Source organism: Pelophylax lessonae (assembly GCF_965119305.1).
Source record: "Pelophylax lessonae genome assembly, chromosome: 3".
Lineage (NCBI taxonomy): Eukaryota > Metazoa > Chordata > Amphibia > Anura > Ranidae > Pelophylax > Pelophylax lessonae.
In genome coordinates this window covers 87423927-87962671 of record NC_138770.1, presented here as the reverse complement: position 1 = coordinate 87962671, position 538745 = coordinate 87423927, and the positions used below count along the sequence as shown (strand labels likewise).

Below are 538745 nucleotides of genomic sequence, written 5' to 3'. Positions count from 1 at the left end.
GACCCTCGATCCCTCCATAAAGTGTACCTGTCACTACATATTGGTGTCACAAGGGATGTTTACATTGCTTGTGACAGCAATAAAAGTGATCAGATTTTTATTTTTTTTTTAAAAACCTGTAATAAAGTTAAAAAAAAAGAAAAAATAAATAGGAAAAAAAAAAAAAAATGTAGCCGCCCCCGTCACCGTTAGCTCGCGCACAAAAAAAAACGTATACGCAAGTCGAGCCGCAAATGAAATCGCTGTTCAAACCACACATGTGAGGTATCGCCGCGATTGCCAAAGCATGGGCAATAATTTAAAAAAAAGAGCTACACTCTACCTCTAAACTGGTAACCGTTAAATAAATTTAAAGCGTCGCAGATTGAGATCTCTATTGACCGTAGTTTGTCGCCATCCCACGGGGGGGGCGCAATTTTAAACCGTAACATGTTTGGTATCTATTTACTCGGCGTGACATGTTCTTTCACAATATACAAAAAAAATGGGCTAACTTTACTGTTTAGTATTTTTTAAAATTAGTGAAATGTGATTTTTCAAATTTTTTCCAAAAAAATTGCGTTTTAAAGACCGCTGCGCAAATACAGGGTGACAAAAAATTTTGCAATGACCGACATTTTATTCTCCAGAGTCTTTGCTAAAAAAATATATATAATGTTTGGGGGTTCTAAGTAGTTTTCTAGGAAAAAATACTGGTTTTAACTTGTGAACAAAAAGTGTCCGAAATAGGGCTGGGGGTAAAGTGGTTAATGGCAGATGCCAATCAAGCTCTATGGTGCCGGGCAGTGAGCACAGGGCACACTAGAGAACGTCGGGCCCTCAGACCACCCTCAGGAAGTCTCTTTTTGTTTGTTTGGTCAGAGATATTCATACCAGTGGCTGGAGCCTGTTCCTTCTTGCTCAAAGTAGCAGATACCGGTCCTGCTAACCTATTACGGCCCTGTCCAGCTCTCCTAGAGTAACTGCCTGTCTCCTGGAACCTCCTCCATGCTCTTGAGACTGTGCTGGGAGACATAGTAAACCTTCTGGCGATGGCATGTATTGATTTGCTATCCTGCAGGAGTTGGAATGCCTGTGAAATCTCTATAGGGTCCAGGTATCGCCTCATGCTGTCAGTAGTGGCACTGATCCTAGCCAAATGCAAAACTAGTAAAAAAAAACAGTCAAAAAGATGAGTAGGGAAAAAAATCTCAGTGGCCTTCACCGGTAAAACCATTCTATTTTGGAGGTTGTCTCATAGTTGCCCATCTAGTGCCCCTGTTGTTAATTTCATTAACACCAAAGCAGCTGATACTGATTAACAACACCTTCTACTATTTAACTGACCAGATAAGTATTCCAGGAGTTTATTTGATGCTATACTCTGATCAAAAAGTGTTCCTTTAATGTTTTTGAGCAGTATATATATATATATATATACTAACCCAATTCCAAAAAAGTTGGGACACTGTACAAATTGTGAGTAAAAAAGGAATGGACTAATTTACAAATCTCGTTAACTTATATTTTATTCACAAAATATTATAGATAACATATGAAATGCTACATATTCCAAAAATGGGACAGGTAGCAATAAGAGGCCAGAAAAGTAAAATGTACATATAAGGACCAGCTGGAGGACCGATTTGCCACTTATTAGGTCAATTAGCAACAAGATTGGGTATAAAAAGAATCTCTCAGAGTGGCAGTGTCTCTCAGAAGTCAAGATGGGCAGAGGATCACCAATTCCCCCAATGCTGTGGCAAAAAATAGTGGAGCAATATCAGAAAGGAGTTTCTCAGAAAAAAATTGCAAAGAGTTTAAAGTTATCATCATCTACAGTGCATAATATCATCCAAAGATTCAGAGAATCTGGAACAATCTCTGTGCATAAGGGTCAAGGCTGGAAAACCATACTGGATGCCCGTGATCCTTGGGCCCTTAGACGGCACTGCATCACATACAGGAATGCTACTGTAATGGAAATCACAACATGGGCTTCCATACTTCCAGAAAACATTGTCGGTGAACACAATCCACCGTGCCATTCGCCGTTGGCGGCTAAAACTCTATAGGCCAAAAAGAAGCCATATCTAAACATGATCCAGAAGCGCAGGCATTTTCTCTGGGCCAAGGCTAATTTAAAATGGACTGTGGCAAAGTGGAAAACTGTTCTGTGGTCAGACGAATCAAAATTTGAAGTTATTTTTGGAAAACTGGGATGCCATGTCTTTTGGACTAAAGAGGACAAGGACAAGAACAAATATGCTCCCATCCAGACGTCGTCTCTTTCAGGGAAGACCTTGCATTTTCCAACATGACAATGCCAGACCACATACTGCATCAATTACAGAAGAAGGATCCGGGTACTGAAATAGCCAGCCTGCAGTCCAGATCTTTCACCCTTAGAAAACATTTGGCGCATCATAAAGAGGAAGATGTGACAAAGAAGACCTAAGAAAGTTGAGCAACTAGAAGCCTGTATTAGACAAGAATGGGACAACATTCCTATTCCTAAACTTGGGCAACTTGTCTCCTCAGTCCCCAGACATTTGCAGACTGTTATAAAAAGAAGAGGGGATGCCACACAGTGGTAAACATGGCCTTGTCCCAACTTTTTTTAGATGTGTTATTGCCATGAAATTTAAAATCAACGTATTTTTCCCTTTAAATAATACATTTTCTCCGTTTAAACATTTGATATGTCATCTATGTTAAATTCTGAATAAAATATTGAAATTTGAAACTTCCACATCATTGCATTCTGTTTTTATTTACAATTTGTACAGTGTCCCAACTTTTCTGGAATTGGGTTTGTGTATACACACTTTATTAAGTACACCATGTTAGTACCAGTGTAACGTTAAAAAACCATACCCCGTGAAGAAACCATACCCCTCGTCACTTCCGGTCTGAAAAAGCAGAGCAGCGCAGCAGAGCGCATGCTCAGAGCCCCGGAGACGTAATTGAAGAAGAAAGAAGTTAACAAGTGCGCATGCTCGGAGGGTATGATATGTTAACGGCACTAATACTTGCGGCGGTAACATTAAAACAGTTCTGCTGCAACATCAATCATCTCCTCTCCTCTCCCTGTCACTTCCCTGATCTCCCCTAATAAATATAAAAGCGGCGGCGGGTGTATAAAATGTAAGTGATGGCGATCTGTGCTCCGTGATCCGCTTTTATATTTATTAACCGAGATCAGGGAAGTGACAGGGGAAGGAGCGGACATGAGGCATGATGCAGAGGAGCTGTTATAATGTAACCGCCGCAAGTTAAAGTACCGTGAGAAATCCATACCCTCCGGAAGTGACGAGGGTATGGTTTTCTCACGGGTATGGTTTTTTCACGGAACACCGGGTTGGACCCCCTTTTGCCTTAAGAACTGCCTTAATTCTTGGTTGGAAACATTCCTCAGAAATTGTGGTCCATATTGACATGATAGCATCACAAAGTTGCTGCAGATTTGTCAGCTGCACATCCACAATGAAAATTTCCCGTTCCACCACATCCCAAAGATGCTCTATTGGATTGAGATGTGGTGCCTGTGGAGGCCATTGGAGTACAGCAAACTCATTGCCATGTTGAAGAAACCAGTGGTGAGATGATTTGAGCTTTGTGACATGGTGCATTATCCTGCTGGAAGATGGGTACACTGTAGTCATAAAGGGATGGACATGGTCAGCAACAATTCTCATGTAGGCCATAGCATTTAAAGAATGCTTAATTGGTACTAAGGGGCCCCACGTGTGCAAAGAAAATATCCCCCACACCATTACACCACCATGAGAGACCAAATTCATAAAATGCATAACACAAGTCCCATTATATCCTATCAAATGATGATTAACAATTAAACAGTCTAAACATCGACAGAAAATTATTGCTGTCTTAGTTACACAATGAACAAAATGAGGTTGGGTGATAATATGTAACTAGAATCAACACAGTAAGAGGTAAAGTGAGATTTCTATCTGGAAACCTAGGTTGAACTTCAGACAGAAAAAAGACATAACATTATTGCATCTCCCAATTAATTAAAGCTGTGGCTCACATACACAGGGGTCAGTCAAACTAGGTGTGTTGTGCTGCATCAATCAGCTCGATCAACAAAAGGACACCAAAAAAATCATTTTTTTAAATGTTCTTTGTTCAGAGGCTGGTGTGCATTGCCTAAAAATACACATAACAATGAATTACAACACATAGCAGTGTATTGCAATGGGTTTTTGTGCAGAGATTGAATGCAGTTTGTTTTGTGAGTTTCAATAAGTAAAAAAAAAATAAAAAATGTAAATGCACATGTAGCACTGCCCCCTAGAGGACTACTGAGAATGACGTTTTCTGGATTCCCTCGGGTTACCCTTAGCAACTGATAGCAGACAATTAGCAATTAAAAGTCCTTGGCTCAGTCAATAATCAATCCAGGGGATATTGGGTCCTTGTGTTATTGTTGAGAACTGGGATAGGAGAAGGGATGGGTGGGATACTCCAACTATGAACTATGCACAATCTTGAGGACAACTAGCTGTAGTGTGCGGCAAGGCCGCTGTTTCACACTGCCACTGAAGTGAACATAGTTTTAAAGGTTCCTGTTTAAGTTCCTGTTTAAGTTATTCTCTTCAGGGTACTGTAACTGGCACCCCCTTTCCTCTCAACACCGGTGTGCTAACGCCTGTCCGCTGACCCTAGCTTCTGGAGTGGTCCCCTTCCTGGCAGACCCCTGGGCAAGTTCCTCTGTACTCACGGACACTGTTTTTCCAGAGTCACCGTTGCCTCCAAACTCTACTTGTCAGCATACACTGGACCTCTGTGTTCAGCAACACCTTCACCAGGCCGACTGCCTGTGACCACCTTTCCCAGCTGCAGAAGGAGAAACAGCCATACTCTTCTTCTGGGACTTGGCTTCCCGCCCAAATACCTCTACCTCATGTGCCCGTGGCTTTATATACTCTGCCCCACAATGCACTGAGACAGCTGTCTGTGCCAATCCCTGGGGCTGTAACAAAGTATGTGTGTCATTGGCCAGGTTTCCTCCACTGTCCAATGTACCTCCCCATTAGACACAGTGGGGACACTCCCTCAGACCATATGAATCACACACTGGGCACATTGAGCAGACCTGACTCACAGATCCCGCTCCCTGTTAAGCAGAGAACAATATAGATTTTTCCTGCTGCTCCTCTGACAGGCAGACAGAGCCAAAACTATACTCTCTACCTAGCACCTGACTAGGAGGGTGCTACATCCACATCATAACACATGCCAGTTAATGTGAAAGGGCTCTTAGTGATGTCCACTCCTTCTCTCCCCTTAGCTATTTACACCTTGTATTATACGAACCATTCACAGAATACAAGGCATTCTGTGAATGGCCAGAGAAAAAGAAGGGGCATACAAATGGCACTAATTCTTCTATGTGTGAGAGCCGAAGTTCTCAAAATCGCAGTGGCCAGAAGTTCAATGCTAATAAATGAATCTTACAGTGAACAGACCTATCTGCATATTTAACACACCTGATAAAGGGTAACTTTTTATCCTCTCAGGCCCCTTTCACACGGGTGATCCGTTAAGGTCGGCCTGTCAGTTTTCTCAGATGGATCTCATAGGTTCATGCATTCGTATGGACAAGCAGGTGTAGATGGACTTGTGTTTGTTTAACCAGCTTACCTCTGGGTCTGATCCAGGCTGCTAAAAAAAGCTGAAGAGAGTCTTTCCTCTTCCGATTAGGTGGATTGGATCAGAGGATAGTCGGGGTGTAAGCTGACAGCGAGTCCCTTTAACCACCTCAAAACTTGGCACTTTCACCCCCCTTCCTGCCCAGGCCAATTTTTAGCTTTCAACACTGTAACACTTTTAATGACAATACATATTACATTTTTATAATTTTGTGAGACAGATAGAGCTTTTTTTTGGTGATATTTGATCACCACTGGGTTTTTTTTTTTTTTTTTTTGCTAAAAAACAAAAAAAGACCAAACATTTTAAAATGAAAAAGTTTCTTAGTTTTGCAGATAAGTATTTTTTTTCTACACTGATGTGCACTGATGAGGCTGCACTGATGGGCACTGATGAGGTTGCACTGATGAGGCAGCACCTATGGGCATTGATGGGGACTGATGAGGTGGCACTGACAAGGCTGCACTGATAAGGTGGCACTGATGGGCACTGAAGAGGTTGCACTGATGAGGCAACACCTATGGGCATTGATGGGCACTGATAACCTGCATTGATGGACACTGATGAGGAGGCACTGACCAGGATGCACTGATGAGAAGGCACTGATGGGCACTGAAGAGGTTGCACTGATGAGACAACACCTATGGGCATTGATGGGGACTGATGAGGTGGCTCTGATGGGCACTGATGAGGAGACACTGTCAAGGCTGCGCTGATGGACACTGATAGGTAGCACTATTGGCCACTGATAAACTAAAATGATGGACACTGATGGGGCTGCACTGATAATCAGGGCACTGAAGATTAGTGCCCTCAATTTTAGTGTAAATGCTGTATTCAGATTGGTTTGACTTTCCTTGAATGCTGTCTCTGTGTGAGTAAAGGAGAGCTGATAGCTGGCAAGACTGTCTACAAGTGACCCGATGTGATTGGACCCTGATCTGTGATCCGCTGTGTAAGATCATAGACACTTCCCGACGTGTGCTCCAGGGAGGGGAAAGCAGTACAAGAAGCCAATCAGGGGTGCTGCTAAGCTCACGTGCCAACAAGGGGCATTCTTATAGGAGCAGAAAGCAGAGTTACAGAGAGATGGACTCTTCAGTCTCGAGTCGAGTCGAGGCTAAGTTTGCGCGTTCGTCGAATGACGAACAAATGTGCTTCTTCGCGGGAAATTCTAGTTTCCCATAATGCACTGCACGCGCACCACGCGCACCACGCGTGCAGCGCATTATGTGATTGGCCAAAGCATGAACCCTGACCTCATGGTTTGGCCAATCAAATGATCTCTGCCATGATTGGACTAAAGGAAGGCTTGCCTTTAGCCAATCATGGCTCAGGGGCCAAGTACACGCCCCATACTACATAAAGGCTGCTCACGCAGCCGCAGTGTGTAGTGTCATTATGCGGTGATCAGACAGGGACAGGCATGCGATTCAGGCAGGGAGAGAGTAGTTTTTTTGGAGCCAGACAGTGCAGGAGACATTTCTAGCAGTGTAGGGAGGGCAAGGTTCCTGTGTGAGGTAGGGATAGATTGGTTTCTTTACATCATATCAGACAGTATAGCACCGGTTAGTGAGTAGCAATGTAGGGAGGGCCAAGGTTTCTGTGTGAGGTAGGGATAGATTGATTTCTTTACATCAGATACCAATACCAGTATTGTTCATTGGTCAGTTTCTGCAACATTCTAAAATCATTATAGATCTGTAGGAATAGAGATCACTACAGATATCAGCCACAGTAATCTTTGCTCAGTTGTGTTTTTTTTCTATAGGGGTCACATACCTGTGGGAATAGAGATCACTACAGATATCAGCCACAGTAACCTTTGCTCAGTTGTGTTTTTTTCTATAGAGGTCACATACCTGTGGGAATAGAGATCACTACAAATATCAGGCACAGTAACCTTTGCTCAGTTGTGTATTTTACTATAGGGGGTCACGTACCTGTGGGAATAGAGATCACTACATACAGTATATCAGCCACAGTAATCTTTGCTCAGTTGTGGGGTTTTTTTTCTATAGGGGTCACATACCTGTGGGGAAAGAGATCACTACAGATATCAGCCAGAGTAATCTTTGCTCAGTTGTGTATTTTACTATATGGGTAACATATCTGTGGGAATAGAGATCACTACAGATATCAGCCACAGTAACCTTTGCTCAGTTGTGTATTTTACTATAGGGGTCACATACATGTGGGAATAGAGATCACTACAGATTTTAGCCACAGTAACCTTTGCTCAGTTGTGGTTTGTTCTATAGGGGTCACATACCTGTGGGAATAGAGATCACTACAGATATCAGCCACAGTAACCTTTGCTCAGTTGTGTATTTTACTATAGGGGGTCACATACCTGTGGGAATAGAGATCACTACAGATATCAGCCGCAGTAACCTTTGCTCAGTTCTGACTTTTTCTATAGGGGTCACATACCTGTGGGAATAGAGATCACTACAGATATCAGCCACAGTAATCTTTGCAGAGTTGTTTTTTTTTTCTATAGGGGTCACATACCTTTGGGAATAGAGATCACTACAGATATCAGCCACAGTAACCTTTGCTCAGTTGTGTATTTTACTATAGTGGTCACATACCTGTGGGAATATAGATCACTACAGATATCAGCCACAATAACTTTAATCAGTTGTGTTTTTTTTCTAAAGTAGTCACATACCTGTGGGAATAGAGATCACTACAGATATCAGCCACAGTAACCTTTTCTCAGTGTGTTTTTTTCTATAGGAGTCACATACCTGTGGGACTAGAGATCACTACAGATATCAGCCACAGTAACCTTTGCTCAGTTGTGGATCTTTCGATAGGGATCACAGATCATCCATCTATAGGATTATAGATCACATCAGATATCAGTGGGAGTATTGTTAATCAGTCACTTGCGTACATCTATAACCACCACAGCTCATCTATAGGGCTATCAGTTACATCATATCAGGTCATCTTTTGGTCAGTTGCGTTTACCCTATATTGATCTGTATCAACATCATGTCTGAAAGGCCGACAAGGAGAGGCCGACAAGGAGAGGCCGACGCTCACAGGCCATGAAAAGAGGGCAAGAAGCCTCTGTGTCGATTGTGAAAAGTGGTGGTCATAGTCGACATAGTGCATCCTCTGCAGGCGGGGCATGCCTGTTCTTTATTTCCGGTGCTGCCCGTGCTATTCATCCACAACATGTGGAAGAGTTGGTGGAATGGAACAATAAGCCATCCTCATCCTCCTCTTCCTCTGACACCCACGCTCCCAGTAGTTTGCCTTCCACCGCAGCTGCCAAAGCGGCCCTTTCCACAGGCTCCTTCTCCACAGCTGCTCCTTCAGTTGCCCCACTATCATGCACGGAGTAGTCACCTGAACTATTTGATCATAGTGTCAGTGACATGCTCCTGGAGGATGCACAGCAATTTGAAAGCTGTTGTTTCCCAGGTGGATGAAGGGAATACCATGAGCCTAGAGAGAGGGACAACGACGGACAAGAGACCAGCAATCATGTTGCCACAGATGAAGCATATTGCCAAGTTTGCTCCAGTGACGAGGAGGGAGGGGATGATGAGGTCACTGACTGTACTTGGGTGCCTGACAGGAGGAGGGGGAGGAGAAGGAGGAGGAGGGGGAGGTTGAGGAGGACTCACAACTGCAATGAGGCAGGATGTGCTCCATGGGCCGGCCTAGCAGTAGCCAACTTATTGCGTCACAGCACAGAGCTCCCCAGGTGCAGGGTGCTGCAAAATCCCAGCGGACTCCAAAAAGTTCATTAGTGTGGGCTTTTTTTTAGCACCTCTAACCTTACTATACCTCATGCCTTCTCAAATATCAGCATTGAGAGGGATGATAGTATAGCAATGAGTGGCACAGAGAATTGCACCCAATCTGCTAGCAGTACACCACCACTTGATTTGAGCAGCAGGCAGATTTCACTATCCCAGTATTTGAACTGTAGAAAGAAATACTGTCCCAGCCATCCACATGCTCAGCGTCTTAATGCTAGCTTGGCCAAATTGCTAGCATTACAGTTGCTGCCTTTTCAGCTGGTAGACTTGGCTCCCTTTCACGAATTTGTGGAATGTGCTGCACCACAGAGGCAGGTCCCAAAAAGGCATTACTTTTTGCGTAAAGCCATTCCAGCTCTCTACCGTCATGTGGAAGGTAGTGTTTTGGCCTCGTTGGACAAAGCGGTCAGCAGGAAGGTGCACGTTACTGCTGACTCTTGGTCCAGCAGGCATGGACAGGGACGTTATATTTCTTTCATGGCGCACTGGGTAACTCTGCTGGCAGCTGGGAAGGATGCAGGACAGGGTTCGGTCTTGCAGCTTGTTTTTCCACCACACCTCCAAAAACCTGGTGCTTGTTCTGCCACATCTGGCTACTCCACCACCACTTCCTCTTCCTCCATGTCCTCTTCTGCGCAATTCTCCTCTGCAGCAGCAGTGCTCCCTAAGCGTTCAAGGGACTACCCAAGCAGTCAGGCTAAAAGATGCCATGCTATGCTTCAGTTGGTCTGTCTAGGGGATAGGAGTCACACTGGTGCAGAGATTCTGTCAGCTCTGCAAGGGCAGGCTCAGAGATGGTTGATGCTACGACAGCTTGAACCAGGAATAATTGTATGCGATAATGGCACCAACCTTCTCTCTGCCCTCCGACAGGGACACTTGACACATGTTCCATATTTGGCGCATGTTCTGAATCTGGTGGTGCAGCGTTTCTTGAGCTGATACCCGGGCTTCCAAGATCTCCTGAGGCCGGCCAGGAAAGTCTGTGGCCATTTCCGCCGTTCATTCAATGCCAGCGCTCGCTTATCTGACATTCAACGGGAATTCAACCTGCCCGCCAACCGCCTCATTTGTGACATGCCCACCAGATGGAACTCAATGTTGGCAATGCTGCAGCGGCTGCACACGCAGCAGAGGGCCATCAATGAGTACATGTGTGAGTATGGCGCAAGGTGGTATTTGATCACATATTTTTGGTGGTATTTGATCACCTCTGCAGTTTTTATTTTTTGAGCTATAAACAAAAAAGGGTGTCAATTGAAAAAAAAAAAAAAAAAAAAAACAATATTTATTACTTTCTGCTAAAAAAAACACATCAAATAAAAAAAAAATGAAAAAATCAAATTGCTTCATCAATTTAGGCCAATATGTATTCTGCTACATATTTTTGGTTAAAAGAAATCCCAATAAGGGTATATTGATTGGTTTGCACAAAAGGTATAGCAACTACAAACTATGGGATATTTTTATACAATTTAAATATATATATATATTTTTTTTTATAAAAATTACAGCGATCAGTGACTTATAGCGAGACTGTGACTTTGCAGCAGACACATCAGACATCAACTGACACTTTTAATATTATTTTGGGGACCAGAGACACCAATACAGTGATTAGTGCTAAAAAATGTGCACTGTCACTGTACTAATGACACCGGCAGGGAAGGGGCTTAACATCAGGGGGGGGGGGAGATCAAAGGGTCAACTGTGTTCCTAGGGAGTGCTTTCTAACTGTGTGGGCGAGGTTCTTTAACTGTGGGAAGACAGAGATCTATGTTCCTGCTTAGCAGAAACACAAGATCTCTATTTTTCCTACTAACAGAACGGTGATCTGCCTTGTTTACATAGGCAGACTTCTGTTCTACCTCTGATGCCGGAAGCGCTGATTGGCTCCTGCTGTGTCCAATCACAGTGGGATTTCACGCACTGGAGCTGTACAAATGCGTAGGACGGTCAGCATGGGGTTAAACAGAGCCCAAGATGGCAGCTTCCTTGGCTGAAAACGATAGGAAGGGTTACTTCCACTTTAAGTCGCTGCATAGTTGTTTTAAATGGTATTAGCATGGTTATCTCAAACATGCCTGGCACGGGGGTTACTTTGTAACACTCTTCACCTGGAGCAATGATACACACTATGCAACTTTTGTTGTTAGATTTCCTTTAGATTTACCTATAACTATGTAGTAAAGGGGCCTGCCTGACTGCATACAAATTGAAAGTGTTTAGATTTCACCTCATATTATATGGGTTTGGTAAATCTAAAGAAAATTGTATAGTGTGTATCCAGCTTACACCTTCACAGAAGTTGTGAACTTTCTTTGACTTTGCCATAAGAGCAAATGCACAATTTGGATTTTACAATATGCATTAATTTTTCTATTTATCTAATTATATTTTCACATTTGTGGATAAAAACAGAAAATTATACAGTGCTGAAAAATTATATCAAATACGTATATCTAAAACCCCTCACATTTATAGTGTCAAAAAATACTCTAAAATCCAATAAAGGTCAATATATCAATCCGGAAACTTGAAAAACCCTAATGGTGTATTGTCCAAAAACATGTTGATTTATGATTTATGTGAGTAGTTCTTATGTGCTATTAATACATTTTTTTTAGATGATTCTGCACTATTAGAGTTTTTTTTTTTTTTGGCATCTATGACCATCTGGGGGATTAGTGGAGCACAGGTGGAAACCAGCCTAATTGTTTGATATGAGCTCTGTTTGCTTCATTTGTTGCAGGATAGGCATATAGGTCTGGTTATTGCATTGCCTGAGGGTGGTGTTGGGAGCACTTTAGTGACATTTTGGAGCAGCTTTTCAAGAGATACATGGTGGAGGTAAATTTTGAACAATACACCACTGGACTTTTTTCTCAATGAATCATATTGGACTGTATGTGTTCTTATAATGAACTATTGGTTTTCAAAGTATTTGTTGGCACTATTTAGTAACATTTGAGTTTATATATATATATATATATGTGTGTGTATTCAATATTATTCTATAGCTTTGTATGTGTGTATATGTATGTGTATATATATATATATATATATATATATATAATATAATATAATTTATTTTTATGTATTTAGGTTGTTTTTGTTATATTTTTATGCAGCAGCAGTTGACAGACACTTTTTTTGGGTGTTTGGGTGTTTTTTTTTTCATGTACTGTACAGTGGAAGGGTATATTGAGATTTGCACATTTGTGATGCACAGTACAATAATTTGCTGCTCTGTCTGTATGTATATTTAAATATTGCACAGCTTGTTTTATATATAATTTTATGTGTTTAGAGTTTATCATATTCTCTTTTTCACTTGGAGACTCAGTGCTGCCTTAATTATTCAATATAAAGGTAAAAAAAAATTATTATTATTATTCAATATATAACGATTATATATATATATATATATATATATATATATATATATATATATATATATATATATATATATATATATATATATATATATTCCTTTTTATTATTATTATATTATATATGGTTTGCTGCTCTGTCTCCTGATTGCTATGTGGCTGTAAACACAGGGTTTTGAGACCTATCTATCATAGTCAATTGTTTGATGGTATTGGTCACCTCTGTCCAAAAAGACTGGATTTTTGGAGCAATGACAGAAAATGTGCGATATCGCATCCATCACAGTGCGGCATCTGTCCGAAATTTGTTGGCTCATTTCGTGGAGAACATAGGGAACTTTGTACCACCTGGTCAAAATCTTGTTTCCTATCTCTTTGAATTAATTTGCAATAGAAGGTTTATGCAATAACTTTTTCCCTTTGCTGAGATAAAAGTTGTAGCTCAAGTTTGTATTCCTGTTGGGGGGGGGAAATCAGGTGAAAGTGAGTGTGTTCTCCGGATCTATGTAGGAAATCGAAGGACATCAGTGGGCATATTTTGCAGCACAGTGGTAGAAAATAGAAGGTAGTGTCTGAGTTGTATCGTGCTCTGAAAGCCCAGGAAGGGTCAAACATGGTAAAATCAATTTTTGTGGTTACCGCATCTTGGTGTAAAAAAATAAAAAATCAAAGCTATATTGGTTTTTTAATACATTTTATTTAACCACTTTACCACCGGAGGATTTTGCTGTCTTACGTCTGGGCAACTTTTTGCGATTCGGCACTGTGCGACTTTAACTGACAATTGCGCGGTCATGCAACGTCATACCCAAACGAAATTTACGTCCTTTTTTTCCCACAAACAGAGCTTTCTTTTGGTGATTTGATCACCTGTGCGATTTTTTTACTTTTTGCGCTATAAACAAACGTGACAATTTTGAAAAAATAACAATATTTTCACATTTTCTTTTATATGAAATTTCCCCCCCCCCCCCCCCCCCCCCAAAATGTAAAAATCTAAATTGTTTTTTTTTATTTGATCATTTTAGGCCAATTTGTTTTCTTCTACATATTTTTGGTAAAAAAAATCGCAATAAGCGTATTTTGATTGGTTTGCGCAAAAGTTATTGCGTTTACTAACTAAGGGAAAGATTTTTGGTGTTTTTTTTTTTTTTTTTTTTTTTTCTCTCGTGACTGCGACATTGTGGCGGACAGATCGGACCCTTGACTGACTTTTTTTGACACTTTTGGGGGTACCAGTGACATTACTACAGTTACTGTAAAAATGACACTGGCAGGGAAGGGGTTAATTTTTATTGGTGATCAAGGGGTTAATGTATGCCTGGTGCTTACTGACGTGTGTGGGGGGAGGGGACTGAGTGACACAGGGACAGATCGCAGGTTCAACTATGCTGAACCCTGCAATCTGACCCTGACTGTCATTTAGGAGATCCGCCCACTTTGTTTACACAAGCGGGCGGATCTCCAGACTCGATTCCCCGACGATCGGGGAAGAGCGGCGGTGATCACCGCCGCTCCTCCCCTGGCCTGTCTCCCGCTGTGACTGAATACAGCGGGAGCGAGCCTCCGGCGGCGCGCGCGCAGTCGAGGGAGGGGAATGTCTGGCAATGTAGGTCTACGTCGCCAGATGTTATCAAGCCACTTTGCCGCAGTAGAGCTCCAGTGAGCAGCGGTAAAGTGGTTAATAATGGGCACTTTCACCCCCTTCCTGCCCAGGCCATTTTTTATTTTATTTTTTTTAGCTTTCAACGCTATCCCACTTTAAATGACAAGTGGTTGGTTATGCAACACTGCACCCATATGACATTTTTTATCAATAAATGTATTTATTTATTTTTGTTGTTTGAAACCGAGCTTTCTAATCAAAATAATTTGATTATTGTATGGTTGGTGAACAAAATGTTTTTCCATTTCTGCCTTGCAACCTGTAGAGATCCATTCCACTCTAAGACTGTATGTGTTCCATCAGGGCTGTATGTTGTTTGGTGCTCTAAAGGCCCCGGCACTGACCTCCTATCTGCATCTGAGACCTCAAGCATATATAAAGCACATCTGTTTCTTTGACCTGCATGAGTGAGAAGTGTGGAATGAGTTGGGATGAGAAGTAGCAATGACAAACCTTTTTCATTTTCTTGTTTGAGCCTATGACATTTGTGGGAGGGGCTTGGGTTACTCATGGGTGGGGTCTATTTCTTCCAACGTTTTAATCCAGTATATATTGGCAACTACGAGAATAAAACTTCACTAGCCGCACTAAATTATAAATGTTTCGTTTGTTTGTTTTTTTTTTTTTTTAACTCCAGATATTGTTGAAAATATGTTTTCCATGGATCCCGTGACGATTCTGGTCTCCATCATTGCCATTCTTTTTTTGGCCACATTTTACAACAACCAGAAGCGGCAGAAAGGCAAAAACCTCCCTCCAGGACCCAGACCTTTCCCCCTCATTGGAAGTATTCACCTAATTGATCTAAAACGACCTCATAAATCCTTTATAGAGGTAATATTACTTTATTTTTTTTATTTAGGAATACAGCTTGTGAACCCACACATAGAAAATGTATTTATTTAGGATAGCATATTTTATAATCTTTGATCTATTCAAGCACAAGTCAAGGAAACTGTGGAGATATTTTGACATACAAATACTCTGTGCAAATGCTACCTCATATTCCCATATCAATACTGTAATCCTATGGTCCACCACTGATTCCCCAGCCCTCTGACCAATGACCATGCCTGTACTGGTTACTGACAGTCTGAGTGGAAGGTGAAATGGCAGTTGTGAGGACTTAGCCATGAAATTAGCAGTACTCAGGCACCAGTAAGAAAGTTAAAAACGAAAGCAAATGAGTACAAAAAATTATTTCTGGATACTAAAGGAAACATTTGACATTTTCTGACATCTGCTTTTAGGCAGTGCTTTTTAGAAATTAAAAATGATATACAGGATTACTTTACTCACCTCCCCTGCATGTTTGTGAGGTTTTTTGCTGGTGTAGATACAGTATCTCACAAAAGTGAGTACACCCCTCACATTTTTGTAAATATTTTATTATATCTTTTCATGTGACAACACTGAAGAAATTACACTTTCGCTGCAATGTAAAGTAGTGAGTGTACAGCTTGTATAACAGTGTATATTTGCTGTCCCCTCAAAATAACTCAACACACAGCCATTAATGTCTAAACTGCTGGCAAAAAATGTGAGTACATTCCTAAATGAAAATGTCCAAATTGGGCCCAATTAACCACTTTCCCACCTCGGTGTCATGTGACTCGTTAGTGTTACAAGGTCTCAGGTGTAATTGGGGAGCAGGTGTGTTAAATTTGGTGTTATGGCTCTCACTCTCTCATACTGGTCACTGAATGTTCAACATGGCAACTCATGGCAAAGAACTCTGAGGATCTGAAAGAGTCTAAAAAGATGGCCTAGACTATAAGAAGATTGTCAAGTCCCTGGAACTGAGCTGCAGCACGCTGGCCAATACCATACAGCAGTTTAACAGGACAGGTTCCACTCAGAACAGGCTTCGCCATGGTCAACCAAAGAAGTTGAGTGCACATGCTCAGCGTCATATCCAGAGGTTGTCTTTGAGAAATAGACATATGAGTGCTGCCAGCATTGCAGAGGTTAAAGGGGTAGGAGGTCAGCCTGTCAGTGCTCTGACCATACGCCGCAGACTGAATAAAATTGGTCTGCATGGCTGTCGTCCCAGAAGGAAGCCTCTTCTAAAGATGATGCACAAGTAGACGAAGGACGTGGATTACTGGAACCATGTCCTGTGGTCTGAGGAGACCAAGATAAACGTATTTGGTTCAGATGGTGTCAAGCGTGTGTGGCGGCAACCAGGTGAGGAGTACAAAGACAAGTCAAGCATGGTGGTGGGAGCAGAGGTGGGGGACTTGAGTCACATCACTTAAGTCAGACTTAAGTAACCAGTTTGAAGACTTGAGACTTGCTTGACTAAAATTAATAAAAGACTCAACTTGACTTTGACTTGGTATTCATGACTTGAGACTTGACTTTGACTTGAGACATATGACTTGAAATGACTTTACTTTTTTAAGTTATTAAATATTTGCATTTTCTCAAGATGTGTTAAATCAAAATGAATGTGCCTGTTATGTTTCTGACACCACCGTCACTTAAAACACCTCAGTGTGTTTCTGTTTTTAGGACACTGGCTGTTTAACAATGGAAATACTTAATATGTTTTTAGTGACTGTGGTGTTGAAACATGACCGGACGAAGGATTTTGAGCTGTTTAGGCATTCAAAGTGTTTCTCTAATATGTCAAGAAAAAAGCACTAAGCTATTTTGTTAATGTTGAAAATAAAACAAAACCTTTCCTGACCACTGACTTTTAACTGATTTAAAGGTGAAAATTGGGGTAGATCAGTATTTTGACTTGATTTGTGACTTAACTTGCTTGACTTCTAGCAGGGACTCAACTTGACTTGCTTGCTTTTCCCCACAGTAACTTGGGACTTGCTTGAGACTTGAAGGTTAAGACTTGAGACTTGCTTGTGACTTGCACATGTGTGACTTACTCCCATGTCTGGGTGAGAGTGTCATGGTCTGGGCCTGCATGAGTGCTGCCATCACAGGGGAGCTACAGTTCATTGAGGGAACCATGAATGCCAACATGTACTTTCACATACTGAAGCAGAGCATGATCCCCTCCCCTCAGAGACTGGGCCGCAAGGCAGTATTTCAACAGAACGACCCCAAACACACCTCTAAGACGACCACTGCCTTGCTAAAGAAGTGGAGGGTAAAGGTGATGGACTGGCCAAGCATGTCTCCTAAACCCTAATGAGCATCTGTGAGGCATCTCAAACAGAAAGGTGGAAGAGCGCAATGTCTCGAACATCCACCAGCTCTGTGATGTCATCATGGAGGAGTGGAAGAGAACTCTAGTAGCAACCTGTGAAGCTCTGGTGAACTCCATGCCCAAGAGGGTTAAGGCAGTGCTGGAGAATAATGGTGGCCACACAAAATATTGACACTTTGGGCCCGATTTGGACATTTTCAATTAGGGGGGTACTCACTTTTGTTGCCAGCGGTTTAGACATTAATGATTGTGTGTTGAGTTATTTTGAGGGGACAGCAAATTTACACTGTTATACAAACTGTACACTCACTACTTTACATTGTAGCAAAGTGTCATTTCTTCAGTGTTGTCACATGAAAAGATATAATAAAATATTTGCTAAAATGTGAGGGGTGTACTCTCTTTTGTGAGATATTGTATATTCACCCATTCTCCGAAGTTTGGGTTATTTTGCCATCTTGACTGGTCCTACCTAGATGATATAACGCCACGTGGCATCAACCAGGCATATGTTGATATGTTACATTGTAAGTGAAATTGTAAACCGCCAGGTAAGAATCAATTATTACAGAAGACACAGTACATAATAAGCATATTAAAAATAATAAAACAGCCCTTCTGTTCACTGTTTTTTGCTTTTAACATTTAATGTAATGTTTCCCTTCAAGGTGGCTATTACTTATAGCTCCTTTAAAAAATGTATACCATGTAGGTCAGCCATTTACTGACAATTCTTTTTTTGTTTTCATTTTTTATTCTTTGATGTACTTGCAGTTGTCAGAGCAGTATGGTCCAGTATACACCATCTACTTAGGGATGTCTAAGATGGTTCTCCTGTGTGGATATGATGCTGTAAAAGAAGCGCTGATCAAAAATGCAGATGAATTTGCTGACAGACCGAGGACTCCGTTAATGTATAAGCTCCAAAAGGGTCATGGTAAATCTTTTTTTTGGTTTCTTTGTAAAATAATTATGTCTTTGATCTTGTTCCCAAGCAATGTGAAAATGTCAATAGTACTATGTTGTATAATATAGAGTACACTGGAACAGGGCAGTGACAATTGTAGCTTGGAGAGGGAGATTTCCTCACTCTGTCTTGAATAGCAATGTAACCAGGAAAAAAGTCAGGGTAAATCCAAAAAAATTGAGTTACCAACAGAACAGGAATAGTGGGGAAATCTTTCAATGAAGACATTTGTTCCCTTGAAAGTCATCTAAAATAGGATATCTTGTTTTACTTCTTGTCCTTTAGACTTAACAGAGGATCTCTCTCCAAGGTGTACGTTTAGTAAACTGAGAAGTTTTCTCTCAGTTCAATTCTCGGCAGTTCTCAGAGAAAAAATATCTCCTCTGGCACCCAGTTTAGAAGGCGGAGAACTTCACTTCACACAGGGTGATCAGAGGAGAAGTTTTTTCTCTGAGAACTGCCGAGATCTCTGTATAACTGGGTGGACTGCCTGTAATCTCACGAGATTTTGTGAGATTACAGGCACTGCTAAGTTTAAAAAGTGAAACCAAAGTTTAAAAGAACTCGTAATGACATGTTCTGACACATGAAAACATATATATACACACACACATGCACAGTATATATATATATATATATATATATATATATATATATATATATATATATATTATGCCAATCTGTATGCAATTGCACTGTGTGTTGGCAGATTGCATGCAGATTGTACACCAGACGGAGATCTGCGTGTGTGTGTGTGGTGTCCCAGCAGACCAGTCTGTGGACAAACTGTTGGGTGGTGGCAGGCTATCCTTTGTGGTGTGGGGACAGTGGGAAGAGTGATCAACACAGGGGTTCTGGCTTGTAGGAAAGCTGGAGGAATCCTAGTAGTGTGTGGTAATTGCTAGACTGCTCCCCAACCCTTAGAGTGCACCAGATTGTATGTAAGATTTGTATCTGCCTGTGTGTGGTCAGCCAGCTGGATTGGAGAGTCTCCCTCTAGTGGGGACCGAAGGCAGTGCAGGCTGTGAAACTATTGCAGCCAATCTAATTACTTAGTAGGAATTTTCTTTATTTCCGTTATCCCCTTATACTCCCCAGTCACGATTCATCACGTCTCGGTTAGCTAGTCGCCGTGGGCGTGGTCGAATCGTGACAGATTGGTTTCCTCCCACACTCCAAAGACATGCTGGTAGGTTAATTGGATCCTGTATAAAAAATTGGCCCTAATGTGTATGTATGTGAGTTAGGGACCTTGGATTGTAAGCTCCTTGAGGGCAGGGACTGATGTGAATGTGCAATGTATATGTAAATCGCTGCGTAAATTGATAGCGCTATATAAGTACCTGAAATAAATAAATAATAAAAAATATATATATATATATATATATATATACACACACACACACACACAGATATATATGTGATTGTATAGTTAATGTGTTTCTAACCTGCTGTTGATGTATATTTCACTGCAGTAGGGAGAGTTTTTACTTTCACTTTTGGGCACGGGGACATTCACAGCAGAGATCTCCTATTTCTTCCTGCTATCTCCACCTCTGAGCTGGAGAAGCAGGAAGAGGAGATCTTCAAAGAGAAGCACAGTGATCAGGTGACATCATGTGTTACTAAACTGGCCGTTTCTGTTGCAGTGAATGCAAGCCGTTAGTGTACTGAGAAGAGAAGACTATGTTCTCCACTACTCTTCTCAGTATTTATACTGGCAATGCTCTGAGACAAGCCGTGATCATCCAGATCTCAGCTTATCTCAGTTTACTAAACGTACACCCAAATGTGAAGGAAAATCTCCCTAATGAGACAATTGAAGGAAAAAAAAAAGTTTTAACATTACTCTACCCCCTGGCCCTAACCAAAAAAAAGTTTGTGCTTAAAGAGGTTGTAAACCTCAGAATTAAAAAAACAAACACCTGAAAGACAAACACATAATGAGCTAGTATGCATCGCATACTAGCTCATTATGAAATACTAACCTTAGAACGAAGCTCCGCAGCCAAAATGGGGAAAAAAAATGGCGTGGGGTCCCCCCCTGGTTCCAAACCAGGCCCTTTGAGTTTGGTGTGGATTTAGAGGGGAGCCCCACGCCATTAAAAAAAACTGTGTGGGATTCCCCCCAAATCCATACCAGACCCTTATCCGAGCATGCAGCCCGGTAGGGCAGGAAGGGGGAGGGGACAAGCAAGCGCCCCCCCCCCCCCCCCTGGACCATACCAGGCCATATGCCCTCAACATGGGGGGTGTTGGTGCTTTGGGGCAGGGGGAGCTCTGCACCCCCCACCCCAAAGCACCTTGCCCCCATGTTGATGAGGACAAGGGCCTCATCCCCACAACCCTGACCGTTGGTTGTGGGGATCTGCGGGCAGGGGGCTTCTCGGTATCTGGAAGCCCAATTTAAGAAGGGGGGGCCCCCCAGATCCCGGACCCCCTCCCTATGTGAATGGGTATGGGGTACACTTATGGTGGAAATTCCTCGAAGTGAAGGCAATAATCCAGTGGTGGTTAAGATGAGCACCTCAGTGGGACGCCTGTGGTCACAGCAAAATCCGGTCATAATCACAACAGATGCAAGTGCAATTGCTTGGGGAGCTCATATGAACAAACAGTCCAAGGCAGCTGGGACAGTTGGTGGACCAGCCACTCATCCAACACCAAGGAGCTGGAGCTGAGAGCAGTGATGGAAGCAATGTTGTCCTTCAGCCCAACCATACGGCTCCGTTCACATGTCAGCGTATGCATCGCGGGCAGAACCACCGCGGTTCCGCCCGCGATCCGGAGATTATTGCAAATCGCGGGACGCCTGTGCGTTGCCCGTTGATTTGCAATAGCCCCCCAAACGCTGAGCGATGTTGCTGCAATTTCCGCCTGCCGAATCGCGGTAACATCGCGCAAAAAAAAATTGCGGGACGCATTACGCCCAAAAAAGTACAAGAGCTTCTTTGGAGCGTATTGCGTCCCGCGATTTTTTTTTTGCGTGATGTTACTGCGATTCGGCAGGCGGAAATCGCGGCAACAGGCAACGCACAGGCGTCCCTACGATTTGCAATAATCTCCGGATCGCAGGCGGAACCGCGGCGGTTCTGCCCACGATCCATACGCTGACATGTGAACGGAGCCTAAAGGGAAGGCATGGGAAAATATTCTCGAACATCACAGTCAGCTACATAAACAAACATTTTTGTTTTGTTATTGGTTAAGCCAGATGGACTTCTTTCCTTTCTTTTTCTTCTTCAAACCTGACTAACTATGTAAAACAAGGTGGAACAAGGACAGCAAGCCTTATGAGCATTGCAGAAGAGATCTTGATGTGGGCAGAGAATAAATCTGGCATCCTTAGTGGCAGTGCACCTAAAGGTAGAATTGAACACCCTAGCAGATTTTCTAAGCAGGGAAGTATTGCACAAAACAGAATGGTGCCTGAACCAGACCGTATTCAATCCTATCACAGCAAGATGGAGAAATCCCCAATTAGATCTGTTCGTCATGAGAGAGAGCAGAAGTTTGTCATGAGAAAGAACAGAAAAGTGGAAAAAAATGTTTTCTTTGTAAAGAGACCCACTCAGTGCAGGTCTGGACACCTTATCTCAGCCTTGGAAAACGGGACTGGCGTATGCCTTTCCACTGGTCACCATTATTCCCAAGATTGTCAAGATTAGCATCTCCTCAACAATCTTACATACAATCTGGTGCAAGAGTGTTCTTAATAGCACCCTACTGGCTGAAAAGGGCTTGGTTCACAGGGTTACTAAAGCTCAGCATAGTAAAACCTTGGAATCTGCCTTTCACACCAGATCTGATCTACCAAGGAGCAGAAAATCATCCTGATATCGGCCAACTTTCTGATGGCTTGGTTTTTGAAAGGGAGTTGCTATCTCAGAAGGGTCTGTCAGAAAAGGCTATAGACACAATACTTACCAACAAGAAGTCTTTCACCAACCATTGAGCAAAAACACATCCCAGTCACTGCCAAGTTTCCTTCTTGGGACCTGACCCTTGTCCTTTCAGTGAACCCTTCGAGTCACTTGAGACCTGTTTCATTAGACTCCTAATGCCTAAAACCGCTCTCCTCCTAGTGGCTTTCATTTTGGATGGAAGAGTCAGCAAATTTCATGTGTTTTCAGTCGCAGAACCGTATTGCGTTATTTCACAGGGCAAAATTGTCCTCTGTCTTTTTGGACCCTACTTTTCTTCCAAATTTTGCAAGCAGATTTCATAGAAAAGAGTAAATTGTTATCCCATCGTTCTGTGCAAATTCAAGTAACGCTGAAGAAGAATTTATTCAATAGCGTAGACGTCAAGACTCAGGAGGTGTATGATCGCATACATTGAACGCACAAAAGACCGGAGATCTACCACGGGGCTATTCAGTCTCTTTTCCGGACCCTACAAAGAAAGGAAGGCTTCAAAAAATACCATTGGCAGATGGCTAAAGACTGCAACCCGTGAGGCATATCGGGCATCTTCTTTGAGTCCACCATCAATAATCAAGCCCCATTCTACCAGAGCAGTTTCTACTTCTTGGGCAGAAAGGGCCAGAGCATCGCCACTCCAGATCTGCAAAGCCGCTACCTGGACCAGCTTCTGAACTTTCGTGATCCATCCCTATCATCTACTACTCATTCAATTGAAGTACTAATGACTATGTACATATCTTATTTTCTCATGTTTTTAAACAAATTTTGGATTTAAATAAAATCTATTTTATTACAATTTTGGTCCTCTGGTTAACTTGTTACCATCTTCAAATATATGCCTCCAAAAGTCCCATATCTATGACAGAACGCAGTCCGTTTGCATATATGGCCTAGGGCTCTTTTGCATATCAGATGCGTTTTGCTGTCTAAACCTTTTTCTTTCCAGGTAGTTCTATGTTGTCCTCTGTGAGCCATCCTGGAAGAGGACTTGGAAAAAGTTATTGCCTGTTGATTCCCTTTTTCATGAATCTTCCGGGATGGCACCAATTCCCCCTGTAATTTGTCTGATATATGGTTGTAGGGGTATAACCGTGACTAACGTTGAGGATTTCCCAATAGAGCAATACAATGGATATCACAGTCTTCGGTTATTTAATACCAAGGTACTGCTAGTGAGCAGCCATTTTATAATGTGGATTCTTGTGTTAGTGGGAGGAGCCTCTCTCTCTGCGAGCCCTCCAGGAAGATTCCTGAAAAGTGAGTTAACTGGTAATATTCTGTTTTTGGATGATGGATTGAACCATGCTCCATTAAATGTTTTAAAGCTTAGGCTATTGTTTTATAACTTAACCCTGCTTTAAACTTCTCCAGCCTTATACCTGACCTGTCTGGTGTGTTTCTTGGCCTTCATGATGTTTGCTTACAAAGGTTCTCTAACAAACCTCTGAGGGCTTCACAGCTGTATTTATACTGGGGTTAAATTTAGCCATGCCAAACACCCTGCAATGCACTACACAGCGCATTCTGTGCCCTGATTGGGCAAAGCTTTGCCCAATCCAAGTGCAGTGTAAGCTGGTTAAGGAAGCCAGCCGAGTCCTTGGAGTGGGGTCCCCCCAAATCAATACCAGACCCTTATCTGAGCATGCAGTCTGTCAGGAAAGGGGTGTACTTTGGAGCAGGGGGATTGTCGGGTCACTTGTGTACAAAAAATTAAAAACCGACAAGTTTTTGATCCTTTATTAAAAATAAATAAATAAAATAGAAAAAAGTGTCCCTCAAGGTAAATCCATCAATCATGCCACACAGCCGACCCAAGAAAGAAGGGGGGGGGGGGGGAGCTCCTTCTAGGACTCCCTTCTAGGACTCCCGCCCGCTAAATGCCTCTTTTGCACTTCCAGTTATTTTTATATAGGTAAGGGTGGGGCCACCTGGTGCCTCCCCCCCCCCCCCCCCACACACCCCTTGTAAGGTCACCAACTGGTTTACTTCTGGTCCTGGAAGATGGGGGGGGGGGGGGGGGGGTTATTTAGAAATGTAAATTTTTGCTGCAGCATGTCATACACAGTACAGATGTGCCACTTTACAGGCAGACTAAGCTTTCTTATTTGATCGCCTGTGTTTTTTATTTTATTTTTTTATTTTGTGCTATTAACAAAAAAGGTGACCATTCTGAAAAAAACAATACGTTCCCATTCTGCTATATAACATTCCCAAAAAAATAAATAAATAAAAAAAAAAATGTTTCCTTCTTAAGGCCAATCTGTATTCTGGTATATATTTTGGTAAAAAAATCGCAATAAGCGTATTTTGATTGGTTTGCGCAAAAGTTATCGCATCTACAAACTAGGGTAAAGATTTTGTCTGTCTTATATATTTTTTTTTTTTTTACTAGTAATGGCGGTGATCTGCAATTTTTAGCGGGACTGCGACATTGCAGCGGACAGATCGGACCCCCTAACTGACATTTTTGAGACTTTTGCGGGGACCAGTGACATTACGACAGTAATCGGTGCTAAAAATATGCACTGTTACTGTAATAATGACACTGGCAGGGAAGGGGTTAACCTAGGGCGATCAAAGGGTTAAAGCGGTTGTAAACCTGGAGGAAAAAAAAAAAACCTGCAAGACAAAGGCATAATGAGCTAGTATGCATCGCATACTAGCTCATTATGTATTACTTACCTTAGAACGAAGCCCCAACACGGACCCCCGGATACCGCTGACATGATCCCTCAGCATCTCTTCCGGGTTCGGCGGCTCTGACGCTGAGATTGGCCGGAGCCGCGATGACGTCATGCGCGCGGGAGTCATTTTCCGGCAAGCTCCCGGCATGGAAAGCTGAAGGTCCGCCGGACCTTCAGAGTGCATGCGCCGCTCGCGTGAGCGGCTGCATGCACTGCAAATATCTCCTAAACCATGCCGGTTTAGGAGATATTATTTGTACCTACAGGTAAGCCTTATTATAGGCTTACCTGTAGTTAAAATTGTCAAAAAGCGGTATACTACCGCTTTAAGTGTAAGCCTAGGAGTGTTTTCTAACCCTTAATGGGGGGGGGGGTTGAGAAATGACCACAGAGACATGTGTTCCTATATAGAAGGATCATAGGCGCTCTGTGATCATTTCAGAGAGAACGGTCAGCTGTGTTTACAACAGCTGTGTTTACAACAGCTGACCGGTGTTCTCTCTCAGCGGGGAGCGATCACACGTACCTGGTAGCAATTGGTGCCACCGGTCCCGTGCATTGGCATCCCCCCCTTCCCCCTGCCTAGTGGGGGGCGGGCATGCGTGCTCACCCCCAGGACCGCTTCTATGAGCCGACGTACCCCTACGTCGGTTCACGCAGCAGAGCCAGCCTGCCTCTGTAAATCTGCGGCGGGCGGTTGGCAAACGGTTAAGCTTCATTAAAATCACTGCTACTGAAAAAAATATTTTGCATTGATACATGTCCCCCAGGGCAGTACCCGGACCCTCATACCCCTTCTATGCCCAATAACTTGCATAGAAGCCTTCAAAATGGGTGCTTTTTTTTTTTTTTTCCCTGTTTTGCTACCATACACTTCAAAAGGGTTTGCCGTTTGGGTTAGAACTCTAAATAAATTACACAGAGGTAGACTCTATTTACTAATTAGGTGAATTCTAAAGGCAATTAGTTCCACTAGATTTTAGTTAGGGGTATCCAAAGTAAAGGGCGCTGACTAAAAATGTATGCCACTTTTCTAAATATTTATTTGTAAACCATTTGGAAAATTTTTCATTTTACTTCTACTTCACAATTATGTGCCACTTTGTGTTGGTCTATCATAAAATCCCAATAAAATACATTTACATTTTTGGTTGTTGCATCATGACAAAATGTGGAAAATTCCAAGCCCTGTAATGGCAAATAGGCTCTTCATTTTGCAAGGGAAGCTGCACTGTGTAAGGGGAAGCACATGATTAACCACTTGCCTTCTGTGCACTTAAACGCCCTTCCCATCCAGGCCAATTTTCAGCTTTCAGCGCTCTCACACTTTGAATGACAATTGCGCGGTCATGCTACACTGTACCCATATGAAATTTTTATCATTTTTTCACACAAATAGAGCTTTCTTTTGGTGGTATTTAATCATCTCTGGGTTTTTTATTTTTTACAAAAAAAAAGAAAAAAGACAGAAAATTTTGAAAAAAAAAAAAAAAGTTTTTTTCTTATTTTCTGCGAGTAAATTTTGAAAATAAAATTTTCTCCTTCACTGATGTGCGCTGATGAGGCGGCACTGATGGGCACTGATAGGCTGCACTTATGGGCACTGATGAGGTGGCACTTATGGGCACTGATGAGGTGGCACTTATGGGCACTGATGAGGTGGCACTTATGGGCACTGATGAGGAGGTACTAATATGCCGCACTGATGAGCACTGATAGGCGGCACTGATGAGCACTGAGAGGCGGCACTGATGAGCACTGAGAGGCGGCACTGAGAGGTGGCACTGCTGGTCACTGAGAGGTGGCACTGAGAGGCGGCACTGAGAGGCGGCACTGACGGGCACTGATAGGCGGCACTGATGGGCACTGGCGGATGGCACTGGACACTGACGGGTGGCACTGATGAGCGGCACTGATGGGCAGCACCATCAGTGCCCACACTCAGTGCCCATAGTGCTGCCAGTCAGTGCTCATCAGTGCTTAGATGAGCAGGCACTGATGGGCACTGACTAGCAGCACTATGGGCACTGATTGTGGGCATTGATGGGGGGCACTGATGGCGGGCACTGATGGGGGGGCACTGTGTGTGTGTTTTTACCTCTAGTAATCAGGGCACTGGTGATCAGTGCCCTGATTACATTCTCCTGTGTCCCCGGCGCTGTGAGGCTCCCCCTCCTTCCTCACACTGCAGGCTCCGTGTGAGGAAGGAGCGCCGGCGATGAGAGATGATCTCATATGTTTACATATGAGATCATCGCTCATTGGACGGCCCGATCACGTGGTGAATGGCCGCTGTGATTGGCTATTCACCACGATCTGTGATCGGCCGTGTCCAAGGGAGCGCGCGGGGGGCGTGTCACTGGGAGGCCGTTTAAAAACGGCCTCCCGAAAATTCGAGTCCGCGCTGCAGCCGTATATAGGCTGTAGCGCGGATGGGGGAAGGTTAAATAGACATCAAAGTTTCCCCTCATTCATTAAAGTTGATTCTAAACCTTCATTGTGCTTTTGAATTAAAAAAAAAAGTCTATACCTGCTCTGTGCAATGGTTTTGCACAGAGCAGCCCAGATCCTCCACTTCTGGGGTCTCCTGCTGCCGCTTGAGGCCCCTCCTTAAGCAGGTGCCCCCATGGAAAGCTGCTTTCTATGGGGGAAGCTCTGCTTGCCCACTCCCCGGTCCCACTGCTGCGTCCATTGACCCAGACAGTGGGACTTGGCCCCACCCCCTTTTTTTTTTTTTTTTTACAGCATTTGATTTACAGCAGTGGGAGCCATTGGCTTCCACTGCTATCAGCTTCCCAATGAGACAGACAGTGGTGGGAGCTGCTGCTGTTGTGCACATCGCTGGGTTGGATCGGGCTCCGGTAAGAAAAAAAAAAGGAGGGGTTGGATGTTTAAGCCCCTCACTTCCTAACCAGCCCCCCCCCCCCTTTTTTTTTTTTTTTGGAGGTTATACGGCACTGCATTATTCTAACTGATAATTGCATGGTTGTGCAGTGCTGTACCCAAATGAAAAAATGCCCCCCTGGAGCTTTCTTTTGGTGTTTTTTGGTCACCTCTGTGATTGTGTGTGTATATGTGTGTGTGTGTGTGTATGTATATATATATTATCCCTTTTTAAAAACAAAACCTTTCTCTATCAATTTAGGCCAATATGTATTCTACATACTGTATGTTTGTTAAAAAAAAAAATCTCAAAGGGGGAAATTGGTTTGCGCAAAGGTTATGGTATGGGATTTTAAACTTTATTGATTTTCTACTAGTAATGGCAGCGATCAGCGACTTGTAGTGGGCCTGCAACAATGTGGTGGACAAATTAGACTGACACTTTGACACTTTTCTTTTTTTTTTTTTTTTTTTTCTGGGATCAGGGACCTTATTACAGTGATCAGTGCTAAAAATATGCACTCCCTGTACTAATGACACTGGATGGGAAGGGAGTTAACATCAGGGGCGATCAAAGGAGTGCCTAGCTGGTGTTTTATTTACTACTATGGGGGAGGAAGGCATAGATCTGTGTTCGAAAATCCAAGAAAGTAGACCGCACTCAGGAAATGTAAGATGAAAACAATCAAAACTCTTTTATTCTTCTTCGGTACAGCAGACAGGCAGTACAATGCACATAACAGACGTGTCGGGTTGACGCGTTTCACGATATAGATCGCTTACTCATAACCACACACTTATGAGTAAGCGATCTATATCGTGAAACGCGTCAACCCGACACGTCTGTTATGTGCATTGTACTGTCTGTCTGCTGTACCGAAGAAGAATAAAGGAGTTTTGATTGTTTTCATCTTACATTTCCTGAGTGCGGTCTACTTTCTTGGATTTTCTATTGCTTGGACGGCGGATCTGACCAGCACCAGCTATTGAACTGACACCTGAGCGGCTCTGCTCTTTGTTGTTATAGATCTGTGTTCCTCAATGCAATTGCTTACTGACAGAATGGCGATATGCCTTGTTTACCTAGGAAGATTGCAGTTCTGTCTATGTACAGAACGATCAGTGGGTGCCGGCGGACGTCGGGTAGAATCACAACAGAAGCGAGGGTGTAAAATCTAAAAATGATATATCATACAGAATTTATATAGTGTCAACAGTTTACGTAGCGCTTTACAATGTAGACAGGGAAAGAACAATTTCAATACAGAAGGAATAGGAGGGCCCTGCTCATGGAGCTTACAATCTAAAGGGAGGGGGAGGTGGTACAAAAGGTAATAGCTGAAGGGGATGATTTGATGGAGGTGTCTCGTACAGTTAGGTGGAGGTGGGGTAAGCTTCCCTAAATAAATTTGTATTTAGGGATCGCCTAAAGGCGGACAGGGTAGGGACTGACTGGACCTATTGGGGCAGGGAGTTAAAGAGGATGGGAGAGGCTCTGGAGATGTCCTGAAGGCGAGCATGAGATGATGTAATGAGGGAGCTAGAGGTCTTTGGGAGGAGCGGAGAGGATGGTTTGGGCGATATCTGCAGATGAGTTTGGTGATGTAGCTGGGGGCATTGTATGTATGTATGTATGTATGTATCCTGCCTGACTGCCCTGTAGCAGTAAGCGCTATAAGGTGGTCGGCAACTGGTTAAATCTTAGGTAAATGTTTACTAATTTGGCTTGATACATTGAATGTTTACCAAAAAAATTAGGACATTTTGGGCAATAATACTGAAAAATACACACCATATTTTTACATGTATTTATGGTTTCACATGTTCTGGTGTGAGATGTAGAATAGCTGAGCACTCTATTTAATGCTATGTAAATGAACAAATTACTCTATTAGGAATCGTCTTTTCCAATGGAGAAAGTTGGAAGGCAATGAGAAGATTCACTCTATCAACTCTACGGGATTATGGAATGGGAAAGAAAGGTATAGAAGACAAGATTAAAGAGGAAGCTGAATGCTTAGTGCAAACATTTAGGTTCTATGAAGGTAAGATGTTGTGTTTTTGTCTTTTGTTGTTTTTTGAATATTTCTTAAATCTTTTCTAAAATGTATTCCTAAAGTATGCCAAGAATAAACACCTGTTGTATTTAAAAACCATTAAATATGAAACTAGAAGGCAAATGAGCATTAATTACAGTGCTACTATTAAGGGTTAAAATCTCAGGACATTTCTTCATATTTTTATTTTTTGGCTGTCAGCTGGGAAACCCTTTGACAGCTGATGACTCATCAGTTAAGGACGTCGCAGCCGGCTTTCCGCGCCCCACTCTTTTACAACCAGCTTACACTGCGCCCTGATTGGGCAAAAATTTTGCCCAATCAGGATGTACTGTGCAGCACTCAGTGTATTGCGGGGTGTTTGTCAGGGCGAACACCTTGCAAATTCGGATGTTCGGCGAAAGGCCCAACAGGCAAATGTTCCGCCCGAACTCATGTTTGGGCTGAACCTTTCGTCCATCCCTAGTTACAAGTTCTTCAAAGAAAACCTCAAGACACCAAAGCAATGATTTATAACCATATTCCCAGGGTTTCCTCTAACCAGGAAATATGTTTATATGCCCAATGTCAGTGATCCCTTCACCTCAAATTAGCCACTTGTCATTTCCAAATGCCTTCAAGATTGGCATCAATCACACTCAAAACTTCTAATAGTACCCAACTGCTTCTAAATCGTATCAGTAGAAGCTGCCTCTCTGCCTTCTGGCTAAGATCAAGTGTACTGCAGTATCAGTTCTTATTGGTGCCCAGAAGGGGTGCTGCACTTCTGACCTTTTGGCAGGTATGGCTGCCTGTTTAGTGTCCCTGCTGGTATGATGAGGGCTCTCAAGGCTAGTACCAGCTGGAACAAAAATCGGGGTGCCCACTGGATGTGGGGCATAGGAGTCTACCTTGTCTGGCCATGGCCTAGGAAGGCAGAGCATCCAGTGTTTTTTTTTTTTTTTTTTTTCCCCCTGGGAGTTGGTTTCTCCAAGTGGTGCTCTTAGTATCACTTGGGCATGGGAACCCCACTGTGAGAATGAGCAAGTGGTCATGGCACTAAGGCTTTTTCTGCACTGCGCCTATTTGGACCAGGCCTTTGTCGTGAAGTCCAGGGCAATTGTTACCAGGCCTCAGGGCCTATTACTTTTTTCTTTCTTTCCCCTGTACAAATCATTAGTAAGACCTCGTCTGGAATATGCAGTTCAGTTTTGGACACCAATTCTTAAAAAGGATATCTGGGAACTGGAGAAAGTGCAGAGAAGGGCAACCAAACTGATAAGAGGCATGGAGGAGCTCAGCTATGAGAAAAGATTAGAGGAACTGAATTTATTCTCTCTTGAGAAGAGGAGATTAAGGGGGGGGGGGGATATGATCAACATACATAAGGGGTCCATATAGTGAACTTGGTGTTGAGTTGTTCGCTTTAAGGTCATCACAGAGGACCAGGGGGGGCACTCTTTACGTCTAGAGGAAAACAGATTTCGTCTACAAATACGGAAAGGTTTCTTCACTGTAAGGGCTGTGAAAATGTGGAATAGACTCCCTCCAGAGGTGGTCCTGGTCACCTCACTAGATTGCTTTAAAAAAGGCCTGAATTCTTTCCTGGGTGTACATAATATAAATGGGTACTAAAATTTTATAGGTAAAGTTGATCCAGGGAATATCTGATTGTCTCCCGGGGGATCAGGAAGGATTTCCCCCCCCCCCCCCCCCCCGCTGTAGCAAATTGGATTATGCTTTGCTGCGGTTTTTTCACCTTCCTCTGGATCAACTGCAGGTATAGGATTGTGTATATGGGATTGTATGGTTGGGTTTTCTTTACTGTGTTTTTTTTGTTTTGTTTTTTTTAACCTGACTAACTATGTAACTATATTGTTTTGTATTTCTTCTTTCATTTTGAGGAAAGCCCTTTGACAATCAGACCATCCTCAGTGCTGCCATGGCCAATATAATCGTTTCTGTGCTGCTAAATCACAGATTTGAATATGACGATCCCGTCTTGTTAAGCCTTATAAACTGTGTTACTGAAACTATGAGACTTATGGGGACACCTATGGCCAGGGTAAGCTATTTTTTTTTTTTTTTTTTTTTTTTTTATTTGTGTCCTGGGAAGGTCACCATTTGCAGTACATTTATTACAGCATGCTGGAGGATACCTTGGTTTTGAATATCCTGGATTAAAATGTTACTGCTATGAATATAAGGAGATATTCATAACTCTATGCCTCAAATACCTCATTGGGGATAAGCTTTGGGTTAAACCCATGGTTGGCCTGAAGCCAAGTAGCAACAACTCAAGAAAACGGCAAACTACTCTGCCATAACTGATTATCAATTATACCTCACTGCTCTACTTCTCCACCTCCATTCCGGTGTGTTTGTTTGGTAATGTTTGTTTTTTGTTTTCTTGTTTTTTTTTTCAGGAAGGCTAAGTGCTGGTTCACACTGCCGCTACCACTAAAGTAGCGTCGCTTCCGGCGCGACTTTGGCGCGACTTTGGCGCGACTTTGGCGCGACTTTGGCGCGACTTTGGCGCGACTTTGGCGCGACTTTGGCGCGACTTAGCGCGACTTTGACGCGACCTAATCGCGAGGCGACTTTTTATTTGGCCAATCACAATCTGATGTCTTGTGACCTAATTTCCTTTTCCTGTGTTTTTTTTTTTTTTTTACATATTTCCTTTTTCCCATGTGTGCAGTGTTGTGTACCAGTGTTGTGTACCAGTGGCAGTGCCACGTAGCAGTCCAGTGGCACGTAGCATTGTCCACTAGTGCCACGTAGCAGTGTCCACCAGTGGCAGTGCCATGTAGCAGTCCAGTGCCACGTAGCATTGTCCACTAGTGCCACGTAGCAGTGTCCACTGGTGGCAGTGCCACATAGCAGCCCAGTGCCACGTAGCATTGTCCACTAGTGCCACGTAGCAGTGTCCACCAGTGGCAGTGCCACGTAGCAGACCAGTGCCACGTAGCATTGTCCACTAGTGCCACGTAGCAGTGTCCACCAGTGGCAGTGCCACGTAGCAGACCAGTGCCACGTAGCATTGTCCACTAGTGCCACGTAGCAGTGTCCACCAGTGGCAGTACCACGTAGCAGTCCAGTGGCACGTAGCATTGTCCACTAGTGCCACGTAGCAGTGTCCACTAGTGGCAGTGCCACGTAGCAGCCCAGTGCCACGTAGCATTGTCCACTAGTGCCATGTAGCAGTGTCCACCAGTGGCAGTGCCATGTAGCAGTCCAGTGCCACGTAGCATTGTCCACTAGTGCCACGTAGCAGTGTGCACCAGTGGCAGTGCCACTTAGCAGTCCAGTCAATTCCAGTGCAACCAATTCCAGTGCAACCTATCAGTGTATCTTAGTGCTAGTGACTACCAGTGCCAACTATACATCAGTAAATCCCAAAAATGACATGCCTGCCTAAAAAAATGCCCGCTAAATGCCTGCAAGAAAAGAAGCCAGCCGCAGAGAAGTCGTATCACAGTAAATATAGTAAAAATTATGTTTTTTAGGGGTTCTGGACATGCTACAGAGCTGAAACTTGACAGGGACACTTTTTAGACCCCCCAGAAACGAAATCCAAAAAATGACATGCCTGCCTAAAAAAAATGCCCGCTAAATGCCTGCAAGAATAAAAGACAGCTGGTAAAGACACTACAAAAAATTAAAAGAAAAATGATTTTTTTTTAGGGGTTCTGGACATGCTACAGAGCTGAAACTTGACAGGGACACTTTTTAGACCCCCCAGAAACGAAATCCAAAAAATGACATGCCTGCCTAAAAAAATGCCCGCTAAATGCCTGCAAGAAAATTATGCTCTTTTCTTGTTCACTACCATTTTTTAGCAAAGTCGGATGACAAGTCGGATTACAGGTCGCTTCAATTAAGATAAGGAGGCGACTCCCATTGAAGTATATGGGACAGGTCGGATCACTGGTCGCCTGAAAGTAGTACAGGACCCTTTTCTGAAGTCGGAGCGACCTTAATAGCGGCAATTAAGACGGCACTGATTCAATTCCATTGGTTTGGTCATGTCAAGCGACCTGGGGCGACCTGGGGCGACACAAGTCGCCTCGTGAGTCGCCCTAGTGTGAATGGGGGCTAAGAGAGACTCTTCTTTTTACAATGAAACAAGTACACTAGGGATGAGCTAAGAACCCCTCTGTTCAGTTCACGGCAGAACTTCCAAACAGGGAAAATGTGCGAACCCCATTGAAGTCTATTGGAGCCGCACAGGAAGAAGGAAAACATTTTTAAAGGCTTATATGCAAGTAATTGGCCATAAAACGTGTATGGGGGACATGTATCAATAAAAAAAAAAAAAAAAAATTAAACAATAGTTTTTTCAGGAGCAGTAATTTTAATGATGCTTAACCACTTCCGGGCCGCTTGCCACATATTTACTGTAGCAGGGCAGCCTAGCTGCGCACAATCACGTACATGTACGTGATTTTGAGCAGGGGATGGGGCGCATGCGGGATCCAATCAGCAGGACCCGCGATGGCCACCAGGACCGGCCCATCGTTCGGCGGAATGATAGACCGGCGGTCTGTCTATGTAAACAGGGCAGACCACTGTTCTGTCAGAGGAAGAGAGAGATCTTGTGCTTCAGCTAAACTTTCACACAGATCTCGCTTTTCCTCCAGTGTATCCACTCCCCCTACAGTTGAAAAGCACTTCCTAGGCGCACATTAAACCTCTTAATCGCCCCTGGTGATAACCCCCTACCCTGTCTGTGTCATTTATACAGTAACAGTGCATTATATATTTTAGCACTGATCACTGTATTGGTGCCAGTGGTCCCCAAAAAGTGCCAAAAATAAGTCCTTAAATATATCCCATAGTTTAATAGACGTTATAAATTTTGCGCAAACCAATAAATATACACTTATTAGGATTTTTTTTTTTTTCCAACCAAAATTATTTAGCAGAACGCATATTGGCCTATTCTTAAATTTATTGGGTATGTTTTATAGCCGAAAAAAATAAATATATATATATATATTTTTAGCACAAAGGTGATAAAATATCACCAAAAGAAAGCTCTATTTGTAGGGAAAAAAGGACATTACATTTATTTGGGTACAGCGTTGCATGAGCGTGCAAATTTCAAAGCAACCCAGTGCTGTATCGCAAAAAATGGCCTGGTCATTAAGGGGGTAAAACCTTCTGGAGTTGAAGTGGTTAAAGTGCAAAAATGAAAAATTCCTTTAAATATAGTGCCTGTGGGGGGGTCCCCTTAATTAGGGATGATAGAACGGTTCGTGTCCACCATCGGTTCGGCCCGAACATTGGGTGTTTGAGGTTCGGCCGAATTTAGAACTTTTTGCCCAAAAAGTTCGGAATTCGGCAACCAGAACCGACCAAAATGCAATGCTTCAGGAAATGGGCTTTAAAAGCCCGTGATTGGACCAGAACCATTAGCAAAAGCCAATTGAGGGGGCAGGAGAATGCTAGGAATGTGATTGGAGTGACTAGGGGGTCCCTAGACCAATCATTAGTGAATATGCCCCCCAGTATATAAGATCGCCCCTGCCATATTCCTAGCATTGTTATACTGGACATGGAAGAGAGTGGAAGCAGTTCTGTTCATTTTACTTTAAAAGTGTCATTTAGCTATTTATTAGTGTGAGGAAAGGGATATCTAGTGTAGTTAGAGTGCTCCTTTACACTTTAGTTAGCTTCAAAAATTCAGTTTCTGTAGGGAAAGTATGAAGTGTAAGGGGACCGTAGTGTAGTGTAGGGTTAACTGGCAGTGACTGCTATGGCAGGGTGACAAAACCCTTCCATAGCAGGGTGACCGCTATAGAGAAATGATCATTTCTCTGAATAGCTTCGGAACTGGAATATGGCTTCTCACCAGCCAAGCATTTTTTATGCTGCAGGGGCTGCCACTGCCAGTGCTTTTTTGAGGACATGTTTGATGTCAGACATGACATCTGAACATGTGTATAGGGGGTATATATAGACATATATGTCTGAATATATACCCCTAGACATATATAGGTGTGATAGTAGCAGAAATAAATGCTTGCGCTAATGAAATCATTTACAGTAATATATTTCTGCTACTATCACACCTATATATGTCTAGGGGTATATATTCAGACATATATGTCTATATATACCCCCCTATACACATGTTCAGATGTTTTGCCTGCCTCAAAAGAACCCAAAAAAATGCCAAAAAAACGCTAGCGTCAAAAAAAAAATGCCCAGGTGTGTTTTTGCTGGCATTTTTTGGGGGTTTTTGGAGGCAGGCAAAACATCAGAACTTGTGCACAGTACCACTATACACAAGTTCAGATGTTTTTCCTGACTGCAAAGATCCCAAAAAAATGCCTTCTATTAAACCGGCAAGGTGTTACAGGAGCGAAGCAAACCCCCTGTCAGAAAGTTTTCTAATACAAACGATCTTTTTTTCTGGTTCTGGACATGCTACAGAGCTGAAACTTCACATGTACACTTTTTAGACCCCCCCAGATCTGAAATCCAAAGTAAAAATCAAAAAATCTTTTTTTTTTTTTTTTTTTAATTTTTTCAATAATTGGCTTTTTTATCAAAAATAACAATTTTTAAGAACTTTTTTTTGTGTGATTAATAGTTAATGGGGCATGACCCAGAACCCTAGGCACTTTTTAGGGGCATTTATTGGGTTTTAGGGCTTCAAAATGGCGTTTTTTGATTACCTAAGTTCGGGTCCCATTGATTTCAATGGGGTTCTGAAATCCGAACCCGAACTTTTGGAAAATTCGGGTGTTCTGGTCGAACCAAACTTTTCAAAAGTTCGCTCATCCTTACCCTTAATGTGCCTGTAAGTGGCGCACCTGTATCATGCATAAAACATGCTGCAGCAAGCAAAGATGACATTTCTAAAGAAGAAAATTAGTCCAATCCCATTTAAAATAACTTGTGGATACAATTGCCCCCACACGGCTTTTGAAAAATACCAGACCCTTCCGGGGGGGGGGGGGGGGTTGGAGGTAAGCCCCATGCCATGCCAAAATTAAAATTAACAAAGAGAAAATATGGTGTGGGGTCCCCCCCCCAAAATTCCTACCAGACCCTTATTCGGGCATAGAGCCTGGCAGGTCGATAAAGGTGGGAAGCGTGGTGTTGGAACACCTCCGGGTGTATGGACCACTCCCCTTGATCCATCTCCTGTGTGTTCGTTGGGGGACTCCTGAGGTCAATCTGTTTGACTCTCGCCTCAACAAGAAGGTGTAGAGATTCGTAGCCAGGTGTCGAGATCCTCTGGCCGACGCCACAGACACACTGGTGGCTCCTTGGGGTCAGTATCGGCTGATTTATGCATTTCCCCCATTGAAACTCCTGCCAAGGCTTCTGCGCAGGATAGAGGTGGAAAACATTCTGGTGGCTCCAGACTGGCCTTGTCGGTCTTGTTACACAGACCTGATCAGGCTGGTCTCCGATACCCCTTCTGAGGGAAGATCTGCTGTCTCAAGGTCCGATCTTCCATCCTGTTTTACAGTCGCTGGCTTTAACGGCATGGCTGTTGAAAGTCAGGTGTTGAGAGATAGGGGTCTTTCTGACTCTGTGATTCATACACTCTCATACACTCTTAAAGGCTAGGAAGTCAACTTCCAGGTAGATCTACCATCGTACGTGGAAATCGTACATTTCATGGTGTGAATCCCTGAAGGTGCACCCTCGTTTCGTTTGCTAGGGTCTTGGCCTTTTTGCAGAAAGTGGTTGAACAGCGGTTTGCCTTGGGTACTATCAAAGGCCAAGTTTCGGCTTTGACTATATATTTTCAATGCCCGTTAGCCACGCATGTCCTAATCTTGACTTTCATCCAGGCGATCCCCGTTACCTCCGTGGGATCTAAATCTGGTGTTATCTGTTCTTCTTTAAAAGCCTCCTTTTGAAAAAATTCTAGAGATTTCGCTGCTTTCTTTGTCTCCAAAAGGTTTCCTTCTTGGTGGTGATCACTTCTGCCCGCAGAGTATCTGAATTGGCGGCCTTATCTGGTGGTACACAGGGATAAGGTGGTACTTTGACCTAATCAGTCATTCCTTCCTAAGGTGATTTCTGATTTTCATCTGATTGAAGACATTGTGTTGCCTTCACATTGCCCTAAACCTCAGCATCCTAAGGAGTATGCCTTGCATTCTTTCGGCTGTGGTTCGGAGCGATCAGGGTTTTTTAAAGACCGCTGAGTGCTTTAGGAAATCAGACGCTCTTTTTGTCCTTACTGATGGACCTCGTAAGGGACTGTCTGCGTCTACTGCAACCATTTCCAGATGGATCAGGCAGACGGTGGTACAGGCCTAATCACTGAAGGATCATTTTCCGCCTTTCTCAGTGAAGGCTCACTCTACGAGAGCGCTGAGTGCCTCTTGGGCTTTTCGCCATCAGGCGTCAGTGCTACAAGTTTGCAAGGCGACAATTTGGTCGTCTGTGCATACGTTCCCAAAATTCTACAAGGTAGATGTGTTGAAATCCGCAGATGCTTCTTTTGGCCACAAGGTTTTGCAGGCTGCAGTTTAAAAGCGAACTTGTTTTTAGTTCTCTCTGAGGGTTACATTTTTTCCGGATGACCTCAAGTTGTTCCTGGTTGAGCTCCATGTTACCTGGTTGGCTAAGTTTAAGGACTTCGTTTTTTTTTTCTGTGTTTGGTTTTCCCACCCCTCATGATTATATCCCTAGGGTCCCTGCAAAAAAAATACATATGTTTGGGGGTTCTGAGTAATTTTCTAGCAAAAAAAGTTCAGATCCTGTCCATGTAATCAAGATGGATGGAAACCCTATTTTCCATCTGTCTAGAGCAGGGGTCTTCAAACTATGGTCCTCTAGTTGTGCAGAAACTACAATTCCCATCATGCCTAGTCATGTCTGTGAATATCAGTTACAAAATGCCTCATGGGATGTGTAGTTCCACAACAGCTGGGGGGGCCGTAGTTTGAGGATCCCTGGTCTAGAGGATCAAATGAAAATGGACAGGCGGCCCCTTTTTCATCCGATCTCTCATAGAGTAGAGCGGGGCTCTGACAGGTCCATCTCAGCACATTGAGCGGAGACAGACCTGTCATCTGTCTGTTTAGCGGGGATCAGCGGATCAATCCCTGCTGAGCAAAACGTTGTCCGCCGGGCAGAAAGCCTTAGTGAAGATGCCGGTGCCTGCACCTAAAGGCAATTAAAGACTTTGCTTGTGGTGCTGACATTGCTGGCTCCGTGGACAGGTAAGGGGCCTTTATATTTAAAAGTCAGCAGCTACAGTATTTGTAGCTGCTGACTTTTAATTTTTGTGCCCAAACTGGAGCTTATCTTTAAGCACTATGATTAATTTAATAATGAACTTCCAGACAGAACCGACTATTGAGCTTGAAGATGACCCATCATACAAGGAGCACAAGGTATTATATGGGTTACCTCTGCTTTTAAATAGTATATTGTACAATATACAAATCTATGGACGTAGAGGAGAAGTTTCTATAGTGATTTATTATATGTGAGTAAATCTTGACAGCTTAATGAATTGGCTATACAGGTTCTTTGATGTTATGTTGGATTATTTTTTTTTGGATTATTTTTTTGAATACTCTTTTTTTTTTTTTTTTTTTTTTTTTTTTTACCTTGAGTCAGAACTATTGTTTGTTTGGGGTAAGCCTCTCAAACTCTTTGCCAGACTTTCTTCCCTTTCAATTGAGATTACAGATGAAGAGGAAGGGGTATCTTGTGTAGGTGCAATGGTGTGGGGGAGTTGAGCAATGAGGAGGCATGTGCATAGGACTGGGCCAAGGAGTAGTCAGTGCTTGCACGCTTAAAGCCACCAGTATTCCTCCTCTTGGCCATTTAGAAGTCCGTTTATAACCTAATCTATCTCGATTTAATTGTCTGTTTCAAATTCTCAGTTTCCAGAGTTCTGTGGGAAGTTGTATCCGTTTTCAGGCAGATATTCCCTTGCTTCAAGTTTACTAATCTTTTGTTTCAAGTGGTATTTATAATATATTAATGTCCTTTTTAAGGTGAACTTCTTTCTCCTTTTCCAGCTGTACAACATGTTCCCTACATTGATAGTTTCTACCAGGAGCCCACAACACAATTGTTGCATACATCAAACAATTGCACAATTTTATGAAAGAAACCTTAACCAAGCGGCGGAAAGACCTGGATGTAAACAATCAAAGATGCCTTCTTGACGCTTTTCTGGCAAAACAGCAAGAGGTGAGGGTGACCATTTTCCTTTTCATAATAAGTGTACACATGGTGAGGAAGATAACAAAAGATGTTAACTGAAACACATGACTGCGATCAAACTTATTTGACGCATTGTGCACTACAGTACTCACCATAGCTTCTTGCTATGTTTCAGCACCGTGGTCGGATAGAAGGTTAGTGTGTAAGTAAGCAGGTGCAGTTAGTGTGTAAGCAGGTGCAGTTAGCTAGCCAACATCTAGATGGCTCTGTTCTCATTATAACCTGAAGTCAAAAGCAATTGATGGCTCCCCCTTTTAGAGAAGCCCAACCTTGTGGTGTAATGGGTTTAGTCCTATGTATGTATGTATGTATATGTAGTATATGTGTGTGTGTGTGTGTGTGTGTGTGTGTGTGTATATATATATATATATATATGTATGTATGTATGTATGTATGTATGTATGTATGTATGTGTATATATATATATATATATATATATATATATATATATATATATATATATATATATATACTCAGGTTGGGAGGAGCCTAGTGCAGTCAAAGGATGGGAGATCAATACTCCACCAGCATGCAGATGTAGGCAGCTAATGTAGAGGCCCTGGACAGGGCTGGAGGACAGGGTGAAACCATTCTGCACCCAGAAAAGCCTCTGGTAGTCTTCCTGTCTCTTATGTTGGTATTAGGGATGCTCGAACGGTTCGGGTCGACCATCGGTTCGACCCGACCATTGGCTGTTCGAAGTTCGGCCGAATTCCGAACTTTTTGCTGAAAAAGTTCGGAATTCGGCAACCAGAACCGACCAAAATGCAATGGGACAGGAAATTGGCTTTAAAAGCCCGTGATTGGACCAGAACCATTAGTAAAAGCCAATTGAGGGGGCAGGAGAATGCTAGGAATGTGATTGGAGTGACTAGGGGGTCCACAGGCCAATCATTAGTGAATACGCCCCCCAGTATATAAGATAGCCCCGCCAAATTCCTAGCATTGTAATACAGGGACATGGAAGAGAGTGGAAGCAGTTCTGTTACTTCTGCTTCAAAGTGTCATTTAGCATTTATTAGTGTGAGGAAAGGGATATCTAGTGTAGTTAGAGTGCTTTTTTACACTTTAGTTAGATGCAAACATTTAGTTTCTGTAGGGAAAGTGTTAAATGCCAGGGTGACCGTGATGTAGTGTAGGGTGAACTGACTCTGACTGCTATGGCAGGCTGACCAAACCCTTCCATGTCAGGGTGACCGCATTAGAAACAAGTTTGTTTCTATTAGGTCACTTACAGAACAGCGATATGGCTTCTCGCCTGTCAGCCTGCTTTTTGGCTGCAGGCGTTTATAGGGCTTTTTTTAGGACATGTTTGGAGTCAGGCATGACATCTGAACTTGTGTATAGGGGTATATATACACACATAATTATATGTATATTTACACCTAGACATTTATAGGTGTGATAGTAACAGAAATCTATACTTGCGATAATTAAATAATTAACACTAATATGGCTCCGCTTCTATCACACCTATATATGTGTAAGTGTATAAAAACATATAAGTATGTGTATGTGTGTATATATATATATACCCCTATACACAAGTTCAGATGTTTTGCCTGCCTCCAAAGACCCCCAAAAAATGCCCAAAAAAACGCTAGCGCCAAAAATAAAAACGCCCAGGTGTGTTGTTGCAGGCATTTTTTTGGGGTTTTTGGAGGCAGGCAAAACATCTGAAATTGTGTATAGTGGTATATATACACACATGTTATATGTATTTTTACACTTACACATATATAGGTGTGATAGCAGCGGAGCCATATTAGTGTAAATTATTTCATTAGCGCAAGCATATATTTCTGCTACTATCACACCTATATATGTCTAGGTGTATATATACATATAAGTATGTGTGTGTATATATATATATATATACCCCTATACACAAGTTCAGATGTTTTGCCTGCCTCAAAAGACCCCAAAAAATGCCCAAAAAAACGCCTGCTACTAAACCGGCAAGGTGTGAAAATAGCGGAGCCCTATCCCTGTTCTATAAGTGACCTAATACAAACAATCTTTTTTTTTTTTTTTTTTTCTGGTTCTGGACATGCTACAGAGCTGAAACTCCAACAGGTACACTTTTTAGACCCCCCAGATACTAAAGCCAAAGATTTTTTTTTTTTTTTTTTTTTTTTTCAATAATTGGCTCTCTATCAAAAATTACAATTTTTAAGAACTTTTTTTTTGTGTGATTAATAGTCCCTGGGGCATGACCCAGAACCCTAGGCACTTTTTAGGGGCATTTATTGGGTTTTAGGGCTTCAAAATAGTGTTTTTTGATTACCGAAGTTCGGGTCCCATTGATTTCAATGGGGTTCTAAAATCTGGGCCGAACTTTCGGGAAGTTCGGATGTTCTGGCCGAACCGAACTTTTGAAAAGTTTGATCATCCCTAGTTGGTATAGGTTAAAGAGGATTGCAAAAGGCCTTTCTGGCCAGGACAAGTGTTCTTTGCAGTGAGTTCTATCCCCCTGAAGGATCTGGGAGAAATGTACTGAGGCTGAGGTTCAGTGAGAGTGATCCTGTCTCTGGAATAACTAGTAGGGAATTGTGAGCTGGATACTTAGAGCCAATGGAAAGTCAGAGCCCTCTGAGTGGGTACAAATGACCCTGGGAAGGAGAATAACTATGCAAAAGAGACGATGGCTTAAAGTGATATTAAAGGCAATCTTAAAAAAAAAAAAAACACATCAGAGGTTTTGCACAGCGCAGCCCCAATCCTCATCTTCTCGGGTCCCCCGTCAGTGCTCCTTGCCCCTCCTGAGTGCCCCCAGAGCAAGCGGCTTACAATGGGGGCACTGGAGCAGCTTTGCTCCAGAGGCACTGCTCTGCATGTCTATTCACACACAGTCATGGCTTGTCCCTACCCTCATCTCATTGACTCACTGGTTGTGATTGACAGCAGTTGGAGCCAATGGCTCAGCTAATGAGAGGTTGAGTCCCTGGAGAGTTGAGGCTCTCATGCATATTGCTGGATTGCGATGGGGTTTAGGAAAGTATTGGGGGGGAGGGGCTGCTACACAGAGGTGTGTTTTTTTTTTTTTTTTTTTTTTATGCATGGATGGTGTAAAAAAACAAAAACCTGGCACCTTTACAACCACTTTAGCAGTACTGTGTAATGTGCAGCTTTCACATAATGACTACTACGGTACATCTACCGTTTGTGTGATTGGTAAAGAAAAGCTGAGGAACCTTGATTAGTATGTGTCATATCCATGCCACAAAAGTGTGTCCAATAGATAGTGTAGAAGGAGGTTTGTGACCTGGCCATGAAACCGTGCGGACACAGGGGAGCCAAGCTCTGTGTTGATCAAGCGGATCCACTACCAGTGCCATCAGTGCAGCAAGCAGGGGAGACCTCTTTATACCCATGTGGAGGGAAGCAAAAGTCCTTACTGACCATCCGTCCCAGCAGGACCTCAGGAGATACTCTATAGCCACCTTGCCAGTGGCACCCACCGCTACCTCTGCAAGTATAGCACCAGCTAAAATGGCTTCCAAAGCGGCCGCGAAAGACCATTCTATACTGAAAGTCCAGCAAGTGTCATTTTCAGTTTGTGGCTCTGCCCTTCAGGTTGGCCATGGCTCCAAGAGTGTTTACAAATCCTAGCTCCAGTATAGGCTGCCCTAAGGTCTCAAATATCAGTGATCAGATATCTAGATGATCTATTACTTAATAGATCAATCGGCTTCGGCTCTAAGCCAAAATGTTTTCCAGACAGTTCAGTTCTTGGAGCATCCAGGTTGGATTCTGAACTTGGCAAAGTCAGCATTACAGCCGGTTCAGCATCTGGAGTATCTGGGTTTTCTTGTGGACATAATACAGGCAAAGATATTTTTGCCATCAAGAGGTCACAGACCTGAAGGATCTGGTTCAATCCATAAGAAGGCAAAGGTATCCTTCTGTACGTCTTTGCATGAGGTTATTAGGGAAGATGGTGTCCTCATTCAGAGCGATTCTCTATGCTCAATTCCATGCCAGACCCTTGCAGAACAACATTGTGTCAGCATGGTCCAGAAAGGTCCAGTCCCTAGACTGGTGCATGTCTCAGGTACCAAAAGTACGTCAGAGTCTTAAGTTGGTAGTTGATGACCAGAAATTTGGAGAAAGGGAATAACTTTCTTCCAGTAGTCTGGAAAGTAGTGACTACAGATGCCAGTCTCTCCGGTTGGGGAGCAGTTCTGGAGGAGGCCACGGTCCAAAAAGTGGTCTTGGGTATAGTAAAGTCTCCCTATCAATGTCTTGGAAATCTGAGCACTTTGTCGGGCTTTGAAATTCTGCATACCTAGACTTCGGAGTTACCCTGTCAGGGTTCAATCCGACAATGCCACAGCTGTGGCTTATATCAACCATCAAGGAGGCACCAATAGTCAGCCCAGAAAGAGGTACTAGAGGACATCCTATCCTGGGCAGAAAAATTTGTTCCATGACTAATCTCTGGTTTTCATTCCAGGAATAGAAAACTGGCAGGCAGACTTTCTGAGTCATCAACAGATGTTTCTGGGGAATGGTTCTTACACCCCAAGATCTCTGCATTGATCTGAAAATGCTGGGCGGGTCCCAGATGTAGATCTGTTGGCATCAAGGATCAACAAGTTGAAGAGATTTGTGTCCACTACCAGGGATTCACTCAGTCGGGGTGGATGCTTTGTTGACTCCTTTGGAGGAGTTTTCCCTTTATCATCTATGCTTTTTCCTCCGATTCAGCTGCTGCCGCATCTGTTACGCAGAATCCAGCTAGAGGGGAAACCAGTAATCCTTGTAACTCCAGCATGGCCAGAGAGGTTTTGGTATGCACAAATTCAAAAATTGGCAGTGGCGAGATAAAATTACTCTATAGCCTACACTGATTTTACGAGTTTGGTAATAAAGTGGGTCGAGTACTGGCACATACGCCACAGATCTGTTATTCCTGCGGATTAACAATTGAACGTGTCCTCTGACCTTTGGTACATTCTGTATGCCTAATCTATATCTGGTTCATAGTGCCTTTTAGTCAGTGGATGGTTTCCCCCAACCACTAGAGCAGTGTTTCTCAACTCCGGCCCTTAGGGCACACTAACAGGCCAGGTTTGCAAGAAAACTGAAATGCATCACAGGTGATATCATTTGCTGCTCAGTGATTGCAGCATTCTAGTCTGCATCTCCCAAGGTAATACCTAAAGTCCTGAAGAAGCGTGCTGCGTCACGCGAAACGCGTTGACGTCACACGCGGTTATACCTCACTACTTTGGCTCCGCCTACCACCCGGAACCATGCCCCTGCCGCTGCTCCTGCTTTGAACGGCTGAAGTTTGGTCACAGCTTCCATCCCACCACAATCGCGGCTATCTCCTGCACCTCTGGTTGGCACCACGGCACCTCTACACTTTCTACTGTGTGACGGGACACCCTACACCTGCACCTTCCGGAGCTCTACGAACGCTGTTCACCTGGCATGTGAGTCCTGGCTTTCAAGCGCTTGCCCGCTTATGGCTAATCCTACTGTCTGTTGACACTGACTGCAGCTTTGTACCTTTTCCTGCCTGGTGGGACTGTGAAGCCTCCTCTCTATCGCTCACCGGAGCACGGAGGGACCACCCATACTGTATGTACCCTCACCGGACCACCTGCATTTACTTCTGCGAACCCAGGAGGACTTTGGCCACGGCCCTTACCCCAAGGTGGTTCAGTACCTCCCAATAAGGTGACCTAAGTGCTTAGAGAGTAGTAGAGCATCACATGCTGCTTGAATTTATGCTGGTCTGTCTGCTATATGTCATCCTGCTGAAACCCTGTCGGTCTGTCTGCTATATGTAATTCTGCTGAAACCTTCTGTACTGCTTGCCTTGCCATCGCTCCAAGTGCCCTGATCACTACTAGGTGCTTATTCAGGATCTCCTTTTACAAATCGTACCTTAACACCAGATTGTGATGCCGTGGAGAAATCAAGCCCCTTGTTTCTGATTCCAGTGGGAGGAACAACGGCCCCTCTCACCTGTGAAATCTAGCCCCCCCCCCCCCCCCCCTGTGAAGTTCTGATTATGAAATTTGCTTCCCTTCTCCTGGACTGCACTAGAGCAATAGTTCTTCAATACTGTGTTCTTGTCAGTGACCCATAATTTTAGTACCATGTTTTGTACTCCTGTTTGACTGGTTTCTTTTATTTATTTATTATTTAATCTATCACACAATTGGAACCTAAACGCAAACCTAAATCTCATACTTCTGCATCATCTTCCACCCGGCTGCACTCTATCCTCAGTATGTTTACAAGGCACGTTTCTCAAGTGAGTCTTGTATACTTAGCACCTAGTTTCTACCAATTTTTCTTCTTCTTCTTCTTCTTTAATTTAATATTTTTTCTATAAATGCAAGGGGACTCAAATATCCTGTTAAACGCAGATCACTTTGGAAGGAAGATCTCCACCATAAAGTAGATGTGTTTTTGTGTGCAGGAGACTCACTATCATCTCCACAATGTCAACACCCTAACTTCCCATAGTATTTTCTATGCCTCTACACTGGTAAAGAAAATAGGAGTAATGTTAGTGATTCGTGATACTCTCTCCTTCCATCGAATTTCAAAAATTACAGATCCAGGTAGATTTCACACTAATCTCTGACATCAACTCCACTAGATAAACTATTGTCAGCCTGTATGCTCCTGTAGCACCACCCCCGCAGGAGCTGCTGATTATGCTATTGGGTCTACACCCTGCCTAACAACCCTATAGAACTGGCTCGATCCCTCCTCAGGCACAACTGACCCAGAATAGGACTGGACTATCAAATGGACACACAGGTTGGAATACAGTACTTCAATATGCAACAGTGAATTATTACCTTCTTGGTGGTAGTCCTTCTGGGTGACACAATAGGACAGCACACAGAATTGTAATTAACCAAAGCTTAATTTACTGTATATCAAACCGAACAAGGGAGATACAATAAAACACAGTTCCTTAAAATGGGTCACTTCAGCTTTAAAAGATAAAAGAAATACCCCACACTACTCCCTCATTGATGCTAGACACAGTACCAGATAAGTAGGCCTATCTGAGTCCCTCCCCCAAAGTCCTCTTCCCTCTTCTTCTTGAGTCTTCGCTAGCCAGTTATTGAAGAGAGCTCATTTGCAATCCAAATTAGGAATGAAGATCAAGAGAGAGAGAAAAAAAGAACAGTGGACTGTTGATTGTCACTGCAGGGTGTCTGTGTAGCTGAGCGGTAACTTCCGTGAGTGAGGTAGGCCTCTGGCGGCTCCTTTAACGTTATTATTGATTGTCTAAGAGTGTCCTGAAGTGATATTCTAATCTACCCCGGGGTATATCACCTTCTATTGCGCTATCGCTATATGCAAGTAAAACCACTTCTTCAGAGAGACAAAGTCAGTCTTTTTGGGCAAGTGCCCTCTCACCACAGGAGTTTCCCTTGCGCGCGCTCCACTGCGATCTCAGTCCTTTGGCTCGATATCGGCCTCGCGCGGTCTTTCTGGTGGATGGCTCCGGTCCCTGCCAACAGCGGTAAGGAGCTCCGGGAATGTGTCTCGTGCTTGAGATGGGACGGTTCAGCGTCATCACTCCAGGCTTAGAGGCTTTGGCCTAATATCCAGCATCAGTCCTCAGCTCCAGCTTCTTAGTTCCTCGGAGTCCAGCGCAGAAGGGCCGAGCTTGGCTCCTCCCTTCCTTTAAATAACTTCCCCCAGAAAGCTGTGCGGTGCAGCCGTGCACCCTGGATCTTACAATGCACACTGGGAGATGTAGTCTTTTCATCAGGCCAAAAAGGAAATCACAGCCCGGGAAATTCCATGCAGCTACCACTAGAGGGAGCCTAATTCCTTCTCACATATCAACAGTATCTTTCGGCATATTTAACCCCGCTACACACTCCCCCCACTTGAGAAACTTTGGTCCCCAAAGAGGTCAACAGTATGGACCCTAGTGCATAGGTTGGCATAAGATAACAAAAACATTAACATATGCCTAACAGGGAGTTATCTGGCTTTTCAGGAGCCGAAGCCAAACTCAACAACTGCATATTACAACACAGGTTCGACAAGGGAACCTCCCACCAATTGTCGGGGGAGGGAAGACAAGTCTGGTCACAGACCCCCGACACTTGGGTGGCTTGTACAGATGTGCCTGGGGGTGAGCTAGGGTTGTCTTCCACCAAATCGGCGGTGGAAGAGCTAGGCTGGTCAGGAGATCTTTTTGAGGTAAAAACAGCTTCTTCTGAACATTCACCCAATTGATCATAGGTCAATCTCTTTGGTGGGTGAATGACTCTCCTCTCCCTCTGTTCCTGTGGAGGCATGCTCTCAGAGGTACTAGGACCAGGCAACTCAGCGGATTCATCAACGTCCACCTCTTCATGTCCCCACACATAGGAATCTGATGGTTCAAGAGCAATGAGTTCTTCTTCAGAGAAAGGTGCAACCTCCTCTTCAGGGTCTTCTTCCTCAGATACTTCTTCTGGAAGCACGTGAGAGGGTATGAATTCAGGGGCTTCTGCCCGAAGAGCTCCTCTGTCAGCCAAATCAGATGAAGACAGGGAGGCAGGTGTGGGTTCTGGCAACTGAGATGACCACAACCAGTCGGGTACCTCCTCTTCATCTTCCAAATCTTCAGATGGAGAACTTCCCTCCCTTTCATTTGGGAGCATCGTCTGAGATCTGGTAACTGGTCTGGACCGGCGAGAAGTCGAAGGGGCCTCTGACAAATCTTCCACAGGGGGCATACGAACCGCTTCAGAAAGAGGTAGCAAATGGTTCCTATGCCAAGTCTTCAATGGGCCCACACTTCCTTCAGGCCGAATTTGGTACACAGGAAGGTTCGGCAGTTGCTTGCAGATAACATAAGGTTGGGACTTCCAGCGGTCTGCCAACTTGTGTTTTCCCGGGACACCCAAGTTTCTCAACAAAACCCTGTCCCCTGGTTGCAAGTTATGGATCCGAACTTTCAGGTCAAAAGTTTTTTTATTCCGCAGTCTACGTTGATCAGAGGTGGCCTGAGCCTTGTCATAGGCTGCTTTCAGACTATTCCGCAGTCGGTCCACATATCCTCTATGTGATGCTGAAGAGGTATGATCAGGCTAAATGCCAAAGGCCAAATCCACTGGTAACCGAGCCTCCCTCCCAAACATCAGCCGATAAGGGGAGTAGCCAGTAGCATCACTGACAGTGCTGTTGTAGGCATGCACAATGGCTGCTACATGTTTGCCCCAGTGCTGTTTCTTCTCTGAGCTCAAAGTTCCTAACATGTCCAAAAGAGTCCTGTTAAATCGTTCAGGCTGGGCATCCCCTTGTGGATGGTAGGGAGTGGTTCTAGTCTTTTGAATGCCTAACACATCTAACAGTCTCTTGATCAGTCTGCTTTCGAAGTCCCTTCCTTGATCAGAATGGAGGCGTTGTGGTAGCCCATAGTGTACAAAAAACTTCTCTACAAGAACTTTGGCTACCGTTGAGGCCTTCTGATCCCTTGTTGGGAATGCTTGAGCGTATCTGGTAAAATGGTCTGTTACCACAAGGACATTCCCTTGGCCACTCAGATCAGGCTCTAAGCAAAGGAAATCAATGCACACCAGCTCCATGGGTCCCTGGCTTTGCAGATGGCCCATTGGGGCTGCTTGACGTGGCAGAGTCTTCCTTTGTATACACCGGACACAAGAATGACAGTATCCTTCAACTTCGGCCCTCATACAAGGCCAGTAGAACCTGTCCCTGACAAGCTGAAAGGTTCTTTCGGGCCCCAGATGGCCATGATTATCATGAAGAGCGGTCAGAACTCCCTCTCTGTATTTAGCTGGTAAGAATAGTTGCCACTTCTCCTCCGGATCTCCAGATGGACCTCTCCGGTAGGCTACTCCTTCTCTGATCTGTAACCGGGTCCACTCTTTATGCAACAAACGGGCTCCTTGAGGGGAGTCAGTTAGAAGTAACTCCGGGCACTGGATCTCCAAGGCCTCCAACAGAAGTTTCCCCAAAGGGTCTTCCAACTGCTCCTTCCGCAAGTCCCTTTTTGACAGCCGGGGCAAATCTTCCCCTCCAACCTGGGTCACCCTGCAATAGTATTTGGGCACTCCGACAGCCGAAACCCCAATCTCTTCTGCTCTTGACCCTCCTCTGGATTGGAATTCCGTTCCCTGATATAGGGCACGCACCCCTTCTGGAGCCAAATGGGTCCATTCTTCCTCAGGTTCCTGTGGAGCATGCAACCTTCTGGATAGGGCGTCTGCATCCCTGTTTCCAATTCCCGGCCGATACTTCAGGCTAAAATTGAAACTAGAGAGGGCGGCCAACCATCGGTGTCCTGTTGCATCCAGCTTGGCCGTAGTCAACAGATAAGTGAGGGGATTATTGTCCGTCTTGACAATGAATTCAGTTCCGTACAGGTAGTCTTTCAGTTTGTCAACCACTGCCCACTTCAAGGCCAAGAATTCAAGTTTGTGGGTAGGGTAATTCCTTTCAGCAGGTAATAGGCTTCTGCTCACATAGGCGACAGGTCGCAGATGACCCTCATGCTCCTGGTAGAGTACCCCCCCCAGCCCATCTCGGCTGGCGTCGACATGCAGTTCATATGGTTTTGTGGGGTCCGCATAGGCCAACACAGGGGCAGTGGTTAAGGTCGTCTTCAGCTGAACAAAGGCCTCTTCGCATTCTGGGGTCCACTGATCCTGGATGGATTCCTTAGCCTTCCGGGGTCCCATGGTGGACTTTGCCGGCTTTACCAACTCAGGAACATCATCTTCTTCGTTCTTCAAGAGCTCATTTAAGGGTCGGGCAATCTGGGCGAACCCCTCTACGAACCTCCTGTAATAGGAGCAAAAGCCCAAGAACGACCGGAGCTCTGTCACATTTGTGGGTCTCGGCCAGGAAGCGACAGCATCCAGCTTGTCCGGGTCGGTGGCCACCCCTTCTTCAGACACGATGTGGCCCAGGTAATGGACTGAAGACTGATAGAATTGGCACTTCTCAGGAGAAAGTTTCAGACCTTCTTCATGTAGCCTCTTCAGGACCTTTTCCAACCTCTCCTCGTGTTCTTCCAAAGTTCTGCCAAACACGATAACATCATCCAAGTACCTCTATCAAATTCATATCTCCGACGGTCCTTTCCATCAGCCTTTGGAAGGTAGCAGGGATCCCGGACGAGCCCCCACGTGTAGCACCACCCCCGCAGGAGCTGCTGATTATGTTATTGGGTCTACACCCTGCCTAACAACCCTATAGAACTGGCTCGATCCCTCCTCAGGCACAACTGACCCAGAATAGGACTGGACTATCAAATGGACACACAGGTTGGAATACAGTACTTCAATATGCAACAGTGAATTATTACCTTCTTGGTGGTAGTCCTTCTGGGTGACACAATAGGACAGCACACAGAATTGTAATTAACCAAAGCTTAATTTACTGTATATCAAACCGAACAAGGGAGATACAATAAAACACAGTTCCTTTAAAATGGGTCACTTCAGCTTTAAAAGATAAAAGAAATACCCCACACTACTCCCTCATTGATGCTAGACACAGTACCAGATAAGTAGGCCTATCTGAGTCCCTCCCCCAAAGTCCTCTTCCCTCTTCTTCTTGAGTCTTCGCTAGCCAGTTATTGAAGAGAGCTCATTTGTAATCCAAATTAGGAATGAAGATCAAGAGAGAGAGAAAAAAAGAACAGTGGACTGTTGATTGTCACTGCAGGGTGTCTGTGTAGCTGAGCGGTAACTTCCGTGAGTGAGGTAGGCCTCTGGCGGCTCCTTTAACGTTATTATTGATTGTCTAAGAGTGTCCTGAAGTGATATTCTAATCTACCCCGGGGTATATCACCTTCTATTGCGCTATCGCTATATGCAAGTAAAACCACTTCTTCAGAGAGACAAAGTCAGTCTTTTTGGGCAAGTGCCCTCTCACCACAGGAGTTTCCCTTGCGCGCGCTCCACTGCGATCTCAGTCCTTTGGCTCGATATCGGCCTCGCGCGGTCTTTCTGGTGGATGGCTCCGGTCCCTGCCAACAGCGGTAAGGAGCTCCGGGAATGTGTCTCGTGCTTGAGATGGGACGGATCAGCGTCGTCACTCCAGGCTTAGAGGCTTTGGCCTAATATCCAGCATCAGTCCTCAGCTCCAGCTTCTTAGTTCCTCGGAGTCCAGCGCAGAAGGGCCGAGCTTGGCTCCTCCCTTCCTTTAAATAACTTCCCCCAGAAAGCTGTGCGGTGCAGCCGTGCACCCTGGATCTTACAATGCACACTGGGAGATGTAGTCTTTTCATCAGGCCAAAAAGGAAATCCCAGCCCGGGAAATTCCATGCAGCTACCACTAGAGGGAGCCTAATTCCTTCTCACATATCAACAGTATCTTTCGGCATATTTAACCCCGCTACACTCCAAATAACCCCTTAGCTCAGTTTTCTACACAAGCTTATGAAGAGAGAGGAAAAAGCTACACGAGGCTCACTGATACTCTGTGGAGACTTTAATATTCTTCCTGATCCGCAACTCAACTCCCCCAAAAAAACAAACTGCTTCATCTTTACAGTCCTTTCTACAGTATGTGCATATGACTTATTCAATGTCTGGCGTTGTCTCCATACTACGGAAAAAGACTTCATATTTCTCGGTATCCCACAGCTATTCAACATTGGATCTGTTCTTGACAGATAAAATTACTCCTATGAATACAAGACTCCTCCTGGAAATCCTACTCCCATATCTTGGCATTCAATTTCCTAACTGTTTATCCGACTTATACTCCCTAAACTACATACACTTGCTTATAAAAATCCAGCAGGACTTGTAACAATGGCATAAAGGACTATTCACATGGTTTGGTAGGGCCGCAATAGAAAAAATGAATATCCTACCATGTTTTCTGTACATTATACAGACCATACCCCTATCAAACTTCCTAAGGCCTTTTTTGATTCCTATAGAAAAGTGTGTATGCTTAACTACTTGCCTACTGTGCACTTAAACCCCCTTCCCATCCAGACCAATTTTTAGCTTTCAGCGCTCTCACACTTTGAATGACAATTGCGCGGTCGTGCTACACTGTACCCATATGAAATTTTTATAATTTTTTTCACACAAATAGAGCTTTCTTTTGGTGGTATGTAATCACCTCTGGGTTTTTTATTTTTTACAAATATTTTTTACATATGAGATCATCTCTCATTAAAGGTCCGATCACGTGGTGAATGGCTGCTGTGATTGGTCATTCACCACGATTTGTGATCGGCTGTGTCCAAGGGACACGACCGACACAGATTTTCCCCGATGCGCGCTCGCGGGAGCGCGCGGGGAGACTGTTTGTTTCTCTGGGAGGCCGTATAAAGATGGCCTCCCGAAAATGTGAGTCCGCGCTGCAGCCGTATATAGGCTGTAGCGCGGATGGGAAGAAGTTAATTTTCCTTTTTTTTTTTTTTTTTACTGGGGCCATAAAAACACCTAGGCTCAGTTATAATTTTACTTACTTTTCCCAAGTCAAAAGGGGGAATTGGTTTACCTGATATCCACAAATATTATATAGCATGCCACTTGACCAGAATGATAGACTGGGATCTGCAAAAGAAAACCAAAGGCCTGGGTTGAGAGAGAGAAAATGCAGGATACCAAACTCTTACCGTGGATGATGACCAAACACACACAATGAAATACTATAAAGAACATCCTACTATAGGACCCTCTCTCCAATGCATTCACAAAACCAACAAACTGCAGCATTAGCTTCATACTCGAGTCCACTTTACCCCCTATCAGACACAACCCTAACTTTCCACCTGGCCTTTCCTCTGTTTCTACAAGATATATGGCAACATGAACAAATCGGGGCAGAACACTTCTTTCAGAGAAACGCCTTCCTCCCATATAAAACTTTACAGACGAAAATGCAAGATGCATATTTCCCTTTCTGGACTTATGTGCAGTTACGGCACTTCTTCAAATACCCGGACACCTCTCCTGGATGGACACGCAAACGCACCTTGTTTGAAGTCCTATGTGTCAGAAATTTGTTCTCAAATCATGACCAAACAGCCAGTGAACTCTGTCAAAGTTGGGGGGGGGGGGGGGGGGTGAAGCTTAGTCACACCTTTACTGATGAAGAATGGGGAGGGAAGAAATCCTTATTCCTAATCCATGTTCATAAAGGATCAATTAACACGACAATGCAAGAAATGGGTTACAAACTCCTTGCGGGTTGGTACCAAACTCCACCCAAACATCACCCCTTTACTGGAGACGTGGATCTGAACAAGGCTCCCCGATACATATCTAGTAGTCATGTTTTCATGGATTTCTTTCCAGAAAGATTGTATTCTTGAACTAAACAAAGATCACCACCTTCACTCTTGATTACACACCTGCACCATTCCTGCTCCATCGCTCATCTTTTCATCACTGCACCTACCACAAGTCTCTGGCCATGCATATGGTAAACACAGTATAATAAGCTTAAATACGGCAAATATATGCAATGTACCTAAACCTTTCTACACCAGTATGGTGTCTGTCAACATAGCCTGGAAACCATGTAGCAAAAAGTATTCCTGCTAAAGCGCAGGAAGGAAAGAAGGCTATAAGGTTGGCAAAAAAAAGTGGTAGGTAGATAAATATAAATACAGTATATTTATTGATAATCCTCAATGTAGCAAAAATGCGCAGTAATTTTTATACTTGTAACAAACTCCATCTGGGTTAATCTTGGATGTATTTGACTCAATGGTGTGAGATGTGATGCTTGTCTTATCAAAAAGACATCAGAAGTGGACACTACAAAGACAAAAACAAAAACCTATCGTGGTAAATGCAGACATGCATATGGTAAACACAGCCAAACGCTGTATCCCATTGCAGTGGGGCAAACACCCCCCCCCCCCCCACTCTGATCGGATCCGTTATGTAAAGCTGGCAGCAGAAATGGAAGAGCTGATCAGTATAGCCAGGGACAACCCTTCCAAATATACCCATACTTGGGCCAGCTAGTTCCACTACCTAGACTCCTATAGGGTTGCTCAATTACAATCAGAATGTTCCTTCCCTGAACTGACATACCGGAAAAATTGAAGATTCAAAATGCTGTTATGCTTACTGAAGCCCCATACATTATCATACATGCTTTTATTTCTAGTCTTACCTGGAACTAGAAAGTACTTAATTTTTTTTTTTTTTTTCTCTCTTTTCTACCCTCCTCCCAATTAGGTGCACCCTTCAATTTATTTTAACCAATGTTCTTAACTCATTAAATATGGTTTGATCTGTTCAGCCATCACAGAGGAACACTTGATATGTGAAGAGAGCCACTAGATATAATCTTGGTTATGTTCAACAAAGTGTGAGATATCCTTTTGTATCAGTTGTTATCTATACAATACAGTTTCAGTTACATACTTATCTGTATTTTGTATACATAGGACACAATGTTCTTACATTTTTGAAAACTTCAATAACATTTTGGCAAAAAAAGACTCCATCAAGTATCTAACATGGTCCGACCATGCCTCTTGTTACTCTAAGAATTGCAGACGTGCTTTCTCCACAAGCTACTTTTCTGTGGAGAACCGACCAAGCCCTACTAAAATTACCAGAAACCAAATCTATCTTTAGAGAAGTACCTAAAGCAGTGGTCCTCAACTCCGGTCCTCAGGGCCCACTAACAGGCCAGATTTTAAGTATTACCTTGGGGAGATGCAGACTAGAGTACTGCAATCACTGAGCAGCAAATTGTATCACCTGGGATGTATTTCAGTTATCTTGCAAATCTGGTCTGTTAGTGGGCCCTGTAGGCCAGGGTTGAGGACCACTGACCTAAAGGACTTTTTTTCAGCTTAATTCAGGCTAGGTTTCAGATCCTTTTGTGTTGTGGAACACCCACAAAGCATTTATGGGGCATTTTTATCAAGCTTGGGATTAGGCAAAGAAGGCAGACGCTCCCTTTTATGTGATACAAGATCTCCAAATAAAAATAATGCACCACATGCCCTTAGCTCTAAATATCTACCCTTAGAGCTTTGCTTCGCAATGTGCTATTAGAAATACACGATCGGGCAGTAAGGCAAACCAAAATGACCTACTATGTTAGTGGGAACAAAGCTGGTAAGTTTCTAGCTAGACCGATATAGGGCCATAGAGCTGAATCTAAAATTGCACATCTCCCTCTTCTGGACAAATGGTGCATAACCCTCAGGAAATTGCAAACACATTTAGTGCGTATTATAGCACATTACTTAACGTAAAAGATGATACTACCACCCCTCAGCCTTCCCTGAAGGACATTAAGTTTCCTTCTAGGGGTAAACCTGCCCAAACTGTCCACATCCCAATTAGAAGGTCTTAAATCGCCTTTTACAGAATTGGAAATTTATAAAACTATTTGCGCTTTTACCTAACAATAAATCCCAGGTCCTGATGGCTATAGTGGAGAATATTACAAAACCTTCAAAAATATTCTCACTTCCTACCTCCCATTACTGTTTTTAGCTCTGCTGCAGCCGCCCCCTCTTTCCCACAAGAGATGCTCAAAGTGTTGATAACACTGTCTGTCTAAACCAGGAAAGTCACCTAATGTTCCTTTAAAATTTCAGGCCTATATCCTTATTCAATATTCAACCTGAAATTATATGCAAAGCTCATAGCTTTATGCTTAAAGCGGAGTTCCGGGCACAGAAACCATTTTTCAATAAACATACCCCCGGGACAGTCAGGGCTAGCACATTCCACAATGGCTAGCCTGTGATCTGTCCCGGTTCGCACTTACCTGCAAGAAGAAATACTTACTTATAAAATTTCTTCCACAGCATTGCCATCTCTCTTGTGGGCAGCTGAAGCCGGCGCGATCCTCTTCCGCGTCATCTTCCATGGCATGCCCAGAAGCTGTTTAGCAGGGAATTCGGCGTCGCCCCGGAAGTGACGAGCGGGGCTGGTGCCGTCGCATTGATTCCTGGGAGCGATGACGTTCAGCTCCCAGGAATCATTGCAAGCCCGGAAGTGACGGCGCAGCCGCAGCGCAGAGGGAGGAAGTGAAGAATAGGTGAGTATTTCTATCTACAATTACAAGGTAAGAACAAAAAAAACAAAAAACCTAACTATCCAATTCTGTTTCAGGTGAAGGTGAACAAGCGGACGGGCACAAAAAAAAAGATCGATTTTGTGCCCGGAACTCCGCTTTACAGTATTCCCTACTCTAGAGCATCCGGATCAATCAGGGTTCACTAAGGGCAGACAGATGTCAGATGCCACCTGAAGAGTAGTCAATATAATACATCATGCAATCAGTTCAAAAACACCTCTGCTTCTTGCATTGGATGCAGAGAAGGCGTTTGATCACATTCATTGGCAATACCTATTAGAAGTCCTTAAATTCAGATTTGCTAGATATATCTCTTGGCCATAACGGCCTTGTACACCTGCCCCTCAGCTCAAGTATATATGAAAGGCATGCTGTCACATCCCTTTTATATCGCTAATGGCACTCGTCAGGGATGCCCGCTATTCCCCCTAATATTTAACCTTTTAAAACCTCTAGCTTACATAAGATCACATTCATGGCTTCACATAAGTCTCCGGTCATCAGCCTCTTTGCTAATGATATATTTTTAATACTGTCAGATGTTAAATCCTTACTAGCGACTCTACAAGATATTACAAATGTTCCAAGAGATTTCTTACTGCAAAGTGAATGCAACCAAGAAGTGTATTTTTTAGATCTGGGGATAAACCCTGAGGACAGGCACCTATTGATGGCTTCCAACTCCTTTTCTTTTGGAAGGACGAGGGAATTGGTTACTTGGGCATTGTCCTCACAAAATCCAACCACTCACTATTCAGAGTTAGTTACAGACCCGCTTATAGCTAAAATTCAAAAGTCTTTATCGCATGTCTCGAAAATAGAATTGTCATGGCTAGGTCGCTTAGCGGCTTTTAAGATGGTCTTATCACAACTATTGTACTTGTATAGGACCCATTCTATTCTAGTGCCTTTATCTTACTTTTGTAAACTACAATCTGCTGTGAATAAAACAGCCCAGCTGTGCATTTAGTAAACTTACAAAGCATAGAAGGGCTGGATGTTTAGGCCATGTGGTCCTGCAAGACTACTACTTGGCTTCAGTGCTAACTCAAATAAGAAGCTGGTTTATTTAAAAGTATTCCTCCTTATAGATCTCCATAGAGGCTGAACATGTTCCAGGTAAAAACCTAGTCACGTTCCTGCTCTCGCATCAGTTATGGACTATACCATCCCTCCCTCTCACCATTACAGAAGCTGTTCAGGCTTGGAAAATTGCAACATGAGTTTTGACGATTCACAGGTGTCCCTGCCAACTCCCTTTTAAAGTAGTTCAGCTGGCCACACCAGCTGGCCATACCAAATATCAATATTAAAGAGTGGTTACAAAAAGGGATACTATGGGTGCATGATCTATATTTGAATACACTGAAATCTTTTCACACTCTTAAAATTGAGTATTCTTGCCTGATAGAGAACATTATAGTTACTTGCAAATCTATTCTTTTTTTTTAAATGCCACCCCAACCACTCATGTATGCTTCCTAGCAGACTTATTCAGTTTCTTCAAAAACCAGAACTAACAAAAGACAGTATTTCCATGATTTATGCCACGTTGGGAGGTAAATGTAGCTTCACCAAAATGTCTACCTTTTTGGCATGGGAGGAAGAACTAGGCAAGTCCTATACCCCTATTCAATGGCAACATGCTCTTTTAGACACATATACCTACTTGAAAAATACCAACCTGAGGGAACTGGTGCATATGATAGCATTACGATAGTTCCTGACACATATCGATTATCCAAATACTAACCCCAGACATCTAATCTCTGCTGGAGGAACTGTGGCCAAGTGGGTGTGCTATATCACCTGTTATGGTCATTCAAGTTATTGGCTAAGTTTTGGCATCCTATTTTTCCAAATACTTTCTGAAATCACTACTGTCCTGCTGCCGATTTTCCCCAGGATTGACCCTATTGAACTTGGGAATAGATGACATCCCCAGTATGTTGAAAAACATTGTAGTTCATGTTCTTTTGGCAGCATGATTAGTCCTGATTAGGCACTGGAAATCATCCTTGGCTCCAGCAACATCTGAATTAGTGACCCTAGTTCACCAGTACTATACCTATGAGAGGATGTATGCACTTTAATACTAATTCTCGTAATACTTCAACTGATAGATGGAGCCCATGGGTAGACTGGTTTGAAAACCATATTCATGATACAAGCTGAAATGATGGTGTTTAATGATAGACAACCTGGTCCTGGCCTTAATTTTTGTGGTTATTTGGAAGCCTATGCACCATGATTTTGTTTTTATTATGTTTAAATATTAAGTTTTAAAAACTAAAGGCAGCTATCCCAATACTTTTGACAATGTAGTATATTAACCACTTGCTGACTGCCCACCGCAGTTTTACAATGTAGCCCTACGTCGATTGCGAGTGTGGTGCTGGGGGGCGAGGCCATTAGGCAACGGGGATGCCGATCCACGGGACCGGCGGCCGCAATTGCTCCCCGCTGAGAGAGGATAGTCAGCTGTTGTAAACACAGCCGACAGTTTCTTCTCTCTGAAATAATCAGTGCATATTTTTAGCACTGCCTACTGTAGTAATGTCACTGGTCCCCCCAAAAGTGTCAAATGTCATGGGTTCGATCCGTCCACCGCAATGTCGCAGTCCTGCTAAAAATCGCTGATCGCTGCCATTACTAGTAAAAATATAAAATTACAAATCATTCCCCTAGTTTTGTAGACGCGATAACTTTTACGTAAACCAATCAAAATATGCTTATTGCGTTTTTGGTAGAAAAAAAATGTAAAAATATGTAGCCGATTACAAAGTGGCCTAAAAGCCTGAAAAAAAATTGGATTTTGGGAATGTTTTATATAGCAGAATCTGAATATTTGTGGGGAAAAAAAAGGACATCAATTTTATTTCAGTACAGTGTCGCACAACCGTGGAATTTTTCGTTAACATAACGCAGTGCTGAATCACAAAAAATGGCCTGGTCATTAAGAGGGCAAATCCTTCCAGTCCAGAACTGGTTAAAGCCCAACTTTAGGCTATTGTCCCCCAGCAGGTGTAAAAGACCACAAAATGTCCTCTTGTCTACTGTCTGAGTTGATTGTCGCTGAATGTCATTTAACTCAGGAGACTGAAGACCCACTGGGACTGATTTACTAAATCTGGAGTGTGCAAAATCTGGTGCAGTTCTGTTTATAAACCAATCAGCTTCCAGGTTTTTTTTATTTTTTTGTCACAACTTAATTGAACAAGCTGAAGTTAGCAGCTGATTGGCTACCATGCACAGCTGCACAATATTTTTCACACTCCAGTTTTAGTAAATCAGCCCCACTGTGTGTGCACGATAGGTCATAGACCTGGCCCCTTGCATATACTGTGCAACAATTGGCACTGACATCAACCGTGTCAGCACAGATTTCTGCATAGGGCTTCCTAAAGAAGAGTAGAAGGACCAAGTGGCATTACATGATTGACATGAAGACTTCTAGAAAAGGTAAGTATAGAAATAAATGGCATACAAGGCTGCTTAGGGAACCTTCTATGGGGAGGTTCAGAGCTTGAAACTGGGCTTTAACCACTTGCCGACTGCGCACAGTATATTTACTGCGGCAGTCAGCTCCTCACAGGCAGAGCGACGTAGGTCTTCGTCGCTAGCCTATGAGGGTCTCAGGAGCGAGCACGCGCGGTCACGGACCCCCCCCCCCCGCGCGTGTGTGACCACTCGCGATCGTCGGTGGAGAGGGAGAAAGGCAGGCGGCTAATGTAGACAAGCTGTCATTCTCCCCGGTGTATGAATGATGATCATACGGTTCTACTATGTAGAACCGTTGATCACTGTTCATACAACTCAAGCCACAGCCAATCACAGTTAGAATCACGCCCCTAGGGACACACATAGCCCCTCCCTCTCAAAGTTAACCCCTTCACTGCCCGTGTCATTATTACAGTAACAGTGCATATTTATAGCACTGATTACTGTAGAAATGTCACTGGTAACCCAAAAAGTGTCAAAAATGTCAGTCAAGGCTCTGATCTGTCCGCCGCAATGTCGCAGTACCGCAAAAAAAATCGCAGATCGCCGCCATTATGCCTTAAAAAAACCCAACAAAAATGACAAAAATCTTTCCCTTTGTTAGTAAACGTGATAACTTTTGCGCAAACCAATCAAAATACGCTTTTTGCGATTTTTTTTTTTTTTTTAACCAAACATATGTAGCATAAAACAAATTGGCCGAAAATGTTAAAAAATTCTGATTTTTTACTTTTTTTTCGGGGAATTTCATATAAAAAAATTTGAAAAATATTGTTATTTTTGCAAAATTGATGCTCTTTTTTTGTTTATAGCGCATGATCAAAAAATCGCACAGGTGATCAAATACCACCAAAAGAAAGCTCTGTTTGTGGGAAAAAAAGGACGCCAAATTCGTTTTAGGTACAGCGTCGCAGTGCCGAATCGCAAAATAGGCCCTGGTCAGGAAGGGGGTAAAATCTTCCAGGGCTTAAGTGGTTAATGTATCTGCAACTGATGAAGCAATGTGTTAGTAAATGACAAAACATTATTTTTTCTAATTCTTCAGGGAAAGCCAGAATCTACACTGTATTACAATGACAACAACTTAACGGTCCTGCTTGCTGAACTGTTTGGTGGTGGAATGGAAACTACATCCACCACTCTGAGATGGAGCATCTTGATCATGATTAAATACCCAGAAATTCAAAGTAAGAGAAATACAAATGCAAATGGGTCTGAGAGTGCTCATCTTCTGTTAAAGGCTAAGTTCACCTTTTTTTTTTTTTTTTTTTTTTTTTTAAAAGCCCATTTTTGCAGATAAATAAATAAAACATTTTGCTCAAGAACCTAGACATGTGCAGAGCGGGAAAAAAAAAACAAAAAAAAAAAAACATTTTGATTTTGTTTACATACATTTTGTTTAGTTAAATTTTGTTACATTTGTTTTACTTATTCTAATTCAATTCAAATCTTCCATGTTTAGTTGAATTGAACTCAGTTTGACTGAATTTAGAAAATTTAATTTTAGAGAATTTCATTTGAATTTTGGAAGATGGTTATATTCTTTCTATTCCATTATATGCTAATGTTTTTCTATTTTATTTTTTTCTATTCTATTCCATTCTACTTTTGTTTCTTTTTCTTTTCTATTCAAATTATATTCTATTTGAATTTATTTTCATTTTCAGAAGATGGTTTTATTCTTTCTATTTTATTCTATTGTATTTTGTTTTCTAATCTATTCTGCTTCTATTCAAAATCAAATTTATTCTATTCAAATGTATTGCATTCAAATTTCAGAAGATGGTTTTATTCTGTTTTCTATTCTATTTGAATTTTGCGAAATAGTTATATTCTATTTTTATATTCTATTCCAATTCAAATGTATTCCATTTGAGATTCGAATTTTGGAAGATAGTTATATTCTTTTTATTCTATTTCTATTCTATTACATTCTTTTCTATTACATTCCTTTATTTTATATTCTATTTTATTATATTTGGAAATTCAAATAAAATTTAAAGTTTCAAATTTTTATTTTAATTCAACTTTCTTCAAATTATGTTTTCGTTATTTCAGATTTGTTCATTACTTTTTTAATTCAGGAATTTGGATACATTCGAATTTCTGTTTTTTTTTTTTTTTTTTTTTTTCAAATTTTGATTCGAAACGAACCGCACATGTTTCACGCGGAATACAGGTGTAACATGTTACTAAAGTTGAACTTCTCCTTTTAAAAAAGGGCTGTGCTGAGCTTTATATATTTTCTCAAAGTTTAGGTGATACCCCCTCAAGGTTTATACTCCTTTTGTATCAAGCTACCAATCTCCAGCCAGAGGGTCTGTGTTAAATAAAAACATGATAACAAAAAATGTAATAACCATAATCTGTGGTGTTTAACTTTTTTTTTCTCTGCCATTTGAAATATTAGGTGGTGCATCTTCTGGGTTCTGGCTAACTTTCTTTTGTATTCGGATCTGGTACACATGAGAAAAAGTGGATACCAGAGGCACCTAACCCACTGACCGTTTTATCAAATGTATTGAACTAAATGCATACCAGTGCACTGTTCATAGTCAACCAGAGTGCTAACTATAAAGACCTGAAATCACAGTACCAGAAAAGGTGTGCCCCACGTGAATTTAGTAAACTTGAAAAAAATGGCATTTATACCCTGCAAGACTACTTGACACTCATTCTTCTCATCGGTCTCAACCTCTTTGTGAGCACCTTACATTAAGGCCCCTTTGTACATGTATGCCTAAACCCATGCCATATAATCTCTGGCATATTCTCCCTAACCAGAAAATCCAGGTGCTGCGAACAGCTGCCTTTAGACATGAATGGCTTTGATGAATGGCTACAGAGGAACACTAGAGGTCTTCAGCTGCCATTGAGCCATGCTGGGCTTCCAATGTGTCTGTGTGTATCTGTCTGGGCTACTTTTTCAGAAACGTAATATAAAAATGTCCTAACATTTACACCAACTAGCCAGCAAAAAAAAAAAAATGATATGCTAGTTCAAACAATTTCCATGGTTTTGCCATTGCCTTTGTGGCATACATTTTGAAGGCATATGTGGAAATCACCCTGTCTTGTCAAGGCCCCTCTTATTTTGTTTTTGCTTTATGTACTGTGTATGTCCTGATTTTGTTGTTACTGATAGAGGTCGTTGGGGGGAGATTTACTAAAACTGGTGCAGCTGTGCATATTAACCAATCAGCTTCTAGGCTTAATTTTCAAAGCTTCATTGAAGAAGCTGATTGGTTACTATATACCGCTGCACCAGTTTTAGTAAGTCGCCCACATTATGTTGTAAACTGTTATATACATTGTCTGTAAACAAACCAATACCAATGATAATTCATTTTTGAATATCCAACAGAAAAAGTGCAAAACGAAATTGAAAAGGTTATAGGCACAGCTCAACCTAAGATAGAGCACAGGAAGCAAATGCCCTATACAGATGCTGTTGTGTGTGAGGTTCAGCGCTTTGGTAATATCTCTGCGGTCACCCCTCCACATGCAACAGCTCGTGATATCACATTCAGAGGCTATTTTCTTCCAAAGGTGAGTGATTCAAATAAAAAAATCTGCGTGTTTTTGTTTTTTGCTTTCAATAAGTTTTTATTGAATTTTAAAAGAATTTAAACAATACTCCAACAAGGAGAATATGAGTAATGAAACATTGGTATTAACAGTTTCCAGTCCATAATACAAGGATTTAGTTGTGCGACATATTATAGCGATAATATACAATGTTCAGGAGTCGTGACAGGACTCCTCCGTCCGGAACCCACAGGGATCAATGTCTCCAGGACAGAGGGGGACCTGCCCCACCTCCCAAGTCAATAAGGATCTCAAGACAGTCTAATATCAGAGGTAAGATAAGGCCAAGCATCCCAGGATTCCTGGAATTTACTATGTTAGGTTATTGACAGATAACTCTCTTTTTCAAGTAGGTAGTTTTCGTTTACTGAGTGTATGACTTCAGACAAATTTGGGATAAACTTTGATTTCCAATTTCTTAAAATCATGTTTCTAGCAGCAAGCAGCACGTGGACTATTATCCGCCTGTATATGTGGGGGTATGTGTCCAGGTTTAGATTTAGAATGGCTAGTTCCATGGAGGGTTTCCTCAGAATTCCAGTGCAAGAAGCGAGGCACTGGAACACTGAGTTCCAATAACTTTTCAAGGAGGGGCAGTCCCAAAGTATATGTGGAAGAGAACCAATCATGCCGCATTCACGCCAGCAAAGGGGTGAGATGTTAGGCATCATTTTTGCTAGTCTGTATGGGGTGTAATGCCACCTATTCAAAATTTTAGTCATCATTTCCCAATGGTTGGTACAGTGGGAAAACCTGTAGGTGGATTTAATTGTGCATTGCCATTGTTTAACTGTAAACTGTTGTTTAAGGGATTTTTCCCATTTGATCATATGGTGTGATTTTTGATTCATGAATTCAGCTGTTAGAGCGGAATATAATAGAGATATGCCCTTCCTCTCTGATTTATCAGTAGATAAAAATTCCCATGAATGGGAATTGGTTTGGATGTCCAGGAAAGGGTGTTTGGACAATAGAAGTAGAATTCTGGACAGGGATTTGGAAGCGTTAGCTGGTATGCCAAACTCTTCAGTAAGAACTTCCTTAGTTTTGAGGGAGTGATTATCATAGAATTGATTTAAATTCTGTAGGTTAAGTGATTTAAGTCGGTTGATGTCTAGTTTGTGGATTTTTGTAGGTAGAATGTCCAGTGGCAGGGGGTGTGTTCGTGCTAGGTTAAGATTAGGTTGTGAGTTGGATACAGTTCTCCAGGCTTGAAGGGAGGATTTAATAGTAGGAGGAAATTTACACAGATTCCAAGGTATCCATAAATCACTCACTAGAAACCATTTGAGATTATTTGTTGGAACCAGGTGTTCTTCAATGGAAGCCCATAGTGGTGATTCAGGTTTAACATTCCAGTGTTTCAACTGGTCTAAGCGAGTTGCCCAGTAGTAGGTCATTAAATTGGGTAGACCCGCGCCTCCCATGTATTTGTGTGTCGAAAGGGTGTCATATGCTATCCTAGCTTTTTTTCCTGCCCATATGTATTTCCTTAGAATGGTCATGATGGCATTTAGTTGTGTCTTGGGGATGGGTATCGGAAGTGTTCTAAACAAATATAGTATTTGGGGAAGGATGCACATTTTGATTGTGGCCATTCTAGCCCCCCAGGTTATGTCTACTTTTTCACATTTTTTAGATCGTCAGAGATTTTCTGTTTAAGTGATTTTAAGTTGGTCAGGATTAGGTCTGAAGGATGGGAGGTAATAAGAACACCTAAATATGTGAGTTTGTTTTATTATTATGTGTGTGTGTGTTTGTTTTATTGTCACTTGGACCGTGTACAGTCTCTTTTGGGGGATTATTGGTTCCACATCTATCTTCATGTACTAACTAAAATCGCTTCACTTAAGCAATAAAAACAAAGAAACTAAGTAAAGGTCTGCTTTAAGGGTTGCTCCTATTGCTGGTGGTGTGGGTCATGTGAGTTCCCCTATTTAGGGTGGGAGGAGTGAGAATGCATAGGAAATTGGTTGCCGCGACTGACCTGCATAGAGTTTAGGAGTTGATGTTCCCTTGCACTCTCCCCTTCAGTAAGTGATTGTTATAAGATGTTGGTAAGTGATTGTGAGGGGATTTAGTAACGAAGAGCTACGTATGACTCCAAGCCTGAAACCACAAGATACCTGTATGCTAATGAAGTATTGGACGCAATCTACTGCAAATCATAATTGGAAGTTACTGTTGGTATTAGTCTAGACCAGTGATGGCAAACCTTGGCACCCCAGATGTTTTGGAACCACATTTCCCATGATGCTCAATTACACTGCAGAGCACATGAGCATCATAGGAAATGTAATTCGAAACATCTGGGGTGCCAAGGTTCACGATCACTGGTCTAGACTGTTCTGTTTTGTGGACTTGTATACAAGTAAAGGAGTTTATTGCACTGAAGAGCATATTCAAAAGTTCCTGCCAAAAGCTAGGAACTTTTTTTAATGCCTTACTGGTGCAAGCCTGGTTGGCACTGGAGTGGGTGGTGATAAAGGAAATGAGGATGAGAGAGAACCCCCCTCATGTAGAATGCATAAGGTGGTCTGGGCCCCCGTTTGAATGGTTGGGCTTCTGTCTGGACCACTTATCTGCCATAGGCCTGTGTGAGTAATCTAGACAGGAAGGGGTTAACTGTGAGGTGACCAGAAGGATGGGTTAAGACATGGGTGCTCAACCTGTGGCCCTCCAAATGTTCCAGAACTACAAGTTCCATGAGGTACTGTAAGGCTTACAGTTACAAGCATGACTCCCAAAGGCAGAGGCATGATAAGAGTTGTAGTTCCGCAAAAGGCCTTAGAGCCATGCAGCAGCGCAATCTGGGAATGCTGTCTCCACTGAACACAGCGGATCAAAGATCGGGGTACAGGGCAATTGTGATTAGTCACAGATCACATGGTACAGGGCCAATCAGTGATCATAGTAACAGTAGTAAACAATGGCTTTAATTCCTAATGCCATTATTTATTTTATCTCTCTGGTCACAGCAATCACATTGGCCCTGTACCATGTGTTAGCTGTGTCCAATCGCAGCAGTACTCAATGGCTGTATGAATTTAGTCAAACAATGTCAAAATGATTACTTATACAGTCCAATTCAAAATGAACGACAGATTGCAAAAGATAGTAGGACAAACCTGAAAAAAATCTTCAAATATATTAACAGTAAAAAGGTTAGGTCTGAGCATGTAGGCCCTTTACAAAATAACCAGGAGTGGGTGACTGGGGACAAAGAGAAGGAAAATGTATTAAATACTTTCTTCAGCTCTGTGTATACAAAGGAGCATGGGGGAGCTCATGACCATAATGAGGATGGTATTGACACAGCCCCAAATGATCCAAAATGGCTCAAAAGTGATATGGTCCAGAAATATTTAGACAGAATAAGGGTGGATAAAGCGCCTGGACCAGATGGCATCCACCCATGCATCCTAAAATAATTGAGGGATGTAATTTCTAAGCCTTTGTTTCTAATTTTTAAGGACTGGAATAGTACCACTGGATTGGCGTAGGGCCAATGTGGTGCCTATATTTAAAAAGGGATCAAAGTCTTTGCCAAGTAACTATAGACCTGTTAGTTTAACTTCTATAGCCGGGAAGATATCGGAGAGTTTAATTAATAAAAGACCACATAGATGAGTTCTTGCTGGAAAAAAAATATTTTAAACAGACAGCATGGATCCATGAGACAGAAGTTGTCAAACAAACCTGATTTCTTTTTATGAGGAGGTAAGTAAAACCTTGGACTGAGGGGTGGCTGTGGACATAATATACTTGGATTTTGCCAAAGCATTTGACACAGTTCCCCACACGGCTAATGTGTAAGGTAAAGTCTACAGGCTTGGAAAGATCGGTTTGTAATTGGATAGAAAATTGGCTAAAAGATAGAATTCAGAGAGTAGTGGTTAATGATTCTTACTCTGAATGGTCTAAAGTTATCAGTGGTGTACCCCAAGGCTCAGTGTTGGGACCCTTACTTTTTAATAACTTTATAAATGATATAGGGTCTGGGATTAAAAGTACCATTTCAGTCTTTGCAGATGACGCCAAGCTTTGCAGTGGAATAACTTCTTTACAGGATGTCTCCAACTTACAAGCTGACCTCAATGCACTGTTTCATTGGGCAACTATGTGGCAAATTAGGTTTAATGTTGATAAATGTAGTTATGCACTTGGGGGCTAAGTATATGCATGCATCATACATACTAGGTGGAGTAGAACTGGGGGAATCCATAGAAGGATCTGAGTGTTCTGGTAGATCATAAGATTAATAATAGCATGCAATGCCAAGCTGCTGTTTCCAAAGCAAGCAAAGTTCTTTCTTGTTTTAACAGAGGCATGGACTCGAGAGAGAGAGAGGGAGAGAGATATCATTTTGGACCTGTACAAATCATTAGTAAGACCTCATCTGGAATATGCAGTTCAGTTTTGGGCACCAGTTCTTAAATAGGATATTAGGGAAATGGAGAAAGTGCAGAGAAGGGCAACCAAACTGATACGAGGCATGGAGGACCTCAGCTATGAGAAAAGATTAGAGGAACTGAATTTATTCTCTCTTGAGAAGAGAAGATTAATGGGGGATATGATCAACATGTATAAATACATAAGGGGTCCACATAGTGTATTTGGATTTAAGTTGTTCACTTTAAGGTCAACATAGAGGACAAGGGGGCACTCTTTACATCTAGAGGAAAACTGATTTGTCTCCAAATATGGAAAGGTTTCTTCACCATAAGAGCTGTGAAAATGTGGAATAGACTCCCTCCAGAGATGGTTCTGGCTAGCTCAGTAGATTGCTTTAAAAAAGGCCTGGATTCTTTCCTAGGTGTACTTAATATAAATGGGTACTACTAACCTTTTTTTTTAGGTAAAGTTGATCCAGGGAATATCCGATTGCCTCTCGGGGGATCAGGAAGGAATCCCCCCCCCCCCCCCTGCTGTAGCAAATTGGATCATGCTTTGCTGGGTTTTATTTTCGCCTTCCTCTGGATCAACAGCGGGTATAGGATTGTGTATATGGGATTGTATGGTTGGGTTTTCAATACAGTTTTTTTTATGGTTGAACCGGATGGGCTTGTGTCTTTTTTCAACCTGACTAACTATGTAACTATTATGAATGTTTTAACAATCCGTGTTTTGTTTAAACTGGGGAAAAAAAAAAAAAAACAATCCCTCGCCCCCCTTTCCTCCGAGCAGCACAGCTGTGGCTGCTCTGAGATCACGGTGTCAGTGCTGCTAGCCAGCCATTGCCTCTGATCACTGCCACAGCAGTACAATGTGGCCAGACCAGTGCTACCAATTGGTGTCCCTAATCACCTCCCCACAAGTCTGTGTCTCTAATCACTGCCACACTAGTCACTGTCACTGTAAGGATTCCTCCTGTGTGATGTTCTCCGAAGAGCAATCCATGCTTAAAACACTCTTCAGAGAGCATTTGACAGTCTGTGGGGAGTTTTATTGCCTCCTTATCACCTGCTTTACCCATTGGACAAGCACCCTCGTTCACTTGAATTGTCATGATACGAGGGATATAATTCTTGCCACAGCTGTGAAACAAAGCATTACAGCTGTGGAATGTGTGAACACCTGCCCACTTCCTTTGCAGCGAAGGGGGTAGTGTTTGATGGGCAGTAAAATCGCAATGTTTTACTGCCCCCCACCTCCAACCTACATATGAATGAGTCTGAATAGTGCAGCTGGTCAGTGTCTCAGATCACCACCACACCAGTCAGTATTGCCAGACCTGATTACCACCACACCAGACCAGTACATCCTGCAACAATTTTCCTGATCCTACCACTGTCTGTACTGACCTTGGCCTGTTTGTTGACCAGGTTTCTGCCTGTGGCCTGGACAAATCCACTGCCTATTTGCTGACCATATTGCTGCCTGTTTGCTAACCCATCTGCTTGTCTGGCTACATTCCTGCAAGACACCAGTCTTGGCTGTCCCCTGCAGACAACTGCACTCCTAGAACCATTAAAACTTTTTTTGTTCTTCCTTTTTTTTCAGCCTCCTGTACTTCCTGGCCAGTGAACATGGAATTCCTGGGGGCAGCCACGTACCAATAGGCTAGGTTTGTTTTGCTTATAGGAGTGGGGACTGCTAAAGGTCACACAACATTAAGCTTTATTCCCTGACCAATCATACAGAGGCAACCCTCAAATATCAATTTATTAAATGACAATTTTGTGTAAAGGGGAAAAAAAGTCTTCATTTTCTAAAAACTTGTGGCAAAAGAATTGTCTTCATAAGACTAACAGTGTGTTTTTAGAAAATACCTTGTGATGTTTGACCTCCCAAAATGTGGTAATTTTGTGAGTGTTCCTCCTGTCCTGGGACTCCAAAAATATGGGTAGTCAAGAAATTAGACACATCATTTATGCTCCTTTTTGAAAGCTCAATGGTACTCCTTGGATTTTGGGCCCCTCTATGCATCTAGGTTGTGAAAGTCTCACACGTGGTATCTCCATATTCGGGAGGTGTTTTGATAGGCATGCTCAGGGGGTGTGCCTGGGCACACCCTAATCCAGTGGCACCTCCAGGAGTGTGCTTGGATTCGCCCCATCTCTATGACCATCTCTGCCACTCTTGTCAGCAAGTACTGTCTTTGACTTTCTCCCCTGGCTGCAGTGTCCCTCTAATGCCCAGCACACAGCATCTTCAGGCTTGCAGCCAGCGGGGACTCTCAGCAGCTGTGCAATATCTCCCAGGTGGTGGGCGGGTGGGGGCTGAACTCTCTCCGCCCCCCCCCCCCCCACACACACACACACACACACACACACACACACACACACACACACACACACACACACACACACACACACTCTGATGTGGCTGCTCGGACTAATCGAGTAGTTGAAACTAGAGGCAGAGCAGAGATGGCAGCCCGGGAGTCTTCTACTTCCAGCCATGTGGTAAGTGGCTGATGGGAAGAGGTTTACATTTATCACTGCAGGAATTCCCCTCATGCCCCATCTGTGCTGCATCAACCCTTACACTGCACACAAAGAACTGGAGAACTTCTCCTAGCACTCCCACTGCACACTGCTCACTGACTGGCTGTCCTCACTGCACACTGCTCACTGACTGGCTGTCCTCACTGCACACTGCTCACTGACTGGCTGTCCTCACCGCACACTGCTCACTGACTGGCATCGGCACATTTTTGAAGAGTTAAAAAAACTTGTTTTTGTTTTACATTAGATGTTTTGTTAAATGTTTTAATACATATATTTTGTGTGTGTGTTTATATGTCTCTATGTCTAATCTCTATCCCTGTTTAAAATCCAAAAATTTGATTGGAAAATGAAGATTTTTTTTTTTTAATTGTGTCAACAAAAAGTACAGCTTCAAAAAACTCACCATTTTTCTAAATGCTAATTCTAATTGGACTTTCTACTTTCCTAAACGGGGTGCTTTTGGGAGAAATAGTTCTTGGGGCCCTAAAACGCCAGAACAGTACAGAGATAGGCAGTCAATATATCAGGATTGATCATTTTTCAAATATACTTTATATTATAGCTTGTAGACTTGATCTTTCACACAGGCTAAATAATGCACACTGATTTGAGTTTTTTTACCAAAGAAATGAAGCAGAACATAATATTGCCTAAACTTATGAAGAAAGGTCAATTTAAAACGATTTATTTTCTCTTCAATTTAAACACTTACTTTTTGAGCATTTATACCCCCTTCCTGACCAGGTCAAGTTTCAGCTCTCACACTTTGAATGACAATTTTGCGGTCATGCAAAACTGTACCTGTGACGAATGAGGGTATCAGATCCCTGCCCTTTTTACTAACTCGTGACAAAGGACTGGCCAATCTCACACCCCGCTGTCACTTGCGTAACAATGCCACTCTCTGCGGCACTAACAATGCCACTCTCTGCGGCACCCGGCACAAAGATTTTCCAGCTCGCGGGACCACAATCTAGATGCCAGCAGGCTGAGAGCGATTGTCACTGGGCTAATTAAGCAATTAACCCTTAACATGCCACCACCTCCGTTGTTCCGAGCCCGGAGGAAGCTCGTCATTTTAGAAATACCAATTGTGATTTTAGAATAATCCTCTGTAACACACACCATCACCACAGACAGGTATGTTCATAGGATTTATTCTATACAGTAGTACTCTTCAAAAGACATGTTCTTTGTTAGCTTGCATTAAGAGGTTAGGGACAAGGTTAACACTTTTCAAAATGAGGTTTCAAAAATGAAAAGGTCAAAGTTGGTGCAAATAAAATATTTACAGAAAAAAATGTATTTCAAAGAAATAGACTTAATTCAGCAATCAGAAAAATAAGGTAGAATTGAGGAGGAAGAATACTTGCAGTCAATGTCCTGGGTGTTACCGGAGTTCAATCGATGAGCCAGGTGTGATCGGTTCTCAAACTTGATAGATGTTCCTTCTTTGATGTTACCATGAGAACTCATCACTGGTTAGAGGGTCTCCCTTTTTCTCTGGGATCAAAGGGGTGTTGACAGATGCCCCTGACCAATTAAAACGGAGTGGCCATGGGCTGTCCCGGGGTTATGAAGATATCAGGACCCTCCTCTATGGACAGTTTTATACCACTATTCATATCTTGAATTATGTATTGGTTACATTCTGATTCTCTAAACTGATAGTTTATCATTCAGCATGTCATTTCACATCCAGGGATACCAAACACAGAATATCTCAGATAAACTTGTCACCCAGGGAAAATCTGACAGCTATCTTCTATTCTATATGTGATAGGGTGGTCATGCATGGTCTTAATTTGTTCAGCATAACATTTCTCATCCAAATATATACTTATTGTTAATGTGTCATGTTCCTGTCTGTGTTTTATGAATTGTGTGTGTATTTGTTAAATTTTGAATTGTCAGAGCTCGCTGATTGCTATTTACGACTCCCATTAGTTCTGGATATCCTTAATGGAGTTGTTCAAAGTTTTTTATGATAATCCTGGATGGAAGAAACAGACATCCTGCCAGGACTTAATTTAGTGGTTTATAGCTCTGCACAACTAAAATGTTGGGTCTTAATATCTTTAAGTTGAGATAACCGCTCTTTTTGAATGTAAAACCTATGCATTCCATGAATTAAATGCGGTGGAGATGGAGATACTATTGCTGTGTATAGAACTGTTCTGCAAGAATGTCATGGCTGACCTATAATGACTGAACAACATGGCCACTTGCTACAGCTTTTTGTATGTCCGGTGCAGACTAATCATTACAGTACCCAAATTATTATTTTTTTCCACACAGAGCTTTCTTTTGGTGGCATTTAACAACCACTGGGGTGTTTTTTTTAGCAAAATTTTTTTTCATATTTTGTTAAAAATTTTTGCAGACAGGTCATTTTTCATCCTGCACTGATAGACAGCACGGATGGGCACTGATCAGGAGGCACTGATGGGCACTGATTGGCAGCACTAATAGATGCCACTAGTGGGCACTGATTAGCAGCACTGATGGGCACTAAGGGGACTGATGTCAATCTAACAGAAGCCGGTTCATGGCTTTCTTCTTTTCTTCACTCTGACAGTGTGAAGGGGAAAAAAAAAAAGCTGGAAACTGGCTTCTTTTTACTTTCGTGATCAGCGGTCATTGGCTGACAGCTGATCACGTGATGAAGGGCCCACTGTGATTGGCTCTTTAACCTGCTCTGTGATCAGCCGAGTCCCAAAGGGGCGCGCGGGCAGGGCGAGAACAAAAGCACATCCATTTACGCTCTCCCGGAATTTTAAGCCCACACTGTAGTTGTTTTTTGGCTATAGTGCAGGCTCCAAGTGGTTTAGTAGAAAATTAAAACAGTGGTGGTTGAATACCACCAAAATAAAAGCTTGGTCTCAAGAAAAAGATACATTTAATTTGAGTACAGTGTTGCACGTGTAATTGTCATTCAAAATGTGACCGCAATGAAAACTGAAAAATTGCCTGGCAGGAAGTAGGTGAAATAGTCCAGTCTTGAAATGGTTAAGTAGTTATGACATGCTGTGTACTCTAAAGTGTGTGTTTTTTTGTTTTTGTTTTTTTTTTAGCCTAGTTTGTAATTAATTTCCTAGGGAACCACTATTGTGCCATTGCTGTTCTCAGTTTTGAAGGACAAAGCTTACTTCGCAAAGCCTGATGAGTTTTACCCAGAACATTTTCTTGATGCTGATGGGAATTTCAAGAAGAACGATGCATTCATACCCTTTTCAGCAGGTAATTTTAATACAGTTTTTTTTTTTTTTTTTTTTCTTTCAATAGTTTTTATTGAGTTTTATCAAGAAAACTTAACATGTATTGTAAGCAACAGATAACAGCTGGAACATTGAACAATACAGAGTTTCATGTCCGAATAAAACTTGCATAGTTTCGCATAAAGACCATACAGTACTGTAACCTCGGTAGAGATGCAGTAAATGCGATGTAGACAGTAAACTAAGCGTACTACTTAAGGCGGTATGGGTAGGGTATGGTGTGCAGATGGGTAGCGTTGAACGCTTTTTAGCAAAGGACTGAGTCATAGTATGTACTATCCGTCCAGGAGGACCAGTGCTGAGTGAACCGGGCCCCCTGGGATATAGACAGAGCATGAGCTTTCTCCATGGAGAGTTGAATGTTTACTAGGCGGATGACTTCCAAATGGGAAGGAGGATCAGGTTTTTTCCAATGTCTCGCTATGGTGGATCTGGCTGCAATTAGGATATGAGTACATACTGTGCGCAAGGTGTGAGGGATGCCTTCCAAGCCCAGAGACAGGAGAGCTATGGCCGGGTTAGCGGGTTGTAGTATTCCAGTAACCGTAGAAAGGATCTCGAACACCCTTCTCCAGAAGCCCAGTAGACTTTTTTACAGGACCAAAAAATGTGATACAAATTGCCCACGTGGCCGCAGCCTCGCCAGCATAGAGGGTCAGATTGATTGTAGTTAATACAGTTTTTCAGACAGAACTGTAGACCTAATCTATGAGGACACAATGTAGGATAGGATCTGCCACTCCTAACCTTTTTTTTTAAATGTGCAGTCTTTGGAGCTGTCCTCTTCATCTTGGCTTCTCTACCTAGTCAGTAAAATAAGTATGCTGGGCAGTTCAGAATGTTTTCACTTCACTGGTTGCATGTGTGTTCAATTCAGTCACCCACTAGGTGGTGAAACCAGTATGGCAGCCCTAGTACCTGCAAAGTCCAGCACCTTGCTGAGCATCTGTTTAATTAAGCATGGTCATTCAACCCTTGGCACCTATCTGAGCATATTCCTTGGTTAGACATTATTTGAGAAGTGTTCTGATTATAGTTACCTCTTGCCTATGATGGCACGTACATTGGAGCTACCTATCCAATGGCATATACATTGGAGCTGCTTATCCGATGGCACATACATTGGAGCTGCCTATCCGATATCTCATTTGATTCTCTCATTTGATTTGGAGTAAGACTGGGCTGTGAATATTTATAACATCTAAATTAAACCGGTCACAAACCCATAAACAAAGATTACCTTCAGTAAAAATTACAATGTAAAAATAGAGCTTGGCCTCACTCACTGTTCTGAGTTTCCTCATTGGTCAAGGAGGCTGGCCATCACAGTAAAGAACTGATAAGATGGCTGAAGAGGTGGGTAGGAAGGCATGGCATAAACTCAGTTTTACATTCCTAGAGATGTGCAGGACGCAAAAATGTTTGTTTCATTTCAAATTCATTAAGCTAAAAATTTAGTTTCATCCTATTTAATTGTTAGATTGATTGATTTATTTTCAGAATTTGTTTGGTATGCTCAGATTTGTTTAGTAAATTAGTTATTTTCAAATCTAATGTTCAAAACAGAAACCTATTGCAATAAATACAGTAATATATAAAAGTGAAATAAAATGATTCCTACTTGGGCTGCTCTATAGAATGATTTCCAATTTTTGTTTTCCTTTTTTATTTTCTATTCAGCAGCCTAAGTAGGAATCCTCCTCATTCCACTTTATACCTTACTGTATTTATTGCAATATGTTTTGAACACAAATTAAAGTGATTGTTATGCCTTTTTTTTTCTATTAAAATAACACTTATTATACTTCCTCTGTGTAATGGTTTTGCACAGAGCAGCCCAGATCCTCCTCTTCTCAGGCCCCTCCCTCCTGTTGAGTGCCCCCACAGCAAGCAAGCTTGCTATGGGAGCACCTGAGCTGAGCTGCAGCTCTGTGTATCCGTTCAAACACGGAGCTGCCGTTCGGCCCCAAACCCTTTCTCTCTTGATAGGCTAACTGTGAGCCAATCAGAAGAGAGAGTCCCAAACGGCTGAAGCACTTGTGGACATCGCTGGAGAGAGATGGGGCTCAGGTAAGTCTTGGGGGGCTGCTGCACACAGAAGGTTTTTTATCTTAATGCATAGAATTCAATTTAATTCAATTTAATTCTTAAATTAGAGTTGCATTATAATTTAATTTCAGATTTGTTGAAATGTGTTACTATTGTGATTCAGAAATTTGGATACATCAGACTCTCCGATATTAATGAGAATTTTGTTTGAATTTCGATTTGTAACGAAATGAACCACACCTGTCTATACATGTCATGATTCTCATGTGACCTTAGCTGCCTATATCTTGTATTTATGCTTATTTTATCCAGTATGAAGTATACACTCTGAAGCCTTGGTTTATCCATGAATCTTTTTTTTTTTCTCTTAGGTAAAAGAAGTTGTGCTGGGGAAAGTTTGTCCAAAATGGAACTGTTTCTCCTGTTTACTATACTAATGCAAAACTTCACCTTCCAGGCTCCACCTGGGACAGTTGTGGATCTCACTCCTGCAGTGGGGTCTACAAATGCTCCTCTTCCTCAGGAAATCTGTGCTATACCCCGAAACTAAAATCTTCCTCCCAAGACTATTTTGATATCGGTATGGTGTTTAATTTTCATGCACACAATATGACGCCATTATTTGCATAACAATTGGTGTGATGTTTCCTTTTTTCAGTAGAAGACCATGTTTTTTCACGGATATTGTTCATTACAATTACTGATTTTTGAAAAAATGATTGTTATATTTCATGGATTTTCTGCTGACTGTCATCCTACTACAGCATAGCTGGACATATCTCAGAAGCCAGGTGGCCACTTTATCTGGAAAATACCAGCTAATGCCTTTTTTGATTGGCTGAAAGGTTTATGAAAGGTTTAAGTGATTGTAAAGTGTTTTTAATTTAAAAAAAAAAAACATGGTATACTTACCTCCTCTGTGCAGTTGGTTTGCACAGAGCAGCCTGGATCATCCTCTTCTTGATGTCCCATGCGTTCCAACATGGCTGCTATGCGTTCCAATAGTTTTCTTAATGTGACAGAACACGAAGCAGCTGCCGACATCTTTTTACACCCACGCAAGTCTTGAATAGATTTCACCAGTAAACTGACCTTATAGACTGAATAACAGTATTATATTTCTATTATTGTAGTATAGGAAATATAGCGAGCAACCTGCAGGCAGAAGGTGGCGACGTCCATCTTGGTACACCCGGCACTGCTCAGTGACAAACTGATTATATAGTGAAATAGACTATTTCACTCGGTCATGGTGAAATAGTCTATTTCGGTATAAAAGGTGAGTTTACTGCTAAAATCTGTCTGAAATTTAGAGTTGCTTGGGTGTAAGAACATGTCTGCTGCTGCTTCGTGTTCTGTCACACTAGGAAAGCTATTGGAACGCATATCGGCCATGTTGGATTGCATGGCGCATGCGCAGTAGTTTTCTCCTCCGAACATCACTTCCAGTTACAGAATCTGATAGGTAGCGGTAATATCGGCCGGAGAACTTCGGGGGATCATAGGGACAAGGCAAGTGTCAATACAGGGTAATCTCGAGTGTGGCTCGGGGTTTACCACTTTTGGTACTGAAAATGAGCCCCGAGCCACACTCGGGATTACCGCCAGGGAGGTTAATGGACAAATATAGCCTATGCATCGTATAGTATCTACATTTAATCAATATTAATTTCCTTAAAGAAAAAGTTCAGAATTAGGGCTCATGTTGTACAATACAGCTTCTAAACTTGAGTTTAGGAGCTTTGGCAGTTATTTTACAAAAGCTCCTAAATTCAACTCTATACAAAAAAAGCCAAGAGTTTAGAAGCTTCTGCAGTTAGGGGAGGTTCAACCTCCCTCTCCTGAAAGCAAAAGAATCATGTTCAGAATATGAATGTTTTGACCGCATGATGCAAAATTGCCGTAAAATCGCAACACAATTTTTCCGCTTTTTCCCATGGCCGGCGTGGGAATAAAATTCAGCCCTGGAAATAATTTCATACCAGTCCCATAGCATTATTATACCGGCCCAAAAGCATAACCTCAATATTTTCTTGTTCATAAAAGGGAAAACCATGCATTTTAAAGCACATTTGAAGAGTGTATTATATATTGATATGAAAGCATATAGGGCTTTATATACAGTATATGCAAATTCTGGTTAAAAGTGCAGACCTGGTACAGGAGGACATGTCAGAGGCTGTGGGCATGGTACAGGAGATGCAGGGGCTGCGGACATGGTACAGGAGGAGATGTCAGAGGCTGCAGCCGGCCATGGTACAGGAGATGCAAGGGCTGCGGAGGGGGTCTTACTTACCGATCGGTGAGGCACCTTCCATTTAAAAATGGCGCTATCACGTCACTGCACATGCACCGTCTGCCCGAGAATGGCTAAGCGGTGGTGGCGCATACGCAGTTGCCATGTCAGTCCGGCCGCAGCCATTTTTTACAGGTGCCACTGTTCTTCAAGCAGCCCCAGGGCAGGGGGACTTGCCGGTCTACCGGGAAATTTCCCAGTATCCTTGAAGGCCAATCCAGCGGTCAACCTAGTCTATGTACATTAGCCCATTAAATTTACAGGGTACTTGACTCGGCTCAACCTCAGACTGGGGACAGGAAGCAGATGTTGCCATGGCGTCAGGGCAGGCGCTACCTAGGCGCCGGCCTAAAACGCAGATCAGTGAAGCTGTGCTCTTTCCCCTACTCGGTCTGTCAGAGAGGTGACACCAGCTGTGCGATCCTGTGAAGGCGGAGCGCGGGGAGCTTATCAGTGCTCTATTATCTGCCTGAATGGGAGGAGTGATCATGTTGCTCTCTGATGGAGAACCGAGGACACCACGGGGCTGCAACAGCTGATGGAGGGAAGATTCTCCTCTCACCTCCCTCCAACAGTAACCTGACATGGGTGGGAAAAAGCTGGCAGAAGGGCAGCGCCAGGTGTGTGCTTTAGCTCACCTAAATTTTCCCATAGCACCCCCTTCAGCAGCCGCTTAGGGCGCTCCAGGAAGATTATCACTGTTTGGAGACCGCCCGGATCTCCTGCTTATCATGATGACTGCAGGCAGACGGCTCCTGATACCAGTGTCACTCCCATCCCCTTTCCCTGGACAATACCATTTCACTGCCCTGACCTGCATGGGGGGGGAGGGTTCCCAGGCATATCCAATCAGTCTGCGTCTATGCTGAAACCCCTCCCCCTTCCTCTGCCGCTGTTCTGCTGAAAACTCCCACTTGCCGAGATCTCCAACGACATTACTTCTGGTGAGTGTACACCAGGAATAATTGGAGATTTTGACCACTTGGTGTTTTCACACTGGCAGCGTTTAGAGTCCGGTAGATGCTATAATTAGTGCAGATTGTTAGTATGACCGCTAGTTGTTGCCGCCTTGGAGGTGGCCATGTTTCTGGTTTACTAGCGGGTGGAGTAACAATCTACACTAATTCTAACATCTACCGGAGTGTATAGGCTGCTGGTGTTGTGTGAAAACATTCAAATGGTCGAAATCTCCAATTATTCCTGGTGTACACTCCCCGGTCATAACTGTGTTGGAGTTTTCGGCAGAACACCGCCTTGTTTTGATTTTCAATACCAGAGCTAGAAGCCAAAATGACCCCTGAGCTCCCATATTCCCACATCTTTTTTTTTTTCTGTACATTGCTTGAGGGAGGGGGGATCATGTTGTGCAGCAGCCAGGACAGTCACAGTTCCTGGTTTTAGTGCAGGCAGTGGTGGGGGCAGAGGAAAGCATCCTCTATACTATATGTGATCTGTTTATTTACACACCTAGAGGCTGCTGTTGAGGGAACATACACACCAAGTATTCCTTTCTACTAGAGATCATGTTTCCTATATATGTCTAAAAAAGACTCTGACTAGGAGAAAAAAAAAACTTGTAGGATGGGTGTGTTCTGTCCATCCCCCCTCGTTACTTGCTTCATCTTTAACCCTTAGGGTTCCTTCACACTAGCCATGCTCTCTGAAGAGCAATACAAACTTGGATTGCTTTTCAGAGAGCATTAGACAGGCGGTAAGAAGGTGCTTTACCTGATGGAATCCCGCCCTAGTGCACCAGAATTGTGTGCATTGCACACAGTAGTGGTGCTGTTGCAGACCAGCCCCAGTGTTGTGTTCAGTGGGTGGTAGCACCTGCCAAAAGCCTGTGACTGACTCCACCCCCAAAATGGTAGCAGTTATTAAAAAGGTGGGGTATACATGGGCAGGGCAAAGGGGGTGGAGTTAGGGGTGACAAAATTTAGGTTTCGCCTAAAGTGTCAAAAATCCTGGAGAGAGGGCGGTCTGCCCCGGGTGCTACACTTTGAGGGGGGGTTCACGCAATATCTAGGTTAAGGTGACCAGATTTTTAAAATGAAATCCGGGAAGCCACCCGCCACTATGCTGGTCTGCCTGTGACCTAGTGTATTCCAGTGGTGAGCTGAGAGTAAACCCCATCTTAGGAAACAGGGTCTGTCTTCATGTGACTGATCTTGTGCCGATAGACTGGGTACAGGCCTGTCCTAAGTGATGGGGATTAGTCAACCTCTAAGCTTACCCTGACTGTGTGGGGTAAGGATGCTGACTTTTTTTTTTTCCTCAGAAGAAAAAAAAAGAAAAAGAAAATGAAATCCGGGGACATTTTTTTTATTGGCAAATGGCACAGGACTACATAATACACAGCGCGATGGACACTGGACTGCATAATACAGAGTGGTGGGCACAGGACTGCATAAAACACAGCGTGCTGGGCACAGGACTGCATAATACACAGCGCGATGGACACTGGACTGCATAATACACAGAGTGCTGGGCACAGTACTGCATAATACACAGTGCGCTGGGCACAATACTGCATAATACACAGTGCGCTGGGCACAATACTGCATAATACACAGTGCGCTGGGCACAATACTGCATAATACACAGTGCGCTGGGCACAGTACTGCATAATACACAGTGCGCTGGGCACAGTACTGCATAATACACAGAGCGCTGGGCACGGGGCTGCATAATACACAGGGATCTGGGCACAGGGCTGCATAATACACAGCGCTGGGCACAGGACTGCATCATACAGAGGTCTGGGCACAGGACTGCATAATACAGAGCACTGGGCAAAGGATTGCATAATACACAGAGTGCTGGGCACAGGGCTGCACAATAAACAGAGCGCTGGCCACAGGGCTGCATAATACACCACTTTGGACACAGGACTGCATCATACAGAGTTCTGGGCACAGGACTGCATAATACAGAGCACTGGGCACAGGACTGCATAATACACAGAGTGCTGGGCACAGGGCTGAATAATACACAGCGCTGGGCACAGGACTGCATCATACACAGAGGTCTGGGCACAGGACTGCATAATACAGAGCACTGGGCAAAGGATTGCATAATACATAGAGTGCTGGGCACAGGGCTGCACAATAAACAGAGCGCTGGCCACAGGGCTGCATAATACACAGCTTTGGACACAGGACTGCATCATACACAGAGTTCTGGGCACAAGACTGCATAATACAGAGCACTGGGCACAGGACTGCATAATACACAGAGTGCTGGGCACAGGGCTGCATAATACAGAGTGCTGGGCACAGGGCCGCATAATACACAGGGGTCTGGGCACAGGGCTGCATAATACACAGAGTGCTGGGCACAGGGCTGCATAATACACAAAGGTCTGGGTACAGGGCTGCATAATACACAGAGGTCTGGGTACAGGGCTACATAATATACAGGACTGTGTTAGGCATAGAGTGCAAGGTTCGGAGGTTTGCTCTGCACAGGGGACACTTCTGCCCCCACATCCATAGCTCACCTCTGCCCCTTCTCTCACAGATTATCTCTGCAGCCACCTCTTAGCCCTTCCCCCCACAACAGCTAAACTCTCCATCACTCTGTGTAGCTGTATCTGCTCTGACCCCTGCTCCCCCACTGCCCTCACCCAGGGGTGGACTTACCATTCGGGTATTCTGGGCACTGCCCGAGGGCCCGGGTCAGTAGGGGGCCCCATGAGCCGTGACAGTCCCACATTCTAGAAAGATGTTCCACTACAGCTCATCCCGGGTTTGTCAGCAGCAGTGTTACTGCTCTTAAATACATACACCGCCCCGCAGTGTATGTATATAGAAGTTCTGAATCTCCTTTCTGTCCCTCCCATCTTCAGTGCCGTGTGATGGGAGAACCCGGGGGAGGGGCATAGTCGCTGCACTCTAATACTACATGCAGGGAGAGAGGAAAGTCTGTATGGGGAGGTAAGATGCACACAATACCTGGTAAAGTGTCCTGTCAGGAGGGAAGATTTTATGGCATGTGAAGGGTTAAGGTGACAATAGCAGCCCGAGTGTGTGTGTTGGAGCCGGCAAAGTTTGCAGCCCCCCTTTCCCCAGCTGAAAGACATCTAAGCAGGCACACATTATATCCCTATCTACATAAACATTCCTCAAGCACTGTGTATGTCTAGATCAGTGTTTCTCAGCTCCGGTCCTCAGGGCACACTAACAGGCCAGATTTTAACCACTTCTGGACCAGAAGATTTTTCTCCTTAATGACCAGGCCATATTTTTCGATTCGGCACTGCGTTACTTTAACGGGCAATTGTGCGGTTGTGCGACGCTGTACCCAAATACAATTGATGTCCTTTTTTCCCACAAATAGATCTTTCTTTTGGTGGTATTTGTTCACCTCTGTTTGCGAAAATTCTGAAAAAAAAAAAACAAAAAAACAATATTGTTCACATTCTGCTATGACATTCGCAAAAAAAAAATTAAAAATCTAAATTTTTTAACCTTGTAGACCAATTTGTTTTCTGCTACATATTTTTGGTAAAAAAAAATTGCAATAAACGTATTTTGATTGGTTTGCGCAAAAGTTATCGCGTCTACTAACTACGGGAAAGATTTATGTCATTTTTATTGTGTTTTTTTTTTTACTAGTAATGGCAGTGATCTGCGTTTATTAGCGGGACTGCGACATTGCAGCGGACATATCGGACCCCTAACTGACATTTTTGACACTTTTGGGGGTACCAGTGACATTACTACAGTAATCAGTGCTAAACATATGCACTGTTACTGTAATAATGACTCTAGCATCCAAGGGGTTAAATGTGAGCAATGGGGGGGGGGGGGGGGTGTTTTCTAACTGTATGAGGGTTGGGCTTCTGAAATGACCATAGAGAAATGTGATCCTATATAGAAGGATCACAGGTGCTCTGTGATCATTCCAGAGAGAAGCCTTCTCTCTCAGCGGGGAGCGATCAAGGGTGTCAGGGAGCAATTGGAGCCACCTGACCCGTGCATTGGAGTCCCCGCTGCCGAGTGGGGGCCGGGAGCACATGATTGTGTCCCACTTGTTGTTGATTCTTCACAAAAAATTACAGTTTTATATCTTTATGTCTGAAGCCTGAAATGTGGCAAAAGGTCGCAAAGTTCAAGGGGGCCGAATACTTTCGCAAGGCACTGTATATATTATTTTTTTTTTTTTTTTCTCAGGTTCAACTGCTATGTTGCTGCTATGTTGTATGTTGCATTTTAAATTCCTGTTTGCAGGATTTTTCACTTTATATTTTTTACATGTTTACTGTTTGATTGCTATTGTATGTTTTTTCTTGTGGCTGCGAAACAATAGTTCCGGATCGGTATCAGCAGATACACAAAGCCAGGCATCGGTATCGGGACTAGAAAAGTCGGATCGGTGCACCACTAGCTGATACGGGCCGATATTTTGTACATCCTATGTCAAGGTCCGAGACTATACTTCTCCTCCTCCTCCTCCAACCATTAGGTAGTGATGGTCATGTAAAAGTAAAATGATGTCACATAGCATAATTCCATTTCCAAATGTTATTGAATAAACATACACACTTGAAATGCCACTCACATATGTACAAAAGATATAAGCAATTCCACATTAGCAGATTTGCTGGCAGATCAGTATCTCTCACACACTTGCTGTAAGTGATACCCGGATGATACCGCTCCATCCGGCACCCACTCGATACTGCTCCGTCTCTCACCCACTCCGTCTCTCACCCACCCACTTGCTTTGTGTGACACCCAGGTAATACTGCTCTGTCCAGCATACGATCTCAGAGGCCACATGACTAGGGTTGAGCTAAGGTTGGGATTTTATGCAAGCTCAGTGCACCGGCATATTTAGTGCGCATTTAAAGTTATATATAGCTATAATTTTCTGGGTTTTTAAAAACACCCTTTTTGGGCTAAAATCCACAATTTTATAGCCCTTGCTTGCTGCATCTGTACATGTAGAATTCAAGCTGCTGTCCTACTGTGTTAGCCAAAAAACACCCTTCTAGGGCAAAATACACAGTTTTTTACAGCCCTTGCTTGCTGCATGTGTGATTAAAACAAGCTTAACCACTTGCCGACTGCCTAACGCCGATTTACGTCGGCAGTCAGCCCCTCACAGGCAAAGCGACGTATGTCTACATCGCTAGCCTGTGAGGCTCTAGGTAGCGAGCGCGCGACGCCGGAGGCGCGCTCCCGCTACAGCTCGCTCACAGACCTCCCCGCGAGTGTGCTCGGCAGACCCGATGTCCGCCAGGCACTCGCGATTGTCCGTTACAGCAGGAGAAAGGCAGACGGCTAATATAAACAAAGCCGCCTGTCATTCTTCCCTGTGTAAGAATGGAGATCATACGGTTCTGCTATGTAGGACCGTTGATCTCTGTTCTTACACCTCAAGCCACATCCAATCACAGTTAGAAGCACGCCCCTAGGGACACACTTAACCCCTCCCTCTCATATAAAGTTAACTCCTTCCCTGCCAGTGTCATTTTTACAGTAACAGTGCATATGTATAGCACTGATTACTGTAGTAATGTCACTGGTAACCCCAAAAGTGTCAAAAATGTCAGTCAACGGTCCGATCTGTCAGCCGCAATGTCGCCGTCCCGCAAAAAAAAACGCAGATTGCCGCCATTACTCGTTAAAAAAAAAAAAAACAACAAAAATGACAAAGATCTTTCCCTTAGTTAGTAAACGCAATAACTTTTACGCAAACCAATCAAAATAAGCTTTTTGCGTTTTTTTTTTTTTTTTTTTTACCAAACATATGTAGCATGAAACAAATTGGCCTAAAATGTTAAATTTTGATTTTTACATTTTTTTGGGGGGAATTTCATATAAAAAAAATGTGAAAAATATTGTTATTTTTGCAAAATTGACACTCTTTTTTTGTTTATAGCGCATGATCAAAAAATCGCACAGGTAATCAAATACCACCAAAAGAAAGCTCTGTTTGTGGGAAAAAAAGGACGTCAAATTCGTTTAGGTACAGCGTCGCATGACTGCGCTATTGTCCGTTAAAGTAACGCAGTGCCGAATCGCAAAATCGGCCCTGGTCAGGAAGGGGGTAAAATCTTCCAGGGCTTAAGTTGTTAAAGTGGTAGTATACCGCTTTTTTTTTATTTTAACTACAGGTAAGCCTATAATAAGGAACATGATTCCTGCACGCATGCACGGGAGTGACGTCATCGCGGCTCCAGCCAATCACAGCGCCGGAGCCGCCGAACCCGGAAGAGACTCCAAGATATCATGTCAGCTCCCACAGCGGTGTCCGGGGGTCTGTGTCGGGGCTTCGTTTTAAGGTAAGTGTTTCATAATGAGCTAGTATGCGATGCATACTAGCTCATTATGCCTTTGTCTTGCAGGTTTTTTTTTTTTTTGTATGAGTTTACTACCGCTTTAAAATACCGCAATAGTTTTCTGTGTTTGAAAAAACACCCATTTTTGGCATCACCCTCCATCTTGGGGCTCTGTCACATTATTCAGTGCGCATTTTGGGCTATATATAGCTATAATTTTCTGGGTTTTTAAAAACACATTTTTTGGGCTAAAATCCATAATTTTATAGCCCTTGCTTGCTGCATCTGTACGTGTAGAATTCAAGCTGCTGTCCTACTGTGTTAGGCAAAATACACAACATACTGTTGTTCTATTCTGCTATTCAAAAAACACCCATTTAGGGCAAAAAAAAAATAATTTGGCAGCGTTTGCTGCATATGTTACTGTGAGATACACCCTTTAGATACTGTTCTATTTTACTACTCAAAAAACACCCATTTAGGGCAAGATCCTAAATTTGAGAAATATGAGGAGACCGTCAAATAAGGGACATAACACCGGTCGCGGTGCTGCTGGTGGAGCTCCTGTTGCAAGGAGAGGATATGGTAGATCTGTGCCAGCTACACGCACAAGTGAAATACCTTCCTCAGTTGCGAGTAGGCGACAGAACATGCAGCAGTATTTGATCGGCTCTACAAATTTTGAGGCCAGAACAAGTACAGGCGATAGTAGTTTGGGTTGCTGACAGTGCCTTCAGTGCCGTCATATTGTCTTCCCACCCAGTCTATTGCTGAAAGATCAGAGTTGGCACCTGCAGCCGATGTCCATCAGTCTTTCACCTCACCCCCTCGCAAAACAGCCAAGCAGTCTGAGGCCCAAGTCATGCAGCAGTCTCTTCTGCGTTTTGATGACTGCATTAGCATGGTTTCCCAGGGCCTTCCACCTAGCCCTGCCCCAGAAGTGGAAGAGATTGAGTGCACTGATGCCCAACCACTTATGTTTGAAGATGAGTACATGGGAGGACCATCGCAGCACGTCTAGGATGATGACGAAACACAGGTGCCAACTGCTGCGGCTTTCGGAATTGTGCAGACCGACAGGGAGGGCAGGGGTGAAGACTGGGTGGAAGATGATCTGGAGGACGATGAGGTCCTCAACCCCACATGGAATCAATTTCACGCAGGTGACCTGTGCAGTTCGGAGGAAGAGGCAGTGGTCGCACAGAGCCACCAGCACAGCAGAAGAGGGAGTAGGGTGCAGCAAGGGACTGAGAACACCAAAGCCAGCTCCAAGGAGTTGTCTAGTGAGGCATAGTTTAAAAAGCCGTATGGCAGTAGCTGTCCTACAGTACGTCGTGCCCAGCCGCCACTACTTTTCCAGGTGAGCAATCCCTTCCCTGCACAACCAAATGAGGGACAAAATCAGGTGTGCACTGCGCAACGCCATCTATGGCAAGGTCCACCTAACTACGGATACGTGGACCAGTAAGCACAGTCAGGGACATTATATCTCCCTAACAGCACACTGGGTAAATGCAGTGGCGGCTGGGCCTGAGGCGGATCACAGTTTGGCGCATGTCCTTCCACCACCGGGGATTGCAGGGCGCTTCAGTTTGCCTCCTGTTGCTAACTCCTCCTACTCCACTTCCTCATCCTCTACCGCCTCCTCATCCGGTCAGCGTTACACCTTCACCACCAACTTCAGCACAGCCAGGGGTAAACACCAGCAGGCAGTTTTAAAACTTGCCTGTTTGGGGGAAAAAAAACCCACCGCGCAGGAGTTGTGGAGGGGCATTGAACAACAGACCGATGAGTGGTTGGTGCCAGTGCGCCTGAAGCCCGGCCTGGTGGTGTGCGATAATGGGCAAAATCTCGTAGTCGCTCTGGGCATAGACGGTTTGACGCACATCCCTTGCCTGGCGCATGTGCTGAATTTGGTGGTGCAGAGGTTCCCTAAAAATTACCCCGATATGTCAGAGCTGCTGCAGAAAGTGCGGGCCGTCTGTACACACTTTCGGCGTTCTCACCCTGCTGCTGCTCGCCTGTCATCGCTGCAGCGTAACTTCAGCCTTCCCGCTCACCGCCTCATATGTGATGTGCCCACAAGGTGGAACTCCACCTTGCACATGCTGGCGAGACTGTGCGAGCAGCAGCAGGCGATAGTGGAGTTGTAGCTGCAGCACGCACGCGTGAGTCGCTCTGCAAAACAGCACCACTTCACCACCAATAACTGGGCCTCCATGCGAGACCTGTGTGCCTTGTTGCGCTGTTTCGAGTACTCCACCAACATGGCCAGTGCCACTTCTATGCCTCCTGAAAAAATAATTCGGGCAATGATGGAAGAGCATGTGGCACAAGAGGTGGAGGAGGAAGAGGGATCATTTCCAAGGCTTTCAGGGCAGTCATTCACAAGTGACTCTGAGGGTGGGTTCCTGCACCCACAAACGCCAGGTACGCAATTGTCCAGCAATGGCACAGTTCTGGAGGATGCCGAGGTGGAGGATGAGGAGGAGTAGATGGAGGAGGAGGAACCATGTTCACAGCAGGGTGGCACCCAGAGCAGCTCATGGCCATCACTGGTGCGTGGCTGGGGGGGATACAGAGGACACAGAGGATTCACCTCCCACAGAGGACAGCTTTTCGTTGCCTCTGGGCAGCCTGGCACACATGAGCGATTACATGCTGCAGTGTCTACGCAACGACCGTCGAGTTTCCCACATTATAACTTGTGCTGATTACTGGGTGGCCATGCTGCTAGATCCCCACTACAAGATCAACGTACCATCCTTAATTCCCTCACTGGAGCGTGATCGTAAGATGCGTAAGTACACGCGCATGCTGGTGGCATTCCCACCTGACAGCGGGGGCACAGTGGAAGCACAAGGCGAAGGCAGAGGAGGAGGAAGAGGTAGCCAACGCAGCTGGGGAACCGCCAGCACCTCAGAAGGCGGGGTTAGCATGCCTGAAATGGGGAAAAGCTTTGTCAACACGCTGCAACAACCAGCACCACCAGCTGATATGGAACGTCTTAGCAGGAGGCAGCATTTCACCAACATGGTGTGTGCACATGCCTAGAAGTACTGAACGACGGGTCTACCTCCTGCAGCCAGTGTATTATCTGAACGTGTATTTAGTACGGCATGGGGCGTTATCACAGACAAACGCAGCCGCCTGTCCAGAGCAAATGTGGACAAGCTCACGTTCATTAAAATGAACCAGGCATGGATCCCACAGGACTTGTCCATACCTTGTGCAGAATAGACATGTATACCGGACTTACCCAGCCATTGTTGTATTTTTGATCTTTCTCACTCTTTTGGGGTGTACCCTAATTTAAAAAAAAAAAAAAATTAAACCAAAATCAGTGTTGGCTACCTCATCCTCCTCCACCGCTGCCGCTTCCACCTACACCGCCACATCCAACACCACCTCAACCTCCTACTCCATCTGGACCTCGTCCTCCTACATCAAGATTATGTATTTTATGTTATTTTAAGTTATTTCCCTATCCACATTTGTTTGCAGAACACTTACCATGCTCTTAACAACATTTTGCTGCCAGTTGCAGCCCTCTAACCCTTTGCATTACTTTTTTAGAGCCATTTTAGTGCTCAAAAGTTCGGGTCCCCATTGACTTCAATCGGGTTCGGGGTCAAGTTCGGGTCCTGAACTCAAACTTTTTTGCGACGTTCGGCCGAACCCGTCGAACCCAAACATCCAGGTGTCCGCTCAACTCTACACATGACCTCCGACATCGTATCCTGGATGGAGCGGTATCACCCGGTTGTCACTTACGCAAGGTGGGTGAGAGACAGAGCAGTATCAGGTGGGTGGGAGACGGAGCAGAATCGGGTGGATGCGGAACGGAGTGGTATCACCCGGGTATCACTTACGGCAAGTGGGTGAGAGACGGAGCGGTATTGGGTGGGTGGGAGACGGAGCAGTATCGATTGGATGCCGAACCGAGCGGTATCACTTATGGCAAGTGGGTGAGAGATACCGATCTGCCAGCAGATCTGCTAATGTGGAATTGCTTATATCTTTTGTACATGTGTGTGAGTGGCATTTCAAGTGTGTATGTTTATTCAATAACATTTGGAAACGGAATTATACTATGTGACATCATTTTACCTTTACATGAGCAATATTTGGAATATCGGTAATATTGGCCAGTTCCGGGGCCGATACAGATATGTCGGCAAAAGTGAATATCAGCCCTCAAATAATCGGCTTTGCTGATAATCGGTTGATCCCTAATACACAGAGTGCTTGGGGGTTGCATATTATAACAGGAGATTGTTCTCTTTGAGCCCTACTATTGTATTTTTTATTGTTTTATCTATTAGTGGATGAGCGCAGTAGTTTTTGATTATATCTGAATACTTCTCCCCCCTAACTCACCCCAGCTGGCATCACCCCCCAAGCCACTTCTTACATCCAGCTGACGGATATCACTTTGAGCTACTGTCTACCTCCCAGCTGAGAGACATCACTTTCCATTCTCTACTTTCCCAACATCCCCACAGACACTGCCATTGAAAGAAATCCCTCCCCAACTGACTCACCCCCACCAACTGTCATCCCCCCACAACTCCCTCACACCCCCATCCCACTGGTGCACGGGAGGGTACTGCAGTTTCTAACCCCCCCCCCCCCCCAAACAGGAGGATGGTAAGTGGATAGAGCAGGTGATCAGTGCTGCAGGTGGGGGAAATAACCTTTTGTAGCTCTCACTGCAGCAGCTGAAAGCCAACATCTCCTGCTCCAGCTGCTACAGTGAGAGCCAGAAAGAATTGGTTCCAGTTATCTCCCCCCCACCTGCTGCACTGATCTGAATTTCTCTCACTGCCTGGGCCCCCCCCCCCGCCCCCCCCCCCCCCCACACACACACACACACACACATTGTCATTTACCAGCTCCTTCCTTTTCTAAGGGAACACAGTGAGTGATTGATACTGATCCCTCACTGTATTAATCTATAATTGAGCATAGTAAACTGTGTTTACTACAAGCTGCTTGCTGTGGGGACACTCGACAGGAGGGATAGGCTAGGAGCAGAGAAGGAGGACCCGAGAAGAGGAGGATCTGGGCCCTCTGTGCAAAACCAACTACACAGAGGAAGTAAGTATAATACAAACAGACCCCCCCCCCCCCTACATTCTACTCATCTCCCATTCTCAGTCCTCCAAACAGTAAATTTTTCGCTCTGCCTCTCCTTCACTGAATCGCAGCAGGAGTGGCAGTGAGATGGCGCAGCAGGGGACGTCTGCATTTGAGCCACCAGGCTGTTTCTAAGCTAGCATGGGATGCCAGGTCTACATTAATCCGGGGACAAAACCGCGGCCAGACTTGGACCGGGGGCAGTGTCCTCAATCCGGTGACATCATCTGGTCACCCTAACCTAGGTATGGTCTTGTTACAGCACAACTTGTGAAACGCTACCGCTTCCCTTCCCAGTGTTATAGAATGGACAGCACCCTTGGCTGCCTTCTAGATGTGTACTTCTCCCTTACTGCCACTGGTTGCTGCTGGTATATGCAGGTGAATTGTGATGTGATTTTACAGCATTCCCAGTTTGCTCTACCCGAAGCAGACTGTTCTTCATGTCCTACACCCCATGGTATGCCACAGTTTGGTAATGCATTTTTGCAAATAGTTTCAGTAGGTTATGCCCAAAGTCTTTATAAAATTGCCGTTACAATGGCAGCCCTAGCAGCTTCCTTGTGAAGACTGCTGAGTGCTGGGGATGTGGTAGGATAAATTTCCATAATATGAAATTCTTTTACAAAAGTTTTTATTGTATAACAAACATAGGCATATAACATGTCCATACGAATGAATACAATGGAAAATGGAACACATAAGCAAGAAACATAATGAAAAACAAATAGGGAAGCATAACAGTACTTGAGGTATCGTAGATAGGCATGTAATTATAAAGAAAGCCATTAGGATGGAGACGGATAGTCTCCCAGACATAGGTGTACATATTCCCATCTGTGAGTTTGAAGAACAACAAAAAGGGATAGACCACAATATACGCAGAGGCGTGTCAACACAGACGGGACACAAAGAAAAAGAAAGAGAAAGGAAAAAAGAAAGAAAGAATGAACGAGTGAAGAGGAGGGTGGGAAAAAGAGGGTGAGGGAAAATGGAAGGGTAGGTCCTGCCCATAATATGAAATTCTATACAACATACTGCACGTTATTCAAACTTAACTTGAAGTTTCCATGTTCCAGCACTTAGTTTTACGCTCTCAGAGACATCAGAATCGTCGCTATTGTCATTTTCCGTACCTGATGACGAATTTTCCCACAAATCGCTATCACGCAGTTCTTCAAGTAACTCTGTTTCGCTGTCGCTGTTTTCCAGTTCATCTAAAAGCACTTTTGCGCAAAACAAACGCTTTTTTTGACGCCATGGTCATTCTCTATTTTCCAGGCACAAAGAACAGGAAAAGCACAGGCGGGGCACTGGAAAAGTCACCAGGTGAAATCCTGTGGTAAAATGGCATGATACAGTGTAATCTGTTAGGATCACAGCTATGTATCATGTCATTTGGTGTATTTACATTTTTGAATTTGCCACCGGTTACACCCCCCCCCCCCCTGCGTCGCAGCGCTTGCAGGGAAGGGAACCGGAAGACCGGTGCCGGCATCAGCCGAGGACAGCTGGAGGATCGCAGGGAAGGTGAGAGTGCTTCTGGGGTAATCCCGAGTGTGGCTCGGGGTTACCGCTTTTGGTACTGAAAGTTAACCCTGAGCCACACTCGGGAATACTGCTAGGGAGGTTAAATTGGAACACACAATAGATTTTTTACTCTACCTGGTTGAATAGGGAACAATTGCAGAAAACCTTGGTTTGAGAGTAACTTGATTTGAGAGCGTTTTGCAAGACAAGCAAAATGTTTAAATACATTTTGACTTGATAAACAAGCGATGCCTTGATGTAAAAGTAGCGTCATGTCACAACTGAGTATAAAAGAGAAGAGAGACGCCTCTAAGTGTAGCAATATGTTTACATTTAATGAAGGTTCAACATTTAGCCACTCACATGGTTGATGATTAAAAGAGGCACATCTAAGTATGCAGGAAACCGGGGTAAAGCTGTCCACGTAGACCGCCTTCCCCACTGCCATCAATGTCATCCCTTCTACACAGCGCTCCCAAGTCTCGCTTTCAGATCACTCTACTGCAGGGTAGTCTTCCTGGTCACAACTGTAGACGGACGGTGATGAGAGCTGGCTGTGAGGAGGATGGTCTATGTGGATAGCTTTACCCCAGATGCCTGCATACTTAGGTATGCCTCTTTTAATCATCAACCATGTAAGCTGCTAAATGTTGTACCTTCATTAAATGTAACCATATTGCTACACTTAGAGGTGACTCTCTTCTCTTTTATACCCTGTAGCTCCTGCTGGATTTTGGTTCTAATCCCCTTGTGGAGGCGGCCATTTGTGGATGAACATTTTATGGTTACACAACAAATCCCATCGCTATAATCTTTTTATATGGACTATAGATTGAAGGACTTGTAGATAAATGGTTGTGGAACGAATCATCTGAGTTTCCATTATTTTTTATGGGGAAATTCGCTTTGATATGAGTGCTTTGGATTACAAGCATGTTTCCAAAATAAATTATGCTCGCAATCTAAGGTTTTACTATATGTGTCCATTAGCCCGCCCCTGGCAGAGCTAGGGTTGCCACCTGTCTGGGATTCACCCAGACAGTGCGGGTTTTTAATTATGTGTCCGGGTTTCAGTCCGCCTTAAACCTGGACATATTATTCAGATTAGACGGTGGCTCAGAGCATGGCTTGACGGGAGAGTGGGGGGAGCTCAGGTAACAGTGAGGGGAGCTAAGGAGGAGGCAGGGGGACAAGTCTTTGTTTGGAACATTTTTAAATGGCTTTGGGTGGGCAGAGGACTCCCACACCTGTTGGGGCAGAGGAGAGAGTGGGGAGCCAGGGAGAGCCTATGCCTTTCTACTACACACCCAGGGGCTGGGGCCGAGACACACAGAGGGGGGCAAGTACACACTGGAGGTGCAAAAGGATAATTTTCAGGTGAACGGGTGGCACAGCATCACGGGAGAGAAGTGTACCCTCCAAGCCAGGGGACTGAACACTGTACAGCCCACCAAGACCGTGAGCATCTACCAAATTCTGTGTGGCCTACCAGGCAGTGTACTTACCCAGGGATCCCCTCCCCCACCAGGAGAATACAGTACACACCGGGAGACCCCTGCCCCCCAATACTACACCACTTCCTCCATACTGTACACTCCAGGGGACTCCCCACACCATTCCCCAACATACCACACCGGAAGCCCCCCCCCCAAACATACTCCTGCATTAAATACCCTATATAGTACATTACACACTCCTGCACTATATGCAGTACACTATATTGTACATTATATACTTATCACCAAAGTGTTCATTGTCTTAACTGTTGCTAAGCAGTCCATGGCTATTCTAGTGAAGTTCTTCTTTAACCACTTCCAGGCAGCCCGCCACAGTTATAAGTTGGTATTTTGACGTTAAATATTGGTGTTATGGCAGCAGATAGCTGCCATAACCCTGGTATTTCCTTACAGGGTGGGCGGGCCTTTTTCACATAAGGGGTGTGTTTATGGGTGGCAGGAGTGGTGCACCCCCCCCCCCCTGCTGCTTCCCGGTCTTTTTCTCACTTTTTTGGGGCCGTCGGTAGCGGTGAAAACTATCTAGTCCATTGTAGTCCTAGGCAGGAAGTTAAGTGAGGGCAAGATGGCCCCCACTCGACTCTATGGCCTTGGAGGATCGGGGCTGCGTCATACGTCGCTTCCTCCCAACGGCCCATTTTTTTTTTTTTTTTCATGCTGAAAAAAAATGGCTTTTTTATTTTTTTGCTTTTAAGTGTAGATGTGAGATCTGAGGTCTTTTTGAACCCCGGATCTCATGTTAAAGAATACCTGTCCTGCATATTTCTATTAGAAGGGATGTTTACATTTCTTGTAATAGGAATAAAAGGGATCAAATAATTTTTTTTTTTTTTTTTTTTTTTTAAAGGGACAGTGTAAAAATAAAAGGTAAAATAAATAAGAAAAAAAAATATTTATTTAACCTGCCTGGCGGTATTCCCGAGTGTGGCTCGAAGGTGGAATTTCAGTGCCATTAGCGGTAACCCCAAGCCACACTCGGGGTACTGCCAGGGAGAAATCGCTGGATTCTGGAAGAGGTTACTTACCTTGTCCCCAGGATCCCGCGCTGTATTCCGGCAGTGTACGGCCGCGGATCTTCCGCCTGATGCTTTGTGCCCCGGCTTCTGTTCCCTGTGAGCGTCGCATCGCAGGGGGGTGGAACTGGCGGCAAATTCAAAAAGTAAAACGTATAGTTACATAGTTACACAAGTCCATCTGTTTCAACCAAAAACAAAAAAACAAAAACAGTATTGAAAACCCAACCATTTAATCCCATATACACAATCCTATACCGGCAGTTGATCCAGAGGAAGGCAAAAAAAAACAACAAAGCATGATCCAATTTGATAAAGCAGGGGAAAAAAATCCTTCCTGATCCCCCGAGAGGCAATTGGATATTCCCTGGATCAACTTTACCTAAAAAAAAAAAAAAAATTTAGTACCCACTTACTGTATATTAAGTACACCCAGGAAAGAATCCAGACCTTTTTTAGAGCAATGTAGTGAGCTGGCCAGAACCACCTCTGTAGGGAATCTATTCCACATTTTCACAGCTCTTACGGTGAAGAAACCTTTCCGTATTTGGAGATAAAATCTGTTTTCCTCTAGATGTAAAGAGATCCCCCTTGTCCTCTGTGTTGACCTTAAAGTGAACAACTCAACACCAAGTTCACTACATGGAGCCCTTATGTATTTATACATGTTGATCATATCCCCCCTTAACCTTCCTAGCGGTATTCCCGAGTGTGACTCGGGGTTAGATTTTAGAGCCAAAAGCGGTAACCCCGAGTCACACTTGGGGTAGCGCTAGGAAGATCTCTGGATGCTGGAAGAGGTTTTACTTACCTTTTTTTCTGGGATCCAGCGAAGACTGCAAGCGGTGTGCGGCGGCGGAGCTCTCTCCCGATCGTCTGCGAGCCCCGGCTTCCGTCTCCGGCAACGTGACGTCCGCCGGGGGGTGGAACCGGCGGCAAATTCAAATGTAAAACACACCAAACACACTGATACCGTTCAAAATAAAATAAAATTACATTACATTGCCCCCCAGTGCCCTTTCCTGCAGTTTACTGTACTTTTTATGTAAATATATGTATATATATATATACACATATATATATATATATATATATATATACACACACACACACACACACACACACACACACACACACATATACATATATATATATATATATATATATACGCAATTCTTGTGAATGGGCAGCCCAAACCAACTGTATACATTATATATATATATATATATATATATATATATATATATATATATATATATATATATATATATATAATATATGTATACATACATATATATAATATATATAATAAATGTATACAGTTGGTTTGGGCTGCTCATTCACAAGAATTACATGCAAAATAATGGTACCGCTTTCAGCACCTAAAATCCAAAAGAATCATACCGCCAGGGAGGTTAATCTCCTCTTCTCAAGAGAGAATAAATTCAGTTCCTCTAATCTTTTCTCATAGCTGAGCTCCTCCATGCCTCTTATCAGTTTGGTTGCCCTTCTCGCACTTTCGCTAGTTCCCTGATATCCTTTTTAAGAACTGGTGCCCAAAACTGAACTGCATATGCCAGATGAGATCTTACTAATGATTTTTACAGGGGCAAAATTTAGGCTTACCTATAGGTAAAAGTCTTTAAAGTTGGTTTACAACCACTTTAAGTGGTTAAGGTCGGTTCAGATAAAATGTTATCTCTCTGTCTATTTTTAGTGTACACAAAATCATATGTAATGGAAGAATTTTATTTATTTATTTATTTATTTAATGGTTGTGCTGAGGTTTATACATGTCTGTGCGAACTTGTGGCACAGCAATCAAAGCATATTTTAGGAGTACAAGAATGCTTTTGTTTTATTTAACCATGCTCCTTAAGCCGCTCCCACTGTTTAATGTAACTTGCCAACACCCACTGTTCAGCATGGCAAGCTACGCACACCACATTACTAATCTTCTTGCATCGACCAAAAATGTCCCAGGTCTTTTACAACCCTAGAGTTTATACTACAAAAAAAAAAGAAATGGCCGTGTGCCGCTAAAGTGTTCGGGTGTTTGGCTTGAAGAAGAGGTAGCAACTCTACGTTTCAGGCAGGCGCCGCTTATTCACTGGGGGTTTCTGGGTTGGCACCTGGCAGTAGCACATAGTAAGTGTGCCACTGCCAGTTACATGTATTTCTGTCTGGCGCCAGCTGCCGGATGACCATCCTCACGTCAGTTTGTGCCATTTTTGCAGAAGAGGAGGAGAAACCTGGCTTGGGTTGGAGAGAGGTCCAGCAGAGCAACCCAAGCTCCCGGGTTCACAAGGATGGTGGTAGGAAGTGCCTGGTGACAGGGAGCAGGAGATCGGTAAAAAAGTGCTTGTACTGGTGGCAGACCTGTGCTATAGTGGCATTGTGGAGAACAAGAACTGCCTGGATTTCATCTACTACCAGAGAGAAGGGAACCAACTTTGCTACACTAAAACAGGTGGGGGTGCCAGATATAGGATACGCCCGGGTGCCAAATGCTCTAGGTATGCCCCTGGGCCCACTGCTGTTCAATTTGTTATTAATGAAACAGAATTTGGAATCAAGATCCCAATTTCAGGATTTTCTGATACCAAATGTGCACAAAAATAAAGTTGTTGCAGGATGTAGAAGCATTACAGGAAGGCCTCAATAAAATATGGGGTTGGGCAGCTAAATGACACATGAGGCTCAATACTGAGAAATGTTAAGTTTTTCTGCTTTTGGGTCACTGTTGCGAAAAGTTAAACACAGGGGTAGGTTCTCCCAGGTGACATTGACCAAATAAAGACATGACAATATTTTGGTCAATGATGTTATGGGGACCGAAATGAGATCAAACCGCTCCTCACTGTACTTGAGTGCTTCCGTCACTATACAGATTCCATCTGAACATAGATATCAGATATTTAGCCACATAACATACAAGGCTATCTGACAAATAGCTTGTATGGGATCTGGAAACCTTTATTGAACAAACTCTCACACAGAATATTTATACCACAGGAGGACCCCCCCCCCCCCCCCCCCGATCATATTACCCTAACAATATAAACTGCACACCGGAATAAAATTACCATTGCTAAACATTAAGTTGATTAGACTGACCACCTGCACAATCAGGGATCCCCATTCCAGGTCAGATGTGCCGCCATAACATACAATATACATTACAAGTATAAACTCATCCTAGCAGACAATAGTTTAATTAATTAGCACAATTATTAATACAGTCAGTGATCTCCCCCTTCTAGCAACTACTAGCTGATAATGATATAATTAACATGCTAATAACTCAGCACTTAAACCAGCCTGGGTGTCTAAACTGCTGGCAACAAGGCTAAAATAAGTACATTACACATTATCCTAAGTATAAGCACATAACACCTTTTTAAACAGTCAATAGCAGGAGACCCCAGTAGCAGGCTGTCTGGCCTCTACATTGGAGTACATGGAGCAGAGATCAATGTGACTAGCTCTTTTAATGAAGATGTATAGTTCAGAATCAAACAAACCAGGAATGGTCTTCATATATTTCTTGAGAGATATTGTTAATAAATATTACTGCCCCATTTGAAGTATTCCAAACCACATTCTTAGTGTACATTAAGTAGTTGTCCATCATTTTCTCTGTCACCCTTTGCCCCTAATAGTCACAGGGTGACTTACACATAAGAGGGGTCAAGGTACTCCTATCACAATGGTAATATCCATATATGGTAAATCAGGGCACCCAGGGAACAGGAGCTGTCTTTCAGTAGATGGAATAGACCTAAAGTATGACAGTGGTTGGTAGATTTTTTTCTTTTGGCGGGTATTGTGCATTGTGATAGATGTGGATCTGCATCACTGGAAAACACTGATAAATGATATATCATTGGACTTTTCTTTTTGAAAGGCTTGTTAAAAACTGTGTGTTTATTTACAGTTTACATTTTTTTAATGAATAGGTGGGGGCAGGCTACCCCACCCCACCTCATACTGAGGGCATGTGGCCTGGTATGGTTCAAGGGTGGGATGCATGCATGTTCCCTCCTTTCCTGGCCTGTTAGGCTGCACGCTTGGATAAGGAAATGGTGTGATTTACTTATTTTTTATGATACTTTATGCCCTCCCTTTTTTTTTTTTTCCCCTCTGATTTTTGTGTGAAGTTCCCCTTCCAAATCCATACCAGACCTGGTAGAGAATTTGGTGGAGACCATATGCTTTTATTTTTGTTTTGGTTTTTATTGGACGGCCTTACCTGTTAACCAAGAAAATGGTTATAACTTTTTTTGTTTTTAACATTTGGCACTTTTTGACCTCAATTGGGTTCAGATTTGGCATTTGAACTTTAATATTGTTCATCAAAGCATGCCCAAACTGTACTCTGATAGGGTATGCTCAGCTCATCGCTATTCAAAACAGGACTGCGGCCTTGTGTGACAACTTTTACTCCATAGATAACCCCACAAATATAGTACAGTGTGAGCATTGTCACTCAAGCAGCGATGGGGGACGATTTATAAAATACTTGCTTTCTGAAAGTCTCAACATTCCTGCAAGCTTAAAAAATATTTCCCATAAAGTCTGATTATTTATGGGACTTCCACCAATCCTTGGGGAGATATACCCAAAAGGTGAAGGAAGAGCCCATACATAGTTTGAGCCTTAGTGGCCAGGGAATATTGCAACATGCTGATGTAAGGTAGCATTCCAGGGTCCAGCCTGTTGAACATGCCGGGGGCCCAAGCTAGCTTAGGTGGAGGGCCCATTTACAGAGCAGCCCAGGAATTCAAGGGGTCAGGAGAAAGCTCACAGGAACAGAGCCGAAAGGAAGCTGTGGGAGAGAAGCCAAATTGTCCAGAGACTGAATGAGTTTTCATTTACCTCACAGGTAAAAGCCTGGTGGGACTTTGCTGGGAGAAGTACAGCCAGAAGGGTGCCAGTGCAGCCAAGCAGGAGTGTGGTTGCAAGTGCAGCCACAAAGTTATTAGTCCTTAAGTTGTTCAAGTTCTACAGTTTGGGGTATCCCATGGTCCCTATCCCCCATCCAAATCTATTGTTCCTCAATAATAATAATAAAAAAAGAGAGAGAGCAAGAGAAACCGGTAGACTGGTTCTTGAGCCAGAAAGAGACTGCTGAAAATGTTATGTGTTAAGCGGAGGAAACAGGCCCAAACTACCAGCATCTCTATAGGGGGTGTGTTATACCTATAGCCATAACGTTGCATAACCAGTATTCCAAACTTGCACAAACCAGTTTCAGGTTTTACTGCAAAAAGTGGGCTAAGGGGACAAAAATACCCCAAGCTAAATGGGTCTTTTTAATGGTAACTCCCAAATTCAGACAAATGTCTTATTTTAAAAATAATTATATATTATTATTTGTAAACATAATATATATTTTTTACATAAGTAAACAAACAATTAAAAGTATAGAGGAGAACAAAGTCCCCCTATAACATTATACATACAAAACCATCAGACATGTATAACTGATAAAAAACACAATATGCCAACATGTTTCATGGTATATCTTCTCCGCTTCTTCAAGGCTTTTTTTTGTGTGTTGTCCGTATATTTTTTTTATAAAAGTCTAACATATACATGAACAGAGAAAAAAGCAAAATATGTATATAGACAATGTACATATATGTATATGGAAAAAAAAAAAAAAAAAGACCACTTACCGAACAATAAAATTGAAAAAAGAGTGTGATTGGTGGGTGTGATCCAGTTAGGGGGAGACCAACAGTATACATATGCATCAGATATCCCAGATTCCCAAACGACCTAGACGCAACCGAGACTGTGTCAAAGCTCCCCAATGTGTTTTACGTACTGTGTCGCAACACACTATAAGCATACAAAGACTAAAAAAAAAAAAAGGGGGAGCAAGAAAAAAAGGGGGGAAACACGGACAGGGAAACAGAACCATATTATGTCAGTTTATACAAACTTAAGACTGGTTTATAACATATCCCATAGTAAATATATGATCCACCCTATCTTACCATTGAAAACACAGAAAACCAGCTTCCAAGCTGACTTTTATCTGTATAGGCTGTCCATCTCAGATACACTGTGGGCCTGCAACAGAGAGGCCTGGGTCTCCCAAGACACCACCATGTCAACAGACTGAGAACCCTGCATGGGCACCACCCTTTATAGCACCAAAATGGGGAAGGCCCTGAAGGGGTTTGGCAGGGACTCTCTTCTTAGGCTAAATATAGCAATACAAATCAGCTGGTCTTACCCTTACACAGATGATAGAGCATGTGCAGAAACAGGTTCTCCATGGAAACGTGCCAGAGTAGGGACATCAAAGGCCACCGCCCCGCCGCAGTCCGCTCTACCTGGCGACCACACACTGGTGCCCGGAAGTGACGCCGTATCCTGCCGACCAGAACAGAAGTGACTCCCCAAAATAGGCGAGAATTCACCCAATGAGGACAACTACATCGACGTCAACATGTGTCTAGGCAACCGGAAGTGACATCCGTCCGCAACCGAGAGCCCACACCAAAGAAACAAAGCGCCCAGACAGAGCACACCCCTCTGGGAAACGCAACTGCCACACCGCTCCATCAGCAAAGACAAGCAAAACCCTCAGACTATATGTATAACGATAATAAGGGGGAAGTACATCACATAACCATCTATAAAGATCCTACCAGAAACCCAAATGAGACTTCCCTACAGCACAACCGAGAAGCACAAAAAAAACAAAAAACACCACATTTCTAAACTATGAACATTAATAGTAATAGCTGAATAATAATATTGGTCCAAAGTAAATAACAAATATTAGTAGCGCAAACAAACATGACTTGTCAAACACTTGGCATATAGGTAGAGACACCAGCGAATAATGATCAAATAAAATCACTAAAAATCACTTAAAAAGTCCCACAGTCCATTTAACCAAGATATGCAGGAAAGATGATGTGAAGAGCACCAGGGATCCAAATTCCGTGAGGTATAAACGGATCACCATAAATCCACCACCAAGTGCCAGGGATATTATAAGATGGCAACTCACCAGACCTCAATGCTCATTAACTCTCGAAAATGAGCAATCACACGTTTAAACCACAGTATGGTCCAATAGATGAGTGAGCCTTCCAATTCATCAGATGGTCAACAATATCCAGAACTCATAGCCGGAGTATCAACTCCCGGCGACGCCATCTTGCTGTTTGCTCTGTCACTGCACTCGCGAGATCCGAGTGCAGTGACATTCTAGGGCCCTAATTTAATGAAGCAATGAACCTGACTGCTGGTCAAGTCCAAGGCTTTGCCAATTAGGGCACAGAGCACTGTCAGAGCCCTGATTAGACAATGTGATGATGACTTTGTCCAATCATGGCTCAGTGCTCATAGTCCACCCCACACTATAAAAGGTTCCTGCCCGCAGGAAGCTTTTGCAGTGTGTTGTTGGAGTTGTGATAAATACGGCAGGGCTCAGTTTGCTACTAGCAAGTTAGTATGTTCACTTATTGTGAGTGTAGAGTGTTAGTAATGTGTGTCAGTATAGTGTAGAGTGTGAGTATAGTATAGTGTGTTAGTTTAGTGCAGTGTTTTAACACAGTATTGCATAACATTTAGTGCTGTATACATATATATATATATATATATATATATATTTTTTTTTTTTTTTTGGTTGCTGCATGTTGTGTTTCTTTTTTTTTTGTCCCCTGCCTGCCCCCTACATTTCCCAGTTTCTATTAAATTTGGCTAATAAGCCCCCCTCCCCCCAATCATGTCTCAGAGGCCATCAAGGAGAGGTAAACGTTCCCATGCCACTATGAGGGGGCCAGCGGCATCTGTGTCCACAGGCAAAGGTGGATGTGGTTCGTCCTGAGGCAGGGCACATTTGTCTCTGTTTAAAAATGTTGCCTGTACTATCCAGCCACAGCATGCATAGGATGTGGTGGACTGGCTTACTAAGACATCCTCTATGACCCAGGCTGACATTAGTGTGTAGTTCACTGCAGCTGCCAGAGTGGCTTATTCTGCCTCCTTGTCCACAGCCACTCCTGCCATAGCCCCAGCATCATGCACGGAAGAGTCAGCTGAATTTTTTAAACACAGCGTCAGCCACTTGCTGCTTCAGGGTGCAGAGACATTACTTGATTCTGAGGTAGAGGAAGGGAGTAACATGAGCCTACAGAGAGGGGAGAACACTTATAAACAACAAATTGTCAGTCATGTATTGCCAAGTTGGCTCCAGTGATGGTGAGGATGGAGGAGCTGATGATGGTGAGGTCACTGACATGACTTGGGTGCTGGATAGAGCAAAGGAGGAAAGTGAGGGGGAGAAACAACCCCAAGGAGGCAGGATGTCCTCCAGAGGCAGTCATCATGGAACAGTAGAAAGCAGCCATCCTATTCCATCACATTGTGGAGCTGTTATCTCCCAGCCCACTTCCCACAGCTTTTCTGTGTGGGCTTTCTTTAGCACATGTGCAGCTGATCGCATTGTTACAATTTGCAATCTCTACTGCAAGAAGATTATGAGTGAAAAAACAGTCATTTGGGCAGCACATGCTTGACAAGGCATTTAACCTCTCACCATTCTGTTGGTAAGAGCACCTCCGTTGGCAAAAGCACCTGAAAGCCACACACAAGGAACACAATTCTTCTCCTTCTAACCTTTCATGCCTACCCCCCCTATATCTCATGACCTCTCAACAGCCTCCACTGACAGGGATGATGGTATTGCAAAGGGTGTCCCAGGTCCTTGCAAAATGTCTGCCAGCAGCACACCCCCAGCTGTAGATTATAACAGGTAAATTTCTCTGCCCCTGCTGCTGCATCAAAAAAAAATACACTCCCTGCCACTGACACTTTCGGTCTGGTGGATTCTGCCCCTTCTGTGAATTTGCAGAATGTGCTGTTCCACAGCACAATGGCAGGTTCCAAGTTTACATTTTTTTTTTTTTTGTAGGTAAGGCCATTTCAGCTCTGTACCATGACGTGGAAGGCAATGTTTTGGCATTGTTGGTCAAAGCAGTCAGCAGCAAGGTCCACATTGACGCTGACACATGGTCCAGCAAGCATGGTCAGGGACAATATATTTAGTTTACAGTACACTGGGTAACTCTGCAACTAGGAAGGATGCAGTACAGGGCTCAGTGCTGAAGCTTGTTTTGTCACCACGGCTCTATAGCTTGTGGTGATGATGCAAGATCTGTCAGCTCCATCCCCTCCTCCTCCATTCCTCCTATTGTCCTCCTATTGTTCTATGAACCACCAGAACCCCCTAAGCGTTCAAGGGGCAATTTAATGAGTCAGGCTAAAAGATGCCATGCAGTGCTTCAGCTGGTCTGTCTAAAAGACAGCAGCCACACCAGAGCAGAGATTCTTTCAGCTCTTCAGGGGCAGGTCTAGAGGTGGTTCACGCCACTGCAGCTTGAGCCAGGAATGGTGGTGTGCGATAATGGCACTAACCTTTTTCTGTCCGCCTTTCGACAGGGAAAGTTGACACATGTACCAATGCCTGGCACATGTCCTCAATTTGGTGGTGCAGCATTTCTTAAACAGGTACTCAGGTTTACAAGATCTTCTAAGGCAGGTCAGGAGTCTGTAGCCATTTCAGGCGGTCATACATAGCCAGTGTTTGGTTGGCTGAAATTTAGCGGGAATTCCACCTGCCTGTAAACCGCCTGATTTGTGACATGTCCACAACTTTGGCAATGCTGCAGCTGCGGCAAATGCAGCAGAGGGTCGTCAATGAGTACCTTTGTGAGTATGGTACAAGGACAGGCTCAGGGCAGCTCAGCTTTTTTTTCCTGCACCAATGTTTGCTGATAAAGGATGCATGTACTGTACTGTCACCATTTGAGGAGGTGACAAGGATGGTGAGCTGTGACAATGCCTGCATCAGTGACACAATCCCTCTTGTGTTCCTGCTGGAGCATACTCTGTGTGGCATTATGGAAAGGGCACTTGAGGCAGACCAGCAGGAAGAGGAGGACTTCCTCTTCTCTCATGGCCTGCTTTATGCGGACACCATTCTTGTGATGCTACAGAACACACAAGAGGAGGGGAAGGAGAAGGAGGAGGATTCTGGCAGTTTTGGAGGCATTGAAGCAGAGGAAGACCTATGTCAAACGTTAAGTGATGATTTTCAGCCCCCAGAAACCTTGGGAATAGTACATGGCTGGGAGGAGGCAGCTCCAGATACTGTAATCCTCAGTGACCCTGAGGACTCTGCCTCTCTTGCCTCTGCAAATTTGTGGGCTCCCTTATTCTTCAAAGCCTGCAAAAGGACCCAAGAATTAGTGGCATCAAGGAGAAGGATCATTATTGGTTGGCAACCCTCCTTGACCACCGTTGCAAGGGGAACGTCTCGGAACACATCTCTAATCTTGTTCCAAGTGCACTAAATCATGGCCTCATCATACAGATTTGCTCCCCAAGCCGTTGTTTACAAAATAAAGAAACCTTGCAGGAAAAATCTAATTTAAATGTCATTTTTTTCCTTTATAAATGTCAGTTTTGCTGCAGTAGGTTCTATACACGGTGCAGAAGTGCCACTTCACAGGCAGGCTAAAGGGACACCCAGGCACTATATTTAAAGAACTTTTTCATTTTTATTGTTTCACTTTAAGCATCATTAAAATGATTGCTCCTTTTAAAAACAATCTTTTAAAACAAAAAAAGCAGTACCCAGGCCTACATACCCTTTTTATGGCCAATAACTTGCATACAAGCCTTCAAAATGGGCACTTTTGATTTTTCAAGTTTGGGTCCTGTAGACTTCAATAGGGTATGTGTTTTGGGTCCGAACTTTTGTTCGAGAGTTCTGGCGAGATCCGAACCAGGGGGTGTTCGGCCCATCTCTAATAATAGTCTATATCAACCTTTTTCCAACCAAGGTTATATGGAACTTTAGGGTTCATGTAGAGGTTGCCAGGGATTCCTTGAGCAATGAGAATTTCCTGGCTCTAAAATGATTAACCACTAACTGCTCTTTTTACTAACATCTAATAGGGAAATGTTCCCAATGACCACAAACATAAAGAACATTCTCTGCAGGGACAGTGATCTGTAGATATTAGAAATATTAGCAAAGGTTTCTTAAGGCCAGAAAGTTATTTTAAGGGTTCCTCCACCTTCCAAACGTTGAATAAGGCTGATCTATATGTTTTGTTTACTGGGCATTCCAGGGGGATGATGTAAACCTACTAGCAAAAGAATGAAATGCTAACAGTTACTGGAGGAAAGGTGCAATTAGAGATAACATAAATGAATCATGTTTCTAGAATGAAAAGTGAAGCGTGACAGTTATAGTTTACATAAAATGTTTACACTTCTTTCCGGTTCCAGTAATTAGTATATATATATATATATAGAGAGCACACATCATGCCTTACCATTACGTACAGTATAATAAACTCTTCAATTGTTTTTCTAAAGAAAATTATTATTTCATTTTTTTTTCTTTAAATATGCCCCTTGTTTTTCTGCTGGTTCTTCCCACACATGGGACCATGAAAGCTATTCTTCTTCTATGTCATGTCATTTAACTCCCTATTGCAGTGTTTACATTACTACTTTTGTAGTCAGGTTTTTAAAAGGCAGTTTCATCTTTGCAATTTTGTTGGAGTTGATATTCTGAACTAGAGTAGCAAAACAATTTACCTTCAAAATAATATCCATTGTATATACGTTTCTATCACACTTAATGAGATCTGGACGTTTCCACTGTAGCCAGTGGAGAATATTTAAATTTTGATTCCAGATACATACTATTTACTGCCATGTCATCCACAGTGAACTGTTAGGGACTTACCCCATAGCATTAAGCTAAATCTAAATATTCTTGACTTTACTTTGTAGGACTGTCAATACTTTGCACAAGATAATAAAACAGGTAATACAGTAAACTACTGTATTTAAAGTGTATGTATTAAAAGTTAAATAGGAAAAAACCTGTCACCCACACCTACGTTCTGTCACTAAATGCCCTGTCTTTTTTATTTTAAGATATCCATTTTTATTATATTTTAGATAGATGTGTATGGTTGCGCTTTAACTAAAAATTAGTGATGTATGGGGGGTGGCTGCACTTGAACTCTAAGAACAATATAGTGAAGAAATAAATGAGATAAATAAAAGTGTGCTCTATTTATTCTGGTGTGTTCCTGAAAATAACATAGGGACACATCACAGAACCCCTGTGGTAGGTGAATCAATTAAAAAATTGATACTTGTAATGAAGAAATATGTGCAATAAAATGCAAAAAATTAATTAGTGTCAGCAAAATATATAAAAATATATGCAGTGTGTACTCCAAACATAATTAAATGTATAAATAATCAGCAATGTGACAATTAATAAAACTACATGCAATATACCGTATTTATCGCTGTATAAGATGCTCCGATATAAAAGACACACCCAATTTTAAAGGAGGAAAATCTAGAAAAAAAAAGATTCTCAGATCTCGTGTGTGACACAAACTGTGATAAGTGGCTTCTTACCAGATTTAGAATGTAGGTAGGCTCTGAACTATACATTCCATCTTGTCTCTCCCAGATATAAGTCCCTGGATATGCCGATAAATAAGCACCAATGTTTGCCAACACTCTCTTGATTCCTGTTTCAATGTCCGGAGGATGGATCCTCCCAGAGGTGATAACCAAAATCAAAAAGAAATGCTAATAGTGCATTATCCTCATTTAAAAATGGTAACTTTATTCAAGACTTGCACTTACATGAATGAAATGGGTATACAGTATACGGTGTTCTTATTGCTGGCGTGGCTGTCTGCAGTGAAGACCGCTCTATGTGATGTGACGGCGCTGCTCTCCTGTCCAACACGTTTCCCCTCACTAGGCTTCCGCTGGGAATGGAGATCTCCTTGTGGGGGAAAACTGTATAAAAGAGCAGCTGTACCATTAAAGTTTGAGTTATACTTCACCCTCAATCTAGAGTTCTGTCTCTCATTGGGGGAACCTGCTACAAGGGATTGCTATGCTCTTCATACTCCCTTGGATAATCACTAAGCTCTTGTAAGAGCTTGTTCCTGTGCCTGCTTCACCTCTGGGGAAAGGGAGGTTCACCCACTGGAACCTGGAGCCTTGTCGTAGGTCCAGGGTGGGTAGAAGACGGCGAGACCCCAAACAAGCTACGGCGGTTTGTGGGGTCCGAAGTGGTTATGGTGTCTGGTGGAGTGCTTGGAGCCCTCGGGAAGCACTAGGAGCATCCGTCAAAGGAGGTACAAAGTCAGGGTGCCAGTTGATCCATTACATACACATATATATATATATATACAGTATATATATATACAGTATATATATATATATATATATATTAGTGTATGTATTTATATAATATGTATATATATATTGTGTGTGTATGTATGTATGTATATGCATATATATATATATATATATATATATATATATATATATATAATTTCTCCTGGACTGGGATAATTAGGAGTATGTAACAATTTGTCTAATGGCTTAGGAAAGGGTCAGCCAGGACCCAAAATCATGGCCTATCCGGATGCATCTATTCCCTTTAGGATTTTGTAATAGCATTAATTTGAATTGACAACTTCCCTGCATATTTCTAAATTGGAGATCAAAAACATATTCCTATAGAAAGCACCACAAGGTTAGGAATCAGGTGTTCACCTTGCATGGGTATCCGCAAGGGGGGGGGGAGGGTAGGGGCAAGTGCCCCCCCCCCCCTGGAATCTCAACTTTCCCTTTAAAGTGGTTGTTAAGCCACTTTATACAATCCTGTCTTGTCTCTTTAATAACCCTGTGCTCATGCCCCTGTGTCTGTGTATGTGTTTTAAAAGAAATAAGCCGTTCTTTACCAGTTTTCAGAGTGCCAATCGCTGCTCACATGACCCGCTGGCTCTCTCCTCTCCCTGTCTGACAGCTGCCTGCAACAGGCAGGGCCAAGGATTCCCTGCTGACGTCAGTTGGGAGATGAGGAGAGAGGCAGTGGGTCACGTGAGCGGCGATTGGTGCTCTGAAAACTGGTAAAGAACGGCTTATTTTTATAAAACACAGACACTGACACATGGGCATGGGCACACAGGATTATTAAACAGACTGTAGACAGGATAAGAAACTTTAAATTAAACTACAGCAGCAGGAGGGGAGGGGAGGGGGGCGGGCAATGACACGGGAGCAGACAGGCAGGGAGGGAGGGGGGAGAGAGGACAGAGGAGGACAGGAGAGCTGCAGATGATGGAGGCACGTAGATTGACCACAGTGTCAGAGTTCAGCAGCCATGGTATACTGTGGTCAGTTTACAGAGGGGAGGACATAGCCAGGCAAGATCAGCAAGGTATTTCCAGTGATAGAAGGGGCCAAATTACGCAGCACAAGCACTGTGCTGTATAACAAGCTTAAAGGGAACAGGATCAATAATTATTATTTTTTTTTTAACAAACGCTTTAAAAATAAATTCTGCAGTTTCCCCTTTAAAAATAAATACTCTGATACTGAATAAATATAATGACTAAGCCCCTCTCCTCCATGACATTGTCAAAAAGGGGTAGAACATGGTTGACCCTAAAATGATGCTCCCCCTAAAAAAAGTTCTGCGGACGCCTTGCACCTTGTGTGGATAACTATAGGTTTTAAGTTCCAGGCTTGTCTCAGGGTGAGGTGGGGGTTACGCTAAACTTCCATCCTGTATTAACATGTCTTTAATATCTTCAAACTGACAGTGCAGGTAGTTTAATGCCTTCAAACTGCCCTAAGGTTGTAAAAGCATGCTGCACGTACTACTCCTATTAAGCAAAATTGCAAAGCAAAAATCCCAACTGTTCAAATTAATGTATAACTAGTTATAGGAAAGGTTCACATGAGTAGGACAACCTACAGAACAACATAAAACAAACTCACACTAATCATTACAAAAAGCTTATTCAAACAGTTTTAGCAAAATAGATTATGCTTAAGGTATGCTATTACTAAACGCATTAGCTCATGCTTAAGGTATGCCATTGCTGAACATATTAGATCATGCTTAAGGTGTGCCATTACTAAACATATTAGATCATGCTTAATATATATGTTAACACACAACTGTTAAGTAAATAAGTGCTTATTATGTAGGGAGCATATTAGGGCTGAGCGGAGGACGTGACAGGTAAACTGACTATGGAAGAGACAGGTTTACCATGCATAGGCGTGACATCTTGTACAGCAAGTATATGGACGCAAACTGATGGGATACAATACTCAACCCACAGCTTCAACCAAGAGAGGGACTAACGTCTGCTTACAACCCAGTGAAAAAGGTAGCGGTATTCCCTATATCGCAGAGACAGAGAAGGTAATATGGGGAAGATAATATTAGGTGTATGCTATAGGCCTCCAAACCAGAGAGAGGAGGGGGAGTTGGACCTCCAAACACAGCTTGGAATGGCAACAAGGATGGGAAGTGTTATTATAATGAGGGATTTTAATTATCCAGATATAGACTAGGCAGAAGGAACCACGTATTTGTTGGGACATCAACACAATTCTAATATTTTTGGCTCTATACACCACCACAATGGATTTGAAATGAAACAAACTAGATGTGCTTTAACTGCAGACTTTCAGCTTTAATTTGAGGGTATTTACATCCAAATTGTATATGTGCCTCCAACTTTTTAAGGGACCAAAAGTAATGGGACAATTGGCTGCTCAGCTGTTCCATGGCCAGGTGTGTGTTATTCCCTCATTATCCCATTTACAAGGAAGCAGATAAAAGGTCCAGAGTTAATTTCAAGTGTGCTATTTGCATTTGGAATCTGTTGCTGTAAACTCTCAATATGAGATCCAAAGAGCTGTCACTATCAGTGAAGCAAGCCATCATTAGGCTGAAAAAAACAAAACAAACCCATCAGAGAGATGGCAAAAAACATTAGGTGTGGCCAAATCAACTATTTGGAACATCCTTAAAAAGAAAGACTGCACCGGTGAGCTCAGCAGCACCAAAAGACCTGGAAGACCACGAAAAACAACTGTGGTGGATGACCGAATAATTCTTTCCCTGGTGAAGAAAACAGCCTTCACAACAGTTGGCAAGATCAAGAACACTCTCCAGGAGGTAAGTGTATGTGTGTTAAAGTCAAAAATCAAGAGAAGACTTCATCAGAGTGAATACAGAGGGTTCACCACAATATTTAAACCATTGGTGAGCCTCAAAAACAGGAAGATTAGAGTTTGTCAAACAACATCTAAAAATGCCTTCACAGTTCTGGAACAACAACCTATGGACATATGAGACCAAGATCAACTTGTACCAGAGTGATGGGAAGAGAAGAGTATGGAGAAGGAAAGGAACTGCTCATTTTTGTTAAAGGGGGCTTCCAGATTCTGATAAATTCCCTCCACACTATGGAACCCCACAACCCTTGCCCAGCAAAGCACACCACATGGGGCCTGGTATGGGGGGGGGGGGGGGGACATGACTATTCACAGGAGTAGGTTAAAAAAAGCATTTTTCTCAACTGAACACATTTCTAACAGTGTATGTGGTTTTTGTTTGGGAAAAGTCCTACTAGTGTATGGCCAGCATAAAATATAAAAGCTCAACTTTATTTAGTAGAAGTTCAGCCTACAACTAAAATCTCTAAATCTTCTCACAGCCACAATCTAAGACTAACCTATCTAGCCCTGTAAAGCAAAAATCACTATAATACCTTTTCTGAAGCCGCTCCGGTCCCGTCTCCAGCGGCGGAAGCTGTGTGCAGGAGACAGCCGACAACGGCTGGGAAATACCAGGGAACTGATGTCACGGATAGAGTTACTGTGGGGCTTCCATTGTCAGCTGCTTCTCCAGCATATACGCTTACACAGAGAAGCCACCGATGACAGCTCAGCATGGGACCAGACCGTAGCAGCTTCAGAAAAGGTTTGTATAGCGATTTTTGCTTTACAGGGCTAAATAGGTTTGTCTTAGATTGTGGCTGACAGTAAATTTAAAGATTTCAATTTTAGACTGAACTTCTACTTTCATTTTATATTGAGTAAAGAGGGAGTAAAACACCTGTTTTTTTTTTTTTTTTTGCTATATATGCCCCTTTTAGAGAGATTCAACCTTACTACTTGTTCTGTTTTCCATTATCATTCAAAGTAAAAGTGCGAAAAATCCCTACATTTTAGAATGTCTCCATAAAAATTCTCCAAATTTGTCACTAGTTCAGATGACCCTGGTGACAACCAGGAATTATCTCACTTTGAAGTGATTTCCCCACACTTCCTGTTTTGGCTATGCAGCAGGAAGGGAGGGGAAATCTTCCCAATGGGATTCAGATGGCAAACAAGACTGATAGAGTTTATAACTAGAGTTGAGCGGACACCTGGATATCCGTGTTCGGCGGGTTTGGCCGAACTTGAAAAAAAAGTCCGGGTCCGTGACCCGGACTTTTTCCGAACTTTACCCGGACACCGAACCCCATTGAAGTCAATGGGGACCTGAACTTTCAGGCACTAAAATGGCTCTAAAAAAAACAATGGAAAGAGCTAGAGTGCTGCAAATGGCAGCAAAATGTAGTTAAGAGCATGGCAAGTGCTCTGCAAACAAATGTGGATAGGGAAATAACTTAAAACAACAAAAAAAACGGAAAAATAAAACAATTTTCTTCATCTGTGAAGGACGAGGCCCGTATGGAGTAGGAGGGAGGTTGAGGTGGCGGTGGATGTGGCGGTGTAGGTGGAAGCGGCGGTGGAGGGGGACGAGGTAGCCAACACTGCTTTTTTTAGTCATTTTAAATTAGGGTACACCCCAAAAGAGTGAGAAAGATCAAAAATATAACAATGGCTGGGTAAGGCCGGTATCCATCTCTATTCTGCACAAGGTACGGACAAGTCCTGTGGGATCCATGCCTGGTTCATTTTAATGAAAGTAAGCTTGTCCACATTGACTCTGGACAGGCGGCTGCGCTTGTCTGTGATAATGCCCCCAGCCGTGCTAAATACACGTTCAGATAATACACTGGCTGTAGGGCAGGCCAGCACCTCCAAGGCGTAAAGGGCAAGCTCAGGCCATGTGCCCAATTTGGAGACCTAGAAGTTGAAGGGTTCTTCTGAGGTGCTGGCGGTGCCCTGGCTGCGTTGGAGACCTCTTCCTCCTCCTCCTCCTCCTCTGCCTTGGCCTTGTGCTTCCACTGTGGCAGCGCTATCAGGTGGGAATGCCAGCAGCATCGCGTCTACAGCATGCGCTTGTACTCGTGCATCTTGCGATCACGCTCCAGTGAGTGAATTAAGGACGGTACATTGTCCTTGTAATGGGGATCCAGCAGCGTGGCCACCCAGTAATCAGCACAAGTTAGAATGTGGGCAACTCGGCGGTCGTTGTGGAGACACTGCAGCATGTAATCGCTCATGTGTGCCAGGCTGCACAGAGGCAACGAAAGGCTGTCCTCTGTGGGAGGTGTATCGTCTATGTCTTCTGTATCCCCCCCAGCCACGCACCAGTGATGGCCATGAGCTGGCCTGGGTGCCACACTGCTGTGAACATGGTTCCATCTCCTCCTCCATCTCCTCCTCCTCCTCATCCTCCAGAACTGTGCCCCTGCTGGACAATTGTGTACCTGGCGTTTGTGGGTGCAGGAACCCACCTTCGGAGCCACTTGTGAATGACTGCCCTAAAAGCCATGGAAATGATCCCTCTTCCTCCTCCTCCTCCTCCTCCTGTGCCACATCCTCTTCCATCATCGCCCGATGCGTTTTTTCAAGGAGGCATAGAAGTGGGATAGTTAAGCTGACAACGGCATCATCGGCACTGGCCATGTTGGTGGAGTACTCAAAACAGCGCAACAAAGCACACAGGTCTCGCATGGAGGCCCAGTTATTGGTGGGGAAGTGGTGCTGTTCCGCAGAGCAACTCACGCGTGCGTGCTGCAGCTGGAACTCCACTATGGCCTGCTGCTGCTCGCACAGTCTTTCCAGCATGTGCAAGGTGGAGTTCCACCTTGTGGGCACATCACATATGAGGCGGTGAGCGGGAAGGCCGAAGTTACGCTGCAGCGCTGACAGGCGAGCAGCAGCAGGGTGAGAACGCCTAAAGTGCGCACAGACGGCCTGCACTTTCTGCAGCAGCTCTGACATATCGGGGTAATTTTGAAGGAACCTCTGCACCACCAAATTCAGCACATGCGCCAGGCAAGGGATGTGCGTCAAACCGGCTAGGCCAGAGCTGCTATGAGATTTCGCCCGTTATCGCACACCACCATGCCGGGCTTGAGGCTCGCTGGCACCAACAACTCATCGGTCTGCTGTTCCATGCTCCTCCATAACTCATGCGTGGTGTGGGATTTTTCCCCCAAACATGCAAGTTTTAAAACTGCCTGCTGTCGTTTACCCCTGGCTTTGCTGAATTTGGTGGTGAAGGTGTTACGCTGACCGGATGAGGAGGCGGTAGAGGATGAGGAAGCGGAGTAGGAGGAGTTAGGAACAGGAGGCAAACTGAAGCGCCCTGCAATCCTCGGTGGTGGAAGGAGATGCGCCAAACAAATTGAAAGGGTGTTTCTCACACGTACACATACAGACTATGCCGCAATTTAATTTTTTTCACCTGCATGGGTGTATATTGAATAGCGGAATAGAACAAAAGTATATAAAAGGGTGTATCTCACACGTACAGACTAGGCCGCAATTGAATTATTTTCACCCGCATGGGTGTATATTGAATAGCGGAATAGAACAATAGTATCCAAAAGGGTGCATCTCACACGTACAGACTATGCCGCAATTTAATTTTTTGTCACCCGCAGGGGTGTATATTGAATAGCGGAATAGAAAAATAGTATCCAAAAGGGTGCATCTCACACGTATAGACTATGCCGCAATTAAATTTTTGTCACCTGCAGGGGTGTATATTGAATAGCGGAATAGAACAAAAGTATATAAAAGGGTATATCTCACACGTACAGACTAGGCCGCAATTGAATTATTTTCACCTGCATGGGTGTATATTGAATAGAGGAATAGTTCATCCAGGAGGAAACTGCTTTGCAGGTTTTCTGGGAGTGCCCCTTTGCACAGAGCCGATTTAGGGCCTTGGAACCTGAACTTAAGGACTTTCTACCACAGACTGCCATCACACACTTTGGTGTGCTAAATGGATTATTTGGTGGAACTTTTTCCCAAGAGGACATTGACAACGCCTGGCAGGTTCTGTGTTCCTTTAAGGACGCTTTATGGTGCGCCAAAAAGTGCCTTATCTACCAGCGAGAGAGGATGCCCATTGAGGACTGTCGCAGACTGGTCCATAGTCTGCTCAGAGACTATAACCTAATGGATCTCATGGAGGAAGAGGAGGTCTACCGATTTCCCCTTCCCCAACTCTCCCTTGTGTGTTTTTGTCCTTTCAATAAAGCTTCGGGCTTGCACTTCTCCACCTCCCTTTCCCCCACTCTTTATTGTTTGTGTGTTTCACGTTTGTCTCTCTTTGGGAGAGCACCCCTGACCTAGTATTCGAGGTGGCTTAGACTACCATGAAGAACGGGGTTCTGCCAGGCCTTCTGGCTAGGCAGATCATGGAAACCCTAAGTCCCCGTCAGGAGACTTGCCAACCAGTAATCAGTTAGAATGTGGGCAACTTTGCGGTCGTTGCGCAGACATTAAAGCATGTAATCGCTCATGTGTGCCAGGCTGCCCAGAGGCAACGAAAGGCTGCCCTCTGTGGAAGGTGTATCGTTTGTGTCCTCTGTATACCCCCAGCCATGCACCAGTGATGGCCACGAGCTGGCCTGGGTGCCACCCTGTTGTGAACATGGTTCCTCCTCCTCCTCATCCATCATCCAGCAATTTTTCAAAAAGGTATACAAGTGGGATAGTAACGCTGAGAACGGCGCCATAGGCACTGTCCATGTTGGTGGAGTACTCGAAACAGCGCAACAAGGCACACAGGTCTCGCATGGAAGCCCAGTTATTGGTGAAGTGGTGCTGTTCTGCAGAGCGACTCACCCAAACAGGCAAGTTTTAAAACTGCCTGCTGTCGTTTACCCCTGGCTGTGCTGAAGTTTGTGGTGAAGGTGTTACGCTGACCGGATGAGGAGGCGGTAGAGGATGAGGAAGAGGAGTAGGAGGAGTTAGGAACAGGAGGCAAACTGAAGCATCCTGCAATCCTCGGCGGTGGAAGGAGATGCGCCAAACAAATTTAAAAGGTGTATCTCACACGTACCGATACAGACTATGCCGCAACAGACTATGCCGCAATTTAATTTTTTTCACCTGCATGGGTGTATATTGAATAGCGGAATAGAACAAAAGTATATAAAAAGGTTTATCTGACGCGTAGAAACACAGACTAGGCCCCGATTACAATTTTTTGTACCCTAAAGGCAGTATGAGAATGAGGAAGAGGAGTAGGAGGAGTTCGGAACAGGAGGCAAACTGAAGTGCCCTGCAATCCTCGGCGGTGGAAGATGCGCCAAACAAATTTAAAAGGTGTATCTCACACGTACCGATACAGACTATGCCGCAATTTAAATTTTTTCACCCCAAAAGGGTGTATATTGAATAGCGGAATAGAAAAAAGTATATAAAAAGGTGTATCTCACACGTACTGATACAGACTATCCCGCAATTTAATTTTTTTTACCCCAAAAGGGTGTATATTGAATAGCGGAATAGAAAAAAGGATATAAAATGGTGTATCTCACACGTACAAACACAGACTAGGCACTGATTACAATTTTTTGTACCCTAAAGTCAGGATGAGGATGAGGAAGAGGAGTAGGAGGAGTTCGGAACAGGAGGCAAACTGAAGCGCCCTGCAATCCTCGACGGTGGAAGATGCGCCAAAGAAATTTAAAAGGTGTATCTCACACGTACCGATACAGACTATGCCGCAATTTAATTTTTTTCACCCCAAAAGGGTGTATATTGAAAAGCGGAATAGAAAAAAGTATATAAAAAGGTGTATCTCACATGTACCGATACAGACTATGCCGCAATTTATTTATTTTTTACCCCAAAAGGGTGTATATTGAATAGCGGAATAGAAAAAAGTATATGAAAAGGTGTATCTCACACGTACCGATACAGACTATGCCGCAATTTATTTATTTTTTACCCCAAAAGGGTGTATATTGAATAGCGGAATAGAAAAAAGTATATGAAAAGGTGTATCTCACACATACCGATACAGACTATGCCGCAATTGAATTTTTTTTTACCCCAAAAGGGTGTATATTGAATAGCGGAATAGAAAAAAGTATAGAAAAAGGTGTATCTCACACTTACCAATACAGACTATGCTGCAATTTAATTTTTTTCACCCCAAAAGGGTGTATATTGAATAGCGGAATAGAAAAAAGTATATAAAATTGGTGATTTTTCAATAGCACATATGAACACAGCAGTGTCTTATGTTTTATGTCAGCAGCAGGCAATGAAGGGGAAAAAAAAAATTCCCCTTTAAATTTGTAATTTTTAAATAGCAGATTAGAACAGCACTCTCTAGTAAATATAGCTGAACGCTGCACACAACAGACTGATAAAAAAAAATTTCTCCCTCCTCCTCCTCCTCCTCAGTGGGCTCAAGTGAGGGCAAAAAGATCGTTCACTGCACCACCCCCCACACAGCAAAATCGATGTAGATCGCTAACGGACGATTGTTCTGTCCTGTGTCTCCTAAATCTCTCCCTGCCTACTCTCTCCAGCCTGTCCCTAAAATGCTCTTCTATCTTTCCCTGCCTACACTCCGACCTGTCCCTGCATTTTTTTCGGGCACAATGTTTTTTTTCCCTGTCTGTCCCTAATCAGCAGCAGCCAGCACCGTTGTGTGTGCTCTCTCCCTACACTAGAGCAGACTGACGCACAGCGCGCTGTGTCTCTAGCTTATAAAGACCTGGGTCACATGCTTCAGCTGGCCAATCACAGCCATGCCATTAGTAGGCATGGCTGTGATGGCTTCTATGGCACATCAGTTAAACGCTTTTTGGTTGGCTGTTGAAAGCCCGCCATTAAAACCGTGCCATTACATACAAAACAGGAAATAAAATTACCGAACACGGATTTTAAACCCGAACATACAGTAAAGTTTTCGGGTCCGTGTCCGGGTAACAAAAATCCAATTATCCGGTATGGACCCGAATAATACAGTCCGTGTTCGCTCAACACTATTTATAACCCTCCATTACTCTATCCAAATTGAAAAATAAACATTTTGTCCTTAGTTTTACTTTAGGGCTGGCAAAGAAAGGTTTCAATGATGTTGGGTATCCTCCAGCTATGGAATGATGTGAGCTCTTTCTTGTTCAATTGTTTTTATTAGTTTCAAGAATACAACATAACAGAACAATGCAGACCAATGCAACCTACAGTGGTAAGCAAGGAATACAAATAAGGATAAAACAAGAATAACATAAGATTCAGCTATTAAGCGATTAAACATTGCCGTAGAGAAGGAGCATGTATGTGGGTGACAAATATCAAGTAAAAGGATAAAGTCCACACCCTGGACTGAAGAGACAGGTGGTGCGCCTCCAGGAACCACCTCCCCCCGCACCCCACATGGGCACAAACTGTGCGGGGAGTATATGGTGACGCTCCCCAAGAGCCCACTACGCCAGCTCGTCATACATACCTAGAAAGGTTACCCGTCAGCCTCAGCCATGAAACCCATCTATTATCGAAAGCTACACAATTGCCTTGGTTAAGGGCCAGTAAACGTTCAAAGACATAATTGTGCTGTACTGCAGTGATGACATCCGTCTTATTAGGGGATTGTTGGGATCCCCAGTTCCTGAGAATAGCGTTCCTTGCCGCCAATAATATATGGCATACTAGCTGCCTCATATTTGGCAGGTACCGGGCAATACCAAGGTTTAGTAGTGCCAGCCCTGCAGAGGGCGAACCCAGGATGCTTGTGGTTGTGGATACAAGCTGGAAGACAGTGTTTCAAAAACTGGTGATACTGGGACACTCCCACATGACATGTAGGAGTCTGCCAGTTTGTCCACCCCCCCCCCCCCCCCAGCATAAGCCATCGTGCTGTGTGGAAAATTTAGACAATTTATAGGGGGTGTAGTACTACTTGTGTAGTAGTTTGAGCATCATTTCCCAGTAGCCTATACACTTAGAGTGTAGGAAGGAAGATCAAATTGCGATCTGTCAGTCTGCTCAGGTATACGTCGCATGGAGGGACTCCTCCCATTTTAAAATCGGTGAGGATTTGGAGGGCACCGTTTTAAATTGCAAAACATTATAAAATAGTGATATACCTCCCTTCCCCGGTGTGTTGCGTGTGAGGAATCCCCAATGCCACCGACGGAATGGTCAGTTGAGGCAGGGGGTGCTTGGCAAGGAATTGCGTTATGTGATAACACGGGAAATGTAAGTTAAGGGGGAGAGGGAATTTGGACTTCAAGTCTGACCAGTCGCAAGGTTCGTCTGAGTTGTAAAAGTCTTGTAAGTATTGAATATTGCATGATTGCAATGGTTTTGTGTACAGAAAGGACAGTCTTAGAGACAGTGCCTGTATCGGAATTAAAGGAAGTGCTATGGGGATTTCTTTAGTAGAATTGTGGAGAATGCGGCACCAAGCCAAAATTGAAGCTTGCATGGGGGTGAGAGAGATGAAGGATTCCTAGGATCCCAAGCGTCTAATAGCAGTAGAGGCTGCAAGTCCGGAGCATCCATCATCGCAGACTCAATGTCTGTACATCGGGGACCAGCTTCAGTGCGGAACCAGTACTGGAGTTGGTCAAGAATAGCCGCCTGTCTATAGTCCTCTAGGTCCACCAGTCCCATGCCACCTACCGTTTTATGCATTATTAAGTATTTACGGGCACAATGGGGTTTTTTGTGCTGCCAAAGAAACCCATTAAGGGATTTGGTGAGAGCTTTAACAGTTTTTAGCGGTAATGGAATTGGAAGAACTCTGAAATAGTATAGGATCTATGGGAGAATTAACATTTTATATGTCGCCAATCTGCCCACCCACGACATATCAGTCTTCGCCAGATTGTGCAGTTGGGAGTTAATGGAGGAAATCAGTGGTTCGTAGTTTGCTTTGACTAGGGACCTGGTAAGGGTGATACCTAGGTATGGTATCCCGTCCCGAGTCCAGAGAAAGGGCATGTCTTCCTGTAATTTATTTTTAACCATATGGGGGACCCCTAAAAATAGGGGCTTGGAGTAATTCACCTTATAGTAGGAGATGGCACTTAAGGCATTCAGAATGTTAAAGACTTGTGGTAGTGACCTTTCGGGGTCCGTTAAGAGGAGAATCACGTTATCAGCAAACAGATTGATGATGTGTGGTTCACCTTAAAACAGAAAACCCGATATTAGCGGCTGGTGACACATCGATTCAGCTAGTGGCTCAATCATTAAGTTGAATATGGTGGACGACAATGGACACCCTTGGCAGGTGCCATTCGTGATTGGAAATGGTTTGGAGAGGAGTCCCGACGTGTATACCTGAGCACATGGGCATGTGTATAGTGCCTTGATGGCGGAGTTGATAGTGCCCTGGAACCCGAAGCGAGTTAGGACTTCCGTCATATATCCCCAATCAACCCTATCGAACGCCTTCTCTGCATCGATAGACAATAGCAAAGAAGGTGTTCGGGTGACTTCAGCATGATGGATAATATTATTAATCTGGCGTGTTGCATCCGAGGGCTGCCTACCCCTTACGAATCCCATTCGATCTTTTTTGATGAGTAGTGGGATATAAACTGATTGTCTGGATGCCAGAAGTTTGGCATAGATTTTAATATCAGAATTCAGTAGGGAAATGGGCCTGAAGTTGGCCGGTGAGGTGGGGTCTTTGCCCGGTTTGGGAAGCGTGACTACGTAGGCTACAAGCATATCTTGTGGGAAGGCGGAGGTGGCAGCAGCTTGATTGAACACTCGGGATAGGTGAGGCGACAAACACTTGGAAAACATTTTGTAGTATTCATTCGGCAGCCTGTTGGGACCTGGGGATTTGCCGTTGGGAAGAGACGCTATGACCTTGTCTATTTCTGGGGCAGTGATATGGGTGTTCAAATCTTGTAACTGTGATGCCGATAGCATCGGCAAATCCAGCTTATTCAGAAACGCACAAATTTGATCTGCACTCGGTTGAATGGTGTCCCTGTCAGTATTCAGGTTGTACAGATTGCCGTAAAAGTCGCGCATTGGTCTGCAATTTCTTGGGGTTTGGTAAGCTTATGCTTGGAGGTGGGGTGAATGAGATGGGTGATTTTGGTCTTCGTTCTAGCGGCTTTTAACCGGTTGGCCAGGTAATTACCAGCGCAGTTAGCGTTGGCATAAGAACGAAGTTTCAGCCGCCTGAGGTGCATATCGTATCTCTGCAGCAGCAGGGTCCGCAGATCTTCCCGCAATTTTTACAAAGCATTTGACAGTGCCAGGGACGGTGATGATTTGTTTTTGCTATCAAGATCCTGTATTTCAGTTGAGAGGGAAGTAAGATGACTGTCATAGCGTCTCTTCTGTCTAGCACCCTGCTGGATTAGGACTCCTCTAATAAACGCCTTGTGCGTCTGCCAAAGTCTGAAATCATCAGCAGCTTCTAATACACACTACAGCAAGTTCACAGTGCGCAGTGAAATCAGAATAAGCAGTTTCAGTACATAGGAGGAGCCTGTACAACTGTGCAAGACTGAAAAGAAGACTGGAGTTCAATTCTAATTAAATAAATCATCAAAAGCATCTTATCATGATATTGTGATTTAAAATATGCAGTATCTCACAAAAGTGAGTGCACCCCTCGCGTTTTTGTAACTATTTTATTATATTTTTTCATGTGACAACACTGAAGAAATGACACTTTGATACAATGTAAAGTAGTGAGTGTACAGCTTGTATGACAGTGTAAATTTGCTGTCCCCTCAAAATAACTCAACACACAGCCATGAATGTCCAAACCCTTGGCAACAAAAGTGAGTACACCCCTAAGTGAAAATGTCCAAATTGGGCCCAAAGTGTCAATATTTTGTGTGGCCATCCCTATTTTACAGCATTGCCTTAACACTATTAGACATTGAGTTCACCAGAGCTTCACAGGTTGCCACTGGAGTCCTTTTTCACACTTACATGACGACATCACAACGCTGGTGGATGTTAGAGACCTTGCGCTCCTCAACCTTCTGTTTGAGGATGCCCCACAGATGCTCAATAGGGTTTAGGTCTGGAAACATGCTTGGCCAGTTCATCACCTTTACCCTCAGCTTCTTTAGCAAGGCAGTGGTTGTCTTGGAGGTGTGTTTGGGGTCGTTATCATGTTGGAATACTGCCCAGTCACCGAAGTGAGGGGATCATGCTCTGCGTCAGTATGTCACGGTACATGTTGTCATTTATGGTTCCATCAATGAACTGTAGCTCCCGGGTGCTGGCAGCACTCATGCAGTCCCAGACCTTGACACTCCCACCACCATGTTTGACTGTAGGCAAGACACACTTGTCTTTGTACTCTTAACCTGGTTGCTGCCACACACGATTGACACCATCCGAACCAAATATGTTTATCTTGGTCTCATCAGACCTTAGTCTGTTTATTTTCAGCAAACTGTTTGCAAGTTTTCTTGTGCATCATCTTTAGAAGAGACTTCCTTCTTTGACGACAGCCATGCAAGCCAATTTGACACAGTGTGCATCGTATGGTCTGAGCACTGACAGGCTGACCCCCTCACCCCTTCAACCTCTGCAGCAATGCTGGCAGCACTCATACGTCTATTTCCCAAAGACAACCTCTAGATATGATGCTGAGCATATGCACTCAACTTCTTTGGTCGACCATGGCAAGGCCTGTTCTGAGTGGAACCTGTCCTGTTAAACCGCTGTATAGTCTATGCCACTGTGCTGCAGCTCAGTTTCAGGGTCTTGGCAATCTTCTTATAGCCTAGGCCTGTTCTGAGTGAAACCTGTCCTGATAAACTGCTGTATGATCTTCTATGTATTGTATGTATGGTGCTGCAGCTCAGTTTCAGGGTCTTGGCAATCTTCTTATAACCTAGGCCATCTTTATGTAGAGCAATAATTCTTTTTTTCAGATCCTCAGAGAGTTATTTGCCATGAGGTGCCATGTTGAACTTCCAGTGACCAGTATGAGAAAGAGAGAGAGAGTGATAACACCAAATTTACCACATCTGCTCTCCATTCACACCTGAGACCTTGTAACACTAACAAGTCACATGACACCGGGGAGGGAAAATGGCTCATTGGGCCCAATTTGGACATTTTCACTTAGGGGTGTACTCACTTTTGCTGCCAGCTGTTTAGAGATTAATGGCTGTGTGTTGAGTTATTTTGAGGGGACAGCAAATGAACCTTGTTATACAAATTTTACGCTCACTACTTTACATTGTAGCAAAGTGTCATTTCTTTAGTGTTGTCACATGAAAAGATATAATAAAATATTTACATAAATGAGAGGGGTGTACTCACTTTTGTGAGATACAGATTTTTTCACTTTACAATTAAGATCAGAATCACTTTTTTACCTGTGATTACAGAATATTTTCAAAGCCTCACAGTTTACTAGTTAGAAACCTATACAATTCACACAATTCAAGAGCAGTTAGCTCATTCATTGTATACCGTGGGCGGAGGAACGTTTGAACGTTTGCATGGCTATTGTCTGTACAAGGTTCAAATATTCCCCCTGACAGTAAAGGTATATAAGTCACTGCAAGAAAACAGGAGAGGCAAGACCTGATCACCAGGCGGGATATCTTCAGCAGTAAGACACAGTAAGTTGCTTTCACGTAATTGTATATCATTCTGATCATTTTGTGCAAATTATTTGCAGGTAAAAGAATTTATATTATATTTTCATTGATTATTTCTTTGGATCTCTGAATCTGCAGATCATATCAACATGCTGTTTTCATTGTAGTTGATTTTTTATTGCGTTTTTTTTTTTCATCATGTGCTCAAATATATTAGCCTAGGATTAGGACAGGGACAATTTGTTCTCCTTAGAACATATAAAAATACCCTGGATTTAAGCAGGTAAAGTAAGTTTGTGGTTGCAACTTCTGGTTTCAGGCCTGTCATTCCTTGGCTGTAAGAAGCTAATCAAGTATAGTCAGAGCTTGATTAACTTCAATGAAGGGAACAGAGACACTGGGGGACTAACAGACCCCTGATGTCTCAATAAAGAGTACCTGTCATCTGCCCATAATAGTAATACATTTAAATAGTAAAAAGAGTAAAAAATGCATTTTAATAAAATAAGTAAAAAAAAAAAGAATAAAGGAAAATCACTCCACTACAAACACAAAAAAATGCAAATGTGCATTTAGTTTCTGCACATGTATGCGAATAGTGATTGCACCACACAGGCAATGTATCACTGTGAATATCAGAGTGAGAGCAATAATTCTAGGACCATCATTCATGATTGACCTTACAGTGATAACCTGTAAAGGCTTTTAAATCATCCCCTATGAAAATTATAGGTACCGTATTTTGTTGTCGCAACTTCACAGGTTCCAATTTTGAGTCTTGACATGTTTGGTATTTACAGTGTATCCAGAAAGTATTCACAGAGCTTCACTTTTTCTACATTTTGTTATGTTACAGCCTTATTCCAAAATGGATTAAATTCATTATTTTCCTCAAAATTTTACAAACAATACCCAATAATGACAACATGAAAGAGGTTTGTTGGAAATCTTTGCAAATTTATTAAAAATAGGAAAAAAAAATCCCATGCACATAAGTATTCACAGCCTTTGCTCAACACTATGTTGAAGCACATTTGGCACCAATTACAGCCTCAAGTCTTTTTGAGTATGATGCTACAAGCTTAGCCTATTTTTGGGCAGTTTTTCCCATTCTTCTTTGCAGGACCTCTCAAGCTCCATCCGGTTGAATGGGGAGCATCAGTGCACAGCCATTTTCAGATCTCTCCAGAGATGTTTAATCGGGTTCAAGTTTGGGTTCTGGCTGGGCCACTCAAGGACATTCACAGAGTTGTCCCATAGCCACTCCTTTGTTATCTTGGCTATGTGCTAAGGGTCTTTGTCATGTTGGAAGATGTTCCTTCGCCCATGTCTGGGGCAGTGGTCATCTTGGAGGTGTGTTTGGGATTGTTATCGTGTTGGAATACTGCCCTACGGGATCATTCTCTGCTTCAGTATGTCACAGTACATGTTGGCCTTCATGGTTCCCTCAATGAACTGTAGCTCCCCAGTGCCGGCAGGACTTATGCAGCCTCAGACCATGACACTCCCACCACCATGCTTGACTGTAGGTAAGACACACTTGTCTTTGTACTCCTAACCTGGTTGATGCTACACACGCTTGACATCATCTGAACCAAATACGTTTATCTTGGTTTGATCAGACCACAGGACAAAGTTCTAGAAATCCATGTCCTTAGTCTGCTTGTCTTCAGCAAACTGTTTGTGGGCTTTCTTGTGCATCATCTTTAGAAGAGGCTTCCTTCTGGGATGACAGCCATGCAGACCAATTTGATGCAGTGTGCGGTGTATGGTCTGAGTACTGACAGGCTGATCCCCTCACCCCTTCAACCTCTGCAAGCAATGGTGGCAGCACTCATATGTCTATTTCCCAAAGACAATCTCTGGATATGACGCTGAGCACATGCACTTAACTTCTTTAGTCGACCATGGCAAGGCCTGTTCTGAGTGGAACCTGTCCTGTTAAACCACTGTATTGTCTTGGCCATATTCTTATAGCCTAGGCCATCTTTATGTAGAGCAACAATTCTTTTTTTCAGATCCTCAGAGAGTTCTTTGCCGTGAGATGCCATGTTGAACTTCCAGTGACCAATATGAGAGAGTGATAACACCAAATTTAACACACCTGCTTCCCATTCACACCCAAGACCTTGTAACACTAATGAGTCACATGACACCTGGGAGGGAAAATGGCTAATTGGGCCCAATTTGTAAATTTTCACTTAGGGGTGTGTTCACTTTTGTTGCCAGCAGTTTAGACATTAATGGCTGTGTGTTATTTTGAGGGGACAGCAAATTTACACTGTCATACAAGCTGTACACTCACTACTTTACATTGTAGCAAAGTGTCATTTCTTCAGTGTTGTCACATGAAAAGATATAATAAAATATTTACAAAAATGTGAGGATACTGTATCATCACTGGATTTTTTGAAAAATCAGCAAATATTTTGTGCTGATCAAAAAGATATAATAAAACACTTTCACTTGTATATTTAAAAAACCAAAAGGAAGCAAATAGGTGAAATTAATTGCTAGGATTTAAATACCATAATTTATTGTTTTTCCCATTACCCACAATGTCTGTATTCATCTTCAGTAGATATTACAAGATGATGTTTGAAACTGACCCTGTGACGATCCTTCTGTCTGTTGTTGTCATCCTCTTCTTGGCCTATGTATACAACAAGAAACAAGACAAGTTCAAGAATTTCCCACCTGGACCCAAACCATGGCCAATCATTGGAAATATGCTCAGTATTGACATGAAGAAACCACATAAAACATTTATAGAGGTAACATACTTCTTGTCTTATATCATCTGAAGCAATACAGGAATTCCAACAAAAAACTTTATTTGAGAAAGTAATCACTATTTAACCACTTGCCGACTGCCGCACAACTATTTACATCGGCAGTCAGCCGTAGGGCTATGTTGCTAGCCTGTGAGGCTCTAGGGAGCGAGCGCGCGCCGCCGGAGGGGCGCTCCCGCTCCCGCGCAGTCACCGACCCCCCTGCGTGTGTGCCCGACGGACCCGACGTCCACCAGGCACTCGCGATCTTCCGTTACACCGGAAGAAAGGCATTCTCCCCTGTGTAAGAATTGAGATCACACGGTTCTACTATGTAGGACCGTTGATCTCTGTTCTTACACTAGTAGCCACAGCCAATCACAGTTAAAAACACGCCCCTAGGGACACACTTAACCCCTCCCTCTCCAATAAAGTTAACTCCTTCACTGCCAGTGTCATTTTTACAGTAACAGTGCATATGTATAGCACTGATTACTGTAGTAATGTCACTGGTCCCCCCAAAAGTATCAAAAATGTCAGTCAAGGGTCCGATCTAAAAAAAAAAATGACAAAAATCTTTCCCTTTGATAGTAAACGCAATAACTTTTGCGCAAACCAATCAAAATACGCTTTTTGCAATTTTTTTTTTTTTAACAAACATATGGTAAAAAAAAAAATTGGCCTAAAATGTTAAAAAATTTTGATTTTTACATTTTTTTTTTTGGGGAATTTCATATAAAAAATGGGAAAATATTGTTATTTTTGCAAAATTGACGCTCTTTTTTTGTTTATAGCGCATGATCAAAAAATCGCACAGGTGATCAAATACCACCAAAAGAAAGCTCTGTTTGTGGGGAAAAAAAAGGATGTCAAATTAGTTTAGGTACATCATCGCACGACCGCGCAATTGTCCGTTAAAATCACGCAGTGCCGAATCGCAAAATAGGCCCTGGTCAGGAAAATCTTCCGGGGCTTAAGTGGTTAAGAGAACAGTGGATGATCTCAACTTTAAACAGGAGACCTGTTATAAATTTGAATACTGTTATTTGTAGACCAGTTTTAAAGTTAAACTATTACTTTTTCTTTTTATCTCTTGTTTTCATTTTGTTTTCAGTTATCAAAAACTTATGGTCCAGTGATAGGTGTCCAAATAGGGATGCTGAAGATGGTTGCCCTTTGCGGATATGACGCTGTGAAAGATGCTTTAATCAACCATGCCGAGGAGTTTTCTGACAGGCCAAGGGCACCAATCCTTAATAAAATGCAAAGAGAAAATGGTATCTGTTTGTTTACTCAATGAAGCAGCATTAAAACATATTGCCTAAGCCCCCGTTCACACTAAGGCGACCTGTGAGGCGACCTGGTCACCTCACAGGTCGCCGTAGGTCGCCTCCCATAGGGAAGCTGCGGACCCGTTCTTATAGGAGCGACACAAGTCGCTCTGACTTAGAAAAAGGGTCCGGAGCTTCTTTGGGGCGACCAGGAGGCGACCGCCATAGACTTCAATGTTATGAAGTCCGTGGCGGCCTCTCCAAAGGTCGCGGCGCGCTGCTCGCACCGCGACTTCGGAGGTCGCCACCCGAAGTCGGATCGCTTGCATGTGAACGGGGGCTAAAGTAGATGAACATAAAGAAATATATGTAAATAAGTTAACTTGATGATCAATGCTAACAGCTAGCAGCCCTGAATAAACATTCCTGTGACGGTGTTCACCGTCACTGGGAGTGAGGGACAGATACTTGGGGGACGCTGAGAGAATGGTTTGGATGACTTCAGATGGGAGAGTGATATTTTTCAACGGTGTCTCTCAAGAAATGTGGAGATTTGATCCCACTTTGCACTGTGAGACCTGTGGCCTTTTGCCTTTGAGTCTGTGACACCTAGATGTGTATTCCATGTGTTTCAATGTAATAGACGGACAGACTGTAATTGGCAGTCTTGTCCTATTGTCTATCTATTGAGCTGGGGTGTAGACCATGGGTGGTGGGAGGAGCTGGCAAGGTGTTGCATATAACCTCCTGAAAACAACGGAGCACCCTGCCTAGGTACTTCCCTGAGAAGCACTGGACAGGCTCTTTGGAGGAGTCATTCAAGTATCAAATTGCCTTGATGGGTGGATGCCAGTATGGAGGAGTGGGCATTTTCTAAGCTAGCTGCATTTGCATGTTAACTGCCCTGGGTAATGACCATGCAATGCATATCCTATGCTGACCCTTCATGAAAAATTGGAAAGCCAAAAAATGAAAGGGGTGGGCCAGGGACAAGGCAGAATGTAAAAATAGCCAGAAGCTAGGCATCCCCTAGCTAGGAAATGAGGCAGGTTCTATCTGACTTGCTGCAACTTTCAATGTTTATTGTGAGAAGCAATGTACAATGAAACCAGAGTTAGGGCAGCAGACTGTTTTGTATTGGTAGGGCCAGTAGCATGTGTTGTTACAATGCATTGCACTGTTTACTTTTTTCTTCTTTAGCTTTATCAAAATATCAAAAAATAACATTTAATTTAGCATTGCTACACAGGGCCGGCCTTAGGTGATCAGGCGCCCTGTGCGAGCTAATCCCGTGGCGCCCCCCGCGCGAATTTTCTTGCACCTTTTTTGCACTTTATTTGACTTTTCTTTTTTATGATCACTAATAACTTAGCCCCCCTTACATTAGAGCCCCCCTTACATCAGAGACCCCCCACACAAAGCCCCCCTTAAATCAGAGACCCCCGACACAGAGCCCCCTTACATCAGAGACCCCACACACAGAGCCCCCCTCACATCAGAGACCCCCAACACAAAGCCCCCCTCACATCAGAGACCCCCGACACAAAGCCCCCCTCACATCATAGACCCCCGACACAAAGCCCCCCTTACATCAGAGACCCCCCACACAAAGCCCCCCTCACATCAGAGACCCCCCACACAGAGCCCCCCTCACATCAGAGACCCCCGACACAAAGCCCCCCTCACATCAGAGACCCCCGACACAAAGCCCCCCTTACATCAGAGACCCCCCACACAGAGCACCCTCACATCAGAGACCCCCCACACAGAGCCCCCCTCACATCAGAGACCCCCGACACAAAGCCCCCCTTACATCAGAGACCCCCCACACAGAGCCCCCCTCACATCAGAGACCCCCCACACAGAGCCCCCCTTACATCAGAGACCCCCGACCCAAAGCCCCCCTCACATCAGAGACCCCCGACCCAAAGCCCCCCTCACATCAGAGACCCCCCACACAGAGCCCCCCCCCACACATAGAGCCCCCCCTTACATCACAGACCCCCCCTTACATTTTTTGAAGGAGAGAGATGTCACTTACTTTACTTTGTCTGCAGCTTTTTTTTTTTCTTTAAACTTCCCGCCCACACATCCCCGGGAGTGTGGGCGGGCGGGAGGAGGAGAAGGGGCGTGGCGAGGAGGAGCTGACGATCTCTCCTCCCTCCCTGCACTGACGCCAGAGGAGAGATCGTCAGCTCCTCCTCGCCCCGCCCCTTCTCCTCCTCCCGCCCACACTCCCGGGGATGTGTGGGCACTGGGCAGGAAGTCAGCGTGGATTCCGTGGAAGGATCGGAGGCTGAGCTGTGTGAGAGATACATAGCTCGCCTCACTGCAGCAATAGGTGATCGAGGCACGGCTGCACAGCGGGAGGCCGCGGCCTGTGTTAACCCTGTCCAGGCCGCAGTCGCCGCTCAGCTCCCGCTGTGCAGCCGTGCCTCGATCACCTATTGTTGCAGTGAGGCGAGCTGTGTATCTCTCACACAGCTCAGCCTGATCCTCTGCGAGCTGTGATGGCCGCACGGCGCCCTTGTTGCCCATGGCGCCCTGTGCGGCCGCACAGCTCGCACACCCCAAAGGCCGGCCCTGTTGCTACATGCTTCAGTGCATTGATGTGATGATTTGCTTTGAACCGCATACATGATGCATTTTTATTGCACATGTGTGGTGTGAACAGGGCCTTTACATTAATCAGTGTGCCTGGCGTGAACGATACCTAAGCATTTTAAGTACAGGAGAGGAGCATGTACAACTGTGCAGGACTAAGGGTAGGGCTGACGTTCGGCTTTAAGTACTCGTGTTTTATTCTCAGGCATTGTCTTTACCAATGGAGAGACCTGGAAGGTGATGAGAAGATTTGCACTTTCCACACTACGGGATTATGGAATGGGGAAGAGAAGTATAGAAGACAAGATTATCGAGGAAGCGGAATGCTTGGTACAGACTATTAAGTCACATGGGGGTAAGTGTTCACTCCAACCTTGGTCAATGCCAACCATGATGCCATTGTTCTACTAATTGCCTATTAGGTAACTCTCACTCAAACTACACCAATTTAAACTGAGCTTACCTTAAGCCATCAAGCTGAGTCTCTGTATGTAAGGAGCACATAAAGCCATTTTCTTATGCTTAAATAATTAAAAACATTACATAGAAACAAGATTTTTACGCTGAATAAATTATTTTCATGAGACAGATCAATATCACTTTTACTGTATGCATCAGCCTGTTTCAACTAGGGTGCTGTTTGGGTTCTTCAGGGGTGCCTTAGCAAATTGCCTAAATATTGCCCAAAAATTATCAACAAGCTGGTAGGTGGATCAAGTTTATCCTTTTTTGTTACACAGATTTTTATTGTTTGAAATTTCATCCTTGGGCACTGTGCAGTCCTTCCACCAGCATCCTACGTACTTAAGGACGTCAAAAAAGGCAAGGAGTTTCCAGTCACAACTTACCAACCAGCCTGCGACCAACCAAATTAAACTGTCTAACATTATGCATAAAAACATGTTAAGTTGCATACATATGCAAATACATGCATGTTTTTAATGCATACTGTTAGACAGGTTCATTCGGTTGGTCGCTGGGTGGTTGGTAAGTTGTGACTGGAAACTCCTTGGCTTTTTTGAAATGTGTTTGCCCTTGCCCAGTGTTCCTTGCTGTTAAGACCAGTTATAGGTGGATAAAGTGACCATTTTTTGTATTGTTGTTATGTTGGTCAGGCAACGCACTGACACCTTTGCTGCCATTGTGCAATGTGCTGGGTGTTCAGTGTGACTCTGTGCCTTTAACCACTTAAGCCCCGGAAGATTTTACCCCCATTCCGACCAGGGGGTATTTTGCGATTCGGCACTGCGTGACTTTAACGGACAATTGCGCGGTCGTGCAACGCTGTACCTAAACGAATTTGGCGTCCTTTTTTTCCCACAAACAGAGCTTTCTTTTGGTGGTATTTGATCACCTGTGCGATTTTTTGATCACGCGCTATAAACAAAAAAAGAGCGTCAATTTTGCAAAAATAGCAATATTTTTCACATTTTTTTATATGAAATTCCCCAAAAAAAAAATTTAAAAATCAAAATTTTTTTACTTTTTCGGCCAATTTGTTTTATGCTACCTATGTTTGGTAAAAAAAATCGCAAAAAGCGTATTTTGATTGGTTTGCGCAAAAGTTATCGCGTTTACTAACAAAGGGAAAGATTTCTGTCATTTTTGTTGTTTTTTTTTTTAATGTGTAATGGCGGCGATCTGCGTTTTTTTTTGCGGTACTGCGACATTGCAGCGGACAGATCGGACCCTTGACTGACATTTTTGACACTTTTGGGGTTACCAGTGACATTTCTACAGTAATCAGTGCTATATATATGCACTGTTACTGTAAAAATACACTGGTAGTGAAGGGGTTAACTTTATTTGGGAGGGAGGGGCTGTGTGTATCCCTAGGGGCGTGCTTTCTACTGTGATTGGCTGGGGCTTGAGCTGTATGGACACTGATCAACGGATCTACATACTAGATCCGAGTGATCAGTATCCTAACAGCAAGGAGAATGACAGGCAGCTTGTTTACACAAGCTGCCTGACATTCTCCCTCTCCCCCGCCGATCACCGAGTGACCGGCGGACATCGGGTCCGCCGGTCACACGCGCGGGGGGGTCCGTGACCACGCGGGAGCGGGAGCGCCCCTCCGGGGGCGCGCGCTCGCTCCCTAGACCCTCACAAGCTAGTGACGTAGCCCTACGTCACTTTGCCTGTGAGGGGCTGACTGCCGACGTAGATCGGCGTTAGGCAGTCGGCAAGTGGTTAAGGAGGGGTGCGCTCCCTCCAGTCACCTGTCCTCCATCTATCCATAAGAATACATGTGCTCTTACTCTGGAGACTCTGGAGTTAAGGACTGCAGATATCAGGGTGCCTTGCCGGGGCCTGCAGCTTACGCATGTATTTGCAAATGTGTGCAACTAAACCCCTGTTTTTAATGCATACTGTTAGACAGGTTAGTTTGGTTGATCGCAGGCTGGTTGGTAAGTTGTGACTGGAAACTCATTGGCTTTTTTGACATGCGTTTGCCCTTCCAGTACTCTTTGCTGTTAAGACCAGTTATGGGTGGGAGCAGTGACCACTTTTTGTATAGGTACTTAGGGAATCATCAGTTGATAAAAAGTGACTCAGGTGTCTACACAGTGTTTGCTCCCCTTTCTTCCTCTTTCCATCAGCACTTGGGTTAGGTTAGCTGCATGAGGGAGAGAAACTTAGGGGGAAGAGAAACTCTGGAATACTAAGCAGTATCAGCGTGCAAAGGTGTATTTGCATTGTAAAAATAAGTCACCTCTAATGTTGGGCATCCTACATGTGTGAATGATGCGTTATGTAAAACTATTAGTTGGGTTATTTACTTTTTAGTATGGTCAGGAGCATGTAATGTGTTCTGTATATTACGTAACCCTGCTGCATCTTGTATGCTGTGTTGTATGTTGCATTCTTCTAACCACTACTCTGTATGCTGCACTATACATTATACAATTCTTACCCCTGCTCTCTTTACACTAGACTGTGTTTTGCATACTCCTGACCATTGCACTCTGAAAGCTGTGTTGTACATTACCTACTTCTGACTGCTGCATTTTGAGCATGCAGTGTGGTGAGGGTTTATGTAATACTGTATATAGCCTTGCATTAACTACCCACGGCTCACCTCTGCACCCCTCTTCCACAGCTCACCTCTACACCTTTTATCCACATCTCATCTCATCCCCATGCCCAGCATCCCCTAATCCACAGCTCTCCCTCCTGTGCCCAGCACCTCCTTATCCACAGCTCTCTTTCCTGTGCCCAGCACCCTTTTCCACAGCTCTCTTTCCTGTGCCTAGCACCTCTTATCCACAGCTCTCTCTCCTGTGCCCAGCACCCGCCTATCCAAAGCTCTCCCTCCGGTGCCCCGCACCTTTATCCACAGCTCTCTCTCCTGAGACCAGCACTCTTTACCACAGCCCTCCCTGCTGTGCCCACCACCTTTAATCCATAGCTCTCTCTCCTGTTCCCAGCACCCCTTATTCACACCTCTCCTTCCTGTGTCCAGCACCTGCCTAACCACAGCTCTCCTTCCTGTGCCTGGCACCTGCCTATACACAGCTCTCCTTCCTGTGCCCAGCTCCTGCCTAGCCACAGCTCTCCTCCTGTGCCCAGCACCTACCTATCTACAGCTCTCCTTCCTGTGCCCAGCATCTGCTTATCTAAAGCTCTCCCTCCTGTTCCCAGCATCTTTATCCACAGCTATCCCTGCGGTGCCCAGCACCTATTATCTGCAGCTCTCTCTCCAGTGCCCAGCACCCCTTATTCACCATTCTCTCTCCTGTGCCCAGCACAAGCCTATCCACAGCTCTCCTTCCTGTGCCCAGCACCTGCCTAGTCATCGCTCTCCTTTCTGTGCCCAGCACCTGCCTATCCACAGCTCTCCTTCCTTTACCCAGCACCTGCCTATCCAAAGCCTCCTGCACCCAGAATCTTTATCCACAGCTCTCTCCTGTGCCCAGCACCTTTATCTACAGCTTTCTCTCCTGTGCTCAGCATCCCTTATTCACACCTCTCCCTCTTGTGTCCAGCACCCGCCTATCCACAGCTCTCCCTTCTGTGCCCAGCACCCTTATCCATAGTTTTCTCTCCTTTATCCAGCACCCCTTATCCATAGTTCTCTCTCCTGTACCCAGCACCCCTTATCCACAGCTCTCCCTTCTGTGCCCATCACCTGCCTAGCTGCAGTTCTTCATCTGTGCCCACCAGCACCTCTTATCCACAGCTCTCTCTCCTGTGCCCAGCACTCGTCTCTCCACAGCTCTCTCTCTGTGCCCGGCACCTGTCTCTCCACATCTCTCCCTCCTGTGCTCAGCACCCTTATTTACAGCTGTCCCTCCTGTGCCCAATACCCACTATTCACAGCTCTCTCTCATTTCCCCAGCACCCACTATTCACATCTTTCTCTCATGTGCCCAGCACCCACTATTCACAGCTCCCTCTCCTGTACTTAGCATCACATATTCACACTTCTCCCTCTATGCCTAGCACCCCCCCATCCACACCTCTCCCTCTGTGCCCAACGCCCCCCCCCCATCCACACATTTCCCTCTGTGCCCAGCACCTCCCCAATCCACACCTCTGCCTCTGTGCCCAGATCCCCCCTATCCATACCTCTGCTTTTCTGCCCAGCACCCCTTATCCACAGTTCTCTCTCCTGTACACAACACCCCTTATTCACATCTCTCCCTCCTGTGCCCCGCGCCCTTATCCACAGCTCTCCCCCCTGTGCCCAGCACCTGCTGAGACTCAGTTCTATCTCTGTGCCCTGCACCCCTTATCTACAGTTTTCTCTCTTGTGCCCAGCACCCCTTATCCACAGTTCTCTCTCTCTGGTACCCAGCACCCCTTATCCACAGCTCTCCCTCCTGTGCCCAGCACCTGCCTAGCTGCAGGTCTTCATCTTTGCCCAGTACCCATCATCTACAGCGCTCTCATCTTTGCTCAGCACTCGCCTCTCTACATCTCTCCCTCCTGTGGCCAGCACCCTTATCCACATCTCTCTTTCCTGTGCCCAGCACCCTTATCTGCAGCTCTCCATCCTGTGCACAGTGCCCTTATCCACAGCTCTCCCTCCTGTGCCCAGCTCCCTTATACACAGCTCTCTCTCTCCTGTGCTCATCACCCCTGATTCACACCTCTTCCTCTGTGCCCAGCACCCCCCACCCTCATCCACACCTCTCCCTCTGTGCACAGTGCCCTCCCTATCCACACCTCTCTTTTTGTTCCCAGCACCCCCCCATCCACACCTTTCCCTCTGTGCTCAGCACCCCCCCCCCCTATCCACACTTCTTCCTCTTTGCCCAACCTCCCCCAACCCCCCTCCTATCCACTGCATTCAACTTTCATTGATGCATACTCCAAAACCCTTCTCACTTCACTAGCAGCTGACAACTTTCTATTAAGCAGTGGTCAGCGTGGGTACACAGCACACAGTACACTCACTGCTCTAGGGTAGCTGTAGTGTGCAAGGAAGCACTGCTGGTGGGTGACATTGACACCAGGAAAGGGAACCAGTTGAGAAATGTAGGATACAGTAAGTGTCCTGGATGCCGGCGCTAGCAATGACCATGCCCCATTGCTCAGTAAATCTATAAAGTTAGATGATCAGCAGGATAGAGATGAATAAGAGCTTTTAGACCAGTGCAGCATCTAAAGCAGCCTGGGAGGGCGCAGCCCTCCCCAGCACCCCCTAAATCCGATCTCGGTCTAGGGGGAGTGTATTGTTGGACGAACTAGCAGCTTTAAATGGACTTTACTAACAAATGAATGCTGAACTTCAAATCACACTTTTTAAGTAGTTGCATAACAGTTTTTCTCCTTTTGCGATAACGGTTTTACATAAATGTCAGAATTTATCATTGTAAGCACCCCTGTCATTGTTAATGGGTTTGTCTCAACCCACTAGAGGCCAATTTTGGTGGACAGCCTGGTCTGTTAAAAACGTTGAAAAATAACAGACTTACAACGAGGTGAAAAAAATTAAAAAAGCACCAAAAAAAGAAAATGAATGCAGCCATGACATCTAAACTCTGGTAAAATGTAATATATTAAAATTTTGTTTTGGGATTTAATTCCATTTTAGGTGACTGCTAATGGGTGAATGAGGTTCAATTCACAATGCCCTTAATATTTTACATTAAAAAAAATAATAATAATTGATAGAAAACTATTCAGTTTTACTTGATATGTCTGATTATTTAATATATGCATATGAATATTTGAATTTAATTGATTTTTTTTTCCATCTGTGTTCAAATTTCAGGGAAGCCTTTTAACAATCACACTATCATAAATGCAGCTGTGGGCAACATTATTGTATCCATACTACTGAGCCGTAGATTTGAGTATGAGGATCCTACTATACAGAAGCTCATGAGATTAATTAATGAGAATGTAAGACTTCTGGGTTCCGCTAGAATCAGGGTAAGTTGGTTTAATGTTTGGTTCTATATAAATATATGGCAAAGTAACAAATACTGTAAACCCACAGCTGTGCATAGCCAATACCTAATCTACTGCTGTGTAAAATACCTTGTAAATACTAATGTATAGGAGGCCAAAATATAAAGCCTTATTAATATATGCAGCAATATGTAATACAAAACTGATTTATAATATATATATATATATATATATATATATATATATATATATATATATATAAGAAATAAAATGCAAACTTAATTTAAGAAAATGTACAAAAATGGTTTCATTAATTTAAATGCCATTGTATATATTTCCTCCTATAGGCAAACAAGGTTAAAATTATTAAAAAGATCTAGCCACACATGGAAAAAATATATATATTTGTTGATCAAGAAATATTGTAAATTTTTTGGACAAATCTCCAGTCTTTAATCCACTTTCTATCCTCAATGACCGTTTCTGTGAAGGCTATATTCATATCAAACATCCATCCCTGTATAACTTGGATCATCCTATAGCTCTCAAATGGGAAAATACATTGGATTATACACTGTCAGGGATTTAGCCAAAAGCTTCAAATTGTAAAAATACTGGTTATACCCATATACCCAGCCTTGGTCTGGGTGGAAACAGTCATAAGGTACATGATTTCCTATAATAGTATTGTAGCTCGTTTAGGGGGTTGTCCTATATAATGAGGCAGATTATATTGGTAATGAAGTCAAACATGAATACATCAATTAAAAAAAGTTGATTAATACTGGCCATGCTTCCATGATGTACATTTGAGCAAACAAAGTTGCTCAAAGTGCAAAAAAATATATAATTGCATCCAATATTGACAAGAGTGTCCTCGGGATCCAACAAACAGTCCAGAGAACACTAAACAAAACATCCTGGAGTCAAGTGTATGTACTGTAGACCTCAAACGTCGAATGTAGATACTGTAGATGTTGCTTGTGTAGTAGTAGTCCTCAGGAGTCCACAGGGTAGAGCCAAAAGGGAAAGGAAAAGGTCCTACAGATTATTCCACTAGCAAAAACAAAAGAAGAAGAAGAGATGGGAGAGCCCTTCAAGTGTAGTACATATGAGTATATAACTGTTCCCAGAGTGTTGGGTTTAAATTAAAAAGTAAAATAACTTACATCTGATGAGGCTGTGGTACCCCCTCTGAGTACAACATGCAACCTTCCATGGGCACAGGTGAACAATATGCCGTTCTCCATGCAGTGTAGGGTTGGCTGCTTTTAATGCCTCAGGGTCCAGGTCCTAGCTCCTCAGAGGGGACATCAGAAGGGTAGTAAACTCAGAATGGAACAGGAGGTGTAAAAACCTGTCAATGTTTTTAAATGACAGAGGAGTCTGTTAGGGTGTGGTAGTGTGGTAAATCTAGAAGAGGAATCTGAGTCATTGTAAAGGACAAACATCAATTTACTTTATTCACTAAAATTACATGTTTTGAGGCTCAAAGTTGCCACTTCCTCAGATGCCCTTAAAATTATATTAAATGTGACTTATAAAAATATCTGAAGGGATCCAGCAAGGTTCATACATACAAACATTGCTGTCATGTATACTTCTGGTAAACAATCTTAATAAAACCACATGATTTAAAAGATGGGTTATTAAAAAGGCTGGTATAGCTAACAAAAATAAAATGGCATGCCTATAAGCATACTCAAATTTAGAACTGTAGTAGGAAATAAATATATAGACCACATTTCATTTCTAGTAATCTAAATCCAAATATTTTCCCATTTCGCAGTTTCAAATTAGCATATGAAAGAGAAATAATAAAGGAAAATATGGTGGGGGGCAAAGGGGGAAAAATTGTATCTAAAGTTACAAGGAAAAGATTTATTCAGCCATAAAAGCAACATAGCTAATCCCTTGCCAGGAGACAGCCACTCTCTGACATGTTTCGTCCTTACAGGCTTAGTCATAGGTGATAAAAATATACTGAGCTGAGTGATGTCATTGGTTTGTGTCTTCTCCTTTTCTGTCACTTGAAAACGTTTTGGCGTTAGATACACTAAGGGCCAGTCATCACTATTATGTTGGTGCTAGACAATGCCATTAATTATGACTGGCACCCCAGCACATCTTGTTGATAGACATTGCATTTTAGAGCAGTGCATGACAATGAACTAATGTACGTTGTGGTGTGGTGCATGAACAATTTTTGGTGCATTTTGGTGTTTTGGCAGTCTGTTCATTTTGTTTCCTGGGGTGGTATGAATGAGGTAAAAAAGTCTAATAATAAACACCATAATCTCGAAATTAACAGGGGGAATAACTAGACGAAAAAATGTATAAAAACAAAACCTATTATGCTGTTTTTCTTTCTTTAAAGCTGTACAACAGCTTTCCTTTTCTGGTAGGTTTGTTGCCTGGAGGCCACAAGAAGATGGATGAAAACCGCCTACAGATTCAGACCTTTATAAGAGCAACATTTACTGAGCAGAGGAAAGTACTGGATGTAAATGATCAGAGGAACCTTGTTGATACGTTTCTGGCCAAGCAGCAAGAGGTAAGGATTAAAGCAGTATTAAATCGTCAATTTTTTGTAGCTTAACACTTACAGTTTACAACTTTCAATACTTTGTCTCCTGTGCTGCTTTCCTGAACTTCTAGTCTTTGCAGAAAAGACTCAACAGTGGACAGAACAGTCTCATTAGCTTAGAGAAGGGAGGGGGAAGGAGGAGGAGCAGGGGAGTGCCTTGATATCCTAGGCAATGGGGCTTTGTGTTTATATTAATGCAGACAGATACGTTACCTAAAATTGTCTATAGGTGACACTTCTAATCATGCAATGCTGTACCCAAAAAAAATGTATGTCCTTTTTTTTTACACAAATAGAACTTTCTTTTGGTGGTATTTGATCACATGTGTGATTTTTATTTTTTGCGATATAAACGAAAAAAGACTGAAATTTTTAGAAAAATTTTATTTTCTACTTTGTCTTATAAAAAATATCCAATAAACTCAATTTTTGTCATACATTTAGGCCAAAATGTATTTAGCTACATGTCTTTGATAAAAAAAAATCTCATTAAGCGTATATTTATTGGTTTGTGCAAAAGTTATAGAGTCTACAAACTATGATGTATATACTGGAATTTACGCAGCTTTTACTTTCTGACTGCCCATCTAATTTCTTGAAGTGCTAAAATGGCAGGGCAGTACAACCCCCCCCCCCCCCCAATTACCCCTTTGTGGAAAGTAGACATCCTAAGAAATTTCCTGAGAGGCATGTTGAGCCCTTTGAATATTTTTTTTGTCATAGTTTGAAAAATGACCAAAAAAATGTGTATATATATATATATATATATATATATATATATATATATATTTTTTTTTTTTTTTTACACAAAGTTGTCTTTGAAATTATACATTGCTCATGTGTGCCTTGAGTATATGTGGAATTACACCCCAAAATACATTCTGCTGCTTCTCCTGAGTATGGGGATAACACATGGGTGAGACTTTTTGGCAAGCTATTTGCATACAAGACCCTGAAAACCAATCACTGCATCTGGGCTTTCTAAGGGTGTAAATTGTTGATTTCACTCCTCACTACCTATCACAGTTTACTGAGGCCCTGAAATGACAAGAAAGCACACCCCCCCCCCTTCCCCCCAAATTACCACTTTTCAGAAAGTAGACACCCTAAACTATTTGCTGAGAGGAATGTTCAGTCCATGGAATATTTTGCTACAGGTTTTGGGAAAATGACAACATTTTTTTTCTTACACAAAGTTGTCAGTTAAATGATATATTGCTCACACATGCCATGGGTTTATGTTAAATGAAACCCCAAAATACATTCTGCTGCTTCTCCTGAGTATGGGGATACCCCATGTGTGAGACTTTTTGGCAGTCAAGCCGCGTACAGGACCCCGAAAACCAATCACCACCTTCAGGCTTTCTAAGATGGTAAATTATTGATTCACTCCTCACTATCTATCACTCCCAGATAGAACCCTTTGGTTCAGTGGTATTTTCCTCTCATATATGTAATAAGAACAAGAGACAGAAAACCACAACTAGCGAGATAATGTTTCACCAACGGCATCCATACTTTGATGTGAGATAGAGTGGAAAAAGTACCGTGGTGCGTGTCTGTCCAGTGTGGAGCTGATTGATGTCCATCGGTGACTCCTGCACCTATATGTGGCTATATATATATATATATATATGCTTTTATCGCTCTTCCAGCAAGTGAGTGCAATGTGTGATGACTTTTAAATAAATATTTTGGTGAAACGTTTTTACGCTAGTGGCGGTTTTCTGTCTCTTGTTCTTATTACATATATGAGAGGAAAATACCACTGAACCAAAGGATGTGATTTGTGTCTGAGGATTATACTGCTGATGACATGCTGTTTATGCCTAGTCCATGAGAGTGGGTAGGCATGGTGAGTTGGTGAGCCTCCAATTACTCTATCCTGACACAGTGGTGGTGGAGAGTGACGGCGGTCCCTTCAATTTTCACTATTATTAACTCCCTGTGGATGAGCCTGCATATTTATTACTATTTGCACATTATCATGGACTTTTGATGGACTATATATTGTTGATTTTATGATTGTAAGTTGAGTGTGCATACTAACTTGGTGATCACAATTGTAGTCTGGTTCATCAGAGAGATTAGAGTCCTCATTACAACATTTGAAAATAACTGGGATACCACCATCCCTGCACTACAGAAATTTTACCTAATATTGCCTTATTGTAATATTGTACATACATTTTTTTTTTGCTATATGTGAGCAATATATCGTTTAGTGACAATTTTGTGTTAAAAAAAAAAATTGTAATTTTCCCGAAACTTGTGTCAAAAGATAAAATATTCCATGGACTCAACAAATAGCTTGGGGTGTCTACTTTCCAAAAAGGGGTAATTTGGGGGTGTTTTAACTATCCTGACATTTTATGCCCAATATTAGAAGCTTATGCCACACATCACCCACTCTTCTAATCACTTGAAGACCAAGCCTTTTCTGACACTTTTTGTTTACATGAAAAATGTTTTTTTTTTACCAGAAAATTACTTTGAACCAACAAACATTATATATATCTTTTTTAAAAGCAGAGGCCCTACAGAACAAAATGGTGGGTGTTGCATTTTTTTTTGTCACACTGTATTTGCAGAGAGATTTTCCAAATGCAATCTTTTGGGAAAAAAACACTTTTTTTTTCAAATTTAATGCACAAATACACGATATATTGCCCAATTGTTTGGTAAAATTTATATCTGGTGAAATCAAAGTCATGAAATGCTCGTAGCTTCCGGTATCTTAGGCCATAGAGATGATTGGAGCTATTCTGGTCTCCAATCAGCTCTATGGTCAGCTGAGGGAACCACCGGCTGCAGTCTCAGGCTACCCGCTGGGACAGGAGAGCCCAAGATAACCATGGAAGGTGGCAGGAGGGGGGGGGAGTCCCTTCCCACTGCTTGTAAAAGCAGTCTATTGGATAATTAGCCAGTGGAATTGTTTTTACATGAAAGCCGTGGGCTGAACAAAAAAAAAAAGAACATAGCAGATTCCTCCATTTGCATTGATCGATGTGGGTGAAGAAATCTCTGCCAAGAAAAGTGTTAAAAATTATATTGGGAAGCATAGGGGAGATCAACCCTCTGTGTCCACCCCATCCCCTATGCTTTGCCATATAAGCTCTTTTTTTAACTGCGGTGGTGAAATCACTTCCTACATCGCTGCAATCATTGATTTACGTATATGCTAAGAGCAAACGCTGTTGTTGTCAGAATAAACAAATCAGTGCTGCAGCTGATGGGCATACGTGCAACGCAAAAAAAATTAACAACTATTTTTGGCTTTTTTATTTATTTATTTATTTATTTTTAGTAACTTTTTTTGCACTTTTTTTGTAACTGTAAAAAAACGTCAAATGTTCCAGGCTAGGGTCTCTCAAAATACGAAAGCCATCTAACATCTTTCGAGACCCTGTGTGAAAGTGTGCCTTAGACTGTGCCGTGCTGTACCCTATACTAATACTCTACTAGTGTGTGGTAGCAATGGAAACAGTTTCCCGATTCAGAGACCAGGTTAGCCAGGACAGGAGGGACATAAAAAGCGGGTGTCACGCCTATATCTGCGTTTTCTACAGACATAACACTTTCTTTGGGGTGCTCTTTGGGTAGGGGTACCAGGGAGGACATCCGGAAAATGCCTCTCATGCAGCTGAATCACTGCACCTTTATTGTGAATTTGGGCCACAGCACCTTCTGGATATAGAAGGGCTGTGATGATCTCTTCCTGGAATTGTAGGAAGGATCCACTTCTTCCTGAAGCTTTGTAGAGCACATAAGCTTTCAGCAGAGCCAATTGGAATAAGTATACAGACACTTTCTTGTACCAGCGTCTGGCCTTACGGGCAATTAAGAATGGCGCAATCATCTGGTCATTGAAAACCACCCCTCCCATGTTAAGGTTGTATTCGTGGACACAGAAGGCTTCTCCAGTCACCGTTGCAATTTGGGCTGTCGTATCTGCGTGAATGGAGGACAGAACGAAAACATTCTGTGTGTCCCTCCACTTCACTGCAAGCAATTTAATACACTTCAAGCAGGCTCTCTCCCCCCCGTCTAAGTCAGGAATCTACAAGCTGTTGATGGAAGCCCCAGCAATTAGGTCGTGCGGTGCCAAATATGCCAATTCCAGAAACAAAAAGGTGACTAAAAAGTGGCACGCTTGTGTAATATTTGTACACATATAAATGGTACCCCTTTCCGAATAAGGGTGACACCAAGTCCCAAACAATCTTGTCGGTGCTCCCCATGTATTTTGGGCAGTTGGAGGGCTCAAAATTGCTATCTTTTCCTTCCTAAATCCGAAAACTACATGTATAGCCTGTTGCCCTGTCACAGAGCTTATACATCTTGACCCCATATCGGGCACGCTTGCTGGGGAGAAACTGTTTGAAAACAAGGCGGCCAGAAAATGTAATCAACACAGACAGCTTGTTGGGATGTATACAAGGCTGCAAACTTTTGGTTGAAGTGATTTATGAGGTGCCGAATTTTGTGGAGCTGGTCATATTCAGGGTCACCTGTCATTGAAATGCTTGAACTACAAGATTTGCTCGTATCTAGTCCAGGCCATGGCAGCAGAGAACACGGGCATATGATGAATTGGGTCAGTGGACCAATTTGACCGCAACTCACTCTTTTTAGTAATGCCCATTAGGAGGGATAAGCCCAGAAAGGTTTTAAATTGTGAAACAGTTATACGTTTCAATGCAAATTCTCTGGCAAGGGTCAAATTTACAAGCACATCAGGAAGGACACTATGGGCTCTGCGGCCCTGTCTTTGAATACTTGGTGGCTGCGGGACACTACTTGTGCTAGCCACCGCACTGGCTTGACCTGCACTTATGGGACTTGCCACATCACCAAGTGTTATTGCAGTGCTGGTTTGACTACGACAAGCATGTACTAGGCCGCTGGTGCTTTCCAGTTCACCAGAAGGTTGAGCGGCACTAGAACCGATACTCTGCTGCATACAAGAACACTGCAATTGTTGCACCTCAGCAACAGAAGAACGGGGTCAGGTATGCCTGACCTTATCAGGGACCATTTCTCCGTCGTTAGAGCTATCTGTCAGGGAGCCGCTGCTCTCTACAGATTCAAATACTGAGCCTGATTCTCACAGTGAGGCTTCCCCATCGCTCTTACCTGTCATGCTCAGGTAGGCCTCTTCACTAGTGTACCAATTTACGGGTACCTAGTGTGACTCACTGGTAAAAAAAAGCACCTGGTTGTCAAGGACTGTTTGAACCGCTACCAAAAAATGTAACTGCTAGCACTAGTGCTCTGTATCAGAAGTGACAGTAATCTGCTGATACTGCACTTCTTGGGGGCTAGGCGGAGGGGTTAAACACAGTTGCTGGCAGGTGTCGGGGCTGATCCTGCTAACGCTGCATTTTGGGAACACTGCAGTAAACTTTAGGGGACGCTAGTATAGTTCTGATCTGATTAAAGATATTGATCAGTTCAGACACTATAATAGTAATGGAGGTGTTTAGTGTGTGTGTATGTCACTGGCAATCAAAGGGTTAAAATGTATTACTACATATGCGGGGGCAATCAGTCCTGGATTAATGCTAACTAACGTTAACGCTAACTGACGTCACCTGTGACGATAATACAGTGATCAGAAAAAAGATCTGTACACTATAATAGTGATACTGTGACAGGGTAATGAAGGGGTTAACTGGGGGTGATCAGGGGGTTAAATCTTTATTAGGGAATATATGGCGGGTACCCTAAACCTATCTGAGACTGCTGCTAAGGCACAAGTGACACTAATACAGTGATCAGTAAATTATTTGTATACTGTATATAGTGACACTGTGACAGGGAGTGAAAGGGTTAACTGGGGGGGGTGATCAGGGGGTGACAAATGTGCCTATGTGTACTGGTGTCAGTGTAGTGCTTGTGTACTCACTGTCTGATGTTCTCTTCTCTCACGCTGGAACCGAAAAGGGCTCCAGGAGAGAAGATTGCATAATTTCCTGTGCCCGTGTTTACATTACACAGGCACAGGACGTTCTGCAATTGGCCAGAACTAATCACCAGGTCCAGGCCAAAAATCATTGGCCTGAACCTAATGACTGATCAGTTCTGAACCGAATCAGCACATCGCGGGGACGGCGGGTTGGCGCGCCCCCGACCAACATAATTGCGTTGGTTCGCGCAGCCTAGCCACCTTGCCGCAGTAAAACTGCTGCGGGTGGTTGGCAACTGTTTAAAAAACTTTTATTTATTTTATTTAAATTAACTTTTTTCATTTTTTTTTCATTTAACTTTATTGCTATCACAAGGGGCCCTTACAATCACAGTGCCCCAGTCACAGTGCCCCTTACAATCCCAGTTTTTTTTTTTTTTTTTAAAAGCCCGAAGCGTGTGAAATCACACTCAAAAAAGACTTAGCACCCGGTGCATGAAAAAGTGCACCCACGCAAACGTGAACACACAAAAACTGCACAGGGTGTGCGAAATGGTCTGGCCTCTGAAGAGGTTGGACCTATACCTTGATCCCCCGGGGCGCAAGACTCCTGACAGGGACTGAGGTACTTCCTATGGTTTGCCTGGCCGAGACCTGGCAAACCCCGTTCTCCAGGGGGACTGCCGAAACAGCCCACCCCAAGTACTGGGTGGGGCTCCCCCGAAGGGAGACCCCCATGAGAGAGGGCGAACTAAGCCAAAAGGCCATGTCCACCCCCTCCCAAGACTTTCAAGGTAGGCCCAAAGACCCACACCGTACTCGTCGTGCAGGAAGAGAAGAGTGAAAGTGAAGTGACACACCACAAAGAAAAATACACACAAACAAAAAGGTGGGGAAGGGGAAGTGGAGGAGTGAATTAGTGCCTAAGTGAAAAACAAAGGCAGGCCTTCCGTCCGGAATAAAAATTCCTCTGGTCGAAGCCAAAAGGCCTTGCCCAAGAGGCAGGTGCTTAAAAAAGTGTGTAGGTGCAATCCCAGTGCCCCTGTCACAGCGCCCCTTACAATCACAGTGTCCCAGTCACAGCGCCCCCTTACAATGACAGTGCTCTTGTCACAGTGCCCCTTACAATCACAGTGCCCCAGTCACAGTGCCCCTTACAATTACAGTGCCCTTTACAATTACAGTGCCCCTTACAATTACAGTGCCCCTTACAATCACAGTGCCCCAGTCATAGTGCCCCTTAAAATCACAGTGCCCCAGTCACAGTGCCCCTTACAATCATAGTGCTCTTGTAACAGTGCCCCTTGCAATCACAGTGCCCCTTACAATTACAGTGCCCCTTACATTTACAGTGCCCCTTACAATCACAGTGCCCCAGTCACAGTGCCCCTCACAATCACAATGCTCTTGTCACAGTTCCCCTTTACAATCACAGTGCTCCAGTCACAGTGCCCCTTACAATTATAGTGCCCCTTACAATCACAGTGCCCCAGTTACAGTGCCCCTTACAATCACAGTGCCCCAGTCACAGTGCCCCATTTACAGTGCTCCTTACAATCACAGTGCACCAGTCACAGTGCCCCTTACAATCACAGTGCCCCAGTCACAGTGCCCCTTACAATCACAGTGCTCTTGTTACAGTGCCCCTTGCAATCACAGTGCCCCAGTCACAGTGCCCCTTACAATTTCAGTGCCCCTTAAAATCACAGTGCCCCAGTCACAGTGCCTCTTGCAATCACAGTGCCCCAGTCACAGTGCCCCTTGCAATCACAGTGCCCCTTACAATCACAGTGCCCCTGTCACGGTGCCCCTTACAATCACAGTGCCCCATTACAATCACAGTGCCCCTGTCACAGTGCCCCTTACAATCACAGTGCCCCCATCATGGTGCCCCTTACAATCACAGTGCCCCTATCACAGTGCCCCTTACAATCACAGTGCCCCTGTCACAGTGCCCCTTGCAATCACAGTGCCCCAGTCACGGTGCCCCTTACAATCACAGTGCCCCTGTCACAGTGCCCCTTGCAATCACAGTGCCCCAGTCACGGTGCCCCTTACAATCACAGTGCCCCTTACAGTCACAGTGCCCCTTACAATCACAGTGCCCCTTACAATCACAGTGCCCCAGTCACAGTGCCCCTTACATTTACAGTGCCCCTTGAAGTCATGCTCCTCCCCCCTTTTCTCTTCTCTCACAGCCCCATTCCAGTGTCTGCCTCCACTGCACAGTCCTACCTGTGGCAGGGGAAAATCAGTTTCAGCTGTGTGTCTTTTTCTGGGCCTTCCCCCCCCCCCCCCCCACCACCGACAATGTTAACATATCAGCAGGGCAGGGGGTGGGAGGAGCTGCAGATCCAGCCAAATGGTGACTACCCCATTTGTTAATATAAAAGTCTTTCGCTCTGCAGCTTCTCCTGACAGGTTGACATCCATGGCGGGGGCGGAGACCTGGGAGAAGACACACAGGCTCAGTGACACAGCCGCACAGCAGGAGGTGAGCGCCAGTCGCGGTTTATTTATAGTCCTGTCAGACTGCGGTCGCTGTTCACCTCCCGGTATCAGTCTGCAGCCCGGGGGTTGAGGTTTCAATCATGTCTCCCCTTTCCCTTATTTCCTGCTAATGACATTTTTAAAGAAATCCTTTCCTTTTTCATTACATAGCTTATTTTTACCCATTGATGTCATCAGTATGTGTTTGTGATTCTCTATGCAATGTAGACAGACCATGGATGGTGGGAAGAGCCAGCAGGCTGTTGTACATAGTTTCCAGAAAACATTACAGCACCCTGCCTCAGTGCTTTTATCAAGGCACCTTAGTCCTGAATAAAGTAGGCTGGCTCTTGGGAGAAGTTATGTAAATAATAAAATGCGTAATTGGTGGATATCATCTGGAGGGGTGGAAGTTTCTGGGTGTTTGCCTGCATTTGCATGTAATGCTGAGCCTCTGTCTGTGATTGAAATGACTGAAATCCAATCAAATGGGTGTGCAAGAATAAAACAAGAATAGAGGAAAAATTCTCCAATAGGTTCACTTGAATAGGAATTTAGCCAAAATATTTTCTTTAGGATAGAGTAGTAAAGGGTCAGAACCCTTAGGATTTTATCTCTATCTTCATTGGGGAATTTTCTCTGCTAGGACATTGATGTGAGCTGAAAGTTTTGCAATAGATATGTATGTTGTAGACCCAGAATTATCGCCGGAGAACTGCTGCTACATTGCATCTACCGTAAATATCTCAATATCTTCTCTCTGTTTCTCTAGGGGAAGCCAGAATCTACTCTGTATTTTCATGATGACAATTTAACAGCCCTGGTGGCTAACTTGTTTGCGGCTGGAATGGAGACAACATCCACCACTTTGCGTTGGGGCCTTCTTCTAATGATGAAATATCCGAATATACAAAGTAAGACATGCCTTTATGTGACCTCAGAATGATCATGGAACATCACTCTGGGATTTCCCTCCTGAGTTTAAATTTTCTCACGACCAGTACTTACTGAACTTTGAGATTTGTGCTAAGTGTTAGCAACCTACAGTTACATAGTTACATAGTTAGTTAGGTTGAAAAAAGACACAAGTCCATCTAGCTCAATCAAAAAAAAAAAAAAAAAGAAAACACCACCATACAATGCCATATACACAATCCTATACCCAGAGTTGATCCAGAGGAAGGTGGAAAGAATGATCCAGTTTGCTACAGCAGGGGAACAAGTTCCTTCCTAATCCCCATGAGAGGCAATTGGATATTCCCTGGATCAACTTTACCTATAAATGTTAGCACCCAGTTATATTATGTACACCTAGGAAAGAATCCAGGCCTTTTTTAAAGTAATCTACTGAGCTGGCCAGAACCAGCTTCGGAAGGGAGTCTATTTCACATTTTCTTTTTTCCATAAACAATTTTTATTGAGAATAAAGTATGGTAACAGAGAATAATCGCAACACAATAGAGAGTACAAGTAAAGCCACCCATAGGCGGAACAAGGCATAAACACAGATAACACAACAGTAGCTATGTAACGATCGTGTTAGGATACAAAGAAACTAGCAGTGAATAGCGAATTGGAAGGTCCATGGGGGTTGCCAGTAGATTCCATGTAACCATCAGTTCTTAGGGGACATGCTAACAATGTATGTATAGACCATACATACGTGTCATGGACATTCACCTGAGTGATTTTCCAACTGTTTTAACTTCAGATAGAGGAACAAACAAAACAAACCCCCTAAATAAGTGGAAAAACCCAAAGGGTTGAAGCGTATAGGGAGGAAAGGAAGAGTCAGAAAAAGAAGAGAGAGAAAGAGACACAAAAAAAATAATTAAATAAACACAGAAGGGGGGGGTTCAAGGGGGGTAGATACAAAATGGGTCAATTCCGTCTGGTTCCTGGAGCATTCATCGCACCCCGATCACAGAACCATCCCCTCAGCTGGATAGCATTTTTGTATCTGTTGGTCGTTTTGAAGTGAGTCCAGCAACTCCAAGTGGAAGTATTTTTAGGCATACGATCGTGCTACTCCATTAATGTAGTCACCACGTGAGTCATCACCATTGTTAGAAATGAACACTTACCAGACTGAAATGACCCCACTACAGGATCTGATTCGCCTTTCATTCAGTTCACACCCATTGGTTCCAAAAAGTCAGGCTGACTTTCTCTCTAAGATTAGTAGGACAATGGTGACCATATGTATAACTGAATATCCACATGGAATCAAGGCAAGGAAAGCCACATAGTGTAAATCGGCTAAAAACTTTAATGGAAACACAAAATACACATTCTACTCACATGATAAAAAAGGTTAAGTGCATAAAAAGTAACAATTTAAAGTTGTACAGCAGAGATTCCAACTCCAAAGAAGTGTGGCAGTGTGGTGTGCGTAGGTTCCCCCCAAGGCACATTTAATCCCATAGGACATCATCTGGGCATCCTATTCCTGTGGCTACTGATCCTAGTACCACCTCTTCAGGCACTGCCAGTCTGCCTGGCTTCAGCTGCTCCTGTTTCCAATAGACTGCTTTATTTTACCTGCATCCCTGTGTGGTGTGGTTTCCTGACACTCTGACAGCCCTTTTACTAGCTTTCCTGGCTTAGACTCCACAGTCCTGCCAGACTGACTCTGCATCCTTTCCAGACTGCTTGCACCCAGTTCCTTCAGGCATACCTTTTATTCCTCTGACTGGGCACTCACCAGCCCACCTGGCTGTCTTCCTCCCTGGAGATTTGCCTGGCAGTGTCCTTCTGCTTGTCTTTCCTTGCTCCCTTGCCTCCTGGTCAGGATCCCCCTGTGTATCTTGAAGAAGTGTCCTTTCCGCATCCAAGCCCAGGCCTGAATTTGCCCCCAAGAGAAAAAAAGTGTATATTCAAGTAGTAAAACAAAACCTCCTGCGCTCAAGTGCTGTCTGATGGAGTAGAAAGAGGTGCACTACAAACTCAGATGTAAAGAGAGCTGTCTCGTCTTGCTGCCCCCTTCAGGATCAAGGGTATCAATTGAATTTGCCCCCCCCCCGCAGACTAGGGGGCTACTCGCAACGGCCTCCAGCAGCCTAACACTCCATCTCCATCTTCTACCCAAACTCAACTGCCCAAGCTGATCTAACCCTGAGTATATGAGGGGGCCTGCCCTCTGCCAACCAATCTGTTGGGTATTGGCAAGGGCCCTTATAAATGTTCCAGGCAGCTCCACCTTACTTCCCCTCCCATTCTTCTGGATGTTTCTAGTAAGTTTGAGAAGTAGGGGGGAGGTCCCAGTAATGCTGCCTGTGAGTCACCCAGCTATCCCTGGATCTCTGCCAAACCTAGGAAAAACACAGACAAGCTTGGCTGCCAGCCAAGCTTGCACAAATTTACCTACACTTAAACAAACCCTGACTCTAGCTCTCTAGCAATGCTAGGGGGTGCTACATGCAGTTGCTTGTCACTTGCCACTATAAAGCCTTCAGCCAGATGCAGTTTGTCACTTGCCATTGTAGCCTACCACCAGATGCAGTTTGTCACTTGCCACGCCGTCGCCAACTTTACATTTTCAAGGAGCAAGAAAACCTACAACTGGCACATGCACAGTTGACAGTATGGTTCCCCTCATACTGTCAACTCCTAATGCACAGCTGATCTCACAAGAGGTGACCCGACTCACAGAATCTTACATGAGAGTCCTCCTATGTAAACAAACAGCCTCTCTGCTCCCGGTGGCAGTGCGGCATGTGTGGTCCAGTATCTGACAGGCCAATGACCTGTACCAATCTGCAGACCAGAGGTTGGGGACCCCTGGTTTAAATAGTTTATTTGGGCCAAGCTAGCCAAGTTCTTTTACACTGCTGGAACACAGTACTGAATATAATAGCAGCACTCAACCCGACTCTACTTGTTTCAGGAGTGGGACAGGAAGTCCCTGTCCCATGGCTGGAATACAGTGTTGTACACTGTATGTAGCTAAGGCTACATGGAGTTACTATAGGGCACCCAGTAAGTGCACCTGTTATTGCAGTAAATGGTTTGTTTGGGTTAGCTTGGATGGACAAGCCAAGGTATTCTAAAAGAGAGAGAGAGAGAGAGAGAGAGAGAGAGAGAAATCCTGCATTGTATGCATTTGGGATCAGTAAAATCTGTTATCTGCAAAAACGCCTCCAACCTAGAACGCTCATAAACGCCAGTAAAAATGGCAAGTGGTCAAACTAATGTTTTTTAACCCCGTTTTACTAGCTGGGAAGTTCCAGCATTCAGAAAAGGCTTTCAAACGTCCAGTGTACATGAGGCCTAAATATTAACTTCAATAACCCAACATGTGAAAAGCAAATTGATGGAATACTCAATTGGGTTTTAGAGAAAATCAGTAAACAGTCATTTGCTTTTGACATGGTTGGATAGTTGAAGTGAATATTCACATCATTTATTGTGTGAAAATTCTCAGCTGCTTTGGAAAACCAACCAGCAAATTTTCACCTAACTACAGTGTGCAAGGTAATTTTTCATGTAATAGAGTAGGGAACGAAGGCTAGAACCCCTGTTATTACTTGTTTTTTGGGCACCAGTTGGCTAGTTGAACTTGAATAATGCCAGTACTGGTGTGACTCCCCCATTGAAGCTGAGACATCAGGTTGGTTTAGGCTAGAGTGGGAGATAAGTATAAAAACGATTTGGAGAGTTAGTTGTGGGGTTAATAGGGGAAGGGAAACATTCTACTTAGAGGAATTATACTTATTTAGGATATACATTTATAGAAATTAATTCTAATATCTTTATGTCAACAGAGAAAGTTCAAGATGAAATTGAAAAAGTAATTGGCACAGCTCAGCCTAGATTAGAACATAGGAAGCAAATGCCTTACACTGATGCTGTTATTCATGAGATCCTGCGCTATGGTGATATCGCACCAGGAAGTGTTCCACATGCAACTTCACAAGATGTCACATTTAGAGGATATTTTATTCCAAAGGTAAGTGACTGAAGTATAAGCATAATATCAAGCTGCTTTTGAAATCTGCATCCTTCATTAAAATAATTACTGATTGCCAGCTACACGCCCTTGGTGTGGGGCTGGTAGACCCACCCTACTACATCAACTCATGCACTCTTGTCAGCTCCTTCTGGGACCAAGTTCTTTGTTATATTCATAGAGTCATAGAAATATCCCTACCCAAGTCAACCATGCTATGTCATTCCTGCTATTGCTTCTCTCAAACGGGATTTAAAAACCCTTTTCTATATAGGGAGGCTAGATGCCATTATTCAAAGCTTCGGACGCGCCAAGAGCTTTTTCACCCATTGCAGATCATTTATGGAGTCATCCTTCTCAGATGTGGAACTACAACTGATGATGTCCTCTTTCCAGTTCACGTCTCTGAAAGGCTATGAATATGTTTGTAAGAGATGATTTTTCGTGGTCATATCATTCCTTTGGAAGGGGGGTTGTAACCCTTGTTAAGGAGCATCCCCTGGCATAGCTATGCTTTATTGGTATCTATTATTAATATCCCCAGTAGCCTACTATGTTTTTTCTTCTATGTCTGTATAACTGGCAAAACTCAATAAAAAATATATATATAAATATTCCTGATGATACTCCCTCGTATGAAGGTCCTCGTTTAGGCACTTTCTGTTAATAAGTTACAACTGTCTCCCAGTGCTCTGCTCCTGCATGGTCACACTATCACATGGACCCCTGATGGAGACAACAAGTGGCCATGCTGACAATGATCAGGCATGGTCCACTTTTGTCCACTATTGTCCCTATTAGAAAGCCAATCTAGAGCAATGAGGAGTATTTGCTGCTGAATTGATTGCATGTAGACATCATCAGCACTGAAATTACAAATTTAATAAAAAAAAAAGGTGAAAACACTAAAAGCATCTCTTATGCTGATTTTGTTAAAAAAAAAAAAAAACTTAGGGTTTAAGTAAAAGCCTTTAACCACTTGCCTACTAGGCCTATTTTTGACATTTGGTGTTTACAAGCTAAAATCAGTTGTTTTTGCTAGAAAACTACTTAGAACCCCCAAAAATTATATATTTTTTTAAGCAGAGACCCTAGAGAATAAAATGGAGATTATTGCAATATTTTTTATCACACCGTATTTGCGCAGCGGTCTTCCAAACGCAATTTTGTTGGAAAAAATTCACATTTTTGAATTAAAAAATAAGAAACCAGTAAAGTTAGCCCAATTTTTTTTCCATAATGTGAAGGATAATGTTACACTGAGTAAATAGATACCCAACATGTCATGCTTCAAAATTGTGCACGCTCACGGAATGGCGACAAACTTTGGTACTTAAAAATCCCCATAGGCGACACATTAAAAATTTCTACAGGTTGCCATCTTAACAGTTACAGAGGAGATCTAGGGCTCAAATTATTGCTCTTGCTCTATCGATCGCGGGGATACCTCACATGTGTGGTTTGAACACTGTTTACATATGTGGGCGGGGTTTCCGTATGCGTTCGCCTCAGCGCGAGAGCTAACGGGGACAGGGTGCTTTAATTTTTTTTTTTTTACTATTTATTTTATTTATTATTTTTTATTTTTATACCATTTGTAAAAAAAAAATAAAAAAAATGTATCATTTTTATTTCTATTACAAGGAATGTAAACATTCCTTGTAATAGAATTAGTCATGACAGGACTTCTTTTTTGTGAGATCTGGGGTCAAAAAGTTCTCAGATCTCACAAGTACACTAAAAGATAGAAAAAATAAAATAAAATGAAACCTTTAAGCCGGTTGCTAGGCAACGACGTTTGCCGTCGCTCCGGTCCTCCAAGACCATAGAGTCGAGTGAGGGCAAGCTTGCCCTCACTCGACATCCTGTCTGTGAGGATCAGGGACCCGATCCTTTTCCCCGCTGCCGGCGGGTCCGGTAAGCGTGGAAAAGGACCGGGACGCGGTGGGAGGGGGGGCACCTCTTCCGCCATCCCGGAAGGGTGATCCCGCGGCGAATCCGCTGCTGGGACCACCCTTATCGGAAAGCCGACCGCCTGCAGTTTAAAAAAATACCAGGGTTATGGCAGCTATCTGCTGCCATAACACCGGTATTTAGGTTTAAAAGCAGGATGTATATATACAGGGAGGTGGTTAAAGGCTAAAGGTTTTTTTTTTTTTCCCTTAATGCATTCTCTGCATTAAGATACATAACTTCCAAGATTAGCTTTCCCCCAGCCCCCCAAATACTTACCTGTGCCCGATCTTGATCCAGCACTGTGGATTGAGAACGGGCTCAGATCTCTCTATAGTGTGGGCTTGTCTCTATCCAGAGCACTAAGTGTAATTTCTCTCTGCTGTCTCATTCCTTTGCTATCTGCATGAGTCACTTCTGAAAAAGTTTTCCTGACACAAAGAGAAAAAAGGTGACAGGAGAGGAAGCTCCAGCAAACAGCTGTGATTGAAAGCCTCAGCTCTGTTCCTGTGTGCTGTGTACAAAACAAGAGGGAGAGGCACCTCTAAGTGTACACTAAAAGTAATTTATTGCAGAGTAAACATTGGCAACTCACATGTAAGTAGATAAAATAAGGCACATCAAGAAAATGAGAAAGTCCCAAGGATCATCGGTAGACGTGTGGCCCGTTTGCTGGCAGTGCCATGCACTATACACCTCACGGGTCACCGTCTCTAAAGGCCAGACATGCAGTGGATCTAGACCCAGAATGAGGCTTGTGGCGCAGGTGGCTCAGCGGCGTAGGGCGATAACGTCACCGGAATGCGGCGCGTTTCTGAGCATGCGCACTGTGGGTATTACAGCAGCTGTGCTCCTTCTTCAAGCATAATTATAGGGAGATATCTATGGCTATATATACCACTAGGGGAAGGCACTCTAGAGACGTCTAATGAGTTGTATTGGATAAACAACTGGCGGAATAGCCTAGGTTACAATGTATACAGGCTTAAATACTACAAAATGTAATAAAAAATAACAATTAAAAACAAAACCAATACATGGTATTTAATGTACCTTTGCCTGGAAGTAAGGTGGTTGTAGGGTAAGTATTTTTGTCCTTTTTCTTAGACACAGACACAATAAGGAAGGTGAGTATATACAGTATCTTACAAAAGATACCTGGTTGCCCCCATACTTGCTTGACACCATCTGAACCAAATAGGTTTTTCTTGGTCTCATCAGACCGTAGGCTATGGTTCCAGTAATCCATGTCCTTAGTCTGCTTGTCTTCAGCAAACTGTTTGCGGGCTTTCTTGCGCATCATCTTTAGAAGAGGCTTCCATCTGAGATGACAGCCATGCAGACCAATTTGATGCAGTGTACAGCGTATGGTCTGAGCACTGACAGGCTGACCCCCCACCCCTTCAACCTCTGCAGCAATGTTGGCAGCACTCATACATCTATTTCCCAAAGACAACCTCTGGATATGACGCAGAGAATATGCACGCAACTTCTTTGGTCAACCATGGTGAGAGCTGTTCTGAGTGAAACCTGTCCTGTTAACCACTTGCCGACCGTCGCACGACTATTTACTGCAGCGGTCAGCCCCTCACAGGCAAAGCGACGTAGGGCTATGTCGCTAGCCTGTGAGGCTCTAGGGAGTGAGCGCGAGCCGCCGGAGGCGCGCTGCCGATCCCGCTCGGTCACGGACCCCCCCCCCCGCGCGTGTGCCCGGAGGACCCGATGTCCACCAGGCACTCGCGATCGTCCATTACAGCCGCCTGTCATTCTTCCCTGTGTAAGAATGGAGATCACACAGTTCTACTATGTAGGACCGTTGATCTCTGTTCTTACACGTCAAGCCACATCCAAACACAGTAAGAAACACGCCCCTAGGAACACACTTAACCCCTCCCTCTCAAATAAAGTTAACCCTTTTACTGCAAGTGTCATTTTTACAGTAACAGTGCATATGTATAGCACTGATTACTGTAGTAATGTCACTGGTAACCCCAAAAGTGTCAAAAATTTCAGTCAAGGGTCCGATCTGTCCGCCGCAATGTCGCAGTTCCGCAAAAAAAAAAAAATCGCAGATCGCCGCCATTACTCGTTAAAAAAAAAAACAACAAAAATGACAAAAATCTTTCCCTTAGTTAGTAAACGCAATAACTTTTGCGCAAGCCAATCAAAATACGCTTTTTGCAATTTTTTTTTACCAAATACCATATAAAAAAATGTGAAAAATATTGTTATTTTTGCAAAATTTACGCTCTTTTTTTTGTTTATAGCGCATGATCAAAGAATCGCACAGGTGATCAAATACCACAAAAAGAAAGCTCTGTTTGTGGGAAAAAAGGATGTCAAATTTGTTTAGGTACAGCATAGCACGACCGCACAATTGTCCGTTAAAGTCACGCAGTGCCGAATCGCAAAATAGGCCCTGGTCAGGAAGGGGGTAAAATCTTCCGGGGCTTAAGTGGTTAAACCGCTGTATGGTTTTGGCCACCATGCTGCAGCTCAGTTTCAGGGTCTTGGAAATCTTCTTATAGCCTAGGCCATCTTTATGTAGAGCAACAATTCTTTTTTTTCAGATCCCCAGAGAGTTCTTTGCCATGAGGTGCCATTTTGAACTTCCAGTGACTAGTATGAGAGAGTGAGAGCGAAAACACGAACTTTAACACACTTGCTCCCCCTTCACACCTGAGACCTTGTAACACTAAAGAGTCACATGACACCGGGGAGGTAAAATGGCTAATTGGGCCCAATTTGGACATTCTTACTTGAGGTGTATTCTCTTTTTTTGCCAGTGATTTAGACATTACTGGCTGTGTGTTGAGTTATTTTGAGGGGACAGCAAATTTACACTGTTATACAAGCTGTACACTCACTACTTTACATTGTAGCAAAGTGTCATTTCTTCAGTGTTTTCACATGAAAAGATATGATAAAATATTTAAAACAAATGTGAGGGGTGTACTCACTTTTGTGAGATACTGTATATGTGTATCTATCATATACTTCCTGGATCTCCTGTACATATACCTATAAAGGCCCAGGCTTGGACAAGACAATATAAGTGATCATGTATTCAATAGATAAAATTACAAATGTAGAAGCTGTTAAAAATATACATAGCTGGGGATTATAAAATATTGAAGCACCAATATATAAGTGAAGTGCAGAGTTATGGGGGAGAGAAAAAAAGGGATGGGGGAGACATATATATATATATATATATATATATATATATATATATATATATATATATATATATATACCAGATCAATATCTGGTATAAATATCTGGGGGGGGGGGGACATATGTATACCAGAGGTATATAGCAAGGGTATAAATATATACCAAGGGTATATAGCAAGGATATATGTGTAGTAACTAAAGGCCATACCTGGTGGCCATTCCTTAAAGGCTGGTGATGGTGTTGCTACCATTGCTATGAAAATTTGGGATTATACTCACTGACGGAGGAAGAAACCCGCCACCCCCATGATAGCTGGAAGAAAGAAGACCTGGAAAACACATTAATTAGTATTAAAAAGTAATGAGTAAATAGGCTTGAAAGCTAATAGTAAGTTTAGGGGACAAGGGGGGGGAGGGATTAAGAATGGAGGCAATTTTGATTCCCTCATTGAGGCCACCCGGGAAGAGAGTATCGAGAAAGTAAATCCAAAAAGTCTCTCTAGCACATAGTCTCTTATACCATTCAGCCTCCGGAAGAGATCTGGGCATCTGTTTGATGACCCACACTAGGAGTCCAGCAGTGAATTTTTGATGGAATTCAGCAAAGTGTTGTGGGACACTATGTTTGTCTTTACCTAGTTCAATGAGGCATCTGTGTTCACCAAAGCGCTGTTTTTTAAGGCATGGATGGTGCAGCCCACATAGATCAGTCCACAAGGCAGGATACTCCATGAATCACAAAGTCAGAGGAGCAGTTGTAAAAATTGTCTAATTGTAAGGTTTTCCCTTTTATTTATGAATTGACACATTTTACATAGGGCTTTGTGGCACTGGTACATCCCTACCAAGGGTATTAGAACTGGTTGTAAAAAAACTAAGGCAGAGGACTTCAGTTTGCTGGGAGCAATTTTATTTTTAAGGTTGGGGGCCCAACGATAGGTCACTCTGGGGCGATCGTGAATAATAGTTTTTAAGTGGGGATCCTCTAATAATATACTCCAGAGTTGGGCCAAGATTTTATCAATTTTCTTGTATTGAAAATGAAAGGTGGTGAAATGTTCCAAGAGTTCACAGCTTTATTTGGGGGGGTTCCTCCAAAAAAAAGTTGAAAGGCTTGATTGACCAAGGGTTCAGGGCACTCCTTGTCCAGAAACTTTCTTTTGAGAGTGTTGCTCTGTTCTATGTAATCTAAATCATGGGTGAAATTCTGTTGTAGTCTGCAAAGTTGTCCTTTTGGGAATATTGCAAATCCATTTGGGGGAAGTGGCAGCTGTTCTGATTCAAAAAAGAGTTGTCAGCAGTTGGCTTGGTGTAGTTTCTTACACATATTATGCCTTCAAAGTGGCCGGGTTCTAAATCTAAAAAGGCTATGCCTAGCACATATGTGAACGACAACCTATAAGGATTGTCATTACAGTATTCTACAAAAGGGCTAATATGGTCAGTAGGTCCATCGCATATGATGGTAACATCATCAATATATCTATCGAAGAAAACAATGTTGGAAGAAAAGGGATTTTGTTGCCAAATATAATTGGTCTCCCAAAAGTCCATTGCTAAGTTTGCATATGATGGTACAAAATTTGCCCCCATAGCAGTGCCCTGTAGCTGTAGGCAGAACTCTCTATCAAAGTTGAAATAATTGTGTGTGAGGCAAAAAAGAGTTTCTTCTAAAATGAAGACTGTTGGTGGTTGGTTGTCTGGTCTTGGGCAAGGAAGAATTTCAAAGCCTGTAAACCAAAATGATGGGGGATGGATGTGTACAATGAGTGGACATCCAGAGAGAGCCACACATAGGTGGTCACCCACTGATATGGGGACAACAACTCCAAGAGATGTGTATCATCTCTAATGTAGGATTGAAGTTGATTGACCAGTGGTTGTAGATTTTTGATCTATATATTGGCTGAAACCTGTAGTGATACTGTCCATGGCTGCCATTATTGGTCTACCAGGGGAGTTTTTTGTTTTTTTGCGTATCTTGGGGAGATGATAAAAATACGGGGTCTGGTAGAAATCTTTACGGAAGAAAGAGGCCTCTGACTAATTTAGGACTTAATTTTCTAATGCTGATTTAACTAGTAGTTCAGCTTCTCGAGTGAACTCAGTTATAGGGCCTTTTTTAGGTTTCTGATATACAGTGTTATCTGATAGAAGTCTATTGGCCTCAGCCAGATAGTCAGTTTTGTCTTGTATGACAACCCCTCCACCCTTGTCTGCTTGTTTAATAATAATATCTTGTTTTTGCATTAGAAGATTAAGCGCTTTATTTTCTGATTTAGACAGATTATTGGTCTTAGGGGTAGAGGAGGAAGGATTGCAACAGAGTTTGAGGAAGTCGGCATAGACTGCCCTAAAAAAACTCTCTAAATATGGGTCTTTAGCTTGTGAAGGATACAAAATGGACTTACGCTTAACTCATGAGTGAGCTATGGGTGGAGAGGTGGCCAAATGCTGTGTAAAGAAACGGAGGGAGCCGTCCTCTATGGATAATGTGTCTAAGGTGTCTATGATGTCAGTCTCAAAGTCAAAGACAACCGGGGGAGGGGTAGGGGGAGTACTATCTGTCTGAAAAGTTATTTTATCTTTTCCTGTGTGCTGTGTGACAGGGGTGCATCCCTTCCCTCCAATCAGCTCTCAGAGCTCCCCTCATCTGTAGAGTGTAACTTCAGCTCTCAGCCCCTCGCCTTCTGAAAGCATACACAAGTTGTATAAATTCTGCACTTTGCACTTTAAATTGATGTAGAGAGGAGAGGGCTGTAGGTACAACCTATGTAGGATGCTTTGTTTTATCTATGTGTATCAACTGAGGCCATTCACTTTACTGGGTACATGTGAGGTTTTACAACCACTTAGTGAAAAATGCACCTTGCAGTGACTCCTTCATCCCCACCACCACGCTGCAAGGTTTAAATGCTCATTTGCTCATCTCTGCTCTCCAATGCTCGAGGATGCGGGCAGGCCCTGACCACCCTCACATACAATACATGATTGCTGATTATGCATTGTACAGAATACAATCAGAATGCTGGAAGGGGAAGGGAATCAGTATGGAAGCAGATTTGGGGGAGCTTTTGGGTAGCTGTAGTAAAGCATGTAGGAAGCCTGCAGGAGCCAAGAATAAGGTAAGCATAGCTGATTAGTTCCCGGCCATTAAACAAAATGCACAAGTGGTTAGATGTTAATTTTCTTTCTAGACAGGCTATTTCAATATAAACATGCCAACACACTGTATTTGTTCATGTATTTGTTTTTTGCTAACTGGTTGGTAACTATTTTTCCTGCAGGGAACCATGGTCATCCCAGTGCTCTCCTCTGTTCTGAGGGAAAAGTCCTACTTTGAAAAACCGTACGAATTCTACCCAGAACATTTTCTTGATTCTAAAGGCAATTTTAAGAAGGTTGATGCGTTCATTCCATTCTCTATTGGTAATACACAACACATTTTTGTTTTAATAATCTCATTGTTGGAAAAAGGTTTTAAGTAGCTCTGGTAAACTCCAAGGACACTAGACCTAAAACCAGTATCCACTATTACAGTATCTGATGGACACATGTATTTGCTGATTTTACTGAGGTGGAACATCTGATGTGCTGCAGAACCTCCTGTCCATGGCAGTCCACCAGCTAAAACAGGGATATTTGGAGAGTATGTAGCACTATGAAGAAGCTCAATTCTCAGTTACAGAGATCATGTTGCCCATTTTTTTTTTTTTTTTATCCATGAAAGACTTTATTGTGAAAAACAATGTACAGCCAGAGAAAACCCCATGCACATAAGACAGTACATTTGCCACTACAAAACTGTAAAACCAAAACAAATTATTTAAGTATATAGTTACACAACATAATATATACATCTACATTATTATCGTCATCAAGCATTATCCCATAAAATCCTACCCATGGTCAATTCTAATATAGAAAAGCCTGGACTGACCAACCAGTTTGCCCACACCTTCTCAACTTTGCCCAGACACCCTCTATGCAAGTAAATATATTGTTCTAGCCTCAGGGTATCCCCAACACTTTTGATCAATTTCCTTAGGGAAGATGGCTCTTCCAAATTTCAATGTATTAATATAAATTTGTGAACTTGAAATAGAGTTATCACTATCGTCTCTCTCTAGTGAGTATCTGAGTAGCCAATTACTCCAGGATACATAAAATACTACATTTAGGGTCAAGTTAAAGGGTGGGGGGCTTTTGTTATTTGTTTCGCCAACAGGAGGCATGGCACCATTGGGCCTCTATATAATAAATCCAGGGGTTGGGAAGGGCCAGGCCACCATTGTCCTTAGGCCATTCTGATGATTATCATGAAAGACCACTAGACCTATTTTATAAACAGATGCAACTTTTATGGCTAATTCAAATGAACCAGATAATTTTCTTTTTTTCCTAGGAAAAAGAAGCTGTGCTGGGGAAACATTGGCTAAGATGGAGCTGTTCCTCTTTTTTACAACACTACTACAACACTTCATCTTTCAGGCTCCTCCCGGAGCTGTACTAGATCTCACTCCTGAACTGGGAGCCACAAATTCCCCATTACCTCATGAAATCCGTGCAATCCCCAGAACATAGATTAAGTCTGTCTTGAAATAAATAGTAATTTATTACTATGCGTATTTTGTTGAAATGAAATAAAAAATGTACTTATCGCCTTAAGTTACCTTTTCATATTAGCAAATTGTATCCTTGAACAGCTAATTTAAGATGATGTGTTTTATTTAAGGCCTAGCTATTCTGTAACTAGTGGCACCTCTCAAAAAGCAAGGAATAAACTCTGGACCAGCAAGGCATTACTCCATCACTGGCCTAAATGTTGCAGAATCTTCCTTCCCAGCTGGGCTTAAATGTTAAAGCAGAGTTCCACCCAAAAGTGGAACTTCCACTCATTTGCTTCCTCCCCCCCTCCGGTGCCACTATTGGCACCTTTCAGGGGGGAGAGGGGAATGGGTACATGTTTTTGACAGGTACCCTTCCCCACTTCCGGGAGACGGCGCAGCGGTGCTGTCCCTCGGAAGTTTGGCCCCCTCCTTCTTCCCCCAACGCCGAGCCAATCCGAATGCGTAGTCTGCTTTGCACATTCCCGGGCCCATAAGGGCGCAAGGCTTCACTGCTGGGTTCCCTTACCAGCAATGGCGGCGGCAGCACCCGACAGCCGATGGAAACATCGGCTGCTGTGGCAACATCGCTGGACTCCAGGACAGGCAAGTGTCCTAATATTAAAAGTCAGCAGCCCTCCCCCCCTCCATCAACAAATTAACTAAGGATTTGTATTCTCTTCACGAAAAGGAGTCAACGGGTCTGTCCCTGGATCCCCAACAAAATCGACTATGTTTCCTTCAGAAATGGTTTTGCTTGCCCGCCACAGATGATGCATCTACACTCGATATGACCTAGGCCCTACCTATCAACCCTTCAAACTCACAACTTTTGGAGATGTCACATCTCCCTACCCTGCATATTGCCTTTTACTTGGTCCGCATGTCATCACTAGTGTCTCTTTTCTTTACTTGCAAATGTGAGAGCTTAAAGTTCAGCTTCATTGCATACTTGTTGATTAATGTACCTCCACTCCTCGATATGTACTGATGCATCTACTCCCTCCTCTACTCCTTTCCTCTCTACCTCAACCCCCCTACTCACCCCATCCCCCTCCTCTCCCCTTCCCAACCCTCCCCCCTCTTCCTCCTCTCTCCTTTCTTTTCTATCACCACTATGTTCCCCACTAAAATGTTCGGTTTTCAATCTACGTTATTCCATTAGGATATCCTGTACAGAGTTCCTCGATGAGCTGATCACTACTTTGTGAGCAACAATCTCTTTGTGGTACAACTGCCTGATATTGTGATACTGTTCGGTATTTGAACTCCGCTTTAAGTGTCTCTATGATTTAGGGCAGTGATGGCAAACCTTGGCACCCCAGATGTTGTGGAACTACATTTCCCATGATGCTCAGCTACACTGCAGAGTGCATGAGCATCATGGGAAATGTAGTTCCAAAACATCTCAGGTGCCAAGGTTCGCCATCCCTGGTTTACGGAATGTTTTATAGCATCCTGAAGTCTTCATCTTATGGTCCATTCATGAAATGCAGGCTGAAGTTTGAAGCCAGTGGTGCTCCAAAGAGTTCTCTCTGCCTAACACAGCAGAAAAAAACTTTATGACTGGAGAAAAGTCAGTCTTTGCTAGCTTTTTAGCCTTTCTTTTATTCTTTTTTTTTTACATTCCACTGGCTTTGCTCTTTCACTCTGCTTTATAAATACAGCTCACATGGAGTTAATGCAGCTCACAAACATGGAGGATATTGTTTGCAATATATATATATATAATAATAACTTAACATTGCCAGCTGGACAACAGCATACAAGCTCCTGTTGTATGGCATCGTTAGCACATAGTTCATGTAATACCGTATGGCAGCCACAGTGTAGCCTTGTTGCTCTCCATATATCCAAAGCCTCCAGGCATAATAGCTTACACCTGCTTAAGAAATTATGCAATCTTTCGTTAAACATCTGCATGTAGTTAATGCACTGTATGACTTGTACTAGCAGTGACCATATTTACCAGGACTAAATGATCCCATGTTTTTAACCACTTCAGGTTTTGCCCCCTAATGACCAGGCCATTTTTTGCCATTTGGCACTGCATTATTTTAACTGACAATTGCATGGTCATGCGACACTGTACCCCAATAAAATTGATGTCCTTTTTTTCCCACAAATAGAGCTTTCTTTTGGTGGTATTTGATCACCTGTGTGATTTTGATTTATTGCGCTATTAACAAAAAAAAAGAGCGACAATTCTGAAAAAAAAAATAATAATTTTCACTTTCTGCTATAAACAGTAACATTCCAAAAAATTTTTCATCCTTTTAGGCCAATTTGTATTCTGCTACATATTTTTGGTTAACAAAAACCCAATAAGTATATTTTGATTGGTTTGCACAAAAGTTATCACCTCTACAAACTAGGGAAAAGATTTATGTAATTTTTATCTATTTTTTTTTATACTAGTAATGGCCGCGATCGGTGATTTTTAGCGGGACTGCGACATTGCGGCGGACAGATCGGACCCCTAACTGACATTTTTTACTCTTTTGGGGGTACCAGTAACATAACTAAAGTAATCGGTGCTAAAAATATGCACTGTTATTGTAATAATGACACTGGCAGGGAAGGGGTTAACTCAGGGGCGATCAAAGGGTTAAGTGTGAGCCCAGGGGGTGTTTTCTAACTGTGGGGGGATGGTCTTGTGGAATCAACACAGAGACCTGTGATCCTAAATAGGATCACAGCAGACCGTTGTTCTCTTTTCACGGGAAGCGATCGCAAACACGGCCGCCGGCCCCGTGGATCAGCTTCCCTGCTGCCTAACGGGGCTGGCGGTTCGCACAGCCAAGCCAGCCTGCAGCAGTATATCTGTGGCGGGCAGACGGCATGTAGTTAAAGAAGTTTCTTTAGGACCATGTACAGTATGTGAGAGATAAAAGCTAAAGTGATGTCAAAAGGTTAAAAATGTTGCTGAACAGCTCCCAGTCTTAAAATGTTGCTGGTCTGTTCCTTGGACAATCCTGCCTTGTGTCTTGTTTCAGGTAAACTTTGAACTCTTTGCTCCTCCCATTCCTATTTAAGACATGCCTCTGGTATGTTTGCTAGATTATTGTGCTCCTCTCCAGCCAATATCTTGCTCTTGTTCTCCTGCTGCCATCCTTATCTTTACTACTACTCGTTACTGAAAGAAATAGAAAACACTGTGATGTCACGCCTAGCGTTGCTACCATGCATTGTTGCAGTATGGGTTTGATAACATAGTTGTTTTTGACTTGACCTTTATTTATTTATTTTTTTCAATATTGGATTTTATCATTTTTGGAGTCCATAAATTACATTTATTATCGCATAATAACTTGCAGAACACATGTAAACCCTAGAAATAAAAAGTGCATATTGTACTGCATTTCATTGTTTTCTTTTTTGACTTGATCATGGTTTAGTGTTTCATGTAATGGAGATGAACATGTTTGCAATTTTACAAGCGGGAACATAAACAATTTACGAGTTTTAACATTTGTTTTTAACAATAACAGATTTTTTATTTTTTTTTTGGGGGGAAATAAAAGGTTGAGCATTGTTGAACATACTGTCAGGAACTGGATCAACTGCTTTTGGCAGGTTCTGGTTCCCAAACCAGAAGGTTATAGTTCCAGTGTTCACCAGTGGGTGTCTCCCAGCAGCCAGCAGATCTCAGCAATTAGTCCTTACCTGATGCTGGCTGCTGGGAGGGTATTTAGTCCCTCCTTTACTATCCTCTCTCTCTTTCGTAAGTTTTTTACCTGCTTCCACTTGTTGATTTATCCTGAGCTTTATTCTTGATCATGATCCTGTTCTTACTCCTTCCCTATACCAATCAGGAGGAGCTATGGCTCCTCCTGATCCTGTGTATCTTTCTCCCTGCTGCCTTTTACATGCTCCCCTCACTCCTGATTCTAGTTCTGGTCCCTACCTGACTGTTCCTTGCAGCTCCCTGTTGATCCATCTTCCCTATTGTGTATATGTTATAAAGTTGGTTTGCTTGTTAGGTATTTTGTCACTTGCTTTATTGTTCACCTATATCTTCACATTTGCTGTGCATTCCATTTGCTGGTGTTTGAATGTTTTTTGTTTTACTATTAATAAACTTTATTTTACACAGTCTGATTTCAGTTTTCTCTGTGCAGCTTCACAGATCGTTGCTGCTGAATGCCTGCTTTCAGTATCCCTGACACTTACACCCAAAGATTCTAGCAACAGAATCACTAAACATTTACACTAAGCTAGCAATATGAGGTTTTAAATCTACATTCAAGAATCTAAGTAAGCATACCCACCATTCTATGCCCAATATTAACATTTATTTTTTTTCAAAGCGCACAAGTCGGTGTCAGAACCAAAACTGTCCCAGATGTTTCTTAAATTACAAGAACTATTAACAAGAGTAACTAAGACCAAAAAGTGGTGCATGATGATTACCTTTGCCACAAACCTCTTGCAACTCCTTTAACAGGCAACAGTCACTCAGCAATAACATCTCAGCAAGGATAACTGAAAAGAGGATCACTCAGTTTAGCTAATGAACAAAACCAACTAAGTGGTTTCAGGGACTATTCTATACTATTATGCATCCTTTTGCTGGCCCGGTGTCATAGCGCAGGTTCCTTTGAATGCTGTAAGATATAGTGTCAAGGAAAGGGGTCAGGTTCAGAGACCAGTACCTATAGCAGTAGACAGGCTCCCACCAACAAGCTGAATAAATACACAAGTAGATCACCCTGGTACACGATTCATGCTCACCCCAGGTGCGGGGTCTAAGCACTAACTGTTATTCACCAGAGCTGTTGATGGTGGAGATGGATTTTGCTGCTTGTTAGTACCAGGTCTTCAGGATCACCCCACCAGGAAGTGCAAAACGCGGTCTAGCAGCTAATAGAGCAGGTAGGGATCATGCAGAAGCATAATCAGTAAACAAGCCAAAGGTTGGTAACAAGTGGTTGCAGGTTGGAATCAAGCAGAAGCATAGTCAAGGAACAAGCCAAGGTCAGTAACAAGTAGTATTGAAGATACAGATGGCAGTAGGAGAGACAAAAGCAAGATATTGGCTGGATAAGAGCACAATAGGCAAATTGGAAGTGCAAACGCTTGTCTAAAATAGGAAGTTTATGAGAGGAGCAAAAAGTTCAAATTTTAAGAGAAACAAGGTTCAAGGCAAGATCATTCATTATTATTTATTATTATACAGGATTTATATAGCGCCAACAGTTTGCGCAGCTCTTAACAAAATGAAGGCAGACATTACAGTTACAATACAATTTGGTACAAAAGGAATCAGAGGGCCCTGCTCGTTAGAGCTTACAATCAGGGAATTGTTTAGGGCACTGTCCAGCATCTCGAGTAGTAAGAGACATTACTATGCATAGCAGAAGTTGCAGGTTCAGACCCAGGTCCTCACATACAAGTTCACTGCATATCTGTTCTGTAATGCCGCAAACCTTAAGGTCCCATTCACACTTCAGAGTTTTGTAGCTTGAAGCTACAAACACTGGAGGAGAAGAAAATCAATTATTCTCTGTGGAGATGGTTGACATCTCCACTCCAAGTTGCCTGAAGCTCAAAAAAGTGCTAGAGCTTTTTCTTCTAGCTCAAATTGGGCAGATTTGTGCATTTTTTTTCACAAAGAAAAAATTTAAAAAAAAAAAGGATTAATACATGAATAAATGTAAAAAAAATACACAAATAACTAAAAATCATAAAAAATAAATACAATTAATGAATATGTAATACTATGCAAAGAAAAGTTTTTAATTCATTCTTAATGTTAAAGAAGTATATTAAATAAACAAATAACAATAAATAATAATTCTAATTATTATTATTATTATTATTATTATTAATAATAATAATAACAATAATGTATTATTATTATTTTTAATATTGGTGGCCGACCCCTGGAGAGGACATTTGGGTCCCTCAGGGTGTACGACTAGGGCCTGGGTCCATTGATCCTGGGGATTCCCCTTACTGGAGTTCGTTTTGATCATGAAACTGTTAATCTGTATGAAGTTTGGTAAGCTGATGATTTTGACAGAGAATCTTGAAATCTTATTCAAGATAATAGTGCTGTTTGACATGTTTTTGAAAAATATTATGACTTATTGTTGTTTTTTATGTTTATTTCAAGTATGAAAAGATTAATTTACTGCCCTCATTCCTGATGAAGCGATGCCTGTTAAGTCAGTCCGCGAAACGCATTGAATGAATGGGCAAATCTCTACGTATATTCATCTACACATCCTTTCATGCAATTTCTTTGTATTCTATTGTGCATTTGTATGCTTGATTTTAATATGTAATTTTGTAATAAACATATTGGTATTTTTACTATTTATGCTTACCTCTTTACTTTGTAACCAATCCTATAAAGTCCCACTATCTTATATGACCTAACTGGTTACTGGGACCAGGAGGCCAGTCTTTTGAATATTATTAATATTGGTATTTTTATTTATAGTAATAATAATAATAATATATACATTTTTTTATTTTGTGTTAGGGTGTTTAGCTAATTATGATTATTTTATCATTATTATTGTTTTTTAAGCTTCAGGCTCCATGTACACGGGACGCTGGAAATGGCCGTTTAGGAGCAGTTGGGCGTTTTTTTCAGAAGCCCCTGAACCCATCTACATTTTATCTTATCTGTCCATGTACACAGGGTCGTTTACAGTCATTTGCAGGCAGTTGCGTTCAGGGACTTTTTTTAGAACGCAATTATTTGCGTTCGAACGTGTGTTTCCCGGCGTTTCAAACGCACAAACGCGTCCGAAAGCGTCTGAACGCGTCCGAACGCGATGACCCGCGTTTAGCGTTCGCATTTTTCCATTTTAAAGGGGAATCATTTTTTTGACCTCTAGGAACGGTTCTAAACGCCCGCTAATCACGCGCTAAACGCGGGTACAAACGCGACCGAACGGACGTTTCAAACGTCCTAAAAATTCCAGCATTCAAAGGGACTTTTAACAACGTCCCGTGCACATGGAGCCTTAGATGTTAAGGTTAGAGGTTAATTATGTATTTATTATTACAAAATCTTCATCTATTGTATTTATTTATTATTTATTTATTATTAGTAGTATTAGTAGTAGTATTAACACCCTAACCCGAACAAACATAAATATTAAATAACCCTAACTCTGATGTCCAGGTCGCACAAGTGTGAATGGAGCTTTAGGCTGCATTCACAGCTGGGCATTTAAATCAGGGGCAGAATCAGCACAATTCTGCCCTCAATTTCAAAACGCCCAGGTGTAAATGACAAATCACACATCGCACATTTCAGATGCCATTCATCTGAATGGCACCTAAAAACACATCACGTTTTTGCTGCGAGAAATTGTGCTGCAACTGCGAAAAACCGCATTCAGTGAAGCTTGTCTCCCCAAAAATAGTTCAGGAGCTTTGTTTGGGTGACATGCTTCACACAATGCGGTCTGCTGGGATTGCAGTGCGATTTATTGTGCGGAAATCGTGTCAGAACTGAACCGCGTTCTTTGGTGCCCTTCAAATAGTGGCATCTGAAATGTGCGATTTGTCATTCCCACATGAGCATTTTAAATGGTGGAAAATCTGCCCACCATTCAAATGCCTAGGTGTTATATAGTTACATATTTAGTGAGGTTGAAAAAAGACACAAGTCCATCAAGTTCAAACTATGATGAGTGTGTGTGTGTGTGTGTTTGTTTAATGTTCCATAGTACATTGTATACACCTGAATGTTGTGGTCATTAAGGTGCCCATCTAATCATTTTTTTTTTTTTTTAACTATTGATGTTCCCTACTGACACCACTGCTTGTGGAAGAGAATTCCACATCCTTACCGCTCTGACAGTAAATAACCCTTTACGCAAAGTGTTAAAACAATGGTATGCTACACCAGATAAGCTCAAAAGATGGTTCCCCCACTCATCAGACAATTGTTGGAGATGTGGGCAATCGCAAGGTACGATGATCCACATTTGGTGGGAATGCCCCCATATCGCAATGTACTGGACACATATCAAAGACCTGATCACTCAGATTACTAAAACAAAACTTCACCTAACACCTGAATGTTACCTACTACATATAAATACCAGACCGCTGAAAAAATACAAACACTCTATAACTGTTGTGAAACTGTGGAATAGACTCTCTCCAGAGGTGGTTCTGGCCAGCTCACTAGATTGCTTTAAAAAAGGCCTGGATTCTTTCCTAGGTGTACATAATATAAATGGGTACTAATATTTATAGGTAAAATTGATCCAGGAAATATCCAATTGCCTCTCGGGGGAAGAGGATGGCATTTTTTTCCCCTGCTGTAGCAAATTGGATCATGCTTTGCTGGGTTTTTTCTGCCTTCCTCTGGATTAACTGCGGGTATAGGATTGTGTATATGGGATTGTATGGTTGGGTTTTCTTTACTGTTTTTTTTTTTTTGTTTTTTAGTGGTTGAGTGAGATGGACTTGTGTCTGTTTTCAACCTGACTAACTATGTAACTATGGGCCTAATTCACTAAACCGCAATTACGCGGTCTACTAAAATTTAGCGTTGTAGCGAACATGAGAAGGTGAGATCGAAATTCGCTATAACGCCAGAGGAAATGTTATTGCAATTCCAAATTCACTAAGGCCAAATAACGTCAGAGTGAGAGTTAAAAACAGTAGAGCTAAAAGCAAGACTGTTTTGTTCTAAATCACGTTTTCAGCATGAAAGAATAGCACAAATGGTTCTGGACGATTGAGTATATCATTTAAAGATCAATGGCTTTTAAACTGTGTCAAAAAGTGAAATATAAAAAGAAATTTCTTAAAAAGGGTAAATGCAAAAAATAGCACCCGCAGTCTACGGCTGGGAGGCAGCATATGTGCGAATGTGCAATGCCACAATATACCTGAAAATTAACGTTTTTGAAATCGAAAGCCGGCGGTATAGTGAATTCGGTATTGAGCGTTCGCTAAATTAGTGCACTCGGCCATTCAAAGCGGCGATAACAGGCGAGCAGTACAGAATTGAATGTTTTAAATGCACACATTTCATATTTCTATCAATTGCTGAATTATGAAACCGCATTATTTTTCCAAATTTTTTGGGGTTCCCTGCTCAAGCATTTTTACTGTAAACAATGTAAGATATTGCTTCAACATCTTACAAATGTATTATTTATGGGGTTAACAAATATTATTCTTGCTCGCTATATAGCAAGCAAGAGTAATATCTCCCCCCCCCCCCCAAACAAAAAATATATGATTTCAAATCTATCTATATATGTATGTATATATATATATATATATATATATATATATATATATATATATATATATATATATAATTTATAATTTATTTATTTATCTATCTGTCTGTCTGTCTGTCTGTCTGTCTGTCTATCTATCTATCTATCTATCTATCTATCTATCTATCTATCTATCTATCTATCTATCTATCTATCATGCATTGCCTGTAATATATTTTCAGTCTCTCAAGGCTGTTGCAGAGGATCCATATGAAACATTTCCATCATACCGACTCCTCAGTTAACAGGTGTTGTGGGAAGTGTGACAGTAAGGGAGGTCCATAGACTCTTTTTTGAATCCAAACAACCTAAGGGCCACCTTCTGCCTCAGCCTTTACCCCGTGCTGAAGGACATTGGCAATGACCTAGAGAAGCAGTGCCTGGATAGTATATATGCACTTGACTTGCAATATAGTGTAGCAAAAAGGAGCACTAATGCTATAACGGAGGGATGATGGGGATACATAAGTTCGACCAATTCTTCATGTTTTATGGTTTTACATTTTCTTTGCTACATCATAATATACAGCTCTCAACATACAGTTTTTACCTTATATATACCAGGTATTATTCAATTGTTGTTAATTAAACATAAATTCCTTTGATTCATTCCCCACCTCTTACTTCTACCAAAAAATCATATTTTTTGTGTATGTATCCATTTTAGTTATCTCTGCAATATTTGTCTCTGCACTACCATCTTGTGCTATATAGGGCCACTGATGACGGTGATATCAGCTAAATCGATTCTTGGTGTTTCACTTGGTATATCATGACAAAGACAGCTTAGAGGAGTTGTAAAGTCAGAATTCTTTTTTATCCTAAGGCATTCTATGCAGTAAGATAAAACACCTTCTGTGTGTAGCAGACTCTCCACTCCAGCCCCCCCAATACTTACATGACCCCATCTCTTTCCAGCGATGTCCACAAGTCCCTCGGCCATCCAGGACTCTCTCTCCTGATTGGCTTCTATGGCTGTCAATCAAATTCAATCAGCCAAGCAGGAGATAGAGGGGATGCAGTCCAATGGCATCTCCGTGTCTGAAAAGACACACAGGGCTGCAGCTCAGCTCGGGTGCCCCATAGCAAGCTGGTTGCTGTGAGGACACTCAACAGGAGGGAGGGCCAGGGGCTCCAGCCAGGGACCCGAGAAGAGGAGGATCTGGGCTGCCCTGTGCAAAACCAACTGCACAGAGGAGGTATAGTATTCTCACAGAAGTGAGTACACCCTTCACATTTTTGTAAATATTTTATCATACTTTTTCATGTGACAACACTGAAGAAATTACACTTTGCTACAATGTAAAGTAGTGAGTGTACAGCTTGTATAACAGTGTAAATTTGATGTCCCCTCAAAAAAACTCAACACACAGCCATTAATGTCTAAACCGCTGGCAACAAAAGTGAGTACAACCCTAAGTTAAAATGTCCAAATCGGGCCTAAAGTGTCAATATTTTGCATGGCCACCATTATTTTCTAGCACTGCCTTAACCCTCTTGGGCATGGAGTTCACCAGAGCTTCACAGGTTGCCACTGGAGTCCTCTTCCACTCCTCCATGATGACATCACAGAGCTGGTGGATGTTAGAGACCTTGCGCTCCTCCACCTTCCATTTGAGAATGCCCCACAGATGCTCAATAGGGTTTAGGTCTGGAAATATGCTTGGCCAGTCCATAACCTTTACCCTCAGCTTCCTTAGCAAGGCAGTGGTTGTCTTGGAGGTGTGTTTGGGGTCATTATCATGTTGGAATACTGCCCTGCGGCCCAGTCTCCAAAGGGAGGGGATCATGCTCTGCTTCAGTATGCCACAGTACATATTGGTATTCATGGTATCCCTCAATGAACTATAGCTCCCCAGTGCCGGCAGCACTCATGCAGCCCCAGACCAGGACACCACCACCACCATGCTTGTCTGTAGGCAAGATATGCTTGTCTTTGTACTCGTCACCTGGTTGCCGCCACACATGCTTGGCTACCTCTGAACCAAATAAGTTTATCTTGGTCTCATCAGACCAAAGGACATGGTTCCTTTAATCCATGTCCTTAGTCTGCTTGTCTTCAGCAAACTGTTTGTGCATCATCCTTAGAAGAGTCTTCCTTCTGGGAGACCAACTTGATGCAGGGTGCGGTATATGGTCTGAGCACTGGCAGGCTGACCCCTCACCCCTTCAACCTCTGCCATGCTGGCAGCACTCATACTCTATTTCCCAAAGAAATGACGCTGAGCACATGCAATCAACTTCTTTGGTCGACAATGACGAGGCCTGTTCTGAGTGGAATCTGCCCTGGTTAACCGCTTGGTCACAGTGCTGCAGCTCAGTTGCAGGGTCTTGGCAATCTTCTTATAGCCTAGGCCATCTTTATGTAGAGCAACAATTCTTTTTTCTTTCAGATCCTCAGAGAGTTCTTTGCCATGAAGTGCCATGTTGAACTTCCAGTGACCAGTATGAGAGAGTGAGAGCGATAACACCAAATTTTACACACCTGCTCCCCATTCACACCTGAGACCTTGTAACACCAACAATTCACATGACAAGGGGGGAGATAAAATGGCTAATTAGGCCCAATTTGGACATTTTCACTTAGGGGTGTACTCACTTTTGTTGCCAGCAGTTTAGACATTAATGGCTGTGTGTTGAGTTATTTTGAGGGGACAGCAAATTTACACTGTTATACAAGCTGTGCACTCACTACATTACATTGTAGCAAAGTGTAATTTCTTCAGTGTTGGCACATGAAAAGATAGAATAAAATATTTACAAAAATTTGAGGGGTGTACTCACTTTTGTGAGATACTGTAAGTATAAAATTTTTGTTATTTAAAAAAAAAAAAAGAGACTTTACAATCACTCTTACTTACAGTTCCTTTTTCATTCCCCCAGTTTTGAGATTATGATTGATATTCTATTTTATATGTGTTTATTAAACCTATCCTTTAGTGCCGGTTCACACTTGTGCAATGCGGGAAGGCTGCGAATTTGCAGCCTGTTCCCGCATCGCAAACGCACATATGGCAGTTCACACTGCCATATGCGATACGCAGGTGTCAATTAAATGTTAACGACACCCCCAGTTTGATCGCATATCGCAGTGCGATCTGACAGTTCGGACAGGATCGGATCGCACAAGTGTGAACCGCTGTGCGATCCGATTCTGATGCGGCTGAAAAAAAGGGTCATGTGCGTGTTTGCTGCGGATACAGTGCGAATTTAGCGATACAAAGTGTATGGCTAAATTCGCATCCGCACAGGAGATCGCATGTAATGAAGGAGCAGTGCGCTCCGAATTACATGCGATCTCACAAGCCGCACATATGTGAACCGGCACTTATCCCTTCCATCATGATCCACAGTATTCTGACAATCACTTATATATCCATTCGACTAATTTGTGGTTCATTATAGTCTATTGCCTATCAGGTGCGGCCCGTGCATAGGGGGCGCCAGGGCGCCGCCCCCCTACCCCTAAAAAAAAAAAGAAAAAAAAAAAAAAAAAAAAAAAAAAAACGAACAAATAAAGTTGTTCAAAAAAAAAAATTGGGTTCGCCGGCCTGAACCCAAGGAACTGGTGGCTGGGGGGGGGGTGGGGTTACCTCCCAGAAGAGGCGCCGATTGTCTGCCTTCTGGGGAGGTAGGGGGGTATCCTGGGCGCAAGTCTTTGCGGTTGGACACCCCCACTTTCTGATATCCTGGCTGTGATTGGTCCAGTCTACAGCCTGGACCAATCATCATCCAGGATATCGCTGACGTCGCAATGGGGGCGGTGCCGGTGCGTGCGTCAATCACTCACCGTCACCGCCGCTCAGAGAAGAGGAGAGGTCGCCCGCCGGTTCCCGCTGCCGAGACGACGAGGGAGAAGGACCCGCCGCAGAAGAGGAGGAAGAAGCTGAGCCGCGCCGCCGCCAGGTAAGTTTGAACGGAGCACGCACGCTGACACTCTGCAATCATTGGGGGACAATGCTGGCACTCTGCAATCATTGGGGGACAATGCTGGCGCTCTGCAATCATTGGGGGACAATGCTGTGGCGCTCTGCAATTATTGGGGGACAATGCTGGCGCTCTGCAATCATTGGGGGACAATGCTGTGGCGCTCTGCAATCATTGGGGGACAATGCTGGCGCTCTGCAATCATTGGGGGACAATGCTGTGGCACTATGCAATCATTGGGGGACAATGCTGGCGCTCTGCAATCATTGGGGGACAATGCTGTGGCACTCTGCAATCATTGGGGGACAATGCTGGCGCTCTGCAATCATTGGGGGACAATGCTGTGGCGCTCTGCAATCATTGGGGGACAATGCTGGCGCTCTGCAATCATTGGGGGACAATGCTGTGGCGCTCTGCAATCATTGGGGGACAAAGCTGTGGCACTCTGCAATCATTGGGGGACAATGCTGGCGCTCTGCAATCATTGGGGGACAATGCTGTGGCGCTCTGCAATCATTGGGGGACAATGCTGGTGCTCTGCAATCATTGGGGGACAATGCTGTGGCGCTCTGCAATCATTGGGGGACAAAGCTGTGGCTCTCTGCAATCATTGGGGGACAATGCTGTGGCGCTCTGCAATCATTGGGGGACAATGCTGTGGCGCTCTGCAATCATTGGGGGACAAAGCTGTGGCACTCTGCAATCATTGGGGGGCAATGCTGGCACTCTGCAATCATTGGGGGACAATGCTGTGGCGCTCTGCAATCATTGGGGGACAAAGCTGTGGCACTCTGCAATCATTGGGGGGCAATGCTGTGGCACTCTGCAATCATTGGGGGACAATGCTGTGGCGCTCTGCAATCATTGGGGGACAAAGCTGTGGCACTCTGCAATCATTGGGGGGCAATGCTGGCACTCTGCAATCATTGGGGGACAATGCTGTGGCGCTCTGCAATCATTGGGGTACAATGCTGTGGCGCTCTGCAATCATTGGGGGACAAAGCTGTGGCACTCTGCAATCATTGGGGGACAAAGCTGTGGAGCTCTGCAATCATTGGGGGACAATGCTGTGGCGCTCTGCAATCATTGGGGGACAATGCTGTGGCGCTCTGCAATCATTGGGGGACAATGCTGGCGCTCTGCAATCATTGGGGGACAATGCTGGCGCTCTGCAATCATTGGGGGACAATGCTGTGGCACTCTGCAATCATTGGGGTACAATGCTGTGGCGCTCTGCAATCATTGGGGGGCAATGCTGGCACTCTGCAATCATTGGGGGACAATGCTGTGGCGCTCTGCAATCATTGGGGGACAATGCTGTGGCGCTCTGCAATCATTGGGGGACAAAGCTGTGGCACTCTGCAATCATTGGGGGGCAATGCTGGCACTCTGCAATCATTGGGGGACAATGCTGTGGCACTCTGCAATCATTGGGGGACAATGCTGTGGCGCTCTGCAATCATTGGGGGACAAAGCTGTGGCACTCTGCAATCATTGGGGGACAATGCTGTGGCGCTCTGCAATCATTGGGGGACAATGCTGTGGCGCTCTGCAATCATTGGGGGACAAAGCTGTGGCACTCTGCAATCATTGGGGGGCAATGCTGGCACTCTGCAATCATTGGGGGACAATGCTGTGGCACTCTGCAATCATTGGGGGACAATGCTGTGGCGCTCTGCAATCATTGGGGGACAAAGCTGTGGCACTCTGCAATCATTGGGGGGCAATGCTTGCACTCTGCAATCATTGGGGGACAATGCTGTGGCGCTCTGCAATCATTGGGGTACAATGCTGTGGCGCTCTGCAATCATTAGGGGACAAAGCTGTGGCACTCTGCAATCATTGGGGGACAAAGCTGTGGCGCTCTGCAATCATTGGGGGACAATGCTGTGGCGCTCTGCAATCATTGGGGGACAATGCTGTGGCGCTCTGCAATCATTGGGGGACAATGCTGGCGCTCTGCAATCATTGGGGGACAATGCTGGCGCTCTGCAATCATTGGGGGACAATGCTGTGGCACTCTGCAATCATTGGGGGACAATGCTGGCGCTCTGCAATCATTGGGGGACAATGCTGTGGCGCTCTGCAATCATTGGGGGACAATGCTGTGGCGCTCTGCAATCATTGGGGGACAATGCTGTGGCACTCTGCAATCATTGGGGGACAATGCTGTGGCACTCTGCAATCATTGGGGGACAATGCTGTGGCGCTCTGCAATCATTGGGGTACAATGCTGTGGCGCTCTGCAATCATTGGGGGACAAAGCTGTGGCGCTCTGCAATCATTGGGGGACAATGCTGTGGCGCTCTGCAATCATTGGGGACAATGCTGTGGCGCTCTGCAGTGATTGGGGACAATGCTGTGGCGCTCTGCATTGAAAGGGGCTCGCACGCTGAACTCTGCATTGATGGGGGCACAGCACAGTTGCATTGAAGGGGGCATGCACGCTGAACTCTGCATTGTTGGGGCACAGCACAGAGTTCATTGCATTGAAGGGGGCACAGTGTTTATTGCATTGAAGGGGGCACAGCACAGTGTTTATTGCATTGAAGGGGGCACAGCACAGTGTTTATTGCATTGAAGGGGGCACAGCACAGTGTTGCATTGAAGGGGGCATGCACGCTGAACTCTGCATTGTTGGGGCACAGCACAGTGTTCATTGCATTGAAGGGGGCATAGCACAGTGTTTATTGCATTGAAGGGGGCACAGCACAGTGTTTATTGCATTGAAGGGGGCACAGCACATTGTTCATTGCATTGAAGGGGGCACAGCACAGTTGCATTGAAGGGGGCATGCACGCTGAACTCTGCATTGTGGGGGCACAGCACAGTGTTTATTGCATTGAAGGGGGCATAGCACAGTGTTTATTGCATTGAAGGGGGCACAGCACAATGTTCATTGCATTGAAGGGGGCACGCACGCTGAACTCTGCATTGAAGGGGGCATGTACACTGGTCTCTGCATTGAAAGGGGGCATGTACGCTGGTCACTGCATTGAAAGGGGGCATATACCATCTCCTGTACCATGACCTGTGCCATGCCTATACCATATCTGTGCCATGCCTATACCATCACCTGTGCCATGCCTGTACCATCACCTGTGCCATGCCTGTACCATCACCTATGCCATGCCTGTACCATCACCTGTGCCATGCCTGTACCATCGCGTATGCCATGCCTATACCATCACCTGTGCCATGTCTGTACCATGACTTCAAAGTCACGCAATTTTTTACTGCGTTTTTTGACGCGAAGCAATACCTATTAAATTTTTCTTTTTGCGCCCCCCCAAAAATTTTGAGCACCAGCCGCCACTGTTGCCTATACTCATCAGAAAATTGTAATTCATCAGCGTTATCTGTTTAACATTGGTCACCATTAATGCTTCTTAAATTTACTCTTTAGTTCCTAATTGATTCTGTGTTGTGTTTTGCTGTATACATATACTGTACTTACTTTGTAGCAATATCGATTCCAGTATACAGTTACTTTGTATTTTTCAGGTGATACATATGTAAACATAGTTTATGTATACATTGTCTTTCAGTGCAGCTCAGCTTTTCTCAACATTTTCAACACAGAGAAACCCTTGGAATAGCTTTCTAGTCTCAGGGAACCCCTGCTAAAAGCTACCATATCTACAACACATAATTAGAGTTGAGCGGACACCTGGATGTCCGTGTTCGGCGGGTTCAAAAAAAAAAAAATCCGGGTCCGTGTCCCGGACTTTTGCCGAACTTTTCCCGGACACCGAACCCCATTGAAGTCAATGGGGACCCGAACTTTCAGGCACTAAAATGGCTCTAAAACACCAATGGCAGAGTGCTGCAAATGGCAGCAAAACGTAGTTAAGAGCATGGCAAGTGCTCTGCAAACAAATGTGGATAGGGAAATAACTTAAAACAACAAAAAAAAAAAACAGAAAAATAAAACAATGTTCTTCATCTCTGAAGGACGAGGCCCATATGGAGTAGGAGGGAGGTTGAGGTGGTGGTGGATGTGGCGGTGTCATAGGCGTGTGCACAGGGTGTGCCGGGTGTACCTGGGCACACCCTAATCACCTAGGGCACATAGCATTATCGCTCTGTTTGGCAGTGAGGAGATGGGAAAGATCTCCCTCGGACCTGCTCTGCTCTATTTCTCTTTGCCAGCAGGGAGAGTAATGTATCGGGGCCATGTACATGTAGGCAAACACATGCATGTGTATTTAAACTTTGGGGTGCACACACTAATGCAATAGGCTGCACACACCTATGGGCGGTGTAGGTGGAAAAAGCGGTGGAGGAGGACCAGGGCCAGATTAAGAGCATCATGGGCTTGGTGCTGAGGATTTTGAGGGGCCTTAAGGGCCGTGCCTTGGCATGCACCCAGAGGAGGAAGGGTGCAGCCATGCATGCCTAATTCCAATGAAGCCCATAAACACATCCATGCATCGGCAACTGTCCCTCCTTGTCCGGCCTTCGTGCTGTGTGGGGAGGTTCTGAGGGAGCTGCCTGGGTAAGCGAGCATAGAAGCCAGACTTCTGTGTTTACAAGTGACAGAAGAGCGGTCACAGTGAATATGGCCAACCCGGGGCCTATATAAAGGCAGGGGCCTGGAGCTGCAGCTCCAATAGCCCCTACGTTAATCTGGCCCTGAGGAGGATGAGGTAGCCAACACTGCTTCTTTTCACAAATTTTAAATGAGGGTACACCCCAAAAGAGTGAGAAAGAGCAAACATAGAACAATGGCTGGGTAAGGTCGGTATCCATCGCTATTCTGCACAAGGTACGGAAAAGTCCCGTGGGATCCATGCCTGGTTCATTTTAATGAACGTGAGCTTGTCCACATTGTCTCTGGACAGGCGGCTGAGCTTGTCTGTGATAACGCCCCCAGCCATGCTAAATACCCGTTCAGATAATACACTGGCTGCAGGGCACGCCAGCACCTCCAAGGCGTAAAGGGCAAGCTCAGGCCATGTGCCCAACTTGGAGACCCAGAAGTTGAAGGGGGCAGACCCCTCATTCAGTACGTCTAGGCGTGTGCACACATACTGCTCCACCGTGTTGGTAAAATGCTGCCTCCTGCTAAGACGTTCCATCTGAGCTGCTGGTGCTGCTGTTTGTTGTGGCGTGCTGACAAAGCTTTTCCACATTTCGGCCATGCTAACCCTGCCTTCTGAGGTGCTGGCGGTGCCCTGGTTGCGTTGGCGACCTCTTCCTCCTCCTCCTCCTCTGCCTTGTGCTTCCACTGTGGCCCCGCTGTCAGGTGGGAATGCCAGCAGCATGGCGTCTACCAGCGTGCGCTTGTACTCGCGCATCTTGCGATCGCGCTCCAGTGAGTGAATTAAGGACGGTACGTTGTCCTTGTAACGGGGATCCAGCAGCGTGGCCACCCAGTAATCAGCACAAGTTAGAATGTGGGCAACTCGGCGGCCGTTGTGGAGACACTGCAGCATGTAATCGCTCATGTGTGCCAGGCTGCCCAGAGGCAACGAAAGGCTGTCCTCTGTGGGAGGTGTATCGTCCGTGTCCTCTGTATCCCCCCAGCCACGCACCAGTGATGGCCATGAGCTGGCCTGGGTGCCACCCTGCTGTGAACATGGTTCCATCTCCTCCTCCAGCTCCTCCTCCTCATCCTCCTCATCCTCCAGAACTGTGCCCCTGCTGGACAATTGTGTCCCTGGCGTTTGCGTGTGCAGGAACCCACCCTCGGAGCCCCTTGCGAATGACTGCCCTGAAAGCCTTGGAAATGTTACCTCCTCATCCTCCTCCTCCTCCTCATCCTGTGCCACATCCTCTTCCATCATCGCCCGAATTGTTTTTTCAAGGAGGCATAGAAGTGGGATAGTTAAGCTGAGAACGGCGTCATCGGCACTGGCCATGTTGGTGGAGTACTCAAAACAGCGCAACAAGGCACACAGGTCTCGCATGGAGGCCCAGTTATTGGTGGTGAAGTGGTGCTGTTCCGCAGAGCGACTCACGCATGCGTGCTGCAGCTGAAACTCCACTATGGCCTGCTGCTGCTCGCACAGTCTTTGCAGCATGTGCAAGGTGGAGTTCCACCTTGTGGGCACATCACATATGAGGCGGTGAGCGGGAAGGCCGAAGTTACGCTGCAGTGCTCACAGGCGAGCAGCAGCAGGGTGAGAACGCCGAAAGTGCGCACAGACGGCCCTCACTTTCTGCAGCAGCTCTGACATATCGGGGTAGTTTTTAAGGAACCTCTGCACCACCAAATACAGCACATGCGCCAGGCAAGGGATGTGCGTCAAACCGGCTAGGCCCAGAGCTGCTATGAGATTTCGCCCATTATCGCACACCACCAGGCCGGGCTTGAGGCTCGCTGGCAGCAACCACTCATTTGTCTGCTGTTCCATGCTCCTCCACAACTCCTGCGCGGTGTGTGGTTTGTCCCCCAAACAGGCAAGTTGTAAAACTGCCTGCTGTCGTTTACCCCTGGCCGTGCTGAAGTTGGTGGTGAAGGTGTTACGCTGTCCGGATGAGGAGGCGGTAGAGGATGAGGAAGCGGAGTAGGAGGAGTTAGGAACAGGAGGCAAACTGAAGCGCCCTGCAATCCTCGGTGGTGGAAGGACATGCGCCAAATTGCTATCCGCCTCAGGCCCATCCGCCACTGCATTTACCCAGTGTGCCGTTAGGGAGATATAACGCCCCTGACCGTGCTTACTGGTCCACGTATCAGTAGTTAGGTGGACCTTGCCAGAGATGGCGTTGCGCAGTGCACACCTGATTTTTTCCCCCACTTGGTTGTGCAGGGAAGGGATGGCTTGCCTGGAAAAGTAGTGGCGGCTGGGCACGACGTACTGTGGGACAGCCACCGACATAAGGTTTTTAAAACTGTGCGTCTCCACCAGACGGAATGACAGCATTTCAAAGGCCAAGAATTTTGAAATGCTGGCATTCAGGGCCAGGGATCGCGGGTGGGTAGGGGGTACTTCCTCTTCCTCTCAAGTGTTTGGGAGATGGAAAGCTGAACGCTTCCACGGGACATTGTGGAGATGGTTGGCGACCCAGGTGGCGGTGCTGCTGACAGATCCTCTGTTTGCAGGGTGGCAGGTGCTGGTATCACTACAGATGTGGCTGGAGCGGCCGAGACTGCAGCAGAAGAGGAAGCAGGATGAGCCAGAGTCGTTTCTTGGTTTTGAAGGTGTCTACTCCACTGCAGCTCGTGCTTTGCACTGCTTTGCACTGCTTTGCACTTAGATGCCTGATCATGCAGGTTGTGCTCAGGTTGAGAAGGTTTATGACTCGCTTCAGGCTCTGATTGCACAGGGTGAAAACCACTCGTGTCCTGTCATCAGCACATTTTCTAAAGAACTTCCACGCTAGAGAACTCCTTTGAGCTGACTTTGGTGCGCTCGTTCCCTTGCTGCGTTGGGCAATAGCGGGCGTAGTGTCTAGGGCACGGCCGCTCCGCTTCTGCACCCTGCTCCCTCTTCTGCTGTGCTGGTGGCTCTGTGCGACCACCGCCTCTTCCTCCAAACTACTCAGGTCACCTGCATGACGTTCATTCTATGTGGGGTCGAGGACCTCATCGTCCTCCACATCATCTTCCACCCAGTCTTCACCCCTGCCCTCCTTGTCGGTCTCCACAATGCTGAACGCCACAGCAGTTGGCACCTGCGTTTCGTCATCATCGGAGACGTGCTGCGATGGTCCTTGCATGTACTCATCTTGAGAAATAAGTGGTTGGGCATCGCTGCACACAATCTCTTCAATTTCTGGGGCAGGGCTAGGTGGATGGCCCTGGGAAACCCTGCTGACAGAGTCCTCAAAAAGAAGAAGAGACTGCTGTATGGATTGGGGCTCAGACTGCTTGCCTGATTTCCAAGGGGGTGTGGTGAAAGACGGTTGGACATTGGCTGCAGGTGCCAACTCTGACCTTTCTGCAGTAGACTGGGTGGGAGACAATGTGAAGGAACCGGAGGCACTGTCAGCAACCCAATCTACTATCGCCTGTACTTCTTCGGGCCTCATGACGTCTAGAGGCGCATGATGCCCTACCAAATACTGATGCAGGTTCTGTCGCCTACTCACACTTGTGGAAGGTGTTTCACTTGTGCGTGTAGCTGGCACAGATCGACCACGTCCTCTCCTTGCAACAGGAGCTCTACCAGCAGCACCACGACCCAGGCCACGGCCCCTATTTGACAGTCTCCTCATATTTCTGTAATTTATGATCTTGCCCTAGAAAGGTGTTTATTGAATAGCGGAACAAAACAACAACAGTATCGCACGGGTGTATCTCACAGTCAAATATGCAAACTATGCCGCAATTTAATGTTTTTTACCCCAAAAGGGTGTATATTGAATAGCGGAATAGGAAAAAGGATAAAAAAACGGTGTATCTCACACGTACAAACACAGACTAGGCCCCGATTCAAATTTTTTGTACCCTAAAGGGAGGATGAGGAAGAGGAGTAGGAGGAGTTGGGAACAGGAGGCAAACTGAAGCGCCCTGCAATCCTTGGCAGTGGAAGGAGATGCGCCAAACAAATTTAAAAGGTGTATCTCACACGTACCGATACAGACTATGCCGTAATTAAATTTTCTTACACTCCAAAAGGGTGTATATTGAATAGCGGAATAGGACAAATTTTACAAAACGGTGTATCTCACATGTACAAACACCAACTAGGCCCCGATTACAATTTTTTGTACCCTAAAGGCAGGATGAGGAAGAGGAGTAGGAGGAGTTGGGAACAGGAGGCAAACTGAAGCGCCCTGCAATCCTCGGCGGTAGAAGGAGATGCGCCAAACCAATTTAAAAAGGTGTATCTCACATGTACCGGTACAGACTATCCCGCAATTTAATTTTTTACACTCAAACAGGGTGTATATTGAATAGCGGAATAGGACAAATTTTACAAAACGGTGTATCTCACACGTACAAACACCATCTAGGCCCCGATTACAATTTTTTGTACCCTAAAGGCAGGATGAGGAAGAGGAGTAGGAGGAGTTTGGAACAGGAGGCAAACTGAAGCGCCCTGCAATCCTCGGCGGTAGAAGGAGATGCGCCATACCAATTTAAAAAGGTGTATCTCACATGTACCGGTACAGACTACCCGCAATTTAATTTTTACACTCAAACAGGGTGTATATTGAATAGCGGAATAGGACAAATTTTACAAAACGGTGTATCTCACACGTACAAACACCATCTAGGCCCCGATTACAATTTTTTGTACCCTAAAGGCAGGATGAGGAAGAGGAGTAGGAGGAGTTGGGAACAGGAGGCAAACTGAAGCGCCCTGCAATCCTCGACGGTAGAAGGAGATGCACCAAACAAATTTAAAAAGGTGTATCTCACATGTACCGGTACAGACTATCCCGCAATTTAATTTTTTACACTCAAACAGGGTGTATATTGAATAGCGGAATAGGACAAATTTTACAAAACGGTGTATCTCACACGTACAAACACAAACTAGGCCCCGATTACAATTTTTTCTACCCTAAAGGCAGGATGAGGAGTAGGAGGAGTTCGGAACAGGCAGGAGGCAGACTGAAGCACCCTCAAATCCTCGGCAGTATGAGATGCGCCCCAAAAATTGGAAAGGTGTATCTCACACGTACCGACACAGACTATCCCGCAATTTAATTGTTTATACCCAAAGGTTTTGATTAAATAGCGGAATAGAAAATATGATCCAAAAAAAAGTGTATGTATATCACACATACACAACCACACTAGGCCCCAATTACTATTGTTTGTACCCCTAAAGGCAGGATGAGGAGTAGGAGGAGTATGGAACAGGCAGCACCCTCAAATCTTCAGAAGTATGAGATGAACCCCAAAAACTTGGAAAGGTGGATCTCACACGTAGCAACACAGACTATCCCGCAATTTAATTGATCCCCAAAGGTTTTTATTGAATAGCGGAATAGGAAATATGATCAAAAAAAGTGTATGTATCTCACACGTACACAACCACACTAGGCCCCAATTACTATTGTTTGTACCCCTAAAGGCAGGATGAGGAGTAGGAGGAGTATGGAACAGGCAGCACCCTCAAATCTTCAGAAGTATGAGATGAACCCCAAAAACTTGGAAAGGTGGATCTCACATGTACCAACACAGACTATCCCGCAATTTAATTGATCCCCAAAGGTTTTTATTGAATAGCGGAATAGGAAATATGATCAAAAAAAGTGTATGTATATCACACGTACACAACCACACTAGGCCCCAATTACTATTGTTTGTACCCCTAAAAGGCTGGATGAGGAGTAGGGGGGAGTATGGAACAGGCAGCACCCTCAAATCTTCAGAAGTATGAGATGAACCCCAAAAACTTGGAAAGGTGGATCTCTCCCACACGTACCAACACAGACTATCCTCCAATTTAACTGATCCCCAAAGGTTTTTGATTAAATAGCGGAATAGAAAATATGATCAAAAAAAGTGTATGTATATCACACGTACACAACCACACTAGGCCCCAATTACTATTGTTTGTACCCCTAAAAGGCTGGATGAGGAGTAGGGGGGAGTATGGAACAGGCAGCACCCTCAAATCTTCAGAAGTATGAGATGAACCCCAAAAACTTGGAAAGGTGGATCTCTCCCACACGTACCAACACAGACTATCCCCCAATTTAACTGATCCCCAAAGGTTTTTGATTAAATAGCGGAATAGAAAATATGATCAAAAAAAGTGTATGTATATCACACGTACACAACCACACTAGGCCCCAATTACTATTGTTTGTACCCCTAAAAGGCTGGATGAGGAGTAGGGGGGAGTATGGAACAGGCAGCACCCTCAAATCTTCAGAAGTATGAGATGAACCCCAAAAACTTGGAAAGGTGGATCTCTCCCACACGTACCAACACAGACTATCCCCCAATTTAACTGATCCCCAAAGGTTTTTGATTAAATAGCGGAATAGAAAATATGATCAAAAAAAGTGTATGTATATCACACGTACACAACCACACTAGGCCCCAATTACTATTGTTTGTACCCCTAAAAGGCTGGATGAGGAGTAGGGGGGAGTATGGAACAGGCAGCACCCTCAAATCTTCAGAAGTATGAGATGAACCCCAAAAACCCCAAATATCATTCAGCTCTGCTGCAGGCCACAACTTAATTTTTTTTAACCCAAGGCTGTATATTGAATAGTGGAATAGAAAAAAAGTGTATGATTTTTGAAACCACTCAATATTAGCACATGTGAACTGAACACAGCAGTGTATGATCAGTCACTCAGCACAGCACAGCTGAAGGAAAAATGCTGCACACAGTGACTGATAGAAAAAGACTTTTCTCCCTCCTCCTCAGTGGGCAAAAAATATTGTGTTCACTGCACCCCAAAAAGATTGTGTTCACTGTACCCCAAAAAGATTGCGTTCACTACACCCCAAAAAGATTGTGTTCACTGCACCCCAAAAAGATTGCGATCACTGCACCCCAAAAAGATTGTGTTCACTGTACCCCACAAAGATTGTGTTCACTGCACCCCAAAAGGATTTTGTTCACTGCACCCCAAAAAGATTGTGTTCACTGCACCCCAAAAAGATTGTGTTCACTGTACCCCAAAAAGATTATGTTCACTGCACCCCAAAAAGATTGTGTTCACTGCACCCCACACACAGCAAAATGGATGTGGATCACTGACACCTGCCTATCTCCTATCCCACACCACACAGCAATATCGATTGTAGTTTGTAGAACACACTTTCCCTAAAAATCAGCAGACTCTATCCCTAACAGGATTTATAAGATCGTAGATCGGGACTGCAGACTCCACCCCACACAGCAATATCGATTGTAGTTTGTAGAACACACTTTCCCTAAAAATCAGCAGACTCTATCCCTAACAGGATTTATAAGATCGTAGATCGGTACTGCAGACCCCACCCCACACAGCAATATCGATTGTAGTTTGTAGAACACACTTTCCCTAAAAATCAGCAGACTCTATCCCTAACAGGATTTATAAGATCATAGATCGGGACTGCAGACCCCACCCCACACAGCAATATCGATTGTAGTTTGTAGAACACACTTTCCCTAAAAATCAGCAGACTCGCTCCCTAACAGGATTGATAAGAGATCGTAGATCGGGTGACTGCAAACCCCACCCCACACAGCAATGTCGATTGTAGTTTGTAGAACACACTTTCCCTAAAAATCAGCAGACTCTCTCCCTAAAATGCCTACAACTCGCCCTGCCTAACACACTCCGACCTGTCCCTCCATTCTATCCGGACACAAATGTTTTTTTTTTCCTGTCTGTCCCTAATCAGCAGCCAGCACATTGATGTGTGCTCTCTCCCTGATCTAAGCAGCAGAATGACGCCGTAGCGGCGCTGCCTCGAACTTATAAAGACTTGGTCACATGCTTCAGACGGCCAATCACAGCTACTGATACATTTGTAGGCATGGCTGGGATGGCTTAGGCACACCAGTTAAACGCTTGTTGATTGGCTGTTGAAAGCCCGCCATGAAAAGCGCGCCAAAGCATGCAAAACCCGGAAATAAAACGACCGAACACGGATTTTTACCCGAATATACAGTAAAGTGTTCGTGTCCGTGTTCGGGTAAAAAAAATCCAATTATTCGGTACGAACACGAATAATACAGTCCGTGTTCGCTCAACCCTACTCATAATACATTAGTGTGATGGTCATTGGGAAGAATGCTCCTTACATTTGTGGTCATTGGGGGGAATTACCCCCTTACAGATAGCCAAAAGGATCAGTGGGGTCAGTAGGAACTTATCTGAGAGGCAGAAGGTACTCATTGCTCAAGGAACCCCTGGCAACCTCTGGAGGAACCCTGGTTGAGAAACCCTGCTGTAGCTTCTTGACAGGCTTAGCAGCTCCAGTCAGCCCTGCATGATCACCTGGCACTTCCCTTTTCCTTGTCATTTTTCAGAGGGGTTACACAGGCAGACCAGGACCTATCCCCTGCTTTTTGGTTATTTCCAGTGGGTAGTCCAGTTGCTGACAGGCTGAGGAAGAAGCAATCATGCTTCAAAATGCAACCCCCGTGTCAGCAAGGTGCTATACTGTTCCAGGCTCCAGTTCCCAGCAGTGGTTCCGATACCTGTGCTGACATCGTTCACCAACATGGTCCGTCGCCTCCCCAGCCTGTGGCCAAGGTGGAGATTCCTGGATATCTGTTCCTGATCCAACGAGCTCACCACCTGTCATGCTCAAGCACCCATTTATTGATGTGCTTTATTGCTGTGCAATATTTTATTTCTATCCAACACATCTTTTTTAACTTGCTACACTATGGCTTGTGTGCTCCTCTTTCTCTCCCTTTGTATCTTCACAGCTTTGCAGAAATTACTCATGCAGCATAGAAGCAGCACCTCCATATCTTGCACAGCCTATTGACTTTTTTACTTTGGGGTTACCTGCTTTACTGTTACAACACATTTTATTGCTGTACTGGGCTCTGAGGAAGAGGCTAGTCCTCAAAACGCGTTAGGCTATTGGATCTTTATCTCCTTCTACCACATGATATAAGTAATGAGTGGGGGGAAGGAAACCCCAAAGGGGACCTTCTAAATATATGAAACAATGTGTCTAGTCTAAGGAAAAAGTCTCTACAAATACCGCTAACTACTGAATTGAGGACTTTAACGGAACTACTGAAATATTGTAAAAAATAACAAGTTTTTATTGTACAAAGGTTAAGATTTATATAGACAATAAAAAGACTGATAGGAACATTCACAAATAAATATGTATATACAGTATATGATACTATTGGGTAGTTCACTCATCATCCCTGCTGTGAATGGATAATGAGTACATCGCTGTGACTTTGACGCATTTCACGAGTTACTACCTGCTTCAACAGGAAGCAAAATACAGCCAAGCTCTATAACAATAAAAAATACATCTTTGTCAATTTACACACAACATAAATGTTTAATAGAGCTATTTCTACCTAATTTGAGATAGAGGCTCAATATACCTATCATATACACTATATTACCACTCGTATTGGGACACCTGCCTTTACACACACATGAACTTTAATGGCATCCCAGTCTTAGTCTGTAGGGTTCAATATTGAGTTGGCCCACCCTTTGCAGCTATAACAGCTTCAACTCTTCTGGGCAGTCTGTCCACAAGGTTTAGGAGTGTGTCTATGGGAATGTTTGACCATTCTTCCAGAAGCACATTTGTGAGGTCAGGCACTGTTGGAGAGAAAGCCTGGCTTGCAGTCTGTGCTCTAATTCATCCCAAAGGTGTTCTATCGGGTTGAGGTGGTCAAGTTCCTCCACCCCAAACTCACTCATCCATGTCTTTATGGACCTTGATTTGTGCACTGGTGCGCAGTCATGTTGGACCAGGAAGGAGCCATCCTCAAACCTTTCCCACAAAGTTGGGAGCATGAAATTGTCCAAAATGTCTTGGTATGCTGATCCCCAAATATTGGGATTTATATAGCGCTTGCTAGTATTATTCAGGAGTAAGCAATTACTTGTTCATATCCTGGATAATAAATTAACAACCAAGTGGTATAAAAGTGTTTTTCACAGTATAGTGGTGGTGAACCAGTGGTATTCACAACAAATATATATCATTAATAGTATACTGTACAGTAATCTTAAATAAATACTTTAGTTGACATAAAGTGCAAAAAGGTGCCAAAATATGTGCAAAAAATTGTCCAAATAAACAGTTCATAGGTGACTTAGTGCACGGATAAGGTAACCAGTGCCAAATACTTATGAAGACATCATACGCTCTGACGAAACGCTCGCCAGGTGGAACGCACGCTGCACGCTCTGGGAAGCCTGGTGGAGCGCAAGCCGTTAGTCACCGCTCTCCACTCTCAGGCGTCACCCACAGCAGCCGTTTTAGCGATTTTATGTACTGTTTATCAGCTATATTCAATAAAGGCACTTTTTTAACGGTAATGTAATTGGAGCATCTTTATTTTTCCCTAATACCGGACCTGGCGGATCGAGTCTCCCGAAAGGAGCGGCCCCTGACTACAGAGAACTACAAGGCCCAGCAGTTAACTCTAGGCTAAGGAAGCCACAAAGCTTTAGTGGTCTTTTTACCATAAGGTAGTTAAGACCCACTGTCTCTGGTGAGTGCGAACCCCCATTATTCTTAGTCACGCCCAATTTTCCAGCAGTTGGACTACTGGAGGATCCAGCACTGAGCACTTGCACTTTTCCTTATTTGGCACTGGTTACCTTATCCATGCACTAAGTCACCTATGAACTGTTTATTTGGACAATTTTTTGCACATATTTTGGCACCTTTTTGCACTTTATGTCAACTAAAGTATTTATTTAAGATTACTGTATACTATGATTGATATATATTTATTGTGAATACCACCACTATACTGTGAAAAACACTTTTATACCACTTGATTGTTAATTTATTATCCAGGATATGAACAAGTAATTGCTCACTCCTGAATAATACTAGCAAGGGCTATATAAATCCCAATATTTGGGTTTTTCCAATTTTTACTCACCACTATCCATATACTGTAGCTGCTGCTAATAACACCCCTTATCCCCCATATTTATTTATTTATTTACTTCACCTCTAATTAGGACCTCCATAGGCGCGAGGGATATACACCGATTGGAGTATATTTATTTTTCATTGGTATGCTGATGCCTTAAGAATTCCCTTCACTGAAACTAAGAGGCGAAGTCCAACCCCTTAAAAGCAACCCCACACCAAGGTCCATAAAGACATGGATGAGCGAGTTTATATACTGTATAGGCAAATGCATCATATTTTTGTATCTTTCTTTTTTCAGGTTTTAGGAAATGTTTCAGCACAAAACAGAATACTTTTTGTTGTGTGTTGGGTAAATGCGTCCATTCCCATGTGGCTTTACCTCCCACAGAAAAAAATTAAATTTTTTCTTTTGTGTGGGGTAAATGCCTTAATTTTCATAACCTTAACACCAAGAAAATATGTCTATAAAATAGACTTTACAGGTATAAATATACACATTTTTATTATATCATGACATTTTAGTAGATCAAGAAGATCCTAAAAGACTGTAGATGCATGTCAATACCAACATCTCCCATAACTGATCTTAAGGTGTCATGTACGTTTCAAAATAAACACAAAGTACAGTGGGTACGGAAAGTATTCAGACCCCCCTTAAATTTTTCACTCTTTGTTATATTGCAGCCATTTGCTAAAATCATTTAAGTTCATTCTTCTTCCTCATGAATGTACACATAGCACCCCATACTGACAGAAAAACACAGAATTGTTGACATTGTTGCAGATTTATTAAAAAAGAAAAACTGAAATATCACATGGTCCTAAGTATTCAGACCCTTTGCTCAGTATTTAGTAGAAGCCCCCTTTTGATCTAATACAGCCAGGAGTCTTTTTGGGAAAGATGCAACAAGTCTTTCACACCTGGATTTGGGGATCCTCTGCCATTCCTCCTTGCAGATCCTCTCCAGTTCCTCCAGTTCTGTCAGGTTGGATGGTAAACGTTGGTGGACAGCCATTTTTAGGTCTCTCCAGAGATGCTCAATTGGGTTTAAGTCAGGGCTCTGGCTGGGCCATTCAAGAACAGTCACGGAGTTGTTGTGAAGCCACTCCTTTGTTATTTTAGCTGTGTGCTTAGGGTCATTGTCTTGTTGGAAGGTAAACCTTCGGCCCAGTCTGAGGTCCAGAGCACTCTGGAGAAGGTTTTTGTCCAGGATATCCCTGTACTTGGCCACATTCATCTTTCCCTCGATTGCAACCAGTCGTCCTGTCCCTGCAGCTGAAAAACACCCCCACAGCATGATGTTGCCACCACCATGCTTCACTGTTGGGACTGTATTGGACAGGTGATGAGCAGTGCCTGGTTTTCTCCACACATACCGCTTAGAATTAAGGCCAAAAAGTTCTATTTTGGTCTCATCAGACCAGAGAATCTTATTTCTCACCATCTTGGAGTCCTTCAGGTGTTTTTTAGCAAACTCCATGCGATCTTTCATGTGTCTTACACTGAGGAGAGGCTTCCGTCGGGCCACTCTGCCATAAAGCCCCGACTGGTGGAGGGCTGCAGTGATGATTGACTTTCTACAACTTTCTCCCATGTCCTCTTTTTTTTTTTTTTTTTCTTTTTGCATATAAAATCTCAATATACAGAGTTCTACCAATTTGGTTTAGATTCACAAGTTACATAATTAAATTATGCATCAAAAAGGCACACAAAAGAAATACATATACATTTTTCCCTTCCCACCCTCCCCCTGCCACCCAGAATTCCTCCCCTACTTGCCAGCCATTTCACTCTAGGATGCCTCCCCATAGTAGATATGCTAATTATTTATCTCAATATATTTAGTTGATTTTTTAAATTCTTTCCATTTCCCCCATTTTCTTATCATATTTCTTGGAATCTCCTCTTGTGTATTACATAGGTATTCCATATTATATTTATTATTTATCTTTTTACACCATTCCTTTATTTTCGGACTCTCCTTTTCTCTCCATTTTTTTGGTATGGTTCCTTTTGCTGTATTCAGCATTGTTGGGACCAGAGTCGTTTTATATTTCTTTAAAGGTATTGTTGTTTTGTGAAATAGGCATGCCCATGGATCGTCCGGCACTTTTATTTCGGTGATGTCTTCAATCAGTTGTCTTACCTCTAGCCAAAAATCTCTTATTTTGGGACAGTCCCAAAATAAATGATAAATTGTACCTATGTTGCCGCAGTCCCGCCAGCATTTATCTGTCTTGCCTGGTTGGTATTTATTTATCAGTTCTGGGGTGATGTACCACCTGTATAGACATTTGTAGTTTAATTCTGTAGTACTGACATCTATGGCTGTGGATCCCGCCATCCCCAGTACAATCCCTAGCTCCTGTCCTTGCAAGTGTATTCCTATTTCTTTCTCCCATTTTCCTATATATGGAGGTTTCTCTGTACTGTGCCATTCCGTCAGCATTTTGTAAATCTGAGACACTCCATGCCTTTGCATGGGAGAGTAGCTCAGTTTCTCGATGTTGTTGAGATTTTTTTCCGACCTAATCGGCTGTGGTAATGAGCTGACAAAATGTTTCAGCTGGAGATATCTCCAATTATCTATTTTTATATTATTATTTTCTTGTTTTAATTTCTGAAGTGTTTTTATGTGCCCTTTGTGTAAAATATCTTTTAATTGAGTGTTCCCTATCCAATTTCCCCCCTGTTCTTCCTCCCCGGGTGGAAAATATTTAGTGCCATTTAATGCTATCATTGGTGAGTTATATTCCCATTTCAGTTGCTTATTTATTCCATCCCATATTTTATAAACTACTTTTGTCAATTCATGTGCTCCCTGTGTTTCCCTATATTTTGGTGGAATCCAAATTGTTTTGTGTAACTGGTTATTATTTTGTGTACATTCTATCTCTACCCATCTTTTTTCTCTCCTTTCTATTTTTGTCCAGTCCACCATTCGTGTAATAATTACCGCCTTATAATACCTCTCTATTTCTGGGGTGGCTAATCCTCCCTGTGCTTTGCTTCTTGTCAGGATCTTGTACTGTACTCTGGGTTTTTTCCACTGCCATATATACTTTGTCAGTAGGTTTCTAATTACCCTAAAAAAATTTGCGGGGATGTTTATTGGCAATAAAGAGAAGGTATATAAGATTTTTGGCAAAATAAACATCTTAACGACATTGTTTCTTCCAATCCATGAGATTTGACCATTTGATTTATTTCTTATTTCTGTTTTTATTTCGTTCAGTAACGGTATATAATTAGCTTGATATAATTTTTCAGTATGAGGAGTTAAATATATCCCTAGGTATTTTAATTTTTCTTTTGTCCACGTATATGGGAAGTGTGTTTTTATACTTTGTTCTTCCTGAGTATTTAACCTTATGTTGAGAATCTCAGATTTTATTGGATTTATTTTAAAGTTTGACAACTTTCCATAATCTTTTAGCTCCTTTTGAATATTTGGGAGAGTGATCCTTGGATTTGTGACAATGAAAAGCAGGTCGTCAGCGTATGCTGCGACTTTGTGTTCTTCTTGATTTACCTTCACTCCTTTTATGTCTACATTTTGTCTAATTTTTGCCAGTAATGGTTCCAGGGTTAACACAAACAATAGGGGTGACAGGGGGCACCCCTGTCTTGTCCCATTACTCATTCCAAATTTCTCTGATAAGCTTCCGTTTATTTTTATTTTTGCTGTGGGGTTGTTATATAATGCTTCTATCCATTGCCTCATTCTTAGCCCAATCCCTAAACTTTTTATGGTTTCTTTCATGAAGTCCCAGTCGACCCTATCAAAAGCCTTTTCGGCATCAATTGATAGTAGGATGGAGGGGACTTCGTGTTTTGTTGTTTTTTGTAAAAGTAGCAAGGTGCGTATAACATTATCCTTACCTTCTCGACCTGGAACGAATCCAGTCTGGTCCGGATGGATCCATATTTTTAATAAATCTTTTAATCTCGTTGCCAAAATTTTCGCAAATAATTTTGTATCTGTATTTAACAACGCGATTGGCCTATAACTAGAGCATAGGGTTTGATCTTTCCCTTCCTTCGGTATGACCGTTATATATGCCATTAGAGATTCTTCTCTTAGTTCTTCCTTCCCTATTTTATTCAGATATTCTAGCATTTTTGGTATTAATATTTCTTTAAATCTTTTATAGTACTTTATTGTATATCCATCTGGACCTGGACTCCTTCCATTTTGGGTGGTTTTTAATGCTTCTCTTATTTCACTTTCAGTAATTGGCGCTTCAAGAAGTTCCAATTTATCTTCTGGGATCTTGGGCAGGTTTGCTTCCTCAATATATTTTTGGATATTAATTATTCTTTCCTGCCTTGTTTTTGAGGTTTCTTTCTTCCGGACGTTATATAGCGTACTATAGAAGGCATGGAACGCTTTAGCTATTTCTGTAGTTGGATTTACTGTTTCATTTTTACTGTTTTTGATTTTTTCTATATAATTTTTTGATTTTTTCTTCCTCAGTAATCTTGCTGGGGATTTCCCTGGTTTATTTCCAAAGTTGTATCTGTATCTAGCTATCTTATTGAAGTGATTTCTAGATTCTTCTTCCAATAGATCTTTTAAATCGTCTCTTTTAATTATAAGGTTTTCCTCTGTTTCTTTTTTAAATTCTTTTTTATGTTTTTGTTCTAGATCATTTATTTCTCTTATAAGTGTATTGATTTGATTGGACCTCTCTTTCTTTTTTTTTGAGGCACTGGCTATTAATATCCCTCGGATATACGCTTTGTGTGCTTCCCAGAGTGTGGCGGATGATATTTCTGGCGTATCATTCTCTTGAAAAAATAGCTCTAGTTCTTTTTCTAATCTGTTTCCTATTTCTTCATCTAGAATTAGTTCTTCATTTAACCTCCATGTTCCCATACTTTTGTGGTGTGTCGGTGTCTTGATTGTTAGGGTTAGGGGGGCATGGTCTGACAGTGTGATTGTGCCTATTTCTGTAGTTTCTACAAATTCCAACAGGCGGTGGTCAATAAAAAAATAATCCAGTCTTGAGTACATCGAGTGTATTGAGGAGTAGTAAGTATAGTCTCTCTTTTTTGGATGTTGAACCCTCCATGCATCTACTAATTGGCTCTGATGTAACTTTACCCTTATTTTCCTCAGTTTTTGGTCTCCTAACGTCCTTACTCCCGATGTACTATCGACATTTGGATCTAAACAAAAATTTATATCTCCTGCCATTATCAGGTAGCCTTTTTTAAAGCTCTCTAGATCATACAGGATTCTCCCCAGATATTCACTTGGTTTTTTATTTGGGTTATAAATATTGGACAATGTCAGCTCCATCCCCCTTATTTGTCCCTTAAGGAAAATGTATCGACCGTTCGGGTCTATTTTCATTTCTTCTAAGGAGAATTCTGTATTTCCAGCTATTCCTATTGCTACTCCTCTTGCACGTTCTATTGGTGAGTCTCCGTAATACCATTTAGGAAAGTGTTTAGAAAAAAGTTTTAAATTCGAGTGAAGAGAGATATGCGTTTCCTGTAGAAAAGCAATATTTGCTGCTTCTCTCCTCAGCTCTTCCAATATCTTATACCTTTTTGTATGGGAGTTTAATCCTCTTACATTGTACGTTATTATTTTTAGTTGTTCATCTTTCATTTTTTTTTCCTTCTACTTGATCCAGTTCCTCCACGAACAGGGGGGCACCGGATCAATTTAAATTCCACTAACAGCATACTACCAATGTTGTTAGTCTGGCAGGCTTTTCAAATTTCTTTTCTTTTTTGGCAATGGAGAGTTTCCCTATCCCTACCCTTCCCCCCCTCTCCCACCCTCCCCCCCCCCTCCCCTCCCCCCCGCCTCCATCCCCTTCCGTCTCATGTTGATGTTTTTCTGATCCATTTTTGATCTTAGGGTATTTAGTTGTTTCTTTGGGTCATTCTCCCTGATACCCATTCCTTTGGGGTGGTGCTCTAATGGGTTAGCACGATATACCTCCCTCCTCGGTCGGAAGGACGTTCCGGCTTTGGGGGGGGGCTATCCTGCTTCCTTTGTATAGCTTACCTCCCTTCCCCTCCCTCCCTCCTCCCCCCACTCCCCCGACCCCCCCTCCCCCAGTCCCCCCACACAGTTCGCATCTGTAAGAAAGGCCACTCCCCGCAAAGCAGGAGAGGGGAGAAAAAAAAAAAAAAAAACACACCCCCTCCCGATTTGCATTATTTGGGCAGTGTTCCGCGTATTTTATCTTTTGTTTTTTCTGGCTAATGTCCATTGCTGTTCTTCCGTCTGTGAGTTTCTTCCTAATTCGTCTTCCCTGTCACCTTCATACCATCCAGGCAGGTTTGGTTCCTGTATATCCAGTTTTTTGCAAAATTCTTGAGTTTCCTCTGGAAAGATGAGTTTTGCTGATCGCCCGTCTCTTTTTCCTATTAAACTGGCTGGAAACCCCCAATTATATCTGATTCCTTGTTTTTGCATCTCTTCTGTCAGGGGTTTTAAAATTCTTCTCCTCCTCAGTGTTTCCGGTGCCAGATCTGTAAATATCTGTATCTTGTCGTTTTCTGTATTTACTGCATTTAATAATGATTTATTCTTCTTTAGGTTTTCCCATATTTGTGCTTTATCTGTGTAATTTTGAAACCTGATTATCACGTCTCTAGGTGATTCTGCTGGGGCTCCTATCGGTTTTCTTATGCGATGTGCTCTGTCGATCAGCAATTGGTCTTCTTCCTTTCTGCCTAATACTGGGTTTAGGATTTTTTGAAGTTTTTCTTCTAAATTTTCTTCCTGTGTTGTATCTTTTAAGCCTCGGATCCTCAAATTTTTTCGTCTAGCTCTGTTCTCTTGATCCTCTAGTTTGAAAGCTAGATCTCTGGCTTTTTTCTTGGTCTCATTTATTTCTTTTCTCATCCCCTGTATTATTTTTCTTTGGTCCTCTTGTTTTTTTTCTAGTTCTTCTACTCGTCCCAGGGCGTGTCCCAGGTCCATCTGGACCCGTCCTAGGTCGGTTTGGATTTTAACCAATTCGATTTTTAAAGATTTTTCCAATCCTGCAAACATTTCTCGCATTTCACCTTTTGTGGGGGCATGCTCTTTTATTTCTCCCCGCTCCTCCTCCTCTCCCTCGTCGTTTTCAGTCCTTATGCTTAATTCTGAATTTGCTGGGCTGATTGGTGATTTAGCTACTTCAGCTTTTGGATTTTTCTCTACTTTCTTCTTGTCTGTTCCTTGTTGTTTTCCCTGGGATGATTTTTCTAAGGCATTTTCTTGTGTCATAAATTTCCTTATTGTGTTAGGGCTTGAGGATACCCTTGGTGATTTTGTGATTTTGCGATGGCTCCTCCTCTTGTGGATTTACCTCTCATTATGTAGAGAGTTGTTCCGCGGTTCTTTTATAGAATCTCAGAACCTCCTATGATGGTGCTCCAAAATTAGGTATACAATTAATGATCAGAAAAAAATTTTGTCTACCTTCAAGCCAGAGGAAGACACAGACCATCCGGGTAGCCTTTATTTTGAATCAATGTTCACAGGCGGTTATAGGAGGTATGAGGCATGGGGCACTTCCAGCCTCCCCCCTCCCTACTCAAGTTCTTATACAGGCTAGTGTGAGTCCCGACCTTAAGTATTTGAGAGGTGGAAGAGAGAGAAAACAATAGAGCAGAGGGGAAACTCAGGCTGTATGTCGTAGCAAAGGTGATTGAGAAATGTCAGGTATTATTTCACAGAGAGAGTGTTAATCATTTTAAATATTTTGTATATAGCCCCAAAATCTTTATTTATACTTGTGATCTTCTTATGAGTCTCTGTATACGGTTATTAAGGGACCGTATAGAATAGAAAAGAAAATTAGCTGGTTTGGGGTATTGAAAGACTATTGTGGCTATTAATCCAATAAAAAACACTTTATGAGAGGTTGCTGATTTAAACAGGGAGCAGCTGAATCAGTCTCAGGTGTGTTGACATTGACATTTTACCATACTGCTTTGTTGTATGTCTCTAAGGAGTCTTTATAAAACCTTCAGATAAACAGAAAAATGACAGCAGGTATAATATAGAAAGAGGGATTACTCCTCTGTAACTCACGGTTTTGTAGACTGTCCCTTTTTTTTTTTAAAAGTTTTTTTTCCTTTTTCCCGTTTGTCTTTAGACTGTATACTCTCTTGTCTCCTTAGCTTCCAGCCCTCAGGCATCAAGGACATCAGCATCTCCGGATGGATTGGCTCAAATGGCTCAAATGGACCTGGCAGCTCTCTTGGGGTCCGCTCCCTCGGGACCTGTTCGCCTGGTCGCGTTTACTGACCGTGTCCGGCCCCCCGCACTGCCGGTTAGCGAGGAGGTCTCTCCTGTCGCCGCTATGGCTGCTCACCTGCGTTCCTGTGTAGGAGACAGGGCTCTCCAGGGCCGATTCCGTGTGCTGTAGGCGTGCGGGGTTCCTCCGGATGTTAATGCTGCGTGAGGTCGTCGCTACACACCGTGGAGGGAGACGTCAGGGAGGGTGGGGGGGGTCAGCAGGGTTCACCACTCGCAGCGCCAGCGCTCATCCCCGGGAGCTTAGGCATCCAGAGTCTGGCCGGAGGTGGATCGGGAGCGGTCAGGTTCCCTGATGCCTCCATTAGCAGGAGATAGCCCTCTCCCCCTCCATCCTACGTGCGTGCCAATAGGCTCCTCCCCCTCATGACGGGCTTCCCTCAATTCTGTCTTCTCCCATGTCCTGACTGCATCTCTGGAGCTCAGCCACAGTGATCTTTGGGTTCTTCTTTACCTCTCTCACCAAGGCTCTTCTCCCCCGATAGCTCAGTTTGGCCGGACGTCCAGCTCTAGGAAGGGTTCTGGTCGTCCCAAACGTCTTCCATTTGAGGATTATGGAGGCCACTGTGCTCTTAGGAACCTTAAGTGCAGCAGAAATCTTTTTGTAACCTTGGCAAGATCCGTGCCTTGCCACAATTCTGTCTCTGAGCTCTTCAGGCAGTTCCTTTGACCTCATGATTCTCATTTGCTCTGACATGCATTGTGATCTGGAAGGTCTTATATAGACAGGTGTGTGGCTTTCCTAATCAAGTCCAATCAGTATAATCAAACACAGCTGGACTCAAATGAAGGTGTAGAACCATCTCAAGGATGATCAGAAGAAATGGAAAGCACCTGAGTTAAATATATGAGTGTCACAGCAAAGGGTCTGAATACTTAGGACCATGTGATATTTCAGTTGTTCTTTTTTAATAAATCTGCAACAATGTCAACAATTCTGTATTTTTCCGTCAATATGGGGAGCTGTGTGTACATTCATGAGGAAGAAGAATGAACTTAAATGATTTTAGCAAATGGCTGCAATATAACAAAGAGTGAAAAATTTAAGGGGGTCTGAATACTTTCCGTACCCACTGTATGTATGTATATATATATATCTGTGTGCCTCTGTGTAAATCCAGGAAGTGAACTGTCAGCAGCTTCAGCTGCCCACTGTTAAAACGGCTGCAGCCAGACTTAAAATTAAATAATATGCAAAGTGGTTGGAGGGAAGCTTCAGAATGGCAAAGATGTTTTGATTACAAATTATGTAAGCAGTTCCTCTGTAGGTGTCTGTAAAATTAGATATGAAAAGTAATATGATATCACATTCTCCTAATAATAAGTGACAATTAAAATGATATATTTTTTTTTAGTGGCCAGTAACAGACAGATGTCCACAATTAGAAGACTATCTTTGTCCAGTTTACTTTCTCAATATAGCCTTGCTGACTCTTGGAGAGAATCCAATCCAACTAAAAAGAATTTCACACATTTTCTCATCCCCACAACTCCTTTTCGCGTATTGATCATATTTTCCTTTCCATTGGTATGCTCCCAGAACTCCTCTCTTCTAACATTATCCCCATCCCTTGGACTGATCATATAAAAGGAGAAGATTGCCCAGCGGGACATTGTATGAGGTGGACCCAATAGTCATAATACTCAATTTGAAATGTATCTGGTTTATTGTGTAGAACCAATATACAAAAGTAATACAACATGAATATTTGACATACACAAAACAGAACATAGTCATACAAATATATTAAAATATCTTGTAACAGTAACAGTATGCACATCAATACAAATATCGAAATATTGAAACAAATATTGAAACAAATACAAATATTGAAACTCGACGCACGTTTCGTTGGGTTGCATTGCCCACTCGTCAGGAGTGTAAGTGTGCAGGCAAGTCTGAAAATAAATTATTATTATTGTATTATAGACATGCAGAATTGATGGCTATTGGAGTATGAATACTCAAAAATAGAACCCATGTGGGGAGACAACATACTCACAAATATAGCCTCATCATTGTGCTTAAAACCAGTGCTTCCATACGGCGGCAGCCACATAGTCCGACATGGGAGCTGAGGGGGCAGGATCCAGAAGCATTGTGTTCGACTCAAGGAGAGCAATGAGAATGTGTTGTAAGTATATCAATCAAACACCTGGCCAGTCTCTAAATGAAAAAGTATACATGTGGGTAAGTGAGCAGCTACTTCCTGTAGGATGGCAGCCAACAAATGATAATGGTCATATATATTAAATGTATCAGAGACATGAATATGAACCAGGGAATGAAAAGAAATAACCAAAGGGTGAGGAAAGTGCCCAGGTAGATAAAAGTAAACCAAGTGGATAAGGATGAAAAGATTTGTTGTGAGACTGATCAATCTCCAATCTTATATGGCTAAAACCCAAATCTCGTTCACCTATTCACAACCCTATTAACAAACACACACTTTCAATCTGGGACAGAATGAAAACACCATACGGCCTCCAATCAACACATAACCCTTTGCTCTCCTTTCTTAACTGCAATTTGGTCTCTGCATCCGATTTCATATCTTTTCCGGATTCAAGTGCTTCCACTTCTCTCCCTTCCTCTGAACTTTTTCGAATTTTTACAAGTTAAAAACTTTTTTCCCTGCTTCCGTCTGGAACTGGCCCTCTGAATCAGCTTTCACCATCTGAACGAGTTTGCTATAAACAACCCCACGTTAAGGGCCTTATTTCGCAACTATACTTGCAACTTCTTGTTAAACCCGAAGAAGGACCCCCTGATTATGTAGTATCTGATCTGGGTCGCCCTTTGAATAACACAGAATGGTCGGATATATGGTCTAATACAAAATCCTCTTCCACCAACATTATTGCGTTAGAGGCTTCTTATAAAGTATTCATGCGTTGGTATTTGGTGCCCTCCAGCATGGCTAAATTTGCACCACAACTCTCAGCACTCTGTTTTCGTGGAAGTTGGTACCCACTTTCACACCTGGTGGCTATGCCCGATTGTTTCCTCTTTTTGGGGAGAAGTCTTTCGACTGGCCTCTAAGCTGTTTGATATGCCAGTACTGCCAGATAAACAATTGCACTTTTAAATGCAAAACCAGACATTCTTACACGCACTCAGTTTAAACTCCTTATGCAACTCTTAACAGCCGCTAAACAGACTATTGCCAAAGCATGGAAATCCTCTTCCTTAAACTTTTGTGAAACTAAACAACGAGTTAACATTTCAATGATACATGCTAAGATGTCGGCCTTGGATAATGGCACTTTGAATAAATTCAACATTCTTTGGAAACCTTGGATTTCCAAGATGCTTCCCCCAGACTTCAATGAAGCTGTTTTACCTGTTTTACTTTCTTGGTAACATACTCATCTTATTATATTGTTTCCTTCTGCCTTGCCTTATTCAGGATAATTGTTCCCACTTCTTTTCTCTATCTTCCACTTTTATATTTCTGGCATTCTTGCCTTCTGTTTTCTTCTCCTTCCCTCTATTTCTTTTTATTTTTTTATTATTATTTGGTTTCTAGTAATCTTTCGATACAACAATTTACTTTTTCTACTAGATTTGAGTCCTCATTTATTTTGAACAATTGGATGACTATGTGCCATGCTATATTGGGCTTTTCTTCATATGTTTTATGAGATACTTTTATTAGTCAAGATATGTAACTTTTTTGAAGATCTTTTATTTGTGAAAGGTTCCCATTACCTGTTCTCCTTCTGGGTCACAGCTTGAACCCATTAGGGGTGACCATTAGGGAGGACACGGACACGCTATTCCTATTATTGCAACACCATTGACTTCCACTTCTACATTATTTATTATACTTATTAAATTTCATTATAACTCATTGACTCTCTCTATATCTTGTATACCATTTGCCCACTCTATATTTGGACTCTATCTTCTTTACATTTTTGTTGTATCCTTTTTACACTTCTGTTGTATCTATTGTATATACATAACTCTAATAAAATACTTTGAACGAGAAAGGAACAAGGAAAAGAGTAATTCATATGAAATTTGTTCTAAAGCTGATGGATTGCTGACTTTTGGTGTGCTTCCACCAACAAGATAAACCATGCTGTCCAAAACAGTAGTTTATGTCTGTTTTTTCTTCTTTTATGTCAAAGCCAAAACCAAAGTTCTTTATGTACTTTTACTTTCATGCATTTTTGTATTTATACCTTTGTACATGTTTCTATGCACTGCTTAGCAGATTAGTCAGCTGACCAATTGCACATGGCAAGCTAACCTAGGTCGTGTGTATGATGTGTGGACAATGGGAAAAGTGATAATGCCAGGATTCTGGCTCACATTATAGCTTAGGGGAATCTCAGAAGTGTGCAGAAATGACTTTGTTGCTCCACAGCCCATAGAGTACACCAGATTGTTTGTGAGATTTGTATCTGTGTGCATGTGTTCAGCCAGACAGCTTTTGTTAGTGGTGGCTGGCGGTATTGGGATAACTGTATCACCGTTTGTTTTATTTTTAATTCCACAAATACTTTAAGAGCCGGTTCACACTAGCGCGACTTGTCAAGCGACTTGTCAGCCTGACAAGTCGCGCTCCCTCGCGGTCCATTGACTGCTACAGGACCCGTTCTAATAGGAGCGACACAAGTTGCTCTGACTTAGAAAAAGGCTCCTGTACTATTTTGGGGCAGCCTCAGAGCGACTTGCATAGACTTCCATTATGTGAAGTCCCTGCAAGTCACTCCGAAGTCGTGGTGCATGGTAATGCACAAGTCGCCCCCGAAGTAGTAAGGAGTCATGTCGCCTCAGTGTGAACCGGCTCTAATAGAAAGGAGGTTCAGATACATGGGCCCAAGAGCCTAAGAGTATGCAAAGGTGCAGTAAATACAATCAGTGATTCAGCATTCAGCTATCCATTTGTAGAAATAACACCCACCATAATGAGAGCATGTAAAACAGTTTTCAAAGACCTCAACAGGGGTGAAGGCCTTGTCTCTATGACCAAGAAGCTCACTGAGGAAGTCAATGCCAAGTCATAACCATAGAATGTGTGTATTGATTTGAAATTACAGGTGATTTTAACATCCCAAAGACTTTTCCTCATTCTTCCTCCACCAAACAAGGATCTTTGACATCTGGCAGCAGCTTTGGGAGATTGCATGTTGTTTTACAGTTGTTACCTTTGTACCTTTGGGTGCTCATAACAATCTGTCCAATGCTAGGCAGTTTCTAGCAATGGGCAACAAATGACGATTCCCTCCTCCCAGTGCCCTTGGTATACCTGTCTGTGAGAGTGTCCACTTTTTAGCCACAAAGTATGTGGGATGCTCTGGTTAATACATTTTTTAGCCATATAGTATACTTGCAAATGTACAGAAATTCAAAGAAAATACAATACATGAGAAAATAAAAATAAATACATCTTACATGAAAATGGCATATAAGGGAAAATACCAGTAATAAAGGTAAAGGTGAAAACAATCTGAAGATAGTGTTCCCTAAATGTTATCTCATCTTTTCTATATACTGGTTGTTATAGTCGGTAGGTTTATCTTCCTGAGCAGAAGAATGATGTAATTGTAATAGGGAAAAGGTGAGACGCTCACAGACACTAGAGGAAAGGTAGAATCAAAGGTAACAAAATAAAGTGAGTCATGAGCCATGCTTGTGGTTTAAAAGTGAAGCATGCGGGTTATAGTTTACACCAAACTTTGGAATGTTTAGTAAGATTTTCTACTACAGTGTTTTGTATCTTAAAGTGGACCTCAAAACGCAAAGATTTTTTGTAACTTAGGCCCTTGACCCCTCTCATATAAAAACATGCCTTTAACACACACACACAACAAATTAAACAAATACAAATTACATTTACCATATAACCCATCTTCTGCCTATCTTGCAAGAGAATGATCCTGCATTGCATCTTCTTCTGAGATTCAGGACAACTTTCAGTATGTTTGTAGGCAAGGATTAAGTTTCTGCCTGGTTAAGTCCTGCCTAGGTATGTGTCATTGGGGAGGGTAATGCTGTTTACTATATATATAGTACCTCCTTGGGGTGGAGTCAAGAGACATGTGGAAAGGAATGGTTTTGTGCGGACCTTATGTAGATCAAAGGAAAACTAGGAAGAAGCTCCTTTGGGGAAGGCCTTGGAGAACTCCTATTAGAAGGGACAGCTATTGGAGAAATTTGGTTGTATGGAAGGACTGTATGAAACCCCTGGTTCTTGTGTCTGCCAAGTAATGGAAAGGAAGGAGGAAAAGAGTTTGCCAATGTACTGGGTTGTAACATCTCGTCGTGGCTTAAGTAATACATCTGAAAAGCTTGCAGTGTGGACAATTCTTATTACAAGAAATCCTCAGGTATATAGTTTGTGGGCCTCAAGCAGGAAGATTATGAGCAGCCAAAATGGCACAATGAATTCTCAATTTAGTTATGTGTTACCTGCCTTGGTCCTGATCTGGAGAGGATGAGAGGTGTCCTTGGAGGTTGCTGGCGGTGAATTTGGGATGCCGACACGTGTACAAGCATTTGCAAAGCTTTCAGCAAGCTTCAAGTAGCTTTGTTGAAGCCTTTCAAGTATGTATAAGCCTAGATACTAAAGCAGATCTGGGCTCTAACACTTTTTATATACTAAAAATGCAAAAATGTTTGCGCTGGAGATGTATACACACCCTTTTGAAAATCAAAATTCCAAATGTGTGCTGAAATATATATATATAAATGTGAGTCTGTATATATATATATATATATATATATTATATATATATTCCGCAAATTAAATAAAACAATAATGAAAATATTGAAAGAAAACCATGACACTAGTTGCGCACAAAATATAAGCAATCCTCAATAAATCAAATAATGGTGCATCAATAAACTGTGCTCAGAAAATAAGTCCACAATATGAATGTTGGGTATAGAATCCAAAAAACGAAATATACTGTGAATAAATGTGAGTCCAAAAAATGAAATCCAAAAAATAACTTCTATAAACGTGATAAACCAAATGATCTTGTGAGATTCCAGTGCTAAGAAGGTCCAGCGGTCCTCCACCAACCGTCTGATTCATATGAGGACCGCTGTCTACATTGCCTTGGTGGAACACCACAGCTAACAGTAATATACACAGCGAAATTTTCCTTATCCACGAGAGTGGTAGGCAACAAATGAGGGTGAGTTGCTAATCTGACGGGTGTGGAGCACATCGGTGGTGGATCTAATTAGGGTGTCACCTTTTTATTAGCACTGGAATCTCACAAGATCATTTGGTTTATCACGTTTCGTTTATAGAAGTTATTTTTTGGATTTCATTTTTTGGACTCACATTTATTCACAGTATAATTCGTTTTTTGGATTCTATACCCAACATTCATATTGTGCACTTATTTTCTGGACACAGTTTATTAATGCACCATTATTTGATTTATTGAGGATTGCTTTTATTTTATTTATTTTGTGTGCAACTAATGTTATGGATTTCTTTCACTATTTTCATTACACTTTTTATATACTGTATGTATATGTATGTATGTATGTATATATATATATATATATATATATATATATATATATATTTGTGTGTGTGTGTGTGTTTTGCTTTGGCTTGGTGGGGTATATGAAAGCAGGGACCAAGGGCTAGTTCCCTATTCAGTTCTTAGATTGTGCAGCAGAAGAGGAGACTGAGAGGAGGGTGAGCTGGGTTTTTCCTTCTCCGGTGGTGTAAAATAAGGAAGAATCGCAGCCAGGATAGTCATATGTGAGTATGGTGCTGCTCTAGTAGGCTTGAGTGTCCTGCTGCAAAGGGAGTTCGGTAGAGGTAGATGTGGGGAGCAAGGATAAGCTATTTTCTATCTATCTTTTATGTAATTCAGTAAATGTGTTCTGCCTTCCACAGAGTGTCACACACAGCAAAGCATCATTCATGTTTATGAATAGAAGTACACAAGGCGGAAAGAGAGGGAGGAGAGGGGGAGGTTGGAGCAGAGAACTTATAGCTACAAAGACAGCTTGTTCTATTAGGAATCTATTGTTACCAAGTGGATAAAAAATAATCACAGTTATCCTTACATTTGCAGTGTTACAGGTTCACACAATGAACTTTCATTTATTGATGGAGTTTCAGCACTCAATAGGGAAGAAGGAACCAGAAAGGTGTGGGCAATTACAACAACCATAAGTCAAAAGTCCAACAATTCACAAAGTAACAATTCCAGGGACACTTCTAACACCAAGAGTTATTACACCTTTGTCAGGGTATCACAAGTCCCAGAGATCCCAGTGTCAAGATAAAAACACATGGCCAATACAGAATTGCAATCCCCAGCAGTCCCAGTTTCCAACTGGCAGCACACGGTCAATATGGAACTACAAGTCTCAAAAGTTCTAAGCTGCCTCTTTAAAGCTGAATTCCAGCTATGGATATTTTTCCATACAGAATTGACCAATATGAATATGTATATGCTATACCTGGCCAATCTCCGTGGAAGCTGGAAATCAGTGTAGCAGGCACCAATACTACAGTTATCTTCACTTGTTTCTGGGTCCTGCTCCAAGTGGCTGCCCTGCTGCTTAGTGAACATAGGAGGCATTTCCTTAGCATGAGCATAATTCAGAGAACACTTTGCATTTTCTCAATTGCATGCAATCTCCACCATGTCCAATCAGTGTTTTCTGATTGGACATGGTGGAGATTGTGACATAACCACTTATCCATGCCTCTCCACCTCATTCACTGAAAAATTGCAAAGTGCTCCCTGAATGGCACCCGTGTTATGTAAGTGACCTCCTGGATTAACTATGCATTAGAGTAGCTGCTTGGCATGAGACCCAGAAGCTAGCAGTGATCACTAGAGTAGTGGTGCCACTAGAGTGACTTCCATGGGGATGCCACAGGTATGGCACATACATAATTACATTGGTCCAAGCTGGACAGACTTTATGTGTGATTTCCATGTGCAGTATACTGTACATTTGGATTTAGAGTCAAAATAAACTTTGCTATAATTTATTATCGACCTGTATATAAAAGTGCAGTTTAAGGCCCCATTTAGCATTATCTTTAGTTCTGGGTTGATGTATTGATTGTCAATGTGAGGCCTGAAGGGGAAAAAGTTTGAGAGGCTTTGCTGCAGAACATGTAAGCAACAACTTGATTCGTCAGCAGAAATGTTTACTGTCTGTGTGTTATAGAGAAGATAAAGGTAGGACAGAGATGAGGATTGGAATGGCTTGGAGCCAATATTGCATAACTACAGATTGGAATCAGGTCAACTACCACTTGTTACTGGAGATAATGCGAAGTGACATTGCAAAGGAGGGAGTAGGGTGTAGGGTACACTAAGTTGATATTTACACACACAGGCAGATAACAAAAAAAAATTAGAACTATTGCGTTAAAAGGGAATTCATTTTCAATATAAATGTTTTTAAACAGCATGAACAGTGTAAATGTTGCAGCAAGGACAGCATAAACAGTATAAATGTTTTTAAACAACAGTGAAAAATAGACTGAATTGTTTGAAAGATAATTATAACAAGAGAAAACCTTGCTTTTCCTGAAAAAAATCAGTTGGCTGGTTTAGATTGATAAATAATGTAATTATTATTATTAATAATAATAATAATAATAATAATAATAATAATAATCATCATCATAATAATAATAATAATAATAATAATAATAATAATAATACAATCATTATTATTAGTAGTAGTAATAGTAGTAGTATGTATTATTATTAATATTACTAATAATAACAATAATAATAATAATAGTAGCAGTAGTAGTAATTATTATTATTATTATTATTATTATTATTATTATTATTATTAATAATAATACAATTATTATTATTGTTAGTAGTGGTATATAAAAATAATAATAGTATTATTATTAGCAGTAGTAGTAGCATTAGTAGTAGTAGTAGTTTTTATTATTATTATTATTATTATTATTATTATCTATTACTTTTGTTATTATTGTTATTAATAGTATTATTTTTATTATTAGTAGTAGTAGTATTATTTTTCTTAGTGGTGGTAGTGATGGTAGTAGTAGTAGTATTTATTATTATTATTTTTTTAAATAAAAGCTGTATTTTACACACTCTGAAAGAGCAGACAAAAAGGAATAATTAATGTCTAGACAAATTAAAGTAATTGATTTGTGACAACTGTCAAAAACCCCAGTAATAGAGGGAAGAAAATCCATATATAAAAATAAAATATTTGCAGTATATACCCAGCCGGTAAACCTGCCCTCAATTTATTTATTGTGAAACTATTGGTATGTAAGAGAAAGTGTCCATCATACACCCACAGATTAGAGTAGGAACTTGCAACATAGGTCTCAAGATGTGGTGTCAACATGGGGACAAGGTGCTTTGGGGTGGGGGGGCAAAGGTCCCCCCACCCTAAAGCACACCCTATGTTGAGGGCATGTGGTCTGGTATGGTTCAGAGGGGGGGGGGGGGCGCTCACTTGTCCCCCTCCTTTCCTGACATGCCAGGTTGCATGCTCGGATAAGGGTATGGATTTTGCCTTTTTTTGGTGTTGGGTTCCCCTTAAATTTATACTACACCCACAAATGGCCTGGTATGGAACAGGGAGGACCCCTGAATTGCCTGCAATGGTATTATATTGCTGGCAATTTAAAATGTAATTTTTTTTTTAAATAAATGTTAGTTTTGTTTCAGCAGGTTCTATACACTATATTTAAAGGAATTTTCAATTTGTATTGTTTCACTTTTGGTATGAAAAATCTCTGCTCCTGAAAAATGATCTTTTAAAAAAATAAAAAAATTGCATTTATACATGTCGCCCAGTGCAGTACCCGAGTCCCCATAACCTTTTTATTGCCAATAACTTGCATATAAGCCTTCAAAATGGGCCCTTTTGAATTTCAAGTTCGGGTCCCATAGGCTTGAATAGAGTTTGTAGCTCGAGCCCGAACTTTTTCGATGTTCTAGACTTTGAGAGGTGAAGGAAGTGGATTTAAACATTTTTAGCTCTGTGTCATACTGCATGTGCAATTATGTGGGTAAGGTACTTCAAACTTGGGAGATGGTTCACAAATGGAGTGAAAGAACACAGATAAGGAGGTTTTGCATGACTTAATACCCTTTATTGTAAGCCCAATTTATGTAGCTTGATTAAATTTGTTCAATCAACAGTGTTCATGTTTTTTTTACTTTTTTTTTTTATTTTGAGGAACATGTGATGTTGGATAATTGAGAAAAATAGTGAAGTCACAGAAGTTATTTGGAGATCAAACTTTATTGTATCCACTTTCCATTAATAGGTAGTGAAATTTGATAAGAATTTAAGGTATTTAACATGTAAGAGAATAAGCCTGTATGGACCTGTTGCATTGCATTAAAGACTTTTTTATATTTAGCAGTGGATAATTAGGAATAATTCATTTCTTTATAGAGATGGTTATGTGTATATGGTAGAGTCATGTTGGTAAAGAAAAGCCTCTTCACCAAACAAATGCCTAAAATGTCTTTATATTCCTTATCTTTAACAGCACCCTTCACTGCAAATACCTGAACTAAAAAAAATATATATATTACGGTATATAAAATGTGGTATGTTATAATGCTCTTCTAATTCAGTGATATTATAATTATTCTATTTTAGGGTCCCTTTTTTAGGCATATAGTATGTGTGATGGTCTGGTATACATACATTTTTTGCCATATGGTATACTTGCAAATGCATAGAAAATACAGTAATTGAGGGAATACATTTTACATGCAAATAGAATACAAAGAAAAATACTAGTAATAAAGGTAAACCTGAAAAACAACAATAGTGTTCTCTAAATGCCATTCCCTCTTCTGTATATGGGTCATAGTCTGTAGGTTTTGCTTCCTTAGCAGACCAGAAGGATTATGTAACTGTAATAGGGAAAAGGTGAGACGCTCCCAGTCACTAGAGGAAAGGTAGAGTGAAAGGTAACAAAATAAAAAGTGAGTCATTAACCATGTTTTTAGACTAAAGGTAAAGCATGCAGGTGATAGTTCACATAAAACCATGGAATGTTTAGTCAATGTTCCTGTATAGATATACGTAAATAGTCATGTTGTAAAGGACCTGTCATTTTTTTTTTATTTAAAGAAACATATTTATTTTTTAAATCTTAAAACTATTCTAAGGTCTAAATGTTTTTACAAAAAATACTTCTCTGCTATTAGCTTGTTTAAGGTGACAGTCAGTTTCCTATTGTAGCACCCTTCGAACATAGGAATGTCAGGCAAATTTAGTATTTGACTCCTTCTGTAGTCAAGGGAGTGGGGATTGTTTGCTCTGGTCTGTTCAGGGTTTTCCAGGTGAAAGTTTGATTGCTTCCCCCTGCCTCTTAAAGAAGCTTCCATACCGTGCCTTGAAAAAGTATTCATACCCCTTGAAATTGTCCACATTTTGTCATTACAACCAAAAACGTAAATGTATTTTATTGGGATTTAATGTGATAGACCAACACAAAGTGGCGTATAATTTTGAAGTAGAAGAAAAATGATGAATGGTTTTCCACATTTTTTTTTTACAAATAAATATCCGAAAAGCGTTGCATTTGTAGTCAGCCCCCCTGAGTCAATACTTTGCAGAACAACCTTTTGCTGCAATTACAGCCACAAGTCTTTTAGGTTTGTCTCTACCAGCTTTGCACATCTACACATCTTTTGCACAATAGCTCAAGCTCTGTCAGATTGGATGGAGAGCGTCTGTGATCAGCAATTTTCAAGTCTTGCCACAGATTCTCAATTTGATTTAAGTTTGGACTTTGGCTAGGACTTTCTAACACATGAATATGCTTTGATCTAAACCATTCCATTGTAGCTCTGGCTGTATGTTTGGGGTCGTTGTCCTCCTGGAAGGTGAACCTCCTCCCCCACTCTCAAGTCTTTTGCAGACTCTAACAGGTTTTCTTCTAAGATTGCCCTGTGTTTGACTCCTTCCATTTCTCATCAACTCTGATCTGCTTGACTGTCCCTGCTGAAGAACAGCATTAACACAATATGGTGCTGCCACCACCATGTTTCACAATAGGGATGTGTTGTGTTCAGGGCAATGTGCTGTGTTTGTTTTAATTTTCCACCACACATAGCATTTTGCTTTTAGTTTAAAAATATACATTTGGTCTCATCTGGCCATGTTTGCTGTGTCCCCCACATTTTGCAAACTGCAAATGGGACTTCTTATGGCTTTCTTTTAACAATGGCTTTCTTCTTACCACTCTTCCATAAAGAAAATTTTGAAAACCATGTATCTTTTTTCTTCCACTTTACAAGTATGTGCCACTTTGTGTTGGTCTATCACAAAAAATCTCAATAAAATACATTTACGGTTTTAGTTGTAACATTATTTAATGTGGAAAAATTCAAGGGGCATGAATACTTTTTAAAGGCACTGTATTTATTATGGCTTGATCAATCCCTGTAGAGGTGTGTCCAGCAGGTGGCTGGGGGTGATAAATAGTCTCAGGGGCTGTTGCCCTGAGGCAGCCCATGAACTGCCTAGTTGTTTCTTGAGGCTTTGGCGAAGTAAGCGCTGAGGACCTGGATGATTCTCCTGAGAAGCTGGCTGTAGGACAAGGCACCTGGTCTGGAGGAGGATTGTTTCCCTCACTGGACTGTGTCTGGAGGAAGCTGGAAGGTGGCAGCTGTCCTGGGGACTTATAAGTGCAGACCTTGAATTAAATCCTGGCAACTGTGTGCTTTTTGGTGATGTAAGTGAACGTTAAAACCTGTGGCTTTCATAGGGTCTCAGGGTTCTGGCCATTCGTCTGTTACCTAGAGAGAAGAGTGACTTCTTATTGCTGTTGCTAATCATATTGGGCTATTCCACACCCTAACCCCACTCCTGTTTAAAGTTCTGCAAGCAATAAATTCCAAAAAGACATCCCTTGGACTGTGTTATTGTAGCTGGAGTGCATGGATTTACTTTTGGTGGTGGGCAGCTTCTGTACTATTAGCGAATGCTTAAAGCCCTGTACACACGAATGTTGGACGGCATCTGCTGGTTCAAAAGAAACTGCCCGACATTCGGCTTGTGTGTATTGCAGCCGGTCCAGAATAAGCCGGCCAAATGGCTGGCTTCTGTCAAAGAACTATGAACAGAAAAGGTCTGCTGACCGCATCCTGATCGCCGCTTTTAGCCAAAGGCCTGCCCCCCTTTCAGAAGACAATAGAACAGCAGGGGAGATCGCTGTACTAGCATCGGATTAAGCTGTCAGGTTTTTTTCAGCCCGCTGGGTTGAATTAAAAAAATAAATAAAAAAATCTAGAAGTGTGTACTAGAGTTTAAACTTTTAGGCTACAAAATAAAAAAAAATACCCTTGCAGTGTCCTCACCCCTGCACTGTTAGAATGAAATGCTTGTTATGTCTAGTAGTAATGGAATAAGAGATCTGCTTCTTAGCAAATGTTTTCTAAAGGTTCGCTCACTGCTCTTATGCAAGCTGAAGCCCAAATATACAAAGTGCATTAGAATCTCACTGTAGCTCAGAGACCAACTTCAGGTTAGGTCCCTTTCACACTTGTGCAACTTGTCCTACCATTTGGGACTGCAAAGTCGCATGTAAAGTCCTACTCCATGATTTCCAATGAGTACCGTTCATATCTGTGTCACTTCAAGTTGCAATGACTTTATAGTAGTCCCTGCACTACTTTGGTCCAACTTCAATGCATTTTGAGATCCATAAACATAGGCATTGCTTCAAGTCAGGTCAAAGCGTAGTAAAATTGCGTGACTTTTGGGTCGCACAAGTGTGACAGGGGCCCATTAACCACTTCAGCCCTGCCCACCGCAGTTTTACTGTGGCAGGCTTGCACTCATGGACAAAGTGACGTAGTACTACATCGCTCGCTCAGGAGACTGTAGGGAGCGAGCGCGCGCCGCCGACGGCGCGCTCCTGCCCAGCCAGCGCATGTAACCGGCAGCTCCGATGGCCGCCGGCCACTCGCAATCTCCCGCAGCAGAGAGAGAAGGACAGATGGCTGATATAAACACAGCCATCTGTCATTCTCCCTCCCAGAGGCTATGTGATCCTGCTATATAGGATTGCATGTCTCTGTGATTATGTCACAAGCCACGCCCCTCCACATTTAGAATCACGCCCCTATGGACACATTTAACCCCTTGATCACCATTACAGTTAACCCCTTCCCTGCCAGTGTAATTTTTACAGTAACAGTGCATTTTTTTAGCACAGATTACTGTAGTAGTGTCACTGGTACACCCAAAAGTGTAAAAATGTCAGTTAGGGGTCCGATCTGTCCGCTGCAATGTCGTAGTCCCGAAAAAAAAAAATCGCAGATCGCCGCCATTACTAGTAAAAAAAAAAAAAACAATAAAAATGACATAAATCTTTCCCGTAGTTAGTAAACACAATAACTTTTGCGCAAACCAATCAAAATACGCTTATTGCAATTTTTTTTACCAAAATGATGTAACAGAAAACAAATTGGCCTAAAATGTTAAAACATTTTGATTTTTACATTTTTTTTGAGAATTTCATTAAAAAAAATGTGAGAAATATTGTTATTTTTCAAAATTGTCGCTCTTTTTTTGTTTATAGCGTAAAAAATAAAAATTGCACAAGTGATCAAAAGAAAGCTCTGTTTGTGGGAAAAAAAGGACGTCAATTTAGTTTGGGTATAGTGTCGCACGACCACGCAATTGTCCGTTAAATTCACGCAGTGCTGAATCGCAAAATAGGCCCTGGTCATTGAGCAGCCAAATCATCCGGGGCTAAAGTGGTTAAAGTGTAACTAAAGGCCAAACTTTTTTTTAGTTTTAGATAGAGTGGAGAAGGATTAGAACACCATTTTTTTTTTTTTTTTATTGCTGTCCATGACTCCCTTAGGGAGATTCAACCTCTCTATTTGTTCTGTTTAGCATATCACTAAGAGTGAAAGTGAATTTTAAATCCCTAATTTTGAGTTGTCACCAGAACAGGGACAGTGGAGACGTCTTCTACTGTGGACGTTATCACTTTGCCTTTTGGCTTACGGTACAGGGAGGGAAATGATATCCCCTCAATGGGACACAGACTGGAAAAAACTGACAGTGGTTATAATTCTCCCTTGGGATTGGGATGTACCTATGGCATTTTAACCACAAATTCAAGCTGGAAAGTAGAATCACCTTTTACCTACCTGTTACCTGTCATAAAGTATAGACTCTACACAGTTCAAAAGCAGCTAGTTCACATATACTATTTATTGCTGGGTGGAGTAATGGCTGAACATTCAAGGTCAATAACTACACAAGGTTTATACATTGACCCAGACAGTAAATATAGGTGATTCATTGAAGGAACACAGGAGAGGGAAGAACAACAGAATATCTCCTACAGCAGGATACAGTAAGCTCTTGTTTAATCCACAAATATATTATTTGTTAGATTGTTGATAGCGCAAAGGTGCATTTTGAGTTATTCTTGTAATGTTTTATTTAACTTGTCATAAATCCTGGGAAACTAAACTAGATGGTAGATAGATGCCCATTGGGCAGCACTAATAAGCAGGTATGAGAATCTGTGTATGTACCAAGCAAATATAGATGCCCCCATGTAGATACATATTTACAAATTAACATTATGCATTGGATGCCATTCAAAATGCACCACATTGCAGTATGTTCATTGCTGTGGATTGCAGGTACCATGACACTTAAGTGTAAGGCTAACCATATACTAGTACGGTAGATTTTCAAATGAACGTTCATACAAATATTGGTACAATAATTTTTAGTTGACATTTACATATGTTAGTTTTTTGTTGACATTTACATATGTTGTTTGAAAGTAATTTAGAATTTCATTTGCCTTTAACATCCAATTTTGGAAAGAATGGACTTTCCCAAATGAAAACCACACACATTGTTAGAATTACTACTCTTTAAATTTTTCTCATCGCTGCTGTCAAAAACAAACCTCAGTTTGACCCCAATAACAATTAGAAAATCATACTAATGTTTTTAAAACAAATATTTTTTATTGACATTTTTCTAATGTATGGGCATCTAAACTGGACCCTAAAACATTAACAACAAAGATTAGAGATTCCACATGGCTACTATGTTGCCTACTGGTGTTAGACATTATCAGTAGAGATGGGCCGAATGACCCCCTGTTCAAATTGCACCAGAACTCTAGAACATTGCAAAAGTTCGGAGCCGAATAACGAACCCAATTGAAGTTTATAGGACCCAAACTCGAAAAATCAAAAGTGCCCATTTTGAAGGCTTATATGTTAAGTTATTGGGCATACAAGGGGTATGGGGGTCTGGGTACTGTCCTGGGGGACATTTATTAATGAAAAAAAGTTTGTAAAAAACACAATTTTTAAATGTACAGTGATCTACTGATGCTTAATCGGTTGCCGACCGCCGCATATACTGCGGCGGTCAGCCCCGGCCAGGCAGAGTGACGTATCGGTACGTCACTCGCCTGTCACTGACTTGAGAGCCAATTGCGGGCCGGCGCGCGCCTGCCGCGGCTCGTTCACTGACAAGTCAGTGCGTGTGACCGGCGGACTCGATGTCCGCCGGTCACACTACGATCGCTCCTGTGAAGGGAGAAAGGCGGAGCGACTTATGTAAACAAGCCGCCCGTCATTCTCCCCTGTGTAAAAAGGAAGATCAGACGGTTCTACTATGTAGGACCGTTGATCTTTGTTTTTACACCAATAGCCATGTCCCTATACAGTTAGAATCACGCCCCTAGGACACACTTAACCCCTCCCTCTCCAATACAGTTAACCCCTTCCCTGCCAGTGTCATTTTTGCAGTAACAGTGCATATGTATAGCACTAATTACTGCAGTAATGTCACTGGTAACCCCAAAAGTGTCAAAAATGTCAGTCAAGGGTCCGATCTGTCCGCCGCAATGTCACAGTACCGCAAAAAAAATTGCAGATCGCCGCCATTATGCGTTAAAAAAAAAACACCAAAAATGACAAAAATCTTTCCCTTTGTAGTAAACGTGATAACTTTTGTGCAAACCAATCAAAATATGCTTTTTGCGATTTTTTTTTTTTTTACCAAACATATGTAGCATAAAACAAATTGGTCGAAAATGTTAAAAAATTTTGATTTTTACATTTTTTGGGGGGGAATTTCATATAAAAAAAGTGAAAAATATTGTTATTTTTGCAAAATTTACGCTCTTTTTTTGTTTATAGCGCATGATCAAAAAATCGCACAGGTGATCAAATACCACCAAAAGAAAGCTCTGTTTGTGGGAAAAAAAGGACGTCAAATTCGTTTAGGTACAGCGTCGCACGACCGCGCAATTGTCCGTTAAATTCACACAGTAAAAAATCACAAAAAAAACCCTGGTCTTTTAGCAGCCAAATCCTCCGGGGCTTAAGTGGTAAAAGTGAAATATTAGAAAATCCGTATGATATTAGAAAAGTCTGTATGATGAGGCCACAATTTAGTGCCCTTTGCGATACCATCATTCCTGTCAGTGGAGGCTGCTGAGAGGTCATGAGATATGGTGGGTGTAGACCTTTTAAGGTGAGGAGTGAGGAGGAGCAGAATTGTGTTCCTTTTGTGGGGCTTTCAGGTGCTTTTGCCAACAGGCTGAGTGGTGGGAGGTTAATTGCCTTGTAAAACATGTGAACCCAAATGGCTGGTGTTTTTGCCACACTTTATCTGCTTGAGGCAAAATTTGCAAATTGCAACAGTTCGATTGGTTGCACATGTGCTAAAAAAGGCCCAGAGAGCGGACCTATGGGAGGAGAGCTGAGCTGTGGGAAGTAGGTCAGGAGATAACAGCTCCACCATGTGATGGAATAGGATGGCTGCTCTCTACTCTTCCATGATGGCTGCCTCATTGGGGTTGTGCCTCACCCTCATTTTCCTCCTCTGCTCTATCTGATACCCAAGTCATGTCAGTAAACTCATCATCTTCATCCCCTCCAACCTCATCATCACTGGAACCTACATGGCAATACTCTGCGGCTGAGGAACATGACTGTAAATTTGTTGGTTACCAGTGTTCTTCCCTCTCTGTAGGCTCATGTTCCTATCTTCTTCAACCTCAAAACCAAAATCAGAATCAAGTAATGTCTGCAATCGTCAAGAAGCAAGTGGCTGACGCTGTGTTCAAATAACTCAGCTGACTCCTCTATGCCTGGTGCTGGGGCTATGGCAGGAGTAGCTGTGGACAAGGAGGCAGAATAGGCTGCTCTGGAAGCTGTGACAGACTGCACACTAGTCTCTGCTTGGGTAACAGAGGATGAGCAGGATGAGGATGGTTTGGTAAGCTAGTCCAACACCTCCTCTGCATGCTGTGGCTGGATAGCACGGGCAACATCACTAAAGAGAAGAAAAAATAGACGCCGCTAAGTGTAGCAAAGGTGACTTTATTGCACAACAATAGTATAAACTCACATGGAAGCCAGTGCGTGTCCTCCCAGCTCTTGAATCACTTCCTGGTGTGTGGTGCTCCCGTCCTCTGGCTGGCCTGCAAGAGAGGGACAATGGAAGGAACGAGATCAAAGCGAAGCTGCGGTGAAACGCAAGCCTCACGGATGAACCACACGGATGTAATGAGGTAACACGTTTCGGAGCATGCGCACAATGCTCCTTCATCAGATGAATGAGGAAGCCGGTATAACACCGGGCATTTAAAGACCAGCAGCGGAAGTAACGGCCGGGAGAGCCAAGGGGTGGGACACTTGAGCACCAGGAAGAGCCACAAGCCTCCAATTATCACAACATTGCTGGTATATAAGAACACATTACTAATGAATAAAAATACATTGCTGATAGATAATAGGAAAAAAAACATAAAAACATTATTGGCAAACATTATTCTGAACCTAAGTTAAAGAGAACAATGCTGCTGGAAATATACAAAGGAATGAAAAGATAAAACAGTAAGCTATATGCGATTCATATACTGACTCAATACCCATCATTATGTGTCAGTAACTATGGAAAACAATTATTTAAAAACACATAAATTATGACATTGACACATAACATTTCATGGCACATAAAACATAAAAAAAAAAAAAGAAAAACCACACCACAAAATAACTAAACCTTACAGAATGGTATTAATGTCAAGTTCCTCGTTCAGTCCTCCTGGTGAAAGGACATCCAGTGCATATATCCAGTATGTTTCTCTCTGGTAGAGCCGCTTAAACCTCTCTGCCACAGGGAGACCCTTCTGAATGGATTCAATGACACACACTCGCAGGCCATTGGTGGATTTGGCATGGTGATGGAGGAAGTGTCTCGGGACACTATGAATGTCCTTACCCTCTTTAATGTACCTCCTATGTTGGCAAAAACATGGCAGCAACACATGTGTGGTTCTGCCTACATAGTGTAGGCCAGATGGGCATGACAGGCAATAGACCACAAAATCAGACGAACAAGTAAGGAACTCATTAATCCCATACGTAGTTCCCTTGATAGTGAAGTCCTTTTGGCCATGTGTGAAAAACTGGCAAGTGAGGCACAGTTGTTTCCAGCATTTGTACATGCCCGTAATGTTGAAGAATTGCAAAGAAGGCGACTGGTATTTTTTGGTTTTTAATTTTCTGGGTGCAATTTTAACTTTAATGCTTGAAGCTTTCCTATATGTAAACTTGGGTTTATTGGGTAACTGTAATTTGAGATGTGGATCCTGAAGTAATAATGACCAGTGTTTCAAAACCACTTGTTCCATTTGACGGTGGCGATTATGGAACTGTGTGGTAAATCTGAGATCTGTGTTATCCTCCCTCTTGTTCTTATGTATTGTATATGGTGGCATAACAAAGTTGGAGTATGCTTGCTTAATAAGGTCTAAGGGATAGCCTTTTTCTAAAAACTTTTTCTTCAAGATTTCACCTTGTTCCTTATAGTTGCCGATTTTCGTGCAATTGTGTCTTAGCCTGCAGAATTGGCTTTTAGGAATGTTATTCAGCCAACGTGGATGGTGGCAACTTTTATAATGTAAGAAGGAATTTCCCGCTGTAGGCTTTGTATAGTTTTTTGCTAACAACTGCTTTTCATAATGAACTCGGCTTGACGGGGATTAATGGTGGAATATTTACTGAGGTGATCAATGCCTTGGGGCTCTTCCTGGTGCTGTGTCTCGCCCCTCGGCTCTCCCGGCCGTTACTTCCGCTGCTGGTCTTTAAATGTCCGGTGTTATACCGGCTTCCTCATTCGTCTGATGAAGGAGCATTGTGAGCATGCTCCGAAACGCGTTACGTCATCACGTCCGTGCGGTTCATCCATGAGGCTTGCGGTCCACCGCAGCCTCGGTTTGATCTTGTTCCTTCCATTGGCCCACTCCTGCAGCGTCATCTCCCGGCTGCTGGCCAGCCAGAGGACGGGAGCGCCGCACACCAGGAAGTGATTCAAGAGCTCGGAGGACACGCACTGGCTTCCATGTGAGTTTATACTATTTTTGTACAATAAAGTCACCTTTGCTACACTCAGTGGCTCCTATTTTTTCTTCTGTTTGCCAGTGGGACCTCGCTTTACCTGTTTAGAGATGCCCTTGGTGTGAGCATAGTACTATTTTGCACTTCAGAAGTCCAGTCAATGCCCTGATTTCCTTCTCCTATCAAGACCACCAAATTTGGGGACCTACCTCTCAGCACAAGCGCCCAACAAACCCTCTCTTTAGATCACTAAAGAGAGGAAATGGTGCCCTGTCTGAGGACAGACCATGTCCACATTTCCCTGTGGACACAGGTGCTGCTGGCCTCTTTTACAGTGCCATAGGAACACTTTCCTCAACCTTGTTGGCCTCCTAAACATGATGGGGGTGCTTATTATGTCAGGGTATATCTATCTAAAATTATAAAAACTGATGAACTATGATTTTGCAATAATTGAATTTGCCCTTTGCATGGAACATTTAGGACAAGGACAGGAAGAAAACCTTGAGAAACTGGTCCTTTATACAATTATACTGACCAAACTTAAATAGTGGAAATCAAGTTCCAGGGTTATGTAACTATTCAACCACAATTGACAATGCTGAACGGTCCCCACCTTTGAGGTCAGTAAATAAAAGTATGTGACAAAAAAGACCCAAGGAAAAGATGACACTTCATCTGAGAAACAAGTGTTACCAGTTCAACAAAGCAATGGACTTCCCTCATTGTTCCAATGCTGAAGTTACTGTACCTGTCCCAGAGACATCCAGTGTTTATTCAGCTGACAATATAAATCAAGACAGTCAATATTGGTTTCGGAGTGGTCAATACGATCAATGGTCCCCGATCATATAAAAGAGGAAAAAGGAAAAGTAAACGGGGGAGAAAAAAAAAAGACAAACACTTTGAGAGATTTCCTGGATGGCACTGAAAAGGCTGCTGCCCGTTGACTACTGCCAATATCGCTAATCTCTTGCTGCTGAGGCGAATCACCATCTCATTCCATAACACTTTGAAAATGTTCTCTTTTGAAACAGTGGTGATATATAGACTAAAGTATCTTTACTAACCTCTTTGCTTCCAAGATCGTAGGAACTGTATTTTACTGTTGGTCTTTTTATATATTATTTTCATTATTTTATTGTGTAGGACAAATTTATCTGCTAATTATTTTCCCACATATTTAGTCTATTTTATAAGATGAAATCGTACCGTGAATGGTTAATTGGTTACAGATCTGTGTTGCAACTAGGACTATTGTTAGTAGACCAGGGTAATTGTCTGTTGTTCAAGCTAATTCAGCAGATTCATTAACTTTAGAACCTATTTGATTATAGTAGTATCACCAGTAATTTGAGTTTTGTATGTGAATATAAAATTACACTTGTAATTTAATAATAATAAATGAATAATGATACATTTATGTATCTTTATTTATTAATTTAATATGAAGATATTTATATAGTGGTAGGAAATCACCATAAGCTTCAAGAACTCCAAAAATTATTGTGGTATACTACTGAGTGTCTGAACAAAATTCAGTGGGTTTATTAAGTTATTTGCTGTAATCGGCTGGAGGCACTGTGCATTAATTCTATTTATAGTTCAGGCACTACTTTTTTATTATTAATTTATAATTCACCAAGCCCCTTCTTGTTATTTGATTACATTTGCCCATATTTATGATAATCAGATTTTTATACCATACACCCACTGCATAACAATTATTAAAATGTAATAGAGAAGGTGAAATGTGTGCTTGGATGCACTTTAATCAATGCAAAGTGGGATTTGGTGCACTTAACTTGAGTATTTACTACCCAGACTCAATCCACTGACACACTACAATATGCTGCATTAAAACTACACTGATGCACTTCAATATACTGCAGTAAAACCTCACAAATGCAATTCAATATACTGCAGTAAAACTGCACAAACACACTTCAATATCCTGCCGTAAAACTGCACTAACGCACCTCAATATACTGCAGTACACATGCACTAACACGGTTCAATATACTGCAGTAAACGTGCACTAACGTAGTTCAATATACTGCATAAAATGTGCACTAACATAATTCAATATACTGCAGTAAACGTGCACTAACGTAGCTCAATATACTGCAGTAAACCTGCCCTAAAACACCAAACTGACACTAAAGTAAAAATAAATGACTGCACTACACTTACACTGCACTATCACTATATTCACACTACACTTATACTCTACACTTACAATAAACTCACAATAGCACACTATAGCACATTAACTCATTTGTAGCAATGAACAGAGCACTGTTCTATCTATCTCCACTTTAATATCATAATGCAAATGGCTGCTCTGGGAAAGATAATTTTATGGATGGGGATGGGTCTTTGAGTAATGAGCCTTGATCGGGCACAGTCATGATTACGTTCTCCAATCGTGGCTCTGACAGCGTCCTGTGCCCTGATTGGGTGAATCCTTCATTGCTTCAGCAAGTCAGGGCTTTCAATGCACTTTGCCACATGCAGTGCATTGTGGGGAGCCAAACTCATGATCAAAATGAAATTTTTGTGTTTGCCGAATGGACGAACAGCCAATGCTCGGCCCGAACCGTTCGCCCAACACTAAATATCAGTCAGGCTTCATTTAATGCTACAAGCCCAAATTACCCTGGTATGTTACTTAATCTTTCAGCCATGCATCTAAAAACATGAACAAATACAGGTGATTTTTTTACTGGCTGTGACTGTAATTGTGTCTGTGGTTCTCCAATGAAGGGAATTTGTTAGTAAAGGGCACTTGGACTTGGTAGCTGTTCAATAACTAGATTACATAATACGTCTTGTGTACAACACATGTACAATTACATCTATTCCATCATAACAGATCAAACATCACACACATGAATGGCTATCATTCTAAGAAGAGTTTACTACCTGTTTGCTTGGTAGATCACTTACAATGCCTTTGTTCCTTCACTGTAGATATTATATAACAATGTTTCCAGTTGACCCTGTCGCAATTCTTCTGGCCCTTGTCGTGATCCTCTTCTTGGCCCTTGTATACAGCAACACAAAGCAAGACAAGTACAAGAATTTCCCCCCTGGACCCAGACCACTGCCAATCATTGGAAATGTGCTCAGTATCAACATGCATAAACCCCATAAGACATTTATAGAGGTAAGATATTGCTTGTCCTATGAGCCACATCTGAATTACAGCCATAGCTTTTTTTTTATTTGGACAGAACAGGAAAGGGTGGAATATCTATCAGGTTTTTATTAGGTGCCTTCTTGTCCCATCTCATCTCATCTATAAAAAAAAGGTTAAACAAGTTTTGCTTGTTAATGCTGTGTGGCTTTAAAAAATAAATATGGCTTCTTTAAAAAAAAAAAAAAAAAAACCTCACCTAGGTGGATGCAGCAACGGTCCAAATCTGTATCTGTTCCCCACTGCTTCTAAGACTGAGAACTGAGCGACCAAAGACCACTGATTGCTCAGTTCTCAGTCTTCAGTGAGCAGAGAGCCGGTGACTATCAGTCACCAGCTCTCTGCACGGCCCCTCCAGTGCCTATCAGTCACCGGCTCTGTGCGCGGCCCCTCCAGTTGTCACTGGAGTGTCGGGCTGTGAAGATGGTGGGAGCAGCTGGCTCAGGCTTTCAGGGCTCTCTGAGAAGCTGAGCCAGTTGTCTGTCATACATCTGGTGGCTCCTGACTGTAAAGTTGGGATTGATTAAGAGCCTGGACCAGCTCAGAGACTTCAGCCAACAGTGGGCTTTGGTCATGATGACAGCCATGCTCCTGCAACATTTTCTCATCCTATTGTTGTGAGAGCAGACATAGTCTACATGAGAGTGTTAACTATACTCTGAATTCAGGAGCAGGGCAGCACCATTTTTTTACACCATCACAGGAAGCTGCAAAGAGTGGACTTCAATGGCAGCATGAACAGATATGTGGGAATTTGCAATGGACTAAGAGAATTCTATAAATGTAACTGCATTTATAGTTAAGTGATCATTAATAGAAAGTCATATTTCTTCTCTAGAGTTTCACATTTGGTAAACTAAAAAAGTACTCAAGATTGTATTGTAGGATAATTCAAAATACAGTATATTTAACGGGGACAAACTAATGATTGTGTTTGTTTTCAATTGGATTTTTTTAAAACTAAAATATTGTAATTTAAATACAGGCTAAGTTAGTTTGAAAGTTAAAATTTTCAATTTTAATTTTATTTCCCATTTAATTCACAGCTGTCCAAGACGTATGGTCCAGTACTAGGTGTCCAAATAGGGATGGAGAAGATGGTTGTTCTCTGTGGTTATGACACAGTAAAAGATGCTCTTATCAACCATGCTGATGAATTTTCGGACAGGCCAAAGACACCGCTGTTTACTAAAACTATAAGGGGATATGGTACTTTTTTATCTATTCAATGAAGTAGAATCAACGCATATTGCCTAAAGCATCCTATCTCTTTTTTTTACCCAGAAGGAACCCCTAAAAAAAAATTTTTGCTCTCAGGCAACCCCTGTTAAAAAATATTATATTTAGAGTTCATGGTACAATAGTTTGACTATTAGAACAAGTGTCCCTGTAAATTGGTGATCACTGGAAAAATGGCTTAATACATTTGTGGTCAACGAGAGAAGGGTTTCTTTGAATGTCTGGTCAGTGGGAAAAGAGTCCTTTAAATTGGTGGTCAGTGGGAAAGTGACTCCTTTCATTGGTGATCAGTGGAAAAAGGACTCCCCTACTTTGGTAGTCCATGGGAGAAGGGCCCCCTTGTATTGGTGTTGGTAGTCAGTGGTGGAGGAACCTCTCACATTAATAAAAATTGGGAGAAATGCCTAAAAAGGTCACTGGTATCATTGATTATCTAAAGAGACAAGAGGAAACACTCCACCGGTTTTGTGCCAAGTTATATCAGTGTTGGGACTATGCAGGCACCATCAGGCAGAAAACAAATCCACAACTGTTCCCTGCTCAAGGTATGAAGGAGCCCTAGGGGTTCATGAGAATCATTTTTGAGAAAGGGTAATCTAAAAACCAAAAAATATCAGTATGAATAATAACTGGTATGGTACAACTCCTAATCTGATCAATGGCAGCAGCTTGCAGTCCTGAAATTGAGAAATTCAGCATTCTGTACATGTGAAAAAGAAACACAAATATCATCTGTGCATTCATTCCTGTGTTCTTTTTTTAGGCATTGTCTTTTCCAATGGAGAAAATTGGAAGGTGATGAGAAGATTCACACTTTCCACACTACGGGATTATGGGATGGGAAAAAGGACTATAGAAGACAAGATTAGTGAGGAAGCAGAATGCTTGGTACAGGTTTTCCAATCACATGGAGGTAAGTATTTACGATGTCAACTCAGACATAGAGGGTGATACGATTTCTATCAATTGTCTAGTCCTCCCCAGCACCAAATACCTTCGTTTCACTCCCTGCTGCTCCGCTAAGCTATTGAGAGTGAAGAAAATCCCTATGTAAACAACCATGATGACTTTGCCCAATCATGGCTCAGTGCTCATAGTCCAACACCACGCTGCGGGTGGGGGGGCCTATCAGAATCTGAAAGTCCCCTTTAACAACATTGTACCCCTACTCATTCACCAAAAACAAATAAAAATACACACAGTTTTTGACATTTCTTTTATTAAAAAAAACAAAAATAATGTCCCCCGAAGTAGATCCATCCTCAATCATGATGTCCACTGCACCACTGGACCCAAAAAAAGAAAAAAAAAAAAGCTCCGCCCTTGATGAAGGCTCCCCGCAGTCTGCCTGCTCTGCCGTTTGACAGTTCATAAATAGGTAAGGGATGGAGCCATCTGGTGACGTCACCTGGTGGCACTACCCCATGTGACATCACAGACCAATGCATGCTGGGTCAGTGATGTCACATGGGGCGGTGCCGCCAGGTGATGTCCCCAGGTGACCCAGCCCCTTACTTATTTAGAAACTGTCACATGGCAGAGCAGGCAGACGGAAGGTAGCCTTTGTCATGAGTGGAGCTATTTTTTTCCCCAGGGTTGTGGGGAAGAGGCCCTTGTCCCCATCAACATGGGGGGCAAGATGTTTTGAGGTGGGGGCAGAGCCCCCCTGCCACAGAGCAACCTCCTCATGTTCAGGATATGTGGTCTAGTATGGTTCAGGAGAAGGGTTCCCCTTTACAATAGGGGTTCCTCTCAAAATATGGATTTTTTTTTTTTTATTTTGGCATGGGGTTCCTCTTGAAATCCATACCAAACCTAAAGGGCCTGGTATAGCTTGGAGGGGACCCCCACGCTAATTTGTTTCACATTTTCGTATTGCCCTCAATGGTTTGAAAGCTGGGAAAATCAATTTAAATGTCATTTTTTCTTTATATATATATATATATATATATATATATATATATATATATATATACATATATATATATATATATATATACACACACACAGTATCTCACTAAAGTGAGTACACCCCTCACATTTTTTTAAATATTTTATTATATCTTTTCATGTGACAACTCTGAAAAAATGACACTTTGCTACAATGTAAAGTAGTGAGTGTACAGCTTGTATAACAGTGTAAATTTGCTGTCCCCTCAAAATAACTCAACACACAGCCATTAATGTCTAAACTGCTGGCAACAAAAGTGAGTACTTCCCTAAGAGAAAATGTCCAAATTGGGCCCAATTAGCCATTTCCCCTCCCTGAGGTCATGTGACTCATTAGTGTTACAAGGTCTCAGGTGTGAATGGGGAGCAGGTGTGTTAACTTTGGTGTTATCGCTCTCACTCTCTTATACTGATCACTGGAAGTTCAACATGGCACCTCATGGCAGCAAACTCTCTGAGGATCTGAAAACAGAATTGTTGCTCTACATAAAGATGGCCTAGGCTATAAGAAGATCGCCAAAACCCTGAAACTGAGCAGCAGCATGTGGTCAAGACCATACAGCGGGTTTAACAGGACAGGTTCCACTCAGAACAGGCCTCGCCATGATCGACCAAAGAAGTTGAGTGCATGTGCTCAGCATCATATCCAAAGGTTGTCTTTGGGAAATAGACATATGAGTGCTGCCAACATTGCTGCAGAGGTTGAAGGGATGGGGGGGTCAGCCTGTCAGTGCTCAGATCATACGTTGCACACCGCATCAAATTGGTCTGCATGGCTGCCATACCAGAAGGAAGCCTTGTCTAAAGATGCTGCACAAGAAAGCCCACAAACAGTTTGCTGAAGACAAGCAGACTAAGGACATGGATTACTGGAACCATGTCCTGTGGTCTGATGAGACCAAGATAAATTGATTTGGTTCAGATGGTGTCAAGCGTGTGAGGCGGCAACCAGGTGAGGAGTACAAAGACAAGTGTGTCTTGCCTACAGTCAAGCATGGTGGTGTGTAGTGTTATGGTCTGGGGCTGCATGAGTGCTGCCGGCACCGGGGAGCTACAATTCATTGAGGGAACCATGAATGCCAACATGTACTGTGACATACTGAAGCAGAGCATGATCTCCTCCCTTCGGAGACTGGGCTGCAGGGCAGTATTCCAACATAACGACCCTAAACACACCTCCAAGATGACCACTGCCATGCTAAAGAAGCTGAGGATATAGGTGATGGACTGGCCAAGCATGTCTCCAGACCTAAACCCTATTGAGCGTCTGTGGGGTATCCTCAAAAGGAAGGTGGAGGAACGCAAGATCTCTAACATCCACCAGCTCCATGATGTCATCATGGAGGAGTGAAAGAGGACTCCGGTGGCAACTACGGTGAGCTCCATGCCCAAGAGGGTTAGGGCAGTGCTGGAAAATAATGGTGGCTACACAAAATATTGACATTTTGGGCCCAATTTGGACATTTTCACCTAGGGGTGTACTCACTTTTCTTGCCAGCGTTTTAGACATTAATGGCTGTGTGTTGAGTTATTTTTAGGGGACAGCAAATTTACATTAATATACAAGCTGTACACTCACTACTTTACATTGTAGCAATTTCTTCAGTGTTGTCACATGAAAAGATATAATAAAATATTTACAAAAATGTGAGGGGTGTACTTACATTTGTGAGATACTGTGTGTGTGTGTGTGTGTATATATATATATATATATATATATATATATATATATTGTATATATATATATATATATACAGTGCATTACCAAAGTATTCGGCCCCCTTGAACTTTTCGACCTTTTGCCACATTTCAGGCTTCAAACATAAATATATAAAACTGTAATTTTTTTTGAAGAATCAACAACAAGTGGGACACAATCATGAAGTGGAACGAAATTTATTGGATATTTCAAACTTTATTAACAAATAAGAAACTGAAAAATTAGGCTTGCAAAATTATTCAGCCCCCTTAAGTTAATACTTAGTAGCGCCACCTTTTGCTGCGATTACAGCTGTAAGTCGCTTGGGGTATGTCTCTATCAGTTTTGCACATCGAGAGACTGACAATTTTGCCCATTCCTCCTTTCTTTTTTTTTTTTTTTTTATTGAAAATTTTTCAGACATTACACAGAATACAACAACAGCTGTAACAAAAACATTTTCATACTTTAAGCACAACGGTGGTCCGAGCAGAGAGCGTCTGCTGGCAAAGTAGGGGGGAGGTGGGTGGAGAGGGAGAGGGGGAGGGAGCCTCAATGGTCCTTGAGGTTGGAAGGTGAATCTGATTGTGGGGGTAAAGTCCTGGGCGAGTCTCTGAAGTTAAACCTGTATTGAGCCATAGTGGGATCAGACTGGGGAAAGGTGTACGTGATATATCTGTCCCATTTCAGGTGGAAGAGTTCCCTTGAAGATAAAGCTGAGAAGTCCGTATTGGCGATATCTATTGTGAGAAGTGTGGAGAGCTCTGATCTGACCCGAGAGAGAGATGGAGGAGATGTGGAGATCCAGTTGCTTAGAATAGTCCTCCTGGCGATTAGTAGACAAGTCAGGATCCACACACGGGGTGACCCAGAAGGGGGGCTAGACCATTTTTGGAGTCGCTTGTCCCAGTGGCCGAACAAGAGTATCATAGGGTCCTTGGGTAGGCTGATCTTGGTCACGTCCGTAATGTACAAAAGGACTTGGTCCCAAAAGTGACTTATACTGGGGCAGGACCAGAATTTGTGGTGGAGTGAGGGTCTTACCACCAGACACAAAGGGCATTTGTGGGCGTCCGGTATGGTTTTGTCCGATAGAAAAGGAATATGCGCCCGATGGAAGATTTTTAGTTGGGTCTCTTTCCAAATTGAGTTAGGAGTTAGAGCAAGGGTGGCTTGGAGACCCCTGACCATATTGGGTAACGTGTCATTGCCTGGAAAGTCCTTAAGCCAATTGGAGGCAGTAGAGGTGGACAAGGCCGGCGGGCATTGTCGCAAGAGGGGTTTGTAAATCGTGGAAATAGTATAGGTGTCAGCATCCAGCAGGGAATCAATTAAAGACAAACGAAAGCGGTTCCCTGGTTTCCCAGTAGTTGAGGAAAGATAGTGAATGCATTGTGTCCAATAGAAAATGTCCTTGTCCTGGACACCGAATTTATCTTTAACAACCCGGAAGGGAAGGGGGGTACCCGAGCTGGTGTCGCACAATTGTCCGAAGGTATTCAAACCCTTCTCCTCCCATTGGTGGAACACGGAATGGGTCAATCCTGGAGTGAAAGTCGGGTTACCCCGTATTGGAAGGAATTTGGAAAAGTGTATTGGCAGTTTCAGTAGTTTTCGTACCTCCCTCCACGCTATGACAGTGTCCCTCAAAAGTATATTGTGACGTAGATCAGGGCACAGTGTCACCCATTTGGCATGCAAGAGGGCAGTTAGGGAGAATGGACTGGCCATCTGAGACTCAAGCTCATAATTGGAGTAATGTGAGGTCTGTGATACCCAGTCCAGAGCAGCCCTGAGCAAACAAGACAGATTATACATTCTCAGATTAGGCAAGTTAATACCCGCGTCGCTTCTGGAGAGTTGCAATTTGTTATACGAGATTCTCGGTCTCTTTCCCCGCCAAAGAAATCGGGAGAAAGTTTTCTGCAGGGTTTGCGCATCTTTATGTCTGATTAATAGGGGAAGAGTTTGCAGGAGATAGAGAAGGCGGGCAAAGCTAACCATCTTAATAAGGTGGCATCTCCCCAAAAGCGACAGCGGCAGTTCCTTCCAGTTTTCCAGTTCCTTCGTAATTTTGGACAACAGGGGGGGGTAGTTTAGAGTGTAAATTGATGCCGGAGTGCGTCCTATCTTGATACCCAGATAAGTAATGTGAGTAGATGCAATCATGAATGGGGATTCCCTTTCCCATGGACGAGGGGGGCCAGTTCCCAAAGGGAGGATCTCGCTTTTAGAATAGTTTATCTTGAGACCCGAGCACTGTCTGAATCTGTTAAACACGGAAACTATTACGGGGACGTCTTCTGCGGGGTTTGAAGTAAACAGTAGGACATCATCTGCAAAAAGGGATATGCGCAGCTCCTGAGAGCCTATGCGAATACCATGGAGAGGGGCTCTGGTCAGTAGATACCGGGAGAGGGGTTCTAGAGCGAGGTTAAACAACAGCGGCGATAGGGGGCAGCCTTGTCTAGTGCCTTTGTGTAATCTAAACTCGTCCGTAAGCGCCCCCCCTACACACAATCTGGCTGATGGTGTGAGATACATGGAAGTGATGAGATTCACAAAGGGTCCACTAAAGCCCATGCTGTGCAGAACCCGACTCAGCCAGTGGAAGTTGACATTGTCAAATGCCTTTTCGGCGTCGAGAGTCACAATAGCCATGTCTCGGCCAGGATGGATGCGAGCCTGGTCCAGAGCAACCAGGACCTTCCTTATGTTAACAGTGGCCGAGCGACCCCTGGTGAACCCAGACTGCGCGGGGTGAATCAGGTGCGGCATGATATTGGCCAGACGCGTGGCCACAATTTTAGATAGGATCTTGACATCAAGATTTAATAGGGATATGGGCCGGTATGAGCCCGGCTCCAGCGGATCTTTCCCCTTCTTCGAGAGAAGCTTGATAATGGCTTGGTTGCCCGTCTGGAGATAGGGTCCGCCGTGCCAAATTGAAGAGTACACGTCCACTAGAGTCGGGATCACACCAGGGGAGACTAATTTGTAAAATTCCCCGGAAAGACCATCGGGGCCCGGAGACTTATTGGCTGCAAGATGTTTTATAGTCGACGCAATCTCGTCCGCCGTGATCGGGGCGTTAAGTGTATTTAAATGCTCTTCGGATATTTTGGGGATATCAGTCCCAGATAGGAAAAAATCAGCTACTGAGCTGTCCATGGCCTCGGAGGCGTACAGCGAGGCGTAGAAATCGCGCATGATCCCCTGCACCCCTTGCGGAGTGGAGTCCACCGCTCCCGATTTGTTCCGCAACGAGCCTATGTGCGTGGTGGACATCGGGCCCTTGCATAGCCGGGCAAGCAGTTTCCCGGCCTTGTTACCGAAGCGGTGTAATGTCGCCGCGAGATGTGCTTTGTGAAGCATTTCAACCCTATCTGCCCAGGTGTCAAAGTCCCGTTTAGCCTCAAGCCATGCCGTGTGCACCATGGGGGTGTCGGCCTGTATCAGTGCCCGCTGGGCCGTCGCCAACCGTTCACTAGCCGTTTTGTAGCTGCTATTCGTGTGCCGCTTGAAAGCCGCCGCATAGGAAATAATACGACCTCTCAAAAAGGCCTTCCCCGCCTCCCAGAAGAGGAGAGGGGAGCTGCTGTGTTGTTTATTCGTCACATAGTAATCATCCCACTCACGACGAAGGTACCGGGCAAAATCCAAATTGTCTTTAAGGTAGGAAGGGAACCTCCAAATTAGGGGGACTGGGGGGGATTCCGCCAATGGTAGAGATACTGAAACCGGGGAGTGATCTGAGATCGCGATGTCATGTATGGTGGCGTCACGCAAGAGAGGAAGGAGGGAGTCCGTGCAGAACAGGTAATCGATTCTAGTAAAACGTTTATGGGGGTGGGAGTAGAAGGAGTATTCCCGATCCGCGGGGTGCGAGTGACGCCAAACATCTGACAGGGAGAGTGATTCTATTAACGACGCTAGTGGAGTGGGGTCAGCTCGCAGTGTGTCGCGCAGTCCCTGCCGGGGCGCGGATTTATCCATAACCGGGTCCATTACCGCGTTGAAGTCGCCGCCCACGATACGGGGGACATCAGGAAGGGAGAGGAGCCGAGCCGCAATTGAGGCGTGGAAGGAGTGGTCCAGGACATTCGGGGCATATATGTTGGATATAACTAACTCAGTGTCATGAAGCCGTATGTGTGCGGATGCATACCGCCCCTCGCTATCAGTGTCTGTGGAAAGAATTTCCACTGGGAGGCGCTTATGGAACAGTATCATCACTCCGGCTTTGCGGCCGGAGGAAGGTGACCCTACTATTTTGCCTACCCAGAGTTTCTCCATGCGCTTCATATCCTCCGCAGGCAGATGTGATTCCTGGATAAGAGCAATGTCCGCCTTTAACCGTTTGAGATGTCGTAAGACTTTCATCCTCTTAACCGGGGATCGGAGGCCCTTAACATTCCACGTCACTATAGGCATGGGACAGGAAAAGGGGGAATTATACTGGAAGCATGCAGGGTCGGCCTAGCCCCACCCTGGGTCAATGTTATGTAAAACACCGGAATTACATGTCTGACCTTAGACAGCTCTCGGAACCATGAGCTCGCACACTGAGGATAGAAGCACACCTTCGTTGGGGGGAGGGGAGAAGGTAAGGAACGTAGGAAGACAGGGAGAAACCGAGCATAAACATTCAATGCAATACAGCAGAATAACAATGTAAACAGTAAGAACTTCTCTTTTTTCCGCATGTGTACAACACGGAGCCCAGCCCACCAAGCGTGCCCCCGAGTCCAACCATGGTAGTGAACCCACTTAATGGTCCGAGTGGTCAGTATGGCTCAGGTACCCAGCCCTTCTGGCATTCTGGGCATCCGAGGTGTACAAATCGGAAGAAGAGCAGGAGCACACAGTGTAAAAATACATGAAACAGTAAACGATATACCTAGGCATAGGAACAAACAAAAGAGACATGCCAGTAAAACAGAGCAGTACAGATAGCAAACCTGAGAGAATGGCGGGAGTATCCCGAGTCCTCTAAGCCCACGTCCTAGTGGGAACAGGCCCAGACCCGGGCCCAGTAGTGCAAATCAGAGACAGTCGGGGGGGTCAGATCAACGGTGAACATTCGGGCGACCAGAGCTGACCACATCGGCATATCTTTGCCGTTTGGCAGGTTCCTTACTGGGGCTCCTTTGATCTAGCGGTCTGGAAAAAGGAAGGGCTTTAGCAGATGAAGAGAAAGAGGGGCCCTGATCCCCCAGGCGAAGTGTGCGAACAAAAGCTTCCGCTTCCTCTGGATCCTGAAATGCCATTTGGTCGCCGTTAGGTGCACGAAGGCGCAACGTCGCCGGATAGGCCAAGGTGAACTTCAAGTGTTCCTGGTGCAGTTTCGAGCATACGGTCTGAAAGGCTTTGCGTCTTTTTGCGACATCCACAGAATAGTCCGCAAATATTAGAATTTTCATGCCCTCAATTTGGAAATTGGAAGTCTGCCGGAATTTTTGTAGGATAGCAGACTTGTCCGCATAATTCAGGTATTTTGCAATGATCGGGCGTGGGGTTTTACGGTCTTCGGAGTATAGCCCCATCCTGTGGGCCCGTTCGACCACACACGTACCATGTAGCCCCAAGGCAGCAGGGATTTTTCTTGCGCAAAGTTCGGGAATGGCAGAGGGGGCAATGTTCTCTGGAATCCCAATAAATCGCAGATTGCTCCGACGCGATCGGTTTTCCAGATCCTCCAACTTATCCATGATGATGCGATTGAGCTTATCCTGAGCCTGTTCAGTTCCCTGCATTTGATACACCTCATCCTCAATATTAGATATGCGGGATTCAGCCTCATTAAGCCTCTTATAATGTGCCTCCAGCTCCTTCTTTATGCTGGCCATGCCAGCAGCCACCGCTTTCTCCACGGAGGCCGCAATGGTGGGGTTTAGCAGAGCTGCTACAGCCTGAGCTATTTGCTCCGTGGAGGTGCCTAGCCCTGCAGAGGAAAGAGCCAGCGTAGGGGGCTGCTGTGTCGTGCCCGGCTGTGGCGGTGCGATGTCCATGGCTGGGAGCTCCGCGGTCGCGCCGGAGCAGGCCGAGACCGGGGCCTCAATTTGCGGAGGGGCCGGCGGAGGTCGGGACGCGGCCTTCTCGAGGAACCGCTCCATTCGGCCGGACTTAAAACAGCACCGCCGGGTCCCTGGGTATCGATGGACCTCCGGGGGGGGATTCGAGGCTGATCCTGGGCAGTGGGCAGGTTTTTTAAGCCGTTTTCGGAGGGCACGCTGCGGGAGCTGGAGAGCGCTCACCTACTCCATGCGGCGCCGGAACCGGAAGTGGATTCCTCCTTTCAAAACAGCTCAAGCTCAGTGAGGTTGGATGGAGAGCGTTTGTGAACAGCAGTTTTCAGTTCTTTCCACAGATTCTCGATTGGATTCAGGTCTGGACTTTGACTTGGCCATTCTAACACCTGGATATGTTTATTTGTGAACCATTCCATTGTAGATTTTGCGTTATGTTTTGGATCATTGTCTTGTTGGAAGACAAATCTCTGTCCCAGTCTCAGGTCTTTTGCAGACTCCATCAGGTTTTCTTCCAGAATGGTCCTGTATTTGGCTCCATCCATCTTCCCATCAATTTTAACCATCTTCCCTGTCCCTGCTGAAGAAAAGCAGGCCCAAACCATGATGCTGCCACCACCATGTTTGACAGTGGGGATGGTGTGTTCAGGGTGATGAGCTGTGTTGCTTTTACGCCAAACATAACGTTTTGCATTGTTGCCAAAAAGTTTGATTTTGGTTTCATCTGACCAGAGCACCTTCTTCCACATGTTTGGTGTGTCTCCCAGGTGGCTTGTGGCAAACTTTAAATGACACTTTTTATGGATATCTTTAAGAAATGGCTTTCTTCTTGCCACTCTTTCATAATGACCAGATTTATGCAGTATACGACTGATTGTTGTCCTATGGACAGAGTCTCCCACCTCAGCTGTAGATCTCTGCAGTTCATCCAGAGTGATCATGGGCCTCTTGGCTGCATCTCTGATCAGTCTTCTCCTTGTATGAGCTGAAAGTTTAGAGGGACGGCCAGGTCTTCGTAGATTTGCAGTGGTCTGATACTCCTTCCATTTCAATATTATCGCTTGCACAGTGCTCCTTGGGATGTTTAAAGCTTGGGAAATTTTTGTATCCAAATCCGGCTTTAAACTTCTCCACAACAGTATCTCGGACCTGCCTGGTGTGTTTCTTGTTCTTCATGATGCTCTCTGCGCTTTAAACGGATCTCTGAGACTATCACAGTGCAGGTGCAATGATACGGAGACTTGATTACACACAGGTGGATTCTATTTATCATCATTAGTCATTTAGGTCAACATTGGATCATTCAGAGATACTCACTGAACTTCTGGAGAGAGTTTGCTGCACTGAAAGTAAAGGGGCTGATTAATTTTGCACGCCCAATTTTTCAGTTTTTTATTTCTTAAAAAAGTTTGAAATATCCAATAAATTTCATTCCACTTCATGATTGTGTCCCACTTGTTGTTGATTCTTCAAAAAAATTACAGTTTTATATCTTTATGTTTGAAGCCTGAAATGTGGCAAAAGGTCAAACAGTTCAAGGGGGCGGAATACTTTAGCAATGCACTGTATATATATATATATTATACACATGTCAGTTTACATGGAAAAGATGTGCCACTTTACAGGCAGACTAAGGGGACACTCCCCTCCCTCCCTCAGGCACTATATTTAAAGACATTTTTCATTTTTATTGTTTCACCTTAAGCATCATTAAAATCACTGCTCCTTCAAAAACAGTCTTTTTTAAAAACTTTTTTTTTCATTGTTACATGTTTTCCAGGACAGTACTTGGGCCCCCATACCCTTTTTATGGCCAATAACTTGCATATAATCCTTCAAAATGGGAACTTTTGGTTTCTCAAGTTTGGGTCCCATAGACTTTAATAGGTTTCCCGTCCGAACTTTTGCGATGTTCAAGAAATCTGGCGCAAACCAAAACTGGGCTTGTTCATCTCAACTCTAGTCACCAGAACGATATCCCTATTAGAAGATTTCCCCTCTATTACTGTTCTAGTGTCAACCCAACATTTGGAATTTTCCTTCACTTTTGATGATGCTGTAAACAGGACAAACAGAAAGGGTGAATCTCCCTAACGGGGACACAGACAGCAATACACTTAAAAGATGTTCTAATCCCTCTCCACTCTATCCAAGAAAAAATGTTTTTACTTGAATTACATTTTAAAGCAAACCTGCTGCATTGCTCCAACATTGCAATACATATTTTCTTTTTATTAGTTAAAAAAAAAAAAAAAATTAAAAGAGTTACAGTGTCTTAATTAGGATGCAAAGTAACAATATAACAAGTAGCAGTTAAGTAAGCAAGTAGAGCAACAAGAGAGTACAAACTATCTTCTCAAGGAGCACTTGGAGATCATATCATAAGTAGATTGATATAGAAGAAATCACAAAGTACATTTCTCTTAAGGTTTAGCTGGCCACAAAGTCAACAGGTGCCAAGCTTTTTCCTGCAGTTCATCTTTTAAACAAAATTAGCAGATAATGGCAACATTTAATACGGGTGGAAAAAAAATGGAATGCTAACTTTGTTTTTGTGTTCAAATTTCAGGGAAGCCCTTCAACAATCAAACCATTATTAATGCAGCTGTGGCCAACATAATTGTGTCCATACTACTGAGCCGTAGATTTGAATATGAGGACCCCACTATAAAGAAGCTCATGGGTATAGTTAATGAGAATATAAGACTTCTGGGCTCACCTTTAGTCAGGGTAAGTTGTTTCATTATGAAGTCCTACATCGGTATATGAGGGTTGTCCTAAAAGTAGTGCAAAATGGGCATATCTTTTTTTTAACTTACAGTACATAGGTCATTCAAATTTAATATCTTGTTAGAGTAGCTCTTTCTCTTTAGTAAACCTTAGTATTATTATTTTTTATTGCAGATAAATAATGGATTCCAAGCAGAAGCAAAGTGCCATCATTGAGTTCTTGATGATGGAGGGCTGCAGGCTGTCTGACATTCACAAAAGGCTACAAAACAACTACAAATAACACTATTGACCAGAGTCATTAATGGCAAGACAGTGCTCTTATCAATGGTGTCATCTGTGGAAGTGGGACAGCCTGTTCCCCTCCTTTATCAAAAACTCAATAATGGCAAAAACTCAACAATGTCACGTTGCTTCTGCTTGGAATCCATTATTTATTTCTGTAAACCGGAGGAAGAAGAAAAGTTGTTATAGAGGAAGAGTTACTCTACCAGCATGTGAAATTTGAACAGCCTATGTAAGAAAATAAAAACATTATGTCCACTTTGCATTACTTTCGATACAGCCCTTACATAGTTACATAGTAGTTGAGGTTGAGACAATAGTCCATCCAGTTCAACCTGTGTAGGTGTGTGTGGCCGTAATCATTTTAAATACCCCTGAATGTTTTGATCCTTGAGATGTACGTCCAAGACTCTTTTAAAAGTAGCCATACTCCCCGCAGTTACTACCACTTGTGGTAGAGAATTCCACAGTCTTGTAGCCCTTACTGTAAAAAACCCACTGTGTAGCCTGAGGTTAAAACGCTTCTCCTCTAATTGCATTGAATGGCCTCGTGTCCTCATGCAATCCTTTCGACTGAATAGTTTTTTTTCTATGTTGAGATCCCAGTTGAGGTATTTATAAATCGCTATCATGTCCCCTCTCAGGCGTCTCCTCTCCAGGGAGAATAAATCAAGCGATTGTAAGTGCCTCCAATCCCCTAATTAGTTTAGTTGCCCTTCTCTGGACTCTCTCCAGGTCCAGCACATCCCTTCTGAGGACTGGCGATCAGAACTGAACAGAATAATCCAGATGCAGTCGGACCAGTGTTTTATAAAGTGGTAGGATTATAGTTTTATCTCTGGAATACATCCCTTTCTTTATGCATGCTAATATTCTGCCGGCTTTGGCAGCTGCCGCTTGACATTGCATGCTATTGCTAAGTCTATCTTCTACTAAGACCCCCAGATCTTTCTCCATTTTTGATTCCCCCAGAGTTTCCCCCCCTAAAGTGTTTTGTGCTTTTATGTTATTATTCCTCAAGTGCAAAACCTTACACTTCTCCACATTAAACCTCATTTGCCATGTAGTTGCCCACTCGATTTTGTTCAGGTCATTCTGTAGGATTCCTGCCTCACGATCAGAAGTTATTGCCCTGCTTAATTTTGTGTCATCTACAAAAACTGATATTGAGCTACTGATCCTGTCCTCAATGCTGTTTATGAATAATTGAACAAGATTGGTCTCAGGACCGAGCCTTGTAATTATTTTTTTATCTACAGCAGAAATTTCTCAAAGAAGTGAAATATGAAAACCTGTTAGCACTGACAAGTACTCAACATATACCAGTAACAGTTGGAAAGATGTAGATTAAATGTATATCCTATAAAAGGAAATGTACAATATTTTTGTATATATATATATATATATATATATATATATATATATATATATATTTTTTTTTTTTTTTTTTATTACAGTTAGAAAGAAAACAAATATTTCTACTTTTTTAATTTTGTGAAGTAAATATGAAATATGTCATATAATATTTTTTGTTTACATTAACAGCAGGTGTAGCTTTAGGTTTTTCCCATGTTTACCAGACTGCTCTTAGCAGCTGTGGTGCAAAAAATGCCTGTCATTTACAGAGTTCAATAGTTCAAGCTTAAACTTACAACTAAATGAGACAGAGCAATAACTCATCTTTTCCTTCCTGCTGCTCTGTTGATAAAAGTTAGCAAGTGAGAGAAAGACAGTCTGAAAGAAAAGTTACTGCTTTGAAAACCCGTAATGCTACTGGAATCTGGAGTCATAGATTCATTCGGTATTATAAACAAATCATTTTATATAAATATTAAAGTATAGTAAAATTGTACTTTCTTTTCATTCTATTTTATTAATTATTTTTGTTTTTCATTTTAAAGAGCAGAGCCTAAATTTTAAATTAAATTTTTTTCAGGAGCAGTGATTTTAATGATGCTTAAAGTGCAATAATAAAAATGAAAAATTCCTTCAAATATAGTGCCTGGGGGGTTCCCTTAGTCTGCCTGTAAAGTGGTGCATCTATACTGTGTATATAAAATGCTGGCGCAAAAATGACATTCCTAAAGAAAAAAAAAAAAAGTCGAATCACATTTAAATTGACTCGCGGTTGCGATTGCCGACACCTGGCTATTAAAAAGTTAAAGAAAAAGGTGGCCCCACGCCAAAAGTTTTTTAAAAAATGGCATGGGGGCCTCCCTAAATCCATCCCACACCCTTATCCGGACTTGCAGCCTGGCAGGTCAGGCAAGGGGGAGGGATGAGCAAGTGCCCTCTGCCCCCCACCCCAAAGCACCTTGTCCACCATGTTAATGGGGACAAGGGTCTCTTCCCGACAATCCTGGGTTGTGGTTGCTGGGGTATGCGGGCCAGCGGGATTATCGGAATCTGAAAGTCCCCCCAGATCCCGCCCCCCCCATGTGAATGGGTATGGAATACATAGTATCCCTACCAATTCACCAAAAAAGTGTACAACATAAATGAAAACCGGTGTCAAGTTTAAAAAGAAACAGTGTCCCTCGATGTAAATCGTCAAAAGCTTTGCCTGCTCCATCACCGACCCGAAAAAAACAACACTACGCCTTCTAGGAGAGCCGCCCGCCGAGTGCCTCCTCCACTCTTTGAAAGTTATATATAGGTAAGGGGGGGGGGAGCACCTGGCAATGTTACTTGGTGGCCCCACCCCTTGCCTATAAAAGAACTGTCAAAGCAAGGAGGAGGCATTCGGTGGAGCGTTTTTCTTTCCAGGTCAGCAGTGTGGCTGGCGCCATGATTGACAATGGATTTACATTGAGGGACACTGTTTTTTGATTTAAAGGATTTGTCAAAAACTTGTCTCCCTTTTTTTGTTTTTTTTGTTGAATAGGTAGGGGTACTAGGTACCCCATACCCAATCACATGAGGGTGGGGGATCTGGGCACCCCCTGTAATTTGTTAAAGATTCCGATACTCCCCCCCACCCGAAAACCCTGACAAACACATCCCAGAATTGTTGGGAAGAGACCTTTGTCCCAATCAACATGGGGACAAGGTGCTTTTGGGTGAGGGTGGCAGAGCCCCCCCTGCCTCAAAGCACCCCCTTTCTGTTGAGGGCATGTGGCCTTTTATGGTTTAGGAGGGGGGCCGCTCGCTCGCCCCCCCCCCCCCTTTCCTGACCTGCCAGGTTGCATGCCTGGATAAATGTCTGGTATGGATTTTTTTTTTTGGGGAGGGGGAGCCCATTCCTTTTTTTGGTGTGGGGTTCCCCTTAAAATCTATACCAGCCCCTAAGGGTCTGGTATTCAATGGGGAGGGTGACCCCATGCCATATTTACTTTTATTCAGCTGTCAGAGGGGAAGCCTATTGACAGTAGATGACTCATCAGTTGTTAAGGACCCTGCACCCTGATTGGGCAAAGCTTTGCCTAGTCAGGGTGCAGAATGCAATGTGCAGTATGCAGGGGGTTTGACAGAGCGAACACCCTGCAAATTCAGGGGTTCAACGGACGATCGAACAGGCAAATGTTCAGCCTGAACTCAGCTCGGGCGGAACCGTTCGCCCAACACTAATCTTAAACATTTCATTGTACATTTCATTGTAGCTCTGGCTGTATGCTTAGGGTTGTTGTCCTGCTGGAAGGTGAACCTCTGCCCCAGTCTCAAGTATTTTGCAGACTCTGACAGGTTTTCTTCTAAGATTGCCCTGTATTAGGCTCCATTCAACTTCCCATCAACTTTTACCAGCTTCCCCATTCCTGCTTCAGAAAAACATCCCCACAAAATAATGCTGTCACCACCATGTTTCACGGTGGGGATGGTGTGTTCAGGGTGATGTGTAGTGTTAGTTTTTCGCCACACATAGCTTTTTGCTTTTAGGGCAAAAAGTTCTATTTTGGTCTCATCTGATCAGAGCACTTTCATCCACATGTTTGCTGTGTCCCTCACATGACTTCTCGCAAACTGCAAATGGGACATCTTATGGCCTTCTTTCAACATTGACTTTCTTCTTGCCACTCTTCCATAAAGGCCAGATTTGTGGAGTGCACAACTAATAGTTGCCCTGTGGACAGATTCTCCCACCTGAGCTGTGAATCTCTGCAGCTCCTCCAGAGTAACCATGGACCTCTTGGCTGCTTCTCTGATTATTGCTCTCATTGCCCAGCCTGTCAATTTAGGTGGATGGCCATGTCTTGGTAGGTTTGCAGTTGTGCCAAGCTCTTTTAATTTTTGGATGATGGATTGAACAGTGCTCATTGAGATGTTCAAAGCTTGGGATATTTTATTATAACCTAACCCTGCTTTAACCTCCTGGGCGGTAATCTCGAGCGTGACTCGGGGTTGGTTTTTCATATCAGGATCGGTAACCCCGAGTCACGCTCGGGGTGGATAGGCAGAGAGCGCAGCAGTGTTCTCTTACCTTATCCTGGCGATCCAGCGATGATCTCTCATTGCTGAGATCGCCAGCAGAGAGTCCCACCGCTCCTCCGTCCACCGTCGGTGTAATCACTTCCTAGTTCCGTTCCCTGCAGCAGCAATGCTGCATGGGAGCGGAAGTAGGGAGGGAAATTCAAAAAAAAAAACGTTGCACAAAACACATAACACATTTTATATTATATATATATATATATGCATATATATATATATATGCATATATATATTTACATATATATATATATATATGCATATATACATATATATGCATATATATATATATATATATATATATATATATATATATATATATATATATACCGGTATATATATGTGTATATATGTATATATATATATATATATATATATATATATATATATATATGCACACACACACATATACACATATATATATATATATATATATATATATATATATATATATATATATATATATATATATATATATATATATGTATATATATATATATATAAAATATATATATATATTATAATTCATGCGTTATATATTACACATATATATATATATATATATATAATATATAATGCATGAATTATAATCTAATCAATAATATAATTTTATTATATATATTATATATTAAATAATAAAATTATATTATTGATTCGATTATAATTCATGCGTTTGTGTTTCAAATTTATCACATCTGGGTGTCTACTAGAGTCTTGTTTTGGTCAGGTTTAAGTCAGTAATTACTAAGAATTGTAGGCCTATAATACATAACGCCAAATTTCCATGAAAACAATTGTACCGCTTTTGGTATGTAATTACTGACATAATCATACCGCCAGGGAGGTTAAACCTCTCCACAACTTTATCCCTGACCTGTCTTGTGTTTTCCTTGGCCTTCATGATGCTGTTTGTTCACTAACAAACCTCTGAGGGCTTCACAGAACAGCTGTATTTGTACTGAGAATACATTTCACACAGGTGTACTCTATTTACTAATTAGGTGACTTCTGAAGGCAATTGGTTCCACTAAATTTTAGTTAGGGGTATCAGAGTAAAGGGGGCTAATTATCAATGTACGCCACACTTTTCAGACATTTACATTTGTAAAACATTTTGAAAACCATTTATGATTTTCCTTTTACTTCACAATTATGTACCACTTTGTGTTGGTCTATTACATAAAATCCCAATAAAATACATATAGGACTTTGGTTGTAACATGGCAAAATGTGGAAAATTTCAAGGGACATGAATACTTTTACTGTTGAATGTGTTGCTGATTAAGCCCTGTGGTACCTGTCAAAATCGAATACCTTGCACACATGTAGGCAAGTGTCCCCAAAATAAAAAAAAAATAAAAAATATTAGAAAAGATGAAAAATGTGTGTGTGGGTCGCTGCATGCAAACAATTCATATAAAATATAAAAAGAATAAGTGCCGCGCTACCAGTCTCTACACAGAATATAATGTGAAACTAAAGAAAACAATGTGCCAGCAAACAATATTAAAGTAAACAAAAAAAGATATTAATACTGCATATTCAAATTATTCACTGATATTACAGTCATTCAAATTCAAAAATAAATAACAGTCAATCAAATGAAAGTGATATGCAATCCTTGTTGAAGAAATTCCCAAGTGCTTCCACAACCACTTCTCGTACACATCTGAGCTCACAGTGTTCTCTCCTTGGTTATTAAGGATGATCGAACTTTTGAAAAGTTCGGTTCGACCAGAACACCCGAACTTCCCGAAAGTTCGGCCCGGATTTCAGAACCCCATTGAAATCAATGGGACCCGAACTTCGGTAATCAAAAAACACAATTTTTAAGCCCTAAAACCCAATAAACGCCCCTAAAAAGTGCCCAAGGTTCTGGGTCATGCCCCATTAACTATTAATCACACAAAAAAAGTTCTTAAAAATTGTCATTTTTGATAAAAAAGTAAATTATTAAAAAAAAAAAAAAAAAAAAAAAAGAGATTTTTTTGGATTTTGACTTTGGATTTAGTAAAAGGTGTGCATGTGAAGTTTCAGCTCTGTAGCATGTCCAGAACATTGAAAAAAAAAAAGATAATTTTTCAGTAGAACAGGGATGTGGGTCGGGACCCTCCTTTAACTTTAACACCTATATGATCTTTTTTTCTGGTTCTGGACATGCTACAGAGCTTAAACTTCACAGGTACACCTTTTAGACCCCCAGACACAAAATCACACAAAAAAAAGTTCTTAAAAATTGTCATTTTTGATAAAAAAAAGCCAATTATTGAAAAAATTTAAAAAAAAAAAGTTTTTTTGATTTTTACTTTGGATTTCAGATCTGGGGGGTCTAAAAAGTGTACATGTGAAGTTTCAGCTCTGTAGCATGTCCAGAACCAGAAAAAAAAAGATTGTTTGTATTAGAACACTTTCTTTCAGGACAGGTAGTTAGTTTCTCTCCCGGTTTAATAGCAGGCACTTTTGGGGGTTCTTTGCAGTCAGGAAAAACATCTGAACTTGTGTATAGTGGTACTGTGCACAAGTTCAGATGTTTTGCCTGTCCCCAAAAACCCCCAAAAAATGGCAGCAAAAACACACCTGGGCATTTTTTTTTTGGACGCTAGCGTTTTTTTTGGCATTTTTTTGGGTTCTTTTGAGGCAGGCAAAACATCTGAACTTGTCTATAGTGGTATATATACACACATAGATATATTTATATACACACCTAGACATATATAGGTGTGATAGTAGCAGAAATATATTAGTGTAAATGATTTCATTAGCGCAAGCATATATTTCTGCTACTATCACACCTATGTCTAGGTGTGTATATAAATATATGTATGTGTGTATATACACCACTATAGACAAGTTCAGATGTTTTGCCTGCCTTTTTGGGGGGTTTATAAACCCCCCAAAAAATGCCAGCAAAAACACACCTGGGCATTTTTTTTTTGATGCTAGCTTTTTTTTGGCATTTTTTTGGGTTCTTTTGAGGCAGGCAAAACATCTGAACATGTGTATAGGGGGTATATATAGACATATATGTCTGAATATATACCCCTAGACATATATAGGTGTGATAGTAGCAGAAATATATTCCTGTAAATGATTTCATTAGCGCAAGCATATATTTCTGCTACTATCACACCTATATATGTCTAGGGGTATATATTCAGACATATATATTTATATATACCCCCTATACACATATTCAGATGTCATGTCTGACATCAAACATGTCCTCAAAAAAGAACTGGCAGTGGCAGCCCCTGCAGCATAAAAAATGCTTGGCTGGTGAGAAGCCATATTCCTGTCCCGAAGCAACTCAGAGAAATGATCATTTCTCTATAGCGGTCACCCTGCTATGGAAGGGTTTTGTCACCCTGCCATAGCAGTCACTGCCAGTTAACCCTACACTACACTACGGTCCCCTTACACTTAACAGTTTCCCTACAGAAACTCAATTTTTGAAGCTAACTTAAGTGTAAAGGAGCACTCTAACTACACTAGATATCCCTTTCCTCACACTAAAAATAGCTAAATGATACTTTTAAAGTAAAATTAACAGAACTGCTTCTCTTCCATGTCCAGTATAACAATGCTAGGAATATGGCGGGGGCGATCTTATATACTGGGGGGCGTATTCACTAATGATTGGTCTAGGGACCCCCTAGTCACTCCAATCACATTCCTAGCATTCTCCTGCCCCCTCAATTGGCTTTTGCTAATGGTTCTGGTCCAATCACGGGCTTTTAAAGCCCATTTCCTGAAGCATTGCATTTTGGGCGGTTCTGGTTGCCGAATTCCGAACTTTTTGGGCAAAAAGTTCTAAATTCGGCCGAACCTCGAACACCCAATGTTCGGGTCGAACCAATGGTGGACCCGAACCGTTCGATCATCCCTATTGGTGATATGATATAGCGCATGTGTAATCATATCCAGCTTTTTGTTTCCAGCTGATGTCCAGCGAAGGAGTCTTGTAGTATGGCCTCCCACTCACTAGGGTACTTGTATCCTGCTACATATACCTCCTGGAGGGTGAGGGTGCTGTTTACTCCTGTGCCATGTTTGGGTAAAAAGAATGCCCCCCAATAGTGTCAAACTGTGTAGCAACACTTTATATATAATTAAATTATGCTTACATGCAAAAAAATATAATCTGAGCATTCAATGGAGTAAATGTCACTTCCAGTCCACGATTCTTCAGGCTCCGCCCTACGTGTTACGTCACGCACCACGTGACTTCATTGGTTTTTTTTTCCCGCAAACAGTTTTTTTTTAAATGTTGCAAAGTATATTTATTACTTGTATATTCTTCCAGCAGTAACTATACTTTCTGTTACAAGCTGCAAAGCGGTAGCTTACCATTGTCAATCAGCATCATTATTGTCAGCCTCCTGTGTGAGCACCTTCAGTTGGCCAGTAGATTGTCTATCAGGTCTATCACACAGGTAGCCAAACCACCAACTGAAAAAGTGAACATGGCAGACTGACAATGCTGCTGTCACATTTAACCACTTGCCGACTGCGCACAGTATATTTACTGCGGCAGTCAGCCCTGGCCAGGCAGAGTGACGTAGATCTACGTCGCTAGCCTGTCACCGGGTTTTGAGCCAATAGCGGGGCGAGCGCGCGCCTGCCTCGACTCGTTCACGGAGGAGTGCGGGCGTGTGACCGGTGGACCCGATGTCCGCCGGTCACACTACGATCGTCGGTAGAGCGGGAGAAAGGTGGGCTGCTTATGTAAACAAGCCGCCTGTCATTCTCCCTGTGTAAAAATGCAGATCAGACGGTTCTACTATGTAGAACCGTTGATCTCTGTTTTTACACCAATAGACCTGTCCCACTACAGTTAGAATCACGCCCCTAGGACACACTTAACCCCTCCCTCTCCAATACAGTTAACCCCTTCCCTTCCAGTGTCATTTTTGCAGTAACAGTGCATATATATAGCACTGATTACTGCAGTAATGTCACTGGTACCCCCAAAAGTGCCAAAAATGTCAGTCAAGGGTCCGATCTGTCCGCCGCAATGTCGCAGTACCGCAAAAAAAATCGCAGATCGCCGCCATTACTCATTAAAAAAAAACCACCAAAAATGACAAAAATCTTTCCCTTTGTTAGTAAACGCAATAACTTTTGTGCAAACCAATAAAAATACGCTTTTTGCGATTTTTTTTACCAAACATATGTAGCATAAAACAAATTGGCTGAAAATGTTAAAAAATTTTGATTTTTACATTTTTTTGGGGGGGAATTTCATATAAAAAAAGTGAAAAATATTGTTATTTTTGCAAAATTTTAGCTCTTTTTTTGTTTATAGCGCATGATCAAAAAAATCGCACAGGTGATCAAATACCACTAAAAGAAAGCTCTGTTTGTGGGAAAAAAAGGATGTTAAATTCGTTTAGGTCCAGCGTCGCACGACCGCGCAATTGTCCGTTAAAGTCACACAGTAAAAAATCGCAAAAAAAAACCCTGGTCAGGAAGGGGGTAAAATCTTCCTGGGCTTAAGTGGTTAAGACAGTGGCTTTGCTTTGTCAGTGTGAAATAGGAAGTTCTGTTACTGGAATACAAGTTACATTTATTGATCCTTTGGCTTTTTCTGGCACCTTGTCTTGTTTGTTTCTATGTTTTAACTTGTTAGTTATAAAAAAAAAAAAGGGCTACACATGTGAGAAAATAATTTGTGTATTGCATAACCTGTGTGATAGCTTATTTCACTGTAAAAAAATAAATAAAAAAAAAACAAAAAGAAGTGAGCAATTGCTAATAAAACTGAACTAATCTCAAGGGGTACTGAGTGGGGCTAGATACAATATCAAGCTTTATTTGCAAAGATCTTTTTTTTACTGCTTTAATTTTTGACTAGTTGGCTGTCCCAAGTGGTCACATGGCTGGGAAGTACACGGACTGGTTTATGCTCAATATTAGGGTCTCAGATGTACAATGACAATATGATACCAAACCTTGAGAGCACATACGGTGGCATCCCCCTACCACCAAAAATAAAATCATATTCCTATTTTTAGAAGCTTCATGAGTCTCTATTAAATATCAACATTATATATATATAGATAGATATAGATATAGATATATACAGTATGTATATATATATATATATATATATATATATATATATATACATCTATTATCAGCCTACAGTGGGTACGGAAAGTATTCAGACCCTCTTAAATTTTTCACTCTTTGTTATATTGCAGCCATTTGCTAAAATCATTTAAGTTCATTCTTCTTCCTCATGAATGTACACATAGCACCCCATACTGACAGCAAAAAAAAAAACAGAATTGTTGACATTGTTGCAGATTTATTAAAAAAGAAAAACTGAAATATCACATGGTCCTAAGTATTCAGACCCTTTGCTGTGACACTCATATATTTAACTCAGGTGCTTTCCATTTCTTCTGATCATCCTTGAGATGGTTCTACACCTTCATTTGAGTCCAGCTGTGTTTGATTATACTGATTGGACTTGATTAGGAAAGCCACACACCTGTCTATATAAGACCTTCCAGATCACAATGCATGTCAGAGCAAATGAGAATCATGAGGTCAAAGGAACTGCCTGAAGAGCTCAGAGACAGAATTGTGGCAAGGCACAGATCTGGCCAAGGTTACAAAAAGATTTCTGCTGCACTTAAGGTTCCTAAGAGCACAGTGGCCTCCATAATCCTCAAATGGAAGACGTTTGGGACGACCAGAACCCTTCCTAGAGCTTGCCGTCCGGCCAAACTGAGCTATCGGGGGAGAAGAGCCTTGGTGAGAGAGGTAAAGAAGAACCCAAAGATCACTGTGGCTGAGCTCCAGAGTTGCAGTCAAGAGATGGGAGAAAGTTGTAGAAAGTCAACCATCACTGCAGCCCTCCACCAGTCGGGGCTTTATGGCAGAGTGGCCCAACGGAAGCCTCTCCTCAGTGTAAGACACATGAAAGCCCGCATGGAGTTTGCTCAAAAACACCTGAAGGACTCCAAGATGGTGAGAAATAAGATTCTCTGGTCTGATGAGACCAAAATAGAACTTTTTGGCCTTAATTCTAAGCGGTATGTGTGGAGAAAACCAAGCACTGCTCATCACCTGTCCAATACAGTCCCAACAGTGAAGCATGGTGGTGGCAGCATCATGCTGTGGGGGTGTTTTTCAGCTGCAGGGACAGGACGACTGGTTGCAATCGAGGGAAAGATGAATGCGGCCAAGTACAGGGATATCCTGGACAAAAACCTTCTCCAGAGTGCTCTGGACCTCAGACTGGGCCGAAGGTTTACCTTCCAACAAGACAATGACCCTAAGCACACAGCTAAAATAACGAAGGAGTGGCTTCACAACAACTCCGTGACTGTTCTTGAATGGCCCAGCCAGAGCCCTGACTTAAACCCAATTGAGCATCTCTGGAGAGACCTAAAAATGGCTGTCCACCAACGTTTACCATCCAACCTGACAGAACTGGAGAGGATCTGCAAGGAGGAATGGCAGAGGATCCCCAAATCCAGGTGTGAAAGACTTGTTGCATCTTTCCCAAAAAGACTCCTGGCTGTATTAGATCAAAAGGGGGCTTCTACTAAATACTGAACAAAGGGTCTGAATACTTAGGACCATGTGATATTTCAGTTTTTCTTTTTTAATAAATCTGCAACAATGTCAACATTTCTGTGTTTTTCTGTCAGTATGGGGTGCTATGTGTACATTCATGAGGAAGAAGAATGAACTTAAATGATTTTAGCAAATGGCTGCAATATAACAAAGAGTGAAAAATTTAAGGGGGTCTGAATACTTTCCGTACCCACTGTATATAAATATCCACAAAAAGAAATGTTTTCATTGTGTACATTCTTTTTTTTTTTTTCTTAAAGCTCTACAACAGCTTTCCATTTATAATGGGCTTGATACCAGGAGGCCAGAAGAAGATTACGAAAAACATTTTACAAATGCAGAACTTTATAAGAGCCACATTTACTAAGCAAAGGAAAGAACTGGATGTAAATGACCAGAGGAACCTTATTGATACTTTTCTGGCCAAGCAACAAGAGGTAAGGCAAAGTCTTTATGAATAAGGGACCAATCTCCACTTAACCACTTAAGCCCCGGAAGATTTTACCCCCTTCCTGACCAGGCCCTATTTTTTAACATTTTAAGCCAATTTGTTTTCTGCTACATATGTTTGGTAAAAAAATTGCAATAAGCGTATTTTGATTGGTTTGCGCAAAAGTTATTGCGTTTATTAACTAAGGGAAAGATTTTTGTCATTTTTTTTTTTTAACGAGTAATGGCGGCGATCTGCGATTTTTTTTTGCGGGACTGCGACATTGCAGCGGACAGTTTAGACCCTTGACAGACATTTTTGACACTTTTGGGTACCAGTGTCATTACTACAGTAATCAGTGCTATAAATATGCACTGTTACTGTAAAAATGACACTGGCAGGGAAGGGGTTAACTTTATTGGTGATGCAGGGGTTAAGTGTGTCCCTAGGGGCGTGCTTCTAACTGTAAAGGGATGTGGCTAGTGGAGTAACAACAGAGACATACGATCCTACATAGCAGGACTGTATGATCTCTGTTCTTACACAGGGGAGAATGACAGGCGGCTTTGTTTACATCAGCCGCCTGCCTTTCTCCCTCTGCACCGGACGATCGCGAGTGACTGGCGGACATCGGGTCCGCCGGTCACACGCTCGGGGATGTGCAGGAGCGAGCGGGGGCGGGAGCGCACCTCCGGCGGCGCGCGCTTGCCCCCTAGAACCTCACAGGCAAAGCGACGTAGTCCTACGTCGCTTTGCCTGTGAGGGGCTGACTGCCACAGTAAATATACTGTGGGCGGTCGGCAAGTGGTTCAGTAAAAATCAATTAAAGTGAAAATATATTTACATTGATTTCATGTTCTTGGACAGGAGAACAAATAATAGTAAATAAGGCTTTCAGCCCGTAGAAGGGTTTGCACCCTGTCACATGTGCTACTTCTCTGTGTACAAAGCTACATAGGTGTTCATTCAACAAAACAGTCCAAATTTTTTTTTTTTTTTTCTTTTTAGTAGAGTGGAGAAAGGTGGAAACTTTTGTTAGATTACTATTGTGTCAGTGACTCCTTTGAGATGATTTGCCCTCACTTCTTGCTCCAGTAAACTCAGGCCATTGTAGCCAAACGTTATAGTTTTGTCCTCTCTGGAGCTCATTAAATATTCATTTGAGGAATCCACTAGGGAGTTGGTGAATGTGTGATTGGTCTAAAGCCCACCTTGGTCCAGACTAAGGACATTAAAGTATTTTAATGCATTTCCACATCGAGGCATTTGATGACTCCGTAATTCCTTCCTAGTGCCAACATTGCTTGCATTAATGGGCCATACACACTATACAATTTTCTTTAGATTTTTTTCTTCAGACTTACCAAAACCATATAATATGAGGTCAAACCTAAACACTTTCAATTCGTATGCAGTCAGGCAGGCCCTTGCACTACATAGAAAAGGTAAATCTAAAGGAAATCTGACAACAAAAGTTGTATAGTGTGTATCCAGCTTAAGGATGAGAGCTCTGGAGAGGAATACTGAACCAGACCCTTCCACCAGCCATAACTTGCCTGCATTGCATACTGAAGCACAGAGACCGAATTATGATGTTGCTAAACAGGGTAAATAATGAAAATTAATTGGTTTTATTAAAAAAAAAAAAAAAGTATTGATGGGGATGGGGGTGGAGGAGCCAGGGAAGATTAAACTTAATTTTCAACTTCATCATCAAAACAAGCTTTCACTGGTCTGAGCTCATCCTCAAAGACCTCAACAGATACTCTAATGTCAATTTCTAACAGCTTACAACACCTTCTGTTTGTTTAAATGTGAAGGCTGGCAGGCTGGAAAGACTCTTCTGCCAGAGAAAATGAGGAGCTCTTATTTCAGAGCCTTTGTTGTGAATTTTGAAGTAAAAATGCCTGCAGCTACAAAAGGTCAATAAAGTGGTGTTTTAAAGCTTTTTTACTGATTATTAGGAATATGTAATTATGTTAATACACAAAGTGATTAATTTACTAAAACTGGAGGGGAAAAAAATCTGGCGCAGCAATGCATTGTAGCCAATCAACTTTTAACTTCAGCTTGTTCAAATAAATTTTGACAAAAAAACCTGGAAGCTGATTGGTTTCTTTGCAGAGCTGCGCCAGATAGTCAACATATGTCAATTGAATTGAATGCTATAGAGGAGGCTGACAATCTGCAGAACATCTGTCTAAATGTCCCAATGTCTTCTATTTCTGTTCTGCAGGGGAAACCAGAATCTACCATGTATTACCATGATGAAAATTTGACAGCTCTGGTGGGCAATCTGTTCGCTGCTGGAATGGAAACAACATCCACCACTCTGAGATGGGGCCTCCTGCTAATGATGAAATATCCTAATATACAAAGTAAGACATGCATTTGACCACAGATTGACCACATACCATTATACAAAGATTTTCATAGTTATTACCTACTCGACTCGAAGAATTGCGCTATATGTTAGCAATATACATTAAAACATTTCTTAGTGATATTCTTCAAGCTTACAGTTCAAACTAAGGGTGCACCGAAATTTCGGCAACCAAAATTTTCGGCTGAAAATGGGCTTATTCCATTTCGGCCGAAAATGGGTTAAAAATGCTGATAATAAAGATAGCCGCCGCGGGCGCAGCGCTTTTTTCAAAAGACCTGCCTCTGGCCGGCGGCTCACCTCCCGGTGATGTCACTACTACTACGATGTGTATGAATGAACTAACACACTGGGCGTGCGGGCGAGCGGCCGCTAATAGCTGTAACCAAGTGAGCGCTTCACTTCCCTATCAGGCGGGTATCTCCGCTGACAGGGAAGTGAAGGGCTCACATAGTTATAGCTATTAGCAGCAGCTCGCCCGCCCGGTGTGTTAGTTCATTCATGCACATCGTAGTAGTAGTGACATCACCGGGAGGCGGGGGAGGCGGGTCTTTTGAAAGGAAGGACACAGGAGGAGCTGAGTGACAGTAAGGAGATTGCATCCTTGGGATGGGGAGGGACGCTGAGGCGGGGGGGGGGGTGCTGAGGCAGTGGGGGGGGGAGCTGAGGCGAGCTTACCAATGATATTTGTATTATGCAGCATGAGGGGGTTAATGTATTGCCACTGCTGGTCACTGATGAATTAGTGACCGACCAGTGGCAGTTAATTAACCCCTTTGTGTTGCGTTAGTGCAACCAGTATCAGTGTTAATTAACACTGGTTGCACTGATACTGGTTGCACTAATGCAGCACAAAGGGGTTAATTAACTGCCACTTGTCGGTCACTAATGCATCAGTGACCAGCAGTGGCAATACATTAACCCCCTCATGCTGCATAATACAAATACCATTTATAATTAAATTAACCACTTGCCAACCCGTCACAGTACATATACTGTGATGGGGTGGCAGCGACAGTTGTACGTCGCTGCCTGTTTTTGGTGTATGCCCCTGTTCTATCTATTTTAAAATAATTTGCGGGGAAAAAGTCATTTTTCGGTTTCGGTTTTCGGCCAAGGGCATCCTGCATTTTCGGTTTCGGCCCAGAATTTTCATTTCGGTGCATCCCGAGTTCAAACTGAAGTAAATCTCTCCTTATAGATATAAGGAGACTGCCACAGACATCTAGGTCATATACAGTATGTATAATAACTAATTATTTGATTTATATCTGCTTCTGAACAGAGAAAGTACAAGATGAAATTGAAAGAGTCATTGACACAGCCCAGCCTCAATTAGAGCATCGGAAAGAAATGCCGTACACTGATGCTGTCATTCATGAGATCTTACGCTATGGCGATATCGCACCGGGAAGTGTTCCACATGCAACATCACAAGATGTCACATTCAGAGGATATTTCATTCCAAAGGTGAGTGACAATGGTAATGTAGACCTAAACTAAAAATTAATTTTCAAATATTGCTAGCAGGTTTTTGGTAAAAAAGAAACTTTATATGTCTCATGTAAGAGAAAAAATGCAATAAATGGAGCCAAGATGATGCGTGTCCAGCATACATTTTCAAGAGTTTCATCATCAGTGGCTTCCCAATGCTCAAAGAATGAAGATGTTCTGAAGAAGTAACAGAGAATATAGCATCAGCAGTGGACGAGGAGAACATGGCCCTTGGGTCACTAGAGGAGGCCAAACTAAGGGGGAAGTCTGCTATAGTGCTCTGATGACCCACTGTGCCCAGATGTGGACATTTGACATTGTCTTTTTTTATTTTTAATAATGAATGAATAGGGCACTACTGAATCCCTATCAAGTAGGCTTCTTTTGTAAATATAAAAATAAGGATGTACTATTAGATAGAGCTTGCTTCTTTTTTTCTCATACTCGGCTGTTACGGTGATCACATGATCAGAAACTACACTGAATGGTTCCAGTCTTTGGTTGGTTTAGTCTGTGACCTGCTGCTGTCATATAGTGAGTAGGCAAAGAACTAGCAGATGTGCATAAGTGCACATTGCAAGTATAAAGGCACAGGGACCTGAAAGTAAGATTGTTAATCTACAATTTGTGATTGCATTGTGGTGGTGTAAGTACTAACAATAAACTTCTCTTGTTTGCTTTATTTTGGTCTCTTAAATTTAATATTAGAAGTATTTGTTATATCTGTTTAGGTAAAAAAAACAACCTGTGATTTAGACAGAAATTCAGAACTGTCCTGTGTCCTCTGCACACATGAACCCTTCTTATTCTTATCATGGAGTACAGAATGATTGGACCTTATGGTGTAGAAATCTGAGAGTGGGGGTGCTTAAAGAGATTGTAAACCCATACAAACATTTTTTTTTTTTCCGACCTGAAAGAGAAACACATAATGAGCTAGTAAGCATCGCATACTAGCTCATTATGAAATACTTACCTTAGAATGAGCCCCCGCCGAGCAGTCTGCTCACCTCTATGACGGGCGACATGTCCAGTCGCCCGTCTTCCAGGATCGCGGCATGCGGCCATCTGATTGGCCGGAGCCGCGGTGACGTCACTCTCGCACAGGTGCGGGAGCCGATGGTCACGGCACGGGACTCTGAAGGAACGGCACCAGCGGCCGTTCCTTCAGAGCGCATGCACCAGTGACGTCACTGGCTGCATGTAAGGTAAATATCTCCTAAACGGTACATGTTTAGGAGATATTTACAGTACCTATAGGTAAGCCTTAACATAGGCTTACCTATAGGTAAAAGTTTCAGAGAAGGGTTTACATCCTCTTTAAGTAGTTTTAAAAAAGATACGGACACCACTCAGTCCAGAAAAAGCTGCGTGTTGTCAACCCACAACAGGAACTGAGTGCATTTCTGGAAGATCAATAGGTATTTTTCCGCACTTTAAATGGGTGTGCATGTATTGCAGAGATGTACCGCATATATACAGTATATTTGTGCCTTGATATACACTTTAAGTCAAAGAGTCATGTCTATTTGTGTGCATATAGACCAACCAATTCTTTATATGTTATATACTAACCAGTTGGTAACTATTTTTCCTGTAGGGAACCACAGTCATCCCAGTGCTCTCCTCTTCTCTAAGAGACAAAGGCTACTTTGAAAAACCTTACGAGTTTTACCCAGAGCATTTTCTGGATACCGAAGGCAATTTTAAGAAGAATGATGCATTCATCCCATTCTCTATTGGTAATACATAATACATTTACATATTTATAGTTTCAGTATTGGCAAAGGGTATTTAAACCCAGGAAGGCAATTGGTTCTACTATGGAGGCTCTCAAAAAATGTATAGAGTTAGGACTGCAGATAATACAGGGGTGCCATGAAGTGATTCACATGTTTTTTAAAATGTGTGCAAACTAAACCCATTTTTAACACATACTGTTGGAAAGGATAATTTGTTTGGTTGAAAGCTGGTTGGTGAGTGAACTGGGAGTTCTTTGGTTTTTGGGTCTCTCTGCTGTGAAGGCCAATTAAAGGTGGGGCTGTGGCCATTTGTTTATAACTGTAACATTTGCTTGTGCTCTCAACCAAACTGTCAAACCAACAATTGGCTGGTGTCATAACTGTTCACATGTGTAACATAATGGCAGTTGACGATCAAACAGAGGCTAAAACTGCAGCTTCCTTGACTGAAAAGGATAGGACGGTTTAGTTCCCCCTCAATACAAATTTAATTTACAAAGGCTACTATGTGACTGATTAAAATAATTCAGATAGGCTTCTTTTTTCTCTTAGGAAAAAGAAGCTGTGCTGGGGAAACATTGGCTAAGATGGAACTGTTCCTCTTCTTTACAACACTGCTACAACGTTTCACCTTCCAGGCTCCTCCCGGAGCTGTGCTGGACCTCACCCCTGCCATGGGGGGTACAAACTCACCATTACCTCATGAAATCTGTGCAATCCTCCGCATGTAGATTAGGTTTGCTCTGAAACACAAAGTAATTTATTAAAATTATACCTCTTTCTAAATAAAATAAGAAATCGTTTATCAGCTTACATTAATATTAGCAATATCTCACAAAGTAAATGCAGTAAAAGTAAACTGTTAGCCATTTAAGAACTTTGAGTAGACCCTAAAAAAACTAAATCTACTTACAGAATACACCCTGATCCTCTATGCCTCTAATTTCTGCACATCAGGGCTGTCAAAATGACAGCCAGGACTTCATTTGTGACGCAACAGCAGCTGCTGCTGTTTAAACTATATCTTCCAAAGATTGTTCAGAAGCTTCAATGATAATTATGACATAATATCTTTTGTTGTTACTCATTGTTACTTGTTGCTTTATTTATGTGAAGATTAAAGCAGTGAAGGATTAATCAACAGTTTTGCCTGGTAGCTGATATTTCCCCATTACTGAATTATCATGTCTTAATCTGCACTGTGTCTCTAAGTTGAGGTGGCCATCTTGGTAGTCTCAAGGCTTTACTTCTTCATGTCAAAGCCTCCTTCAAGAACAGCGAGCAGTACCGTAGTGACTCAGTGTCACCTTGTGTCACTTGGGTTGGTGTCACCCAGTGCGGTAAAACATGGTGTCACCTCCCCCTCCAAGTAGGGCACTAAACAGGCTAGGGCATCAGTAAGGCCTCTCCCTCATTAATGTCCTCAGTGACCCTACTACTGTCCTCAGTCCCCCCATTACTGTCCTAAGTGACCCCATCACTGTCCTCAGCCCCCCCACAGCACCCTATTACTGTCTTTGGGTTCCCCCCATCGCCCCATTACTGTCCTCAGCCCCCGCGCAAAGTGCCCTATTACCATCCTCAGGTCCCCCCGAGTGCCCCGTAACTGTCCTCAGGTTCCCCCCCCCAGTTCCCCACCCCCCCCCCCCCACAGCACCCTATTGCTGTCCTCAGCTCTCCCCCCCCACCTCCAAAGCACCCCATTACTGTCCTCAGCCTCCCCCCTCACAGCATCCCATTACTGTCCTTAGCTCTCCCCTGCACCCCAATACCCCATTACCATCTTAACCCCCCCCCCCCCTCACAGCGCCCAATTACTATCCTCAGCTCCTCCCATTCTCCTATTGATGTCCTCATCACCCCCCCCCCCCATTACCACCTCATCACTCCTCCCCATGTCTTACCTTACATTGACAGTCCAGAGGGCTGGAGACATAGCGGATCTGGACAGAGCTGCAAGCTGATGATTGGTTGCTAGGACCACGCTGCATGCAAACAACCAATCGTCAGCTGCTAACTCAGGCAGCCCCGCCCTCTATCCTGAGCTGTCCTGCCTCCTGCAGACAGCTCCTGCGGGAAAGAATGACAGCGGCATCGTGGCTTGGGTGTCAACCGGGGCAATCCGCACCCCTATAGCAACGCCACTGACATCACTAAATCTCACTCCAAATCACCTGAGACTAGCAGTCAGAGGCAAAAGTGCCTTGGATCTCACCCTGCAGCAATGCCCAGGCTGCCTCACACACCAGAAAGTGTGCAGCTATTTTTTAAGAGGAATTCAGACAAAATGTTTTTGGGCACTGCTTAACATACAGTGGCAAAATCTTCACTATTTATGTTTAGGACCACTTTAAAAAGATTGCACAGCTAAAAACTTGGTTAAAAAGGAAACACATATACCGAAACAGTAATGTTTTAGCAATTATAGTCAAGTATGAAAATTATAAGTATTCAAAGGTATGTGGAAACTGGACAGCCTGCCAATATTATTTTGTCACGTCCTGTGTCTTGGATTCAATAAAGTTTTGTATTTTTGAAGAGATGTTTGTCCTGTGGTGCTTCTTATCCATGTTCACTGATTCTGTGACAATAGTATATCTCAGTTTGAGAAAGTTTAAAAGACTTATTTGTCGCAAAATACGTATATCACATTCATACAGAAAAAAATATTTCTAGTGTAATTGCTGTGTCTTTGAAATACACCTATGAAGATATATAATTCTTAAAATTTACTGATGAGAATTTAGCATTTCTGCTGTCTGTTTAGTGATTTTGTTATTTAATTTCTACTTCTGCACCATTTGTGGCTTTTCTGTATGTTAGAAAAAATAGAATTAATCGCCATGCTAAATGACTGATCACTTGGGATGAGTTTGGGGTTTGGGTCAACTGGAAGATTGACCCAAACTCTAGCTGTCTGAGGTTCCCCGAATGGGCAGATTAAAGGATAAGTTCACCTTTGTACAAAAAATAATACATTTTTGCAGGTAAAAAAATGTGAATTTATTATTTTTTTGTATTGGGAGCTTATAAAGCATAGCATCGTTGATCAGGAGATCGCTGTTGCCAGTAGGTCACCTCTACACTGTCAGGGCAATGGGCACTATTAAGTCACTTGTCTTGAGCAATCAAAATGGCAAGTTTATTAAAAACAATAAAAATCACTTGAAAAAACTCAAATCCACTGTGAAAACAGCAAATGTCCAGCAATGAGGCAATATCTTGAAGGAGGACCCAGCAATAGGGTGAAGACGCCTGTCCAGGTGAAGAGCCTTAAAGATGGAAACACTCAGGGGCAGGAAGAAAAACGGGAGGATGTTAGGCAGCATCGCGGCCGGATTGATTTGCGGGAGTTGAGGTTCTCTCCCCTTCTCCTCCTCTCCTCCTCCCGTTCTTCTTCCTGCCCTTGAGTGTTTCCATCTTTAAGGCTCTTCACCTGGACAGGCGTCTTCACCCTATTGCTGGGTCCTCCTTCAAGGTATTGCCTCATTGCTGGACATTTGCTGTTTTCACAGTGGATTTTAGCTTTTTCAAGTGATTTTTATTGTTTTTAATAAACTTGCCATTTTGATTGCTCAAGACAAGTGACTTAATAGTGCCCATTGTCATCGTTTTTGGGAGCGCCAATGTACCCATCTATTTGTTGTACAGTTTGCTTCTCAGTCAGGATCTGGGCTTTGGGTAGGCTGCAACCCTGACATGACTTTTGGCTGTTTGGCTTTTTGGCCACAACTCGTCCACCCCACTTCAATTTGGGACCCCTGAACATCTGCCCTACAGCCCCAGGATTTGTTTGTATGCATCTACACTGTCAGGGTATCTCCTTACCCGTACATCCCATATGGATAAGACGATACTCACTGACAGCAAGACTTAATGAACTACCATGACGCTCCACACACAGCACCGTGGCAGTTCATTGTGAACTATAAACTAACAGCCGCTGAGGATAAAATTGCCACATTTAGCCTGTTCACCTGCCAAACCTGCTGCAGATGGAAGTGCTTAATTTAATGGTGGCATAAGTACCACCACTAAATGAGTGACTTCCTGGTCTGCCCTACGGCTTATTTCATATAGTAAAGAAACCATCAGGCCTATATGGTCAGTGATGTCATCCAGCCTTTATGGTCAGTTAATTAACATGCAGTGAGAAGAAGGAGGAGGAGGAGAAGGGAGGAAAGAAAAAAAAGGGAAAATATATTTTTTTCTCTCTTCCCCTCCCTGTTCCTATCCTATCCCACTGGGTTATAGACCCTTTTCCCACCTTTCGGCTGGACCGATTGAGGTGGGCATACTGCACAGCTGATCTACTTTATTCTACTTCTAAGGCTTGCTTCATCTTGCTAACAACTCTCCCCTCCCATTTATGAGACCTTTTCCCCTGGGTCTTGGGCTTAGTCCTGGCCACACCTCTGGATGCCTAACAACCCATTCCCTGTCTTCCCCTGCCTCTCTTTGATGCTTTGGCTTTTACTTTCCCCTAAGCCTCACCTATACTCCACATTCCAACTCACTCATGTTCCCAGACCAGGAATGTCGGGGACTGTTCACTCCACGGCACTTGTTACTAGACTCACTAATTTTATACTCTAACTTTTAACAACCATTGTCACTTGCCTCTTTCCTGGCTGCGCCCAGGACTTGTGCTTGCATTAATTTGCTGTGGTTTGTTGTCAATATTGCAATTGTTGACCAGTTTCTGTACTTTAATGTTCTATGTTTCCATTCATTTTTTTGTAATGCTGTTTTAAACCTCAATAAACTGTTTTTGAAAAAAAAAAAAAAAAAACATGCAGCGGTCAGCCAGGTCATTCGCAACGAGTCTCTAGTGGGAGAGGATGGGCGTGTGCACCATATGTGGTCAATGACATCACAAAGATCCTGCAGCAACTTTTTTTTACAAACATAAGCCAATGGTGAAGGAACTTTCAGGTTTTTTTTTTTGCTAGAGTAGATCCTACATGTGTGCAGCTGCACATACAGTTTAATGGAATCCCCCAGCAAGGCCTTTGTGCACTGGTGCACAGTCATGTTGGAACAGGAAGGGGCCATCACCAAACTGTTCCCACAGATTTGGGAGCATGAAATTTTCCAAAATGTCTTGGTATGCTGATGCCTTAAGATTTCCTTTCTCTGGAACTAAGGGGCCAAGCCCAACCCCTGAAAAAACACTCCACACTATAAAACCCCCCTCCACCAAATTATTTGTATCAGTGCACAAAGCAAGGCTCATAAAGACATGGATGAACAAGTTTGGGGTGCAGGAACTTGACTGGCCTGCCCTCAACCCAATAGAACACTTTTGGGATTAATAAGAGCGGAGACTACAAGCCAGGCCTTTTTCTCCAACGTCGGTGCCTGACCTCACAAATGTACTTCTGAAAGAATGGTCAAACATTCCCATAGACACACTCCTAAACCTTGTGGACAGCCTTCCCAGAAGAGTTGAAGCTGCTATAGCTGCAAAGGGTGGGCCAACTCAGTAATGAACCCTATGGACTAAGACTGGGATGGCATTTAAGTTCATGTGCATGTAAAGGCAGGTGTCCCAATACTTTTGACTATATATATATATATATATATATATATATATATATATATATATATATATATATATATATATATATAATATATACTGTATATATAAAATGCAGCTATCATAGGCTTCAATTGGGTTTGGGCACAAAGTTTTTGTTCTTGATGAATTTCAGGTTGGGTTTATAAATCCTCCTGGGAGCAGAACCCAGGCCAGTTCACTCATCACTACCAATTACAGTTAGGCAATTCACAGACATGAGATTGTAGGCAGATGCAGTCTATATTGTCCACTGCAGGTGGCACTTGTCCACAGCGGCAATGCAGATGAGAGATGAAGTTAAGAGACGCAGTGTTTCTCTATAATTTCCTTGGTCACCCGGGTAGTGATCTGGTTTAATGCACATGCCCAATGTGACTCTGGCGGCCATCTTAGGTCAGGCAGAGTCTATTTAGGACTCAGAACCCTGGATTTGGTGCACTTTATGCATGTGGGCAGGTTTGGGACAGTTGAAGCAATAGGGAAAGGTTCTAATGGTTTAAGGAGAGAACAGGGACTACATCTACCTCTTAAGGAAGCTTCCCATTTGGGCCAGATTGGCCAAGCGGCACTTAATTTCTTGTCGCAGACACTGTCGTCATCTGACCTTTCTGACCACTGTCAATTCGCTGTACGGTTGTAAGTGGTACAAGATGGATGAGCTCCCCGCTGGGCCGGTTTGTGCTGTGGACCTGCTGTTTCAATACAATGTTTTTTTCAAATTGGGGCTCTGAGTATTTACTGTCTACAGCACCATGCTGCATCCCCTCAAAAAGATCATTAGGCTTGTCTTCCAAATTCACAAATTTTAGTTTTGGTGCCCTGAAAGATTGGCTATTTTTATCGATTTACCCATAGGATTTTAATCCAAAATCAACCTTTAAAAAAAAAAAAAAAAGTTTTTGGCCTAGCAGGAGTAAAACAATTTGGCTCCTGCTTCAAAATTCACTTCCCTTGTGATACTGTCACCTATAGACTCAATTTTCTGTAAGCCAGTATTGTCCCCTTATGGGTAAAACAATGCCCACGTCATGCAACTGGCATCTTCTCATGGACTGTCTTCCTGTGTCATCATGTGTGTCGTCATGCCATCATGGAGCATCCACTCACCCACTGCTTCCCACCACTGATCACAGGAGGTTTTAGTGGAGAGACCGAGGGGGCCCTCCCTTCTACAGCGAAAGGTCACTGCAGCATCTTGGGGACTGGTGAAAGGGCCATTTGCCCACTGCTGATACTGATAGCATAAACTGAGCTACTGAAAGCAGTACACCAAGTGTACCGAATCCATACTGCACCCAAACGTCACTTTACATTGTACTAATTCCAAACATAGACTGCACCTATATCAACCCTATACCACATTATACCAAACCTTAACTGCACATGAACTACATCTACCTTGCACCTGTGGAGAGACTATACCGTACCTATACTGGTTAACTGAGACTGTCGTTAAGCGCATCAGAGCTCTTAAAGAGCCCCAACAATAGCCATTAGTAGAACATCTCAAAGGACCCCCCCTCCCGCAATAATTATTTGGCAAGCTCCTTTGTTCCCCTGCACCTTCAGCTACCATCCTCCTTTTTCTTTTGGATAGCACATACCTAGCTGGTCTAGGAATAGTATCGCTGCCATAAATGCACTCTGGCAGTATCATTCCAGCACTCAGTAGATTAACCACTTCAGCTCCCGAAGGTTTCACCCTCTTAATGACCAGGCAATTTTTTGTGATACAGCATTGTGTTGCTTTAACTGACAATTGCTCTGTCATGCAATGCTGTACCCAAATAAAATTGATGTATTTTCCCCCCCATAAATAGAGCTTTCTTTTGGTGGTATTTGATCACCACTGTAGTTTTTATTTCTTGCGCTATGAACAAAAAAAGACAGACAATTTTGAAAAAAAAAATATATATATTTTTTGCTTTCTGCTATAAAACATTCCCAATAAAAAAAAAAAAAATGTTTTTTCATCAATTTAGGCCAATATGTATTCTGCTACATATTTTTGGTGAAAACATTCTAATAAGTGTATTTTGAATCGTTTGTGTAAAAGGTGTAGCGTCTACAAACTATGGGATAGATTTATGTTTTTTTCAATTTTTTTTTTTGGTGTTTTAACTAGTAATGGCGGTGATTTTATAGCGGGACTGGGACATTGCGGCGGACAGATCTGACACTAAGTGACACCTTTTGGGGACCAGTAACACCAATACAGTGATCAGTGCTAAAAGAAAGGCACTGTTACTGTATAAATGACACTGGCAGGGAAGAGGTTAACACTAGGGGTGATCAAGGGGTTAGGCGTGCTCCTGGGGAGTGCTTTCTAACTGTGTGGGGGATGGATGAGCTACAGGAAAAGAGAGATATTGTTTACATAGGTAGATGGCCATTCTGTCATTTTCCTGCATGAAAGCGGTTGGCTGATTGGCTTCCGCTGTTTCTACTCACAGCATGAGTGGCGCTCCGGCAGCGCTCACGCACCCTCAGAGAACCCCTGCACAAAATCACATACCTATACATGATTTTGTGCAGCCGGGCCGCCCTGCCGCAGTATATATGCGGTGGGAGGTACAGAAGTGGTTAAACTTCACTACTGCTCACTGCTGCAATTGAGGTGGTCTTGCTGATCTGAACGCTAAATGTCATCTTATGCCTAGTCCCTACTGTTAATCACTTTGCATGCTCAATTGTGTTATTATCATTAATTATTAATTAATTGTACTTATGTGTCTGTAAAAACCAGCGCTGTGAATAAATGTGTGTTATGATTTTAAAAAAAAATGGCTGTCAATACCACATATAAATGTGATACTGTGTAACTCAGGGGCGTAACTACAGGGGTTGCAGGGGTTGCGATTGCTACCGGGCCCCATGCTCCAGGGGGCCCAGTAGCAAACCAGTGGGTGAACTTCCAGGATTGCAAAAGTCACACTTGCGACCGGGCCCTGGCATTGCACCACTGTGGGGAGGCCCAAAGATTGCAGGAAGGGAGCCCACTGCAGAACTTGTGAAAGGATCCTGCTGCGGGACCGTAATAAAAGGCCATGCAACGAGAGTAAAGAGCCCCAGGATTAGTGGGAAGAGCCCTGGGCTTGAAGGGAAGGGCCCCGGCCAGGGATCTGGGGAGGCCCTACATGGTTTCTTGCATCGGGGCCCTGAAGGCTCTAGTTACGCCTCTGGTGTAACTGTATTACCATAACAAAGTATCCTACTCAACTCATATAATACATACTGTAGATACATAAGTGTAAATAATTCTATCACGCTAAACCAGTGGTCCTCAACTCCGGTCCTCAGGGCCCACTAACAGGCCAGATTTTAAGTATTACCTTGGGGAGATGCAGACTAGAGTACTGCAATCACTGAGCAGCAAATGATATCACCTGGGATGTATTTCAGTTATCTTGCAAACCTGGCCTGTTAGTGGGCCCTGTAGGCCAGGGTTGAGGACCACTGCGCTAAACTACCTGTGAACCTTGTGAATATAGGAGTTGTGATCTACATTAGTGTACCAGGTCTGCACCCATCTATTAGTGACATACAATTTAAAAACATAACATTTTTGAAAGTGTATAAAAAATATGAAAATTAAAGAAAAAAAATTTTTCTGTGAAAGTTCATTGATGCAGTTCAATAAATAACCACAAAAAATGTCCTCAAGAAACCTCAATGCTGTGTTATATCTTTAAAACAAACAATAAAACTAAGATGAAAGAGTCCTCTTGTGTTGAATACTCTATTTCATGATCATCCACCACCACTTATGTTCAAATAACGTATCAAATATCATGCTGTTGTGACCAGCAGACAGCGCATTTTCTTATATCCAAGCGCTCCTCTATAGCAGTGATGGCAAAACTTTCCACCCAAGATGTTTTGAAACTACATTTCCCATGAAGCTCAAATACACTGCAGAGTGAGTGCATGAGCATTAGGGATGATCAAACTTTTGAAAAGTTCGGTTCGACCAGAACAGCCGAACTTCCCGAAAGTTCGGCCCAGATTTCAGAACCCCATTGAAATCAATGGGACCCGAACTTCGGTAATCAAAAAACACCATTTTGAAGCCCTAAACCCAATAAATGCCCCTAAAAAGTGCCTAGGGTTCTGGGTCATGCCCCAGGGACTATTAATCACACAAAAACAGTTCTTAAAAATTGTCATTTTTGATAGAGAGCCAATTATTGAAAAAATGATTGAAAAAAAAATGAGATTTCTTTGGATTTAGTGTCTGGGGGGTCTAAAAAGTGTACCTGTGAAGTTTCAGCTCTGTAACATGTCCAGAACCAGAAAGAAAAAAAGTTTGTTTGTATTAGAATTGCAGTAGAGCAGGATAGTGGCTTTGCTATTTTCACACCCGGCTTTTTGTTGCAGGCGTTTATAGGGCTTTTTTGTGTGTCTTTGGAGACAGGCATAACATCTGAACTTCTGTGTAGGGGTATATATACACACACACATGTATGTATATATACACATACACATATATAGGTGTGAAAGTGGCAGAACCCTATGGCTGCGCTAATGAAATTATTAACAGGCATAGGACTTCGCTCCTATCACACCTATGTGTGTGTGTGTGTATAAATACATATAAGTGTGTGTGTACACATATATATACCCCTATACACAAGTTCAGATGTTATGCCTGCCTCCAAAGACGCCCAAAAAATGCCCAAAAAAACGCCTGTTACAAAAACGCCCAGGTGTGTTGTTGCAGGCGTTTTTTTAGTTCCTGTCCCATTGCATTTTGGTCGGTTCCGGTTGCCGAACTCCAAACTTTTTCAGCAGAAAGTTCGAAATTCAGCCGAATTTCGAACAGTCAATGTTTGGGTCGACCCAAACCATTCGATCATCCCTAATGAGCATCACGGGCAATGTAGTTCCAAAACATCTGGGGTGCCAAGGTTCACCTTCACTGCTCTATAGAGACCCTACACCTATGATCCTCCCCAGAAGCCGCACACTGTCAGATACTAAAATCCTCAGATTCTATACTGGTATGACCAGCAGACATCACAAAAATTATCCTCCACAAAAACTATACATCTACGATCCTCCACAGAAGCCGCAATCCAACAGATCCTCAAGTCCTCAGGTACCAATTTGCAAATGGAAGAGAAAGGAGCTCACATAGCATAAAAAAACCTTTTAAACAACTTTAAAATTTTTTAAAAGCATTGCAGTCACAACCTGAGGTATCCTCCTAACACTGGTATAAAAGCATAAAATTAAAGCTGGATGTGCTCCGACATAACCATTGCCGCGAGCACAAACCCAGCACAGCGTGACAGCACATTAGATCCCTGCCCTACGTACGTTTTGTCAATTGACTTCTTCCCAGGCACACTGACTTTTTCCTGGGCACAACTGCCTCATATGCTTTTATTTTCAATAATTTTTATTGAGTTTTAAGAATAAGATCACATATATTGCGTTTAAAGAAAAGATGTAACATTAGGATAACATGAAATAGTTGTGATAGATTAGCCTGTGCAGGCCTGTTGAACCCACTGCTGAGCTCTGTACAGTCCTTCACAGTCATGTTGAATCCATCGCTGAGCCCTGCTGAAGCCTGCTGAACCCACGGCTGCTCTTACCGAATCTGCTGAGTACATTGACAGATAAATAAGACCGATAGGCGGCTCAACATGTCTGACTGAGAAGTGAGAAGAGTGAGATTCAGACCCCCGGTTTTTCACTACCTGCTGTTTGCCTTTGTGACCTGTCTAGGTCTATCGATCTGGTAAGGACATGTTAGATCTAATTCTGGTGGTAGACCTACTCTACTCTTTTTCACTGTCAAGCCTGCTGGTGTGATGTCTTAAGCCTAGTACACACGCAATGAATTTCCGCCGACCAGTCGTCCATCTTTTGTCCAGAGTGGTGTTTTGTTGATTGGAATGTGCCTAGACTGCACACGAATTTTCCCGCACGACAAAATTCTACTTCACAAGTGATGTCATGTGTTGGTTTGCTTTCTTTGTGTTCTTTCTTCTCTGAGCATGCCCAGTCTTGCTCATAAGATTTTTCCCTGTCGAAATCTGTACTGACTGCACGAAAATCGGACATATTTTGACGGAGGACAAAAATTTTATAGCCTGCACACCAGATTTTTTTCGGCCGAAAAGTCGGAGTCTGTTGTCGGATGCATCATACTAACAAGCCGAAAATCAGCAGATCGGTCGCCGGGCGAAAATTCCCGGCCGAATTTCGACTCGTGTGTGTACGGGGTTTTAGCTTCACGTGGATATATATCATCTTATGGACTACTAATATTGGTCTTTTGGAATAGCGCTACACCTCCACCTAAACTATTGTAAAACAGTCATTTAAAATTTGAAGAATTACTTACAAAGGAATATAACCTTAGCTGTGTACATCTCTTAGGAAAGGAAAGGGTGAAGGCAAGTACAAATTAAAGTGGAGTTCCGGCCACAAAAATGTATTTTCAATAAAAATACCCCCGGGACAGTCAGGGCTAGTACATTCCACAATGGATAGCCTCTGATCTGTCCCAGGTCGCACTTACCTTTTAGAAGAAATACTTACCTTGAAAATTTCTTCTCCAGCGCTGCCATCTCGGATGTGGGCAGCTGAAGCCAGCGCGTCCTCTTCTGCATCCTCTTTGGTGTCCTCTTCTCCCAGAATGCGCCTGCACCGGCCCCGCTCATCACTTCCGGTGCGGGCGCGTCACCCCTCCACAGCTTCTGGGCATGCCCAGAAGCTGTTTAGCAGGGAATGAGGTGCCCGCACCGGAAGTGACGAGCAGGGCCGTTGCAGGCGCATTGATTCCTGGGAGCGATGACGTTCAGCTCCCAGGAATCAATGCAAAGAGGAAGTGACGGCGCGGGCTGCGGGCGCAGAGGGAGGAAGTTGAAGAAAGGTAAGTATATTTTCTTCAATAACAAGGTAAGTAAACAAAAAAAAAAAATAGTAACTATACATTTGTTTTTCAGGTGACCAAAAGCAAGCGGATGGCCCAAAATCGATTATGTCGATTTTGTGGCCCGGAACTCCGCTTTAAGAAGAAAAGGCTAGACTTCAAGGATGACTTCCCAAGAGTAACCTATGGGGGTTATCTTGTCACTATTACAGGTGCGCAGTACATGACACATGGTGGAGCCAAGCCACCACTGTGTTTGAAAGCGTTGATTTTTGCCATTTTTCACGGAGAAAGTGTGAGTGTTGAGGGTCATTGGAAAAGAGGAAAATTCTGGAGGGTTTTGTTGTTTCCAGCAGGAGGCAATAACTTTCTTTGCCGCTATTAAGCAATGAAGCATGAATGGGAGCTGATTCTTGGACCAACGTTCACAGTGTAGTAGGAGGAGAGCCATGGCTGGGTCAGGCGATCAGTTAATTCCAAGCACAGATGATATGAATTGAAATACTTTTTCCCACAATGGAATAATTTTGGGGCAGAGCCTCCATATGTGCAGAAGGGATCCTGCTTTTTCGCACTTCATCCAGCATAGAGGTGATGTGTTTTCGTAAAATTTTGAGAGTCGAGATGGCGCATAATACCATCAATGTAGCAGCTTTAGGTGGCCTCTTATGCTTTAATACCGGTGTCAGGAGGACATCTTAGCTTGTGGGTGCAATACTTTTAATACATTTTAAAGTTGCTTTATGCTATACAGTACAAGCTCCTTTCTCTTCCATTTATATATCAGTACCTGAGGACTTGAGGATCTGTTATATTGCTGCTTCTGGGGAGGATCATATGTGTATGGTCTCTGTGGAGGATCATTTTTGTGATGTCTGCTGGTCACACCAGTATGGAATCTGAGGATTTGAGGATCTGATAGAGTTCGTCTTCTGGGGAGGATCATAGGTGTAGGCTCTCTATAGAGGATCACTTGGATAAAATAAAATGGGATGTCTGCATCAGCACCAGCATGATGTTTGGAGAGTTTTTTTTTTAACATAAGTGGTGGTGGATGGTCACAAAATAGAGTATTCAACACAAGAAGACTCTTTCTTCTTGGTTTTATTGTTTGTTTTGAAGATATAACACCATTTGTTCACAGCACTGGTTTTTACAGACACATATTTAGGCAGAGTATATCTCAGCAAACACAGCAGTAGGGTTGAGCGAACACCTAGATGTCCGTGTTCGACGGGTTCGGCCGAACTTTAAAAAAAAGTCCGGGTCCGTGTCCCGGACTTTTACCGAACTTTTCCCGGACACCGAACCCCATTGAAGTCAATGGGGACCCGAACTTTAAGGCACTAAAATGGCTCTAAAACACCAAAGGAAAGGGCTAGAGTGCTGCAAATGGCAGCAAAACGTAATTAAGAGCATGGCAAGTGCTCTGCAAACAAATGTGGATAGGGAAATAACTTAAAACAACAAAAAAAAAACAGAAAAATAAAACAATGTTCTTCTTCATCTCTGAAGGACGAGGCCCATATGGAGTAGGAGGGAGGTTGAGGTGGTGGTGGATGTGGCGGTGACATAGGCGTGCGCACAGGGTGTGCTGGGTGTGCCTGGGCACACCCTAATCACCTAGGGCACATAGCATTGCCAGTGAGGAGATGGGAAAGATCTCCCTGGGACCTGCTCTGCTCTATTTCTCCTTGCCTACAGGTACATGGCCCCGATACATTACTCTCCCTGCTGGCAAACACATGCATGTGTATTTCAACTTTGGGGTGCACACCTTAATGCAATAGGCTGCGCACACCTATGGGCGGTGTAGGTGGAAGCGGCGGTGGAGGAGGACCAGGGCCGGATTAACAGCATCATGGGCTTGGTGCTGAGGATTTTGAAGGGCCTTAAGGGCCGTGCCTTGCCATGCACCCAGAGGAGGAAGGGTGCAGCCATGCATGCCTAATTCAACATGGGATGCTGTCTCTGAAGCCCATAAACACATCCATGCATCGCCAACTGTCCCTCCTTGTCCGGCCTTCACGCTGTGTGGGGAGGTTCTGAGGGTGCTGCCTGGGGAAGCGAGCATAGAAGCCAGACTTCTGTGTTTACAAGTGACAGAAGAGCGGTAACAGTGAATATGGCCAACCCGGGGCCTATATAAAAGGTAGGGGCCTGGAGCTGCAGCTCCAATAGCCCCTACATTAATCTGGCCCTGAGGAGGAGGACGAGGTAGCCAACACTGCTTCTTTTCAAAAATTTTAAATGAGGGTACACCCCAAAAGAGTGAGAAAGAGCAAAAATGGAACAATGGGTGGGTAAGGTCGGTATCCATTGCTATTCTGCATAAGGTACGGAAAAGTCCCGTGGGATCCATGCCTGGTTCATTTTAATGAACGTGAGCTTGTCCACATTGTCTCTGGACAGGCGGCTGCGCTTGTCTGTTATAACGCCCCCAGCCGTGCTAAATACCCGTTCAGATAATACACTGGCTGCAGGGCACGCCAGCACCTCCAAGGCGTAAAGGGCAAGCTCAGGCCATGTGCCCAATTTGGAGACCCAGAAGTTGAAGGGGGCAGACCCGTCATTCACTACATGTAGGCGTGTGCACACATACTGCTCCACCATGTTGGTAAAATGCTGCCTCCTGCTAAGACGTTCCATCTGAGCTGCTGGTGCTGCTGTTTGTTGTGGCGTGCTGACAAAGCTTTTCCACATTTCGGCCATGCTAACCCTGCCTTCTGAGGTGCTGGCGGTGCCCTGGTTGCGTTGGCGACCTCCTCCTCCTCCTCCTCTGCCTTGTGCTTCCACTGTGGCCCCGCTGTCAGATGGGAATGCCAGCAGCATGGCGTCTACCAGCGTGCGCTTGTACTCGCGCATCTTGCGATCGCGCTCCAGTGAGTGAATTAAGGACGGTACGTTGTCCTTGTAACGGGGATCCAGCAGCGTGGCCACCCAGTAATCAGCACAAGTTAGAATGTGGGCAACTCGGCGGTCGTTGTGGAGACACTGCAGCATGTAATCGCTCATGTGTGCCAGGCTGCCCAGAGGCGACGAAAGGCTGTCCTCTGTGGGAGGTGTATCGTCCGTGTCCTCTGTATCCCCCCAGCCACGCACCAGTGATGGCCATGAGCTGGCCTGGGTGCCACCCTGCTGTGAACATGGTTCCATCTCCTCCTCCAGCTCCTCCTCCTCCTCATCCTCCTCATCCTCCAGAACTGTGCCCCTGCTGGACAATTGCGTCCCTGGCGTTTGCGTGTGCAGGAACCCACCCTCGGAGCCCCTTGCGAATGACTGCCCTGAAAGCCTTGGAAATGTTACCTCTTCATCCTCCTCCTCCTCCTCATCCTGTGCCACATCCTCTTCCATCATCGCCCGAATTGTTTTTTCAAGGAGGCATAGAAGTGGGATAGTTAAGCTGAGAACGGCGTCATTGCCACTGGCCATGTTGGTGGAGTACTCAAAACAGCGCAACAAGGCACACAGGTCTCGCATGGAGGCCCAGTTATTGGTGGTGAAGTGGTGCTGTTCCGCAGAGCGACTCACGCGTGCGTGCTGCAGCTGAAACTCCACTATGGCCTGCTGCTGCTCGCACAGTCTTTCCAGCATGTGCAAGGTGGAGTTCCACCTTGTGGGCACGTCACATATGAGGCGGTGAGCGGGAAGGCCGAAGTTACGCTGCAGCGCTGCCAGGCGAGCAGCAGCAGGGTGAGAACGCCGAAAGTGCGCACAAACGGCCCGCACTTTCTGCAGCAGCTCTGACATATCGGGGTAGTTTTTAAGGAACCTCTGCACCACCAAATTCAGCACATGCGCCAGGCAAGGGATGTGCGTCAAACCGGCTAGGCCCAGAGCTGCTATGAGATTTCGCCCGTTATCACACACCACCAGGCCAGGCTTGAGGCTCGCTGGCAGCAACCACTCATTTGTCTGCTGTTCCATGCTCCTCCACAACTCCTGCGCGGTGTGTGGTTTGTCCCCCAAACAGGCAAGTTGTAAAACTGCCTGCTGTCGTTTACCCCTGGCCGTGCTGAAGTTGGTGGTGAAGGTGTTACGCTGTCCGGATGAGGAGGCGGTAGAGGATGAGGAAGCGGAGTAGGAGGAGTTACGAACAGGAGGCAAACTGAAGCGCCCTGCAATCCTCGGTGGTGGAAGGACATGCGCCAAATTGCTATCCGCCTCAGGCCCATCCGCCACTGCATTTACCCAGTGTGCCGTTAGGGAGATATAACGCCCCTGACCGTGCTTACTGGTCCACGTATCCGTAGTTAGGTGGACCTTGGCACAGATGGCGTTGCGCAGTGCACACCTGATATTTTCCCCCACTTGGTTGTGCAGGGAAGGGATGGCTTGCCTGGAAAAGTAGTGGCGGCTGGGCACGACGTACTGTGGGACAGCCACCGACATAAGGTTTTTAAAACTGTGCGTCTCCACCAGACGGAATGACAGCATTTCAAAGGCCAATAATTTTGAAATGCTGGCATTCAGGGCCAGGGATCGCGGGTGGGTAGGGGGGTACTTCCTCTTCCTCTCAAGTGTTTGGGAGATGGAAAGCTGAACGCTTCCACGGGACATTGTGGAGATGGTTGTTGGTGACCCAGGTGGTGGTGTTGCTGACAGATCGTCTGTTTGCGGGGTGGCAGGTGCCGGTATCACTACAGATGTGGCTGGAGCGGCCGAGACTGCAGCAGAAGAGGAAGCAGGATGAGCCAGAGACGTTTCTTGGTTTTGAAGGTGTGTACTCCACTGCAGCTCGTGCTTTGCACTTAGATGCCTGATCATGCAGGTTGTGCTCAGGTTGAGAAGGTTCATGCCTCGCTTCAAGCTCTGATTGCACAGGGTGCAAACCACTCGTGTCCTGTCATCAGCACATTTTCTAAAGAACTTCCACGCTAGAGAACTCCTTTGAGCTGACTTTGGTGCGCTCGTTCCCTTGCTGCGTTGGGCAGTAGCGGGCGTAGTGTCTAGGGCACGGCCGCTCCGCTTCTGCACCCTGCTCCCTCTTCTGCTGTGCTGGTGGCTCTGTGCGACCACCGCCTCTTCCTCCAAACTACTCAGGTCACCTGCATGACGTTCATTCCATGTGGGGTCGAGGACCTCATCGTCCTCCACATCATCTTCCACCCAGTCTTCACCCCTGCCCTCCTTGTCGGTCTCCACAATGCTGAACGCCGCAGCAGTTGGCACCTGCGTTTCGTCATCATCGGAGACGTGCTGCGATGATCCTTGCATGTACTCATCTTGAGAAATAAGTGGTTGGGCATCGCTGCACTCAATCTCTTCCACTTCTGGGGCAGGGCTAGGTGGATGGCCCTGGGAAACCCTGCTGACAGAGTCCTCAAAAAGAATAAGAGACTGCTGTATGGCTTGGGGCTCAGACTGCTGGCCTGATTTGCAAGGGGGTGAGGTGAAAGACGGTTGGACATTGGCTGCAGGTGCCAACTCTGACCTTTCTGCAGTAGACTGGGTGGGAGACAATGTGAAGGAACTGGAGGCACTGTCAGCAGCAAACCAATCTACTATCGCCTCAACTTGTTCTGGCCTCATCACTTCTAGGGGCGTTTGATGCCCTACCAAATACTGATGCAGGTTCTGTCGCCTACTCACACTTGAGGAAGGTGTTTCACTTGTGCGTGTAGCTGGCACAGATCGACCATGTCCTCTCCTTGCAACAGGAGCTCTACCAGCAGCACCACGACCCAGGCCACGGCCCTTATTTGACGGTCTCCTCATATTTCTGTAATTTAAGATCTTGCCCTAGAAAGGTTTTTATTGAATAGCGGAATAGAAAATATGATCCAAAAAAAGTGTATGTATATCACACGTACACAACCACACTAGGCCCCAATTACTATTGTTTGTACCCCTAAAAGGCTAGATGAGGAGTAGGGGGAGTATGGAACAGGCAGCACCCTCAAACCTTCAGAAGTATGAGATGAACCCCAACAACTTGGAAAGGTGGATCTCTCTCACACGTACCGACACAGACTATCCCGCAATTCAATTGATCCTCAAAGGTTTTTATTGAATAGCGGAATAGGAAATATGATCAAAAAAAGTGTATGTATCTCGCACGTACACAACCACACTAGGCCCCAATTACTATTGTTTGTACCCCTAAAAGGCTAGATGAGGAGTAGGGGGGGTATGGAACAGGCAGCACCCTCAAACCTTCAGAAGTATGAGATGAACCCCAACAACTTGGAAAGGTGGATCTCTCTCACACGTACCGACACAGACTATCCCGCAATTCAATTGATCCTCAAAGGTTTTTATTGAATAGCGGAATAGGAAATATGATCAAAAAAAGTGTATGTATCTCGCACGTACACAACCACACTAGGCCCCAATTACTATTGTTTGTACCCCTAAAAGGCTAGATGAGGAGTAGGGGGGGTATGGAACAGGCAGCACCCTCAAACCTTCAGAAGTATGAGATGAACCCCAACAACTTGGAAAGGTGGATCTCTCTCACACGTACCGACACAGACTATCCCGCAATTCAATTGATCCTCAAAGGTTTTTATTGAATAGCGGAATAGGAAATATGATCAAAAAAAGTGTATGTATCTCGCACGTACACAACCACACTAGGCCCCAATTACTATTGTTTGTACCCCTTAAAGGCTAGATGAGGAGTAGGGGGGGTATGGAACAGGCAGCACCCTCAAACCTTCAGAAGTATGAGATGAACCCCAACAACTTGGAAAGGTGGATCTCTCTCACACGTACCAACACAGACTATCCCCCAATTTAACTGATCCCCAAAGGTTTTTGATTAAATAGCGGAATAGAAAATATGATCCAAAAAAAGTGTATGTATATCACACGTACACAACCACACTAGGCCCCAATTACTATTGTTTGTACCCCTAAAAGGCTAGGAGTAGGGGGAGTATGGAACAGGCAGCACCCTCAAACCTTCAGAAGTATGAGATGAACCCCAACAACTTGGAAAGGTGGATCTCTCTCACACGTACCAACACAGACTATCCCCCAATTTAACTGATCCCCAAAGGTTTTTGATTAAATAGCGGAATAGAAAATATGATCCCAAAAAAGTGTATGTATATCACACGTACACAACCACACTAGGCCCCAATTACTATTGTTTGTACCCCTAAAAGGCTAGGAGTAGGGGGAGTATGGAACAGGCAGCACCCTCAAACCTTCAGAAGTATGAGATGAACCCCAACAACTTGGAAAGGTGGATCTCTCTCACACGTACCAACACAGACTATCCCCCAATTTAACTGATCCCCAGAGGTTTTTGATTAAATAGCGGAATAGAAAATATGATCCCAAAAAAGTGTATGTATATCACACGTACACAACCACACTAGGCCCCAATTACTATTGTTTGTACCCCTAAAAGGCTAGGAGTAGGGGGAGTATGGAACAGGCAGCACCCTCAAACCTTCAGAAGTATGAGATGAACCCCAACAACTTGGAAAGGTGGATCTCTCTCACACGTACCAACACAGACTATCCCCCAATTTAACTGATCCCCAAAGGTTTTTGATTAAATAGCGGAATAGAAAATATGATCCCAAAAAAGTGTATGTATATCACACGTACACAACCACACTAGGCCCCAATTACTATTGTTTGTACCCCTAAAAGGCTAGGAGTAGGGGGAGTATGGAACAGGCAGCACCCTCAAACCTTCAGAAGTATGAGATGAACCCCAACAACTTGGAAAGGTGGATCTCTCTCACACGTACCAACACAGACTATCCCCCAATTTAACTGATCCCCAAAGGTTTTTGATTAAATAGCGGAATAGAAAATATGATCCCAAAAAAGTGTATGTATATCACACGTACACAACCACACTAGGCCCCAATTACTATTGTTTTTACCCCTAAAAGGCTAGGAGTAGGGGGAGTATGGAACAGGCAGCACCCTCAAACCTTCAGAAGTATGAGATGAACCCCAACAACTTGGAAAGGTGGATCTCTCTCACACGTACCAACACAGACTATCCCCCAATTTAACTGATCCCCAAAGGTTTTTGATTAAATAGCGGAATAGAAAATATGATCCCAAAAAAGTGTATGTATATCACACGTACACAACCACACTAGGCCCCAATTACTATTGTTTGTACCCCTAAAAGGCTAGGAGTAGGGGGAGTATGGAACAGGCAGCACCCTCAAACCTTCAGAAGTATGAGATGAACCCCAACAACTTGGAAAGGTGGATCTCTCTCACACGTACCAACACAGACTATCCCCTAATTTAACTGATCCCCAAAGGTTTTTGATTAAATAGCGGAATAGAAAATATGATCCCAAAAAAGTGTATGTATATCACACGTACACAACCACACTAGGCCCCAATTACTATTGTTTGTACCCCTAAAAGGCTAGGAGTAGGGGGAGTATGGAACAGGCAGCACCCTCAAACCTTCAGAAGTATGAGATGAACCCCAACAACTTGGAAAGGTGGATCTCTCTCACACGTACCAACACAGACTATCCCCCAATTTAACTGATCCCCAAAGGTTTTTGATTAAATAGCGGAATAGAAAATATGATCCCAAAAAAGTGTATGTATATCACACGTACACAACCACACTAGGCCCCAATTACTATTGTTTGTACCCCTAAAAGGCTAGGAGTAGGGGGAGTATGGAACAGGCAGCACCCTCAAACCTTCAGAAGTATGAGATGAACCCCAACAACTTGGAAAGGTGGATCTCTCTCACACGTACCAACACAGACTATCCCCCAATTTAACTGATCCCCAAAGGTTTTTGATTAAATAGCGGAATAGAAAATATGATCCCAAAAAAGTGTATGTATATCACACGTACACAACCACACTAGGCCCCAATTACTATTGTTTGTACCCCTAAAAGGCTAGATGAGGAGTAGGGGGAGTATGGAACAGGCAGCACCCTCAAACCTTCAGAAGTATGAGATTGTGTTCACTGTACCCCACAAAGATTGAGTTCACTGCACCACACAATGATTGTGTTCACTGCACCCCACAAAGATTGTGTTCACTGCACCTCACAAAGATTGTGTTCACTGTACACCCCAAAGATTGTGTTCACTGTACCCCCCAAAGATTGTGTTCACTGCACCCCACAAAGATTCTGTTCACTGTACCCCACAAAGATTGTGTTCACTGCACCCCAAAAAGATTGTGTTCACTGCACCCCAAAAAGGATGTTGTTCACTGCACCCCAAAAAGGATGTTGTTCACTCCACCCCAAAAAGATTGTGTTCACTGCACCCCACAAAGATTGTGTTCACTGCACCCCAAAAAGATTGTGTTCACTGCACCCCAAAAATGATTTTGTTCACTGCACCCCAAAAAGGATTTTGTTCACTGCACCCCAAAAAGGATGTTGTTCACTCCACCCCAAAAAGATTGTGTTCACTGCACCCCAAAAAGATTGTGTTCACTGCACCCCACAAAGGATTTTGTTCACTGCACCCCAAAAAGATTGTGTTCACTGCACCCCAAAAAGGATGTTGTTCACTGCACCCCAAAAAGGATTTTGTTCACTGCACCCCAAAAAGATTGTGTTCACTGCACCCCACAAAGGATTTTGTTCACTGCACCCCACAAAGATTGTGTTCACTGCACACCAAAAAGGATTGTGTTCACTGCACCCCAAAAAGATTTTGTTCACTGCACCCCAAAAAGATTGTGTTCACTGCAGCCCAAAAAGATTGTGTTCACTGCAGCCCAAAAAGATTGTGTTCACTGCAGCCCAAAAAGATTGTGTTCACTGCAGCCCAAAAAGATTGTGTTCACTGCAGCTCACACACAGAAAAATGGATGTGGATCACTGACACCTGCCTATCTCCAATCCCACACCACACAGCAATATCGATTGTAGTTTGTAGAACACAGTTTCCCTAAAATTCAGCAGACTCTGTCCCTAACAGGATTGAGAAGAGATCGTAGATCAGGATTGAGTGCAGACCCCACCCCCCACACAGCAATATCGATTGTAGTTTGTAGAAGACACTGACCCTATAATTCAGCAGACTCTATCCCTAAAATGCCTACAACTCGCCCTGCCTAAACACTCCGACCTGTCCCTCAATTCTATCCGGACACAAATGGTTTTTTCCTGCCTATCTTTCCCTAATCAGCAGCCAGCACGTTGATGTGTGCTCTGTCCCTGAATCTAAGCAGCATAATGACGCCGCTGCGGCTGCCTCGAACTTATAAAGACTTGGTCACATGCTTCAGACGGCCAATCACAGCTACTGAGACATTTGCAGGCATGGCTGGGATGGCTTAAGGCACACCAGTTAAACGATTGTTGATTGGCTGTTGAAAGCCCGCCATGAAAAGAGCGCCAAAGCATGCAAAACCCGGAAATAAAACGACCGAACATGGATTTTTACCCGAACATACAGTAAAGTGTCCGTGTCCGTGTTCGGGTACAAAAAATCCAATTATTCGGTACGAACACGAATAATACAGTCCGTGTTCGCTCAACACTACACAGCAGCAATGCAACATATTGCGATTTCATTAGATCTAGGCGTGGTTCCACCCCAAACAATTAGCGATGGGCCGACCGACCCCTTGTTTTGTTTGCGGCAGAACTCTCAAACATCGCAAATGTTCGGAACCAAATAATGAATCCTATTGAAGTCTATGGGACTCAAACTGGAAAACTCAGAAGTGACCATTTTGAAGGCTTATATGCAGGTAATTGGGCATACAATGGTTTTGGGGGTCTGGGTACTACCCTTGTGGACATGTATCAATGAAGACAAAAATTTGTAAAAATATCATTATTAAATAAACAGTGATTTACTGATGCTTAAAAGGAAACCATAAAAATTAAAAATAACAATAAAAATGAAAAATTCCTTGAAATATAGTGTCTGGGGGGGGGGGCTTAGCATGCTTGCAATGTGGCACATCTGTACCATGTATAGAGCCTGCTGTAGCAATAATGACAATTATAAATACAAAAAAATTAGCTTTCTTTATTTTATAAACAATGGCTTGAGGAGCCAGTCTGTATGATGAGGCCACAATTTTGTGCACTTGGAACAAGATTAGAGATTTTTCGGGTGAATTCTGGTATCTCTTTCACAGACTTTGGATAAAAGTAACAGGTGCAGAAAAATTGAGCTTTGGGTGTTGGTGGTGCCTTCACACCATAACCCTACAGTATAGAGGTACTCCTGATGAAAGCAAGAATTGGCCATGCTGTCAAAAATTGAAATGATATGCACCTTACAAACAGGTGTGAAAAAAGTTGTCCTTGGGTGTTAATTGTCCCATGAAACCTACACCAAAATTTTCTTCCAGAGGAAATCAACACCCACAAAGCTAGGAAAACCATCTGTTAAGGATTGATGTATGTCTTGCTCTGCTTCAATGCCCCCAAAACTTCTAGAATCCTTCTTCTCCTCCTTCCTTTCCTCTTATTTGTTCTGTGGCATGGCAAGAATGGTGTCTGCATAAAGCAGGACTTGAGAGGAAAGGAAGTCCTCGTCTCCCTTCCCGCTGCTCTGCCTCGAGTGCCCTGTCTATAATGCCACACAGAGTCTTCTTCAGAATGAACACAACATGGATTGTGTCACTGATGCAGGCATTGTAATGGCTCACCATCCTTGTGGCCTCCTCAAACGGTGACAGTACAGCGCATGCATCCTTTATGAGCAGTCATTAGCGTGGGGAAAAAATGCCGAGGTACTCATTGACGGCCCTCTACTGCATGTGCAGCTGCTGCAGCAATGCCAAAGTCGAGTACCACCTGGTGGGCATGTCACAAATCAGGCGGTTTACGGGCCGGTGGAATTCCCACTGAATTTAAGCCAACCATGCACTAGCTGTGTATGACTGCCTGAAATAGCTACAGACTCTTCTGGCCTGCTTTAGTAGATATTCTAACCCTGGGTACCTATTTAAGAAACACTGCGCCATCAAATTGAGGATATGTGGCAGGCATGGCACATGTGCCAACTTTCCCTGTCTAATGGTGGACAGAAGGTGTGTGCAATTGTCGCACACCGCAATTTCTGGCTCCAGAAATGTTCAGTAAATGTTGCAGTCTGATCACTGGGGGAGAGGAGACTGGGGAAATGCCTACTTCTGACTGCAGCAGACTGGTGACACTACCTCAGCCTAGTCAAAGTTAGCCCACTAGAGATCAAGGATGACAAAAAGTGGAGTCTTTTCTGCATATTGTGACTTGTCAGGGTTTAATTCATGCAGATTTGTAAAGTTCCAGAAAGGTCTGCTTTAAAGAAACATTAAGGCCTTTTTCATATGGGTGGCTGGGGGGGGGGGGGTTAATAGGTGAAAACAGGCAGCTGACCCGTACAGCCCCCAACCATCCACCTAAAACTTAACACAGAGGGTGCTATATACTGTACATGTTGTTTCCACTTTGCTTTGCATCACAGCCACAGCAAATTTAACTTGGCTTAGCACTTTCTGTCAAACTCACTCATTTAAGTCAATGGAGCTGCGCCGCAACCATAAGTCAAATACTTGGATAATGGTTGTGGTCCTTTAGTTCTCATCAGTGCCTCCTGATCAGTGCCCACCAGTACCATCTCATCAGTGCCACCTGTCAGTGCCACCTATCAGTGCCGCCTCATCAGTGTCCATCAGTGCCACCTCATCAGTGCTCATCAGTGAAGGGGAAAAATGACCTGTTTGCAAAATTTTAAAACAAAATATGAAAAACCTCTGATGAAGCTTCCTGGGTGGAGCGAATTGCATTTGATGACAGAGACTTCCGGTGACGTTACTTCCTGGATTTGGAACGCAAACCACGGATAGTACAGCTGTCTTACATACTTTTACCAAGAATGTATAATTTGATTGGAAACCTTTTATTTCAATCAAAGGTTTTTTAAACAGTATCACGCCATGAATCTCCTTTTCTCCTCCTATGATAACAGTTTACAGATGGGAATGTGAGGAAGAGCCAAGGAATTACAGACACACAGGATATTTACTACAGGCGATATTTCTATGGAAAGCTGGTGAGTGAGGGCACGAGAGGAAGGGGAGCACAGCACTTCCACCACCTTATTTTATTTCATTGCATGGATTGCACTTATAAATAAATAATTGCGGGACAGAAGATTTACAGCACTTTATGGATTTATGAACTCTTTCAAAATCATCATTTTCATGTATAATAATTTTTGATGGCATTGTATGAAATGTTATGTTTCATTGTCTTTAAACCTTTTGTGAACACAGACAATGCAGGGATTTCACTATTTAAATTATGAAAAACATTTTGGTTCTTTTCAAAATTTTCATAGTTACATAGTACCCTGAAGTACCCCGTATTTGCAGTTTGGAGTGTGTTCTGGACAGCCTGCGCCTACGCTCTATATCCTTACTCTGGTAGCACGAGCACCTTGGTGAGCATCTATGTTTGTGTTTTCTTTGATATAATGGCTTGATTAATGAAAATGTTTGTATATGCAAAAAACTTTTCAACTAATATTGTGTATTTCTATTTTTTGTAATAGTCAACTGGGGATTACTAAGTGGTCTTTGAGAAAGCTTTTTTAAGCGAAACGCGTCAGTACCTTCCCTATTAGTTGTCACTACAATTGCCTGCACTATCATTGTGAGATATGTGATGTCAGGTGTTTGGATACTGTTCCATTTTTAATGTTTATATATGTATTAATAAAATGAGTATTTATTATTATTATTACTATTATCTATTCTTCTTCATTCATATTTCTTCTACGATGCTCAGACTCACTGGTTCTTGATACCCTCTCCATCATCCCCTTATTTTATAGGCTTAGTCAGGATCCCGCTTTCCGCTAAGTAGTGGGACCTCACTATTCCTGTTTCGTCTTTTATCCACATAGTTACATAGTAGTTGAGGTTGAATAAAGACAATAGTCCATCCAGTTCAACCTGTGTAGGTGCAATCATTTTCCATACCCCTGAATGTTTTTATCCTTGAGATGTATGTCCAAGAGCCTTTTAAAAGTAGCCATACTCCCTGCAGTTACTTCCATGTAGCCCTTACTGTAAAGAACCCCCTCCTTTGCCTGAGGTTAAAACGCTTCTCCTCTAATCGCATTGTATGGCCTCGTGTCCTCATACATTCCTTGTGACTGAGTAGTTTATTTTCTATGCTCTGTTCACTGTTGAGGTATTTGTAAATTGCTATCATGTCCCCTCTCAGGCGTCTCTTCTCCAGGGAGAATAAATCCAGCACTTCTAAACGTTCTTAGTAATTTTCAGTCTTTTTTGGTTTGTTTAGCAAAAAATAAAAACCCAGTGGCGAATAAATACCACCAAAGGAAAGCGATATTTGTGTGAAAATAAGAATGCTAAAACTTAGATTTGGGTGCAGTGTTGCACGACACAATTGTCATCAAAAGTGTGAGAGCGCTGAAAGCTAAAAATTTACCTGAGCAGGAAGGGGGTGAAAGTGCCCAGTAAGCAAGTGGTTAATAAATGATAGATAGCAGAATGGGAGAACAGGTAAAAGAGATTTTTTAGGGCAGGTGCCGTTCTGCTTTAAGTTTTTCTAATAGCTATTTGGTAGAGTGCCAGCCTAATCCATCCATTCGGTTTATGTCCAGTCAGGTAGGTCCTTGCACAATATTAATGTTGATAAGGTTGTTGATTTGACTACAAGGTTCAGCTTATCAAATGTTCATCTGAGTTCAGAGATCCCCGTGACATGCAAAAGTGCTGATCTGCTTTCCTGTTTGAGGAAAAATCGGCAAATGAAACCTGTTGCAAAATGAACTTTTGGAACCAGTTCAGATTCTTACACAAGAAAATGAGGGTCAGAAAGACCTTGAGGTACAAGAAGAAAGGCGAATAGTCCCATTACTAAATTTGGGCAGAACTTTTAAGGCTCATTCACACAAGGAGATGTATCCAAGCACACACACACTGTTTTGCATGTCCCTGCGCGTCACGTTGTAGGGCAGCTCAATTTCAAAAATAGGTGCTGCACCAAAACACATGGTGTTCTTCCAATACCACTTTATTCAATTTCTATCTTGCACACAAAGTAACAACTGGATCACTATTAAAGTGATATATGCCCACTGACAAAGAAATGATCAGTCTATAATTTTTTGGTAGGTTTATTTTAACAGTGCGAGACAGAATAACAACCAAAAAATCCAGAAAAATGCATTTCAAAATAGTTATAAATTGATTTGCATTTTAATGAGTGAAATAAGTATTTGACCCCTTCCCAAAACATGACTTAGTACTTGGTGGCAAAACTCTTGTTGGCGATCAGAGTGGTAAGACATTTCTTGTAGTTGGCCACCAGGTTTGCACACATCTCAGGAGGGATTTTGTCCCACTCCTCTGCAGATCCTCTCCAAGTCATTAGGGTTTTGAGGCTGACATTTGGTAACTCGAACCTTCAGCTCCCTCCACATATTTTCTATGGGAGTAAGGTCTGGAGACTGGCTAGGCCACTCCAGGACCTTAACCACTTTAGGACCGGAGGATTTTCCTGCTTTACGTCCAGGCCACTTTTTGCAACTTGGCACTGTGCGAATTTAACTGACAATTGCGCGGTCAGGCAATGCTGTACCCAAACAAAATTTACGTCCTTTTTTTCCCCACAAACAGAGCTTTCTTTTGGTGGTATTTGATCACCTCTGCGCTTTTCATTTTTTGCGATATTAATAAAAAAAGCAACGATTTTGAAAAAATAACAATATTTTTCTACTTTGACAGTTAAAAAATATCCAATATATTCAATTTTTGTCATATATCTAGGCCAAAATGTATTTAGCTACATGTCTTTGACAACAAAATTCTCAATGAGCGTATTTTTAACCGTTTTTAGACCGGAAGATTTTACCCCATTCCTGACCAGGCCATATTTTGCGATTCGGCACTGCGTTATTTTAACGGACAATTGCGCGGTCGTGCAACGCTGTACACAAATTACATTTATGTCCTTTTTTCCCCCACAAATAGAGCTTTCTTTTGATGGTATTTTATCACCTGTGCGATTTTTACTTTTTGCGCTATAAACAAAAAAAAGAGTGACAATTTTGAAAAAATAACAATATTTTTCACATTTTTTTATATTAAATTCCCCCAAAAAAATGCAAAAATCAAACTTTTTTAACATTTTAGGCCAATTTTTTTTCTGCTACATATATTTGGTAAAAAAAAAAATCACAATAAGCGTATTTTGATTGGTTTGCGCAAAAGTTATCGCAGCTACTAACTACGGGAAATTTATGTAATTTTTATTGTTTTTTTTTAAACTAGTAATGGCAGCGATCTGCAAATTTTTTTGCGGGACTGCGACATTGCGGTGGACAGATCGGACCCCTAACTGACATTTTTGACACTTTTGGGGGTACCAGTGATATTACTACAGTAATCAGTGCTATAAATATGCATTGTTACAGTAATAATGACACTGGCAGGGAAGGGGTTAACTTTATTGGTGATCAAGGGGTTAATGTATGCCTGGTGCTTACTGACGTGTGTGGGGGGAGGGGACTGTGTGACACAGGCACAGATCGCAGGTTCAGCTATGCTGAATCCTGTAATCTGTCCCTGCGTGTCACATAGGAGATCTGCCCGCTTTGTTTACACAAGCGGGCAGATCTCCTCAATCGATCCCTGACGATCGGGGAAGAGCGGCGGTGATCACCGCCGCTCCTCCCCTGGCCCGACTCCTGCTGTGACTGAATACAGCATCAGCGAGCCTCCGGCGGTGCGCCCGCGCCGCCCACTAGTGGAGGAGTCCAGCGACGTTGACGTTGCTGGACGATAACGAGCCACTTTCCGCAGTACGCTCCATGTGAGCGGTCAGCAAGTGGTTAATGTACTTCTTCTTGAGACACTCCTTTGTTGCCTTGGCCATGTGTTTTGGGTCATTGTCATGCTATAATACCCATCCATGACCCATTTTCAATGCCCTGGCTGAGGGAAGGAGGTTCTCACCTAAGGCTGGATACACACTATACAACTTTTGTTATTAGATTTCCTTTAGAAATAACCTTCAACTATGCAGTGCAAGGGCCTGCCTGATTGCATACAAATTGGAAGTGTTTAGGTTTGACCTCATATTATAGGGTTTCTAAAGGAAAGAAATCTAAAGAAAATTGTATAGTGTATATCCAGCTTAATATTTGATGGTACATGGCCCCGTCAATGGTCCTTTGATGCGGTGGGGTTGTCCTGTCCCCTTAACCAAAAAACACCCCCAAAGCATAATGTTTCCACCTCCATGTTTGACAGTGGGGATGGTGTTCTTGGGGTCATAAGCAGCATTCTTCATCCTCCAAACACGGCGAGTTGAGTTAATGCTAAAGAGCTCGATTTTGCTCTCATCTGACCACAACACTTTCACTCATTTCTCTTAATCCTTCAGATGTTCATTAGCAAACTTCAGACAGGCCTGTACATGTGCTTTCTTGAGCAGGGGGACCTTGCGAGCGCTGTAGGATTTCAGTCCTTCACAGGGTAGTGTGTTACTAATTGTTTTCTTGGTGAACATGGTCCAGATGCCTTGAGCTCATTGAAGATTTTCCCGTGTAGTTCTGGGCTGAACCATTCTCATGATCACTGAAACTCCACAAGGTGAGATCATACATGGGCCCCAGACCGAGGGAGATTGACAGTTATTTTGGGTTTCTTCCATTTGCAAAAAAACCACACCAACTGTTGTCATCCTCTCACCAAGCAACTTGGCGATTGTCTTGTAGCCCTTTCCAGCCTTTTGTAGATCTACAATCTTGTCCCTGACATCATTGGACAGCTCTTTGGTCTTGACCTTGGTGGAAAGATTGGAATCTGATTGATTAATTGCTTCTGTGGACAAGTGTCTTTTATACAGGTAACAAGCTGAGATTAGGAGCACTCCCTTTAAGAGAGTGCTCCTAATCTCAGTTCGTTACCTGTATAGAATGACGGGTCTGTGTCCAGGTACACAGGACACAGCAGTCTCTATTTTGGGTGCCCCCATTCCTGTATAGAAGACACCTGGGAGCCAGAAATCTTGCAGATTGATAGGGGATCAAATTCTTATTTCACTCATTAAAATGCCAATCAATTTATAACTTTTTTAAAATGTGTTTTTCTGGATAATTTTTGTTGTTATTCTGTTTCTCACTGTTAAAATAAACCTACCATTAAAATTATATACTGATCAGTTCTTTGTCAGTGGGCAAACGTACAATATCAGCAGGGAATCAAATACTTTTTTCCCTCACTATATATATATGTGGTTTTCATATTGCATTTCTGTGTATTTAGCGGTTTGTTTATGGTTCAGCTTTAATATGTACAATAAACATAACAGAAAAAAAAAACAACTAAACCAAAATTCATAATAAAATAAAAGTTTAAGTGTCGGTTCACACATATGCAATGCGAGAACACTGCGATTCCACTGCGGTATTGCACTCGACTCGCAGGCAGTTCACACTGTCAAATGCGAATCGCTGGGGGTGTCAATACAAAGTTAACCACACCCCCAGACCAGTTTGCATATCGCAGTGTGAAATGTAAATTTGGACGTGAATCGGATTGCATGGGTATGAACACCCATGCAATCCGATTCTGGTAAAGACCAAAAAAAGGGTTATGTGTGACTTTGGTCTGATGCGATGTGAATTAAGCGATACAATCTGTATGGCTGAATTTGCAATGCACAGACATCGCATGTGATTTGCAAAACATACAATAAATATTAGAAAAATAAATCTGAAATTCTCCATGAATTAGCATTACAATTGCTAGTTTTGCTGGTAAAATATATAAAATAAGTAGCGGGAGAAAAAAAAAAAACATATGGAATCGAAATTAACATTTCTAATAAATAATATTTTAAGAGAATAAAACATTTTTGAAATTCATAAAATGATCCATGAAATAGCTACACAATTGCTAGTTTCACAAGTTAAATAACAGGAATAAACTAAATGCGCTCAGTGACTCTTTTTACAAATAAAAAATGCATGCTGCAGCTGAACTCCAGTTCCTCTATGACTAATTTCTTGCATGTGATGGCTGCATCTATTTTCCTTTTTAGGCTTTCTTTCCTCTATTTTCATCTGGTGATCTCCTAGCAGAATGTGTCAGTTACAGAGATGATCAGGCCCACACTGGGACAAAAAATAGGCCTGGGTATTTTAGACTGAGCAGCCTCTGACATATTTACAGGTCCCTTCCCCACTCCCCATCCTTCCCCAATCCCCATCCTAATGGAGGCAATGGGGGTAGGGAAAGAGCATTGGGGGGGGGGGGGCAAGAGAGCATGGGGGAGTCGTAGAGCATAGGGGAAGGCCGAAGAGAATGGGGGAGCAGAGAGCATGGTGAGGGCTGGAGAACGTGGGGCTGAAGAGCACGGGAGGGGGGTGTTGAGAGCACGGGGGGGGGGGGACCGGAGAGCACAAGGGGGGCCTGAGAGCACGGGGGGTGCTAGAGGGTACTGGGAGACTTGAGAGCACAGAGGAGCTGGAGAGGACAGAGGGTGGCAGAAGGCACTGGGGGGTGGAGAACATAAGGAGAGCACAGGGGTCAGAGAGAACTAGAGGGGCTGGGGAGCAGTGGGGGGGGTGAATAGCACATGGGGGGTCAGAGAGCACAAGGAGGGCTGGAAAGCACAGATGGCAAGGAAACACTAGGGGGGTTGAAGAGCACGAGTGGTTGCAGAGCATGAGGGGGTGGAGAGCACGGGGGAGTGTGTGAGCACGTGGGGGAGTGTGAGAGCACTGGGGGGCTGGAGAGCATGGGGGGGCAGAGAGCATGGGGGCAGAGAGCAGTGAGGGACTGGAGAACACAGAGGGGAGCCTGAGAGCACGGTGGAGGCTTAGAGCACGGGGAGGGGCCTGAGAGCACAGGGGGGGGAGCCTGAGAGCACAGGGAGGGGCCTGAGGGCACAAGGGGGGAACCTGAGAGCACAGGGGGGCTAAGAGCACAGGGGACTATAGAGCATGGGGGGGAGTATACTGGGGGGCTGGAGAGCAGAGGTTGGTAGAGAGCACAGGGGCAGACAGCACTGGGAGGGGGGGGGGCAGCAGAAAGTAGCTTGATAGGAGGAGCGGCAGGGGTGGCTGCATATAGAAGAATCAATCTCTCCATCTTCCTTCTGCTGCAGCCTCTGAATGCCCGCGGGAAGGAGAGGAGGAAAAGCGGGCACATAGGGAGCTTACTTTCCCTCTGGTCCGGGGTCTCCTCCAGATTCTCTCCCTCCTCACGGTCACAGGTCACTTGACCTGTAGTTTCTGCCCCCCACAGGCCCGATGGGAGAGGCCCCATCAAGACATGTGGCCTGGAATCCCTGGCCCATCAGGTAAGTGCCTGGTGTGCCCCTGGGCCTGGAGATGATACACTAGCAGGGGTGCTTACATGTCTTGGTAAGATGACGCCCTAAGAGTTCCTTTCACTGGAACTAAGGGGCCAAGCCCAACCCCTGAAAAACAACCCCACACCATAATGCCCCCTCCACCAAATTATTTGGACCAATGCACAAAGCAAGGTGCATAAAGACATGGATGAGCAAGTTTGGGGTGGAGGAACTTGACTTGCCTGCACCTCAACCCGAAAGAACACCTTTGGGATGAATTAGAGTGGAGACTGAGAGCCAGGCCTTCTCGTCCAAAATCAATGCCTGACTTTAAGAATGCACTTCTGGAAGAATGGTAAAACATTCCCATAGACACACTCCTAAACATTGTGGACAGCCTTCCCAGAAGAGTTGAAGCTGTTATAGCTGCAAAGGGTGGGCCAACTCATTATTGAACCCTACAGACTAAGACTTGGGATACATTAACCACTTGCCGACCGAGTACGGTAGTACTACTGCGGCAAAGTGGTTCGTTATCGTCTGACGACGTAGTATTAACGTCGTCAGACACTCCCCCTTCTGAACGGCGCTTGCGCGCCGCCAGAGGCTCGCTCCCGCTGTTTTCATTCACAGCGGGAGTCGGGCCAGGGGAGCCGCTGCTCTGCCCCGATCGCCGGGGATCTAGTGTGGAGATCCGCCCGCCTGTGTAAACACAAGCGGGCGGATCTCCATAGTGACAGGGAGTGACAGATCGGACTGTTCAGCATAGCTGGACATCCGATCTGTCCATGACTCACACAGTCACCTCCCCCCCTACACGTCAGTAAGCACCAGGCATACATTAACCCCTCCCTCTCCAATAAAATTAACCCCTTCCCTGCCAGTGTCATTTTTACAGTAACAGTGCCTATATATAGCACTGATTACTGCAGTAATGTCACTGGTACCCCCAAAAGTGTCAAAAATGTCAGTCAAGGGTCCAATCTGTCCGCCGCAATGTCGCAGTCCCACAAAAAAAAATCGCAGATCGCCGCCATTACGCGTTAAAAAAAAAACACCAAAAATGACAGAAATCTTTCCCTTAGTCAGTAAACGCAATAACTTTTGCGCAAACCAATCAAAATACGCTTATTGCGATTTTTTTTTACCAATCATAGGTAGCAGAAAACAAATTGGCCAAAAATTTTTTAAAAAATTGGTTTTTACATCTTTTTTGGGGGGAATTTCATATAAAAAAATGTTAAAAATATTGTTATTTTTTCAAAATAAACGCTCTTTTTTTGTTTATAGCGCAAAAAGTAAAATCGCACAGGTGATCAAATACCACCAAAAGAAAGCTCTGTTTGTGGGAAAAAAAGGACGTAAATTTCGTTTGGGTACGGCGTTGCACGACCGCGCAATTGTCAGTTGAAGTCGCACAGCGCCGAATCGCAAAAAGTGGCCTGGACGGAAGACAGCAAAATCCTCCGGTGGTAAAGTGGTTAAAGTTCAGGTGCGTGTAAAGGCAGGCATCCCAATACTTTGATAATACAGTGTATATACTGTATACATATATACACTAAAATGTTGGAGTTAGCCTGGGGTTCAACTTTAAAATAAAAGAAAATCCTATAAACTAAAAGACTGAAGACAGAACTTAACAATTTCTGCTACTTCCTGAAATACCTGCAATGTAATCTGTTTTTTGCTTTATTACTTAATACCACATTCCAGTACACAGTGTTATTAACAAAGAGAATACTTCACCTTTCCTCCACCAAAGACACCCTCTTGTATGATTATCTGCAATGATAGTTTCACCCTTCCTCCAGGCGATGACACAGGCTTACCTTTTCCCTAATAGGTTTTGGAAAATCTCCACCTTCAAAACTCATTTCACCCATCCTCGCTCTTTCTCTTTTATACAATGATTGATTTCTGATGAGCTGTTTCATCTTCTTCATACAACTTAACCACTTAACTCCACAAGTAGATGGTGGAGTAACTTTTTATCAAACCTACATGTTTAAGAAGGGTCAGTTTATTATTAGTTTATTATTTTATAAATATTATTGCCATCATATACAATTAAAAGTCCTAATTATATATGATGCAATTCAGTATGCTCGCTGAAGGACAAGGATGTTTAAAGAAATGAAATTATTTTAATAACATGATGCCTGCCATACCTGGGGGGCGGAGGAGGGTAGGTAGAGCATTAGGCTGCAGTGCCACACTTATTAGCATTGGCGGCTGTTGGGCCAGTTGTATTAAGTGTGGTCGGCGGCCTGCTGTCTGTCCGAATGTCCTCACCCGTCGGTATTATCATAGAAGTGTGACCGCTTTATGAGGGTGCCAGACTGATTTGCCTCCTGGACCCTACCCTCTGGCCCAATTTGCCCCATAAGACAGGCACTATACTAAAAGTGTAGGGGGACCCTTTTCATGTGGGACCTGGGAGGAGGCTGTTTTTTTTTTCATGCAGGGTGCAGCTTTTTTGCTGCCCCCCTGCAAAGTGCTGCCCTAGGCCTGGGCCTTGTTGGCATAGGCCAAGATATAGCACTGAGTGTATAGCTTGTATAACAGTCTAAACCGCTGGCAACAAAAATGAGTACACCCCTGAATTAAAATGTCCAAATTAGGCCCAAAGTGTCAATATTTTGTGTGGCCACCATTATTTTCCAGCACTGCCTTAACCCTCTTGGGCATGGAGTTCACCAGAGCTTCACAGTTTGCCACTGGAGTCCTCTTCCAACTCCTCCATGACGACATCACGGAGCTGGTGGATGTTAGAGACCTTGCGCTCCTCCACCTTCCATTTGAGGATGCCCCACAGATGCTCATTAGAGTTTAAGTTTGGAGACATGCTTGGCCAGTCCATCACCTTTACCCTCAGCTTCTTTAGCAAGGCAGTGGTGATCTTGGAGGTGTGTTTGGGGTCGTTATCATGTTGGAATACTGTCCTGTTGCCTAGTTTCCAAAGGGAGGGGATCATGCTCTGCTTTAGTATGTCACAGTACATATTGGCATTCATGGTCCCTCAATGAACTGTAGCTCCCCAGTGTCGGCAGCACTCATGCAGCCCCAGACCATGACACTCCACCACCATGCTTGACTGTAGGCAAGACACACTTTTCTTTGTACTCCTCACCTGGTTGCCACCACACATGCTTGACACCATCTGAACCAAATAAGTTTATCTTGGTCTCATCAGACCACAGGACATGGTTCCAGTAATCCACTCCTTAGTTTGCTTGTCTTCAGCAAACTGTTTGCGGTCTTTCTTGTGCATCATCTTTAGAAGAGGCTTCCTTGTGGGATGACAGCTATGTAGACCAATTTGATGCATTGTGCGACGTATGGTGTAAGCACTGACAGGCTGACCCCCCAATTCAACCTCTGCAGCAATGCTGGCAGCACTCATACATCTATTTCCCAAAGACAACCTCTGGATATGACAGTGAGCATGTGCACTCAACTTCTTTGGTCGATCATGGTTAGGCCTGTTCTCAGTGGAACCTGTCCTGTTGTAACAATCCTACAGGCTCACCTGAGTCAGAGGACAGCTGGCTGGAGGTAGGAGTGTAGCCCAGTGGCAAGGACCGCAGGCAGGTAGTATGTGCAGGAAGTCTGGCAGAGGCGTGGTCAGACAATCCGCATTTGGCTACGGTAGTAGCAGTGCTGGATACCGGATGGACACTAGGTAGTACTCTGATGAGGAAACGGGTTCACCTGAGGTGCAGAAGCTGGTATTCACTAGAGCCCCTGATGGTGGTGATAGACTGCACTGCAAGCTAACACCAGGTCGCGGTCCCCAGGATCACCCAGCCAGGCAGTGTGCAGGTTCAGTCCGGAGGCGGAGGAGCAGACAAGGGAAAACCAGAGAGAAGTCAGACGAACCAAAGGTCAGGGCGGGCAGCCGTAAGCGTGGTCAGACAATCCGAATCAGCAAAGGTGGTGGCAGTTCAGTAGGTTGGGGCAAAGCAGAAGAGTAGTCGGTAGTCAATTCCTGGTCAGCCGTGGACTTATGGTAGTAGGCAAGAGCAACAGATGAGGAGAAGATTGATCAAGGCTCAGGAGCTCAATAATCAGCAAGCTGGAGTGCAAGGGGCTGGACTTATATAGGGAAGTACCAGGTGTGGGGAATCAAGGGTGATGAGCAAGGCTTGACAAGACTAAGGTTGAATAATAGGCTTCAGGGAGGAATGTCCAGAAAGGACGGTAGCCTGGTAAGCAGGGCTACCGCCTGGTGTGAGGCTGGTCACGGGTTGAATCCCAACACCTGTTAAACCGCTGTATGGTCTTGGCTACCATGCTGCAGCTAAGTTTCAGGGTCTTGGCAATCTTCTTATAGTCTAGGCCATTTTTATGTTGAGCAACAATATCCTCTTTTTCAGATCCTCAGAGAGTTCTTTTCCATGAGGTGCCATGTTGAACTTCAAGTGACCAGTATGAGAGAGTGAGAGCGATAACACCAAATTTAATGCACCTGCTCCCCATTCACACCTGAGACCTTGTAACACTAATGAGTCAAATGATGCCAGGGAAGGAAAATGGCTAATTGGGCCCAATTTGGAAATTTTCACTTAGGGGTGTACTATTGTTGCCAGCGGTTTAGACATTAATGGCTGTGTGTTGAGTAATTTTGAGGGGACAGCAAATTTACACTGTTATACAAGCTGTACACTCACTACTTTACATTGTAGCAAAGTGTAATTTCTTTAGTGTTGTAACATGAAAGGATATAATAAAAATATTTACAAAAATGTGAGGGGTGTGCTCAATTTTGTAAGATACTGTACTTACCGTGTAATAATCCTATTTGGCTATTTTGAGTTTACTTGTAAAACTATTAAAGAGTATCTGAAGCCAAAACCTTTTGAAAAGTGTAGCACTACCCCTGGAGGAGCCGTTGGTAATAACTGTTTTTCCCTATAAGTATAGCGTCTGCCCACTACCGCAAGCACCAGTCCATTCACACTGGCTCCAGTAACAGTTTAGGGGATGTCTCTTTAAGATATATTGCTTCAAGAAACTTTAACAGGAGAGGGGTTAGAGCATGGGTTATTTCAACTGATTAGCACATAGCAATTAGAGAACGTGAATGTTGGACAATCTAAACCCCCCACAGCTGAAGACCATGAGGTAACTTTCTGAACAGGCTAAGACCTCACAGCTGGGGAGCAGGAGGCAAGTTTCTTTGGCATCTGGTTACCTTGCGCCTATGCACAACTACTGGTACGGCAACGTTTCAGGGATCAATTTAGGGTCTTTACTCACAAGTCCTCAGGACAGCCACCAACTTCCGGCTTCCTTCAGACATGGTTCAGTAAGACAGTCCTTCTCTGGTGCAGGTCCTTTGGGATGAGCTCCTGCTCTCAGACTCAAAGGGGATCCAACTAGGCCCTCAGCCTTGGCACCCCTGTGCCCTTTAGATAGTTGCACAAGGTTATGGTCTGCTTTAAGGCACTCCAACTGAGCTCTTTAACTGTATCTATGTAGCTTTTAAACACTATATACTTGTATTAGTTCATTTGATTATACCCCTGCTAAATTATATAATTATGGTGATATTATCAGATCCCGCATGCAGTAGATGCCGTAGAAAGCATAGGAACCAAATACATATGCTCTGGTGCTGCCCTAAGTTACACCAATAATAGACAATAGTAGCTCATACTCGTAATAATGGCTTCCAAACTGCTATAAAGTTAGACCCTGAACAATGTGTATCGAGAACACTTGATGCAGTGGCCCAACAGTCGCATCCGAAAGAGGCAGTTTCCAGAACGTTATTTCAAGCACACAAATTAGTGCTCCAGAACTGAAAATCAGAACCCCCCCCCCCCCCCCCCCACACACACACACACACACACACACACACACAACCCCTGAGGGATGTATATGCAATATGGGTGTAACTTTATGTTATAAGCACTTGATTTATGAAATTCATGGATGTCCTACCAGTTTTGTAAAGCTCTGGGATAGCTGAATGTCCCGGGCCTCACTCCAGCTGACCTGGTATTACATACTTATGTAAAATGCAGAGGCATAACTAGAACCTGTAGGGCCCTGGGACAAGAAACCATAACAGGCCCCCCTGACCTCTGGCAGGCCCCCCCCGACCATGGTATCAGAATGCCACGGCCCAGTTGCAAGTCTGACCTTTGAGACCCTGGTAGTTATGCCACTGGTGTCAGCCGTTCTTTATATTTTTATTGCCTTTTTTTTTTTTTTTTTACAATTTTATTTTTTATTTCTAAACAGACCTCGATGCTTCACCTTTAAAACAGAAAAAAGAGATTGAGGACACAGCCTTTCTGCAGCCTCAGCAGCACAGAATGAATGGACAGGTTAAACTCTGTACAGAGCTTCCAGTTCGTTCACAAGCTGAAGCATAGTAAACGCAGTTTAAAATGCCACAGTTATGAATGATTGGTATGGATCACTGACTATTCAATAGGATAGGGAAGGGGCCGGTAAATGACACATTTACCTGACAGCATCCCCAGCAGCAACCAATGGGAGAGGGGAATCCAGCAGCACTGTGGGGGATGGGGAAACCGCAGACATCAGTGGCGGCCGGTGTGTTGGGGCGCAGGGGCTCCGCCCCCCCATCCATGCGTCCGGCCCCCTAATCTGCATGCGGGGCACTGGACACATGGAGTTTAGTGTTTTTTTTTTTTTTTCTGAAGCACGTGATTAGAGCCAGAGGCTCTAATAGGCTTCAGTAAAGGGTGGACCCGTGGCGCAGATGAGTGCGCCCCGGGCCCACCCATTGTGTGACAATAGCGAATGAATTTTCGCTATTGTCACACGGATCCTCCTCCTGGCCAATCAGGAAGCAGGTCTGAGACCCGTTCGTGATTGGCCGAAAGGTGAAACTTTGCCATTGGCGGAGGAGGACGATGATGGGAGACGCGGGGAAACTGAGCAGAAGCCGCCGCTGGATCAGGTAAGTGAACTGGTCATTCTCTGCACGCTGTGGCACTCTGCATTGATGGGGGGCACGCTGTGGCACTCTGCATTAATGGGGGGCACGCTGTGGCACTCTGCATTGATGGGGGGCACGCTGTGGTCACTCTGCATTGAAGGGGGCATGCTGGTCACTCATTTTTCTGTTTGTGCCCCCCCCCAAAAATTTTGAGCACCAGCTGCCACTGCATCCGATCACAGCTGGAGGTGAAAAAGTGGGGCAGCATGTAGCGGAACAGATCCCCTGAAGCTGCTGAAAGGCTGCAGGAGGAAAATAGAAGAGATTGGTTCCTCTTTGAGCCAGCTCTGCAGCCCCTCGTATCCAGGTGTACAGGGGGCCGCACGGGCCTCCTGGAGCATGGGGTAGGTTACAATTGTGACCCCTGCAACTCCTGTATGTGCGCCCTTGGTAAAATGTCTATTGTGCCTTTCATTGCCATTGTTTATTCTATGGGAAGCCAAGCTTAGTAGCATTTTAGGATACCAAAATGCCCTACTGTATATTGTCCCTATGAAACATATAGCTGACTTATGTGATTACTGGGATACTGCATTCTCTTGCTATTGAATAAGGTGCTGTACATTGTGGTTTCTTTGGCTGGCTGTATTTTTACATTGCTTTTTTTTTTTTTTTTTTATACCTACTCAATAAACTTATCTGTGATTTCAAAAAAAATTTAATTGAACATTAACCAATATTCTGCTAGGTCATCAACCTGTAGAACATAGTAGAGCATGGAGTGTGTTTTATTACAGCAGGCGAGAAGAGGAGGCGTAACATTGGACTTTATGGAGTGAAATATCAACAGACTGATTATATAAAGCTCCACACACTTGTGTATAAATCAGGGTAACAGAGCGGAGTGTCTAAGAAGAGACCAACCTGTTTCCAGAACACCAGCAGTCAAGGTTAGGATCTTTGGATTTGTTCCTTTTTATCTGTATATGTGTGTGTTTTCTATTCAAATTCAACATAGACATGTAATACTGTCAAATATGTACATAGGTGTGCGCAGATTATTGCATAGAATGTGCACCCCAAAGCTCAAACATATATACATACACTCTTATATATACATTTTACATGTATTAAAGCATAGACAGTGTCAGTAGAGCAGTGGATGGTGTTAGAAGAGCAGTGGATGGTGTCAGTAGTTTTTTTATTTTTATATTAAGAGTACGTGTACCTGTGTATCTACAAGGTCTTGAGGAAGCACGCTGCGAAACGCGTCGACCCTTGATGCAAATGCACCCTCTCTTTGCTTCACTGGTTTGCTTTTTTGTCATTACTTTCATGACCTGTCATTTTCATATTGTATGTATACGGTGTTATTGGGCTGACCTCCTTTTGCTTGAGTCAGTCCTTTATTTTAAGATGCTTTGCTTTTACTGTGTTAACAATAAAATGTAATTCTATTTTATGACGGTGTCGTTATCTGTCTCATGTTGCATGCCTTTAAAGTCCATTCTTACAGATGTGTTTTCCACTGTTTTTGTATACCAGGATTATGGCACGCTCTTGTTTGTCTTTATTTTTATTATTATTATATTTTACAAATGTTTTTAATTTTTTTTTACAATATTACATATATATCTATATATATATATATATATATTTTTTTTTTTAGGAGCACCATTGGGGGGCTCAAGGGTCTAAACAAACCCCTAATGTCTCACTTTTGAGACGAGTAAAGGGACCGCGGACAAAGATTTCCCAGTCCCTTTCTCTGCAGACTCAGCTGCCCTGTACAGTGAATGAATAGGAAGTACTCTGTGCTGAGCAATTTTGGGTTCATTTACAAACTGAAGCATAGTAAACTGTTTACTATGCTTCAGTTGTTAGTGAACAACCGTTCACTAACATATTAACATATTGACATATTAACCGGCCCTTTCCTCCCGCTCTCTATTTTGAAATATGCCTTGTAAGAGCCAGAAAAAGAGGAGAGGAGGAAGGCCTGGCAGTGCTGCAGGGTATGAGGGTATGTGTGACATGGGGGCCTGGGCAACAGGGGGAATCTTCACCACACGGGGTGATTAGGGGGTGCCCAGACACATCTGGCACATCATGTGCGCACGCCTATGCATATGTAATGTGACTATATTCACCTAGAAAAATAGCTGTCATCTATAAGCTACAGAGAGTTTCTATGTTACAGATGGATTTTTAGGTAAAGTTTTGTTTGCTGTAGTTTTTTTTTTTTCTTACAATGTTATGTAGTACTGTAGATAGGAGGAGGAGGATATGGGAGGAAATAAATCATTCAGTCACAGTCTGTGGAGTTGAAGGTTTTGCAAGAAACCTGTTTTATAGGGGAAATTAAAGCTGCAACTTGGAACAAACATCTTAGGTTTGCAATAACTATTTAATGATAGTCTTTGCAAGCAGCCTTAGGACCAAGAGCAGGTTTGGGTCTGGATGCAAGATAGAAATCATTAACCACTTGCCGACCGCCGCACGACTATTTACTGCGGCAGTCAGCCCCGTACAGGCAAAGTGACGTAGTACTATGTCGCTAGCCTGAGAGCCTCTAGGGGGCGAGCGTGCGCCGCCGGAGGTGAGCTCCCGTCCCCGCTCGTTCCCTAACATGTCCGCGCATGTGACCGGCGGACCCGATGTCCTCCGGTCACTCGCGATCATCCGCAGCAGAGGGAGAAAGGCAGGCGGCTGATGTAAACAAAGCCGCCTGTCATTCTCCCTGATCTAACTGCAGAGATCATACGATTCTGCTATGATAGGATCGTATGTCTCTGTGGTTACATCACTAGCCAAACCCCTTTACAGTAAGAAGCACGCCCCTAGGGACACACTTTACCCCTGCATCACCAATAAAGTTAACCCCTTCCCTGTCAGTCATTTTTACAGTAAAAAAAAAAAATATATATATTATTATTTTATCTACAGCTGGCCATAGAGGAGTCAGGTTTTTTCTTTTAACCGGGTCGAGTCACTCTCTCACCAAGCTGCTTGGCGATGGTCTTGTAGCCCATTCCAGCCTTCTTGTCCCTGACATCCTTGGACAACTCTTTGGTCTTGGTCGTGGTGGAAAGATTGGAATCTGATTAATTGCGGGGGCGTGGCCAGCGAGCGAGCCGAATGGCAGCTTGGGGAGAGACCTCCGGAGCACAAGCGGGGGAACCAGTGACATACCACACAATCCCACAGCGAATTACTAGTGGGTTGAATAAAAAATTCTGACCCAATTCCTCCATCTACACATTTGAGGTGAATGGTGGAATCCTCCCTACTGTGTCTTTGTATTCTGATAATGGGGAAACCTCCCAGCCATCAGAATACACTGGTTAGCGCTGCAGCTATAGTCTGCAGCACTGATCAAGCAGCTAAACACGGTGATTGAACAGAAGTTAATTGGTAGATCAACTTCTGTTCAACCACAGTGGCCATACATGAATCAAAATTCCTTACGCCCCCGACCCCCCCCCCCCCCCCCAAATTCAAAAGCTGTACAGCCCAGGAGCAAAAACTATTATAAAGCCTGGTGTTAATCAAGACAAAGAGCATAAAATATGGTTCTTCCCCAGGTTAAGGATTTTAGCTATTTTTTTGCAGATTCTTACTTCTATTATAATTAAATTGCTGGTTGGTTGATCTACCACAGCTTTTCTCAACCTTTTGAACCTGGAGAAACGTTTGAAATATCTCTCTAGATCCTGGTAATAATTACTATAGCTACAGGTCACTAGACATTAGTTTGATGGTCACTGGGATGAATGCCACCTAAATGTATTGTCCTGGAAGGATTTCCCCTCTAACAAATAGCTAAAAATGTCATTGGTGTCAATGTTAACTTTTCTGAGAGGTAGAAGTTGCTCCGAGGTCAAGGAACCCCTGGAAACTTCTGGCAGAACCTTAGAGTTCTCTAGAACCCTGATTGAAAAATAATTATTTACCATGCCCGTTTTTTAAAAGGGATTCCTGCCTTCATCATAACTTGAGTAATATCAGTGGTGTAAGGAAAAAAACATTTATAAATACTTTTTGAAATAAACAAGCCCTGGAAGCATTACATCAAAAATAAAACTCCTATTGAACTAGATGCCAGTAGCGAAATTACAATAATGGTCTTTATTAAAGCAGAACTAAACCTACGAACATATGTGATATGGTTGTTGGTTGTTAGTTGTGGGGTGTAACCTATGCTAAAAGCAAAGAGAATCTCCGTATGAAGGGGTTTACTAGAAACCTTGGACTTGAGGAGCAAATACAGCCAAGCTGCCCTTTTTGTGATTAGGGACATATTTTTGTGGGCTAAAAGTGCATCACACAAAGTGTGCCATGGTGCCTCAGTGATTGGTGGGCACAGTGAAAAGTAGGTGTTTATAAAGGTTCGCGATGACACACCTTTTCACATCCTATGGCATTAGCTTCCTTTATGGCTCTGGGCATTTGGCCACATGACATGAGCTGAAAAGGAAGCCGTTGTTAGAAGGCTTACCATGCCAGAAGTTGGAATCACAGGCCTAAAGGGGTAGGTATCTATATAATGCCCAGAGTGTGTCACTTACCGCAGGTCAATCTCTGAATTGTCTCCACTAAGGACCACCAGCCAAAAATATGTTCTTAGTAGTGACCCTGAGGGAAAATCACCCTTTACCCCCAGCCCAAGCTAAATCTATCCTTTTGGATGTACAGCAGTAAAAGGCTGAGAACTAAGGATGAGCTCAGGTTTGGCACCTATTTCTGTACATGCAACTACAGGGCTGGGAATGCCCTGACTGCAGTTGATTGGGTGACAGTGGGCAGGAGTCAGAGTCCTTCTGTGTTTGGTCTGAACCCAAATTTGGACCAAGCCCATTCTTAGCCAAGACCCTTTTTTCTAATTATCTCTGTCAATAAACATTTAATGTCTATCCATAAAATATAGCCTCAAATATAGCTGACTTCAAAAACAAGTATATGCTAACAATCATATTTTAACCACTTATGGACCTCCCACCGTGTATTTACCTTGGTACATTGGCATTAAAGCGGAGTTCCGGCCACAAAATCGACATTGTCGATTTTGGGCCATCTGCTTGCTTCTAATCACCTGAAAAAGAAATGAATAATTACGATTTTTTTTTTTTTACTTACCTTGTTATTGCAGAAAAATATACTCACCTTTCTTCCACTTCCTCCCTTTGCGGCCACGGCCCGCATCGTAACTTCCTCTTTGCATTGATTCCTGGGAGCTGAACGTCATCGCTCCCAGGAATCAATGCGCCTGCACGGGCCCTGCTCGTCACTTCCGGTGCGGCGCCTCATTCCCTGCTAAACAGCTTCTGGACATAAAAAAACAGTTTTATGAATAAAATAAAAAAATACACTAAAGTTAGCTACATTTTTTGTATAATGTGAAAGATGATGTTATGCAGAGTAAATAGATACCCAACATGTCATGCTTCAAAATTGCGCATACTTGTGGAATGGTGGCAAACATTGGTACTTAAAAATACCCATAGGCGACACAAATTTCTACAGGTTACCAGTTCAGAGTTACAGAGGAGGTCTAGCGCTCAAATTATTGCTCCTGCTCTAGCAATCGCTGCAATACCTCACATGTGTGGTTTGAACATATGTGGGTGCGACTTGCATATGCGTTCACTTCTGCGCGAGAGCTAACGGGGATGGAGCGCTTTAAATTTTTTTATTTTTTTAATTTTCCTATATATTTTATCTTTTATTTTTACACTGTCCTTTCAAAAACATTTTTTTTATCACTTTTATTCCTATTACAAGGAATGTAAACATCCCTTGTAATAGAAATAAGCATGACAGGAAAATGTGAGATCTGGGGTCAAAAAGACCTCAGATCTCATATCTATACTAAAAAAGAAAAAAAAAAAAAACAAACTTTTTTTTCCATGATGAAAAAAATGGACTCTTTAAAACAGTTGTTAGGAAGTGACATATCCTCCAAGGCCATAGAGTCAAGTGAGGGCCATCTTGCCCTCACTCGACTTTCTGCCTGAGAGGACAGCGGATGGATAGTTTTCCCCGCCAGATGATCATTGACAGATGTGGTAAATGATCATGGACAGATGCGCCAGATGATCATTGGCAGATATGGCAGATGATGTGTGCCAGATGATCATGGATAGATGTGGCAGATGTTTGCCAGATGTGTGCCGGATGATCATGGACAGATGTGGCAAACAATGATGGACAGATATGGCAAATGATCATGGACAGATTACTGTACTGGGAGAGATGTGTGACAGGTGTTTTTACTGTGCTGGGGACACTGTGTGGTGGGGACACTTTGTATTGGTGACACTGGCAGAGGGTGATCAGTGAGTAAAGAGCAGTAAAACAGCTCTATACTTACTGATCGTTGCTTGCCAGCACTGATCCATTCTCTTTCTCCTCACTATGTGAGGAGAAGCAGAGCTGATCGCCATGACAAAGGCTCTATTGACATCACAAGATGGCTGTGATTGGACACAGCCGTCATGTGATTAGGAGGGCCAATGACAAGGCCCTCCTGCCGAACGGTGTTGCGCTGTGTCCAGGAACACAGGCACACAAAGATCACATAGCTGCGCGTCCACGCGATCTCCCTCCTTCTGAAGGACGTTCCTGAACGTCAGCTCAGAAGGAGGAAGCTCCTACCCAGCAGTTTTTATGCATTGGCCGGGTGGGAGGAGGTTAAAAAAAACAAAGTACCTTTTTTCTAACTGATATACAGCTGTCATATGACCCAGATCTTTCCCAGCCTGTCTGCAGGGAAATATAAGCAGGAGGAGTGTCTAGTCCTCTGCTGCTGGTAAAAAAATAAATAAATAAATAAAATAAAATAAAAAACAGCCTTTGGATTACAGAGAAAAAATAATTAAATATCAATAAACTGTTTTAAATTGTCATACAAATATATGTTTAAAATCAAATCTTCATTATTTTGTGGATATAACATGGTGTGGGTGGATTTCTGCCAGTCGCAAGCTGTGTCATTGTCTGTGTCTTAGAATAAGAGGGAGGTGAAGCCACAATTAATTTACATGTAACTTTGTGCTCTCATTGTGTTTAGCTGGTTAGTGGGCATGGAGGAGGAGGGAGGGAGTGGGCTTTCATTTAACACTGTGTATACACCTACATGTGTGACTCTATAGTCACATGGGCTGCTCAGATGTGATAGGGAGGAAATGCTCAGTATAGAAGCTCATAAAACTGAGCATGTGCAGAGTTGCCACTACATCTGCAAAATTCCTAGCTAAATTGGGGACATGGACAGAAAGTAGTGAAAGAGCAGCAGGATCAACAAAATATTTTTATTTGGTGAAATCAGGTATAAATCAGGTTTAATGTGAATAGGGAAATTAGGTGCGCGAACCTTGTGACAAGATGAAAAATAAGCAGCACTGCAAAAAGAATTAAATGTGAAAGGATTGTAACATATGGAACATAAATTACAAAAGTGCGCTATAACAAAATAATGAGAAAAAAATGTTCATAAATGGTGTCTGCTAAACCAGCAGTTGACACAAAACCTATATATCCAAGGAATGAGTGAAACTTAAAAGTCTTTCAGTCCAAAAAATATAGTGAAGGTTGGGGTGTGATGGGAGGTGGGTGTGACCCTTTCCCAGACTGTGATCCAAAGTGAATGTTAGTGAACTTGAATACACGTGTGAACACCCAGTGATAGGAGTGAACTCTTACCACAATATGGAGAGATGTGAGCATATACTGTGTTATCCAGGGGTCCAAAACTGATCAGCTAGAAGAAGTGATTCTCAGGTGGAATGGATCAACCAGCTGCTTCCAAATTGAGGGCATCCGTAGGCTTCCAAACAAGGGGATATCGCCAGAAAGATCGTACCCAAAGAAGAAGGAGGGAGTTTGCATATCCCTATAAAACAGAAGACAGGTCAGTAGGTGATCCGGGCACCCTGCACACCACACAGCGATCACACATGGGCACCTCCACTGGTCAGGTGTGGTGTGCAGGATGCCCGGATCACCTACTGACCTGTCTTCTGTTTTATAGGGATATGCAAACTCCCTCCTTCTTCTTTGGGTACGATCTTTCTGGCGATATCCCCTTGTTTGGAAGCCTACGGATCCCCTCAATTTGGAAGCAGCTGGTTGATCCATTCCACCTGAGAATCACTTCTTCTAGCTGATCAGTTTTGGACCCCTGGATAACACAGTATATGCTCACATCTCTCCATATTGTGGTAAGAGTTCACTCCTATCACTGGGTGTTCACACGTGTATTCAAGTTCACTAGCATTCACTTTGGATCACAGTCTGGGAAGAGGTCACACCCACCTCCCATCACTCCCCAACCTTCACTATATTTTTTGGACTGAAAGACTTTTAAGTTTCACTCATTCCTTGGATATATAGGTTTTGTGTCAACTGCTGGTTTAGCAGACACCATTTATGAACATTTTTTTCTCATTATTTTGTTATAGCGCACTTTTGTAATTTAGGTTCCATATGTTACAATCCTTTCACATAAATCAGGTTTACTTTCATATCAAGGGCAGAAAAACCTCTCCAATAGAACAGAGACAGCATTTAAAAAATGAAAGACGTTTTAAGTTTTTATCACTCTATCCTAACTAAAAAAAATGTTTGGTTAGAATAAGCTTGAACAAGGAAACTGTTTTTTTGTTTACTGCAATGTAAAATGTTTCATGTTGACTATTTATGTTATTTCCCCATTCCCTCTAGACTTGAAGACACATTTTCCATGGATCCTGTGACAATTCTTCTGTCCATCTTAGTCATCTTGTATTTGGCCAAAATCTATAATGACCGAACAAGGCAAAAATTCAAAAACTTCCCTCCAGGGCCGAAGGCTCTACCATTCATTGGAAGCTTACATATGATTGACATACAAAAACCTCAGTATGCCTTTATGAAGGTAATAAAGCACTTATTCTTCCGTTCTTTGTAAGCATTATGAAACTTTTTTTTTAGACAAAACCAGTAAACAAATTGTAAATGTGTAAATTGTAAATGTAAAACGAGGTGTTAATAATACTAATGGAAAAGACATAAAGAAGATGAAGATGAAGATGAAGATGAAGCACAGTATAGTTTCGGACACAGGAGGTATAGGGAGGTGGGAGGTAATGGGGTAAGTCAAGAAGTATTTTTGACGTTTTTCGATATGTTTTTTTATATTTGGATTGGAAAATGTAATAAAATTTATATATAAAAAAGGTAAAAAATAGATAGGTCTTCACACCACCTTCCAAAATTCAGGAAATGAGAAAGCCATAAACATCTTGCGGGACTTTTTGGTTGCAGACAGATGATATTTTTAAAAACCATGAATGTGAAAAAATGTTTTTTTTATTTGCCCAATAAATGTCAAAATCCATATGGGGAAAAAAAAATACTAATGGAAAAATATGGAGTGTGCTGGCAGCAAATGATAATACAAGAGCTATCAAACTAGTTTAATTTTATTCCAGATCAGTGAGGTTGAACATAGAGTACTATGTCCTTTGTGCAGTAAATGGCACAATTGATCATCAGTCACCAAAGTTCCGGTATAAGGACTATGCTACACAAAATTGCTTAGTACGCACCTTAAGGTAGACATTGTTAAGTGGATGGCTAAACATTGAACTAGCAGGAAGTTTCCAGACTCTGCCATCCCACTGAATATAATTGTCTTGGAGTGGGAGAACCACTTTAAGTGGTTAGATTGCAACAGGTTCTACAACCTTAAGGCTCTTGGGTATTATCTTGGTATTTTGGGTAAATGCCCCACACAAAGTCCAATTGAACCCACCCAGTAGTGGGGACCTGGAGCAAGCTCTCACTAGTACCCCCAGTGGCGGGCTGTGGCTGTGGTCAGGAGGAATCATCGTTAAAGTGATTGTAAAGTCTTGTAATCTTTTTTCCTATAAAAATAACAAACATGTTATACTTACCTGCTCTGTTGCAGTGGATTTGCACAGAGCTGCCCAGATCCTTCTTATCTCAGGTCCCTCTTCTGCTCTCCTGGCTCCTCCCTCCTGTACAGTGCCCCCAAAGAAAGCAGCCTGCTATGGGGGCACCCGAGCCAAGTCACAGCTCTTTGTGTCGATTCAGACATGGAGCCCAGACCCGGCCCCGCCCCTTCTCTCACCTGATTGGCTAGCTAACTTTCTCCCTCCTGATTGGCTGACACACAGCAGGGGCACTATTGGCTACCGCTGCTGTGTCTCAGCCAATCAGGAGGGAGAATGGCTTAGACACTTGTGGACATCGTTCGACAGAGAGGGACCTCAGGTAAGTGTTAGGGGGCCCAGGGGGGCTGCTGCACGCAGTAGCTTTTTTATCTTAATGCATAGAATGCATTATGATAAAAAAACCTGACTTTGCAACTCCTTTAAGGCAGCACTCTGAACAAAGAGTGAGAGTCTCCTCTGTGAGCATATTTTTAACTCCTTAAAAACATTTATGTCCTTGCCCGCTACAGACATCACTTTTACAGTACTCTATTGTATTTTGCAGCATTTCTGAGCTGGTACCTCAGAGCTTGTACTGGTCTCCACCAGTCCAGTAGCCCTATCACCTCACTCCCAGTGACCTCAATCCCCATGTTGCTATAGGATACAGGAAGCTAACTCTTCATAAACCCATGCTTGTTCTGCTCCTGAGGCCTCACTTCATCCCCTCTGTAACTTCCAGGCTAGGTCCCTAGGTACCCCATGCTGCTGATCCCAGTATGTGGGTAATCGGTCACTACAGAAGGGGCCAAACATCAAATTTCTCTTCTACTAGAGCCCCCTAAAGTGCATCAGAAAATGATGCCAGTTTCCCTAAATTGGCTGGGTGGCCAATTGTGTAGTCAAAGTCAATGGCTTGGGAGTACAGATAAGTCATATGTAGACATGCATCCAATTTACTATTTTAAACATTTCTCAATATATAATTCATTTTTGTTGTATTGTTTTTATAGCTTTCTGAGAAGTATGGTCCCGTGTTTAGCATCCAGCTGGCTGCAGAGAAGATGGTTGTCCTATGTGGTTATGATGTTGTTAAAGATGCACTTATCAACCACGCAGAGGAATTCTATGAAAGACCAGATAATGCAATGTCTGCTAGAACATCAAATGGAAATGGTAAATCACAGAATGATCTATAATAAAGCTATATAGTTTTAAAATAGGCAGATGGACTGTACATGATAAATATCAAGAATTTAAATAAAAAAAAAAACTAAAAGAAAACCTCCATATGCACAATCCTATACCCACAGTTGATACAGAGGATGACAAAAAACATAAGAAAAGCATGATCTACTTTTCTCCAATGGAGTAAAACACTTCCTTCCTGAATCCCCAGGAGGCAATTTGATATTCCCTGGATCAGCTCTTCGTGGGGTTATTACCTGTATATTTTATTACCCAGTTATATTTTGTACAAAATGACCTGAAAGTGAATAACATAAAGTTCATTATATGTATCACTGTATTTTATACATGGTCATCATATCCCCTCTCAACTGACTTTTCAGGAGAGAATACATTCAGTTCAGCTAATCTTCCCTCATAGCTCCTTCATGAGTCTCTCAGTTTGGTTGCCCTTCTCTGCACTCTTTCCAGTCCTCTAATATCCTTTTTTGTGACCTGGTACTCAAAACTGAAATGCATTTTTCAGGTGAGGTCTTACTAATGATTTAGACGGGGCAAAATTCTCTCTTTTTTTTCTCTCTCTCTCTTTCTCTCTCTCTCTCTCTCGCTCTCTCTCTCTCACTCTCGTTCTCTCTCTCTCACTCTCTCTCTTTCTCTCGCTCTCTCGCTCTCTCTTTCTCTCTCTCTCTCTCTCTCTCGCTTTTTCTCTCTCTCTTGCTCTCTCTCTCACTATCTCTTTCTCTCTTGTTCTCTCTCTCTCACTCTCTCTCTCTCTCTTTCTCTCTTGTTCTCTCTCTTTCACTCTCTCTCTCGTTCTCTCTTTCTCTCTCGTGCTCTCTCTCTCACTCTCTCTCGCTCTCTTTTTCTCTCTCTCACTCTCTCTTTCTCTCTCTCTCTCTCTCTGTCTCTCTCTTTCTCTCTCTCTCTCTGTCTCTCTCTCTTTCTCTCGCTCTTTCTCTCTCTCTTTTTCTCGCTCTCTCTTTCTCTCTCTCTCGCTCTCTCTTTCTCTCTTGTTTTCTTACTCTCTCTCGCTCTCTCTTTCTGTCTCTCTCTCTCTCTCTCTCACTCTCTCTCGCGCTTTTTCTCTCTCTCTTGCTCTCTCTCTCTCTTTCTCTCTTGTTCTCTCTCTCACTCTCTCTCGTTCTCTCTCTCTCTCTTGTTCTCTCTCTCTCACTCACTCTCTCTCGTTCTCTCTCTCTCACTCTCTCTCTCTTTCTCTCTTGTTCTCTCTCTCTCTCTTTCTCTCTCTCTTGCTCTCTCTTTCTCTCTCTCTCTCTCGCTCTTTCTTTCTTTTTCTCTCTCTTTTTGCTAGCTTTAGAAACTGCAGCTTCGCGTCGCATGCTATTATTATGTCTATGATCTACCAGAACACCCAGATCCTTCTCTACCATTGACTTCCCCAGTTGTTTTCTTTCTAGTATGTATGATGCATGCATGTTTTCCAACCCCAAAGTGCAGAACTTTACATTTTTTTAACATTAAACCTCATTTGCTACATAGTTTCCCAATTATATAGTGCATTGAGATCTGCTTGTAAGTTGGAGAAATCCTGTAGGGAAGTTATTTCACTCAATAGCTTGGTGTCATCTGCAAATACCAAAATGTTACTTTTAATCTTAAACGCTATATCATTTATAAGTGTATTAAAAAGTAAGGGTCCCAACACTGAACATTTGGGTACTAATAACCTTAAACCATTCAGAGTAAGAATCATTAGTCACTTTTCTCTGAATACAGTATTTTAGCTAGTTTTCCATCTATTTACAAACTGAATCTCCCAATCTAAGTCTTGGAGAGTAGCCCTCAGCCTTGGAAAATGTACTCTTGTAAATGTATGTGTTTTTATTATTCCGGTATGTGCTTATTGTTTACAGCTAACATTAAATGAAATCATATTAAGGTCACTGCTACCCCAATGTTTTTTTTTAAAAAATGACATTAGTAATAAACTCCGCATGGTTAGAGATTGCCACATCCAGCAGAACACCATTTCTAGTTTGGACTTGTATAAAATCTGCTATATAATTGCATTGTAATAGGTTTATAAACTTCTGCCCTGTTATTGTTCCAGTATTACCATTTCTCATCAATTTCAGGGTAGTTAAAATCCCCCATTGTTATCACTGGCCCAGCCCTTGCTATTTGTGCAAAGATCTGAGTCCCCAGCTCCTCAACAACACTGGGTGGCCTATAACAAACTCCAGTAATTAACTTAGAAGTCCACTAAAATATAAATATAACCGTGGTTTAAAATTCAATAAAGTGCTTGATAGATGTTTCAGTAAAAGTGCAAGTGACACCACCCCCGTTTAGCCGCCAGATGGCCTCTCACCTCACTGAAGCATTAAACCAGCATTGAATCCTCAATAAAAAATGCCACTTCCTGGATCGATCTCTCACCATCCCATGGACATGATATGTGAATAAAGATAATGAGGCATCTAAGTGTACACTGCTATTATCCTTTAATTGATTCACATTCAAAGTAGAATTGCACTCACATGAATCAGCACAATGGACTTGTGCGGACCTTACACGCCAAAAACAGTAGCTGTCGGGAGCCGTGCTGGTGGGTCGCCACTCGTCCGTCCAGGTCTCCTCCCCCTATACACGTGGCGTCTTATGCTTTTGCATCACGATTTCCCCAGTAGGGGGTCTCCCCCAGACTATCCATAAACCTCTCTTCAAGCATAGCAGACCCCTTTTTTAAGTGCAAACCTTCTTTAGCGTATAGGTTGTACCCAAATAAAAAGTCAGCCCAGTACTTTAGCAATCTAAAATATGTCCTCTTACACCAGGTCTTTAGCCATACATTCAGTCCTCAAAGCTCCCTCTGTCATTTTTTAACCTGGTCCACAACATACCGAACCTTTGCACCAGATAGACAGCAAACTATCTGACCTTCTGATTATAGAATGACCATCTACCACCAACTGTCTAGGCCTTCCTGCTGTTAGGGGTAGCAGTGACATCTAGGGCTGCCATCTCTGAGTTTGCCACACCCATATCTTCATCCAACTTGGCAAATTTGTTTGGGTGTTCAAACGCAGAACTGGCCTTCCTTTTCTGTAAGCCCCTATCACTCCCTGTAGCTAAATAAACCCATATCCCTACCTGATCATTCTAACTTACCCCTCCACCCTTCACATCAAACCAATTGACCACCTGCTCAGTGAGCAGAAGACTCCTTGTTAAGGTTGTTCTTTCTACTCAGAGTTGCAATTTGCTCCTACAGATCACTAATGTAAGCCTCAGGAAATGCAACCCGCTCACATCTGTCATAGCAGTATTAATCTTGGAGCTGTTGCTCCATTATTGTATACATGTGGCACATTTTGCACTGAGCAAATCTTCAACCTTGCTAGCACTCATTATCCCAGTTACAATATTTTTACTTGCAAGTTAGAGGACTCCTGTCTTCAACTTGTGTCTTTTTAACTCTCCATTTAGTAAATATCCACAATTTCAATGGGAGCCATCAACTCCAATGTGAGTTGAACAGAAATGTATAGAACACTTGTAAACAATTAACCCCTCCCTTTAATTAGCATACAAATTAGGTTTCATAATTTAAAGCTCTGCTCAAGCCAAAACATACAATTTCATTTTGGATAACATTGCGATGGGTTTAACCCTCTGTCAGGGTTTTGTTGCTTTATGCTCCTCGCTCTACTCAGGAAAGTTTTCCTTAACAGGTCCCTTTAAAGTATCCCATGTCCCCTTAGAATCCACCATGACTGAGTAGTTATTCAAAGTCTATTAGATTTGGACTGAAACTTTATGAAGTTTTAAGATAGACTTGGATGGCATTTGCACAGTAGCAATATATAATTGATAGTAGTGATACAGTGGGACAAAATGTTTGCATTGGTTTGCTTTCCAACATGCTTAAGGCTCATGCACACAGGGCAGTTGAAAACCTCTTCTGAACACTGGAAACTGACAGCTGGAAACCAATGGTGAACAACTTTTACATACCGTGTTTATGCGAGTTTAGCAGCAGTTATGAGCATTTGAGGTTAGAAGCGTTTTTTAAAGATAGATTCAGGAGACCCTCCAAAATGCCCACAATGCATGAAACACAGGTAAATTATTAACTATTTCAGCCATTCCATGAGAGAAGAGGGCAGTGTGCTTGTAGATAGCTGTCTAATAGATCCCATCATGAGCATGTGTTAGGAAATGCTCCTGATGTTGCTGTTGCTGAGGCTCCGAAGGCATAGAAATATGCATGAGAGGACCAGAGTTCATTGCTACTGGACTCATCCATTGATGCAGGCAACAGTATTGGTGACATTTTGTTTTTTATATATGATCAAAAAGTATCAAAAATATTTTCACTTTTATAAACACAAATGCGCATAAACACTGATTACTGGGTTAAATTTGAAATGCCGGTAAATTACAGTCCTAAACACGACTTTTCGCTTTCAAAAAAATGGTAGTAACCTCAACTGCCTCTAAACTACTATAAACGACTAAGTCTACATGTACACATAAGATAACATAGAGGAGAGTTTAGGGCTTTCTGGAAAAATGCCCAACTGCTCCTACATGTCTTTTTAGCAGCTGGTATGTATATGAGGCCTTAAAAATCTTTTGAGGGAGTAAACACTGGAGTTGATTTACTAAAGTCAAATAGACATTCAATTTGCGGGGAAATTTATCCTATATTATCTAAAACTCTATTGATACATATGGCATTAAAAAATGAAACCCTGATGTGCCCCTTTCTGGTCCCTGCTTTTCCCCTCTCTCTTCGCCTTCTTTCTCTCGCCTCCTCCTTTTACTATTCCTCCCAGGCTTCCACTGAGTCTACCCTCTCTTATACTCCTCTCCCTTTTTTTCTCTCTCTCTTTCTTCTATTCTTTTCCTCCGCTCTCTCTTATCCCCACCCTTTCTATCCCTCTCCTAATTGATTGCTGGAGTGCCCAACCGTGGTCGACCCGCTGGGCGGGTCGTGTTGCTCTACTCCCCTACAAGAGTGCCCCCTTCCATAGACTGGTTTTTATTTATACCGCTACTGTATGTGTTCCATAGTATGGGTATCTTACCCTGTTACACTGTTGTACAACATGTTATTACTGCGATTCAGTTCTTTGTGTTATTTGTTCATGCCTTCATTGGCCCACTGTTTGTAACCTTTCTTTTTGAACTTTAATAAACTATTTTGATGAAAAAATAATGAAACCCAAGAACAGTCATTTAACATATTGTAGCTTACCAGTTCTTAGATGGGGTGGCTGCATCCATTTTCTTTTTTTAGGCCAAGTACATTTTTTTCAAGTACTGAATAATATCAGCTAGAAATCCAGTGTCCTCCTAATTTCCAATGATCTGAAATCTATAAAAATGGTATTGTTTTTTTGTAGACAAGAACCTCCATAGATATAGTACAATAAATAAGTATTGTCAACGCAGGATAGGAATAGTGTTGCTGGCCAGATCACCAATAGAAAATGAAGGAAAAAAAGAAACAGGATGCAGCCACCACATCCAAGGGCTGGTAGACAGCAATGTGTTATATTTTTGTTCTTGGGTTTAGGGATGTTTTAACCGCTTGCCGACCGCCGCAAGTACATATACTGCGGCAGTCAGCCCTGTGCAGGCAAAGTGACGTACCGGTACGTCACTAGCCTGTGAGCCAATAGGGGGCGAGCGCGTGCCACCAGAGGTGCCCTCCCGCCCCCGCTCGTTCACGGACACCTCTGCGCGAGTGACCGGCAGACCCGATGTCCGCCGGTCACTCGTGATCGTCAGTTACAGAAGGAGTAAGGCAGGCGGCTAATGTAAACAAAGCCGCCTGTCTTTCTCCCCTGTGTAACAGCAGAGATCATACGGTCCTGCTATGTAGGATCGTAGATCTCTGCTGTTACACAAACAGCCACATCCCTGCACAGTAAGAAGCACACCCCTAGGGACACACTTAAACCCTCCTTCCCCAATAAAGTTAACCCCTTCCCTGCCAGTGTCATTTTTACAATAACAGTGCATATGTATAGCACTGATTACTGTAGTAATGTCACTGGTACCCCCAAAAGTGTCAAAAATGTAAGTCAAGGGTCCGATCTGTCCGCCGCAATGTCGTAGTCCCGAAAAAAAAATCGCAGAATGCCGCCATTACTCATTAAAAAAAAAAACAACAAAAATGACAAAAATCTTTCCCTTAGTTAGTAAACGCAATAACTTTTGCGCAAACCAATCAAAATAAGCTCATTGCGATTTTTTTTTTACCAAACATATGTAGCAGTGAGCAAATTGGCCAAAAATGTTAAAAAATTTTGATTTTTACATCTTTTTGGGGGGAATTTCATATAAAAAAAATTTGAAAAATATTGTTGTTTTTGCAAAATTGTCGCTCTTTTTTTGTTTATAGCGCATGATCAAAAAATCGCACAGATGATCAAATACCACCTAAAGAAAGCTCTGTTTGTGGGAAAAAAAGGAATTTTGTCAAATTTGTTTAGGTACAGCATCACACGTCGGCGCAATTGTCCGTTAAAGTCACGCAGTGCCGAATCGCAAAATAGGGCCTGGTCAGGAAGGGGGTAAAATCTTCCGGGGCTTAAGTGGTAAATACATAAAGTGGAAGAGCTTACAGTCTTTGAGACTATAAGGGATACAAAAAACGTGCAGTCCCAGAGCAAGCAGTCTATTAGGGTATAACGAGTTGAAATTAGGAATAATTAGTGACTTTTTAAAGTATTTCAGTAAGGAGAACTAAAAGTTTATTAGCCTAGATAAATTATTAAAAGTACATTCTTTTCAGGTGTAATCTTTGCTCATGGAGAAAACTGGAAGGCAATGAGAAGGTTTACACTTTCATCATTACGGGATTTTGGAATGGGAAAGAGAACAATAGAAAACAAAATTCAAGAGGAAGCACAATGTTTAATGCAAGAATTCAAATCCTACAAAGGTAAATTTATACTAAAGTACTGGTAACCCAAGTAAAGTCCCATTCCTTGTCTGTCATGCTTTACTGATGTCTATTCTCCAGTGGGGAGATTTCCCCACAATTCCTGTTGTGCCACTATGAAAGGAAGTTAGAAGGGTTTCCAACAGGCAGAGAGCAATAAAAACAGATATTATTTGAATTTTTTATTGTTTAATAAAGAGAGAAAAAAAGAACCTCTAAGTTTTTTGAGTGGTCTCTTTTCCTGTTAAGAGATTTTTCTCGCTTCTAGGTCATTGAAGTTACATTTAACTGCTTGTCGTCCAGGACAATTTGGACTTTTTTTTTTTTATACATAAACATTTTTATATACAGTGGGGAAAATACTTATTTGATTCCCTGCATATTTTGTAAGTTTGCCAACTTTCAAAGAAATTAAGGGTCTATCATTTTTATCATAGAGGTCATTTAAATGGTAGAAAATCAACCAAAATCCAGAAAAAAAAACACATAAAACAAATGCTATAAATTAAGTTAGAGTTCAGTTAGGAAAATACGTTTTTGATCCCCAAGCAAAACATGACTTAGTACTTGATGGAGAAACCCTTGTTGGCAAGCACAGAGGTAAGACGTTTCTTGTAGTTGGTTACCAGGTTTGCACACATCTCAGGAGGGATTTTGGTCCACTCTTTACAGATCCCAGATCCTATTCTGTCTCTATCATTTAAAATACGCCTATGATAAAAATGATAGAGCCTTCATGTCTTTGTAAGTGCACAAACTTACAAAATCTGCGGAGGATCAAAAAATTATTTTTCCCCACTGTATATACCCTTACATATATACTGTAAAATCTGTATTTTTGTGCTAGAAAATGACTTAGAACCCCCAAACATATTTCTGAAATCAGAGGCCCTGGAGAATAAAATGTTGGCCGTTGCAATCTTTTATGTTGCACAGTATTTCTGCACCCATTTATCAAATGCAAATTTCTAGGAAAAAAATATGCTTTAGTGCCCACAAACAGAATATGATACCCAATGTTAATAAAATATAAAAGATAATGTTGCATTGAGTAAATAGATACCAAACATGTAAAAATTTAAAATTGTGCACGCCTGTGAAATAGTGACAAGACAACCTATGGTACCCACAATTATCCATAGGTGATACTTTAAAAGCCTTGACAGGTTATCAGTTTAGAGTTAAACATAAACTATGACCCTAAAATTATTGCTCTCGCTTTGACATTCACAGCCATACCACACATGTGGTGCAATCACTGTTTACATATGCATGCCTACCTATGTGTGTGTTTGCATTGGGTTTGTGTTCACAGGCACAAGGGTGCTTTCAATTTTTTTTTGTTTATTATTATTTATTTTATTCAGATTTTTGTTTTACCTTTTTTGCTATGACAAGGGGAGAACAAGACTTGCAATAGCTTTGGACTACTCCAAGATAATACTGTTGGTTTAAAAAATAATTGTCTTGATTTGACATGAATCTAATTATTTGTTCTCTATTTAAGGGGAACCCTTTGACAATATGACCATCATCACCGCTGCTGTAGCCAACATAATCGTGTCTATATTAATGGGAAACAGATTTGAATATGGTGATCCAACCATACTGAAACTCATGAATACAATTAATGAAAATGTCAGGAACTTTGGAAGCATTATGATCAGAGTAAGTGCAACCATCAGCTGAAAGGGCAAAGCCTTTTCTATTCAGTTCAAATGTTCCTGGATTAAAGACAGAACTTTTTTTTTTTTTTTTTCATTGACTTTACAAACCATTATGTGTGTGAGAAATCATTTTAAATGGTTAGAGTACCTTTATAAAAATCAGAGGGTGGTCTGAAATGTTGGGACCAGCACCTCAGTACCCTTTGGGACACATAAAATGAATGCTTAGCTTGGCTTGTCAGAGTTGGAAGAAATGGTAATGGTTTTATAATCTGTTAGGTTGACTTTCTCCCACTAGTTGTTGGTGGGTAGTTAATTACCTCAGCTTGTAGTCATTAACCAGTTCCGGATTGCCCACCGCAGTCTTACTGCAGCAGGCAGCCCCTCCTGCGCAAACCTACGTAGGACTACATCGGTCGCGCGCCTGGTGCTATGAGGGGAAGCGTGCCCACGGTGGCGCACTCCCGCCCCCACTAGGCAGGGGGGATGCCGATGCATGGGGCCGGCAGCCGCGATTGCCGCCGGCCGCCCACTGGGAGAGAAGGATGGGCAGCTGTTGAAAACACAGCTGACCATTGTTCTCTCTGGAATTATCACAGAGCACCTGTGATCCTTCTATATAGGATCACAGGTCTCTATGGTCATTTCACAAGTCCCTCCCCCCACAGTTAGTAAACACTCCCCTACATTTAATCCCTTGATCACCCACAGGGTTAACCCCGTCCCTGCCAGTGTCATTATTACAGTAACAGTGCATATTTTTAGCACTGATTATTGTAGTAATGTCACTGGTCCCCCCAAAAGTGTAAAAAAATGTCAGTTAGTGGTCTGATCTGTCTGCCGCAATGTCACAGTCCCACTAAAAATCGCAGATTGCTGCCATTACTATGTAATGGACAATGTAGTGCTAATCCTAAACAAACAACTCAGAAAAACTGAGTGTATAAAGTCCATGAAAAGTCCCAATTAATCAGATGAATTAAACTGTAGGTCCGTGATACCACCACCAAACACCCTGTTCACACTGTCTCTTACCAGATGGAGATGATCCCCATGACAGAGATCCCAAATGCCAAAAAATTCTGATATAGCCCAGGGGGGTCCTCCTCATGTCCAGCAACCTCCAGATTCGAAGAGAATCTGTCGTGCAGGCATTAAAATTTTTGTTGGCCAACACCAGAACGGCCGATTGTTCGCCAGTCAGTACAGATTTCGGCCGACAGACAGCAGATTAGCGAGACTGGGCATGCTCAGAAAAGAAAAAAGACAAGGAAAGTTAACCATCACATGACATCACTTCTGCAGTCGGCTGTTGTTGGCCGACAAAATTCGTGTGCAGTCTTTTGCAGTTTTCAACAGACACGACAGCCCTGGACAAAAGACGGCCGATCGTTCGGCCGGCGATCGGTATGTGTGTACGGGGCTTAAGATGAGGATTTCAGCCAACCACATAATTATTGGTTATTATGGCACGCAAATAGCCTCCTATACATTGCTTTAGGTTAGGAAAAACCTCATACATAAATAAGAACAAATTGTTGAGTGTATGAGCTCGGCTGAAAGAGGGCAGCTTTTAATTTTGGCCGAATTAATATTTACAGTTTTCCATGGGTCTTGAGAAGAAATTAAGATTTACATTGAGGCACTGGAAAGTAAGGATCAGAATTGACCAAGCCATTACAGTATGTAGTAATATACAATCACACAAATTAAATTTTACCAAAAATGCTCATTATTTTTTTATATTTTATTCCTAAAGCTTTACAACATGTTTCCAAGACTGGTAGGTCTACTCCCTGGCAGCCATCAGACAGTCTTCCAGAACTTTGAACACATGAAAGCTTTTATAAAGGAGGTATTTACAGAACAGAAGAAAACGCTGGATGTAAATGACCAAAGGAACCTTATCGATGCGTTTCTGGCAAAACAACAAGAGGTACAAGTCCTGTTTAATCATGTACTGTTTATTGTCATTTAATTAAAAAATAAATCCATCTAATCCTTGGATTTGTTTGTCCTTTTCATGAATAGGGTCACTGATAGTTAAATGTCCAGGCTAAAGTTATGCCTCGTACACACGTTCAGATAATCGTACGAAAAAAATTACTTTTGACTTGATCGCACGATAATCTGATCGTTAGTACACAGCTTTCGACAGCCGATCACGACAGTTCGTCCAACAAAATCCGAAGGGACAAACAGGAAAACTTCTGTCATACGATAGCCTAGCGAACGACAATCGTTTAATCAGTACAGTATGCGTCCGCAAAAAATTGATTGACAAAGACCGCGCATGATCAGAAACACTAAAATAGCCTGGCTGCCATTGTTTTTGTTTTGCACCATCTGATATGTAGCTAAGCAACCAGGAAGCTTTTCCGGAATTGTACGAAAAAAATCCTACGTTTATTGCATTGTTGAATTCAATATTAGTACCATGCAACAAAATGCGAACGATAAGTTGTCCGATTATCTGAACGTGTGTACGAGGCATTACAAGAGTCCATATGTGTTGGTTAACATGAATAAAATCGTATGACTAGTTAACACATGACTGAGAACCAAGGTGATTGGCTCTCAGGGTCTGTATCTGACCGCACAACATGGAAGGAATTAGCAGCCGCCACAGTTCCTGGCTACCATTTTTTTTTTTTGTGGGAATGTTTTTAAATGTATCCTCAGCATGGGGCACTGTGTTCAGTAATAGCGTGAAAATCTATGGTCTTAAAATTAAATTTATAATAGTCACTCTCATTTTGGCAACAGGATGAATATATAGGGCGATCTAAACATTTTACATGTGTATATTATTTATTTTTCTATTTGCTGCTTGCCAATTCATCCTGCTACCCTTAGTTCTTCTTTTTTTTTTTTTTTCTTTAGCTTTAGCGATCCTCAAGTATATTTGGTATTTTTGGTTTTAATAGCATCAAATCTGTTCTTGATATTGTTTACCATTAGCTTATTACATTCCTTAAAATAAAGCTTAACAAATGGGTTCATTTTTTCCAGAGCTCTAAAAAATCTTTTAACCACTTAACCCCCGGAAAATTTTACCCCCATTCCGACCAGGGGGTATTTTGCGATTCGGCACTGCGTGACTTTAACGGACAATTGCGCGGTCGTGCGACGCTGTACCTAAACGAATTTGACGTCCTTTTTTTCCCACAAACAGAGCTTTCTTTTGGTGGTATTTGATCACCTGTGCGATTTTTTTATCACGCGCTATAAACAAAAAAAGAGCGTAAATTTTGCAAAAATAGCAATATTTTTCACATTTTTTTATATGAAATTCCCCCCCAAAAAAATGTAAAAATCAAAATTTTTAAAAATTTTCGGCCAATTTGTTTTATGCTACCTATGTTTGGTAAAAAAAAAATCGCAAAAAGCGTATTTTGATTGGTTTGCGCAAAAGTTATCGCGTTTACTAACAAAGGGAAAGAGTTTTGTCATTTTTGTTGTTTTTTTTTTTAACGCGTAATGGCGGCGATCTGCGATTTTTTTTGCGGTACTGCGACATTGCGGCGGACAGATGGGACCCTTGACTGACATTTTTGACACTTTTGGGGTTACCAGTGACATTTCTACAGTAATCAGTGCTATACATATGCACTGTTACTGTAAAAATACACTAGTAGTGAAGGGGTTAACTTTATTTGGGAGGGAGGGGCTGTGTGTGTCCCTAGGGGCGTGGTTTCTACTGTGATTGGCTGTGGCTCTAGCTGTAAGGACACTGATCAACGGATCTACATACTAGATCCGAGTGATCAGTGTCTTTACAGCGAGGAGAATGACAGGCAGTTTGTTTACACAAGCTGCCTGACATTCTCCCTCTCCCCCGCCGATCGCAGAGTGGCCGGCGGACATCGGGTCCGCTGGTCACACGCGCGGGGGGGTCCGTGACCACGCGGGAGCGGGAGCGCGCCTCCGGGGGCGTGCGCTCGCTCCCTAGACCCTCACAAGCAAGCAACGTAGCCCTACGTTAGTTTGCCTGTGAGGGGCTGACCGCCGACGTAGATAGTCGTGCGGCGGTCGGCAAGTGGTTAACTCCACTCATCATCCTCTGAACCCCTTTTTCCTCCAGTTCTCTTGTTGAACTTAACAACAAGTGTCTAGAATTAGTGTCCAATCACACTACCGCAACTTGTCAGGCGACTGGTCAGCCTGACAAGTCGTGGTCCATTGTGTGCTACAGGAACCGTTCTAATAGGAGCGACTCAAGTCGCTCTGACTTAGAAAAAGGTTCCTGTACTACTTCGGGGCGACATCGGAGCGACTTGCATAGACATTATATGAAGTCCATGAAAGTCGCGCCGAAGTCGCGGTGCACGCGACTTCACAGGTCGCCCCCGAAGTCGTGCCGCATTAGTGTGAACCGGCACTTAGACATACAAGGAAACAAAAAAAATAAAGTCATTATAATTCAAAAGCGTTGAGGCTTTTCAATGTCCCTTCTAACCCTTCTGCCCTAGGCAATGGCCAATGAGCTCTTTTGGTAACTAGAGCCCTGACTATAACAGTGAGAAGTAATGGGATATTGTTTGTTTTTTTTTTTAAGATAGAATATTGCTTTTCCATTCATGTTCCATCCTCCATTTCTGTTGTGCAGGGAAAGCCAGAATCTACTTTATACTTCCACAATGACAACTTAAACATACTGGTGAACAACCTTTTTGCTGCTGGAATGGAGACAACATCCACCACTCTGCGATGGGGCCTCCTACTAATGATGAAATACCCAGAAATACAAAGTAAGATACACTATTTCAAGATGTGCCAAAGTACAATCCATGATACTGTCTAAATTTTATAGTTTTGTCTCTAATTACATCGCCATTTACATGTTGTACTTATAACTTCACAATTCTGTGATTTAAAGGAAACTTGTCTTGAAAAAAATCATAGAGGTAGCCATTGAGAATCATTCCTTCTGAAACAACTTGAGTATTGGCCTCAATGTTTCCTGAGTCAGTAACCTGAAACAAGTATAGAGAAAGCAATATATAACACTTTTCTGACATTCATTTAAAGCTGAACTCTGGTTATAAAAGCATTTATTCAAATAAATATTTTTAAAAGCCACAAAAGATATAATTCAAATTTGTGTACACCAAATGTCTTTGCAAACCAGATATTACGATGTATAAGTAGCAGTAAACTCATTGTGTGGTGTATATACAGTTGGGCAAAAAAGTATTTTGTCAGCCACCAATTGTGCAAGTTCTCCCACTTAAAAAGATGAGAGAGAAGCCTGTAATTTTCATCATAGGTAGAATTCAACTATGAGAGACAGAATGGGGGGAAAATAATCCAGGAAATCACATTGTAGGATGTCTGGCTCTCACAGACCTGTAACTTCTTCTTTAACCACTTTACGTCTGCTCACTGTGCTGCTACTGCGGCACAGTGGCTCGTTATCGTCTGGCAACGTAGACCTACGTCACCAGACACTCCCCTCTCTCGGCGGCGCGTGCGCGCCGCCGGAGGCTCGCTCCCGCTGTATTCAGTCACAGCGGGAGTCTGGTCAGGGGAGGAGAGGCGGTGATCACCGCTGCTCTTCCCCGATCGTCGGGGATCTAGTGTGGAAAACCGCCCGCTTGTGTAAACAAAGCGGGCGGATCTCCAAAGTGACAGGCAGGGTCAGATTGCAGGGTTCAGCATAGCTGAACCTGCGATCTGTCCTTGTGTCACTCAGTCACCTCCCCCCCACACATGTCAGTAAGCACCAGCCATACATTAACCCCTCCCTCTCCAATAAAAATTAACCCCTTCCCTGCCAGTGTCATTTTTACAGTAACAGTGCATATGTATAGCACTGATTACTGTAGTAATGTCACTGGTACCCCCAAAAGTGTCAAAAATGTCAGCCAAGGGTCCGATATGTCCGCCGCAATGTCGCAGTCCCGCAAAAAAAATTTGCAGATCGCCGTCATTACTCTAAATAACTTTTGCGCAAACCAATCAAAATACACTTATTGCAATTTTTTTTACTAAAAATATGTAGCAGAAAACAAATTGGCCTAAAATGTTAAAAAATTTTGATTTTTACATTTTTTTGGGGGGGGGGGAATTTCATATAAAAAAATTTGAAAAATATTATTTTTTCAAAATTGTCGCTCTTTTTTTGTTTATAGCGCAAAAAGTAAAAATCGCACAGGTGATCAAATACCACCAAAAGAAAGCTCTATTTGTGGGGGGAAAAATAACGTCAATTTAATTTGGGTACAGCATCGCACAACCGCGCAATTGTCCGTTAAATTAACACAGTGCCGAATCGCAAAATATGGCCTGGTCAGGAATGGGGTAAAATCTTCCGGTCTTAAAGCGGTTAAAAATACGCTCATTGAGAATTTTTTTGTCAAAGACATGTAGCTAAATACATTTTGGCCTAAATATATGACAAAAATTGAATATATTGGATATTTTTTAACTGTCAAAGTAGAAAAATATTGTTATTTTTTCAAAATTGTCGCATTTCTTTATTAATTTCGCAAAAAAAAATGCAGAGATGATCAAATACCACCAAAAGAAAGCTCTGTTTGTGGGAAAAAAGGACGTAAATTTCGTTTGGGTACGGCGTTGCATGACCGCGCAATTGTCACTTAAAGTCGCACAGTGCCAAATCGCAAAAAGTGGCCCAGACGTAAGACAGCAAAATCCTCCGGGGGTAAAGTGGTTAAGAGGCTCCTCTGTCCTCCACTCGTTACCTGTATTAATGGCACTTGTTTGAACTTGTTATCAGTATAAAAGACACCTGTCCACAACCTCAAACAGTCACACTCCAAACTCCACTATGGCCAAGACCAAAGATCTGTCGAAGGACACCAGAAACAAAATTGTAGACCTGCACCAGGCTGGGAAGACTTAATCTGCATTCTGCAATAGGCAAACAGCTTGGTGTGAAGAAATCAACTATGGGAGCAATTATTAGAAAATAGAAGACATACAAGACCACTGATAATCTCCCTCGATCATGCAAGATCTCACCCCGTGGGGTCAAAATGATCACAAGAACGGTGAGAAAAAATCCCAGAACCACACGGGGGGACCTAGTGAATGACCTGCAGAGAGCTGGGACCAAAGTAACAAAGGCTACCATCAGTAACACACTACACTGCCAGAGACTCAAATCCTGCAGTGTCCCCCTGCTTAAGCCAGTAATGTCCGTCTGAAGTTTGCTAGAGAGCATTTGGATGATCCAGAACAGGATTGGGAGAATGTCATATGGTCAGATGAAACCAAAGTAGAACTTTTTGGTAAAAACTCAACTCGTCATGTTTGGAGGAGAAAGAATGCTGGGTTGCGTCCAAAGAACACCATACCTACTGTGAAGCATGGGGGTGGAAACATCATGCTTTGGGGCTGTTTTTCTGCAAAGGGACCAGGACGACTGATCCGTGCAAAGGAAAGGCCATGTATTGTGAGATTGTGAGTGAAAACCTCCTTCCATCAGCAAGAGCATTGAACATAAAAAAAATGGCTGGGTCTTTTAGCATGACAATGATCCCAAACACAACGCCCAGGCAAATAAGGAGTGGCTTTGTAAGAAGCATTTCAAGGTCCTGGAGTGGCCTAGCCAGTCTCCAGATCTTAACCTCCAAAGAAAACCTTTGGAGGGAGTTGAAAGTCCATGTTGCCCGGCGACAGCCCCAAAACATCACTGTTCTAGAGGAGATCTGCATTGAGGAATGGGCCAAAATACCAGCAACTGTGTGTGAAAACCTTGTGAAGACTTACAGAAAACGTTTGACCGCTGTCATTGCCAACAAAGGGTATATAACAAAGTATTGAGATGAACATTTGTTATTGACCAAAAACTCCACCACCACCACCATAATTTGCAAATAAATTCTTTAAAAATCAGACAATGTGATTTTCTGGAATTTTTTTTTTCTCATTTTGTCTCTCATAGTTGAAGTATACCTATGATGAAAATTACAGGCCTATCGCTCATATATTTAAGTGGGAGAACTTGCACAATTGGTGGCTGACTAAATACTTTTTTGCCCAACAGTAGCCTGTAAAAAATGCAAAGAAGTGAGAGGGATGCAACAGGCCCCACCCACTAGGTCTGCCTGTAGTAAACTACAAGAGGGGTGGTGACAAGACCTATCACCCTGTACAACGAGAGAGAACAGCAGTGACCAATATTTATCACAAGAAGCTTTCGCACTGGATTACTCTACAGATCCGGAAAAAATACACAAAGCCCAATAAAGGTTAAAATAGGGATACACATTCTGTATTTAGAAGCTATCCGGAAAAACAAGCATTTTTAGTAGATGGCCCACATACTACTCTCATTACAGTCATTTTAATCAGCTCACTGGTACAACCATTGTGGCAGCAGTAATGGCACATAAACATACTCATGGGGACTATAGCAGATTAGAGTTTGCTTGCACATTTTTTAATACACTCCTGGCTTCCTTGAAGAAGTGATTCAAGTTGACTGTAAAACGTCCTGATTACTTCTACATGTATGGGATTGTGATGCTACCTCCACCTCCCATGCACTCCATGTGTCCCAGGCCTCTATGTCAGGCATGCAAAGAGAGAGCAGTGGGAGACCACCAAGCTTTTGTTTGCGGATCTCCCCCTTAAATTATGAACCTGGAAGTTCTAGCCAGTAAAGCAATTCAGACAAGGCTTGTGCTTGATTGGCAGTAGTATAAGTTACAGTATTGTTATACTGAAGAATCATTTTTTTCTTTAATATATGCAGTTACTTTCAGTGCTAATTGTACATTGTGCTCATGTGGGTCTTTTTCAGAAAAAGTTCAAAATGAAATTGACAGAGTGATTGAATCAGCTGAACCCCAAACTGAGCACAGGAAGCAGATGCCATATACGGAGGCCGTCATTCATGAAATCCAGAGGTTTGCTGATATTGTACCTCTAAATGTACCACACGCAACTGCTAAAGATGTTACATTTAGAGGGTACAACATTCCAAAGGTGAGTGTAAAATACAGTGTGTACTGAAAAGGCATTCAGAAACATGGATTGTAGGCCCCTTGCAATACCCCTTCGTAGAGACAGCCAGTACACAGCAGTATAACAGTAGAGGGCAAGTTAGTAGGAAAAAGAAGAGCTTAAACCATAGATTGACCAAAATCAAGGAGACTGACAGATGTTCATAGTCATATAAGCAGGTCAATTCCAAAAACATAGTTTGTATATCAGGACAGCAGGCTGAGGAGTGTGTAAGATCACCATTCACCATCAGATGAAAAGTTAAGGTGAAGACAAATCAAAATTGCATAAGAAACTGCAGTAAGGCTTAACAAAGCCTGCCTCATTTTCTGGCAGGAGGACATCCAGTATGATCTAACTCTCTCCTCTCCAACCTTACTGTCCCTGTCCTGTTCCTTTCATTTATTGAATTTCAGTTGTTTTAATCATAGAGAATCAGCATCACCTGTGGGTGCCATTTAGGGTTGTCTGCATGAATGCAGCCACCACATCTAGAGACTAGTATGCAACAATATATTACATTTTTTGTTCTTAGATTTACATACACTTTAAGAAAACAAGGTCCCTGAAGTCAATAACCAGAAAGGGTCAACGGTTACAAAGAGTTTTTATAGGCTAAAAGTCAAACTGATATCAGGTGTCAGAGCTTGTTCAATTTAATCATGTACCAATTGGTGATTTTCTTCTCAGACAGTACAGTGCTGTGGGCTTAGGGTTTGGAAGGGTGATAAATGATAAGTATGTATGAGTAACTTTTCTCAAAGGTCCACAAACAGCAGGGCCATCAACAGCCTAAAGGTTCTCCATCAATGATCGCCTCAAATATCTGTTCTGTCACACCTTTTCCAGAAACCTTCTAAAGTCTCCAACCCTCTAGTCGCACCAAGATTCTGAACATTTCTTCCAGACTGCCACCAAACATTTGCATTTCAATTGCTAAGAAACCCCTAAATTCAAAGATAATTAGTAATTTAAGAAAAAATATTAGAAGAAAAATTGCATGCCTACAAATTATGTAAATTATGTCTCTATGATAAGGCTCAGTTTTAGGTAATATGCTTTCCATGAAGTCTCAGGTGGGGTTTCATGTAAACTGAAAAGTCTTTACTATGAGGGGTTCTGTCTTGTGCTACTGGTTCTTTTCTTTGATCTATGGATAGTGTTTGGGGCACAGATGAGCCCCTGTCTGGCATCGGCACCTGGTAGCTGAGGAGGTGACCCACCTCAAGGGCCTGGGAGCTGCAAATATTCCCTTTCACTTAGGAGGATCTCCCAAATATAGAGAATCTGTCATTTAAAAAAAAAAAAAAAGAATAAATAACAGAAGGAGACTGAACACCTACAGATTTTTTTCATGAGGATTTAATTATTGCTTTTTATGTTAAAGTTTATAAAGCTTTATTTTACAGCAAATTAGTAGCATAAAGGCAAAATAACTATTTAAAAGCAACAAAGCTAGGGGCTAGGCCCCTAAATTTTGCTATGATTGAAAGAATGAATTTGTCTTTACAATACTATGTGAACTCTGCTTTTTCATGTTTTAATTTAAAAAGAGCAATGATTATAAGTTCTCTGTTCAGATCATCCTTTATAATGTTAAAATAAGTACCTGCAGCAGCCTCTATACCATAGGTTTTACAGCCAAATCCCACTTGGTATTTCAGGTAGGTTGTCTCTACCTACTGCCCCTACACTGTCTTATTTACCCATCACTTTAATGGGCTATTTCACTGGTCAATAGAAATATCCAGCAGACAGAAAGTATTTAAGCTTTTCCTGTCAGAGAGGCCCAGAACTTCATTGAAAGACAAGGGTTTTGGAGGCTCTTGCAGGTATGTGCAGCTGTGTAAAAATACCACTAAAATATGTAAAGTGATCCAGTGAAAGGTCAGATTTACACAATAAATGTCTCAGATGCTGCACCTTAATCAAACGGAATAATGTAAAAAATGAAATTAATCAAAAAACACACAGTCTTTTTTACTTTAAATTTCAGCAGCGCAGGGATGGTGGTAACCCCTCCCCAATAATACAATTGGTACAACTGAACTTGTACAAATAAATAAATAAAGAAAGTATATGAACTTCACAGATAGATGAATGCATGAGATAAATGCATAAAATCAAATAAAATAAAATTCATATGAGTCCATCAAAAGTCCATAAAACTTGCAAATGCATGGAGTAGGAGGATAAACCTTCATCCAAAAAGGAGTATTGGAAAGTGCAGATTTACTGGGAACACTCTTGCTTGCCACCACCAATGTGCTGGGAATAGTATAGCTGAATTTCCAACTCACCAGAAATAGATGCCTCCCCACTTTCATGGAGCAGGCTTTTACAGCATATCAATATTAGTGGTAGGTCATCTGCTCCAGATCCCCAAATGCACTAACGACAACTCCCCCCATAAGGTGGATGGATGGAAAGATAAAATAGAAAGCCTCCAATAGTGTGATAACGTTTCAAATAAAAAATGTATTCATAAAAATACACATATCACATTCATATTTAAGCAGATCTTTTGCACATGTAAAAATACTCCAAGCATAGGAATAAGGAATCACCATGAAGGATTCAATTGTTCCATGCCAGGTAGACCGATTGTTCATGGCTCCTTACTTCCTTGTTGTCAGTACACAATGTGGACACCGTATAGCCACGCTTCGACGCGCTTCGTCACCATCCCTGCGCTGCTGAAATTTAAAGTCAAAAAGACTATGTGTGTTTTTTGATTCATTTCATTTTTTACAGGTATGTGCAGCTACCTATTGGAGAACGTTATTTAAGTCTGCAATAGTTTTTTCTTCTCTCTAGAAGACACTCTTAATGTAGGTACTTTGTACCTACCCATTGAAGTAAAATAAAAAGTAATTCAAAGCAAAAACAAAAGAGGAAATGAAAGTGTATCCAAACCCAAGAACTAAAATGAAAACACATGAAGTTATCAATAAACAATAACAAAATACTGGGGTGCTCAACCTATGGCCTGTGTAGCCCTCTGATGTGGCGATGTGGCCTATAACCTCATGCCCTGTGATGGCGGGTCGTCAAGCCTAGATCGCAATCGACAGGTTGCTGACCCTCCATCCCAGAGTGCATGGAGCCAGTACCGACAGTGGAGGAAGCAAGCGCCAGCAGGGGGAGCAGGAGACACGTAATCTGATGCTTCCTCTGTAGTGCCGGTTCCTGTCCCAGGCAGAGAGATACCAAGTGCACTTCACCTGAGAACTTTCCAGCAGCCTGAAAAGCAATGCCAGCAGAAGCTGGAAAAGGAAATGGTCAGTGTATTAAACAACACAAACAATGCACTTTTGCAATGGGCGTATTAGCACTTCTAGCGGGTTTGGTGCACTTTCCAAGACCGCACAAAAACTCCTGAATGCAGGAGTTTTGATACGCTTTTAGAAAGTTCACCAGACCCGCAAAATGTAATAGAGGTCTATGGCTATGGCAAAAAGCAGAAAAGCCACAGGTGCACTGCAGCCCATCAGTGTGAAAGCAGCATTATAGTGGCTCAGGACAACAAGGGCTCCTTTACATTTGCAATTTGGGGAGCAGAAAACCCAATAGTTCATCGTGGCCCGCGATCAGTTTCCAAATCAATTAAGTGCTCCTTGCACCCCTGCTGTAAATGGTATTTTTTAACAAACCAAAAGGAACCAAACAAAAAGTTCATTGTCAGGGTTCACATTCCCTTAACGATTAAGGTCTTTAAACACACAGTCGCTAGCTTTCCCCTGCTGGCTAGGGTTAAAACTTTACTAAAGTTTTTATTGCGATTTGTGTTCACGGTGGAGATTCATGCTCTACATTTGACTTGTTAAATATTGTTTTGGGGAAAATGAGTAGTGGAAAAGATTAGAGGAATTATCCATATGAGGCTACTTGTTACAGTGAAACTGTCTTGGAGGACCTCAATGGGTTTACTTTCCCTCAACCTTTTTTAAAAAATGTTTATGTCCTGTTGGAAAGTTTGTCAATCATTTTCTGCTCTGGACATACAGCAGGAATGGGAAGAAAATCTTCCCAAAAGAACACAGGACAAAAATAAGAGAGAAATGTACCCATTCTGTACTCCACCCAAAATATAAAAATACAATGGTTTTCCAAAGGAAATTTGACATCACACTACATACTAAAGCACAAACACTTGTAAATGATACTATTGTGTTTTTTTTTTTTTTCCACAGGGGACCACTGTCATCCCAATGCTGTCCTCTGTCCTTAGAGATAAAGCTTACTTTGAAAAACCAGATGAGTTTTATCCTGAACATTTCCTCGATTCAGAAGGAAATTTTAAGAAGAATGAGGCATTTATACCTTTCTCACTAGGTAATGTTTTTTGGGAGAAAGTGTTTGATGATGTTGTGTCATATCAGTAAACAACAATATACATTCATACAGATCAGAAATGTCAGGACATTTCCAGTGTGGTGAAAAAGTATCCCTATAAGGTAGCAAGTAATAGTCACATTCAACTGGGCTTCTTCTGTAATGTTACAAACGTTTTGGAACTTATTCAAGCCACTTCTCTAATGTGTCATGAACATACCCCAGAATTTATGTCCATGCAGATAGTACCCTTATCACCTTAATCCCATCACAGAGACAGAGGACAACTGGTATGCAAGTGGCTTGAAAGAGGCCATCTATGTCAAACTGAAACAACCAACCCTGAACAGGGGTGACATCCTTCCCCACCATCTGACTTCCAAATATAATGCTGCTTTAACATCTCTATCCTAATCTGACAAGTTATAGTCATGTTCTGTACATCAAATAATTCACATCTGTACATACATCCAACCACCAAAGAATTATATTCTCTAACTAGAACAGCTTTCATAACTTCCATCCTGTTTTTGAAAATTCAGCATCTTTCTTAAGCACACCATGATACTTGGATATTAAGTGCTCTGGTTCAGACATGCCTAGGCTTTTAACCCTTTTACATTCATCTATGTAACTTTTATGGCAGGAAAGTAAAAGTTTGTACACAGGCTTACAGATGTAATCTTTGAGAAGAAATATATGGTGATGAACCAACTACCCGCGCAAAAGGATATAGAAACAGACACCAGATGAATAAATGAATAAATGGTGAATAAATAAATTAGTGTAGGAAAATCCTAAAAATAGAAGCTGCAATCAACACGCGATCCGTGGAATGTGAAAAAAATTAATAATTATTACTAAAAATTATTACTAAATAAAAGATTGCACTCAACTAAAACACTAGTGCAGACATTGATATGTGTGCCAAAATAAATTAATCTGTGCCAAAAAAAAAAAAATTATATATATAATTTATATATATATAAAAAAGAATATATACAAAATTATATACAATAAATATATAATATATAAATGGTGAGACAAAATAGATCCAGGAATTGTGTAAATATATAATTAATCAAAAATGTCCATAAGTAAGTAAAAATCCATAAAGTGACAATGAATATCCGGATAAAGATGATTAAAGACACTTGGTAGCATTAATACACCTCCACCAGAAAGCAAGGACACCCAGAGTGTATACAAGCTTACCAGATGGAGTGGACCCCTTCAGTTATAGTGGGTCAGTAAAGCGGGTGTATATGTAACATCAGGCACCAGGCAACGGGATGGGCACCGACTTCAAATCACTCCAAACGACTCCTCCTCCAATACAAATAAAACTGGGGATGGGCTCCCACACAACGCACCCAGAAGGAAAGAAGGGTCTCAATAATGAAGTACGTAAGGATAAATAAAATTTATTGAAGATGGATGCACTTACATGTATACAGCAGTATCAGGGCATTAAAGGATGAAAGTCACGGTCTCCGGGTTAGGAACGCCTTCTGCGTTCCAACTGCGTTCCACCGGGAGACGCAAATGACGTATAGGCGCATTCACGGTCCTATGTCCTGACGCATTTCGTCAGCTTGTAATCTGATGACCCTGATGACGTCAGATTACGAGCTTACGAAACGCATCGGGACGTAGGACCGTGACTGCGCCTATACGTCATTTCCGGCTCCCGGTGGAACGCAGCTGGAACGCGGCAGGCGTTCCTAACCCGGAGACCGTGACTTTTATCCTTTAATGCCCTGATACTGCTGTATACATGTAAGTGCATCCGTCTTCAATAAAATTTATTTATCCTTACGTACTTCACTATTGAGACCCTTCTTTCCTTCTGGGTGCGTTGTGTGGGAGCCCATCCCCAGTTTTATTGGTATTGGAGGAGTCGTTTGGAGTGATTTGAAGTCGGTGCCCCTCCCGGTGCCTGATGTTACATATACACCCGCTTTACTGACCCCCTATAACTGAAGGGGTCCACTCCATCTGGTAAGCTTGTATATACTCTGGGTGTCCTTGCTTTCTGGTGGAGATGAAATCTTTGCCTTGGACTTGTTATCAGATTTTACGACCTTCTCTTCTCTAAGTGATTTGGTCAGCTGTAAAGCCCACTAAATAATTTCTAGGTACTGCCAATTGGTAACCCATCTCCCCTCCCACAGTCCCATCGCCACTGGCCCCTGGGTTCACCTTTCTCCTGAGCCTGGAGGTGTTCTCAGGACAGAAAGTGGGAGGAGATCAGTGAGCTTCCATCACTGATCTCCTTTGCAGTGCATGAATCAGGATTGGCTCAGTTTTGAGAACTTAAGACCAGCATAACTCATGTCATTCCACACAGCTGTATCACAGTGGCTGCTTTCACTTTAACAGCATTAGCAAATGTTAGCACTGAACTAAGTTTTAATGCTTTCTTTCCTTCACCAGGTAAGAGAAGCTGTGCTGGAGAAAACTTGGCAAAGATGGAGCTGTTCCTGTTTTTTACAAACATGCTGCAAAACTTCACCTTCCAGGCCCCTCCTGGTTCTGCATTGGACCTGACTCCTGCTCTGGGGTTCACCAATTCCCCTTTACCATATAAGATCTGTGCTATACCTCGCAGCTAGAACACAGCCAAGCCAACTGATGAATATAGTAGACCCACATACAAAAAAACGTTCAATTTGTAAATAATGTGAAATGAAAATCCACTTTTGTTCAGAAAACTAAAAATGTGCTCTAAGTTAATTACATTCATTGTTTGGATATCTGGAAAAGTAATTGCATATTCATTCCTGCTCATTGTGATGTTCTGTGGACTATGTTTTTTTTTTTTTCAAATACATCTGCAACAGCCTCATGTATTGAAAATTGGATTTAAAATACCTCTTACTTTTATACATGAAGTAGTTTGAGGTTTGTCGACACTTTTCTTTTGTGTGCGTTCAAGTGCAAGTCAATGGAAGAGACTGAAAAGAAACTGAGAGTGAGCAAGATTGTACATTACAATACATGGTATATATCACAGTATAAGTAGACCATTTGCATTTTTCTAAATATGTCAGGTTGTAGAAAGTCGATTTTTTTTTCTATTAGATTACAGCAAGTAGAATAAATGTGTTGTACATATTCTTTTTGTTACTTATTATACTTACTTGTACAATTGTACATATTTGTAAATGCTTCCATACATTGTATAACTTGTTTCTTATTATTAAAGAGAAATCCTGCCAAAAAGTACCGTAATACCTTGCCTGATATCAATCCTTACACAATCTAATATTTCCGGAACCTATGGCCCAGTATAGTGTAGAATTTCCCCACAAAAGATTATTATTTTAAATTATGAAACATTGCATCTACATATTTTGTATTTATATAAGCAGTCAACTCTTGACTGCTTTTCACATGTTGTCTTGGCTCTCCTTAGAAACTCTATTGAGAAAGACCTGTTTTACAGATCTAAATAGCTAAAGAGGAAATTAACAACTTAAGCCCATGAGGATTTGGCTGATCAAAGACCAGGTCCTATTTTGCGATTCGGCACTGTGTGACTTTGATGGACAATTGCGCGGTCGTGCAACACTGTACCCAAATGAAATTGATGTCCTTTTTTCCCCACAAACAGAGCTTTCTTTTGGTGGTATATGATCACCTGTGCGATGTTTACTTTTTGCGCTATAAACAAAAAAATAGTGACAATTTTGAAAAAATAACAATATTTTTCACATTTTTTTATATGAAATTCTCAAAAAAACAATGTAAAAATAAAAATTTTCAAACATTTTAGGCCAATTTGTTTTCTGCTACATATTTTTGGTAAAAAAAAAAAAAATCGCAATAAGCAGATTTTGATTGGTTTGCGCAAAAGTTATTGCATTTACTAACTACGGGAGAGATTTACAGTGCCTTGCGAAAGTATTAGGCCCCCTTGAACTTTTTGATCTTTTGCAACATTTCAGGCTTCAAACATAAAGATATAAAACTGACATTTTTTTGTGAAGAATCAACAACAAGTGGGACACAATCATGAAGTGGAACGAAATTTATTAGGTATTTCAAACTTTTCTAACAAATAAAAAACGGAAAAATTGGGCGTGCCAAATGATTCAGCCCCCTTAAGTTAATACTTTGTAGCACCACCTTTTGCTGCGATTACAGCTGTAAGTCGCTTGGGGTATGTCTCTATCAGTTTTGCAAATCGAGGGACTGAAATTTTTGCCCATTCCTTCTTGCAAAACAGCTCAAGCTCAGTGAAGTTGGATGGAGAGCATTTGTGAACAGCAGTTTTCAGTTCTTTCCACAGATTCTCGATTGGATACAGGTCTGGACTTTGACTTGGCCATTCTAACACCTGGATATGTTTATTTGTGAACCATTCCATTGTAGATTTTGCTTTATGTTTTGGATCATTGTCTTGTTGGAAGACAAATCTCCGTCCCAGTCTCAGGTCTTTTGCAGACTCCATCAGGTTTTCTTCCAGAATGGTCCTGTATTTGGCTCCATCCATCTTCCCATCAATTTTAACCATCTTCCCTGTCCCTGCTGAAGAAAAGCAGGCCCAAACCATGATGCTGCCACCACCATGTTTGACAGTGGGGATGGTGTGTTCAGGGTGATGAGCTGTGTTGCATTTACGCCAAACATAACGTTTTGTATTGTTGCCAAAAAGTTAAATTTTGGTTTCATCTGGCCAGAGCACCTTCTTCCACATGTTTGGTGTGTCTCCCAGGTGGCTTGTGGCAAACTTTAAACAACACTTTTTATGGATATCTTTAAGAAATGGCATTCTTCTTGCCACTCTTCCATAAAGGCCAGATTTGTGCAGTGTACGACTAATTGTTGTCCTATGGACAGAGTCTACCACCTCAGCTGTAGATCTCTGCAGTTCATCCAGAGTAATCATGGGCCTCTTGTCTGCATCTCTGATCAGTCTTTTCCTTGTATGAGCTGAAACTTTAGAGGGACGACCAGGTCTTCGTAGATTTGCAGTGGTCTGATACTCCTTCCATTTCAATATTATCGCTTGCACAGTGCTCCTTGGGATGTTTAAAGCTTGGGAAATCTTTTTGTATCCAAATCCGGCTTTAAAATTCTCCACAACAGTATCTCGGACCTGCCTGTTGTGTTCCTTGTTCTTCATGATGCTCTCTGCGCTTTAAACGGACCTCTGAGACTATCACAGTGCAGGTGCATTTATACGGAGACTTGATTATACACAGGTGGATTCTATTTATTATCATTAGTCATTTAGGTCAACATTGGATCATTCAGAGATCCTCACTGAACTTCTGGAGAGAGTTTGCTGCACTGAAAGTAAAGGGGCTAAATAATTTTGCACGCCCAATTTTTCAGTTTTTTATTTGTTAATAAAGTTTGAAATATCCAATAAATTTTGTTCCACTTCATGATTGTGTCCCACTTGTTGTTGATTCTTCGCAAAAAATTACAGTTTTATATCTTTATGTTTGAAGCCTGAAATGTGGCAAAAGGTCGCAAAGTTCAAGGGGGCCGAATACTTTCACAAGGCACTGTATATCACTGATATTCTCTTATTTATTTATTAGGGATTACTACACAATTCTTAATATCCACCCAGTGTTGCCAGTACCGAGTTGCTCCCATGTACCATACTGCCACAGCTCCCGGAAAAGTCGTTTCCCCATGTACCAAGCTTTTACATTACTCCATTCATATTTTTATATATGGTATCCTTGGTTCCTCTGTAAGTATTCCTAGGGATTACCTTCCCATTCACTTTCTTCCTTCTATTCCCCTCCTCTCTGCAGCCCACTGGTACACTATATTAACTCATTTGTATCCCATTGTAGATACTTACATAATTTGCATCTGCTCGTGATGAGTGAACATATTCAAGAAACGTGTAGAACTATTTTAGATGCATTGTTTTATTACCATATATGTACTTTATTTTTATGAATCGGTCATCATTGACTTTAATATGTGCAATCATGTTATGTCGTGAAACAACATGTGGATATTTATGTAATAATATGTTATTTGTCAGCATTAATTTATTAGTATTGTCATCACCATATTATGACGCCATTTGTACATTTATGAATTCAATGTGATACGTTTTAACAATTAATTAAATTTTTATACCATTTAAAAACTGATACCAATTATTCATTATGTATATGTTCTTTGCACATTTATGAATTCAATGTGACACTTTATAATAATGAATTAGATCTGATACCATTTATTTATTGGTATCATGTTGTTATATGTCCACACATCAATTATATATATATAATGTCTCAACTTATTAAATTTTCCCAGATTGCACCCGTGGTTTCATGTAAAGTCCCGATCTCCCCTGATTTTAATTTAGACCCTCTAATCTGATGATAAATAGGCAGAGATTAATTATGCAGAGTGGGCGGAGCTTCAGGGAAGTGGGTGTGGAAATTGATAGCTGTGCTGCAAATTGTCCCTGGAAAGATAGGGTAGCGGTGGGGTTCCGCTTGTTGCTCTCTTCTAAAACATGAATATCATTTAATAAAGAAGACATTTTTTATTCCGCAGTCTCTTCCTCCTAGCCTGCTGCTGGATGCACACCACCCTAACGAAGGCCTTGTGTGCACCCCACAGCACCCAGGAATCAGAGACCGACAGCTCGTTAAAGGAAAAAAAATTTCTGTATACTGCTCGAGATCTGGGTAGAGCAACCCGAGTCTTGTAGCATACCTGTGTCTCATCTCCATACATGAGATGGCGCCACACGAGCGCTCTCCTCAATGACCAGTTCAACCGCGGCGTGATCCAACCAGGTTATGTCCTGGATCGTCGAGGAGGACACTTTTGAGAGAAGATCCATATCAACCACAAACATGTCCAATCGGAAATATGATCGGTGTCTAGATGAGAAATAGGAATAATCCCGCTCAGTAGCGTGCTGGCACCGCCATACATCATACAATTTCTCAGAGTGTAGAAGCCCTCCCTCGATTGCTGCCGGCCCCAGGGGGATGAGGAGGCGTCCAACCCGGGGTCCGCAACAATGTTAAAGTCCCCACAAAGCAACAAACGACCCTGCTTGAGTTTGTATACTTGCTTGAGCAGGCGTCTCAAGAACCGTAGTTGGTGAGAGTTTGGAGCATAAAGATTCACGATGGTGAAGAGGGAGTCATTCAGTTCGCAGACAGCAATTATGTATCTGCCCTGTGGGTCCAGAACCGAGTGAAGAATTTTGACAGACAACGAAGACCGAAATGCCAGTAGAACCCCCCTCCTCTTGTCTTCAGCGGAAGCGAGAAGGATCTGGAAAAAGTCTTTGTGATTGCAGGACAGGTGTGCTGCGTCCTTGAAATTAGTCTCCTGAACCGCTAATACATCCACTTTGTGAGTCAGTGCTTCTTTCCAAAGCGTACGCCTTTTAGCAGGTTGGTTCAATCCATTGGCATTTATAGATAAGAACTTAAGGTCATGGATTATCCGGAGGAGTAAGTAGAGATATGGACGTTGTGGTTCTGTAGAGAACAAGGGATGAGGAGTCTACCAAGTGTCCAGAGATTGGCAGCCGAGATTCGTAAGTCAGATGTAAATCTTCAGAAAAGGTAGTGATGATGCCATGACAGAAAATTGTTATCTGAGAGAAAACAAAAGAACACAGGAAAAACTGGATACAAAGATAAGAACAGGACCGTCTCTGCAGTCTGTGATCGGACATATCCGATGTAAAGCTAGAGGGGCCAAATGGGCAATTGCTCTTATGGCCAGGGACACTTGTAAAGTGTGGTGGGACTACATATTAGAGCTCGGGAAATTGGAATCAGGTTTGGAGGGTCGTTTGCGTGAGACCACGTGCCAGTCTGCTTCCAGAGGCCTGAGAGGTGGTGATACAGGAGGATCAAATTGTTGTTGCGGCAAGATATTCCATCTCCTCAGGGCCTGGATGCCCTCATCCGGGGTTTTGATCAGGACAGTGGAACCACCATAGGTGACAGAGAGGGTCGCTGGGTATTTCCACTTTTGTGGCACATTGTGGTTCCTCAGGGCCTTCGTTATAGTGGCCAGGTTCCTCCTGGCTTGTAAGGTATGCCGGGAGAGGTACGGGAGCATTTGTAGGTTACCGTATCCCTCAGGAAGAGTCGCATTTTGTCACGAGGCAAGCATGATTTGCTCCTTCACATGGTAGAAGTGTACCCTGAAAAGTACATCCCTGGGTATGTCCCCTAAATGGAATGATGGTTTTGGTAATCTGTGTATTCTGTCTATGACCAGATCAGAGGCAGGTGCAGATGGTAACAGTGCATGAAAAAGAGCAGTGACATGGGACAAGAGCTCTCTCTGGGATTCCCCTTATTTTAATGTTGTTCTGCCTGGAGCGGTCTTCCAAATAAACCACTTTACCTTTGAGCCAGTGAATCTCATCAGTTTATGCAATAATTGTGGTAATAATGGAATTAATTGCAGAGGTATGCGTATCCACCGTTTGTTCAATGGTGTCAACCCGAGAGCCCAGGGATCCCATGTCAGATCTGAGTTGTTGCATGCATGAGAGCAAATCTGCATGCATAGTATTATGCAGCGTGTACATCATACAGTATCTCTCATAGTCCCTTCAGATATAGGATTAGTCCCAGAGGGGAATGAGGCAAAAGGATCAGAAACATTAGTGGGGGAGACAGAGGTGACTTGTGCAGGGAGGCTGGTGTCCATACCTGAATACGCGTGCTGCCTCTGCGGGGAGTTCCTCCTCTGTCTTGCCTTGGCTGGGCTCCTGGATGAGGGAGACGGAGGGGAGGGAGATCCAGATGACTGGCCGCTGTTGGGGTTGGAAATCAGTCTATGCGCCGGAGGAGCTGAAGACAGTGGATTCAGCTTGTGTAGCGGTGCAGCGCCATGTCCTCCTCGTGTTCCCGGGCCGCCGCTATTTTGCTGGAGCCCGGAGCTCTGCGATATGAGGAAACCGGACAGTTTGTTCGACTGCTCCGGTCCCTTCTTGCTGCAGGTCATGGTGGCGGCAGTGGACTGGAACTTTGGGAGTAGATTACGGGGTTCTGATGCTCTAGTAGTTTTGGCGTGTCCCGAGTGGCTCAGCAGAGCTGGATCAGAAAGCGTCCATCTTCCGTGCTGCGGCCACGCCCCTCAGTCTCCCTTATACTTACCTGAGCAACGGCTCTCCCGGCCGTCCTCCTCCTCACTGGGAAAATTGATGGCAGCAGGAACCCATTCCTGTCAATTAAATCCAGTTCTGAAAAGGGGGGGAAGCTAGCCTGGCTGTCTTTGTCAATGGAAAAGCCAAGCTCGAGAGCGAGCCTGCATGTGTGCCACCATAGGAAGCGGCATCCTATGGAGGAACATGAAGAAGAGGAGGAGCTGAGAAGACCTGAGGGGACCCCAGAAGAGGCGGATAGGGGCTTATCAAAATCATTGCACAGAGTAGGTAAGTATAATATGTTATTTTAATTTGAAAAAAATTGGAAGCTTTAGTGTCACTTTAAGCAGGAGTTCCATTTTAAACTTGGTAAGTTTAAAGTTCTTTTATGCCTATAAACAACTTTAGATTTGAGCTAAGAGGGGGAGCCGGGGACAATAAAGCACATTCAAAATTCTAAACAATATGGCTGCCATTGCACACCTTTTTACTTCACTGTCATTTAAAATAACAGAAACACTGGGGTTGATTTACTAAAACTGGGGTGTGCAAAATCTGGTGCAGCTATGCATGGTCGCCAATCAGTTTCTAACTTCACTTGCTACCCGCCCACCATCAAATGACGGCGGAGCGGTGCATCTATTGTTTTGGGACGCCGTCACATGATGGCGCACCAGAACCGCCTCTCTCACGCGCCCGCAGGGGCGCGCAGAGCGGCGATCTAGGCCGCACCATGTTGCTAGGACATGGCGCGACATGACATGACTCTTTACCCATGTGATCGGCTGTGTCCAATCACAACCAGTCACATGTAAATGAGGAAGTGCCATTTATCGACTCTCCTCGCCTCACACTGTCAGAGTGTGTGGCCAGGAGAGACGATCAGCGGCTCCTCCTCACAGGGGAGACCAGGACAGGTAAACAGGGCACTGATCATCAGTGCCCTGAATACAGAAAAGTGTAATAGAGTGCCAATCAGTGCCCACCATCAGTGCCTACAGTGCCCACCATCAGTGCCCATAGTGCTGGCAGTCAGTGTCCATCAGTGCCTGCTCATCTTATGGTGCTGCCCATCAATGTCCATCAGTGCCACCCGTCAGTGCCCATCAGTGCCGCCTGTCAGTACCGCCTCTCACTGCCCATCAGTACCACCTCTCAGTGCCCATGAGTGCCACCTCTCAGTACCCATCAGTGCCGCCTATTAGTGCACATCAGTGCGGCATATTAGTACCTCCTCATCAGTGCCACCCTTATCAGTGCCCATAAGTGCCATCTCATCAGTGCCCATCAGTGCAGCCTATCAGTGGCCATCAGTGCAGCCTCATCAGCGCACATCAGAGAAGGAGAAAAATTATTTATTTTCAAAATTTACTCACAGAAAATAAGAAACACTTTTTTTTTTCAAAATGTTCTGTCTTTTTTTTTTTTTTTGTAAGAAATAAAAACCCAATGGTGATTAAATACCTCCAAAAGATAGCTCTATTTGTGTGAAAATAAATGATAAAAATGTCCTATGGGTACAGTGTAGAATGATCGCGCAATTGTCACTCAAAATGTGACAGCGCTGAAAGCTGAAAATTGGCCTGGGCAGGAAGGGGGTGAAAGTGCACTGTATTGAAGTGGTTAATTAAGCTTTGACAAAAAATAAAAATGGAAGCTGGATTGTTTCTTTGCAGAGCTACACCAGATTTTGCATGCTCCAATTTTTGTAAATCAGCCCCACTGTTTTTTATAACTTTTATAGGATTATTAGATAAATATGCAATAAAAAAAAAAAAAGAATGTCTACATTCTTAAAGCCAACTCCATACAAAAGAACGCTGTTCTTGAATAGTAAAGCTTTCCTAAACAAAGGTCCCTGTAAATAGATGCAGTTACAGATGTGCCAGGCATGGCCAAATGTCTGCTGATAAAATAAAATAATGTTTTGTAAAAAAGAATGGAACAATAACCAATATTCTGCATGGTTATCTTCCTGCAGACATTGTACAGCATAGTGTGTGTTTATTGCAGAAGGGGAGGAGAGGAGGCGTAGCCTTGGAACTTGTGAAGTCACAACAACACATCGGCATACAAAGCAGATTAACAGAGAAGGATATCTAAAAAGAGACCAATCTGTTTCCAGAACACCAACAGTGAAGGTTAGGATCTCTAAAATTGTTGCTTTTATTTATGTTTTTGTGTGTGTTTCTATTCATCTTGTACATAGACATGTAATACCGTCAAATACAGTACTACGACTATCTTCACCTAGAAAATACGCTGCAGCTGTAATCTGTAGCTCAGCTAGGGAGGGTTCCTATGTTACAGACAGATATTTAGGTAACAATTTGTTTGCTGTCGATTTTTTCTTTTATCTTCCTATTTTATGTAGTACAATAGGCTTGCATTGTGGCCAAGGGAGGAGGAGGAAATTGGAGTCTTTGCAAGCAGCTTCTAAACAGAACCTTTCAGCGAAGTAAGATTCAAGAAATGTATTGCTATTCAATAATAAAAATCATGAAATGAAATACAGATGTAGTCCCATCCTGCACCCTACATAAAACATAAAATGTTACATATTAGATTAAACATAGCTACATAAAACATGCACAGCACACTGTAGAAAACACACACACCCTCAGTCTACGTCATCCTCAACCCTCAACCCCCTCCCTCTGGAATTCAACAATTCTACAGCTCAGGCAAAGAAAAGCTATTACAAGTGGTATCAAGACACAGAGCATAAAATATGGGTCTCGCCATATGAAGGATTATGGCAAGATTTTTTCTTTTATTCTGAATAACTTGCTGGTGGATCTACTACTGTCTTTCTCAACCTTTTGAACCTGGGGAAACCTTTGAAATAATTTTCTACTCTCAGAGAACCGCTGCTACTTATTCCTAGTTCTACAGATTATTATTATTAAGGATTTCTATAGAGCCAGCAATTTACGCAGCGCTTTACAATAATAGAGGGAGACAGTACATATACAATACAATAAAATACAAGAGGATTTAGAGGGCCCTGCTCAGAAGAGCTTACAATCTAATGGGGTGGGGCAGGTGTTACAAGAGGCAAGCGTAGGGAATCAGCTGATGGCAGATTAGTTGTCGGTGTGATAGGCTTCCCTGAAGAGATGAGTTTTCAGGGATCCCCTGAAAGCAGCTAGAGTAGGAGATAGCTGTACAGGTTGAGGTAGAGCGTTCCAGAGGATGGGAGAGGCCCTGGAGAAATCCTGGAGATAAGCATGAGAGGAGGAGACAAGGGAGCTTGAGAGTAGGAGGTCTTGAAAGGAGCAGAGAGGACGATTTGGGTGATATTTAGAGACAAGGTTGGTGATGTAGCTCGGGGCAGAGTTGTGAATGGCTTTGTATGTTGTGGTTAGTATTTTGAAATTAATTCGCAGATTACTGTAGAACCTGTAGTTTCATCAAGTACTTGTCTTCATAAAGACTTCGGGGGGACTATATCCCCCAATGTTCCAGGCAGCATCCAAGAAGTCTTTCCTTTCACTTTCTCTGCACAGCAGAGAGCAACGTGGACCAGGGCTACATTAGTATGATAGTCAATGGGAAGAATTTTACTTACATTTATGGTGAGTGGGAGAAATTCCCCTCTAACGGATAGCTAAAAAGATTGATGTGTCACTGGGAAATTACAGTATCAGAGGCCGAAATTGCTCCCTGCTCAAGGAACCCCTGACAACCTCTAGTGCAGGGTTTCTCAACCAGGATTCCATGGAACCCAAGGGTTCCTCCAGAGATTGCTGGGGGTTCCTTGAGCAATGAGCAATTTCGGCCTTTCAGATAAGTTCCCACTGACAACATTTATCGTTTTAGCTATCTGTAGGGGATAATTCTTCCCAATAACCACAACCACAAGTGTACTTCCTGACACTTGCTGGGGGATGGGTTATCGACGAGGAGGGGGGGGGTGGGGAGTCTTCTCCCCCTAGACAAGTCCCCCCTTACCCATCCTCCTTTATTCACCCCTCCCCCTTTTTTCTTTTTTATCTTTTCATCTCTTTCTTTCCTTGTTTCTGCAGTTCAGCTAATCATCCCAGTGAAGGCTGCCATCAGGTCAGCCTTCTATACCTCTGAACCCACCACTGTTGCTACAGTATGTATGTTTGTTCTTCCCCCCTTGGTAAGCTACAGGTACTTAAGTTTCTCGGGCTTCTCTCCCCCCTCTCTTTTGTTTCAAGTCTACAGCTCAATACACACTTTGCATGGTTATTACTTAGAGTAGTTTCCTTAATGAGCTTTGAAATGTTGGCCATAAAGACAAGATGCTCGCCCCTGTCATGGTCTTTGAATATGAACAGATTTTGCATGCCTTTATTATGCTGAGTGTAAAACTGTTTTTGTCTATTTCAATATGTTCTACTTCATGTTAAATATTTATGTTGATTCCCAATTCTATCTAGACTTGAAGACAAATTTGCCATGGATCCTGTGACAATTCTTCTGTCCATCATAGTTATCTTGTTTTTGGTCAAAACTTATAATGATAAAAAATACAAAAACTACCCTCCAGGGCCAAAGCCTCTACCATTAATTGGAAGCTTGCATTTGATTGATTCAAAAAAACCTCAATATGCTCTTATGAAGGTAATAAAGCACTTATTCTGCTGTTTTTTTTTTTTTTTGTAAAAATCATGGATTTTTTTTTTTTAAGACCAGTTATAAATTTGGATTATGTAAAATGGGGTGTTAATATCTCTAAATGGAGAAAAATATGGAGTCTGCTGCAAGCAAGGGATTATTCAAGAGCTTGTTGTCAAACTAGATGGATTCTAACCAAGATCAGTGGTGTTGAAGTTTAAGGAAGTACTTTGGCAATTGTACAGTAAATGGCACAACAGAACAGCCACAAAAGTTTCAGTATAAGGACTATGGTATACAAAAAGGCTTAGTACACACTGTAGGTAGACATTGTCTAGTGGGCAGCTAAACAAAAGTTTAACAACTGGCAAAGGTTGTCCAGACTTGTCTATGACTAGTTGTCCAAGTGGTCTGATGCACCAGGTCTTCGGGTCTTAGCCCCAGGTCTTAGCCTGGTATTTAGGGTCCAAAGTAAAAAAAAAATACAACTCTTTCCTAAGCTCCACTATCTGCTAAAAGAAATTGGGTTGTTGGAACAGAGGGTTGGGGAGCAATGCTTCACTTTTAGGCAGGATACATACAGAAACCTTGTTCGTCTGCTTGCAAGAAAACGATTGCCTTAAATGGCCCTCTGTTTTCTGAACCTTGCATAGAGAGTATATATCTCTTTATTACACCGCACAGCCCACTGACCCTTTGCATGTGTACTGAGCAATTTAGCTCAGCACAATACATCCAACCTATCATTTAGGAGGTTCTTGTCAATGGTCAGAACAGACAGGCAAATAACCAATCTTACTGCCCATGTGAATCCAGTCATTGAGGACAATCAGCATCAGTCTCTGCTGCTGTCTTCTCTTTGTTGCCAATTCAGTTGCCTTCACTATCTTCTACTCTCTAAAGTAGACGAAGCTGGCAGTAGGCATCAGCCACCGAGGAGCTGCATGTGGCACTTTTCTTCAGAATGCTTTAAAAAAAATATATACATTTTCATTAGACAATTGGAGTCTTGCCAATTACTGTAATATGGATTAGTGGTCCATTGTGTATACAAAGTCCATGGTGTAGAGTTTAAAAAGGTTGAAAATGATAAACACTTGCATCCAGTTTACTGTTTTAAACATTTTGACAATCATCATGGCAAGGTATGCAGACACTAACCTCCAAGGATCATAGAAAGGGGGGTACAAAGAAACCACAAGCATTCCAACAAAATCCTGTGCGTACGTGGCCTATAAAAAGGGAAATACATTGTATCAACCCTTTCAAAACATTCCCTCACAACTGATCATATTAGATCACAATAAGGTAACCTAAGAGCTGTTGGTCATCAAGGCACAAACACATCCCAAAGAAGACCTGACTTCTGCCTCCATTGAAATCCCCCTATGGTTACCGAACAAAATATACGTATTATAGTGTCCATGCTATTTCTCTATATCTAATTTGTTTTGTTGCATTGTTTTCGTAGCTGTCTGAGAAGTATGGCTCCGTGTATAGCATCCAGCTGGGCATGGAGAAGATGGTTATATTATGTGGTTATGACGCTGTTAAAGATGCACTTATCAATCATGGAGAGGAATTTTATGAAAGACCAGATAATCCATTGGCGGCTAGAGTATCAAATGGAAATGGTAAATCCCAGAATGCAGAATGTTCTATAAAAAAATCCTTACAGTTTAAAATAGGTAGATTAACTGTATATGTTCCATACATGCACCAGAAGTCACACAGCCCTGGTTCACACAATTTGTCACGCGATATGACAGTTCAAAATCACATGACAGGTAGCACCCTATTGCCGGTGTAACGTTAGAATTCCATACCTCGTTCGAATTCCATACCCTCGTCACTTCCGGTCTGAAACAGCTGAGCAGCGCAGCAGTGCGCATGCTCAGAGCTCCGGAGACGTAATTGAACAGCAAAGAAGTTCAGAAGCGCGCATGCTCGTAGGGTATGATATTATCACGGCAGTGTGTGTAATTTTATACTTGCGGCGGTAATATTAAAACAGTTCGGCTGCAACATCAATCATCTCCTCTCCTATCCCTGTGACTTCCGTGATCTCCCCTAATAAATATAAAAGCGGCGGCGGGTTTATGAACTGTAAATGACGCCGATCTCGGCTCCGTGATCCGCTTTTATATTTATTAGCCGAGATGAGGGAAGTGACAGGGGAAGGAGCGGAGATGATTCATGGTGCAGAGGAGCTGTTTTAATGTAACGGCGGCAAGTGTAAGTACCGTGAGAAATCCATACCCTCCGTAGGTGCACCGGAAGTGACGAGGGTATGGTTTTCCCACGGGTATGGTTTTTTCACGGAACACCGGCAATGGAACTTGTTGCAACTCAGAAAAAGGTTCCTGCACTACTTTTTTATGATTTCATTTTGACGTGCATTGCTTTCTGTTAAATGAAGTTGCAAGCCGCAATGAAATTGGAGGCCCCAATCTCACTAATCTAAGTCTTTGAAATTACGCTGAAGTAACACGATTTCCCAGCAACACTAGTGTGAACCAGGGCTAAGTCTGATAAAATATTTTGGGCCAATTGAATTTGAACTGAAGCTTTCTGAAGTTTTGGGACAGGCTAGGCTGACACTTACGAAGTAGCAGAAAATAAATGATAATAGCCATTTGGTGGGACAAAAGATGGAAACATACTTTCCAACATGTATTAAAATTTTCAGAAAGTGTAAACATTGGGGTTGATTTACTAACGTCCAATAGACTATTTATTTTGCAGAGCAAGTTGCACTTTGAAAAGTAATTTTTCCTATAACTCTGCTGACTTCCATCATTCAATCCCGTGCAAGTAAAACTTGGAGGTTTTTTAACCACCTCCTGCCCTCCATATTGACAAATGATGGCGGCAGGGTGGCTCTCTTGTTCTGGGATGACTTCATATGACGTTGTTCCACTCTCGCCACGCTTGCGCACCCGTGGTAGAGCACAGCGATCGGCGGTGTGCTGTGTCCCTGGGACATGGCACAACACTGATCTCGGTGAAGAGCCAATGACGAGGCTCATTTTTACATGTAATCAGCTGTGTCCAATTACAGCTGATCACATGTAAACAAGGAAATGCCGGTTTTCGGCTTTCCTCTACTCACACTAACAGCATGTAAGAAGAAGAGTGCCGATCAGCGGCTCACAGGGAAGCCTGCACAGATAATCAGGGCACTGATCATCAGTGCAGCCCTAACAGTGCCCAGCAGTAATGCCAGTCAGTGCCTGCCCATCAGTGCCGCCTATCCGTGTTACCTATCAGTGCTGCCTATCAGTGCCGCCTATGAATCTATGCTGCATTACAGTGCCTCCTCATCAGTGCTCTTTAATGCCGTCTCATTAGGGCCCATCAGTGCCGCCTCATCAGTACCCATCAGTGCTGCCTCATCAGTGAAGGAGAAAAATGACTTATTTACAACATTTAAAGAAACATATTTTTTTTTCAAAATGTTCGGCCTTTTTTCTTTTTTGCAAAAAATAAAAAAGCCAGTGGTGATTAAATACCACCAAAAGAAAGCTGTATCTGTCTAAAAAAATAAATATGTCATTTGGGTACAGCTTTGCATGACCACCCAATTGTCATTCAAAGTGCGACAGCACTGAAAGCTGAAAATTGGCCTGGGCAGGAAGGGGGTGAAAGTGACCAGTATTGAAGTTGTTACATTTTCTTTGCACGTGATTTGGGTATCTTTTACATAGTAACATTTCTACACATTCACTGGCGAAAAATCCCTTACAAAGTGTAACTTCCCTTGCAAAGTGAATAGTTTATTTGCCTTTAGTAAATCAACCCCATTGTTTTTCTCTCCATGTGGAATAGAAAATGATATCTAAGGGAGAGCTAGAGGTTAATGACTTTTCTATCAATTAGAGCAGTGACCTTCAAACTGCGGCCCAGGGGCCAGATGTGGCCCTTTGCCTGCTTTTATCTGGCCCTTGGGGCACTATTTCATTCATTGACACCAACAATGAGACACAGTTCCTCCCAATGACACCAAAGATCGGGCAATGTATCTCCCGAATAAGCAAAAGATGGGGCACAATTCATCCTAATGACACCAACAACAGGGCACAATTCCTCCCAATGACACCAATGATGGGGCCCAATGACGCAATGATGGGACACAATTCCTACCAAGAAAAGATAAATTCGGATTCTGTGTTTTAAACCTGGAATCTTGCCACCATCCCTAATAAATATGGAACAATAAATAACCCCTGAGGATTGGGACTTTCAACGGCAAGAACCAGGACTTGAGTATGAAAATATATAAATTTTATTACACGTATTACAAAGATGAAACATACATAATCACACATAAAATATAGGATAAAAACAAGGTCATAGATACGTCTTGGAACCAAGAGGGTCTGAGGTGTCTGGATCGGACTAGACGCGTTTCGGTCCAATTGCCTTTCTCGATAGTCCAGAGAACACCAGAGCTCAGACAGATGTGTAAGACCTCCGTGGAATCCAGGACGTAAAACCAAAAGGATGGGCCTTGGTGGATGAGAAAAAGGCCTTCAATTGTCTATGGCCGCAAGTAGTGTATGCCAGTTTGGCTGGGTCTATGCAAGATAGGCCCAGAACAATTTATTAATATTGTATGGGCTTCCAAAGGGGATTTGAATGGTTATAAGCCAAATACACAGTGGTTTGGCAAATGACAGTGAAAAGAGGGCTCCCCGATCAGAAATTCCCACGAGGATCTCCGAGGTGAGGTCAAAAACACACAGGTCATCTGTAAATCAGTAATAGAATTGAGGTGTCCCCCGATGGATATATGGTGCTGGGACGTGCTGGATACGTCCCAGCACCATATATCCATCGGGGGACACCTCCATTCTATTACTGATTTACAGATGACCTGTGTGTTTTTGACCTCACCTCGGAGATCCTCGTGGGAATTTCTGATCGGGGAGCCCTCTTTTCACTGTCATTTGCCAAACCACTGTGTATTTGGCTTATAACCATTCAAATCCCCTTTGGAAGCCCATACAATATTAATAAATTGTTCTGGGCCTATCTTGCATAGACCCAGCCAAACTGGCATACACTACTTGCGGCCATAGACAATTGAAGGCCTTTTTCTCATCCACCAAGGCCCATCCTTTTGGTTTTACGTCCTGGATTCCACGGAGGTCTTACACATCTGTCTGAGCTCTGGTGTTCTCTGGACTATCGAGAAAGGCAATTGGACCGAAACGCGTCTAGTCCGATCCAGACACCTCAGACCCTCTTGGTTCCAAGACGTATCTATGACCTTGTTTTTATCCTATATTTTATGTGTGATTATGTATGTTTCATCTTTGTAATACGTGTAATAAAATTTATATATTTTCATACTCAAGTCCTGGTTCTTGCCGTTGAAAGTCCCAATCCTCAGCAATTCCTACCAATGACACCAATGAAGGGGCCCAATGACCGCAATGATGGGACACAATTCCTACCAATGACACCAATGATGGGGCATTGTTTACTCCAACTGATGCTGGGACATTTTCTACTCCCCATGGCCACAGTCCGGCCCCCCTAAACTCTGAAGGACGGTAAACCGGCCCTTTGTTTATAAAGTTTGGAGACCCCTAAATTAGAGTATTAAAGCAGAACTAAATTAACTAACTACAAAACTGCTGGCAGGCTCTTTACTGCAGAAAGACATGCAATGTCTCTTGTGCAATAAAAGAAACCTACCTACCTGATCCCAGTTTACTTTGACTGAACACTGAGCTGTACATGCACACATTCCGGCAAAGATCCAATGAAGATGGCACCTGAAAGAAGACGGATAAAAGATGCTGGCACCGGCGAGTGACCATTGATCATTGAAGGATTCCCAAAAGTAGTTTCTGTACTACTTTTGGCGACTTGGGGGGCGATTTCAATAGACATCTGTGCAGCAATCCGCACAGATGTCTGTGAAATCACCCCTGAAGTCGGAATGAAATGTCGGTTTGAAATTGTGCGAGTTCAGCTGAACTCACGATTTTAAAATGGCCTCAGTGTGAACCTGGGCTTAGGGATACAAAAGATGGAAAATGTACAATCATAGATCGAATAGTTTTTTTAAGGTATATGGAGATGAAATAAAAGGAACTTAAAAAAAAATTCAGTGAGGAGAACTAAAAGTTGCTTTGCCTAAAATGGATCATCAAAAATGTAAATTCTTTTCAGGTATAATTTGTGCCCACGGAGAGAACTGGAAGGCAATGAGAAGGTTTACACTTTCAGCATTACGGGATTTTGGAATGGGAAAGAGATCTATAGAAAACAAAATTCAAGAGGAAGCACAATGTTTAATACAAGAAATCAGAAAATACAAAGGTGAGTTTATACCAATGTACCAGTTTCATGTAATCCCAATGAAGTCCCACTCCTGATCTGCAAGGCTTTGCTGATATCTGATCCCCAGTGGGGAGATTTCCCCTCACTTCCTTTTAGGCCAAGTTCCTTCAATTTGTATTAACATCTCTCCAATCAAACCATATTTCTTCAAAGCTGAACTTGGGGGGGGGGAGGTAAATATTTGGGGTTATTTGCTGTGTAAAAAAAAAAAAAGTCACCTCTATTGAAACCTGTCCCACATCTGGCTGCTGCTCCATTCAGTACAACTTTTACTTTCATTCTTCCCCCACAGTACTGTAAAAACTGGACATTTTAAGGCCTCATGCACACAGGGCATTTTTACAACTGCTCCTTGGGGTGTCAGGCATTTTTTTGTTTGTTTGTTCTTTTTCAGCTTAACCACTTGCCAACCGGCCCGTCGCAGTTTTACTGCGGCAGGTTGGCTCGGCTGCGTAGCTCTAGCTCTATGTTGGTCAAGCGCATGGTGCTGGCCCCCACCCCCACTAGGCAGCGAGGATGCCCATGCATGGGGCCGCGATCGCTCCCAGCTGAGAGAGAAGGACGGTAGCTGTTGTAAACACAGCTGACCGTTGTTCTCTCTGAAATTATTACAGAGCGCCTGTGATCCTTCTATATAGGAACGCAGGTCTCTGTGGTCATTTCACAAGTCCCTCCCCCATACAGTTAGTAAACACTCCCCTAGGCTCACACTTAACCCTTTAATCACCCCTGGGTTAACCCCTTCCCTGCCAATGTCATTATTACAGTAACAGTGCAAATTTATAGCACTGATTACTGTAGTAATGCCACTGAGTTAGGTGTCCAATTTGTCTGCCGCAATGTCACAGTCCCGCTAAAAATCACAGATCGCCGCCATTGCTAGTAAAAAAAAAAATAAATAAAAATGACATACTGTATATACTCGAGTATAAGCTGACTTTTTCAGCACATTTTAATGCTGAAAAAGCCCCCCCCCCCCCCCCCGGCTTATACTTGAGTGAGAAAAAATGAAAAATGGGAGAAATGTCTGGAACGAATATTGACCAGGCCTATTCAAAAGCATTTAACCTACTGATGCCTTAATTAATGTAATTTTATTGGTATCTACTTTTATTTCTGAAATTTACCAGTAGCTGCTGCCTTTCCCACCCTTGGCTTATACTCGAGTCAATATTTTTTCCCAGTTTTTTGTGGTAAAATTAGGTGTCTCGGCTTATATTCGGGTCGGCTTATACTCGAGTATATGCGGTAAATCTTTCCCCTAGTTTGAAGATGCGATAACTTTTTGCACAAACCAATCAAAATACGCTTTTTGTGATTTTTTTTTAACCAAAAATATGTTTCTACTGTCCTGGTGCTCCAGGGCCTCCAAAAATGTAATAGGTAGTCAGCAAATTAGATGCATAATGTATGTCCCTAGAAAAACTTAATGCGCTCCTTGGATTATGGGCCACTCTGTGGTTGGAAAAAAAGTTCACACATGTGGTATCGCCATATACGGAAGAGGTAGCAGAATGTGTTTTGGGGTGTAATTGTATCTATGCCTATGCTGTGTGAAAAATATCTTATTCATTGATAGTGATGGATGAACATCGGCTGGGGCACTTCGCGAACGTCAGTCGAAAATTTTCCCAAATGTCCGCGAACCACAAGTTCGTGGCGGGCCCCATTGACTTTAATGGGAGGCGAACTTTAAAAACTTTTAGGTCATATTTGCGGCCACAAAAGACTTACTAGCTGTGCACAAATAGTCCCACCACATAGACAATGTCATAACAGAAGTGTTGCAATTGGAAACGTTTTTTTTTTATTACAGCAAAAAAATGTATTTATTTTATTTTTTTCATAAATGAGCCAGAACTGACAGCAGCCGGTAAATACATGTGAAATACATATAGGGTCCATTCACACATCTGTAAAATGGGTCTGCATCCATTCCACAATTTGGCGGAACGTTTACAGACCCATTGATTTTCAATTCCAGTCTGAAAAATGAGGCATTCACAGGCTAATGAAGTAAGTGTAGGCAATTCCAGGCCCCAAAAATGAGCCCACATGCATTTACCTGACAGCTAAGAACGTTGTATTCTGTGGCTGAAGGTACATTAGGCATTCACAGGACACAAAAGTAAGTGTCGGCCACTAAAGGCCCCAAAAATTAGCCCACATGGGTTTACCTGACAGCTAAGAACGTAGTATTTGGTGGTTGGAGGTACATTAGGCATTCACAGGATAAAGAAGTAAGTGTCGGCCAGTATAGGCCCCAAAAATGAGTCCACATGGGTTTACCTGACAGCTAAGAATGTAGTATTTGGTGGTTGAAGGTACATTAGGCATTCACAGGATAAAGAAGTACGTGTCGGCCAGTATAGGCCCCAAAAATGAGTCCACATGGGTTTATCTGACAGCTAAGAATGTAGTATTCTGTGGCTGGAGGTACATTAGACATTCACAGGATATAGAAGTAAGTGTCGGGCACTATACGCCCCAAAAATTAGCCCACATGGGTTTACCTGACAGCTAAGAACACAGTATTCTGTGGCTGGAGGTACATTAGACATTCATAGGATAAAGAAGTAAGTGTCGGCCTGTATAGGCCCCAAAAATTAGCCCACATGGGTTTACCTGACAGATAAGAACGTAGTTTTCTGTGGCTGAAGGTTCATTAGGCATTGACAGAAAAATTAATTGTCGGCCATGAAAGGCCCCAAAAATTAGGCATTCAATGGACATGAAATGCCTTTTATGCCGCTGTATTTAGTGAAGACAATGACCAGGAATTGTTGTGGGTGGATGGTGGTCTGGCGGATATTTGTGTCCTGTCATGAGGAATTTCAATGAAACATGGTCTACTGGTCACATGTGTTGAATTCCTCAGAGATCAATGCCTCATTAATTTATAATTTATAAATGTAAGGTAGTCTACACTGTCATAAGCTAGGCGAGTGCACTTATTGGTCACGATCCCCCCTGCTGCGCTGAACGTCCTTTCAGACAGGACACTGGACAGGGGGCAAGCCAACAGTTCCATTGCAATATGTGCAAGCTCTGGCCACAGGTCAAGCCTGCCCACCCAGTAGTCCAGGGGTTCATCACTCCTCAGAGCGTCCACATCGGCCGTTAACCCGATGTAGACGGAAATCTGTCAGTCTAGGCGTTCCCTAATGCTGGATCCGGAGTACAGCTGTCGCTGGTTTGGCTGAGAGAAGGATCTCATATCTGAAGTGACCAAGACATCTTCAAACCGCCCTCTTCTTGCAGGCGCTATTGGATTGCTACCCGCAACTGTCTCTCTGTGACTGTTTAGTTTTTTTTTTTTTCAAGAAGTGTAGCAAAATACATTTTGACCCAAATATTTAAAGAAAGATTATTATTTGCTAATTTTTTTTAACACAAAATGTTTTTTTTTTTTTTTTTTTTTACATGTTTGGGCTTTTTCCCTTTGTATAGCAAAAAATAAAAACCCAGTGATTATTAATTACCACTAAAAAAAGTCTGCCTCAAAACAATGATCAAAATTAATTTGGGTGCAGTGTTGCATGATTGAATAATTGTCAATCACAGTGTGACAGCTCTGAAAATTGAAAATTGCCTGGGTAGGAATGGGGATGTAACAGTCCGGTTTTGAAGTGAAAATTCCCTTTTTTATAAAATGGCTACAATACAAATAACATCATTGTACAAATCACAAGTAAACTGACATTATTTCAGTTTGTTTTTATTATCTTGCTGCTGACCTGTAGCACAGTAAAATTTTGTTTAAATGGTTGGAAGGAACCTATGTTGGATAAACCCACAAAAAATGGTTTTGTCAGACATTTCATCCTAAAAATATCAGCAGGTCACTCAGTCAGTTTGGGTTTTCTTGACCAATACTCCAAAATAATCATGTTGCTAGTGTTCCCCTAACAACACGTATTGATGCGAAATGTGTTGGGAGGGGCTTAACTTTCACGCCCACTGAGAGCTAGCTGGTGCAGAGTTTTATTTTTATGTGCCAATCTACTTTTTTTGTGATCACCTGTGTATGTTTCTTTCTAAATAAACATGAAATACAGAGTTACGCTATGTGGGGCCTTTGTTCCTTTGCATAATATCCTGCATGGGGTTTCATGGCCGAGTTGGCTATCACTGGAGGCATCCAGAAGTTTAGGATTGGTGTTTATGCTGGAGTTTCATTTATAGAAGCTGGAATCATCTAACTTACAACAGGCTTTGTTGGTCTCTGTTATTGGGGGATCAACACAGTCCGGTAAGAGGCTTATGTGTGTGGTGGAAGGTAAAAAGGCATGTTTTTTTTTTCTCCAAGAATTGTGTGTCCTGCTGGTGGAAGGCTGGAATCCAATATCTACCTTTCGCTCAGAGAGACTCACTCTTTTACTGTTAATTTTCACCTAATTTGAGATATAATGGACTTTAATTTTATAGTTATGTTTTTGTCTGTATGCGCACTTATTTTCTTGTGTAACATTTGATATCATCATGCATTCTGGTGGATGGTAGGTGAGGTCTAGACATTACAAGTTTTTTGCATGAGCACTATTTCTTTTTTCATTTTTTCAAGATAATACTGTTGCTTTAAAAAAATAATTGCCTGGATTTGACATAAATCGAGTTATTTCAAATATTTGTTCTCTCTTTTAGGGGAACCCTTTGAAAATATAACCATCATCACTCCTGCGGTAGCCAACATAATTGTGTCTATATTACTGGGTGACAGATTTGAATATGATGATCCAACCATACTGAAACTCATGAGTAAAGTTAATGAAAATCTCAAGAGCTTTGGAAGTTTTATGATGATAGTAAGTGTATCCATCAGTTGAAAGGCCTGGCCTTCAAATATTCTTTGATTAATGCTTCATTGACTTTACAAACCATCAGGCCATGTTGGAAAAAATTTTTAAAAGATTGGATTACCTATAATAGAGGGCAGCCTGAAATGTTGGAACCAGTACCTCTAGAGTTGGGCGAACAGTTAGATGAACCCATTCAATGAACATTCGAATTATCAAGGGCGTTCAACTGCTTGTTAGGCCCGCCGAATGACCACAATGGACTGTGCTGCCACACAGTGCATTGGAAGCCCTGATTGGCTGAAGCAATGAAAGCTTCACCCAATCAAGGCACAGAGCACTGTCAGAGCCATGATTAGAGAAAGTAATGATGACTCTATCCAATCATGACTCAATGCTCTTAGTCCCATCCAACACAATGAAAATATTCTCCCCATAGCGGTCATTTGTAGTGTGAGGTTGGCGTGGCGAGAGACAGAACAGGGCTCTGTGAGTTAGTGTGCTATTGTGCTTCTATTGTCAGTGTAGAATATCAGTTTAGTGTTAATTTAGTGATAGTTCAGTGTGAGTGTAGTGTGACCATTCATTTTTACTTTAGAGTCAGATTAATTTGTCAGGACAGGTTTTCTGCAGTATATATCAGCGCATTACTATATCCGTGTGTTATCTTTAGAAGAGGCTTTCTTCTGGGACGACAGCCACGCAGACCAATTTGATGCAGTGTGTGGCGTATGGTCTGAGCATTGACAGGCTGACCCCCCCCCCCTCAACCTCAATGCATCTATTTCCCAAAAACAACCTCTGGATAGAGTCACATGACACTGAGGAGGGAAAATGGCTAATTGGGCCCAATTTGGACATTGTCACTTAAGGGTGTATTCACTATTGTTGCCATTGGTTTAGACAATAATGGCTGTGTGTTGAGTTATTTTGAGGTGACAGTAAATTTACACTGCTATACAAGCTGTACATTTACTACTTTACATTGTAGCGAAAGTGTCATTTCTTCAGTGTTGTCCTTGCAGCATGTCTGCCAGTAGCATACCACCAGCTGTAGACTACAGCAGGCTAATTTCTCTGCCATGTCTGCTGCAGCAAAAAAAAAAAAAAAAAATACTCACTGCTACCCACATGCCCAGCGTCTAAATTCAAGCTTGTTTAAGCTGCTGGCTTTACAATTCCTGCCTTTCCTTCTGGTGGATTCTGCCCCTTCTGTGAAATTGCAGAATGCGCTGTACCACAATGGCAGGTTCCCAGTTGCTATTTATTTTCATGCATGGCTATTCCAGCTCTCTAACATCACGTAGAAGGTAATGTTGTCACGTCATTGGGTAAGGCACTCAGCTGCAAGGTCCACGTTACTGCTGACACGTGGTCCAGAAAGCATTATCAGGGACCATATATTTCATTCACAGCACATTAGGTAACTCTTCTTGCAACTCGGAAGGATGCAGGACAGGGCTCAGTGCTGCAGCTTGTTATGCCACCATGTCTCCATACAGCTAGTGGTGATGATGCAGGATTTGTCATTTCCACCCCCCCCCCTCTTCCTCCTCCATGCTCTCCTCTGCTGAATTGTCCAATGAACTACATGTACCCCCAAAGCGGTCAAGGGGCTATTTAATGAGTCAAGCTGAAGGGTGCCATTCAGTGCTTCAACTGGTCTGTCTAGGGGACAGGAGCCACACCAGAGCAGAGATTCTGAAAGCTCTGCAGTGGCAGGCCCAGAGGTAGTTCATGCCACACCACCTGGAGCCAGGAATGGTGTTGTGCAATAATGGCACAAACCTCCTGCCCGCCCTTAGACAGGGAAAGTTGACATGCCTGGCACATGTCTTCAATTTGGAGGTACAGTGTTTTTTAAACAGGTACCCAGGGTTGTAAGATCTACTGAAGCAGGCCAGAAGAGTCTGTAGCCATTTCAGGCAGTCATACACAGCCAGTGCTCATTTGCTGAAATTCAGCAGGAATTGCACTTGCCCATAATCTGCCTAATTTGTGACATGCCCACTAGGTGGAACTCGACTTTGGCAATGCTACGGCAGCTTCACATGCAGCAGAGGGTTGTTAACGAGTACTTGTGTGAGTATGGTACCTCGACAGGGTCAGGCCGCCTCTACTTTTTTCCTTACGCCAATGGCTGTTGATAAAGGATGCATGCACTGTACTGTCACCATTTGAGGATTCCCCAAGGATGGTGAGCTATGACAATTAGGGTTGAGAAAACCCGAACTGTAAAGTTTGTACCGGACTTTAGGGTTTTCGGTACCGGACCCAAATCCGAACATCGAACTGTATGTTCGTTAACGAGTTCAGTGTCCAGCAATTTAATGGCACGTAAAAAAAGATGCAGGGCAGCCAATCCACAAGCGTTTAACTGGTGTGCCCTTGGAAGCCATCGCAGCCATGCCTACTAATGGCATGGCTGTGATTGGCCAGTGCAGCATGTGACCCAGCCTCTATATAAGCTGGAGTCACATAGCCCTGCACGTCACTCTGCTCTATCTAGTGTAGGGAAAGCGTACAGCTGCTGCTTTGAGGGAGAGAATAGGAGTAGGACAGAATCTTTAATCAGAACTTCAACTCAGCGATCATTCTACATAGATTTTGTTGTGTACTAGGGCACTGCTGCTGCTTTGAGGGAGAGAATATAGGAGGACAGAATCTTTATTCTTTAATCAGAACTATAACTCAGCGATCTACATAGATTTTGTTGTGTGGGTGCAGTGCACAATCTTTTTACCCTGCCCTGATCCTAATGACAAAAAAAATACTTTCATCCATCTGTTAGTTAGGTGGGCGGCGGGCGGGGGGGTTGGGGGGTACATTTAATGCAAGCTCAGTGCACCAGCATATTCAGTGTGCATTTAAGGCTATATATAACTACAATTTTCTGGGTTTTTAAAAACACCCTTTTTGGGCTAAAATCCACAATTTTATAGCCCTTGATTGCTGCATGTGTGATAAAAACAAGCTTGAAATACTGCAATAATTTTCAGGGTTTGAAAAAACACCCATTTTTGGCAACACCCTCCATCTTGGGGCTCTGTCACATTATTTAGTGTGCTTTTAAAGCTATATATACAACTTCCGGTTCCGGCGCCGTATGGAGAGGGAGTGAGCGCAGCTGCTCTGACACAGCCCTCATACAAATTCCTCACATTCCACTCACTGACTGCTCTCTCTTCTGCCGCAAGTGCCGGTGAGTCTCCCCGCATTGATCCGCCCCGATGGATCGTTTTGTGGTGCACGGAGCTGCCGGTAATTCGGCTGCGCTGCCTCAGGATATCTCGCTCCAGGCTGCTCCCCACCCCCTGGGCAATATGTGGATGGCGCGGCCCTGCATCACTCGGAGCTCTCCTCCATAACTGCCACAGATCCTCAGTACCTGCTTATGGCGCAGGCGGTGGCTTCCATCATCTCACCCACCATTACAGAGGCGGTGGAGCGGGCAGTGTCTGCAGGGATTACCCAGCTGTGTAAAGAGCTGGGTGATCATGCAAAGCGCATTACAGAGGTGGAATCCAGAGTCTCTGATCTGGAGGAGGAACTGCAATCCTCATTTACAAATGAAGCCAAAACTGCACAAACGCAGCAATACCTTTTGGATAAAATTGATGACCTTGAGAACAGGTCTCGTAGGAACAATCTACGTATCATCGGTCTGCATGAATCATTCAACACGGGTCATCTCGCAGACACCTGTTCTACGCGCATCCCCCAGTCTCTTGGTCTCGCAGTCCCATGCACGATTGAACGTGCCCATCGCCTGGGAGCGCCTTCTAACGAACGCAAGACCCCCCGCCCGGTCATAGTCCGCTATTTGAACTATGCTGACAGGCTGTCCATCCTCCGTTCTTTCAAGAATGCAAAGTCACTCATCTTGGATGGCAGTAAACTGCTTTTGTTCGCGGACTACTCCCAAGAGGTGGCTCGCCGATGAAAATCTTTTCAACTAGCTTGCAATGCCTTGTTCCAAAAAGGCCTCAAGTTCACCCTTGCCTATCCTGCCACTCTAAGATTCACAGATCAGTTTGGCGAATCCAAAGCCTTTACCCTTCCGGAGGAAGCCACGGACTACATCCAAAACCACCTACATCTCTCTATGGATACGCAGTCCCCTGCGGCACCGTCTACTTCACCGGCTCATAGGGATATTCGCAGCCCCAGCAAGGAGTCTCCTAAGAGGGGTCGCTTCTCCTCTAACTCCTCTTACAGGGATAGACGTCGCTGAACTTTCTTTTCTCTCTGAGATCTGTTACTTTAGTCTGGCTCTGCCCGAGTGAGATAAATCATTACTACTGCCTAGCCCTCTCATTTCTGTTATCGCCAGAGTGCGACATGGTTCTCTGAGTGTGTGCTGAGGCCCATGCTAGTGGTACCTGTATACTTGATTTTGTTGCCTCTGATTTAATGTTCTCATTTCGGTTATGATGTTTATACTGTTTTGTTTGTTATCCCTCTGTGCACAGCCTTACCGAAGTTCTGGTTCCTCACGGTGTCTACAACCGGGAATTGTGACTGGAAGTTTATCTTTCCCTTTTTCTGCAGTGCGCCTCTCCTGCCACTAGAGTGAGCGGACTCAGCTAGCATTCGGTAATGCTGTTGGAGGTGATTCCATACGGAAAAAAGCGAAGTCCACATATCTCATGGTATGTTATACCGTTATGCTTATTTTCTTGTCAGCTTCACCCCTTCTCACTCTGAGACTCTTGGAGTGTGAACGGTGCGACACTCATCCTCACTGTTTTCCCTCCCTTCATGCCACCCCTGTGTCTCCCTTCACTATCCCCTCCAGTTCAATCCGAGTGCTTCCCAATGCTCTTGTTGACTTGTTACCTACCGGCAAGCCACTCATCCTAGTACTGTACCCCCCTTGATTTACGCATAGTTTCATGGAACGTAAAGGGTCTCCGCTCTCCCCACAAACGTATGGCTGTATTGCGTCACTTACGTCGCCTTAATACGGACATAGCCCTCCTCCAAGAGTCCCACTTATCCCAGTCAGACCTAGATCGTATGAAAAAGCTGTGGGTGGGTCGGGTCTACGGTTCAGCCTCTAACAAAGGTAAAGCAGGTGTCCTAATTTTGGTCCACAAGCGTGTCTCTGTCGACATATCTACCCTGCATTCAGATGCGGCAGGCAGGTTATTGATCCTTCTCTTGACATTGAACTCGGAATCCCTGATACTGGCCAAGGTATACGCTCCCACCCCCTCTTCAGTGCCCTTTTTTCAGCACCTCACTGGCCATCTGGCCCCCCATCTCCATCTACCCCTTCTCTGGGGTGGGGATTTAAATGCGGTCATGGATACACATATGGATAGATCATCTTCTCCCCACGCGACGCCATGCATGCCCGGTACCACTCCCTCACTTCTTGCCAACTTCGCAGACAGCTTACAGCTCACGGATATTTGGCGTCTGGCTAACCCCGTTGAACGAGCTTACTCTTACTATTCGCCACCTCATGACTCCTTCTCCCGAATTGATTATTTTTTTGGTAACCACAGTATTCTCCGTTCGATACACACACCCGAGATTTCTGACATGGTCATCTCTGACCACTCTCCTCTTTCGATCACCTATTCGCTCTCCGCACCGGCATCTACCTATAAACCATGGCGATTCCCCTCGTATCTGGCCGACAACGACGAATTGCGCATGACGCTGGAGGACACAGGGTGGGAATTTCTTGCACACAATGCCCAACACGCCAATTATCCAGTTCTACTCTGGGAGACGGGTAAGGCAGTGCTAAGAGGGCATATTATCGCCTTCGCCTCGGCTTTCAAACGCAAAGCGGCGGCTGGCTATGTCAATGCCAGTGCGGCTTTACAAGCAGCCCACGCCCGTCTCCGACAACAAAACTCGCCTCTACATATCGCGCAATGGAAGGAAGCCAAAGAAGACTTTGATAAATGGGCACTGTCCAGGGAACATTTTCACAAATCGGTTCTTGATCTGCAATACCACAAATTTGGGAATAAATTGGGTAAACTGTTAGCCCGCCTATGTAAAGGGCAACACTCCTCCACACCAATTAGGTCCTTAAAAGATACTACGGGTACTCTTATCTCCTCCCCTGAAGGCATTAACTTGGTCATGGAAAGATTCTACGCGGCTCTCTACGGCAATGACCCCATAGACAACGCTGAAGCCAATGCCTTTCTCCAAGATGTCACCTTACCCAAGGTCTCAGACTCCCAAATTTCCCAACTCAATGCCCCCATTGACATCTCTGAAGTTTTATCAGCCATCTCCTCCCTATCCCCCGGGAAGGCCCCAGGTCCCGACGGATTCTCATCAGAATTTTATAAATTACTCAAGGAGGCCCTGTCCCCCTCTCTATTGTCCTCTTTTCAGTCTATACTGGATGGTGGTCCCTATATTCCCACGGGATCCCAAGCCTACATAAAGCTTATTCCAAAGCCGGGAAAGTATCCGTCTGAACCTGGGTCATACCGCCCCATCTCTCTGATTAACCTTGACGCCAAGTTATTATCGAAAATCATAGCCCGTAGACTGGCGCACATAATGCCCTCTATCATTCACCCATCTCGGGTTTCACTAAAGGTCGTTCAGCAACTGCCAATATTCGCAAAGTCCTGGCAGTGCTGTCACAACAACAAACTCACCCATATTCGGATTTCGCCATACTCACATTAGACTCCGAAAAAGCATTTGATAACGTTAGCTTCCAATGGTTACACCTGGTTCTACAAAAAATTGGTTTTATAGGCCCTTTCCTACACCTTATAATCGCCATGTACATATCCCCAACCGCAAAGGTAGTCACCTCAAATTATCTCTCGAATGACATTCCACTACATAAAGGCACTCTCCAAGGCTGCCCTCTCTCCCCCCTCCTTTTCAATTTGGCCCTGGAACCTTTATCGCGCTACATGGTGAACCGTGCACCTCTTTCGGGTGTCACAATCGGTAATATGGAATTGCGGTCCGTTTTGTTTGCTGATGACATATTACTTTTTACATCCGACCTAGCGCGGGACATCGCAACGGTTAAATCCATCTTTGACAGGTTTAGAGTATGCTCCGGACTTCGTATAAACTACGCCAAGAGTAAAATTTTGTCACTGACATCGTCGCAGCCTCCCCCTTGGTCACAGTCCTCCCCTTTTCCATTAGCTAAAACGCACATCAAGTACCTGGGGATTCAAATTGGCAAAACACCCTCCTCCCTATACAATTTGAATTACTCCCCACTTCTTTTGAAACTCACCAAAGAGCTAGCCGGGTGGTCCAAACTTCCACTCTCCCTTATTGGGAGATGTCACCTTTATAAAATGGTTACCTTCCCAAAATTGCTGTATGTCATTCAGACCCTGCCATTGCTGATTAAACATAAGGACTTGCTCATGCTTCAAAAGGCTCTTAAAGTCTTCTTGTGGTCATCAAAGAAACCTTGCATCGCCATGCATAAATTGTACCCTCCCAGACCCAGAGGTGGCATGAACCTTCCTGATATTAGGTTGTATAACCTGTGTAGCCTGGTAAGGGTAGGTTTAGACTGGATACATGGTACCTCTACTGTCTCTAACTTCCAATTGGAATCGCAAGTGGCTCATCCGTATAATCTTGGAGCTATTCTACACTGCAAACTGGGAGACCTACCTCTTCACCTACGTCAATATATCCTCCTTAGAGACACGGGGGCTGCATGGAAAGCAATGCGTACTAAGTTGGGACTCCCTAAACACTTATCCCGCCATCTCTACATTGGTGGACATCCGGCCCTCTTCCATCTCAATCTGGAACGGATCTACTCTCTATGGGCTACCGATGGATTACAAACTCTGTCACAGCTATATGACTCAGTCTCCGGATCCCCACTTTCCCTGACCGCGCTTCAATCAACATATGGCATACCCCTAAATCACTTCCTCTACGTGCACCAACTACATGTCTTTGTGAACTCACTGTGCTCTAATCCCAATGCACGCTTTACCCCTGACCCATTGGAATCCCTGAACCTATTACCTCCTCTGAAACTTTCACAGCTTTACCGCCCACTTCAACTTGCATTGGAAATCTAGATCTAAAGACTGCCATAACTCCTCCTGGGATAAGGCACTCTCGCTCTCGGACACAAAGCCTCTCCTGCTGGCAGGCTTCAACACCACCTATAAGTTAATTTGCAATGCCTTCTGGAGAGAGCAACAACTTAAGATACTACACCATGCCTATGCTCCTTTCTCTTCCTCACAGCTAGACCTCCCCTACCAAGCCTGTTCCTGGTGCCTATCTTCACGCCCTACTCTACTACACAAGTTGTGGTCCTGCCCCTTTATATCAAAATTCTGGGATCAAGTGGAACTCCTGGCCCTTCGAGTTACTTCCCTGCAACCCACTAAGGATCCTTTCCCCCTTTTGTTCGGTCACCTGGCAGGAGCACCTAACCCGACCCCAGAGCTGGACTCCAAACATAGATCCCGGATTATCAGGCTGCACAAACCCTGGCTTGTCACCTGCTATATGGTCGCCAGAAGGGTTATCCTTCGTCATTGGGTCTCCTCCACCCCACCCAAGGTGGGGGAGGTCAGGTCGGACCTTAATACTCTCCTAATGAAGGAAAAATTGGATTTATCCTTGCACAAAGCCAATGCGACCAAGTTTTGGAGGAAATGGACTGCATATATGGAACTCTTCTATACCCATCTTCCCCGCAGCCCAAATCAACTCTGCTCTACTATCACGTATGGGAGACCCCCCCTTTGAAGTACCACCTGCCAGACAGTACTCTCCATGAATATCTGATAGATTTATCTTGATTTAAAGTGTACTTAGTCCTCAGCTTGCACATCAGGTTGTTTTATTTTGCCTTTACCAGGTATTGTTCACTCGGACCTCTTTTCTCCCCCCCTTCCCCCTTCCCTCATTTTCCTCCACCCCCCCACCCCACCATCCCCCCTATTCTCTCATTCTCTTATTCTACCCCCCTCCCCCTTCCCCCTCTCTTCCCCACTCACCCTGCATGACTCCTCTAATACTGCTACTACTCTTCATAACTTGAACTTCCTTCATCCCCTACTCCCCATGTGCATGGGGTTCTGAATACATGATAATCTTCCATCCTTAGGATGCACTACTGCATCTGCATGACTACTCCCCCCCCCCCCCAATTTTATCCTTCCAGGTTAATATGGTATCATTCTTCATCAGCGCTCCTGCGGGACGTGTATATTGTATTTCTATCATCTTCTGTATACCTATTGTTGAGCTCCCGCATCTGCACAATGCTTTGAGCTTTGTTGTAAAATTTTGAAATGCAAATAAAATTTTCTTAAAAAAAAAAAGCTATATATAGCTATAATTTTCTGGGTTTCTAAAAACACCCTTTTTGGGCTAAAATCCACAATTTTATAGCCCTTGCTTGCTGCATGTGTGATAAAAACAAGCTTGAAATACTACAATAATTTTCAGGGTATGAAAAAACACCCATTTTTGGCATCACCCTCCATCTTGGTGCTCTGTCTCGTTATTCAGTGTGCATTTAAAGCTATATATAGCTATAATTTTCTGGGTTTCTAAGAACACCCTTTTTGGGCTAAATTCCACAATTTTATAGCCCTTGCTTGCTGCATCTGTACGTGTAGAATTCAAGCTGCTGTCCTACTGTGTTAGTCAAAAAACACCCTTTTTGGGCGAAATACACAGTTTTACAGCCCTTGCTTGTTGCATGCGTGATAAAAACAAGCTTGAAATACTGCAATAATTTTCAGGGTTTGAAAAAACACCCATTTTTGGTATCACCCTCCATCTTGGGGCTCTGCCACATTATTGAGTGCGAATATATAGCTATAATTTTCTGGGTTTTTAAAAACAACCTTTTTGGGCTAAAATCTACAATTTTTTAGCCCTTGCTTGCTGCATCTGTACATGTAGAATTCAAGCTGCTCTCCTACTGGGTTAGTCAAAAAACACCCTTTTTGGGGAAAATACACATTTTTTACAGCCCTTGCTTGCTGCATGTGTGATAAAAACAAGCTTGAAATACTGCAATAATTTTCAGGGTTTGAAAAAACACCCATTTTTCTCGACCCCACATGGAATCAACGTCATGCAGGTGACCTGTGTAGTTCGGAGGAAGAGGCGGTGGTCGCACAGAGCCACCAGCACAGCAGAAGAGGGAGCAGGGTACAAAAGCAGAGCGGCCGTCCCCTAGACAGTACGCCTGCTACTACCAAACGCAGCAAGGGACCGAGCACACCAAAGCCAGCTCCAAGGAGTTGTCTAGCATGGCAGTTCTTCAGACAATGTGCTGATGACAAGACACGAGTGGTTTGCACGCTGTGCAATCAGAGCCTGAAGCGAGGCATAAACGTTCTCAACCTGAGCACAACCTGCATGACCAGGCATCTAAGTGCAAAGCACGAGCTGCAGTGAAGTAGACATCTCAAAAACCAAGAAAGGTCTCTGGCTCCTCCTGATTCCTCTTCTGCTGCAGTCTGGGCCTCTTCATCCACCTCTGTAGTGACAGTGGCACCTGCCACCTCGCAACAGAGGATCTGCCAGCAACACCACCACCTGGGTCACCAACTATCTCCACAATGTCCCATGGAAGCGTTCAGCTCTCTATCTCCTAAACACTGGAGCTGAAGAGGAAGTACCCCCCTACCATGCCAGCTTTTTAAAATTCCTGACCTTTGAAATGCTGTCATTCCGTCTGTTGGAGAAGCAGAGTTTTAAAAGCCTTATGGCGGTGGCTGTCCCACAGTACGTCGTGTCCAGCCGCCACTACTTTTCCAGGCGAGCCATCCCTTCCCTGCACAACCAAGTGGGGGACAAAATCAGGTGTGCACTGCGCAATGCGATCTGTGGCAAGGTCCACCTAACTACGGATACATGGACCAGTAAGCACGGTCAGGGACATTATATCTCCCTAACAGCACACTGGGTAAATGCAGTAGCGGCTAGGCCTGAGGCGGATAACAGTTTGGCACATGTCCTTCCACCACCGAGGATTGCAGGGTGCTTCAGTTTGCCTCCTGTTGCTAACTCCTCCTACTCCGCCTCCTCATCCTCTACTGCCTCCTCATCCGGTCAGCGTAACACCTTCACCACTAACTTCAGCACAGCCAGGGGTAAACGACAGCAGGCAGTTTTAAAACTTGCCTGTTTGGGGGAAAAACCCCACACCGCGCAGGAGTTGTGGAGGGGCATTGAACAACAGACCGGTGTGCCAGTGAGCCTCAAGCCCGGCCTGGTGGTGTGCGATAATGGGCGAAATCTAGTAGCAGCTCTGGGTATTGCCGATTTGACATGTAAGGAATATACTTGAGTATATACCCCACGCCCGGTGTTCAAGAATAAATATGTGAATAACAAATGAATAAGAGGATAAGTAAAATAGTGTGTTTTTAGCAGCTGCTATAGAGAAGATGTAAACGTGTTGCAGGTAAGTAGTCTATAATAGGCTACCTATAGCGCTTGCTAAAATTAATAATTTGCAATAAAATATTAATGATAAAATATAAAGTGATGTACATAAATTTCATACATAAATTCCAATTAAGATGACTATTGTGACAATATAGTTATATATACAGCTTATTTCATATAAAAATTCCATATAGTGACTGTAGTAAAAATATCAAGGAAAAAATGTCCAAAACAGTTTTCAAAAGTTTTAAAGGCCAATAAATAAATAAATAAATAAATAAATAGATAATCTCTCGTGCAAAAATTGCTTATTCCCAAGTAATAAGTGCTAGTGCTCAGCGTGGTGATTTCTCAATCCGCTCTGTAGTGCTCAGTGCAACTTTTCTTTCCACCGTGATAATATGGTAAGATTGAATCACTTACCAAATAGCGTGGGTCATGTATGCCTTATGGCAGTGGTCCTCAACCCTGGTCCTCAGGGCCCACTAACAGGCCAGGTTTGCAAGATAACTGAAATAAATCCCAGGTGATCTAATTTGCTGCTCAGTGATTGCAGTATTCTAGTCTGCATCTCCCCAAGGTAATACTTAAAATCTGGATTGTTAGTGGGCCCCGAGGACCGGAGTTGAGGAGGACCACTGCCTTATGGCATCAAGACCAGCCAAGCTTAGGTAGCCTTCCAGGCTATAATGTAGTCTCCTCGTGGCTTGTTTTGGGTGTGGATAGGATGGCGGGCTCCCCCTCTCTCTCCTCTCACCTCAGGCCGGATCAGAAGGAAGACAAAAAAAGCTCCGGATGGTGTAGTATTTTAGATATCAATTTTATTCCCCAATTAGGGTAAAAATTATTGGTAATGATACAAAGTATTAAGGACAATATAAGCCAAAATAAGAAAAAAAGGAATAGTTTGCCAATTAAAAAGTCGCGGACGGCAGCTCATGAACGTGTGTCTTGGGGCAAACCGAGTGCAGGGTAGCGAGCGGAAGACTTCCGGCTTGCGTTCCACCTGCGTCACACGTCACGTACACTGTGCGTTTCAAATCTTCAGAAGTGGAACGAAATTTATTGGATATTTCAAACTTTTTTAACAAATAAAAAACTGAAAATTGGGCGTACAAAATTATTCAGCCCCCTTAAGTTAATACTTTGTAGCGCCACCTTTTGTTGCAATTACAGCTGTAAGTCACTGTAAGTCACTTGGGGTATGTCTCTATCAGTTTTGCACATCGAGAGTCTTAAATTTTTGCCCATTCCTCCTTGCAAAACAGCTCAAGCTCAGTGAGGTTGGATGGAGAGCGTTTGTCAACAGCAGTTTTCACTTCTTTCCACAGATTCTCGATTGGATTCAGGTCTGGACTTTGACTTGGCCATTCTAACACCTGGATATGTTTATTTGTGAACCATTCCATTGTAGATTTTGCTTTATGTTTTGGATCATTGTCTTGTTGGAAGACAAATCTCTATCCCAGTCTCAGGTCTTTTGCAGACTCCATCAGGTTTTCTTCCAGAATGGTCCTGTATTTGGCTCCATTCATCTTCCCATCAATTTTAACCATCTTCCCTGTCCCTGCTGAAGAAAAGCAGGCCCAAACCATGACGCTGCCACCACCATGTTTGACAGCGGGGATGGTGTGTTCAGGGTGATGAGCTGTGTTGCTTTTACGCCAAACATAACGTTTTGCATGTTGCCAAAAAGTTTGATTTTGGTTTCATCTGACCAGAGCCCCTTCTTCCACGTTTGGTGTGTCTCCCAGGTGGCTTGTGGCAAACTTTAAACAACACTTTTTATGGATATCTTTAAGAAATGGCTTTCTTCTTGCCACTCTTCCATAAAGGCCAGATTTGTGCAGTATACGACTGATTGTTGTCCTATGGACAGAGTCTCCCACCTCAGCTGTAGATCTCTGCAGTTCATCCAGAGTGATCATGGGCCTCTTGGCTGCATCTCTGATCAGTCTTCTCCTTGTATGAGCTGAAAGTTTAGAGGGACGGCCAGGTCTTCATAGATTTGCAGTGGTCTGATACTCCTTCCATTTCAATATTATCGCTTGCACGGTGCTCCTTGGGATGTTTAAAGCTTTGGAAATCTTTTTGTATCCAAATCCGGCTTTAAACTTCTCCACAACAGTATCTCGGACCTGCCTGGTGTGTTCCTTGTTCTTCATGATGCTCTCTGCGCTTTAACCGGACCTCTGAGACTATCACAGTGCAGGTGCATTTATACGGAGACTTAATTACACACAGGTGGATTCTATTTAACATCATTAGTCATTTGGGTCAACATTGGATCATTCAGAGATCCTCACTGAACTTCTGGAGAGAGCTTGCTGCACTGAAAGTAAAGGGGCTGAATAATTTTGCACGCCCAATTTTTCAGTTTTTTATTTGTTAACAAAGTTTGAAATATCCAATAAATTTCGTTCCACTTCATGATTGTGTCCCACTTGTTGTTGATTCCTCACAAACAATTACAGTTTTATATCTTTATGTTTGAAGCCTGAAATGTGGCAAAAGGTCGCAAAGTTCAAGGGGGCCGAATACTTTCACAAGGCATTGTATTTATCAAAATGAATCAGTCCTGAATTGGCAGCAGCTATAAAGCCCCTGATACCAACGTCGCTGATTAAGTGCTATCTGTATCCGGAATCACTGAAAGACTATCTTGGTTGCTTAGCTTTGTGGGTGTTGATTTAATCTAAAAGACATTTTTTGGTTTAGGTTTCATGGGCACAAAAATCACCCAAGGACCAATTTTTTCACATCTGTTTGACAGGTGCGGGAAATTGCAAAAATTGCATATCATTGCAATTTATGACAGCAAGGCCAATTCTTGCTTTCATCAGGAGCACCTGTATAGGGTTACGGTTTGAAGGCACCACCAACACCCAAAGACCAATTTACCTGCACTTGTTTGACAGGTAAATAGAAGTACAATATTTGACAGCAAGACCAATTCTTGCTTTCATCAAGAGCACCTGTATAGGATTATGATGTGAAGCCACCACCGACACCCAAAGCCCAATTTTTCCGCACCTGTTACTTCTATCCAAAGTCTGCAAAAGACACCAGAATGTATCAAAAAAATCTCTAATCTTTTTACGAGTGCACCAAATTGCGGCCTCATCATACAGACTGGCTCCCCAGTTTATCTATTGCAGTACCATACCTTTTGTATGCCCAATTACTTGCATATAAGTCTTCAAAATGGGCACTTTTGATCTTTCCAGTTCAGGTCCTATAGACTTTAATAGGGTTCTTTATTCGATTCTCAACTTTTGAGATGTTCTAAAGTTCATCCGCAAACTGAATAGGGGGTCGTTCGGCCCATCTCTATACCTTCAGTACCCTTTGGAACACATACATATCATGCTCAGTTGGTAAGATTGGTATAGATTTTATAACCTGTCAGGTTGACTTCCCTGCAATAGGGGTAGCAGGTGGTTAATTATTGTTTTATATAAATATATACAGTATATACACACACATGCACACTGCTGAGAAAAATGATCATCCACTGGACACAGCCGATGACTGCTCACTGTACCTGCCCTCTGCCAATACCATGTGACTACTGTAACCAATCACAACAAGTCACATGACAGTTGTAAACTTTCAAGCCATCCATTGTATACAATTGTGCTGCTAGCTGTGATTGGTCAGTGTGATCACATGATACAGACTGGGCCAATCACAGCCCATCTGTACCATTGGATTAGCTCTGGCCAATCACAGCTAATCACAAGAAAACAGACTGAATACATTGATTTCATTCAGTAAAATGCTTGCATATAGCAATGAAATTAATTGCAAACATAATGTGTTAAAAAAATAAAAATAATGCTCACTTCCCCAATGTAGTACAATGTTACTATTGTAACATTATATTGCTCTGGTTAAAGTGTAATTAAAAAAAAAAAAATCACAAAAAAATATATAAAATTATATGTATATATATATATATATATATATATATATATATATATATATATATATATATATATATATATATATATACAGTGGGTACGGAAAGTATTCAGACCCCCTTAAATTTTTCACTCTTTGTTATATTGCAGCCATTTGCTAAAATCATTTAAGTTCATTCTTCTTCCTCATGAATGTGCACATAGCACCCCATACTGACAGAAAAACACAGAATTGTTGACATTGTTGCAGATTTATTAAAAAAGAAAAACTGAAATATCACATGGTCCTAAGTATTCAGACCCTTTGTTCAGTATTTAGTAGAAGCCCCCTTTTGATCTAATACAGCCAGGAGTCTTTTTGGGAAAGATGCAACAAGTCTTTCACACCTGGATTTGGGGATCCTCTGCCATTCCTCCTTGCAGATCCTCTCCAGTTCTGTCAGGTTGGATGGTAAACGTTGGTGGACAGCCATTTTTAGGTCTCTCCAGAGATGCTCAATTGGGTTTAAGTCAGGGCTCTGGCTGGGCCATTCAAGAACAGTCACAGAGTTGTTGTGAAGCCACTCCTTCGTTATTTTAGCTGTGTGCTTAGGGTCATTGTCTTGTTGGAAGGTAAACCTTCGGCCCAGTCTGAGGTCCAGAGCACTCTGGAGAAGGTTTTTGTCCAGGATATCCCTGTACTTGGCCGCATTCATCTTTCCCTCGATTGCAACCAGTCGTCCTGTCCCTGCAGCTGAAAAACACCCCCACAGCATGATGCTGCCACCACCATGCTTCACTGTTGGGACTGTATTGGACAGGTGATGAGCAGTGCCTGGTTTTCTCCACACATACCGCTTAGAATTAAGGCCAAAAAGTTCTATTTTGGTCTCATCAGACCAGAGAATCTTATTTCTCACCATCTTGGAGTCCTTCAGGTGTTTTTGAGCAAACTCCATGCGGGCTTTCATGTGTCTTACACTGAGGAGAGGCTTCCGTTGGGCCACTCTGCCATAAAGCCCCGACTGGTGGAGGGCTGCAGTGATGGTTGACTTTCTACAACTTTCTCCCATCTCTTGACTGCAACTCTGGAGCTCAGCCACAGTGATCTTTGGGTTCTTCTTTACCTCTCTCACCAAGGCTCTTCTTCCCCGATAGCTCAGTTTGGCTGGACGGCCAGCTCTAGGAAGGGTTCTGGTCGTCCCAAACGTCTTCCATTTGAGGATTATGGAGGCCACTGTGCTCTTAGGAACCTTAAGTGCAGCAGAAATCTTTTTGTAACCTTGGCCAGATCTGTGCCTTGCCACAATTCTGTCTCTGAGCTCTTCAGGCAGTTCCTTTGACCTCATGATTCTCATTTGCTCTGACATGCATTGTGATCTGGAAGGTCTTATATAGACAGGTGTGTGGCTTTCCTAATCAAGTCCAATCAGTATAATCAAACACAGCTGGACTCAAATGAAGGTGTAGAACCATCTCAAGGATGATCAGAAGAAATGGAAAGCACCTGAGTTAAATATATGAGTGTCACAGCAAAGGGTCTGAATACTTAGGACCATGTGATATTTCAGTTTTTCTTTTTAAATAAATCTGCAACAATGTCAACAATTCTGTTTTTTTTTTTGCTGTCAGTATGGGGTGCTATGTGTACATTCATGAGGAAGAAGAATGAACTTAAATGATTTTAGCAAATGGCTGCAATATAACAAAGAGTGAAAAATTTAAGAGGGTCTGAATACTTTCCGTACCCACTGTATATATATATATATATATATATATATATATATATATATATATATATATATATATATGTATATATATACACCGTACATACTCGAGTATAAGCCGACCCGAATATAAGCCGCGGCCCCTAATTTTACCACAGAAAAGTGGGAAAACTTATTGACTCGAGTATAAGCCTAGGGTGGGAAATGCAGCAGCTACGGGACCCAACTGGACCACCACAAGACACAAAACAAGGGCTGCGGGCATGGTACAGGAGATGGTTCAGGCATGGTACAGGAGATGGCACAGGCCATGGTGCAGGCATGGCACAGGTCATGGTACAGGTATGGCACAGGTCATGGTACAGGCATGGCACAGGTCAGGTTACAAGAGATCATATAGGTATGGCACAGGAGATGGTATAGGCATGGCACAGGTGATGGTATAGGCATGGCACAGGTCATGGTATAGGCATGGCACAGGTCATGGTACAGGTATGGCACAGGTCATGGTATAGGAGATGGTATAGGCATGGCACAGGTGATGGTACAGGCATGGCACAAGTCATGGTACAGGCATGGCACAGGTCATGGTACAGGAGATGGTACAGGCATGGCACAGGTGATGGTGTAGGCATGGCACAGGTGATGGTATAGGCATGGCACAGGTGATGGTACAGGCATGGCACAGTTGGTACAGGCATGGCACAGTAGGAACAAGCATGGCACAGGAGATGCAGTGCTGCGGGCATGGTACAGGAGAATGTCTTGTACCATGCCCGCAGCACTGCATGAGGAAATGCAGGGACTGCGGAGGAGTCTCACTTACCTGTCGGTGAGGCGCCTTTGATTTAAAAATAGTGCTGCCTGGCACCAATACATCACCGCGCATGCGCTACCGATGCTCGGGAATACCATCTCTAATTGCAGGTATTTATATGACTAAAATGTGGGGTTGGTGTGAAGGATGATTGTCACAGCATCTTGGTGGTTAGAAAGTCTTTGGGAGTCTGTGGAATAAGGGACCATTTGGTGGCATGGTGCTTCCTTTAGTACATGGGTTCTTCCAGAAGCTAGGTACTTGAGAGGAAGTAAGATAGATATAGTAACATCCTTGAGTGAGGATAGAGGTGATTCAAGTTCAAATCTTGTATTTTACAGACACTCAAGACTTCTTTTTAGTAACATTTTTTAAATAAAAGGCTGCTGCGTCCCTTTGTAAACTTATGTAATGCGGTCAATGTCGTTATTTTTTAGGTGGAAAGTAAGGACCTGAATTGAGCAATTTTGTTAGTCAAATACAATAATTATATATTTACATAAATTGTAATTTAAGAAATAACTTCATTACTTTTTTTCCTTAAGCTGTACAACATGTTTCCAAGACTAATAGAATTACTCCCTGGCAGCCATCAGAAAGTTTTTCAAAACATTGAAGACATGTATGCTTTTATAAGGGAGGTATTTACAAAACAGAAGAAAACACTGGACGTAAATGACCAAAGGAACTTTATTGATGCGTTCCTGGCAAGACAAGAACAGGAGGTAGAAGTTCTGTTTTCTTAATTACTTTTAATTGCCATTTAATTACCAAATAGATCTAATACTTGGATACCTTTATCCCTTTTGTGAATGGGGGTTATGGATAGGTAGATGTCCAGGCCAAATTTAGCAAGGTCCATAGGCACTGGTTAACTTGAAAAAATACGTATGAATAGTTTGCCTAAATAAACAATGTTTCACTGTATTTTAATATGTTTTTCAATTGTCACGTTGTTTTAATAAACAACTTGCTATTTTTTTTTAATTATTTTAAGCGGACAATCGGGCATAGGCAAAAAAATAAATAAATAAATCCTTTACTTTAAAGTGATATTAAAGTTTTTTTTTTTTCTAAACAACAAACATATACTAATTTGCTCTGTGCAATGGTTTTGCACAGAGCAGCCCTAATCCTCTTGGTAAATAATAATGGTCCAGTGGACCAGAATTAACTTTCAACTGTATTACAAAGTCCACATCAAAGTATTTTTTTTTTATTCCATAAACACTATATTGCCAAAAGTATTGGGACACCTGTCTTTACATGCACATACGCTTTAATGGCATCCCAGTCTTAGCCAATAGAGTTCAATATTGAGTTGACCCACCCTTTGCAGCTATAACAGCTTCAACTCTTCTGTGAAGGCTGACCACTAAGTTTAGAAGTGTGTCTATGGGAATGTTTGACCATTTTTCCAGAAGCGCATTTGTGAGTTCAGGCACTGATGTTGGATGAGAAGGCCTGACTCGCAGTCTCCGCTCTATTTCATCCCAAAGGTTCTATCAGGTTGAGGTCAGGGCTCTTACCCTTCTCGGGTCCCCTGCCGATGATCCTGGCTCCTTCCCCTTGACTAGTACCCCCAATAGCCAGCTGCTTTCTATGGGGGGAGCACTGGTACAATCTTACTTCTGAGCCCCGTGGCTCGGCCCCACCCCCGTCTCTCTTTACATGGGCTCACTGGCTGTGATTGACAGCAGTGGGAGCCAACAGCTCCCGCTTCTGTGTCTTAACCAATGAGGAGAGAGAGAGACCAAGGACAGCTGAGGTTCCCATGCACATTGCTGGATTGAGAGGGGGGCTCAGGTGAGTATTAGGGGCTAACACACAGAAGGTTTTTTACCTTCATGCATACAATCCAGGAAGGCAAAAAACCTTCAGACTTTACAACCACTTTAACAGCTTATTATAATTATTTTGCCTAGTATTATTTACTTTCTACAGTAGGCCTTTCACTGTGAGAGCTGCAGTTGTCTATCGAAGTGCCTTTCTCTGTGAAGCATAATAGTGATCACATGTAAAAAAATGCAAAAACATACTGCGCTAAAGTCAAACAAGTAATAAAAAGCAGCTAGCACAAAAGAAGACAATCCCTATCAAAAGTTATGTGTATATATATATGCAGCGCTAAATAATAGTGTATATTAAAGTGCAAAGATTAGTGCAATATTATTAAAGATTAGTACACATATGTCACAAATGAAACAAAAGTGCATAAAACATGCAATAAAGTGTAAATATAGTCCAAACTGTTAATGTTCCTTGCAGCAAGCAGAAGGAAGAAAAAAGCCCAAAGTGTTGTGTAAGAAAGGTCTTCAATCTCTCTTATGTGAATATTTACACTCAGCGGTGTGTGAACCCTCCACCAATGTTCGGGGGGGGGGGGGGCTAACCAGATGTCTATAACCCTCCTCCCTTATTCGCTGGGCGGATGACGATGTCACTTCTTTTCTCTAAAGACTGTGTCCCTCTCTTGATAAACTGAGGATCATAGGCCTTTTTATATTTCAATCTATCTAGGTCGCTACAAACCATATTTCTGAATACTTCCAGATGTTTGGTGTCTTGACCTGATGGATTGAACGTTGATTTATTTCTCAGAAGAGAGTGATGGTTAGTGGAAGGGACAGAGTTCCTGTCAATTGGGTTGGAAAGAAAATATTTCTTAATACTCAACTGCCTGGTGAATTTTTGGATATTTACATAAGTTTGGAACTTATTTAAATTTCTTATCGGTGCAAATTTTAAACCCTTATCAAGGAATCTTATTTTGTCCTCTGTAAGGGGAACACCACTTAAGTTGTAAATTCCTCTCCCCCCCCATTCACTATAAATTCCTGCACCTATCGTGGTCTCTGTATTTTTGGTCCTTCGTCCTCCTCTGCATCCTCTCAGTTTTTTTCTTTTGCCTATGCTGTAGTTGCCATTGCCTACCTGATGGTAATTTCCTCTCCAAAGGTGGTCTTGGACCGGAGTCTCTGGAGGGGGGGTGGGGGTTGGGTGTATGGTCCCCTCCATGGGGACGTCCCTTCCTCTAAAAAATACCGGCGATCTGGAAAATCTTCACGTTCCTGGAGGGGACTAAACCTATTATATAAAGATACCTCTGTATTCACCCTTTGTTGGAAGGAACCCCTATGTTGAGATCTCCCTCTCCCTCTTCCTCTGCCTCTGCCTCTCCCTCTATCTGCTAATTGTCCTCTTCCCCCCTATAAGTGGGCGGTTGGGTATATGAATTATTATTAGAAGGGGGACGTTGGGAATTTCCTCTTCCTCTCCCTCTTTAATTATTATTCCCTCTCCTTCCTCTACCCTGAGGGATTTGGTACCTCTGTGGGGTGGGTGATGACACATAATAGGAATTTCTTTGAGGAGCAACCTCCAACCTGTTATTATTGTTATTCTGGGAGACCGAATACATAATAAACAAGCAAAAAATTTGGGGGAGCATACCCATGTATTTCTTGCAGCTATGAACCAAAAGACATGTATATTAAAAAAGAATAGCGCGCACATGCAAAATAAATTATTACCAAATCTGAAGTCAATCCGTAAATAAAAATGGGGATTTGGTCCCACCATATGGCCATATCGTGCTCAAGCCCACTACTGCGTCAAAGTACCCCATTATCAGTGGGTCCTACACTATCCATGAAAAAGAGATGAATCCAGCCTTTCTAACCCTTGGAGATAATACTCCTTGCTGGGAAAGATGTGCAAATGCACTACAGGGGACTCCTCCTATATCCACTTGATAGTGGACACTGATAGAGTACAGGTGTGTGTGTGGGGGGTGGGGAGGGTTGCTCAACCTCGGTAGTCTGGTCAGACCGAATACATAATAAACAAGCAAAAAATTTGGGGGAGCATACCCATGTATTTCTAAAGCTGCTGCAGCTATGAACCAAAGGACATGTATATTAAAAAAGAATAGCACACACATGCAAAAGAAATTATTACCAAATCTGAAGTCAATCCATAAATAAAAATGGGGATTTGGTCCCACCATATGGCCATATCGTGCTCAAGCCCACCACTGCGTCAAAGTACCCCATTATCAGTGGGTCCTACACTATCCATGAAAAAGAGATGAATCCAGCCTTTCTAACCCTTGGAGATAATACTCCTTGCTGGGAAAGATGTGCAAATGCACTACAGGGGACTCCTCCTATATCCACTTGATAGTGGACACTGATAGAGTACAGGTGTGTGTGTGGGGGGTGGTATTCGGTCTGACCAGACTACCGAGGTTGAGCAACCCTCCCCACCCCCCACACACACACCTGTACTCTATCAGTGTCCACTATCAAGTGGATATTGGAGGAGTCCCCTGTAGTGCATTTGCACATCTTTCCCAGCAAGGAGTATTATCTCCAAGGGTTAGAAAGGCTGGATTCATCTCTTTTTCATGGATAGTGTAGGACCCACTGATAATGGGGTACTTTGACGCAGTGGTGGGCTTGAGCACGATATGGCCATATGGTGGGACCAAATCCCCATTTTTATTTATGGATTGACTTCAGATTTGGTAATAATTTCTTTTGCATGTGCGCGCTATTCTTTTTTAATACTCTGGGAGACACCATTCGTTTCTGGATCAGAGGGGGCCTTATTCTGAAAAATCTGTTGGCACTTATATATATTATATATATAATATAATATATTTCATTTGAACCAAAATCCGCTAAATCTCTTTGAAATTTATTTTTCTTTTTTTCTTGGGTTTCTTTATCCCATTTTTCCATTTTAAATTTTAAATCACGTGTAAATTTAACAAACTCGGGATGATCTTTAGCCAGTTCTACTTTATCCTTAATTTCTTTAATTTGTGTTTCTAAATTTGCCATTTTTTTTACGTTTCCGGTTAAGTAAAAAGATTAAAAGTTCAAGACCTTTACTAGTAAAAAAGTCTTCCCAATCTTTGAGAGATTCATCGCCCAATAATCCGTCGTTTGGGGGAACATCCCACCTGAGACGTCTACTGCGTTGTGATTTGGATCCTAGGATGATATTGAGAAAAGCGCTTTGTACATATTTGCTCTTGTAAAAGGAGAAGATTCTGTGGCTCCAATGTAGACCGGATGGTGCACCAGTGGGATCATTCCCATATGGAGTTTTGCTTTACTGGGTGAAGGTTCACAGGCCGCTGAGTGTAAATGTTCATATACGAGAGATTGAAGACCTTTCTTACACAACACTTTGGATTTTTTTCTTCCTTCTGCTTGCTGCAAGGAACATTAACAGTTTGGACTATATATACACTTTGTTGCACGTTTTATGCACTTTTATTTTATTTGTGACATGTGTACTAATCTTTGTTAATATTGCACTAATCTTTGCACTCTAACCACTTCTGGACCGAAAGGATTTGCCCCCTTAATGACCAGGCCATTTTCCGTGATTCGGCATTGCGTTATTTTAATGGAAAATTGCACGGTTGATTTCCTTTCTTTCCCACAAATAGAGCTTTTTTTGGTGGTATTTGATCACCTGTGCAATTTTTATTTTTTACGTTATAAGCAAAAAAATTGTGACAATTCTAAAAAATAAAAAATAAATATTTTTCACTTTCTGCTGTATAACATTCCCAAAAAAAAATAATTTGTTAAATAAACTGTTTTCATAATTTTAGGCCAATTTGTATTCTGCTACATATTTTTGGTAAAAAAAAAAAAAAAAAACGCAATAAGCGTATTTTGATTGGTTTGCGCAAAAGTTATCTTTATTTCTATTATCATTATATTTTTTTTAAACTAGCAATGGCGCCGATCGCGATTTTTAATCAGTGCTAAAAATATGCACTGTTACTGTAATAATGACACTGACAGGGAAGGGGTTAACCTAGTGGGTGATCAAAGGGTTAAATGTGAGCCTAGGGGAGTGTTTACTAACTGTGGGGGGGAGGGGCTTGTGAAATGAGCATAGAGACCTGTGATCTTATATAGAAGGATCACAGGCACTCTGTGATCATTTCAGGGAGAAGAACGGTCGGCTGTGTTTACAATAGCTGACCGTTCTTCTCTCTCAGTGGGGAGCAATTGCGGGTGCCCGGTGGCAATCGTGGCCGCCGGCCCCGTGCATCAGCATCCCTGCTGCCTAGTGGGGGCAGGAGCATGCTGTCGGAGTAAGCTCGCCCCCCAGCACCAAGCGACGTCAGTTCGTGCAGGAGGGCCAGCCTGCCGCAGTAAATGTGCGGTGGGCAGTCCGAAAGCATTTAATATAAACTATTGTTTAGCGCTGAATATCAATATACACATAATAGTGATCACATGACTGAGAACCATAGTAATTGATTTTCAGTGGCCGAACCCGACCGCACAGCACTGTAACAGAGATAGCGGCCAGCATGGGGCATAGGCTAAAGTTTCTTTACAGGTTACAGTCGGAAAAAGGTTATACTAATTTTTGGTCCTAAAAGTGAAATGTTGATGTTCATTCTAGGCAAATTATCATTTTAGCCAAGAGAGATTTAAATTATTACCCTGAATTTTGTTTTTTGTTTTTCTAATTTTTTCTTTGGCATGCTGTCACATGTTTTGTTATCCTCATCTATACAAGCTCTGGACTCTCATGTTTGTTGTTGTTTTAACAGCATTTATCATCTACTTTGTACTTTCACAATGACAACCTAAGCGTGTTGGTGAGTGACCTTTTTGGTGCTGGAATGGAGACGACATCCACCACTCTGCGATGGGGCCTCCTACTAATGCTGAAATACCCAGAAATACAACGTAAGAAAAAAGAATTCAAGATCTAATTACAATCTGTGATACAGTCTGGGTTTTATCATATTCTTTGTCTCTACTGATATTCTCATCATAGAGAAAATCATAGGGGCAGTCATTGCTAACCATTTCTTTGCTCGCCACCCCCCTCCCTTTGTTTTCACCCTCTCCATTTACCGGGTGGGACATTGCTTACATTTCCAATACTCACCCATCCAGAGGATCCAAGGCTGTCCTGCTGATCCTCTGGTTTTCTATCACCTCTCAGTCCATATTGCTTATGACATCATCAAGAGGTCCACCGACTCTTCCTGGTTCATCAAGCACACCTTCTGATGATTCAACGCTAGGCACTCCCCCTTCCTCCTTTGTGAATGAAGCACTATGCCCAATGATGTAATTGGGCGGCCCCACCCCTTAGTTATTTAAGAATTGTCAGACAGAAGAGGTTTTTTTTTTTTTTTTCTTTGGGTCAGCGGGCATCGTGATTGATGTTGGATCTACTTCAGGGGACATACATTTTTTTTTTTTTTTTTTTTAATAAAGGATTTGTTAAAAACTATTTACGTTTTAAATTTTTTTTTTGGTGACTGAGTAGGGGTACTATGTATCTCATACTCATTCACATGGGGGGGGAGGCAGGCTCTGGGGGTCCCCTTGTTGTAGGGGGCTTCCAGATTCTGATAAGTCACCCCCACAACCACCAGGCCAGGGTTGCAACATGTGGACAAGGTGCTTTGGGGGGACAGAGCACCCCTGCCCCAAAGCCTCCCCATGTTGAGGGCATGTGGCCTGGTATGGTTCAGGGGTGGTGCGCTCGTTCATTTCCCCAACTTTCGTGACCTGCTGGGCTGCATGCTTGGATAAGGGTCTGGTATGTTTTTTTTTTTAATTATTTTGAAATCCATACCAGACCGGAAGGGCCTGGTACAAATTGGGGGGGGGGGGGGGGCACACTGTTTTTTTTTTCTGCATTTTTCATTGACGCCATTATTCTGTTTACATTCATCTGTCAGCAGGGGAGCCCGCTGACAGCTGATAAGTCATCAGCTGTTAAGGACCCAGCCGTTGGATTCCCGGCCAGCTCCTTAACAACCAGCTATTCTTCACACAGAATTTGAAGTCGGTCGTTAATTTTGAAATTGTTGAAAATTATGAATAGACAAAAAAAAACTAAACAAATTGCGTAACGAATCAACAAAGCAAAAGTAGAAACATAATGAATCTAAACTTAACACATTTTTCCTTTCTGCACATGTTTACTCTTGAGTCTGTGAACGACAGAGATTCAAGAAAGAAAGAAAGAGTCTCAGAGCACACAAGATTCTGTTTTGTATCATGAGCTGTGTATGAAGCAGCAGCAAGAAAGTTGTTACAATTGTACATGTAAAACAACTCTGAACATAAAGAACTGCTGAGTGCTCAGTTGATACATTGAGTACTAAGTGACTGAGCGGGGGCTGCGCGCATGGTACAGGGGAATGCGGGGCTGCGCGCATGGTACAGGGGAATGCGGGGCTGTGCGCATGGTACAGGGGAATGCGGGGCTGCACGCATGGTACAGGGGAATGCGGGGCTGCACGCATTGGTACAGGGGAATGCGGGGCTACGCACATTGGTACAGGGGAATGCGGGGCTGCGGACATGGTACAGGGGAATGCGGGGGCTGCGGGCATGGTACAGGGTTATGCGGGGCTGCGGGCATGGTACAGGGGAATGCGGGGCTGTGGGCATGGTACAGGGGAATGCGGGGCTGCGGGCATGGTACAGGGGAATGTGGGGCTGCGGACATGGTACAGGGGAATGCGGGGCTGCAGGCATGGTACAGGAGTACCATGCCTGCAGCACTGCATCTCTTGTAGTATGCCTGCAGCCCTGCATAATGGCAGGCAGTGCAGCAGTGGATGAATCTCACTTACCTGTTCCTGATATGTGCTGGGGAGGATGTGGGAGCTCCTCTGTGTCGGAGGCCAGGTCCCGGGTGTTGGGGGTCACCCCCGATAATGGTGCGGTGTGAGGGCCATTCTGAATTCATATGTCCTGGGGGCGGGCACTGACCTTTTTAGGCTGGGGGAGCTCCTCGGTGTCAGAGGCCGGGTGTTGGGGGTCACCCCCCGATAATGCTGCGGTGTGAGGGCCGTTGTACTGCCGATAGTTTCAGTAGCCTCCGTATGTGCTGGGGAGGCGGAGTTCCGATCAGTTGCCTTATATTTAAAAATGGTGCCACCCGCCTCCCCAGCACATACGGATTCAGAACGGTGGCTGCTGAAACGATCGGCAGTACAAGGAAGTCGGTCGTTAATTTTGAAATTGTTGAAAATGATGAAAAGACAAAAAAAAAACTAAACAAATTGCGTAACGAATCAACAAAGCAAAAGTAGAAACATAATGAATCTAAACTTAACACATTTTTTCTTTCTGCACATGTTTACTCTTGAGTCTGTGAACGACAGAGATTCAAGAAAGAAAGAAAGAGTCTCAGAGCACACAAGATTCTGTTTTGTATCATGAGCTGTGTATGAAGCAGCAGCAAGAAAGTTGTTACAATTGTACATGTAAAACAACTCTGAACATAAAGAACTGCTGAGTGCTCAGTTGATACATTAAGTACTAAGTCACCGAGCGGGGGCTGCGCGCATGGTACAGGGGAATGCGCGGCTGCGCGCATGGTACAGGGGAATGCGGGGCTGCGCGCATAGTACAGGGGAATGCGGGGCTGCGCGCATTGGTACAGGGGAATGCGGGCCTGCGCGCATTGGTACAGGGGAATGCGGGGCTGCGGACATGGTACAGGGGAATGCGGGGCTACGGGCATGGTACAGGGGAATGCGGGGCTGCGGGCATGGTACAGGGGAATGCGGGGCTGCGGGCATGGTACAGGGGAATGCGGAGCTGCGGGCATGGTACAGGGGAATGCGGGGCTGCGGACATGGTACAGGGGAATGCGGGGCTGCAGGCATGGTACAGGAGTACCATGCCTGCAGCACTGCATCTCTTGTAGTATGCCTGCAGCCCTGCATAATGGCAGGCAGTGCAGCAGTGGAGGAATCTCACTTGCCTGTTCCTGATATGTGCGGGGGAAGATGTGGGAGCTCCTCGGTGTTGGAGGCCGGGTCCCGGGTGTTGGGGGTCACCCCCGATAATGGTGCGGTGTGAGGGCCGTTCTGAATTCATATGTGCTGGGGGCAGGCACTGACCTTTTTAGGCTGGGGGAGCTCCTCGGTGTCAGAGGCCGGGTGTTGGGGGTCACCCCCGATAATGCTGCGGTGTGAGGGCCGTTGTATTGCCGATAGTTTCAGTAGCCTCCATATGTGCTGGGGAGGCGGAGTTCCGATCAGTTTCCTTATATTTAAAAATGGCGCCACCCGCCTCCCCAGCACATACGGATTCAGAACGGTGGCTGCTGAAACGATCGGCAGTACAACGGCCCTCACACCGCAGCATTATCGGGGGTGACCCCCAACACCCGGCCTCCGACACCGAGGAGCTCCCTCAGCCTAAAAAGGTCAGTGCCCGCCCCCAGTCCCAACGGCTGTCCTGTGGCACATGCGCAGTAGCGCATTTCCATGGACACAGGGAATCTGGACACTGGGGTTTTATTAATATAGATATCAGTTCTTAAACAGTGTAAAAACTTTTTTAGGTAAGCGAATAAATCATACATTATATAGATGCTGCCAAATTTGGACTGGGTTCCTAAGCATTAATAATGCCCAATCAAAAAAGGGTTATTGATGACAGTATCTTTAACTTCCATGCAAATACTGGTAACTAAATGTTTTATTAAAGTTGAGGTTGGCAAGAAAAAACACCTCTGTTTGATGCGGAGAACTCTAATTTGGTGGATAATGTAGGAGAGAAATAAGCATTGGCATTGCCTACTTCTACCTTGTGCAGCTGCAACCTTACATTTTTATATTTACATACATGTTTATTGAGCAGATTAAATGCTGTACTACATTTAGAAAGTAAAATAAGCATATATTTGTTGAACAAACTGTCGGTGTCGGAGGCCGGGTGTTGGGGGTCACCCCCGATAATGGTGCGGTGTGAGGGCCGTTCTGAATTCCTATGTGCTGGGGGTGGGCACTGACCTTTTTAGGCTGGAGGAGCTCCTCGGTGTCGGAGGCCGGGTGTTGGGGGTCACCCCCGATAATGCTGCGGTGTGAGGGCCATTGTACTGCCGATAGTTTGAGTAGCCTACGTATGTGCTGGGGAGGCGGAGTTCCGATCAGTTGCCTTATATTTAAAAATGGCGCCACCCGGCGCCACACGTCATTGCGTATGTGCCGCCGCTCGGGAAAGCTCGGATACGTTCGGGTATTCCCGGAAATAGCCGAAGGTTTACGGCTTTTACTGAGCAGCGGCGCATGCGCAGTGACATGTTGGCGCTGGGTGGCGCCATTTTTAAATCTACGGCAACGGATCGGAACTCCGCCTCCCGCCTCCCCAGCACATACGGATTCAGAACAGTGGCTGCTGAAACGATCGGCAGTACAACGGCCCTCACACCGCAGCATTATCGGGGGTGACCCCCAACACCCAGCCTCCGACACCGAGGAGCTCCCTCAGCCTAAAAAGGTCAGTGCCCGCCCCCAGTCCCAACGGCTGTCCTGAGGCACATGCGCAGTAGCGCATTTCCACGGACACAGGGAATCTGGACGCAGGGACACTGGGGTTTTATTAATATAGATTAGATTCAGTGATTCAAATAATTTCACTGAACTGATTCAAATGATTTGAATCACTAAAAAGAATTACTTTGCCCAAGTCTATTGCCTAGGGGGAAAACAGCCCCCCCCCCAGCTCTGATCTCCTCTTCAGGGACAAGACCTTTCTGCACTAAGTCTCAGAGCATTTATACACACTCCCAGCCCCCATCTGGGCTTTCCCCAGAGACTTGCCAGGGCGGCATAAATAATTAGCTGCTAATTAGTCCAATCACAGTAGGAGCGGGTCATCGGCCCGCCCCAGACCCATTGCAGAAAATCACGTACAGGTACCCGATTTCACTCAGGAGGGCCGCCCTGTCGCAGTATATCTGCAGGGGACACTCCAGAAGAAGTTTAATTTTTTTCAGTGCGAATTTTACATTTTGCTGATGTGGGTTTTTCAGAAAAAGTTCAAAATGAGATTGACAGAGTGATCGGATCGGCTGAACCTCAAAGTGAACACAGGAAGCAGATGCCGTATACCGAGGCCGTCATTCATGAAATCCAAAGGTTTGCTGATATTGTACCTCTGAATCTGGCACATGCAACTGCTAAGGATGTCACATTTAGAGGGTACAACATTCCAAAGGTGGGTAGAAAATACAGTGTGTATTGAAAAGTAAAAATAAATATCAGGAGACTGCACATCTACAAATTATTTTCAGGAGGAAGTTGATAAAAGTCTCATAGAAACAGAAAAATGAGGGCCCAGGGGACTTTAATGAGACACACAGGATTGAGTAAAATCACAGAAGTTTATTGTAAAACATATCTAAAAAATACTAAATATTACACACCACAAGGATGATCATCAACAATGAACATTAAACATTTCCATAATACAAAAATACTTATGTCTATGCATCAACAGTCGAAACGCATCAAGCCTCATCTAGCACAGACTATTGATACTGTTGATGCGTAAGTATTTTTGTACTATGGAAATGTTTAATGTTCATTGTTGATGATCAATCCTTGTGGTGTATAATATTTTGTATTTTTTAGATATGTTTTACAATAAACTTATGGGATTTTACTCAATCCTGTGTGTCTCGTTAAAGACCCCTGGGCCCTCATTTTTCTGTTTCTATGCAACTATTTTGGGACTGAGACACACATGTTTTCCAAACATGTCGGCTCAACCCCTCTCTGCGTTGATAAAGGTCTGTCACTACATTATTAATGTAAAACAAATAAAGAGAAAAATCTGTGGTCCATATGGCCATCATCCATAATGATGATGGGTGATGGCCATTGGCCATATTGATAATTGATATTCCTAATAGGAATATTTTTTTAATTTGTATTGGTTTGTCTCTATGTAAATGATTTTTAACTGTTTCTTGGTATAATAAAAGCACAGATTTTCCATGTTCTTGAATATCCCTCCTTTGTGGCCTGAAAAGTCCACTTTTTTCTCCTCTTTTTTTTCTAATGTAAATCAAAATAGTTATTTAACCACTTACCAACTGGGCATTTAAACCCCCTAACTAACCAGACCAATTTTTCAGCTTTCAGTGCTCTCACACGTTGAATGACAATTACTCAGTCATGCAACATTGTACCCATTTGAAATTTTCGTTCTTTTTTCACACAAACACAGCTTTCTTTTGGTGGTATTTAATCATCATTGGGTTTTTGTTTTTTTGTGCTATAAATGAAAAAAGACCGAAAATGTTGTAAAAAAAAAATGCACTTTTCTTTGTTTCGGTTTTAAAAGTTTGCAAATTTAGTAATTTTTCTTCATAAATTTTGGCCAAAATTTATACTGCTACATATCTTTGGTAAAAATAACCCAAATAAGTATATATTATTTGGTCTTTGTGAAGGTTATAGAGTCTACAAGCTATGGTGCCAATCATTGAAAATTGATCACACCCGATGTACTGACGGCCTCATTTCTTGAGACCCTAACAAGCCAGAACAGTACAAGTACCCCCCAAATGACCTCTTTTTGGAAAGCAGACATTCCAATGTATTTAGTAAGAGGCATGGTGAGTTTTTTTAAGTTGTAATTTTTTTCCATTAATCTTTCCAAAATGAAGAATTTTTTTTCTTTATTCACAAAATGGTCATCACACACTATATAGGCATACTTGCAACTACACAACTCTATTAGACCCCAAATCTCTCCTCTGGCCCCCCATGCAGCCGATTAAACCAAGATCGGTCCAATTGGCTGCTTCTCTGGCTGCTGGTGGCCAGGTAAACAAAGGGGCATAACCGGAAGTGACGAATACTTGTTGCACCCGGTTTCCAGGGTTACAGAGAGAGGGGAATGACATCAGTTCCTCTCTCTCTGTACCAGGCAGCCATCACCGCATCTCTCCTGGCCTCCGCGATGGGAAGCCTGGGAGAGGCGGTGGCGGGAGGGGGGATGGGACCCCCTTCTACCACCCACAGAAGTGATTGAGTGGCTAATTTGCCACTCAGATCACTTCTGCTTTGTAGAGAATTGCTGCCTGAAACTAATGATACCAGGATGCCTGTAGGTGCACCCATCATCCTGATATAACCACTGAAACCCAAGGATGTACAGGCACGTCCTTGGGTGGGAAGTGGTTAAAAAATACTGGGAGCTATCTGCTGCCATAACACCAGTATATAACATCAAAGTGCCAATGTATACAGTATATACAGTGAGTGGTCCAGAAGTGGTTAAAAAGAGCAAAAATTATTAGTTCTCTGTGCAGATCTTCCAGTATGCTAGTATAATAAGTACCTGCAGCAACTTCTATCACTCAGGTTTTACTAAGGAATCCTAGGTGGTATTTCAGATACAAGAAAAAACAGGGGGCGCACCGGCCTAGCGCATCACCTCAAATAAAAATGGCTTTATTAAAGAGGAAGCAATCTCTGATGTATTTGTATGCATCGCATACTAGCAAATGATGTGACACTTACCTGGAAACGAAGCCCGTGTTGTCCCTGCTGGCGGCCGCATCCATCTTCACCCATCTTCCTTCTGGGTCTGCAGACCCCGGCTGTATTACTGGGCAGGGCCACGTGATGTCACTCCCGCGCATGCGCGTGGGAGCCGCCGGTCATGGCACAGGGATGGCACGGGTCATGGCACAGGGATGGCACATGAAGGGATGGCACGGGCGGCCGTTTCTTCAGAACGCATGCATCTATGATGTCATTGGCTGCATGCAATGTAAATATCTCCTAAACGTTGCAAGTTTAGGAGCTATTTACAGTACCTATATGTAACACCCTCCTAGGCAGGTGCTAGGTAAAAGCATCTATTTTGCTCCTGCTGCTTATCAGGGGAGCTGATCTGTTAGTCTTGCCTGTCACATGTTTCCAGGTGTGATTCACTGGGTCTGAGGGAGTGTCCCCCCTGTATCCAATGAGGGAGCTTGTTGGACAGTGAAGGAAACCCAGCCAGTGACACATCATGTTTCATGGCAGTCCGAGTGTGAGGGCATGTGGTAATGCATCCTGGGATTGCCCATAAATAGGGCGGGAGCATGTGGCAGGGCATCTTTTAGCGGGAGCAAAGTCCCAGGAGGAGGTGGACAACTGTCTCTTTTCCTGCAGAGTGAGGAAGGTGGTCCAGGTGGTTGGCCTAGGGACCAGGAGTGGAGCTGAGCTGCAGAGGATCCAGTGTACTGATGAGTAGGGATGATCGAACTTTTGAAAAGTTCGGTTCGACCAGAACACCCGAATTTTCCAAAAGTTCGGTTCGGATTTCAGAACCCCATTGAAATCAATGGGACCCGAACTTCGGTAATCAAAAAACACAATTTTTAAGCCCTAAAACCCAATAAATGCCCCTAAAAAGTGCCTAGAGTTCTGGGTCATGCCCCATTAACTATTAATCACACAAAAAAAGTTCTTAAAAATTGTCATTTTTGATAAAAAAGCCAATTATTGAAAAAATTAAAAAAAAAAAGAGAGATTTTTTTATTTTTACTTTGGATTTAGTATCTGGGGGGGGGGGGGGTTAAAAGGTGTGCATGTGAAGTTTCAGCTCTGTAGCATGTCCAGAACCAGAAAAAAAAAAAAAAGAAACTTTTTCAGTAGAACAGGGATGTGGGTCGGGACCCTCCTTTAACTTTAACACCTATATGATCTTTTTTTCTGGTTCTGGACATGCTACAGAGCTGAAACTTCACAGGTACACCTTTTAGACCCCCAGACACTAAATCATACAAAAAAAGTTCCTAAAAATTGTCATTTTTGATAAAAAAAGCCAATTATTGAAAAAATTAAAAAAAAAAAAAAGAGATTTTTTGATTTTTACTGGATTTCAGATCTGGGAGGTCTAAAAAGTGTGCATGTGAAGTTTCAGCTCTGTAGCATGTCCAGAACCAGAAAAAAAAAAAGTTTGTATTAGAAAACTTTAAGCACAGGACTTCGCTGCTGTAACACCTTGCCGGTTTAATAGAAGGCATTTTTTTGGGTTCTTTGCAGTCAGGAAAAACATCTGAACTTGTGTATAGTGGTACTGTGCACAAGTTCAGATGTTTTGCCTGCCTCCAAAACCCCCCAAAAATTGCCAGCAAAAACACACCTGGGCATTTTTTTTTTTTGACGCTAGCGTTTTTTTGGCATTTTTTGGGGTTCTTTTGAGGCAGGCAAAACATCTGAACTTGTGTATAGTGGTATATATACACACATACATATATTTATATACACACCTAGACATATATAGGTGTGATAGTAGCAGAAATATATTACTGTAAACGATTTCATTAGCGCAAGCATATATTTCTGCTACTATCACACCTATATATGTCTAGGTGTGTATATAAATATATGGATGTGTGTATATACACTACTATACACAAGTTCAGATGTTTTGCCTGCCTCCAAAACCCCCCAAAAAATGCCAGCAAAAACACACCTGGGCATTTTTTTTTTTTGACGCTAGCGTTTTTTTGGCATTTTTTTGGGTTCTTTTGAGGCAGGCAAAACATCTGAACATGTGTATAGGGGGTATATATACACATATATGTCTGAATATATACCCCTAGACATATATAGGTGTGATAGTAGCAGAAATATATTACTGTAAATTATTTCATTAGCGCAAGCATTTATTTCTGCTACTATCACACCTATATATGTCTAGGGGTATATATTCAGACATATATGTCTATATATACCCCCTATACACATGTTCAGATGTCATGTCTGACATCAAACATGTCCTCAAAAAAGCACTGGCAGTGGCAGCCCCTGCAGCATAAAAAATGCTTGGCTGGTGAGAAGCCATATGGGTGTGCCGAAGCAATTCAGAGAAATGATCATTTCTCTATAGCGGTCACCCTGCTATGGAAGGGTTTTGTCACCCTTCCATAGCAGTCACTGCCAGTTAACCCTACACTACACTACGGTCCCCTTACACTTAACACTTTCCCTACAGAAACTAAATTTTTGAAGCTAACTTAAGTGTAAAGGAGCACTCTAACTACACTAGATATTCCTTTCCTCACACTAAAAATAGCTAAATGACACTTTTAAAGTAAAATTAACAGAACTGCTTCCACTCTCTTCCATGTCCAGTATAACAATGCTAGGAATATGGCGGGGGCGATCTTATATACTGGGGGGCGTATTCACTAATGATTGGTCTAGGTACCCCCTAGCATTCTCCTGCCCCCTCAATTAGCTTTTGCTAATGGTTCTGGTCCAATCACTGGCTTTTAAAGCCCATTTCCTGAAGCATTGCATTTTGGGCGGTTCTGGTTGCCGAATTCCGAACTTTTTGGGCAAAAAGTTCAAAATTCGGCCGAACCTCGAACACCCAATGTTCGGGCCGAACCGATGGTTGACCCGAACCGTTCGATCATCCCTACTGATGAGTAGAGCTTCTGGGTGGCAGAGGACTTTAGGAAAAACAGTATTGCGAGTACTGAGGGATCTGCCTAGGGGTCTGCCTAAGAGAGGGGACCACTCCAGAGAAGTCAGGTGATCAAGGAGCCAGCTCACTCAGATTTTTACAGTAAAGTGGGTGTTGTGTAGTAAATCCTGAAGATAAATCCTGAGGGTCAAACAAATAAAAAGAGATTTCCAAACTCAAATTTACCAATAAGCCTGCAACCAACCAAATTGGCCTGTCTGACAATACGTGTTAAGAACAGGGATTTGGTCTGCACACATTCGCAAATACATGCGTAAGCTACAGGCCCCATCAGGGCACCCTGATATCTGCAGTCCCTAACTCTAACTTCCGTGAGTCTTCACAAAGAGAGCACATGCATATGCAATTATCTCTAGGAGAACATTCTTTGAACCTGCAACAGTTTTCTCTTATGTATAAAAAAACAGTCTTTTAACCATTTCTGGATTTGAAGGTCCCCCCTCCGCCCCTTAATGACCAGGCCATTTTTTGTGATTCAGCACTGTGTTACTGTACCTGAAAAGTCGTGTGACGCTGTAAAAAAATTGATGTCCTTTTTTTCCCCACAAATAGAGCTTTCTTTTGGTGGTATTTGAACACCGCTGCAATTTTTTTTTTTTTTTTTTTGTGCTATAACAAAAAAAAGAGACAAATTCTGAAAAAAAAAAAAAAAAAAAAGCACAATATTTTTCACTTTATGCTATATAACATTCCCAATAAAAACTATTTAAAAATCAAACGTTTTTATAATTTTAGGCCAATATGTATTCTGCTACATATAACAAAAAAATTGGATAGAGAAAGATGGGGCTTTACGGGCCAGTGGGAGTAGAAGGATCACACACAAAACCTGTTTATATAAAACAATTTAACATTTTATTGAGTCAGAGATAAAAAACATGGGCAAACATGCACATGTTCACACGAACAAATTGACATGGAGAATAATTCCTTATAAAATCAATCAATAAGAGTCATTGGAAATATAGAAAAACATCCCGTGAGGGAAAAACCAAAAGCCTGTGTAGGATGGAGAATAGGTCTCAGAGTGGAATGCGGTCAATGTAGGTCCCCAGCAATCCGACGCGTTTCGCTCAAGGCTTCCTTTAGGGCCTGAGAGACCAAAACAGACCGGTATTTCCTTTTTAAATGACTCAGGAGGTGGTAGGTTGTGGTGACACACAGAATAATAAATATATCTTCTTCAATATTCATATACAGATTCCATATTGTACTTATATACACATGTTTCACTAAGCTTAAGTGTCTAGCCTCGCCATCACCACAAGAGCAATGCTTTTTATACACTAGAGAGGCACTTTATTCTAGCTTGATTACCAGGGTTCTCCGATATATTCAAATTATTTTGAGGGTATAGGTGATCAACACTAATAGCTGCACTTCATATGTCCACCTATAGTTTCCTCTTCTTTTAGACGAGCCCAGTGAGGTAACAATTTTGATATACTCTTACATATATACGGTTGTTACAGTCTAGGATGGAAAAAGGCCAATACGTATAACTATTTATGGTATACAAGTGGCTTCAGGCAGGGAAGGATAGCATCACAGCATCCTATTTCAGGGAGGTGGAGAGGACAATATGTCCTCGACCCAACGAATCCTTTAAGTGGTTCACGCCAGAGAGCCACTTAAAATATTCTGCTACATATTTTGGTAAAAAAAATCCCAATAAGAGTATATTGTTTGGTTTGCACAAAACGTTTCCCATAGTTTTTAGGTGCGACAAGATTTATGTCATTTTTTTTTTCATTTCTTTTACTGGTAATAGTGGCTGTAACGGTGTTCAAAAGTGGTGACCCACAAACTGAAGACAGCTGCTGTTAGAGCCTGGCAAAGTTAGGCGGACCACACCATACTACCCCCCCCCGGACCACACCAGGCCACACACCATCCCTATTACCCCCCCCCAACCGCCTGCTCACTCACCCTGCCTGGATATGTGGAGGGAGGGCAGGCAGCGGCACACTGCGACGGCGGCTTCAGATTCGGCTTCTTCCCCCTGTCTTCTGCGTCTCCTCCCTCCTCCTCCATGGCCAATGACATGGCTTCTCCTTTCGTCCAATCGGGAAACTGGTCTCAGACCCGCTTTCTGATTGGCCAGGAGGAGGATCCGTGTGACAATAGCGAATATTCATTCGCTATTGTCACACAACTGGGTGGGCTCACTGCGCCCCGAGCCCACCCTTTTTTTAAGCCTATTAGAGCCTCTGGCTCTAATCACATGCTTAGAAAAAATTAAAAAGCCCCATTGAACTCCATGCGTCCGGCGCCCCGCATGTAGATTAGAGGGCCGGACTCATGGATAGGGGGGGCGGCGTACAGTGTTGCATGACCGTGCAATTGTCAAAGTGTGACAGTGCTGAAAGTTTCAAATTCTTCTGGGCAGGAAGGGGGTGAAAGTGACCTGTACTGAAGTGGTTAAATAACAAACATGTCATACTTACCTGCGCTGTGCAATGATTTTGCACAGAGCAGCCCTGATTCTCCTCTTCTCTGGTCCCCCGCTGGCGCTTCTGGCACCCCCCCCCCCTTCTGAGTGTCCCCATAGCAAGCTGCTTGCTATAGGACATCCATGCATGCTTGCTCTTGAGCCAGCTCTCTGTTTCCGTAGACACACACCATGGCTCAGCCCAATCCCCCACTCTCTCCTCACTGGCTGTGATTGACAGCAGCGGGAGCTAATGGTTCCCGCTGTTGTCTCTAAGCCAATGAGGAGGGAGAGAGCCGGGAGAGCTTCTGCTCTTGTGCACATCACTGGATGGGGCTCAGATAGGTACTGTAGAGGGGGAGGGGCTTCACACTGAAGGTTTTTTTATCTTACTGTACAAAATGCATGAAGGTAAAAAAACATTAGCCTTTAGAACCACTATAAGATTAAAACCTTTATACCAGTAGTTCTCAAACAGGGTTCCGTGGAACCCTAGGGCTTTTTGCAGAGGTTGCTAGGGGTTCATTGAACAATGAGAAATTTCTGCCTCTTAGATAAGTTCCTCTGACACCATTCATCTTTTTAGCTATCTGGAAGAAGGTAATTCTTTCAATGTCCACAAGTGTAAGGAGCATTCATCCCACTGACCATCACATTAATGTATCATGAGTTGTAAATATAGTCATTTTTAGCAGGGGTTCCCTGAGACCTGAAAATGGTCTCAGGGAACCATTTGAAAAAGGTTGAGAAAGGCTGTTCTAAACACACAGTCACCAGCTTCCCTCTGGATAGGCTTTTATAACTTCTATTCAATAATGTTCTGCTAATTATGTGCATTGTAGAGATTCATGCTCTTCAACTGATTTATTTATTAAAATAGTCTCATTGACCATTGTTATCGAGACAAAAAAATGATAGAAAATTACAAATGATGCCACCTTAACAAGGGTAAAGAGGAATTATCCACATGAGGCAACTTGTTACAGTGACAACTGTTTAAGATGGGGCTATTTTCCTCTTTATGACTGTCCTTTTTTTTTTTCTCTCTTTTTTGTTCACTTTTTGTCCTGGAGATAGGACAAAAATTTGAAAAAAATTTTCCCTGACAGGACAAAAATACTTAAAAGGAATCAAATCTTTCACTACCCTTCCCAGACCCTGTAGATACATTTGAAAAACAAGTTTTTGGTAGCCGATATGAGAAGCATGTAAAATGGTTTTCCACAGGAAATATTTTGCAATTTAAAAAATGTTTGGGTCTTAGCATAAGTATATTATTGTGTTTTTCCCACAGGGGACCACTATCATCCCATTGCTGACCTCGGTCCTTAGAGATAAAGCTTACTTTGAAAAACCAGATGAGTTTTATCCAGAACATTTCCTCGATTCAGAAGGCAATTTAAAGAAGAATGATGCATTTATACCTTTCTCACTAGGTAATAATATTTGGGAGCAGGAGATTGATGATGTTGTGTCATGTCAGTAAACAGTAAGATACATTCGCACAGATCAGAGAAGGCTCATAGTATTTCAGGACATTCCCAGTGTGGTGGAAAGTATCCCTGTAAGATAGTAATAGACACCTTCAACTGGATGTGTTGTGTAATGTTGAAGACATTGTGTAGCTTATTCAAACCACTTTTCAAGTTCTGCCAAGTGGAAACCCATTCCCCCTCCCAGAGCCCCAACACCACTGGTCCCTGGGTTCACCTTTTTCCTGAGCCTAAAGGATCATTTAGGATGGAAGGTGGGAGGAGATCAATGAGCTTCCATCACTGATCTCCTCTGCATTGCATGAATCAGGATTGGCTCGGTTTTGAGAACTTGGGGGTCAGCATAACTCATGCTCAGCATAACTCAGCATAACACAATGTCATTTAACACAGGTGTATCCCACTAGCAGTTTTCACTCACTATTTTTAACTAAACTTATTCACAAATGTTAGCATTATGCTAAGCTTTAATGTTTTCTTTCCTTCACCAGGTAAGAGAAGCTGTGCTGGAGAAAACTTGGCCAAGATGGAGCTGTTCCTGTTTTTTACAAAACTGCTGCAAAACTTTACCTTCCAGGTCCCTCCTGGGGCTGTGTTGGATCTGACTCCTGAACTGGGGTTCATCAATGCTCCCTTACCATATAAGATATGTGCTATACCTCGCAGTTAGAACAAAGCCAAACCAACCCAATGATCATGGTTGACCCACATGGAACATTTTTTTTATAAATTTGGAAAAACTTGAAATGAAAAGACACTTTTGTTGAGAAAAAAAAAAGTGCTCAAAGTTATTTACATTTATTACTTGGATGTCAGGAAAAAGTAATTGCAGATTTTTTCCTGCCTATTGTGACATCCTGTTGATCATTTTTTATTCATCTGCAGCAGCTTTGTGTATTGGAAATCGGATTTAACCACTTACCGACCGCCCGCCGTCGATTTACGTCGGTACTTTGACGCTAAATACCGGGGTTATGGCAGCAGATAGCTGTCATAACCCCGGTATTTTGAGAAACGGCGGGCAGTCCTCTTTCTGATGAGGGGGGTCCCAGAGGCGGATTCACCGTGGGATCACCTTTACGGTGCGGCGGAAGATGTGTGAGCTGCCCCCCCCCCTCCCGCCATCTCGCAGCGGGGAAAACAATCTGGTCCCGCTCCCCACAGACAGGAAGTCAAGTGAGGGCAAGATGGCCCCCACTCAACTCTATGGTCCTGGAGGACCGGAGCGAAGTCAAATGTCGTCTCCTAGCAACCGGTTTAAAGGGCTGATTTTGTTTCAGCAATTTTTCTTTTTTTTTTTCTTTTTTAGTGTAGTTGTGAGGTCTGAGGTCTTTTTGACCCCAGATCTCACAATAAAGAGGTTCTGTCATGCTTATTTCTATTAGAAGGGATGTTTACATTCCTTTTAATAGGAATAAAAATTATCAAAAAAATGTTTTTTTTTTTTAAAAACTGAAAAAATAAAAAGTAATTAATAAAATAAATAGGAAAAAAGAAAATTAAAGCGACCTGATTTTGTCCCGGAAGAGCTGGCTCGCATAGCATTTTCTAGAGCTTTTTTTCAAGCTCGTAAGCTCCTTCTCCTAGGTTGGAAGTTCTCCACACTGTCCTCCGTGGCCTCTTGGATCTCACATATGGGAAACACTTTGACTATGGAAGGATACATTTACCAACATAGAGGCAGCCTGGGTAGATTTGAAAAACTATGGTCGCCCTGGCTGGACACACCTGGGCTGAGTCCGGGGGAACTTGTAATGTCCAAAATTCTGCAATAGCTTTGGGGTATGTAGGATGTGTTATGTTATAGCTATGTTGGCAGTGAGCCGTCCATCCCCTTTATATTGTTGGAGGGAGGGTATATGTTTTGTGACATGTGATATCAGGTTCATAACATTTTGATTGTTGTTGGGGGCACAGGGATGTATTTACTATGCACTGTTTGATGTAGGCTATTGCTTTGTCTTTACATTGGAATGTGTGTTTGTTTTTCTATGTTCAATAAAAACTTTTCTGATTTAAAAAAAAAAAAAAAGTGCCCCGTCCCCGTCAGCTCGCACACAGAAGCGTTCGCATATGCAAGTCGCGCCCACAAATGTAAACAGTGTTCAAATCACACATGTGAGGTATCGACCAGATCGTTGAGTGAGAGCAATAATTTGAGTCCTAGACCTCCTCTGTAACTCTAAGCTGGTAACCTGTAGACATTTTTAAAATGGCGCCTAGGGGATTTTAAAGTACCAATGTTTGTCGACAATTCCACGAGCGTGCGCAGCATGATATGTTGGGTATTTACTCGGCGTAACATTATCTTTCACATTATAGAAAAAAAATTGGGCTAACTTTACTGTTTTCTTATTTTTTATTAAAAAAAGTGAATTTTTTCCAAACAAATTGCATTTGAATGACCGCTACGCAAATACGGTGTGATAAAAAATATTGCAACGATCTCCATTTTATTCTCTAGGGTCTTTGCTAAAAAAAAAAAAATATATATATATATATATATATATATATATATATATATCATAGGTAAAAAGGCGCTGGTAATCTTAATATATCACGTGTTATAAAAATTAATAGGTGATTTAAAGTGTAATATATGTGACTAAAAATTGCTACAAATATATATATGATCTACTATTGGTGCAATTAACAAAGAAAAGTGCATACCAGTGCAATTTCAATTCAGAAGTGTTTGTGCTTCTCAAAGTAAATTAATCCACAAAGGTGTGGATCAGTGAACCAATAAATAGATATATAAAGAATTCCATACAAAAATCACATAAGAATATATAAAAATATAAATATATAAATGTGCTCCAAGTAGTGTTTAAAAGTCCAGGCAATAGCATGCAATCAAAATTGTGCTTGGTGGATTCTTATTAATCCCTTCACAGTGCTCCAGGTGCTGGGATGTGACAACCGTCAATTAAGAAGTGCTTGTGCTTCTCAAAGTAAATTAATCCACAAAGGTGTGGATCAGTGAACCAATAAATAAATATATAAAGAATTCCATACAAAAATCACATAAGAATATATAAAAATATAAATATATAAATGTGCTCCAAGTAGTGTTTAAAAGTCCAGGCAATAGCATGCAATCAAAATTGTGCTTGGTGGATTCTTATTAATCCCTTCACAGTGCTCCAGGTGCTGGGATGTGACAACCGTCAATTAAGAAGTGCTTGTGCTTCTCAAAGTAAATTAATCCACAAAGGTGTGGATCAGTGAACCAATAAATAAATATATAAAGAATTCCATACAAAAATCACATAAGGATATATAAAAAAATCACATAAGAATATATAAAAAAGTATAAATATATAAATGTGCTCCAAGTAGTGTTTAAAAGTCCAAGCAATAGCATGCAATCAAAATTGTGCTTGGTGAATTCTTATTAATCCATTCACAGTGCTCCAGGTGCTGAGATGTGACAACCGTGGCCTCTTACCAGCTAGCAGCAGCTCACAAGGACCCCCAACGCCTGTGATCCCTTTATTGGGTGGATCAAACCTCTCCTCGATTGCTTGGATCTCTGGCTCCTATATTACTCGAGTTGGACCATGTAGTCCCCCCATACACATAAAGATATAGAAGAACAAATAGCCTCCAATAGTGAAATACTGTTTTATTCTCCAAAAAACATACACTATAAGGTGACAATTAGCCTCTTACTATTTGTTGTGCCCTCCTGGCACTGGGCAATTCGGCAGTACAAAATCGTTTTTTTGGGTCTTAGGAAGATATTCTCCGGGGATCTGCAGCACCCTGTATCTCCTTTCCCCCTTCTTTGTATTGCGGCGGTGGATGTGTATCCCAGCCTCTGTTACGAATGCCTCTGTGTGTTACTTCCGGGTTAGCATTGACCACAATGCATTTCGCTTAACGAGCGTCCTCAGGCAGTCTTGGGGGTTCTAAGTAGTTTTCTAGCAAACAAAAAATTATTTTAGCTTGTAAAACAACAAGTGTCAGAAATACGCCTGGTCCTTAAGTGGCTAAAATACCCATCACTTTTATATATAAGGTGGTCTGTGGTTTATAGGTCCCTTTTTTTTTCTACTGTGTGATCTGCATTCCTCAATACCAGTAAGTGCAAGAAACCAAGAGTGAGCAGGATTGTACATTAAAATACATGGGATATACAGTGGGTACGGAAAATATTCAGACCCCCTTAAATTTTTCACTCTTTGTTATATTGCAGCCATTTGCTAAAATCATTTAAGTTCATTCTTCTTCCTCATGAATGTACACATAGCACCCCATACTGACAGAAAAACACAGAATTGTTGACATTGTTGCAGATTTATTAAAAAAGAAAAACTGAAATATCACATGGTCCTAAGTATTCAGACCCTTTGCTCAGTATTTAGTAGAAGCCCCCTTTTGATCTAATACAGCCAGGAGTCTTTTTGGGAAAGATGCAACAAGTCTTTCACACCTGGATTTGGGGATCCTCGGCCATTCCTCCTTGCAGATCCTCTCCAGTTCTGTCAGGTTGGATGGTAAACGTTGGTGGACAGACATTTTTAGGTCTCTCCAGAGATGCTCAATTGAGTTTAAGTCAGGGCTCTGGCTGGGCCATTCAAGATCAGTCACGGAGTTGTTGTGAAGCCACTCCTTCGTTATTTTAGCTGTGTGCTTAGGGTCATTGTCTTGTTGGAAGGTAAACCTTCGGCCCAGTCTGAGGTCCAGAGCACTCTGGAGAAGGTTTTTGTCCAGAATATCCCTGTACTTGGCTGCATTCATCTTTCCCTCGATTGCAACCAGTCGTCCTGTCCCTGCAGCTGAAAAACACCCCCACAGCATGATGCTGCCTCCACCATGCTTCACTGTTGGGACTGTATTGGACAGGTGATGAGCAGTGCCTGGTTTTCTCCACACATACCGCTTAGAATTAAGGCCAAAAAGTTCTATTTTGGTCTCATCAGACCAGAGAATCTTATTTCTCACCATCTTGGAGTCCTTCAGGTGTTTTTTAGCAAACTCCATGCAGGCTTTCATGTGTCTTACACTGAGGAGAGACTTCCGTCGGGCCACTCTGCCATAAAGCCCCGACTGGTGGAGGGCTGCAGTGATGGTTGACTTTCTACAACTTTCTCCCATCTCCTGACTGCATCTCTGGAGCTCAGCCACAGTGATCTTTGGGTTCTTCTTTATCTCTCTCACCAAGGCTCTTCTCCCCTGATAGCTCAGTTTGGCCGGACGGCCAGCTCTAGGAAGGGTTCTGGTCATCCCAAACGTCTTATATTTGAGGATTATGGAGGCCACTGTGCTCTTAGGAACCTTAAGTGCAGCAGAAATCTTTTTGTAACCTTGGCCAGATCTGTGCCTTGCCACAATTCTGTCTCTGAGCTCTTCAGGCAGTTCCTTTGACCTCATGATTCTCATTTGCTCTGACATGCATTGTGATCTGGAAGGTCTTATATAGACAGGTGTGTGGCTTTCCTAATCAAGTCCAATCAGTATAATCAAACACAGCTGGACTCAAATGAAGGTGTAGAACCATCTCAAGGATGATCAGAAGAAATGTAAAGCACCTGAGTTAAATATATGAGTGTCACAGCAAAGGGTCTGAATACTTAGGACCATGTGATATTTCAGTTTTTCTTTTTTAATAAATCTGCAACAATGTCAACAATTCTGTGTTTTTCTGTCAGTATGGGGTGCTATGTGTACATTCATGAGGAAGAAGAATGAACTTAAATGATTTTAGCAAATGGCTGCAATATAACAAAGAGTGAAAAATTTAAGGGGGTCTGAATACTTTCCGTACCCACTGTACCATAGCAGAAGCAGACCTTTTCAATCTTCCTAATACATCAGGTTGTAGAAAGTAGATTTTTTTTCTACCAGGGTACAGAATTTAGGATAAATCCTTTGCTACCTATTACTACTTGTAAATTATATAAGTGTGTGCAAGTGTACAGATTATTTGTGTAGCACCCTACAAGGTAGGTGCTAGGAAAAGTGTGGTAGGCCTTGTCTGCTTATCAGCAGGGTCATGATTTTCAGCTGGGCTGCCATGGTTCCCAGGTGTGCCTGTTGAGCCTGGGGAGTCTCCCCACTATGCTCAATGAGGGCTCTCATTGGGCAGTAGAGGAAACCCAGCCAATGGCACACCCAGGCTTGTCTCTACCCCAGAAAGGCAGATTCTGACACACAGCATTCTGGAAGTGGGTATAAGTTTGAGGGGAGCACATGACACAGTGTCTTTGGCAGGAAGCAGAGTCCCAGGAGGGAGAGTGCAGCTGTCTCTCCTCCTGTCAGAGGAATCAGGTGTCCCGGGTGGCTTGCCTGAGGGGACAGAGAGCTGAGCTGCAGAGAGGATCCGCTGTGCTGAGGACCAGCGGAGCTGAGAGGGATCCAGTTTCAGGAAAGCATTCCCAGTTCGTAAGTACTGCAAACTTCCCCTGGGAGCCTGCCTAGAGAGAGGGGACCACTCCAGAGAAGGTCAGAGGTATCCGGGAGCTATCTAGCCAGTGCAGGAAGAGTAAAAGGGGGTGCCAGTGTTGACCCTGAAGAGTAAAGGGGGTGCCAGTGGTTGGGCCCTGAAGTATTCAGTGTACAGTGGAAGTGTACAGCGTGCAGTGCACAGTGTTGAGAGTTGCAGCAGCAGCAGTATTACAAAAGGCTACCTCAGTCAGGAAGGACTGGAGGGAGCAGTGTCAAGGATTTTTGAGCTAACCAGAGCGTCAGAAGTCAGTCTTCAGTACAGCAAGTCGGCAAGCGTTGGTCGGCATCCAGCCGGCATCAAGTCAGCGCTGAAAGGCATTTTTCTCTCAAGTGTCCCAATCTGTACCTAGTTGAGCCAGAGGAGTATCCCACTCATTCCTTTCTCCCATCCCCATATAAAATAAACAAAACAAACCAAAGATGCCGAACTGTTCATTGACTCAGATCTCACATTTGGGCAATCAGCTTAAATGGGCTGTTGATGTTACCGGTAGGGTTGAGCGGACACCTAGATGTCCGTGTTCGACGGGTTCGGCCGAACTTTAAAAAAAAGTCCGGGTCCGTGTCCCGGACTTTTACCGAACTTTTCCCGGACACCGAACCCCATTGAAGTCAATGGGGACCCGAACTTTAAGGCACTAAAATGGCTCTAAAACACCAAAGGAAAGGGCTAGAGTGCTGCAAATGGCAGCAAAACGTAATTAAGAGCATGGCAAGTGCTCTGCAAACAAATGTGGATAGGGAAATAACTTAAAACAACAAAAAAAAACAGAAAAATAAAACAATGTTCTTCTTCATCTCTGAAGGACGAGGCCCATATGGAGTAGGAGGGAGGTTGAGGTGGTGGTGGATGTGGCGGTGACATAGGCGTGCGCACAGGGTGTGCTGGGTGTGCCTGGGCACACCCTAATCACCTAGGGCACATAGCATTGCCAGTGAGGAGATGGGAAAGATCTCCCTGGGACCTGCTCTGCTCTATTTCTCCTTGCCTACAGGTACATGGCCCCGATACATTACTCTCCCTGCTGGCAAACACATGCATGTGTATTTCAACTTTGGGGTGCACACCTTAATGCAATAGGCTGCGCACACCTATGGGCGGTGTAGGTGGAAGCGGCGGTGGAGGAGGACCAGGGCCGGATTAACAGCATCATGGGCTTGGTGCTGAGGATTTTGAAGGGCCTTAAGGGCCGTGCCTTGCCATGCACCCAGAGGAGGAAGGGTGCAGCCATGCATGCCTAATTCAACATGGGATGCTGTCTCTGAAGCCCATAAACACATCCATGCATCGCCAACTGTCCCTCCTTGTCCGGCCTTCACGCTGTGTGGGGAGGTTCTGAGGGTGCTGCCTGGGGAAGCGAGCATAGAAGCCAGACTTCTGTGTTTACAAGTGACAGAAGAGCGGTAACAGTGAATATGGCCAACCCGGGGCCTATATAAAAGGTAGGGGCCTGGAGCTGCAGCTCCAATAGCCCCTACATTAATCTGGCCCTGAGGAGGAGGACGAGGTAGCCAACACTGCTTCTTTTCAAAAATTTTAAATGAGGGTACACCCCAAAAGAGTGAGAAAGAGCAAAAATGGAACAATGGGTGGGTAAGGTCGGTATCCATTGCTATTCTGCATAAGGTACGGAAAAGTCCCGTGGGATCCATGCCTGGTTCATTTTAATGAACGTGAGCTTGTCCACATTGTCTCTGGACAGGCGGCTGCGCTTGTCTGTTATAACGCCCCCAGCCGTGCTAAATACCCGTTCAGATAATACACTGGCTGCAGGGCACGCCAGCACCTCCAAGGCGTAAAGGGCAAGCTCAGGCCATGTGCCCAATTTGGAGACCCAGAAGTTGAAGGGGGCAGACCCGTCATTCACTACATGTAGGCGTGTGCACACATACTGCTCCACCATGTTGGTAAAATGCTGCCTCCTGCTAAGACGTTCCATCTGAGCTGCTGGTGCTGCTGTTTGTTGTGGCGTGCTGACAAAGCTTTTCCACATTTCGGCCATGCTAACCCTGCCTTCTGAGGTGCTGGCGGTGCCCTGGTTGCGTTGGCGACCTCCTCCTCCTCCTCCTCTGCCTTGTGCTTCCACTGTGGCCCCGCTGTCAGATGGGAATGCCAGCAGCATGGCGTCTACCAGCGTGCACTTGTACTCGCGCATCTTGCGATCGCGCTCCAGTGAGTGAATTAAGGACGGTACGTTGTCCTTGTAACGGGGATCCAGCAGCGTGGCCACCCAGTAATCAGCACAAGTTAGAATGTGGGCAACTCGGCGGTCGTTGTGGAGACACTGCAGCATGTAATCGCTCATGTGTGCCAGGCTGCCCAGAGGCAACGAAAGGCTGTCCTCTGTGGGAGGTGTATCGTCCGTGTCCTCTGTATCCCCCCAGCCACGCACCAGTGATGGCCATGAGCTGGCCTGGGTGCCACCCTGCTGTGAACATGGTTCCATCTCCTCCTCCAGCTCCTCCTCCTCCTCATCCTCCTCATCCTCCAGAACTGTGCCCCTGCTGGACAATTGCGTCCCTGGCGTTTGCGTGTGCAGGAACCCACCCTCGGAGCCCCTTGCGAATGACTGCCCTGAAAGCCTTGGAAATGTTACCTCTTCATCCTCCTCCTCCTCCTCATCCTGTGCCACATCCTCTTCCATCATCGCCCGAATTGTTTTTTCAAGGAGGCATAGAAGTGGGATAGTTAAGCTGAGAACGGCGTCATTGCCACTGGCCATGTTGGTGGAGTACTCAAAACAGCGCAACAAGGCACACAGGTCTCGCATGGAGGCCCAGTTATTGGTGGTGAAGTGGTGCTGTTCCGCAGAGCGACTCACGCGTGCGTGCTGCAGCTGAAACTCCACTATGGCCTGCTGCTGCTCGCACAGTCTTTCCAGCATGTGCAAGGTGGAGTTCCACCTTGTGGGCACGTCACATATGAGGCGGTGAGCGGGAAGGCCGAAGTTACGCTGCAGCGCTGCCAGGCGAGCAGCAGCAGGGTGAGAACGCCGAAAGTGCGCACAAACGGCCCGCACTTTCTGCAGCAGCTCTGACATATCGGGGTAGTTTTTAAGGAACCTCTGCACCACCAAATTCAGCACATGCGCCAGGCAAGGGATGTGCGTCAAACCGGCTAGGCCCAGAGCTGCTATGAGATTTCGCCCGTTATCGCACACCACCAGGCCGGGCTTGAGGCTCGCTGGCAGCAACCACTCATTTGTCTGCTGTTCCATGCTCCTCCACAACTCCTGCGCGGTGTGTGGTTTGTCCTACAAACAGGCAAGTTGTAAAACTGCCTGCTGTCGTTTACCCCTGGCCGTGCTGAAGTTGGTGGTGAAGGTGTTACGCTGTCCGGATGAGGAGGCGGTAGAGGATGAGGAAGCGGAGTAGGAGGAGTTAGGAACAGGAGGCAAACTGAAGCGCCCTGCAATCCTCGGTGGTGGAAGGACATGCGCCAAATTGCTATCCGCCTCAGGCCCATCCGCCACTGCATTTACCCAGTGTGCCGTTAGGGAGATATAACGCCCCTGACCGTGCTTACTGGTCCACGTATCCGTAGTTAGGTGGACCTTGGCACAGATGGCGTTGCGCAGTGCACACCTGATATTTTCCCCCACTTGGTTGTGCAGGGAAGGGATGGCTTGCCTGGAAAAGTAGTGGCGGCTGGGCACGACGTACTGTGGGACAGCCACCGACATAAGGTTTTTAAAACTGTGCGTCTCCACCAGACGGAATGACAGCATTTCAAAGGCCAATAATTTTGAAATGCTGGCATTCAGGGCCAGGGATCGCGGGTGGGTAGGGGGGTACTTCCTCTTCCTCTCAAGTGTTTGGGAGATGGAAAGATGAACGCTTCCACGGGACATTGTGGAGATGGTTGTTGGTGACCCAGGTGGTGGTGTTGCTGACAGATCGTCTGTTTGCGGGGTGGCAGGTGCCGGTATCACTACAGATGTGGCTGGAGCGGCCGAGACTGCAGCAGAAGAGGAAGCAGGATGAGCCAGAGACGTTTCTTGGTTTTGAAGGTGTGTACTCCACTGCAGCTCGTGCTTTGCACTTAGATGCCTGATCATGCAGGTTGTGCTCAGGTTGAGAAGGTTTATGCCTCGCTTCAAGCTCTGATTGCACAGGGTGCAAACCACTCGTGTCCTGTCATCAGCACATTTTCTAAAGAACTTCCACGCTAGAGAACTCCTTTGAGCTGACTTTGGTGCGCTCGTTCCCTTGCTGCGTTGGGCAGTAGCGGGCGTAGTGTCTAGGGCACGGCCGCTCCGCTTCTGCACCCTGCTCCCTCTTCTGCTGTGCTGGTGGCTCTGTGCGACCACCGCCTCTTCCTCCAAACTACTCAGGTCACCTGCATGACGTTCATTCCTTGTGGGGTCGAGGACCTCATCGTCCTCCACATCATCTTCCACCCAGTCTTCACCCCTGCCCTCCTTGTCGGTCTCCACAATGCTGAACGCCGCAGCAGTTGGCACCTGCGTTTCGTCATCATCGGAGACGTGCTGCGATGATCCTTGCATGTACTCATCTTCAGAAATAAGTGGTTGGGCATCGCTGCACTCAATCTCTTCCACTTCTGGGGCAGGGCTAGGTGGATGGCCCTGGGAAACCCTGCTGACAGAGTCCTCAAAAAGAATAAGAGACTGCTGTATGGCTTGGGGCTCAGACTGCTGGCCTGATTTGCAAGGGGGTGAGGTGAAAGACGGTTGGACATTGGCTGCAGGTGCCAACTCTGACCTTTCTGCAGTAGACTGGGTGGGAGACAATGTGAAGGAACTGGAGGCACTGTCAGCAGCAAACCAATCTACTATCGCCTCAACTTGTTCTGGCCTCATCACTTCTAGGGGCGTTTGATGCCCTACCAAATACTGATGCAGGTTCTGTCGCCTACTCACACTTGAGGAAGGTGTTTCACTTGTGCGTGTAGCTGGCACAGATCGACCACGTCCTCTCCTTGCAACAGGAGCTCTACCAGCAGCACCACGACCCAGGCCACGGCCCTTATTTGACGGTCTCCTCATATTTCTGTAATTTAAGATCTTGCCCTAGAAAGGTTTTTATTGAATAGCGGAATAGGAAATATGATCCAAAAAAGTGTATGTATCTCGCACGTACAAAACCACACTAGGCTCCAATTACTATTGTTTCTACCCCTAAAAGGATGGATGAGGAGTAGGAGGAGTATGGAACAGACAGCACCCTCAAATCTTCAGAAGTATGAGATGAACCCCAAAAACTTGGAAAGGTGGATCTCACACGTACCGACACAGACTATCCCGCAATTCAATTGATCCTCAAAGGTTTTTATTGAATAGCGGAATAGGAAATATGATCAAAAAAAGTGTATGTATCTCGCACGTACACAACCACACTAGGCCCCAATTACTATTGTTTGTACCCCTAAAAGGATGGATGAGGAGTAGGAGGAGTATGGAACAGGCAGCACCCTCAAATCTTCAGAAGTATGAGATGAACCCCAAAAACTTGGAAAGGTGGATCTCACACGTACCGACACAGACTATCCCGCAATTCAATTGATCCTCAAAGGTTTTTATTGAATAGCGGAATAGGAAATATGATCAAAAAAAGTGTATGTATCTCGCACGTACACAACCACACTAGGCCCCAATTACTATTGTTTGTACCCCTAAAAGGATGGATGAGGAGTAGGAGGAGGAGTATGGAACAGGCAGCACCCTCAAATCTTCAGAAGTATGAGATGAACCCCAAAAACTTGGAAAGGTGGATCTCACACGTACCGACACAGACTATCCCGCAATTCAATTGATCCTCAAAGGTTTTTATTGAATAGCGGAATAGGAAATATGATCAAAAAAAGTGTATGTATCTCGCACGTACACAACCACACTAGGCCCCAATTACTATTGTTTGTACCCCTAAAAGGATGGATGAGGAGTAGGAGGAGGAGTATGGAACAGGCAGCACCCTCAAATCTTCAGAAGTATGAGATGAACCCCAAAAACTTGGAAAGGTGGATCTCACACGTACCGACACAGACTATCCCGCAATTCAATTGATCCTCAAAGGTTTTTATTGAATAGCGGAATAGGAAATATGATCAAAAAAAGTGTATGTATCTCGCACGTACACAACCACACTAGGCCCCAATTACTATTGTTTGTACCCCTAAAAGGATGGTTGAGCAGTAGGAGCAGGAGTATGGAACAGGCAGCACCCTCAAATCTTCAGAAGTATGAGATGAACCCCAACAACTTGGAAAGGTGGATCTCACACGTACCGACACAGACTATCTCGCAATTGAATTGATCCCCAAAGGTTTTAATTGAATAGCGGAATAGAAAATATGATCAAAAAGAAAGTGTATGTATCTCGCACGTACACCACCACACTAGGCCCCAACTACTATTGTTTGTACCCCTAAAAGGATGGTTGAGCAGTAGGAGGAGGAGTATGGAACAGGCAGCACCCTCAAACCTTCAGAAGTATGAGATGAACCCCAACAACTTGGAAAGGTGGATCTCTCTCACACGTACCAACACAGACTATCCCCCAATTTAACTGATCCCCAAAGGTTTTTGATTAAATAGCGGAATAGAAAATATGATCCAAAAAAAGTGTATGTATATCACACGTACACAACCACACTGGGCCCCAATTACTATTGTTTGTACCCCTAAAAGGCTAGATGAGGAGTAGGGGGAGTATGGAACAGGCAGCACCCTCAAACCTTCAGAAGTATGAGATGAACCCCAACAACTTGGAAAGGTGGATCTCTCTCACACGTACCAACACAGACTATCCCCCAATTTAACTGATCCCCAAAGGTTTTTGATTAAATAGCGGAATAGAAAATATGATCCAAAAAAAGTGTATGTATATCACACGTACACAACCACACTAGGCCCCAATTACTATTGTTTGTACCCCTAAAAGGCTAGGAGTAGGGGGAGTATGGAACAGGCAGCACCCTCAAACCTTCAGAAGTATGAGATGAACCCCAACAACTTGGAAAGGTGGATCTCTCTCACACGTACCAACACAGACTATCCCCCAATTTAACTGATCCCCAAAGGTTTTTGATTAAATAGCGGAATAGAAAATATGATCCAAAAAAAGTGTATGTATATCACACGTACACAACCACACTAGGCCCCAATTACTATTGTTTGTACCCCTAAAAGGCTAGGAGTAGGGGGAGTATGGAACAGGCAGCACCCTCAAACCTTCAGAAGTATGAGATGAACCCCAACAACTTGGAAAGGTGGATCTCTCTCACACGTACCAACACAGACTATCCCCCAATTTAACTGATCCCCAAAGGTTTTTGATTAAATAGCGGAATAGAAAATATGATCCAAAAAAAGTGTATGTATATCACACGTACACAACCACACTAGGCCCCAATTACTATTGTTTGTACCCCTAAAAGGCTAGGAGTAGGGGGAGTATGGAACAGGCAGCACCCTCAAACCTTCAGAAGTATGAGATGAACCCCAACAACTTGGAAAGGTGGATCTCTCTCACACGTACCAACACAGACTATCCCCCAATTTAACTGATCCCCAAAGGTTTTTGATTAAATAGCGGAATAGAAAATATGATCCAAAAAAAGTGTATGTATATCACACGTACACAACCACACTGGGCCCCAATTACTATTGTTTGTACCCCTAAAAGGCTAGATGAGGAGTAGGGGGAGTATGGAACAGGCAGCACCCTCAAACCTTCAGAAGTATGAGATGAACCCCAACAACTTGGAAAGGTGGATCTCTCTCACACGTACCAACACAGACTATCCCCCAATTTAACTGATCCCCAAAGGTTTTTGATTAAATAGCGGAATAGAAAATATGATCCAAAAAAAGTGTATGTATATCACACGTACACAACCACACTAGGCCCCAATTACTATTGTTTGTACCCCTAAAAGGCTAGGAGTAGGGGGAGTATGGAACAGGCAGCACCCTCAAACCTTCAGAAGTATGAGATGAACCCCAACAACTTGGAAAGGTGGATCTCTCTCACACGTACCAACACAGACTATCCCCCAATTTAACTGATCCCCAAAGGTTTTTGATTAAATAGCGGAATAGAAAATATGATCCAAAAAAAGTGTATGTATATCACACGTACACAACCACACTAGGCCCCAATTACTATTGTTTGTACCCCTAAAAGGCTAGGAGTAGGGGGAGTATGGAACAGGCAGCACCCTCAAACCTTCAGAAGTATGAGATGAACCCCAACAACTTGGAAAGGTGGATCTCTCTCACACGTACCAACACAGACTATCCCCCAATTTAACTGATCCCCAAAGGTTTTTGATTAAATAGCGGAATAGAAAATATGATCCAAAAAAAGTGTATGTATATCACACGTACACAACCACACTGGGCCCCAATTACTATTGTTTGTACCCCTAAAAGGCTAGATGAGGAGTAGGGGGAGTATGGAACAGGCAGCACCCTCAAACCTTCAGAAGTATGAGATGAACCCCAACAACTTGGAAAGGTGGATCTCTCTCACACGTACCAACACAGACTATCCCCCAATTTAACTGATCCCCAAAGGTTTTTGATTAAATAGCGGAATAGAAAATATGATCCAAAAAAAGTGTATGTATATCACACGTACACAACCACACTAGGCCCCAATTACTATTGTTTGTACCCCTAAAAGGCTAGGAGTAGGGGGAGTATGGAACAGGCAGCACCCTCAAACCTTCAGAAGTATGAGATGAACCCCAACAACTTGGAAAGGTGGATCTCTCTCACACGTACCAACACAGACTATCCCCCAATTTAACTGATCCCCAAAGGTTTTTGATTAAATAGCGGAATAGAAAATATGATCCAAAAAAAGTGTATGTATATCACACGTACACAACCACACTAGGCCCCAATTACTATTGTTTGTACCCCTAAAAGGCTAGGAGTAGGGGGAGTATGGAACAGGCAGCACCCTCAAACCTTCAGAAGTATGAGATGAACCCCAACAACTTGGAAAGGTGGATCTCTCTCACACGTACCAACACAGACTATCCCCCAATTTAACTGATCCCCAAAGGTTTTTGATTAAATAGCGAAATAGAAAATATGATCCAAAAAAAGTGTATGTATATCACACGTACACAACCACACTGGGCCCCAATTACTATTGTTTGTACCCCTAAAAGGCTAGATGAGGAGTAGGGGGAGTATGGAACAGGCAGCACCCTCAAACCTTCAGAAGTATGAGATGAACCCCAACAACTTGGAAAGGTGGATCTCTCTCACACGTACCAACACAGACTATCCCCCAATTTAACTGATCCCCAAAGGTTTTTGATTAAATAGCGGAATAGAAAATATGATCCAAAAAAAGTGTATGTATATCACACGTACACAACCACACTAGGCCCCAATTACTATTGTTTGTACCCCTAAAAGGCTAGGAGTAGGGGGAGTATGGAACAGGCAGCACCCTCAAACCTTCAGAAGTATGAGATGAACCCCAACAACTTGGAAAGGTGGATCTCTCTCACACGTACCAACACAGACTATCCCCCAATTTAACTGATCCCCAAAGGTTTTTGATTAAATAGCGGAATAGAAAATATGATCCAAAAAAAGTGTATGTATATCACACGTACACAACCACACTAGGCCCCAATTACTATTGTTTGTACCCCTAAAAGGCTAGGAGTAGGGGGAGTATGGAACAGGCAGCACCCTCAAACCTTCAGAAGTATGAGATGAACCCCAACAACTTGGAAAGGTGGATCTCTCTCACACGTACCAACACAGACTATCCCCCAATTTAACTGATCCCCAAAGGTTTTTGATTAAATAGCGGAATAGAAAATATGATCCAAAAAAAGTGTATGTATATCACACGTACACAACCACACTAGGCCCCAATTACTATTGTTTGTACCCCTAAAAGGCTAGGAGTAGGGGGAGTATGGAACAGGCAGCACCCTCAAACCTTCAGAAGTATGAGATGAACCCCAACAACTTGGAAAGGTGGATCTCTCTCACACGTACCAACACAGACTATCCCCCAATTTAACTGATCCCCAAAGGTTTTTGATTAAATAGCGGAATAGAAAATATGATCCAAAAAAAGTGTATGTATATCACACGTACACAACCACACTGGGCCCCAATTACTATTGTTTGTACCCCTAAAAGGCTAGATGAGGAGTAGGGGGAGTATGGAACAGGCAGCACCCTCAAACCTTCAGAAGTATGAGATGAACCCCAACAACTTGGAAAGGTGGATCTCTCTCACACGTACCAACACAGACTATCCCCCAATTTAACTGATCCCCAAAGGTTTTTGATTAAATAGCGGAATAGAAAATATGATCCAAAAAAAGTGTATGTATATCACACGTACACAACCACACTAGGCCCCAATTACTATTGTTTGTACCCCTAAAAGGCTAGGAGTAGGGGGAGTATGGAACAGGCAGCACCCTCAAACCTTCAGAAGTATGAGATGAACCCCAACAACTTGGAAAGGTGGATCTCTCTCACACGTACCAACACAGACTATCCCCCAATTTAACTGATCCCCAAAGGTTTTTGATTAAATAGCGGAATAGAAAATATGATCCAAAAAAAGTGTATGTATATCACACGTACACAACCACACTAGGCCCCAATTACTATTGTTTGTACCCCTAAAAGGCTAGGAGTAGGGGGAGTATGGAACAGGCAGCACCCTCAAACCTTCAGAAGTATGAGATGAACCCCAACAACTTGGAAAGGTGGATCTCTCTCACACGTACCAACACAGACTATCCCCCAATTTAACTGATCCCCAAAGGTTTTTGATTAAATAGCGAAATAGAAAATATGATCCAAAAAAAGTGTATGTATATCACACGTACACAACCACACTGGGCCCCAATTACTATTGTTTGTACCCCTAAAAGGCTAGATGAGGAGTAGGGGGAGTATGGAACAGGCAGCACCCTCAAACCTTCAGAAGTATGAGATGAACCCCAACAACTTGGAAAGGTGGATCTCTCTCACACGTACCAACACAGACTATCCCCCAATTTAACTGATCCCCAAAGGTTTTTGATTAAATAGCGGAATAGAAAATATGATCCAAAAAATGTGTATGTATATCACACGTACACAACCACACTAGGCCCCAATTACTATTGTTTGTACCCCTAAAAGGCTAGGAGTAGGGGGAGTATGGAACAGGCAGCACCCTCAAACCTTCAGAAGTATGAGATGAACCCCAACAACTTGGAAAGGTGGATCTCTCTCACACGTACCAACACAGACTATCCCCCAATTTAACTGATCCCCAAAGGTTTTTGATTAAATAGCGGAATAGAAAATATGATCCAAAAAAAGTGTATGTATATCACACGTACACAACCACACTAGGCCCCAATTACTATTGTTTGTACCCCTAAAAGGCTAGATGAGGAGTAGGGGGGGTATGGAACAGGCAGCACCCTCAAACCTTCAGAAGTATGAGATGAACCCCAACAACTTGGAAAGGTGGATCTCTCTCACACGTACCAACACAGACTATCCCCCAATTTAACTGATCCCCAAAGGTTTTTGATTAAATAGCGGAATAGAAAATATGATCCAAAAAAAGTGTATGTATATCACACGTACACAACCACACTAGGCCCCAATTACTATTGTTTGTACCCCTAAAAGGCTAGATGAGGAGTAGGGGGGGTATGGAACAGGCAGCACCCTCAAACCTTCAGAAGTATGAGATGAACCCCAACAACTCCGAAAGGTGGATCTCTCTCACACGTACCAACACAGACTATCCCCCAATTTAACTGATCCCCAAAGGTTTTTGATTAAATAGCGGAATAGAAAATATGATCCAAAAAAAGTGTATGTATATCACACGTACACAACCACACTAGGCCCCAATTACTATTGTTTGTACCCCTAAAAGGCTAGATGAGGAGTAGGGGGAGTATGGAACAGGCAGCACCCTCAAACCTTCAGAAGTATGAGATGAACCCCAACAACTTGGAAAGGTGGATCTCTCTCACACGTACCAACACAGACTATCCCCCAATTTAACTGATCCCCAAAGGTTTTTGATTAAATAGCGGAATAGAAAATATGATCCAAAAAAAGTGTATGTATATCACACGTACACAACCACACTAGGCCCCAATTACTATTGTTTGTACCCCTAAAAGGCTAGGAGTAGGGGGAGTATGGAACAGGCAGCACCCTCAAACCTTCAGAAGTATAAGATGAACCCCAACAACTTGGAAAGGTGGATCTCTCTCACACGTACCAACACAGACTATCCCCCAATTTAACTGATCCCCAAAGGTTTTTGATTAAATAGCGGAATAGAAAATATGATCCAAAAAAAGTGTATGTATATCACACGTACACAACCACACTAGGCCCCAATTACTATTGTTTGTACCCCTAAAAGGCTAGGAGTAGGGGGAGTATGGAACAGGCAGCACCCTCAGACCTTCAGAAGTATGAGATGAACCCCAACAACTTGGAAAGGTGGATCTCTCTCACACGTACCAACACAGACTATCCCCCAATTTAACTGATCCCCAAAGGTTTTTGATTAAATAGCGGAATAGAAAATATGATCCAAAAAAAGTGTATGTATATCACACGTACACAACCACACTAGGCCCCAATTACTATTGTTTGTACCCCTAAAAGGCTAGGAGTAGGGGGAGTATGGAACAGGCAGCACCCTCAAACCTTCAGAAGTATGAGATGAACCCCAACAACTTGGAAAGGTGGATCTCTCTCACACGTACCAACACAGACTATCCCCCAATTTAACTGATCCCCAAAGGTTTTTGATTAAATAGCGGAATAGAAAATATGATCCAAAAAAAGTGTATGTATATCACACGTACACAACCACACTGGGCCCCAATTACTATTGTTTGTACCCCTAAAAGGCTAGATGAGGAGTAGGGGGAGTATGGAACAGGCAGCACCCTCAAACCTTCAGAAGTATGAGATGAACCCCAACAACTTGGAAAGGTGGATCTCTCTCACACGTACCAACACAGACTATCCCCCAATTTAACTGATCCCCAAAGGTTTTTGATTAAATAGCGGAATAGAAAATATGATCCAAAAAAAGTGTATGTATATCACACGTACACAATCACACTAGGCCCCAATTACTATTGTTTGTACCCCTAAAAGGCTAGATGAGGAGTAGGGGGAGTATGGAACAGGCAGCACCCTCAAATCTTCAGAAGTATGAGATTGTGTTCACTGTACCCCACAAAGATTGAGTTCACTGCACCCCACAATGATTGTGTTCACTGCACCCCACAAAGATTGTGTTCACTGCACCTCACAAAGATTGTGTTCACTGTACCCCCCAAAGATTGTGTTCACTGCACCCCACAAAGATTCTGTTCACTGTACCCCACAAAGATTGTGTTCACTGCACCCTAAAAGGATGTTGTTCACTGCACCCCACAAAGATTGTGTTCACTGCACCCTAAAAGGATGTTGTTCACTGCACCCCAAAAAGATTGTGTTCACTGTACCCCCCCAAAGATTGTGTTCACTGCACCCCACAAAGATTGTGTTCACTGCACCCCAAAAAGATTGTGTTCACTGTACCCCCCAAAGATTGTGTTCACTGCACCCCAAAAAGATTGTGTTCACTGTACCCCCCAAAGATTGTGTTCACTGCACCCCACAAAGATTCTGTTCACTGTACCCCACAAAGATTGTGTTCACTGCACCCCAAAAAGATTGTGTTCACTGTACCCCCCCAAAGATTGTGTTCACTGCACCCCACAAAGATTCTGTTCACTGCACCCCACAAAGGATTTTGTTCACTGCACCCCAAAAAGATTGTGTTCACTGCACCCCAAAAAGGATTTTGATCACTGCACCCCAAAAAGGATGTTGTTCACTGCACCCCAAAAATGATTTTGTTCACTCCACCCCAAAAAGATTGTGTTCACTGCACCCCACAAAGATTGTGTTCACTGCACCCCAAAAAGATTGTGTTCACTGTACCCCCCAAAGATTGTGTTCACTGCACCCCACAAAGATTCTGTTCACTGTACCCCACAAAGATTGTGTTCACTGCACCCCAAAAAGATTGTGTTCACTGCACCCCAAAAAGGATGTTGTTCACTGCACCCCAAAAAGGATGTTGTTCACTCCACCCCAAAAAGATTGTGTTCACTGCACCCCACAAAGATTGTGTTCACTGCACCCCAAAAAGATTGTGTTCACTGCACACCAAAAATGATTTTGTTCACTGCACCCCAAAAAGGATTTTGTTCACTGCACCCCAAAAAGGATGTTGTTCACTCCACCCCAAAAAGATTGTGTTCACTGCACCCCAAAAAGATTGTGTTCACTGCACCCCACAAAGGATTTTGTTCACTGCACCCCAAAAAGATTGTGTTCACTGCACCCCAAAAAGGATGTTGTTCACTGCACCCCAAAAAGGATTTTGTTCACTGCACCCCAAAAAGATTGTGTTCACTGCACCCCACAAAGGATTTTGTTCACTGCACCCCACAAAGATTGTGTTCACTGCACACCAAAAAGGATTGTGTTCACTGCACCCCAAAAAGATTTTGTTCACTGCACCCCAAAAAGATTGTGTTCACTGCAGCCCAAAAAGATTGTGTTCACTGCAGCCCAAAAAGATTGTGTTCACTGCAGCCCAAAAAGATTGTGTTCACTGCAGCCCAAAAAGATTGTGTTCACTGCAGCTCACACACAGAAAAATGGATGTGGATCACTGACACCTGCCTATCTCCAATCCCACACCACACAGCAATATCGATTGTAGTTTGTAGAACACAGTTTCCCTAAAATTCAGCAGACTCTGTCCCTAACAGGAATTGAGAAGAGATCGTAGATCAGGATTGAGTGCAGATTCACCCCACCCCCCACACAGCAATATCGATTGTAGTTTGTAGAAGACACTGACCCTATAATTCAGCAGACTCTATCCCTAAAATGCCTACAACTCGCCCTGCCTAAACACTCCGACCTGTCCCTCAATTCTATCCGGACACAAATGGTTTTTTCCTGCCTATCTTTCCCTAATCAGCAGCCAGCACATTGATGTGTGCTCTGTCCCTTAGCTAAGCAGCAGAATGACGCTGCTGCGGCGGCTGCCTCGAACTTATAAAGACTTGGTCACATGCTTCAGACGGCCAATCACAGCTACTAAGACATTTGCAGGCATGGCTGGGATGGCTTAAGGCACACCAGTTAAACGATTGTTGATTGGCTGTTGAAAGCCCGCCATGAAAAGAGCGCCAAAGCATGCAAAACCCGGAAATAAAACGACCGAACACGGATTTTTACCCGAACATACAGTAAAGTGTCCGTGTCCGTGTTCGGGTAAAAAAAATCCAATTATTCGGTACGAACACGAATAATACAGTCCGTGTTCGCTCAACACTAGTTACCGGTGACCATGGCAGACCCACATCAGGCCCAATGCCTGGAAATATTGCTACATTTGTAATTACTTACTTCGTAAAACTTGTTTATTAATTAAGATAAATCTTGCCAAAAAAGTATACCCAGTTTGATATAATTTCTTATGAAATGTAACATTTCAGTGACATATTATGGCCCAGTATAGTGCAAAATGTCCCCACAATAAATTACTCTAAATATGAAATATTGCATATATATAGTTTGTATTTTCATAAGCAGTCAAACTCTTGACTGCTTTTCACATGTTGTCTTGACTCTCATTAGAAACTCTATTGCGAAAGACCTGTTTTACAGAGCTCAGTAGCTCAAGCTGAATTTAAAAGTGAAAGTATAGTCCAAACTTTTCTTTTTCGTTTTGTATTGAGTAGCTCAGTCATTGATGCAGACATGGCACGTGTGAGTATCATGAGCGCCACATCTCTCAAAATCAAAACAGAGAATATATAAAGCAAAGAATGGGACTTTTCAGGTGTTCCACATATCAGGAATAGACATAAACATCTCATTATAAAAAAAAACATTGCATTTTATTACATTCATAAAAGAAAAAAACAAACCCCAGTTAAAACATTGGTAATGTAGTTAATGTAGTTACATATTTTTGTACCAGACACTTTTAGCATTAAGCCCATTGTAAGCAGTCATTTAGGGTGAACAAGACACAAAATTGTCTAGGCATATATAAAATTTGTCAGTGTTACAAAAGAGTGGGCCTTTAAGAGCTGACAAATCTCTACACATTTTGTTAGTAATGCTTATTCAAGAGATCTACAGTGGGTATAGAAAAGAATCACCCCCTTTAAAATAATCAGATTATGTTGCTTTGCAGCCTGAAATGAAGACATACACCATTTTTGTTTTATCCAGCTCTATTTACTAGTGCAACATATAACATCCAAGTAAAAGATAGAACACCAACATGTCAGAAAATTAAAAAATAAAAAATAAAATAATATTTAATATTTTGTTGGAACACCTTTTGCTTTAACCGCTTCCCGACCGCCCGCCGCTTATTTATTCCGGCAAGGTCAGGGGAAGACTGGCAACATTTGGCCCAGGGGGCAAGTACAAACCAGAGGCCCATGGTGTAGCGTCTTTGCCCCCCTCCTATTCTCCCAATCAAACTCCTGACCCCCATTTCAAGCTGAAGCCTTGCTCCAGATACTCTCTACTTACTGACTGAATCCGGGTTCCTGACCTGGCCAGCAGAGGGAGGTTGAAGGGAGCTGGCACAGCTCGGTTAGGGCTGGCTGGGCCAGAAGAGTCTCCAGTGGGGCATGGAACCGACCTCTGCTCAGACACAGTTTACACCATCCATGCTGGGAGCTGCACTTTGTCCTCGTCTTCATCCAGCACTCAGTAGGTCAGCAGCAGGGACTTTTTACTTCTCTTTACCAGGAACCCTTTAGGCATGTTTGTGGCAAAAGCGGTGCAGCCTTTTTATGGGGCATCAGAGAAGCCCAGGGGGGCATTTGCCCCCCTACCCACTGGCCCAGTTCTCCCCTGGGCAAGGTGGCTCTCCTGCGCACACCGACGTAGGTCTACATCGGTCGCGCGCAGGAAGCTAGGGGGCTCTGGCGATGCGCTCCCGCCCCCACTTGGCAGCGGAGAAGCCGATGCATGTGTCAGGTGGCTCCGATTACCGCCTGACACCCGCGATCATTCCCAGCTGAGAGAGAAGAACAGTCAGCTATTGTAAACACAGCCAACCGTTCTTCTCCCTGGAATGATCATAGAGCCCATGTGATCCTTCTATAAAGGATCACATGTCTCTATGGTCATTTCAGAAGCCACACCCCCCACAGTTAGAATCACTCCCCTAGGTACATATTTAACCTCTTGATCACCCACAGTGTTAACCCCTTCCCTGCCAGTGTCATTATTACAGTAACATTGCATATTTTAGCACTGATTACTGTAGTAATGTCACTGGTCCCCCCAAAAGTGTAAAAAATGTCAGTTAGGGGTCCGATCTGTCCGCCGCAATGTCGCAGTCCCGCAAAAATCGCAGATCACCGCCATTACTAGTAAAAAAAAAAAAAATTACAAATCTTTCCCGTAGTTAGTAGACGCAATAACTTTTGCGCAAACCAATCAAAATACGCTTATTGCGATTTTTGTTTACCAAAAATATGTAGCAGAAAGCAAACTGGCCTAAAATGTTAAACAATTTTGATTTTTCATTTTTTTTTTTTTTTTGGGGAATGTTATAAAGCAGAAAGTGAAAAATATATATATGTAGCATGGTTTCATATGCCTAAAAGATGACTGTTTGACATTTGAGAGGAACTCGGCTCCATCTAGTGGCCAAAACGACACATTGCAGCAGCTCTGGAATTTCCTGTGATGTGATGTGATGTGATTTTCCTGGCAGGAAGTTTAACAGACTACATCATCCATAGTGCTTTGGGAGTACCAGGGTGCACTGCCTCACCGCACAGCCTTCTGGGGGAAGCTTGATAAAGGAAGGGAGGAACCAGGCTCGGCCCCCTTCTGCACTGGACACTGAGCCAAGCAAGAAGCCAGCGCTGTGGATCGATGCTGTATGTTAGGCCAAAGCTTCTGGGCCTGAAGTAACTAAGTTGGAACGTTCCATCTAACAGCAGAAGACCCTTCCCGGAGGTCCTATCGATGCTTGCAGAGACCGGAGTCGTCCACCACAAACACCTAACACGGCTGGTGACAGAGATCAGAGACTAATGGGCCATACACACTATAAGATTTTCTGAAGACTTTTTCCTTCAGATTTACCTTTTCTATGTAGTACAAGGGTGTCAGGGATACAGCCATACTGGCATTTCTGCCAGTACAAGTCATGGACGCTCCTGGCTCAATTGACACAGCCCTCTGCTGGCCCATCAGGGAAATGGCCGTAGGATAACTGGCAACATTGCCAGTAATAGCAATGGTCGTTCCAGCCTCAATTGACACTGCCCTCTGCTGGCCTATAAAAGGTGGCCATAGGAGCAGACTCATTGCTGGATTATCTCTCAGCTTCCTGTGTTCTTGTGCTTCCTGTTTCCTGTTTGGGCTTCCTGTTGTGACCCGGCTTGTTTCTGAACCATCTGATCTCCTCCTGGTGTTTGACCCTCGGCTTGCCTCTCGGACTTTGCTCTTGCTACTACCTGCCTGTTTTCCCAGTGTATGACTCCGGCTTGCCTAAGGACTCTGTTTCTGCCTGCTCATCTGTGTATGACCCCGGCTCGTCACTGCTCTGCTACTTACCTTGCTCTTGGACTGATCACCGGTGTTTGACCCTCGGCCTGGCTTTTACTACTCTTCTAGTTGCCTGCCTTACCCAGAGTTCCTGAAATCATCTGGTGTTCACCACAGGCGACCTGTGCTACTTGGGACGCTTCACCTCCTGTACCACTTCCAGGGGTGACTCGCACTGAGCTGCAAGCGAAGCCCTCTCTGCACTTCGGCCTCCATCCAGATTGTGACAAAGGGCCTGCCAGAGTGCATACAAATTGAAAGTGTTTAGGTTTGACCTCATATTATCTGGTTTTGGTCTGAAGGAAAAAGTCTTCTAGTGTGTATGGCCCTTTAGTCAGCAGTGGAGAGTTCCAGAGGGAAAAATCCTGTTGGTGAGAGGGCACTTGCCCAAAACTGACTTTATTTACCAAAAGAAGTAGCTTTATCCAGAGATAACCGTAGTATAAGAGAAGGCAATAAACCCCGGGTGGCTCAGTATACCACCTCAGGAGGTTCATAGACAAACATCAGTACTTGTATAAGAGCCGTCCGAGGCCTATCTCTTCCACAGAAGTTTTACCGCCAAATTACACAGACACCCCGCTGTGACTATCAACTGTTAGCTGCCATTCTCTCTCTCTCTCTTGATCATCCACCTCTAGTGTGGAATACAAAAAGGCCTGTGCACCAGCATTGCATGCGAAGATCTTGAGAAGAAAGAAGAGAACTGTGTGAAGGGACTCAGATAGGCCTACCTGTCTAGTACCGTGTCTAGCATTTATTATACAAGAGTGTGGGGGTATTTTTATCTTTCTAAGTTGGTACAAGTAACTTCTTAAGGAGCCATATTTCATTGTATCTCACTTGTTCATTCTGGTACATAGTAAATTAAGCCTTAATTTAACGCAATCCTGTGTGTTGTCCCATTGTGTCATCCAGAAGGACTGCAATTGGAGAAAGGTAACAAGTCATTATTACTTGCTGAAGTGTAATATTTTAAGTTGTGTTCTCTTGTAGTCATTTGGTATTCCAGTCCTATTCTGGGTCAGTTGTGCCTAGGGAGGGTTCGAGCCAATTCTGTGGGTTGTTAGGCAGGGTGTAGACCCAATAACATAATCAGCAGCTCCTGCGGGGGTGGTGCTACATATATATATTTTCTTTTTTTCAGAATTGTGGCTCTTTTTTTGTTTATAGCGCAAAAAATCCCACAGATTATCAAATACCACCAAAAGAAAGCTCTATTTGTGGGAAAAAAAGGACATACATTTTGTTTGGGTACAGCATTGCAGTGACCTGGTCATTAAGGGGGGCAAATCCTTCCAGTTTTAAAGTGGTTAATTACAGCCTTTAGTCTGTTGGGATTTGTCTCTACTAACTTTGCACATCTACAGTAGATTTTCCAATATTTGCCCACTCTTCTTTGCAGAACTGATCAAGTTCTGTTAAATTTGATGGTGACAGTTTGTGGAATGCCGTCTTCAAGTCATAGATTTTCAATGGGGTTTAATCATTAGCTCTGACTAGACCATGCAAGGACATTCACCTTTTTCTCCTTTAACCACTGTGCGGTCATTGTCATGTTGGAAGATAAACCTTCTAACCATTGACAACTTTCTGGCAGAGGGCAGCAGATCTTCCTCAAGGAATTTGATGGTATTTCCCCCCATCCATTTTTCCTTCTATCCTAGCAAGTGCTCCAGTCTCTGCTGCAGAGAAACACCCCCATACCAGGATATTACCACATCCATGCTTTACTGTAGGGATGGTGAGCTATATTGGATTTCCACTAGACATATTGTTTGGCACACTCACAGCTACCACCTCTTCCCAGGGATTGGCCAGGACGACATGCATATTCAGCTGCTGATTAGATTCTACCAGACCACTATCTTCCAGAACCTTTCCAGGCAGACAGGGTGAAGCAGTCAACACAGAACAGACCAAAATAATCACATGCAGCTACACTGAACCAGTGAGGGAAGGCAACCGGAAGGCAGTTGCCGGCATCTACCGAGCACTCAGTGGGAGGACAGGGGGAGGACGGCCGGGGATCGCAGAGGAAGGTGAGTTTTAAAATATAAAAACAACAGATTTCTATGCAGAACAATGTACCACTTTTAGCACAGAAATCCTGACATAATTAGACTGCCAGGGAGGTTAAGGCAGTTGTTAGGAAGTGACATATGACGTCGCTCTGGTCCTCCAAGGCCATCTTGCCCTCACTCGACTTCCTGCCTGAGAGTAGGGATGATCGAACGGTTCGGGTCCACCATCGGTTCGGCCCGAACATTGGGTGTTCGAGGTTCGGCCGAATTTTGAACTTTTTGCCCAAAAAGTTCGGAATTCGGCAACCAGAACCGCCCAAAATGCAATGCTTCAGGAAATGGGCTTTAAAAGCCCGTGATTGGACCAGAACCATTAGCAAAAGCCAATTGAGGGGGCAGGAGAATGCTAGGAATGTGATTGGAGTGACTAGGGGGTCCCTAGACCAATCATTAGTGAATACGCCCCCCAGTATATAAGATCGCCCCCGCCATATTCCCAGCATTGTTATACTGGACATGGAAGAGAGTGGAAGCAGTTCTGTTAATTTTACTTTAAAAGTGTCATTTAGCTATTTTTAGTGTGAGGAAAGGGATATCTAGTGTAGTTAGAGTGCTCCTTTACACTTAAGTTAGCTTCAAAAATTTAGTTTCTGTAGGGAAAGTGTTAAGTGTAAGGGGACCGTAGTGTAGTGTAGGGTTAACTGACAGTGACTGCTATGGCAGGGTGACAAAACCCTTCCATAGCAGGGTGACCGCTATAGAGAAATGATCATTTCTCTGCTTCGGGACAGGATTATGGCTTCTCACCAGCAAGCATTTTTTAATGCTGCAGGGGCTGCCACTGCCAGTGCTTTTTTGAGGACATGTTTGATGTCAGACATGACATCTGAATATGTGTATAGGGGGGATATATAGACATATATGTCTGAATATATACCCCTAGACATATATAGGTGTGATAGTAGCAGAAATAAATGCTTGCGCTAATGAAATCATTTACAGTAATATATTTCTGCTACTATCACACCTATATATGTCTAGGGGTATATATTCAGACATATATGCCTATATATACCCCCTATACACATGTTCAGATGTTTTGCCTGCCTCAAAAGAACCCCAAAAAATGCCAAAAAAACGCTAGCGTAAAAAAAAAAAGATGCCCAGGTGTGTTTTTGCTGGCATTTTTTGGGGGGTTTTGGAGGCAGGCAAAACATCAGAACTTGTGCACAGTACCACTATACACAAGTTCAGATGTTTTGCCTGCCTCAAAAGAACCCCAAAAAATGCCAAAAAAACGCTAGCGTCAAAAAAAAAAAATGCCCAGGTGTGTTTTTGCTGGCATTTTTTGGGGGGTTTTGGAGGCAGGCAAAACATCAGAACTTGTGCACAGTACCACTATACACAAGTTCAGATGTTTTGCCTGCCTCAAAAGAACCCCAAAAAATGCCAAAAAAACGCTAGCGTCAAAAAAAAAAAATGCCCAGGTGTGTTTTTGCTGGCATTTTTTGGGGGGTTTTGGAGGCAGGCAAAACATCAGAACTTGTGCACAGTACCACTATACACAAGTTCAGATGTTTTGCCTGCCTCAAAAGAACCCCAAAACATGCCAAAAAAAACGCTAGCGTCAAAAAAAAAAATGCCCAGGTGTGTTTTTGCTGGCATTTTTTGGGGGGTTTTGGAGGCAGGCAAAACATCAGAACTTGTGCACAGTACCACTATACACAAGTTCAGATGTTTTGCCTGCCTCAAAAGAACCCCAAAAAATGCCAAAAAAAACGCTAGCGTAAAAAAAAAAATGCCCAGGTGTGTTTTTGCTGGCATTTTTTGGGGGGTTTTGGAGGCAGGCAAAACATCAGAACTTGTGCACAGTACCACTATACACAAGTTCAGATGTTTTTCCTGACTGCAAAGAACCCAAAAAAATGCCTGCTATTAAACCGGCAAGGTGTTACAGCAGAGAAGCCATATTCCTGTGCTTAAAGTTTTCTAATACAAACAATCTTTTTTTTATGGTTCTGGACATGCTACAGACCTGAAACTTCACAGGTACACCTTTTAGACCCCCCAGACACAAAATCACACAAAAAAAAGTTCTTAAAAATTGTCATTTTTGATAAAAAAAGCCAATTATTGAAAAATTAAAAAAAAAAAAAAAAAAAGAGATTTTTTGGATTTAGTATCTGGGGGGTCTAAAAAGTGTACATGTGAAGTTTCAGCTCTGTAGCATGTCCAGAACCCCCCAAAAATTAGCATTTTGTTATAATTTTTATTAGAACAGGAATACGGCTTCTCTACGGCGCTTTTTCTTGCATTTATCGGGCATTTTTGGAGGCAGGCATGACTTTTTTTGGATTTAGTGTCTGGGGGGTCTAAAAAGTGTACCTGTGAAGTTTCAGCTCTGTAGCATGTCCAGAACCAGAAAAAAGATAATTTTTCAGTAGAGCAGGGATGGTGGGACCCCTCTTTTACACTTATATGATCTTTTTTTGGGGTTCTGGACATGCTACAGAGCTGAAACTTCACAGGTACACCTTTTAGACCCCCCAGACATAAAATCACACAAAAAAAGTTCTTAAAAATTGTCATTTTTGATAAAAAAGCCAATTATTGAAAAATTAAAAAAAAAAAAAAAAAAAGAGATTTTTTGATTTTTACTTTGGATTTAGTATCTGGGGGGTCTAAAAAGTGTACATGTGAAGTTTCGGCTCTGTAGCATGTCCAGAACCATAAAAAAAAAGATAGTTTGTATTAGAAAACTTTAAGCACAGGAATATGGCTTCTCTGCTGTAACACCTTGCCGGTTTAATAGCAGGCATTTTTTTGGGTTCTTTGCAGTCAGGAAAAACATCTGAACTTGTGTATAGTAGTACTGTGCACAAGTTCTGATGTTTTGCCTGCCTCCAAAACCCCCCAAAAAATGCCAGCAAAAACACACCTGGGCATTTTTTTTTTGACGCTAGCGTTTTTTTTGGCATTTTTTGGGGTTCTTTTGAGGCAGGCAAAACATCTGAACTTGTGTATAGTGGTACTGTGCACAAGTTCTGATGTTTTGCCTGCCTCCAAAACCCCCCAAAAAATGCCAGCAAAAACCCACCTGGGCATTTTTTTTTTTTTGACGCTAGCGTTTTTTCGGCATTTTTTGGGGTTCTTTTGAGGCAGGCAAAACATCTGAACATGTGTATAGGGGGTATATATAGGCATATATGTCTGAATATATACCCCTAGACATATATAGGTGTGATAGTAGCAGAAATATATTACTGTAAATGATTTCATTAGCGCAAGCATTTATTTCTGCTACTATCACACCTATATATGTCTAGGGGTATATATTCAGACATATATGTCTATATATCCCCCCTATACACATGTTCAGATGTTTTGCCTGCCTCAAAAGAACCCCAAAAAATGCCAAAAAAATGCTAGCGTCAAAAAAAAAAATGCCCAGGTGTGTTTTTGCTGGCATTTTTTGGAGGGTTTTGGAGGCAGGCAAAACATCAGAACTTGTGCACAGTACCACTATACACAAGTTCAGATGTTTTTCCTGACTGCAAAGAACCCCAAAAAATGCCTGCTATTAAACCGGCAAGGTGTTACAGCAGAGAAGCCATATTCCTGTGCTTAAAGTTTTCTAATACAAACGATCTTTTTTTTTTCTGGTTCTGGACATGCTACAGACCTGAAACTTCACATGTACACTTTTTAGACCCCCCAGATACTAAATCCAAAGTAAAAATCAAAAAATCTCTTTTTTTTTTTTTTTTTTTAAATTTTTCAATAATTGGCTTTTTTATCAAAAATGACAATTTTTAAGAACTTTTTTTGTGTGATTTTGTGTCTGGGGGGTCTAAAAGGTGTACCTGTGAAGTTTCAGCTCTGTAGCATGTCCAGAACCAGAAAAAAAGATCATATAGGTGTTAAAGTTAAAGGAGGGTCCCGACCCACATCCCTGTTCTACTGAAAAATTATCTTTTTTTTTTTTCATGGTTCTGGACATGCTACAGAGCTGAAACTTCACATGCACACCTTTTAGACCCCCCAGATACTAAATCCAAAGTAAAAATCAAAAAATCTCTTTTTTTTTCTTTTTTTTTTTTTAATTTTTCAATAATTGGCTTTTTTTATCAAAAATGACAATTTTTAAGAACTTTTTTTGTGTGATTTTGTGTCTGGGGGGTCTAAAAGGTGAAGTTTCAGCTCTGTAGCATGTCCAGAACCCCAAAAAAAGATCATATAAGTGTAAAAGAGGGGTCCCACCATCCCTGCTCTACTGAAAAATTATCTTTTTTTCTGGTTCTGGACATGCTACAGAGCTGAAACTTCACAGGTACACTTTTTAGACCCCCCAGACACTAAATCCAAAAAAAGTCATGCCTGCCTCCAAAAATGCCCGATAAATGCAAGAAAAAGCGCCGTAGAGAAGCCGTATTCCTGTTCTAATAAAAATTATAAGAAAATGCTAATTTTTGGGGGGTTCTGGACATGCTACAGAGCTGAAACTTCACATGCACACCTTTTAGACCCCCCAGATACTAAATCCAAAGTAAAAATCAAAAAAATCTCTTTTTTTTTTTTTTTTAAATTTTTCAATAATTGGCTTTTTTATCAAAAATGACAATTTTTAAGAACTTTTTTTTGTGTGATTAATAGTTAATGGGGCATGACCCAGAACCCTAGGCACTTTTTAGGGGCATTTATTGGGTTTTAGGGCTTAAAAATGGTGTTTTTTGATTACAGAAGTTCGGGTCCCATTGATTTCAATGGGGTTCTGAAATCCGGGCCGAACTTTCGTGAAGTTCGGGTGTTCTGGTCGAACCGAACTTTTCAAAAGTTCGATCATCCCTACCTGAGAGGAGAGAGGACCGGATCATTTCCCCCACTACCAATGGATCCGGTAAGTGGGGAAAATGATCAGGAAGCGGCAGGAGGGGGGGGGGGTCACCTCTTCCACCACCCATAATGGTGATCCAGCGGCAAATCCCCTGCTGGAACCACCCTTAACCACTTGCCGACTGCCGCACGACTATCTACGTCGGCAGTCAGCCCCTCACAGGCAAAGCGACGTAGGGCTACGTCGCTAGCCTGTGAGGGTCTAGGGAGCGAGTGCACGCCGCCGGACCCCCCCCCCCCGCGTGTGACCGGCGGACCCGATGTCCGCCGGTCACTCTGTGATCGCCGCTGCAGAGGGAGAAAGTCAGGCAGCTTGTGTAAACAAGCAGTCTGTCATTCTCCCCTGTGTAGAAACTGTGATCACACGGCTCTACTATGTAGAACCGTTGATCACTGTTTCTACAGCTAAACAGACAGCCAATCACAGTTAGAATCACGCCCCTAGGGACACACACAGCCCCTCCCTCTCAAATAAAGTTAACCCGTTCACTGCCAGTGTATTTTTACAGTAACAGTGCATATGTATAGCACTGATTGCTGTAGAAATGTCACTGGTAATCCCAAAAGTGTCAAAAATGTCAGTCAAGGGTCCGATCTGTCCGCCGCAATGTCGCAGTACCGCAAAAAAAATTGCAGATCGCCGCCATTACGCGTTTAAAAAAAAACAACAAAAATGACAAAAATCTTTCCCTTTGTTAGTAAACGCGATAACTTTTGCGCAAACCAATCAAAATACACTTTTTGTGATTTTTTTTACCAAACATATGTAGCATAAAACAAATTGGCCGAAAATGTTAAAAAATTTTGATTTTTACATTTTTTTGGGGGGAATTTCATATAAAAAAAATGTGAAAAATATTGTTATTTTTGCAAAATTGACGCTCTTTTTTTATTTATAGCGCATGATCAAAAAATCGCACAGGTGATCAAATACCACCAAAAGAAAGCTCTGTTTGTGGGAAAAAAAGGACGTCAAATTCGTTTAGGTACGGCATCGCACGACCGTGCAATTATCCGTTAAAGTCACGCAGTGCCGAATCGCAAAATACCCCCTGGTCAGGAAGGGGGTAAAATCTTCTGGGGCTTAAGTGGTTAAGTTAAGGCGGACCACCTGCCGTTTAAAAAAATACTGGGGTTATGGCAGCAGTCAAATTACTGACATAAATACACGATGGGCGGTCCATAAGTGAGTACTGAGGTGACCATGTTCTTGTTGTTGTAGGCTTTCATTTTTGTGTGAAGCCCTCAGCCTGCAATTAAGGTAAAGATGACATAGTAGTCCTATGATGAGAGCAAACAGCTGCACTAGATGTTGGCTGATAGAAACAAAAGTGTTGCAGCGCTGCTCTTATTACAGTGATTAGTGCAAAATATGCATAATAGTGCAAAATGTATCTATGTGCAAATATACAATAAAGTACAAAATGCTAATCTGATCATTCATAAATTAATTCATAAATCAATTGAATAAAATTGGATAAAAATTGAATAAAAATGTCCATATAAAGTGTCCATTCAGTGCATAAACAAAAAGTGCCTTCTGTGCTTCACTCATATAAACGTGTGGGGTGCTCCCCCTGTGGTTATCTACCTACCACAAAACGTTAGGAATGTAGGCATTCAATATATATCCTGTGGTGTGATCACAGCCTTCTTTAGTAGCAACTTGGGATGCACACTTCTGTGCCCGAGATCCTTAAAGATGGTTCTTCTTGTGATGCGGATTCCCTCATATGAATAATAATAAAGAGCCATCCATGGTGAAGTACGTATATTCAACGGATTTATTAATTAAGAAACTTACTTACAAACATATGTAAAATCAAAGCAGATAGAGCACGGCTCGGTGGTACGCTGCTCCCGCGGCGTGCGCTTCACCGGCCGGAAATGACGTCAGGGTACGCTCAGCCAATCGCTAGACATGTTTCGCCATCCAATCAGGGCGTTTTCTGTGAGCTACAGAAGATATAAAAGCCAGGAGCACATGAGGCAGGGGGTCTTTGGGTGGGAAGCCAGGTCCCAGAAGGAGGGTGACGGCTGTCTCTCCTTCTGTTTGCTGAGGATGGTGGTCACAGGCGGTCATCCTTGTGGACCAGGAGTGTGGTGCTGAATCCGGAGGTCCAGGAAAGCTGACTGGTGGAGGTGAAGGCAGAGCAACCTTGAGAAAAACAGTGTCCATGAGTATCGGGAAGCTTGCCAGTGGTCTGCCCAGGAAGGGGACCACTCAAGTGGCAAGAGTCAGTGGACGGGTGTCAGCAAACACAGGCAGTGAAAGTAAAGGGGGTGCCAAGTGTAGAACCCTGAAAAGGAAAGTCAAGCTGGAATCTTTAACACTATCTTCACTTCAGTGGAACGGTGAAGCAGCGGCCTTCATTCCAACATTCATTGTGTAGCACCCTCCTAGGTAGGTGCTAGGAAAAAGCATATATGTGGCCCTGTCTGCTTATCAGGGGGGCTGATCATTTAGCTAGGCTGTCACATGTTTTTCAGGTGTGATCTGTTGAGTCTGGGGAGTCTCCCCACTGTTTCCAATGTGGGCTCTTATTGGACAGTGGAGGTAACCTGGCCAATAGCACACCAGGGCTTATAGCTGTCTCAGTGGGCGGAGTTTGCCGCAATGAGCCTTGGGATGAGTTATAAGTCTGAGGGGAGCATGTGACAGGGCGTATTTGGCGGGAAGCAGAGTCCCAGGAGGAGGCAGATGGCTGTCTCTCCTCCTGTCAGAGCAAGAGAGGGTGTCCTGGGCAGTCGGCCTAAAGGACCGGAGGTTGAGCTGGGCTGCAGGAAGGACCGAGTGGAGCTGCTGGGCAGAAGTTTACAAGAAAAACAGTGTTGTGAGTACTCAAAACCTCCGAGGGGTGTGCCTGGGAGATGGGGCCACTCCAGAAGGTCAAAGGGATCCAGGAGCCAGCTAACCAGTAGTTGTGATAGAGAAAGGGGTGCCAGTGTCTAAGCCCTTAAGATTAGTGAGAGAAATAGGGTGCCGGTGTGGGCCCTGAAGTGTTCAGCAGTGTATTCAAATAGCTACCTCAGCAGGAGAGCTTAAGGGAGCTTAAAAGAGGACTTCTTTAGTGAGAAAGCAGTCTCAAGTCAATGCAAAATGTAAGTGAACAACCCAAAGTGCCATCATCCAAAATGGTTCAAAGAAACAAAAGAGGGAAATGTAGGTTGATATCAACACAATATATCCTCCAAGGGAAGAAGCGAACTTTCAGAGGCATACATAAACAAAAAGCTGTACAAGACATCAAAAAAAGACAAAAAAAAAAAACACTTTAAAAACAAAGCCAACAGCATAAAGTGTATTTTTGTTTTTTTGTCTATTTTTGATGTCTTGTACAGCTTTTTGTTTATGTAGGAGTGATCTCTCCTGGTCACCCTCTACCTAATTTTACTATGTAATAAATAAAGATTGCATTTTTCTTTTTATATTTTGAGTCATACATCTCATTATGTGCCTCTGAAAGTCTGCTTCTTCTCTTGGAGGATATGTTGTGTTGATATCAACCTACATTACCCTCTTTTGTTTCTTTCAGTCTCAAGTCAAGTCAGTGTTAATCGGCATCCGGCCAGCGTTAACCAGCGTCAAGTCAGCGTTAACAGTATTGTTCAAGTGTCTCCGCTTAATGAGACTAGTATAGTTCAAGGAGTATCCCACTCATCCCTTCTCCTTTCCAAGTTACCAAATAAATACAAAAACCCAAAGATACTGGACTGGTCATTGTCTCAGTGCTCACACTTAAAAATGTGCTGTTGTTGCTAGCGGTAACCCAGGGGGACCCATATCCAGCAAAACGGCTGGGAATTGTGCTACAATTGGATTGATTATTGACTGAGCCAAGGACTTTCAATTCTGTTTGTCTGCTATCAGTTGCTAAGGGTAACCCAGGGGAATCCAGAAAGTCTAATTCTCAGCAGTTCTCTAGGGGGCAGTGTTACAGTAGGATAAAGCAGAGCTTCAACCATACATTAACCAAAATCCAGGCAGCTGACAGATATTCGTGGTCATGTAAGTATGTGGGCTGGGTGCAGCATGGTGTGGCGGGCAGTGAACACTCAGCGCCGGTTCACACTACCGCGACGCTACTTTAGGTGGCGACCTCCGAGGTCGCGGTGCGAGCAGCGCGCCGCGACCTCGGAGCAGCCGCCACGGACTCGCCTCCTGGTCGCCCCAAAGAAGCTCCGGACCCTTTTTCTAGGTCGGAGCGACTTGTGTCGCTCCTATTAGAACGGGTCCGTAGCTTCCCTATGGGAGGCGACCTGCGGCGACCTGTGAGGTGACCAGGTCGCCTCACAGGTCGCCCTAGTGTGAACCGGCACTCAGAGTCCAAGTTCAACAAAAATTAGTATATTATTGAAGCTCACCAATACACACAGATAGGCTCAGCAGGGAGGAAACCCACTTGAACCACTTACAGAACGAAACAGATGTGATTGTTGCCTGGAGGCCCAAAGGTCCCAACAGCCTCTGCCAAGAGGAACGAAATGCGGCTTGGCCGGCCCGTATCCAAAAGGGAAGGCTTCCTGGAAAGATGAAGCAGACCCTCCTTTTTCCCTACACTAACCACTTGCGAAATGAGCAGCAAGCCCGGGAGCCAGGGTCCTAAATAGACTCTGCCTGACCCAAGAGGGCCACCAAAGTCACATGAGGCACCAGCATCCAATTGGATAACAGCTTCCGTGTGACCAAGGAAACCACAGAGAAACTAAGTTCCTTTCCTACCCCATCTGCAATGCTGCTGCGGTTGAGCGCCACCTGCAGTGGAGAAAATGGATTGCACCTGTCTACAAGTAGGTCAGATCCAAAAGAAGCACATATATCAGGCCAGAAGGCTGAGGACTATGTATGATTAATATCATAAAAAGTCGAGGTCACCACAAGTCAAAATTGTTAGCAAAATTGTGGTAATAATAACTCAGTTCAAAAACTGTAACGACACACTGTGAGTTTACTGTATCTCATCTAGCCCTCTTTTCTCCAGCCTTACTGTCCCAAGCCTGTCCCTTTCATTTATCAGATTTTAGTTATTGTATTTCGTATATGCAGGTTCAGGACCACATGTGGAGGATGGTCTAAATAAAAATGCAGTCTGCCTTGGTATGTCCACTCCCCCAGACTGACATTTACCCACCAGATTTCTGGCAGGATCAACAGGATGCTCCTCTATAGATGCAGCACAGTGACCGGGTGCTGTCACCAAGGAGGCCCACTGAAGACGTTTTACCTTAATGCATAAATGTAAAAAACCTTCAGCCCTAGAGGCAGTTTTAGCTTAACCACTTCTGGGCCAGAAGGATTTGCCACCTTAATGACCAGGCCATATTTTGCCATTCGGCACTGTGTTATTTGTGAGTGTACAGCTTGTATAACAGTGCAGTGTAAATTTGCTGTCCCCTCAGAATAACTCAACACACAGCCATTAACCACACAGTCTAAACCACTGGCAACAAAAGTGAGTACACCCCTAAGTGAAAATGTCCAAATTGGGCAGAAGCGTCAATATTTTGTGTGGTCACCATTATTTTCCAGCACTGCCTTAACCCTCTTGGGCATGGAGTTCACCAGAGCTTCACAGGTTGCCACTGGAGTCCTCTTCTGCTCCTCCATGAAGACATCACGGAGCTGGTGGATGTCTTGCCCTCCTCCACCTTCCATTTGAGGATGCCCCACAGATGCTCATTAGGGTTTTGGTCTGGAGACATGCTTGGCCAGTCCATCACCTTTACCCTCAGCTTCTTTAGCAAAGGAAGTAGTTGTGTTGGAGGTATGTTTGGGGTCGTTATGTTGGAATACTGCCCTGTGGCCCAGAGGGGATCATGCTCTGCTTCAGTATGTCACAGTACATGTTGGAATTCATGGTTCCCTCAATGAACTGTAGCTCTCCAGGGCCTGCAGCACTCATGCAGCCCCAGACCATGACACTCCCACCACCATGCTTGACTGTAGACAAAACATAGACATACAGATTGTAGGCTAGCGCTGAGGATTACTATTTTTTCTGATACCACTGTATAGTGGGCTGCTGCTGGTATAAAAGGTGGTGTGCCTTTATAAAGTGTATAGTGCAAAAGTATACCTGCGCTGCTGTCAAAACAAATGCATAAATAAATCCCAATAAATATGGTGTATAAATAATCTGTGTAAAGTGCTAGTGCTCAACTTCAAACATACATTACTATATCATAGATCCCAAACAAAATATTAAAAATACAATAAATATATATTTCATCATGTGTAAATAAATATCAAATAAAGTCTTTCAATAAAAAACGTGCTTAAATAGTGACAGTCTTAGTGCAAAACATAAGTCCAAAGTGCTGCGTGCTGGTAAAACAAGTGCTGGTGCTTTCTCTTACACGAGTAGGTGCTCCCCTCCTGGACCCCTACTCACCAGAAGCCAAATAATACACCGCTTTCAGAATATCCTTAGATAGAACGAGCCTTAATGGATCATCAACTCAATCAGCTTTGTAGGTCATATCATCCAGGAATTGCTCAAAAAATGGAAAGAGATGCTGGCATCGTGAAGTATGTAATCACTTTATTCGATGCACACAATACAAGATACACTTACAATTTGACAAGGGTTAAAACGCCTAAAGAATCATCCCACGGGTTGCCAATTCAAACGGCTATACTCACTCCCCGTGTCCCCGTATGTCGGAAGGTGGATGTAGTCTGGCGTAGTACGTACTCGGACGAACAGCTTGACGCGTTTCGCTCCGCACACAGAGCGTTATCAAAAGGCTTTTGATAACGCTCTGTGTGCGGAGCGAAACGCGTCAAGCTGTTCGTCCGAGTACGTACTACGCCAGACTACATCCACCTTCCGACATACGGGGACACGGGGAGTGAGTATAGCCGTTTGAATTGGCAACCCGTGGGATGATTCTTTAGGCGTTTTAACCCTTGTCAAATTGTAAGTGTATCTTGTATTGTGTGCATCGAATAAAGTGATTACATACTTCACGATGCCAGCATCTCTTTCCATTTTTTGAGCAATTCCTGGATGATATGACCTACAAAGCTGATTGAGTTGATGATCCATTAAGGCTCGTTCTATCTAAGGATATTCTGAAAGCGGTGTATTATTTGGCTTCTGGTGAGTAGGGGTCCAGGAGGGGAGCACCTACTCGTGTAAGAGAAAGCACCAGCACTTGTTTTACCAGCACGCAGCACTTTGGACTTATGTTTTGCACTAAGACTGTCACTATTTAAGCACGTTTTTTATTGAAAGACTTTATTTGATATTTATTTACACATGATGAAATATATATTTATTGTATTTTTAATATTTTGTTTGGGATCTATGATATAGTAATGTATGTTTGAAGTTGAGCACTAGCACTTTACACAGATTATTTATACACCATATTTATTGGGATTTATTTATGCATTTGTTTTGACAGCAGCGCAGGTATACTTTTGCACTGTAGACAAAACATACTTGTCTTTGTACTCCTCACCTGGTTGCCACCACACATGTTTGACACCATCTGAACCAAATAAGTTTATCTTGGTCTCATCAGACCACAGAACATGATTCCGGTAATCCATGTCCTTAGTTTGCTTGTCTTCAGCAAACTGTTTGCGGGCTTTCTTGTGCATCATCTTTAGAAGAGGCTTCCTTTCTGGGATGACAGCCATGCAGACCAACCAGTTCTTTACCATGAGGTGCCATGTTGAACCTCGAGTGAGCAGTATGAGAGAGTGAGAGCGATAACACCAAATTTAACACACCTGCTCCCCATTCACACCTGAGACCTTGTAACACTAATGAGTCACATGACATCGGGGAGGGAAAATGGCTAATTGGGCCCAATTTGGACATTTTTACTTAGGGGTGTACTCACTTTTGTTACCAGTGGTTTAGACCTTAATGGCTGTGTGTTGAATTATTGTGAGTAGACAGCAAATTTACACTGTTATACAAGCTGTACATTCACTACTTTACATTGTAACGAAGTGTCATTTTTTTCAGTGTTGTCACATAAAAAGATATAATAAAATATTTACAAAAATGTGAGAGGTGTACTGCCTTTTGTGAGATACTGTATATATATATATATATATATATATATATATATATATATATTCGTGTACAGTGTTGCATGACAATTGCCAGTTAAAGCAGCGCAGGGCTGAAGAGCAAAAAATGCCCTGGTCATGACGAGGGTAAAACCTTTCGGTGGTCAAGTGGTAAAACAGTTCTGGACCTCCCCATGTACATTTACGGAGGCCCTTTTGTGCAAAATCATGTACCAGTATGTCATTCACATCTGCAGGTAGGGGGCGCGTGCACCATCCGGCCTGACATTGAATATATTCGATTTCAGGGCCTCTAAACTGTGATAGGTAGTGAGGAAGTGAAATGAGAAATTTATGCCCTTAGAAAGCCTGAAAACGCTGATTGGTTTTCGGGCAAGACTGCGAAAAAGTTTCACATATGTGGTATCCCTGTACTCAGGAGAAGCAGCAGATTGTATTTTGGGGTGTAATTCTACATATACGCATGACATGTGTCAGCAGAATATCATTTCAGTGACAATTTTGTGTAAATTATATATATATATATATATATATATATATATATATATATATATATATATATATATATTTTTTTTTTTTTTCATTATTCAAACACCTGTGACAAAAATAATGAAATATTCAATCAATAGGCTCAACATGCCTCTTAGCAAATTCATTGGGGTGTCTACTTTCCAAATTTGGGTAATTTGGGGGGGGGGTTCTGTACTGCCCTGCCAATTTAGCACTTCAGGAAATGAGATAGGCAGTCAGAAAGTAAAAGCTGCGTAAGTTCCAGTATTTACACCATAGTTTGTAGGTGCTATAACTTTTGTGCAAACCAATAAAAATACGCTTATTGAGATTTTTTTTTTTACCAAAGACATGTAGCTAAATACATTTTGACCTAAATGTATGACAAAAATTAGAGTTTATTGGATATTTTTTATACCAAAATAGAAAATATAATTTATTTTTCAAAATGTGTGGTCTTTTTTTATTTATATCACAAAGAAAAAAAAATCCCAGTGGTGATCAAATACCATCAAAAGAAAGCTCTATTTGTGGAAAAAAGTGACATAAATGTTGTTTGGATACAGCGCCGCACGACCGCGCTATTACCAGTTAACCACTTCTGGATTGGAACATTTCCACCCCAATGACCAGGCCATATTTTGCAATTCAGCACTGGGTTAATTTAGCTGAAAATTGCGCAGTTGTACGACGCTGTACCCAAATGTCCTTTTTTTCCCCATAAATAGATCTTCCTTTTGGTGGTATTTGATCACCTGTGCAATTTTTATTTTTTGCGCTATAAACAAAAATAGCAACAATTCTGAAAAAACAATATTTTTCACATTTTTGCTATACAACATTCCCAATTATTAAAAAAAAATGTAAAAATCAAATCATTTCATCATTTCAGGCCAATTTGTATTCTGTTACATATTTTTGGTAAAAAAAATCCCAATAAGCGTATTTTGATTGGTTTGCGCAAAGGTTATTGCATCTAAAAACTAGGAAAACATTTATGTTATTTTTGTTTTCTACTAGTAATGCCGGCGATCTGTGACTTTTAGCGGGACTGCGACAGATCAGACCCTTAACTGGCATTTTTGGGGGACCAGTGACATTACTAAAGTAATCAGTGCTAAAAATATGCACTGTTACTGTACTAATGACACTGGCAGGGAAGGGGTTAACTCAGGGGCGAACAAAGGGCTAAATGTATGCCTAGGGGAGTGTTTTCTAACTGTATTGGGGATGGGCTTGTGGAATGAACACAGACCTGTGATCCTAAAGGAAAGAACAACAGTCTGCTGTGTTTACAATAGCAGACCGCTGTTCTCTCTCCACTGGGAGCGATCGCGGGTGCCCAGCGGCAATCGTGGCAGCCGGCCCCGTGAAGTAGCTTTCCCGCTAGTGCCCCAGGATCGCTTCCGCAGATCGCCGTACGCAGCCAAGCCAGCCTGCCGCAGTATATATGAGGCAGGTAGTTGGCAAGCGGTTAAAGTAGTGCAGTGCCAAATTGCAAAAAAATGCTGTGGTCAGGAAGGGGGTGAAACCTTTCGGGGCTGAAGTGGTTAAAAAAAAGTGAAAATGCAGAAGAAAAAAAGACTGGATTACCTTTCCTGCGAGGCAGCACTGTACAAACCAAAATGAAGCCCCTGTTCACATCGCGTCTATTTGACATGTCAAATCTCATTCCAAATCGGAGCCTATTGCCAGCGACGGCACTGCTCAAATCGGTGCGACTTTGGGGCGCCGCACCGATTCTTAAAAGTAATTTCTGCACTACTTTTGGCGACTTCGGGGGGCGATTTCAATAGACATCTGTGCAGGAACCCGCACAGATATCTGTCAAATTGACCACCCCCCCGCACTGAAATGCGGGTTTGAAATTAGCTGAAGTCGCACGATTTCAAACCCGCTCCCAGTGTGAAGGAGGGCTAAAACTTCAATGTATAAAAAATAAAGAAAACTCTACTATAACTACATAGCGGAGAAGGATCTGGGTGTTCTGGTAGATCATAAGCTTAATAATAGCATTCAATGCCAAGCTTCTGTTTCCAAAGCAAGTAGAGTCCTTTCTTGGATTAACCACTTTACCACCGGCGGATTTTCCTGCTTAACGTCCAGGCCACTTTTTTCAACTTGGCACTGCGGGAATTTAACTGACAATTGTGCGGTCATGCAACGCCATACCCAAACTCAATTTATGTCCTTTTTTTCCCACAAACAGAGATTCCTTTTGGTAGTATTTGATCACCTCTGTGATTTTCATTTTTTGCGATATAAATAAAAAAAGAGAGAAAATTTTGCGAAAAAATTGACATTTTCTACATTGACAGTTAAAAAATATCCAATATATTCAATTTTTTGTCATATATTTAGGCCAAAATGTATTTAGCTACATGTCTTTGACAAAAAAATTCTCAATGAGCGTATTTTTAACCGCTTTAAGACCGGAAGATTTTACCCCATTCCTGACCAGGCTATATTTTGCGATTCGGCACTGCGTTATTTTAATGGACAATTGCGCAGTCATGCAACGCTGTACCCAAATTAAATTGATGTCCTTTTTTTCCCCCACAAATAGAGCTTTCTTTTGGTGGTATTTGATCACCTGTGCGATTTTTAATTTTTGAAAAAAACAAAAAAAAAAAAAAACAATATTTTTTACATTCTGATGTAGAACATTCCCAAAAAAAATTATAAATCAAAATTTTTTAACATTTTAGGCCAATTTGTTTTCTGCTACATATTTTTGGTAAAAAAAAAAAAAATCACAATAAGCATATTTTGATTGATTTGCGCAAAAGTTATTGCGTTTACTAACTGTGGGAACGATTTGTCATTTTTATTGTTTTTTTTTTTTTTTACTAGTAATGGCGGCAATCTGCGTTTTTTTTTGCGGGACTGCGACATTGCGGCAGACAGATTGGACTCCTTACTGACATTTTTGACACTTTTGAGGGGACCAGTGACATTACTACAGTAATCAGTGCTAAAAATATGCACTGTTACTGTAATAATGACACTGGCAGGGAAGGGGTTAACACTGTTGGTGATCATGGGGTTAAATGTGTGCCTCATGCTTACTGATGTGTGGGGGGGGAGGGGACTGTGTGACCCATACAGAGATCGCAGGTTCAGCTATGCTGAATCCTGTGATCTGTCCCGGCCTGTCACAGAGGAGATCCGTCCGCTTTGTTTACACAAGCGGGCGGATTTCCTCAGTCTTTCCCCGGCGATCGGGAAGAGCGGCGGTGATCACCGCCTCTCCTCCCCTGGCCCGTCTCCCGCTGTGCCTGAATACAGTGGTAGCGAGCCTCCGGCGGCGCGCGTGTGCCGCCGAGAGAGGGGGAGTCCAGCGACGTAGGTCTACGTTGCAGTAGCAGCAATGTGAGCGGTCGGCAGGTGGTTAACAGAGGCATGGGCGGCGGACAGGGGACCCCCAATATGGAGGCCACAAGGGGTCTAAAACCAGACCCGATTCCTATTCTCGGGGGGGATGCCCGTCATGAGGGGGAGGAGCCTGACGGCGTGCACGTAGGCTGCCGGGAGATGGCTGTCTAAAACATGAAGGAGCGGTGTGTCTTTTCCCTCCTTGATCCATCCTCTGACCCGACTCCAGTGCACCGAATGTCTGCTGAGACGTGTAAAATCGCGGGCACTGTGTAGACCTTCGGCTCCCCTCCATTCGCCTCCGCTCAGCCTCACTCACCTCCCTATCTTGGGGCTCTTGATCGGGGCTTCCTGGAAGCTCTGGGTCCGTCCTGGCGTGCGGCGGTGTTCTCCCCTTGATCTGACGGTGCGGTCCGGATGAACTCTCGCAGGGTTACATGGACCAGGAAGCGGACGCCGTGTTGTCGGAGAGAACCGCCGGCAGGAAGCAAGTAGGAAGCAGACCTAGCTCCCCAAGGGAGTGAAGGAGTAAGCCGCTGCCGCCTCCGTGAGCCTGGGAGAATCACACACCGCACTGGGACATCTTTGAGCTCCACCATCCAGCCACCCAGCTTCTCATCCATCACCTCTGCTAAAACAGCTCACAGAAGAAGAGCAGCAGCAGCAGCAGCAAAATCGTGAGTAAGGGAATAAAACCCTTCTCCTTTACTGGTTTAAAATGCTAATGAGAGAAGCAGGTCCCGAGGGAGCGGATCTCAAGAGAGCTGCCCGGCCCACCTTAGTCCTGTGAGCAAAAGCCTACAGATGAACAGAGAGTATTTTAAGAGAGGACAGTCTACTTAAAACCGTGAGTTACAGAGGAGTAAACCCTCTTTTCATATCATCTCTACTGTCATCCTATTGTTTATTAAAAGGACTTTTCAAGACTTTCTAGAGATAATATACAATAAAACAGCATGTTAAAAAATATAAAGCCAGCACACCTGAGAATGACCTAGCTACCCCATGTGTTAAAAACAGTATATTCACATTAAGCGTCTTTTACCGGAGTAACAGGTGCTACAGTCTCTCCATTCTTTAAATCAGCACACGTTTATATCACATGGCACTCCGGCAGTTGGACCATTATATGCCGGTATATACCTATGCATAGCTAAATTAGTAGGTGAAGGAATGAAGGACCTACACAGAGATCCATAAGAAGAACACAGGTGTGAATAAGGCTCTCGGATCTGTAAAAAATAATTAACATTTTTACTCCTGTGAAATAAAACCCGGCACTGCCCAAGCATTTTGTATGCCATACAGCTTGAGTTTGGCTCAGCCAGTAATAGCTGGAATAATAAGGAGTGAGCCCTTAACAAAGTGGGAGTCCTAATCAATCTATTTTTATTCTTATTTTTTTTTTTCTTTTTTTTTCTTTTTGTTTTTTTCTCCTTTTTCTAACATTTAAGGATGGGACCCACCCCAGCCAGTACAAGGACTTGAGCAGGGAGCTGGAAGGCTGGAAGTACCCCATACCTCTATTCCTTACTTCCGCCTGTTAATACGAAGTCAATATAGAGACTACCTGGCCTTATTGTGTCTCCCTTTGGCAATAATGCAAACATATTCTATACTGTATATCCATACTGTATAACTTATTTTGAGTACCAACATATTGACTTGTGAGATTTTATAAAGGAATCTCGGAACCACCTTTAACACAATGAGGGGTAAATCTACAAGAGGAGGAGCTATTGCAAAATCACCAAGGGTGACCTCAAGTCCTAACACAATCAGGAAATTTATGACACAAGAAAATTCCTTAGAAAAAACATCTCAAGGAAAACAACAAGGAACAGGAAAGAAGAGAGTGGAGAAAAGTCAAAAAGCTGAAGTAACTAAATCACCTATCAGTTCAGCAAACTCTGAGATAAGCTTAAGGACTGAAAATGAGGAAGAGGAAGAAGAAGAACAGGGAGAAACAAAAGAACATGCCCCTACAAAAGGTGATATGCGAGAAATGTTTGCAGAATTAGAAAAATCACTAAAAATCGAATTGGTTAAAATCCAGACCGACCTAGGACATGTCCAGATGGATCTGGGACATGCCCTGGGCAGGGTAGAAGAACTAGAGAAAAAACAAGAAGACCAAATAAAAATAATACAGGGAATGAGAAAAGAAATAAACGAGACTAAGAAAAAAGCCAGAGATCTAGCTTACAAATTAGAAGATCAAGAGAACAGAGCAAGACGAAAAAATTTGAGGATTCGAGGATTAAGGGAAACATCACAGGAAGAAAACTTGGGAGATAAACTTCAAAAAATCTTAAACCCAGTATTAGGTAGAGGGGAAGAAGATCAATTGCTGATTGAAAGAGTCCATCGCATAAGAAAACCGACAGGAATCCCAGCAGAATCACCTAGAGATGTGATAATCAGGTTTCAAAATTATACAGACAAAGCACAAATATGGGAAAACTTAAAGAAGAATAAATCATTAATAAATACAGGAAATACAGAAAACGACAAGATACAGATATTTACAGACTTAGCACCGGAAACATTGAGGAGGAGAAGAATTTTAAAGCCATTGACAGAAGAGATGCAAAAACAAGGAATTAGATACAATTGGGGGTTTCCAGCTAGCCTAATAGGAAAAAGAGATGGACGATTAGCAAAACTCACTTTTCCAGAGGAAACTCAAGAATTTTGCAAAAAACTAGATATACAAGAGCCAAATATGCCCGGATGGTATGAAAATGACAAAGGAGAAGAACCACGAAGAAACTCACAGACGGAAGAACAGCAATGGACATTAGCTAGAAAGAACAAAAGATAAAAAATGCGGAAATATTACCTAAATAATGAAAGCTTGGAGAGAACTTTGCAGAGTAAGACGTAAATATACATATATAGGGGGTTGTTTTTTTTTTTTTTTTTTTTTTTTTCCCCCTTCCTGACATACTCTGTGAGGTTCTCTCTTATCCATGTATTGACATGAACTGTGTGGGAGGACTGAGGGAGGGAGGAGGGGCTGGGGGGTGGAAGGAAGGTGAGGGAGAGGGAGGGAGGGGAAGGGAGATAAGCTATATAAAGGAAATAGGATAGCCCCCCCAAAGGCCGGAATGTCCTTCCAATTGAGGAAGGAGATAGAACGTGCTAATCCATTAGAGCACCACCCCAAAAGAAAATGGGTATCAGGGAGAATGACCCAAAGAAACAACTAAATACCCTAAGATCAAAAGTTGATCAAAAGAATATCAATATGAGACGGAGAGGGATGGAGGCGGGGGGGGGGAGGGGGGGGAGGTGGGGAGGGGGAGGGATGGGAGGAGGGGTAGAGATAGGGAAACTCCCCACTGCCTAAAAGGAAAAGAAATTTTAAAAGTTTGTCAGTCCAACAACATGGGTAGAATGCTGTTAGCGGAATTTAAATCGATCCAGCGCTTCCGTGTTCAAGGAGGAGCTGGCCCGAGCAGAAAAGATAAAAATGAAAGATGAACAACTAAAAATAATAACATATAATGTAAGAGGATTAAATTCCCATATAAAAAGATATAAAATATTGGAAGAGTTGAGGAGAGAAGCAGCAAATATAGCTTTTCTGCAGGAAACGCATATTTATCTCCACTCGAATATAAAACTTTTTTCCAAACACTTTCCTAAATGGTACTATGGGGACTCACCAATAGAGCGTGCAAGAGGGGTAGCAATAGGAATAGCAAGAAATATAGAATTCTCCCTAGAAGAAATGAAAACAGATCCGAATGGCCGATATATTTTTCTTAAGGGTCAAATAAGGGGGATGGAGTTGACATTAGCCAATATCTACAATCCAAACAAAAAACCAAGTGAATACCTGGGGAGAATCCTATATGACCTAGAGAGCTTTAAAAAAGGCTATGTGATAATGGCAGGGGATATAAATTTTTGTATTGACCCAAGTGTCGACAGTACATCGGGTGTAAGGATGCTGGGAGAACAAAAACGAAGGAAAATAAGGAAAAAACTACATCAGAACCAACTAGTAGATGCATGGAGAATTCAACATCCAAAAAAAAGAGATTACACTTATTACTCCTCAATACACTCGATGTACTCAAGACTGGACTATTTTTTTATTGACCATCGTCTACTAGAATTTATAGAAAGTACAGAAATAGGCACAATCACATTGTCAGACCACGCACCCCTAATTTTAACAATTAAGACACCGATCCACCACAAAAGTATGGGAACATGGAGGTTAAATGAAGAACTAATTTTAGAGGAAGAAATAGGAAATAGAATAGAAAAAGAACTAGAGTTTTATTTTCAAAAGAACGACACACCAGAAATAGCATCTGCTACACTCTGGGAAGCACACAAAGCTTATATCCGAGGAATATTAATATCCAGTGCGTCAAGAAAAAAGAAAGAGAGGACTAATCAAATTAATACACTTATAAAAGAAATATACGATCTAGAACAAAAACATAAAAAAGAATTTAAAAAAGAAATAGAGAAAAACCTTATAATAAAAAGAGATGAATTAAAAGATCTATTGGAAGAGGAATCTAGAAACCATTTCAATAAGATAGCTAGATACAGATACAAATTTGGAAATAAACCAGGAAGATCCCTAGCGAGATTACTGATGAGGAAAAAATCAAAAAATTACATAGAAAAAATCAAAAACAGTAAAAACGAAATAATCAACTCAACCACAGGAATAGCTAAAGCCTTTCATGCCTTTTATAGCACTTTATACAATGTCCGAAAGGAAGAAACCCCGAAAATAAGACAGGAAAAAATAATAAATATCCAAAAATATATTAAGGAAGCAGATCTGCCTAAAATTCCAGAAGACAAATTGGAACTTCTTGAAGCTCCAATTACGGAAAATGAAATAAGAGAAGCATTAAAAACTACTCAAAATGGAAGGAGTCCAGGTCCGGATGGATACACAATAAAGTACTATAAAAGATTCAAAGAAATATTAATTCCAAAAATGCAAAAATATTTGAATAAAATAGGGAAGGAAGACCTAAGAGAAGAATCTCTAATGGCATACATTACGGTAATACCGAAAGAAGGGAAAGATCAAACCCTCTGTTCTAGTTATAGGCCAATTGCGTTGTTAAACGCAGACACAAAATTATTTGCGAAAATCTTGGCAACAAGACTAAAAGAGTTACTAAAAATGTGGATCCATCCGGACCAAACTGGATTTGTTCCAGGCAGAGAAGGGAAGCATAATGTGATTCGTACCCTACTTCTGTTACAAAAAACAAAAAAATATGAGGTCCCCTCCATCCTGTTATCAATCGATGCCGAAAAGGCTTTTGATAGGGTGGATTGGGACTTCATGAAAGAAACCATAAAAAATTTAGGGATTGGGTCAAGAATGAGGCAATGGATAGAGGCATTATATAATAACCCTACGGCAAAAATTAAAATAAACGGAAGCTTATCAGAGAAATTTGGAATGAGTAATGGGACGAGACAGGGGTGTCCCTTATCACCCCTATTGTTCGTACTAACCCTGGAACCATTATTGGCAAAAATTAGACAAAATAAAGACATAAAAGGAGTAACGGTAAACCAAGACGAACACAAAATCGCAGCATATGCGGACGATTTATTATTTATCGTTACAAATCCAAGGATTACTCTTCCAAACATTCAAAAGGAGTTAAAAGAGTATGGAAAGTTGTCAAACTTTAAAATAAACCCAATAAAATCAGAGATTTTGAATATAAGGTTAAATATCCAGGAAGAACAAACAATAAAAACATACTTCCCATATATACGTGGACAAAAGAAAAATTAAAATACTTAGGGATATATTTAACACCACAAACTGGAAAATTATACCAAGCTAACTATATACCGTTATTGAACGAAATAAAAACAGATATAAGAAAGAAATCAAATGGTCAAATCTCATGGATCGGAAGAAATAACGTTGTTAAGATGTTTATCTTGCCAAAAATCTTATACACCTTCTCCTTGTTGCCAATAAACATCCCCGCAACTTTCTTCAGGGTAATAAGAACTTTATTGACAAAATACATATGGCAGTGGAAAAAACCCAGAATACAGTACAAGATCCTTACAAGAAGTAAAACACAAGGAGGATTAGCAACTCCAGATATAGAAAGGTATTATAAGGCGGTAATTATTACACGAATGGTGGACTGGACAAAAACAGAAAAGGGGGAAAAAAGATGGGTAGAAATAGAATGTGCACAAAATAATAATCACTTACACAAAACAATATGGATACCACCAAAATATAGGGAAATACAGGGAGCACACGAACTGACAAAGGTAGTTTATAAAATATGGGATGGGATTAATAAACAATTGAAATGGGAATACAACTCACCAATGATAGCATTAAATGGCACTAAATACTTCCCACCAGGGAAAGAAGAAAAGGGTGGAAATTGGATAGGGAACACTCAATTAAAAGATATCCTATACAAAGGTCACATAAAAACACTTCAGAAATTAAAACAAGAAAATAAAAATATAAAAATAGATGATTGGAGATATCTCCAGCTGAGACATTTTGTCAGCTCATTACCACAGCCGATTAGGTCGGATAAAAATCTTAATAAAGGCCCGTACACACGTACCGATCGTCGGCATACAAACGTCGGTGGACGAAGGATCTGCCGATTGTATGCGTGTTAGTATGGTGCCTCCGACAGATGTCTGCGCACAATCCGCGGACAAAAGTCTTTCTTGCAAACATGAAAATTTTTGTATGCCGACACCAGAACGGACGATTGTTCGCCTGTCAGTACACAATTCGGCCGACAGACCGCAGATTTGCAAGACTGGGCATGCTCAGAAAATAGAAAACACAGGGAAAGTTAACCATTACATGACATCACTTCTGCAGTCGGCGAACAAAATTCTTGTGCTGTCCTTGTGCTGTCTTTGCACTTTTCAGCAGACACCGACATCCCGGGGAGAAAAGAGGAACATTTGTATGCCGACCATCGGTACGTGTGTACGGGGCTTTACATCGAGAAACTGAGTTATTCTTCCACGCAAAGGCATGGAGTTTCTCAGATCTACAAAATGCTGACGGAATGGCACAGTCTGGAAAAACCTCCATATATAGTAAAATGGGAAAAAGAAATTGGGACACACTTGCAAGGACAGGAACTTGGGACTGTACTAAGGGCGGTCGGATCCACAGCCACAGACGTAAGTACAACAGAATTAAATTATAAATGTCTGCTTAGGTGGTACATCACTCCAGAAGTAATAAATAAATACCAACCAAACAAGATAGACAAATGCTGGCGGGATTGTGGCAACATAGGTACAATGTACCATCTATTTTGGGATTGCCCCAAGATAAAAGATTTCTGGCTAGAAGTTAGACAACTGATTGAAGAAATCACTGGAATAAAAATACCAAACGATCCATGGGTCTGCCTTTTTCACAAAACAATAATACCTTTAAAAAAATATAATATGACTCTTGTACCAACTTTGCTGAATATAGCAAAGGGAACCATACCAAAAAAGTGGAGAGAAAAGGAGAGCCCGAAAATAAAGGAATGGTGTAAAAAGATAAATAACAACTTTAATATGGAATATATATGTAACACACAAGAGGAAATTCCAATAAACATGAAAAGAAAATGGGGAAAATGGAAAGAATTTAAAAAATCAACTAAATATATTGAAATAAATAGTTAAGCATATCTACCATGGGGAGGCACTGTAGAACGGAAGATGTTGGCAAGAAGGGGAGGAATTTTGGGAAGGGGGGGAGGGAGGAAAAGGGAAAATATTTACGAGATCTTAGTATATGAATCACTGTATTTCCTTTCTACATAACATTAACATGTAAAATGTGAACCCTAATTTGAAAAATACTGTTGTAAACTTAAATTTTAAATGCAAATAAAAAATAAAGTAATAAAAAAAAAAAAAAAAAAAAAACAGAGGCATGGGCTCCAGAGAGAGAGATATCATGGTGCCCCTGTACAAATCATTAGTAAGACCTCATCTGGAATATGCAGTTCAGTTTTGGGCACCAGTTCTCAAAAAAGATATCGGGGAACTGGAGAAAGTGCAGAGAAGGGCAACCAAACTGATAAGAGGCATGAAGGAGCCCAGCTATGAAGAAAGATTAGAGGAACTGAATGTATTCTCTCTAGAGAAGAGGAGATTAAAGGAGGATATGATCACCATGTATAAATACATAAGGGCTCCATATAGTGAACTTGGTGTTGAGTTATTCACTTTAAGGTCAACACAGAAGACAAGGGGGCACTCTTTACATCTAGAGGAAAACAGATTTCGTCTCCAAATACGGAAAGGTTTCTTCACGGTAAGAGCTGTGAAAATGTGGAATAGACTCCCTCCAGAGGTGGTTCTGGCCGGCTCACTAGATTGCTTTAAAAAAGGCCTGGATTCTTTCCTAGGTGTACATAATATAAATGGGTACTACATTTTTTTTTTTTTTTAGGTAAAGTTGATCCAGGGAATATTCGATTGTCTCTCGCGGGATCAGGAAGGAATTTTTTTCCCCTGCTGTAGTAAATTGGATCATGCTTTGCTGGGATTTATTTTCACTTCCTCTGGATCAACAGCAGGTATAGGATTGTGTATATGGGATTGTATGGTTGGGTTTTCAATACTGTTTTTTCTTTTTTTTTATTGGTTGGGCCAGATGGACTTGTGTCTTTTTTCAACCCGACTAACTATGTAACCATGTAACTATATAAAGAGAAACAATTCTTCATGAAGTTCTTCAGGGAACACCTATACAATGTTAGTTACACAAGTTATATAGCAACAGGAAGGAAGTATACACTTAGCCCCGGTTCACACTGAATGCGGCTTTGAAATCGCACTATTTCAAAGCTGCATAGCAGTGCGACTTGGCCGACATCTGTGCGACTTCATGCACAGAGGTCTATTGCAAGTCGCACCTGAAATCGCCAAAAATAGTGCAATTATTCAAATTGTATGTGATATACAAACAGCGCTACCCTTCACTATGTCAACATTTCAGCATAGTCATTAATTCTATAAAATTGCTGTAGACTCCTAATGATTCAACCACACTACAAATACCATAGAAATATTCTACAGTGCAGCGCAACCAAAAATCACCATAAAAAGTCATAGAATAAAAATATAATAAATATATAATAAAAATGTGTGTGTGTCTTCAATGAAAATCCTTTTAAATCAACAATTCATAAAACTACCCTCCAAAAAACGAAGTCCATAAGTAAAAAAAAAAAAAAAATGCAATATAAAGAGTGATCCACCACAGTGTTCTTCTTCTTAAAATTAGTGGGTCTTCCATTAAAGTCTTTTTTTTTTTTTTTTTGAAAATACATTTTTATTAATTAAAAAACAAGATAACAAGATAACAATACATGAAAGATGATACACAACATTAGCATAGATAGATAAGGTTCCATCTAATGAACAAAATGGTTATACTGAGCACACGTATGCTATTACAACTTATGCAACTTATGTAATTTCAACATTAAAGTCTTTTTAAATCAACTGTTCATAAAACTACCCCATAAAAAACAAAGTCCATGTGTAAAAAAAAAAAAAAAAAAAAAAGAAGATTCAACCACACTACAAATACCATAGAAATATTCTACAGTGCAGTGCAACCAAAAATCACCATAAAAAGTAATAGAATAAAAATATGATAAATATATAATAGAAATGTGTGCGTGTCTTCAACGAAAATCCTTTTAAATCAACAATACATAAAAATACCTCCCAAAAAACAAAGTCCATGTGCTAAAAAAAAAAAAAAAGGCAATATAAAAGAGTGATCAACCACAGAGTTCTTCTTCTAAAAATTAGTGTGTCTTCCATTAAAGTCTTTTTAAAGCGGAGTTCCACCCAAAAGTGGAACTTCCGCTTTAGGTGCTCCTAACCCCCTGACATGCCACATTAGGCATGTCATTTTTTTGGGGGGGGAGCGGGTACCTAGTTTTGACAGGTACCCGCTCCCACTTCCGCTCGGAGCGGAAGTTCTCCTCTCCCCCTCCCTCCCTGCAATCTTCTGGGACAGGTCAGAGGTCCCAGAAGATTGCCGGCCAATCACGGCGCGCAGCGCGACTCGCGCATGCGCAGTGGGTACCCGGCTGTGAAGCCGCAAACTGTCACAGCCGGGTGCCCACAGCAGTGATGCCAGCGCCGAGGGAGAGGATCGAGGCTTCGGGCGGCCGCATCGCTGGACCGTTGGACAGGTGAGTAAAATGTCTGGAACTCCGCTTTAAATCAACAGTACATAAAACTACCCCATAAAAAACCAAGTCCATGTGTAAAAAAAATGCAATATAAAGAGTGATCCACTGCAGTGTTCTTCTAATCTTCAATCAAAATCCTTTTAAGGCCTCTTGCACACTGCAGCTTAAAAATGCTCAGTACAGCGTTTTTTTTTTCTGAGCTAAAATAGAGCCCATTCATTCTTAATGTGCCTATGCACACAGCCGCGTAAATGAGCGCCGCGTTTTCTTCAGTAAGAACAAAATAGAAAAATCTGCATTTTTGGTCAGTAATTTGCGCCTGATGCGCGCACAAACGCGCGAATGCGCTAAAATGACCCAAAATGTCAATTGAATATCCAGAACGCTAGAATAAATTTGCGCGCAATTATGCGCGAAAATACGCGCATTACAATTACGCCAGAAAACGTAGATGCTCTAACAGGAGTATCGTGTGTAAGGTGCCTAAATCAATACATAAAAATACACCCAAAAAAACAAAGACCATGTGCAAAAAAAAAAAAAAATTAGTGCGTCTTCTATTAAAGTGCCCCCCCCCCCCCATGAGTTCCATATATTGTTATTGTATTCTAAGCCCAGGAAGACACGGCGTTATTAGCAAAGAACACGCCTGACCTTTCCTTTGCCCCAAACTCCTCCTATTATTTTATTAGTCGCAGCAATAATAGTATCACCTTTCCCCCGGACAATGACACAGGAATGACCTTCTCCATGATGGATTACACCCGATCTCCTCCTCCTAAACTCATGTCACCTGTCCTCACCCTTCTCTTGTATACAATGTTATATTCCTGCTGAGCTGTCACTTCTTCATACAACCATAACCCCTTCTCTCCACAGGTATATAGTGGAGAGGAAATCAACCACCGCACATGTGGCGTCTGATCTGTCCTCCGCAATGTCGCAGTCCCCCTAAAAATCGCTGAACGTCACCATTACTGGTAAAATAAAAATGACATAAATCTTTCCTCTAGTTTGTAAACGCGATAACTTTTGCGAAAAACCAATCAATATACTATTTTTGGGATTTTTTTTATCACCTATAACATGTAGCCGAATACATATTGGCCTAAATTGATGAAGAAATCTGATTTTTTACATTTTTTTATTAGATATGTATTATAGCAGAAAGTGAAAAAAAAATATATTTTTTTTCAAAATGATTGATTTTTTTGTTTAACCACTTTACCACCGGAGGATCTTGCTGTCTTACGTCTGGGCCACTTTTTGCAATTCGGCGCTGTGAGACTTTAACTGACAATTGCGTGGTCGTGCGACGCCGTACCCAAACGAAATTTACGTCCTTTTTTTCCCCACAAACAGAGCTTTCTTTTGGTGGTATTTGATCACCTGTGCGATTTTTACTTTTTGTGCTATAAACAAAAAAAGAGCGTTTATTTTGAAAAAATAACAATATTTTAAACATTTTTTTATATGAAATTCCCCCCCAAAAAAATGTAAAAATCTAAATTTTTTTTAATTTTTGGCCAATTTTTTTTTGGCGGAGTAATAGCGGCGTTCTGCGATTTTTTTTGCGGGACTGCGACATTGTAGCGGACAGATCGGACCCTTGACTGACATTTTTGACACTTTTGGGGTTACCAGTGACATTACTGCAGTAATCAGTGCTATATATATATGCACTGTTACTGTAAAAATGACACTGGCAGTGAAGGGGTTAATTTTATTGGAGAGGGAGGGGTTAATGTATGCCTGGTGCTTACTGACGTGTGGGGGGGGAGGCGAGCGCCGCCTACAGGGGGAGAGTCCAGCGACGTAGTACTACGTCACTGGACGATAACGAACCACTTTGCCGCAGTACGGTCAACATGACCGGTCGGCAAGTGGTTAAAGCGCAAAAAATAAAAATAAAAAAATCGCAGAGGTGATCAAATACAATCAAAAGAAAGCTCTATTTGTGGGGAAAAAAGGACATCAATTTTATTTGGGTGCAGCGTCAGTTAAAGTAACGCAGTAATGAATCTATACACACAATGCAAAAATCTAGATATGCATCGTATAACGAGCAAAGTCAACTTCACAGTGAGTCGGCGCAAATAGAAAAAATCTCAAAAAAGGCTCAGATCAAGCCAACCAATGTGTGAATCGCAGCGGGACCCCCCCGCAAATAAATATAACGAAAGTCACCATAAATATATGTCAATAATCAGGATAAATAGGTAATCCAAAAAAGATAAAAGATGTAAGTAGATCAGCAGGCTAAAGGCATAAAATCCAACTCTTAAAAATCAATCCGATTCTTAAAATCTGTGTGTATCCATTTCTAAAAGAAATTCAATCAATCTAACTTGTGACGGGTCCTCCCATAAAACAATCAGAGATCAGAAAGCAATCAATTGTAATAAAAACGTATATGATGCAAAAAACTCAATCCAATAGTTCACAATTATAGTATAAATCAACCTAAAATTCTCACAGTATCATTTAAGATGCCAAACGTGATAAAAGGACTAAAAAATATATAAATAAATATAAATGTGAAAATATACTCATCAGTGCGTGATAATCATAAATTCATAAAATATCCTTAATATGTAGATATAAAACACACAATCTTATAGATAAAAATTAATAATGCAGTGTACAGTAGTCAAGGTGCATAGAAAAATCCAGTAGGTGATAATTAAATAAATAAAATTCTCTGTGCAGTCAATAATCCAACTATATATAAATTATCATAGAGTCTTATGCAATAAATAGTCCTTGTGCAAAAGAAAAAATATATATAATAAGTGTGGTGATAGGATAAAGTTCATCCATGAATAAATTAAAAGTGACAGTTCGTGATCCTATAGAAAAATCAAGTGGATATCCAGTGCTGTGATCCGGAGTGAGCTGTGAAAATCTATAGGCGCAGTGGCCGCTCACCTCACTGCACCTTTAAAGGCGCTATGGGTTGATCTTTGTCCGGGAGTGGGATACTGGACTACTCCTATAGCGAAAGGTGTCCCGACCTCTACTTTTTGTCCCTAGGAATGGGGATGCTGGACTACTCCAGTAGCGAAAGGTGCCCCGACCTCCACTCTCTAGTTCACAGCTGAGGGTCTCGGATTGGCTCCAATAATACCAGTATTTTCCCAAAAAGAGAGAATGATGCCCAATCGTGAAGTATGCAAACACTTACTTTATTCTTTAAAATCAGGGAAATAAACTCACATTTCAGTAGAATATATCAGGCAGAAAACGATAAGAAGTTGCCGCACTCTTGCGGTATGATTCCTGGGTACTTCCGGTTACGGCCGTCAACCGGAAGTCAACGTCACCCAATGCCTCCCGACGCGTTGCGTCACAGATCACGTGACTTTTTCAAGGAATCCCTCAATCTAACACTAACCTATCTAGCCTTGTAAAGAAGAAATCAGTTTGCTTAATTTTTTTGAAGCCGATCCGACCCAATCTCCAGCGGCAGAAGCTCTGCAGAGGACACAGCCGACAACGGCTGTGAAATTAATGGGCAGTGATGTCACCCATAGAGTTACTATGGGGCTTCCATTGTCGGATGTGTCCTCTGCACCCACCAACACAGCGAAGCCGCAGCTGACAACGAATGTGAAATTAATGGGAAGTGACGTCACCAATAGACTTACTATGGGGTTTCCGTTGTCGACTGTGTCTTCTCTGCACCCACCTGCACAGTGAAGCCGCGGCCCGCGGCTGACAACGGCTGTGAAATTAATGGGAAGTGATGTCACCCATAGACTTACTATGGGGTTTCTGTTGTCGGCTGTGTCCTCTGCACCCACCTGCACAACAAAGCCGCGGCTGACAACGGCTGTGAAATGAATGGGAGTTAAGTCACCCATAGACTTACTATGGGGCTTCCGTTGTCAGATGTGTCCTCTGCACCCACCTGCACAGTGAAGCCGCGGCCCGCGGCTGACAACGGCTGTGAAATTAATGGGAAGTGACGTCACCCATAGACTTACTATGGGGTTTCCGTTGTCGGCTGTGTCCTCTGCACCCACCTGCACAACAAAGCCGCGGCTGACAACGGCTGTGAAATGAATGGGAAGTGACGTCACCCATAGACTTATTATGGTGCTTCCATTGTCAGATGTGTCCTCTGCACCCGCCTCCACAGCGAAGCCGCAGCTGACAAAGGCTATGAAATGAATGGGAAGTGACGTCACCCATAGACTTACTATGGGGCTTCCATTGTCGGATGTGTCCTCTGCACCCGCCCCCACAGAGAAGCCACGGCTGCCCAGCGTGGGATCGGGTCAGATCAGCTTCAAAAAAGTTAAGTAAACTGATTTGTTCTTTACAGGGCTAGATAGGTTAGTGTTAGATTGTGGAGGTCTATAGATGCAGGGATTTTAGTGTTAGGGTGGACTTTTTGTGATAAATATTTTGTAATTTTGTATATCTTTTTTTATCAATAGGGTAATACTTTCTGAAGATATGGAAGGTGATTGACCTGACTCGACAAAACCATCTCCTCACCTACTGAATAATGAATGCAACATGCAATTGTTTGCTTAGCTGCTAAATAATTGACTAGGCGGTTCCAGTGGTATAGAACCACTTCCATACCGCCAGCCGTCATATGACGCCCTTAGGTTTGAGTGGAGATATCTGTATGATGGGTGCAGCTACAGGAATCATCCAGATATTTTAGTTTTTCTGCCCTGCACAGTAAAAACAATCATAGTGGCAGTTCAGCCGCTTAACTGTTTTTACAGGCGGCGGGAGGGAATGTCCCCCTCCCACCTCCCAATGCCCTATGGTGCGTCTACCGACTCGCCTGTGCGATCAGCAAGCTGAAGACGGAATCCACTGGCGGCGAAAGTTTACCATAGAGCTGACCGAGGACCGGATCGTCCCCAGTCATCTCTATGACTCTCAGGGGCCAGGCACGATGTTAGGACGTCACGTTCAGGCCCCGGCAGTTGTAAACACTGCCATGTGTTCAGCTAGAAAGCCTGAGATCCTTTTTTTTCTGATCTTTTTTTGATCTGGCTGTTTTTTTTCTCCCTCCTACATGTACTTTGCTGGCCTTCATCTGGGTTTGTGCATGCGTGCCCCCTGCTGATCCGCGCTGTGAGTGGACACAGCATGAGTTTGGCAGCAGATTTCAGCCAATGATTTCAGCTGAAACCTGCTAATCGACTGTGTCCAATCACAGACAGAGTTCTGTGTTTCCAAACACACAGAATCCGGTGTACAGAAAACAATCTGGCTATTTCTTCTCACTGAAAAGCAGGGAGAAAAAAAAACAGCCAGATCAGTAAGTAAAAGCAGCACATATTAAATTTGTTAGGCGCATAGTTAACCCCTTGATTGCCCCTTCTCAACCAGTGTCATTAGTATAGTGACAGTGTACAGTATTATGACTGATCACTGTATTAGTGTCTCTAGCGACGTCTGTGTTAGTTAGTGACCCTCCCAGCCAGTGTCTGTTAGTGTCAGATTTACAGTCACACAATGAGTCGCTGATCACTGCTAGTACAAGTATAGCTTCTATAGCTGCGTTCCATTTCAGTTTTTTTATACTGTAGTTTGTAAACTTTTGTATACATTTTGGCCTAAATTTATGAAGGCATTGGATTTTTTTTTTTTACTTTTTTTATTGGATATGTTTTATAACATAAAGTAGAAAGTGTTTTTTGTCTGTCTTTTTTAATTTATATATATATATATATATATATATAAAGTGATGATGAAATACCACCCATAAAGCCCTATTTGTGTGAAAAAAAGGATATAAATGTAATTTGCACACAGTGTTGCTATTGCCAATTAAAGCGGAGTTCCACCCGAAATTTATACTTACCTCCATCTTCTCGCTCCCGGTCACCTGAAAAACAAATGGATAATCGCAATTTTTTTTTTTTTTTCACTTACCTTTTAGAGAAAATATACTCACCTTACTTCCTTCTTCCTCCCCTCGGCGGCCACGGCGATTCGTCACTTCCTGGCTTTTGCAATGATTCCTGGGAGCTGAACGTCATCGCTCCCAGGAATCATTGCGCCTGCACCGGCCCCGACGTCAGTTCCGGGGCGCGCGCGTCATTCCCTTCTAAACAGCTTCTGGGCATGCCCAGAAGCTGTGGAGGGATGACGCGCGCGACCCGGAAGTGACGTCGGGGCCGGTGCAGTGCATCGTGGGACCGAAGAAGGAGGAAGAGGACCGAAGAGGACGCGGAAGAGGATCGCGCTGGCTTCAAGCTGCCCACACCCGAGATGGCAGCGCTGGAGAAGACAATTTCAAGGTAAGTATTTCTCCTGAAAGGTAAGTGCAACCCGGGACAGATCAGAGGCTAGCCATTGTGGAATGTGCTAGCCCTGACTGTCCCGGGGGTATTTTTATAAAAAAATGTATAACTAGGGTGGAACTCCGCTTTAAGGTAGCACAGTGCTGAATAGCAAAGGATGCCCTGGTCATGAAGGGGGTAAAAAATCGTCCAGAGGTCAAGCGGTTAAAATAACTGCAGTTGGAAAAATGGTTTTTAGATATTTTGCAAATATGAAGTAAAAAATTAATGGAACATTATCCGGTTCCGGACTGCCTACCGCATATATACTGCGGCAGGCAGCCCCTCCTGCGTGAACCAACATAGGACTACGTCGGTCACGTGGCTGCAGCTAGGGGGCGAGCGCAAGCCGCCAGCGGCACGCTCCCGCCCCCACTCAGCAGTAGCGACTCCGATGCATGGGACAGGCGGCTCCAATTGCCGTCGGGCACCCACAATCGCTCCCTGCTGAGAGAAAAGAATGGTCAACTGTTGTAAACACAGCCGACCGTCCTTCTCCCTGGAATGATCACAGAGAGCCTGTGATCCTTCTATATAGGATCACAGGTCTATGTGATCATTTCACAAGCCCAACCCCCATACAGTTAGAAAACACTCCCCTAGGCTCACATTTAACCCCCTGATCACCCACAGTGTTAGCCCCTTCCCTGCCAGTGTCATTATTACATTAACAGTGCATATTTTTAGCACTGATTACTGTAGTAATGTCACTGGTCCCCCCCAAAAGTATCAAAAATGTCAGCTAGGGGTCCAATCTGTCTGCCCCAATGTCGCAGTCCCGCTGAACATTGCAGATCGCCGCCATTACTAGTAAAAAAAAAAACAATAAAAATGACATAAATCTTTCCCGTAGTTAGTAGACGCGATAACTTTTGCACAAACCAATCAAAATAAGCTTATTGCGTTTTTTTTTTTACCAAAAATATGTAGCAGAAAACAAATTGGCCTATAATGTTAAAAAAAAAAAAAAATATATATATATATATATATATATATATATATATATATATTTTTTTTTTTTTTTTTTTTTTTTTTTTTTTGGGAATGTTATATAGCAGAAAGTGAAAAAATATTGTTTTTTTTTTTATTTCAGAACTGTTGCTCTTTTTTTGTTTATAGTGCAAAAAATAAAAATCGCACAGGTGATCAAATACCACCAAAAGAAAGCTCTGTTTGTGGGAAAAAAAGGGCATCGATTTTTTTTGGGTACAGCATTGCACGACGGCGCAATTGTCCATTAACTTAACGCAGTGCCGAATCGCAAAATATGACCTGGTCATTAAGGGGGCAAATCCTTCCAGTCCAGAAGTGGTTAAGCAATACTCTGCTAAGTCAGCACCCTGTGGTCATAGTACAGCAAGGTGTGTGTATATTGCAGCAGGGAGGGAGAGAAGGTGTAGCTTTGTACTTTGGGAGTCATATATTAATAGATTAGAAAGCTTCACACACAGGCGTACAAATCAGGACAACAGAGAAGGATTACTAAGAAGAGACCAACCTGTTTGACCTGTTTCTGGAACACTGGCAGTGAAGGTTAGGATCTTTAAAATCATTGCTTTTATTTACAGTATGTATGGGATCTTTTTTAATCAATTTTTCTATTCAACATAGACATGTAATACTGTCAGATGTGTATGCACTGCAACTATCTTTAACTAGAAGGTAGCTGTAATCTGTAACTCAGAGTTCCTATGTTAGAGATGGAGATTTGAATCCTGTTTTGTTTGCTGTAATTTTTTACTTCCATCATACTATGTTATGTACTATTGTAGATTTGTAATATGGTTAAAGAGGGGGAGATGGAAGGAAAAAACAGGCATGCAGGCACAGCCTGTGGCACTGAAGGCTTTACCGGACATACATACATACATACATAGGGGAAATCCAAGTTGCAACTGGGAACAGACATCTTAGATGCAATAAGGATTTAAAGTGGTAGTAAAACTGTTACACCACTATACCTGCAGGTAAGCCTATAATAAGACTTACCTGTAGGTACTGTGAATATCTCCTAAACTTGCACGGTTTAGGAAATATTCAGAGTTCATGCAGCTGATGACGTCACCGGCGCATGAGCTCTGAAGGTCAGGCATACAGTGAAACGGGGGTTGGTGACGTCATCGCGCCCCTGGCCACTCATGTAGCCAGAGGCTGCAAACCCGGAAGGAAAACCGGGGGAAGCATTGACAGCGTTGGGCCGAAGGGCTTCATTTTAAGGTAAGTCTCTCATATTGCGCTAGTATATAATGCATACTAGCACATTATGACATTGCCTTGCAGGGAATTTTTTTTCCTCCAACTGCAGTTTAGTATCGCTTTAATAACAGCCCTTGCAAGCAGTCTTTGGACCAAAAGCACCTCCTAGTGCCTGGACCAAGAGCACCTCCTAGTGCCTGGACCAAGAGCACCTTCTAGTGCCTGGACCAAGAGCACCTTCTAGTGCCTGGACCAAAAGCACCTTCTAGTGCCTGGACCAAGAACACTTTCTAGGGCCCGGACCAAGAACACCTCCTAGGGCCTGGACCAAGAGCACCTTCTAGGATCGGAATGTACGGTTCAAGAAATGTATTATTATTCCATGATGAAAATCATAAAATAAAATACAGATGTAGTCCCATCCAGTATCCTACATAAAAGCATCCAATTTTACATATGAAAACAAGCATAGCTATATAAAACACATGCACTGTAAATAAAATACACAGCCTACTGAGTCTAAAGCTGGCCATTAATGGCTTGAATCTTGGCTCGTTTAGCAGGGATTACCTGAGATTCCAACCATCTATGGGCAGGCCGATGGACCTAAGTCGATCCATTGATCGACTTAAATACATCCCACATGTTGGATTTTTACATGCAATTATTGCCAGCAACTATATGAGCTAGCAATAATCAATATGTTCTCCCAACAGGAATGGCTCCCCACACAACCCCCCCCCCCCCACCTCCCCTCTCACCAGGAGAACACAGTAGCTCAGTTGGAAGGATTCTCTTATCAACACTGACTGTGTTGATGTGGGGGGGGGGGGAAACAGGTGATTTTCTGTACTGAAAATTGCATCACGTATGGCCTACCTAAGTCATTTTAAACCATTATCCCCTCCCCCCCCCAGAATTCAAAAGCCATACGGCCTGGGGATAGAAAACTATTATGAAGCCTGGTGGTAATCAAGACATGGAGTAAAGAACATGGGTCTTTCCATATGAAGGTGTGACAGAACCCACTGTCACTGTGTGGTTTGGAGGGGACTGTGCGCAAGCCTCCTACCGACAGACTATGGGCCAGAAGATACTGGAGACCTTGAGACATGCTGGCAGTGAGTTAATGTAATGTAATGCTACAGCCCTTCTCCCCCCATCCCCCCCCTCCTGTTTCTGTCTAATTGTGTGGATTCATGACACATAGACAATGGTCTGGACTGGAGACCTCTCTCCGCAGGGGGTGTGTATTGAGAGACTGCCTGTCTACCATAAGCTCATTAGGTTATCTGTAGCCTGTTTCAATGTACAAATGTTCAGTTTCCATTGGTAGTTCCTTGTCTCCTTCCCCCCCTTTGGCAAGGCTAAGGGGAGTGTCCCATAACTGTGTGTAAAACTGTATGTCTTGGAATTTAATAAAGAGAGTTTAAACTCTGCATGTTGAACCCTCAACACCTGTGTGGATTGTCTCGTGATTGAGGGGTTAAGGGCTGGGTATGGCTTCTCCGCAGGCTGTGGGTGCGTTTGGAGGACAGGAGACACAGGTCCGGCGGATGTGCCCACCTGGGGTACTAATATCCGTTACATTGGTTGGCAGCGGTGGGATGTCTCCTGCAGTCCATGACATCCAAACCACTATGAGGATTCAAGATCTGGGCAGCTGCCGAGGAGTGATACGGGGACCAGCCAGCATGAGAGCAGAGTTCGGGAGGAGGCTGCAAGGCATGCGGAAGCACCATCAGGGACCAGCGACAGAGCACACCATGCTCGGCTGGGAGGATGTGATCCGCAGGAAACTCTGGCATGAGGCGCTAAGCCACGAGCGGCACCATCAGGGGAAGATCCTTCCCTCCTCCACAGAGATGTACCGGACGCAGTACCATGCGCGAGAGGTGTTCCTGAGGGAACGACCCCGAGATGAAGGGAAGACGGAGCTCGGAAGATTGGTCCAGGAGGAAATGAGGCTGGACGCCAGCTACAGAGCCCTCTGGTGGTTCGCGGCTCAACTGTGGCCAGGTACAGCAGATGGCAGCCCGACAGAAGGCGTTGGCTATGGCGGCGTGGGGCTGCTCCATCAAAAAATGTACGGAGACCCAGACTTTGGGAGCGATAAAGAGTGGCGGCTGGAAAACATCCTGGACTTCCGAGATGAGGTGCTGGACCTCCCCGAAGAGGCGTGTGACCTGGAGGAATTGGAGTTCCTGGTTGAGCAGGAATAGGAGCTCGAGATTGCCTACAAGCGGCTGTTTGACGGTGATCAACAGCCTGGCATGGCTCCCGTTGCCTGGGAATGTCCGGGAGAAATAGCAGACAGTCACGAAGATGAGAAAAAAATGGGGCCAGGGGTGCCCCTGCGTTTTCCTGTCCTGACCGCAATGGAAGAAGCAGCGATGATACAGAGGGCACTGCGAGCGCTAGAATGCCGAAACGCACCGGAGGTCCCCCAGGCAGCGAGACAAGCTAATAGCATGAAGGTCTCAGAAAGGGGAGTTGAGACAGGCGCTGGAAGGCTGGGAAATGGTGATCAGCAGCAAGTCCAGAGTATCTTATCTGGTGCCCCAGCAGAAGCGCTGGCTACAGGACAGAGGGCCCCTGGCATCTGCCCAGCATCAGAAAAAGAGTTGGATCCAGAGAGTCTGAGAGGGGATCTGCGTGAACTGTTGCCCCAACAGCAGATATCCCCACCGGGAGTAGAGGAAGAAATTCTCCCTCCCCAACAATTGGACACTACCCCAATGTTCACCCCCCCAGCAGAAGCGCTGGCTACGGGGCAGAGTGCCACTGGCCTCTGCCCACCCTCAGAGTTAGATCCAGGGAGTCCGAGGGATGACCTCAGTGAGCCGTTTCCCCAGCACTTGGACACTACCCCAGTGTTTATCCCCCCAGCAGAAGCGTTGGCTACGGGGGAGAGTTCCGCTGGCCCTTGCCCAGTCCTCAGTATGTTTTTGGAGGGTTTGGGAGACAGCCCCTGTCAGAAGTCACCCCAGTGGCTGGTCACAGAACCGGCAGGGGAGAAAACCCTTCCCCCTCTCCAGCAGTTGTACCTAACTTTTGCATATGTCTCCCCGGCAGAAGCGCTGGCTACAGGACAGAGCGCTGATGGTCTCTGCCCAGCATCAGAACAAGAGATGAAGAATCTGGGAGACAGTCCCTGCAAGACACTTTCTCAGCGGCTGGTAACTACACCAGGAGAAAAGCAAGTACCTTTTTCTCCCCAAATGCATAGCCCTGCCAGCCTACATTCCCTACCAGCTGGAGCTCTGGCACCAGGGCAAAGGTTATTCAGCTCCCCCCAATATCTGCAACCCAGCCCCAGATCAGAGAAGTGCAGACAGCTGTTCCCACTCTGCAGCGGCTGTTTTTATTCATGGGAGACCCTATGTGCGGTTTTGCTCCCCAGCGCCAGAGTCGTACTTTTTTTAGTCCATTTTTAAAAGGGGAGAAATGTGACAGAACCCACTGTCACTGTGTGGTTTGGAGGGGACTGTGCGCAAGCCTCCTACCGACAGACTATGGGCCAGAAGATACTGGAGACCTGGGGACATGCTGGCAGTGAGTTAATGTAATGTAATGCTACAGCCCTTCTCCCCCCACCCCACCCCCTCCTGTTTCTGTGTCTAATTGTGTGGATTCATGACACATAGACAATGGACTGGACTGAAGACCTCTCTCTGCGGGGGGGGGGGGGGGTGTATTGAGAGACTGCCTGTCTACCATAAGCTCATTAGGTTATCTGTAGCCTGTTTCAATGTACAAATGTTCAGTTTCCATTGGTTGTTCCTTGTCCCCTTCCCCCCCTTTGGCAAGGCTAAGGGGAGTGTCCCATAACTGTGTGTAAAACTGTATGTCTTGGAATTTAATAAAGAGAGTTTAAGCTCTGCATGTTGAACCCTCAAAACCTGTGTGGATTGTCTCGTGATTGAGGGGTTAAGGGCTGGGTATGGCTTCTCCGCAGGCTGTGGGTGCATTTGGAGGACAGGAGACACAGGTCAGGCGGATGTGCCCACCTGGGGTACTAAGATCCGTTACAGAAGGATTTCAGCAATTTGTTAAATTATTATTTCTCTATGCTGGTTGATCTACCACTGTCTCTCAACCTTTTGAACCTGGAGGAACCTTTGTAAATATTTTTCAAGTCTCAAGGAACCCCCTCTAATCCAATCTCGTTTTTGGCTTGATAAAGGCTGTCTCCATTCCCCATAGTTCCAGACAGCTTCCCAGTAATATTTTTCCTCTCCTAGTCTGCACAACCGAGTGTCATGGACTGGGGCTATATTAGTGTGATAATAACTGGGAAGAATGCTACTTCTATTTGTGGTCAGGAAGAGGGATTCCCACTAGCAGATAAAAAGATCATTGGTGTCACCGGAAACTTATCTGAGGGGCAGAAATTGTTCCTTGCTCAAGGAACCCCTGGCAACCTCTGGTGGAACCCTAGTGTTCTACAGAATCCTGGTTGAGAAAGGTTTACCTACCATGTCCAATTTGTAAATAGGGACCTGCCTTCATCATATTATCGTGAGTAATCTCAGTGTTGTAATGAGAAAAGTGACTTTAAATACTTTTAGGTAAAAACAAGCCCTCAAAGGCATTACTTCCCATTGAATTGGGTACTTGAGATTTTACCAGCAAAAGGTGAGCATAATGGGCTTTGTTGGTGTATGTCATGTGAAACAGATGTTGGCCATTGGCAATGAGAGAATTATTATGCGAGGACTAGGAGCCTTTGGCTTGAAGGACAAATGCATTGCCTATTGTCCAATTCACGGAGGGAAGGATTGCTGTGGACTAAATAAAGTGCATCACACAAAGTGTGCCATGGTGCCTGTCATTCATGGCTATGGTGAAAAGCAGATGTTCTTAAAGGTGTATGGTGACACACCATTTCACACCTGCATCAGCTTCCACTGTAGCTTTGGGCATTTGGCCACATGACTTGAGCTAAAAAGGAAGTCAATGCTGAAAGACTTCCCCTTGCCAGATGTTGAAATCACATGTCTGAATGGGTAGGTATCTATATAATGCCCAGCTAATGTCATTGAATGTGGGTCACTCTCTGATTGATATCTGAATTGTCTCCACTAAGGACCACCAACCCATATACAGTATCTTATCAGTACTGGTCCTGAGGGAAAACGTCTTGTTTTTCCCGACACAGTCTTCATCTATTCTTTTGGATGTACAGCTATAAAAGGCTAAGACTGAGGATGAGCTTGGGTTTGATACAAATGGGCTATGGGGTTAAGACTAAGGATGAGATTGGGTTTAATCAAAATGGGGCTATGTGGCCATATTAGGTCAATGATGTTAGCAACATTCCTTCCTCTTTGTGTACTTGCAACCAGAAATGTGCTGGCTGCAGTTTACTGAGTGACAGTGGCAGGATATACAGCCTCCTTCCGGGTTTGGTCTGTAACAAAGTTTATTGCTGTCCATAAAAAGATTTCCCCATTGCGTATTTTCCATCACTATCTGTTTTGGATAATGCAGTGAAGGTTTGCTGCCTTTTTCTTGTTTTGGTAGCTGTCAGGACAAGCATTTGGTCTGGAGTTTACCTTCATATCCAGGCAGAAGAACATATACAATGTGATACAAACAGCATTTAAAATATAAAAAGGTTCTATGTTTTCACCACTCTATCCTAACCAGAACAAATATTTTCGGTGAGAGTGGGCCTAAACAAACAAGCAAACTGTTTTTGTCTATTACAATGCTTCATGTTAACTATCTATGTTTATCCATGCCCTCTAGACTTGAAGACACATCTGCCATGGATCCTGTGACAATTCTTTTGTCCATCATCGTTATTTTGTTTTTGGTCAAAACCTATAGTGATCAAAAACAACAAAAATACAAAAACTACCCTCCAGGGCCGCAGCCTCTACCATTAATTGGAAATTTGTATATGATGGAATCTCAAAAACCCCACTATGCCCTTATGAAGGTAATAAAGCACATATTCTTCTATTTTTTATTTTTTTGTAAAAATTATGGATTTTTTTTTAAAAGAACAGTAACCATAAATTTTAAATTTGGTTATGTAAAATGAGGTTTTAAAAGAGAAATTCAGGAATAGAAAAAAATAAATAATCATACCCACCTAGATGACTGCAGAACTAAGTTACAGCTCTCCCCTGCAGGCTCTAAACCAAGAACTGAGTGATCAAAAACCGCTGATCACTTTTCAATGAGCAGAGAGCTGGTGACTGTCAGTCACCAGCTCTCTGCTCTGCCCCTTTATACAGGGGTCACGAGTGGATGGCTCAGGCTCTTAGTAGCACACTAAAGCCCCGTACACACATGTCAAAAATTGGCAGGGATTTTTTGGCCAATGTCCGATCTGCCGATTTTTGGCTTGTTAGTATGATGCTTCCGACAACCAACTCCGACTTTTCGGCCGAAAAAAATCTGGTGTGCAGACTATAAAATTTTTGTTGGCCGTCAACACAACGGCCGATTTTCGTGCAGTCAGTACAGATTTTGACAGGGAAAAATCTGATGTGCAAGTCTGGGCATGCTCAGTGAAGAAAAAACACAAAGAAAACAAACCAACACATGACATCACTTCTGAAGTTGAATTTTGTTGGCCGAGAAAATTCGTGTGCAGTCTAGAGCACATTCCAACCAACAAAACACAACTTGGACAAAAGACGGAAGATCGGTCGGCTGATAATCGTTGTGTGTGTACGGGGATTTAGAGGCTGAGTCAGATGCTGGTCCAGGCATCTGGGTGTATCCTGATCCTGGAATGGGTGAGTGACGTCAGCTTTAGCCCGCTGTCAGCTGCAAACAGGTCACAGGAGTGCAGAATGAGGTGCATCATTGGGAGAAATAGGGCCAAAATAGCTTTGGCCATACTTCAATACCGATGAAAGGAAAAAATATAGAGCATGGTAGAAGCAAATGACAATACAAGCGCTTACTATTAAACTAGCTGAATTTTAATCCAGATCATTGGTGTTAAAGTACTATAATCTGTGTACAGTAAATGGCACATTAGATAAGTCACTGAAATTCCAGCAAAATTACCATGGTATAAAAAGTAAACACCCCAGGTAAACATTATCTAGTGGGCAGGTAAACATTGAACTGAAAGACTGTTGGCCAGACTTGGCCATCTTAATGAATACCATAATTTGCTGTAGGAGAACCACGAATGATCAAACCACCACCAAGTTGTTTGATTGCACCAGGTCCTCCAACTTGAATGCCCTTGGCTCTTAGCCTGGTATTTTGGGTCCAAAGTCTAAACACAATACAACACTTTACTAACCCCCAACACCTTCTTCAAAAATGGGGTGTGTAAGCAAAGGGCTGGGGATTGACATTATTCAGTTTTAGGCTGGATGCACACAGAAACCTTGTTGCTTAGGTGTTTTTTTTTTTGCCTTCAAGAAAAGTATAAACTTAAATGGCCGAATACTTTCGCAATGCACTGTAAATCTCGTATAGTTTGATTTATTTTCATCTTTTGTTTTATTCTCATTCTTTAATAATGATGCTCTCCCAATTCCAATTTCTCTTTTTTTGGCTCTTCTCAACACTTTGTGTGAGTAACCCCTCTCTGAGCATCATTTATACATTTGATTTGCCTCATGATGGAATTGTTTAATGTCTGTACAGTTCCTTCTAACACAAAGCAACTGATCTATAGGGATCCCATTTTTAAAGGGTTTTGGATGATGGCTTTCTGAATGTAGTAATGTGTTGGTGGCAGTCCCTTTTCTAAATGTTCGTGTTGCTAGCTTATTACCCAGGATGGAAATGTTCAGGCGGCAATCAGCTTTATGGGGGGTTGTACTCACTGGATGAATTCAGAGACCTGTGTTCCTAAATAGGAGGAATGCGGGATCCCTGTGTTCATCTCTGACAGAACAGTGGTCTGCCTTGTTTACATTGCGTCTGCTGGACAAGCTGATTGGACCCCCCTCTGGCCAATTGATGCATGTGCGCACCTCCAGAGGAGCGCGCCCTAACTATTTGTTACACAAAGCGACGTACAGGTACGTAGTTTTGCGTAACAGAGCCAACCTGCTGCAATAAAACTACGGCGGCTGGTCGGGAAGTGGTTACATCATTATCTGACAGGTGATCATGTTAGGTCGCATTTAGGGTAATCTAATCTAAAGCTGGTGGTCATGAAGGTAAAGACCCACAAAGAAGACCTGATGTATGCCTCTACTGAAATCTCCCTGTAGGTTACCTAACAACATGTATATGTCATATATTGAGAAAACAACATGGAAACTATAATTAATTTTTGTTGCATTTTTTTTTGTAGCTGTCTGAGAAGTATGGCTCTGTGTTTAGCATCCAGCTGGCCATGGAAAAGATGGTTATCCTATGTGGTTATGAAACTATTAAAGATGCACTTATCGACCATGCCGAAGACTTTTATGAAAGACCAGATAATGCACTGACTGCTAGAACATCAAATGGAAATGGTAAATCACAAAATGTTCTATAAAAAGTTCTAGAGTTTAAAAATAGGTAGATGGACTGTACATGTTACATACCAAAAGGAGCTCCATTCAGTGGATTCAATTCAATTATTTAAAGCTCAGCCCAAGGCAGAAAACTTTCCATTCCATTTTGGATAACATTGGGAAAAGTTTGAGCTTTTGTCAGGTTTTTACAGTGCTGTGTGTAACTCTACTGGGGGAATTTCCCTTAACGGGTCCCTGTACAGTAGTGATGAGCTGAACACCCCCCCCCCCCCCCCAGTTTGGTTCGTACCAGAACACCGCAAAGAGAGGAAAAGTTAGTTCGAATAAACAAACCCCATTGAAGTTTATGGGACTCAAACCTCCAGAATCAAACGGCCTCATTTTAAAGGCTTAAATGCAAGTTATTGCCCCAAAAAATTGTATGGGGGTCCGGGTCCTGTCCTGAGGAACATGTAGTAATGAAAAAAAAGTTTTGAAAAACAAGCAATCGTCTTTAAAGGAGCAGGGATTTACTGATTTAAATGAGGCTTAAAGGGAAACTATAAAAAATGAAAAATTCCTTCAAATATCGTACCTGGGGGGTCCCCTGAATGTGCCTGTAAAGTAGTGCATCTCTATGATGTATGTAGCCTGCTTCAGCAATACTGACATTTCTAAAGCAAAAAATGTCATATACAAATATACATACAAATTTCAAATCAAATGTACTTGTCATACAGGTGCAGAAAAATTGTGCCTTGGTTGTTTGTGGTGCCTGAACACCCCAACCCCTCACAGCTACTCTTGCTGGGCACAGGGACAGGCCCTGCCATTAGAAATTAGATAGGAAATTGAAATCGCATGAACTTGCCATACAGGTGCAGAAAAATTGGGCCCCCAAGCGTGCCCCCTTTCAATGCAGAGAGACCACAGCGTTCCCCCTTTCAATGCAGGGAGACCACAGCGTGCCCCCTTTCAATGCAGAGAGACCACAGTGTGCCCCCTTTCAATGCAGACAGACCACAGCGTGCCCCCTTTCAATGCAGAGAGACCACAGCGTGCCCCCTTTCAATGCAGACTGACCACAGCGTGCCCGCTTTCAATGCAGAGAGACCACAGCCTGCCCCCTTTCAATGCAGAGAGACTACAGCGTGCCCCCTTTCAATGCAGACTGACCACAGCATGCCCCCTTTCAATGCAGAGAGACCACAGCGTTCCCCTTTTCAATGCAGACTGACCACAGCGTGCCCCCTTTCAATGCAGACTGACCACAGCGTGCCCCCTTTCAATGCAGACTGACCAAAACGTGCCCTCTTTCAATGCAGAGAGACCACAGCGTGCCCCCTTTCAATGCAGAGAGATCACAACGTGCCCCCTTTCAATGCAGAGAAACCACAGTGTGCCCCCTTTCAATGCAGAGACCACAGCGTGCCCCCTTTCAATGCAGAGAGACCACAGCATGCCCGCTTTCAATGCAGAGAACCACAGCGTGCCCCCTTTTAATGCAGACTGACCACAGCGTGCCCCCTTTTAATGCAGACTGACCACAGCATGCCCCCTTTTAATGTAGACTGACTATAGTGTGCCCCCTTTTAATGCAGATTGACCACAGCGTGCCCCCTTTTAATGCAGACTGACCACAGCATGCCCCCTTTTAATGCAGACTGACCACAGCGTGCCCCCTTTTAATGCAGACTGACCACAGCGTGCCCCCTTTTAATGCAGACTGACCACAGCGTGCCCCCTTTTAATGCAGACTGACCACAGCGTGCCCCCTTTCAATGCAGACTGACCACAGCGTGCCCCCTTTCAATGTAGACTGACCACAGCATGCTCCCTTTCAATGCAGACTGACCACAGTGTGCCCCCTTTCAATGACAGCATGCTCCCTTTCAATGCAGACTGACCACAGCGTGCCCCCTTTCAATGCAGACTGACCACAGCATGCTTCCTTTCAATGCAGACTGACCACAGCGTGCCCCCTTTCAATGCAGACTGACCACAGCGTGCCCCCTTTCAATGTAGACTGACCACTGTGTGCCCCGTTTCAATGCAGAAAGCCAGTGCACTTACCTGCAGTGGCAGCTTCTCCTCGAGTCCTCCCGCCTCCTCGCCTTTCGGCCAATCAGGAAGTGAGTCTCGAACCCGCTTCCTGATTGGCCAGGGGAGAATCCGTGTGACAATAGCGAATTTTCATTCGCTATTGTCACACAAATGGGTGGGCTCGGGGCTCACTGCTCTGCGCCCCGGGTCCACTCTTTTCTGAGACTCGCACTGTCAGGATGGAGCCATCGGCTCCTTCTGACACAGCGGCACAGGGGGGGCCGGATGCAACGATTGTTCCCCACCCCTGATATAAGAGAGCAATACATGAAGTTGACTACCTACTAGATATGTGCATTTCGCTACAAATTGAAAATCGGAAGAAATTTTCGTTATTCAGAGATTCAAATGTATCCGAATCTCTGAATCACAATAGTATTGAATTTCAACTAATTCTAAATAAATTATAACAAAAACAATAAATTAATTTATTTCATTCAGATGATGTAATGCAATTGTTTGGGTCTATTGTTAATGTTAAGCATCCAAAATAACGTAACGATGTAACCAATGACCCAAATTGATTTGGATCCATTTGTTTTTATCTAGCGAAGCATAGCGTGAGCTATAAATAATGCATTACATAACCCATATGAAATGGAAACATATTGCAATAAATACAGTACAGTATAAAAGTGTAATAAGATGATTTCTACTTATTGTGCTTGGGTTGGATGAAGGTGGATCCATCAGAATCTCTGAATCACAACATAATGAATGAATCTGAATCTTCCAAAATAACTTCCGAAAATACAAATACAGCCAATCATTCTGACATGTTTCGTCACATAGGACTTATTCATAGTCCGATGTGATGAAACATGTTGGGATGATTGGCTGTACGACAATGATTGACAACTGACACGCCCCGGTTTGTCCGGACAACTGGAAGCGATGCTGTGGATCTGTGTGTGAGTCACACGTTGCAAAACACAGTTGATGTGCACTATTGAGACGGCGCATTTGTCCTCCGCTGCCCGGACTGATCACCCGATGCACTGAGGAATGTCCTTTTCATGCGTGCATACTCAACTTACATGGGAGTGTAAATTTTATATGAATTGAATAAAGCTTAGTGTGTATGGTTTTAAGCCATGGTCCCTTTACTTTTTTACCCCTATCCGCGCTGTGGTTATTGAGGAACATCTTCATATACAGCTGGCTGAGAGATTGGCCTGATATGCTTTATATTACCAGGCATCTGGTAAGTGTTCACCCCTTGGGCAGTCATCACCCTTCCCTTCACGCGGTGTGATGGTCGGCATATGCATGCGTGTACATCTAAGGATTTTCACGAAGAGGAATTATATATAGTTACATCTATGCACTTGTATTAATCACCTCAAGCTTATTGCAACATTCTGGGACTTTTTCTGATGCGCTGCATTTTAATTTTCTTTGTATAGGAAATGTATTATTTTATATGTTATTTATTGCAAATGTTAGCCAGCATCATTTAATATCATTCTTAAATGCGCTAACTTCACTTAAAGTGTTGTAGCGTGTAGCGGTATTTTAGTGGTGCTGTGGTAGGAATCTTTTCTGTTGGCCGTTCTTGTTGGACGATTCCTTTGCTTTACAAATATTTTATTATACCTTTTCATGTGACATCACTGAAGAAATGAAACTTTGCTACAAATGTAAAGCAGTGAGTGTACAGCTTGTATAACAGTGTAAATGTGGTGTCCCCTCAAAATAACTCAACACACAGCCATTAATGTCTAAACCGCTGGCAACAAAAGTGAGTACACCCTTAAGTGAAAATGTCCAAATTGGGCCCAAAGTGTCAATATTTTGTGTGGCCACCACTATTTTCTAGCACTGCCTTAACCCTCTTGGGCAGCTCACCAGAGCTTCACAGGTTTGTATTGGAGTCCTCTTCCACTCCTCCATGACGACATCATGGAGCTGGTGGATGTTAGAGACCTTGCACTCCTCCATCTTCCGTATGAAAATGCCACAGATGCTCAATAGGGTTTAGGTCTGGAGACATGCTTGGCCAGTCCATCACCTTTACCTTCAGCTTCTTTAGCAAGGCAATGGTCATCTTGGAGTTGTTTGGGGTCGTTAGAATGTTGGAATACTGCCCTGCGGCTCAGTTTCCGAAGGGAGGGGATCATGCTCTGCTTCAGTATATCACAATACATGTTAGCATTCATGGTTCCCTCAATGAACTATAGCTCCCCAGTGCCGGCAGCACTCATGCAGCCCCAGACCATGACACTCCCACCACCATGCTTGACTGTAGGCAAGACACACTTGTCTTTGTACTCCTCACCTGGTTGCCACCTCACACGCTTGACCAACCAAAAAAGGTTATCTTGGTCTCATCAAAACACAGGATATGGTTCCAGTAATCCATGTCCTTAGTCTGCTTGTCTTCAGCAAACTGTTTGTGGGCTTTCTTGCGCTTCATCTTTAGAAGAGGCTTCCTTCTGGAAGACAGCCATGCAGACCAATTTTATGCAGTGTGTGTCATATGATCTGGGCACTGACAGGCTGACCCGCAACCCTTTCAACCTCTGCAGCAATGCTGGCAGCACTCATACATCTATTTCCCAAAGACAACCTCTGGGTATGACGCTGAGAACAAGGACTCAACTTCCTTGGTCCACCACGGAGAGGCCTGTTCTGAGTGGAACCTGTCCTGTTAAACTGCTGTATGGTCTTGGCCACCGTGCTGCAGCTCAGTTTCAGGGTCTTGGCAATCTTCTTATAGCCTAAGCCATCTTTATATAGAGCAACAATTCTTTTTTTCAGATCTTCAGAGAGTTCTTTGCCATGAGGTTCCATGTTGAACTTCCAGTGACCAGTATGAGAGAGTGAGAGCGAGAACACCAAATTTAACACACCTGCTCCCCATTCACACATGAGACCTTGTAACACTAATGAGTCACATGACACTGGAGAGGGAAAATTACTAATTTGGCCCAATTTGGACATTTCCACTTAGGGGTGTACTCACTTTTGTTGCCAGCGGTTTAGACATTAATGGCTGTGTGTTTAGTTATTTTAAGGGGACAGCAAATTTACACTGTTATACAAGCTGTACACTCACTACATTACATTGTAGCAAAGTGACATTTCTTTAGTGTTGTCACATGAAAAGATACAATAAAATATTTACAAAATTGTGAGGAGTGTACTCACTTTTGTGAGATACTGTATATGGAGTTGAAATAAAGATTAATTTGTGACATATACAATAATATAATATAATATATAATTCAGTAAAGCAAACTAAAAGTTGCTTAACCTAGAAAAATCATTAAAAATGAAAATTCTTTTTAGGTGTAATCGGTGCCCATGGAGAGAACTGGAAGGTAATGAGACGGTTTACACTTTCAACATTACGGGATTTCGGAATGGGAACTAAATCTATAGAAAACAAAATTCAAGAGGAAGCACAGTGTTTACTGGAAGAATTCAAATCCTACAAAGGTGAGTTTATAAGAGAAACCACAGGAAGGAAAAAAGCCTTCTACCACACTATGGGACTCTGAAAGCCACGTACTATAAGTGAGGCAATACAATAAGGCTAAAAAGAAAAATGTTAATTACATCAGTGGACCCTAACCTTTTTGGGGACCGGCGTTGTGACAGAAAATGGTGCCAAGCCCCGGAGGGGTGGGTTTATGCTGTTCTTCCCAGGCAATTTGTTGGGGAAATGGGTGGTGTTAGCACTTCAATTATCACGACACCATGATTGATATGGTGTCAGGATAATTGAAGTGCATTATTTCTATTATTACATTGTAACATAAAATGAAATAGTTAAACTCACCATAATGAAGAGTCTGCCACCAGATGCAGCGTTTTACCTGCAATGTCACCTGCCTTCAGATGCAGTGTGTCACTTGCCACATTGCCTGCCTTCAGATGCAGTGTGTCACTTGCCACGTCGCCTGCCTTCAGATGCAGTGTGTCACTTGCCACGTTGCCTGCCTTCAGATGCAGTGTGTCACTTGCCACGTCGCCTGCCTTCAGATTCAGTGTGTCACTTGCCATGTCATCTGCTTTTAGAAGCAGCGCGTCACTTGTCACGTCGCCTACCACCAGATGCGGGTTGTCACCTGCCACCAGATGCGGTTTGTAACTTGACACCATTATCTGCCATCAAATGCAAATTGTTACTACACTGGTTGCAGCACAGGCATGTGCATTAGTCCACAGAACACAGAGGCAGGCCTGGAGTGGTGGGTTCCTAGTGAGAGAGAACAGCAGTGATGCGGGGCAGGCATTGAGAGATGATCTCATCTCTCTGCTTGCCCACCTCACCTCCAACAGTGTAGCTGCCTGGCTGTGAGGGCGGAACAGAGGTGATGCAGGCGGGCAGTGAGAGATGATGTCATCTCTCTGTTCGCCTGCTGCCACACCTCAGGCTGTGCAACCTTTGTGGCCTGGCTGAGGCCACAGCCCGGGGGTTGGGGACCCCCATATTACATAATTTAATTTAAAAAGCTTATTGGGTCTGTCATGACCACCTGGAAAAATTACAATAGAATACAAACTTTAGAAACCACAAAGGTGAGTTTATACTAAAGTTTGAGTTCCTTGTAAACATAATGAAGCACATCTAATCTCCAATGAAGAAAAAAACATCCAAGAGGCACTCGTACTTGAAGTGAGATCATACAAAGCAGTCAGAGGACAAAAACATTTGGGGAGTTTACTGACATAGGTTAGGCCTCTCACAACAGACAAGGCTCTCTTCCAGTGAGTACCCCAGCACCACCAAAGGGCACCAGACCAAGGGATAAAATAGTCAAAGTCATTTATTTATGCAAAAAAACAGCCAACACATTCAGTTAAAGTAAGAACCTTCAATGGACTTGAATAGAGCTTTCCTATGAAAAATCCATATAGGAAAGCTAATTGCTTGGTAAGGAGAGTTACTGGCCTGCTTTAATTCCCTTTTTTGTTAAATGACCACTATAAAGAAAAGTAACAAAACAGACCTGTAGCTCAGTAACATTTTGTTAACCAAGAGAAAGGAATGGTTGAAAGGAACCTATGTTGGAAGAACCCACAGAAAATGTTTTTGTCAGGCAATTCCTCCTACAAGTCTGAAGGTCAATGAGTAAGCTTGGGTTTTCTTGACCGCTACTCCAAGATAATACGGTTTGTTTAAAGAAAGTTGACTGGATTTGACATGAATCTAGTTATTTCAAATCTTTGTTTTCTCTTTAAGGGGAACCCTTTGAAAATATGAGCATCATCAATGCTGCGGTAGCCAACATAATTGTGTCTATATTACTGGGTGAAAGATTTGAATATGATGATCCAACCATACTGAAGCTTATACGTATAATTAATGAAAATGTCAAAAGCTTTGGAGGTATTATGATAAGGGTAAGCACAATCAACAGTGGAAAGGGTTGAGCCTTTTCTCTCCAGTTCAAATGTTCCCAGACTATAAGAAGAGGTTTGTTTTTAAATTGACTTTACAAATATCATGCCATGTAAGAGAGAATCCTAGATGATTAGAGTACCTATAAATATCAGAGTGCAGTCCGAAGTGTTGGGATTAGTACCTCAGTACCTGTTGGGGCACAAAAAATGAATGCTTAGTCAGGCTTCTTGAAGGCAGGAGTTGATACAATTGGTAAAGTTCTTATAACCTGTCAGGTTGACTTCCTCCCAATAGTGGTTGGTGGTTGGTTAATTACCTCAACTAGTAGTTGCAAGGGGGCAAAATGCATGAAAACTCTAGAAAAGATAGACTCGTTGTAAACATTAACAATTTATTTTTTATTTATTTTTTTATTAACAATAAGGATGAAATTTGATTGCCTGCTATTGGCAACAGCTTTGGGGATAGTATTGACAGAGTCCAAAATGATCCACAATGGCTTAAATCTTATATAGTCCAAAAGCATTTAGACAAAATAAAGGTGAGAAAATCACCTGGATTAGATGGCCTAAACCCACACCGACTACAGACTGGTTAGTTTAACTTCTATACATTAATAGGGAAAATACTTGAGAGTTTAATAAAATATCTTATAGTAGAGTTTTTGCTGGAAAATAATATTTTAAGCAATAGTCAGTATAAAAACTGAAGTTGTCAAACAAATCTGATATCTTTTTAGGAGCAGGTTAACAAAAACTTAGTATGGACGTAGTATACTTTGATTTTGCATAAGCGTTTGACACAGTTCCCCACACAAAATTAATGTGCAAGTTAAAGTGTACAGGCTTAGAATATATTCAGTATGTAAATAGATAGAAAACTGGCTAAAAGACAGAATTCAGAGAGTAGTGGTTAATGATTCATACTCTGAATGGTCTGAGGTGATTAGTGGCATACCCTAAGGTTCAGTGTTGGGACCCTTGATTTTTAACCTATTTTAAAATAATATAGAGGTTGGGATTTAAAGTAACATTTGTGTGTTTGCAGAGGAGATCAAGCAATGTAGTAGATTAATAATGTCTTTACACGATGTCTCCAATTTACAAACCAGCCTCAATCCACTATTTACTTTGGTATCTATGTGGAAAATGAGGTTTCATGTTGATAAAATATCAGCTTGTGCACTTGGGGGCTAAAAACATGCATGCCTCATGCATTCTAGGAGGAGAATAGCTGGGGGAGTCAATGGTGGAAAAAAAATGTGGGTATTCTGTTAAATAATAGAATTATTAATGGCATGCAATGCCAAGCTGCACTTTCTAAAGCAAGCAAAATAATTCTTGCATTAAAAGAGGTATGGACCTAGCTCTGCTCTACCTCCCCCTCTGCCCTCCCCCTCCTTTTGTCCCCTTCTGCTCCCCTCTTCCTCCTCCCCCCGCCCCTTCCCTGCTCCACCTCTCCACAAGTTTCAGTTCTGGCATCAACAACACACCTGTTTGAGCGTGTCAAGAACAACGGAGTACACCACGCAGGCCCCCATATTTAGCCTGCTCTCTTGGTTTTACCGATTCTAACCACTGTTTCCCCCGTCTAGTTGGATAACCATGTGGATTCCCACACCCACCTACCCTTTCTCACATGATACTGTGATATTGGGCTATGTTCGTCCTTGATTCGCCTGCTCCTCGGCTGCGCCCCCCCACTTGGCACAGAGTGTTCCCTTTATGGGGTGCCTGTGGGCTGGCAAAGCCGGTCGCAGATCTCTAGCCACAGCCCCCCTTGTTGCCTCTTATCCACCTACTCCTAAGTTCGACCCATGGTTATTGTAGCCGATATTCTGTTAGTACATGTGGATTGTACTTATCTTGTCACTCTGTTTACAAATTGTTGTTACCTGTTTACTTTGTTCTCCAATAAAATATTTGAACATGAAAAAAAAAAAGAAGAGGTATGGACCACAGAGAGAAAGGCTTGGTTTTGCCCCAGTGCAAATCATTGGTAAGACCTCATCTAGAATATGCAGTTCAGTTTTGGGCACCAGTTCACAAAAAGGATATCAGGGAACTGGAGAAAGTAGAGAAGGGTAACCAAACTGATAAGAGGCAAGGAGGAACTCAGCTACGAGGAAAGATTAAAGCAGGATCTCCAAACTATGGCCCTCCAGCCATTGCGGAAGTACACATCCCATGAGGCATTGTAAAATTCTGACATTCACAGACATGCCTAGGCATGATGGGAATTGTAGTTACAGAACAAGTGGAGGGCCATAGTTTGGAGACCCCTGGATTAGAGCAATTGAATTTATTCTATTTTGAGAACATTAGATTTAGAATATGATGAACATGTATAAGTACAGGTACATAAGTGATCCATATTGTGAACTTGTGTTAAGTTCACAAGTTAGTGTTAAGTTATTCGCTGTCAGAAAGGGGCACTTTACATTTGGAGGAACAGAGGTAATGACACCACACCATGGGTAGCAGATACAGGAAATATTATATTGCTCCAGAGGGGGAAAAATGCCTTCTTGATCCCCCAGGAGGCAATATGGATGTAACGCTGAGCGCTCCGGTCCCTGCTTCTGGACCGGAGCGCTTGCAGCGTTCGTTCCAGATCCACTCACCTGTGCCCGCTCCGGCTCCCTCCTCCGCTCCCCACTCACATGGTTCCCGGAGCGCGCGCCCCTGCACCATAGGGCGAGCGCGCGCAGGTCGTTTGAAATTTAAGGGGCCTGTGCACCAGTAATTGGTGTCTGGTCCAAACCTCCCTTCCTGTTTCCTGTGACCTGTTTCCTGTTTCCTGTGACCTGTTTCCTGTGACCTGTTTCCTGTTTCCTATATAAGTGACCTGCCCCTTCCAGCCATTGCCGGATCTTTGTTGCCTTGTTGCCTTAGTGAAAGCGTTATTTGTGTAATCCTTTGCCTGTTGCCGAACCCTTTGCTAACGACTATCGCCTCTGAACCTGTGCTGCCTGCCCTGACCTTTGCTACGTCTGACTACGCCTCTGCCTGTCCCTTTTGTACTACGCCTATATCAGCAGTCGGTGAGGTTGAGCCGCTACCAGAGGACACGACCTGGTAGTTACCGCCGCAGCAAGCCCATCCCGCCTTGCGGCGGGCTCTGGTGAAAACCAGTAACTACTTAGAACCGATCCTCCGGTACGGTCCACGCCAACCCCTCACTGACACAGCGGATCCACTCCCTGCACCGCTCCTGCTACCAGTCCGGACCCTGACAGTAAGATCCGGCCATGGATCCCGCTGATGTGCCTCTGCCTAGTATCGCGGACCTTACTACAGTTGTGGCCCAGCAGTCGCAGCAGATCGCTCAGCAAGGTCAACAGCTGGCACAGTTGACCGCCATGCTGCAGCAGCTTCTTCCAGCACAGCAGCAGCCGCCTCCACCGCCTGCATCTGCTTCACCACCGCAGCCTGTGGCCGCCGCCACTTCTAGAGTCCGTCTGTCCATGCCGGCCAAGTACGACGGTGATCCCAAGTTGTGCCGCGGATTCTTATCCCAATGCTCCCTTCACCTGGAGATGTCGGCTGACCTGTTCCCCTCGGAGCGAGCCAAGGTGGCATTTGTCGTTAGCCTGCTTTCGGGGAAGGCCCTGGCCTGGGCTACACCACTTTGGGACCGCAACGATCCTGCCACTGCCAGTGTCCAGAGTTTCTTTGTGGAATTCCGGAGTGTTTTTGAGGAGCCAGCCCGGGCTGCCTCAGCAGAGACTGCGTTATTGAACTTGTCCCAGGGGAGTTCCTCTGTCGGAGACTATGCTATCCGTTTCCGCACCCTGGCTTCGGAACTCTCCTGGAATAACGAGGCGCTCTGTGCTACCTTTAAGAAAGGCTTGTCCAGCGCCATAAAGGACGTCCTGGCCGCACGAGAAGTCCCTACCAACCTGAGTGACCTCATCCATTTGGCCACCAGGATTGACCTGCATTTTGCTGAGCGACGAGAGGAACTGCTACAGGAAAAGGGAAGTGCTCGTCCCAGACGCTTTCCTCATTGGCGCCTATCTTCCAGCCTCCACTGCAACCCTCTTCTGGGCCTCCCGCCGAGGAAGCCATGCAGGTGGATCGGTCTCGCCTGACCACGCAAGAAAGGAACCGCCGTAGAGATGAGAACCTCTGTTTGTACTGTGCCAGTACTGAGCACTTTCTAAAGGACTGTCCTCTCCGTCCACCGCGTCAGGGAAACGCTCGCACCTAGTCAACGTGGGAGAGGCGTTGCTAGGTGTGAATACCTCCTCTCCATGCATTACGGTACCCGTGCGGATTTCCGTGTCCGCCAAGATCTCCTTTGCTGCCTCTGCCTTTCTGGATTCCGGTTCAGCCGGTAACTTCATCGACGCCTCGCTGGTGAACAAGTTCCACATCCCTGTGGTTCGTTTACTGAAGCCCATCTTCATCTCCACAGTTAATGGAGAGAGACTCGACGGTATGGTGCAGTTCCGTACAGAACCCCTCCAGATGGACATCGGAGTCCTGCATTCTGAGCGATTGGAGTTTTTTGTGTTACCCCATTGCACCTCAGAACTCCTCTTGGGTCTGCCCTGGCTCCAGCGCCATTGTCCCGTTCTGGATTGGACCTCCGGAGAGGTTCGAAGCTGGGGTTCGGCTTGTTTCGGCAGATGTCTCAAGTCGGTACGAGTCAAGTCTGCACCTGTTATTTCTCCTCCTCCCGGTCTGCCTGAACCATATGCGGATTTTCCAGACGTTTTTTGCAAGAAACAGGCAGGGGTGTTGCCTCCACATAGGCCATATGACTGCCCCATTGACTTGCAACCTGGCACTACGCCGCCTAGGGGAAGAATCTATCCTCTCTCCCCTCCAGAGACTCTAGCCATGTCAGAGTATATCCAGGAGAACCTGCAGAGAGGGTTTATCAGGAAATCCTTTTCTCCTGCCGGAGCAGGATTCTTCTTTGTTGCGAAGAAGGACGGTGCCCTTAGGCCTTGCATAGACTTTCGGGGTCTCAATAGCATTACTGTAAAGAACCGTTACCCTCTTCCCCTGATTACGGAACTCTTTGACCGGTTACAAGGCGCCAAGTACTTCACCAAGTTGGATCTCAGAGGGGCCTATAACCTTATTCGCATCCGAGAGGGTGACGAGTGGAAGACGGCTTTTAACACCCGAGACGGGCATTTTGAGTACTTAGTCATGCCTTTCGGGCTCTGTAACGCTCCAGCGGTCTTCCAGGAGTTCGTTAACGACATTTTCCGAGACCTGCTCTATACCTGTGTCGTGGTCTATTTGGATGACATCCTCATCTTCTCTACTAACTTGGATCAACACCGTGCTCATGTCCGCTTAGTACTCTCCCGTCTCAGAAAGAACCGTCTCTACGCTAAATTTGAAAAGTGTTTGTTCGACCGTACCAGCCTTCCCTTCCTGGGCTACATCATTTCTGCCAAGGGACTACAAATGGATCCTGCCAAACTGTCTGCCATCCTGGACTGGCCTCGTCCCTCTGGCCTTAAGGCCATCCAGCGATTCCTCGGATTCGCAAACCATTATAGACAGTTCATCCCGCATTACTCCACCCTTGTGGCACCAATTGTAGCCCTAACCAAGAAGGGGGCTAACCCGAAATCTTGGCCGCCCCAGGCCGAGAAGGCCTTCAGCGCTCTTAAGTCTGCCTTTGCCACCGCCCCAGTTCTGTCCAGACCGGATCCTACTAAGCCGTTCTACCTGGAAGTAGACGCTTCCTCTGTTGGTGCTGGTGCTTTGCTCATGCAAAAGACTACAAGAGGCAAGTCGGTTACTTGCGGGTTTTTCTCTAAGACTTTCTCTCCCGCTGAAAGAAATTATTCTATTGGGGATAGAGAATTACTCGCCATCAAGCTGGCCTTGGAAGAGTGGCGGCATTTACTGGAAGGATCGGTACATCCCGTGAACATCTACACGGATCATAAAAATTTATCTTACCTCCAGTCTGCTCAGAGACTAAATCCCCGCCAAGCTCGCTGGTCTCTATTTTTTGCCAGATTTAACTTCCGGATCCACTTTCGTCCAGCGAGCAAGAACCTCAGGGCCGATGCCCTCTCTCGTTCGTCTGATGTCACAGGAGAGGAAGTCAAGCCACAGCACATTGTGCCCCCGGAATGTCTGGTCACCGTGGCACCTATAGACTTGCGTAACCTCCCTCCCGGAAAGACCTATGTTTCTCCCCGTCTTCGCCTAAAGGTTCTTAAGTGGGGACATTCTTCTCTTCTCGCAGGACATCCTGGCGTCCGAAAGACTCTACAACTTATCTCCAGGAGATATTGGTGGCCATCCTTGGAGAAGGACATCTCTGAATTTGTACAGTCCTGCTCTGTATGTGCCAGAGACAAAACCCCTCGCCAAAGACCCGCCGGCTTTCTCCAGCCACTTCCCATACCAGAGACCCCCTGGTCCAATATCGCGATGGACTTTGTTACGGACCTACCACCATCTCACGGGAAAACGATAATTTGGGTCGTCGTAGATCGCTTCTCGAAGATGGCGCACTTCATCCCGTTGCCAGCCTTACCATCCGCACCTCAGTTGGCCAAGCATTTCCTCTGACACATCTTCCGGTTACACGGCCTGCCTTCACATATTGTCTCCGATAGAGGAGTCCAGTTTGTGTCCAAGTTCTGGAGGGCTCTCTGTGGACAGCTTAAAATCAAGCTGGATTTCTCTTCTTCATACCACCCCCAAACCAACGGACAAGTAGAGCGGGTCAATCAAATCTTGGGCGACTACCTTCCCCACTTCGTTTCCTCCCGTCAAGACGATTGGGTCGACCTCCTCCCGTGGGCAGAGTTCTCCTATAACCACAAAGAGTCTTCCGCCACCAACAAGTCTCCCTTCTTCGTGGTTTACGGTCGTCATCCTCTGCCTCCTCTGCCGTTATCCTCCTCCTCCGGTGTACCTGCAGTGGATGACCTGGTGCAAGACTTTTCTGCCATCTGGCGTGAGACGCGCCTGTCCCTCTTACAGGCCTCATCCCGCATGAAAATCCAAGCGGACAAGAAACGTCGGTCTCCTCCTGTCCTGGTTCCTGGGGACAGAGTTTGGCTCTCCTCCAAGTACGTCCGCTTCAGGGTTCCTAGTTACAAGCTTGGTCCTCGTTATTTGGGACCCTACAAGGTCAAGAAGAGGATCAATCCTGTGTGTTACCAACTCCATCTCCCTCCCTCCCTTAAAATTCCCAACTGTTTTCATGTCTCCCTCCTCAAGCCTGCGGTCTTTAATTGCTTTTCCCCCAAGAATCTTCCTCCCACGCCTGTATCCGGTACCTCGGATGTCTTCTCCGTTCAGGAGATATTGGCCTCTAAATTGGTCAGGGGGAGAAGATATTTTTTGGTGGACTGGGAGGGCTGCGGTCCTGAAGAGAGATCCTGGGAGCCAGAGGAGAATATCTTGGACCGTAACCTCATCCTCAGGTTTCTGGGTACCAAAAAGAGGGGGAGACCTAAGGGGGGGGTACTGTAACGCTGAGCGCTCCGGTCCCTGCTTCTGGACCGGAGCGCTTGCAGCGTTCGTTCCAGATCCACACACATGTGCCCGCTCCGGCTCCCTCCTCCGCTCCCCGCTCACATGGTTCCCGGAGCGCGCGCCCCTGCACCATAGGGCGAGCGCGCGCAGGTCGTTTGAAATTTAAGGGGCCTGTGCACCAGTAATTGGTGTCTGGTCCAAACCTCCCTTCCTGTTTCCTGTGACCTGTTTCCTGTTTCCTGTTTCCTGTGACCTGTTTCCTGTTTCCTGTGACCTGTTTCCTGTGACCTGTTTCCTGTTTCCTATATAAGTGACCTGCCCCTTCCAGCCATTGCCGGATGTTTGTTGCCTTGTTTCCTTAGTGAAAGCGTTATTTGTGTAATCCTTTGCCTGTTGCCGAACCCTTTGCTAACGACTATCGCCTCTGAACCTGTGCTGCCTGCCCTGACCTTTGCTACGTCTGACTACGCCTCTGCCTGTCCCTTTTGTACTACGCCTATATCAGCAGTCGGTGAGGTTGAGCCGCTACCAGAGGACACGACCTGGTAGTTACCGCCGCAGCAAGCCCATCCCGCCTTGCGGCGGGCTCTGGTGAAAACCAGTAACTACTTAGAACCGATCCTCCGGTACGGTCCACGCCAATCCCTCACTGACACAGCGGATCCACTCCCTGCACGGCTCCGGCTACCAGTCCGGACCCTGACAATGGATCATGCTTAATTGGAGTTTTTTTGTCTTCCTCTGGATCAACTTTGGGTATGGGATTGGACATGGAGGTTTTCTATTTGTTTGGTCCTTTTTTTTTTCTATCGGTTGAGCTAAATGGACTCGGTTCTTGTTTCGACCTGACTAAATACAATATCTCACAAAAGTGAGTACACCTCTCACATTTTTGTAAATATTTTATTTTAGCTTTTCATGTGACAACACTGAAGAAATGACACTTTGTTACAATGTAAAGTAGTAAGGGTACAGCTTGTATAACAGTGTACATTTGCTGTCCCCTCAAAATAACTAACTGAAAATGTCCAAATTGGGCCCAATTAGCCATTTTCCCTCCCCAATGTCATGTGAATCATTAGCATTACAAGGTCTCAGGTGTGAATGGGGAGCAGGTGTCTTAAATTTGGTGTTATCAATCTCACTCTCTCATACTGGTAACTGGAAGTTCAACATGGAACCTCATGGCAAAGAACTCTCTGAGGATCGGAAAAAATTATTATTGCTCTACAAAAGATGGCCTAGGCTATAAAAAGATTGCCGAGACCCTGAAAATGAGCTGCAGCGCAGTGGCCAAGACCATACAGTGGTTTAACAGGACAGGTTCCACTCAGAACAGGCCTCGCCATGTTCCACCAAAGAAGTTGAGTGCACAAGTTCAGCATCATATCTAGCGGTTGTCTTTGGGAAATAGACGGATGAGTGCTGCCAGCATTGCTGCAGAGGTTGAAGGGATGGGGGGGGGGGGGTGAGGGTCAGTCTATCAGTGCTCATACCATACACGGCACATTGCATCAAATTGGTCTGCATGGCTGTCGTCCCAGAAGGAAGCCTCTTCTAAAGATGATGCACAAGAAAGCCAGCAAACAGTTTGCTGAAGACAAGCAGACTAAGGACATGGATTACTGGTACCATGTCCTGTGGTCTGATGAGACCAAGATATAAGTTCAGATAGTGTCAAGCGTGTGGGGCGGCAAACAGGTGAGGAGTACAAAGACAAGTGTGTTTTGCCTACAGTTAAGCATGGTGGTGGGAATGTCATGGTGTGGGGCTGCATGAGTGCTGCCGGCACTGGGGAGCTACAGTTCATTGAGGGAACCACGAATGCCAATATGTACTGTGACATACTGAAGCAGAGCATGATCTCCTCCCTTTGGAAACTGGGCTGTAGAGCAATATTCCAACATAACGACCCCAAACACACCTCCAAAATGACCACTGCCTTGCTAATGAAGCTCAGGGTAAATGTGATGGACTGGCCAAGCATGTCTCGAGACCTAAACCCTATTGAGCATCTGTAGGGCATCCTCAAACGGAAGGTGGAGAAATGGAAGGTCTCTAACATTCATCAGCTCCATGATGTCATCATGGAGGAGTGGAAGAGGACTACAGTGGCAACCTGTGAAGCTCTGGTGAACTACATGCCCAAGAAGGTTAAGGCAGTACTGGAAAATAATGGTGGCCACACAAAATATTGACACTTTGGGCCCAACCTTGACATTTTCACGTAGGGGTGTACGCACTTTTGTTGCCAGCGGTTTAGACATTATTGGCTGTGTGTTGAGTTATTTTGAGGGGACAGCAAATTTACACTGTTATACAAGCTGTACACTCACTACTTTATATTGTAGCAAAGTGTAATTTCTTCAGTGTTGTCACATGAAAAGTTATAATAAAATATTTACAAAAATGTGAGGGGTGTACTCACTTTTGTGAGATACTGTATATATACGTCTTGTGTGTGCCCAAGAATGAGTCCTGAGATTGTAATTATATCATTTAGCCTTCTGTATTAGTTAAGTTTTACAATCTTGAAGTCAACATTCAAGGATATTGGCCAGGAGTGGAGTATGTGGCTTCTGAGTTACAATAGGATTACAGCCAACCACATACATACATAGCTATTTGTTAGGAAACCTCAATCAAGAATAACACATGTTTAGCTCAGTGAAGGAGGGGCCAGCCTTCAACTTTGGCAAAATCTGTATTTTCAGATTTCCTTGGGGTCTTGAGAAGAAATTAAGAATTACATTAATCAAGGCAGCAAAGGCTGCCCTCTATACAGTTATATGTCAGCTTTACACTTTTGTTTATAAATTGAAAAATATAATTTAAGTAAAACATGTATATTTTGTAGGTGTTTCTCAAGTTGAGAATCACAAACAATTTATTGCACATCAATCATTACATTTTTTTTTTTTTTTTTACGATTACAAAAAAAAAAAAAACACACAACACGAGCATACAAAAATTCACACAATGTACTCTAGCCCAAAAAACGTTTAAAACGAACCCACTTGTAAATCATATTAGAGTAAACAATAAGTAGTAAGCTGCTTCTGTAATATATACACCAGTGAAAAAAAATATTCATAACTGGTTTTCCTACAAGACCTAGGTCTTAGTGCTAAGCAATATCACAACTAATAAATACACTAAATACTCAGTTTCAGGCTCAGTAAAGTGTAGTTGTAAACAAGTAGAAAGTAAAAGAATATCAGAGCTAAGCTAAAGAGAAAATATAGGGTAGAAAGGAAAGCAAATCCCAGGATGGCAAAGAAAGATTTACTTGGTTAAAAAAGTGGGTTAAACCAACAAAACTATGCTATGCACATATTGTAGCAGAGCCACTTCATGGGGAGATGCTGAGATGCCCAGTATAGAGGCCCTAAATAGAGGCATGGTGTTTCCATTAAGTGTGGGGATGGCCCCCACAAAAACAAAGAGCCCTGCTCTATGGAAGTGACATTAGTTGGGATGGTACTAAGCCTCAACTGTGGTCATCCAGTTGCAATTATGTGCTATCCCAAGACTGTCATTACCCAGGTTGCATCCCAGAAGATAGCACTCCTGGGAGCAACAGCTTAGTTGCAACTAGATAATGGCCTGATGAGGCATTTTTATTTGTGGCTATATAAAATTGTTGCACCTGTTGCTGACACACCAGATATCTATGTATGTAGATTTTTTTTCTACTATAAGTATTCTGTTTTAATGACAAAAATTAAAGAAATATCTTCACGCCAATGATGTTCAATGAAGGTAACTTACCTAAATGACAATGTTAATAATTCAAGAAAAAAAAATATTCATATATACTGTGTATATACACAGTAAAATTGGTGGTGAATATGCATGACTAAGTGAAGGGAAGTGTCTAGAAAGTGTTAAGATGAGAGCTTAAACTGAGGAAGATGGAGGTTTTACCTGATTTATGGTTGAGGGTCATCTAAATAAAAATAAGCCACAACGGTAGATTCTATAGAGCATGCTGGGACTTTAGACCAGAAGCTGCAGACAATGTGGGAAGCTTTTAACTATCCATTCTCCCTCATTTCAGATTTTTATAATGGCTTAAATGTGGGGTTGGTCAACTCACCTATGAGCTGACCATTTGGCAAGAAGCTGATGTTCAGACCCAGTCTGTTCATTTTAAGGTCAAGCCATGTTGTACTCTGTATTCACAATACCTTTTCTTATGTGTTTTGTTGTCTATCACAAAATTCTTTGTATTGCCGTTCATGTTATTCATTTGAAAAACCAATAAAAATGTATTTAAAAAAAATTAATTCATCAAAAAAAAAAAAATGTGGGGTTGGTGGGAAATTAGGATGATTGTCACAGCAGCTTGGTGGAAATAGTTCAAATTGTTTCAAAACTGGGGGACCCTTTGGTGGTATGGTGCTTCCTTTTGTTCAGTTATTGAAGGTTTTTCCAGGAGCTAGGTCCCCAAAGGAAAGTAAGATTGCATTGTTTCCATTTCCACCTCAAGAAAATATGGTTTGGCTAAAGCTGGCCATAGATGGATAGAATTTCAATTAAAAATTCTCAGAAAGTCTTGGAAAAATTCATACAAACATTTTCAGAACATTCTCAGAATATGCGAAAGCCATTCAAAAGATTTTGTTTGCTTTTAGCATTCATTTTGGAATAAGTGGATTTGTTCGAGAAAAATTTTCTATCCTGGTCTTTCGAATTTTCTTGTGGTAAAAACTAACTTTAGTTGGAACCATCGAATGATTAGAAAAACAAATCTACGAACGTTTTTTCCCTAAGTACTTTCATTTGAAATTCTACCCAACTATGGCCAGCTTAAGGAAAATAGTGATCCTAGTTACATTCTTGTAATTTGCAGAAACTCAAAGACTTCTTTCTAGTAACATTTTTCTAATTGTTTAAATTGTTTAGTTTATGCTTTTCATCAAAGGCTGTCAAGGGGTCTGTGGTAGTGAGCCCTTATAGATCCCCAGCTCAGGATTCCCCAGGGCGCAGAGTCTAAGCCCCAGCCTGCTTCTTCACCAGGGCCCCTGATGGTGGGGATGGACTTGCAGCAGACTGGAACCAGGTCGCGGCCCCCAGGTAGGCCCAGCTGAGAATGTGGAGACCGCTGGCATGTGCAGGGTAAACAGGAGACTATAAGGAGATCCAAGAGACAAGCCGAGGTCAGGAAAGGCAGCAGACAAACGTAGACGGAGAAACAAAGCCGGGTCGGTACACAGGAGATCAGATACAATAGCCAAGGGATACACGGATGGGAGCTCAAAGAACAGCGAAGTTGCTCAAGCAAAGAACAGTGCACTGAGCGTGTGTATATATAGGGAAGCAAACAGGGAGGTGACCCAGGAAGTAATTGACAGGAACAGGATATAACCCACAGTGGAGCAGGCGACGCCCATAGGAAACAGAGAAGCCAAACACCACATGGGAAGAGAGGCAAAACAGAAGCACTGCAGCAAAGAGGTAAGAATATATAGACAAAACTAAAGGCTAACTTGTGACAAAGGCTGCTGTGGCCCTATGTAAACCCATGTAATAAAGTCAATGTCATTATTTATGGCAAAGATTTGAACTGACCAATCCTTTAGTCATGTGCATGTAATAGTATACAATTACATGAATTGCATTTTAAAAAATATTTTCGTTTTTTTTCCCTTAAGCTTTACAACATGTTTCCAAGACTGGTAGGTCTACTCCCTGGCAGCCATCAGAAATTCTTTCAGAACTTTGAAGAAATGCAAGCTTTTATAAGGGAGGTATTTACAGAACAGAAGAAAACACTGGACATAAATGACCAAAGGAACCTTATTGATGCGTTTCTGGCAAAACAGCAAGAGGTACAAGTCTTGTTTAATCAATTACTGTTAATTTCCATTTCATTAAAAAATAGATCTATCTAATACTTGTATTTGTTTATCCCTTTCATTAATGGGGGTCATTAATATTTAAATGTCAAGCTAAATTTAGCAGCATCCATGTGTGTTGGTTAACTTGAATAAAAACGTATGACTAGTTTACCTAACTAACAAAAATCTTCATTGTATTTTAACCACTTGCCGACCGCCGACCGACTATATACGGCGGCGGTCAGCCCCTCCCAGGCAAAGTGACGTACCGGTACGTCACTAGCCTGGGAGCCAATTGGGGCCGCTCGTTCCCTAAGCAGCCCGCGCGTGTGACCGGTGGACCCGATGTCCGCCGGTCACTCGCGATCGTCGGGTGGAGAGGGAGAAAGGCAGGCGGCTAGTGTAAACAAAGTCGCCTGTCATTCTCCCCTGTGTAAAAGCACAGATCATTCGGTCCTGCTATGTAGGACCGTTGATCTCTGCTGTTACACACAGCCACATCCAATCACAGTTAGAAGCACGCCCCTAGGGACACACTTAACCCCTCCCTCTAAAATAAAGTTAACCCTTTCCCTCCCAGTGTCATTTTTACAGTAACAGTGCATATGTATAGCACTGATTACTGTAGTAATGTCACTGGTACCCCCAAAAGTGTCAAAAATGTCAGTCAAGGGTCCGATCTGTCCGCCGCAATGTCGCAGTCGCAAAAAAAATAAAAAATCACAGATCGCCGCCATTACTCGTTAAAAAAAATAAATAATAAAAATGACAAAAATCTGTCCCTTAGTTAGTAAACGCAATAACTTTTGCGCAAACCAATCAAAATAAGCTTTTTGCGATTTTTTTTTTTACCAAAAATATGGTAAAAAAAAAAATTGGCCTAAAATGTTAAAAAATTTTGATTTTTACATTTTTTGGGGGGAATTCCATATAAAAAAATGTGAAAAATATTGTTATTTTTGCAAAATTGTCGCTCTTTTTTTGTTTATAGCGCATGATCAAAAAATTGCACAGGTGATCAAATACCACCAAAAGAAAGCTCTGTTTGTGGGAAAAGAAGGACATCAAATTTGTTTGGGTACAGCGTTGCATGACCGCGCAATTGTCCGTTAAATTCACGCAGTGCCGAATCGCAAAATAGGCCCTGGTCAGGAAGGGGGTAAAATCTTCCGGGGCTTAAGTGGTTAATGATATTTATACCTTTGGTTTGCCAAGTTGTTTTAATAAACAACCGGATATATGTTTTATATTATAATAATTAATAAACTGACTATTTGGCATAAATGAAAAAAAAATATTTTATTTCAACTGATTGTAAAATATTCTACCTGTTACAATTTACCTTTTTACAGTCTACCTTTCACTGTAGGAGCTAAAGTCTTCTACCAGAGTGCCTATCTCTATGAGGCATAATAGTAACCACATGACTAAGAACCATAGTGATTGGCTCTCAATGGCTGTATCTGACTGCACATCACTGAAACAGAGTTAGGACTGACAAAGGTGCTGACCATCAGTTCCCAATGGGATATTTTTAAATGTATCCATAGTATGGGGTATTGTTCTAAATTCATTTTTTTTTACAGATAAAATTCGGAAAGGGGTTATAAGAATCTTTATTTTTAAAGTAAATTTTAGATGGTCACTTAAAATAAAGCTTAATGGGTTTATTTTACCAGAGCTCTAACAATCTTCTGACTCCTCTTATTTTCCTCTGCACCTCTTTCCCCTTCCTCTTTCTCTTCCTGAACTTAATGACAAATGTTTAGAGGTGGACAAAAAAAGGTAAAAATTTTGTAAGTGTTGGGACTTTTTGATGTACCGTCTAATCCTACCACCCTGGGCACTGGCCAATGAGGACTTTATGGTAACTATAGCCCTGACTATGACAATGAGACGTGATGAAATATTGATATTTTTACCACTTCCTGACAAGGCTTTTTTATTTTTTGCACATTTTGTTTACAAGTTTAAATCAGTATTTTTCACTAGAAAATTACTTAGAACCCCCAAGCAGTATACATTTTTTTATAGTAGAGACCCTAGGGAATAAAATTGCGTTCATTGCAGTTTTTATGTCACACGGTATTTGCGCAGTGGTTTTTCAAACATATTTTTTGGGGGAAAAAATATATTTAAATGAATAATAAAAAAATTAAAAAAAAAAAAAAAACACGATACGTGCCCCAATTGTTTTGTAAAATGTGAAAGTTGATGTTACACCAAGTAAATAGATATCCAACATGTTGCACTTTAAAATTGCACATGCACTTTACAATTTTATTTTCTTATTTTACTTTTTTTTTTTACATTGACCCTTTTTTTGATAATTTTTTCCTATTACAAAGAATGTAAACATCCCTTGTAAATAGGGTCCTCTTTAGGGAGAGATCTAGGTTTCAAAATATTCCAAATCTCCTCTTTATCTTTAAAAGCAAAGGATCAAAAAAAAAAAAAAAAGTGATCTTTCGCTTTAAAAAAAAAATTAAATAAAATTATTTGCTTTATGCCAGTGACATCATAATGTCGCTCTGGTCCTCCAAGGCCATGGAGGCAATCAAAGAGGATGTACTCTTTGATGGTCTATGGGAGCAGCCGGCCACATCATAGGATCATTTCTCGGGTGAACTGGAGGAAGCGGTTAGCCCAAGTCCCCTCCCGCCATTTTTAAAAGCGTTCCAGCAGCTCATGAGCCACTCTGAACACTTTCAAAAAAAGCCACCCGCCGGCTGAAAAAATTATACCAGGGTTATGACTGACATCTGCAGCCATAATCCCAGTAAGCTACTTGCAAACTGCACTGTTTATATACGTATTGTAGTCGGCAAGTGTTTAAGGTAGGATATTGATTTTCCATGTAGATTCCATCCCTGGCTCTTTTGTGCAAGGAAAGCCAGAATTCAATGCAAAAATGAAACTTGGCAGCTTTCTGGTGAGCCAGAATAGATGACAAATCTTTCAAAAGGGAAACTTCAAAGGGAATACAGCAAAAATATTTTCTTTGGGTAGAATAAAACCTCAGTTAGGATTTCAATTCTGTCTCCATTAGGGACTTTTTCATGCATTTTCTGCTAGGATATTGATGTGAGCTGAACATGCTTTTTGCCTTCTCAACTAATTTTCCATATGTTCTGCAATAGATATGTAGAACTGGAAGCATTGCTGGAGAACTGCTGCTCCATTGCATCTACAATAAATATCCCAATTTCCTCTATTCCTCTAGGGGAAGCCAGAATCTACTCAGTATTACCATGATAACAATTTACTAGTACTGGTGGGCAACTTGTTTGCTGCTGGAATGGAGACGACATCCACCACTCTAAGATGGGGCCTCCTGCTAATGATGAAAAACCCAGATATACAAAGTAAGATAAAAAAAATCAAGATGTACCCAATTACAATCAGAGTTGTATAAAGTACTCGAAACCCATACTTGAGTAAAAGTACAAGTGCTCGATCAAAAAGTGACTTGAGTAGAAGTGGAAGTGTTCAATCAAAAAGTGACTTGAGTAGAAGTACTAAAGTATTCAACATTTTTTGTACTTAAGTATTGCAAGTAGTTTTTTTTTTTAAATTTTGCTACTCAAGTACTGAAAGTAAAAGTACCAGTAGTTTTGAAAAAAAAATTGCTACTCAAGTACTGAAAGTAAAAGTACAAGTACTGTGTTATGTAGTTATTAAAGAAAGAAGTCAAAAGTTTGAACATCATATTGTTTTTTATTATTTCAAATGCAGCTTTTATTTATGCATACAGTAGCATTTATTTTCGTATGCGCTGATAATACACATGTTTTGAGCTTCATGAAACCTGCCATCTACTGTTCTGGCAGTGGTAATTTTTATAACTATGCAGCACAAAAAAAGAATATCGGAGTAGAAGTATTGAAATCATTGAAAAAATGTAGTGAAGTAAAAGTGGAAGTAGGAGAAAAAAATTCAATTCTAGGAAAGTACAGATACCGCCTTTCGGTACTTAAGTACAGTAGTGAAGTAGTTCTACTTAGTTACTATACGTCTCTGATTACAATCCATAGTATGGTTTGGATTTTGTAATATCTTTGTCTCTACTGACATTGCCATTTGCATGGTGTACTGCTGCTTTCACAATCCTCTGGGTTTTAAGAAAACCTGTACAGAGACAGCCATCCCTAGGCATTTTTTTTTAAATGACCATTTAAAACATGCATGCTCCAGACCTGTGACTCAAAAACTGATGCCAGGAACAGCCAGGCAATGTGCAATTTCAGGAAGATGGCCTTTATTGACAGCCTCAATCTCTCATAATAGAGGTCACTTTAACCCTTTCATTGCTGCCACTGTAGCTATTGTGCCAGCTGTTAGGGCCTGTAAAACTCACAACCACTATAGTAACAGCAGAATTTGTGTATATATTTATATATATATATATTTTTTTTTACTTTGCTGCCTGCTGTCTTGTTGAAGTGATTTAAGAGTCCGTAAAGCTGCCAGATTGCTTCTACATGTCTGTGTGCCCCCAGTGGGAGACCAGTCTCATTCGCTGATCTTCTATTTAAATTATGAATCAGGAAGCACACTCAGTTGTAGATCGCTTCCAGGTTCAGAGCTGTCGATCATCAGAGATTGAAGCAGAAGATCAAGCATAGGCTGTGCTCAATCAACTTCAGCAGGGTGCAAGGGGGCTCTTAAGGGTCCACAAGATGTCTCCCTAAAAATCCCAACTCTGGTATAGTTGAAAAGTGCCCGCACTGCAAGGGTTATTGCTCGTTTAGGTCTAGAGGAATTGTTAAAGTAGATTTACGGACCAGGTTCTACACTCTTACTAGTAGCTAGACTGGTTCCTGCAGTGTCTTCTCCCCCACACTCCAGCTGCCTAAGGTACTGACATCATCAAGGTCAATGCAAGATTCATAGTCATGCATTGATCATGATGACACCAACAGACAGTCCACCACCGGAGCGTGGAGGAGCCGTTGGAGTTACGGATCAGGTAAGTAAAAGTGCATTTACTCTCCCCTAGATTAGATGAGCAATTAAGCCTTTCAGTGCGGGCGCTGCCCCACTGCCAGGAATAATTTTTAAGTTTCCTCAAGTTCCTTTTGTCAATTAGGTCTCCAGCCTCCATGTGACCACAATATTACAGCTCACCTAGTGATCACAGGATTAGGAACCACTCTTATTGGTCCCCATCTATCAGCAACAGCTGAAATTGAGAGCCAGAAACTTGCTCTAAAATAGAGGAGGTATCCTCTTTATAGTTTAGGTAGCCTTGCCACTGGGCATTGTGCTAGGGAATAAACAGATTGCCGGATAAGGGTTAAAAAGATCTTCTTGCTTTGTTCTGCACAGTTTGCAAACAAGGTATGTTTTACATTTTTTAGTTTCCTGCTTTGTATCTTCATGTATCTTACTGATTTTGGTGCACCTTGTGGGTAATTGTATGAAACGGTGACATGGTTATACTGAAGTACCATTTTTTTTTTTTTCATTTAAATGCATGCATTTGCTTTTGTTGCTAAATATACATCATACTGACTTGGGTCTTTTTTGGACAGAGAAAGTTCAAAATGAAATAGACCGAGTGATTGGATCGGCTGAACCCCAAACTGAGCACAGAAAGCAGATGCCGTATACCGTTGCCGTCATTCATGAAATCCAGAGAGTTGGTGACATTGTACCTATGAATGTGCCACATGCAACTGCTAAAGATGTCACCTTTAGAGGGTACAACATTCCAAAGGTGAGTGTAATACAGTGTGTACTGAAAAGACAGGAAACCTGGTGTCCAAGGCATGGATTGTGGGCCTCTGTTAGTACCCCTATACAGATACAGCCAGTACACAGCAGCATGACAGGAGAGCATGTTAGTAGGATAAAGTGGAACTTTAACCATAGATTGACCGAAATCTAGACAACTGACAGATATTTATGGTCATGTAAGCAGTTGGCATAGCATGGGCAATAGGCTGGTAGGCTGAAGACTGCATAGGATCAATATCAGATAAAAGGTCAGTAGAATTGTAACCCAAAGTATAGTCAAACAAATCTGATCAAAGGATTTGGCTGCACACTTCTCATAGTGTGCATTAGAAACTCCCCAGGGTCTGCTATGTATTTTGGGGGACCTTTGGAGGGGTCTGTGTCATTCCCATGTCCCTATGTTGATAAGGAAAAGGGTCTCTTTCGCACAACTCTGACCATGGTTGAAGGGGTCTGCAGGCATGGGGCTTATCGGAATCTGGAAGGCCTCTTTAATGATGTAGCACCGTACAGGTAGGTGCTAGGTAAAGTATATGGGTCTTGGCTGCCTAACAGCAGGGCCATGATTTTCAGTTGGTTGTCATGATTCCCAGGTGTGTCTGCTGAGAGGGGAGTCTCCCCACTGGCTCTATGAGAGGCTTCTCATTGGGCAGTGGAGGAAACCAAATCATAGACACATTCAGGCCTGTATCTATCCCAGAAGGCAGATTCTGCCACAGAGGATTCTGGGAGTGGGTATAAGTCTGAAGGGGGCGCATGACTCAGTGTCTTTGATGGGAAGCAGAGTCCCAGGAGGGAGAGTACGGCTGTCTCTCCTCCTGTCAGAGGAAGCGGGTGTCTCGGGTGGCAGCCTGAGAATCCAGAGAGAGCTGAGCTGTAGAAAGGATCCGGTGTGCCGAGAACCAGTGGAGAGAGAGAGGGGTCCAGTTACAGGAAAGCCTACAAAGGTCGTGAGTACTGAGGATTGCCCCTGGGGGTCTGCCTAGCGTCAGAGGGGACCACTCCAGAGATGGTTCTAGGGACCCAGGAGTCAGCTAGTTTTTAAAGGGGGTGCCTGGTCACAGGACCCTGAAGTGATAAAGGGGTGTCTGCAGTTTGGGCCCTGAAGAGTCAGTGTACAGTGTGAAGTGTATAAGGTTAAGAGTTGCAGCAGCACAAGTATTTACAAGGAGCTACCTCAGCCAGTTCAGGGCTGGAGGGAGCTGTTCAGTGACTTTTGAGCTAAAGCAATGTCAGGAGTCAAGTAATCTACAGTCCAGGATCTTCTGAGTTAACAGTCAGGTTAAAGTCGAGGTTCCAGCACAAGTTCAGTGTCATAGTAACTGTAAAGCGCCAGGAAGCGATGGCCGGCATTCAGCTGGCGTTAAGACAGCGCCAACAGCCATTTTTCTTCAAGTGTCCCAAAATTGTACCTAGTTGAGCCAGAGGAATATCCCACTCATTCCCTTCTCCCATCCCCAAATACAATAAAACAAAACAAACCAAAGATGCCGGAATGGTCATTGTCTCAGTTCTCACACCTGGGGTCACAGCTCAAATGTGTTGGAGGTGTCACCGGTAACAATGGCAGACCCACATCAGGCATAAGACCTGGAAATACTGCTACAATAATAAGCAGGGCCTACAGATACCAGCCCCCCACCATGTGACTGAGTATTACTAATTATTCATACAAATAAAAAAAAAATTAACCTAGAAACCAATGCACCCAAACATTTGACAAGGCATATATTAAATCATTGAAATCTAAAAAAAAAAAAAAAAAAACCTTACTGTGAATCCATTGCTAATTGTAGTGCCCAGCAGCTGGCAACTCGCTGGAAAAAACAACTGATGACACGATTCATTTTAATGGTACCACTGCGGAATGAAGGCTCCCCAACCTTTCATCAGCTATATGAGGCAAATGTGGGGATAGTGGTGGCCACATTGCAATACGTCACAATGTGGATATATTTGGGCAATGATGTTATCCTTCTGATTTCCACCCATTTGTTTATGAAGTCAGGGATTTCCAACCATGTAAGTGAATGATGTCAGTGATTGGCAAGGATGAGGTGGATGCAAGCACCCGCCACTTCCTTAGCAACCATCCGAAGCTGTCACATTTGTCCTTGCCGAATGCCCTAAAGCTTCATAGTTCAGACAAATGTCTAAACAGCCAGTGTTCGTTTCAAACTTCCAGTGAAACTAAACCCACTGATTTAAAAAATTTAAAAAAAAGATACATTCCAGGAATGTAACTGTCCAATTTGCTTGTGCTCTCAAGCAAACTGTCAAACCATCAAATGGTGGGTGTCATAACTGATCACATCAAACAGAGGCCAAGATTGCAGCTTTTTTGGCTGAAAGTGATTTGAGGGTTTAGTTCCACTTTACCTATTTTAATACTTTAACACTTTCAACCCCTTACTGCTCAGGCTAATTTTCAGCTTTCAATGCTGTCTCACTTTGAATGACAATTGTGCAGTCATGCAACGCTGTACCCAAATGAAATATTTACCATTTTTTGAGATAGATAGAGCTTTCTTTTGGTGGTATTTAATCACCCCTGGGTTAATTTAGTAAATAAGTTTCTCCTTTAGAGCCGGTTCACATAGCAGCAACCCAACTTGCGCACCGCGACCTCGGAGAGACCTGCACGGACTTCATATCATTGAAGTCAATGCAGGTCGCTCCAGGTCGCCCCAAAGAGGCTCAGGACCCTTTTTCTAAGTCGGAGCGACTTGTGTCGCTCCTATTAGAACGGGTCCTGTGCTAATCTATGGCAGGCGACCCACGGCGACTTGTCAGGCAACCAGGTCGCCTGAAAAGTCGCCCCAGTGTGAACCGGCTCCCACTGATGTGCATTGACGAGGCTGCACTGATGATGCAGTATTGATGGGCACTGATGAGGAGGCACTAATATGCAGCACTAATGGGAACTGATAGGTTGCACTAAAGGCCAGCTTTTATGGGCACTGGTAGGCGGCACTAAAAGGCACTGTTTGGCATCGCTGGTGGGGCTGCACTTATTAGCATTGGAGATCCCCCGTCAGGAGAGCCGCTTGTTGGCTCTCCTCTTCTCACGCCCTGTTAGTGTATAGAGAAATGCCGATAACCGACACTTCCTATTTATGTGGTGATTACCATGTGATCAGCTGTGTCCAAAGAGCCTATGTCATAGGCTCTTTACTGTGATCGAAGATGCAGTGTGTTGTAGAGATACACCACACTACAGATCGCTGCACTGGGCGCCTCCGGAGCACGCACAGGCGGCTCGTTCTGAAGGACATCAAATGACATCCAATCAGAACAGGAGAGCCACCGCACAGCCATCATTTTGCTATTGGCTGGATGGGATGTAATTAAGTTCGAACCAAATACTGACCTTGTCCTGAAACTCAGTGATTGCTAAGGATGAGGTGGATGCAAGCATTTGCCACTTACTTAGCAACCATTAACAGCCAAAAGCTGTCACATTTGTCAACCCTGAACACCCTAAACATTCATAGTTTGCAAAAAATGTTTGAACAGCCAGTGTTCAGTTCAAACTTAAAGTGGAACTAAACCCATTCATTTAACCACCTACCGACCGCCCCATGCAGATATACTGCGGCAGGGCAGTTTGGCTGCGCATAATCAAGTAGATTTATGTAATTATGTGCAAGTGGTTTTGGCGGTGCGCGCTCCTTAGACACAGCAGGAAGCAGACCGCGGGAGGAGTGGGCTCAATCGCTGCTGGCCTCCACCATCTTCAGCAATACTGACAGGAGAGCCGTCTGGAATATAAACAATGCAAGACGGCTCTCCTGTCAAAGAGGCTAAGCTTAATCACCGATCTCTCTGTGCCTCTGTTCAATCCAGCGCCCCCCCCCCCAGTTAGAAAGCACATATAGGGAACACATTTAACCCCTTGATCACCCCCAGTGTTAACCCCTTCCCTGCCAGTGTCATTTAAACAGTAACAGTGGTCAATATATTACCGTCACTGGTCCCCAAAAAGTGTCACTTCGTGTCAGATTTGTCTGGCGCAATTTCGCAGTCCTGATAAAAAAATCGCTGATCACCGCCATTACTAATAAAAAAAAAATAAAAAGTCCATAAATCTATCCCGTAGTTTGTAAAAGCTATAAAACTTTTGCGCAAACCAATTATCATACGCTTTTTGGGATTTTTTTTACCAAAAATATGTTTTATTGATTTAAAAAAATATATATTGGGAATGTTTTATAGCAGAAAGTACAAAATATTGAACACTTATAAATTTTATTAATGTGTTTTTTCCACAGGGGACCACTGTCATCCCATTGCTGACCTCCACCCTAAGAGATAAAGCTTACTTTGAAAAACCAGATGAATTTTATCCTGAACATTTTCTCGATTCAGAAGGAAACCTAAAGAAGAACGATGCATTTATACCTTTCTCAATAGGTAATGTTCTTTGGGACGAGGTGATTGATGAGGTCGTGTCATGTCAGTAATCAGTAAGATACAATCATACAGATCAGAAAAGGCTTGTAGGCAGACATGGGAGTAAGTCACAAATGTGCAAGTCACAAGCAAGTCTCAAGTTAACCTTCAAGTCTCAAGCAAGTCCCAAGTTACTGTGGCACAAAGCAAGCAAGTCAAGTCGAGTCTCTGCTAGAAGTCAAGCAAGTCAAGTCAAGTCATTTATTTTGGTCAAGTCACAAATCAAGTCAAAATACTGATCTACCCTAATTTTCACCTTTAAATCAATCAGTTAACCACTTGCCAGTATCGGTACGTCACTACCCTGTGAGGCTCTGGGGAGGCCCGATGTCCGCCGGTCACTCAGTGATCGTCGGGGGAGAGAGAGAAAGGCAGGCGGCTAGTGTAAACAAGCCGCCTGTCATTCTCCCCTGTGTAGAAACAATGATCATACGGTTCTACTATGTAGGACCGTTGATCATTGTTCCTACAGCACAAGCCACAGCCAATCACAGTTAGAATCACGCCCCTAGGGACACACACAGCCCCTCCCTCTCAAATAAAGTTAACCCCTTCACTGCCAGTGTAATTTTACAGTAACAGTGCATATGTTTAGCACTGATTAGAAAATGTAGAAATGTCACTGGTAACCCCAAAAGTGTCAAAAATGTCAGTCAAGGGTCCAATCTGTCCGCCGCAATGTCGCAGTAACGCAAAAAAAAAAAAATCGCAGATCGCCGCCATTACGCATTAAAAAAAAACAACAAAAATGACAAAAATCTTTCCCTTTGTTAGTAAACGCGATAAATTTTGCGCAAACCAATCAAAATACGCTTTTTGCGATTTTCTTTAACAAACATATGTAGCATAAAACAAATTGGCCGAAACTTTGATTTTTACATTTTTTGGGGGGAATTTCATATAAAAAAAATGTGAAAAATATTGTTATTTTTGCAAAATTGACGCTCTTTTTTTGTTTATAGCGCATGATCAAAAAATCGCACAGGTGATCAAATACCACCAAAAGAAAGCTCTGTTTGTGGGGAAAAAAGGACGTCAAATTCGTTTAGGTACAGCGTCGCACGACCGCGCAATTGTCCGTTAAATTCACGCAGTGCCGAATTGCAAAATACCCCCTGGTCTTTCAGTAGCCAAATCCTCCGGGGCTTAAGTGGTTAAAAGTCAGTGGTCAGGAAAGGTTTTGTTTTATTTTCAACATTAACAAAACTGCTTAGTGCTTTTTTCTTGGCATATTAAAGAAACACTTTGAATGCCCAAACAGCTCAAAATCCTTCATCCGGTCATGTTTCAACACCACAGTCACTAAAAACATGTTAAGTATTTCCATTGTTAAAAAGCCAGTGTCCTAAAAATCAGAACACACTGAGGTGTTTTAAGTGACTGTGGTGTCAGAAACATAACAGGCACATTCATTTTGCTTTAACACATCTTGAGAAAATGCAAATATTTAATAACTTAAAAAAGTAAAGTCATTTTGAGTCATATGTCTCAAGTCAAAGTCAAGTCTCAAGTCATGAATACCAAGTCAAAGTCAAGTCGAGTCTTTTATTAATTTTAGTCAAGCAAGTCTCAAGTCCTCAAACTGGTGACTTAAGTTTGACTTAAGTCAAGTCATGTGACTCAAGTCCCCCACCTCTGCTTGTAGGATTTCAGGAAATTCCCAGAGTTAGAACATTTTCCAGTAAGGCATCTAGGTAAATTCAACTAAATTGTTCTTTAATGTTGAAGGTGTTTTATAGCTTATTCAAGCCACTTCTCAACCTCCAATGAGTGTCAGGAATATACCCCAGAATTTATATCCACGCAGGTACCACAAACACCTAAATCAAATCACAGAAACAAAGAGGACAACTGGTTTGCAAGAAGCCTTAAAGTGGCCTTCTTTTGTCAAACTGGAAGAACCATCCTCGAACAGGGTTGGTGGCCTTCAACACCATCTGTCTTCCACATACAATGCGGTTTTAACATCTCTAACTTGATCTGATAATAATTCATACTTTCAACCATGCACATGTTCAGATTTCCTGACACCAAAGGATGGGATTTTATAACTAGACCAGCCTGGTTCCACATCTTTCAAACATTTCATCCTGTTTTTGGACAATCACCATCTGCCTTCACACATTCCATGGTGACTGGATATTAAAGCGGAGTTCCAGCCATTCACTCACCTGTCCAACGGTCCAGCGATGCGGCCGCCCGAAGCCTCGATCCTCTCCCTCGGCGCCGGCATCACTGCTGTGGGCACCCGGCTGTGATACCTTGCGGCTTCACAGCCGGGTACCCACTGCGCATGCGCGAGTTGTGCTGCACGCCGTGATTGGCCGGCAATCTTCTGGGACCTTTGACATGTCCCAGAAGATTGCAGGGAGGGAGGGGGAGAGGAGAACTTCCGCTCAGGGCGCCGCGGCGCTCCGAGCGGAAGTGGGATCGGGTACCTGTCAAAACTAGGTACCCGCTCCCCCCCCAAAAAAATGACATGCCAAATGTGGCATGTCAGGGGGTCAGGACTCCCTAAAGCGGAAGTTCCACTTTTGGGTGGAACTCCGCTTTAACCACTTCAATGTACTATAGGCTGGACGGGCCTTTCGTCGATCCAGGTGGACATCATATGATGTCCTCCCAGATTGCACCACGCTGCAGTGCGATCTGTCACCACATGTGTCTCCCGGACACAGCCAAAAACTGATCACTGTGCCAGCCCGATGCTGGTATCATGTGACCGTTGTAACCAATCACAGCAGGTCACATGACTTCCTTTGTTTTCTTTTTGTTTTTCCTCATGGCTTCCTTTTAAGCCATCCATTGTATACAATTGTGTTGCTAGCAGTAACTGGGCACATTGATCACATGTTACAGACTGGGCCAATCACAGCCCATCTGTGCCATGTGATCAGCTGTGGCCAATCACAGCTAATCACAACTGAATGAACCGATTTTATTCTTTAAAATGCTTGCTTATAGCAATGAAGGAGACTGAAAGAGAAAATCAAGTGACCTGGGCCGGGCCAGTAGAGTAAAGGGGGAGGAGCTCTCCACCGTGTGAGGAGACCCCATGTCGGGATAGGAGTTACAGGAGACACAGGAAGAAAGCCAAAGACACTGAGACTTGTCAAGGAGGGGGAACCGAGTGATCTGCAAGACTCTGCATTCACTATATCTGATCCCCCCAGGGCGGTGTACAAGCGCAGTCTGATTCCTGTTGGCGTACGCCACAGGAATCCACGCCATCTGGTAAGTGAGCTACCTTACCAACTATCACTTTGCGGTGGCCGCAGACATCACTTTACCAGCATTATTTGCACCTATAAGACTTTATAGCACCATTGCACTTTTTTCTTCTTTTTTAAGCAGTATCCCGGACTTTTATTGAAGTAATTCACTATCACTTTGTATTACTGCATATGGTTTACAGCATGTTTTAATCAGCAATTTTTATGGAATTTCATTGAATTAATTTAACTTTACTGTTCTTATTGTCATAATCACATTGTACTGGCAGTATATATGCACATTTATATGCACTTTATTTTTTTATGTATGTGAGCTATCGCAGCATTCTAAATCACTAAAGCACTTTATTAAGTCTTCACAATTCACTCAAGGTTAGCGCAGTATTTCTTACATATCACAAACATAATATTTAAAAAAATAAAATAAAAACCTGATCACTAGAGATGTATAGAACTGTTCGCCGGCGAACAGTTCCCGGCGAACTTCGCATGTTCGCGTTCGCCGCTGCGGGCGAACATATGCGATGTTCGGTCCGCCCCCCATAATACATCATTGAGGCAAACTTTGACCCTGAACCTCACAGTCAGCAGACACATTTCCAGCCAATCAGCGTACCTCCCTCCCACACCCTCCCACCTCCTATAAATAAGCAAGGGCAGCATCCATCTTAGATCATTCTGAAGCAGTGTGTGTAGTGAGAGTAGGGAGAGAGCTGCTGCTGCTGCTGCTGCTGTTAAGCTAGGGACAGTTAGTCAGTGTTCCTGGTCTTGCAGTGTTCTTGGTCCACTACTGCTGTAAGGACAGCACCCCAAAAAGCCCTTCTAAGGGCTGGTATTTGTGTAATTTTATATATATATATATATATATATCTAGCGTCCCCAAAAGCCCTTTTAAGGGCTGGTAATTGAGTTGTTTCTTCTTATATATATATATATCTATCTATCTAGTGTCCCCAAAAGCCCTTTTAAGGGCTGGTAATTGAGGTTTTTTTTTTTTATTTATATATATACATATATATATATATATATTTAGCGTCCCCAAAAGCCCTTTTAAGGGCTGGTAAGGTAATAGAGTTTTTTCTATATATATATATATATATATATATATATATATATATATATATATATATATTGTACACTATGACTGCAGTTGCCTGCCCGCTGTGTGTGAGAGGCCACAGACCTACCACAGACTGTACTGTGTGCACACCACACTCATTTCGGGTGGCACAGGCACAGTACCTGGCATTTTAAAAAATATTTTTTTTTTCCCTCTGTCATAATTGCAGTGAGTGCTGTGTCAGGTCCACAGAGTGCACTGTACCCACTGCAGTGCACTGCCCACCACTGATATATATACGGTGGCACAGCATCTTGTTGCAATAAATTGAAAAAAAAAATATATTTTTTATTATTGCAGTTGCCTGGGCTGCCAGTGACTGTCAGGTCCACAGAGTGTACTGTGCCCACTGCAGTGCCACTGTGTGCCCACCTACCACTCATATATAAGGTGGCACAGCAGCTTGCAAAGTAAAAAAATATATATTTTTTTTATAATTGCAGTTGCCTGGGTGCCAGTGACTGTCAGGTCCACAGAGAGTGTACTGTGCCACTGCCCACCCACCACTGATATATAAGGTGGCACAGCAGCTTGCAAAGTAAAAAAAAATATATATATTTTTTAAATTGCAGTTGCCTGGGTGCCAGTGACTGCTGTCAGGTCCACAGAGAGTGTACTGTGCCACTGCCCACCCACCACTGATATATAAGGTGGCACAGCAGCTTGCAAAGTAAAAAAAAATATATATATTTTTTAAATTGCAGTTGCCTGGGTGCCAGTGACTGCTGTCAGGTCCACAGAGAGTGTACTGTGCCACTGCCCACCCACCACTGATATATAAGGTGGCACAGCAGCTTGCAAAGTAAAAAAAAATATATATATTTTTTAAATTGCAGTTGCCTGGGTGCCAGTGACTGCTGTCAGGTCCACAGAGAGTGTACTGTGCCACTGCCCACCCACCACTGATATATAAGGTGGCACAGCAGCTTGCACTCATAGTACAACAGTAACAACACATTAAAAAAAATGACAGGCAGAGGCAGGCCACCCCGCAAGGGCCGTCGTGGTCGTGGTGCTGTGATTTCCTAAGGCCCTAGAATAATGCCCAGTGTTCAGAGGCCACCACAGACCCTGAACTCAAAAAATTGAGGCCATAGTTGACTGGCTTACACAGGACACCCAATCATCTACAGCTTCCGCTCGGAACCTTAATGTACCATCCTCCTCCAGCTCAGCTTCGGGCACCTCTCAATTTACCACTCGCCAGCCCGCCGGCACCACCACCAACACTAGCACCACAGCCGCTTCACTTGATCCATCAGAGGAGTTATTTTCACATCAGTTGGAAGAAATAAGTGATGCGCAACTATTAGTGCCAGAGGATGTAGATAACGGGGATATGTCTCAGTCAGGCAGCATTATACACATGGATGTACATTGTGATGATGATGTTGTACCTGCTGCTGCTGCCTTTGCTGAGTTGTCAAGTGAAGCGGCTGATGATGACGATGTGTCTGTGGATGTCACCTGGGTGCCTGCTCGAAGAGCAGAAGAAGAGGGGGAAAGTTCAGATGGGGAGACAGAGAGGAGGAGGAGACGAGTTGGAAGCAGGGGGAGGAGGTCATCGCAAGGAGCTAGTGGCGCAGTCAGACAGCATGTAGATTCGGCACCCGGGGTCAGCCAGACAGCACGCCATTCAACGCAAGCTGTTGCCACCACCAGAATGCCGTCCTTGCAAAGCTCAGCAGTGTGGCATTTTTTTTGTGTGTCTGCCTCTGATATCAGCGATGCCATTTGTAACCTGTGCCAAAAGAAACTGAGTCGTGGGAAGTCCAACACCCACCTAGGTACAACTGCTTTGCGAAGGCACATGATCTCACATCACAAACGCCTATGGGATCAACACATGAGTAAAAGCAGCACACAAACTGAAAGCCACCATCCTCCTCCTGGTCCTGCATCTTCAGCCACGTCAACCACTGCTGTCCTCCATGCCCCCTATCAACAACCCGCCCCTCCGCCTCTCACCTTCAGCAGTTCCTGCTCACCTGCCCACAGTCAGGTGTCTGTCAAGGAAATGTTTGAGCGTAAGAAGCCAATCTCGCAGAGTCACCCCCTTGCCCGGCGTCTGACAGCTGGCTTGTCGGAACTCTTAGCCCGCCAGCTTTTACCATACAAGCTGGTGGAGTCTGAGGCCTTCAAAAAATTTGTCGCTATTGGGACACCGCAGTGGAAGGTACCCGGCCGAAATTATTTTTCACAAAAGGCAATCCCCAACCTGTACTCTATTGTGGAAAAGGAAATCATGTCCCGTCTGGCACACAGTGTTGGGGCAAGGGTCCATCTGACCACTGATAGCTGGTCTGCAAAGCACGGTCAGGGCAGGTATATAACTTACACTGCGCATTGGGTAAACCTGCTGGCGGCTGCCAAGCATGGAATGCGTGGCTCTGCTGCAGAGGAGTTGGTGACACCGCCACGACTTGCAGGCAGGCCTGTTGCCACCTCCTCTACTCCTCCTACTCCATCCTCTTTGCTAACCTCCTCGGCTGAGTCCTCTTCTGCTGTTGCGTCTTGCTCCACACCAACTGCACCCCCCCAGCTCCCCAGGGGCTATTCCACATGCCGGATACGACAGTGTCACTCTGTCTTGGGGTTGACTTGCCTGAAAGCAGAGAGTCACACCGGACCAGCACTACTGTCCGCCCTGAACGCACAGGTGGATCAGTGGCTGACCCCGCACCAACTGGAGATCGGCAAAGTGGTGTGTGACAACGGCAGCAATTTGTTGGCGGCATTGAATTTGGGCAAGTTGACACATGTGCCGTGCATGGCACATGTGTTGAATCTGATTGTGCAACGTTTTGTGCAGAAGTACCCAGGCTTACAGGACGTCCTCAAGCAAGCCAGGAAGGTGTGTGGCCATTTCAGGCGTTCCTACACGGCCATGGCGCACTTTGCAGATATTCAGCGGCGAAACAACATGCCAGTGAGGCGCTTGATTTGCGACAGCCCGACACGTTGGAATTCAACACTGCTAATGTTCGACCGCCTGCTCCAACAAGAAAAAGCGGTCAACGAGTATTTGTATGACCGGGGTGCTAGGACAGCCTCTGCGGAGCTGGGTATTTTTTTGCCACGTTACTGGACGCTCATGCGCAATGCCTGTAGGCTCATGCGTCCTTTTGAGGAGGTGACAAACCTAGTGAGTCGCACCGAAGGCACCATCAGCGTCATCATCCCATATGTTTTTTTCCTGGAGCGTGCCCTGCGAAGAGTGCTGGATCAGGCCGTAGATGAGCGTGAAGAGGAAGAGGAAGAGTTGTGGTCACCATCACCACCACCAGAAACAGCCTTACCATCGATTGCTGGACCTGCGGCAACACTGGAAGAGGAGTGTGAGGAAGAGGAGTCAGAGGAGGAATGTGGCTTTGAGGAGGAGGAACACCAACCACAGCAGGCATCCCAGGGTGCTCGTTGTCACCTATTTGGTACCCGTGGTGTTGTACGTGGCTGGGGGGAAGAACACACCTTCAATGACATCAGTGAGGATGAGGAATTGGACATGAGTAGCTCGGCATCCAACCTTGTGCAAATGGGGTCTTTCATGCTGTCATGCCTGTTGAGGGACCCTCGTATAAAAAGGCTGAAGGAGAACGACCTGTACTGGGTGGCCACGCTACTAGACCCCCGGTATAAGCAGAAAGTCTGTGATATGTTACCCAATTACCGGCAGTCGCAAAGGATGCAGCAGCTACAAAATAAGTTAAAAAGTATGCTTTACACAGCATATAAGGGTGATGTCACAGCACAACGGGAATCCAACAGGGGAAGAGGTGAAAGTAATCCTCCTCCTACCACCACAACCACGCCGGCAAGGACAGGACGCTTTACAGACGTCTTGTTGATGGAGGACATGCGGAGCTTTTTTAGTCCTATGCATCGCCACAGCCCTTCGGGGTCCACCCTCAGAGAACGACTCGACCGACAGGTAGCAGACTACCTTGCCTTAACTGCAGATATCGACACTCTGAGGAGCGATTATCCCCTTGACTACTGGGTGTGCAGGCTTGACCTGTGGCCTGAGCTATCCCAATTTGCAATTGAACTTCTGGCCTGCCCCGCTTCAAGTGTGCTGTCAGAAAGGACCTTCAGCGCAGCAGGAGGTATTGTCACTGAGAAGAGAAGTCGCCTAGGTCAAAAAAGTCTTGATTACCTCACGTTTATTAAGATGAATGAGGCATGGATCCCGAAGGGACTGACAGTGGGGGATGCATTTGACTAAAAAAGGCCTGGTGATGACTGAGATGCCTTGGCCTAAAAATGGTCCACACGCTGCTGTATGTAATCATTCTCTGCATGCCGGATGACTTACGTGACGTCTCCGCCACCAACTACGGTTCAAGCCGCAATGTTTTAGTGCACTTTTTGCCTTAAAACCTCAATTTTTCAGGCCGCTGCTACAGCAGCGGCTGCAACAATACCTGCTTTTTCATGCATGTGTACATGCCTAATTTTTCTGGCCTCTGGTGCTACACTGTGGCTGCAAAAAAACAAAAAACAAAAAAAAAGGCACATACATGTGTCAATTCCCCTTCGTGATCGTTACCTTGTCGTGGTGAAGGGGCTTGCGTATCACAATGAAGCGATCACCTCTAGGATTGTGTTGGCACACCCCAGATGATAAGGTCCTTGCTTCATTGTGTACAGACCAAAAGCGATCCGCAGGATAATTTTTCATAGAAAAAACATTCATTTTCTTTCATTCTTTCTGCGGAGCTGGGTATTTTTTGGCCGCGTTACTGAATGCTCATGAACAATGGCTGTAGGCTCATGCGTCCTTTTGCGGAGGTGACAACCCTGGTGGTCAGTCGAACCCAAGGCAACATCATCGACCTCATCCCATATGCGTTTTTTCTGGAGCGTGCCCTGTGAAGAGTACTGGATCAGGCTGTAGATGAGCATGAAGAGGAAGTTGTGGTCCCCATCACCACCAGAAGCAGCCTTGTCGTTGTCAATTGCTGGACCTGTGGCAACGCAGAGAGAGGAGTCTGAAGAAGAGAAGTCAGAGGAGGAAGGTGGCTTTGAGGAGGTGGAATACCAGCCACAGCAGGCATCCCAGGGTGTTGTACGTGGCTGGGTGGAGGAAGAGACCTTCAATGATGTCAGTGAGGACAAGGAACGGGACATGGCTAGCTTGGTATCCAACCTTGTGCAAATGGGGAGTTTGCGGTTGTGCAAATGGACTGACTGACTGTTAAACGGGGAGTTTGGTCTGTCAGAGTTTGGTCTGTCACTGTGAAGCGGGCGACGGGCGTAACCCTTACACTACTTGACCGATAAAACATCATACCTGATCGTATTCACACACTGGATGTTTTAGTGCTGGTTTACACTGCCGCTACCACTAAAGTAGCGTCGCTTCCAGTGCGACTTTGGCGCGACTTAGCGCGACTTTGGCGCGACCTCATCGCGAGGCGACTTTTTATTTGGCCAATCACAATATCATGTTTTGTGACCGTCACCTAATTTCCTTTCCCTGTTTTTTGTTTTACATATTTCCCCATGTGTGCAGTGTTGTCTGTGTCATAGCTCAACTGATAGGCATGTTTGCCTTGGCATATCATATTTCAGCTTGCCAGAAAGAAAAAAAGACAGCTGGAAAGACACTGCATTAGTTTCCTACTAAAAATTATAAGAAAATGCTGTTTTTTTTTGGGTTCTGGACATACTACAGAGCTGAAACTTGACAGGTACACTTTTTAGACCCCCCAGACACTAAATACAAAAAATGACATGCCTGCCTAAAAAAATGCCCGCTAAATGCCTGCAAGAGAAAAAGCCAGCCGCAGAGAAGCCGTATTCCTGAAAATATAAGAAAAATGCTGTTTTTTAGGGGTTCTGGACATGCTACAGAGCTGAAACTTGACAGGTACACTTTTTAGACCCCCCAGACACTAAATACAAAAAATGACATGCCTGCCTAAAAAAATGCCCGCTAAATGCCTGCAAGAGAAAAAGCCAGCCGCAGAGAAGCCGTATTCCTGAAAATATAAGAAAAATGCTGTTTTTTAGGGGTTCTGGACATGCTACAGAGCTGAAACTTGACAGGTACACTTTTTAGACCCCCCAGATGCTAAATCCAAAGAAATTTTTTATTTTTATTTTTTTTTTAATTTTTCCAATAATTGGCTCTCTATCAAAAAATTATAATTTTTGAGAACTTCTTTTTTGCGTGATCCCTCTCCGGCATGCCACAGTCCAGGTGTTAGTCCCCTTGAAACAACTTTTCCATCACTATTGTGGCCAGAAAGAGTCCCTGTGTGTTTTAAAATTCGCCTACCTATTGAAGTCTATGGCGGTTCGCCCGGTTCGCCGGTTCGCGAACATTTGCCGATGTTCGCGTTCGCCGTTCGCGAACGGCGAATTTTAGGTTCGCGACATCACTACTGATCACATCGTCAGAGCAATAACAATAAAATATCCAAATTTTGCACTAGGACAAAAAAAAAAAAAACAACCAAAACAGATCCCAAAAAGTAAATGAGTCCAATGAAAGAGTCCTAAACAGCTAGCACAAAGTCCTATTGGTGAAGTATGATACAGTAGAGTCAAATAAACAGCAGCGCTCAAAGTATATCCCAGATAATCCTCCGGTGACATAGGCACAAAAACTGAGAGGAAAATAATAGATCCACTACCAAAGGAAAGAAACACACTGTCTCTTACCAGATATTAATAACTACTGGGTTGAGTAGCAGTCAAAGTAAGCTCATATGCATCATTTGGTCAATGAGTCCAGATCCCTTAGAGGCATGAAGGCAGACTCCAAACCATAAACATAGGGAAATAAAAGGCAGTCATTGCACAGACAACTCAAAGCAGTTTATTTAACAAATATAATCTGCACACAGGGTACTTTCTCCAACAGAACAAGCATGAAAAAACACAAGGGTAGTGGTGTATATTAGTTTCAAACCAGAAACATGGCCGACCTCCAATGGCATGCAGTATCAATGTTACATAGCTAAGCTCCTGCCAACGCGTTTCGTCATAGATTACATAATCAGGGTAACTACTATGGTAACATTATATTGCTCTGATCAAAATGTGTTAAAAAATACATACATTTTAAAAAAATTATAATTTTTTTTCCGTACTGTCACCAATCATTGTCCCTGATTAGCACCAGACCATTTATATGACGACGCTGTACTGCACTGGTGACATTATGTAAAAAAACAAAAAGTTAGAACAAAAAATTACAACTTAAAAAAACTCGCCATGCGCCTCTTACTAAATACCTTGGACTGTCTACTTTCCAAAAAGTCATTTGGGGGGTATTTGTACGGTTCTGACATTTTTAGGCCTCAAGAAATGAGATAGGCCATGAGTACATTAGGATTGATCAATTTTCAGATATATGCCATTGTTTGTGGTCTCTAAAACTTTCCTACAGACTATATAATACACTGATTTTGGGTTATTTTCACCAAAGAAATGTAGCAGAATACATTTTGGCCTACATTTATGAAGAAAGCTTATTTATTTGCAACATTTTATAATAGAAATTAAGAAAAACATGTTTTTCTTTTCAAAATTCTCTGTATATTTTTGTTTATTTAGCAAAAAATAAAAAATACATAAAAATAACCCAGTGGTGAATAAATACCACCAAAAGAAAGCTCTATTTGTGTCAACAAAGTGATAAAAATGTAGTTTGGGTACAGTGTTGCATGACCGCTCAATTGTCATTCAAAGTGGGACAGCGCTGAAAGCTGAAAATTGGCCTGGGCAAGGGGGTAAGGGCCTAGTGGTTGAGTGCTTGGGTTCAGACATTCCTAATCTTAAAAACCCTTTTACCTTCACTGTTGTAACATTTATGAGAGGAGACCAGTGTGCTTCCATTACTGATCTCCTCTGCGTTGCTTGGACCAGGAATGGCTCAGTTTTGAGAACTTGGAGCCAGTATGACTCGCATCATTTTGGCAGCTTGAATTTTGACAGCATTCAGAAATGTTAGCACTGAGCTACGTTTTAATGCTTTCTTTCCTTTACCAGGTAAGAGAAGCTGTGCTGGAGAAAATTTGGCAAAGATGGAGTTGTTCCTGTTTTTTACAACACTGCTGCAAAACTTCACCTTCCAGGCCCCTCCTGGTGCTGTGTTGGACCTGACTCCTGCTCTGGGGTTCACCAATGCCCCCTTACCATATAAGATGTGTGCTATACATCGCAGTTAGAACAAAGCCAAGCCAATCTATGACCATGGTTGACCACATGGAAAAAAAGGACTTTTGTTTTGTAAAAACTTGAAATAAAAATCTACTTTTAAGAAAAAAAAATTAACTTCAAGTTAATTACATCAATTACATGGATATTTGGAAAAGTAATTGCGGATTCTTCCCTGCTTGTTATGATGTTCTGTGGATTATATTTTATTCAACTGCATCTGCAACAGATTTATATATTGAAAGTCTGATTTTAAATACCCTTCACGTTTATACATGCGGCTGTCTGTGGTTTGTAGGTCATTATTATTTTATTGTGTGTGCCAAGCTGCATTCCTCAAGAGCCATTCAGTGAAGCTGGGATGTCACATTTTCTACAGCCAAAACCAGGTACCTACAAAAGACTTAGCAGAAAAACACATCAAAGTACTTTACTTAGAAATAGGGATGGTCCAGATGTTCGAGTCGAACGTACGTTTAACTTGGAACATCGGGTGTTCGTGTGTTCGCTGAACACATGAAAAATAGGGGAGTTCATTGGGCTGTTCGCCCCATAATGCACTGCGCTCTCACAGTGCATTGGTTGCTGGTTGGCCAAAGCATGCACCTGACCTGTATGCTTTGGCCAATCAGAGCAAAATGTACTGTGAAAGCCATAATTTGGCCAAAGGCAGGGTGCCTTTGGCCAATCATGGCTCAGGGGCTAAGTTCACGCCTGCACACTATATAAGGCTGCTTACAAGGCAGCCTTGCATAGTGTGCGTTATTGACAGACACAGCTCCATATTCTTCTTAACCATTAGGTTATGCTGCCCCCTACAGGAGTAGGACACTAGGCAGGAAAAAAACTTTACCACGCCTATGGAGCAGTCTCTGAGGGCATACACCCACTCACTCTGCTATAGGATTCAGTTTGTTTCTGCCTAGTTTAGGAGTAGGACCCAGTTCCCTGCTGGAACTTCAGTCTTAGCATGTTTTTTATTTGAAAGGAAACCTTTTGTTAAAATTAATTTTTTTTTTTAGCTAGTTATGTTCCTGAGAGAACTACAATCAACAGCCAGACTGGGCGTCAGACTGGATATGCTAGATCCTTAAGGTCTTCCAGTTTGGCCAGCAAGTTTGCAGGTTATAGCCCTGCGCTAGGCATCACCACGACAGAGCCCCAATGGATGGGGACTGACCCGCGAGTGAAAACACCTTGCTGGGATGCACACGACCTGGTTTGGCCTGAGTTGCAGCGTATCCCTTGACCGTCAGCACCCCCTATTCCAAGATGGGGAGGTGGGCTGCTCAGAGTGGTGCCCATTCAGTCCATGGTGTGGTAAGTAGTGTCCCCCCTCCCACTTTGTGGTCTCTCAGGGTGGACATGGGCCACTCCTTGGGATGGTTAGACCCCCTGGTTCCTTTCCATTTCCCCAGCCCCTCTAACAATCTGACCGAGTGCCTGACTAAGCTGACTGGGCTGAGCGAACAGGACAGCCGACAGATGTGGGCCGCACACGGTTGGATCGGGCCAAAAAATTAGGCCACGGCTTTACGGCCTACTAGCGGCTGTCCAGGTACCTGACCAAGCTGTCCGAGGGCCTTATTAAGCTGAGCGGATGCCGATGGATTGCCTCATGCAGCTGATTCGGGCCAAAAATTGAGGCCCCAACTTGCTGCTGATGGAGCTGGCTGTTCGAGTGACTGATCAGGCAGTCCGAGCTCCTAACCAAGCTGTCTGAGCTGCTGATCAAACTAACAGAGCTGACGGCGGACTAGCGACCGGATCAGGCTCCAAATTTAGGCTGCGGCTTTGTGGCCTACTCACGGCTGGCTGACCGAGCTGCTGGCCAAGCTGATCGAGCTGTTGACCAGGCTGTTTGAGCTTCTGCCTGGGGTGATAGAGCGGCGTATGGACGTCAGCCCCCCCCCCCCTCAGGGGGGTGGACACATGGACTGCCTGGCGCCCCCCCCTTGAACCAGGGTGCTCTGTGCGGGCATTATTGTGTGGGGGTACATTGGCTGCGTGTCGGTGTCACGGCGGGCTCCTTCCTTTTCTAAGGGGCTATGTCCTTTTATGTCCTTTATGGTGGGCTACCCATAAGTCTAATAGGTAGTCCTTTTGTGGACCTTTAACCGGCGTCTCCTTGCGGGACTGTGGTCGGCGACCTCCCCTGCTTGTTATGTTCTCAGTGAGCTTAGCATATAGCGACTCTACTTGGTCTGCGTCCACGCACTTTGGGTGCCCTGCGGTGAAGATGCTTCCTTTTTTACTGCACATGTGCATGCAAGGGCGCTGGTGGCTGCACTGATTGTATCGGTGCAGAAAATTTTAACATGGGGGGCATAGGTTCCCTCGGGGGCCCACAGATCCCCTAAAAACAGCAAAGGTACTCCATTTTCCCACCTACTGTGACAAAATTGTTGCGAGTCAATGGAGTTGTTCTAAACGCAATAATGGTAACCACGCATGGTGTGGTTAGAAAGCTAGTCTGTGGACTAGGCTTCTCAAAAGGATCTATCAGATCTCCCCTTTACAGGGGACGGCCATTTTGGGTCTTTGTTGGATGAACTGATCAACGGACTCACAGGTGGGAAGAATAATCTTCTACCTCTATCCACTAGGGCAAGTCACCACGCAATAGGTGGGACCCTTATTTTCCAGCATACAGGCGGCCCCTTCATGCCTCCGGCATGCAGGAGAAAGCACCTAAGCCATTTAGGTCATCTGGGGGTTCCAAGATTACGTGGTCGGGTAAGCCGAGAACAGGCCCCTCCAAATCTGCGGACATATCTTCATCTGCACGAAGGGACGCCCTCACCCGTATCTGGGGTGGGGGGACATCTGCGTTTTCTGTCCTGACGAGCATCTAATCACCATTGATTGTATATTGAGATGTATATTGACATCCATATCACCATTGCCATTTAGTGATATATAGTTTGGAAGAGGTCACTAGTTTAGCACAGAGTACTTTTTGATTTTATCACTATATATTTATATATATTATCACCAGAAGCACTGTTTGTGGTTGTGACATATTTATATATTTTTTTATGTGTATTACATGCTATATTATGATTTTACACATTCATCAACATTATTAACTGATTGTTTATATGATTTTTTTATACACTAGTGGTATTATTTATTTATTCATCACTTTATATCACCCATAACCTTTGAAGCACGGTACTCCCCCCCCCCCCCCCCCCCCTTATCTCATTTCTGTAACTGTGTGGTTAACAGCAACAGTACCTGCGGCATTGAGGGCAAACTCCCTGGCCAATTTTTTGAACAACTGGTGTGATAGACCAGTGGCCCCCCAATACCACATATTGAAGTGGGGTGTTATCTGAGTATACTTTTACAAGTGTATTTGTGTCCTGAAACAATATTGCCTCTTTTGCTGTGTTAAGTCTGATACAAACAGTGCCAAACTCACTGGCCAATTTTTGAACAACTGGTGTGAAAGACCAGTGGCCCCCCAAAACCACATATTGAAGTGGGATGTTATTCAACAGTATAGTTTTATAAGAGTGTGTTTTAGTCCTGCAAAAATGTGGCCTCTTTTGCTGTGTTACTCTGCTACACACAGTGACAACAGTTACTGGCCAATTATTTGTAGAACTGGTGTAATAAACATCTTGCCCCCCAATACCACAGATTGAAGCCGGGTGTTATATACATTTTTCCAGATATACTGCGATTCTCTAGAGACTTTTGTCACAGGGTAATTAAAAAACATGACAGGCAGAGGAAGAGGCAGACACTTATGCAGGGGTGGTAGGGGTAGGGCAGGAGCAGTAGACCGGAGCCAAAGTGTGAAGTTTCAGAGGGTGCGTTCGATTACGGCAAAGGACGCACCAGACTTGGTTGAATGGCTCACTCTGCCTTCCTCTTCTGCACCCTCATCCTCTCTATCTGCACCCTCTTCACTTTCTGCTGTGTGCACCCCCAAAGACACCACCACTACCACCACCACATACCCTCCGCTTGAGTCTCTGGAATCATTTTCCGATCCATCACAAGACATTTGCGATGCGCAGCCATTGTTGGCTTTGGATCAGGAAGAGGAGGTAGCAACAGCCGCCACTCAGCAGTCTGACGACAGTACCCAGATCCGCCCAAGGAGGTTGGTCCCCGCTGTTGCGGGCCTACTCCGAGATCTCGATTGTTAGTGGTGGGGAAGGTGACGTGGATGATAACGACGCGTCTATGGACGTCACGTGGGTGCCCACAAGAGAGGAAGAGGAGGGGAGTTCAGAGGGAGAGATGGACCGGCAGATAGGGAGGAGAGGCAGGCAGAACTTGCATTACACAAGAGGTACAAAGCAGACTGCAAATGTATCAGGAGCGAGCCATCAACCATGTACAGTCACATCTGGCGCTCCCAGGACACCAGTACATGGCTCCGCAGTGTGGGCTTTTTTTAATTAGTTCGTTGCTGACAACAGTGTTGCCATCTTCAGCCTTTGCAGTCAACGCATAAGTCGCGGTAAGCCCAAAACTCACCTAGGGATGACCGCCTTAAGAAGGCACCTGAACTCCCATCACTGAGCCCAGTGGGAGCAACACCGTCAGAACCCACAAAGCCACACTCCAGGCTCTCACCGTCCAGCCTCTTCTCCTTCTCGTCTCTTCTCACATCTGTCCTCCACTCCACCTTCCATGATGCCGTCGTCACGTTGTTCTAGCAAAAGGCAGGCTTCTGTGGCCCAAATGTTGGAGCATAAAAAAAATGATGATGCCGGATAACCCTCTTGCCCAACATTTGACTGCTGGCTTGTTGGAACTGATAGCCTGCCAACTACTGCCATATCAACTGGTGGACTCGGAGGCCTTTCGGAAATTTGTGGCCATTGGAACACCACAATGGAAGGTCCCAGGCAGGAAATATTTCTTGCAGAAGGGCATTCCAGAGCTGTATGGCCATGTTCAGCGGCAAGTGAATATATCTCTAGCACACAGTGTTGGTGCCAAGATACATCTGACCACAGACACATGGTCTAGCAAACACGGGCAGAGAAGGTATATCACTTTTACTGCCCACTGGGTGAACCTTCTGACAGCCGTCAAGCATGTAACCTGTGGCACCTGTGTAGATTTGGTTGTACCGCCATGGATTGCATGTAGGCCTGCCTCTTCTTCTCCTCCTCCATCCTCCCTCTCCTCCTCGGCTGACTCCTCCTTTTCTGCTGCTACCGTCTCTTCCGCTGCGCCGCCCAAGATCCCCAGAACCTATTCCACATGCCAGGTGAGACGTTGCCATGCTGTGCTGCGTCTGTTGTGCCTGGAAGCCAAGAGCCACACTGGTCCTGCACTCCTTTCAGCTTTGCATTCATAGGCAGATCAGTGGCTGACACCGCTGAATTTGACAGTTGGTAAAGTGGTGTGCGACAATGGTGCCAATCTGCTGAGCGCGTTGAAACAGGGCAAAATAACACATGTGCCATGCGTGGCACACTTCCTGAACTTGGTGGTGCAGCGATTCGTTGCCAAATACCCTGGGGTCCAGGACGTCTTGCGGCAGGTCAGGAAAATCTCGGGCCATTTCAGAAGATCTTACTTGCTGACATTCAGCGGCGACACAACCTGCCCGTCAGGCGTGTGACTGCCCGACGCAATGGAACTCAACGTTGCATATGCTTGATAGGCTGCTCCAGCAGAAACGTGCAGTTAACGACTACCTGTAGGAACTCTGGGGCAGGACAGGTTCTGGGGAGCTAGGGTTTTTTTTCACCTCGCCAGTGGCTGCTCATGCGGGACGCATGCAGACTTCTGCGGCCATTTGATGAGATCACCAAACTGGTCAGTCACGGCCAGGGCGCCATCAGTGACATCATACCTTACGCCTTCTTTCTGGAGCGTGCATTGCATCGTGTCATTGATCAAGCTGTCGAGGAGCAGGAAGATGAGGAAGTCGCAATGTTGGTATCGGGATTCGAACCCGTGACCAACCACATCCCAAGCGGTAGCCCTGCTTACTAGGCTACCGTCCTCTCTGGACACTCTTCCCTGAAGCCTATTATTTTAACCTTAGTCTTGCCAAGCCTTGCTCATCACCCTTGATTCCCCACACCTGGTACTTCCCTATATAAGTCCAGCCCCTTGCACTCAAGCTTGCTGATTATTGAGCTCCTGAGCCTTGATCAAGCTTCTCCTCATCTGCTGCTCTATCTACTACCACAAATCCACTGCTGACCAGGAACTGACTACCGACTACTCTTCTGCTTTGTCCCTACCTTACTGCTGCCCGCCCCGACCTTTGGCTTATCTGACTTCTCTCTGGTTGTCCCTTGTCTGCTTCTCCACCTCTGGACCGAACCTGCACTCTGCCTGGCTGGGTGTTCCTGGGGACCGCGACCTGGTGTTAGCTTGCAGCGCAGTCTATCCCCACCATCGGGGGCTCTAGTGAAAACCAGCTAGCACTTAGTTTCCGCACCTCAGGTGAACCCGTGTCCTCAGCAGAGTACTACCTGGTCTCCATCCGGCATCCAGCACTGCTACCACCGTAGCCAACCCGGATTGTCTGACCACGCCTCTGCCAGACTTCCTGCACCTACTACCGGCCTGCGGTCCTTGCCACTGGGCTCCACTCCTACCTCTGACTAGGTGAGCCTGTAGGATTGTTACAGTTGGATGAATTCCCAGTGGGTGCTACTCCATCTGAGACAAGTCAACAGCAGGAGTCTGAAGAGGAGTCAGAGGAGGATGGTGCTGGTGGGGATGAGGAGGAGCAAGAAGAGCATGCTTTAAACCTTTCTGGGATCCCTGGTGCTATCCGTGGATCGGGGAGGAGAACAAGGATGACATTATCCTGGATGATGAGCTGGAAGCAGGCCACTACACCGCTTCCAGTTTAGTGTGAATGGGGGCCTTCATGCTCCAGTGTTTTAAGGGGGACCCCTGTATAAAAAGCATAAAGGCCAAGGACCAGTACTGGGTGGCAACGTACTTAGACCCCGGTACAAACAAAAAATGGCGGAAATGTTACCACAATTACAGAGGGCGGTCAGAATGCAGCACTTCCTGGCCTTGCTGTGGAAAATGCTGCATTCTGCTTTTGCGTGCACTGGCAGAGGAATTTCCACTCACAGAGAGACAGTTGCGGGTAGCAATCCAACAGCGCCTGCAAGAAGAGGGCGGTTTGAAGATATCTTGGTGATTTCAGATATGAGATCCTTCTTTCAGCTTACCCATCGACAGCTGTACTCCGGATCCAGCATCAGGGAACGCCTAGACCGACAGGTGTCCGACTACTTCGGGTTAACGGCCGATGTGGACGTTCTGAGGAGTGATGAATCCCTGGAATACTGGGTGGGCAGGCTTGACCTCTGGCCAGAGCTTGCACAATTTGCAATGGAAATGTTGGCTTGCCCCCCGTCCACTGTCCTGTCCGAAAGGACGTTCAGCGCAGCAGGGGGGGATCGTGACCGATAAGCGCACTCACCTAGCTCATGACAGTGTAGACTACCTCACATTTATAAAAATGAATGAGGCATGTGACCAGTAGACCATGTTTCATTGAAATTCCTCATGCCAGGCCACAAATATCCACCAGACCGCCATCCACCCACAGCAATTCCTGGTCCTTGGCTTCGCTACATACAGCGGCATAAAAGGAATTTCATGTCCATTGAATGGCAAATTTTTGGGGCCTTTCAGGGCCGACGATTATATTTTCTATGAATGCCTAATGTACCTCCAGCCACAAAATACAACTTTCTTAGCTGCCAGTTAAACCCATGTGGGCTAATTTTTGGGGCCTATACTGGCCGACACTTACTTCTGTATCCTGTGAATGCCTAATGTACCTTCAGCCACAGAATACAATGTTCTTAGCTGTCAGGTAAACCCATGTGGGCTCATTTTTGGGGCCAATACTGGCCGACACTTACTTCTGTATCCTGTGAATGCCTAATGTACCTTCAGCCACAGAATACAACGTTCTTAGCTGTCAGGTAAACCCATATGGGCTAATTTTTGGGGCCAATACTGGCCGACACTTACTTCTGTATCCTGTGAACACCTAATGAACCTTAAGCCACAGAATAGTATGTTCTTAGCTGTCAGTTAAACCCATGTGGGCTATTTTTTGGGGCCTACACAGGCCGACACTTACTGCTGTATCCTGTGAACACCTAATGAACCTTAAGCCACAGAATACTACGTTCTTAGCTGTCAGTTAAACCCATGTGGGCTAATTTTTGGGGCCTATACTGGCCGACACTTACTTCTGTATCCTGCGAATGCCTAATATACCTTCAGCCACAAAATACAACGTTCTTAGCTGTCTTAGCTTTCAGGTAAACCCATGTGGGCTAATTTTTGGGGCCAATACTAGCCGACACTTACTTCTGTATCCTGTGAATGCCTAATGTACCTTCAGCCACAGAATACAACATTCTTAGCTGTCAGGTAAACCCATGTGGGCTAATTTTTGGGGCCTATACTGGCCGACACTTACTTCTGTATCCTGTGAATGCCTAATGTACCTTCAGCCACAGAATACTACGTTCTTAGCTGTCAGGTAAACGCATGTGGGCTATTTTTTGGGGCCTGGAATGGCCGACACTTATTTCTTTATCCTGTAAATGCCGATATTTTTCAGACTGGAATTGAAAATCCATGGGTCTTTAAAAGGTCCCGCCAAATTGTGGAACGGATGCGGACCCATTTTACAGATGTGTGAATGGACCCTATATGTATTAGACAATGTATTTACCGGCTGCTGTCAGTTCTGGCTGATTTATGAAAAAAAAAAAATGTTGCTGTAAAAACAAAATAAAATTTAGGGCAACTTTTCCAATTGCAATACTTCTGTTATGACATTGTCCATGTGCTGGGACTATTTGTGCACAGCTAGTACGTCTTTTGTGGCTGCAAATATGACCTAAAGGTTTTTAAAGTTCGCCTCCCATTAAAGTCAATGGGGCCGGCCGCAAACTTGCGGTTCGCGGACTTTTGAGAGAATTTGAGGCTGACGTTCGCGAAACCCCGCCACCCCCCCCCCCCCGCCGATGTTAGTCCATCACTAATCCTTAGTGACTCAGAGGACTCAGAATCTCATGCCTCCTCAAACTTACGCTGCATGGGCTCTCTGATTCTGCAAAGCATGTGAAAGGACCTGAGGATTCATGGTTATCAAGGAGAGGGACTGTTACTGGTTGGCAACCCTTCTTTAACCATGTTACAAGGGTAAAGTTGCAGAGCTCATCCCTGCCTTTGCAGAGGGAGCAGAGGATAAAACATCTTGAGGATGCCTTGAAGAAAAATTTGTGTAACACCTTTTCAGACACTGGGAGGTTACCATTTCCTGGACAACATGTTTCTGAGGCTTCGTTCTGTCAAAGGAAAGTGGATGGAGACGGTGGCCGGTTGACCAATTGTTATATGAATAAAGCTGGCACACGAAAAGGCTTCTTTCAAGTAAAATTCTTTATTCCAGCATGGATAGCGGTGAAAACATGACAAATACTGACACGTTTCGGCTTTACGCCTTCCTCATAGCATGATGCTATGAGGAAGGCATAAAGCCGAAACGCGTCAGTTTGTCATGTTGTCACCGCTATCCATGCTGGAATAAAGAATTTTACTTAGAAGAAGCCTTTTCGTGTGCCGGCTTTATTCATATAACATTTGGTTTGGACGTGCAGCCTGAGCACCGACACTTAACTCTTTATCTTCCTACAGTGTGGTGGAGCTAGGGTGAGTTGTTGTTTAGGCCAGGTGACCAATGCCTTTAAACAATTCTTTAGTTCTCAGAGCCCAGGGCTGTTGGGTTTAAGAAACCATCAGCAGCATCTGCATCATATGATTCAGGATTATCTAAGGGCAAGAGCAGACTTGGAGGCCTTTCCAACTAAGCATCTACTCGGTCTTGAGGATGGACCACTGGCGAGAACTTGCTCGATATACAATCTTGCTACTGGCCTGTCCTGCATCCAGCGTGCATTCCAAACAGAGGTTTTGTGGAAAAAAAGAGTGTCTGTCCACAGACTCCTTTGACCGGCTGACATTTATCAAAATGAATCCGTCCTGGATCAACAGCAGCTATCAAGCTCCTGATAACTGATTGAATTTTCTAGGGATCTGGAATACCGTGAAGACTGCCTTTGCTGCCTATCCTATTCCTTAATCTTAATCACGCTAACTTCCAACAATGTTTTTGGTTTAGGGCACCACTAACACCCAAGGCCCAATTTTTTTGCACTGGTTTGACAGGTGCATGTAATTAAAAAATGTTTTCTAATTTTTAACAGCTGGGCACATTCCTGCACCCAGCATGAGTAACTGAGGGGTTACAGTGTTCAGGCACCACTGGGGATGAGCGAACAGTTCGGGCCAAACATAAGTTTGGCTTGAACATCGCCCATTTAGGTACTCGCCTAACACCCAAACTTTCTGGGCACTTAGCGGGATGTTCGCCCACCAAGCGCACAGTTAATTGGTCGTTAAATTTAAAAAAATAAATTCATAGAAAATGTAAATTAAAAAAAAATAAAAATACTTTGGGTCTGGTATGGATTTTAAGGGGAACCTCATGACAGAATGGGTCCCCCTAAAATTCATACTAGGCCCTTTGAGTCCGGTAGTGATTTTAAAGGGGAAACCCATGCCAAAATTAAAAAAAAAAAAAAAGGCGTGGAGTTCCTCCCAAAATCTATACCAGAACCTTATCAGAGCATGCAGCTCGTCAGGTCAGGAAAGGGGAGGGGAAGAGTGAGCAAACCATACCAGGCCACATGCCTTCAACATGGGGGGTGGGTGCGCACCTTGTCACCATGTTGATGGGGACAAAGGCCTCTTCCTGACAACCCTGGGCTGTGGTTGTGGGGTCTGTGGGCAGGGGGGATGTCACGTACCTGGTCCTGAAGCCGAAATGCCGAGAGGGCTCTCCTTGCGGCTGAGTGCTTGGTGTCCCTGAAGGTGGTAACAGGAAGCACGAAGCCCAAAGTAGCAGGGATTGCCAGCTGTGCCCCAGATGAGGGTTGATGGTAGGAATATATCTCTGCAGGTGAACACCAGAGGAGGTGAGCACTAGGACCCAGGAGTGCTGTGGTAGTTGCAGACTGCACACGGCTGGAAGTAGTTTGTAATGGAGAGTGCAGCTGGCAGGATCAACAGGTAAGTACTGGAAGCAGGTTCTGCAGGCTGGGTACAGCAGGTGGGCACCAAGGCAGATCACAGCAGACAAGGCACAGCCAAAGGCGTAGTCGGGGACAGAAGCAGAGGTCAGTAAGCCAGAGGTCAGCAGATCAGATAGCAGAGTCATGGTTAGGCAAGCCGGGGTCATACACAGGGCAGATGACAAGAGAAGATCCGTGAACAATCCGAGGTCAGAGCTGGGAGCGAGACAAGAGGAATCCAAGAACAAGCCGGGTTGTCAACAGGTGATCAGAAGCAGCAACAAACACAGGAAGCAGGAAACAGGAAACAGGAAGCTGAAGACCAGTCAGCAATGTTCATGAGCCACAGATATCCTTTTAAAGGCCAGAGGGTGCTGGGATTGGACATCCACTTTGTGGGCCAGCACGCACACGTCTTCGCCCTAGCGGACGTGCGTTTGCAATACGTGCGTGCGTATTCATGCGGCTAGTTCCCTGACAGTGCCCCCCCCTTATGGGCAGCCTCCGGATGCCCAAACGTGACACCTTCTCAGGGTTTCTGTTGAAGAATTCTTGCAGTAACCTGGGGGCATGAATATTTACCTCAGGCTCCCATGAATTTTCTTCAGGTGGATATCCCTTCCACTTAACAAGATACTGAATATGTCTTCCTCGCTTTCTGCAATCCAGTATTGCTTCCACCTCAAATTCAGTTTCCTCGCCAATAGTAATTGGAGGTGGCGGTGGGTTCTCCCTTCCTGGGAAACGATCTGGAACAGCAGGTTTAAGAAGAGACACATGGAAGACTGGGTGAATTTTGTAAGATTGCGGAAGAGAAAGTTCGAAAGCCACAGGATTGATGATTCTTTTAATTCCGAAAGGTCCGATGAACCTTGGTCCCAGCTTACGAGAAGGACAGGGGAGTTTTAGGTTGGCCGTAGACAGCCACACTCTGTCACCAACCTTGAAGGCCGGGTTCTCCCTTCTCTTCTTATCATAATTCCTTTTATAGTCATCCTGGGCCTTTTTTGTATTGCCTCCTGCAGGGTCTGGTAATTCGTAAAGATGGAGGTTAATCTATCTTGTACTGCGGGCACATCAGTTTCTGGCAGAGAATCTGGAAAAAAGCATGGATGAAAGCCATAGTTAGCCCAGAATGGGGTTTGGTTGGTGGCCGCGTGCACTGAGTTATTGTAGGCAAATTCAGCACAGGGGAGCAGAGATACCCAGTTGTCCTGTGAAAAGGTGGAGAAACACCGAAGATACTGCTCTAAGGTCTGGTTGGTCCTCTCTGTCTGACCATTGCTTTGTGGGTGGTAGGCTGAGGACAAGCAGACATCAATATTTAAAGCTTTGCAAAGGGTTCTCCAGAATTTGGAGGTAAATTGCACACCTCTGTCTGATACAATGCTTTTGGGCAAGCCGTGAAGTCTCACTACTTCTTTAATAAAAGCCTGAGCCGTGTCTGTGGCTGAAGGTGTGCCCACCATAGGCACAAAATGCGACATCTTAGATAATCGATCAATGACTACAAAGATGGATGTGAATCCCTCAGCCGGAGGCAGGTCCACTATAAAGTCCATTGACAACATCTTCCAGGGCAAATCAGGAATTGGTAACGGACTTAGCAGGCCCCAGGCTCTGGTGTTACTTCCCTTATTACGAAGGCACGTAGTACAGGAGCCAACATAATCCTTACAGTCCTGACTCAGGCCTGGCCACCAAAAAGATCGTTGAATGAGCTCAATGGTCTTGTGTACCCCGAAATGACCCGCTAATTGATGGTCATGACATGCCTTCAGGACTAGGGTCCTTGCTTCTTGTGGAACGAAGATCTTGTTATTTTGCCAGAAAAAATTGTCTTGTTTTTTCAAGGAACGAACTTCAGACTCCAGACACTGAGTGGAAGCTTGCTGGATGGCTGATTTTAAATCAGGTTGCAACAACAAAAAGTTTTGTGGTGAAAGGATGGTACTGGAGGAAGCTATTTCAGGGGTCTCTGGAAACATTCGTGAAAGTGCATCGGCCTTGCCGTTTTTTGACCCTGGCCTGTAGGTGATATGAAAATTAAATCGGGAGAAGAACAAAGCCCACCGTGCTTGCCGAGGCCTAAGGCGTTTAGCAGTCCTAAAATATTCCAGATTCTTGTGATCTGTAAATATCATCACTGGATGGGCAGCTCCTTCCAAAAGATATCGCCATTCTTCTAAGGCTGTTTTGATAGCCAGTAGCTCCCGATCACCGACATCATAATTCCTTTCTGCTTGACTCAGCTTCCGAGAAAAAAAAGCTACCGGATGGAGCAAGGCTTTAGGCCCCATACGTTGTGACAAGATTGCCCCAGTGGCGACCTCGGAGGCATCAACCTCCAAGACATAAGGCAGAGCAGGGTCTGGGTGCCGAAGTATTGGAGCGGAGGTGAAAAGAGCTTTCAGTTTATTGAAGGCCGCCTGGGCTTCCTGGGACCACTGAAATCGGGAATGTTGACGTGTGAGCTGGGTAATGGGAGCAATAATGGATGAGAACCCTTTAATAAATCTCCTGTAAAAGTTGGCGAACCCCACAAATCTTTGGATTCCTTTTTTATCCACTGGGGCAGGCCATTGCAGGATGGAAGACACCTTTTGGGGGTCCATAGCGATACCATCAGTGGATATGATCAATCCTAGGAACTGGATGGTTTGTCTCTCAAATTCGCATTTCTCTGCCTTGGCATAGAGTCCATGTTTCCTGAGGGTAGACAAGACTTTCTTTACGTGCACACGATGCAATTCAAGAGATGCAGAGAAAATGAGAATATCATCAAGATAGACTATAAGGAAGTAATCCAGAAATTCTCTAAAGATGTAATTTACAAGGTGTTGGAAAGTGGCTGGGGCATTGCAAAGTCCAAAAGGCATCACAAGGTATTCAAAATGTCCAAAACGGGTTCGGAAGGCCGTTTTCACTCGTCGCCTTCTCTAATTCGGACTAAATTGTATGCACCTCGTAGATCCAGTTTAGTGAAAACTCGAGCAGCTCGAAATCATTGAAACAGTTCTGGTATGAGAGGTAGCGGGTAGCGGTTCTTGACCGTAATTTTATTCAATTCCCTGCAATCTACACAAGGTCTGAGTGTATGATCCTTCTTTTGAACAAAGAAGATTCCTGCTCCTGCAAGGGAAGAGGATGGATGGATAAATCCTTTTTCCAGATTCTCGTTTATGTAGAGTCGTAGAGCCTCCAGCTCTATTTCTGATAATGGAAAAATCCGACCAAAAGGAATTTCTGCACCTGGAAGTAGTTCAATAGGACAGTCATAAGAGCGATGAGGTGGCAACACATCAGCTTTCTTCTTATCGAACACATCCAGGAAGTCATGATAGCTAGTAGGCACATACTGACCGATATCTGAGACTGCCTGAACGGTCAGGCAGCTGGGAGAGTCCAATGGTTCAGGAGCGAAACAATGCTGCTGGCAGTAGGCTGAAGGGAACATGATCTCCCCTTTAGACCAGTCAATCTTGGGATTATGGGCCCTCAACCAGGGAAGGCCGAGTATTACCGGAAACAAGGGGGAGTAGAGGACATCGAAACATAGGAACTCTTGATGTCCAGAGTCAGTAATCGTTAGAATTGGTTCAGTCTCTTGGGTAATGGGCCCCGACTTGGGAATGGTGCCGTCTGCCAGGTGAACAGTAAGACTCAGTCTTTTAGGTCTAAGTGGAATCTGTAATTTCTTAGCTAATGTAAGATCCAGAAAACAACTGCAGGCGCCTGAATCAACAATGGCTCGGAATTTGACTTCCCCTTCTGCCACTTGCAGTGAGACAGGCAAGATGATATGAGCGGGGGAGGATCCAGCGACCGAGGCATATGTGGGATGAGAGGACAGGAACTTACTGGGTCTCACAGGGCAGTTTCGAAGGAAATGTCCCGTACCGCCACAGTATAGACAAAGGTTGGCTTGCCGCCGGCGGATCCTCTCTTCAGGGGTCAGGGAAGGCCGCAACAGGCTGAATTGCATGGGTGTAGTGGTGGTTACTGGAGGTTTGTAAGATTAAGTCCGTTCAAAGCGCCGCTCCCGTAATCGGCGGTCAAGCTGTATAGCCAACTGTATAAGGCGTTCAAGGGTAGTGGGAGCTTCCACCCGGGCCAGTTCATCTTTGAGCGCCTCGGACAGACCAAGCCAGAACTGGTACTTGAGTGCGGCTTCATTCCAGTCTGTATCTGCTGACCATTTGCGGAATTCAACCGTATAGTCCTCTACAGGCCGATTCCCTTGCTGGAGTGTGTGCAGGGCCGCTTCGGCCGAAGCCATTCGCTGGGGGTCATCATACAGCTGTGCCATGGCTTCAAAAAAGGCTGAAACTGAGTCTAGGACTGGGTTACTTTGTTCCATAAGATGATGGGCCCAGGATTGAGGTTCTTCTGTCAGCAAGGAGATGATGAAACCGACTTTGACAGTTTCAAGGGAGAAAGTCCGTGGCTGCAGAGCTAGGTATAACTGACAAGCATTTTTAAACGCTCTGAATTTTCTTCGGTCCCCGGAGAAACATTCGGGTATGGGGACCCTTGGTTCAGGTGGAGGTACCACTACTGTGGGTATGACAGCGGTGCGTTCAAAAACAGCAGAGGCTGGAGCAGAGACCTCATGTGCGGTATTCTGGCAAGCAGAAAAGGACATAGAGGGTATGCTGTGCAGGCGACCTTCTAGTTGCATATAGCCTTCTTGTAAATTCTGTACGGCTTGTGTGAGGGCTGTAACTTGTTGGCACAAAGCCTCTAGCAGAGACGCACCTCTGTCGGCTTCAGACATTTTATGGCTGACTGGTACTGTCACGTACCTGGTCCTGAAGCCGAAATGCCGAGAGGGCTCTCCTTGCGGCTGAGTGCTTGGTGTCCCTGAAGGTGGTAACAGGAAGCACGAAGCCCAAAGTAGCAGGGATTGCCAGCTGTGCCCCAGATGAGGGTTGATGGTAGGAATATATCTCTGCAGGTGAACACCAGAGGAGGTGAGCACTAGGACCCAGGAGTGCTGTGGTAGTTGCAGACTGCACACGGCTGGAAGTAGTTTGTAATGGAGAGTGCAGCTGGCAGGATCAACAGGTAAGTACTGGAAGCAGGTTCTGCAGGCTGGGTACAGCAGGTGGGCACCAAGGCAGATCACAGCAGACAAGGCACAGCCAAAGGCGTAGTCGGGGACAGAAGCAGAGGTCAGTAAGCCAGAGGTCAGCAGATCAGATAGCAGAGTCGTGGTTAGGCAAGCCGGGGTCATACACAGGGCAGATGACAAGAGAAGATCCGTGAACAATCCGAGGTCAGAGCTGGGAGCGAGACAAGAGGAATCCAAGAACAAGCCGGGTTGTCAACAGGTGATCAGAAGCAGCAACAAACACAGGAAACAGGAAACAGGAAGCTGAAGACCAGTCAGCAATGTTCATGTGCCACAGATATCCTTTTAAAGGCCAGAGGGTGCTGGGATTGGACATCCACTTTGTGGGCCAGCACGCACACGTCTTCGCCCTAGCGGACGTGCGTTTGCAATACGTGCGTGCGTATTCATGCGGCTAGTTCCCTGACAGGGGAGCTTATCCGAATCTTGAAGCCCCCCCTTTACCAAGGGGGTCCCCAGATCCTGCCCACCCCCCCTATGTGAATGGGCCATTGAGTATCGGTCAGTTCAGTATAGAGCATACATTGATATCTATACATGTATAGGGCAACTGAGTATCGATCGGTCAGTTCAGCATAGACCATACATGGATACATGAATTATTCTGCACCTGTATGACAAGTACATGCGATTTCCAAATTGGTATGGAATTGTTATCAGCAGGGCCCATTCCTGCACTTATCAAGAGAAACTGCGATGGGTTGAGGTGTTCAGGCACCACCAACAACCAAGGCCCAATTGTTCTGCACCTGTATGACAAGTACATGCGATTTCAAAATTTGTATGGAATTTTTAGCAGCAGGGCCCGTTCCTGTACCCAGCAAGAGTAACTGTGAGGGGTTATGGTGTTCAGGCACCACCAACAACCAAGGCCCAATTTTTCTGCACCTGTATGACAAGTATATGAGATTTGAAATTTGTATGTATATTTGTAAATTACATTTTTTCCTTTAGAAATGTCAGTATTGGTGCAGCAGGCTATATACATCGTACAGATGCGCTACAGTCACATTAACCACCTCAATACTGGGTACTTTTACCCCTTCCCGCCCAGGCCAATTTTCAGCTTTTAGCGCTGTTGCATTTTGAATGACAATTGTGCGGTTATGCAACACTGTACCTAAACCAAATTTATGGCATTTCTTTTCCACAAATAGAGCTTTCTTTTGGTGTATTTGATCACCGCAAGGTTTTTTCTTTTTTTGCTACACAAATAAAAAAAGACCGAAAAGTTTGAAATAAAAAAAAAGTTTTTGTGTTTATGTTATAAATTTTTTAAAATAGATATGTTTTTTCCTGCACTGATGAGGCCGCACTGAAAGGCACTGATGAGAAGGCACTGATGGGGTGGCACTGATATGCGACACTGATAGGCAGCACTGATAGGCAGCACTGACATGCAGCATTGGTGGGCACTGATAGGCGGCACTGATGGGCACTAATAGGCGGTACTGATGGGCACTAATAGGCAGGGGGCGCGCAGAGTGCATTATCCTTCCGCCGTCATATGACGTCCAGTCAGGATAATGTAACCACTAGGGATGATCGAACGGTTCGGGCCGACCCGTACATTGAGTGTTCGAGGTTCGGCCGAATTTAGAACTTTTTGCTGAAAAAGTTCGTAATTCAGCAACCAGAACCGACCAAAATGCAATGGGCCAGGAAATGGGCTTTAAAAGCCTGTGATTGGACCAAAACCATTAGTAAAAGCCAATTGAGGGGGCAGGAGAATGCTAGGAATGTGATTGGAGTGACTAGGGCGTCCCTAGGCCAATCATTAGTGAATACGCCCCCCAGTATATAAGATAGCCCCCGCCAAATTCCTAGCATTGTAATACAGGAACATGGAAGAGAGTGGAAGCAGTTCTGTTAATTTTACTTTAAAAGTGTCATTTAGCATTTATTAGTGTGAGGAAAGGGATATCTAGTGTAGTTAGGGTGCTCTTTTACACTTTAGTTAGATGCAAAAATTTAGTTTCTGTAGAGAAAGTGTTAAGTGCCAGGGTGACCGTAGTGTAGTGTAGGGTGAACTGACAGTGACTGCTATGGCAGGGTGACCAAACCCTTCCATATCAGGGTGACCGCTATAGAGAAAAGATAGTTTCTCTTAAGTCACATTCGGTGCACTAATATGGCTTCTCGCCGGTCAGCCTGCTTTTTGGCTGCAGGCGTTTATAGGGATTTTTTGAGGACATGTTTGGAGTCAGGCATGACATCTGAACATGTGTATAGGGGGTATATATACACACCCATGTATGTATATATACACCTGCACATATATAGGTGTGAAAGGAGCAGAAAACACTACTTGCGCTAATGAAATAATTAACACCAATATAGTTACGCTCCTATCACACCTATATATGTGTATGTGTAAAATACATATAAGTGTGTGTGTATATATAAACCCCTATACAGAAGTTCAGATGTTTTGCCTGCCTCCAAAGAACCCAAAAAAATGCCCAAAAAAACGCTAGCGTCAAAAAAAAAAAAACGCCCAGGTGTGTTGTTGCAGGCATTTTTTTGGGGTTTTTGAAGGCAGGCAAAACATCTGAACTTGTGTATAGTGGTATATATACACACACACTTATATGTATTTTACACTTACACATATATAGGTGTTATAGGAGCGGAGCCATATTAGTGTAAATTATTTAATTAGCGCAAATATATATTTCTGCCACTATCACACCGATATATGTCTAGGTGTATATATACATATAAGTATGTGTGTATATATACCCGTATACACAAGTTCAGATGTTTTGCCTGCCTCCAAAGAACCCAAAAAAACGCTAGCGCCAAAAAAAAACGCCCAGGTGTGTTGTTGCAGGCATTTTTTTGGGGTTTTTGAAGGCAGGCAAAACATCTGAACTTGTGTATAGTGGTATATATACACACACACTTATATGTATTTTACACTTACACATATATAGGTGTTATAGGAGCGGAGCCATATTAGTGTAAATTATTTAATTAGCGCAAATATATATTTCTGCCACTATCACACCGATATATGTCTAGGTGTATATATACATATAAGTATGTGTGTATATATACCCGTATACACAAGTTCAGATGTTTTGCCTGCCTCCAAAGAACCCAAAAAAACGCTAGCGCCAAAAAAAAACGCCCAGGTGTGTTGTTGCAGGCATTTTTTTGGGGTTTTTGAAGGCAGGCAAAACATCTGAACTTGTGTATAGTGGTATATATACACACACACTTATATGTATTTTACACTTACACATATATAGGTGTTATAGGAGCGGAGCCATATTAGTGTAAATTATTTAATTAGCGCAAATATATATTTCTGCCACTATCACACCGATATATGTCTAGGTGTATATATACATATAAGTATGTGTGTATATATACCCGTATACACAAGTTCAGATGTTTTGCCTGCCTCCAAAGAACCCAAAAAAACGCTAGCGCCAAAAAAAAAACGCCCAGGTGTGTTGTTGCAGGCATTTTTTGGGGGGTTTTGAAGGCAGGCAAAACATCTGAACTTGTGTATAGTGGTATATATACACACACACTTATATGTATTTTACACTTACACATATATAGGCAAGGTGTGAAAATAGCGAAGCCATATCCCTGTTCTATAAGTGACATAATACAAATGATCTTTTTTGTTATGGTTCTGGACATGCTACAGAGCTGAAACTTCACAGGTACACGTTTTAGACCCACCAGATACTAAATCCAAAGACATTTTTATTTTTTCTTAAATTTTTTCAATAGTTGGCTCTCTATCAAAAATGACAATTTTTAAGAACTTTTTTTGTGCGATTAATAGTCCCTGGGGTATGACCCAGAACCCTAGGCACTTTTTAGGGGCATTTATTGGGTTTTAGGGCTTCAAAAAGGTGTTTTTTGATTACCGAAGTTCGGGTCCCATTGATTTCAATGGGGTTCTGAAATCTGGGCCGAACTTTCGGGAAGTTCGGATGTTCTGGCCGAACCGAACTTTTGAAAAGTTCGATCATCCCTAGTAACCACCTTCATTTGCCTATAGGGTGGGTGGGAAGTGGTTAAGGGGACCCCCCAGGCAAGATATTTAAAGGAATTTTTCATTTTCATAGTTTTACTTTAAGCCTTATTAAAATCATTAAATCACTGCTCCTTTAAAAACGATTGATTGCTACATGTTTCCCAGGTCAGTACTCGGACCCCCATACACTTTTTTTGGGCAATAACTTGCATTTAAGCCTTCAAAATGAGGACTTTTGATTTTTGACGTTCGAGTCCCATAGACTTCAATGGAATTCATTTGTTTGAATAAACTTTTCCCCTGTTCCCGGTGTTCTGGTGTGAACCGAACATGGGGGGTGTTTGGCTCATCACGAATGAAAAGATATAACAAAATATTTACAAAAATGTGAGGGGTGTACTCACTTTTATACATGGTTCAAATCTTCGGTCAGCTTAACAATCTTTATATTTATTCTCTGTGGCTGCATTGTTTTGCTTGATGCCACCGGAAGGAAGGAAGTTGTCCCCATCTGATTTTTTTCAGTAATTTGGGAATCCCATAACCACTCTACCCCTTCCTAGATGTTATCCCTATTTTTCCTTAAGCTGTGTTGATCTGCAAGGATTAACCACTTTGGCTCCCACTGGACTGGTACATCGCAGCATAAATGCTCATTGCCCCCTCCCACACATGCAGTGGGCACAATCTGCAACCACTAGGACCCTGTATCATGTGATAGTTGTTGGCCAATCACAGCATCATAGGAGTTAACAATGAGTCATTAATGAAAGTCATTCACAACAGTGCAAACTATTGCTCTTACAGTGATTATCACTGTAACTAGTAATCACGGTGCAAATAAAAATCCCTGATCACCCCTCCAGAATTGGGACACCAAACTATTCTGATGTGAGAAAAAAAAAAATGAAAAAGGATTTTTATATTTTTTTTTTACTTTTTTTTTACATACTGTCACTAGTCAATGTCCCTGATCACTGCCACACCAGTCATATTATGACACTGTACTGCACTGGTGACAGTATGTAAAAAAATATATATATATATTTTCTTTATTTTAAATTTTAAAAAAATTGTGACAAAAATTACTACTAAAGAAAAAAAAAAAAAAAACTCACAATGCCTCTTACTAAATACAATGGACTTATTCCATAACGAGATGATTTAGGAGGTATTTCTACTGTCCTGGCATTTTAGGGACTCAAGAAATGACATCAGTACATCATAGTTTGCAAACTCAATACTTTTAGACACATTATTTTTAGCAAAGACCTGTAGCAAAATAAATTTTGGCCTAAATTTATGAAGAAAGATTATTTGCTTGCAAAATTTTATAACAGAATTTAAAAAAAAAAAAACTTGTTTTTCCCTGCGCAAACATGGCAGCATACATGTGGTAGTAGCTTCTACTTCTACCCACAGGACCAGTGCAAATGTAAAAATGTTAACGCCCACACGACAGCCCATTCCCATTTTTGTCCTCCTAGAATTCACAGTTTAAAATAGAAGAAACCCTTAAGCCTCGTACACACGCAGCGATTGTTGGCCGTGAATTTTCAGCCAAAGTCCGATCGGCCGATTGTCGGCTTGTTAGTATGATGCTTCCGACAACCGACTGCGACTTTTCGGCCGAACAAAATCTGGTGTGCATGCTATAAAATTTTTGTTGGCCATCACCACAATGGCCGATTTTTCGTCAGTCAGTACAGATTTCGGCAGACAAACATCAGATGAGCAAGACTGGGCATGCTCAGAGAAGAAAAAACACACGGAAAGTCAACCAGCACATGACATCACTTCTGAAGTTGGTTGTTGTTGCCCGAGAAAATTTGTGTGCAGTCTAGAGCACATTTCAACCAACACAACAACACTGGACAAAAGACGGCCTATCGGTCGGCCAACAATCGTTGCGTGTGTACAAGGCTTAAGGCCCCTTTCACACTTGTGCGACTTGGGACTGCAGAATCACAAGTCGTTCTCCATTATTTCCAATGAGTACCATTCATATCAGTGCGACTTGAAGTCGCACCGACTACAAAGTAGCCCCTGCCCAACTTTGGCACGATTTTGAAGAGTTTTAAGGCCAAAGACATTCAAGCCCAGTCATAATCACGGCAAAAGTCGCGGCGAAGTCGGACAAGTGTGAAAGGGGCCTTACCTGCAACGTTTGGTGGTTTTCTTTGCAGGTACAGCCTCTCCTGCACTCGGGATACTAAATACTCTGATAAGGCAGGGAGCCTCTTCTACGGATCTTTTGGGGTGAAAAAGTGGGTGCTAACTAGCAGCGCATACAGCAGTGTAACCAAGGCTTTGTTCCTCAGAAGTGCTGTCCATGTCTGGAGCCTGCCTCCCAAAAGTGAATGGATCCATGGAGCTGTGACACTACCTTTCCAAGACAAGTACGTGTTCTCATTTTTTTAAATATATCTGTGAATGCCCTCATACGTTTTGTGTTACATCTCCTCTCGGATGGGCAGCACCCATTGTGGAAAGACAAGATAAGTGTTTACATTCAAGAGAATGATGCATAATGCTGAGCAGGTGAAATGGATAGAGCTCATATATGGGACATCTCCAGTGGCCATCTTAGAGTTGGGCAGGACTGCCTGAAGGCCATCTTGGAAATTGGCAAAGTGAGAAGGTTACCAAAAGTTGGAAGCAAGCAGAAGGGTGGAGGAATATGAAGGTAAAGACCCAGCGTTTTAAGCCTAGTACACACGCAACGATTGGCCGTCTTTTGTCCAGAGTTGTGTTTTGTTGGTTGGAATGTGCTCTAGACTGCACACGAATTTTCTCGCCAGACAAAATTCTACTTCAGAAGTGATGTCATGTGTTGCTTTATTTGTGTTCTTTCTTCTCTGAGCATGCCCAGACTTGCTCATTAGATTTTTCCCTGTCGGAATCTGTACTGACTGCACGAAAATCGGCCGTGTTTTGACAGCCAACAAAAATTTTATAGCCTGCACACCAGAATGTTTTTCAGCCGAAAAGTCGGAGTCGGTTGTCGGTCGTTGGATGAAAATTCCCTGCCGATTTTTGACGCGTGTGTAAGTTGCTTTAGAAATGAGTCGTTCACAGGATAGGACTGCATGCCAGCACACCCATATCTGCAAACCCTGTGTCAATGGCCATTTCCTACTAACTAGCAGATAGATCTACTCTTGCTCATGTCTCAGTGCTGCATTACTATTACACCTGACTAAATGTCAGTGTTGTAGCTGCCCTGCACTGCGGCCCTGTTCACACCTGAGCATTTTTCAGCTCGTAAAATGTTCATCTCTGAAGCCCCAAAACACCCAACAAGCAAAATCCCATTCATTTCAAAGGCCCCTGTTCACATATGAGCGTTTTGTCCCCTGAAGCAAAATGCCTGAAGCTCAAAAAAGTACATGGGCTTCTTTTCTTAGCAGATTAAACTCGTTTTTTGTTAGATGTCAATGCCTGTCTCCAAACACCTGCAAAAAATGCCCAAAAAAACGCCTGAAAACGATACGCTCAGGTGTGAATGGAGCCTCAGAGTTGCCACCTCATCCCTTTCAACCCGAAAACATTAATTACGCAGGTTCTGTGGCTGATAAGGGTGGAAATTGAATGCACTTAGTGCCTTATCTGCATTAAATTAGCCTCAGAACCTGTGTGGTTGGGTTTAAAAGGGATGAGGTGGCAACCCAACCTGCACCATGAGCTCTGCTCACTGCATTACAAGGATCCTACAGGTAAGGGTCATCAAGCCAGCCTGTCCTTCTGACAGGAATATGTGTGAGAGGAGCACCAGAATCCAATCTGAGGTATAGAAAATCCTCTTCCACCCAGCAAACTCCAGCATTATAGCCTGAAGAGTATGTCCGGACCATAGTTGTGCGCAGCCTATTCCATTAGGGTGCGCACCCCAAAGCTCAAATGCCTGTGTGTGTGTGTGTGTGTATATATATATATAAATGCCTGTGTGTGTGTGTATATATATATATATATATATATACACATACACACACGCTGTTACAAACAAATGTAAATAAGCAATTTAAAATGTATTAAAACATGGCTCTGTCCCGCGAAATGACATACCTGAACTTTGCTTCGCGGGGGCGCGCACCCCCATTCGCCACAGGGGAAGCCAATCAGCGGGTCCGGTGGTCGCGATGTCCATTGTAACACAGCAGACCACTGTTCTGTCAGTAATGAACACAGGGATCCTGTGTTCCTCTTATTTAGGAACACAGGTCTCTGTGTTCATGCAGAAAGCCCAATCCCTCTCCACAGTTAGAAAGCACCCCCTAGGGACACATTTAACCCTTTGATCGCCCCTGGTGTGTCATTAGTACATTAGTACAGTAACAGTGCATATTTTTAGCACTGATTACTGTAGTAATGTCACTTGTACCCCCCAAAAGTGTCAAAAATATCAGTTGTCCAATCTGTCCGCCGCAGTCCCGCTAAAAATCGCTAATCGCCACCATTACTATTAAAAAAAATAAAAAAATAAAAATGACAAATCTTTCCCCTAGTTTGTAGACGCGATACATTTTGCACAAACCAATCAATATGCACTGATTAGGTTTTTGATAAAAAAAATATATGTGTCAGAATACAAATTGGCCTAAAATGATGAAAAAATTAGATTTAATTTTTTTTTTTTATTGGGAATGTTATATAGCAGAAATAATTGCTGCTCTTTTTTTTGTTTATAGCGCAAAAAATAAAAATTGCAGAGGTGATCAAATACCACCAAAAAGCTCTATTTGTGGGAAAAAAAGGACATACATTTTATTTGGGTACAGCGTCGCACGGCCGCGCAATTGTCAGCTAAAATAAGGGGACTGATGTGAATGCACAATATATATGTAAAACGCTGCAAATATGAAACACTATACAGTATAGTGCTGTAATAAATAATGCAGAGGGAGGTATTTTATAGCACTGGAGTTTAAGATTTGCGCATTGCACTTTTTTAATACAGCACTAGCACTTTATGATTAGAAGTTTATTGAATGCACTTTTTTAATACAGCACTAGCACTTTATGATTAGAAGTTTATTGAATGCACTTTTTTTGATACAGTATTTAGCAAGTGGGAGGTGTTTTATATTTCTCAACCTAATTTATTATGACTTTTTTAATTTATTATTTGAGTTTGAACATATTTTAAGGATATTGGCTTTTGACATACATGGTTTAGAATCCCAGCGGTTAAAAAGAGGAGTGGGGTGCATTGTAGCACTACACTTTAGGTATTTGTATATCCTTAATAGAGGTTATATTGATGAAAGCAGCTTCACATAAGACGTCCCAGTGCAACCATAGCGTGGAAAATTCCATATAATAATAATTATTATTGTAGTGCCAACAGTTTGAGCAGCACTTTATAACATGATGGCAGAGAGTGCAATAAGGCCCCTTTCACACGGGCCTTCCGATCAGGTCAGTTTTTCAGGCGGACCGGATGGGATGCTCCATGCATCCCTATGGGGCAGTGGATGTCAGCGGTGACATCTCCACTGACACCCGCCGCTATCCAATCCGGTCTGTAAAAATCCGGAACTAATGGAAACCCTATTTTCCATCCGTCTGGAGGATCGGATGAGAACGGACAGGCGGTCTGTTATCATCCAATCTCCCATAGAGGAGAGCAGGGATCTGACATCTCAGTGAGCGGAGATGGACCTGTCATCCGCCTGCTCAGCGGGGATCGGCGGATCGATCACCGCTGAGCAAAATGGGAGTCCGCCGGGCGGAAAGCCCGTGTGAAAGGAACCTTACAATACAATTCAGTACAGGAGGAATCGGAGGGGCCTGCTCCTTGATAATCATTGTATTCTGCCAGCAGGGAGGGCACTTTGCTCCCCCTCCCCCACTAGGAGAACACAATACCTCAGCTGAAGGGATTCTCCCATCAACACTGACTGTGTTGATGGGGGAAATCAAGCAATTTTCTTTCCTACACCCCATGGTTGAACTGTTTAAGCACATTTTGCACAAGGGATGAATGGTAAAACCTATAATAAATGTGCAAAACTCATTAAAAAATACATTCTACAGTATGAAAAGTGTAGAGGTGGGAACAGATCTTAAACTGCCTCCAGATACTAAATAATTTAATTTTGGATAATTATGCCTAAATATCGACTAAGCTTTGAACTGAGAGTAAAGCTGGCCATAGAGGGTTTGAATCTCAACTGGTTCAGCAGGGACCAGCCGAGATTCAAACTATTAGTGGACAGGCTGAATGTACCAAGTTGATCGTTAGAAACCCATGGTTGGAGGAAAGAAATTTGCTCCGTGTATGGCCAGTCATAAATGGTTTGAATCTCGGCCGATTCAGCAGAGATCGGCCAAGATTTGACCCATGTATAAGCAGGCTGAATGTACCCAAGTTGATTGATTGATAACCAGCCTGTTGGATTTTACGTGCAACTTATTGCTGGCAGATATTATAGCCACTAGCATAATTCACTGTTCTCCTAATGGGGGCGGCTTCCCCCACTGGGAGAACAGAATGGCTCTGCAGGAGGGATACCCTCATCAACATGTGGTTGCAGGTAAGAAAATTATCCATCCATGGCTCATCCATAATCATCCATACATGATTCGATTTTCTTTCCTTCCACCAAAATCTCTTGATTCCCCCTTCAACACAGTCAGTGTTGTTGGGGGAGTGCGTTTGGAGGCACGTCAAGTCTTCCTCACCGGAAGACCTGAATAATTATTGGTATTGGCTGTAGCCTCTGACAGTAATCCAGTATAAAAAAACGCCAAGAGCCTGGTTTTACCAAAGTCAATAGATGAACCATCTTGGGTACATTCAGCCTGCCCATAGATGGATCGAATGTCCGCTGGTCCCTGCTGAACCGGCTAATTTTGATTAAGCCCATTTATCATTCGACCATAAACAAGCATTGCTGTCGTTGCATATCCTAATACCACATTACATTATCTAAATGAACTGCAGTTCAAAATACAGAAATACTGTATGATTCTTATAATTAAAAATGTAAACAGATTATAAACCTTTTAACGTTTTATCTTAAAATGTAATAAATAAAATGTAATGTACAAATATGCAATAAAGGCTGAATGGCACATTAACAAATGTGCTGCTTGGTCATCAACCTGTAGGACAGGGGTGTTCAACCTACAGCCCAAGATGCCATGATGAATGCGGCCCAGCGCAAAATTGAAAGCTTACCTGAAAGTGTTGATTTTTTTTGTTTGGGGGGGGGGGGTCCCCATATTGCCCTAGTTTTATGGGGAGGTCCAATATTGCCCTAGTTTTATGGGGGAGTCCCATATTGCCCTAGTTTTATGGAGGGGGGTCCCATATTGCACACGTTTTATGAGGGGGGTCCCATATTGCACACGTTTTATGAGGGGGGTCCCATATTGCACTAGTTTTATGGGGGGGTCCCATATTGCACTAGTTTTATGGGGGGGGGGCCATATTGCACTAGTGTTTTTAGGGGGGTCCCATATTGCACTAGTTTTATGAGGGGGTCCCATATTGCACTAGTTTTATGGGGGGGTCCCATATTGCACCAGTTTTTTGAGGGGGTCCCATATTGCACTAGTTTTATGAGGGGGGTCCCATATTGCACTAGTTTTATGGGGGGTCCCATATTGCACTAGTTTTATGAGGGGGGTCCCATATTGCACTAGTTTTATGGGGGGGGGGTCCTATATTGCACTAGCTTTTTGAAGGGGGTCCCATATTGCACTAGTTTTATGAGGGGGGTCCCATATTGCACTAGTTTTATGGGGGGGTCCTATATTGCACTAGTTTTTTGAGGGGGGTCCCATATTGCACTAGTTTTATGGGGGGGGGGTCCTATATTGCACTAGTTTTTTGAGGGGGGTCCCATATTGCACTATTTTTATGGGGGGTCCCATAGTGCACTAGTTTTATGGGGGGGGGTCCTATATTGCACTAGTTTTTTGAGGGGGTCCCATATTGCACTAGTTTTATGGGGGGTCCCATATTGCACTAGTTTTATGGAGGGGGGGGCATATTGCACTAGTTTTATGTTTATCCTCTTTCATTTTTATTTTTTTTGTAAATTCTTTTATTATAAAAGTAGAAGTTTTATTCCCCAAATAGGTTTATTACTTTATCTATATCATTAACTTGTGATCTGCCTGGTTTTCTGCTCAGCAACTATCCTTGTTAGTGTATTTTATGTATAGCCCCAGACAATTCCTCTTCTTCCAATGTGGCCAAAGAAGGTCAAAAGGTTGGACACCCCTGCTTTTGGACATTGTATGGTGAGTGCTTATTGTAGCGGGGGAGGAGAGGCTGTTTAGCCGGTGGCTTTGTGTCTGGGTATTCCAAACAGGATAACAGAGAGGAACAAAGAAGTCCAACCAGTTTCCAGGCCACTGGATGTGAAGGTTAGGACATCTCAAATGGTTTATTTTTATTTATTTATGTGTGTCTTTTCTATTTAACTTTAACTTGTACACAGGAGGGTTCTTCAAAAAGTTTTCATACTTTTTAAACTGTTTTTATTAAGAATTTAACGAATTACAGAACTTTTCTATATAATCACTTTCCTTTGCGATGCATTTTTCCCAGCTGTGTACCAATTTTTTTTTTTTTTTATTCCATAAATGTTTTATTGGGAAAACAAATTGCAATTTACAGAGAATAAGGAAAAAAGGAAAAACGTAGTTCAATAGAAATTGCTTTTAATCTAATAAAAAATAAATAAATAAAAAAAACATAAAAAATAAATATATACATACATGTATGTGTGTGTATATGTGTGTGTGTGTATGTGTATATATATATATTTTTTTATATTTTAAATATTTATATATAATATACAGTGACTCCCAAAAGTGAGTACACCCCTCACATGTTTGTAAATATTTTATTATATCTTTTCAGTTTGAGTTTTATCCAAGCTGGGAAATCCAAGATGTCTTACAACTGCAAAAATAAGAACAGGAGGGTGTTTTTGGTGGAGGAAATGTGTTAATAACACCCAGTCCTAGAATGTCTGTCTCTTACTGTAAATAACATAGCAGGAATTTCAGAAAGTAGCAGAAATAGTCTGGGTCTGCCATTCATTTTGATTTTAATAGGATTTTTTTTTTTTTTTTTAAAGATGAAGTATACCCTCCTCTACAACTTGTACCTATAGGTAAGCCTATGATAAGGCTTACCTATAGGTACTGTAAATATCTCCTAAACATGTACCGTTTAGGAGATATTTACCTTACATGCAGCAAGTGACGTCACTGGCGCATGCTCTCTGAAGGAACGGCCGCTCGTGCCGTTCCTTCAGAGTCCCGTGCCGTGACTGTCGGCTCTCGAGCGCGTGCGCGGGAGTGACGTCACCGCGGCTCCGGCCAATCAGATGGCCGGATGCCGCGATCCCGGAAGACGGGCGACTGGACATGTCGCCTGTCATAGAGGTGAGTGAGCGGCACGACGGGGGCTCGTTCTAAGGTAAGTATTGCATAATGAGCTGGTATGCGATGCATAATAATAATACATACATAATCATTATGTCTTTCTCTTGCAGGGTGAAAAAAAAAATGCAAGTTTACAACATTCTTTAAATAAATTTAAACCCCAGGTACATTCACATTTTAGTATCTATTCATTATTTATTTATTTTTTTTCCTGGGGTTTATTATATATTTATTTATTTATTTATATTGTTTAGATACATTGTATAGATGTTCTATATAGATGAGTTGTATAACAATTTTGTTATTCTACATTCTCCACTTTGCCATTTTAGAAAAGAGAAGAAATAGTTTGGGTCTTTCTTTCATTTTACATATTTTTTTTATTTATTTTTTGTTTTTTTTAACATTGAACTTTATTTTTTAGTGTGTGTTTATTTTGTTACCTAGAGTTTTATTTTTTATATACATTGTATTTAGATATTCTTTAAACATGGTGTGTATAAGAATTCTGTTTTTGCCTTTTTGCCAATTCAGAAATCTTCTGTTATATATATATATATATATATATAGGTGAGTTTGAGCCCCATTGGACAGCGGGAAAGCCGATCCATGGGACCGGCGGCTGTAATTGCCATCGAGCACCTGCAAACGCTCCCAGTGCAGAGAGCCCAACATTCTGCCCGTTGTTCTCTCTGGAGCGCCTGTGATCCTTCTGTTTAGCATCACAGGTCTCTGTTTTGATTCCACAAGCCCACCCCCCTCCACAGTTAGAAAGCACCCCCTAGGCATACACTTAACCCTTTGCTTGCCCCTGAGTTAACCCCTTCCCTGCCAGTGTCATTATTACAATAACAGAGCATATTGTTAGCACTGATTACTATAGCAATGTCACTGGTCCCCCCAAAAGTGTCAAAAATGTCAGTTAGGGGTCCGATCTGTCCCTGCAATATTGCAATCCTGATAAAAATCGCAGATCGCCACCATTACTAGTAAAAAAATAAAATAAAATAAAAATGACATAAATCTTACCCGTAGTTTGTAGATGCGATAACTTTGCGCACATCAAAATACGCTTATTGGGATTTTTTTTTTCTACCAAAAATATGTAGCAGAATACAAATTGGCCTAAAAGGATGAAAAATTTTATTTTTACATTTTTTTTTTTTTTTTTATTTGGAATGGTATATAGCAGAAAGTAAAAGATTTTCAGAATTGTCGCTCTTTTTTTGTTTATAGCACAAAAAAAAAAATTGCAGAGGTGATCAAATACCACCAAAAGAAAGCTCTATTTGTGGGGAAAAAAAGGACATCAATTTTATTTGGGTACAACGTCGCATGACTACGCAATTGTCAGTTAAAGTAACGCAGAGCGGAATCGCAAAAAATGACCTTCCAGTCCTGAAGTGGTTAAGGGGTAGTTTGCAGCAGCAAAATGCAGCCAAGATGCCTTCTGGGCATTTCTGGATGCATGTTTTTTATGCATTCTGGTGCATTTTT

General features: G+C 43.2%; 3 protein-coding genes and 1 pseudogene across 4 annotated transcripts; all 4 read left to right on the top strand.

Moving 5' to 3' along the window:
- Window positions 1-15138: 15138 nt before the first annotated feature.
- Window positions 15139-77342, top strand: LOC309551307 (cytochrome P450 2C5-like; annotated as a pseudogene). The gene is made up of 9 exons (XR_014226177.1): window positions 15139-15332; window positions 18445-18607; window positions 30026-30175; window positions 32071-32231; window positions 40177-40351; window positions 61965-62106; window positions 64284-64468; window positions 74559-74700; window positions 77159-77342. The product of XR_014226177.1 is annotated as a cytochrome P450 2C5-like (transcript).
- Window positions 77343-126816: 49474 nt separating this feature from the next.
- LOC309551313 (cytochrome P450 2K4-like) lies at window positions 126817-162878 on the top strand (the record flags this gene model as incomplete). Its single annotated transcript, XM_082251848.1, has 9 exons — window positions 126817-126996; window positions 128108-128270; window positions 131074-131223; window positions 137092-137252; window positions 139609-139785; window positions 148989-149130; window positions 152980-153164; window positions 161582-161723; window positions 162700-162878. 9 exons carry the CDS (start codon window positions 126817-126819, stop codon window positions 162876-162878), a joined length of 1479 nt encoding a protein of 492 aa, XP_082107974.1.
- Window positions 162879-224161: 61283 nt separating this feature from the next.
- On the top strand, window positions 224162-331672 carry LOC309550376 (uncharacterized protein; the record flags this gene model as incomplete). The annotated part of the gene is made up of 18 exons (XM_082250771.1): window positions 224162-224380; window positions 225457-225619; window positions 226413-226562; window positions 237897-238057; window positions 250612-250788; window positions 253018-253159; window positions 254450-254634; window positions 256259-256400; window positions 256953-257127; window positions 304759-304951; window positions 306986-307148; window positions 313930-314079; window positions 315587-315747; window positions 317506-317682; window positions 320356-320497; window positions 324520-324704; window positions 328916-329057; window positions 331494-331672. The coding sequence occupies 18 exons, from the start codon at window positions 224162-224164 to the stop codon at window positions 331670-331672; spliced, it is 3006 nt and encodes a 1001-aa protein (XP_082106897.1).
- On the top strand, window positions 296863-507645 carry LOC309550375 (uncharacterized protein). The gene is made up of 20 exons (XM_082250770.1): window positions 296863-296987; window positions 342582-342765; window positions 344231-344393; window positions 348943-349092; window positions 353758-353918; window positions 372304-372483; window positions 378351-378489; window positions 383600-383784; window positions 392793-392934; window positions 393483-393656; window positions 461303-461348; window positions 461437-461629; window positions 463967-464129; window positions 469506-469655; window positions 471406-471566; window positions 484694-484870; window positions 488103-488244; window positions 490414-490598; window positions 494890-495031; window positions 507425-507645. The coding sequence occupies exons 2-20, from the start codon at window positions 342601-342603 to the stop codon at window positions 507601-507603; spliced, it is 2997 nt and encodes a 998-aa protein (XP_082106896.1). The 5' UTR covers window positions 296863-296987; window positions 342582-342600; the 3' UTR covers window positions 507604-507645.
- Window positions 507646-538745: the final 31100 nt, after the last annotated feature.

Coding starts and splice junctions, on each gene's coding strand:
- LOC309550375 (XM_082250770.1), top strand. CDS start 342,601: ATGGATCCTGTGACAATTCTTCTGTCCATCATAGTTATCTTGTTTTTG. Junction 344,394..348,942: donor TAGAGTATCAAATGGAAATG/GTAAATCCCAGA, acceptor AATTCTTTTCAG/GTATAATTTGTGCCCACGGA. Junction 490,599..494,889: donor GAGGGTACAACATTCCAAAG/GTGAGTGTAATA, acceptor TTTTTTCCACAG/GGGACCACTGTCATCCCATT.